This window comes from Ochotona princeps, chromosome 15 (genome assembly GCF_030435755.1).
Source record: "Ochotona princeps isolate mOchPri1 chromosome 15, mOchPri1.hap1, whole genome shotgun sequence".
In the NCBI taxonomy this organism is placed as follows: Eukaryota; Metazoa; Chordata; class Mammalia; order Lagomorpha; family Ochotonidae; genus Ochotona; species Ochotona princeps.
This window is the reverse complement of record NC_080846.1, coordinates 45,326,962-45,879,403: the sequence shown is the minus strand read 5'-3', so window position 1 is coordinate 45,879,403 and position 552,442 is coordinate 45,326,962. Positions and strand designations below refer to the sequence as shown.

Below are 552,442 nucleotides of genomic sequence, written 5' to 3'. Positions count from 1 at the left end.
TGACTAAATACTCTTTCAGCATACCAATCAGTAGAATCATCACATACATTGTTGAAGAAAGCCATAAAATTGGACAAAAATGCTCTTTTGTTGCTGCTGCTATTGTGTTAGAGGACCATGTTTCAAAAAGCTATTGGTTAAGGACAAGCATTTGTCACAGCAGTTAATACCTGCATCCCACATCAGAATATTATGGTTCAAGTCCAGGTTTGCTCCCAATTACAGCTATCTGTGAGGCAGCAAATGTTGGCTCAAGTGCTGGTGCACCTGCCACCTGTATGGGATGCCAGACAGGAGCTCCTGGGTCCTGATTTCAACCTGGCCCACTCCCAGGCATTGCAGGCATTTGGGGAAACAGCCAGTGAGCATGGGATGTCTGTGTGTCTGACTTTCTGATTTTCAGGTAAATAAATAAATAAGTAACAAATTTTAAGTTGTTGACCACAGCATAATCTGAAGATTGGAAAAGCAAATTAAGCCTTGAAATACTGGTGCTGTGTGATTCAACAAGTCAAGTTTGAATACTAATTCTTAGGTTGGCAGTTTGATACCAATTAATATTAGTGTACTGGCTCAAAACACTGATATTGAGTATATTTTTTTATTAGTGAATGTTCACTAAACGGAAGAATCATACAAGTTGGAATGTGATCATTGTAGAAGTCATGCCATATACATGGAGCATGGACTATGACAGTAAGAAATTTTAAAAGGAAATTCTGCATAAAAAAAAGTTATTCAAGAGAAACAAGGGTGGCATGATTAAAGGAAGAAGTAGGTAATTTAGATATTTGTAACTTGGTTCAGAGAAACAGTAAGTAATTTTTAACATAAATGTGTCACATTCAGTATTTATCTTATACTTAATTGTGCATACCTATGGGCAATTAGAAATAATTAGAATTTAGCTGGGTGTCCCTTATTTTTTCTTCTCAATCTGGCAACTCTAAGGAAGGGGAAATTACTTCTTTTAAAAATAGCAGCCGGTTCTGATTTTAGGGTTATAATAAATCCACATGGACTTCTGTTTCCTCCACTAATTATGTTTCCTCACAGGAAATTTCTTTTGTTTCTAGAGTGGTATCATGCTTTCATATCATTGGTTTTGCCAGCATCTTTAAGAGTTTCTTGGTGATCTAGTCACACTTACATTCTCATGATTACATTGGTCAGTTTAGATATCTGGAGTGTTTCCATTCATGAAATTTCTCCTGTACTTGGCCATGAATGTAATTCCTATAGAGTCAAGTGGAGTTCTCTTGATACAAATGTTCTCCATCCCTTACGATCAGGAGATACACTGTCCTCATGTGCCTGCTGTACTCACAAGGCTATTTTCCTGGCATAATCATGAATAGTGTTGCCTTCCACTCAAAAAATTTTGCATTTGTATCTTTCTCAGAAACGACGGCAGTTAGCTTAGCTATCCCATATCTTCCTCTGGCCCCATCATCCACCTTGAGAGTATCTGGCAACAAATATTACAGGTAAGTTACAGAGTAGAACTCATAGCTTTAACCTGGGGGCAAATGTTCATCCGGGACCTGGAGACTAAAAGAGTAACGTGGTTACGCGCAAGCAATTAATTATCCCACAGCCAGGTTGCCTAAGATCCTAGGTTTTATTATCAGGGGTCTGAAGAGCTGTTACCTTTCACTTAAATAGGATTGCAGACTTTTTATATCAGTGTGTGTTCTTCCCCATGCCTAACTCCACGTGCTTTGATATTGAATAGTGAATCTAGAATAGCACCTGTTATACCACCTACAATCATGGTAATTGCATGTGAAATGTAAAAACTCACTGTGCAACCAGGCCTGTGTTCATCCTCACAGCAACCTCATGAGGTGGCCACCAGTATCTCCACTTTGCAGATCAGGTAATTAAGGCATAGAGAGAGTAAGAAAGTCCCCCAAGGTGCAGAAGACCCAAAGAAAATAAGCAGTTTACCCAGAGCCTGGCAGTTGAGTCCAGAGCTCAGAATGTTAATCTACAATGAGCTCACCTAAATCCCTCTTGGCAAATAACATCTCTCTTCCAGCTGTCCAGAGCTCCTTGGGCTTCAGCACATCTCTACAACATTAGTCATTTCCGTGGGATTTTAAAGAGGTAAGAGAGGTTCACTCTTGAACTCACTTAACAATCACGAACCAAAAGCTTGTCAAGCTGTGTGTTTTCTGTTCTGAACTTGGGTGCCCTGCCATGCTGAAGGATTCTGTATAGTTTCAGAGTATTGGCCAATCCTTATTTACATGCTCAGCAGTCTGCATTCTACTGACTCACTGATTTCTTAGTCTGGAAAGCTGATTAAAGACCTGGTGTAAAAGCAAGCAAGGAAGGTGTCATGGAGATGTCTACAGTGTTATTGGAGACTCTATTTTAGGTACATTATGGGCAGTTTTAGGGTCTTAATATAGCGGTCCTTTATAATGTATAGTGTCCTAAATTACATTATTTTAAATGAGAAAAGAGCAGCACCAACTGAGGCTAATCCCATCATTTTGCAAACAAGAAAAGGAATTTCAAAAAGATCCAGAGCCTTACCCATTATCTCACAGCTAATGAGTGATACAGACAGAACAGCTATCCACACTGCCTTAACAAACCCAGAACTGTCTTCGTTCTGTCTTACTACCTCTCCACTCGGTTGCTTTGGAAACATGGCAAATCATTAAAACCATATACTGTGTGTCTAGAAATCGTTGTTTCATGTAAGTTTGCTTAAAATGTTCTGGACCCATAATTTTGAAGTAATTATCTCAATTTTAATGGAAACCTTTTTTCAAAAAGATATATATTTTATTTGAAAGGTAGTTTCACAGAGAGGGAGAGGCAGAGAGAGAGCGAGATCTTTCATCAAGTGAGTCACTCCCCAAAACGCCAAATTGGTTGGAGTTCAGCTAGTCCTAAGCCAGGCACTAGGAACTTCTTCAGGTCTCCCATACAAGTGCAGGATCCCATAAACTTGGGCCATCCTCCACTGCTTTCCCAGGCCATTATCAGGGAGTTGATCAGAAGTATAGGGGCTGGGACTAAAACCAGTACCCGTATGAGATGCTGGCCTTGTGGGAGGAGGATTACCTTGCTACACCACCCTGCAGGAAACTCTTCAAGGTGATTATTCTGTCATGACTCTCCACATTATGTTTCAGAACTTTTCGTACGTATTGGCAATGTAAACCATACTTCTTTTCACCCTCAACATTACACTGACACCTATCCAAATGTATTAGCCTCTTATCTCAGCTGACTCACTTGGCAAGAATAATGAGCTTCTAGGTTACTGCCCGTGGTAATCCACATTGCCCTTTGGCTAGATAAAATAAAGAATATTGTTCTACTTGAAGGCCAATGAATTTTGAAAAGTGAAAGCTTTTCTTTTTCTTACTCTTTTTCTTCCTGATAGCAATTGGCTTTCTAGCTTAGGGTTATATTCCAGAAATTGCAACATTTCAAAGTTTAAAAATGGAATGTGAGATGAAGTAAAAGGATGGAGAAATAAGAAGCATTTCACAACCTCTCAGGAGATAAATACATTTTGGAAAAAAAAAAATGACATTCTTCCCTAGGGCCAAAAGAGATAGGTATGAAGAAAAAGAAAAAAGGTAGAAAAATTAACTGATGATTGAACATTGTTGTGAGGGGAAAAAACCGATACCCAACAATCTTATTTATTTATTGCTATTTGAAAATTAGAGAGAGAGAGAGAGATCTTTCATTCTGTGGCTTATTCCTCAAATATTGCCAAACCAGGCTAGACCAGAGCCCAGGAGGCAGGAACTCAGTCTGGGTCTCTCATGTGGGTACAGGGACCCATCTGTTTGAACCTTCACCTTCTGTGCCCTAAGGTGCATATCTGTAGGAAGCTGGTAGCAGAAGGGGAGCTGAGACCCAAATCTAGGTACTCTGATACAGGATGCATGCATCCCAAGGGGTAACTTAACCCTGCACAAATGCCCATGCTAAAATTTTCTGTTTAGAGGGATTGAATTCTTAAGGAGCACATGGCTCATAGGCTATTATTTTAGAACAAAAAGCAGTAAGTCTTGTCTAATAGTATCACTATCTTCTCTTCTTTATTGTTTCAAATTAAGAAGACAACAGAGATGGAAGATAAAGTACGAAGAGGGTACTAAAAAAGCCTCATGGAAAAATAACTTAGAACCCAAGCTTATTTTGGTGTAACCGAAAGTGTTGATACAGACTTCCAGAACACCCGGGTTATCCCTAATTCTCCCAAAAGATGATTTTCTTGGAATCAGCAAACTGCCCTTCTACCCTACTCCCAATCACTTCTTGGTACCAATGTGTCCAGTCCCTTAGCTTCAAAGACATACTCACAATCCCACTGAGCCCAACTCAAACAGCCCCTTTTGCCTCTCTAGTTTTCTTTTAGTGTAATTATTATATTTTTGACAATATTTACATATTTAATTAAGGTAAAAAGGTTCAAGGGCTACAGAAAAATGGGTAAGACTATAAATTCCATATTGTTTCCTTCATATATCTGAGGTATAGGGGGATTTTAAGGGAGAAGCCCCACCCAGTCTCCCACCCGCCGCAGGTCCCTGATGTGGGGCATGCTCCGAGGGTCTTGCTCAAGCGGTTTTGATAGTTCAACAGTTACGAACTGCTGCCAATCTAGTTTTCTTAGTAGCTCTTTTTGCTATAAAAATCACCTTATGTGTTTATATAACCACTGTCTGTCAGCTCTCTTTTGAGGTGTTTATCCATTCTACTCAGCTTGTCTCTCCTGTTTCTAGAACAATGTCTAACAACCAGGAGGTGCTTGAAACCGCAAAGTATTTATTGAATGAATAATCCCACATGGTTCACTTGAAGCATCAAAGCCTGCTGCACTATGCACTATCAGGCCGCACCCCTACCCTTCTACATCAATGACCAGTTCTTGTACCTTGTTCACCTCATCGCCACCTAGACAGGGTTCACCTCTGGAATACTGCACCCCATAGAAATGTATTGTTAATCCCTTCTTTCTTGCTCCTGTTCTTTCTCTATTGCCTTATTCCCAACAGCTCAGGATGTTTCAGCACTAGCACAGCTGCTCCACGGGTTTGTTTTGCACTTCCCTCTGCAGCTGAGCATAGTGGAAGAACGGTTTATAGCCACAAGCTTGAGGTCTCTGTCTCCCTCTCCAAATCCAGGCATTCTGGCTTCTATTCCCATCACTGTACCAAATCTGAATTTACCAAGCCTACAATCTCATAAGATTACTAAAGCATTCATTAATTAATAATATTTATTGGAAATATGTTGTAAAACCTAATGCCAAGTTTGGAGCACATGTGATGAAGCTGAAATGTGAATTATCAGCAACATACTACACTACACAAACTATCGCACTTGAATACAAGAAGGTACACGTACATGTATTCACACACACACCATACATATATGAGTGTTTTGTGGTGTGTGTTTGTGTGGGAGTGAACATGGACATTTGTTATGGCATCGCTTAAAACAGAAACTTATAAAGCACTTGTAGGTTCAGTGTGGTATAAACTTGTACTTATTCCTTAAAATTCCCTGTCCCGGCACCGTGGCCTAGTGGCTAAAGTCCTCGCCTTGAATGCCCCAGGATCCCATATGGGCGCCGGTTCTAATCCTGGCAGCTCCACTTCCCATCCAGCTCCCTGCTTGTGACCTGGGAAAGCAGTTGAGGACAGCCCAGGACCTTGGGACCCGGCACCCGTGTAGGAGACCTGGAGGAAGTTCCTGGCTCCTGGCTTCGGATTGACGCAGCACCGGCCGTTGCGCTCACTTGGGGAGTGAATCGTCAGACGGAAGATCTTCCTCTCTGTCTCTCCTCTCTTTATATCTGACTTTGTAATAAAAAATAAATAAATCTTTTATTAAAAAAATGTACACCCTGGGAGGAAGCAAGCAATGCTTCAAAAACTTAAAATCCCCTATTACCAACATGGGAGATTCAGCTGGGGGGTCCCAGCTTTTGGCTTTGAAATTACCCGGTTCCAACTGTGGGGGAATTTGGGAGTAAACTAGTAGATGCGAGATATCTTTCTCTGCTCTTTGTGCTTGTTTTTATTTACATTTTTAGGGCCCAGTGTGGTAGCCTAGTGGCTAAAGTCTTCGCCTTGAACACAACACACTGGGATCCCATATGGATGCTGGTTATAATCCCAGCAGACCTGCTTCCCATCCAGCTCCTTGCTTGTGGCCTGGGGAAGCAGTTGAGGACAGCCCAAAGCCTTGGGATCCTGCACCCTCGTGGGAGACCTGGAGGAAATTCCAGGCTCCTGGCTTCATATCAGCCCAGCATCAGCTGTTGCGGTCACTTGGGGAGTGAATCATCGGATGGAAGCACTTCCTCTCTGTCTCTCCTCATCTCTGTATATCTGACTTTGCAATAAAAATAAATCTTCAAAGAAAAAATTCCTTTTCCCAGTGTACCTTAGAGTTAAGACCATGTGATTAAGTTCTGGTCAAATAGATGGAAACAATAGGAGAGTGAAACTTCTCCCTTTCTCCCTTCCGCTGCAGTAGCGAAGATGAATTTGCTGCAGATGCATTGGTCATCTTGAACTTGGAGGTAACCTTGTATGTAAGTGACCACAAGTCTCTTCAAGCCCAAGACGGAGGGAGCCTGGTCCCGGAATTTGTGATGATGCCTACTATTCCTGGAAAACTGCCTACCCCTGGACTTCTTTTTTCCTTATCTTATTTAACATCCTGTTATTCAGTTTTGTGTTGGTCACCTTTAGCCAAACGTAATCATAACATTCAAAGCAGTATATTCATAAAACACACTCCAGAATGGCAATGAATAGACAAACACTCAAGAGAAAGCCACCAATGTGGATACATTTAAGTAACAAGATAATATGTACATAATTATCCCATTTATTTAAAGTTTAAAATGCAAAATACGTGTGGTACTTATGGATTTAAACATATTTACATAAAATACAGAAGCATATGATTGTGATTCATACCAGTTTCCTGTTAATAGTTTCCTTACAGCGAGGATTCTGGAGATACGACATTGGTTAACCATCTGCATTACAGATTGTCTTATCAGCTAGGATGCTCAAAGCCAAACCACTCTTCTCAAGAGATTTTAAGACTGATCAACCCACCTTTTGTATTCCTCTTGCAAATCAATTTTCAGTATCAGTATCACTCTTGAAAGAGAAAAGGTAAGACAAGTGCTTTCTGGGGCATGACTTTGCGAAAACCAGGCTAAGGAGAGCAGTCGGCCAAACCTCAATACACAAAAAATTAGCCTCGGCTAAGTGGCCACTGTGGGTTTATCTTAGCTTGTTTATATTCACCACTTCATTTGCTCTTCCCTGAATATATTTTGGGTTTTTTTTAAAGATTTATTTATTTTTATTGGAAAGATGGATATACAGAGAGGAAGAGAGACAGAGAGGAAGATATTCTGTCCAATGGCTCATTCCTCAAGCGGCCGCAACAGCTGGAGCTGAGCCAATCCGAAGCCAGGAGCCAGGAGTTTCTTCCGGGTCTCCCACATGGGTGCAGGGTCCAAAGGCCCTGGGCCATCCCCAACTGCTTTCCCAGGCCACAAGCAGGGAGCTGAATGGGAAGCGGGGATGCCGGGATTAGAACCGGTGCCCATATGGGATCCCGGTGCGTTCAAGCCAAGGACCTTAACCATTATGCTATTGTGCCAGGCCCATTCCCTGAATATATTTTGAATTAAGATGAAGAATACTGATCTTATAATGTCATTTGGACAAGCAAGTTAGTTACATTACTTTTTTACATAAAGAGGAAAGTTGAGCTTCAGATGCCAGGGAAACTCAATCAGCCATCCTCAAGTTCCTTATATTGGTGAGAATAATATCCCCTAGTGTTTTCAGTACTTATCATGTTTCAGACCTGTTATATTCACTTATTTAAAATAAGTTTCACAACAACCCTGTACTACAGATTTGAAAATTAAGGGTTAGGGGCTTGGCGGTGTGGCCTAGTGGCTAAGGTCCTCGCCTTGATCCCATATGGCCGCTGGTTCTAATCCCGGCAGCTCCACTTCCTCTCTATCTCTCCTCCTCTCAGTATATCTGACTTTGTAATAAAAATAAAATAAATCTTTAAAAAAAAAAATCAAGGGTTAGTGGCAGGTAGCATAGGTAGAAAAGGGATGAGCCTGAATTCCCTTTAAGCAGCGGTTACACTCAAAGTCTATCTTCTCAACTATTAATCTAGATCTTTTCCTGCCATGGAACATTACCATAGTCAGGCTCACTAAACAGTGAACCATACTGGGCATGTAAAATGGGGATTACCTTGCACAAGTAAAGACCACTGAAGTGTGTATCTGTCCCTGAACTCTCCACACGCTACAACATTGATTATATCAGTGCCACTTTTTGGATTAAGTCATTTCCCCCAGAACGTCAGTAAACTTGGTCCCCTATAGGAGATCATACATTAATCTTTTAGATAACTTTCACAAATTAAACAGCAATATATTTTATATGTTATTTATTTGAAAGCCAGAGTTAACCAAGAGAGATAGAAATACAGAGAAAAAGATCTTCCATCCACTGGTTCACTCCTTAAATGGCCACAAAGGTCAGATATTTATACGGGATATTGACATCACAGGCACTGATTTTATACTCCACATCACACTGCCATCCCTGAGCTACAATAATAATCTATTAAATTATTACATTCCTGAAGGATTCAGACGTCAGTAACAGAAGACTTAGTTCAACCTGTTTCATCATCCCATCCGTGAAAACACGCCCTTTACCATAGAGTTTAGCACAAGGATTCCTCCACTTGTCTGTAGACACAGAAATAGATTTAAACTGTGCTATAATGAAATAATCAGTCTTTTTTAACTCCAAAGTTGCTTCTCTTGTAAAAGTTGGAAAGCAAATGCCAAAAAGCAGAAGATGGAAGAAAAGTTTGACTCAATTCATAATTTTAACCATCATAAGCCCACACATCCACCAACTGTCTTTATCTGTCTTTATCTTTGCATGGGAGGAAGGGAGAAGATAGGGAAGAAAGAAGATGGCTGGGTAAGTGCCAGGAGCATTCTGCTTCTGTTTGGGAAGAAATCTGTTCAGATCACCAGGAGATCTAGAGCTCTGATCTCTGCCTTTTCTGCTTTTTCTTTTCTTCAAGTCCACAGCCTATCTGATGCAGGAAGAAAGACAGCGGAAGGAGGAGGCAACTGCCATTTCAAAGCTGCATTTATGCAAGGTCTAGCCTGGTCCTCCCTCAGCGCCAACATTCCAAATAAGAGCCCCACCTCCAAGGACAAGGAGCCTACCACCTCCCTGGAGGTCTTATCTTTTAATTTTTTTTTTTTTTTAATTTGAAAGGCAGAGTTACAGAGACAGAGAGAACGAGCGAGAGCTCTTCCATGTATTGGTTTATTCCCCCAAGTAACCACAATGGACAGAGCTGAGCCAATCTGAAACCAACAGCCAGGAATTTCTTCTAAGTCTCCCATGTGGGTGCACAGGCCCAAGGACCCGAGCTCTCTCAGGCCACAAGCAGGGAGCTGGATTAGAAGTGCAGCAGCTGGCACACCAACCGGCACTCCTATGGCATGCCAGCATCTCCAGGGCAAGCACTACCCCACAGTGCTGACCCTGGAGATCTTATCTTTGAGCCCAATTCAAGCATACTGTGATTCTCACTCACTGGAACTAATAATATTCTCCTGAGTCACTCCCAACAGATCACATCCCTCCTGAGCTTAATAATCTTCCACGTCTCTGAAAGGTCAACCAGAACAATAATGGCAAACACATATACTGCTGACCATGTGCTAGGTACTATTCATGGTACTTCACTTTAGAGAATTGCATTTAACTTTCACAACAACTCTGAGTGCTATTATCTTTGGTCCCATTTTACAGATGAGAAAACTGATGCAGAGAAAGCCATTTTCGTCTCACAGTAACTGGATATTCAAGCCACAATTGGAGGCTGCTTCCTCCTGGATTATTTAAACTTTTCTTCTCTAGTTCTCACTCTTCAGCTGCACCTCCCATGAAGAGTCTACATCCTTTTACCCTTTTCTGTGACTCATGTTGAGTTGATCAACGCTGCATTTTTAAACAGTCACTGTGGGAAGCAGGCGCTCAAACAGGGCTGATAGCATGTAAGTTGTTCACGAAGGCACAGCCTTGGAATTAGCATCTGAGAAAGCAAACAGGGCAAAAGGGAAGGGGAAAAAAGTAGACCTGAACCATTTTCACACTTTTTGTAGGCCTACTGAATCTAGTTTTATATGCTACAAAATATTCATAGCTTGTGCTGAAAAAAATGTAAGATATTTTCAAATGACTAGCTACATAATGCTTATAGGAACTTTGCTTACATTAAATTAATCACATGCCTATTTTTGTCCCAAATTTTATCCAGAGAAACTCACCTAGAACCCACTATTAAAAAAGGGCATCATCAACATGGTGTTTATAAAGGATAAAACGCAAATGGCTTTCCAAGCTCAGTTTCAAAAAAATTTGGAAATTGTGTGGAAAAAAATGGGAGTGTATATGTCTCCTCTCAGATATAATTTATCTTTGAAAATAAAAGATACACTATTTTGTGAATGTAATGTAAAGAATACAGACTCCCTGATCAAGGTTATTGGGCTGCTTAATTGTGTGCCACTTCTTTTTGTTCATGTGTTAATTTAGTAATACTACTAGTAGTTGATTGATGAAGTTTATTTTCAAATTTATACGTATTTATTCGAGAGACAGATAGACACAGGGAGCTACCATCTGCCAGTTCACTCCCCAAATGCTCAAAAGCACATGGTACTGGTTTAGTCCAAAGCCAGAATCCCAAAAGTCACTCCAGGTCTCCAACATGGTAGGTAGGGACCCAATACTTGAGCCACCGCCACTGCCTCCCAGGATTTGCACCAGCAGGAATCTAGAGTGAAGACGTGGAGCCAGGTCTTACATCTAGACACTTTGCCAGGGGACACAGGCATCTGAAATATTAGACTAAACAGCCACCCCAACCAAATTGCTTTCAGAGTTCCATAGTAATCTAAGTCTATATAGTTCATAGATAATTAGTCCCAGGGTTGGGGGTTGGGGCAAGACGACTACTACAACCCTCACAAACTTGTTACTGAGCATACATTTTTTTCTTTAAAAAAAAAAAAGACTTTTTTACTTATTTTAAAGATTTTTAAAATTTTTTATTGGGAAGGCAGATATACAGAGATGAGGAGAGACAAAGATCTTCCATCCACTGATTCACCGCCCAAGTGGTTGCAACAGAGCTGAGTTGATCCGAAACCAGGAGCCAGAAGCTTCTTCTGGGTCTCCCACATAGGCGCAGGGTCCCAAGGCTTTGGGTCGTCCTCCACTGCTTTCCCAGGCCACAGGTAGAAAGCTGGCTGGCAAGCGGGGCCACTGGAATTAGAACCGGCACCCATATGGGATCCCACCATATGCAAGGCAAGGACTTTAGCTGCTAGGTTACCATGCCGGGCCCACAATATGCTTTTATAGTGATTGCTGCAACTGCTGTTGAAGGGAAACCTTGAATTCTTACACTATTTATTTTCACAGTCTGTGCATCAACTGTTCATATTTCAAAGCTCTTCCTTTGTGTTTTATGTAGATCGCATTATTGATGTCTGCAATCACAATCATGACTTAACTAGAGGAGTTTCTACGTATAGATACTAAAACGCACACCAACATACACATAGAAAATGATCAAATTATTCTCTTAATAATAACTTTGAAATACAAAAATTAGGGACCTTCTCAAAGAGAAATTGTAATAAAGGCTCCATCTGCTAAATTAATAAGCTCTCATTCAGTGTGGATGCCAGCACTGTCTCGTTACTTGACAATGTTAAGTTCACTGAGAAGATGTTTTAACAGGTAACTCCCATTTCTGGTTGAATCACCTCTACCAACTAAGCCAATCAGATTTGTTGGATGTCAGATGCTTGGATTAATTTCTCAGCAGGTCATAGCATTTCCCTCTTAAACCCAGCAAACTCAGGCTCCAGGCTTGAAACCAGACACAACTTCTAATCTTTGAAATGGTCCAACCCTGGCTCTTTCACTTAACTAACTCAATTCCCTCGTTAATTTTACAGAAGTGTTCTCCATGGAAACAGCTCCTTATTAGTCATACTGAGATGAGAGCAAAATAACTTGGCTGCTTGGTATATCAATTAGAATCATCTGTAGGTTTCCCTCCCCCTGCATCTGAATTAATGAGTTTGATAGAAGCCACAGCGGAATGAAAGACTTATCAAATAAATTCTTCCATATTTTCAGCTTTCCCACAAATGAAGCTAAAATATTCTACAAGAATGATATCACATGTGTCATTGGTTTGGCCCAAAGCCCTTATCTTGCCTAGCATATAAAGCTGAGCTGTAAGGCAGAAGCTTATTAAAAAGTAGGGTTAGCTGGAGTCCCTGAACCAGCGTTTTAGCTACGAAGGGAAACTGACTAATCTTAGAAATTTGTTTTTCCTTCCTTGTCCAAGCCTGGATCCAACTGGAGGAAACTGACTAGCATTTCAAGATTTTCATTTACAATGAGCTGAGGACAAGTCACAGAGGAAACTAGTCAAGTCTGAACATAACGGAAGCTGCCTAGCGCCTTCGTCAGCTTCCTGTTGCATCTGATAGCAGAAAGAAGAGGATGTGATCTGATGATGCTGGGACTTCATTCCAAGATACTGTGGACAAGTACCACTGCTTTCCCTTCAGTGGCTAGTGATTCGAGGTTTCCTTCTGACCAAATCTATATTCCAACTTTAAAGCTTGCCTCTTAAGAATCCCTTACCTACCCAGATCTTTAAAATACTCCACGCTTGTAAAAAACAGAGCTGTGCAATATGGAGTTCCTTGATGATTTAGTAAGCCCTAGAAACATACCAGGTCTGTTTTCAGAGAAAATTAGCTCTTTGACACTAAGTTCACTCGTCACAACCATTTCCAAGGGGAAATTGTCTAATGGTTTTGGTTGAGGGTAGGGGCGTCTTGAAAACATTTTATTAAAATCTGCTTCTTGCAGCGCTGTGCAAAATTTCTGAAAGACTTCCAGTTGATGACAGTATGCAATTCTAGTATGTTTACAAAGAATTTGAACGTCTTTCACAATACACTTTTTCAGACTAGTCTCAAAACCACCCTGCCTTTCATGTTTTTAAAAAATAGCATCTGCCACAGCCTAGGTTTAGAACAGACTGTCATCATGTCTAGTCTCTCTCCAAGCCTTGCCCATCATTCAAGTTCAGTTCACGTTGTTGCTTCTGCACCAAGTCATCCCTGATCATTCCAGGTTCAAAGACACCATCCAAACCTTACCAATTTATGATCTTGACTTCTCACCTGACTTCATCAATGATATTCGTGTCATGCTGTTGTGCTGAGCAGTACTAAACCTAGTTTTTGCATTGTTGTCTAAGCTTGTCTAATTTTATTTTTTATTTTATTTATTTTTTGTTTACTTTTTTTATTTTTTAAAATAACGATTACATGGTTGATCAGGATAGGAAAGACCGAGTTTTAGGAAAAATTGTGTGAACTCATTGCTTCCAAATTTGCTATTTCTTCTTGCTGTTTCTGGGGGAAGGGGAGAGACAAATAGGGAAACCACTCATGACTTTCCACACGTTCCAGCACCAAGGATGAGGAACCACCACCTCATATCAACCCAGAGTCTCAATGTGTACGTAATCTGAGGATTCTGTCCAAGTAGTTTGGATAGTTCTGAAATGCTGCAGACTTCACCAATCTGAGGATGATGTCACCCTCCCAATGCCCGGGATAGGAGACCCAAGACCCACTTAATCCTTCACCCCTGGGGCTCGTAAACCCAGCACCCACCTCACAGGTAGGCCCCAGGACCCAGTACAGGAGACCTGAGCCCTGCTGGATCACCCACCCCTGGGGTTCCCGAAGCAAGCACCCATCTAGTAGGCAGGCCCTGGGACCTGAACCAATTGACCCACATCCTACCGATTCCCCTATCCCTGGAGCTCAGGAACCCATCCCCCACCACTTAGGTGGGTCCCATGACCTGAGCCAAGCTACCCGAGCCTTATCAGATCGCCTTTCTCTGGGACTCACGTACCCAGTCCCCGCTGGACCCACGCTGGCATGACTCTTCTCACCTCAGCGTCCATAGTTTTATTACGCAGCCTGGCCTAGTCTAGTCTGCCCCTCGTTCCAGCTCCTGCTGGTGGGTACTGCAGCCTATCTCAGCCCAGCCTGATTGCGGTCTTGATTCTAATGTGAACTGGCTGGTGTTACAGCCTGATCTGGCTCCTCCTGCCCCCTGCCCTGGTTCTCGGATCTGCCACTGGGTGTTGTGTGCTGGCCCAGACTAGTCTATCCCCAGACCTGACCCACATGTATGGCAGTGGATACTGTAACCTGGCATGGTCTGGGCTGCTCCTTGCCTTGCTTCTTGTGCTTACTTGCAGGGGCTGTGTCCCAGTGAAGGAGTTTTCCAAGCTCCTCCATTGACCCTCCTCCCAGTGGCAGCTCTTGCATACACAGTGGGTTGTTGGCCCAGGTTGACTTTGTCTACCTCCTGTCCTGACTAGAACAGTGGCCCCGCTCAGCTGGCCACACTCATTCTGGTTCTTGTTAGCTGTTACAGCCCATTGTTACCTGGTCCGTGCCCAGACACAGCTTTCCTGTAGTTCAGCGGGAGCCAAGACCTAGTCTGGCCCATTTTACACCTAACCTGGGCATAAAAACCACAGGTCATCTCCCGCTGCCACTTGTGCGATCCCATCACCCCCCTATAAATCAAGACACTCTCATCATGAGGGTGTGCCCCCAGGCAGCCCAAAGGGCTTCATCCAGTCCCTTTGGCACCTGGACCACCCTGCCACAAGCACCCAGCGGGTCAGAAAACCTAACCTCCAGGATGGGTTAGTCCTGGAGGCCCACCGAGCTTCCCTTCCCCCCAAGAGAGCTAGTGTGCTCAGCTGTACATACCTGGGCCAGGTTCAAAATGCCTCCCTTGTACAATTTTAAAGATAATTTCTAGAGAACAATGGTGTGCAACATCATTGCCTGCCTGCACACCACCCAAGACAGTTTCCTCGGTTCACGCATACATATTTTAGTTCATTTACTGAGAGAATGGGCTATCAGATAGAAACAAACGTAGTCATGCGTAAACTTTACTGCAACACAATTATCTAGTATAAAAAGAAGAAAATCATTGGTTTGGGGATTTAACTCAGTTAAGTTCTAACAGGCTCTGAGATTTTACAACTTAGTAGGAAATAGCTTGATCATTTTTTTAAAAGATTTACTCATTTTATTACAGCCAGATATACACAGAGGAGGAGAGACAGAGAGGAAGATCTTCCGTCTGATGATTCACTCCCCAAGTGAGCCGCAACGGGCCTATGCATGCCGATCCGAAGCCGGGAACCTGGAACCTCTTCAGGTCTCCCACGCGGGTGCAGTGTCCCAATGCATTGGGCCATCCTCAACTGCTTTCCCAGGCCACAAGCAGGGAGCTGGATGGGAAGTAGAGCTGCCGAGATTAGAACCGGCGCCCATATGGGATCTTGGGGTGTTCAAGGTGAGGACTTTAGCCGCTAGGCCACGCCGCCGGTCCCAGGAAATAGCTTGATCATTTTAACCAGCCCATCAAACAAACAAAAGCAAACAAGAAGCTTTTGGGAGGTTTACTGATAAAACAAATGTCAATGAAAGCAATAAATAAATCATCTGAGCACCTACTCTACTGCACTCTTTTTTTTTTTTTTTTTTTTTAATTTTAGGTGCTATTTACACAGTCAATCAGGGTGGGAAGGATCTACGGTTAGGGAGAAGTGGATGTGATCATTGTTTCCGAGCTTTGTATTTCTTCTTCCCATTCCGGGGGGACAGGGGAGATAAGGGGATAGGCCATACCCAGCCTCGCTACTAGCCCAGTACTTGAGGATGGGGAGAGGCCACCCAGTATTAACCCAGGGTCACAATGAGGCACACACTGTGAAGGTTCTGCCTAGATACATATGATAGTTCTGAAATGCTGTCAAGCTCGCTGATCTATGGATGAGGAATGGCCATTGGTTGACACAGTCAACCTTATAGTCTCTATTTGCCCAGATATTTGCTGTCAACATTTGGCTGGGGTAGATGTTCATATGTTCTGTTCTTCATTCTCTGCTATGGTACCAGATATCCTCTGCAGGCCCCAGTGAGATACTATGTCCTCCATGTACAGCAAGATCTGCTGTCCAGCACTCCATCCTCTACACTGAGGAGGACCAACTCTCTTATATGGACTCATGGGCCTAAGCCAGGTGACCTGGGCCAAGACGGACACCCAAACCCCTGGGGCTTACAGATCCAGTACCCACCATGCAGGCGGGCCATTGAACCCAGGACCATACAACCCGGGACCTGCCATAACCTCCACTCCCAGGGCTCATGGACCTGACTCCCACCACACAGGCCTGCTCAGTGACCTGGGCCAGGTGACCCAGGTCACTCCTAGCCCACTACGCTTGGGACTCACGGATTTAGCACCCACCATGCAGACACTCTTGTACTCTTTAGGAGCCACATCAGCTATATCTGTTTTCCAAACTTCCGCTGATTGACAAGCTGCCACTATCATGGCAATTCAAAAGAACATTTCCTGATAAGGAAGGATCACTGTATGAGGTATCTACTTAAGAAAGTCATGGAAAGAAATAAAAGGGTCCATGTGGTAGCCTAGTGGTCCTCGCCTTGCACATGCTGGGATTCCATATGGGCGCCGGTTCTGATCCCGGCAGCTCCACTTCCCATCCAGCTTCCTGCTTGTGGCCTGGGAAAGCAGTCGAAGATGACCCAAAACCTTGGGACCCTGCACCCTCGTGGGAGACTCAGAGGAGACTCCTGGTTCCTGGCTTCGGATCAGCTCAGCTCTGGCAGTTGTGGCCACTTGGGGAGTGAATTAGCAGATGGAAGATCTTCTCTGTTTCTCCTTCTCCCTGTCAATCTTTTTCAATTAAAAAAAAAATCAAAAAAGGAAAGGAAAAGAAAGAAAGAAAGAAAGAAAGAAAAAAAGAAAGAAAGAAAGAAAGAAAGAAAGAAAGAAAGAAAGAAAGAAAGAAAGAAAGAAAGAAAGAAAGAAAGAAAAATAAAATATGTGTCTCAGGAAAAAAGTAAAATGCCTGAGTCTAGCATGATGGCTCTATTGACTAATCCTCCACCTGAAAAATGCCAAGATCCCATATGGGCATCAGTTCATGTCCTAGCTGCTCCACTTCCCACCCAACTCCCTGCTAGGAAAGCCGTGGAGCGTGACTCAAAGCCTTGGGCTCCTGCACCCATGTGAGGGGCCTAGAAGAAGCTCCTGTCTCCTGGCTTGGGATCTGCTCAGCTCCAGCCGTTGAGGCCATTTGGGGAATGAACCAATTGATGCAAGATCTCCCTGTAAATATTCCTTTCTGATTAAATAAATAAACAAATAAATCTTACCAAAACAACAAGAAAATCATTAAAGTTAAAATTAAAATTTTTGCACAGTTGTTTCATTCTATGCATTTTCCATGATGTCTTTGAAGACTCCCTCAGACACGCACCTTGGCTAAACCATACTCCTGGGGGCTCTGCCTCCAACAGAAAATGCCAGACTGGACTGGGATTCACAAGAAGTCAAAGAAAGAGACTTGAACCAGTGAGAGATGGGAGATCAAGAGCACCCAACAGTTACATTTTCCTTGATCACTTACTTCCATGGAGAGTTCAGAGATGTCCTGGCTTCGGGTAACCTCTGAGGACACCAGGTGTTTTTGTTGCAAAGCTGTGGCTAGAGAAAAATAAAACACCACCTATAGTCACTGTTCGTCCTGCTTTGTATTTCTTTTTTTCATTTAGTTCCCTGGGATTTCACTCCTCTCTAAAATGATGTGTAGTAATTCTATAGCTTCAGGCTCTATTGTCTAAAGAATCTGAGTGCTGGGTCCAGCATTGTGGTTAAGCCAGTAGAGCCACCACCTGCAGTCTGGCATCCCAGATGGGCTCTAGCTGCTCCACTTTCATTCCAGCTCCTGCTATGGCTTAAAAAAAAAAAAAAAAAAAAAAAAAAAAAGCAGGAAATCGCTCAAATCCTTCTGACCGTGCGTCTACATGGGAAACTTGAAAGAAGCTCCTAACCACCACAGTCATTTACAGAGTGCAACAGTAGATGGAACATATTTGTCCCTTTCTCTTTCCTCCACTGCCCTATTACTGTGACTTCCTAATAAAAAAATAAATCTTTTTTTAAAAAATGCAATCAAATACCAAAACTTATGTTTATTGTTAGCGATACAGAATAATATCATATCTTATAATTGCAGATGCTCTTTTTATATTTTATTTGTTTTCTTAAAAGGTAATGTACTCACCTGGACCAAAAAAGTAAGGATACAAGCTGGTGGGCCCAGCATATCGGCTCAATGGCTAAATCCTCACCTTGCAAGCACCGTGATCCCATACGGGTGCTGGTTTGTGTGCTGGCTCCTCCACTTCCTATCCAGCGCCCTGCCTGTAACCTGGGGAAATAGTAGAGAATGACCCAAAGGCCTTGGGACCCTGTATTCTTGTGGAAGACCTGGAAGAAGTTCCTGGCTTCATGGTATACCTCTGTCTGCAGTGCCAGTATCTCATTGAGCATTAGTTCAACTCCCTCAAGCTCCACTTCCAACCCAGCTCCCTGATAAATGGCATGGGAAGCCAACAAAGACCCAAGTCCTCGGACCTCTGTATCCATATACGAGACCCAGGAAAATCTACAGGCTCCTAGCCTTTGATCAACCCAGATCCAGCAGTTGCAACTATTTGGGGAATGAACCAGTGGATGAAAGATCTCTCTCTTTTTCCTCAATCTCTCCTTAATGCTCTGTAACTCTGCCTGTGTTTAAAATAAATCTTTTTTTTAAAAAAGCACACATAAAATGAAAACTTTGGCCACATGGTATCCAGTCTGTGGATATAGCACACCTTATTTACTAATCCCATTATTGATGAAACTTTAGGTTGCTTTATATAGTCTACAAATTCCATAGAAATGAATAACACTAGTATATGTAAGTTGATTTTACATATGCTCTCATGCTACAGGATAAATTTCTAGAAAGGTTATTGCTGGGTCAAATAGTACAGAGACCTGCAGAAAAGCATCTATTATTACTTACTGTGAATAGCACAGTTCACAAAGCTTTAGATGTTGCCTATTTAGAAAATGATGTCTCAGCATACATTTAAATTGTACTTTTAGTGGTCAAGTTAGTTACAATTTCCCATGTTTGAGAACCATTTGTGGGCCTGGCAGCATGGCCTAGCGGCTAAAGTCCTCGCCTTGAAAGCCCCGGGATCCCATATGGTGCCGGTTCTAATCCCGGCAGCTCCACTTCCCATCTAGCTTCCTGCTTGTGGCCTGGGAAAGCAGTCGAGGACAGCCCAAAGCTTTGGGACCCTGCACCTGCGTGGGAGACCCGGAAGAGGTTCCTGGTTCCCGGCTTCGGATCGGTGCAGCACCGGCCCGTTGCAGCTCACTTGGGGAGTGAATCATCGGACAGAAGATCTTCCTCTCTGTCTCTCCTCCTCTGTGTATATCTGACTTTGTAATAAAATAAATAAATCTTAAAAAAAAAAAAGAGAACCATTTGTTTTCCCTTTTCTATGAACTGTTTTTGAAGAAGTCTTCACCACAGGGGCAATTGTTACAGCCTCTATTTTTAAAATCGTGGGCACCATGATTCAGCAAAAATGATATTGAGGCCTCCTGCACAGATCTCACCATCACTGTTTGAAGTTCTGCAGTTTATAGAATCTCCAAGTTGCAAAGTCTAGTCCCCACACTCAGTGAGTTCACTGACAGGCAATAAAGGAAGAAAGCTGGGAAAAGGAGGTTAATTTATCGAGGGAGTAGCCTCTGTCCCAATTACACTGCCCACAGAGGCATGTCACGCTCGAAGGAGGTGAGCTGATGTTAGAATGCCATCTGAAGCTGTGTGCACCATAGCGTTTTCCCTGGGCGGCATCAGGGCTAACAGAGAGATGAAGGCACTGGCCTGGTTCTAAAAGCTTCCCCAGATAAACAACTCAAGCTAGCAGTAGACAGGGCAAGACCCGACGGAGGCTAAGATAAAAAGACAAGCTTTAAAGTAAAGCTGTTTCATAACTATTCTGGGAATACAAAGTAGGAAGGGTTTAAATAACCCTAGCAGGCAGGGTAGAGTTGAGGTCCAGAAAGATCTCATGCTGAAATGACTTGTGAATAGGGCTTGAAAGATAGCATGGATCCACCAGGCCAAAAAGGAGGGAATCTAGAAAGCAAAGCTATGCAGGTCTGAGATCTTTTTTTTTTCTTTCTGTGAATGATGGCTTGCCCAGCCAGCGTGGTCAGAGGACAAGGAAGGCACCAGCCTCTGTGTGTGTGTGTGTGTGTGTGTGTGTGTGTGTGTACATGCACAGAATATAAAAGATGAGTAGAATGTGAGGTGAGCTTTAACTAAAAGCTTTGCTTCCTTAGAATTCTCAACTGAGCTCAACTTCTCTTATAAATTTGATTTGGCCTCTATGAAAAGTGCCAGCACAAACATGACTTGGGAAGATGTATAAACAACCTATTTTAGGAAAGACAGAGGAAGAAATCTACCAGGTCAGAAAGAGCTGGTCCCCATTAGTCACAAGCGTTCTTGTTCCTCTCAAATTAAAAATAAATCCCAAGCATGCAGGCTAATGGATATGCTCGCATGGAAGAAACAACATGGCATCGGGGGTGGACGGAAGCAAAAATGTCTATAAAAACAAGCAGATATATACTCCTTTTATATTCATGATAATTAGGACTACTGGGATATAGAACAATGAAAGAGTAGATGCAAAGCGAGGTCAGCGAGTGAAATTAGCTACATTACAGAGCTCTAATGTACCCACTTTCTAAACACCCAGTAGAGTCTACTAATGAATACTACAGAGCTGTAACCATTTTTTTTCTAATATCTGCTTGGCTTTAACAAGAAAAAAAAAATACACGATAATTGCTTTTTTCAAAGAGACATTGCCAAGGTTTATCTATGCCAAAAATGCTGAAGGGAATTTTAAAGTGAAATGAGGCACAGAGAAGAGATGATAATGAGAGAGACTTACAAAGGCTCTGTCATCTGCGGAGACGTTGGCACTCTATTCTTCCTTCAGCTCCTCTTGGAGCTGTTCTGCCCTGATCCGTGGTGTTTATATTATCCACCCGCTTAACATTCAACATTTGACAGACTCCAGGGATTAAAAACAAGAGCTAAATCCCCAAATCTTTGCACAGAAGATAAGACTGGTAATGGCGTTTCAAACCAACCTACTAATACCCTTCGGGCCTGCACAGCCAGGGCATGTCCAGATGCTTCTAAAGTCTTTTGGGTTTCTATGTATTCATTTATTTTTATTTGAAAGGCAGAGAGACAGAGAAGGAGAGAGAGAGAGAGAGAGAGAGAGAGAGAGAGAGAGAGAAAGAAAATCCTATATTTGTAGTGCATTTCCCAAATTCTCACCACAGCCAGGCCTGGGACCACACAGGAGCCTGAAGCCCAGAATTCAATCCGGGTCTTACTGGCAAGGGTGAGATCCAAAATCCTGAGATATCACCTTCTGTCTCTCAGGGTATCCATTCATAGTGACCTGGAATCAGAAGTGGAGCCAGGGCTGGAACCTAAGTGCTGTGGTATGGATTACAGATATCCTAAGCAACGTCCAACCACTGTGCTAAACACCTGACCTCGGATTGTCCTTTTAAGATGAGTACTTCCTGTGCCTAACTTAAGGGCTTAGGACCAATCTGGAATTCCCAATGGAGTAAGAGAGAAATAGGCAACAGACGCTCTGAGGCTGGGCTTCCAAGGGCTAGTTGAGAAGTGGTTAGACAGGGCATGATGAGGGTCTGCGCCCCTGGGTCACAGCAGCTATTCCAAGTTGTTTGCTCAACTGTCATTCTCTTTTCCCCAGCTGTATTCAGGAAAAATGTCCAGCACATTGCTTAAAAATTTGATTTTTATAATTTACTTTGTAGCTAGAGAGACAATAGAAAGACAGAGCTCCCATTTGCAGGTGCACTCAGTTTCCCTGAACAGGTGAATCCAGGAGCCAGGACTCAGTCCAGGTCTTGCATATGGGTGGCAGGAATTCAAGTGCTTGGGCCATTACCTTTTGGCTTCCTGTGTGTGCATTAAAACAAAGCTGGAATTGAGCTGATTGGAGACTCTCAAACCCAGGCAGTCTGATATGGGATATGAGTACCAACTTTTGACTCACGAACTGTTGTCAAATGTTAGACTACATTTTATCCTTGTCACTAGTTGGTCTAGAACTGGACCCCTGGATCAGACTGACCAGTGCAATATAGGAAATTGGTTGAAGGTCTATGGCAAGATTTTATTCTATGATTAAAGGAGTGGGAGGGAGGAGAAAACCTTTTGTCTCTCTCCTTGATTCTTGCATGAATGGGGTGATTCTAGAGTAACTGCAGCAGGTTGACAGCCACAGGGGAGATAATCCTAACTCCCAGAGAAGGCTGAATGGAATTTGCCTTTTTGATAACATTGTTGAATTACCAAACCAATGTGCAGGCAGGCTTCTTATTAGATAAACAAGAAATATTTCTATGGTCTTAGGCTATTGGTTAATTTTCTGTTGCTTATAACTGGGGAAAAAATCCTATACTTGGTAGACACCAAACCAGTAACCGAGAAAGTTACTAGGGTAAAGTTGAAAGGGTGGGGAGCAGCAGAAGGTAGAAGGTGGGCCAGGAGCACATCCGAATGCAATGGAGGAAGCAGGTTGGGACAACGGTCTGGACTGTGTGTGTCTGTGCAGTTTTGAAGACTTCCTTCAGCATGCTTCTGGACATCTGAGACTGCTCTGACTAGCAGAGTCAGTAACGTGGACAGGGAGAGGAGGATCTGGGGATGGAGCATCAACAGGGGAATGGTGATGGTGGAAATCTCTGTGAAGTCTCGCTTTATTGCTCCTTCACCTCTCCTTATATACTCTTTCCCCCACACCCTCATTTAACAGGATATTGGATGCAAATGAGTCCAATTAGTCTAGGTGTTTTTAGCCACAAGCCCAGTTCCTGTTCCTGCCCAGGCTAAAGAGCACTGTTCAACTCCTTAGCCCACAACATGAGACCAGGGCATTGATAGTTGAAAGGGTCAACCCTTGCTTTCTTGTTCCATATGGCACACTTTGGCCCTTACTCGCGCTGCCTCATGCTTGGAGCCTTACTCATTTCCTGAGTGGTTTCCTATCTGTGTTGTCTCCACCCTCCAATCCACCCTGACATGGCAGTCAGACTAACCACCAGTCATTGCACTTTCACACTTTGAGACCTTTGATGGGTCCCAATGTGAATGTCCACCCCCTTATTAAAGACCTCCACCATTTTGTCCCTCATAGATGTCTCTAACTAAATTTGTAATTCCCTTTAGTTACTTATTTTAAACATATTTCAAAAGAATCAGTACACTGCTGATTGGATAACATGACACTATCATGGACCATATAAATCAATCATTGCGAACTTGTAATAGTCATTATTCTTTTTTATTTTAGATGATGTTTATATGGTTGATCAGGGTGGAAGGGATCGAGAGTTAGGGAGAAGTGGATGTGATCATTGTTTCCAAATTTCTATTTCTTCTTCCTATTTCCAGGGGGAAGAAGGGAAGACCATACCCAGCCTCTAAACCACCCCAGTAGCTGGGGATGGGGAATGGCCACCCAATATCGACTCTGGGTCTCGATGTAGCACACACTCTGAGGGTTCCGCCAAGGTGGTTTTGATAATTCTGAAATGTTGTCGATCTTGCAGATCCAAGGATGAGGGAACCCTTTCAATGTCCATTGGCAATGATGATTATTCTTATAAATTATGTTGAGATGAACAGTTTTTTATGATAACCAACTATTGTTTATATAACCTTACAACCTTATTGTTATAAAATCATTAAGAAATCATCAAAAATTATCATTGCTGCAGTATGTTTTAGTTATAAACAAATTTGGGTCACTATAAAGTTTTAAATTGAAGTCTATTTGTTATACTTTTTAAAACCATTTTTAACCAGTTCCATCGCTATCATTTCACAATTAAATTTTTTGGATCACAAAGACAGAAACAGCTTCCTGCTTCATAGCATGATCACTTTCTATTTGGTCATTGTAAGAACTCCAAGGGATGTTTTTATACCTTTTGCATGTTCTTGATCATGGGTCACTACTTGACCTCCTGAATTTGCAGTCCTCTCACATGCCTGCTTTTAAGTTCTCCTCCCATTCCTAAAACATCCTGACCACAAAATTCTTCCATGTAACAGTTTTTTTCCCCTAAACATTTGGGATTGGCAGAGGATAACTGATCTTAAAACAAAACAATTAGGTACGTTTTATCATAATCAAAATAATTATCAATCTTTGGCCTAAAATGTTGCCAGATACATGCGTTATTTGAGTAAATATTCACTGTATTTTTATATACCCACTACCATACAGCTAGTAAATTAGAAACTCATGATTCAAATCCAAGGCTATCTAGCACAAAGTCTCACATTCAAAACATTAGTGTCTCTGGATGTTTGTGGACCTACAGAATCTCTTAGTCAATGCAGCAGATTATATTGGTTGTCTATCCAACATTATGCCATTTCCCTTTGCTCCTTATACAGCTTCCATTTTGTCTAGAAACCCATTCTTCTTCTATCTCATCCTTGAGAACTACATTGTTTTTAGCAATTAAAGCTGGAAGTTATTGCTTTAGACACAGGCATGTGATAATATTCTAGCCAATAAGATGTGAAATGAAATTTGAACTGCTTCACAGAAAAGCTACCTGCTCCAAGAGGGATAAACATAGAGATGGTATCTTCCTCTTCAACATTGTCCTGTCCAAATGTGATACATAGAAATGCTTGGTCTTCTTCCTATTGTCTAGATTTCTCTAAGGACAAAAACAATACAGTAAAAAAAGATCAGGTGGACAGAACCTAATCTTAATAATTGGCTCACCAAAAACTTAATCTTGAATATTCCTGTAGAATACTTAGAATAATAACGTTATTATCCATACCAATTTTGAGTTCAGTTCTCCATTGCTTACAATGGAAAACATTCCAAGGGACCCTTCCAAGTTTCCAACATGCTGCCATTACAAGGATTGACTCTCCCTCAACCATCCATAATCGTTGAGTCTCAGACTCCCCAAACTATTTTATATAACAGTCAAAGAACAACTCCCAAAATTCTAATCATTGACTGTGTGAAATAAATGTCTTTTTTCCCAATTTTTCCTCTCTAGCCTCTAAAGTCTCCCCCGACCACCACCACTTTATTACCTCTTCATGAGTTTTCCTGAAGAATTCCTCTCTAGAAATCATATACTAAGGATACTCAGCTCCATGTCATGCTAGCCGTATAACTGGCTAGTTATTAACTTCTTCTAAGACATCTTTATCTGTCAAATGGAAATAATAAATGTAGTCTTATTGTGCAGATCAAATGATGTCATCCACACAAGGATCTTATAATAGTGTCTAGCACTTGTAAGCATTCAAGAAAAACATGCTGACTGAAAGTAAACTGTATAAGGTAGGCAGAAATTGAAACATCTATCCCATAGACCAGCAGGTCACAGACTGGAAAACCTAACTGTATCCATAACAAGGCTTAGAAAAGGCAAGAATCACAACCTGGAAGTCCAGGAAAGCAAAAACAGAAGTATCTTTTAAAAATCTGCTTTGTTCCTCAGTTAAAAAGATTCAGAACTCCTGGAATCAAGCATCTGATGTAGGACTAGCTTGGGTTGTGCATCCACCTCTGTTTAAAAGAAAACAATGGAGCAAGATAAGCTATTGGGAGACAGACAGGCTTTGGTGGCAAACAGCCGTGAAGTGACTAGTGACACCATTTTGTTTAGTTGGCCTTGGTGAATGGTACAGCCCTCTTCTCAGAATTTTGAAGAGATTTATCTAGATGATGAAGTAAACCAGGAAAGGAGTGGGGCTGGGGGTGGGGTGGACTATGTGATGGCTCAATTGGCTAATCCTCCTCCTGCAAGCACTAGCATCCATGTGGGTGTTTGTTCACGTCCTGGCTGCTCCACTTCCCATCCAACTCCCTTCTTGTGACCTGGAAAAGCAGTAGAGGATGGTCCAAAGCCTTGGAACCCTGCACCTAAGTGAGAGACCCCCAAGAAGCTCCTGGCCCCTGATTTCAGACTGGTTCAACTCTTGCTGTTACAATCATTTGGGAAGTGAATCACTGGCTGAAGATCTTTCTCTCTGTGTCTCCTTCTCTTTGTAAATCTGCCATTCCCATAAAAATAAATAAATAAAATAAGTAAATCAGTGCTGCGCCAATCCGAAGCCAGGAGCCAGGAACTTCTTCTAGGTCTCCCACACAGATGTAGAGGCCCAAGGTTTTGGGCCGTCCTCCACTGCTTTCCCAGGCCATAAGCAGGGAGCTGGATGGGATGTGGGGCCGCCAGGATTAGAACCGGCACCCATGTGGGATCCCGGTGCTTTTAAGGTGAGGACTTTAGCCACTAGGCCACGGTGCCAGGCCCAAAAATAAATAAATTTTTTAAAAAGAAAAAAAAAAAAAACAGGAAAGGAGAAGTTGGTAGGGAAAGCATTTCAGTGGCATGATCAAGTTTTTTTGTTTAATTTCCAGAAGAAGCCCTCTTTAACTCCAAGCATGGTCATAAAGAAGGTAGCATTCTCCTTCTATAGGCAAGCACCTTAGAAAAAGCACGAACATCACCATTTCTGATGTCTGTCTTCTCCACATTTTCAACCAACACTGTGTGTCCTTCTGGTACGTTCCTGTCACCCAGACTGAATACCAGTCATTTTGTGGCTGATTCTCCAACGTAGCCTGTTTATCTCTCAACAGCTTATTTTTTCTCCATTCTGTTCTGTGAAACCACAGCATGCGTCCGTTTCCTGGAGCATTCTTTTGGTCTCATGTCATTCAAATCATCCTTAAGCCCCTCATCCAGATGTGAGAGCCATCTGACTGAGACATCTGTCTACCCTTTGCTTATCCCCAATGACTCTATTGATCTGACTGCTGGAACAGATGTCTCCCCTTCCTTCCTCAGTACTCCCTGGAGGCCCTTCCTCCAATGCTGCAAGTATGGAACGCTGGCAAACCCATAGCAAGGGAAGCCATGGACTTGGGTAAGAATGCCTAAGGAAAGAGCAGAAAGTGAGAGGAGTCAGAAAGATTGGAAAGAAAATAGAAATAATGTCATGTTAAGTAAACCAAAAGAAAGGATTTTGTAATGGAAAGGGATGTAAACAGAATGTGGCATACACATATGATGGAATATCATTCAGGCTTTAAAAAGGAGGTGATTCTGACACATGCTACAACATGGATGAATTTCGAAGTCATTGTTCTAAGTGAAATAAGTCATTCACAGAAGGACAAATGTCATATGATTTCACTTATATAAATTACCTAACAATGAAATTCACAAACAAAAAGTAGACTACTAATTGCCTGGGAAAAGGTTAGTAGGAAGTTACTGCTTTTTTGTTTCAGTTTTTAACCATCCTTACCAGTTTTAAGTATGCAATTCAGGAGTATCACAATTTACACTATTGTACAAAGAATCTACAGGATTTATTCATCCTGTGAAACTCGACACTCATTACATAACTCCCCTTTCTCACCCAACCAGCTCCTGGCTTCTGTGTATTTATAATTTTGACTATTTTGGAGACTTTGTATAAGTGAAATCATGCCATTTTGTGACTTTTGTGACTGGCTTATATTACTTAGCACAATGTCCAAAGCTCATCCGTTTGAGACTACGTATCAAGACTTGTTTCATCTTTAAAGTTGGACACTATTCCCTCGTGCATGTACACATTTTGTATATCCATTCATCTGCCAGGGGACACTTGGGTGAGTACCACATTTTAACTCTTGTGAATAGTGGCGCATAGATGCATGAATATGATACATCTGAATACACAAATACCTCTTCAAGCCCTTGTTTTCAGTGCTTTTGGGTATGACATCAAAGTGGAGCTTCTGGGGATCATGTAGTAACTCTATGTAGTTTTGTCTTTTGTTATGTATTTATTTTGAAGACACACCTTACTGTTTTCTGGAGCTGCTGTGGAAGTTATTGTTTAATGAGTACAGAGTTTCAGTTTTGCCAGAGGAGAGGAGTTCTGTGGATGGATTGTAGTGATTATAGCACAAGCCACATGGAAGGCGTGCAGTGCCGCTGAACCACATGCTTAAAGAAGGTTGAGCTAGTAAATGTTGTGTTATGTGTACTTTGCAGAAGTGGGGGTGGGGAATAAAAAGGTCTCAGATACTGTTCAAAGGTTGTGTACAAGGGAGAATCAAAAACTCCCTTCGTGTCTAGTGCCCCAGAGATTCCTAGTTAAAACTAGGAGACGGATCTGCCTATATTCTGGGTGATTTCAATATTCACATAGAAATATCATGCATATTTTTCTGCTTCATAACTGGCTTTCAGTAAAAGTGACTCAGCATAGAGCCACGTCATCTCGGTGCCTGGGCTAACATCTTCTTCCTGCCCCTGCCCTCACTCAGTGCTCTCCCTGCTGTACTCTGTGGCTCTTACACACATGTCCCCAGGTCCTATCTGAAGCTAAACAGGACTTAGATATCCTATCTGCCCAAGTAGGGTATTTACCCCTCCTCTTCTTTCCAGTCACCAAACACTTCCCTCCTCCAAGACACTTACCTGGATATACTCCACCTGGCTTCAAAAATGGTCGTTGTCTTCATCCGTACTAGCCACTAATTTTATTTTCTCATTAAAACAAACAAAAAAAAACAGTACAGGGACCTATGCTGTGGTAGAGTTTGCTAAGCTTCAGCCTAAAGTGTGGCCATCTGGATAGTGAAACAGTGGATGGGAAATCAATCTTTTAAAAAAAGAATAGTAAAAGGCCTTGCCATCTATTCAACAATTACCTCAAGAACTTAACATCCCTTAGCATTGATAGAACGTCAACTACTCAGCAGATACTGTGAGAGATGCTGGAGATAGAGCACTGCCCTCACACAGCCCTTGTCCAGTGAAGAATTCATCTTCTGGGCCTTGGATAGGATTCCTGTCTTGAAGTGAAATTTTAAAATTCAAACAGCCAAGGAAAAACCTTAATTATCACAGAAAGATTTACAATTATTTCAGAGATACTATTCTATAATAATTTCAGTAGGAATTCCCCCCCATCACCAATAAATTAAGCATGATATGAGCTCATATGCTTATACCATTACTTTAACAACATGACTTTTTCATGCTAGTTTGCAGGGTAGCTGGGTTCAAGTTCTCATCTCTGACATAAGAAATGTGAGGATTAGGCAGGTAAAGGTCAGAGGAGAAGGAAGATTTATGTGCATGCAAAGCAAAGGTACACACTCAAAAACCAATGCAGTCAGGCTCAAGAGAGCTATAATGCAGAGTGGTTCAGGTCCATCTCTGCTTCTGATTTGCATGTTCTGGAGGCCTGCAGAATGGTGGCTGGAGTGGGATTTGATTGAATATTCATAAGGGTCAGAGTTTCTAGTAGAGCTTGAATACCACGCGTTTTCTTGCTCTTTTGCAAAACTCAGACATGCATGGCATCAGGTGCATAATGGGAGTGTGTCAGCATGGCAGTTTGATGGGAATGGCTTTATAATGAGCTAAAAGGTCAATGTGGCTATGCAACAGGCAGCCATGTTTTGTTTTTTGGGTTTTGTTTGTTTGTTTCTGCCAGTGTTATTTCTAAATAGTGAAACCACAGAAACCTCAGTTTTCCATTGCATGAAGGCAAACTGGGTGGAGCAATGGGGACAATGTAGGTGAGGTTGTCAGAAGGGACTGGGAACCCCAGTCCCTCCCGGCTCGTTTCCTCCCTACCTACAGCACTAGTTCTCTCAGTTCCCCTACTCATATTCTGTGTTCACATAAAACTCAATCACCTTGTTTTCCCAATCCTAAAATGCAACCGATGTTTAAAAGACACACCATCAATTAAAGAGCATTTCAGGGAAAAAAGGAAACAACTATAGTATATTCAGGTAGTGATTATAAGACACATAGCAATTATACCAATTTAGAAATGTTCAAATGAAAGGGGCAAATAGGAGGGTGAAGTGTGTGCATCTAAAGTTCAAAAATAGGCAGTATTTGTTGTTCTCAGAAAGTACTTTGCATCTCTTGAGCTCCAAACATTTGCTTATGCTTTTCAATACGTTTAGACCATTTCTCTTCTCCCTACTCCTATTTTCAATTTATCCAGTCCTTGAAAGAAAAAAGATTTATTTTTATTGGAAAGGTAGATTCACAGAGAGAAGGAGAGACAAAGAGAAACAGAGAGATCTTCCACCTGCTAGTTCACTCCCCAGGTGGCTGCAAAAGCCAGAACTGAGCCAGTCTGAAGCCTAAAGCCAGGAACCAGGAGCCTCTAGGACCAGGAGCTTTTCTAGGTCTCCTTCATGGGTGCAGGGTCCCAAGACTTTGACTCATCCTCCACTGCTTTCCCAGGCCACAGGTAGGGAGCTGGATGGGAAGTGGAGCAGCTGGGACATGAATTGTCTCCCATAAGGGATTCTGGTATTATAAGGCAGAAGATTAGCCTATTGAACCACTGTATCCCCCCTAACCCCTCACCCTCAACCGATCCATTCTTAAGAAGTCTTTCCTTTCAGGAAACTTGTCCTAATCCTGCCCACCTAACAATCTTTTATTTGTTTATTCCTTCATTCAACATATATACCTGAAACAGTGTCAAGCACTGTTGTAGGCATCAGGGATAAAAAGGCATGCGTAATAGACAGGTAGTCCGCCTGCACGGAGTGTATATTCCACATGGTGATTCGGATGGAAACAGCAAGTCAATCAACACACAAATGAAACAATTACAAATGGTCATGAATGCTATGAAGAAACAAAGAAGGGGCTGAGACACTGAATTAGAGAGTCGCGTGGTTAGACAAGATCAACACAAGGAAAAAAGCATAAGCTGTGCCCAAAGGGAGAGAAAGTTGCACACCCAGAGAGGGGAAAAGCACATTCCAAGCATACAAAACAACATATGCGTAAGCCCCGAGGCCAAACTCAGACCAATTTGAGAAAGCAGACTGAGACCCCAGAGCATCGTGTGCCTTCTTTGTGGTTTATATAGTTTACTTTGATCAGAGTTTGTGTTATTTTCTTATTCCTGTTGCCACACCAAAGTAATAAGTTCTTGATAGAAAGAATTGAGTCTAATTCATCTATATTTTCTGTTAATAGTGCTTATGACACAACCTTACACAATAGAGATGTACAATAAGTATTTGGGGAGTATGTTTGCTTAGTTCATTATATACGTTTTTATTGAGCTACTTATTATATACTTAGAGTTTTTACCAAAGGTGCTATCCCAGCTGTATGAAATTCATCATCGTAGCTACTGGATGTTCTGAAAAATCATTCAAATATGTAATCAATTTCCCATCTCTGAGTGCCTTTAGAAATTCAGTGCTGGGGGCCCAGTGTGTTAGCCTAGCAGCTGAAGTCCTTACCTTGCTCGGGCCAGGATCCCATATGGACGCCGGTTCTAATCACAGTGGCCCTGTTTCTCATCATGTTTATGGCCTGGGAAAGCAATTGAGGACAACCCCAGGCCTTGGGACCCTGTACCCATGTGGGGGACCCAGAACACGCTTCTGGCTCCTGGCTTCGCATCAGATCAGTTCCGGCTGTTGCAGCCACTTGTGGACGGAAGATATTCCTCTCTGCTTTTCCTTCTCTCTGTATATCTGACTTTCCAATAAAAAAAAATAAGCAAATCTTTTTTTTTTTTTTAAAGATTTTATTATTATTGGAAAGCCAGATATACAGAGAGGAGGAGAGACAGAGAGGAAGATCTTCCATCTGATGATTCACTCCCCAAGTGAGCCGCAACGGGCCGGTGCGCGCCGATCCGATGCCGGGAACCAGGAACCTCTTTCAGGTCTCCCACGCGGGTGCCGGGTCCCAAAGCTTTGGGCCATCCTCGACTGCTTTCCCAGGTCACAAGCAAGGAGCTGGATGGGAAGTGGAGCTGCCAGGATTAGAACCGGCGCCCATATGGGATCCCGGGACGTTCAAGGCGAGGACTTTAGCTGCTAGGCCACACCGCCGGGCCCAACAAATCTTAAAAAAAAAAAAAAAAAGGAAGAAATTCAGTGTTGGGAAAATGTTCTCTTCTAAACTGGTTTGTCACCGGTCTTCTGAACCCAAGATTTACAGAACAGTTTGTGTTTCGGTTATAATGTCAAAATTCAATTATTTAATTTGAATAATTAAAGCCATATATTTATCCATATAGTTGTAATATTTGTGTTTCTATTTTTCTCGGATCCTGTCTGTTCTTCTTGTAAATGGCTAAATCACAGTTCGCAGGCTTCATGTTCAGTGTTAGACATGCCTGATTCGTCTCATCTTCACAACCACCCTGAGCTTTACAGGCAAAACAAACAGAAATTCGGAGTGTCAGATAGCAGGTACTGACACCGGAGAGGACCCGGGCAGAACAACCTCTTCATTTTGCTACACTTTATTATCTGATCATGCAGAGTATTGTCTCTTAAAATAATTTCAGGAAAGAGCTTGAGAAAAATGCCATGTATACTTACATATACTTATGAATATTTACATAGATATGTTTGAATTAGATTTAAAAACTAAACACATGTTAATGGCCAACATTATATTTGGTGGTTGTTATGAAATGCACCATGACCTCACTAACCCTGCATTTATTTGAGATGAATAGAACCTAAATAACAGTATTTTAATGCATTTTTTTAAAGTTTTATTTTTATTGGAATGGTAGATTTAACAGAGAGAAGGAGACAAAGAGAAAGATCTTCCAATCACGTGTCCACTCTCCAGTTGGCCACAATAGCCGGAGCTGAGCTAATCTGAAGCCAGGAGCCAGGAACCTCTTCCAGGTATCTCATGTGTAAGAAGGGTTCTAAGCCTTTGGGCCTCCTCTATTGCTCTCCCAAGTCACAAGCAGGGAGCTGAATGGAAAATGGAGCAGCTGGGACACGTGGAGACCCATATGGGATGCCAAGGCTTGAAGGGGAGGATCAGCCAATTGAGCCATTGTGCCAGGCTCTTAATGCAGTTATAATACGCAAGTAAACCTAGGATATAAGCAGTTTTATTCCAACATTTTAGAGGAATCTGTTTGGATAAAGAACCCTTCAAATTTTGAAGCTCAAATTGTGGCTCAATGCTCTGCAGTAAATTGCAGAGAGAAGTCCCAGCCGCATTGCAGTACAATTCCTTAGATAACATATGTCATGTTTTAATATGAAATTGGCTCTCAGTTGGGAATTGGATCACGGGTTCCTGCTCTTCCAGACACTCAAGTTGAGCTCATCGAGAGAATATTACATTGTTTAACATTTAAATAACTCTGCCTTCCCTGTCAGTCAAGATTGCTTTTACATTTTATAGAGACGATTTATAGAGAGAAAGAAATGATTAAAGTTTATTCCCAAGGCAAATGCTATCTTTTAGGGTGTTAGTCCAAGTCATCTTTTTTTTTTCCACTTATGGCAAGAGTGTACACCAAAGCCATTAAAATATGAAGAACTGAAAAAATTTCCAGCGATATTTATTTCTCTTCAGCAAAGCTACAGAGGCAGGAGCTCAGTAGGAAAGCCTGTTTCTGGAACAAACAAAGCTACAGAAGGATACCCTCCCAGGGTGTTCAGACTCATTTTGTTGGAGCAATAGCTTTCATTTGCAGAAAGAACAGGTGGTCCCTTCAGAAAAAAACACCCTGCCGAATCACCTTGCCAAGGCAACACACAATTGGAAAACAAGAAAAGCTGGATTATTGAAGCCCAATTCAGCAGGAAGCTGGATTTCAGTAATTCGGTATAGTATATTTTGTCCACTGTCTACTAAGATCATTTGATCTATACTGGGGGTTTGGGACAGGGGAACAAATTTTTTTCACAAATAATTAGAAAAGGATGCACTTTTTGTTTTTCATTTTGGAAGGGATTAACAGTAAAAAGTATGTTATCAGAGATGTCAAAAATTAGATAAGCAATATTTAGCACATTCAAGAAAAGCTTGAAAAAATTATGCTTTCTGTAGATAAGAGAAGGATGCCACAAGACGGTTGCAAAAGGAATACAGAGGCAGAGGAAACTGAAAGAAGGGCATGAGTCAGCAGCACTAAGAGCTGCACAATTCAGGCATGTGCTTGTTGGAACAAAGGCTGGTCGCCCAGGAATGGCGAGACAGTTCTGTCCACCGCCAAACTCTCAGTTTTGGAAGGGATGATGCTGGGGAGGGGGGCAGTTGGAGTAAGTCATCAGATTTGTCTAAATACTTCGGGAGCGCACTTTGGGTAAGTATCTTGGTATTTAGAACCTATTACTGTCTAGACTTACTATTTCAGAACCTTTGTTTGTTATTCCATTATTTAACTGACACTGAGTGCCCAGTAACTGCCGTGCACAGTGGCAAGCTGGGGGAAATCATAGAGGAATGAAACAAGTGTTTCAGAAAATGAAATAATGAGGGGCCAGTGCCATAGCTCAACTGGTTAATCCTTCACCTTCAAGCCCCAGTATCCTATACGGGTGCTGATTCATGTCCTGGCTGCTCCACCTCTGATCCAATTCCCTGTTTATCATCTGGGAAAGCTGTAAATGGTGACCCACAGCCTTGGGACTCTGCACCTGTATGGGAGATCTGGAAGAAACTCCTGGCTCCCTGTTTCAGATGAACTCAGCTCTGGCCACTGCGACCATTTGGGGAGTGAACCAGTGGATGGAATATCTTTCTGCCCCTTCTTCTCTCTGGAAACCTGGTTGCCATTCCAATTAAAAAAAATCGTGAAAAATAAAACAGCAATTGAGGTGATACAATCAAGTCTCAGAAGCTGCCTTGTACTGCTTAACCTACCAAGAACCTATTGGACATGAAAATCATACTTCAGTGTGTAAATGGGAAACAGTAGAGCTTGGGCTGTGAATTGGGACTCCACTCTTGATAAACACCCATAGGGAGTCTCAATCACAGATCCCAAAAATCTTCAGGAAAAAAAGAGATGTAAAGCAAAGGAAATCAGAGCTCGACCCGGTGGCCTAGCTGCTAAAGTCCTCGCCTTGAACGCACTGGGATCCCATATGGGCGCTGGTTCTAATCCCAGTGGCTCCACTTCCCATCCAGCTCCCTGCTTGTGGCCTGGGAAAGCAGTCGAGGATGGCCCAAAGCCTTGGGACCCTGCACCCACATGGGAGACCTGGAGGAAGTTCCAGGCTCCTGGCTTTGGATGGGTGCAGCACGGCTGTTGAGGTCAGTTGGGGAGTGAATCATCAGATGGAAGGTCTTCCTCTCAGTCTCGTCTCTGTATATCTGACTTTGCAATAAATAAATAAATAAATAAATAATAACTCTTTTAGAAAAAAAGGAAATCAGATTTTTTTTTGGAAACTTAGGAGTTTCTGGAACTCAGAAGTTTGCTATTCATTTCTCTTTAGGTTAATCCTTTCTCTGCTAATACTTACTCTTCTCATCTCCACATCATGTTCCTTCACATTATTGTATATTAACAACAGCATTGCAAAAGTCAGAGACGATGTTCTAGGGAACATGCTTTGGAATGGAGGTTGAATTTTGACTCAACCCCTGACTGTGTGACAGTAGGACTCACGTTCCTCCTGTGTGAGACAAATGCAGCTAGTCGCACCTGCCTCACAGAATTGCTAGGAACATTCAATGAGATAATATTTGTAAAGTAACCAACCCACCCATTGTAGTGAACATAACCATTACATTCGCATTGTATCTGCTTTCATATCCAAGTAGGAGATAAACTTTCTGACTTCTACTAGCCTCATTTTTTCCAAAATATTTTATTCTAAAAATAACAACCTTACAGAAATTTGGACATTGCAGGAAAAGAACAATAACTTAGTTCTACCATCTGCATCCTGCCTTTACAAGCATGACGTGCTTTCTTACGGATTTTTCTTACAGGCAATCTTTTACATAATGGTAAATGTGTTTGTATCTTTCACATGTAATCCTTGTGTTTTTAAAATGGCCAAGTTCCCTTACAGCTTGGAATAAACAACTTTGCCTAATGAGACATTTTACCCTGGATTTATTGACACTTCATCTGTCATTCTGAGTGAGAATGTAGAATAATTGGCAATGATGCCATTCCTAATCATTTTCTGATGTATATCTGTCATATTCGGGCTAAAGCATTTACAAATAATTTTTTGTTTTGTGCACACATTTTGAGAATCCCCCACACCCTTGTTTTATCTGAAATGATAAAGAATTACTAGGAGTAAAAAAAAATGCCAATTGCAAGCAAAACTGTGAGGCGATGGTGCGAGGCAGTGTTTGGCAACACATCTGGTTTTTCTGCTTTGGTGAAGTTCAACGCCACATCACTGTGAGTCACTGCTTTGCACATCACCTTGCACAGGCATGGAAGCCCCTGCCAATCCTTCTGAAGCGGGATGGACCTAGACCTACTCAGTTTCTCCAGACCCCCGGCTTTGACTCTCAGACACTTCAGGAGAGTTTTTTTTTTTTTTTTTTTCAACGAATGAAAGTAGACTATGAAGCTATTCACAGGAATTAACTCCTAAAACAATTCCACGGGGCGGGGGGGGGGGAGTCATTATGGTTTCATTTAAACAAAACAGAGGAATAGGAACAAAGTAAGGCTGATTTGCAGCTTAAGATCCTGAGGTCGCCATTTTTGGAAACAGAGCAAGAAAGAAAAAACAAACAAACAAACAAAAAGCCCTTTTGGCTATGCTGCCACTGTGAGAGAGAGACCCGGAACAGATAAATCTAAAACCGCCTTTCTCACGCTGCTGGAGATTCTCCTGGCTTCATTCTCGAATGACGAAACCAGTCAGTTTTTTCTCTGGAGGCAGAAATTTGCAAGAACTGGGAAGCACTGTAGAACTCCTCTAAAGGTTAGTTAGCTTGACCTTAACACTGCAAGGTTAATTTTAGCCATTGCTTCACTACCCCATACTGCCTTCATGCTGCAGGCTTTGCAAAGATACCCAGATTTGTAGATGTGAAGGAGGAAATGATGCAACCGCATCAGTCTGAAGAGTTCTAAAGAAAAACTTGAGCGTGCGTTATAAGATATGTCTGCTAATTTGGGTTTTAAAATTAAAGCGCATTCGGGCCTGGCGCTGTGGCCGAGCAGCTAAAGTCTTCGCCTTAAATGCACCGGGATCCCATAATAAGGATGCTGATTCTAATCCCGGTGGCCCCGCGTCCCATCCAGCTCCCTGCTTGTGGTCTGGGAAAGCAGTCGAGAATGACCCAAGCCTTGGGATCCTGCATCCAGACAGGAGACCCGGAAGAGCTCCTGGCTCCTGGCTTCAGATCAGTGCAGCACCGGCCGTTGAGGCCACTTGGGGAGTGAACCCTGGGACGGAAGATCTTCCTCGCTATCTCTCCTCCTCTGTGTATATCTGCCTTTCCAATAAAAATAAATAAATCTCTAAAAAATTAAATTAAATTAAAGCCCATTAAAACAAAAGGCCAGGGCTAGGCAGCGTGGCCCAGCGGCTAAGGTCCTCGCCTTGATCCCATATGGCCGCTGGTTCTAATCCCGGCAGGTCCACTTCCTCTCTATCTCTCCTCCTCTCAGTATGTCTGACTTTGTAATAAAAATAAAAAAATAAATCTTTAAAAAAAAAAAAAACAAAAACAAAAGGCCAAATGGACAGTGTAACACAGAAGACAAACGTAGTACAATATGACACTACAGGGCCGGCTAAAGTCCTCACCTTGAACGCACCGGGATCCCATATGGGCGCCAGTTCTAATCCCAGCCGACCTGCTTCCCATCCAGCTCCCTGCTTGTGGCCTGGGAAGGAAGTCGAGGACGGCCCAAAGGCTTGGGACCCTGTAACCGTGTGGGAGACCTGGAGGAAGTTCCTGGCTCTTGGCTCCGGATCAGCACAGCTCCAGCCGTTGCGGACACTCGGGGAGTGAACCATCGGACAGAAGATCTTCCTCTCTGTCTCTCCTCCTCTCTGTGTATCTGACTTTGTAATGAAAATATGACACTACAACATAATTTCTTCTCTTCAAGGTGAACAATGAAAGCCTTCCTACTGAAATTCTGCTTTGGAGGGAGAATCTTAGTTTAGTTTTTGTCTCTGCATATGCACACTTTGGATTCATTTTAAATTACTTCATTCTGTGAGTAAACAAAAATAAGGGAAGGGAAATGTTTTGAATTTTTTTTCTAATGAAACTAAGTCCGGTGTGTGCTAGAATTGGGGAGGATGTTTATGAGCATTTTTGAAAGAAAGTAAACCTGTCTGTCATCACATCAAAGAGATAAATGACCTCCTTCAAAAAAAGATTTAAGAGCTACTGATCTAATCCAGACATTTTATTTTAGAGTGACTAATTGGAGTTCCCAGAACATAAAATATTTGTCTGAGATCACGTAGCTAATAAGTATTAGAACTGGAACTTGAACCCAGTTATCTTACATCTAATACCATGATGCCACGTGGCCATTGTATCTCCTCAATCCCATCGTCACATCAGGGAGTTATTTGGGACCAAATCAAACGAAAAGACAACAAAACCAGATCAGATACTTAAAAGCTCTGTGAAAGTGAAATCTTGGGTCGCCTGTGTGTGACTATGGGGCTCTCTCAGCACGGATTCCCTGCGTCACTAGACCGATGCCGATCGCTAGCTGCTTGGAAAATCCGTCTGCCACCTGCCCCATCTCGTTCTTGCTTGTTCTCTTTTTTAATGACAGCTGTCCCAGTTTCAAATCCATTAGCAGATTTAAGCATCTTAAATAACCACCACTAACCTCTACCTGGGTGTGCCTTCATTCTCTTAACCCAAACCTTGGCTTTTCCTACTGTGTTGTACCATTGTCTGAACTCTGAACAATCTTGTGATAGATTTGAGTGAGTTCTTGCAGCCATATGCTAAAATGGACCCTCTAAGAGGAAAAAAAAAAACCGAGAAAGTTTATTTAAAACTTTGCTATTTTCAAGTACATGAAAGTCATATGAGAATTTTCCAAATTTAATTCAATAGTCTTTTTTTATAACTTGAAAAAAAATTATTTGGGCCTGGTGCGATAGCTAGTGACGAACTCCTTACCTTGGACACACTGGGATCTCACAGGGGAACTGATACATGTTCTGTTATCTCCAGGTCCCACCCAGCTCCCTGTTTGTGGCCTGGGAAAGCAGCAGAGGAAGGCTCAAAAGGCTTGGGACCTTGTACCCCTGTGAGAGACCCAGAAAAAAGCCCCTGGCTCCTAGCTTCAGATCGGCTCAGCTCTGGCCATTTTGGCCACTTGGGGACTGAATCAGAGGATGGAAAATCTTTCTTTCTGTATCTCCTCTTTTAAAAACTCTATTATTCAAGATTTTTTCTTTCATTAAATAAAAACAAGAGTTAAGATTTATTTATTTTTATTGGAAAGGCAGATTTACAGAGAGGAGAAACATAAAGAGAAGGATTTTCCATCTAGTGTTTCACTCCTTGAGTGGCCTCAAAGGCCAGAGCCGAGCTTAGCTGAAGCCAGGAACCGGAAGCTTCTTTCAGGTCTCCCACATGGGTGCAGGGTTCCAAGGACTTGGGCCATCTTCCACTGCTTTCCCAGACCACAAGCAGGGAGCTGAAATGGAAGTGGAGCAGCCAGGATAAGAACCGGCGCCTATATGGGATGCCAACACCACAGGTGGAGGATTAGCTTGCTATGCCACTAAGCCTATCCTACCCCAACCCCACCTCCACTGAGATCTTAGCTTCTGGTTTTTAGTTTTTGCTTGACATTTTCTTTCAAGATTTATTTATTATTGGAAAGGCAGATATACAGACAGAAGGAGATATAGAGAGGAAGATCTTCCACTGTTTTCCCAGGCCATAAACAGGGAGCTAGATGGGAAGTGCAGCAATCAAGATATGAACCAGCACCCATAGGGGATCCCAACAAATGCAAGGTGAGGATTTAGCCACTAGGCTGTCATGCCGGGCCCTCTGCCTGCTATTTTGAAGATGGGGTAGGCCATTTGAATTAAGTCTGCTGTTTGTATGTGAACAACAAGTAACAACATTACCTCTGGGAGCACCACTAAATAAAGTAAAAGGTATTATCACCATCTGTAGATGAGAGAATCGAGGTCAAAGAAGTTGACTTGTTAAGAACACTGTGTTGTGAATGACAGAACTAGATTTGGCACTCGGGAATAAATACTGTTTAAACATTCATGTCAAGCCCAGCATGTACACAAAAATCTTTCTTCCCACTAAAAATGAATGTAGCTTAGAACCAATTTAAGAAAAATATGAACCTATTGCTGGGAACCCCAAGGGTTTTGTTAGCCTCCAGTCTAATTTTTTGCCACCAATTAGACCCTTTCAAGTTGGAACAACAGTGGTTGAAATCAAGGTGGGTGATCTGGGAGACTAAACTAAAATGAGTATCCTGGCTAGAAAACCAATAGCAGCCTATGGAAATGGTGGCAGAGGCTGCAAAGCTTGGCTGAAAACATGGCGGTGTCTAGCAATGGAGAAAAAGGAATTCAGTTAACTACATGGTAACTGGTGGGTAGAAAACCAACCAAATGAGGACCCACCTTCCCTACAGCAACCACCAGACACACTGAAGAAAGATTTGGTGGGGATGGAGGAGGGTTCCTGAGACATACAGTCCAGAGCCTTAGGCAGCCAACAGATAGCAGGGTTATCATAAAGGCCTGTGGCAACAGCAATCAGTGTTTCTGTTAAGTGAAACAGAACTTCAATGACACTGTGATACTGATCCATCTGACCACTATTAAAATGAATATTAAATAAAGGATGGAAAAAAATACTCCAAAATGGCACAAGTAACTGGTTGTAACCGTGCCGTTAGTGGTGATGCTTTCTTACTTCTTTTCTAAACCTCTTAAATTTTGCTATCGTGTAATTTTTAGAATGTTTACCACAAGCATTAAAAGGAAAAACGTTAAGTAGCATTATATATTCTGTAAGAAATACAGAAACTTCTTCAAAATCTAAGAATATTTTCTTTCGGCTTTCCTCTGTAATTAGTTCAAAGTCTATTTTCAAGCTGCTTCTCATTTCACTTTGTTCCCTGTTTTCATTCCCCTGAAGACTCAAAGATGATGTAGTTTGAACCTGCTGAATTCTGTTGGCCTAATGTCACACAGGGGAGCATACAGACTTGCATAGATATGAGCTGGACGTAAATGACCTGCAGGCAAAAGCTGAGCTATCGTTTATCAAACTGCAGAAAGTATGGACCAGGTGCAAAAGGAAAGGCAGCGATTTTTAGGTGAACAGAGGAAAAAAACTTGAATGCCAACTGTGGTGTGGCTGTTTTGGATAAGTTCACAGCTCAATGCCAGGCAGAGAAATAGAATGCTCATATTTCAACTAGGCTTATTTCTGAAGATTATCCTAAAATCAGGATTTATAGTATATCTCTGTTGTAAAATAAAATGTTTAACCTTTCTAATAAAACTTGAGTACTTAATCTTCTTACACAGAAACACTAGACCCAAATTTTACGTGACTCTACAGTCAAAGCTGCAGGTTATTAATGCTTTAAACATAAAGGTACACGGTAGCCATTCGGCTTTCTGGTTGAAATGGCAGTTAGGACACCCAAGTCCTATATTGCCCATATTGGAGTACCTGGGCTCAATGCCCTGCTTTTGCTTCTGATTCCAATTTCCTGCTCTTGCAGACCCTTAGAAGGAGCAGTAGTTGGGCTCATGTAGTTAGCTTCCTGCAACCCCTCTGGGAGATGGGGATTGAGATCCTAGTTCTTAACTTTAACATGGCCACCCCTGGGTATTGTGGACATATTGGGGAATGGACTAGTGGATGGATGGATGGATGGATGGATGGTTGAAAGTGTTATTTCTCTCTCTTTCTCCCTCTGCTCCCGCAAACCAATGAGCAAAAGACTATAGAGGCTGTTTCAAGATGCATCAATTCCTTTTTTTTAATTGTGTATTTATAAAGACAGACACCTGCCTTTTGTTTCCCTATATAATAGGGTCCCTGTTTTCTAAAACTGAAAAATTTGTTGAACAATTCATGTTAGAAATTTAAAAATATCACAATGCCTATGCCCTTAATTGGCAGGAGGTGACTGCAAAAGATAGGTTGAATGTGTATCCATCTACAACCCTTGGGGATAGGGGTTGGAAGTCCATGAGGGAAGATGAAATGGAACAGGTGGGTAGCAAGTTTAGAGTCAGGAATTAAAAGCTATACCTCTCCTACCCTAGATAACATAGTTTACCTACTTGTCAGTCAAATGACTCCCCTTCCCTAGCATATTCTCCATCACCTGGGACTTGAGAGTGGTATCATGTGGTCACTCCCCTTTTCAGGCTCCAAAGAGACCAGGCAGTTGGGAGGGACACTCTCTTTGTCCTCACAGGCATGGGATGAGAGTGGAAATGTCTCTCTCTCATCTTTCTCTCCCTGCCCACTCTGTCCCTGGATGTGTGTCTGCGATTTCCTCACCTGTTAAATAAACTTTATGAGAAAGAAAACGAGGGAAGGAAGGAAGGAAGGAAGGAAGGAAGGAAGGAAGGAAGGAAGGAAGGAGTTAAAAGTACAGCAGAAATGGGCTACGTAGCTTGTACATTGGATCAAACAATAGCTTGCATGTGTATATGGTGATGGCTTACCTCTTGAAGCCATTCTCTACAGCACTCAGTGCTAGATTCCTTATTAGTCATCAATAACTGCTTGCTGACTTGTCTCAGGGGAGCAGAGCAACCTGCTTTAACTTCTTGTTCTTAACTAGAGGTCTTTCCCGGATGTGTATCTGAACTGCTCTCTTGGACTCTTGGCTCTTTCTGAGTTATGCCCAGGCCCTCTTCTTGCTCTTGGTCAAAATTTTTGCCTTTTGAGGAGAGACTTTGTCTTCTTGCCATTCTTTAGCAGATACAAAATACAAATCAGTTGAAAGACTAATTAAATATAATGGTAACTGAATAGGAAATGAGAACATTGGATGATTTCTTCTAGTTCCCAACCCTAAAGTTATTTGAGTGATTAAAATAAGTTGAGATACATAGTTGAAGATACAAGGTGTAGAAGACAAACCAGATCTGCATTCTTGTGACTTTTTTCCCCATACAGAAAACCTGTCACAAACCACAGGTGTATTATGCATGATAACTACACAGACTTCAGATTGGGATCATTAGGTAAATCTTTTTTGTTGTTGTTGCTAAGACAGGGCTGCTAATCTTCCAGAAAAAAAAAAAAAAAAAAAAAAAAAAAAAGTTTATTTTTCTTCATTCCTTTTCTTCTAAATATTGTGGTGCCTTTCCATAGAAGATAGATTATTTCTCTCAAGCATTATAAACTTAGATCTGTGCCTTTCTAGATGCATTTCCATCAAAGTGTTTTTCCATGACTTTTATAGTCATGGTGCGCAGGAGTGGGAGCAAGAGCACTAACATTTGTTCATTGCCTGCTAAGCACCAAATATTGTGTTAGGCACCTTTATATTTGGTGTCTCATTGAATTCTCGTGAAAGCCTTCTGCAATATGCACCCTTTACATATGAAGAAACTGATGCCTGGGAAGACACCTATTTAGTGGAGTCAAGATTGAAATTTGGGTTTCTTTCCCTTTGAATCCTATACTCTTTCTATTGCACTATGTTAAAACTTTCGGGAACACTTATGGGAAATACAAAAGCCCTGAAATATTTTACTCTTTCATATCTTTTTTTAAAAAAATAAGATTTGTTTATTTTTATTTGAAAGACAGATTTATAGAGAGGAGAGACAAAGAGAAAAATCTTCCATCTACTGTTTCATTCTCCAAATGGCCATAATGGCCAGAGCTGAGCTGACCCAGGAGCCAGGAGCTTTTTCTGAGTCTCCCACATAGATGCAGAGTCCCAAGGCTTTGAGTCGCCCTTGACTGCTCTCCCAGGCCATAAGCAGGCAGCTGGATTGGCAATGGAGCCACCGGGACATGAACCAGTGCCCATGTGGGATGCCAGCACTTGGAGGTGGAGGATTAGCCAAGCTGAGCCAAGGTACCAGTTGCTCCATCATATCTTAAAGTGGATATAAAATAGGAATAAGGCATGATGCACAGAGAGACACTGACTGCCCTAAAAATGGATTCATTTATAATGATGTGAATTATCCAAATAGGTGGGGTAACCCTTTATAGACTGCCTTGCTAGAAACTGTTATCACTGTAAGAAAAGTTATCTTTTCAACAACAACAAAAAAGCACTCTATAAATGCCTGTATTTCTACATGTATGAGAGGTCAGTACTGAATCAGTTCGTATGTCTGATGTCTCCTGGTCAGTCAGAGTTTGAGGAAAGGTCATTGTTATGACTTTTACAAACTAATGTTAATTGAACCACCTGATGGCTTTGGATATCAGAGTGCCCAGGGATTCAGAGTGGTCTACCCAAAGGCAATATTCTCCTTGCAACAAGAGAAAGTACCTTTAGATGTATAGATGATCTTCATTTTAGATCAGGATTCTAAAAAGAGGAAATATTGATATTACATGAACACATGAGATGAATAGTAGTTCAAACTTTTCATGGATTTCCACATTGAGGAGGTGGAGCAAGAAGGAAGCTGCTATTTATTTCATACATCAATCTGCTTTAATAGTGTGTCCTGAATTTATTGAAGCAATGGATTATGTGGGGTCAAGTAGGTGTCAGACATGGTTCATTCACTATTATCCAATGTTAGCCTCTTTAACACCTGGGGAGAAATCTGCCCAAAAAAAAATCCTAGTCTTATTTTTAGCTCTTGTTAACCACCTATTTGACCCTTAGGTTAGAAATTACCTATGGGTTAAGCAGTGGGACTTGCATATAGAGGTACTTAGAGAAAACCTGCATTTTTAATGCTGTTGGAAAACTCAGGCTTGTACAGACAGGCCAGATAATCGCTTTAAATGCTATGAAACAGCAGGACACTTTGGATCATGCCCCCTCACTATTTAAATAGCATTTTTAGGGAAGGTTACATATAATAAACTGCCTGTATTTGAAGTGTATAATTTGACAAGTATATACCCACGAAACAATCACCACAATATCAAGAAAACATAACTCCCATAAATGTCCTCACGGTTCTTCATAATCCCAAGCAACTACTTACCTGCTTTTATCACAACAGTTTACTTAGACAAAAATGTAACCACACAGCGCACACTTTCTTTTAATCTGATATCTTTTCCTCAGCATCATTACTTTAGGATTCTTGCATGTTGTTACATGTATCAGTGCATCATTCTTTTTTATTGATGAGTCTTCTCCAACGATATTTGTTTTTCTATCTGTCCTTTTGCTTGTCTCTCTTTCTGGCTCACCTTGTTATCAAACTTGTTTTCTCTGACTTCTGATTTCTGATGATTCTCTTGGCATTTACTCAGGCAACTACAGTCCTGGACTGTTCCGCATCCCTTCCTTCTTTCTGTTGACAGCTACTTCCTGTCCCACCCGGTCTGGTGGGATCTTTCTACTGAGAGTCACATGGGACCTACATTGAGCGAATCGGTATATTTGTTTGGAATTATCTACATGGGCCTCCTTCTCCTCAAATCAGGAGCCATGAGGCTGTTATTTTTGAGCTATTGGTAAGCTTGTAAAGGAATGAGATTAGCTCATACACTGAAGTTCAAGTGGGAAACAGAGAAATCTCTTTCTGAGGCAGCCTTTCTAGATCTAGCTGATGATGAATCCTGCTCATCCCTGACTTTCTCCTTTCATTCAGAGGGTGCCCTGCACCCACTACCCTTCTACCTTAAGAATAGCCTGTCTGTTTTTAGGGGACCTCTCCTAACATAATTGCCACTGAGTAGTTCAGGTGAAACAGATTGTGCCCTGGCTTTAGGAGCGAAGCATTTGTCCAGGTTCCAGCCACTCATTCAATAACACTAGTCACAATGACAGTCATTAATTGAAACTGAGCTAATTAGATCGATGTTCATGCTACTGTCTGTCTCTCTTTTTTTCTGGTAGGGCTTGCACTTGAGAGTACAGAGCTACACATCTTGGAGGCATCTTTGGATCTAATGGGTAGATGAGTTCCATACCACCAAAGGCCGAATCCAGGATAGAGAAACCACATCCTGGTAAGATTGGGTGGGTTGTTGGTCAATGTGACCTCAAAGTCTACAATGCCCTGGGCTTTTCAGTTAAGAAAACAATCAAGGCCCCTTTTGGTATAAACTATTTGAATTGCTTACTACAGTAACAGTGGCGGCACAATGCATTGCACTCACCACCTCACTTAATCCTTATAACATGGCAGGTATGTTATTATCCCCAGCTTACATATGAGGAAACTCTAAGTGAAGTAACCTACCAAAATCTCTCAGTGGCAAAGTTGGGACATTCATTGAATCCAGCTGACAGCAAACCTCAGTTACTGTGCAATGTTGCCTTAGGGCTAGAACTCTGACCCACTTCTATTTGTGCTTTTCTATTCTTTCTTTCTATTACATGAAGTTTAATACTATTAACCTTTGTAGCTTCCTTAATACTGGAACAAAATTATATTTATGAAGCTTAATCCTCTTCCTCCTTCCCCCCTGCTTCTTGGTCTCTCCCAGCTTCCTCACCTTTAACTTTTTTTTCTTTTTGGCCATTTTCTCTATGTCTACATCACAAATATTTGCTCTAGTTTCCTTGTATGGATCATACCAATTATAAAATGATCCTGGGGTCAGTGTTGTCTTGACTAAGGCAAAGTTAGTTTACTGAAAATTTGCCCTTCAGAACTAACAATTAAGTTCTGGAAGACTAGCAAGCAGTCTAATGAAAAGACCTTGAAAGCAAATCATTGGACCAAATTTCAAAGATGACAAACTATAAGGCCATTGCTACTCCCTGTTTCTGATTCTTTAAAAAGATAGATAAAAGCTAACCATCACTGTTGATTTTTCCCCCCAGGGAAACTGACTAGTTGTCATATCTTCCTTCCTAACAAGCCTGCCAAGGGAAAAATTGATATGACCTCTGATCTCGTTTGTCAATGTTTTAAATTAAAGGGAGGAATTTGTGAAATCTTAAAGGTAGCCTCACGATGTGCTTCAATTCTCAGGAAGCTCAGGTAAGTTTTAAATGTATTTAAGAGCTTCCTTTTTTTTTTTTTTTTTTTTTTTAGTAGACACAACACTAGGTTAAGAGTCATGTGCAAGGGTTCTGTCGACATGCACAATTAATACAACATGCATACCAGTATACAGAGGAGAATTTATTTGGTAGTATTGCTCTTGCAATTGGGTTGGCTGCAAAGTCCCACAACAGGTTCATTGGCAAGTTGGAGAGCGTGGGATACTGGTAAAATGGCAGTCCAAGGTTAAGGGTTTTAGTATACCAGAGAAGCTGAGGATGTGTGGCTCAATTTAAAGATGAAAAGATGGAGGGCCAGCAAGGGGCTCACGGGCACAGTCCTGGAGGGTAAAGGCCAGCAGCTGACATCCAGGACAGCAATGGAACATGTCCCGGTTCTCTCGCTATCATCTTTCCAGATCCCCAGCTCATTGATGGTGCTGGCCCACACTAAGGCCAGGTCTTTCCACTGAGTCCACTCAGAGTGGCATGCTGCTCTCATTTGGGATCATACTCACAGACACACCAAGAATAATGCTTTGCCAAACTTCTAGGAATACCTAGAAATGTCACACGACCTAAACATCACTCAACACTTCAAAAAGAAAACCCAATCTATTCAATATTGTCTTTAGGATTTATTTATTTTTATTGGAAAGGCAGATATACAGAGAGAAGAGATCTTCCGTTCATTGATTCACTCCACAAGTGATTGCAATGGCCAGAGCTGAGTCAATCCAAAGCCAGGAGTTCTCTTCCGGGTCTTCCATGTGGGTGCAGGGTCCCAAAGCTTTGGGCTGTCCTCGACTGCTTTCCCAGGCCACGAGCAGCAGGGAGCTGGATGGGAAGCGGGACCTCCGGGATTAAAACAGGCGCCTATATGGGACCCCGGCGCGTTCAAGGCAAGGACTTTAACTGCTTCGCCAATCAGCCAAGCCCTATTCAATACCTTCTTAAGTTTGTTACTAGAGCCTTGGAGGGAGCCTTCCTGGAGCTGGATTCCCTGAGCATTTTGCCAAAAAAGTAGCCATTTTGTATTAATTTTTGAACAATTATTATCTTTCTTTTACATAGAGAGACACTTGTATCTACTGGTGCACGCCTCAAATTCCGCCAGCAGTCAGTAACTCAGTCAGGCTGGAACTCCACCTGAGCGGCAGGAAGCCAAGAACTTGAGCAATCATCTGTTGCTTTCCAGTGTTTACATTAGCAGGAAGCTCGACTGGAAGCAGAGGAACTTGGACTTGAACCAGGCACTGGGATATGGGAGTCAGGCATTCTGAGCAGTAATTTATCCACCATGCCAATTGTCTGCCCCCAATTTAATTTTAAAACAGAAATATTTGGGCCCGGCGGCGTGGCCTAGCGGCTAAAGTCCTCGCCTTGAACGCACCGGGATCCCATACTGGCGCTGGTTCTAATCCCGGCAGCTTCACTTCCCATCCAGCTCCCTGCTTGTGACCTGGGAAAGCAGTCGAGGACGGCCCAAAGCCTTGGAACCCTGCAACCGTGTGGGAGACCTGGAGGAAGTTCCTGGCTCCTGGCTCCGGATCAGCACAGCGCCAGCTGTTGAGCTCACTTGGGGAGTGAATCATCGGATGGAAGATCTTCCTCTCTGTCTCTCCTCCTCTCTATATATCTGACTTTGTAATAAAAATAAATAAATCTTAAAAAAAACCAGAAATATTTGAAAATTATGTCCTCCTTGACTGCCAAGTCGGAGTTTAGCTTCTGAATTCATTTCCCTTATAAGGACACATGAGCTCATGTTGCCGAAAGCTTTTCATAACCCTCCCTGGACAGGACCCAATCTCTTCTGCGTTATGGATCCTCTGCAGTTACCTCTATACTCTGGATTTGAAAATTCACGATTAAACAGAGAAGAAATTTCTCTCCCAGAAATTTGTAACTTAAAGGTTCATGGACATATTCTGCGACCTTTACAAAGATCAAGCTCTGTAAAAATATTTACTACTAACATTTATTTAACTATTTATAAGATTTATTTATTTTTATTGGAAAACCAGATTTATAGGTGGAAAAGGAGAGATAGAAAGATCTTCCACCTGCTGGTTCATTACCCAAGCCAGGAGCTACTTCCAGGTCTCCCACACGGGTGCAGGGTCCCAAGGACTTTGGGATGAACCAGCACCCATATGGGATCTGGGTACATGCAAAATGGGACTTTAGCCACTAGGCTACTGCACCGGACCCATACTAGTAACGCTTTTAAGAGATAGTCTACAACCAAATTATGCTGCAGTTGTTGTTGGTATAGAGTAGTCTTGCAAGTGTTTGGGTGCTACAAAGCTAATTGATTTAAAAAGAAAAAGAGTGAAGTTGAATGTTTTGTTTTTGCCTCTGGCAACTCTCTAGCTGCCGGTTTAGCAAAAGTTGTTCTTTTTCTCTGCAGTGACATAGGGGTGGGGTAGATAGTTAACTGCTGCCCTTAGCCTGATTGTTTCACTCTGGTAGCAAACCCTCCCCTTCCCATATGGATCAGCATAGTCAAATAGGGAATGAACCCAGGCAAGAAGCATTTTCCCAACTTGGGCTAGTTAACTCGTTTCTTGTTGATTCTTAAGTAGTAACAGGAAATGCTGCGGAAATCCAGACATGAGGAAAACTACGTTTAGATACAGCACTGCCCTGGTGTCCTTTAGAAACCCGTGATCTTCTAACTTGATTGTGCAGCTGAATTCTTGAGGACTTGGGATAACAGGTTGCTGGGCTCCATCCCAGAACTTCAGATTCAGCTGGTCTGGAGCACAGCCTGAGCATTTGCATGTCAAAGAAAGTTCCAGGTGGCACTGCTATGTCTGGTTCAGGGATCACAGTTTGAGAACTGCGGCTGTAAAGCAAGTGCAAACCAACCCAAGTGTTTCTTTTCCATATCTTATCTGCATATGTTCCACATTTGTTTCCCAGGCAAAGTCACACTCAAGACTGTGAATCATAGCAAAGATTTCCTGGCTCCCTACCCTTTTGCTGTCTGTCCAAAGTTTAATACTCTCCCATCAATATTTGTATGTGTGCCCTGTGATACAGCTGTTGTATGTCAAAACATTTTGAGATACACTGGTTTCACTGGAAAACAAATGATTTTGAACCTCAGGGCTTTCAATATGTAAATGTGCATTGTAGCTTTCCAAAAAGAAAAAGCCTGGTGGCATTCCGCAGGTGCACTGGGTCTTCAGATTCTCTCTGGGCCTCTCTTCTCCGCTAAACACCACAATACCTGTGACCACAGCTTGAGAAACACTCAATGGCATATTTGTTTTAGAAAGTAAACTTACTTACAGCTTGGGAAATAGGCCAGCTAGTATGTACAAAATATTATGTGTGAATTGTAACTGAATTTATTAAAGCGGACCAATGCCCTCACCCATAGCTTTGGGCCATGTGACCTTTCCCTAATCAAGCAACGTTGAGTGGTACAAAGAAAGAACTCCTGGCTTTTAGTCTCTACTGATCAAGGCTTTCCTGCCCTTCCTCCCAAAACACCCTAGCCAACCTCCCTCTCCCGTTACGCCTTCATTTACTTCATAACCCCTCACCTGATGAGGCATTATTTCGTGAATTCCTTATGTGATTTACACGTTCCCACTGCTAGACTACAGTTCCACAGGGCAATACCACGTCTGTCTTGTTCTCCGTGCCTAGCACATCATGGGTACTCAGTAGATGTTTTCTGATGAAAAAAACCAGATTCATAAATCAAGTTCTAATAATGCAATACTTGCGGTAGTAAACATGTAGGAAGAAGAGTGGGTGTTCTGTTGCAGCTTTTGCTGAGGCAGTTGGAATAATCTTCATTTCTAGTAGCGTATTTCCAGTCTTCTGATCAAAAGGGGAAATCATTGCTGGTGAAACTCAGGCTGCATTTTTATAGTTTTTTCTTTGGTGATTTTTAATATTTACTAAGGGGCCCCCAAATACTCACGGATCATTTTTTTTTTTAAATAAGGTCAGTATGCACAAATGCTTGGCAATGTGAGTAGGCCTATATAAACATCAGCTTTTATAAAAGCACATTTAGGGCTCAGCTCTGCAGCCTAGCTGCTAACGACTTTACCTTGCATGTGCCTGAATCTCATATGGGCATCTGTTTGTGTCCTGGCAGCCCTGATTCCCATCCAGCTCCCTGCTTGTGGTCTGGGAATTCAGTCGGGGGGCGCGGGTGGCCTAAAACTTTGGGGCCCTGTACCTGCGTGGAAGATCTGGAAGAGTTTCCTGGTTCCTGATCAGTGCAGCTCCAGCTGCTGCGGCCACCTAGGGAGTCAATCAATGGATGGAAGATATTCCTCTCTGTCTCTCCTCCTCTCTGTATATCTGACTTTGCAATAAAAATAAATAGATCTTCTTAAAAAAAAAGCACATTTTAAAGGAAAGCTTGTTAAGTGGATTTGCATGCTTGCAAGTGTTAAATATGTGTAGAGCATAATTGTTGCTAATTTACAGGTCCTGATCTTTTTGGCAGCACAGGGAAATCTAATTGGCATGTAAACATTACAGTGGATACATTTAACTTGCCCAACAAGAAGTCAACAGGCAGTATCTTCAGGGGGAAAGAATTCAGCCAGGGATCTAAGTCAATTGTCAGGAGGCCTTTGGACATAATGTGATTTGAAATTGCATTCAAAATACATCATCTATCTCCCAGTGTTAAAATGGGAACAGTATTTATATCTCACCCCACAGGTCTTTTATGTGGTTAAAGTTTCTTTTTTTTCCTTTTTTTTGTTTAGGTTTTCTGCATCCGGGCTCTATTCTCCTTGAATCCTCTCATTCTCTCCCTCTAGGGGTTTAAGTTTGTGTTTTAACTTTATGCTTTTATCCTTATTAGTGGAAAAAAAATGGGTCAGTATTACTTTAGTTTGTCATCATTTTCACTCTGCTGTTCATTCCTGAACTAGCTTTTTGCCTCTGGGAAACCAGAAAGTAAAAAGAGTGGCAGAAACTGGGCCAGCCCCAGGAGGCCAGTCTCTCCTAAGACAACAAAACCTAACCAGGTGTGAGCGTGGTCCGTTGCAGCCTCACACACCTGTACATCCCCTCCCACAAGCTTGAGAGGATTCTGATTTTCCATCACCTTTCACCCCAGTTAACCCCTGAGGCTCTGGAGGACCTAACATTGGTAATATTATACCCAAAGCAGTTTAAATTGCAAATTGCGTGTGTGCTTGACTGCGGCACCAGTACCCACTCCCCACACACAAGCAGGCCGGGAGGTTGCAGCAATGCACGCGGGTCTTTTGACATCAACCTTCTAGGAAGGTGGCAGAGAACTTCCACAATACTCATTTACATTTTTTCAAGCAAGAATTGAGAGGAGGGGGAACGAATGAATCGAAGGGCTTAATTTATTGAGATAATTTCCTCTCCAGTCTCCGTGGAAAACCACTGTCTAGGTTTTTCTCTCCCGTGGGATCGCCTCGTGCCAATCTTGCATCTCCCTCCCGCGCTAGAGCAGAGCAAAGAAGAGCCCACCCAGACCCCCGCCTCCGGGCAGGGGGTTTCCTGGGGATGCCCGGCCCCGCCCCCTGCCGCAGGCCCCGCCCCTGCCGCAGGCCCCGCCCCCCGCCGCCACGGCCGCCGCCGCCGGCAGGGGTCGCGCTGCCCCCGGCGAGCGGCTCCGGCGCGGGTGGGGGAAGCTTCGGCGGCCCGTCGCTTTTTCTCTGCCGCTGCTGGTTGGATCGTTTCAATAAAAAGTCCTTTTTTTTTTTTTCCTCCTCGCTGGCTTGCTGTCCTCCGGGGGAACAGGCGGAGGCGTCCATCCGCAGCCGCCGAGGGAGAAAGCGACGCACACGCAGCGAACGCAAGCGGCCGGCCGCCGCCGTCTCCTCAGCGCCTCACGGGCCGGCCCCGGTGGAGCAGCAGCCGCAGCCGGGCCGCCTCGGCCGGGCGTCGGCGCCTGCCTGTCCGCCTCGCTCCCGCCCCAGCCTTTCCCCGAGGGGGGATTTCGGCGGCCCGGGAGCCATGTTGAGCGGGGGGCTTGGCGACGCGTGAGACACCCGCGGCCCCTCCCGGAGCCTCCGGCCCCAGCGCGAGAGCCGGAAGGCGGCTGCGGCGACGGAGGCCTGCGCCTCGGACCTGCCGCCCGCCGGGACCCAGACCTGCATCCGGTCTCCGCGCCTCGCCCGACGCGCTCCCCGCACTTGCTGGTGAGTTGGCGGCCGCGCTGCCCGGGGTCGACCCTCGGTCCGAGGGGCCGGGCGGGGGGCGTGGGACGCAGGGCCCGGGGCCGGGCGCTGGTGGAGGGGGACGCCGGGAGGTGCAGGCCCAGGGCCGGGAAGTTGGAGAGTTGACCCACTGGGCGCGCGGGAGGCTGGACAAGATGGGGGGGTGCTTGGCCCATGCCGGTTCACCTGTCGGGTCCAGCGCGGACGACCCCGGGGGTCGTCCAGGCATTTCCGGGGGGTGGGGTAGGGGTGGAGTGTGGGTGTCAGCCGGGCGCTCTCCAGGGGAGGTTGGGGAGCGCCTCCAGCTGCCGCCTCCGGGGCTCCGAGTACGGCTGCTTTGGGCGGAGAAGGGAAAGAGGCAGAAAAGTCCCCCGAGACACAAAGCTCCCCCGTCGGCGTGTTGGAGCTGGAGGCGCGGGCGGGGAGGAAGTCGGGGGAGGTGGGCGCGGAGAGGCCGTGGTGGTCGGGCGCTTTGCAGCTCCTTGGAGACGCTGTGCGCGGCGGGGAGCGCGGAGGAGGAGGAGCCCTCGCGTGGGGAGCGGGCCGAGACAAAGATCAGGGCAGCCTCCTGCTGGCGGGTCACACCCCGAGTGTTGGTCAAGAGCGGAGGTGGAGAAAATGTGGGAAACCCAGGGCTTGGGGTGTGTGTGCACGCCGGGGAGAGGTGCCTGCGGCCCCTCGGTCGCAGCCGCTCTTGCCTTGTTTTGTGCGCGACGCTTTGGCTCCCCAACTCAGCTGGATAGCTCCAGATCTCCCTGTCCTCACCCCCACACTGCCACATTGCCTCTCCTGTGGTTTCCTCTCTATTCTTCCCCCACTTTTCACCCACTCCTTTTTGAGTAAGCAGTATTTTTTGCCTTCAGCTGGAGGAGCGTTTGCTAATGACAGGATGCCTGAGCTTGTTCTGACCCTGAACTGCCTTGAACTCCTCTCGCGCTCCCTCCCACCCTTTCCTTTCTGGGCTCTGTAATGTCACATGGCCTTTAACAATTAGCTTTTCTTCTGCAAAAAAAAAAAAAAAAAAAACGGCGAAAGCGTTGAGCTTCTAAGCCGTGGCGCTTCTCCTTTATGTTAAGTGTCGCTCACTGGTCCTGTCGTATCATCTCTTAGCCAAATTAATGTTCCAAAGCAGAAGTGGCAGATTTCTGGTTTTGAGTCTGGGCCTTCCTAGGGCCAGCAAAGTGTACTCCTGGAGGTTAGCTCCTTGGTCATTGGTCAGGAAATGCGTGACCTAAAATCAGGCAATTCTTTCCTCAAACTTTCCTGTTTCTTCATTTTTCTTTTTTGAGTCTTTGTTAAAGGATTTCTTTTAAAAGACGTTTGCGCAAGATCAAAGCTAGAAACCTGAGTTGCTGTGTTTTAGATTTACTTTGCTAAACCTTGGACCGAAGAAAAGGAATGGGATTTTAAGGTTTTGGATGCCTTGAGTTACTCTGAGCCTGGTTGAAGCTAGAAATAAGGCTGAACTAGGTTTTAAGGCCAAAATTTTGCTGGTGCTCGTATCTGGTTTTGTTCTTTTATGCTATGATGAAAGTGCCGTATTAGACATTGGGTGTTGCTTTGTTGATGAAATCATTTCAGTCTTTGTAATTCTGACCTCTTCAGGTTTCCATAACAATGCGTTGGGCCAAAAGAAAAATAGGACTGCGTTTAGAGAATGTTCTTTATATTCTTTTAGGTTGTGTGAGAGGATATTGGAATGTAAAGAGTCTGTTGTTCTCTAGGAAACCACCTCCCAGGCCAGAAGCACTTGCCCTTTCAGTGCTGGGCTTCGAAACAATTTGCCGAATCTTTGAATATATGCTGCTTTGAAATTTATACAAATAAATTAATCTTGTGGTTTTTTCATTGCAAATAGAAAATATTACTTATGTATGTAAGTGGAAACAAAAAGTAAAAACCTGTGTTTTGTTAGTTGCTTCCAGTTAGTGTGCATCCTAAAAATTGTTGATGAAAGGTATGCAAGGTTAGGGGCCGGTCTTAAATTATACAACTCCACACACCCCTTCACCTCATTTCATTTCAGAAACCTCTGTGAAATTGGCAGGTTGTATAGTTAATATTTGATGTGTGTAATGTTTGTCAAAAGGCCATATTGAAAATCTGTTTTTACCCTGCATATTAATTAGTGATTAATGGTATAGTCACTTTTTAAGTGTGACTGGAATTTTTCTTTTCTGTATTTTACAGATAGTCTCATTGCTTTACAGCCCTAAAAAGAGTAACTGTAGAAGGAAAGTCTTAACAAGTTGATTTGGCTGTGCCGAAAAGAAGAGCCTTCCTATAGGATACACAGTTTCTTTTCAGCCTTGGTTCAGGCCGGACAAAGTAACTTGGTGTCCCAGGTATTGGCAGTGATGCAACCTGTCCTGTGTATTGTAACTACTAGAAAGACAAAAGAAAGAAATACTAATAAGGAACATGTAATTGGAGGAATCAGCTCAGTGTATGTGATAGTTTTGTATACCGAATCTCTTCCTAATAGCCTTTGGTTTTCCAGCATAGAAAATTTAAATTTTATTTTTCTCTGTAGTGTAGAGTTGCTGTGTTGACCGGTAACAGCTGTAAATGTATAAGTTAATAGCATTTAGTTTTCAGATATGGTCTAGAGCTACAATTATGGCAGAAACACAGATGACAACTAAAATAATTTTCTTTGCTCTGTCTAGCGTGTTTTGTTCTTTATCTTCAGCAATACATTTTTCCTTTTCTCTTTCATTGATGCAATAGTAACAGCAGGAAAATAGTGCAAAGATTTTGCTGTGAAGGGTGGGCGCAATGACAAGTGAAGCTGTAGTTACTTAGAACGTGATGAGTCCCTGTGAGCACAATATTTTTGCCCTGTTTGTTACCCAGTTGTACTGATAAAATTAGAAGATATTTTGCATGCTTACTGCTATTTCCAATTATTTATAAAACTACAGCGTCATGTCCTCGCCATCTTCGACATAGCTTCTATACTTCCAGGGTAGATATACTTAGTGATAGTATTGTCATATTGTAAACAAAGAGCCCATTATATGTTAAATCCAGTTTAAAATGTGCAGTTTTTGCTTGAATTTTTAAATAGGAAATCATTATTTGAGGGATGTTTATAAAATGATTATGGGATTTTACACTTTAAATGCAGATGGTAAATAGTAGGCTTATGACATTTTAAAATTAAAATATGCTTTGTTGTAGCATTTATGGAGTAAAAAATTGTACTGGAAAACCTAGGATAGCTCCGCTAGCATTCAGTCTAGATTGTTGGAAAGTCCGGTTGTGGAGACAGGACCACTTGGGCTAGCTTTAAAGGATTCTTACTGTCATTGGTGGATTTTTTGTCATGTTCCTCCCAAACGTGAGTATAGTAGTTGCTGGCTACTTCGATATCTGCAGAATACTGACCTGAGAAGAATCATTGCCAAAGGGTCAGATAATCTGTAGAGCACGCCTTACTGTACCTGCCCTAATTTTTGGTCTCCCTGTTGGCCAGCTTAGAAAATGGAAAAGCATCTATACCGGTACATCTTACTCATGTCTGTGTTCTGCTGTCACATGCCACTGAATGTTCTGTGTTAGGATTTGGGGGAGGTGGGCTTTTAGCATGTTGGGATGAGCTAGAAACTCTTACTTTTCAAATTCTCCTTTTTAAAGTGCTTTTTTGGTATACCTTGTCTTAGTCTACTCATGCTGCTGTAATAGTACATTCATGGAGTGGCTTAAAAAATACTGGTTTTCTTAGACTTTTGGGAACTGCAAGTTTGAGGTGCCAGCTTGATCTGATTCTAGAGAATCTTGGCTGACATATAACTGCTTTTTCTGACAACACTCATGATTTAAAATAAATCCAGGTGTTTTAAGTATTTTTCATTTTGATAAGCCTGTGATAAGTCTGAAATCTACAGATATTTTTAAATACCTTTTGTGATCTCCTGGCCTTCGTGTTTAGTTAGAGAAGAGGAGAAGGAAGAGGGAAGAAAGCTGGAGGAGGGGAGAGGGAAAGGAGAGAGACCTTGGTTCCTCTCTGAGAAGAGCGTGCCTTTCCATCGTGATGGCCAACTTTTGGGTTCCCATTTACACCCAGTTATCTCCCCACTGACAAATAGCTACCAAGAGTTTGAACGCATTCAATGTCCAGTCTGTAGTATAGCCTGCATGAGATACAGTGTTGGTTGATTTCCTTTTTGCCTAGGTACTATGTTAAATTCTGTTTTGTTAAATCCTCACAGTAATCCCATCATAGAGATATTGCACCTGTTCTCGAATCAGGAAGCAAAGGCTTTAAGTTTGTCTCCAGGGTCCTATCACTGTAGTGACCCCGAAGTTCTAACTCAGACATTCAGACGCTGCTACTTCCTCCGAAGTGAGATGGGAAAAGGTCGACTTACCGATGCTGTATAAACGGTGGTAAAGGTCACCAAAATTATACTTAGGAAAGGTCATCAGAATGATATTTAAACTCAGTTGGCTTAGTTTCACTACACAAAAGTTGAACTACTCCAAATCTGTAGAGCGTATTTATCCCTCAAAATGAAGTAAAAGCCGGGTTCTAAAGAGATACTTAAAATATTTGTAGATTTAAGTCTTGGATTTATCAGAATTCTTTGTACATAAAGCTAATGTGAAATTATTACATAAGCATTTTAAAAATGTATTCTGATTTTATGTGTATTGAAATTAGTTTTTATTATCTGGATATCCATTAGAGGGAAGGCAGCCCAGACATATGGCCTTCAGGTAGATATATTTTGCTTGTCATGCTGTGGGTTTGTATGCACACTTGCACATGCCGCCTGGCTTTTGGTAGTGACCTTATTTATTTTAAGTAAGGTATGAACTTTGAACTTACATTTTTGTTAGCATGTGACTACAGTGCAATGAAAGGTTAAAGTATACCAGATTGCACATTTTTTGTAACTTTTTTTACATTGAAATCAACCCTTAATATATAAAAATTGAAAACCAGTGTTAGTATATTGTTCTCGTTCACTTGAAAAAAAAGATATTATTGACTGCACTGAGATAGTCTATTGAAGCGAGAAAGAGTGAAAGGGAAATTTTTTCCTTTCGTTTTAGTACCAGATTCTTGTTTTTCTTTGTTCACTTGTTAGTGTAAACACTTGAGAATTGGCTCAGTTTTGTGTGCATGTTTGTAAACAGTGGGAGAAGAATGCTGAGATAATTTTTCCTTTAGTGTATTCTAGTTTAGTTACTAACTTTGGCCTTATCAAGTTATATATTTTAATCCTGTATGTGAATTGTTAGCATTTGTTATTGGTATGTATTACTGTTCAATATTAAAAACAAAGATTGGTAAATATTGATGTTAATATTGTGAGAAATGATGAACATTGAAGCTCTTATCTGAATTTTGTTGGATTGATTTATATGTATTTTTAGCTTGATTTTAAAGTAAATAGTTTTGAAGTTTAATTCCGAATGTCAATATTTATTCTACTGACTTGGCACTACTCTTTCTAGTGGAAAGGCAAACTTTGAACCTGAAGTAAGTTTGGGTTCCTTAACCAGGTATTAGCACCTTGAGCCTGTCCTGTTTTAGGAAGTGGTCCTTTATTTATGGCTCAATTTGACTTGACTTGACTTATTGGTGAATATAAAGGTGTAGTCAATATTCTTAGAACATTGGTGAAGTTCTCCACATTGTGTTAGTCGTATGTATGCTGTAACATTATTTCAGGTAGCAATATTGTAACATGTGGAATAACCAATATTGGCTGAATATTCCATCCAGGACTGCCTTCTCATGTTTTATGTCTTCCCTGGGCGTTCTCTTCCATATTTAAGCTTAGTTCCATCACCTATTCCCTTACCTAATTATAATCTAGACTGACTTTGCTGATTTCTAGTTATCTCCCAGATAGTGCTGTTTTGCTGTTACCTAAACACCTTTTTTGTTTGTTTGTTTTGTCAATATGAGAGACACAAAGACATCTACCATCTGCTGGTTCACACTTCAATGCCTGCAACAACCAGTGCTGGGCAAGGCTGAAACCAGGAGCCAGGAGTTCACTTAGAGACTTAGAGTCTTCCACTACCCAGTACTTGCACCATCGCCTTGAATGGGGAGTAGATCCTGAACTTCAGCCCAGGCATTCTCATATGGAATGCTGCCTTCCCAACTGGTGGCTTAACCACCGTTTTCATTTCTTTACACCTTCCTTCCTCCTTTCTAATCCTCCATCCATCCATTTTGAAGGGACTGCCTAACTACTAGGAACATGGAAGGTGCTAGGATACATATGTGAGGAAAATGTAATGTTGATATTACAATGCTATGACATTTATTTGGAGAAAAATTATAATTTTCGAGGCCAGATATCATTTCCGGAGCTCTTTTTTAATTCTGACAGGATTAGACTGGTTTAGGAATAAAGCATTGATGAGTATTACTATAGTACTTGTTACTCCCCCTTAAGGCTGGTTTTAGGGACCATTTTGCTTTGTGTTTTTATTTCTTCTTTATTGTTTAATTTAGTGAAATGGGATTAAGAAAAAAAGCACTTCATTAGTAAATTAGGTCATGGTCATGGGTTTGGAAAAATTAAGTTTTTAATATTTTGAAAATAAAAGCTCTCAAAGATTATTGGAACTATATATTTGTGCCATTATTTGTGTAAGAATAATCTAAAAGCAGTTTGTAAGCTCACTTGGAGGGGAAGTAGTTTTGCATTATTGAGACTTTCAGTTACATATACATGTTTCTAGTACATGAAAATAGGAAAAGGATATCATAGTTGTCAAATTGGAAGTATAAAATTATGATTGTCTATATTGGAATAAAATACGTATTCTAAAATCTAAAATTTGATTAATATGTAGAGTAAAACTGGGTTTAACTGAAAAAAAATTACATTATACTGAACAGTGCAACTGCTGTAACTGTAGTTCCAAGGCTTGATTGTGCTTGTTGAAGTACAGAGTTGTGTTGAAAGACCGGGCTCAGTAGCCAGGTAGCTAAGTCCTCGCCTTGCACACGCCGGGATCCTATATGGGTGCTGGTTTGTGTCGCAGCTGCTCCACTTCCCATCCAGCTCCCTGCTTGTGGCCTGGGAAAGCAGTCGAGGATGGCCCAAGGCCCTGGGACCCTGCACCTGTGTGGGAGACATGGAAGAAGCTCCTGGCTTCGGATCGGCTCAGCTCTGGCCATTGTGGCCACTTAATGAGTGGGCCAGTGGAGGAAAGGTTTTAAGATTTATTTATTTTATTGAGAAATCAGATTTATAGAGAGAAGGAGATAGAAAGATCCTTCATCTGCTGCTCCACTTTCCAAGTGGCCGCAACGGCCAGAGCCGATCCAATCTGAAGCTAGGAGCCAGGAATTTAAGGTCTCCCATGAGGGTGCAGAGCCTCAAGGCTTTTGTCCATCTTCCACTGTCCTCCCAGACCAAAACCAGGGAGCTGGATGTGAAGTGGAGTAGCTGGCATATGAACCAGTGTCCATATGGTTCCTGGAGCATGCAAGGCGACTAGGCTATTGCTCCGGAATCTGCTTTTTCTTTACGATATCTTTTATTTATTCAAAGGTAGAGTAACAGACAGAAAAGGTGATTTTTGATTTGCTGTTTTGCTCTGTGCCAGTGTCTGCAAAAGCTGGGGCTGGCCAGACTGGAGCCAGGAACCAGGAACTCCATCTGGCTTCCTTGTGTGGACATCAGGAGCCCAGCTACGTAATGCTGTCTTCGGCTGTCTTCCCAGGTTTGTTAGCAGAAATCTGGATCAGAAGAGGAGGTGTTGGGACTGAAACTGATAGGGTGACTGGCATCCCAAACAGTAGTTTAACTTGTACCAAAATGTGAGACTCAGCAGCTTTGTGATTCATCAGAATTACTGCAGTTAATTGAAAACTCTTGGACCCGGTGCAGTAGCCTAGTGGCTAAGTCCTCGTCTTGCACATGCTGGGATCCCATATGGGTGTCTGTTCTAATCGTGGTGGCCTCGCTTCCCATCCAGCTCCCTGCTTGCAACCTGGGAAAGCAGTTGAGGATGGCTTTCCCAATACAAATAAATAAATAAAACCACCTCAGTTTCTAAAGGCTGTAATTTTAAAAGTAAACTGCATGGGCCCGGCGCAGTAGTATAGCAGTTAAAGTCCTCACCTTGAATGCACCGGGATCCCATAAGGGTGCTGGTTTGTGTCGCAGCTGCTCCACTTCCCATCCAGCTCCCTGCCTGTGGCTTGGGAAAGCAGTCAGGGATGGCCCAAGGCTTTGGGACCCTGCACCCGTGTGAAAGACCAGGAGGAGGTTCCTGGCTTTGGATTGGCTCAGCTCTGGCTGTTGTGGCCACTTGGGGAGTGAACCAGCAGATAGAAGATTTTCTCTTTGTCTCTCCTCCTCTTTGTATATCTGCTTTTCCAATAAAAAAATATGGGATCCAGGCACTTGTAAGGGAAGGATTTAGCCATTGACCCATTGCGCTGTGCCCTAAGTAACAACGTACTTGATAGAGTTTCAGAGATTAAATGAGATAATGCATATGAAGTACTTTGCAAAGTGTAAGGCAGCTAATGAATGTTACTGTTAGCAGTTATTTTTTCCCCCCACGTTTTCCTTATTTGAAAGGCAGTGTGGGGCCCAGCAGCGTGGCCTAGCGGCTAAAGTCCTCGCCTTGAACGTCCCGGGATCCCATATGGGCGCCGGTTCTAATCCCGGCAGCTCCACTTCCCATCCAGCTCCCTGCTTGTGGCCTGGGAAAGCAGTTGAGGATGGCCCAATGCATTGGGACCCTGCACCCGCGTGGGAGACCTGGAAGAGGTTCCAGGTTCCCAGCTTCGGATAGGCGCAGCATCGGCCCGTTGCGGCTCACTTGGGGAGTGAATCATCGGATGGAAGATCTTCCTCTCTGTCTCTCCTCCTCTGTGTATATCTGGCTGTAATAAAATGAATAAATCTTTAAAAAAAAAAAAGGCAGTGTGACAGAGAAGGATGGAGATAGACGGCTGTAATCCCCTGGTTCACTTCCTAAATGCTAGGAAGGGCAGGGGTTGGGACAGGCAGATGCCAGGATCCCAGAACTCCATCTGGGGTTTCCTTGTGTATAGCAAGAATACAAGTACTGTGCCACCATACTGTCTGCTACCTGTAAGCAAAATAGCAGCAAGCTGGATCAGACATGGAGGTGAGGGGCTGTCATTCTGATGAAGTGGGTAAAGCTGAATCCTGCAATGCCAGCATCTTTTATGGACATTGGTTTGTGTTCCAGCTGCACTACTTCCCATCCAGCTCCTTGCTAAGGCACCTGGGAAAGCTGTGAAGGATGGCCCAAGTGCTTGGACCCATGCACTCATTGTGGGAAGCTGGAAGGAGTTCTAGCTCCCGGCCGCAGTCTAGGCTAGGCCTAGTTGTACTCAGTGCTGGTGAAGTGAGCCAGAAAATGGAAGAGTTCTCTCTGTTTTCCTTCTCTCTGGCTGAAGCTCTACCTTTCAAATACATAGATAAAATCAATATTAAAAGAAAGACAAGAAGTGGAGGGTGGAGCTGCATCAGAGGTAGTATGGTTGTGGGCATCCAAGAAGTCCACCCACCAGTAACTGCGATTTTGTTTGAGATTTACTTGAAAGGCTTTTAGAGTGAGAAATCAGATTTGCTAATTCAGTCCCCCAGTAGCCACTGGGGAGGTGTGTCCCAGGCTGACACCAGGATCTGGCCTGGGAGAGGCAGGGCTGCAATACTTGGGCATCATCTCCCTCTCTGCCTTACCCAAGGAAGAGCATTAGTAAGAAGCTTAGTCAGAAGCAGAAAAACCAGGATTCCAACTGACAACTCCAATATGAGATGCTGCCAACTTTGAAGGTGGTGTCTTAATTCACTATTACCACAGCGTTGACTTCCTAGCAATTACTTTTCTTGTTTTTACAATGCCTGTGTAGAGACAGGAACTTATGGTCATGGTATACAATCATGTACATGATCCATTCCTTCAGACTAATGAACACCTCCCTCATTCACAAGAATAATTTAATCAACATAGTCTCTCTTTAAAACTCTACTTCTCATTTCTAGATTTTTTCCCTTTATTCCCAGTTTGAAAAGCAGTGCAGTAGTAAGTTAGTATTACTAATGAGTACATCCTTCATGTTTATTGGGGCATATGGGGTGGTGGGTTATAGACCCACCAGTCATTAAATAAGAGGGATAGTCATTGTTTCTTATCTAACAACTGTTAAGCATAAAGCAGTCATAAACTTCATATAAGCACATAAATAAGGTTTTTCTTAGGGCCAGCCAAGATTTTTTTTTTAACCATTTACCTTGTTCTTTATGATATTTACCCAGTCTAGACAATATTTGTTTTTTTGTTACTGGCTCATGTGACTTGGATCAGAATAGAATAATTGATCATAAAGCTTGCCCATCAAAAGAAACGAACTTTGCATTTTATTGTTGGCTGTAAAATGTGCCTGATGCTTATATTTATTATGTTTATTATTGTATTTATTATCTTATGTTCTTCTAAGTCAGTGGCCCTAGAAGAGCTTTACAAAGGACTCACTCATTTAAAACAAGCAAATAAACAGGGGCTCCTAAAGCCTGAATCAAGATCACTGAGCCTGATTATGTAATGTCCCAAACAATCCTTCACAGCTCCTGTAATCTTAGAAACACTGTTTTAGGGATTAGCACAGTGTTACAGGAATGAGCAGCTTTAAAGTAAAGACAAGATGATTAAAACTTTCATCATTCTATTTCTCGCAATTCTACCTTTGAACTGCCCAGTTAAATCTGGTTTGAGAAGTTTCCTTAGGTTTATGTAAAAGTCTTCTGTTGGCAGTTAAAAATCTTTTTTCTCTCTTCTGTTGGTATTTTTTATTTTAAATATATATTTTAAAATCATAGGGGAGGAATGCAGAAATTGATTCTATTCACTGGCTGTCTTTCCAAAGGACCACAGTAACCTAGCACTAGGCAAGGGTGAAGCCATGGGCTTCATTCAAATCTGCTCAATGAAAGATGGGCCCAGACATTTGGACCATCTTCCGCTGTTTTTCCCGGGTGCGTTATTGGGGAGCTGACTGGGAAGTGAGGCCGCTGATACTTGAACCAGCGCTCATATGGAATTCTAGTGTCCCAGGCGACCTTACCTGCTGCACCACATAGCTTGTCCATTTTTTTTACACTTTGTCTTACTTTTTCTTAGTTATTGTGTTTTAGAAAATAATTTTTTAATTATAAGAAAGCCTCCATCCACTGGTTTACTCCCCAAATGGCCGTAATGGCCCTAGCTGAGCTGATCCAAAGCCAAGAGTCAGGAGCTTCTATTGAGTCTCCATGGGTGCAGGGTCCCGAGGCTTTGGGCCGTCCTCAACTGCTTTCCCAGGGCACAAGCAGGGAGCTGGATGGGAAGTGGAGCTGCCGGAACATAAACTGGCACCCATGGGATCCTGGTGCTTACAAGGTGAGAATTTAACCACCTGGCCCTTTATGTATAGTTATTTGAGGGCTATTTCTCATGAACCCTCCAAAGATTCCTTACATTTTAACTGGTAGTTTCCATATTTGAGTTGAATTATTTCAATACGTTCTTTGTGTGCCAGATTCTGAGTTGTATCTTTGAGCAGGCTGTAGAGGACCTCAGTGTCCTCACAACATTCAACTTTATGTGCCTTGACAGCAAACATAACTTTTTGAACACACATTTTTACCCTGCTTTTTTGAATTGCATGTGAAAATGTAGAAATCCGTTGATAGTAGAGCTATTGGGAAGAAAGTTGTAGTTGGTGTGTCCTGTTTCCTATAACATATGCCTCTTCCCTCCCAAAACTGGACCACATATTACCAGCTTGAGCCGTAGATATATCAGCATATCTGTTAAGAATTGCTTATAAGGAATTGGAATGACCTTCCTGTTACTCATGTTCCGAGTTGCACCATTTAAAGAGCGATTCAGGAAAATATTAGGTTGTTTATGATGGATTTTTTCAGTTTGAGTTATCACAAAAGATGAACAGGATTGTCATAAAGAGAGGGAGACTGACACTTGGGTGAGGATTTTAGCAGAGGATGTGCTGCTGCACACAGGTCATTTTACACAGATAGAACTGGCACTGCCTAGGATAAAAGCACTCTGGATTGCTTTTAAGTTACTGTCATTTTCCACCAGCCTAATGACTGTTCCCATGCGGAAGAAATAAAAAACTGAAGTTGCTTATGGAAGTTGTGGTAGGTGTACATCAAAGAAGGAAAAATCCCAGGGAGGAGTTTGGATATTATTCCGTCTATAGAGTTGAGCAACATTTAGAGTATTTCTTTTGGTAGCTCTATCATTTTTGTACAGTTCAGCCTTTGGGAAAATTTTGTGAATATTACGAGTAAACTGTTTCTAAAAGTTGAATAGATGGCTTTTTGTGATACTTTTTTTTTTTTAAGATTTATTCATTTTTATTACAGCCAGATACACAGAGGAGGAGAGACAGAGAGGAAGATCCTCCGTCCGATGACTCACTCCCCAAGTGGGAACCTGGAACCTCCTCCGGGTCTCCCACGCGGGTGCAGGGTCCCAAAGCATTGGGCCGTCCTCGGCTGCGTTCCCAGGCCACAAGCAGGGAGCTGGATGGGAAGTGGAGCTGCCGGGATTAGAACCGGCGCCCATATGGGATCCCGGGGCTTTCAAGTCGAGGACTTTAGCCACTAGGCCATGCTGCCGGGTCCGTGATACTTTTCTTATTTCAGAAGTAACCTCATCTAAGGGTTGCTTCCCATTTTGATAATGCCAGAATGGCTACTTCTGCCTTTTTTTTTTTTTTAAGATTTATTTATTTTATTACAAAGTCAGATATACAGAGAGGAGGAGAGACAGGAAGATCTTCCATCCGATGATTCACTCCCCAAGTGAGCCGCAACGGGCCGGTGCTGCGCTGATCCGTAGCTGGGAACCAGGAACCTCCTCCAGGTCTCCCACGCAGTGCAGGGTCCCAAAGCCTTGGGCCATCCTCAACTGCTTTCCCAGGCCACAAGCAGGGAGCTGGATGGGAAGTGGAGCTGCCGGGATTAGAACCGGCGCCCATATGGGATCCTGGGGCTTTCAAGGCGAGGACTTGAGCTGCTAGGCCATGGCGCCGGGCCCATTCTGCCTTTTTATGTCTAGTTTGGTTCACCCCAGAGACATGAAAATTGTTTTGTTGTCTCTTAGGAGTACTTTAAGATGTTTGATTTGAAGACACTTGGCCATTTTTATTTTCATGTAAAAAAATTTTAAAAAGCTTACATTGTAAATTTGTTTTACCACTTTGTTGGGAAGTAAGAGGTATGAATAGTAGACTTAGAAAATACAGAAAATTTCCATTTAACTATAAGCATCAACATACTTTACAATCAAGTATATGACATCAACATGCCTTATCAAGAATATGATTTTGCAGATGTTTTTTAAGATTTTTAAAATTTTTATAAGAAAGACACATTTACAGAGAGAATGAGAAAATAGCTTTCATGCTCTGGTTCACTCCCCAAGTGGCTGCAGCTGAGCTGATCCAAGGCCAGAAGCTAGGAGTGTCTTCTGGGTCTAGCATGTGGGTATAGGGTCTCAGGAATTTCGGCCGGCCTAGACTGCTTTCCCAGGCCACAAGAAGGGAGCTGGATGGGAAGTGGAGCAGCTGGGAGCTTAACCAGCTCCTATATGGGATTCTGATGCTTGGAGGTGAAGGATTGGCCAGTTCAGCCTTGATGCTGACAAGTTTGCAGATCTTCAGTGTTTACTTCCTGCTAATGCAGATGATCAAGCAACATTGTCCATTCATTTAATAGTGTGATTAATTCTAGTAAAATGCAGATTTTTGCAATGTTAAATTTAGCAGTTGTACGTATTAGTACTTTACATGCAAATGAGTTTGACTTGAAATTCCTCTATTTTACTAAAACCTCAAAAATAATTTTTGATGTATTACTGTCCCAAACTTACTCTTTAGAAATGGAAATCCTTTTTTCTCTTTCTTAGTTTTTTAACTTTTTTTATAAAGATTTTATTGTTATTGGAAAGCCGGATATACAGAGAGGAGGAGAGACAGAGAGAAAGATCTTCCGTCCGATGATTCACTCCCCAAGTGAGCCGCAACGGGCCGGTGCTGCGCCAATCCGATGCCGGGAACCTGGAACCTCTTCCGGGTCTCCCACACGGGTGCAGAGTCCCAGTGCATTGGGCTGTCCTCAACTGCTTTCCCAGGCCACAAGCAGGGAGCTGGATGGGAAGTGGAGCTGCCGGGATTAGAACTGGCGCCCATATGGGATCCCGGGGCATTCAAGTCGAGGACGTTAGCCACTAGGCCACGCCGCCGGGCCCTATTATAAAGTCTTAATAGCAAAAACTGGGAATATAATGTAAGTGAGATCTCTAATATTTGCGATTTTTTGGTAAATAGTAAAGTATTGTAATTTTTTTTTTTTTTTTGAGATAAATGTCTCTAATTCTTTTGGGTATTGCCAAATTGCCATATTGAAGTACTGAGTGTTTAAGAGGCCTGTTTTTCAGTAGCCTAGTCAGCTGAATGTGTCATCAGGCTTCTGGAATTTGGCCAGTTTGGTAGATAAGAACTGCTGCAACTCCGAGTATTTATTGAATTTCTCACATTTTCCATTTTAGTGGGTATTTTTTCATATACTTAAAAGAAATTTTGTGTTTTTCCCCTTTCCCTGGGGTTAAGCATTGTCATTGGAAACTGCCTAATGTCGGATAAGGATGCATCAAAACATTTTGTAAGAGATTTGTATTTCCCCCACACCACCTCTGATGAAATTAGTATCATTGAACTGACTTTGTGGTAGGCTGTGGAACTGGTGCTTGGAATGTGAGCTCCTGGAAAATGACACAAAATAACCTTTTGAGTTTATTCTGTAAAGGGAAGTACACCTTTACACAATTGGTAACATCTGCTGCTGGTGATGAAAAAAAATAGTCACCTGCGAAAAATTGTCCGCTGCAAAGTGGCAGCAGAGCTGGAGTGTTTGAGGGCTTCCATTCTTCGCTGAAGTAGGTACTCCATTGATGCTTGATTAGAATTAGATCAAGGTCATGATAGAACGGGATTGGCAAGTACAGAGTTAGTAAGGGTTTTTGAGGTAGGTAGGGTGTTTTAGAAATCTGCAACATTGGAAAGGGAACAATCATTTGCTGCTATTTATTAAAAACTTGAATAGTCCGATGTTGGTTTATATGGTTTTTCTGTGAAGTTCCTGAAATGAACAATGAAGTTATTTGTAACTCTTATCTGAACAGGCAAGAGTTTCCTGGAATAGTAAGTCATGTTTGTTGAGACAGTTGAATAGTGATTCTTAATGTAGACTGTAAACTCAATGTAAACAGTTTCAGTTCTCACTGTTCATTCAGAACCACAGTAAAACTTGAGAATATATTCTAAGTCCACTGCTTGGGTCCGTCTGCAAAGGCAACACATTTTTCAGTTAGTGGTTTGACTTTCAGTACTCCCCACCCCTTGTTCTCTGCCCTACCACCGAGAAATGAGGCCTAAGTATTCCAGTTAAGATATGTAAAATACACAAGTCGATGGCTGGTTCTAAGAAACTGCTGCTCTGTGTAGAAATGTTGGAATTAGTACACAGTTGCTAGTGAAACCATGTACCTGGATAAGCTTGCTTGAGGAAACAATGAGAAGCTCTAGTACTTACTGGTTACAGTGGTCTGTCTCTGAGTTCAGAGGTGTAGCGAGAGGTTGGAGTAATAACTCCACAGAGTGGCCAGAAGGGTCGGGGGAAAATCAGGATATTGGTGTTCTTTTTTTAAAGATTTACTTATTTTTATTACAAAGTCAGATATACAGAGAGGAGGAGAGACAGAGAGGAAGATCTTCCATCCGATGATTCACTCCCCAAGTGAGCCACAACAGCCGGTGCTGTGCCTATCCGAAGCCGGGAATTTGGAACCTCTTCCTCCAGGTCTCCCACATGGGTGCAGTGTCCCAAAGCTTTGGACCATCCTCGACTGCTTTCCCAGGCCACAAGCAGGGAGCTGGATGGGAAGTGGAGCTGCCGGGATTAGAACCGGCGCCCATATGGGATCTTGGGGCTTTCAAGGCGAGGACTTTAGCCGCTAGGCCACGCTGCTGGGCCCGAAATCAGGATATTGTTACAGGAAACCTAAAAGTGATTTTTTGTATATGCCCCAATGAAGTGAACACAGTGTCCTTTGGATGTCATACTTCAGTAAAAGTACGAAAGGAAAAAATGAAGGTATTGGTGCAGGTTGGTAGAGGAAATTTCAGTCCATTGTTGACCAAAATATTACTTGGCACACAACTGCTTTGGTGCTAGAATAGACACCGGTGTGTGCACCAACCTTCTCCCTGCTTTCTGCCTTTGCAGTGGCTTTGCCCGTTAGGTGATTGGCTGTGTTGCTTCATTTATTGCTGATAACCTCTCTTGTCCTCAACTACCAGTGAGCTAACTACTTGACTGCTATTCAGCCTATTTATTTCTTTCCTTATCTCTTGTTTTCATGGACCTTGAGATCTCTGTTGCTTTTTGAGAAGCAAGATTATTTGAAAAGAATTATAAATGAGTAAGAGTATACCCTAGAGACAACAGAGGGTTAGAATTGGGCGGCAGTGGTGGTAGTGGGGGTTGCCTCTGGTAGAAAGATGCTTGAGCAAAGCTAGAGACATGCGTGAAAGGGAATAAAATCTACAAGTAATTTCATGAGATGATGAAACAGTTGCTGGGATTGTGATGACTAGAGCTGGGACTGAAGAGTAATGCCTGGTGGAGAAGCAGCTGTTGGAGCCATTGATAAGTTTATGTTGATAATTGTACATGTACTTATCATTTTTCTATGCATGTACAAAATAGAAGCTGTTCACAGAACCACTCAGTCTGTCCTGGCATTTTTCAGGTAAGAATTGCCTAGGGGGAAATTCTGTTTGAAGTTTAGTTTTTGTGAAATTGAGAATGATTTGCTAGACATAGTTAGCAACTTGACTCCCACATTAAGTCATAAAGTTTAAATCTCTGATCTTCTCTGTTATTGGAGGAAAGTCCATGGTGTGTAGTCTATACTTGTATATGAAACATATTTGATATTTATAATTTGAATTTTTTAAAAGGATTTTATTTTTTTAAAAGGTAGAATTAGAGGAAGAGACAGAAATCTTCCACTTGCCATTTCACTCCTTGAATGGTTGCAATGGTCAAGGGTGGGCCAGACAGAAGCCAAAAGCCAAGAGCTGCTTCTGAGGTCTCCGTGTGTATGCCAGGGACCAAGTACCAGGACCATCCACTGCTGCTTTCCCAAGCCATTAGCAGGGAACTGGATTGGAAGTGAAGAATCACACTGGTGCCTTTTGGGATGCTGGCACTGGAAGCAGCAAATTGAATGGACTAAGACACAACACCAGTCCCAATTTGGGAGTTTTCAGTGGAGGAAGTAACTTCTGTTTAATGCTTAGTTGTGTTACCACAGTGCATACATTCTAGTTTACCTCTCATATCTTTTTGAAGTAATTATTAATTCCTTTCTCCCAGGAAACTAAGTGTGGCTTTCTCAGTACCCTACTTTTCACATTCCCCTGTGTCCAAATAAGGAATCAGATAGCCTTACTCTAAAACTTATTCTCGATTTCTGTTACATAAAGAGCAATTGCTGTATGTTGTAAACCCTTTATCAATAATGCCAAAGTTGTATGTAATTAGCGTTTCACCACGGGTATTAATTAAGTTTAGGAACATGTTACCTCTCAGCTTTTGTGAATTAAGACTCAACAGACAGTAAGCAATAATGAAGCAAAGAAATCCATATGGTCATACTTTGATTAATTAGGATGTTAAATTCTGCTTACTGTTACAATAGTATCTTGTTTATAAGCATTCTGATTAAGTTATTACTCTTTTCAAATGTTATATAGCTTCTGAGCATGCTTTTTAAGATTTATTTGAAAGTCAGGATTGCAGAGAGAAGGAGAGAGGAGAGAGAGGGGCGAGAGGGAGACAAAGATCTTTTGTTTGTTGGTTTACTGCCCAAATGGCTGCAATGGCTGGAGCTGAGCCAGTCTTAAACCAGGAATCGGGAGCTTCTCCTGGGTGTCCCATGTGGGTACAGGGGCCTAGACTGTAAGCAGGGAGCTGAATCGGAAGTGGAGCAGCCGAGATGTGAACAAGATGCCATGTGGGATGCTGGTGCAGCAGGTAGAAGCTTAGTATGTTATCCCATGGCAGTGACTCCTTCTGAGCATTTTAAAAGCATCATTTTAATGCATATTCATATTTTTCCTCTTCCTTTATTTTGTGTTAGTTTAATCTAGTATTTGAGTATTCTACTTGTGGTATTCTGAGGTTTCCTAAGTAAGTGATGTTAGTAGACTAGAATATCTGGCAAATGCAGATGCAAACCTTTGAGAAAAAACAAAGGAAGATTCCACTTTTTTCTTCTTGTTTTGAAATTTTACAACTCGGCCTTTACTCTAGGTCTTAATAAAAAGAAAGTACATATGACTATTTCAAAAGGTTTTGAAATTGGTGTTAAGGATGTTTATTTTGATGCAGAAAAAATTAAATCCATGCAGTTTTTTTTTAAATCATATTTTCATGAACTTTTTGAAGACCTTGTAAATGCATTGGTTGAAAAAAATTTTTTGTCAGTATTGTAGGGAATAAGGATATTTTTTCCTCTGCCCCCGGAAAAATCACCAAAAAAATGGTTTTTCATGAAGGTGATGGTAATTTTATAGTTTTAAGATAAAATGATTCAGCCTTAGGAAAGACTGCTTTGGGTATCTTTATTGCCTTGAAAATTAACTGACCGTGAAAACAGCAGTATTTTTCTGACTTTGCATTCCCCCAAAAAAACTTTGCCAGAAGATTGCCAAGTGCTGGCATTTGTAATACATTGCCAAATTGTCCACTGTTGCCAAGGAAGTTGGCTACTGTCCAGTCGAATTTGTCTTAGGAAGACTTAGTAAAAGTGTTAGTTTTTAAAAATGTAATAAACTATTGTTGTCGGATTACAGAATGCCACAATAGCATATTCAGTTGTTTAGGTATCTCTTGGAGAGAAAAGTTAGAAAATTGCCTACGCACTTTTTTTTTTGTTGCTTGGAGGGAGAGGTTAAACATAAGAGATTTGTGTTTTTCTTTTGCCTAGAATGTTGAGAACATTCTTAATGAAGCTTTAAATACTGAGGAAGTAGAATTTTGTGAGGCCTATAATTTATTGTAATTGAAAAACGCATCATCTGATACAGAATTGAATTGTTTTTGAAGAGAATTGAAGTTTCCATTCATATAGTAGCAGTAATAATATAACCTTTTTCTAAAAAATTAGAAAAAAAAAGGTTTTTCTTGGTATGTCAGGGTTGGGGGCGGGGGAGGGGAGAGACAGAGATACCTTTCATCTGCTGGTTCAGTCACCAAATGGCCAGCCACACAATGACCAGAGCAGGGCCAGTTAAAAGCTAGGAGCCAGGAGCTTCTTCCAGGTGTCCCACGTGGGTGCAGGGTCCCAAGGCTTTGAGCTGTCCTCTGCTGCTTTCCAAGGCCACAAGCAGGGTGCTGGATAGGAAGTGGAGCAGCTGGGATATGAATTGACGCCCATGTTATGCTAGTGCCAGCAGGTAGAGTGTTGGGCTATTGTGCCACTGCCCCAGTCCCAGAATATAGCCTTTCAAGTATCTGAAACATTGTTAAAATTTCTTAATTCTTCATAAAATTACGTTCTAAAATGCTGTTTTAATTTCTTCCTGTTGGAGTTAGGCTGTGCTTAAAAGAATCAAATGGTTAACTGGGTGTCATAGGATATCCTTGTATCAGTAGGTCATCCTGGGCCAACATGTGGTAAAATCGAATCTTTTCAGTTTTCTTGACTAACATTCCTCTACAATTCATTTCAAGGTCGAAGCACTACAGAGAATTGTATGCCATTTAGAAGATATTGTATAAGGTTAATTTAAATGATAATTTGGTTGTGATATGACAAGAATCTGGAGGAATGAAGATTTTTTTAATAAAGCGTTTAATAAAGTTTGGTATAGCCCACTTAGTCCTAATGAATAAATCAACCAGAAGACCAGAATTTAAGCTTGAGGATTAGTTGAAAATACCATTAGGGCAGTGAGTTTTTAATCTTTTTAGTCTCAGGATTTCTTGATGGTCTAACTTTGTCTATGAGGATTGTATATAAATATTTAGTGTATTTTAAGTGAATATTTCTGATTCTTTTATTTATTTGGTAAGCAGAGAGCTGGAGAGAGGTCTCCACGTACCAGTTCACTTTCCAAACTCCTGCTACAGCCAGGAGAGGTCCAAAACCAGGACCTAGATACTTAGAGGAAGTCTTTGATGCAAGTGGCAGGAGCCTAGCTACTCCTTCTATGAAAGTGGAATCGGGAGCTAGGGCTGGGCATCAGACTCAGATATTCCACTGGAGAATATACGCAGCTTACCCCACATTTTAACTACTAGGCTAAGTCCTGCCCCATTGACTTCCTCACTTACTGTAATTGCTAGAAGGTAGGAAAATTGTAAGATACCCAACCAATTCTTTGCTTTTTTTTTTTTTTTTTTAAGATTTATTTTTATTGGAAAGGTTGATTTACAGAGAGAAGGAGAGATAGAAAGACCTTCCATCCACTGATCCACTCCCCAAGTTGGCTGCAATGACTGAGCTGATCCAGAGTCAGGAGCCAGGAGCTTTCTCTGGGTCTCCCATGTGGGTGCAGGGTTCTAAGGCTTTGGGCCATCCTCGATTGCTTTCCCAGGCCACATACAGGGAGCTGGATGGGAAGTGAAGCAGCTGGGATTGGCATTGGTGCCCATATGGGATCACGATGTGTGCAGGGCAAGGACTTTAGCCATTGGGGTAACCTCGCTGGGCCCCAACCAGTTCTTAATTATTGAATGAAGAGTTATGGGTGATGCCATGAAGCAGTTAAAGAACAGTGTTAAAAGACTTGAGCTGTAAGTGGCTCCCCTGCTCCTTATAAACCTGATCACATTTTTAAATTTTCATATCTGTTTCTTTAAGTGTAAAATGGGATAATTTTAGTGTGTATAGGGTTACTGTTACAGTTAAATGAGTTTGTATAAAATGCTAAAACAGATTGGCACATATTACTGCTTAATCATTTGTCCTAGTGTAGAGTACATGAAAAGGAAGAGGCATCATTTTGTCAACAATGTTAACTTTTGATAGTCTCACAATGATGTATTTTAAAATACTAACTGGAAAAATTGTATATTATGAAGTTACTTTTTCTTTGCTATTTAAAGCATTTCTTTTAACTTGCACAAATGGGAAAAATTGATAAAAGGTTTTACTAGTTAGGAAGTACGTGCTGTGGTGCAGCAATTATGAGGCCTATGTTTTATATGAGAAGGCCAGGTTTGAGGCCCAGCTACCCTGCCTCTGGTAATACATAGCCTGGGATATAGCAAGTGGTGATTAACAGGATCCTTGCCACCCACCTGAAACACTAGCAAGGAGTTCCAAGCTGCTAGCTTCCATCTGATCAAGCTCAACTGTTGTAGGTGTTTGCACAGTGAACAGCAAATGGAAACACTCATGTCCCCTGCCCCCCTTCATCCTTCATGTGTGTGTTGTTTCTTACTCTCTTGCAAATCAATAAAACTTACTAAAAGGAATTTTACTAAGATTGCACAAGAAGGGTTTCAAAAATTTAATGGAAAATGGCATTAAGAGATAATGTGGGGCCTGGCACAATGGCTTAGTGACTAAATCCTTGCCTTGTGTGCTTCGGGACCCTGGTTCATGTCCCAGCTGCTTCTCTTCCCATACAGTTCCTTGCTTGTGTCCTGGGAAAGAAGTAGAGGGAACCTGCATCTGTGTGGAAAACCTGGAAGAAGCTCCTGGCTTCACATGGGCTCAGCTCTGGGCATTGAAGCCAGTTGGGGAGTGAACCAGCAGATGGAAGAGCTTTGTCTCTCCTTCTTGCTGTAAATATGACTTTCCAATAAAAATAAATCTTAAAAAAAGGTAATACGCTTTGGAACTCCCTCATATTAATGAATTGTTAAAATATGTTTTCCTTTTACTTTTGTAAATATTGCAAGAAAAAATGGATTGAGAAGTACATAAATGTAAATCTCATTTAGTGAGAGGAAGAGGAAAAGTGTCCAGTGTTGTCAGTAGGCACTAGTCATTTTCTATATATATTATTTTTTTTAAAGATTTACTTATTTTTATTACAAAGTCAGATATACAGAGAGGAGGAGAGACAGAGAGGAAGATCTTCCATCCGATGATTCACTCCCCAAGTGAGCCGCAACGGGCCGGTGCTGCGCCAATCCGATGCCGGGAACCTGGAACCTCTTCCAGGTCTCCCACACGGGTGCAGAGTCCCAATGCATTGGGCCGTCCTCAACTGCTTTCCCAGGCCACAAGCAGGGAGCTGGATGGGAAGTGGAGCTGCCGGGATTAGAACTGGCGCCCATATGGGATCCCGGGGCATTCAAGGCGAGGACTTTAGCCACTAGGCCACGCTGCTGGGCCTATTTTCTATATATTTTTTACCATCTTGAAGAATGTAGTTGTTGATATACAGGGGCTGCTATGATTTGTATATGGTCGCTAGTTTGGTTACGTGAGCAGTGTTGGGACCTTTAAGAAGCAGTGCCTAGGGGCTCGGCAGAGAGGCCTAGTGGCTAAGGTCCTCGCCTTGATCCCATATGGCCGCTGGTTCTAATCCCGGCAGGTCCACTTCCTCTCTATCTCTCCTCCTCTCAGTATATCTAACTTTGTAATAAAAATAAAATAAATCTTTAAAAAAAAAAAAGCAGTGCCTAACCGAGGACTACTTCCCAGCTGCCAAGGAGACCACGGGGAATTGGAGTGCCTTCCAAGACCAAGAACTCTGAGGTCACCCACCCCCATTTGGATCTACCACATGGGATGGAAGAAGCCCAAATCCTGCCTTGCAAGATCCAAGGTCATTGGAACGACAACCAGGATCCCTGAGCAGTCCGCAGAAACAGAAGAACAATAACCTTCCTTCGGGACTAGGGAGAGGAGCTTTCTCTGGTCCTTGCCTGCTTCCAGCTTTGGATCCCCACCCTCTCTCGTAATGACCATCAGGATCGCTCCAGAAACCCCTCAAAACAAACAAACAAACAAACAAAACTAGAATAGATAGAGAACAACAAGGAAAGCTTAGAATCAGACAGGAGACAGTCAGTGGGGATGCACTTATAACTCACTTGGTGGGACACAAAGATTAGTTACTCCTCACTGGGGTATTGAAGATTTCTCTGCACACCCCTCCTATAACTGTTCACCTAAACTGTTGACATATGTCTTATTAGAGTTATAGAGTTAGACTACCCGAAAAACAGCCAGCAAAATCATGCTTCAATGCTATCAACTGCTAAATACCAAAATTAAAGTAGACATGAGACAGCTGAATAGTAATCTATAGCCATTTTAAGGTGTATAGAACCTCGTTGTATATAAACTAATAATTGAAATGTCAATGTAGAAGTCACAGGATGTGGTTCAGAACTTACATTCTTTTTTTTTTTTCCTTTGTCTCTTTTAACATATTGGTTGCTCAATACCATGTCAGCTCATTCCATACGTTATAAATTGTTACTGATGTTATGTCGGGGCTTTTAATTGAACGGGGTGATACTCTGCCGGCTCTGCCTTCAGACCAGAGAAGGTCTCTCCGAGAAACCGATGAACTTCTCTGGACAATAAGATGCTGGATTTTATGCTTGGTTGATGCTTGCAATGAAAGAATCTCAACTGAATTTGAACTGTGGTAATGCAACAAGGTGGAGGAGTCCACCATGGGGGAGGCGTTTGAGGAGGGGTGGGATGAATCCCAGTGCCTGTAAAACTGTGTCACATAATGCAATGTAATCAATAAAAAAAAAAATTAAGTGGGGGGTGCCCCTTCCGGGTCGGACCCAATGCTGGGGGTCATGTCAAAGACACTGCCGTAAGGCAGTGAACGAGTCCGTGGCTTCCCCCAGGACCCAAGAGAGCTCTTCCCTCAAGGTAAGTCTGCCAGGAGCGAACTTGGGAACTGGGGTAAAATTCCTAGCTCCGCCCTGCTTCTAAGATCTTGTGGCTGGGCAAGTTTGGGAGGGGTTCGAGCCTTGGGGTTGGGGGCCACTGCAGCTCCCTGCAGTGTGGCGGCTGGGGGGGGTGTCCCTGCTGGGTCTGACCCGATGCTGGGGACTCTCGCCAAAGACACTGCCAAGTCAGTGGCTTCCCACCAGTGCACCAAGTGGTGCGAGGCTTTGCCTGCTGGCCGCCCGGTGGCAAACTCTGGGGTTTTTATGATATGTAGTTGCGGTGGCAAACTCTGGGGTTTTTATGATATGTAGTTGCTGCCTGGGGTCACCCATGAATAAGGCTAGTTTTAGTGTAGGTGAGAAGTGAATTTTGGGTGATACCCAGTGACAGGGTCATGAAAATTTCAGGCATGCGTGGGGACTGAGGCTGGTGGTTTGGAAGGAAGTATCCAGAAGATAATTTGGGTTAGACATATTCACCAGCCCAATTAGGAATCCAGCGATGGGCTGTTAGCATAGAACATCACTGATCGCCACTTACCAGCCCACACCAAAGCTATGGATGGGGGCCTCTTTGGCAGTGTTGGGTACCATTACCCGACTGGGTGGTGGAGTGGTGGAGTGGTCGCATTTGGCAGGGTCAGGGCACTATCCAGCACGTGGGAGAACTTGGTCTGGGGGTAAACTCTGTGGGGCTGTGTGGGCCCAACCCTGTGGAAGTACAAATCCCCCTGGTTAGCTCTCAAGCTGGGGTTGTGATGGACTAAGCTAGACGTGACCATCCCACCTGCCATGACTCACAGGTAAAGGAACCCACAACAGTCAGGGCAGGTCAAGGTGGCAGCACCTGAATGTGCATCCTAAAACAGGATGTGGGGTGGGCCGGGTTGTCACTGGAAGGGGGCAAAATGGGCAGGGCCGAACAAGCCTTATCTCACAAGAAACAACAGAAATCAAGTTGGAGCACAGGTCATGCCGAGTAGGCCCTTGCACCTACTGATCTGCGTGAGACAGGGACGCTAAGCCACAGCATTTAAGGGGCCAGGACAAGTGAAGGGCTCTGCCAAGCTGAGTCAGAGCAACCACTGGCCTGCATGTGATCTAAGGCTGGGAATAGGCCTGGTTGGGGAGCTAAGGGGACACCCTAGCTGGGTTGAGTTTCCCACCAAGGAGCGCATGGGCTGGAATTGGGGCTGCGATCTGATCAGGATATGGTTGTAATCTCACTTGGCACAAGTGTGGACTGGGAATGGAAGTGCCAAGCCGGGCCAGACTCCAACACCATCTGGTGCTCTGAAGGACCAGGGGAGATGTGGGATGGACTAGGCTAAGTTTCAGCCCTTACTGAACCATGTGTGAGCTATATGTGGGTATGGAAGAGCCGTGGCTGGGATGAAACATTCGAACAGTAAGAACCAGATTGGGTTGAAGAACAGTCAGGAAACACCACTGTTCCTGCTAGGACAGGAGGTGAACTGAGTAGGGCTGACTCATGGACCCACTGGTGTGCACGAAATCTGGCACTGGGAGAGTTTCTGATGGAGGAGCCTGGGCAACTTCTCTGGCAGGACACAGTCCCTGCAGGTAAGTGCAAGAAACACAATAGGAAACAGCCCAGAACAGGCAATGGAAATTATCCCACTGGCATACACATGGCATGGGTTGGGGGCAGACCAGGATAAACCTGTTCACATTACCCTCTGGTGAATCCGAGCACCAGAACAGAGTGTGGGTTGACCCAGGTTTGGTTGCAGTACATACCAGTACACATTAGGGAATGCCAAGGTGAGGATGAGCCGTACCAGATGTGGTCCAGTACACATTAGGGAATGCCAAGGTGAGGATGAGCCGTACCAGATGTGGTTGCAGTGCCCAAACAGCACATGTGAAAACCAGGGGGAGGAGGCAAAGCCGACAGGGGAATGTGGGCTCCCCTGCTGGACAACTACTTCCATTGGAAAGCGTGAGTTGCAATGGGGGCAGATCAGAGTAGGCGAGGCTGTAACACCTGTGGGCCTCATGCGAGTTAGATAAGGGAAGGGCCACGGTGGGCTGACTGTTCTGACTGGTGCAAGCTAAAATTAGAGTGGGTGAGAGTTGTTTGAGCTTAGCTGCAGCATTAGCTGGCAGAGGCTGGCACTGGGAGCTAATTCTGTCAAGTCAAATGCCAGAACCATCTGGAGAGTGCATAATCTGGGAGTGGGTGTGGCCTAGAAGGGAAATAGTGGGCACCTCTCTTGGGGTTACCACTCTTACTGGTCAGCACAAAAACCAGGACAGGGCCTGGGGTGGCTAGATAGAAAGGCACCCGCCAGTAGGTGTGTGGGCTGGATATTACGTTGGTTGGTTTGAACTAGGCTTAAATGCCCATTGACATGTACGAGAGCTAAATGGGATGTGGGACAGACTGGTCAAGCCTGTGGTACATACTGGCATGGATGGGAACCAGGGTAGGGGGCAGAACTGGTTGGGGTTATGGGGAGTCGCCCCAACTAGGCTGCAGCTCCCCCTGGTTTGCGTGAGGACCGAGTATGAAGTGGGGAGGATTGAGCTGGACTACAGCACCCGTTGTTTCACAAGGAAGACAGGGCTGGAAACAGAACGGACCCAGCAATCGCAACGACCAGCATGTGCATAAGCTGATTGGTGTGACGGACGGTGTTGGACTCTGTACTAGCAAACTCATGCAAGAATCAGGTCTCAGATCATCCCGGATGAAGTTTCTTTGGAGATCCCTCCAACTGAACTGCTGATCTTAGAACCCCAACCATGAAGAGACTATGTCAGCCAGTGGACTCTGAATAGGTTTCATCACGATTGGAACTGCGATATTGGCAGCAATCCAGAACTGATGAACTATCAAAACTGTTAGAGCAGGACCCTCAAAACGCGCCTTCGGTTGGGGATCTAGGGTAGGAGGTTGGGTGGGGCTTTTCCCTTTTTTTTCTCCCCTGACCCCAGATACAGGGAAAAATGATATTAGTGTGGAAACAATGGTATTACCCACTTTCACCCTTGACCCTTTGTACCCTAATCAACTAAGTAAGAATATTAAAAAATAATTAAAAAATTTTTTTATTTTTTAAAAAGCAGTGCCTAGTGGAAGGGGACATGTCATTCCTTACCACCACCACCCCTTGTGGTTTCACTTCTGTCTGGTATTGTGATCACTTGTTTGGCGTTCTGCCATGACGTGAGTGACAGACAAGGGTGTCCTTATCAAAGGTGACCAGTGAGACTACCTTGATCTTGATTTTAAGCCTTTGAAACGGAGTGCTCTTTGTAAAGTTAGCCTACCTCAGGTATGTTACTACAGCAACAGAAAACAGGCTGATATAGGAACCTAGCTTGCTAAGTGGGTGGTTAACCTTACAAACAGAAGACTGTTCATGTTCAGTGTTGAGACTAATTTATTTGGAATAGGTATTTCAGATTGTTCTTGGAATACTAGATTTTTATTCAAAATTAGCATCAGGATAGTAAATGAATAAATCCAGGATTCTAGAATAGTGACTATTGAAAGGTTAGTAATTGTTTTGAAGCGTTAGTGAAAATAATCATTACATCGATTCCGTTTGCTCACAGAAAGAATAGGGAAATTGTTTTTTTCCTTTGTATCACTGAGGGTATTAGCTAATATAAATGCTTGTGAGATATATATACAGAAGTTAATTACACTTCAGGGTGTCAGGAACATCTGAGCTGAAATGGTATGTTTAAAACGAGATTCATGCCGCCTCTTTGTGTGATTTTAAGATAAAAAGGTCTGTATGTCACAGTAGGTCTTGTTTTCCCATTAGTGAAAGAATCTGTATATGTTGGAAGTTATTGAAACTACACAAGAGATTCTAAAAGCCATATGTGTTGGAACCTATTGAAACCACACAAGAGGTTCTACTTTGGGTTCCTTGAGAGGCATTTTCATATCCAGGCAGAATTTTTTTCCATTAAACTGAACATTTTCACTTGTTGTAATTAAATGAAGGTTTTTTTCCCCTCTTCAGTGATGAGTAAATTTAATGAGAGTAAATTAATTTTAGATTGAGTAATGCTAAATGCATACTGATTTTGCTTTCTCACTAACTCAGGAGTTCTGGAGATCCTTTGTGAATGCCATTAGGTTTTCTTTGCAGTTTGCACACCCAATGATGTATGCTTTAGTGGTTTTTCAGTTTGTTATGAAAGCAGCCATATAAATGAACATATATTCAGATGCCTAAGAACATACTCTAAACTTTGCCCTGTTGATTGATTTCCTACTATCAGTTCCTCCATAAAAATATTTACTATAAATGTCTATATCAAATAATAAGCAAATTTTACTTGATACCCACATCTTTCAAACTGTATTTGTTGAAATAATGAAATAAAGGTTTGTTGACACTCATAATGAAATTGAAATTTATAAAAAAAAATCATCACCTGAGAAATGTATGATAATAAGAACTAGATGTCTTACAGGAAGATTTTATAGCAAAATATTCACTTGATGATAGTAAACATGATATTTTTCTGCTTACCTTTATAACAAAGAATAATGCTATAGAATTCCTCAAAATTTCTGTTTATTTATTTGAAAAGTAGAGAGACAGCTCCTCATTTGTTGATTTACTCTCCAAATTCCTGTAGCAGCCAGAGCTGGGCCAGGCTGAATCCTGTAGGGGGACTCAGGCCAGATCTTTCACCTGGGTGACAAGGATCGAGGTATTTGAATCAAAACCTACTGCCTTTCACTGTGCTTGTTAGTAGGAAGCTGGAGTAAGGGGTGGGCCTAGACTCAAACCAAGAGCCTCCAGAGTGGGACACCGGCACCAAGTGGCATCTCACCCTCTGCTGAATGCCACCACTGCACACAAATTGTTGCCGCTCCTCTTCAGCACTCCACTTAAACAAAGTTGAAAGTATCCATTTGTTTTGCAATTAAGGTATTCGTTACAAGTTTATTTTAAAGTATTAAAATTGATGGCCATGGCGTATTTGATGCTAAATAGTTGCTAGTCAGTTGTTGCTAGTTGGACCTTACATTTGTTTTTCTATTAGTCTGTAAGTCTTGCTACTGCATCACATAATTTAATCAGAGATTGCCTAAACAAGTGAAATGCAGTGCGTGAGAGTCTGGAAAAACACAGAAAAGGCAGGATGAAGTTTGATGAAGGATAGTTGTATACATCTAGAGGAATTTGGTGTTCATTGCTTTACGGGTGTTTTTAAGATTTTTACTTTTAAAAGGAGCCAGTTAGGTGTGATGGCGTTTGAGTTGCTGTGTGGTTCATATAAGGTATTCCTGTCATGTATCAAGCCGCAGCCTCATGGCAAAGGATTGGTAAACACAGCTGCATAATTTTCACATGAAAATGCTTGAGGTACATAAGGGTTTTTGTTTTTTATTTTGGAGGGGGAGTAATTCCCTGAATTGCCAGTTTGACTAGTGGACTGGTTATTTATTTATTTATTTATTTATTTATTTATTTATTTATTTATTTATTTATATTGTAAAGGCAGATATACAGAGAAGAGGACAGACAGAGAGGAAGATCTTCTGTCGATGATTCACTCCCCAAGCTGCCGCAACGGCTGGAGCTGAGCCAGTCTGAAGCTAGGAGTCACGAACCTCCTCCAGGTCTCCCATGTGGGTGCAGGGTCCCAAGGCCTTGGGCCATTCTCTACTGCTTTCCCAGGCCACAGGCAGGGAGCTGGATGGGAAGTGGAGCTGCCGAGTAGAACCGCTGCCCATATGGGATCCCGGTGTGTTAAAGGCATCGCACCAGGTCCAATTAATTTCTTTTAACAATGCAGTTTAAATAGCTTAGAATTTACTTATTTTCAAAGATTTTTTTTTTACTTCATGTTTTTTTATCTTAAATATTTTAATACGCTATATAAGATACCAGAATGGTTTTGATTTATTATTATTATACTTTGGACTGGAGAAACCTGTCACTGATACTTTCACTCATATGAAAGACTGCCCATAAAAGAAATGACTAAAAGGACTTTCTGTGATTTCATTTGAAGTACATTTACCAATGTAGGTAGATTGGAAAACAGAGGAAAGTATTTGCTGGAAGGTTTTTGGCTTTCATCAAGTCTCAGATCTTCTCACAAGTGTTAAAATGTAACCAAAATCATTGAAAAATTTTTCCTAACTGCTTTGATGTTAGAATTTGTCTTTATGATTCTTCCCTGGGAGAAATATTCACAAGTCACCCAGAGGAAAAAGAACATTTCAAGTACTCTGCTGTTATACTGTTTCTGATTTGGTAATATAGTATTAGCTTTTAAAAATCTACTTTTAAAAATGTATCTGAAAAAAAATCAGATAAGATTCTTTCTTGTAAGGGAATAAAGTACGTTTGGTAGATCACTAAGTAAAATTTGTTTTCTTTTAGATAATTTAATATTTCCAGGATTGCTTTAGGCTGTGTTTCTTCTTTTAAAGAGATATTAATTGGATTTATTTTCAACTCTAGAATTGAACAACACTTTATTCGTCAAAATGGGATGAATATTTGATAACTGTGAGCTATCAAATAGAAGAAGTACAGTGTAGAGACAGAAAGGTTAAAGAAAAAACAAACATTGAAATGTGAACTGATCATTTCCAAAGATAATTAGATTGCCACATGAGGTGAGGCTAGGAACGGAGCAATAGAAAAATATTTGATTGGTTAACATCAGATTACTTCTGGTTACCTTTTTATGTAAGATTTAAGGCCTGTGGAAATTCATTATCATGCCAGTTAAAATCTCTAATCCCTGGTTTATCAGAAGGTCACATAAATATCTTAATTCCTTTTGATGATGTGAAAATTTAATAAGTTTCTCCATTCTAATTTTTAGCCTTATTCATTGGGTCATGATTTTTCTTTTAAAAACATCTTCAAGTATGTTCTGACTTTATTCAAGAATATTACCTAATTTCACAAAATTAGGAAACTTTTTTTTTTAAAGATTTATTCATTTTATTACAGTCAGATATATACAGAGGAGGAGAGACAGAGAGGAAGATCTTCCATTAGATGATTCACTCCTCAAGTGAGCCGCCACGGGCCGGTGCTGGAACCTCCTCCGGGTCTCCCATGCAGGTGCAGGGTCCCAATGCATTGGGCCATCCTCAACTGCTTTCCCAGGCCACAAGCAGGGAGCTGGCTGGAAAGTGGAGCTGCCGGAATTAGAACCGGCGCCCACATGGGATCCCGGGGCATTCAAGGCGAGGACTTTAGCCACTAGGCCACGCCGTGGGGCCTTAGAAAGGAAACTTTTAAGGGAAATTGTATAACAAATAATAACATAGTATTTAGACAGTTAATGTGGCATAAATATTTGTGATGCAAATAAAAATAACAAGGTAATGGTTTTTCATCTTCAGCATCTTTTTATGTCATGTTCCTGTTTAATATCTCTGGTGACCTCTTAAGTTGTTGAAGATATATCAGGATTTTTTCATGGTGCTAATAAAGAGAGAAGATAGAAATAGATTTCCAGCCCTTTCTTTAAAAGGAGGAAGGCTGATCTTTATTTATTTTTTTTGAAGGCAGATTTTATGGTGGGAAGTAGAGGCCAAGACCCTTCATCCACCAGGCTACTCCTCAAGCGGACCCAGTAGCCAGAGCTGTGCCAATCTGAAGCCAGCGCCTCCCCCAGATCTCCCATGTGGGTATAAGCTCTGGAGGCTCAGGCTATTCTCTGCTTCTTTACCAGGCCACAAGCAGGGAGCTGAAGGGAAAGTGGAGCAGCTGGGACATGAACCAGTGTGCATATGGGATCTTGGTACTTGGAGGTGTAATCAATCAGCAATCAAGCCATCATACCAGGCCCTGAGCTTAATTTTTTAAACAGTTTTTGAAGTTCATTTGTGAAATAGGATTAATAGATTAGTTGGAGCATTTTCATTCTTAATACTAATGTCATAATGCTATATGTCTATATGCAATTTTTTGTTAGTGCCTTAGGTTTAGTGAAATATGGTGTATTTGAAGTGGTAAGCACAAATATTACATTAAGGAAACGCAAGTTGGGATTTCCATGGTGCAGTAGGTGAAGCTGGCATCCATATGAGTCCAGTCTTGACTACTCCACCAGTGCTGCAGCTCCTCGTTTGTGCACCTGGAAAATCATCAGAGGATGACCCACAATCCTAGATGAAGTTATAGGACCCTGGCTTCAGCCTGACCCAGCCCTGGGTGTTGTGGCTGTTTTGGGAGTGAACCAGCAGATGGAAATATCTCTACCTCTACTTCTGCCCTTCAAGTAAGTAAATAAATTAAAAAAATATTAAAAAAAAATTTTTTTATTGGAAAGGCAGATTTACAGAGAGGAGGTATAGAGAGAAAGATCTTCTGCCTGCCGCTTCAGTCCCCAGGTAACGGCAGTGTCTGGACCTGAGCCAACCTGAAGCCGGGAGCCAGGAGCCAGGAGCTTGTTTTGTATCTCCCACATAGATGCAGAGTCCCAAGGCTTTGGGACCTCTTCGACTGCTTCCCTGGCCACTAACAGGGAGTTGGAATAGAAGTGGAGTAACTGGCACACAGACCAGCACCTTTATGGAATCCTGGCATATGCAAGGTGAGGATTTAACCCTAAATACATATTTCTCAAGAACCTTTACTTTTATAAAACTTTACCAGTCATTCCAAGAAACTGTTAGAACCTTTCAAGCAGTAAAATCGGAAGCATAGCTCAAAAATTATGAAGAAGTTGTGTATGAATTAGAAAATTCTTTAAGCTTATTTTTCAATTTAAATTTCCATGAATGTTTTGAAATACTGGCACATTAAAATGGATTTGGCCTAAATGAAAAAGCTGCTTAGTTTGAAAGTAATGAAACAACATTCATCCAAAATTCATTAATCCACATTAATCTTTTCCTGATGATTTTTTAAAATAGGTACAAGTTTGAAGTTTTCACATAGTGCCAAATTAAAAAAAAATAATTCCAGTTCTGGAGGCTCTGATTTTGCAAGATTTGAATATTGCTTTTACTATAGTACAGAATGAAGTTGTTTGTTGGTGTTTATTGTTCAAGTAATTTCCTCAGAAGCCCTCAGAAAAATCAAATACCTTACCTTAGAGTTTTGTACCTCTAAGTATGTGCTAAATGCTGCTGTAAGTATGCAAAATGGAGAAGTAAAGTCATACAGGGGTTACTGGCTGTGAGACTGTTTTCCTTGTGCTTCACACACTAAGCTGTAGTGTAAGACAGGGATCCATCGTGCTACAGCTTCTCTTACTGCTGGGTTGCTTTCACCTTCTGCTAATAGAAGGATCTGCCAGTGGTAGATAGGCAAGTTAAGGGAAGGGACAGGATTTCCTCCTTCTGGTTTATTTCCTGCTGTCAGTAGCTCCATAGCAACGGGGCTTTTACTCCATCAGGAACATGATTGGCAGAGGGTTGCAATTTGTAGTTTTTCCCTATTCCTAGAGTCCCCTTTTCTTACCCCACCCCATCAGCATCAGCTAACCGTTTCGTTTCAAAGAACTGAATTCAGCTTTGCAAGGACCCTAAATACAATATTGTGGTACTTGATGACCTGTGTTTTCCTTCTCAGAGCTCTGGATCCTGATTTTGTAGAGGTTTTTCCTTCAAGCCTTTGGCTTCTGTTCATTCTAGTCACTTCCCTTTATTTCTCTGTTTTAGGAGTAATCTGCTAATTGCTCTCTGATAATCTGGTTCTCCCCTTTTGCCTTTCCAGTTCTTGGGTTAGGTTACATTATGCCTGTTAAAATCGCTGTCCCTGCCTGGTGCGGTGGTTAAAATAATAGACTGTTGTAAATGTGCTGGGCTGTATGCTATTGTCTGTATGCCAGTAGATGTCACCCCCTTGGAGGCCAATAATGGAATCTTTTTGTGTTTGTCTTTAGTTCTTAACACAATATTTTGTGTACTTGTACTCAGTATTAAGTATTTTAATGAGTATGCTTTTAAGTAATTTTAAGGGAAAAACAAAAATCATGTGATTAGGTTTAAAACTTTTGTTTCAAAGTAAGCTTATCTTGTAATTATATTTTCCCCTTAAATCTGGTACAGAGAATAATTTTATTTTAATAATTTAGGGCATCTTAAGTTCCTAAGTAATGGGATGTTGAAACCAAATCTTAATATGACTTTAAACATTATGTAGTTCTCTGCCGGAAGTCACAGACTTCAGGTTGGTTGAACCCTTCCTGTTGTTTTTCCTGAGTGAATATGTACATTCTTACAGTTCTTGTAGTGCTGACTGTTCCAGAGAAGAATCCACATCCATCAGGACTCTTTTGATTATTGAGTCGCTGCTTATCATGTCATATTTATGACCGTTTTTCTTCAAAAATATTTTTGAGCCTTTTTTTAAAGATTTGTGTATTTTTTTTGTTGTTGTTGTTATTGTTGTTTGCAATGTCTTTTTAAAAAAATTTTTGGTGGGATTTCCCCCCTCCCAAACTCCCGCCCCCTGACAGGTTGTCCTCACGTTGCTACAATAGTATAGTCCTTCATAAAGAGTCATAATTCCGTCAGTCTCTGATTTAAGTGTGCCCCGACATTGCTGGTACAAACAGTGTCAGACAGTCCGGCATCCCATGTCTACACATTTCCAACAGTTTCACTGGGAGTCCATCTTTTATTTGGAAGCAGGAATGCGTGTTGCATTGTACCCCCATATGTGGATATGATAGACCCCAGTACTCCATCACTATACATTTCCATAAATAAGAAGCCATGAAACAAGGTCAACAGCTGTTATGAATTAGAACAATAGCCACAACAACAACAACAACAAATTACAGCACCATGAAAAGGAAAAACATGCCGCTGAGCAACCAACACATGGGTGACAAAAAGGAAACACCAAAGTCTGTTGGGAAAAATGATGCCACCGTGTAATCCATGAGGCAGTGATGAACTCGACAAGTATTTGGAATAAGTGAAACGGAAATAAAAACATCAAAACCATGGGTTGCAGCCCCCCCCCCAAAAAAAACCCAGCATGGATTGGGTTATTGAAGTTACATTTTCCATGATGGTTTCCTTAGAGGGAACATATGGTATTTGTTCTTTTGTGATTGACTCATTTCACTGAGCAAAATGGTCTCTAGTTGGCACCAGCTACTTGTAAGTGGCATAATTTCATTCTTAATAGCTGAATAATATTCCATGGAGTAGATGTACCACAGTTTCTTTAACCACTCTTTGGAAGCACATCTGGATTGTTTCCATGTCTTTGCTATTGTAGATTGTGCTGCTGCAAATATAGGATTGCACATCCCCTCTCATATGCAGATTTCATTTCTGTAGGGTGTATTCCTAGGAGTGGGATAGCTGGGTCAAATTTGTGTATTTGAAAGGCAGAATTCTAAAGAGAGGGAGCGTGTCTTATGTTTTCTGGTTCACCCCCAAATAGCTGCAACACATAGAGCTGTGTCAGACCAAAGCCAGGAACCCAGAGCTTCTTAGGGGTCTGCTGTGTGGGTGCTGTGGCCTGAAGCACCTTGGGCCTTCTTCCCCTGTTCTCTCATGTGTATTACCTAGGAGCTGGATCAGAAGTGGAGCAGCTGGCACTTAAACTGGCAACCAAGTGGAGAGATCCTGGTGTTGCAGGTGGCAGCTTAATTTGATGTGTTACAGCACTTTCCCCCTAAAATAATTTCTAAGATTTTTCTGTTTACTTGAAATACAAGGGGAGACAGAGCTCTCTCATCTACTACTTTACTCCCCAAATGGCTGTATTTAGCCAGGGCAGGGCCACCTGAAGTCAGGAGCTTGTCACTCAGTTTGGGTCTCCCATGTGGCTGGCAGGAATGAGCCACCTGAGGTGTTACCTTCTGCCTCTCAGTGTGTGCATCAGCAGGAAACGCGAGTCAACTCAAGGCCAGGCTCTGGGGCATGAGATCTGGGCATATTAAGCAGTGTCTAGTCGGGAGGCCAGGTGCTTAGCCTATCTTAGGATTTTGATGGAGTTTTGGTTTGTATTTAACCTTTTATTTGCTGTTCAAGTCTTTGAGATTTTAATAAAAAAAAAAATTTTTTTTTTTTTTTTTACAATTCTCGCTGTCTCCCTCTCTATGTAATGCCATTTTCACATAATTTTTTAAAATGACTTATTGGTGTTTGTTACTGCGTAACTTACTCAAACCTGAGTGCTATAAATGATCTTTATAGTAACATTGATAAACATCTCAGGTAGAACCAGTTCTTCTTCCACGGAATGTGATGTGTGTTTTTATGTTCATCCTCAGTGGTTGTAATAACCTGAGTAGTTATTAATCAGTAGAAAATTAAAGGGAATATTAGACAACTGCTTCGTTGGGTGCAAAATAGTAACAGGCATTAGATGGTAGTGCAACCAGGAAAGAAAGGAAAACTGAGAGTGGACTAATTCATTTCCCAAACAAAACACTTTCATACCTGCTGGCAGTCAAGTATAGACCAGTGATTTTAAGCAAAACAAAAAAATCATCTGACCGCAGTCACTTCAGGAAACTAATCCTTAGTTAAAAGCTAGTTGAAGGACTGGGAAAAATGAAATCTGTTCTTTGGACTCTTTTATTAATGAGAGTTTATTTATTAAGAGTTTTTAATCCATTCTTTATTTTCATCGTAACTCTTTTCTTCCTCTTTTTTTTTTCCGCTAAGTTTATTAACATTTTTTCCACCAACTTGTAAAGAATTGTGTTAATTATAAGGCTTAGCTCATGTCATATTATCCTCACTGGCCCCTTGTGATATGCTTATCTGTATCTGTGTTTATTGCAACAATAAAATAACATCTGTGAACACTGCTTCATAATGATTGGTGGTAATTTAATTTCTGCAACTACCTAATTGGTGACTGTTATAAATTCTGTATTTCAGTACTTTGTATTTCATGGAAGTATAGTATACATGTTTACCTAAACAATATATTTCATTTTCCCTCATTTTTTGGGGAAGTAGTTATACTAGGTGTACTCTTCTGAGACTGCTTTCCATGACTAGAAAGTCATGGCACCAGTGTTGAGTATTGCGTGTAGTTGTAGTTTGCTCAGTTTTACTATTGCATAATGTTCCACTCAGGGTATTTATACAGCTTGCTTAACCTATATATAAAAGGCATTTGAGTTGTTCCTGGTATTATACACTATAAATACATTATCATGAGCATTTCTGTTCATACACGTAAACATGTTAACGGTTTCTGTTCAACCCTGCTTAATATTAAAATTGCAAGATAGCATCCTCAAGAATTTGAACTGTTGGCCTAATATCACTGCTTCAATTTTCACTAAATAAAGCAAACTGATTTACTCTTGGAGAGAAAATATGAAAAATATGAAAAATACATTTAATACATGAAGCTATAACCTCCCAGTCCTTACTACTTTATTGTTTAAAAATGTTCAAGAGACTGAACAAGGTCATTTGAAGCTTAGAATTATCTGTACTCTGTGTGGTTGTGCGTTGAGAAATACAGTATAATGAGGAGGGGTCAGAGTGGAGCTGAGATGTAAAATAATATTTTTTTTGAGATTTGAAATACTTTAAACTGCTTTATTTCTGAATGACAGTGGAAGGACTTAAATATTTGTAGGTTAGTAATGTTTAGCTAGCTACCAGAGAAGATGATTGATTTTTCAGGGATTAGCGAGAATTGTCAGAGCCAAGTGTTTTAAAAGCAACTCCTTGTTTCAGTGAGTTCATGGTTTTTACAATTAAAGTTTTATTTTTTAAAATCAGTGTATGTTAAAACAAATGTATCTAGGATAAACAGTTAAGAGAATTTTATCCACTTACAAAAGAATAGATAAAAAGTAATGAAGTCTTAACATTTTTCAGATATTTTGTTTCCAATCCATGTTCCCTTTTAGTGGGTTTTCTTCTTTCTGTGTGTAGCCATTTGTGTAACAAAGTGAGGCAGTACCTCAAGTGGTTAACAATTGCTCTCTTGGTTCTGTTCTGAGTGGGCCCATTATCATCAAAAGCATCAGATGACATTTCTAAAAGATGACTGAATTCACTGAAACTGAACAGCTGTTTAAAACAAATGCTCTCTTTCTGTGGGGATTTATCATCTGAAAATCATTTAATGGTTAATCGTGATGAAAATGTCTTAACTTGACGGTGATTTTTAAATTAGATTTTAGTTATAAATGTTATAGTCCAACAATCTATACAAGATATGGTTAATGGTAAGAATTAAAATCATTTCAGTGGGAAGATATTCTTTTCTAAAGCTGGAGGATTTGGGGAGATTATTTCTACAAACAAGTGTGTTAAAAAATATTAGTAAGCCTGTCAGAAACTTCTGAGCAACTGCTGTAAGTTTTGTCCAAGTTCTTCTTAAATCCAAGAGGTGAGGGGTTAAGAGCTCCATTTCATACTTTTGTAGAGGGTTCCATGAAGTGGTAACTTGGTCCATACTATTTTAACAGACTCGGTTCGTTTATTTAGATTTTCAACACGTATCAGTGAAAATTTTCATGAAAAGTTCAGTGTTTGTTTTTGTTGAATTGTGGGGTTTTATAAAAGTTATAGAAACATTTAATATATTCACCTGGAGTTCTGTTTGTTTGCAATGGTATAACTTTTCATTCTGCAAATTTTGTAACACCTCTCAGAGTCTGTTCCCTCTGGACAGAGTTTGTATTATTTATGTTTCTGCCTTCAGTGCCTGCTATTTAGCCTGAGATCTGGTATGCTTCTTTGTGAATATTTGAATGAATGGATAAATTTTTTTAACATGTAAGAAAAGCAGTCAGCATGAGACAGTGGTGAAAGATTTTGCCAGTTAGCATGTTGATTGGCTTTAGGGAGAAACTTTAAGATATCAAAAAATGACTGATTCCAGTGTTTAGCATTGGCTGATATTCATTCATTCAACAAGTATTTATGCAAGCCTGCTGAGTACCAGATTTTGTGTTAAATACTGAAGATAATAATGTTAAACAAGGATCCCATTCTAGAGGAGGGAATCAACAACAGACCAGAAATTGAATGCTAGGCAACAAGACTGCGAGAAATGTGAAGCACTTTGGGAGGACAATGTGGCCTGGGTGTAGAGCTGTCATTTTTATATTAGGTGACCAAAAAAGAGACGTTTGACTAGAAACTAGAAGGAAGTGAGGAAGTAAACCAGTAACACATGGGGAGAAATAGAAACACATTGTAGGCAGAGAAAGAGTAAGTGCAGGTGGAAATAACAAGAAGACCCGATAGCTAGAGTGAAGGCGTGTAGTGAGGTTACAAAGGAGCGTGACAGGCAAGTCATTGACACATTTAAGGGCTTTGGATTGAATTGTTGAGCAAACTCTCAGTCACTGTGAACTTTTAGAGAAGAGAGATGCATACATAGTGTAAATGTTTATTGTGACTGCTTTGTAGAAAATACTCTAGGACAGTGATGTTGGGATGGGAGATGGAAGAGCACTTAGGATGCTCTAAATACTAAATTAGGATAGTGTAGCCCACATGAGAGACCAGGGCAGACCTCTTGGCTCCTGGCTTCTGCCTAGCTCAGCTCTGGTTATGGCAGTCAATTGGGGAGTGAGTCAGCAGATTGGAAATCTCTCTTACTGTCTATAATTTTGACTTTCAAATAAAATACGCAGGTCTTTAAAACGATTTTTTTTTTCTAGCAAAGAGATGATAGGTAGCACTTAGATTAGTAGTTTATGTGGCCAGATTCTAGATATATTCCAGTGTTTTGGTGTTGGGTTGGTTCTAAGAAAAGTGAAGAGAACCAGAGCAGGAGCAGGTTGTAGTTTTGTCTGGTGTATAAATGAAGACTGCAAGAACAGTAAGGCTTTTGGGAGATGGTGTAGATGTGCTGTGTCGTTGATATTTGTCCTGAAGGCTAGATTTTAACTCTTCTCTTACAAGGAGGGGAAAGAGTTCCTAACTATGGAACAAAAAGTTCAGATCACTCCAATTTTTAAGGCCAGATCCTTTAACTGTCAGAAACTTTACCCATTAGGTTTAATTTTTATGAGCCTCTTTTGGCTTTAGTTAATTGGCATAGATTATTTTTGATGTTCCTTCAGTTGTCAAAATTTGTTTTTCTGTCCTTGCTTTTGGAACTGCTTTGATGGTGGTTAATCTGCTTATTGGACTGTAGGCATTCCTCAGGTTTCTTACCTTCCCTCTTGTTACACCTTTTTTTTTCTTTTTGCCTTCAAATCAAAGTAGTTGTTACGTTGATTTAATTTAAATATTGGCTTTCTTCTGAACTCTAGGTTGATTCAAATTTGTTTCAAAAGGTTTAGCCTAGAATTCATTTTTCTTCCCAAATTTGCACTTCTTATGGTGGGCAATTAATAATTTTGATTATGAATACTACTGTTACTGATAGATAACCATTAACCTTGGTATTAAATTACTAATATTTAGTTTGCTAGGATAGATTAGTTAAACTTTTTAGGAAACTAACATAGTAGATCTCAGTACAATCCATGGTTCTGACATCGTTTCTGAAAGCCTATAAGGTCAAAACTTAATTTACATAACACTAAATAATACTTTTTTAATTACACTGACATTTGCTCTGATGGTGCATATGTATTTTTTTTTTTAAAGATTTATTCATTTTTTATTACAGCCAGATATACACAGAGGAGGAGAGACAGAGAGGAAGATCTTCCATCCGATGATTCACTCCCCAAGTGAGCCGCAACGGGCCGGTACACGCCGATCCGAAGCTGGGAACCAGGAACCTCTTCCGGGTCTTCCACGTGGGTGCAGGGTCCCAAAGCTTTGGGCCGTCCTCGACTGCTTTCCCAGGCCGCAAGCAGGGAGCTGGATGGGAAGTGGAGCTGCTGGGATTAGAACCGGCGCCCATATGGGATCCCGGGGCTTTCAAGGTGAGGACTTTAGCCGCTAGGCCACGCCGCCGGGCCCGGTGCATATGTATTATATATAAAAGTCTGGCTCTGGGCCTGGCACGGTGCCTAGCGGCTAAAGTTCTTGCCTTGCAGGTGCCAGGGATCTCATGGGTACCTGTTTGTGTCCTGGCTGTTACACTTCCCATCCAGCTCCCTGCTTGAGGCCTGGAAAAGCAGTCGCGGACAGCCCAAAGCCTTGGGCCCCTGCACCCGCACAGGAGACCAGGAAGAAACCCTTGGCTTCTGGTTTTGGATCAGCACAGCTCTGGCCATTACAGCCATTTGGGGAGTGAATCATTGGATGGAAGATCTCTGTCTCTGTCTCTCCCTCTCTGTATATTTGACTTTCCAATAAAAATAAAATAAATCTTAAAGAAGTTCTGGCTCCTTGTTGTGAATCATGGCAGTGACATTTATCTGCATTGCAGAGAGACAGAAACAAAAATAGTGTCACTTAAGAATATTCTTGATAAAGCCATAAAAATTTGCTACTTTTATTAAATATTATCCTTTGTTAATACATTTAATTTTATTAAATCTTACCATGTCTTTTTTAGTATTATGTGTGATTCAGCAGAAAATTTAAAACATCCCTGCTGCATGGTACCAACCACACAGGGGGTATAACATGTTTAAAGGGATGTTTTTATAGGTACATTCATTTATGGAAATAGGTTTTTATTATACAGTTGTGGTAAAAGAAAAGCTGAAATATACCTACCTGGAAAACAGCCTAAAAAGCAGCATATATTGCCTAATACAAGTTTTAATGTAAGTTTGTCTATTGTATGGGAACTTAATGTCTTTCAGTGTGGGCATGTCCATGATAGTGGCTGTGTCATAGTGGGTGAAGATGTCGCCCACCTTCAGTGCTAGTGTCCGGTGTGGGCACAGGTTGGAGTCCCAGCTACTCCATTTGAGATCCAGCTCCTTACTAATGTGCCTGGGAGAGGAATGGAAGATGACCCAATTGCTTGGGCCCCTGCTCCCGAGTGGGAGACCAGGAAGAAGCTCCTGGCTTAGGACTTGTACTGGCTGCAGCCTTTCAGCCATTTGGGAGGGAACCAGCAAATGGAAGCTATTCCTTCTCTCCGTCCCTTCTACGTTCTCCCTCCCTCCCTTTTCCCCTCTCCTACACCTCCCTTTTCTTTCTCTCTCCCTTTCCCTCCCTGCCTTTCAAATACATAATTAATTTATAAAAATGTGTTTATGATGATGCATGGCCACATTTTAAATAATGCTGATTACTATATTTTTACAGTTCATTTTATTTAGCTCAGATATCCAAAATTAATTTGACCATGGGATGCTGTAGGAGGACATTGTGACCGTAGAAGGTCAGTGAGCACAGGATTACAGTTGGTTGGATAATATTTGGAGGAGAATAACCAAATGACTACCTTTTGTATACCTTATTGGATATCATTTGCATAAGAACAGTTGAGTGGAGAGTATGTATATGAGAACACCTGGTGGAATATACAAGAGTTCCAAACAAAAGCATTGATGGTTTTGTTGATGAGCTCAATACTTCCTCCCTTATCTTGTATGGCCCTCAGTGTATAAAGTTTGATGCCACTAATAAACTACGGCTTTTGACCATCAGTCAGGGTCCACGTGTGTTATTATGGGCTCCATGCACCAAGTCCATCGCTGCGGGACAGCGACAACTGGCGCCCGAACAGGGACTTGAAAGAAGAAGAGAAAGTGCAGCGGAGACCCCCACAGAAAGTGGTGAGTGGGACAATGGGCCAGAACCAGTGTAGGGCACAGTCTTTTATCTCTTTTATGCAGAATTTTTTAGTGAAAAGTGGAGCGAAGGTAACTAGGCAGCGATTGCATTCTTATTTAGAGCTTGTTAGTGAATATAATCCTTGGTCTCCAGATGAATGGACACTAGAAACTGGACTTTAGAATTTTACTCAGAAAAATGGTGAAAAGGCCGGAAGGATAGAAGATATTCAAGTTAGTTTTTGGATTATATCGGCTTTAATTAGAGCTATTATTATAATTTTAGAAGGGGAATCTGCAAGAAATTCCTCTAAGGGAAGACACCCCCAAAATGTCGCTAAAAAAGAAGTGTTTCATAGTACGGACAAGGAAGAAAGAGAAAGGGAATCCTTAAGAGACCCACCTAACAGGAAAGGACGCTGTAATATGGCTAAAAAAGAAACACCTCATAGTACAGATGAGGAGGATGGCAAAGAGGAGCCTGTGAGAGATTGCCCTAACGGGAGACGCCACCGTAATGTGGCTAGGAAAGAAATGGCTTATACTACAGATGAAGATGAGAAAGAATGAGAGACCCTCCCACGAGGAGATGCCACTGTAATGCAGCTAAAAGAGAAAGGCCTTATACTACAGATGTGGAAATTAGGAAAAGAAAACTTGGAAGATGTTACCATAATGTGACTGAAAATGAAATCAAAACTAAGAAAAAGAAAATTTTCAGTGTTAAACCACAGGATTTCTCTAGTGAGGTAAACTGAGGCTGGGATAAAGTAACAGTTACATATCAACCCATGCCGTCTTGCTCTTAAATCTGATCAAAAACGTTTCCAAATGTCTGATGTTCCCTGGAGACCTCATGAATTCCGATTGCTTTTTCCAGTCATACTTAGTCAAGAAAATAATCAACCTACCTATGAAAGCCTAGATGTTAATGCCATCATAGCTTTTAAAAAGGCTTGCTTGTCCTATGGACCTACTTCTTCTTATGTGTGGGAATATTTAAATGGCTGGAGCCAGGGAGCAAACTGGATTCCTTATGATTTTGAAGTAATAGCAAAAATAGGGTTTTCTCCTTCTCAATATTTACAATGGAAAATGTGGAGAAGCGATATGGCTAAAGAAAAACTGCTGTCCTTAGGAGCATCAGGTCGGCAACTCCCTGGCGGAGGACAATTGACTCATGATATGTTGGTTGGAGATGGACAGTGGGTTACTACAGAGCAACAGATACAGCTACCTCAAGCTGCGCTCATGCATATACGAGACGCAGCATTGTGGGCATGGGAGAAAATTGAGACTGGGTCTGAATTTGCAGGCAGTTATACAAAAGTCATTCAAGGAGCCAGAGAATCTTATGCTAATTTTGTAAGACGTTTGACAGACTCCATTGAAAAACAAGTTAGGGGAGAAGGCACTAGGAAATTGTTGTTAAAGCAACTGGCCTTTGATAATGCGAATGAGGACTGCCAGGCTGTTATTCGTCCTATAAAAGAAAGGATCTTCTGGTTTACCTGAAAGCCTGTCGCAACATAGGGACATTTAAACACTGTGCCCACCTAGCAGCACTTGAAACTTTTGCTATTCAAAAACAAATGAAGGCTAAATGTTTTAATTGTGGCAAGCCAGGACACCTTAGAAAAGATTGCCGAATGCTTCCTTCAACTCAAAAATACCATGCGGATCCTTTTAGCAGTCACTCCCCTGGAATATGTCTTAAGTGCCAAAGAGGCCGACACTGGAAAAAAGAATGTAAGTCCAAATTTGACCGTGATGGCAGATGCCTGTGGCCAGAAGACTCTGGGAGGGGTCAGCCCCAGGTCCCAAACATTCACAGGTTTACAAAACGGGAATTTGCAGAGAAGCTACAAACTTAAAACTGCCACTGTCTCATTGCCCCACCTGTGCTCCTCACCCTGCAAGTATAAATCCTGGAGGCTGAAATTCCAGTCAGTTGTGGTGTATGCATGTTACTCATATAGCACTTTTTCCTATACAGCATTGCTTAATTATGTGTACTAATTTTTAAGTACAAGTCTTTATATTAAGTTAATTTTTATGTTCACTGTCTCATTGAGTTCTCATTGTTTAAAATTAGCAAAAGCAATGTTCTTGCTTTAAGGAGTGTTTAGGTGATGTCATTATATCATTATAAAGTGAATGTTTGCTGTTTTGTTTGTTAATGTACGCAAGTTGTAACCGCATGTCTTTTGGAATATTTTATAATGCTGAGGAAGCTGGCCTTCAGTTTAATGGCTAGCTTTCACAATAATCACCAATTTCAAGGTCTTGTGGTAGATGTTTAGCAAACTGACTTCATCTGTATATCCATTGCAACTTTTGGGAGCTTGGAATTCAAAGAAGATACTAGGCTTTTGTAAATCTTGAGGGTTTTTTGGGGGGACATTTAATAAAAATGTGAAATTTTATCGTAAATAATTTGGTATAAAATTGAACTCGAACACTATCTGATTATTCCAAGGTATAAGTTAATGTGATATTCATTGTCTACAAAGTGTTTGCATGTATTAATTGCATGTATTAATGTAATTCTTGTGTTTTTGGCTGGTTATCAAATCTCTCACTGCCTTTAATGTCAAGGTTTTGTATTTGTTTTAAAGATTTGAGTGATGATCTCGCATCAACAACCAACTGTAATCCTGTGCTCACTGACCTTCTGTGGTCACAATGTCCTCCTACAGGATGCTTTTTTATTTTTTTAATTGTTTTATTTGAAAGAGTTAGAGGGGGAGGAATGGAGGGAGGGAGGGAGAGAGCTAACTGCCATCTGCTGATTTACTCCCAAAATGGCCACAACAGCCAGAACTGGGTCTGATTGAAGCCAGGAGCTTCTTGCTGGTCTCCCACATGGGTTTCTACACATTTCATTGCTTTCTCACACATGTTAGCACGGAGCAGGGTTGAAAGTAGAGCAGCCAGAACTTAATCTAGTGCCAATACAGGATGCTGGCATGGCAGATGTCAGCTTTACCCTCTGTACCAGTTCTGGCCCCTGTTGGCTGCTTTTTCCTTTTTAAATAACATTTTAGAATCTTGAGGGATATTCACATTCCACAGAAAATTGTATGAATTCCATTGATATGATGACAAATCTGGCATTTTGTTGACCTTTTAGTAGTGGTGGGCCAGATAATAGTGTGTAGTGTTGCTTTCTTGTAGTTTCTATATAATACAAACTTCATACATTCCTCGTAATGTTTTCATATAGAAATCTAATAATTACACTGTTCCACAAACTTTAATGTTTTATACAATTATCTAAGTAGTAAAAGCAAGGTATTATTTGAAACATTGTTGCTGAAAAATACTGCATTTTGTTCTTGATTATAGTTAACAGATTTCCCATTTCAGTTCAAACTTTGTGTGAAAAGAACAGTATAAAAACTCTGTCAGGCCTCTAGGCTTAGGGGCTGGATCCATCACGGGTCAGCGTTCTTGAGGTGTGATGATATTTTGTTCATCACTGGAATCAGGTGTTAGGGTTTGGGATCTGAGAGAGCACCTGTGAGATTCAGGAAGCTTCATCATCCTTTGTCTCTTGGTCCAGTTGTCAGCTTTGAGCAGCTGGGATATTTTTTTCTTGCCAGCCAAACTTTCTTTACCTTTGGAGAAAGCATGTAGCTAAAATGTGTAGTCTTTGTGTGGCAAACTTGGTAAAGGCCTTGTGCCATTTGGACAACAGTTGCTTTAAGCTTTCCTCCCATGTCCTCAGCATTTTATGGGTTCATCTCCTTAATCCCATAAGATTATTCTTTCTTTTCTTTTTAAAATTCATTTTTTTTTTATTGAAAAGGCAAACTTACAGAGAGAAAGAGAAAAATATTCTGTCCACTGGCTGATTCCCTAAGTAGCTGCAATGGCCAGAGCTGAGCTGATCCAAAGCCAGGAGCCAAGAGTGTCTTCTGGGTTTCCATGCAGGTGTAGGGTCCCAAGGCTTGGGCCATCCTCCACTGCTTTCCCAGGTGGAGAAACCAAGTATCCCCTCACCTTCTCTCTGCCACAAGGACTAAACAGGCTAGCAGACTTCTCAGGGCCCATAGCTACATGGCTTTTCTTGCAGAACAAACTTTGTCAGTCTAGTTTGTCGCTGAACTAGGTCTGACCAACCAACCAACCGCTCAAGGAAGTCAGGATGCTGCCTGCTGTGCTGTCTGTACAGGACTGAAGAATTGGAGGGGGAATCATAGCTTCAGCTTTGCAGAGACGATTTTTCCATCTAAATCATCAGCCATTGCATCCATCTTGCAGTCTTCTGTTTGTCTTAGTGTCCACTCAGGGTCCAGATTCTGAGGTAGTTGGTGCTGGTTATAGTTGCAGTTTTGTGGTTGTTTTGGTGGATTGATAAACCTCAGGTTCATTCTTTGACATTTTGTAAGTTGAGTTATAGAGTAGTCTTAGTTAGTGTTATTTTGGTTTCCTTTTTCTGGTTTGCATTTGATTGTTCATACTAGCAAAGGGAAAAAAAATCGCCCTCAGATTTTGAGCACATAAAGGATTCATATTTTTTTTGTGTTGAAAAATTTGCAAGTATAACGGCAATTTTAATTCAGCATCTTCTCAGTGGTTGGTTAAGTCATTTGTGTTTTACATATAGAACAAACTTAACTTTCTTAAAAAAAATGTATATTCTGTTGATTCATGTTTCCATATGGTTAGCTTCAATGTCAAGGAGAACGTTTGATACTCATCATGGTTTGATCTCTGGAAAAAAGAATGGAATTTGCTTATAAGTCATTTGATGAAATCACTGCATTTACAAGTTTTTATTTAAGGCCAGAATTTTGACAGAAGATGTTATATAAATAAATAAAGATTTTTGTGATGTCATGTTATTCCACTTGATATTTCAAAAACATTGACAAATAGAAAAATTTAGCAGAACATTAGGTTGACATTTCAGTCTTGAGTTTTAATCCTAACTCCAAAATGCTCAATTTGTTATATATGTAAATTTTGTTTATTTACCTGAAGAAAACCTTGTAGGCAATTTGAAAACAGTTTCTGGTCTTCTGTTTTTCTGCACTTGTTAAGAATGTTTTAAAAATATTTTAGATACATAAGCAGTGAGTTGTCACTTTTATATCTTGAATATTAGAATACTCTAAAATAAATTTGTGTTTTAAAGGGTTTCTGATTGAAATTCCAATTGTGATACAATGGGAGGCCAGTTTTACAAAGACTCAGAAGTCTTGTTTGACAGTGTTTACAGTGTTTAAAACAGCTGCTGTTGTCTTTTTTTAAAATGCGTATGCATACATGTTTTTGCATTCCTGAGGCAAAACTCATTTTACATTTGAGAATAGTTATTTGTGTTCTGTTGAGTAAGTAGAATAGTTATGTTTTTGGCATTAAAGAAATGAAAATTCTGTTAGTTGTTTTGCAATTTTGACTCTAGGTGAATTACAGTTGTAAGCTCCTTTTATGCATTTGTGTTTGGAAGCTGATTTTAAACGTTTTCTGTGTGTGTGTTTTTAAGGAGAAAGGTCATGGCATGTCTGTAGCACGAATTAATATAAAACTATCTCATGGTCAGCACAATGACTCAACGGGTTAATCTTCCACCTTTAAGTCCTGTCATCTCCAAAGTAGGGGCTGATCTTAGTCTTGGCTGTTCCACTTCTGATCCAGCTCCCTACTCACAGCCTGGGAAAGCAGCAGAGGATCCCCCAGTCCTTGGGCCTCTGCACCCACTTTGGAGACCTGGGAGCGGCTCCTGACTTTGAATTGGTTCAGCTCTGTCTGGTCATTGGGGCCATTTCGGGATTGAACCAGCAGATGTAAGATCTTTCACTGTCTCTGCTCTCTTTAAATCTGCCTTTCAGATAAAAATAAACTAGATCTTTAAAAACGTAATATAAAACTGACTCAAATTTAGACAGTTTCCGTAAATCACACTGGTTTTTAAAAAGTGACTTATTTTATTTGAACGTTAGAGAGAGAGATGGAGGAAATGCAGGAAGCGAGACTGAGACTCAAAGGAAGAGATTGTCTCAGGCTCACTCAGACGCCCTCAACAGCCAGAGCCAGTCCAAGCTGAACTCAAGGGCCCGGAAACTCAGGCCAGATCTCCTATGTAACTGACAGGGACCCTGCCTCTTTAGCCATCATGTGCTGCATTCCAGGATAAACTATAGAAGCTGGAGTTGGAAGTGGAGATGAGACCAAACCCAGGCACTCTTGTATGGGATATAGTATCATAGCATCTTCTTTTTAAAAGGTTTATTTATTTTTATTGGTTGGCAGATATATAGAGAGGAGGAGAGACAGAGAGGAAGATCTTTCGTCCGATGATTTCACTCTCCAAGTGGCTGCAATGGCTGGAGCTGAGCCGAGCCTATCCGAAAGCAGGAGCCAGGAGTTTCTTCTGGGTCTCCCACATGGGTGCAGAGTCCCAAAGCCTTGGACAGTCCTCGACTGCATTCCTGGGCCACAATCAGGGAGCTGGATGGGAAGTGGGGCCACCAGCATTAGAACCAGCATCCATATGGGATCCCAGCATGTGCAAGGCGAGGACTTTAGCCACCAGGCTATCATGTCAGGCCCGGGATATAGTATCTTAATGACATCTTAACCACCATATAAGGTGTCTTTCCTGTGAATCTGATTGCTATCCTATATTAATATCCATATGAATGATAGTGTAAAGTCTTCTTCTAAAGAACCAAAGTAAGAATTTTGATTAAACTAGGTAAAATGTTTTAACCAAACTTTCGAGAATTTTGATCCTAGTTAGCCAGTAATTTAGCACTGCCTCATTATAATACATAATAAGGACTAAATAAACTAACAAATTGCTGCTTTGCAAAGGATGTTTTCATTTTAGCAGGTTGGTTCTAAGCTAATGAAACTGGGTATGGGTAATTACACTTAAAGATGACTAGAAATACCAGTGAATTTATTTGTCTGGGATATCTATATATCTATATATATAGATATATAGATATATAGATATATATTTGTCTTTTGTAGTGCAGTGGGTGTTGTGTACTTGAGGTTGCATTGCTGCTTGAAATACCTTCATCTTGTACTTTTTTTCTCCTGTGTGCAAATGGGATACAGTTCTACTACAATGTCAAACCATCTTTATGTGCTTGTTATCACTTTTCCCAGAAGAGAAAGGGAAGACAGGCATCTTCAGAAAATCTCCTTCCTGGTTCCACTGTGATGAGTGACAGTTAAATTGATAGACCTAAGCATCAAAATAGTACTGGTACTTTAACTACATTTTCTTTAAAAAAAATCACATTGAAGAAATTTCCAGTCCTTTAAAATTTTGATGTAGTGCTTTAAGTTTGACTTTTTTGGTTGTGTAGAACTTCTACTTTTTTGATGATGCCAAATATTTAATGTAGCAAGAGTCAGAGTGAGTGAATCTTTTTAAACAAGAGGTTGAATTTTCTTTACCTAAAGCAAGAATTTTTCATTATACTGTTGCTATTTTGAAGCAATAAAATATTCATAACTTTAATTGTGTGATCATTTTATTTTCAGGATTTTTCAAGTCGTACTCAACTGATAGGATGAAAAAATTTAAGAGAAGATTGTCCCTCACACTTCGAGGAAGCCAGACTATTGATGAGTCGCTGTCTGAGCTGGCAGAGCAGATGACCATTGAAGAAAGCAGCAGCAAGGACAATGGTAAACCATTGAAATGGGAAGATACTTTCCCCTCTGAATTACACTGTGAAAAACGCTCTCTAGATAAGTTCATCCAGGCTTCATTTTATTTTCTCATAACTTTCTCATGTGTCTTAGGACACAGAATACTGTAGCTTTGCATGCTTGTTTCCTGGAATGTTCTAATTCCACAAGTGTTCACCTAGTTTCAGATCCTGAGGATTCTTCTATACCATGTATCTTTGTATTCTTTTTTTTTTTTTTTTTTTGGTATCTTAGGAGGTTTATTCCAACGGGGCAGGAACAGGGTAGAGGTGGTGAAAATCAGGAAAGAAGGGGAGAGAAGAGAAGGGAAAGAGAGCCGCACCTGGGGTGGGGCCTTTTTGTCTGCCAGGTGTAGGGGGCGGGGATTGGGAGGGATTGAGGGCAGGCCTCAGGAGGTTGGCGCCTGCAGGTGAATGCCTAGGGATGATTGGCGAGTGGGCGGAGTTGGGGAGGGGGCTGGATGATTGGGGTGGGATTCTCAGGTGGAATGCCAGGTTACATCTGATTGGTGGACGGCTGAACTTCATGAGCTGTGAGGAAGAAGGAATGGCGCTGGGTCCGGGGAGGGATATTGGAATAACTCCTTACATTCCTCCCTTTTGTTGTATATAAAGGAAGAGGGGCATTGTTCTCTGGCTTCTAGGAGCTGTTTTTTCTTGGCAGTGGTTGCAGCCTGGCGGGAGGAATGGGAGATGGAGGGACGCTTCTAGTCCTGCAAAAGTGGTTAATGGTTTGATTAAAAAAATTTTACATTTAAGTGGATGGGAATGGAGGGAAGAAAAACCTTCAAGTGCCAGGCAGTACTTCAGACATCTGATGACTTCTACTTCTACCAGGAGCCTCTAGAACCCCTGACTCCTGCAGTTACTCAACAACGCCCCCTTTCAGCTCGAAGAAGCTAGAGCGGTCATCGTCCCTTTATCCCTGTTCACTCCTCTGTTTGGAAATATGAGGAGTTAGATAGGATGATAGGTAGTCAGGGTCTCTGGTTCCTGGTGAAGCTACCCTGTCGATGCTGACCCTTCAGGAGTAATGAAGAATTAAGTACAAGAAGTCCTGGCTAAGAGAAAATGAACTCAAGCCACCTTTTCAATAGTATCTTTGTATTCTTAATAAGAATTACATAATATCCAAACTGCTAAATGTTTAATAAATATTCACATATTTTGTTGTTAGTATAATCTAATTTAAAAATCTTTTAAATGTGCTAGGGAAGCTTATTAAATTCCTGTTTTTGGCTTCCTCGTAGTTTTACAACATTTTTTGTGTGTGTGGCCTGTACACCTGCATTAAAGAGCATATATCCAGCATAGAGTCCAGCATCTTATTGTCCAGATAAGTTCAACGGCTTCTTGGGGAGACCTTCTCTGGTCTGAAGGTAGAGCTGGCAGAGTATCATCCCGTTCAATTAAAAGCCCCAACATAACATCAGCAACAATTTATAACGTTATGGAATTAATTGATATAGTATTAACCAGTATGTTAAAACTAAATGCAAGTTCTTAACCACATCCTGTGACTTCTACTTCATTGACATTTCAATTTTAGTTTATATACGGCCGGGTTCCATACATCTTAAAATAGCTATAGATTACTGTTCAGCTGTCTTGTGTCTATTTTCATTATAATATTTAGCCTTTTATAGTGTTGAAGCATAATTTTGCTGAACCTGGCTTTTTTTCGGGTAGTCTAGACTGGCTTATAACTCCAACAAGACATATGTCAACAATTAAGGTGCAGAACAGTTTTAGGAGGGGTGTGCAGAGAAATCCTCAATACCCTAGTGAGGAGTAACTAATATTTCATGTCTTCCTCACACCTTCCAGAATGATGGAAGATTTCTCCGCTCTCCCGCCCCATTACAGAATAACATAGGGTATTAAAAGTGTATTAGGTTGGGTCCCGGTGGCGTGGCCTAGTGGGTAAGGTCCTCGCCTTGAATGCGCTGGGATTCCCATATGGGTGCTGGTTCTAATCCTGGCAGCTCTACTTCTTCTCTATCTCTCCTTCTCTCTGTATATCTGACTTTGTAATAAAAATAAAATAAGTCTTTTAAAGAAAAAGTGTATTAAGTTTTACAATTCTTTGATGTAGATCATAAGCAGTCTGACTCACATTGGTTGTTGGTTTGTTGGTTACTTCACAATATCTTATTGCATGTGAGATAGGCTGCTTGAGGTTAAGATAATACTACATTTTACAGGTTCTGTTTTTCATATTGATATCATTTCATCTTAAATTAAGGCAAACATGCGGTATCTAACCTTTTGGGATTGGCTCATTTCCCTTAGCATTATGGTTTCTAGTTCGGCCCATTTTGCCACAAAGAACTGCATTTTTTTTTTTTTTAAATAGCTGAGTAGTATTCCATGGAGTAGATGAACCATAGCTTTCTTTTTTTTTTTTTTTTTAAAGATTTATTCATTTTATTACAGCCAGATATACACAGAGGAGAGACAGAGAGGAAGATCTTCCATCCGATGATTCACTCCCCAAGTGAGCCGCAACGGGCTGATGCGCGCCGATCCGAAGCCGGGAACCTGGAACCTCTTCCAGGTCTCCCACGCGGGTGCAGTGTCCCAATGCATTGGGCCGTCTTCAGCTGCTTTCGCAGGCCACAAGCAGGGAGCTGGATGGGAAGTGGAGCTGCTGGGATATGAACCGGCGCCCATATGGGATCCTGGGGCATTCAAGGCGAGGACCTTAGCGGCTAGCCACGCCGCCGGGCCTGAACCATAGCTTTCTTATCCAGTCTTCTGCTGATGGGCATTTTGGTTGCTTCCATGTTTTTGCAATTACTGGTTGTGCTGCTATGAACATAGGGGTGCATGTTGGTTTCTTGTGTAACAGGTGTTTTGGATATATTCCTAGGAGTGCTATTGCTGAATCATATGGTATGCAGATTTTGAGATGGAGATACCAGCACCCCGGAAAAGCAGCAAAAATCATAAATTATTTCAAAATTAAATAATGCATAACACAAATAATAGAAAGGTAGTCCTTCTTATGGTATTATCTTTCATGTGACTGCACATAACTAAAAACATTCATTGTATTAATATTATCTGTTAGCATTGATTATTTGTGTTAGGATACGATTAGATTACTGGATAATTCAAATCCTTCCAAATCATGTGTGCATTGATAGTATGTATTTCTCCCTCTATGAAAAAAAAACACAGTCAAAATGAAACTAAGCAAAAGTGATTGATCTGTCTTATCTCATTAAAAAGTATAAAAAAGTCAGGAAAAAAAAACCTATGAAATTCTGTCAGCACTCAGTAGTCTAAATGTAGAATTACTGCATTTTCAGCAAATCCAATCCTAGTGGTATACACCAAGGAACTGAACTAGGTATCTGTTAGCTGTCCAGCCATGATTGATTGGTGCAAACACGTGGACTGCTGACTGATGGTCAATAGCCGCAGTTTATCAGTGGCATCAGACTTTCGTAGACCAAGGGTCACTTAGGATAAGGGAGGAGATTTTGAGCTTATCTGTGGAACCCATCAATTGTTTCTACACCCTTGTTTGGAGTTCTTTTGTTTTGTATAAGCCACCAAGTGTTCTCATTTACAAGCTGTCTGCTCATTTGTTCCATGCAAATGATATCCAATCAGTCACGGAAAAGGCATCCATCTGATTGGTTTCCTATAAATGTATCACATCAGTTGTAATCTTGTGCTTGCTGACCTTCTAGGGTCACAGTGTCCTTCTACAGATATTGAAACAAAATATTGTACCTGAGTATTTTGTATACATAATAGCACCATTCAGAGTAACCTACAGATGGAAAAAACAACATAATATGGCCATCAACAAATGAATGGATAAATGAATTTAATATAGCCATAGAATGGAATATAATTCATCTATAAAATGAGGCAAAGTAGTGATAGAAACTATGAAATTGATGAGCTTTGCAAAGAAACTAGAGAATGTTCTCTATTGTGCTACCCATTTATAATCATCCCTACATTTACCTCCCACTCTGTCTAACCCCTCACAGAAATGTTCTAGAAACTGGAATCAGATCATGTCACTGCCATTTCAGAGCTGCTGTTTAAGTTTTTATAGTGATGTATAAAGTGCTCAGTGAGTTGTTCTCAGCCCCCCTCTCTGAAGCTACCGCTTACCCTAGTGTTCCTCTCATTCCCACCTCAGCATGTATTACAGCTATTCTTGCCTTGTTTCTGTTCTTCTAATACAGTAGTTCTCAAAATGTGGTCTGTGGACTAACAGCGTCAACATCGGTTGGAAATTTGTTAGAAATGCTTCTTTTCACATTTCACATAAAGCAGCCCAATCTCAGGAAATCTTGGAATCAGACTCAGTGATACTGTTTTCAGCAGTTCCTTGAATGTGACTTTGAAACACATTGAAGTTCGAAAACCATGTAAAGGCCATCTCTTCGTAGATTATTCCCCACTCACTTACCTCCCTTGATTGGCTTTTTTGTATCTTAAATTTGTAGAGAACTTTGCTCAACATTGAATGTAAAGTAGCTGTAACTTTTTTTTTCCATCACATCTTTTGTATATTACTTTTTGTTGGCTGGGGTGGGTAGGAGTGTGTGTGTGATATCTCTTCTTTCCAATAGATGTTATGTTCTTGTTGAGTGGCTTTTTTTTTTACCCAGTGACTGAATAGTGGTTATCAAAAACAGATATATAGTAAATATTCATTGAATGAATCAATGTAGTTGTAATCTCCTTTATTTTTATACTCTCTTAGCATAACCTTATATAGCAACTACATTGCTGTCTGCGGGCAGGATATTTTATTTTTTATTGTGATTCGATTAGGAAATATATAGGCAAACAAAAACCGTGTATATTCTAAACTGTATTTTCTATAATGTTCCTTATATGAACTTCTCCATCTATTTTGAGACAGTTGGTTATTTTATAAGATTTAATATTCTTAACTTTTTTTAGATTTATTTCTCTTATTTGAGAGTTAGAAAGAGAGAGAGACAGATTTTTCATCCATTGGTTCACTCCCAAAATGGCCACCATTGCCAGAGATAGGCTGATTAAAGCTGGAATCCAGGAATTTCTTCCACATCTCCCATGGGAATGTAGGGGCCCGAGGATTTGGGCCATCCTCTGCTTCTTTCCCAGACCATTTGCAGGAAGCTGGATTGGAAGTGGAGAATCTGGGACATGAACCCCTAGCCCTTTGGGATGCTGACACCAAGGGAAGAGGGTTAGTGTGCTGTGCCAATGCTCTGGTCCCCAAGATTCTCATATTCTTCATCAACAAGCCTCAGCCAGGGAAGGCACAGGCAACTTTGGAGAAATGTTCTTCATTATGTGTTAAGGCATTTGCCCGTATCTCCTATGGTCTTGTATGAGGATTAGAAGACCTTATATTGAGCCTCCAATATTCTTTTCCTTTACTCCATGCCCCTACTCCTGGCTCTTAGGCAGCCAGTAAGAAAGGATCAGGATCAGGCCATGTGGCTGTTGGTACCTTTTTTTTTTTTTTTTTTTTAAGGCTAATCCACTCATCTGTGTTATTACATCAAGAAGTTTTTCTTGTAAGAAGGATTGCTTACTCTAAGGTTCAGAGTCGCCTTGTCCTGCCACCCTGCTCTTAATGTGTGATAAGCCTGTTACACCTCATTGTCAGCTGTGGTAGAGGAGTTAGCCGTATTTTAGGTGACATAGTATTCAGAGCAGACTAGTTGGTTTTAAAATTTCTTGATTGCTACCTGTAAAAATATAATCCTAGTAACAAAAGGCTTGTGTGTCATGAAGACTATGTCCTTAACCTATTATCAAAGCTCTTCCTTAGAAGTATCAGGACGGGTCCAGTGCAGTAGATGCTGACTGGAAATACTAGTCTGGTCTGTCAGGAGGAAAAATAAGATAATTATTGGGCCCAGCGGCGTGGCCTAGCGGCTAAAGTCCTCACCTTGCATATGCTGGGATCCCATATGGCCACCCAGCGGACCCGCTTCCCATCCAACTCCGTGCTTGTGGCCTGGGAGAGGAGTCAAGGATGGCCCAAAGCCTTGGAATGCTGTATCCTCATGGGAGACCTGAAGGAAGTTCCAGGCTCCTGACTTAGGATTGAAGCAGTTCTGGCCATTGAGACCGCTTGGGGAGTGAATCAGCGGATGGAAAATCTTCCTATCTCTCCTCCTCTCTACATATCTGACTTTCCAATAAAAAATAAATAAACAAATAAAACCTAAAAGAAGAAAAAAATAGAAGGAGTCAGGCTGGAGAGATGGCCAAGTAGCTAGATCTTCACCTTGCACATCCTGTGTCCTATGTAGTTGCCAGTTTATGTCCCAGCTGTTCCACTTTCCATCCAGGATTTTCTTCTCTGTCTCTCCTTTTCTCTGTAAATATGCCTTTCCAATAAAGATAAGTCTTTAAAAAACTAGAAGCAGTCATAAGTGTCCTGTGAATATTACAAAGCACATCCTTTCCCATTTATAACTAATATTTCATTGTTGTGCTTTTAAAAGGTTTCCTCATGAATAATGAGTTTGCAGTTGTTTAAAAGCTCTCTTATATTTGGGCTGGCATTGTGGCATACTGGGTTAATCTGTAACCTGTGTAACTGGCATCCCACATGGGCACCAGTTTGGAGGCCCAACTGCTGCAGTTACAATCCAGGTCCTTGCTAATGTGCCTGGAAAAGCAACAGAAGATGACCCTGGTACTTGTGTTCCTGCTTCTCACATGGGAGACTCATATACATTTCCCACTTCTAGGCTCCTGTCTGTCCCAGCCCTAGCAGCTGCGGTCATTGGGTAGTGAACTAGCAGGGTGGAAGGTATCTCCCATTCCTCTCTGTGTAATACTTCTGAAATATAAATCTTAGAAAAAAAAATTGTTTAAAGTTTAATCTTGCTGGAATAATTCCAGACCCTTGTTGATCTGTACCTTAGTATTTCTCTTTGACTCACCAATTAAGGTATTATTTTGAATGTCTGACAGATATTAATGTTAATTCATTTAGGACAGGGGCATGCATTTTAATGCTGTAGCATGCTTAATCATAAGGCAAATACTAGGTAGCAAATTGGAGGAATGTAGAAACAAATTTTGACAGATAATAAGCAAATTAACAAAAAGTAGTTCTATTAGTTTTGTGATTATTAGCTAACTTTGATTATGTAAGAAGTGAATAAGGTTATTAAAGCAGCTTCAAGTACTAAAATATTTTCTGTATGATGTGCTTTCTTAGAAATCATTTTAGTTTAAGTACCTTATAGAGAGAATCAAGGAAATGAACTGTAATGAACTCTGTTACAACTTCATGTTGTGTTTTTGTTTGTGTTCTCCATGCGGTTCCTGTGTTCCTGAATCTTGGGCTGATGATGGATTGATTTTTGGATGCTGTGAACCACAGAGCCTATCGTGAAGAATGGCAGACCTCCAACGTCTCACAGTGTGCATTCCTTCCTCCACCAGTACACAGGGTCGTTCAAGAAGCCCCCATTGCGGAGACCACACAGCGTTATTGGAGGAAGCCTGGGCTCCTTCATGGCAATGCCCAGAAATGGAAGTAGATTGGGTAATTTGGTTATTTGTCCATTATATATAACTTTGTGATGGTGGGTAATGTGTACCTACTTAGGTTTCAGCTGTATGCAAGTCACTCATCCATTACTATCTGATTTCTTCTATCAGATAAAAATCAAGTTGGGAGTAGGAGAAATAACAAAGATGGAAAGTTCTGAACAGATAAAAGTGTTAATAAAGCAGCAAAATACTAAAAAACATCTACCCATGAAGGAAACAAACTTCCTAAGAAATGAATGCAGGATTTCAAAATGAGTGGCAGTTTAGGAAGGTGCTAAATTTAGGCTCATACCTTATTAACTCTTAAGATTACCATGTGATCGGAAAAAAAAGATTACCGTGCAATACAGTATAATAATTAGCATATATGATTATCATTAAAATCGTTACTCTACACTGAGTCTTTTTAAATGTCCAGGAGCAATACATGTCTACAATTTTCTGTATCTGTTTGTTTATATCTCTGACCTACTTTGAAGGTGTCTTATTACTATGTTTTAATTTTTAAAATCTTTTTAACCCTAACTGTTACCATCTAACAGATAATGTTTTCTTAAGTTCTTGAGGATTTTACCTTGCTGTTTACTTAATCTGGCTACTATGGCCATGACAGATTATTTCCTTATGTTTTATTAATTTGGGTATTATTTATTTATCCACATTGGACGCCTTTAGCCTTGTAGAGGTGCAAGCTATTCATGAGAACCAATGGTTAAAATTTCAGGAATTTTACAAGCAGTTTACTAAATATTGTCATTAATGAATTATAAACTATGTAAATGTATTAAGCTAAATTAAAAATAAGAAAATGAATAGTTACTACCGCCTAATTATTTCTCCTCTTTTTATTTAAGCCATTGTTGTGCTGTTATTTATTACTGTTGTGTCTCTGTAGCCAAAATTCAATATTGTGATGTGCTACTGTACCTTTCTTACCAACTGCACATTAAGTGATGTTGTATTGGCAACTTGAAATAAGCCACATGCACAATATTTATCTCATGGAATCAGAAAACACTGCTGATCATGGTTTAATTTATCTTGTGCCTTGTCAAGATCAGGATCTTGGCAGATTCTTTCTATAAAGAGCCAGCTAGTAAGTTTTTATAGTTTATGAATAAATGTTCTTTGTTGCATATCCCTTTGTTTAGTGTACCTTTTAAAATGTAAAAAACAGTTTAAGTTGAGACAGCATACAGAACCAAACCATGCTTTTTCTGTATTCTTGGCCTGGACTTACGAGAAAATCAGTAAGTCAGGTCCGATGTAAGTGTTTCTTTACATTGGGAATGACACAGAAATTGCGCATGTAAATATTCCTCTAGTTCTCAGAAACTAGTACCTGGTTCAGCAAATAGGTTCCGCACCATGCTGAAAAGTGTATGATGTTCTGACGTAAGCTTTCACTGTTTCCTTGTTGTTGATGCACATGACAATTTCAGCCTATATTTCTGTTGAAATTAGACTTTGTTAATGATACAAGTAATCTCTTGTTTGAATCATATGGTACTGACGTTCATTAATGGTCTGAGATTAATAAACTTTTTTTGTAGTCCTTGTGCAGCAGGGCAGATTTTTTAAGTCTGCCTTTAAGAAAGAGATGTAGCACTTGGAGAATGGGTGTTGCTAAGGAAAGGTCTCCCAGCTCAGACACGCAAGGCTTCATCTTTTATCCCAGTGTGGCAGGTAAAGCCAAGTACCTTCTTATCAAGATGAGCAACTGCTCGCAAGGAACAGAATCCATTTATGCATGAGTGCTCTAGGTTTTCAGTTCTCTGTTTCTGCTTCCTGGGTCTTTCCCACATGGTCTCGCAAACTCAGCTGAGCAGTTTTTACAGTATTTTATTTTTGGTCAAAATTTCCTATGAAAGGAAGTTTTTCAGATTTTGCTAGCAGAGGAAGGCATGATTAAATCATTAGCAGTATCTTAAAAGCGACAAAAGAATGTATGTGGGTTAAAATAACAGATTTTACTAGATTAGAACTCAGTCCTCAATATATTAACTTTTTCTGCTGTGTTAATTTTTAACACATTTGAACATGAATATTTTCTAAAGTTATATATTATGTTATTAGAGAATATTACCATTTACAAGCTGCTTATAAGTGTGAATTGAAATTTTCTCAATTTTGAGTTTCCAAGATTGATTTTTGATGAGAATTTTAAGTTCAATTTATTAATCATTTAAGCAATTCTCATATTCTAAGTTAGTATTGTTTAAGAGCTTATATTTAAAAACTACTTTCAAATACCTTACACATAAACATTTTCATACAGCATTTCATTGGGAGAATTCATTCCTTGATTTTTAGTTAATATTTAGTTCATTTGAATATGTATTGAATGTATTTTAAGTGCTAGGCAGTTTTGTACAAAGCTCTGGAAATACGAAGTTAATAAGCCAGATCTGTCCCCCAGATTCTAATAATGCAGCATGTAATCACACAAAATGCTCTTTAGTAAAGCTAGCGTGTAGGCACAGTAGTCGTCTGTAGTTGAGATTACAAAGGATGTCACTCTGGAGGGGAGAAAACATGGGGAAGAGGAGAGACCCCAGTACCTTAAACTGTGTCATAGAATTAAAAAAAAAGGGATGTCATAGTGTGATGACACAGGAACATACTTTTGAAGAATAAACCTCAATTTGTCTAGTTGCTCAGATGGGGAATGTTCCTCTCTACAGTTGTGGAAAAGCCAAGTGCTGTGAAGGCATTGCATGTGAGGCAGCATGCTGCTTTTTAGGTCAAGAGTGTTGTGGAGAGAAATAGTGGCAGAGAGGCTAGAGCTGGCGTTGTTTCTAGTCCTTGAAAATTGGGCTAGGGGATGATTGATGCAAATATATAAGCAAGTATGAATATGAAGATCTGCATGTTAGTAGTTATTATCCTCTCCTATTTGATTTTTTTCTATTAAAACACACCACAATCCAGTTCGTATTTTTACATCTAACAGACTTATAGCTTTTGCGAGGTAGAAACTGGTTTTAATAATTCAAAACTATTCAGAGAGCCAGCTTTTTGTCTTGTGTATCTGAAGACACATTATTTAATGAAATAATAACTGAACTAAGAGGGGAAATACCAAGTTTCTATTCCGGATCTGCCTCTTAGCTATGTGACCTTTGGAAAGTCATTTAACCTTTCAATTTTAGCTCCCAGATCTTGAAAATGAGAGTGCTGATTAATTCTCAAGTATTATTTTCACTCTGTAGTTTTACTGCCCAGTTATTGATAACTTGAGTGCTAATTTCTTCATAATCTGAGCAAGTAGAAAAGAATTTGTTACCTTCTTTTAAGACACATGAGCTGTGTTCTGGTCTGTTAAATATTCATTCATCCAGAATGTAAAAGACATTTATGTTATCTATGATTTTCACATGTTGACTTGTCTCCATCTTACCCTTAATGATAGCATGTGATATAGATAGGGTATATTCTTTTAAGATCAGTCTCTTGCTTTCTGATACAGACATTGTTCATGAAAATCTAAAAATGGGATCAGATGGTGAGAGTGACCAAGCATCCGGGACATCCTCTGATGAAGTACAGTCACCTACTGGTGTTTGTCTCAGAAATCGGATACATAGACGGATCTCAATGGAGGTAAGGGTTTAAAAAAAAGCCCTGTAATTGTCTGTGTGTGTATATGTGTGTGTGTGTGGGTGGGTGTACATGTGAATTTTCAGATTCTCATTTGAAAATTGCATGGAAACAGATGATACTTGTAAGAGGTTTTTTTTTTTCTTTTTTTCTTTTTTTTAAATTTATTATTGCAAAGTCAGATACACAGAGAGGAAGATCTTCCGTACTCTGATTTCACTCCCCAGGTGACCACAATGGCCTGTGCTGCGCCAAATCTGAAGCCAGGAGCCAGGAACTTCTTCTGGGTCTCCCATCTGGATGCAGGGTCCCAAACTTTGGGCTGTCCTCGACTGCTTTCCCAGACCGCAGGCAGGGAGCTGAATGAGACTTGGGGCCACCGGGATTAGAACTGGCATCCAGATGAGATCCCAGTGTGTTCAAGGCGAGGACTTTAGCTACTGGACTACCATGATGGGCCCTAATTTCCTTTTTTCTTCTTCTCCCAAAGCCAGATATATATTAAGCATAATTGTTCATATTATGTGAAACACTGTTTTAGGTTTTGTGTCAGGAAAAGTGAATTGTCACAAATTCAAGAAATCTAGGCTAGTACTTTTTAGCAAATTCTTCTTTACAAAAGATTAATTATATTTTGAGATTCATATGAGTAGTTCACTCATGTATAAGTTCAAATTTAAAGGATGTGAATAAAATAAATGACTTCCCCTCTTTTTATATTTTAAATATGTGGGTATCATTTTCTCTGTAATTTATTATATCTATGAATCTCTGTAGCACATGTGAGTTGTTTTTCCATATGAAAGAATTATAAATTAATTTTGGTTTCTTATTATTATGCCAGAACCCTGAGAAGTTGATAATGATTTATCATTTTAGCATAGACTTCACATTAAAACCATTTACTGAAAAATGTTATGGAATGATTTTTTAAAAAAATTTATGTGAGGACACAGCAACAGAGAAGGGGTGAGATGGAGAGAGGGAAGGATGAAAGTAGGGAGATGGAGGGCTAAGAAAGAAGGAGAAACGGAAGGTAGACACACTGTGTTATCTGCCTATCTGCTGAGTCAGTCCGCAAATGGCCCTGACAGCTAGAAGGGGGCCAGGCCTAAGGCAGAAGCCAGGAACTGCATGTGGGTCTCCCATATGGGTGGCAGGAACACAAGTAGTTGGATTATTTTTACTGCCTTCCTTTAGTGGATCAAGAGTAGGGTGTTGGGGCCCGGCAGCGTGGCCTAGCAGCTCAAGTCCTCGCCTTGAACGCCCCGGGATCCCATATGGGCGCCGGTTCTAATCCCGGCAGCTCCACTTCCCATCCAGCTCCTTGCTTGTGGCCTGGGAAAGCAGTCGAGGACGGTCCAATGCTTTGGGACCCTGCGCCCGCGTGGGAGACCTGGAGGAAGTTCCTGGTTCCTGGCTTCGGATCGGCGCGCGTACCAGCCGTTGCGGCTCACTTGGGGAGTTAATCATCGGACGAAAGATCTTCCTCTCTGTCTCTCCTCCTCTCTGTATATCTGACTTTGTAATAAAAATAAATAAATCTAAAAAAAAAAAAAAAAAGAGTAGGGTGTTGCTCTCAGCGTGATGGCTTAATAGCTAAATGGCTAAATGCTCACCTTACAAGTACCAGGATGCCATATGGGCACAGGTTTGTGTCCTGGCTGCTCCACTTCCCACCCAACTCCCTGCTTGGGACCTAGCATCCAAGTGAGACCTGGGAGCTCCTGGCTTCAGAGCTGCTCTGCTCTGGCTGTTGCGTCTACTGGGGGAGTGAAGCAGCAGGTGCATCTCTCTCCTTCTCTCCAGGAACCTGATCTGCTTTTTCAATAAATACAACTCTTAAAAAAGAAGTGATTGGGCCTGGCGTGATAGCGTGGCGGCTAAAGTCCTCGTCTTGAACGCACGGAGATCCCATATGGGTGCCAGTTTTAATCCCAGCAGCTCTGCTGCCTATCCAGCCCCCTTCCTGTGGCCTGGGAAAGCAGTTGAGGACGGCCCAAAGCCCTGGGACCCTGCACCCGAATGGGAGACCCCAGAAGAAGCTCCTGGCTTCTGGCTTCAGATTGGCTCAGCTCCAGCCGTTGCTGCCGCTTGGGGAATGAACCATCAGATGGAAGATCTTTCTCTCTGTCTTTCTTCTTTTCTGTATATCCACCTTTCCAATAAAAATAAATAAATCTTTCTTAAAAATAAAAGAAGTGGAGTATTGGGGACTGAAACTGGCACTGAGAAAGGGATGTCCAGTGTTGCAAATTGCAGCCTGCCCCACAGCCAGCCCCAGACCTCTTGATTGACTACATTTTACTATTAAAATTATTTCTGGGGCTCAACACATAGACTTGTATCTAAGTGCTCACCTTGCACTGCAATGCTGCGTGGGTGTGTGTTCCTGTCCTGGCTGCTCTGCTTCCCATTCAGCTCCCTGCCTTTGGCCTGGGAAAGCAGTGGAGAATGACTCAAAGCCTCAAGACTGCCATCTGGACGGAGGACCCGGAAAAGGTCTTGGCTCCTGCTTTTGGATTGGCTCAGCCCCAGGCATTGTTTTCCATTGGGCAGTGAATCAGCAGATGGAAGATCTTTCTCTCCTGTCTGAATATTTGCCTTTCCAGTAAAAATAAATTTTAAAGAAAAAATTATTTCTGCATCCATAAAGGAAAACAATTTTCTAAATGATAACATTTTCAACATTGAGAGCAACTTGATTTTTTTTCACTATATGTGTGATTTTCTGATATCTAAATGTTTTGTTTTTAAGATCTGTACCTGGAATTTCCCAGTCTTACAGTGAGTTGTTATTTTTTCAGACAAGGGTGACACATTCCAGATCATGTGATTTTTATAGTAAACTGTAATATCTAGAAAGGCTTCTTTACCTCTTCCCTGTGTGTGTGTGTGTGTGTGTGTGTGTGTGTTCGTAGACTTACACCAATCATACAGCATCAGATTTGTAACTTCATTGCGATGGGAAAATGATTGGAAACCTTAGGCTAATGATATACAGTTTGACATTTTCCCTGTGTTGTTAGATAGTAGCAGTGCGTCACAGCTCTCAGTCAACCCTGCAGTCAGAAGGGGAAACAATTGATAATCTGCAGTGCTATTTAGTAGGTTGTGTTTATTAAATGCATTTTTGACGAACAGTGTTATCAAATCATAATGAGTCCAGGAGCATCTATCTTTTGTTTGTAGAATGGAGTATTTTATTTTCAGTCTATTCAAGATCAATTTTAGATTTTTTTCTAATTTTCTTCAGTGCTATGAGAATATATAAAATTAGTATGGGGAGAATCTGTATCTTTTCATTACTTAGTTTCAGCATTTTGGAAACATATTGTATCTTTTTACTTAAATCTTGCCTATCTCAGTAAATATTTACCGAGCTCCTCTGTGTATCTCCATTCTGTTTCATGGTCTGATTACTGCTAAAAGTAAGAGCAGTTAGTTTTTATAGGGTTTATGATTCTTGATGTGAGAGGTTCCCTGTCAAGTTATGTTTTATATAAAATTGGTTATGTTTTGTGATAATCTTCCTTTTCCTAGTATTTGCTATAGTTATTTCATGTAAAATCCAAGTTTAATTTACCAGTGAAGTGACAAAGGAATAACTAGAGTTGCAATGGGCTCATTTTGTGAAACTGGGTTAGGAACAGTGCTTAAAATAAGTACTTGCCTTTTAGATATGTTGCTCATATATAATTAGCATAGATAACTTTGCAACTGCAATGAAACTCTGGTTACTTATTGTTAAAATATATGTATGTTGTTTTCAAAAGCCAAGAGCCTTTGTCTTTTTCTTTTTTTATTTGATTACCCTCTTTCTGTTTTTAGGATTTAAATAAACGGTTATCACTGCCTGCAGACATCAGAATACCTGATGGATATCTTGAAAAGTTGCAGATCAACAGTCCACCATTTGATCAGCCAATGAGCCGACGGTCTCGTAGAGCCTCCCTAGTAAGTTTCTAGTTTCCCATATCTGCACTATTGAATCCGCTTATCTGATTTTTTTTTTGCAGAGGAGGGGAAGCTAAATTGATTCATACACCTATCGAATTACTCAGTTTTATTACATTGTCTTTTTCTATTCTTATGGGTTTATTGAAACATACATATATACATTTATATTAGCATATGCTAATATTCAGAGAACTGTGCAGACTATAATTAGGCATTCAGTTTTAGGAATGTTAATATATACATATAATGAATACATAGAAAGATCATTAAGAAAAAAACCCTCTTTTAATCCAAAAACTGCCTTCTATCATTTTCTTCACTTGATACTCCACGTTTCCTCAACTGTAGCCATACTGCCCGCCTTGTAACAACAGATTAGTTTCACCCACCAGTGTCATTCTGTTCTGATATTATTTTAATATTATATTTTCAAATATGATCCCCTTTAATTCTCATTCATATACACATTCTTTATTATTTTTAAAGTGTTTAATATTTCCTGATGATTTTTATTGAAGCTTTCCAACTTTATATAATTGTAAATATATAAATATGGTAAAGTATACTTTATAGAAATATGTAGGAATGCATTTTTAATACAAAATTTATATGTGTATTATACAAGGAGTCTTTAGAAAATTCCTAGGAAAGTATGTATTATTTAAAAAAAACTTTGTGGGAGGTTAGAACTGTTTTGTCATCAAAATGAACTTACCTTTTAACTCAATTTTCTGCGATGTTTTTGAAGTGCCTGTATATACTGTGTGTTCCAATATGCATTATTTTTGTCTTTGGCTCTTTGTGCTCAGTATTAACTTTGAATTCCATCTATATTGTTGCATGCCAATATGGCTCATTTATTCTTGTTGTCCAGTATTCCATTATATGAGTGTAGTGTACTGTTTGGTATGTTATTCATTGTTTCCTGTTTTTTACTGACAGTCATCTGATTATTTTCATTTTTTCCCCTAATATCAAATAGTGCTGTATCACCATTCTTGTGCATGCTTTTTGTTAATGCATGTAAGCATTTCAGTTGGTTGCATATGTAGGAACAGAATTGTTGGTTGTGCTGTATGCAAATGTTTGGCTTTTGTAGAAAACTGTCAAAGCAGGTTTCTCAAGCGGTTGTACCAATTTAGACTTTTGTCACAGTGTGTGATAGTTCTGGTTGCTCTCCTTGCCAATATTTGATTCTGATTTGTTTTTTTTGTTTGTTTGTTTATTTTATGGAAGATAAATGGTGGGCTGTCACTATGCTTTTATGTTGCATTTCTCAGATGACTAAGCTAAGCTCCTGTTTAGTATGCATCTTTTAAATACACTTATGACTTACCGCCCAAATCTGTTGCCTCTTTTCTACTAGGTTTTGTGCAATTTTTTGAATTCTTTATATGTTCTGTATAAAGCATATTTTTCAGGTACATACCTGGGAAGTATTTTTTGATTATTTATATGACAGTGATCTATTGTTTATTCGAAAGACAGGTTTCTTGCTGCATTATCACCTGCAGCATATCCTCAGGTGATGGTTTGTGTGAGAATCTTACATGACTGAGTCCTATACATGACATTCGTAGAAAGTGCTATGGGCCAACAAGAGACGGTAGTTGGTGACATGTCTCTGCAAATCCGAAGCTTTTAGAGGAAATAATAGTTGACCTGGTCTTAGAAAGATGGGTAGCAATTTGTCAGGTTAAGAATCAGTCTATAAATAAAGGGTGTTCTTAGCAGAGGAACATTCTTCATATCTATCTGTCTATCTATATATATGTTATGTTGAGGAAATATTGCTGACATAATGAGTACATACAGACTAATATTTAGAAAAAAAAATACGACTTAAAAGGATAGGAAGCACATCCACACTGTAGTTAATATGTCAGGAAAAAAAAAAGGAAAGAAACAGGTCTGGCCAAAGAGTCTGGACTTTATCCTGGGGAATGGAAGGACATCAGAGGTATTTGTTTAAACAAGAGCTGACATGATCACATTTTTATTTCATGATGATAGCTACAGGAAAAGTGTAAACAGTGAATAAAAATGAAAGACCAAAGACAGGCAAATGAATTAGAAATTTATTAAAATCATGGATTATATGGCAATGATATGCAAATAAAAGTAGAAAATACTTAGGAGCCATGTAGAAATAAAGATGACATGCTTCCCAGCTGGGTTTGTAATTTATAAAATAGGAGCAACTGGTGATGGCTTCTGAATTGCCAGCACTTACTGTATTTTGTTTTTACGTGCTACATGATAGGATTTTTCTGCCAAAACCTGTCTTGGTTAGATATTCTAAAGGATAAGGTTACCCTGTGTTGTATGCACGAAGAGCTTGTTGTTTGATATTCAGAAATGAATAGGTAATAGTATAACACCAACTTATTTTTGGTATAGGTTTGTGATGATCATAATTTTGCCTGAGACATTTCTGTTGAAATAATTTTCTCATTTAATGGTTCAAAGTTTTTTCTGGGGATAAATTTTAATAAAAATTCTGTACTCAGAATATTTGTTCTGAGCTATAATTTAAACATCATCAAAAATTAAATAAGTAAATCAAAAAAAATTTTAAAAAGGAGGTATCACTAAAAGCTGCCTTTTGTCCTCTGAATGGAATTGAGGAAAACAGTGCCCTCTAATGAATGTAAAGTGATCGGGGCTCGTATTCCTCATCTAGCCGACTTTTCCAGAGGTCAGTTTTCACTGTCCTGCAGCGATGGACTTGGTGCACGGAGCCGATAATAACACGCTTGGACTACTGACTGATGATCAATAGCCAAAATTTATTAGGGGCAACAGACTTTATATGCTGAGGGTCATACAGGGTTAGGGTAGAGATACTTAGTTCATCAACAGAACCATCAACTATTTCTATGCCTTAGTTTGGAAGTCTTTTTGCCTTGTGTATTACTTCCCACTCAACTGTTCTTATACAAATGATATCTCATCAGGTATACAAAAGGTAGCCATACAGTTGTTCTCATGCAAAGGATATCCAGTCACACACAAGACATCCATTCTGTTGTTTATCATACAAATATTGTCCCATCAACTGTAATCCTGTGCTCGCTGACTACTGACTACTGACTACGGTCGCTGACCTATGGTCACAATGTCCTCCTACAGTCAGTGCTTTGGGAAGTGTTTTCAAACCTAGGGTTTATCTCAGGAGGATACAGATGAAGTTTGGGGTGGATGCAAAAGAGTGTTCTTTACGTCTGTATTTCCCTGCATAATACATGTTTTTATCTAAAACTTTGTCAAGATAATGTAGAATTTTAGTCTCATCTTTGTAAGCTTATAAAACTTTCAGTGTGTCTTTTTCAAGCTTTCCAATAGCAATATATTAAAAAATGGAATAATAAGAATAACATTAAACCTTCCGGTAAGTAGAACTTAGGAATCAAATCAGAACTCACTTCATCCGAGTGAATTTTTGGTGAATTCAGGATCGACAATCTCAAATGGACCCGATTAAATTTTCCTCTCTTTGAGATGATCTCTACTACAAGATTAAGAACAGACAAATCATTAAACAAAAACCCCCTCGCTTTCTGAATGATAAATGGACAAATTTACCTGTACTTAATCTCTTTCTGATTGTTTTCAGGACATAGATTGTGTTACCATTATACACTCAGCGTATATTCAGGCTCTCTCTTAACAAGTTTTCCTATTGACATTTTTTTTTTTTTAATTTGAGATACATGGCCACGGTTTAAATAGAATGTGGTTTCCAAGCAGTTGCAGATAGTTAGAACACAGGATCGTATGTGGGTAGTATTAAAGAATGAGTACGACAACAGTGTGATGGGATGAATGGGAAGTCACTGGGTTGTACTGTTTGTTGTTGTTGTTATTATTATTATTATTATTATTATTATTCGTCCATTTCCTCCGAAACTCACCCCCCCCCACTGAGTTCCCCTATATCATTACTAAAGTATCATACACAGTCATATGTCCATTATTTTGGGCATGGGCAATGGCAGAGTACAGCATCCTATTGTCATAGTAAACAGTTTCATTGGGAGTCCATCTTTTGTCTGGAAGTAGAGATGCATACTACATTGCATCCTCACATGTGGATATGTTAGTCTCCATTTCACAGTTATTGTACATCCCCTTAAATTAAAAGCCACAATACAAAATCAACAATTGGAAATAAAATAGAAATTTACAATGCCATGAAGTTAAGTAATGTGTTACTAGATATGAGAGTCTCCATTACACAGCTGCTATACAGCCTCTTAAATGAAAAGTCACAAAACAAAACAACAGGAAGAAAAAACAAATTAACACCATGAAGTTAAATAACATGCTATTGAATCACTAATGTGTCGCTGAAGAAATGAAAAGGAAAATCAAGAACCTTCTTGAAGAAAATGATGCTACTATATGATCTATGAGTCATCGAAGAATTTAATCAGAAAAAGTGTTTTGAAGAGATGAAACTATCAAAAACAAAAAAAATCAAAATCCATGAGATATAGTTTCTGCTGATTTTGTTGGTGAAATGTGTCTCCTCTAGGCAACGAATAGATAGATTTTATTATTTTAATCCAGTCTACTAATCTATGATGTTTACTTAATGAGTTTAAGCCATTTCCACTCAGGGTTAATATGAATGGGTGGTAATTTGGTCCTTTCATTTTAGCAATGGGTTGTTCATTGATTTAGTCTTCTATTGTCATTTTACTGGGATATTCTTCACATTTGCCTTTGGTTTTGTTTGGTGCTATTCCTCTTCTCTGTCAAGAGAACATCTGTAAGTATCGTTTATAGGGCAGGTTTGAAAGAGGCAACTTATTTTAACTTTTCTTTCCTGTGGAAGAATTTTACTTCACTTTCTTTTTTTCTTTTTTCTTTTTTTTTTTTTAAGATTTATTATTATTGGAAAGCCGCATATACAGAGAGGAGGAGAGACAGAGAGGAAGATCTTCCGTCCCAGGGTTCACTCCCCAAGTGAGCCGCAACGGGCCGATACGCGCCAATCCGATGCTGGGAAACAGGAACCTCTTCCAGGTCTCACATTCGGGTGCAGGGTCCCAAAGTTTTGGGCCGTCCTTGACTGCTTTCCCAGGCCACAAGCAGGGAGCTGGATGGGAAGTGGAGCTGCAGGGATTAGAACCGGCGCCCATATGGGATCTCGGGGCTTTCAAGGCGAGGACTTTAGCCGTTAGGCCACGCTGCTGGGCCCTTACTTCACTTTCAAAGACAAAAGAAAGCTTTGCTGGATATGTTATCCTGGGCTGACAATTTTTTTCTTTTAGAATCTGGAATATGTCACTCCATTCTCTTCTGGCCTGTAGAATTTCCTGTGAGAGATCTCCTGTGAGTTTAATTGACATTCCTTTATATGTCAGTTGATTTTTTTTCACATGCAGATTTAAGGATGTTTTCCTTATGTTCAGTTGGAGAGAGCTTGATTATCATGTGCTGTGGTGAAGATCATTTTTGAATAGGCCTGTTGGGAGTTCTGTGCCCCTCTTGGACGTTATTTCTCAATTCTTTCTCTAGATTCGGAAAATTTTCCCTTATTATTTCATTGAATACACCTTTTATCCCAGTTTGTCTTTCTGCACCTTCGGGGACTCCCATAACTCTTACATTTGTCCTTTCAATAGTGTCTTTCAATTCTTGAATACTTTTTTTGGCCTGATCCAGCCCTGCTTCCAGCTTTTGGTTTGTTTCCCCCGGATGACAGGGAATATCGTCCAGTTCTGACATTCTTTCTTCTGCTTCCTTCATTCTATTTTGGAGACTCTCCACTGTACTTTTAAGTTGCTCCACTGTATTCTTCATTTCTGATGTATCAGCTTTCATTTGATTCATTTCCAGTGTGACATACTCCGTAAGTTCCTTGAACTCCTGCTTTACGTACTTCTCGCTGTTGATAAAAAGCTTTATAGCAAATGTTTTGAATTCTGTATTTCCCATTTTCTCGATGTCTTCTTCAGTGAACTCTGAAGTTGGCATAGGGTTTTGCTCCTTTGTAGGGGTGTCTTCAGTAATATTCATTGTGCCTTTGTCTCTTCTTTTGCTCTTGGTCATTGTACTTTTTGTTTTCAGATTCTTCTCCTTGGGGCAGGTTTCTAAGCTGTGTCACTCACAGGTCTACAGTTCGATTTTATTAATTGCAGTTGGTACATGGCTGTTTGTTTACAGTCAATTATGTGACTTCCTCCAGCAAGTTCCAGGTCTGTTTTTTTATATTAGATTTCCACATGATTTCCATAGCCCCAGCTCCTGTCTCATCATTCTCCACCTCCTGTGATACTATGCTGAGGCTGCACCGTTGTCTCTACAGCCTTTTTCCCACTTCCGGTTAGAGCAGGTGCCAGGATTAGGGAGACAACAGGAATCCTATATAAGTAGGTTGTTGTTGGTGGTAATATTGCAGGAACCTGTTGGCTGTTAGGTCTGAGGGCCACATGGACCTAATTTGAACAGTATGATGCCATAGTCTGTATTATTTTCCTTGTTGCTGGTGGAGTTCCGGCTGCTGGTGGAGTTCAGATTGCCATTCGCTGAATGCCACTGGGGTATCAGTCACTACAACACCACACTGTTGTTTTTGCAGCTTTCCTGTGTCTGTCAGACTCCAGGTACCCCTCTGCTGTTGTTCTGTCCTCTCCTGTTTCTTGGAATGTGTCCTCTTTGCTTCATACTGGTTAATGTTTTTCCATCCATTTAAACGTGTCCTTACCCTATTCTGCCATCTTGGTTCTCTCCCTATTGACGTTTTGACTTATTTTTCTTTTTTTTTAATTAGTTTATTTATTTTTATTTTATTTTTGACAATCTTTACATAGTTAATTAGGGTAAAAAAGTTCAAGGGCTATAGGAAAGTGGGTAAGACTTTTATTTCCATATTGTTTCCTTCATGTTTAAAGGGGGGTATTTAGGGAGAAAGCCCACCCAATTTCCCACCCTCCCCAGGTCCCGGACGTAGGGCATGCTCTGAGGTTCTTGTTCAGGTGGTTTTGATAGTTCACCAATTATGAATCGCTGCCGATCTTGCCACTACAAGCACGATGATGTCTTTGAAGAATCCACTGGTTGACATAGTGCATCATAGAGCCTCCATTTTCCCAGTGTTTCGCTGCCAACATATAGCTGAGGTGGTTGATTGACCTGTTCTGTCTTCTCTCTTTTTTTGGTTAGGGTTCTGAGTCCAGCATTTCGATTGGGGAGATCCCCAAAGAAACTTTGTCTGAGGTATTCCCAGACCAGATTCTCGTATGTACTAGCAAGCACAAGGACCGCCACAGTCCATCACCCTGATCAGCTGGTGGTTGCAATTGCTGGGTTGGTTCTGTTTTCAGCCCTGACTTCCACTGTAACCAATGGGTGTTCCAGTCTAGCCTGGTTCTGCCCAGCACATACTCGGCCCTTGCATAAACCAGTAGGAGCTGCAGCCTAATTGGAGCAACCCACAATAACCCCCACCAGGCCAGCACCCTACCCTGGTTTGCCAGTATGTGTGGCAGACTAGTCCAGTCTGTCCCACATCCCATTTGGCTTTCATACATGTCAATGGGTATTAAAGCTTAGTTCCATCTAACCAGCTCCACTATGCAGCCCACACAGATGCTGTTGGTGTCTTTCTAGACACCCCAGCCCCTGTCCTAGTTTTCATGCCCTCCCGTGGAAGTGGTAACCCAAGAGGGAGGAGCCCACTATTTTCCTCCCAGGTCTCTCCCACTCCCAGATTGTGCACTCTCCAGGTAGTTCTGTGGTTTGACTTGACAGAATTAGCCCCCAGTGCTAGCTTCTGCCAGCTGATGCTGTGACTAAGCCCATCCAACCCTCACCCACTCTAATTTATGCTTGCACCAGTAGGAATAATCAGCCCAGCCTGGCTTTTCCCTGTTCTAGTCCACATGAGGCACACAGGTGTTGTAGCCCTGCTTAGTCTGGTCTGCCCCCTTCCCAGCCCACGCTCTCCAGTGGGAGTAGTTGTCCAGCAGGGGAACCTCCCCATATTCCCCCTACTGGCTCTGCCCCCTCCATTCCTGGTTCTCACGCATGCTGGTTGGGTGCTGCGGTCACATCTGGTAAATGCATCCTCACCTTGGCATTCCTTAATGTGCACTGGTTTTTGTCGCGACCAAACCTGGTTTGACCCACACTCTGTTCTGGTGCTTGGATTTGCCAGTGGATGACGTGAACTGACTCAGCCTGGTCTTCCCCCAACCCATGCCAGATGTATGCCAGTGGGTAACTTTCCATGGCCTGTTCTGGGCTGTTTTGTATCATGTTTCTTGCACTTACTTGCAGGGTCTGTGTCCTGCCAGAGGAGTTGTCCAGGCTCCTCCATGAGAACCTCTCCCAATGCCAGATTTTGAGCATACCAGGGAGTCCATGAGCCAGCCCTGCTCAGTTCACCTCCTGTCGTAGCAGGAACAGTGGCTTTTCCTGACTGGCCTTCAACCCAAACTGGTCCTTGCCGTTGCATGTTTCATCCCAGCCATGGCTCGTCCATACCCACCTATGGCTCACACATGGCTCAGTAGGGATTGAAAGCTTGCCTAGTCCACCCCACATCTACCCTGGTCCTCCAGGACACCAGATGGTGTTGGAGTCTGGCCTGGCTCGGTGCATCCAATCCCAGTCCACACTTGTGCCAAGGGAGACTACAACTGTTTCCGGATCGGAACGCAGCCCCAATTCCAGCCCACGTGCCCTTTGGTGGGAATCTCAACCCAGCTAGGGTGTCCCCTGAGCTCCCCAACCGGACCTGTTCCCAGCCATAGATGACGTGCATGCCAATGGTTGCTCTTACTCAGCTTGGCTCAGCCCCTTACCTGTCCCGACCTCTGCCTTAGACACTGGCTTAGCGTTCCTGGCTCACGCAGACCAGTAGGTACGTGAGCCTAGCTCAGCGTGACCTGTACTCCATGCTAGTCTCTAGTTTCGCTTGTGAGCTAAAGTTTCCTCAGTCCTGCCCGGTCCACCCTGTTCCATTACCAATTGACACATTAGCCAGCTGTTGGAGCTACTTTGCCCAGCTCGTCCAACCCCTAGATCTGGACCACGTGTTCACCAGCAGGAGCTATGACTCGCCAAGGTAGTTTCCCAAGTTCCTCCACTTAATCCACTCCCAGACCCAGTTCTCATACATGCCATTGGGTTTAGGCCAGGTTCTGGCAAAGTCTGGACTTCCATTTGGCCTTGTATGATCTGGTGAACGTTGCAGCCTGGCCCACCCCACACCCTATTCAGGATGCACATTTGGGTGCTGCTGTCTTGACCAGTCCAGACTGTTGTGGGTTCCTTTACCTGTGATTGATGGCAGGCTCCTTGGTCACACATAGATTAGTCCATCACCACCCCAACTTTTGAGCCAACCAGTGGGGCTAGTGATTCCACAGGGTTTGGCCCACACATCCCCCACAGAATCTACCACCAGATAAGGTTCTTGAGTGCTAGTAATGTAATGGCCCTGCTTAATGTGACCGTTCTCCTGATCCATCATCATGTCAGGTAACAGGATATGATTCTGCTGGACAAGCCCTGAGCCATAACTTTTGCATGGACTGGTATTTGGTGGTCAGCATTGTTCAGTGATTACAAGTTCTTTTTCTTTTTTTTTAGAGATTTATTTTTTTTTTATTGGAAAGTTAGATATACAGAGAAGAGGAGAGACAGAGAGGAAGATCTTCCATCAGATGATTCATTCCCCAAGTGAGCTGCAATGGCCGGTGCTGTGCTGATCCAAAGCCGGGAACCAGGTACCTCTTCCAGGTCTCCCACATGGGTGCAGGATCCCAATGCACTGGGCCGTCCTCGACTGCTTTCCCAGGCCACAAGCAGGGAGCTGGATGGGAAGGGGAGCTGCCGGGATTAGAACTGGTGCCCATATGGGATCCCAGGGCGTTCAAGGCGAGGACTTTTAGCCACTAGGCCATGGCTGCCGAGCCCAAGTGATTACAAGTTCTACAAAGGAAGAGTAACTGTCTTTAGGATTGATTCACATCTTAGAAGCATAGTGGGTCAACCTGGAGCTACCTAGGCAGCGATTCAAAGAACCAAAACCCCAGTGGTCCAGGCGGGACAGCCAGCAGCAGAGCCTGGTGCCAAATGGTGCACTGGCCGCCCAGGGACAACTCACCATGTGCACTTGGTTGCTGTCGTCTGGGATCCAGGCATGAGACGCCCTGTTGTGAGACCCACAAGTTTAAACTCCCAGGCCCAAGGTTGTGCCCCTCCCCAATCCCATTCACCGCCCAAAGAGGACAGCGGGTGGACCCCAGACCTGCCCAGTCAAGGAGACCTCCCCAATTGGTGTACTCACCCCGAAGGGAGCAGTCGTCGGAACCCAGGCAGGCCCAGGGACAGCTCACCACGTGCACATGGTGGCTGGCATCTGGAATCCAGGCATGAGATACCCCATCCTGAGACCTGACTTATTTTTCTTGAGAGAGTTTTTGCAGAGAATAAAAGGAAGAAAAATAGATCTTCCATCTTCTGGTTCACTTCTGAAATGGTACAACAGCTGAGTCAATCCGAAACCAGGAGCTTCAAGGTCTCCCACGTGGGCCCAGCGCCTTGGACCATCCTCTGCTGCTTTGTCAGGCCATTAGCAAGGAGCTGGGCTGGAAATTGAGTGGCCAGGACTCCAAACATCACCCATATTGGATTCTGGTGCCACAGACTAAGGGTTAGCCTACTACACTAAAGCTGTAGCCCCAACTCACTGACTTATAAATAAACTTTTAATTTTAGTTTTGGTTTACGGAAAAATTACAAAGACAATGAAGGGAATTCCCATAAACTGCATCCCAATTACTTATTATTTTATATGGGGGCCTGATGCAGTGGTTCAGTAGCTGAATTCTCAATTTGCAAGTGCCAGGATCCTATAAGAAGGCTGGTTCATGTCCTGGCTGCTCCACTTTTCATCCAGCTCCCTGTCTATGGCCTGGGAAATCGACAGAGGATGGCCCAAATGCTTGGGACCCTGCACCCACCTCGGAGGCTCGGTACAAGCTCCTGGCTCCTAGCTTCTGATCAGCCCATCTGTGACGGTTGCAAACATTTGGGTATTGAAACAGCAAATGGGAGGTTTTTCTGTCTGTTTCTTCTTTGCATGCGATGTGCCTTTCCCATAAAACAAATTTTAAGAAAAATCATTTTTGGCTGGCACAGTGTCTCAGTGGCTTATAAAAAATTTATATGAGCTTATTGATTATATCTATTTGGACAAATATATGTATTGTATATTATGTTTTAATCATTTTACTAGTTTTTTTTTTGCAAATACTCTTTTTGTATCCAAGGATCTCCTCCAGGAAAGCATTTAGTTTTTCTGTCATATTAAAGATACTGTGGATTGATTAAATATTGTTAGTATTTGTTATGGTTAAAGAAATAAAATATTCTAAATTTTGGCATTTAAATATTAGCCCATAGGGAAAGCTTATGTAGATAGTCGGGATTCGTCAAAGCTTTATTGAACTTACAGTTCTGGAATACCTAAAGTTTTCTGAGACTGTTAAGTATAATTTCAGCAGAATGAAAGTAAATGTGAAAATTTTTCTCTTGTTAAAATTTTATTCAATTCAAGAGTTGAATCCATCTCAAACGAAGTGCTTAGGTTCCTCTAAACACTGTATTTCTTCTAAACTCCTGGCCTTCCTATTATAGAGCATACATAGTCCTTATTTCTAAGAGTAGGTGAGAAAATATTGTATCACATCCTTGTATATTTTAGAAATGAATACATTTTGGAATTTGGAAGGTAAGATTCAAAGTCCACATACAGTTCACCTTTGGTATATAGAAGATTAAGGTAGTATCATAATGGTGGTAATCACAGTTTTTTTGTAAGACAGAATAGCCATGTTGAATAGAAGTACTTCCTTGCATGGCTCAGGGATGAAGCATCTTTCTGTCAGTGACAGTAACTTGGAAATAGCAAATTGAAAATGGTCGAAAAAGTAAAATGGGTATTGAAAAATCTTTCCTCCAATATTGTTTCTTACATAAGTACTCACTTGGAGATGGCTTCTTTAAAATTAAATATTTAGGGCCCAGCACAGTGGCCTAGTGGCTGAATTCCTTGCCTTGAACACACAGGGATCCCATATGGGCACCAGTTCTAATCCCGGCTTCCCATGCAGCTTCCTAATTATGGCCCTGGAAAGCAGTCGAGGACAGCCCAAAGCCTTGAGTCCCCGTACCTGTGTGGGAAACCTGGAAGGAGTACTTGGCTCCTGGCTTCAGATTTGGCACAGAACCCACCGTTGTGGTCACTTGGGGAGTGAATCATTGGATGGAAGATCTTCCTCTCTGTTTCTCCTCCTCTCTGTATATCTTACTTTGCAATAAAAATAAATGAATCTTTAAAAAATATTAAATATATATATATTGTTATTGGGAAGACATATTTATAGGGAGAAAGAGACAAGAGAGAGTGTTCTTCCTTCCAGTGGTTCAGCCCAAAATGGTCACAGTGGCAGGATGTGAGCCAGTTTGAAGCCAAGAGCTGGGAGCCCCCTCTTAGTCTCCCATATAGGTGTAGGATTCCCAGACTTTGGACCATCATCCACTGCTTTCCCAGGTCATAAACAGGGAGCTGGATTGGAGGTGGAGCAGCTGGGACATGGACTGGTGCTCTTTGGGATGCCAGTGCCACAGGCACAGCGTTAGCCAATTGAGCCATCATGCCAGACCCTGCAGATGGCTGCTATGAAACTTCTGGACACACTTCATTTGCTGGAAAGCTGGATTAGATTTGTATTTCCATCTTTATGACTGCAAAATTGTGTTGCTAGATCCAGAGGAAACAAATCCCTCCTGACACCTGATGACTTGATAGGAAGACTGTTTCAATTTGTTTGTGTATTACATTCATGCTTTAGATTAAATGTGCTTGTACTTTGAGAACCATCTATCTTCTTGGAGGGATTAGTTACCTTCAGTTTTGTCTGGAAGATAGAATTAAGGGAGTATTATTTTAAAATACAAAGCTGATACTTTTGGGGGGTTATTTTACTCATTTCCTGAAATGTAGGCTTTTTACCCTAAAATTTAAGGTGTGTCGTAGTCAAAACTGTGAGTTCATAAATGTGAGCTGTCCATCTTTTCTCTGTATCCCTAGCACCTAGCTTTGTGCTTGGTCAATGTGAAATGAGTGAGCTTCGTCTTCTTTCCTCTGAATAATTTCTGTAGGAAAGCGTGTCAACAAGATCCTCATTATATCTATTGTTAATCTGGCTATGTTCAGCAGAAAAAAAAGTGCAAATAAGTTTTTTAAATAAGTTTTTCAAAAGTTCCATTTAAGGATTCAGTGATTCCTTTTTGTATGTTATCATGAAATCCTTAAGATTGGAAATTATTAAAATGGGTAGTTGGAGTGGGAAAACCTTACTGATTGAATTGAGGTCTGACAGGTAATACAGTAATGTAACTTCTTTTCATCTGTATTCTGTGTCTGCCAGTATAGTTGAATTCAGTAGTATTATTTAATTTATAGACCCATTTTATGAATTTAATTTTATAATGGTAGTACAGTATTTCCATTCCTTTTTTAAAAACAGACTTTCAGCATATTCTGATGATACCATTAAATTTTATTCTGAGAAAAATGACTGTATATTTATAGGTTTATTCCATTTCCATATATACTTGTAAAAACAATTTACTTGTTTTTTTAATGCAAAGTCAAATCTGCAGAGAGAAGGGAGAGGCGGAAAGATTTTCCATCCACTAGTTCATTCCCTACATGGCTACAACAGCTGTAGGAAGCCAGAAAGCCAAGGTCTCCCATGTGGCTTTGGGCCATTCCTTACTGTTTTCCCAGGCCACAGGCAGGGAGCAGGAAGGGAAGTGGAGCAGCCAGGATAAGAACTGGCACCCATATGAGATCTCAACACATGCAAGGCGAGGATTTTAGCCAGAAGGTTGTGACACCGGGCCCCTCCGTATGTACTTTAAATAATATATAATAATAAACATTTTTGTGGCATTTAATTCATAGTCCATTTATGTAACCTTTAAAGCAAACATCAACAATTTTGTAATAGTTATCATTAGACAGTGTATTTGATGCTTTAAGAGTATACTGGTATTCATTTAAAATAAAAGGATGAGTGGGAACATACAGCAGCATCTAGCTTTCAATCCTATTTTCAGATGTGCTTATTGTTAATGACGATGACCATTTTATACATTTTTTTTTCAGGGATGTGTTCTTGTATTCATATTAGTTTACACTTAATGTAGCATTTTTCTTCTTCATAAAAGATGACACATGTTTTACAATTCATGCCAGAAGTACAGTCCCTCCAGTATGAATTTAAAACAGCTGAATTCCAGAGATTTGTTTAAGAATATAGTCATTCTATCATAGTTTCTGTGACCATGGCATTTACCCTTCATACTGTATGATACTCAGAATGAAGCTGCCATGTAGCAATGGGATGTTTGTCACACTTTCTTTTTTTTTAATTTAATTAATTTTTAAAATAATCTTACTTAGTTGATTAGGGTACAAAGGGTCAAGGGCGTAAGTGGGTAATACCATTGTTTCCACACTACTATCATTTTTTTCCCTGTATCTGAAGTCAGGGGAGAAACGAAGGGTAAAGCCTCACCCAACCTCCTACTCATCCCAGGTCCCTGATGTGAGGCATGCTCCGAGGGTCCTGCTCAGTCTGTTTTGATAGTTCAACAGTTCTGGATTGCTGCCAATATCGCTGTTCCAATTGTGATGAAACCTATTCAGAGTCCACTGGCTGACATAGTCTCTTCATGGTTGGGGTTCTGAGTTCAGTTGGAGGGATCTCCATAGAAACTTCATCTGAGATGATCCCAAACCTGATTCTTGTGTGAATTTGCCAGTACAGAGTCAAACACCATCCATCGCCCCAATCAGCTTATGCACATGCTGGTCATAGCAATTGCTGGGTCTGTTCTGTTTCCAGCCCTGTCTTCCACTTAAACCAACGGGTGTTGTAGTCCAGCTCAATCCTCCCCACTTCATACTCGGTCCTCACGCAAACCAGTGGGAGCTGCATCCTAGTTGAGGCGACTCCCTATAACCCCCACTAAGCCTGCTCCTTACCCTGTTTCCCATGCATGCCATCATGTACCGCAGGCTAGTTCTGTCTATCCCAAATCCCATTTAGCTCTGGTACTTAACAATGGGCATTGAAGCCTAGTTCAACCCAACCAACGTACTATCCAGTCCACACACATAGTGGCAGGTACCTTTTTGTCTAGCTACCCCTGCCCCTGTCCTGATTTTCCCAGTGGGAGCGGTTACCCACGACGGAGGTGCCCACTGTCTCCCTACTAGGCCACTTCAATTTCTGGATTGTGCACACTCCAGGTGGTTCTGGCTTTTGATTTGACAGAATTGGCCCCCAGCGTCAGCCTCTGCCATCTGATGATGTGGCAAAGCCCAACCAACTCTCACCCACTCTAATTTTTACTTGTACCAGTGGGAACAGTCAGCCCAATCTGGCCTTTCCCCATTCTAGCTCACATGAGGCCCACAGGTATTGTAGCCCTGTCTGGTCTGGTCTGTTCCCATGCCGACTCATGCTCCCCAGTGGGAGTGGTTGTCCAGCAGGGGAGCCCACGTTCCCCCGCCAGCTTTGACTCCTCCCCAGCGGTTCTCATGTGTGCTGTTTGGGCGCTTCAACCACTTCTGGTATGGCTCTTCCTCACCTTGGCATTCCTTAATGTGCACTGGTATGTGCTGCGACTGAAACTGGCCTGACCCACACTCTATACTGGTGCTCAGGTTCGCCAGTGGTTGATGTGAGCTGATTCAGCCTGGTCTGCCCCCCACCTATGCCATATGTATAATGATGGGTATCTTCCTCTGGCCTGGTCTGGGTTGCTCCATATCGTGGTTCTTGCACTCACCTGTAGGGGCTGTGTTCCAACAGAGGAGTTTCCCAAGCTCCTCCTTCAGAACCTCTCCCTATGCCAGGTCTTGCACATACTGGTGGTTCCATGGGCCAGCCTTCATTGCTGGCCTTCAGTCTATTCCAGTTCTTGGTGTTGGCTGTCTCACCCCAGCAAGGCTTGTCCATACCCAGACACTGCTCACACATGACTCAGTAGTGGCAGAGACCCAGCCTGGTCCATCCTACATCTACCCAGATTCTCCAGAGCACCAGATGGTGAAGGTGTCTGGCCTAGCTTGGTGTGCCCAGCCCCAGTCCACATTTGTGCCTAGGGAAATTGCAGCCATATCCAGACCAGAACACAGCCCCCACTCCAGTCCCCGCACCCTCCTGTGGGAATCCCAACCCAGCAAGGGTGTATTCTCACAGCTCCCCAACCGAGTCTATTCCCAGCCCTAGATTGTGCACATGCCAGTGGGTGCTCTGACCCAGTTGGCTTAGCCCCTCACCTGTCTCAGCCTTTGTCTTTCATGCTGTGGCATAATATCCCTGCCTCATGTAGACCAGTTGGTGTAAGAGCCTAGGTCGGAATGATGTGCATTCCATCCTGATTTCTGTTCTTTTTTGTGAGTTGAAGTTTGCTTGGCCCTGCCTGGTCTGCCCCCTTCCGGTTGCATCTCGGCCCACCCCACATCCTATTTTAGGTTGCACCTTCAGTGGTGCTACCTTGACCTGCCCAGATTGCCATCGGTTCCTTTACCCACAAGTGATGGCAGATACCATGGTCACTCCTAGCTTAGCCCATTGCCACCCCAGCTTGCGAGCTAACCTACAGGTCTTGTATTTCCACAGGGTTGTGCCCACACTCCCCCTGCCCCCAGAGTTTACCCCGGACCAAGTTCTCTCGTGTGCTGGTTAGTGTCTTGACTCTGCCAAATGTGACCAGTCCACTATTCCACCACCCAGTCAAGTAATGGTACCTAGCCCTGCCAGACAGGCCCCCATCCATAGCTTTGGTGTGGTTTGGTATGTGGCAGTCAGTGATGCTCTATGCTAACAGCCCATCTCAGGATTCCTAATGTGGCTGGTGATTTAGTCTGGCCCAAATAGATCTTATGGACACTCCTCTCCAAACTATCAGGTCTCAGTCCCCATACTTGCCTGAAAGTTCCATGACCCCGTTACTGGGAATCAACCAGAATTTATCTCTCACCTGCACTAAAGCTGGCCTTATTCATGGGTGTCCCTAAGCAGCAATTTCATATCCTAAAACTCCAGAGTTCGCCTCTGGATGGCCAGCAGGCAGAGCCTGGCACCATTTGGTGCATTGGCTGCCCAAAGCCAAGGACTGAGTCACTGCCTTTCGGCAGTGTCTTTGGCCTGAGTCTCCAGCCTTGGATCCTGCCCAGCAGGGGCACTCCCCACAGCTGCCACACTGCAGGACTGTCATACTTTCTGCATCAGTATTTAAAAATTCACTTGTGTGTTGATTTACTTTCTGTTACTTGAACTAAAATGCCCAGGAAAAGCTTCTTGTGGGGGGGACGATTGATTTGGATGCTGTAGTTGAGGATCAGGCAGCCCCAGAACCAGTCCCTGGTGGAGGTTGATCATGGCAGATAAGCCAAGAAGCAGCGGAAAGCCTGAACTTAAATTTAAATCAATTCTTTGGAGAACGTGCTTCTAGTGACCTAAAGATTGGCCACCAGACAAACTCTCATATGCTATAATTAGATTGTTTTCACTCTTAATCCATCAACCATTAATATGAAAACATCAGAATTTAGACATTGTGTGAGTTTTGGGCAACAAGTCCGACTTAACCCATAATAACTTAGATTTGGAAGGTGTCTATTGTGGAAGCTACACTTCAGTATTCTGTGTAGCTACTGGTCACAGAAAGCAAAGATTTAATACCTAGTCACATACAAGACGATATGCATTTAAGGAAGAACACTGTATGCCTGTGGAAGAATGTAAAGTATTATGTAAGACCACTATTGAGCAAAGTGTCAATTTGCCAGCATTCAATGAAGTACTCTTAGGCATACAATTGTCACGTGACTTTTAATATTGTATTGTATTTTAATATTGTAGTAACAAAAGGATAGAAACAATTTCTCAGCAATTTTTGAGCATTCAGCTTTGGATAGTTAATCCTCTTTTCCAAAGTGGAGAATGATACCAGGTCTCATCAGAGATGACTGTGATTTAATTGCCTTAGAAAAATTGCATGCTGCAACCTTTAGAGTTTGGCTAAAACATGAGATTAATGATCCAAGATAATTTGTATCTTTTGAGAAATGAAGTTGTATATAAAAGAATATTGTTTCCTTTCACTATATTTTGAGTATTTGCACCATTCTAAGCAAGAAGTGAGTCTTACTGTAGTTTGCTGCTACATTTTCTCATGTCTATAAGAGAGTACTAGAAAGGAATCATCAGTTCCACAAAGACTGGTAAAATTTAGAAGCATGAGTTGTTTTTTTTTTTTTTTAAAGATTTATTTATTTTATTACAAAGGCAGATATACAGAGAGGAGGAGAGACAGAGAGGAAGATCTTCCATCCGATGATTCACTCCCCAAGTGAGCCGCAACGGCCGGTGCTGCGCCGATCCGATGCTGAGAACCAGAAACCTTTTCCGGGTCTCCCACACGGGTGCAGGGTCCCAAGGCTTTGGGCCGTCCTCGACTGCTTCCCAGGCCACAAGCAGGGAGCTGGATGGGAAGTGGAGCTGCCGGAATTAGAACCGGCGCCCATATGGGATCCCAGGGCGTTCAAGGCAAGGACTTTAGCCGCTAGGCCGTGGCACTGGGTGCTGAAAGCAAGAGTTTTGAGAGCACACTTTTATCACATTTAAATCTGTTGGTTGTGTGTGTGTGTGAGAGAGACTAAAATTAGGCTTACTTTGCTTTTGTGTTTGTTATTTCCTGATCACATAGTAAAGCATGATTTTCAGTTGCAATTTTCATTATAATTTGATTTCATAATGTGAAACAAATAGTCTTTTGTTGCGTGCAGGGCTCACTAGGGAAATTAGAGATTAATGAAAGAAAAGAATATAGGATCTTTATTCTGCAATTTTTAAAATATCAACTAATCATACTTGATTAAAATTTTTGGTATCTTAAAATACTTGTCTTAAAATTTTAGTTGTCTTAAATCATGTTTTTCACAGCAGAATGTTACCTGATCTATATAAAATGTGGGTTAACAATTTGAATTGCAAATTTTGATGTTGTAGCATTTGGTATATTTTGAAAGCCGGCAGATGTTCCGCAATTTTATTGCCAGATGTTTCCATTTTTAGATGCTAGAATAGGAGAGTCTCAGAAGTTGAAGAGGTTAATTAAAATCTTAAGAACAAATCCTAATTTTATAATTGTTTGGTTTCAGTCAGAAATTGGGTTTGGGAAAATGGAAACCTACATCAAATTGGAAAAGCTTGGAGAGGTGAGTAAATGTTTCAAAGATGTAAGACATGTTTTCCTTGTTTAACGTCTAAATTCTTGTGTGTGTTTGTAGTTTTTTCTAACTGAGATAAAAACTGTAAAATTTACTGTTGTTTAGAACATTGCGTTTTATGTTGAAAAAGCAAGAAAAATATCGCATCAGTTTTAGAGGAAATGAGTATTTTTATTGAAATATAGTGCAGTGCACTGTCTTGGTAACAAAATAGGCATCTGTTAGTTTTAATCTCCTATCAGTCTACTGTCTGTTGTCATATGGGATATTACATGAGTGCAAACCTTGAAAAATAAAAATACTCCTTGAGGGTTTTTTTTGCCTTGTTGAGGCATTCTGTCATTTTGCATAAGTGTGGAAGCTGTATATATGGAATTAAAAGTCTTTTTTGCTCTAAGAAAAGCCAGGACTGATCATTGATGAGTTTTGCCAGGTGGAACTTAACTACTATGATTAGGAATTAGAAATTAATTTAGGATTCTTGGCTATATTGACTGTTTTAGATGGGCCATGCCATTGTGATTTCCTTCAAAAATGTATTTTATAGGGTACATATGCAACAGTATATAAAGGAAGAAGTAAATTGACAGAAAATTTGGTGGCACTGAAAGAGATCCGACTGGAACATGAAGAAGGTGCGCCGTGCACAGCTATAAGAGAAGGTATACCATGTAAACATTCTAAGAGCAGAGCAGCATAAGAAGCAGCTAGCCAAGATGTAGAAATAATAGGTGATTAAGAGGCACAATTAGACCTTAAAAGAGTTGATTTAAACACAACAGAAAGGAACTAACCGAATTACTGTAAACCTTATGAAAATATTTTGAAGTCATTACAAAACATTGTCATAGTGTTTTTGATACAGGGAAATATTTGACATAGGGAAGTGTTTATATATATTGATAGCTCATGGGGAATGTGACACCGTGGGTAAAAATAAGAAATAAAAGCACATAAACATTACTCTGTTTTGTGAGAAAATGGGTATTTAGAAAATGATTTTTGGTAACTGATTAGGAATATGGAAGAGAAAAGGTACCTTGTGCTTTATCTCTAAATTAATCAGGTGATGCAGAGAGTATTATAATATTGAAGACAGTTTTAAGTATTAGAATATCAAATGGTGACATAAACATTTCCACTTTAATTTCATTAATGTTTCTACTGCTTATCCTCTTAACAAATTATTGTTTTAAACTTAAGAGACTCTTGAATCTAGTTTGTTAATATAAAAAACCAATCTTTTTATAAAGACTGATTACCACAGACTGAATAATCGACTTTCTTTTCTGTTTTTCAGTTTCACTATTAAAGGATTTAAAACATGCAAATATAGTAACATTACATGATATTGTTCACACAGATAAATCTTTAACTCTGGTCTTTGAGTATCTGGTAAGCATTTATTGAAAATTCAGTATTTAATTTTGCTTTAATACAGCATAGCAAATTGGAGTTTTTAGCGGCCTAGGGACATTATTGTTCAACTATTCATATTCAGCTAAATTGGGTGCACGTAGTGCCTTTCCTTTGAAAACAACTTAATTTGAAAAATTAAATGCTATTAAGTGAATCATTTGTGCATTCTGAAAACCATGCATTGCATATTAAAGTCCTGTGTTTTTTTAGGATAAAGACCTAAAACAGTATATGGATGACTGTGGAAACATCATGAGTATGCACAATGTGAAGGTATGTTGTAACTGTAGTAAAGCGTAGATAAGCTACATTACATAATGAGGTATTCTGGCTTCATAATTATTCTTCAGCATTTTGTGCTTGAAACTTTGTTGTTTTCTGTATATATATGTACTCGGAGCTTCTGTTTCCACCTTACCTTTTGTAGAATCAGTCTTTTTGATAGAATGGCTTCATTATAAAGTATTCTAGAATTTACTTTTGATGTTACCTTTCACGTGTTTTTACAATGGATTTTCTGAAATGTAGAATTCATTCCAAGATGTATTAAAATGGATACAAATAGTGCTCGATTTGGCAGCACATATACTAAAATGGATACAAATGGTAGATGAAATCTGCAAAAAGCTTTATTCAAATAGCAATCTTCTGTATTTTAAATGCTATTTAACAGCTTTTCAAGATACCAGTATAATTGGTCAAGTCAGAAATCTGCAGATAATACAGATGCTGACTGGAAATACTAGTCTGGTCTGCAGGAGGAAAAATGAGATAATTATTGGGCCCGGCGGCATGGCCTAGCGGCCAAAGTCCTTGCCTTGAACGCCCTGGGATCCCATATGGGCGCCGGTTCTAATCCCGGCAGCTCCACTTCCCATCCAGCTCCCTGCTTGTGGCCTGGGAAAGCAGTTGAGGACAGCCCAATGCATTGGGACAGTGCACCCGCATGGGAGACCCGGAAGAGGTTCCAGGTTCCCAGCTTCGGATCGGCGTGCACCGGCCGTTGCAGCTCACTTGGGGAGTGAATCATCGGATGGAAGATCTTCCTCTCTGTCTCTCCTCCTCTCTGTATATCTGCCTTTGTAATAAAATAAATAAATCTTTAAAAAAAAAATAAATAAGATAATTGTTATGTTTGTAGATATCAAAATCCTAGTATGGAAAGTTTGCTGTAGTAATTGGTGTGTGATGAAACTGAGAAATTACTGTATATATATATTTTTTTCCTAAGTGATATACTTCTGATTTAGTTAATAAAGACCTACGCAAATTTGTCAACATATAATAACCTGTTCTGGCAAAAAGGTTGTCCCAGCTGTGTGTTTGGGATGTTCCTAATTCTATAGGTAGTAGCTTTAAATTTGCATTTTTCAAAAGCAGCAAGTTTAGCAGATAATAACAGCCAATTTATGTTTCTAAAAGAAACCTTAGAACAACATATGGACAACACATTGCCAAGATTTTTAGAGTAATACTTTAATTGCATTTTTATATACATTCTATGAATTGTTTTTATCATATATTGCATTTTGTAAAATCTTGTGATTGATTTATGGGTCTTTGTGGCTTATTAGTATTTGCAATAATTTTCAAAGAAAAAAGTCTTATCATAATTTCCTAAATGTTTGAGAAGTGAGTATCTTGCAAGCAAAATCAGCTTAGATCAGAAAGCATTTTATTACTTGTTTATGTTGCCTTTTTACTTTTTAAACGTAAAATATAACAAATATATTGATGGGAAAATTTAGAGTTTTCAAAACCCAAACATATGTAGAGCCTAGTCATTGTGCTGTTCAGAACTCATTTTGGGCTTGTCATTTATCTGCTGCCTTGGCTTATTCTCAGTGTTCTTAAGCCTTTTCTCACCTGTGAGTAAACTGAGACTATGTTTGTGAATCCTCTGTGTTTGAGGCCTTTTTTTTTTTTCTAACCCCTAGAATTGAATGTTCCATATTCCCCTTTACACTGAAATTCTCATCAAAATCTACACCATTAGCCCTGCAGGAATTGCTTTCTACAAGTCATTCAGAGCATTATAGTGCTGAGGCTCCTTTCTGAATCACAGATTTTAGAAGCTGTAGGAGGTGCTGAGTGTAAAGTACCCAGGAGCTGGGTGATGGAAAGCTGGTTTAGTTATTTTTGTAGCAAGTAGTTTGCCAGAGGTATGTAGTATTGTTCTTTTGATAGCCCTGACTTTTTATAAAGGCAGTTCTGGTACTTCACAAGATCAGATTTGCAAAAGACTTTAAAGATTCGGTGTTTTCTGTGGGGGATTAGGAAGGTGAGTGGCAGAGATTGGTTGGTTGTTCACAGTTAAGTTTTACAACTTAACTGTGACCCTTACAGGCCTCTAAGTTTATTAGAAGGTATTTCAAGTCATTTTCTGTTAAACAAACTATTATGACTGAGAAGTTTAATTTGTTTTCATGGATACCCTAGATTAAGAAGTAATGGGATTCTTCAAATTGAATGATAAACTAAAAATTTGGAACCACCCATATAAGGCAAAGGCATTAAAGTTTAGGATACAGTTACATTTTTTCCCTTTATTTTTTTTATTTATTTATTATTTTTAATTCATTAATTACATTGTATTATGTGACACAGTTTCATAGGTACTTGGATTCTCCCCACCCCTCCCCAAACCCTCCCAACATGGTGGATTCCTCGACCTTGTTGCATAATTTTCTCTTTATTATTGACAGATTGTTTTGCTTAGCCGAATTTAAGGATATTCCAAAATATATTTCATTATTTGTAAGACTAATGCTTGTTTGTTTATTTCTGTAGCTGTTTCTGTACCAAATATTGCGTGGTCTGGCTTATTGCCACAGAAGAAAGGTGTTGCATCGAGACTTGAAACCACAGAATCTCCTCATTAATGAGAAAGGAGAGTTAAAGCTTGCGGATTTTGGTATGGAATATATGAGCTATTTATAAGTATTTTCAGGATGTTCACTTTTAAAGAACAGTCTTTGTCACAATCTGCTGTCACTTTTATGTAAAGTGGAAATTTTCTCTAACTCAGGGAATAAGATGTTTGGCACGACTTGGGTGGGTGATTTTTGTCTGATTCGCAGCAAAGAGTGAAAGGCACAGGCTCTTGTGTAGTCCATAAATACTGAGGGTTTCTGAGGAGTCTTCAAAGGTAAAATATGTTATAAAAATTATATTGTTAAGCAGTATTTGCTTAATTTTAATGATAATTCATGCCAATAGGAAGTAAACTTACTGGTTCCTTGGTAAAGTTCAAGGTAGTGCCACTATAGAACACCATTGTGCTGTTCACCTATATGTATTTGTAGGGGGAAAAGTATAATAGAGAGAGGTAAATGTATTTGATATGTTGTGATGCATATGTATGTATTATTATTTTTAGTAAAATACCTAAGGAAACCTCTTGGAAGGGGGAAAAGAATTTATTTCAGCTTATAGTGTGTAGCTTCGTATTCTTAGATCAGGAACTGCACCAGTCTGAACACTTGGAGAGATCAAAAAACAAGTCAGGAAACAGACGCAGAGAACATGTTCTTCCACTCCTGTGGTCTCCCCTCACATTGCCATCATGGTTCAGTCATAATCCCAACCCCAGCAGCCTGATCTGATCCAGTCACTTCTGAAGGCCTTACCTTCAGATGCCATAAGTGAGTCAAACATTCACCTCTGTCCATCAACCATTAATCTATTAGCCATTGAGCTGTAAACATCTGCCTGTGTTTGGGAGGCCAGATCCTTCTCAGGCCATAATATGTATGTATCAAAACAACATACTACAGTAGCTTGAATTGTACAAAAGGAGATGTGGAACCCAACTCTCTTCTATTAAAATAAATCTTCAAGAGATAAAAATGTAAGGCTTGGGGGAAAAAATAAAAGGATAGGGACCGGCATTGTGGCCTAAAATGCTTTCTTTTTTTTTTTTTTTTTAAAGATTTATTTATTTTTATTACAAAGTCAGATATACAGAGAGGAAGATCTTCCATCCGATGATTCACTCCCCAAGTGAACCGCAATGGCCGGTGCATGCCGAACCGAAGCCAGGAACCAGGTACCTCTTCCAGGTCTCCCACGCAGGTGCAGGGTCCCAATGCATTGGGCCGTCCTCGACTGCTTTCCCAGGCCACAAGCAGTGAGCTGGATGGGAAGTGGAGCTGCCGGGATTAGAACCGGCACCCATATGGGATCCCAGGACATTCAAGGCAAGGACTTTAGCCGCTAGGCCACACTGCCGGGCCCTAAAATGCTTTCTTATCTAAGTTGCTTTTGCTTAGATCAAGTCCTTGCCTTGAACGCACTGGGATCCCATATTTGCGCTGGTTCTAATCCCGGCAGCCCCACTTCCTATTCAGCTCCCTTGTGGCCTGGGAAAGCAGTCGAGGACGGCCCAAAGCCTTGGGACCCTGCACCTGTGTGGGAGATCTGGAGGAAGTTCCTGGCTCCTGGCTCCAGATTACCACAGTACCAGCTGTTGCAGCCATTTCGGGAGTGAATCATTGGACGGAAGATCTTCCTCTTTGTTTCTCCTCTCTGTATATCTGACTTTGCATTGAAAATAAATAAATCTTCAGAAAAAAAAAATGTAGGGGTGGATGCCACTTGGGACACCAATGTATCTAGGAGAGTGCCTGGATTTGAATCCAGACTGCACTTGATTCTTTTTTTTTTTTTTTTTTTTTTTTTAAGATTTTATTATTATTGGAAAGCCGGATATACAGAGAGGAGGAGAGACAGAGAGGAAGATCTTCCATCCGATGTTTCACTCCCCAAGTGAGCTGCAACGGGCCGGTACGCGCCGATCCGATGCCAGGACCAGGAACCTCTTCCAGGTCTCCCACATGGGTGCAGGGTCCCAAAGCTTTGGGCCGTCCTCAACCGCTTTCCCAGGCCACAAGCAGGGAGCTGGATGGGAAGTGGAGCTGCTGGGATTAGAACCGGCGCCCACATGGGATCCCGGGGCTTTCAAGGCGAGGACTTTAGCCGCCAGGCCATGCCGCCGGGCCCTGCACTTGATTCTTGTTACCTACTAATGGGTCACTTTGTGAGGCAGCAGATGTTGATGTGCAGTGGTAATGCTGCTGCCTGCAATGCCACCATCCCATAGGAACTTTGGGTTGAGTCCTGGTTGCTCCACTTCTGATCCAGTTCCCAGCTTATTGCTTGGGAAAGCAGCGGAAGATGTCTCAAAGTGCTTTAGTCTCTTCAGCCATGGAGGAGTCCTGGAAGAAGCTCTCTAGTCTGGCCCTGACCTGGCCATTGTGGCCAATGGGGAGTGAGCCAGGAAATCTCTCAATTTCAAAATATCTCTCTCCACACCCCCTTCCTTCCTTCCTTGTTTCTTCCCCTTCCCCTCAACTTCATAATTGTGCTTTTCAAATAAATAAATAAAAAGAATTTTAATGCAAATTTTATTTGAATGTCAACTACAGTTAAGCATGTGCCGTTTGTTTTTCTTGCTCAGGTTTTGTAATTTGATGGAATGTTTTTATTATAGTTTAATAAATGTTTGCTTTATTAAAAAAAAAAAAAGAATTTTAAAGAAAACTGCTGCCCACATGGGAGATCTGATTTGAGTGTTGCTACTTTTGGCCTGACCAACCCCAGCTGTTGCCAGCATTAGGGAAGAGCGGGCCAGGGGCAGTTAACCAACAAATGGGGAGTTTTCTTTCTCTTTTCCTCCTTTTTTCTCTGTTTCCTTGGCTTTCCAGTAATATAAAGCAGCTTTTAAAATATGGGTTAATTCTTACTAATTTTTCTTTTACTTTGGAGAAAAATTTTTATGGAATGCTGTGTATTTTGGAAAAAAATATTTTTATGGAATGCTATTCATGCAGCATTTGAGTGGTGGTTTAACGCATATCTAATTTTTTTGTCTTGTACTATGGTAAATATCAGTAATTATAGGAACTCAGATATATTCACTTTAAACAGTATAAAATGAGAAACAAACTTTGAAATGACTCCTTATGCTCTTAAAAATTTAATTAATAGCTACTTACCTATATAGCTTTAGTAATATGATTTTAAAGGATGCTGTAAGTAAACTTACAAACCGTTTGCTTCTAGGAAGTAAAATTTTGTGTTGAAATTTGTAGATCATCTTTGAAATTTTTATATTCACCTTTCTGAGCATTTAAATGCTCGTAATTGATTAGTGTTCGAAAGTCTGAGAAATCTGCCATAGTTAGCATATATGATTTTCCATAAATGATTTTAATTTTACTTTGGAGAAATTTATTAAATTTGATAAATATGAGCATTTCAGGTATTACCTTGTTGCTAAATGGTAAATTTTTCCTATAAATTCCTGTTTTTCTACTCATTTTAATGCTTCTCTATTTGTTTGAAAGGTGACTTTTATAAAAATGAATAGGCTACATCTCTGAATAGGAAATCATAAGATGTCAGTATTGTGCTTTCATAACTATGTAGTCCTAGGTATAGTTTTTGTTAATTTCCTTGCAATTGTTTTTTTCTCTTTTCTTTCCTTCTATCTTCTCTTTTCCGTGCTGCATTTACCCCTGGTTAGATCTTAATCCCAGTAACAGAGAAATCCTGCTTGGATATTCAACATGCAAAAGGAATAAAGTTGCTTCAAAAATCCACTTCTGTCAGAGAATGCTCTGAGTACTTGAAATTTGACTCCTGACCTGTAAAAAGCTATGCAAGCAAATTTTTAATTTAAATTTTAATTTCTATAACCAACAAGAAAGTATTACTCCATAAGTTAGAATAATCATTCTGCTGTCGTAATCACTTCTGTAATTGGTTAGATAGTACATGTACCTATGGCTTAGTGTAAGAGAGGGGGACATAAGTGAATATTTACACTTGATCCTTTGGGAAAAGTCTAGCTGTCTCCCTGCTGGATGGTCCTGGGTGGCCCAAGAATCTAGTTATACAACTTGGTTGGTGATACTGACTAGTAACATTGTCTCGCAACTAATTAATTTGATATGAGACTGTTGTATGTCCCATGCCTGCTTGGACCTAGTTGAGTACTCTTGTTCAAAATCTGCTCAGGAACTGAAGGGTAAGATACTGAAGAAATGAAAACTGGCGATTTGCCTGGATGGTATAAGCTTATAGGCTTAGCAAATTTGCATTCTTGTCCTTTGCTTCCATGTAACACATTCTTAATATCAGAATTGGAAGTGGGGGAAGAAAACTGTCCACATCTTGGTAAAAGTCACCAAAACTGGTAGAAAAATAATTTGTTAGATTTCACCAAGTTGGAATACCCAAGTAAAATTTAACTAAGTGAAATAGTGTTAACATGATTCAGTTATGCATGTCAACCTCTATACTAAATACAAATAGTGCTAGTTACTTAAATTTGTATTATTTATATGATTTTTTCCAGTTAATGAAGTATGTAATTATTCATTTTGCTTTAAGTTTTAATCAGGTAATGTAATTATAATTAACTCAGCCTAAAAATCAAATTCTTGTTATTCAAAATAAAAGAAGTAACAGGTATCTTTTAAAGTTGCTTTTCAGGTGGTCAGAATTTAGGGCTTAGAAATTATAACGCTTATGGCTCAAGAGAAAGTTGCGAGCAACAGGCTTTATTTCTGGATAATCAGTAGATTTCTTACTTAGTTTGCAAAGGTTTCATAATATTTGTACTAGTTAATAATATATAAAGTCTCTTTATTGCAAGATTATTTATATGACTTAAAGCTACAAAGAGAATACAATATAGTATTCTAATTTATTCTAAAGAAACTTTGTCCAGTTGGATTTATACAAGGAAATTAATGAACTCAAATCATGATCCATTATCATCAGTTTTGATTTTATTCTATTTTTTTTTGTTTCTTCTGTGACTAATCTTTTTTTATTATTATTAATTACATTGCATTATGTGGCACATTTTTATATGCACTGGGATTCCCCCCACACTTCCCAAAACCCTCTCCCCATGGTGGATTGCTCCACCTTATTGCATTTCCATAGTTCAAATTCAGTTGAGATTCTTTCATTGGAGGTATTTACCAAGCATACAGTCCAGCATCTTATTGTCCTGGTAAGTTCAGCAGTTTCTTGGTGAGACCATCTCTGAAGGTAGAGCCAGCAGAGTATCATCCCAATAAATTAAACGCCCCAACATAGTATTTACAACCAGTTACAACATTATGGCATTAATTGACATGGTATTGATTAACCAATATGTTAATAGGAAAATGCAGGTTCTCAACCACAGCCTGTGACTTCTTCATAGACATTTCCATTTTGGTTTATATTCAACCGTGTTCTATACACCTTAAAATGGCTATAGATTGCCATTCAGCTGTCTCATGTCTATTTTAGTTTTCGTATTTAGCAGTTTATAGCATTGAAGCATGGTTTCTCTGAACCTGGCTGTTTTTTGGTTACTCAGTGTTGCATTATTTTATCAAGGTGCTATAATTTGTTGTTGATGTTGTTGTTGCTGTTGTGATTGATGTGGCTGTTGTGAAATGATGTCAATCCGGAAAACAATAATATTTCAACCCCAAACAGCCTGTATCTCATGCAATAAGATATTGTGAAGTAGCCAATGAACCAACAATCGATATGAGTCAGATTGCTTATGATCTACATCAAAGAATTGTGAAACCTAATATACTTGTAAGGCCCTCCGATACTTGGAAAGGGGGAGGGAGAGCAGAGAAATCTTACATCACCGTAGAAGGTGTGAGGAAGATGGGAAGTATAACCTATCACGATCATAACTGGTAACTCATAGACAACAGACTCGAATCAGCATTAGACAATAGCAAAACTACAAAGGCATATGGGGGAATGAGGAGCAATGCTAACAACCTCTTAACAGGAGGTCATTAGCATAGAGCAGGGGGGACCCAAGAGTGGAGCAGGGGGACAGGAGGAGGCTTGTATCCCAACCCTGAAGACTCCCAGATCCTCACCAAGGACTATCAGTATGAGCACCGAGGATTACATCCCTACTGCCAAGGAGACCATGGCGAAATGGAGTGCTTTTGGAGGCCAAGAACTCTGAGGTCACCCACCCCCATTTGGATCTACCACATGGGATGGAAGAAGCCGAAGTCCTGCCTTGCAGGATCCAAGGTCATCGGAACGACAACCAGGATCCCTGAGCAGTCCGCAGAAACAGAAGAACAGTAAACTTCCTTCGGGACTAGGGAGAGGAGCTTTCTCTGGTCCTTGCCTGCTTCCAACTTTGGATCCCCACCCTCTCTCGTAATGACCATCAGGATCGCTCCAGAAACCCCTCAAAACAAACAAACAAACGAACAAACAACACTAGAATAGATAGAGAATAACAAGTAAAGCTTAGAATCAGACAGGAAACGGTCAGCGGGGATGCACTTATAACTTACTGGGTGGGACACAAAGATGAGTTACTCCTCACTGGGGTATTGAGGATTTCTCTGCACACCCCTCCTATAACTGTTCACCTGAACTGTTGACATATGTCTTGTTATAGAGTTAGAATACCCAAAAAAACAGTTTTGATTTTAAGACAATGGCATAGCAAATGAAAATTGAAATCTTATTAAAAGATAAGACTTAAGATTAAGAAAAAACATGTACCTAAATATTGACCTATTTGACATCGTAAGTTATAGCGTAAGGCACCCAGATACTAGCCCCAGTGCCCTCCCTTAGGTAAAAGCTAAACTTGTCTCTAGTTGGTAGAATTATTTAGTGTTACTGTGTAAAGATTGAACAAACTTCATAAAGCTAGTTTTGTTGAAGCTTCAAGAAACTATAGAGTTTCTTGACTCCTTTTGAAAAGTCACGGAGAGGTTAGAGACTAAGAAAACTGTTCTGTTTCCTAATTTTTTCCCCTCCTCTGTGAAGGTTTAGCCAGAGCCAAGTCAGTTCCCACAAAGACCTACTCAAATGAAGTTGTCACACTGTGGTACCGGCCCCCTGATGTGCTTCTCGGTTCCTCGGAGTATTCAACCCAGATTGACATGTGGTAAATATATACAGATAATATTTCCAGTCATCATTTTGAAAGAATGTGGCTAACAGAGCAATACTGATAGGCAGTATTTGATTTTCAAAGAGGTGTTACTTTAAGAAGGATAAACAGTGGTGTAGAGTTCTGGCTTAAAATAAGAGTACCTGCATTAAGTAACAATTCTATCACTTAGAACTAAAGTAATGTTATTGATTATTGTTCTATACTTAGCTTTTTTGTTTAAGGATATGGGAATTGTGAAAATAATTGAAGTTCTATAGATAAGGATAAATGAGCTAATAAATGTAAACACCCATGTCAAGTACCTGATACATGGTAATTTTAAAACTTTTTTCTTCGATATTCATCAAATTTTGAAATAATATGAAAATGATCAAAATGTCCTTACGATTTGGCTCACTGGCTTTAGCCACTGCTTTGGTCATAACACTCTTCTGCTCAAATGTCTGCATTGCCACTCCATCATTGCCTATACAATAGGGCATAGTTTCTATAAGGTACTTCTAAACTGCTTTTTCCAACTTATTTGCTACTATTCTTAATACGGACATTTCCCTTTAGCTAAATGGCATAGTCACTTAACTTCATAAATACTCTGGGCTTTCACATCACTCTATTCCTCTCATGCCTCTATTCAGTTGCTGTAATCAGGGTCTGTGCCCACCAGCCTTTAAACACAACTGTTCCTAAATCCTTTCCTGAATATACGACAGCCTCCAGTGGCCACTGTAGTTTAATGTGCTATACTCTTATGCGATAATAAGTTACACTATTGCTATTATTGCTTGGAAGAAAGAATATAGTTTTCTGTAAGGTTTTTCTCATATATATTAATTTTTCAAAGATGAAAAAATATACATTGGGGCTGGCAGGATCGCTCAACACGCTAATGCTCCAGCTTCAAGCACCAGCATCCCATACAAGTGCCAGTTCACGTCCCGGCTACTCCACTTCCCATCCAGTTCCTTCAAATGACCTGAAAAAGCAGTGCAGGAAGGCCCAAATACTTGGAACCCTGCCCCCATGTGGGAGACCCAGAAGAAGTTCCTAACTCTTGGCTTCAGATCATCTTAGTCTGGTCATTGAGGCCATTTGGGGAGTGAAACCAGTAAATGAATGTTCTTTCCCTCTCTGCCTGTCATTCTCCCTGTAAATCTGTCTTTCGATATGAAAAATAAATCTTGAAAAAATATACATAATAATTTTTCCCCAATTCTGAGTGTACAGTACTGAAATACTGAATACTTTGACATTGTTGTACAGCTATCACCACTGTCCATCTGTAGAGCTTTATCTTGGCAGAGTTGAAACTATATACTTGTTAAGTGGTACACCATTATACTCCATTCACCTATTGTCCCTGAAAATAACTTCTACTTTTTGTCTCCATCAATTACAGTTTTTCCTTTTGTGACTGGCATATTTTACTTAGCCTGACATCTTCAAGACTTTCCCATTTGTAATGTATATTTCTTTACTTCTTAAGTTTGAACAACACTCCATTGTGTATGCCAGATTCTGTTTTTGCCATTCATCAATTGATAGGATTGTTTCCACCTTTTCACTGTTGTAAATAATGCTTCTCAGTTCTTTCAGGCATATTCCAAGGAGTAGAATTGCTAAATAATGTAGTATTATACACTATACACATAGACCCTACTCACCCTGTGCTCTGCTCTACTTCTGTTCCTTACATCGGAAAATCTTGTGTCATTTGTTTCTCTATCCTCTGTACTTGCTATCTCGAGCTACTGTTTTGTGGATTATTGTTGATCCACTGACAACTCTTAATTCTTTGCTCTCTTTTCCTTATGAATGATTTTTCACTTGGTTTTCCTCCTTCCTGCCTTCATCCTTTCAGTCCATGGTCCACACAATAGCTGATTTAAAGATTCAACAAGATAGTAGTTCAGATAGTTAAACAGTTTCTCACACAGCGTAAGCACTCAGTCACTGTTAACTACATACAGATCATACAGAGCTGGGCATATTAAGTGGGATAAATGAATATAATAGCAGTATGGAAGTTGAGACAAAGGAAATGTTAAAGATTAGTTCTGAAAAAAAAGTGTCTGTAGATTTGCTGGCAGGCTTGTACAAAGTTCTCTAGAGAGTCAGTCTTAAGGAAAAGAGTTTTGCACTTCATGATATATACATTGATTGCTCATTTCTTCCCATCCGTGATATGTTTTAAAGGGGTGTTGGTTGCATTTTCTTTGAAATGGCCTCTGGAAGACCTCTGTTTCCAGGATCAACTGTGGAAGATGAACTGCACTTAATTTTCCGACTGTTAGGTAACGGAAGAAATTTTTTCCTATGATATTGCACCTACCTAGATATGATCATCTTAAAACATAAGAATTTGATAGAGACTAATATAAATGGCTATGACGTGTTAGAATTTCAGTTGTCTTAGTTATAAAGTAGATAAATCTAGGTAATTTCTGTGCTTTTATTGTTTCAATTTTGATTTCAGTTAGAATAAATCATGTAGTAAATGTGAATTGTTCTCACAAATATAATTTGCATATATTTATAAATTTGTTTTATATTTAGGAACTCCGTCTCAGGAAACTTGGCCAGGTGTTTCTTCAAATGATGAGTTCAAGAATTACAACTTTCCAAAATATAAACCACAGCCTCTAATTAACCATGCACCAAGGTATTTTTTTTCTTACAATCTTTTGAAGCATTAACCACCGTAAGGATTCAGGAAAAATGCACAATGCTTAATTATCTTATGGATCTTCTTCAGATTTCTTCCATCACATGTTAGATTGATGACTCGGTTATCTAAGCCTCCCCCTTCAAGCGCCAGCCTCCCATATGAATCCCGATTCATGTCCCAGCTGCTTCACTTCCCATCTAGCTCCCTGCTTGTGGCCTGGGAAAGCAGTAGAGGACAGCCCAAAGCCTTGGGACCCTGCTCCAGCATGAGACACCTGGAAGAAGCTCCTGGCTTTGGATTGTGTCAGCCGTAGCAATTGCAGCCATTTGGAAAGTGAACCAGTTGATAGTCGATCATTTTGTCTCTGCTCTTTGCAAATCTACCTTCCCAATGAAAATTAAATCTTTAAAAAAAAATCATATGCACCAAGAATTGGCAAAATAGAGTTGAATTGTAAGTTGAATGTATGTAGAACATAATGATTTTAGAATTCTTGAAATGTATATAAGTAGCTCTTTTCATAAGGCAAACATTGTTTAGTATGTTTTTTTAGTATTACAAAGATTATAATGAAATTTGCTTTGCTTTCTAGAGAATTGTTCTATATTTAGTTAACCAGAAAATTCTGTAAGGAAAAATCTTACTCTGACACAAGTAAATATTTTGGTCAGTGTTACTGATTTGTATTTGAAATATGTGAACTTTCTGTCCTCTGATATCAGCCGGTCAGTTATAGTTTGTTCTCCGACATACCTTCAAATCAATTCAAGACTACTGTTTGAATTGGAGTCATTATGTCTTATGAAGTCTATCTCATTTTCATTATGATAGACTCACCCTTTTGACAGAATTTTAGTCTTTTCCTATGAAGTATTTATGAGTTAATGCTATTAATGTTACTACAGCAACCAATATTTTAGCTAGACTCTCTTAGGAATAATAAACTGTGAAGGGCTTTTCTGTGTATCTCTCCAAGGTAGCGTAAATCCTATTTTATCATATTGCTTGTTCTTGTGATAATTCAGTTGTAGAAGGTTGAAGCTCCTTGGATCAGATTGGCTAAGATTTTACTTAGCAGCCAGCTCATCTGAACAGTCTCTGAACTTGAGATTGGCAAACTACAGAGAATTAAAGGAACCTGCAAAATGTCTAGGCCACAGCATCCACAGGGCTACTTTTGAGAGCACACTCAACTCTAGAAAATATTCCTTTATTTGTAATGTATGTTTTCCTTTGAAAGGTATAGTGCAAGATAGGACCTGTGTTTCCAAGAGATAATTCCATCAAAATAATCCCTAACCCGACTATTCCATTTAGGTTTATTTCATCACTACAATTAACTATTTTTTTATGTATATATTTGGTTTTGTAGCTCTTACTAACAAAATTTTATTAAGTTGTAGTGATTATATATACATATATATATAATATGTGTAGACACACATACACATAAAAAGTTAATGGAGCATCTCTATTTTTCTCTTGAACTATAGTGATACATTTTGGAGTCATTTTATCTATATTTTTATTTTTTTTTAAGATGTACTTATTTTTATTGGAAAGGCAGATTTACAGAGAGAAGGCAAAATAGAGAGAAGGATCTTCCATCTGCTGGTTTACTTCCCAAGTGGCCGCTATGGCTGGAGTTGAGCTGATCTGAAGCCAGCTATGCAATGTGAAAATGTTCTGGATGTTTGCCTTGCAGAGCACTGAAAATTGATGTAGTAAAGAAGCTTTCTTTATAATAGTTACTTTGTCAACACAGAATGATTTTTAAAACACTGTATAATTTCAGTGCATGTGCTGCCAAAGCGAGCTCAACACTATATAATTTTAATTGGTTGTTGCATATTGAAAATTTCAGTTGCAGCACAGTTATTTATGGGCTGTTCTTAAGCAAATGGTAAACTAAATCTTTGAAGACCAAAACAGAGTTGAGTTCATTTGTAGGCAACAAGAGTGACTATTTCAGGGCACTTTCATTTAGCAAATTAAAACAGAGAACAGTTTTATCTTGAAAGTTTCTACCAACTAAGATTAAAATAAGAATAAATTGCCTTTTGTTGTTTCTAGGCTGGACTCCGAAGGAATTGAGTTGATAACAAAATTTCTTCAGGTAAGTCACACCTTGTTTTATAACTGGTAAGTGGGGGTTGAGTTTCTTCAATAATTAGGGTCAAAAATTCCTTAAGTATTCTATGACAGGCAAATAAGGTAACTATGGTAATATCTAACATACTTAAAGCACATGCTTAAGTTAAATTAAAAATAAAACAAAACAAATCAGGATTTCTTAAGCCTTAACGTGTCAGGATCTCTCCTTGGGACCTAAAATAGTAAGAGCTAGATCAGGCTGCTGGTATAGAGCAGCTTTGTCAAGGCAGTGTTCTCTGTGATTCATGTTCTCTTTTCCCCATACTTACTGCCCTAAAGGATGCCGCACCTTCCAATACCATTCCTATTTTACTTCAGATTGGGAAAAAGCAAAGATGATATGGTGGTGCCAGTCACATTTGTTGTCTTATGTCCTAAAAGCAGACTTTCGCAGAAATCCCACTTCAGGTTTCATTGGCCAGAGCATTAGTTGTGAGAGAAGCTGGAGGTTTGGGAGCAGGACTGACATAATTAGTCCAAATTTAGAACAGTTGTAAATTCACAACCCATCTGCTGGAGTGGGAAGTGTGGACAGCTTGAACAAATCTAGTTTGCATCATAAGCAAGAGAACAAGAAAATTGGTATTTAGGTAGCTAAGAATGGCTTCCTTAAGATATGAGGTATAGTCCCACCAGTCATTTGGAGTTCATGAAAAAAGTTGTGTCAGAGGTCAAATATTGTAACATTTTATCACTTTCAAAAATAAAAGGATTCTAAATTTTTATTTCAGATTCAGCCTAATCTTGGAAATGTTAGACCCAAGATAAAATTAGTACTACATAATCTCAGCTGTAACTCAAATTTAGAGTGTATGTATGTGTCTTGCTCTTGATTCATGCTTGAAAAATAGTTAAGTGATCTGAATTTTTAAAGTAGCTGTGTATGCAAAAATACCCTTAATCTGCTTTTATATTAATTAGGTAAAATAATTAATGAGGCAGTTGTTTGCTTTTTTCATAGTATGAATCCAAGAAAAGGGTTTCAGCAGAAGAGGCCATGAAACATGTATACTTCCGAAGTTTGGGACCAAGAATACATACTTTACCAGAAAGTAAGAGAAATCCTGGATTTTCTTTCATCCTTTGTTTTCATTTGTCTAGGATTAGGGATTGGGATAAAATGGGTCTTTAGGGAGAGGTTTGAGTCTTTAATGGAATTTAATCAGAATTCCTTTTTTTTTTTTTTTAGATTTGTTTTTTGGAGGAAAAAAAAGGGTTTGTATTGGAAAGTAAGATTTAAAGAGAGAAGGTGAGACAGAGAAAAATAAATTCACTGATTCACTCCCCAACTGGCTCTACTGGTTGGAGCTGAGCCCATATTAAGCCAGGAGGCACGAGCTTCTTCCAGGTCTCCCACAGATATAGGGTCCCAAGGGTTTGGGCTGTCCTCTACTGCTTTGCCTGGCCACATGCAGGGAGCTCGATGGGAAGTGGAGCAGCTGGGACACAAACCAGTGCCCATATGGGATCCCAGCACTTTTTTTTTTTTTTTTTACTTTTTTTTATTAATTATTATGCATTATGTGACAGTTTCATAGGCTCTGGGAATCCCCCCGCCCCTCCCCACGCCCCTCCCCCCTGGTGGATTCCTCCACCTGGATCCCAGCACTTTTAAGGCAAGGATTTAGCCACTGAGTGATCCTGCTGGACACCATGCATAGTTATTTGATAAGATACATTTTTCATGAACTTTTTTGAAGGCTTAATGTTTAATTTTCCTGTTTGATTTCTTGTAACAGTAAACACATTGCCACTCCCCTAAAAGAAGTGGATACCAAGAGGTCATCACTCTTATTAAAATTAAGTTGGCACATGTTGTCTCTTTGCTGCCATTGTCCTTAGACTTAGTCTGGATTCAATTCAGAGTTGTTAAAAGTAGGTTTCTGTAAAGATTAGTGAAGCACAACTCTAAGATCTAAAGCTTAAGATTGTTTTCTTGTCAAAGTTTTTTTTCCCCCCTGGGGAGTGAGTTAAACACCATGCTTCAACACTTGCATTCCATATATGCAGCAGTTTAGTTCTAGCTGTTCCACTTCTGATCCAGCTACGGTGGTTAGGAAAGCTGCAGAGGAAGGCTCGAGTACTTGTCCTCCTGCCACCCACATGGGAAGCCCTGAGGGATTCCAGGCTCCTGCCTTTAGCCTGGCCCAGCTCAGATCCTTGCAGCCATTTGGGGAGTGAACCATAGGATGCAAGTGATTTTTCCTTCTCTCTCTCTCTAACTGTGCTTTTCAAATAAGTAAATCTTTCTGAAATAATGAAAAGTACGTTTAATTCTTTATTTAGATAGCTGGATTGGACGTTGAGTAGCTGAGACTTGAACTGGCACCGAATATTGGCTCTCACACTGCTATTCCACATCACCCAGCACCCTATACCACTTACGATAAAAAGATCATTTTTCACTATTGTATTCATTCTGACTTCAGTATTCCCAAGATAGAGATGAGTGTATTGTCAGTCATTAAAACATGGGCCTAAAGTAACCGTAATGTTACTCGCAATTTTTGTGTTTATTATTTTAAAACAGAGTAATAGGTAAGTGGGGAATCAGGTTAATGTTGGATTAGTTGGGTTGTAGTTGTTTTAAATAATGTTAGACCTCTTCTGATAACTTTTGCCCGCAATTTTGCTTTTTAGGTGTGTCAATATTCAGTTTGAAAGAGATTCAGTTGCAAAAGGACCTGGGCTTTCGCAATTCTTCTTATCCAGAGACAGGTGTGTTTGTCATAAACCATTTCACATGTCGATCATGAATTCTTGCGTGGAACCAAGCTTTTGGTTTATAAATTGATCAGTAAAATTATTGATGTACAAACCAATGTACAGTGCATTCCACAAGTGTGTATGTTAGCATTGCACGTGCTCACTTTTCTGTAGGATGTGGGCAGCTCAGTAAATCTTCAGAGAGGAATCTGACTCTGTCATGTCAGGGCTCCTGAAAGCTGCAGATGGCACAGAGACCTTTGACGAGTCACCTGGCTTGATCACGGCCCGCGGCATCCGTGGTACCTGAGGCAGAAGACTTACCTTGTGCTTCCCTGGTCGCCAGGTTCATCACTTCGAAGCACAGAAGCTATAGACTGACCCCATCAACAAAAGGGCCCTTTAAGAGAGTGCTGACCATTCTGACCGTGAAATGTTAGCTTTTGCTGGTGGGAACATTAGCTTCCTAGAGTCACCAAATACTGTATGTGGGATAAACGTGAACCTTGAACTGCCTCATAAAATGACTTTATATTTTAGGACATGGGAAGAACAGAAGACAGAGCATGCTCTTTTAAATCTGATAACATGATTTCAAGCCCAGGCCCCAGCCTTTCTTACCAATCACGGACTCAAATCTGAAGGCAATTATTTTTTTTTGGTGAACTTGGAATCTCCATTTGTCTACACTGTCCTCTTCACAGTGGAGTCTTTTTATTTCAGACCTACAGATTGTTTTTATATTTGTTGTCACAGTGTGACAATGTTTTTGTACAGTTTTAAGGTCTTTTCTGCCATTAGAGCCAGTAGGTTACAGCTGTTGATGTAACTAGCTGCAATTTTTGTGCAGGACTGAGAAACACAGTGCATTATTTATTGCGGAATCATTGCTGCTAAATAACTACTGTCTGTTTAACACAATAATTGGATGCCTGAAGTTGCAGTGGCTTTATTATTTGTGAATGCATCTGTTTCTCCTTACAAATTTGTTTTACTGCTGCGTTTTTTTGTTTTTAAATTAAACTGCAGTGTTTCCTGGAATGTAAATTAGCTTTGCTTAACAGTAAAATAAGTGAGCCATCTTGAACACTCTTTAAGTTCATGCTATATACTTTCTGAGTGAACATTAATTAAGTAGCTAAGAGATTGATTAATACATTGTGTTAGGAAAACGTGATGCAAAAGTTGATTCAAGAAAGTAAATATCTGATATTTTGGAGACCTCACATTAGACATTGATAAATTAAAGCACCAAAATTGCTCATTTTTACCTATTCCTCCCTTTAGAAATGTCTGTTGCATATTATTGGATATTTATATACTAATATGCTTAATCTATTTTGCATTGACCTTTAATTTAGTTAAAACTTAGCCATGTAAGTCCATTCAAGCATAAAGGGTCTAGTTTTATTTGTCTTAAATGCATTTCTTTTTCTATTGGAAGGAATATCAGTTCATTGAGGAGCAATTTCTTTCATATGGGGGCTATATTTCTGTAACATTCACTTGGAATCAGCTAAATGCTGTAATATGTCGTTGAGCCATGATAAATTACAGGTGAAAGAAATGAGTGCTTTAAAGCATTGTAGGTATTATCTGTACCAGAGATACTAAATATTAGTTTTAATAGGACATCATAAACACCTTGGTGTTGGAAACAGTGTTTTAAAAGCATTTGTGTTCACTTTTAAGGACTATTGTTTAGTGCATCTTATAAACTATAAATCTTACTTGGTATATTTTGAAATGGTCATGTATATTTTTGGCTTATATATCATGAAAATAGTCGTAACTTAATTTTTTTCCTGACATTCACTGTAAAACATTCAGGGGTCCTACCATTTCTGTTCAGGAAATCTTGTAGTTTATTGTTGTTATTTAACAGTATTAAATGAATTTTTGTATATTTCATTTTAACTTTATTTGTGCATAGTGATTGTGGCATGTTTGGGGGTGTTATTTTAATATTTCATGATACTGAAGTTTTAATTTTTAAAAAAAAGTTCTGGAAGAAACAGATACATGTTGTAATGAGAATATTGGACCACTACTGCTTTTCACATTTGTAACTTGGTTTTATGTTAAACCCTGTAGCCTAACAAACTGCTGTTATTTCTAACTGACAGACATGTATTAATATTGTACTGCAAAGTTAAAAACCTGATGTGGAAGTTCCTTCATTTTGTTTTGAAATTTATAATAACAAAATCATGTTGTTAAAATGTGGTTTTGTTGAGTCACAGTTCTTTCTTTGGGAAGAAAGCTTTGAATAATGGAATTGTTTCTTTTAGTTTGTCTTAATGGGTAATTCTTAAAACAGTGAAGTTTCGCTGTGGTGAAAGTGATGGATGTTTGTGTTTGTGCCCACCATTTGTTTAGTAGTTCTGCTGTGATTTTAGAGAATAGCACTCAGTTATAAAGTACCAAACTTGGTATTTCATTTTCCAAAACTATTTGTTGCAAGCTTGGCATATGGTTATCTTGAGTTTGATTCTTGCATATAAAATATGAAGAAACCTATCCAGTTCTTCCCTAAAATTCTTCCTTAGGAGGTCCTGGGGTATTCTGTTAAGAAATATGGCAGGCAAACAAATGTATTTTGTTTTGTTTGATACTTGAGCACCATTCAGATCCTGTAAACTATTCAGTGAAGAAAGTTGAAATTCAGAAATTTTGAGCCTTTGAACACTTAGGATTCCTCGTAAGCCAGCCAGGTTAAGGTAAGAGAAGATATTTCTTTTGTTTTGAACGTGACATTCCAGGTGTTTGTAGAGCGGCTATCTTCTGTTGGGTCCTTTATCATCTGAGGGTCAAAAGATTAATTGTTAGCATGTTACAGTTATCTTTTAGACTCAGGAAAACTCATGTAGGTTTTTTTCCTTTACCTTTTTTTTTTAAAAATTGTGTTCATATATGCAATAGAAAATGTCACCTATTTGAAACTGTGGAATTCAGTTAGTTATATTATCAGAATTGTATGGTAATTACCACTATTCCAGAATTCTGTTTCACTTCAAACTCATTAAGAAATAAATCCCCAATTACCTTTCTTTGCTGATCCCTGGTAATCTCATCTATTCCCTACTGTATGGAATCTGTTCTTGATAGTTCATGCAAGTGGAATCATATCATATTTGTCTTTCAATGCTTTGATGGTTCCTCCATATTTGGCATATGTTTGAACTTCATTTGTTTTCATGGCTAAGTGATAGATTATAAATATATGCATTTTGTTTATCCATGCATTGGTTGATGGACACTGGGTTTTTTCTCCTTTTTAGCTACTGCAAGTAATACTTACACGAACATTGGTGTGCAGAACTGTTGAGTTCCACTTTTTAATTCTTTTAGATATAAGAAATGGAATTGCAAAGTCATGTGGTAATTTTAACTTTTTGAGGGCACAATTTCCCACAGCAGCTATTTTAAATTTCCTTGAGCGTTCAGATTTCTCCTCACCCTCACCAGCACTCCTTACTTGATCTTTCCTATTACTGTATTTTTTCTAACAGAAATGAAGTTGTATCTCTTTGTAGTTTTGATTTATATTCACCTAATGGTCAGTAATGCTGAGCAATTTTTTCATGTGTTTCATGTGCTTTCCCAGGCACATTGGCAGGGAAGTTTATTGGAAGTGGAACAACCAGAACTCAAACCAGTGCTTATGTGGGGTGCAGGTATTGCGGGTTGCAGCTTAATCCATTGCACCACAATGTCAGTTCCTGCTTTGCATATCCTAAAAGTTTCATAGTTTTAGCTTTTTTGACTTAGGGGGTTTAATAAATTTTGATTTAATTTGATTTTTTTTACATGTGATTAATTTTCTAGTACCATTTGCTGTAAATTTTACCTTTTCCCCATAGAATGATCTTGACACCCTTGTCAAATTCTGTTGATCATAAAATATGAGGATTTATTTCTATATTCTCAGTTCTGATCCATCAGTCTATGCCTCTGTGTATCTATCCATAAGGATAAACCAGCATTTTGAATGCTATAGAAGCTTAATTGTTCTGGCTAGAATTTGCAGGAAAAAAAATTGACTAGAAATGGCAAAAATAGGTATTCTGTTCTTGATCCTGGTTTCAGAGGGAAGTCTTCCAGTATTGCAGTATTGAATGTAGTTTTTGCTCTGGCTTTTTCTTTTCTTTCAACGATTTCCTGTATGTATTTGAAAGGCAGAGGGATGGAAAGATCTTCCAGATACCAGTTTATTCAAATGGCTGTAAGAGCCAGAGCTGGACCAAGCAGAAGCTGGGTGCCTGTAGCTCCATCTGGATCTCCCATGTAAATGGCAGGAGCCCAAGTACTTGGGCTGTCTTTTGCTTCTTTCCTAGGAACACCGGCACGGGAGCTGGATCAGAAAGAGAGACCAGGAGCCAGGATTTCTAGCCGGGGCTACGTTAGGGGTTGTAGGCAGCAGGTGTTTTTGTTTTGTTTTGTTTTGTTTTTTTGTTTTGTTTTTTTTAAGGTTTGCTTACTTATTATTGGAAAGACCGATTTGCAGAGAAGAGGCCAAGAGAGAAAATCTTCCATCCACTGATTGACTGCCCAAATGGCCATGAGCCAATCTGAAGCCAGGAGCTTCTTCCAGGTTTCCCATGCTGGTGCAGGGTTGCAAGGCCCTGGACCATCTTCTGCTGCTTTCCCAGGCCATAAACAGGGAACTGAATGGGAAGTGGAGCGGCTGGGACATGAACTGGCACCCATATGGGATCCTGGTGCTTGAAAGTGGAAGATTAACGTGAACTACGGCATTGGCCCCATGTAAGCAGCAGTTTACAATGTGTGCCACATTGCTGGCCCCACCTGTAGGTTTTTCGTAAGTGGTTTTTATCATTATTGAAGTTGTCATGTATTCCTTGTTTGAGTGACTTTATTGCTTCTTGAAGTATTGACACAGAATTTATTCAGGAAACAATTTTACGTATACATGAGATGTTCTCGTTCTAAGAAGAGTTTTAGTGGAGTGTTTGTATCTGTTGTTGGGTCTTATTGGTTCATGATGTTGAATATTTCTATTTTTAAATTGATCTGTGGTTTTCCTAAGAAATTGGGATATTGACAGGTGTCATCATAGAACCATCTCTGTCCTTCAGGTTCTGTCTTGTGTTTTTGGGTTCTGTAGTTGGTTACATGCATGTCATAATTGTTATGTCTTTTAATGGAATGGACCCTTTTACAATATATGTCTTTTCATTCGCTATACTGTTTTTTAACTGTATTAATTTTCTCTTACAAAAAGCCACTGCTTACTTCCTCTGGGTGATACTTGTGGAATATCTTTTGCTATTGTTTTATTTTTAACCCTTTGTGTCTAAAGTGAGCCTCTTACAGATAATGTATTCATGGGTAATATATTTTTATTATGCCAGTCTCTGTCTTAATTGGAGACTTTATGTAATCACTTGTTAGGAAAGACTGACTTTACAAGTTAGCTGTCTGTTTTCTGTTCAACATGCTTTTTTATTCACTGCCTTATTGTGAAATTAGGATTCTTTTTAAAATTTATCTCTTATTCCTTTCCTGTATGTATTTTCTTTTCATTTCTATGGTTTTCAAAATATTTATTTTGAATATAATTTTCCTGAAGTTATTATTTCTAATGTCAGATCTTCCCATATGTAGGTGAGTCCCTCAGTTGCCATCATTCTCAGTTGTTTCCATCACTAACCCAGGAGAATAAATAAAAAACACTGAAGTCACCAGTTTTCTGCAAGATGAAAGTACTAAGAATGTAACCTTCTCACTGTTTATAAACATGCTTTGTTTAGAAAAGAACTGAAATTTTTAGCATAATAATTGAATGTTTTGTGGATGACTTAAGTGGAAAATTTCAACTTATAGGTAAAACCAACATTTCTAAAAAGTTACTGCTTAAGAGGCTGAAAAGTAAACCTGTTGACCATTTGGTGTGGGTGCTGGGTGTGTATTGTACAGTTTTGCAAGGGAAACAGAACAAACTGCAGTAGGAATCGTGGTGGCTGCTCCTGCTGTTTTCTTTCATCTTAGCCTTAATGCAGTAGTGGGATAGATTACGGAATAGAGCATTAAACAATAACTAGTGGCTCATCTGGATGGTTTGCTGCACTTTTCAGGAGGTCAGATAAGCTTGGCAGTGACCAATAGTCTTGTGTGTTTACTGGGCTCCGTGAGATAAGTCTGGATGCAGACTTAGTGCTTATGCAAGACCTATAGGTCTTAAGTCTGCTAGAACAGTGCTAGGGAGAAATGCTATAAATTTTCTTTCTCCAGCTCCATTGATACAGCTCCTCACTCTTCACCTCGGTTCCTCACTTGGATGTCTGCAATGAGGCTGTCAGGTAATGAATGCATTCATGGATGACCTGGTCTGATCGTGGATCACACCACTCATCTGTGGATGATATCCACAGACCAGTTTTCCAGATAATTACTTTTTGGGCCCAGTCTTGGTCATTTGTTTCTCTATAGAATTTCTGGCCAATCACTCCAGTATTCCAGAAGCTCTCTTGTTTTACTTCTGTATTACCAGTGATAAACTCTAGGCTTGATTTTCATTGACCATCCTTGTTTGCCAAATTCTGGAATGCTTCCTCTCCCCCAAGTTGAAGCATCCTCTTCCCTCTGCTTGACCTTCTCTTTGGTTTGATACTCTCATTTATTCTTTGGTGCTCAGTTATTTCTGCCACAAAGCGTTCCCTAACCAGTACCTCACCTTACTGGGCTATGTGCTGTGCTGTTTAGCTGCCTTGCTTTCCAGTATCGTCCTCTTACTTTAATCTCATCAACGCTTATTCACATATTTCCCTCACTAAACTCTGAGCTTTACAAAGGGTTTATGTGTTCCTCAGCTCTCTATCCCTGATCCCAGGTACATTTTTTTTTGAAGATTTATTTATTTTCATTGCAAAGTCAGATATACAGAGAGGAGGAGAGACAGAGAGGAAGATCTTCCGTCCACTGATTCACTCCCCAAGCGGCCGCAATGACTGAAGCTGAGCCGATCTGAAGCCAGGAGCCCGGAGTTTCTTCTAGGTCTCCCACGCAGGTGCAGGGTCCCAAGGCTTTGGGCCGTCCTCGACTGCTTTCCCAGGCCACAGGAAGGGAGCTGGATGGGAAGCAGGGCCGCTAGGATTAGAACTGGCACCCACATAGGATCCCAGTGCATTCAAGGCGAGAACTTTAACTGCTACGCTATTGCACTGGGCCCCCAGGTACATTTTTACGAGAACAAGTTTATCTGTTAAAGAAACACAAATACAGAGGGTCTTGAGAAATAGTCTTGTTGGTTATATAATACTAGCTTGCAACTATTCTCTCAGGATGGACAAAGGCAAACATAGCTGCCCAAAATTGGTGATAGGAATGCATGATTTTCTTTCTGGTAGGCTAAAATATGTGACCGATCTTCAGAAAGTTAAGGATTAACCTAAACTCAGCGTGTTCTACACACACACACACACACACACACACACCATCCACTGGAGGAGAGGAGTAGGACTGGGAATGAAAGTCAGTACTGGGTAACTATATAATACTGAGAATACATTCTCCCAGAAACAATTAAAGAAAAACATGTACTTAGGATTTTTACAGGCCTGGTGCTCTTCTCGGTAAAGATATAGATAGCTAGTTTAAATTCCTGACGTTTTCTGTAGCTTAAGATACTGGGCTCTGCAGTGAAAATGCTGAGTTTTAAATCTGATCAACCTTAAAAATCTTCAGCCAATTTCTTAACCATTCTGGGTCTCATTTTCCTCATATATTAAATAGTATATAGTACTTCTCATTCATGGTTGTTGAGCAAAGACCGAATCAAGTCATCCATGTACCGTGTTTAGAACAGTGCCTGGCATGTAAGAATTGGCTTAAAATACTTGGTGTAGGTGGTGGAATTATGAGGTGGAGTATTAAGAAATACATGTTTTTCAGCATATAGCTTAGGAACTTGGAATAATGTTTTCTGTTACTCTTGATGGGGCCATGAAGGTTATGTAATAAAATATTTTGAACTAGGAAAAAAAATAGTTGGTGTCATTGACTGAAATTGTGTCAGCCAACAGTGAATGAAAATAAGAACTCCAACCTGAATCACCTGGGAAGGAGAAGGGAACTGAACATAGTGTGTTCCTAAGTGCCAGTCCTGGCGGTGAGGCTGTGCAGTCCCAGGTAACGGGAGAAATGCTTGTGTGTATGTAAGCATAAAAAGGCATTCCATAAAACCAATTTAGTGAACTCTTAGGTATATAAAGGTCCAAACAATTTTTGTAACTCCCTATGAGGGAAACAGGTTTGCAGTACCCCATTTCTGAAACAGTGCCTAGAACTAAGTTGATCTATAGATGCTTTTTCAATAAATGATTTTGACTATCACCAGTCATGTTATACCACATGCAGCTGTGAGGTTACCTGTGCCCTCTTAGCACTCTGGGGACGGTGCATTGTACAGAGTTAACCCACTGTTTCCCTTCTGGTGTTCCCGACAGCTCACGCCAGTCTTCCTCTATTAAACCCAGGATGACAACCCCTGTCACCAAGCCTGGCACCTCACATTCCCCTGCAGCAACACAATGGCTAATAGAATAAAGAGTAACTTTTTTTTTTTCTTTCCTCCTCACTTCCCCCTCCTTGGTACAGATCAGTTGATGGAACTTAAAATTTAAAAAAATCCAGGGTACTGCTTTTCATAGTACTTCCATTCGCCCTCAATTCAACCACAGTAACTTATTTTTAACGCATCTGTGGATATGCTTTATGTTAAGGTTTATAACTTCATATGAGAAACTAAAGTTGGTATCATCCCAAGTAAATGTGGGAAAATCAATCTATTTGCCTCTAAATATCTTTTATCACAAAGTATTTATTGAACAAAAATAGTATAACAATAAAAATGATACATATATGAAAGTGAATGAAGATTTCAAGTCATAGAAAGAGGTGTACAAAGAGAACAATGTTTCTCATAGTTCCAGAACAATTCAGCTATAGCAGTTTAATTTGCTCAAGCAGACTATAAAACAGAGGAGGGTATCTAGCATTCTTTGAAGCCTAATTTCTGCCTACTTAAAAAGGAGAATGAGGCAGAGCTGTAAGTTATATTTCAATACTCTGTCTCTTTGAGCTATAGTATTGGCCCAAGAATGACATTTTTTCCATCTTTATGTGCTAGAGTACATGTTAATCACAATGTATCAAGAAAAAGTCAATTTATGTTTAAAATATAAAACCTGATTGGAAATTTAGTCTAAAGATATTTTGGATGTGGATATTTTTCTCCACATTAATTTCTTTTAGAGATGCTTGCATTTTAGAGTCTAATGTTTTAACCTAACACGTTTTGGGCCAATAAACATTTATAGCAAGGTACTGCAGATGGAGGATTGGACTGAACATGATCATTATTCTGTCTTCAAGGCTTTGTGGTCTCAGGCAACCCCAGCTTTTATGCATAGGCCTGTTCTGACCTGGAAACTGTAAGAGGCATTATCCAAGACCCCTCCTGACTCTTCATGTTCTGTAACTGCTAGCACTCTGAACCACCTCCCTTTGTTAATGCAGACCCTTTAGCCTGGGATGGAGTGACAGCGTTGTCATCTACTTGTGAGTTTTGGAAGCAGTCCTATTACTTTAGTTAAGGAGGCATATTAGGGTGTGTTTTTTCCTTCTCTTGATAAGAGCACACACTCCCAACAAAGATACTTAGAAAATCCTAGATCATTTCCATATGAAGTGACAATTTTAGATTTCTTGGAAATTTAAGAAATCAATTTTCACTAACTTCCCTTCCCCTTTCTAATAGTCCCTGTCATTTAGTACCTGGCTTGGATTATTTGGTCACATTTCAAACTGCTGTCTGTTACTTGGAGTTAAGGATTACAGTTAACTTTCCTGCCGAGGCACTGCTGTGGTGCCTCTGAAATGCTGCCCGATTTTTCTGAAGGAAGGCCAAAAAGGATCTCATCGCTGCACTTAAACCACAGTACTCAACAGAAATAGTGTTCCAAATAAAGTAAGCTTCCTTCAGAGTAATTTTTTTTACAATTTCCTCCATTCTCAGCATAAACTTAGTAAATCATGAAGTAGTGTATCTGACACCTCTCCATACAAACAGGCCTCAGGACTTCCAGTTGTGTGTTAAATGAGTTTTTGGATCCATGAAAAATTGTAATGATGCCTGATGTTACAAAAATTGTTTGAATTCAGTTGTAGTCTCGAGCTGGAACATGGTAAATGTCAGCTGGGTGTGAGTCTGGGAAATTGGGAGAACCACGGCTAGTTTTTAAAGTAAGATTATACAAACTTGATGAAATCTTCTAGGGGCTGATGATAGCAGGAACTTCAGGAAACTCAACATTTTTGTTTGAGAGGCATCTAAGTTCATTTCTTTAAAAATGCGCTTGGGAACATTTTCTTTCATAAATGCTTACTGTCTAAATATGGCTTGTTTTCTTTAAAAACAATATTTGGATATTACATTTACTGAGTTTCAGTTCAAAAAGGTTCTAAGGCATTCTTACACAATTGAAAGCAAAAAAAGAAGTGATATGAGTATGCTTTCATATTGCCTACTTGTGAAAATAATGAAATTCTACTAGAGCTGTTTGAAACTAATTTTTGTCTTTCAAACATTTTTTTTCTTAATACTAAAAAATAGAAATCATTTACATAAAACTAAATGCAAAGGAAGGCACAGCTGGTTATAGGGTGTTACAAGCACAGTTCAGCATATGCAGAATTAGAGGAAATAAGCTTCACATCCTGATTAGTTATACTGAAAACCATTAGGAAAGGTTGTTCACTGTCAACAGTGTCCACCACATAAAGAGCTAAGAGGGAATAAAAACAGACATTAAAATTCACTTAATGCAAAAGATTTCCATATATACTTGAATATATAAAAAACCAGTTTTCAAAATGCTAACATAAATCTAGACTATTCATGTTATGAAAAGTGCAAACCAAATTAATGGGGTTTCACAATGTCCTTCTCAAGACACAGGTAAACTAGCCCCTAGGGACAAACTCGTTTCATCTGTTAATGAGTCTTTAATTGTGGCCAGATGTCATCAGGATTTCTGGGAGCTGGAAGAAAGCAGTACTGGAGAGGCAGCTCTGTCCAGGCTGGGGAGCGGCACTGGCATGTGGCCATTGAGCAATGTAGGGAACTGTAAGAAAAAAAAATTGGAATTATTGGCAAGCTCAGCAGTGGACATGGGTCCTATGTAGTGTCAGGCTGTCGATTATGGGTTTCTCTCCTCACCCCTGTACCAGAGGTGAGTTGCCAGTTTATTTCAGAGTTGACAGGAACATGACAATGATAGGGAAATATGGCTGACGGGAGATACACTTCAGATGTTGCTAAAACATGTTCCAGTGCTACTTTTAAAGGTCCCAAGCTATTCAAGAATACTGATTTACTTTATTCAAAACAAACATTTTAGCCAGTCTGTGTACATGCAAGTAGTAATTTATCACGTATTTTTGTAATGGCTGTCAAAATTCCATAGAATTCAGTAGTTACTGAGAAACAGTTACTGAGTAGCATGAATTGTGTGTTTTGTTTTTACTTTGGAGATGAAAGGGCTTTCATTATTTCATTAGGTGCCTGGTCACAACTAGGTTATTTCATTGCCTTTTTTTTTTTTATCATCAGGGCGGTCTTATAATTTACTATTTAGTTCAACTGAAGTTAAACATTAAACATAAGCACTGAATATCAGCTTCAGGGCCTGGCACATATTAGAAGTACAATAAATATTTGTAGAGCAAGTCAGTATGAGTACTGAGTGACTTGCAGGCTCTTAGTAACATGTCTTAGTGCCCTAGATCACCATTTCACTTAGTCTCTGGAGCCGATGTAGTAAGTTGGGTATCCCCATTTTACAGATGAAAAAATGAGGATTTCACAGAAGTCCTGCACAGCTGAAAGGCAGCAAAATCACTGTTCCTTGTTAAATGTCCCCAACTAATGCCTCTGCCCCAGAATTACCTTTTATCTGATGCTCATTGGTAGTTAGGAGTAAATTTAGCTCTAAACTTGAACCAGGCTCTGACATTTACTTGGCGCTGGCATTGTGGCATAGCAAGTGAAGCTGCTAGCATCTCATAGGCACAATTTTGTGCTTGGGCTCTTGTACTCAGGTGGGAAATCTGAAGGAAACTCCAGACTCTGGGCTTCAGCCTGGTCCAGCCCTGGCTACTGTGGCCATTTGAGGTGTGAACCAGCGGCTAGCAGATATCTTTCTATCTGCTGTCTCCTGGTCCCCTTCCTTCCTTACCGCTAGCCCCACCCATCTTCTCTTCCGTGTGACTCAAAGAACAAAAGCATTTACTCTTCTCTCTGCAGCTTGAAATTTTTTAACCACTGTTTTACAGCTCAATCCTATCATGGGTACTGCTGAATGCCCATGGCTACTCTTCCAACTTGAATTCTTACCACTCTTAAACTGACTTTAATAACCAAGGATATCAATCAGTCAAAATGAACTATGTGCTCTGTTGTCAAAATCTTGTCCCTACTTACCAGAACAGCAGCGCGGGTGCCCTTCTGACTTTGAACCTTGTCCTGACCCCTACCTGGAGGGAGTCATTCTCCTGCCCTGTCACCCTTGTCTGCCCCACCTCGCCCCCCAGTCTGCTGTAGAGCACTGCAAGTACTTGGCTGGGTTAGTTTGTGGAATTAAAAGTTACAGAACATATTCTCATCCACCTTGTTTTAATACATACCTGTTCCTACTAGGTATAGTCCAAATTGGATCCACATGCATCTTAAAAGTGCTGTGGAACAGACATGTTGTAGATAAACTCAGTGTCCAACTTTCTAGTATAAAGAGGTTTTATTTTTACTAGTAATTCAAGGTTCTGTATTTATATGCAGCATTTGCAACTTCTCCATTAAAGTATTTCTCTGGGACCAGTGTTGTGGCACAGAGGGTTAAGCTGCCCCCCAAGACTCTAGCATCCCACCCTAACGGGCACCAGTTCCAATCCTAGATGCTGTACTTCTACTCCAGTTCCCTGCTAATGTGCCAGGGAAAAGCAGAAGATAGTCCATACCCTCATGCCCTGCACCCACAGGGGGAGACCTGGATAGCATTCTAGCTCCCTGGATACAGGTCAGCATCAGTCAGCCGTTCTTGCTAGCTGGGGAAATCTTTCAGCAGATGGAAGCTCTCTCTTTTCTCTCCCTCTAATTTTACCTTTCAAATAATTCTGTTTAAAACAAAACCTCAGTCACAAAGTATCTCCCTTCCAGAAAGATTGTTTTCCTGTCTCGCCTCACCTGAAATTCTTCAATATCTACTGTAACAATTGTATCAGAGACATTCTGTGCAGAAACTCAGCTCTGCCAACTATTACCCACGGTTTTGGACCTGCCTTTCCAAGCACTGCAATAGGAAAACTGGCCAACATCACTTAACAGTTGTGGTAGGCCAACTCTGGTTCTTTCTCCAACACATTTGTTGCAAAAGAGGTTGTTGTTGCTTTATAATAAAATTATCTTCATTGGCTTAAAAGGGATGCTGTTGATTTACAAAATTGAAAGTAAATATAGGGACACTGTTGACTGACAGTGATCTGAATTCTTCATCAATTGTAATGTCTAAATATTTTTAAAGTGAGGAAGCATTATCAGAGGGCCTGTGCTCAAGACTTGGCACCACTCCCAGCTGTGCCACTGTGCACCCGAGGTAGCAGCAGGTGGCGGCTGGTGACACCCAGGTCCCTGCCACCCATGCGAGAGAGCTGCACTGAGTCCTAGCATCACCGCTTCAGCCCAGAGCCCCAGCTGTGGGCAGCCATTTAGGGAGTGAACCAGTGAAGGAAAAAATCTTTTCCTCTCTCTGCCTTTCAAGATGATGAAGAAGATCAGAAAATACTATTCCTCTTACCATCTTTTGTTGCTTACCACCCTCAACTTTTACCACCCTTTACTTGCTGTTTCCACAGGAAGAGTGATATTAAAATATACCAAATTGCTTTTTCTTTAGTCTTATGGTTTGCAGCCACAGAAAGAAGGCCCAAGGGCATTGCAAGCTGTCAGCCGCTGAGACTGGGTATATTTCTTTAGAGTTGCATTTTGAATGGTTCCTTAGAGAACAAGTCTAGTTAGTGAAGCTAAAATGAAACGTAAGCAAATAGTCTTTTAAAGGCCCCAAATCTGCAGAATTCTAGATGTAATTTAGGAAGCACTGGTCTGAGTGGTTCTTAGATGTAATTTCTAGATCTACAGTAGCATCACTGGAAACTTGAAAGAAATGTTTTTAGCAGGCCCCGTTCCTCAAGGTGATTCTCGAGTTAGACTTGAGAACCACTGGTCTACACAAGAGACCAAAGAGGGGTTACCTGTCTCCACACTCCCAGAGATGCTATAGTGTATACCATCACTGTGGACATAAACCATTGTTGCTGTTCCAGATACTGGGCTGGAAAAGTCAGGATCCTGGGCAAAGAGTTCTCCCCCTTGTTCCACCCACACCCACCACCACCACAAAAAAAATAAATAAATAAAATTAAAAATCCATGACTTTCCTAAGAGGTCACCAAGCCCAATTAGATGCTAGAATTCCCAGTAAGGGAGGAAATGAGAGAATATCTGTTATTCCAAGACATCTACTGAACTCTGCAAAAGCTGTTAGACTCTAGGGCTAGGGTAGTCTTGCAGTCCTTTCCCTGTGGGACTGACTGTAGCCATACAATTCCCTTGTGCTTTACTTCATGTTAGAACACTGCTCTCATCTTGAGACTTAGACAAAACAAGCACTTGTATCCCCCCCGCAACAGATTAGTACTACTGATAATTCATTATTAGAAGAGTATTTGTTGCTGCTTTTTTGCTATTTCTACTTTTTGCCTTAAAGTCAACATGTTGGCTCTGTATGGCCGCAACTGAATTTCATTGTAATGGAAATAAAGATCAGGGGAGAAAGAAACCTGAATAATCTAGGAACACAGTCACATCACGACACAATACCCAACTCGTAGGAAACCAGAGAAGCAAAATACTGATCACAACTTGCTTAGTCATACTACGCTACCTCCAAGGAGACCCTAAATCCCAGCACGTCTAGCTCTTGTCACAGCGGAGGTCATTAGCAAATGGTCACCTTAACAAGCAAAATGACCAGCTGGGAAGATCAGGGAGACCTGACCTTTTTAACACTTGCCTTTCTTAGACATCCCTTTAGGAACTCCCTGGGAGATCCATTCCTTTACACAGTTGGCTGTAAAGATGAGCACCATTTGTGTACCAAGCAGTGCATCAGATGCTAAGTGTCACCACAGCAAAGAGGATGCAATTTCTGAGGGCCCACAGTCAGTCTTGATACCAAGTACTAGGTCCAACAGAAACCCAGGAACCTGGGGTCAGCCACATTGGTTCATGGACTGCAAGGCAGATGAGTCAAGGCTAGAAAAAGGTGAAGAGGCAGTTTGCCCTCTGCCCACCTTTGCTTCACTCCTGTGCCCAGAGATTCAAACAGTAGCACCCTGGTTGATGAGTAACCATTCAAGAGGTTGTAACAACCATCAAAGAGGAAATAATGATTTCTGACTGATAGTAAGCAGTGTTACTGCAGGGTTCCAGTGTGGGAGTGAGTCGTGAAGGCACTTGCCACATGCAAGGTTTTGCAAGGTCGAACAGCTCAATCTTCAGTATTTTTAACCAAACACCCTGGATGTTCTTTTTTTGTTGTTGCAGAACAGGCAAAACTTGAGTCTGATTCATGGACATGTGTCCATCCCATTAGGGAGACATTGCTCACTGTTTTAATTTTGTAATCTATTTCAAGTGAGTCATTACACTAATAGGATTAATAATTCTAAAGTTTTTTGAGCTTTTACAAAAAGTTTTAAAAGTTATGCCTTAATTATCAAAAATACTCAAAGCACAAAGATCGGATTGTTCCACACAGCAACACCTGACACAAGCATGCTAATTTCTGCCCCGGTGGAAAATGCCTGCTTCTGAGGGCTGTGGACCCCCTTACCCTTGGAAAACTCTTAGCATTTTAACACAACATGTGGCAGAAATTACCACCTAAAACTTACAGGAAAAACCGTCTTTCGGAAGTACGTTTGCTCACCTGGAACAGCGTGTTTGGCCCTTGCAGCCGGGCAGGACTCAATGGAGCAACTGGGCTGAGGCTGCTCCAGAAGTGGATGCTGGACAGCAGTGGGCTCGGGGTCAGAAGCAGTCCATTTGGTGTCTGGGAGGAAGAAGCAGACACAGTTTTTGCTATAGAGATTTGCATGCCTCCAGCCAGGAGCAAGCAGCAGAGACGTGAGATGTGCTGGCCACTGGCCAAGAGACAATTCTCGCTCCACTCAGGAAAATCAGACGACTCTTCACACCATTCACTTCCACGCTCTCCAGCGCTAATATTATGAACAGTTGCATAAAGGAGGTATTGACAACTTGCTTTCCCTAAATAGTCTGCCAGAAAACACAGGCTTGTAGCATCTTTAATCCAAATGGTTCCCTCAGGTTGCTCCCACTCCCGTAGCAAGCCAGATGTAGTACACAGCCCAACACATACAACAAAGGGTGTTCATTGTCATCTGCACGTCCACTATGTACACAGTACAGCCCCCCCAGAAGGACCACCAACCAGCTGCTAAAATACCCTGGTAGTACCTCCTTCCCAAGCACCCCACTGGGTGGTGATAATTCATGGCCCTCTTGTCAACTTGGGTGTGAAGCCCACACCCTGGTTTCCCAGGAGAGACCCAGGGCCTGCATTTTCCTGCACACACCACAGGAGTCCTAGCCCAAAAGCCAGCTTAGAGGGCAGGAGACGCTAGGCAACACAGCCAGCCCAGCTGGTGAGTCTGTCGCTTTGCTTCTCAGCAGAGGTGAGCTCCTTGGCACTGGCTGGTTTTATACCTTGCGTGCCTGTAGGGAGCCTCTCTGTGGTTCTGTGATGTCAATAAGGTGCTTTGTGTTAGTAGCGGGCCGGCCCAGGCGCCAGCATTTCAGATTGCATCATGCTGGATGCCCAAGTGTTATTTTTTCCTAGAATTGGCCTCAGCAGCTTCATTAATTATTGAGAGCTTTGGGGCCTAAACCTGAATTGAAAGGTTGCTCTGTTTGGTGGGATGGAGGCAAATATCCAAAGGTCTTCAAACCGGTGAATTTACTGGAAAGTAAACAGACTCATACCAAATTATGGGAGTTGTCCGTTCCAGGGCATTTCCTACATATTAAAATGACCTATGAGGTTACTAGGAAAAGTACACGTTGTGAATAAGCTTTCCGTTTGCTGCAGGCCCAGGCAGCTTCCCAAGCAGGCTAGGCCATCTGGCCCGACAGTTAGGAATTAACTGCTCCGCAGCATCTTTGCAGGGTTCCAATGGCAGGACCAGTGCCTCCTGGCTGGCGCGTCTCAGGTGAGAAACCGTACTTCCTCAAGCCTCAGTTTCCTAATCTTTATGTAAAAAGAGGAAAATTAAAAGACTCTCAGGACTTACAAGGTTTTCAGGAAGATTAAATAACATGATGTACTCAGTACATTTAATCTGTACCTGGCATGCATACTCAGTGAGCTTTAAGGGACTACAAACTAAGTAATGAGTGAATCAATGATTTGGTCATTAAAAGTATATCTGACAGACTGAGTATATTTTCTCTGTTCATGGTAGACATTCACAACCATCTGTAGAAGAGTACTTAAATCTCCAAAACAAACTTAGCTGTCCCTGGGAAAAGGCTCCTCTAAGTTATGTTATAGAAGTGAGTAGAGAACCACATGACCGGGGAGCCAGGTTCCAAGCAAAGTATATCACACAATCACCGTGTTCAGAGCCACCTTCTAGTTTTGTCAAAACAACTGGAGAGGGCTTGGGGTACAGCAAGGGAAGCTGGTGGCTGAGTGTGAGTACTAGCTCCTCTTCCTGTCTCAGCTTCCTGCTGACATGCACCCTGGGTGGCAGCCAGGATGCTGGCTCAACTAGTGCTCCCTGCCACCCTCATGGCACACCTGAATTGAGTTCCCGGCTGCTGCACATCTGAAGCATGAACCAGTATGTATGGATAGTCTCTTCCCTTGACGATGAAAAATAAATTCAAAATTTTTAAGAAAAAAGGAAAAAAAGTTTATCAGCTCCTAATACTGAGAATGGGCATTCAGTTCATGGAAAGATAATTCCATGTGAAATAAATGTGAAGAAACACTATTAAAAATAATCTTTGGCACCACAAAACATAGCTGTCTTGCATCATGGCCACATATACACACTCAATCCTTTGTAATCTGAGCAATAGATAAGCAGAATTTGAATTTCCATAATCCAAGATTTGTAGACAGGTTTGGATTTGAGATGTCCGCACATTTGTTTCCAAGGGATACAGCATGTAATCAGAATGCAGTGTTTCTCCTGTTTAGTATGTTTGAAATGTTGTCTATAATACATGCAAATAAACCCTGTGAAATTGTTCTCTGTTCTCATGCCCCTTCTGCCTGGAGAACCTGTGGCCTTAAAGACCAACTTAGTTGACGTTTCTAAGTTAGCGAGGTTCCCATAAAGCCTGACCTGGGTTGTCACCACCACACAACTTTTACTGCCTCTCTGCACAGGCTCCTGGAGCCTGGCGGGTGTGGACCTCAGCCCACAAGCACAAGGCCTGCTTCCTCCAAGAAGGCCTGGCTTCAGAGAAGCCTTTCAGAGTGAGCCCTGGTCCCGGGACAGCCCGGGAAGCAGGGATGCTGAAGGCACTCCTTTGTGGAGCATGGGGCTGCGGAGGCGGGTCCCAGAGACCAAGATACCTCGTTTGTCTCCCTGTTCAGTTCTCCCACAGCTTAACACGGAGCCCTAGAGCCTAGAGACATGCCCTGCCTCCCTTTGTCCATCAAAATGCCACCTCCTTGAAAGAGCTTTTCCTCATCTCCCCGCAACCAGATGGGATTTCTCTTTTAACATTTGGCAGGTTCTGGGCCTGGCGGCGTGGCCTAGTGGCTAAAGTCCTCGCCTTGAAAGCCCCAGGATCCCATATGGGCGCCGGTTCTAATCCCGGCAGCTCCACTTCCCATCCAGCTCCCTGCTTGTGGCCTGGGAAAGCAGTCGAGGACGGCCCAATGCTTTGGGACCCTGCACCCGCGTGGGAGACCCGGAAGAGGTTCCTGGTTCCCAGCAACGGATCGGTGCGCACCGGCCCGTTGCGGCTCACTTGGGGAGTGAATCATCGGACGGAAGATCTTCCTCTCTGTCTCTCCTCCTCTGTGTATATCTGGCTGTAAGAAAATGAATAAATCTTTAAAAAAAAAAAAAAAAAACCATTTGGCAGGTTCTGCCTCCTGACACTCCATAACCTTTCTGGGATTTCGTGGTCGTACAGTACCCAGATTCTAAATGCTCGAGGGGCTGAAGGATGCATCAACCCTTCCCATCAGTGAATGGACATGTTCATCTGGGACTGTGAACTCCTAACTCTTCCATATCCGGTGTTTCCTACAACTCTTTCTCTCTGTGGTAGCACCATTTACAGATCCTATCAGCAAACCTTGAGTGCCCACTATGATTTGGATATCACAAACAAGGACAAAATGAGATGTGGCCCAGGCCCCATGGACCACTCAGTATCCCAGTCAAGGAGAGGTGGGATGCCTTTGCACCTGACCCCAGATATGGCCCCTGGCGCCTTCCTGGAACACTTGCCGCTTTCCATTCCTGCTGCATCTAAGCCCCTGCCCTTATAGAAGACATTGTACAGCAGCCACGAAAATGCCCGTCTCCCCACTGATTCTGCACACTGCAAAACACTATGTTCTTCCAAACGCTTATGGTTCCAGAAGAAAAGGATTGCTTTAGCCATAATCCCATATTCCACTTACTCCAGTTTCATATCCTCAGACTTCCTTATGTGAACCATCTTAAGTTGCTTAATATATCCCAAACTTATCTAATGAGAGTAATTCAAGAAACTCATGTAGTTTCTTGCAGTTCATGAAGAAATTCGTGAAGACCAAATCTAAAATAAGATTTTGGTGTGAAAAAGTTTTTGAAATCCATGCAGCTTTTTCATAGCATGAATTCCCAAGAACAGTGTGAAGATTCCTCATACATATATTTATAATTTCAACTTTTTTTTCACACCAAAACAAACATCCTTTAGTTCCAAACTTTCACATACTTTCTTAAAGTACCTTGCTACACATAGAGCATCACAGAATTCCAGCCTACTGGTCAATGTTCATTCCAGAAGTTCCCTGACTGTCCAGGCCCTGGATGCTCGGGCTGCAAGCACTCTTCTTCATTTCCATGGATGTCTCCAAAATTGCCTGCAGTCTGAAACTTCCCTTAGCTCAAATGTTAGGACAGTACCCATAGCCTATTGGTGGCATCCCCAAGTCTCTAAGTGCAGCCTCCCATTTTCGCTGCCCACGCATCACAAGGACTTCCCAAACTGCAGACTTGCCCACATTCTCTGCATGCCTTCTCTTCCCTCTCCCCCACCACTCCCCTTTCCTGTGGAACCGCCCTCACTACATTTCTGACTCAGAGCCTTTTCATTTCTATGTCCTTCCCCACAAGCCATTCCTCTACCTACAAAGCCTTCATTCCGTCTGCCAGAAAAACTAACACACGGCCCCAGTGAGCCAGCCCCCTCCACGAGGCTCTCACCATCCTTCCCCCACCTCCGGCAAAGTCAGTGCCGCCTTCCCGAGTGGTCTGTGTGTGTCCACAGTTCTATTAGGTTCCAAAGGGAAGTAATGAATCCTGGACTCAGACTCGTATCTGTGCAGACTCGTATCTGCATCGGATACAAGGGCAGATCTCATGGTCTTAACAAGTGTTCATCCTCCTGGTGCCCTTATTGTGGCTTACACAAAATGAACAATTATGTTGAGATGAAGTCCAATAGGTCTCCATCTTTTGTTCCATTTACATCTCTAGCAGCTGTGACTTTTCCATCAAAACAAGTCTAAATTCTTCAGCCTTCATTCAGGATCTGCTATAATTTCATGCCATGCTCAAGGAGAGATCATTCAATACTCATTACGGGCCAGATAGTGACCCAGAGGCCTAGGATGGAGGTTGCTAATTGCTATATCCCTGGGTTCCCAGCAAGTACCTAGAGGTTCTGTAATTATCTCCCAAACGATTCATTAAAAATGCTAGGCAGGCAAGCACTGTGCCGCACCTGACTACGGTCTCTTCCTGGGGACTCTCCTATCCCATATCAGAGTGCATGATTCAAGTCCCCAGCAGCTCTACCTCCAATCCAGCTTCCTGCCAACACACCTATCTGGAGTGTGTGAGTGTGTATTCAGCAGATGATAGTTCAAGTACTTGAGTCCCCTGCCAGTCGTGTGAAATTCTTGGCTCCTGGCTCCAACCTAGCCAGCCATGGCTATTGGAGAAACTTGGGGAATGAGCCAGCACATGCAGATTGATTCTCTTTCAAGTAACTTTTGTTCAAAAGTAGGCATTGGTTATGGAGCTGACTCCAGCAGGAGTGGTCAGCCGGTTATTCAGGCCTTAGGAAAATAACAAACATGCAGATGTCAGTGTAGCAGGCTGTACCCACAGGCACGTCCAGTCTTAAACGCCTAATACTGCCTAAAGAATCTCTGACAATACTACCTCAGGGTTTAAGAAAATCCTCACCTAGAAAATCACTATGAACCTCTGGGAACCCCTAGTGCTGTCCAATTTTCAAATCAATGCATGATTTAAAGGAGTGGATACCCCATCGCATCTCATTACACGTTTTGCATAGATCTGGTCTTGAGAACTGGGAACAAGGCAGCAGAACCAAGAAGGATCAACAGAGGACATGGGGGTGGCCGGGGGCAGGTAGAGATGGGGTACCCCAGGGCAGGAAGAAGGAGGGCACTACCAGTCTGGAAGGAACCAAGCAAGTACGTCAAGCCAAACTTGACCCATGACACCTGCAGAGATCTCCTACAGGGACATTCTCCATTCTGCAGGAACAATCTGGGGACAGAAGCTGGGCTGCAGGAGTGACAGTAGGAACAGAACTGATTACTGCTGGGAGGAAGAGGAGAATCCCCCTTCCTTTTTTTTCTTGTTGTTTCGTGTGTGTGTGTGTGTGTGTGTGTGTGTGTGATGACAGCAAAAGAGAAGGACAATGGAAAAGCTCTCTGAAGCAGGATGGGAAAAAGTCTACCTAAACTGCTTCTCATGGGTATCCATATTGCCCTAATTTTCCACTTTCTGATTTTGGCTCAAGCATGTTAGATCTTCAGCATTTCAGACTTCTGCAGGCTTACCTCCAGGGACTGAATGCTGATCCCTGCACGCATCCCCCAGTGCCCACGCATGTCTGAGTTCAGGATCTCCTATGGCATACAGGAAAATGAAGAGAGAGGTCTTGGGCAATGAATGAGGGGAGATGAAAGGCTTCAACCCTGATTCTGAGTTACCCTTTCCCTTTGTTAACAGGTAGGATGGAAGAGGACAAATGGGGGGCGGGGGGGGGGGGGCAGAAGAGACCACAGCACAAAGAATCCAGAGTCCCAGCTGACACCACTCGGGCTGCCATGGTGGCTGCCGAGGGGTCAGGAGGGTTTCATGTCCTGGCCCCTGATTCTTGGTCTCCACTCCTGTATCTTACACCAAGAGTCAATGGCCTGGGTTTTCAGCAATGCTCAAATACGATCTTGGCAGCTAAGCTCCACTGTCACCATTCCTTGGTGCCTGGCTGGCTTTTGGATCCCAGCTTGTCAGTTCCTTGTAGTCCCGTGCTTGAGTCAAAGATCACCCTGTCCGTCTACATTAGCAATCTTTGTTAAAAACTCAGCACCAAGAACAGACTCAATTGCACTTTGTACAACTCGTAGCAGGTGCACAATATACCAAGGGGTGCCCTTGGGGTCTGAAAGAGTGGTGGAATATTGATGATTTTCATTCACATACTGTGGACAGAAATTCCAAATCTGAAATTGAACCTACTCTAGGTATGTAATTTCATAAGATCCCTGGAGGCAGTTGTGGCCACATGACACAGGCCCCACCAAACTTTTACCCTTCTTGCCATCTTTCTAGCTGGAAATCACTGATCTTGGGACTTTGGTTTACAAGGCAGTGGGCCATCACTGCACACCTCCCAGGGATGACAGAGTATTGATGTGCACACATCACTGCACACAGCCCCCTCAAGGAGGAAGGGAGTGTGTTAGGACATAAAGAAAGCCAGTGGGTGGCCCTGCCTGTCAAAGGCCGCAGGCTCCACATGCTGTCCCAAAGCTGTCTTCCCCAGCTGTCCAGACTCCTCCCTGAGGGTGAGGCAGCCTGGAAGTCCTAGGCTGCCAGGAGCACATGCCCTTCTGACAGTCCCTGGAAGCACGGTTAAGGGGCTGGGGTGGCCTGACACTGCTCCTGGAGTGGGCATCTGAGCATCCAAGCGCCACGCTGACTTGGAGCATGCCCCCAGCCTCCAGGAATGTGGCTTGGCAAATCAAGAAGGAAGCCCCGTGGTGATGCCTCTGAACTCAGGTGGAGCACCCAGGTGCATCTGTGTGAACCTCTACCCCCTCCCTGTCAGTCACCCTGTACAGCCTTGGCAGGTGCCCTCAACAGCCTGAAACGGAGACAGGCCAAAGCTGGGGGCCAGAAGTTTGATCCTGGTCTTCCACGTGGGTAGTGAGGACTCAAGTGCTTGAACCACCCTTGCTGCCTCCCAGGGTCTGCATCAAGCAGGAAGCTGGAGTCGGGGGTAGAGGTGGGCATCAAACCCAGGCATTCCAACACAGGGCCTGGGCATCCCACCTGCTAGACCCAAAGCTGCCTCTGAATTATGTTTTTTAAATACAAAAGGCTACCACTGTCTTGAGAGCTGGAGCAGCAAGGGCTTTCGTATTCCCCCACTGCACTTTCCTCTGCCCCATGTTCCAAATCTCAGCTTTCTCAGAGAAGCCCAGCTCTCAGGGAAGAACCACTAAGGTTTGGCACAGCCTTTACAGTCCTTATTAGGGACTGAGATATGACAACCATGGCTCCACAAGGACAAATGCTACAATAAGGTCAATGAATGTCTATCGTTTTGTTGTTGCTAACACAAAACAAGAGCTTCTTCAAGGGGACACTGCTGTACACATTTCATATGCCTTCTCCAGGAGCGACTGGCTCAGCTTTCCTAAGGAAGTCATCCTGTGAAAAGGCCTCAATGGCTGGTGCGCATGTTATTACAGTCATGTGAGGCCACTAAAAGCAAGAAATTCATCAAGCATTACATGTTTGTGGATACAACAAACCTTTCTTCTTGTGTATAACGTGATGCCATGGTCAAGTTGAAACAGGGCAGGCCTGGGGCGGGTGTTGGGCATAGCAAGACACCGCGTGCAGTACCTGTATCCCCAGATCAGAGGGGGCCTGCATGTGAGTCCTGGCTCCACTTCCAACTTCAGCTTCCTGCTGCAGTGCACCCTTGGGGGCAGCAGCAAGTCACATTCAAGTCCTTGGATCCCTGCCACCTGCGCGGGAGCCCCAGACGGCATTCCCAGTTCTTGGTTTCAGCTTGACCTTCTGTCCACATGGACATGTAAGAAAGGAATCAACAGAGGAGCGTGCACTCTGACTAGCTGACTCATATGTTTTAAAAAAAAATTATATGTCTCCTCACACAGGAGTCTTACGCAATGGCACTAAACAGGCTAGAAATTATGGTGAGGCCTTTGGAACAAGATCTCAACAAAGTGACCAAACTGGATTAAGTCCCCATGGCTAACACATGATGGTTTTCTAAGCAGATAAGACACTAGGCAAACAGCACCCTGGCCCTGAGCCCTGCTCACACCGTGATGTTCCATGCCACTACTGGACTCCTCCAACAAGGGCAGCACCACCAGAGATTAACCAAGAGGACCCACTGGAGTGGACCGTGAACCTGCAGGACCACGAGCCCACATGAAACCTCTTTTCTTTAGTTCAGCCACTCCGGTCATTCGGCTCATGAAAAGCTAACTGGATACACACAGCCAGAAGATGGAAAAGCGAATTTCCCTCCTGTGTATACAGTGACTTGAAAGGAGAGGGGAGAACGCTCTCTTCCATTCTGTTAAGCCAGGCGGCAGGGGCATCCGGGAGGATGGGAGCGACTCTTACCTGCGCGGTGAAGAAGGCTGGGGTGAGGGAGCCCGAAGGGAGAGCTGGGCTGTTGAGGGCAATGGAGCCTAGGTCGGTGCCGGACAGCACCAGCGGGGGCGCGGAGATTTCCAAGCCTTTGGGCTTTTTGGCCTTTGGGGGCAGAGACGGAGACTTGGTCTTGGTGCCCGCCGACAGGTTCAAGGGCTCCAGGGAATCCGAGTCATGGCAGGCTGCCTCGAGGAAGAGGCCTCTGTGTTCAGAGGGGAGGGGAGAGGTGGGAGACAGGGATGGGGACCGGGACGAGGAGGAGGGCGATGAGGAGGAAATGCTGGCAGCGGCGCTGGGCAGCATGAGAGAGGAGATCTTGGCGGAGACAGACGAGGCCAGGAAGGCGGAGGCAGCCGCAGCCTCCGACGTGGAGGGCAGGGATACCACAGGCCTGGTGCTGTGTTTGTCGCTCTTGTTGGTCACAAACCTGATGACAGTCCGGACCTCGTCCAGGGGGGCACCGTCTTCGGGCGGCTCGTCGGGCTTCTCGGTCTTGATGGCCTTGAAGGCCTCGGGGCCGTGCTGCAGCGAGTTGATGGTAAAGGACGAGTACAGGCCCGAGTGGATGTACTCGTTGCGGCTGGCGCTCTTGAGCGCTGCCAGGCCATGCCTGTGCGCCTCTCGGCCCTCACCGCCAGGGCCCTTGCCCTCGCCGTCCTGCAGCAGCAGGCCCTCCCGGCTGAGCTCCACCGCGTGTGGATCCATCTTCAGGATCTCCGGGAAGGAGACGAACTTGTACACAAACTTCTGCCCAATCACCTTCTTGATGATGTTCTGTGAACACAGAAGGGAGACACTGAAATAAAAGCAGCTTGAGGTGCCGGCCTGGTGGTTCAAAAGGCTAATCCTCTACCGGAAAGCCCCAGATCCCCAATGAGCACCAGTTCATGTCCTGGCTGTTTCCACTACCTATCCAGCTCCCTGCTTGTGGCCTGGAAAAGTAGTGAACAATGGCCCAAAGCCTTGGGACCCTGTGTCCATGTGGGAGGCCCCGAAGAAGCTGCTGACTTCAGATCAGTTCAATTCTACCTGTTGTGAACATTTGGGAAGTGAACCAGCAGATGGAAGATCTTTCTATCTCTCCTTCTCTCTGCAAATCTGCCTTTCCAATAAAAATAAATGATCTGAAAATAGGAACATGAGCTGGCAAATCTGAGAGATAGACCTGTTGTCGGGACTGGACCTGTTGCCGGGACTGGACCTGTTGCCAGGACTGGACCTGTTGCTGGGACAAACACTAAATGAACGTTCCTGCCGGACACATAGACACACGCATGCGCATACGTGCACACACACGGGAAGTGGTGGGAGGAAGAATAAAGTGAGAAGCAGAAAAACGAGTTTGGCAATCCAGTTCAGCCAGTTCCGAGGTGGGGGTGGGGCGTGACCGTCAGTGAAGTGATTGACATTTTTGGTTTCATCATCTGTCCAAGGAAGAGCATTAGCGCCAGTCATCTGGCAACCCCCTGCCCTTTGCCAGGGGCGGCATGGCTGCTCTTACTCAGGCCTTATCGAATCAGCACGGCCGACCTGAGAGGAAGGCAGCGGCGCTCCCATTTTTCAAGTTAGGAAATCAGGGTGGAAGCTGCTGAGCATTCACATGGGCACCTGGCCCACCAGTGTGGAGGCCACGCTTCCTCCAGCAGAATACGGCATTGTCTCACCTGCCTCCGGGGACCGTGAGAATTTGTGAAATAATCATGGGAAAAAAAATGTGCCCCAACCCAGAAGGCAATGTTGTGAAATTGATCACTTATGGTCACCAAACACCACAGCATTTTCTTGGGTCATGGAGTCACTCCCCTGCCCCCACGCCCCTCCTTTGCATTTTCTGCCAAAACAGCCAGCCACTGGAGGCAAAATGACTGCCCACGTGGAGATGAACGGCATCCCTGTCACATCTCAGGGTGCCTGGATTCCCTTGTGGCTCTTTGGTTTACAACAGTCATTTTCAAAACGCCAGGATGTAAATGACAACTGAAAATGGTCACCAAAGACGTCACAGCCCTTTGGGAGAAAGGTCGGCGGGACCCCGCAAATTCATCGCTGATTTCTAGCAAAGGTTGGACTCATATTGGGGTTGATATGTGCATTCCCCTCAGATACCACAGGACTGCGTGTTTATCTAGCAAATGCTTGTCAGGTGCCTCTGCCAGTGGCTGACTCAGCAAGGGGCACGGTGCTGTGGGGAGAAACAGTCCCCTCAAGTACAAAGAACTAGCACCATCCTAGGGGAAAGGCCTTCTGAACGCGTCTCATCAACGGCACCTGCTGTAACCTGGTGTGAGCAAATTCGGAAGAAGTCCATGGTGGGGGAGGAGGGACAGCAAGAAGGCTCAATTGGCTAATCCTCCCCCTGCAAGCACTGGCATACTATATGGGCAACAGTTTGTTTCCCAGCTGCTCTGCTTCCCATCCAGCTCCCTGCTTGTGACCTGGGGAAGCAGTCGGGGACGGCCCAAAGCCCTGGGCCCCTGCACCCAGAGGGGAGACCTGGAAGAAGCTCCTGGCTTTGGATCAGCTCAGCTCCAGCTGTTACAGTCATTTGAGGAGTAAACCAGTGGGTGGAACATCTTTTTCTCTGTCTCTCCTCTCTGTAGCTCTGACTTTCCAATAAACACAAATCTTAAAAAAAAAAAAAAAAAAAAAGGGAAAGAAAGAAGAGAAATCCATCAAGGGAAAGAGCCAGAGCAGCAGCTCTGAGCGCCTCTCACCCCAGATGTGGCAGGCGGGGTGGGCGGGAGGCCCCCACGCAGCTGCTGCCCTCCGTGCAGGACAGCAGTGGGTCCACTGCGCCCCGTGCGTTCACGTGACCTCATCCTTGCACACGCACTAACAGATGACCCCTCAGGCCAGACGGGCAGTTAAGCACTCCTCCTGGGCCCGTGGGTGGGGTGTCTGAAGCATGATACTGCCAGCAGCAACACGGTAAATCACTGTCACTGGACACGTCCGACCAGCTGGTCTACCTGAGTGAGCCTCGCAAACACCCTGGCCTGGAAGGTGGATGCTTTCCCTGCTAGAACTCTAAGGTGTTCTTGCTTTCAGCTCATTATATGTTCCTACACAAGGGAAATTTTTCTGCCCTCAGGCAATTTAAATACTCATCTACACTGGGCAAAGTAGTAGGGCCTAAATACACAGAGGGAAAGAAGAAAAATGCATGATCTGAAACATTGTTTTCTGGTAGGTCTCATGTACTAGTTTTTTTTTTTAATTTAAAAAAGAAGCAAAGAGGGAACTTCCATGTTATTCCGGGTCCTGGACACGATGTCTGCTTGAGCAGGCATCATCATATCCTTGAACAAATACAGAAGTAATTTAGGGCCAATACCCAAGTTACAGAGGATGGCCTTTCTTCTAAACAAGTAAACAAAGTGGGATTTGAAAGGCAATCTCAGCTGAAGCTGGGCCTGGATGTGTTGAAAGGAATGTGTGAGGCAGGACCTGGCCAAGCGCGCGTGGACTAAGTGTGATCGGCAGAGGTGGTACCGGGCTGCGGCACGCAGAACCCGACTCCAAGAAACCAAGGAGCGAGCTGAGACGCGAGTAAAGAAAGCCAGAAATCATGGCTACCATCGTATGGTCTGCACTGTGCTCAGAACGGCAGCACCTCCACGGGCAGAAAGCCTGCGCTTAGCTAGGAGGGAGAGGGCTGGAAGAAGCAGGGAGGGGTGAGTGCTGCAGGCGAACGGGTTCCTTGTGGGGAGTTAAGACAATGTTCAGGCGCATGTTGCGGGACTGAGCCACCTCCTCCAGCAGATGGCAGCTCGCCTGTCTGCCTCACAGGTCCAGGAGACCCATAGTCCTCTTCTACTGGAAACCTGAGGCTCCCCCGGCCCAGCCTTCCACCACCGTAACATACACCAGCTAGAAGCATCATCACCATGACTTACACATTCACACTACCTCTGCCAATCCCAGGACAGTGTGATCATCAGAATTAACCCTGTGGGGCTAGCATGATGGTATAGCAAGTAAAGCTGCCACCTGCAGTGCCAACATCCCATCTAAGTTCCACTTCTGAACCAGCTCCCTGCTAACACACCTGAGTGGAAGACGGCCAAGTGCTTGGGACCCTGCACTCATGTCAGAGACCACGTGGAGCTCCCGGCTTTGACCCGACCTGGCCCAGCCACGGCCTTTGCAGTCATTCGGGGAGTTAACTAGTGGATGGAAGTGCATACGATCTCTCTGCCTCTCCCTTCCTGTAACTCTTTCAAATAAAATAGATCTTTAAAAAAACAAATCAGCCTCTTAGAAGACTGTGCATATTCTTGCTTCATCTAGAATCCTGGGTGGCATGCCCCGCCCCCCACCCAGTGGAATTGCATCTGGCTTAGATATCTCAGCAAGCAGAGGAGACAGGATGATTCATTTAGTTGGGGTCAGATAAGATACAGGGACAGCCTATGGTGCCTAACACGGCAGCTCCACAGTGAAGAAACCCACAGGAGACATTAATCCCCTTGGGGGGAGGGGGTGGGGAGCCGCCAGCTGCAGGGAACAGCAGCCCTACACCAGGGCTCTGCGCAGGTGGCCCAGGAGGCCCATGGAGGTGAAGCAGACACTAACCAGGCCCGCAGATGAGCTCAGCCATGCCTCGAGGCCGTCAAGATGAGGAGGGAGTGGCCTGGCTCCCTGGGAGAGGCCACGGCAGGGCCCCTGGCTCTGGGCAAGAACCCAACATGCAGAGAACTGGCACCAAGACCCACGAGGAGGTTGGATTCACGTTCATCCTAGTACATACTCCATCCACACTTAGAGGCTGTGCAAAGGTGGGGAGGACAGAGCCAAGGACAGCAGATACTGGCTGTTCCACGATGGGTCCCCGTCATGCAATACGCCCTGCTCTTCAACAGGGGAGCTCCAACCAACTTTCCGCCTCGTGGGGTGGGAAACATTCGGAGGGAGACTCACACTGCAATAGCGCACGTCAGCTCTGTGGGCTCTACTGTTCACCTGTTGGCAGGAGGAGGGAAAGTAGCATGTCCACGGTGGCTCCACTGTTTTAATGTATTAACAAAAACAGAAAAACCAATCTTTCAAGGTGTAGAAGAAAATGTAGTGGTGACTTTAAATGCTTTGCTTCTCTGCATGTCCACATTTTGAAAAAGACATTTAATCTACATCCTTTGTCAAATTAAAATTTATGTACTTATCAGGAAGAGGAAGAGAGAAGAGAATTATCTTCCATCCCTTGGTTTTCGCTTATTCCCCAAATGGCTGCCATGAACGGGTCTAGCTCAGGCGGAAGACAAGAGCTTTGCTGGGGGTCTCCCACAGTGGGTGAGGGGCTCAAGCATGTGGGCCATCCTCCCGCTGCTTTCCCAGGCACATTAGCAGGGAGCTGGAGCAGAAGGGGAGCAGCTGGGACTCAGGCTGCTGCTCCTCTGGGGTATCGGTGTTACACTGCTACACCACCTCACCAGCCTCAAGACTTTCATTTATTCAAAAGAGGAAGAAACAGGTTCTAGAAAGCTCCCTAGCCCAAGATCACACAGCTTGCAATGGGTGGCGCTGAAGCTGAACCCAGCAGGGTCTAGAGCTGAGCAGCACTATGGCCGTCCCCCCTCCAGGAAGCAGCTGTGTTTGGCCCAGAGGCGGCTGATGCTGGAAAGCCCAGGCCCAGGGATTGGTGCTCCCCAGCCCCTGCGGGTGGCTAGCTGCAGAGTGCCAGGGACAGCGGCTCTGCCCACGGCTCTGTGCACACTTACAGCCAGCCCCTCATGAGAGGGGCCGAAGCCCCCAAAAGGGCTGGGTTTTTTGTTTTTAACATGAAGCAGAGCTGTCCTAACCCATTGGCAGAGTGCAGCCCAGTGGTCTGTGCATATCGGACCCAGAGGCCCCAGGCACCCAGCTGTTCCACAGCGGCAGCCTGGAGACAGGAGTGTGACACCCAGGAGACTACAACCCACGGTGGCCCCAGCTGGCCCACACCTCAGAGCCAGGGGCCCCGAGGGCTAAGATGCTACAGGCAACCAATGCTGGCGTGGGACAGACCTGGGTTAAACTCACAACCTCTCCGTCTACTCTGGTCTTGGGGAAAGATACAGAACTTCTAAGGGCCTCAGTCTACCACCCCTAGAATGGGAATGCAAGCACCTTGCTTCCTTAGGGATGCCCCACCCATGTACAACTTTCAGACATGAACTCTCACCCAGTGGGGATTCTGCTTAGCAAGCAATGATCTAATCAGACACCACGCTTGTTGTGACACACCACGTTTTTGTTTTAGTCCATCTTTCAGAACTCAGAAGTGCTTGCCCAGATACCTGCCTGGACAGCCACAGAGGTGGGTGACGCAGGCTTATGCCTAAGCGCCACCACAGGCTGACCCCGGTAGAACAGATGAAACCCCAAGGCGCTGTACCAAGCCCACACAGTCAGCTCCCCGCTTCAGGCTCCTGTCCAATCCGCAGCCGGACTGGCTCTCTCCAGAGTCCTAACAAGTCATCCCATGGGAGACAGCCTCAGAGGCACCTCCTCCTTCATGGGCAACCCTGGCTGCCTTCCTGGAGAAGAGCTGCCCTCTTGGATGTTATCAGTGCCTACAACTTGAGACTTCCACTGTGGGCAGCGAGCCACCCAGGTGTAGCCCCCACCTCCCCCAACAACCCTCTCTCAGCTGGAGCAGGGAGGCCTTGCCTGAGGCCGCCCCAGGAGTTAGGCAGGGCTGCAGCTTTAGAGTGCATTCACTCACATTCCCACTTGCATGCTCCGACCCAACGGCCACCTTCTCAGGATACCACCCTGCCATTCCAGCTGCACCCCACCTCCCTGGGGAAAGGCATTCTTAGCATCTGGGGACACTGCTTCATGCCTGGCAGTGCTGAGCTAGAGGGGGGAATCTCCCCTAAATACAGCCCTCGCTGCCCTGAGCACGCTGGATGGGAGAGGAACCTGGCAGGGACCCAGGGACCCAGGCAGCCATGCTGGAACTCAAACCCTTGTCCAACCGCTGTGCAGCTCACAGCTCGGGGAGTCCAGCCTCCCTCCTGGCTCTTTAAGTACTCACTGGTACTCTCTCTCAATACAGCACAACGTCAAACCTGCTCCCCCAACGCAGGCCTTCCCCTAAGGGAACCTCTAATGGGACCTTCCTGTATTCACTGGTGGTCCCCGCAGCTGGCAGGTGGTATTGGAGGGGTGGGGGCAAGAAGTTAGAGGCAGCCGGAGAGCATACTCCCATCCTGGTCCCGCCACCCTGACACCTGGCTGTGTCTCCTCAGGGCCCTTGCTTGCTACAGGAGTGCCATGCTGGGTCAGACGTCCTTCCCAGGCAGCCTGTCACATGGAGGATGGTGATGGTGGCTTGTTTCTCACTCATTCCTTCTCCACTAGTTCCATTTGGCACTGCCACCCCCAGGCTCTGAAGGGGATGCCAGGAGCAGTAATGCGAGGCAGACCCCAGCCTCCTGACCAGCTGCCTCACTTTGGGTCTGTCACTTCAACCTCTCCACCTCTACAGCGGGCACACTCACCCCGAGAGGTCAGGGGCATCACAAATTACTAGATAACTACTTAATACGTACAGCCCTCCCCCACCCCTGGGCTCAGCACCAAGCTCAAAACAGAATGCCCTGCACATGTGAGGTGGGCCAACTCCTGCCAGTCTGAGATGGGAGACACAGACCAACTAGTCGGAGCTCAAGCGGGAGGTGGGGAAGAGGCTGATTGGTCCACCTGGACTTGGCCAGGTTGCCGAAGCGCCATGGATAAAGCAGCCTCATCCACACACTGTAGATGGGGCTCCTGGACCTCTGGCTCATCGCTGTTTCTCAGCAATTGCTTGATCTGGGGGAAAAACGAGAGGCTCGGGGAAGCTGGCTGCCAGGCCGGTGCAAGATGGGCAATGCCCCCAAGTGACACCCAGTATCTGCTCCCCACCCCGCAGTCCAGCCCTTGTGCCGGCTGGCCACTGTCTCCCAGCCCAAGGTGACCCAACCTCAAGAACTTCAGAAAGCAGCTCGACCTCTCGGCAAGTACCCAAGTGGCAACCAGGACCAAAAGCTGGCAGAAGCGCCGGTGATCCCCTGGCCCACAGGCAGAGGCCCAGCTGCCATCTGTTTAACTTCAGACCATCTGAGCAGCAGATGGCAAAAAAGGACACCGAGTTAGACACTCCAGGTGGTCAACACTCAGACGTGAGGCTGGGCAGTGGCCGCTTCCATACATCAAATACCCCCCTTAGCAGAGGGCCTGAGTTTGAATCCCGGCTCTGCTCCAACTCCAGCTTTCTACTAAGGTACATGGGAGACTTGGATGGAATTCCAAGCTCCTGGCTTTGGCCTGGTCCAGCCCCGGCCACTGGGGTTATCCGGGGAGTGAACCTGCATTTACGAGGTCTGTCCTCCTTTTTCTGGACCTTTCCAATCAGGCAGGCGGCGGGCCTGATATCCACGACTGATTAATAGTGCATTTTCCTGTTGTGACTGCACACCCAGGTTAAAATGAATCACCCAATTAAGTTACAAAGGTGCCGCGTTCCACTCCCAGGAACATGTTGCCAATGGCTTTGCCTTTGCTGTTCTCCTCTCAACCCTTCCAATTAAGTAGCAACCACGCAGGACACGGTGAGGGCAAGCTGAGAGGTTGCTGTGGAGACGAGAGGATTTCTCATCGCATCACCATTTTCATCTCTTGATGAGAAGTGAGCTGGCAGAGTGCTAGGCGTCCCGGGCGGGGGTGGGGGGGGATGAACAGATTCACTGCCAACAACAATCACAACAACAACAAAGACAAAAGCTCAGCTGGATGGAAAGAGGAGGGCTTGGGGAAGCTTCCAGATCTCTCTCTAGCAACCCAGGGAGCTGGCATTGTGAGCTCAAGAGGCTGTTCACCCTCCGTGAACGCCAGACCCCACCACCTTCCTGCCTCCTCTCTTCAAAGGGCTCAGGTCCTCCTAGCGGACACGTGACAAGGTCAACTTGGCCAGCAGGCACCCCTGCCCCCCGCCCCAATCACGGTCACTGGCCAAGATCATGGCCGTGGGGTCCAAGTGTGCACTGATCGTAATGCCAAGAAGGAGAGACACAGATTTGTATTTCAAAAATGCAGACTCTTGCTTCCAGTCCTTTCTGGACTCTCCCTCATTGCATGCCAACTCCTCCACATGCTATGGACATGCTTATCCCCCCACTCACCTCGCCATCTCTCCCCCTTTTGCTAAACAAACTCTGTGCTTGGAGAAGCCAAGCATTCTAGCTCACTCACTCTCTCATACACACTCCCGCGTCTCCTTGCACAGCGGGATAGCCGCTCCCGTCTTCCATCTGGCAAACCCATTTTTGTTCCTCAAGCCCCAGGCCAAGTATGCTGACCTCCAGAGCCCTTCCCTCTGCCTCTACTCCCCCTTTGCCTCTCCCAGGGATCACAGAGATGCCGGGACTTTCCAGGAGGAACTCCAGCAGCTCTAGGAAGATGACCTTGCAGAGCCATCGTGTAGATTGTTGTATAGCCAAGTTTCCTGCTGATGCATCTAGAAGGCGGCAGGTTGATGACCCAGGACTTGGGCTCCTGCCACCCACGTGGGAGACCTGGATGAAGCTCCTGGCTGCTGGAGTTGGCTGGGCCCAGCCCTGGCTGCCGTAGACAATGGGAGCAAAGTGGTGGATGGAAGTGTATGTGTTGCGGCTCTCTCTTTCCAACAGTCTTATCTTTTAAATAAACAATTCCTATTATATATTCTTTACTTGATGGGTTTCTGTTCCCATTCATAAGGGCACAGGGGTCTATCTTTAAAGAACTGGCTGGAGAAAAGACAGGTGGTAGAAAAAAAAAAAAGGAGAGGGGACATATTAACTAAAAAACACTCCAAACCTACTCAAGAAGTGAGCATCACTGTTATTGCTAGTATTCTTGCTGCTCTCACACTCAGGCCTGCTCTGGTCAGAGGTACCTCTCCTCTCCAGCCTAAGATGACACATTTAGAAAACGCTGGGGATTGGCAACATGGTCTAGTGGGTTAAGCTGCCACCTGCAGCACCAACGGCCCATGTGAGTGCCAGCATGAGTCCCAGCTGCTCCACTTCTGATCCAACCCTGTGCTAATGTACCTGGAAACACAGTAGAGGATGGTTCAAGTCCTTGGGCCTCAGTACCCACGTGGGAGGCCCAGATGAGGCTACCAGCTCCTGGTCTCAGCCTGGCTATTGCAGCCATCTGAGGAGTGAGCCAGCAAATTGAAGATTTTTCTCTGCCTAGGCTTTTTCTTCTCTGTAACTCTGCCTTGCAAATAAAATGAATCTCTACAAATCAAGTCTGGGGCTAGGTGTTTGGTCTAGTGGTCAAGATGTCGGCTGAGACAGATCCGTGTGAGAGGTCCAGCTTGGCTTGCAGTGCCAGGCTCCCGCTGCTGCCTACCCTGGGAGGCAGCAGATGATGGTTCAGGTAGCTGGCTCCCTGCCACCCACATAGGAGACCTGGCCTGAATTCTGGGCTCTTGCCTTTTGCCTGGCGCAGCTTTGCTGACTGTAGGCCACTGGGCGAGTGAACCAAACATATGGGAGATCTCGACTGGTCAGCCTGTCTCTGCTTTCAAATAAATATATTTCAGTACTTTTTTTTGAAAGTCTTCAGCAGAGGAAACAGACCTCTGGGAAAACTCCGAACCACCACACCCCTCCTAACAGGAGCATTAGGGAATTCACAGAAGCCCAGGAAGAGGAAGGCATGTCACAGGCCAAGTACAGATCATGGCCACTGCTAATCCCGGGTGGGAGCCATCAGGTGTGGCTCTTGCTCCCTCTTACTCATCTGTGAAAGCCAACTGCTCGACTACTTTAGTCTCGGCAATGCTGAGCCCCTGCTAGACAGGGCTTGTCTTTGCCACCCCTGATTCTCCCCAGGGGCACCTGGCACACATGCTGGCGCAGGACAATGTCCCCATCATGCAATCTGGCGACACACCTGCCACTGGGTGTAGATGACACCTGTCACTGCCATAGGGTCTAGAGTGTCCCTGTTCTGCTGATCCTGCCTCTCCAAGGCCCTCCTAATTTGTGATGTTGAAAATGTTAACTGAAGTTCAGAATCAGAAATTGGAGGGTATTTCAAAAAGTATGTGGAAAGATGGACCGAAAAGATAGAACTGAAAGTTTATTCCATTGCCAAAAAAATTGGAAATTCACACATTGTTTTTCTTATAGTGCACATTTTCCACAAACTCTTTGAAGACTCCTCATGTATGTACATATTATAAGCTGAAGTATGTCGCCACCCACTCCCCCAAACTGTACCTGTAAGTGCAGCCCTGCTTGGAATTAGGACCTTTCCAGATGTAAACGGGTTAACATCAAGTCATTTAGCGTTAGGGTGAGCCCCAACTCAGCACCTGGGGCTCTGGCAAGCACAGGGCGTTCAGGGGGCAGAGATACAAAGGAGTAGTCCCTGTGACAACAGACAAGGGCAAGAGTGACAGCCACCCCCAGGAGCTGGGAAGAGGCAAGAGTGCATTCTACCAGGAATCTCACAGGGCACTCAGCTGACCCCAGACATGAGGCACTCAGAGCTGCCAGGGAACAGGTTTCTATTAGAACCCTTGCCCCCCCAGGTGTGCTCATCTGTTAGAGCAGCCCCAGAAAATGAATACACAGCAACAACCAAAAGGCGGTGGTGTTTTACAAGTGTGTCGTGGCCCTAACGTCAATTTTCCTCAAACAAGCAACGTGCTCCACATTTTATCCCTTCGCTTGTTCCTTTAGCGTTTGCTGTGCAATTACTATATGCTAGACCCCGCGCAATGTACCAGGGCAACAAAAAATGGTTTTGCAAGAACAGCTCTATAACCAGATGGCTGACACGATGCAGTTTTACAAGCATGGATGGCAGAAATGATTTACTGAACGTGCACTCCAGGTCAGCTCTGAGTCCTAATGCCACCAGGGCCAGCCCTGCTTCCCAGGGACAGAATGGAGACTCGAAGACAGACGGGCAGCTGGATTCTAACCTCAGCCGTGCTGAACAGAAAGGTGGTGGAGCTGCCACTGAGGGGCAGACAGGACACGCAGAATTGCTCCAATCCGGAGTGTGTGGGGGAAGTGTGTGAGCTATACTCAGTGGGCCAGGAAGACTTCTTGAAATATGAAAGCATCTCAGAAGCCAACTATTCAGAACAGTTTAGTATAAAAATAGCCAACTGAGTTGGGAAAGCGACAACCCCCCTCTGCAGTCATTAAGCATCAGGATACGGGACGGGGCAGGTTCTTGGCAGCTGTTAAGCTGCATCCCACATCAGAGTTGGGAGAAAATATCCCGAGCGTACTTCAACCAAAAAAAAATGTGTGTGGAAAATGGAATGAAGGATTTTTAAAAACTCGAGAAATCCAGCCATAGTTTTGTCATCACATGCATTTTTCATGAATTTCTTTGGGGTAAGGATTTTGATTTTTGTGCACTAAAATAGACTGGTCTTTCAATTTCCAATTTCCCTGAGCGTCTCAAGTATCTGGCGATGCCTCATGGCACCTGCACGTCCTGTGTACTGTTCTCACCCCTGCTGCTGTGCTAACATAGCTCGTATCACTGCACCCGCAGGCTGGGCGCTAGACCCGAGGGAGAGGCAGGCCAGATGCAGAGTGGTGAAGTCCACTGCTTGTCGCGTCAGGCCTCAGCACACAACCCAGAGATCCTGCTTCGAGGCCCCAAAGGCAGCGGGGGTAACTTTAGAAGAACCTTCAAGAAACCCCATCTGCCTAAGCCACCAAGCACTCTCAGGGGTCTACTTCAGTTCCAGAATCTTCCCCTCTGCCCATGTTTAATATTTTTGCATGAGCTAAAAACATAGCCTATACCCTAAGAAAAAATAATGTTACTTTCATGTTTGCCTCCTTGGGCCAGGAATGTCAGTGAAGGGGCAAACCTGGGGTGTGACACGAGAGACAGCCAGGGACATGTGAGGACAGAAGCAAGGTTACGGTCCCCAGCGGGGCAGGGTGTTTGCTGACACTTGCCAAGGGCAGCTGCGAGGCACGACTGAGTGAGGGGGCTCAGAGGGCTAGACACATGCAGGGGCCCTGGCTTCATGCTCGCCAAGACCCTGCACAAACCCCTCTGGCTAGAAACTGAGCCATTCCAACTGCACTTTCTGCACATCCAAATGGTCAGACACTGCTGAGCCCATGTCGTTCCCAGGCAAAGCTGGAAGCAGAGCACGCCCACCCAGAACACAGCACAGCTTCTTGCCGGCTCGGCCCCCATCCCCCTTCCTCTCCCTCTCATCCGTGCCTCTTCTCTCAACCCCCACCTTGCCCTCTTCCTTTCTTCTACTTCCTCCTTTCCTGTCCTCTTTTCTTCAATGTATTAGGAGCCTCAAGGGTTTGGACATGGTTTGAGCATCTCTTTCCAGCGTTCAGGTGCTAAAGCTTGGTCTCCAGCATAGCACTGTTGGGAGGTGGTGGCCCCTTTAAGAGGTGGGGTTTGTTGGAAAGTAATTAGGACAATGGAAGTGACCATTATGGTAGCTAGGTGGCCATTACCCCATGTGTGTAATAACAGCTGAAGAAAGTGGGAAAAACATAAGAATTTTGAAAAAAAAAATTGAAAGACAAGTTACACAGCAACAAGAAGAGACAGAGAGAAATCCTCCAACCACTGGCTCAGCCTGCCGATGGCCGCCATAGCCAAGGCTGGGCCAGGTCAAAGCCCGGAGCTCCTGCCGAGTTCCCAATCGGAGAGAGGCCCAGTGATTCAGGCCACCCTCCTCTGCTTTCCCAGACTTCAGCAGGGAGCTGGATTGGAAGAGGAGTGTTGGGACTTGAACCAGCACCCACATGGGACGCTGGCAATGCAGACAGGAGTTTAACTTACTACATCACAGTGCCAATCTTGAAAAATGAAAAAAAATATACTCATATACATAAATATATATAAATAATATATATGTATATATGCAGTGTAACAAGGAGGGCCCAGCGTCATGGTGTAGTGGGTTAAGCTGCAGCCTACAGCACAGGTATCTAATGGGTGCCAGTTTGAGTCTCAACTGCTCCACTTCTGATCTTGTGCCTTGCTAATGACCTGGAAGGGTAGCCAAAGCTGGACCAGGTCCCTGGATCCCTGGCCCCACCTGGAAGACCCAGAGGAAGTTCTTGGCTCCCAGCTTCAGCCTGGCCCAGCCCAGGTTGCTGTGGTCATTAGGGGAGTGAACCAGCAGCTGAAGATCTGCCTCCTGTCTCTCCTTGTCTCTGAAACTTTGGCTTTAAAAGAAATGAACTAATTTTTTTTTTTTTTTTGGTAATAAAAGAAAGGAAAAAAGGAGGGAAGGAAGTGGAGCGAGTAAACAAGGCCTGGAAGCAGACAGCAGTCACATCCTAGCAGCTGCCCCATCCTCCGTCTGCCAGGCGGGCTTTGGCCCTCACCCTGGGGCAGCTCACGGGAACCCCCTGCTCTCACCAAGCTCCTGGGGGCATGTTTTGGGGGGAACTCCATATTCGGAAAACCCCCACGTGGTAATTTCCCAGAAGAGGGAGAAGGGGAGGGGAAGCGGGGGAGCCGTGTGCATATCCAAACGCCACTCTGAACACAGACCGGGCGCTCCGTCCTTCACCGAGACACCTGCCAGGGCTATCCTGTGTTTCTCTTCCTTCAGCTTTGCTGCCTTGCTCACCACTACTCGCTCTCAATTCTGTCTGAACGGTTTCTTTCTTGCATGAACCTGCAGGGCCAGTGTTGTGGCTTCACAGGTAAAGCCTGTGTCCCATAGGGGGCGCTGACTGGAGCTCCAGGCCGCAGCACTTCTGATCCCACTCCCTGCCCACACCCAGGAAAAGCAGCCGGAGGTGGCCCCAAGCACTTGTGCTCCTGCCACCCGTGCTGAGTGACCCAGATGAAGGTCCAGACTCCTGGCTTCGGCCTGACCCAGTGCCAGCTATTGTGTCCACTCAGAATATTAACCAGTGGATGGAAGATCTGTCGAACATTTTCAAATAATAAACCTTAAAAAGCAAACAAACAAACAAAAAAACCCAAGAACCTCTGGTCACTCATCTCTGCTAACAGGACTAACGTAGTACTTGAGGGACACTGGTCAGGCCCCATGAGGAGTATGTCTGTCTGTCCCTCCCTCTCTCGCCAACAGAGCTGAAGGGGCACAGTGCTCTAGAGCATCTCACAACTGTAGGCTGCATCGGCCTCTTTTGTTTATAAGGCACCCGGCCTTGGGCATTTTGTTACAGGAACAGAAGAGGACTTTCCATCATGCCTCGGGAGCACGCACAGGCAAAGTTAAGCAGCCACATAAACGTGCCTGGGCCCACGGGTGAGGCAGAACGAAAGGCCCTATCTGCCTGACACCTGCTGAACACACCAGACGCTGCAGAAGCCCGCCCTCCCTGGGGCCTGCAGCTCACTGCTCTGTGCTTGTCCTCCGCTCCCGTGACCAGACTTCCTGCTCCACCCCAGCAGGGCAGGCTGACGGGGAGCTATGCTGGTGGCCTGGACCCCAGACCTGAGGCTCAATCTGGCATGTGGTGCTTGCAGGGATTTTCTGATGATAATCTAAAATGTCTATTGCAATTAGCCACAGACAGAGGGTCTCCCTTAAACACAGACGTTCAAAGGTGCAGGAAATGAAGGGCCCAGAAGGCGGGTGGGCGTGTGTGTGTGTGTGTAGTGTGCAGTGAGGAAGGCAGGCTGCAGGGTTTTGTGTGTGTGTGTGTGTGTGTGTGTGTGTGTGTGTGTGTGTGTGGTGTGTAGTGAGGAAGGCAGGCTGCAGGTTTTTGTGTGTGTGCGCGGTTGGGCTCTGCCTCCTGCTGGCTGCCGCACTCAGGCACTCAGGCACTCAGGCAGGTCTCTCACTCCAGGCCTCCATGTTGACCCTGTGCAGGGAGAGCAGCAGGCTGGCAAGCGACACCCATTGGTCCCACAGGGGTCACACCACGGTCCAAAGGAGCTGAGGAGAGGCCTGCATGCAACACAGCACCTCGGATGCTCTCCAGAGAGGCAACAGATCCATCAGCTCCCGGGCTGAACGAAGCCTCCCCACGGGCAGCAGAACCACGGACAGCTGCAGCCTTGCCAACTTCCAGCCTGCCAGCGCCCAGGACCATGCAAAGAGGGAGGTGGGCAAGCCCCAGACACACAGGCAGGATGATTTCTTGTCCTGGCCACCTTGATTGGAAACGCTGAAGATACTCGAAGTCCCAGCCCCTGGCTCTGGGGCTCTGGGCCAGCAGTTCTAAAAGACCCCTTTGTGTGCCCCACCACCTGGGCGGGGAGGAGGGGAGAGGGTGAAGGCAGAGCATCAAGCATCCGCAGACCTCTCACGCAAGTGCTTTTATGTCTTAGTAGGCTGCTGCATTAAGTCGGGATTAATTAATTGCCACATTAAAGGAGCGCACCTTTAGCATTTCAATGCCATAATCACACGCAATTACGATCCTATAAAGCAACACTTTATAATTAATGATGTCTCCACTTCCTGAAATGTGTAATCCTTATGTCTGGAATTCCAAAGAGGCTGACAGAAGGAAGGTGCTAAATATAGACCTAGAACTAATATTTAAAATCGGCATTTAATTCACTTTTCAATACAAACAGTAAAACCAGGACAGAGGCCCACTGTTAGGAGACTCCTAAGTGAGGCTAAATATTCAGCAACAACAGATGCAGACAGAAAGTCAACAGTTACGGCTTACACATAGCAGCCATCCTTGTGTCCTAGCAGGTGCACAAATGGATCTTTTTCCAGAAATGCATTAAAACTCACTGACTGTCCTAACTGTGGCATAGCGTTATGGTTTTATTTAAAAACCAAAAACAAAAACCTCGGTTTCACCTTAGTAAATTAAAATGATCAAAGTGTTTTCTTCCCATTAGGGAGGTTTCCCCAGAAACTCCGAGTGCCATGCACCTGCCATGATGCTATGAGTTCGTGCGCTCCAAGCACGAACACTCAGCAGCAGGATGAGTCCTTTAGGTGGTCCCGAGACTGGTACTGTGGGGAGTCCCATCTCTTAAATGGAGCCACAGAGGGACAGGCATTGGGCACAACGGTGAAGACCCCACATTGGGCTCAAGCCCCAGCTCCCGTTCCAAACCCAGCTTCCTGCTCATTTGTACCCCGGGAGGTAGCAGGTGACAGCTGAGTTCTCAGGCACTTGCAACTCTCACAGGAGACCTAGGGTGAGTTCTCTGCTCCTGGCTCTGACCTGACCCCAACCCCACTGGTCAGAGGTACTGGGGAAGCGAACCAACAGATCAAAGATCTGTGTCTGTCTCATTCTCAAAGAAGAAATGGAAGCTAATTTTGAAGAGTGAAGACACTGGGGCACAGACTGGTGAGGAATTCATGTGCCTGAGCGACTGGGTCCAAGGCAAGGCCTGCTGATGGAATTGCTGGCTAGATGTGAAAAACAGACTGTGCAGCCTTAGCGCCCGTGCCGCCACACAAACAGGCCAAGGTCAGGGAAGCCCCTGGCGCCTGTTCTATCATGAGACAGTTATTCAGCCAGCTATAGCAGAAACGCAGAGGGAAGCAAACTCGACCCACAGTAACATCCACAGGGCTGCCGGAAATGGGGTGGGAGAGGAAGGTGTCCTTAAGACTGGGGCATGGCACAGTACACAAAACCACTGCCTGCAAAGCCTGCAGCCCACAGGAGTGCTGGTTTGAGTCCCAGCTGCTCCACTTCCAACCCAGCTTCCTGCCTGTGGCTGGGCAAAGCAGTGAAGCTTGGCTCAAGTCCTTGGATTCCTGCACCTATGTGAGAGACCTGGACAAAGCTCAGCTCCAGCCACCGTGACCATTTGGGGAAGGAACCAGTGAATGGAGACTCTCTTTGCCATGCTGCCTTTCAAATACAAATAAACACTTTCATTAAAAAGTCCCCTAGAGCCATTTTTCCTTCAAAACAAAGCTTTCTTCTAACTGGAGCCATGGTCCATCATCACCTGCCTTCAAGTGAGGCAGGGAGGTGCGCCCCCCTCCCACGCAGGAGCGCCCAAGGTCAAGGGTTTACCTTGTCATAGTAGTAGCGCAGGGCCCTGCTCAGCTTATCGTAATTCATGTTTGTCTTGTTTTTCCGCAGTCCCCACAGCTTGGCCACTTCTTCGGCTTTGAGGAGCTTGAATTCACCATCATTCGATGTCCAGCAGATCAAGTGCTCATGTTTGTGGTCCAGCAGCAACTGCAACAGGAACTGCCACAGCGTGATTGCACTCTCCATGCCTGCGCAAGAGAGGAGAGGGGCTGGGTCAGAGCGGGGCTCAAGGCGCAGAGCCCTCCCAACCTGTTGGGGAGGTCAGGGTGGCTTGGCAGCCCCACCTCTCCCCTCCCCTCCAGCAAACCCAATAGATGGGAGCCTTCCCTTCCTGCCCACTGGGTCCCTGCGCACTGACCCCTTCCTGGCTGCGCTTTCCCAAGCAGCCAGGGTCCAAGCCTGGATTTGCCAAACACATCCGTTACACGCGCCCTGCAAGCGACAGCCCCCCACTGGCAACAGCAGGATGACTGAGATGATCCCTTCCAGAGCGAGTCCCCACTCACAGCACTAACCCTGGCCACTGCTTGTCCACGTCTTTGTCTCTAATGATCACTTGCAGAGAGCTGCTCCCTCCAACTCCCCCACCCCGCGCCAAGGGCTTTGCTGTGGGACCTGGGCTGTGACAGTTCCTCCCTGCTGCGTGATGAGCTTTGAGAAGGGAGTGCGGCAGGCCCTAGCGCACAGCTGTCTGGACCTGAAGGAAAGGTCACTGCCGGCCAGGGAGCCTTGCCCTGTCCCTGGTACAGGCCACGTCTCAGCTCCAGCTCTGGAAGCCCAAGCACACAGTAAGCGATTGATGCCTGTTTTTACAGGAAGACCTACACAACGGTTTTGCGTTAGGATGCTTTTTAAAATATGTATATATATACTTATTCATTTATTTATCTGGAAATCAGAGTTAACAGAGAGAGAGAAACAGAGGGCTCCCATCTCCTGGTGTATTCCCCAGATGGCTGCTGGTCCATGCAGAAGCCAGCAGCTTCATCGTGGTCTCCCACATGGGTGGCAGGAGCCTAAGCACTTGGGTCATGCTCTACTGCATTTCTAGGTATATAAGCAGGGAGCTGGATCAGAAGCAGAGCACACAGGACTCGAACCCACATTCATATCGGATGTTGGCATTGCAGGCAGCAACCCCAGCTGCTACGCCACAGCACTGGCCCCAACAGTTTCCCTCTGACCGCAGTGAGCATTAACTGTTATTCCTTCTGCCCAAAATGCTGCTCCCTGGCTTTGGAGCCCAGAGACCACCTCACTCCCACCCCTGGCACAGCTCAAGTGGAACCTGCTACAGCGTTTCAGCTTCAGTCATTTGAGGGTGTTCAAGGCAATGGGTGTAGATTCTAAATAGTGATGATGCGTTTGTCTTACCCACATTCATTTAATCAAGCAAGACTGGGACGAGTAGGGCATCTAGCCCAGTGGTTCACATGTTGCCTGGGAAGCTTGCATCCTGTGGCAGAGGGTTTAAGTCTCAGCTTCCCTTCCGATTCCAGATCCCTACTAATGCACACCCCAGGAGGCAGCTGGGTGCCCAGCACTCACGTGGGAAACCCATAGTGAGTTCCAGGCTCCTGACTTCCACCTGGCCAGCTCTGCCTACTGTAGTCATCTGGTGGGTGAACCAGGAGATGGAAAAATCTTTTTCTGCCGTTCAAATACATGAAATAAGTTTTTAAAAAATGAGTGGGTAGGTTGGCCTTAAAGGTTTCGCCATAGGTCACCTGTCACAAGCAGCAACCTCCATGCTGATGCGGGCAGGATGGGGCTGAGGGTGAGGGAGCTGTGGAAAAGCAGAGGGTGGGAAGGCCAGCCTGTGGCACAGGGAGAAGTGCCAAAGCCACAGGATTGGGAGGGGACAGGCCCAGGGGGTACTGGGCACCCTCTCTCCCAGAGCAAGCAGACCCAGGGCAACCTGAGGGGATGACAGCCAGGAGGGGCAGTGGTGAGAGGCACAGCTCCAGGAGCCAGAGCCAGCACCAGCGCCTGGCCAGCGTGGGTGCGGCTCGATTCTGGCCAAGTCCACAACTCCTCTCATGCACTGCTCGCTAAGAGGGAGGCTTGGAGAATCCAACAAGAATGCCTGTCCCTTGCCACCCAGCAACAGGGCCTCACAACAGCCAGTCACTCCCCCGGCATCCACGTCCTCACTTCCCTTCCCAGGCGCAGCCAGAAGAATGCCTGGCCTTGTTTGCACCAAGCAATGTGGCGACAGCATGCCTGCAATGGGCAACGCAGCTGTGGGATGGGTACGCCCCTTCCAAGAGGCACAGAGATTCACCGCCAAGGTCATTCGGCCAGGCCATAAATCAGCCCATGGTTGGCTCAAAGCCAGAGGCATCCCTGAGGCTTCCATTGGGACTGCGTGGACTATGCAGCAGCTGGCAGTCCCAGCCTCCAATGGGAGCCACCCTTGGCATTCCAGGAGGATAAGCCACTAACTTTCCTCGTCACTGGCACCAAGAATGGTTAACAGTTGCTTCACATGCTTGCCCATCTCCACGCCCAAATGCTTCCCTGGGCAAGCTTTCAGACACCCTCAAAAGGCACAGGGGAGCCTACTGCTAAGTGGACAACAGCTAGGTTTGGAGGAGGGAGTGGGAGGAGTCACTGGGGCCAGGTTGCCGAGTGGTCAGCCACAGCCATGCCCACCCCAACTGACACGAAGCATCAGGCTCCGGCTGGGACAGGTGGCGACGCACACATCTGCCCAACAGGATTTTCAGCAGGGGCCCTGGGAGCTTTGTGGACTCCTGGCCTGCTTTTCACCATGTTCCAGGCTCAGATAGCCATACAGCAAACAGGCTCAACACACTCAGTTCCTCCATCCTCACTTCCCTGTGACAGACCGTGCACTGGTTCACTGGCACGTCAGGAAACTCATGGGGAAAAAAAATGTAACCAAAGGATACTTTTTTGGAGTAAAAACAAAGTTGAAATCAGGTAGTGTTTTTCATAAACTATTTTCTAGGATTTCAAAATGTTCTGTACCAAAATAAACTGATTTTTTTTTAAATTCAAGAATTCTCCATGAACTTATTTTAATTTATTCAAAAGATAAAGATCTTCCATCTGCCAGTTCATTCCCCAAATGGCCACAGTAGCCAGGGCTAGGCCAAGCCAAAAGCCAGGCATCCAGAACTCCCACGGGCCTCCCACATGCGTGCTGGGGTCCAAGGTGGTGAGCCACCGCTGACACCCTGGGTGCATGTCAGCCGGAAGCTGGAATTGGAACAGAGCCAGGACTCAAGCTGAGGCACTCCACTGTCAGGTGTGGGTATTGCAGGCAGCACCTTAAATACCCCCACTCCTCTGAAAAAGTTTTGAAGCACTCTCCTACTTGAACTTGGTCTTGTGATTTGAACCAGCCAGCTGACTGACAGGCATGGAGGTAGGGCCTTGGAATAGCTCAAGTTTGCACTTTTTCCTCCTCCTGTGTTCCCACCGTGTCTATGGAGCTGTGGCCACACAAGGAGGCTCGTGGTGCTGACCCGAACCCAACTCAAGGCCTGCAGAGTAGCTGCTCCCCGGCACCCCGCAGGTGGCAGCAGCAGGTCTCCGCGAGCCCAGGACTCAGCCCCACTGCAGTTCCAAGCAGACAATGACAGTGTGAAGAATCTCAGTTTAAAAACTCATCTTGCTACCTGCTGGGCTGCCAGTGTCTTTCCACGCTCAAGCTCACATTCACATTTGTCAAGTACACGCTGCTGGGGGCAGCTGACTGATCAGGTTCCCAAAGTGAGACCATAGGAGGGCTGCGAGAAGGGGAGCAGCCAGAGAAGCAGATGGTGGCAGTGGGGACCCTGCTGCCTCAAGGCTGAGCTGCGGGAAGGCAAGATGCTGGGAACCATAGTTTCCCCACCCCATGGTGACCCCACAGAGCCGGGGAGAGGCCGTAAGCACTGTAGGACGAGCACCTAGGCTCTGACGGAGGGATCAAAGCCTCCAAGCCTCTCATGTCTCGGCCTGGCCCGGTACTCACAGCTTCCTTCCCTCCTCTGCTCTGATCCATCTGCCAGTTTCCAGCACCGTGCAGTTACTCTCCACGGCCAGCCACAGTGCATTTGGGCAGGAGTCTGAGAACGACTGCCCCACCAGCTTATCTCGACATCTACAAGGCCCAGAAATCTCTCCACGGAGAGTCGCCACTCATGGGCCACACTCTCTGGCCAGAGCCACCAGTGCCATTATAGTGGGTAGGTCTAGCTCAGGTGGGGGCCCAGCTGACTCCACAGCACGTGCAGTTTTAAATTCCTGTGCAAAAGTCAGATGCCTGAGCAGGCATTCTGACTGCAGCCTAAGAAGCACTGGTTTACACGGCAGGTGTCTGGTGTTGTAGTTCACAGACAGCTTGGAGCCCCCACATCCCTTATCAGAGTGCCCGGCCCAAATCCCAGCTCCGCCCCCCACTCCAGCCCCCTGCTAATGCTCACTCGAGGAAGCAGCAGGTGCGACGTGGGTCCCTGCCACCTACAGGGAGGTCTGGGTGGAGTTCTAGGCTCCTGGCCTAAACCCAGCCCAGGCATGGCTGTTGTGGGCATCCGGGGGAAGTGGACCAACGAACAGAAAAATCTCTTGCACGCTGCCTTTCTCTACCTCTGCTTTTTTGGGTGAAGTGGAAACAAGTAACAAATCTCCTGAAAGAAATATTTGCTGAAGATGCTGAGCCCACAGGCTGTAAGCTATCATGACCTCCTGCAGGTGCACACCACAGGCTCCCCCCACCTCCGCTTCATCTCACTCCTGTGCCTCCAGGGGGCAGAGGAAGCATGAGTGGGTCAGAAGAGAGAACATTCTACAGCATCAAGCCCCTGGGCGTCCACTGCAGAAGAGGCCCACAGAGGTGCAGCCAGCGGCCAGCAGGGCAGCCAGTGCAGAGTGAAGAGGGCAGAGGTGGCCTAAGACTCAACAGGCCGATTGCTGGGAGGAGGAGGAGGTGGAAGAGAAGGAGGGGACATCGTTGCAGTCTTGATTATTACTGTCTCTCCCCGCCATCCCCCCCAGCCACTGATCCCTGATTCATTCTGAAATCTGGATGGAGTTGTAATGAAGAAGACGCTGTGGGTGGAGAACGTTGATCCCTTTCACTGGCCCCCGGCAGGACTCTCTTGCCAGTGGCCACCTCACAGGCAAGCTATGGCAGCCCCACACACCAGCCCCTCTCCTTCCTAAGCCTTCTGCTTGTCTCGGAGACGGGCCTGCCTGCCTTTGTCCACAAGGTGGCGCAAGATGCCTTCATGTAAGCTCCCAACAGCCTGGCAGGAGGAGGGTTTTCTTTTCATTCTTTAGCAGCTGAAATTCCCCCACTTATTTATATATTCTCCTTCCCATTGCTGGCAACCAACATGTCTCTCTGCATGTTCCTGGTTTCATATGTCAAACTCCACACCAAGGGAGTGGAAGGGGCAAGATGAAGCTTAGATGTTGTGGTCAACTCAAGTTTGGCAACAAAGAACAACAAATTAGTCAGAAATCACTGAGCCCCAGGACAGGAGACAAACCCCTGGTGAAAGAAAGAAACAAAACATATGCTGAGTATGCACATGTCTTCTGGTCTGTGCAAACTCGTGCGAGGGGGCAGGTGCCTGGCCTAGCAAGTGAAGCTACCAGCCACGGTGCCTACTGAAGCAGCTGGCTCGCCTCCCCGGATTCCTGCTAAAACAGCCCCTTGGGAGACAGCAGGCAAGAGTCCCGCTGGTTGGGTTCCTCCCACCTGCCAGATGTTCTCACACTCTTACCAGGGCACTTTAAATAGTGGAAATGGAATTTTTAAAAAATGGGTCGTTTTGGTGGAACAACTTTTGAAATCCATGCATCCAAGAGCTCTCCAAAAACTTTGCATCAAAATGCATATTAAGTATATAAAATACCCATGCATGGATTTCAAGATTTTTTTTTTGTCACCCAAACCAAATTTATCATCTCGATCCAATTCCAACATGGACTTCTTACAGCACCTTCATAAATTACCACTGGCTAAAATAAATTAGGCCATTATATAAAACAAACTCCAGGCTTCTGTCACGGAATTAAAGACAATAGTTGATCATATTTAGGGTCTATAAAAACCCAGCACAAAATAACTTCAAGGCACTGAGTAATTTACAGCGGGTTGGGGGCATTTGGCAGACAGACAACAGGCCACACGTATTCTCAAGTCTCACTATTTTTGTGCAGTGGAATTAAGAATTTATTTTCTAAAGACACTTTAAAGTTATTGTCAACTACTACATAGAGGGGAAAAATAGAAACACACGCAAGGCCATCTTCATATCCCAGAAACCCTTTTCGGCTGTGAACATGTCTACTCCCATTCATTCTGTATCCTCCGGGTGCCCAGTTTTCAGAGAGCAAAGAGGGCGAGATGGAAATATTGTACCCGCCTTTCACAGTTGGCGATGATTTTTTTTAAGTGATACTTAAAAACCCTTCCCCCTAAATACAGAGGAAACAGGCCTGCCCAGCAGCCTAACACCAATGCAGACAACTCTGCGGGCGGACAGACAGCATCAACCGGCTCACGGGCGACCTGCATACGGCCATGTCTTCGGTCCTCAGGGCTGGTTACCTTCACACAAGCCTAGGCTGCACCCAAGCTGCCCTGTTTCTGCCTGTTGGTAAATGTCTTCCACTTCTCACCCAGCCCGCACTGGTTCGGGGCAGCGCTTTGGTGCAGGCAAGGATACCCCTCCCCACCAGCTCCCTCTTGCAACCCTACTGTGGCAATGCCCCCAACTTCTTAATGTTCTTGGGACAGGATTTGTTCTTTTGAGAGACTGATGAATAAGCAATGATCTCCTGTCAGGGAAACTAAGTGAACAGTGACAGTCTGCAGCACCAAGAAGCAAGCTGGTGTGGACAAGTTGCAAGCATTTGGTTCGGTGTAGTTGCCTGAACATTGTAACCCTGCAAAGCTCAGAGCGGACATACCCTATTACTTGATGCTCCCAACAAGACTTCAGATGGAGATTATTGTGTTTTGGCCACGATTGTATTATCATCACCCAGCAACTCAACCACAGCACCCAACAGCTACTCAATAAAAGCTGTGCAAGGGGCCAGCACCATGGTGTAGTAGGCTTAGCCCCTGCCTGTGGTGGTGGCATCACATATAGGTGTCGATTCCAGTCCCTGCCACTCCAATTCTGATCCAGCTTTCCTACCTATGGGCTGGGAAAACAATGGAGGATGGCCTAAGTGTTTGGGGCCCTGTACCCACATGGGAGACCTGGAAGAAGCTCCTGACTCCTGGCTTCAGATTGGTTCAGCTCCAGTTGAACTATAGCCAATGTCTACAATGGGAAGTGAATCAGCAGATGGAGTATCTCTGTCTCTTCTAACTCTACCTTTCAAATAAAATATTTTTTAAAAAGTATGCAAGGAGCCTGCGTCTTTGTTTCTACACACTCTCTCACCCAATGTGGGAAGCGACTTCGAAGAACCTTCCCATGGGAGCTAAAGGGCCCAGACACAATCCTCTCCCTTCGCCTGTAACATTAAACTGACCTCCTCTCGCTTCCTCTCCAGTGTTCTCTGACTAGCTGAGCCCCTTGTTGCACATACACCTCTCCGTGGAATATCTTGAGAACACCCGAGAGGCTACAGTTGGGGAGATCAAAGCAGCTCACCGCTGCAGAGCCCTACCACACAGGGCTGGCCACCCACTTAACCACATCCCCGCCTCAAGGATGCATGGGCCTGGCACACCGACTCACAAGTCCTGGGTCCTGGAGGGCCAGTCTATCAGGCAACCCGCTGGCATGCCCACAAGGCCAGGCTAGGCCAAGCATGATTTTTTTTTCTTTTCTTCTTGAAAGCAGATGCACTGTTCATTCCCCGACATTTCTGGACAAAACCCCAGACATTCGCTTGCTTTGCCACGTTTCTGCCGGCCGTGTGGCATGCTGGCTTGAAGCACATCTCCCTTCAGTTCTCACAGCCCCGCGTGGCGCGCCGCTTCCCCTTCTGCTGCAGATTGCCGGCAGGAAACTGGAAAATGGGCCACAGGAAACCCAGTCTCCTGCATCTGTCCCACTTTGTAATTACAGCTCCGGTTTCATTTTGTCTTGTGTGTCAGGTCCATGTTAACCCTCAACGTGGTGGCCAGATTCTGCTGTCTCGGCCCACGCTGAGGTGCTAATCGTTCCGTCCCTTACTCCCTCCTCCCTGCACCAAATTATTAACCCTGTGGGTCCAACAGGGTAAAAGTACCGAGTCTCCTGAGAGCAGTGGTTTCTTAGATGGGTGTGGATGCAGACAGGTGACGGATCAGCTCTGATGAGGCACCAGCTAGTTTCCTGAGATAACGCGAGCCTACTACGCCTCCTGGACACAGCCAGTGATCCGACATGAACAGGACGAAAAGTCATCCTTGCTGCCTGAGGAAACTCAACTCACCAAACTTCAGTAAATATCATGAAAAGCAGCTACATCTGGGCACCGGCTCTTGTCGCGGCCGCTCTACTTCCGATCCAGCTCCGATTTGTGGCCTGGAAAAGCCTTGAGCCAACCTCAGTGGCTTTGGGACCTAGTACCTGGCATGGAGACCCAGATGAAGCCCCTGGCTCCTGGCTCTGAATCGGCTCAGTGTTGGCCATTCCAGCTGTTGGGGGAGTGAATCCCTGGATGAGATCTTTCTGTCTCTCCCTCCCTCTCTAAATCTATCTTTCAAATAAATAAATCTTAAAAAAATAAAAACCTACAGTCATCTCACAGTGATCCACCTCATCATGATACTATTTCAAATTGTGTCCCAACAATATCACGACTGAGCTCAACTATGTGAAACTGCTGCTTTGATAGCACCCGGCCAATACTATCACGCCCATATATTTAACCTCAAGTGTGTCTTCACACCCATCAAAACGGACACACACACACAAACCTGCATGAGGGAGACAGTGCCTTTAATGTATCTGGTCTTATAGACCCTTCAGAGAATGTAAAGTCCACTAGGGAAACATTAAAGTTACACAATATATGCAGTCAGGATTTGTAAATACACCATACGGGATTCTCCAGAACATTCCCCAGACCGCCAGCACACTGCACTGTCCCGTCACACGGGAGCGTTCTGGTTGAAGTGTTCCCCATTGAGGAGCGCTCAGTGTGTGCCAGGCGTGTCACTGAATGATTCACACCTGCTAGCTCAATGTGCGACTCTCAGTTCCCCCGTCCATGAGGAGATTGTGACTTTGTGAAGAAAGATGACCCTGGGAAACATGGCGGCCAACAGGGCTCGGGTTCACAAGCGCCTGGCTCCGGATCCCCACCCAGCTGTACTGCCGCCCAGAGGGGCTGCGCTCACCTCCGAGGACACCACAGCACCCCCACCAGCCGGAAGTGTCCTCACCCTGGGACTCCAGGCAGCCCAGCGAGCTCAGTCCCAGGAAGCAATCTTGTCACTGCCCCCTCCACCACAGGATGGTGGGACATGGGGATGACACCATCGGGGGGCCTCAGGGAGGCTGTCTGGCTCCAGAGCCGGGAACCTCCAACCACGCCTGCTTTTCCTTTCACCAGGAAGCACAGTTGACAACATGGCAGCCAATGGGGCAGGGACAGGCTGACCACAGCACCCAGCAGGGGACCCAGCAGCCAGCCGGGGGGCCTCAACTTTGTGAAACAGCTTTCCCCTCCGGGGGTTCTAAGAAAGCAGTGTTTGGGATTTCCTAGGGGATTACAACATGTTCTACAAACAGCCTTGCTGTCAGTATAGCCTAAGAAACGCCCCAACCTCCAATGAGCATCTCTCTCCCCTCCCCACTTCCCTGACCCCCAGATTCTTCCATTCCAGAGGCCTTTACATGAATGGAAAAATCTTGCACTCCAATGTCTGTACTAGGAATACAACCTCAATGCCGTGCTGAGGGGGCAAAGGCAGAAGTCGGCACCTACAGCTCCTCCAAGCCTACGTGAGCACGATGCCGTCAGCCAGACGGACTGACTCTCCTCCAAGGCCGCCCACGCCCCCATCTCATCTCTGGCTGGATCTAGGAGTGTGATCAAACTCAAGCCTTCTTTAGGATGAAAATCCTTTCCAAGTGGTAATGACCTTCAAAACAAGGACGAAACAATGTCTTCAAGCTTCAAAGAAAGCCTTCCAAGAGATCTTTTCCTTCACCAACGGCTGCCTTGGCATCCTTAAACCTACAGTGTCCTGACTTAGATCTGGTAAGGTATTTTTATTTTTTTTTAAGATCAAAATAAAGGAAACCTCACCTATCACTTGCACTTAAAATGAAACCCTCGTCTTTCCGATATGCTGGAGAGCTTTGTGCTAAATAAGAAGCAAGCCTGCTTCCAAAAGCGCCAGCCCAGGACAAAGAGGGGGCCTCTGCACGCTACAAACATCATGATGGTTTTTCCACATCCAGACTCCATCGTTTCCTGCCAGAGCATCCTCCAAGCTCTTCTATTGTGTAGCAACTGTAAAATCTTTCTAAATCAGGACTTCCTCCTATTATGCCGCAGGGTGCTCTTTCTGGGAAGGGGGACCCAAGGCAAAAGGTAGGAATTCCTGCAGCACCACCCAGTGGAAACATCGGGGGAGAAAAAAAAAACCACAACAAGATGAAACACACTTCATAAGAAAAGCCACATCTTGCCTCTTCTAATGAGAAATGTGGGTGCAGTTCTTTATCCGTGGATAGAAACCAGTGCCTGTGCTGCTTACAAGGTCTGTGGTGTACGTACACACACACACACACATTCCCTCCAGTCCCCGGCCCCCACCCACAGAGGGTCAGCAAGGATGGTATACCCCTGGGGACCAGGCAGCCTGTCCAGCTGTGCTCAGCTTCCCAGCTCTCGCACTGTGATGAAAACAACAACAAAAACAACGATGGGCGTGTCCTGGCCCAGCAGCACCCAACCACCTGTTCATCTTCCCCTTCCCACAGACTAGTCTGTACCAGCTGGGCCCCCTCCAACATCTACACAGTTGTTGTCCTTCCAGCTTCTACCCTGGACAAAGTTTGGACCCAAGCTCTCTTCTCTACCCTCCAACCAACTCCCTCAAGGATGAGCACTGCCCAAAGGGCCCCTCAGCCCATCCACAGGTTGGCTTCTTTTGTCTCCATTCTTTGCCTGCATCCCAACACAGCTCTTCCGTAGCGCCATCTTCTCATGCACGCGTGACACATGGGGCTCGCATTTTCTTGGGAACTGCAAGGTTAAACCTTTCCATCAGACCCTATCTGAACTGCTGATTTACCAAGAGCTACTACTGTTCTACAACTTTGTCTTTCTGAAATTGAGTGCCGTTACAATCCGTGTGCTCCTGGCAATGCGGAGATGCGGCTTAGGAAATGTGTCAACCTTAGCCGGTCTTTGGGTCTTGCTCCATGGAACATTCTCGCACAAGTGTCACTCTGAGTTCCTGGAAATCTGTGAGCAAGGGAACCAGCAACATCTCCACAGACTTTCAAGAAGCTCTGAGAGCCGGTGATCACTGTGGCCAGGAACGGGACTCTCCAGGCCTCTGCTTCTCTGGTCAGGCTAACCCCACGACGCATCTTTTACTAGGAACTGGAAATTGGGGCTATAAGCATTTCTACATAAATCCAGTATGATAATGTATTCCCTCTGGAAGTCACCTACCCTCTCCCCCACACCGCACAAGGACTCTGCAGTCTTCGGAATGTCATCACCTGCTCACGTGGCAGACATCCGTGCCTGAGGCCAGCAGCACGGCCAGTCACAAAGGTTCTAACTCTCCCTCTCAGCCTTCCTTGTCCCTCGTACACGTTGTCTAGACTGCATTTTTGCACGTGGACAGCAAGTCGGACTACATGGGATGGTCACAATGCCAAACACAAAGAGTTTCTTCTTATTTCTAACACAAAGTACAAATGACATGAAGGTTAAAAAAAGGGGGGGGGGCAAAAGCCTTTCACTTTTTATTCACTATTTCAAACAAAGCCTTCTTCATAGAAGAAATCACCATACAGGAAACACACACTGGAAATACATCGGTGACACTGTTATTTCTAACAAAACTGCTTCAAAAAAATACACTGAGGGATTTCCAAATTAAATAACCTCCTCCCAATGTCCTGCTGAAAGCCTCTCTTTCTACACGTTGAAACACTCTGAATCAGTGGGCCAACAGGGGTAGACATGCGCTGGTGGTAACAGGGTAGCTGACATCCGTGTCCCACAGCTTCCCCCAGATGCCAAGAGACAGCACGGGATGGCTCTAGTGATTGGCCTCTTGCCTCCCCATGGGAGCCCACGATGGTACACCAAGTGCCCAGCTCCCAGCTTCTGCCCTCATCACTGTGGCCATTTAGGGGGAGAAACGGCAGGTTGGAGCTCTCAGTGTTTCTCTCAAATGCCTAAGTGTATGAATATATGAAGCTGTCAAGCGACAGACAGTAAATGTCCCCACACAAAAGCCATCAGACACATTTGGTGGAAGGGACTGGCTACTGGTGGCACTTGCATGCAACATCACATCCGTTCTCCTGGCACCCTGGCCTCCCTACCCTCAGTTCCCACTCAGGACTCTGCGATCCACCCACTTGGTGAGGCCCTCTACGAACTCATGACTCGGTTTACACTTATACCAACTGTCCATTATGCACTGATGCAGAATCGTCAAAAAAGTTAATGGAAAAACGCATACTATGAAAAACTATGCATGTGTTTCAAGTTTTTACACAACCAGCTTCCTTTCTGACCCCAATTTCTCCAAGTCCCCTCATAGTAAGTGTGCCAGATAAACGCTAGAAGAACCTGGGGCCAGTATAGTGGTATAGTGGGTAAAGCTTCCACCCATGGTCCCGGCATCCCATAGGGGCACCAGTATGAGTCCTAGCTGCTTCACCGATCCAGCTCCCTCCTGCTGGTCTGAGAGGCAGAAGAGGACAGACCAAGTGCTTGGGCCCCTGCACCCACATGGGAGACTCGCAAGACTCTCCTGGTTTCAGAACAGCCCAGCTTTGGCCATTGTGGCCATTTGGGGAGTGAGCCAGTGGATGGAAAATCTGTGTGTGTGTCCCTCCATCCCTAATTCTGACTTTTCAAGTAAATACATCTTTTTTAAAAAACGAAATTTAATCAGATAAGCTATTTCAATCGCCTGATACATGAGGCATCTTTAAGTTTCTATCTTCTTGAAGATCAACTACTAGGTCTTAATATCTAGGTTACAAAAAAGAGCAAAGGATGTGGCAAAGGCTGAAGAAGGCTGCTGGTCTTGTGGTTTGACTCAGATTTAAATCAAAGCAGGGCGACGACCGAGAGCAGCGACTCCCGCTATTTCAAGTGGCACTGGACACTTACGTATGCTGTCAGATTCTAAACATCTTCCAACAGCCCCTATTTTGGTAATTAAAGCAATCCACCTTTTTTTTTTAATTTCTAACACTCTTTAGGTCACTCCCTTTATGCAAGTTTCATAAATGCACAATTATAATTTAACAGTAAAGTGACTCCAAGAGTGAATCCAGCAAGCCTGGGGGGAGATGAGAGCCGTGTCAAGCCCTCTTTGGGGTCTGTCAAAGGCAGTTGGCCTAGAGGGGACATGCAGCACAGGTGTGCCAGGGGGCCCTGCCCGGCAGCCTCTTGGCAGTACGCTTGCAGAGATCAACAGAGACAATACCCTCTTGTCTCCATGATCAGTATCTGGGGTTCGGCCCGGAAGATAGGCGGTCTTCCAGGTACAACGTTTCTACCACTGCTCGTGAATTCTGGATCCCCAAGAAATGGCAGACACAGAGGCTCAGCACCTTCCCACAGGTTCCCAGATGGGACTCAATGTTTGAGTCTTTGTGGGTTCACAACAGGACTTCTTAAAGTGACAGGGAATCTCAGCTTTTCCCACTCTTAATAGTTATGCGAAGAATCGAGGTCCTCTCCTGCTCACTCACACCGATTCACACAGTGACTCCTGGGTGAGACGCCACATGTGTAGCCCCCTTCTGTACCTCTATATAGAACCAGGGCCCCAGTCCTACATGGGCGCAAGGACTCGGGATAGACCAGTGGCAGAGAGAGAGGTCACTTTTTTTCCCTTACATGCAACATCCTTCCTGTATCCCAATTCCACGTCCATACACCCCTTATGTGCCAGAAGGCTGAAGGCCAATTTGCAGGCAGAAAGATCCAGGGCAGCTGAGAGTTGGTTCACTCCTTAAATGCAATGGTTGGGCTGAAGCCAGGAGCCGAGAACTTGATCCAAGTCTCCCATGGGCGTCACAAGGACCGGTCGATTCCATCATGGCTGCCTCCTGGTGTCTGTGACCAGGAAGCTTGGTCCAGGGGTCACATCCAGGCCACTCCCATGCAGGACATGGACACCCTCACCATTAGGTCCGATGTCCATCCCTAGTTCACTCAGAAACACCACCACTAGGGAGTTTTTTGTTTGCCTCTAAAGGGAAACTTCTCCATAGAGTGTAGCAGTTCCATTTCCATGCAGTGTCAACTATAGCAAGGTTCAACTTTCAGTGCGAGGAAATTATTGCACCTTCTACATGCTATTCTGTGGCTTAGGATATTGCTGAATGGAGCACTATAGGCATTCTGGGCCTCTGTGGTCACTCTGGGGATGAGGGTAAGGTACAGGTGCAGGCAGGGGCCAAGAACAGGTCCTGGAATAAACCCAAGAGCTTGTTCTGTTATTGCCACCGCTGCTATGGTTGGTTTCTTTTATTCTGACCACCAAATACAGGAAGAAAACTCCGCTTAATCATACCTCCCGGCTAGCCCAGTTTTACCTATCAATAAACTGTTCCTTGGCAAAATGCAGTGAAAGTTAACTATCAGACCTAGTCCTCCTGATCAACACCAATGTGGGTGCTCAGCTGTTCATCTCTCACTAACCATACTGGCACAGTCCTTTTACCTGACAAGCCAGGGGTTGTGGTGCCTTCAGCACGGCAGTGAAGACACTGCAGAGGATGCCTGCATCCCAAGAAGGTTCCAGTCCTGGCTCCACTTCGGATTCCAGCTTCCTCTGAGCACACACCCTGGGGGGCAGAAAGTAATGGCTCAAGGGCTTAGGTCCCTGCCACCTGCAAGGCGGATCTAGACTGAGTTCCCAGCTCCTGGCTTCCAACTGGTCAGATCAGAGCTGTCACAGGAATGCAGGCAAAGGGCCAGCTCACAGACACTCTTGGTCATCTCCACCTTTCAGATGGCTTCATATGGGGGGGGCAAAAATCACAGTGACATCCGCGTAAGAACAAGATCTGAAAACTTGGCCAATGTAGGCCTGGCGCAATAGCGCAGTGGTTAAAGTCCTCGTCTTGCATGGGCCAGAATCCCACATGGATGCCGGTTCTAATCCCGGCGGCCCTGCTTCCCATCCAGCTCCCTGCTTGTGGCCTGGGAAAGCAGTCAAGGATGACCCAAAGCCTTGGGACCCTGTACCCGCGTGGGAGACCTGGAAGAAGTTCCAGGCTCCTGGCTTCGGATCAGCTCAGCTCCAGCCGTTGCGGACACTCAGGGAGTGAACCATCGGACGGAGGATCTTCTTCTCTGTCTCTCCTCCTCTATGTGCATCTGACTTTGTAATAAAAATAAGTAAGTCTTTAAAAAAAAAAAAAGAAAACTGGGCCAATGAAGTTTTTAATGAACGACCAATGAGTTGATCTAGAATGCCTGATTCAAGACTAATTTCACATTCAGAGTCTTTCCAGCAACATCTCTATGACTTAGCCGTTAACCAACCACTCTGAGAACACGAAGACTCATTTCCAAAAGAGCTAAAGTTTGTCCCCCGGGGATGTAATCAATGAACCTGATGTCTATATACAGACTCCTCTTGCAAGTCTGGAAAAGGCAAAACAATGAAAGTGATATGGAAGACTCCCCTGGCTATCTTTGCAGTTGAACCTAGAGACTTGCCTGTTTGTATTCAAGAAATCCGCTCTCTAGGAAAGAGTTGCTTGCATGCACAGCCACTTGATAAACAAGTTCCAAGGCAAAATGAGAGGCTATCATAATAAACTGGCATGTTTTCCCTCCCCTCAGTGTCTAACTCACCAAGATTCAGGTATTGCACAAACCGCAGGAGTGGACAAAGGATAGGGAAAACAGATGCAAGCCCAGAGGGGGCTTCCAGACGAAGGGGTATCACAGATGTGGAACACATCAGGACCCACTTCCGGCTTCAGAGTTCAAGGGTGAGCTAGAGCTACAGTCTTGCAGGTTAAGCCCTCATCAGCTACAACACTGGCATCCCACAACGTGGGCCAGTTCTTGTCCCAGCTGCTCCACTTCTGATCTAGCTCCCTGCTAATAACCAAAACAGCAGAGGAGGGCCCGTGTGCTTGGGCTCCTGCCACCCACACAGGAGACCTAGATGAAACTCCCAGCTTCACCGTGGCCAAGTGCTGGCCATGGTGGCCATCTGGGGGGAATGAGTCAGTCAATGGAAGATCTGAAATCACTTCTTTCTGTCACTCATTCAAATAAGTAATATCTTTCAAAAGAATGCAGACATTAAAAAAAAAGCCAAGGAGGGTTTGGACAATGACTTTAGATCATAGGAGATACTATAGGATTGCATACACTTGGTTCCCAAGTTTTAAATAAAGAGGACACTGGCCCTATCTCCAGACACAAGTGAGATGACCCAGTTCCTGCATGTGTGGTTAGCAAAAAATATTACACAGAGAACCTGGGTAATAAGGACACCTGTGAAAGGATGCCAAGAGGCAGGAATGAACAATTGAGGTAGCTCTAGTCTGGGGGACACCCCAGGATCCCCAGGGAGGCAAGGGCTCAGCTGCAAGCTGAGTGACAGGTAGTTGGCAGAAAGAAAAATCATCAGGCGGCAGCTGGGGAGAAGATTCCCAGGACGGAGAAGAGCATTGATAAAGTTCCTGCAGCCACAGGCCACATGAAACACTGGGGGAACTGAGGAAAGCCCAGCAAGACTGGTCCAAAGACCAACTGGTTACTCGCCTGCAGGGATTCTGGTCTTCATCCTGACCAGCGCCAAGGGCCACTTTGGGATATTTACAACATCATTCTCAGGCCATACAAAATCTAACTCCCAAATCAGCCTGATGTGACCTACTCAGTCTTGGTCCCACCTGCCATTGCCTTGGCAAGGCCAGACCAGATGCTTCTGCAAAGAGCTTTAAACATGCCTATACCTAAACCGATATGAAAATTCATATCACTTTTGCACAACTTTTAGAAACACACACACACACACACAAAGAAGAGCATAAACGAGAGCTCTGCCTGGGAAGAACTCTGCCAGCCGCTCGGCTTCTACCATTTCCTCATCCAGCCATGGAAACCGAGGCCCCAAAAAGATGTAGTCGCATTCCTCCAGCCCAATGGTTTCAACGGAAGCCACTTTATTGTTCAACAAGACACATATTACTTCTGATTGAATACTTTTTGGAACTAAATGTAGGTAGGATTTTTTTTCCCTCTTGCTGTATGATATGGAATTACAGGTATTCTAATGGTTTCTTTTAGTCAAGCAGATTAAATATGGCAGGATTTTATCAAGATGTTCTGGGTTCAAGAATTTACATGGTAGAATCATGAAACTGTCATGACAAAATTAGAGATGGGTAATAATAAACCAGCAAGCGGGCAATGTTTTAGGGGGATAAAAATATGTCCAACACTTAACATTGGTGCATTTTAATGTGCAGCAATCATGTCTCAGTTGTTAAAAATGAGAGACACCGAGAGATTTACATTCTTTATAGCTTGGCATTAAGGAGCCTTAACTTCACCGGTATTAAGAGAAAGCATCCAGAAATGTGGCAATTTGTAACTATCCAGTTCTTAGAATAGCTTTCAAAATGCTTTGAAGCCTCATATCTTTTCTTAGAAAGTGGAACTCAATTCATTTTAGTCCAATTCAAACTAGAATCAATGAACAAAATCATTCATTTCTTTAAAACTTATAGAACTCTGAATCACGTTCTGTATTTCATGCTTAGCATAATTTAGGTATTACTTTCCAGAAAGTGTGTACATGAAGACATATTAAGAACGTACTCAGTGAGCTCACCCCGAGGGATAATTCCAACTGGTCTGCTAGAATGACCAGCAGTGTTTTAAAACTGGTGACATACACGCAAGCTTCCAGGAAAAGAAAGGTCGTTTTTACATTGGTTTTGAGAAGGAGTCAAGTCAGGTTTCTGCACAGGACAGCTACTTAAAAGGCTGCACGGTCTACTTATCTCAAAGGTCTTTAGGATGTGTGAACAGAAAGTTAAACACAAACATTCACACTGATAATTCAATTTACTGCGGCTGCATGAAACTGTAAAAATCAGAGTTTTCATAGTCTCAATCAGAAAGTTGACTGACCTCAATTCAAACCGGCCATGGGCAACTGTTACCCTGATCTAAAAATCCAATTTAAAACACCAATTTCAAAGTTCGGAAACTCTGACACAAAATGAAACAAGAGTTGCTAACATGTATCAAACCCACCTGCCTCCTCCTTCCTAGTTAATGGCAGGATGCATTTTCAGTTGAACTTGGTTTTTCTTTCATCATGTAACATTCAATTTTGACATATAGTGCTTCCTGTTACTACATCTTGATATTCTGCAAATCGTGACTCATTCTGAAGTCAGAGAAACTCATCAAAAATCCCAAATTGCACAGCACATAGGAACTCAAGCCCTTCCTCAGCACAGCATTCTTAGGACATTACTTGAACCACAGAAAGAGAAAAAAAAAGTCCATGTAGCAATTCTGTCAACCAATTGTTGAGTCAACACATTCGTTAGATCAATAAATCTTATGTGTGGTAATTCTGGTTCTAGTCTAACTGAAACATGTGCGATACGCTAAGTGAAGAAAGTTACAAAACAGTAAATACCGCAGGAATCAAATCAGACGCTGTTTATGTATACACACACATTTTTCAAAGACAAGAAAAACACATCAAAATGATAACAGGACAATAGGTGACACTTCTTTTCATGTGGTTTTCCCCAAATTCCTAAGGTAATTAACATCATTTTTAATAACAGAAAACCCATCTTTTATTAGGCCAGGATGGTCCAAGTATGCTGTAAGTCAATCTAGGAAGGCATAGGGCAATTCTGAGTAACTAAGCCATAGAAAAACTTTCCCCTGAAACATACAAGAAAAGCCCACAAGAATTGGGTCTTCCTTGTTCACCCTGTAGGTACATGTGCTGGCCCTTACTGAAGAGAACCCACTTCTTTCCAAATTTAATGTGGAGCTCCAGCTCTGGGAAACATGAACATGACCAAGTCACACCCTAGGCTGGAAGGAGCAGAGCTACTGATTAGTAAGCACTAACTCATCCCCAGCTCCAAAAGGCTACTCCAGGAAGTGACAGCCTGGCAGAGGTTTTATTAAGTGTGTTGAGTTTGTCAATAGACAGTGTTTTGCAATGCTTCATGACACCCTACTGGCCTTCTGACTCAGATATATAAATGTAATTGGGGAGAATGGACCACACAGAATCCAGTACCTGACAGCAAACAGGGGAATGTTTTAATTTATATACACTGCCTGGAAGTCCTTTAAATCTAATTTCAGGGAAAGATTCAAGTTCCAAAATGTTGTTACAAATATAAGTTTAATACATGATGTCAGAGTTACTTTTATTATATACTTCTAGTTTCAAGTTATTTGATTTTTTTTTAACCTAAGAAAAAGAGGAAGTCATTAATCAATGTTTAGGTGGTTTCAAAATGCAAATGGGGTTAAAAAATGATTACTCTTCCCCATCTAGGCTTCTGCTATCTGCACTGGTCCTAGTGGCTGAGTCCATGAAGATGGTCATGCCTACAGAATGTTCCAGGATGGTCTAACTCAGCTCACCAAGGGTCTACTGGCCCAGTACCCAGTCTCTGCCTGCCCTTCTATGGCACAAAAGATAATTTGTGAGTACTGCAATATACACACAAAAACGTGCAACTGACAGAACATCCTAGTCATTGAATCAGATGCATGTACAATTTTCATCACCGTCACCAAGGTACACCAGAATTTCTTAATCTGGACACTATCGACATGTGAGACTAGAAAATTCTTTGGGGGGAAAAGACTTTCTGTGAATTGTCGGATGCGTCTACCCACCAGATGCCAACAATGCCTTCCCTAGCTCTGTCAACCAAAATGTCTCCAGACACTGCCACCTGCCCCCTGGGAATCAAGTGACTGCCAGTTGCCAACTGCAGTTAACAGTGAAACCGCATGTACCCCAAACAACAGAAAGCCGGAATGTGACATGACAGTGAGCTTTTTCTCAAGGAAATAGACTCTTAGCAACATTTACTATGTAACCCCCGCCCCCGTTGGCTTTCCTGTACAAGGTTAGGTCTTGAAAGCTTTTTCATTATCCCATGTAACTTGGATCTTCCTGCTCCCAGCTCTTGAGACCAGCTCCGAAGCACCTATTTTCCATGCTAGGCATGGTGCTGGGGACAGCCTGTACCCAGGTCCACTGACTCACAGCCTGCTCCGGCAGCCCCCAGGGGCTGTTTTCAGGACAGTCTGCCAGGGTCAGAGAAATGCCAGCACCTTCAAAATGGGGCAATACAGGGACCCTGCGGCTTCAATTGGGTTCCTGAAAATTCCTCATCCTTTTTAGTAACTACATGCTTCTAGAGAACCTCTAAAGGATTGGAGAAGGGAAAAAAGTAAAAATGCCAGTCAGAAGGCCTCTGCTATATTGGGCCTGGAAAGGCCATCACGTTTCATCCTGGGCCAGCCGGGCAGTGGGGGTCATTACTGGAAACTGCAAGAGCACTTATGGACTGACGCTGCTGCCATTTGACCCGCGCACCCTCCTAACACAGTTTGTCATTTTATCGTTCTATAAATTGAAACTCCTAACTGACCTTCCTCCAACAAATGTGTGCCAATCAGAGAGAGAGAGAGAATGAATCTCAGTCAGCTCAGAAATCAATTACACTCATCAACAGATGCCCGGAATATGCCCAATGCCTCAGCACCCCCCCTTCCTGCCTCTACCCACCCCCAAACACTGAAGCATAAATGGGAGAAGATGGACGAGTTTGTGCTGCTGGGGCCACAGAGCCTGACCTCCTCCCCTCAACACACACACCCCACCACCACCATCACCACCACCACCACCATTCCCGCGAAAACCCTGCTCTTCAGGTCGGAGCTCAGAAGTGGTCAAGTGGGGGGGATGCAAAGTTTGCAGGATGCTGCCCCGCAAAGGTCGGTGTGGCAGCCGCCCCTACTAAGCCACCCCAGCCCTCCCTGGGGCTGACAGTGGCGGCGGCAGCAGCACAAAACCCCTCCTGTGCCGAGCAGCGGAAACTCCTAATGAGATTAGTTGGTGTGTGGTGCAGACATTACTTCGCAGTGACTAAAGGGGCTCTCTCTCTCCCTCTCCCTGCAGCAGCAGCTAGTGGAAAATTCAGGGCACTTTTTCCCCCTGCAATAGCAGATTCCCTTTAACCCTCTCCCCCCAGCCAATTCCAAAAACAACTCGGCCTCCCCCTTGTAGCCCCCCAACCCGAGCCGGTGCAGTGGGGTTGGCGGGGGTGAGTAAGCGGCTGGGGGCTTTCAAAGGAGGCTGGGCAGGAGGGGGCCTGCGGGCCCCTGGAACACTACAAAGGAAACTGTAAAAGGCACAAATACATAAACCTGAGAAGGAGCAAACCACAGTTTCTTTGTGAGCTCCTCCAGTGAGTCATTTTCAAGACGCTGTCGGCTGCCAGTTTCAAAGCGGAAGCGCATGGCAATTAGTCTTGCCGTTTCCAGACAAGCCAGAGACTCTCCCGACGCTCGTTTTTTTTTTTCCTTCTTCTAAAAAGCCCCTTTTGCAGTTTCTGAAGTCACATTTCTCGCCCCCGCCCCCACCCCACCCGCCGCCTAACCATACCAGGGTCCCCAACACGACTGGGTTCAGAAAAGAAAGCCCCAGGTCTTTTTCATTCTGTTCTTCACCCCCTCAAATCCTCAACCACCTCCCCCAAACGCTAACCCGCACCCCCACGCTCCATTCCCTAAATGAAAAGTCACCCCCTCCCGGCCGCCGTCCAGCGTCTAGCCCAGACACCATCTCTGGGGGCCGAGTCCTCCTTCCAAACCCTGTGACCCTCCGCTGCCCGTTTAAATGTCCCCCTTGGGCGTGCACCTGGGGCAGTGACCTGGGCTGGGAGTCACCTGCACAGCCACCACGGATGTTGCCCCCAGCCCCACTCCATCTCCCTCCCCAACCCCCAGTCCGTGGCCCCAGCGTCGGAGCGCCAGCGCGCCCCGTCCTCCCCAGCGACAGGGGAAAAGGGGGAGTAGCTGGAAGGTCAGGCGCAGTCCAGCCAGTGTCTTGAGGCACGCAGCCTGGCCGGAGCCCCGCATCAGTCCCCACACATCCCAAACACACAGCCCGGCCCAGAGTTCGCAGTGCAACCTCCGGGGCTGCCAGCCATCCGGGCAGGGTCCCCGTGCAAGCCCCGGGCCCCGCGCGCGAGCGCATCAGCAAGCAACAGCAGCAGCATCCCCCCACCCACCACCGGCGCCCCCCCGGCCCGCGGGGCACCCCGCAGCACCCTCCGCACCCCACCCCACCCCCGGCCCCCGCGCCGCAGGCACAGCAGCCACCCCGGAGCAAACTTTGCAGGAGTCCGTGCAACAGGCGGAGCCCCGATGCCTACCCAGACGCGGGGGAGCCTTCAGGAGCCGTCTTCGGGGCAAGGTCTAGGAGGACCCAGGCGAAAGCCCCCGACTTTCCATGCTGACAGGCGTCTGCAGACGCTCTGTTGCTGTTGTAATGAGATCCTGATCCCCCCCCCTTTTTTTTCTTTCTCTCGCTCCTTTTTTTTTTCTCCCCCCCCCCCCCCGGTGTGTGTGAGAGCAGGAAGTTGGAGCAGTCAGGCCGAGCCGGCTCACTTCCTTTCCTGCATTATTCCCCAGGCGGTGTGCAGGCTGTGTAAACAGGCTTTTCCGCCCCGCGCCGCACGCCCCGGCCGCGGCTGTGCGCCGGGGCTGCCCACCGAGGCCCGCGCATTCCCGCCGCCCCGGGGCCCGCACGCCCCCACGCCGCCCGCGCACCCCCGCCTGCCGCCGGCTGCGCTTCCTGCTCGGCCACCCCCGGGGAGGAGCCCCCGGGGAGGAGCCTCCGGGGGTGGGGATCCCGGCTCGGCCGCAGGAGGCCGAGGGGAGGGGGTCCCCGGGCAGGGCACCGCGGCGGCGGCGGCGGGGTCGCGCCCAGCCAGAGTTGGCTAACGAGTTGGGGTGCCCGGGGCGGGGACACCTCCCCCGACCCCTGGCCTCGCAGGCTGGGATGGAAGAGCCGTGGGCGGGCGCGGGGTTCAGGGTCGGGGAGAGAGGGTTTCGGATGAGAAGATGTCGGGCGGGCAGGACTAGAGGCAGCGTTTCCGTCTGGGGACGGAGACGAACCCAGTTCCTGTCTGGGTTTTTGTTTTGTTTTGTTTTGCAAAGCCAGCCCTCAGAGTGGGGGGCCCACGTTGGGGGAGAAAAGAGTGAGGAGCCATCCGCTGAAAGCCTTCTCCATCACACCTTTTTGCCCAGTCCCCGGGGCCTCGCAGTGACCGCGGGGCCCAGTGACCAAGGCCTCGGCCGGACTGGACTCCACAGCCCGCCGCTCGCCCGGGGTCTCACCCTGGGCGCTCAGGCCAGACTCCAGGTTGAAGCCAGGCTGGTACACTGCCCTGAGAAAGGGGTAAAGAAGGGAGGGGTGCCTGTTGAAGACCCCTTCGCCCCTGACCGCTAGATGCCAACCGCACGCGCTCACCTTCTAGAATGCTCCAGCGCCATGACTCTGACTCCTTGGCTGTGTCAACTCGGCAGTTTCAGGCGAGGCCGTGGATGTGAACGGGGATCTGCACACAACGCAGCAGCTGACCTGGAGGCGTAGGGGCACGGGGGCACTTGATGAGCCCGGGTTACTCATCAAGTCCGGGAGTCTCTGATTGAATACACCTGGATGTTTCCCCCGCCTGCCGAACGGGAGCATCACCTGCGGAGTGTTTTCAAAACGATCCGACCCTAGAGTCAGCCCACTTCTGTGAGGTCGAGGCCGGAGTCTTCTCCAAAGGCCCACGGCCTGTTTCTATTTTCTGCAGTCTCTTTTCTAGGGCGTTGTGGACCCACCCGACGCTTCTATTGATGAGACCTTCCCAAGGGCAGGGTCAGTGCAGTTATTAGAGCTGGTTAGCACCCCGTCCCCAAGTGCCCATCCCAGCGCCCTGAACAACAGGTGGCCAGTGTGGCTAGCTCAGGTGAGAGGCATGGGGTGGGCGTGGGTAGGTCAGAGACCAGGTGGGAGAGGGAAGCAGGAAGGCAGGGTCAGGGAAAGGCAGACCTCTGAATCTCCACAGCTCATTTTCTACTTTGGGGATCATCGACCTAAATCCCTAGTTGGCCTCGCCTGTCACTCAGCAGGCTTGGTGCTGTGTGCCTGCAGGATCCAGCTGTATGTGGACTGAGTCTGTAAACTTTGTCGGGGAGTGGGAGAAACACACACACAGATAACTAGCAACCCATGTTGCTTTGTTTTAGACCTTAAATGCATGAAAGAAACCAGTCTGAAAAGGTTGTGTGCGATATTCTAGAAGAGGAAGAGCTACGGAGACAGTTAAAAGAATGATTGTTAAACTGCATCCCATATCAGAGAGCCTGTTTCAAGCCCAGACTTTGTTTCCTATCTAGCTTCCTGCTAATGCACACCTGGGAAAGGCACCAGTGAAGGCTCCAATATAGACCCACACGGATTGAGTTCCAGGCTCCTGGCTTCAGCCTTACTCAGCCCTGACTGTGGGCATTTGGGGAGTGAACCAAAAGACAGAAGAGATCTCTCACTTGCTTGGTCTGCCTCTTAAATAAGTAAAACTTAAAGAAAAGAAAGTTGTTTGGGGCCCCAGCACAACGGCCCAACTGGCTAAATGCAAGCACCAGGATCCCATAGGGGTGCTGATTTGTGTCCCTGCTGCTCCACTTCCAATCCAACTCCCTGCTTGTGTCCTGGGAAAGTAGCAGAGGATGGCCCCAAAATCTTGGACCTGCACCCACATGGGAGATCCCAAAGGAGCCCCTGGCTCCTGGCTTCAGATCAGCTCAGCTCCAGCCGTTGTGGCTGCTTAGGGAGTGAACCAGCAGACAGAAGATCCTTCTGTCTTTCCAAAAAAAAAAAAAAATAAATAAAAATAAAAAATTGAAGGAAAAGGTATTTAGGAAAAGTTGGGGAAAGGGTGGCTAGACTTTCAGGGTGGGCACAGAGATACTCTGTACAATGCTGTCATGGTGGATACCTCTCAATCTTGCTGTAGTTGTCAAAGACCACAGAATACATGCTAACTGTAGGCTAAGCAAGAACAAGTTATCAACTCAATTTCCTTATTTGTAAGAAGGTATCAGCCCAGTGGAGGTTGTTGATCCCTGGGGAAGCTGTTGTGGGATGAAAGGCAATGGACCCTGCTCACTTTTGCTGTGAACAGAGAGCACAGTTTTAAAAAGAAAGTCTTAATTTTTTATTTTATTTTATGGATTTACCTGACAGGAGAGAGGGGAGCTCTCATTTGCTTTTTTACTCCCCAAATGCCCACAAAAGGCCAGGGCATAAGCCCGAAGATTGGATCTCAATCCAGGTCTCCCATGTGGACAGCAAGGACTTGACTGGAACCACCACTGCTGCCTCCTTGGGTGTACGTTAGCAGGAAGCTGGAACCAGAAACAGAGCCAAAATCCAAATGCAGGCACTCTGCTGGGAGAGGGGGCTGTCCCAACCAACCTCTTAACCACCGTGCCAACTGCCTTGTAAAGTCTTATCATTTTTTTTTAACAAAAACATATGCCCAAACCAAACATATGCATATTTTAAGTCGGTAGCATTTACGTTTTTGCTTTCTTAGAAATCTTTGTAGAATCCTCACGTGCAAGGGAGCAGAAATCTGCATGTTTTCTTCAAACAGTTAGGAGAAGGACATTCTAGGAAAAGCACTGCCGGTGCTTTAGGGGTAGTCTTAGGGTTTCCCAACCCACAGAAGGCCTCTGAAGTGTCTGAGGTTTTGTATCCTCCACCCTGCCTGCTCCCAGATCTTCATGTAAATGAGTACTGCTGAGCAAACTGGCTCCCGCCCCAAGCCCTAGGAACAGCTTCAGGGCTCTGCAGCTTCTGCCGCTAGGCACTCCAAGAAAAAAACTGGGATGTTTCCCATGCTGTCCTTTGCCCAGGCAGTCGAGAGGGCTCTAGTACTTGGGAGACCTTATGGAGTTCCTGGCTCCTAACTCTGGCTCCAGCTCAGCCTCAGCCACTGCAGGCACTGGGTAGTGAACCAAAGTACGGGAAAGAGTGTTCTCTGTCTTGGGCCTGGCGCAGTAGCCTAGCGGCTAAAGTTCTCTCTTTGCACATGCTTGGATCCCATGTGGACACAGGTCCTGGTCCCGGCAGCCCTGCTTCCCATCTCTGCTGTGGCCTGGGAGGGCAGTTGAGGACTGCCCAAGGCCTTGGAACCCTGCACCTGTGTAGGAGATCCAGAGGAGGTTCTGGGCTCCTGGCTTCGGATTGACTGGGCTGTTGTGGCTGCTTGGGGAGTGAGTCATCAAACGAAGGATCCTCCTCTCTGTATATCTGACTTTCAAATGAAAATAAATAAATCTTAAAAAAGAGTGTTCTTTCTCAAAAATAAAAGTTAAAAAAATAAAAAACCAGCAGAGAGCTGTGGAATCTACTGTTCATGGTCTACACCCCTTTTTCTATGCCTTTGTTGTAAAGCAGTCTGTACTTACAACTGTGTGAGCTGCAAAATTACTTCCAGAACCCTCCTTTATTGCTAATGAGACAGGGTCTACAATCACACAGAATGAGATCCTTGCTGTTTTGACGTAACAGGGAGATCACCTGCAATGATACCCTTAATCTGTGATGTGTTAGAGGTGCCTCGGTGAGGGTGATGAAAAGTCAGCTCAATCACACTCCATGAAGTCAAGAACAGAAGAGGACTGGCTCTCTCAAAGAAAATCAAAACCCTGTTTATAAGCTTGTGGTGGGATCATGCTGTATAACAAACAAGTCCAAACCATAGTGGTATTCTCACGGGTACCAGGTGTGTGGCTTGGCCTGGCTCCCATCTGTGTCACATGAACTCTCATTCTGGGGCCAGCCTGAAGGGAACAGAAGCTTCTTAAGTCATGTGTTACTCCAGGAGACTAGGTACTCAAGAGGACCTGCTTGGGACCTGCTGGCTTTCACTTCTGCTCATGTTGCACTGCGAAAACCAAAATATAGCCAAGGGTGACATCAGTAGATGAGGAGAAGGACAGAGAGGGAAAAGAAAATTGGGATCAAATAATTGGCTGTACCACAAAGGTGAACAGAATGCTGGGCATATACAAACAAGTTCTTCATGATTCAGCATCACCCCTTGGTGATAACAGGTGAGATGCCATGACAATTTGTAAAAAATTACTAATGGTCACCCATTACTAGAGAACTGGAGAAAAAAATAAGCTTTGGAATAAGCCAAACTAAAATGTTTAAATTCAGGACAGAATAAACAGTGTTTGAAACTTTTGAGCTAGTGATTTTTTTTTTTTGGTGGAAAATTAAGTGGCTTGTCATCACTGCTTTGAAGACTGGCTCAATACTTGGTTGGGGGAGGTTGGTGGGAGTGCTGGAGGGAGAGGTTGAACATGAGTAACCAAAGCCTGATGGGAAGACAGACCACCCTGATGGAAAGTACACCCAGTATTCAAATACTTCCTAGGAAGGAAACTGGTGTTGAGGTCATATCCTAGGCCCAAGTGCCTGGGCTCGAGGACCAGCCCTGGGTCCTGATCCCAGCTGTTTACCAGCACAGACCTGGGAGCAGAAGTGATGGCTGGAGGGATTGGGTCCCTGCCTCCCATGCAGGATACTTGAATTACATTCTTAGCTGCTGGCTCTAGCCTGGGCTCAGCCTTGGTCGAACTCTAGCTGTTGGGAGCATCTGGGGAAGGAACCACAGATGGGAGCTCTCTCTGTCTTTGCCTCTTTTTCTACTTCCAAAACAGTAAATAAATAAAAATGGAAAGTTCATGGAAAATGTGTGTTATGAAAAAATTAGGCATGGATTTCAAAATTACTCATGCATCAGGAACTCTTTGAAATACGCTTGCATCTATTTGGGATCAGGATTTGGCGGACTCCAGCTCCATACCTGAGTTGTTCCAATCCTGTGACTTTGTCTACATTAGTCACCCTCTCTGTGCTTGCATTCTCACACGAATGCTAACTTGACATTAAAACAACATGTACTGCGGACTGCAGTTTTCAAACGCCCATAAATTTCATTTGAAGAAGTAATTTAAAGACAGGCCCCGTCTCTGACGTGTTGTCAGAGGCATCTCAGCGTGGACATCTAAGAAGCATTGATTGGAACCACCCTCTCCGCCCTCAGATTGGCAACCTGTAGGCCGGAGGTTGGTGGACTACAACCCACAGGGGGGGTGCAACTACCTGTTCCATGACTTCTGAATGAATAAGAACTTACTTTTGCCTTTACTTTCTATTATAGAAAGCAGCTTGATAAAATTTCCCCTTTTAACCACTGCTAAATGTAAATATTTTTTAAACATTTTTATTGCATTTCATTTTTTTAAAATTAATTACATTACATTATGTGATACATTTTTTATGCACTGGGATTCCCCCCGCCCCTCCCCACACCCTCCCCCCACGGCGGACTGCTCCACCTTGTTGCATTTCCATAATTCAAATTCAGTTGACATTCTTTCATTGGAGGTATTTACCAAGTGTAAGTCCAGCATCTTATTGTCCTGGTAAGTTCAATGGTTTGTTGGTGAGACCATCTCTGGTCGGAGGGAGAGCAGAGAAATGTTACATCACCCTAGAAGGTGTGAGGAAGACGGGAAGTATAACCTATCACGATCATAACTGGTAACTCATAGGCAACAGACTCGAATCAGCATTAGACAATAGCAAAACTACAAAGGCAAATGGGGGAATCAGGAGTAATCCTAACAACCTCTTAACAGGAGGTCATGCGCATAGAGCAGGGAGGGGTCCCCAGAGTGGAGCAGGCAGACAGAAGGAGGCTTTTATCCCAAACCTGAAGACTCCTGGATCCTCACCAAGGACTATCAGTATGAGCACCGAGGACTACATCCCTACTGCCAAGGAGACCACGGGGAAATGGAGTGCCTTCCGAGACCAAGAACTCTGAGGTGACCCACCCCCATTTGGATCTACCACATGGGATGGAAGAAGCCCAAATCCTGCCTTGCAGGATCCAAGGTCATTGGAACAACAACCAGGATCCCTGAGCAGTCCGCAGAAACAGAAGAACAGTAAATTTCCTTCAGGACTAGGGAGAGGAGCTTTCTCTGGTCCTTGCCTGCTTCCAATTTTGGGTCCCCACCTCCTCTCGTAATAACCATCAGGATCGCTCCAGAAACCCCTCAAAACAAACAAACAAACAAACAAACAAAACTAGAATAGATAGGCAGAACAACAAGGCAAGCTTAGAAACAGATAGGAAACGTCCAGCGGGGATGCACTTATAACTCACTGGGTGGGACACAAATATTAGTTACTCCTCACTGGGGTATGGAAGATTTCCCTGCACACCCCTCCTAAACATGCTCACCTAAATAGTTGACATATATCCTGTTAGAATTATAGAGTTAGACCACCTGAAAAACAGCCAGGTTCAGCGAAAACATGCTTCAATGCTATAAACTGCTAAAGGCTAAAATTAAAATAGGCATGAGACAGTTGAATAGCAATCTATAGCCATTTTAAGGTGTATAGAACACGGATGAATATAAACCAAAGTGGAAATGTCTATGAAGAAGTCACAGGCTGTGGTTGAGAACCTGCATTTTCCTAGTAACATATTAGTTAATCAATACCATGTCAATTAATGTCACAATGTTGTAAATGGTTGGAAATATTATGTTGGGGCTTTTAATTGATTGGAATGATACTCTGCCGGTTAAATGTAAATCTGAGTCACACTAAGTGAGCTTGCTTTGTTATGAAAGCTATCTCCACAATTTGTTCATCTTTTGTAAAACTGAAAGTCTGTACCCATGAGACACAACTCCCATCCCCCCAAGGCCCTCATAACCATCACTCTACTGTTTGTGGGAATTGTACTAGATGCCTCCTGAATGGAACTATGTGAAATTTATCTTCTCGAGTCTGGAATTTTTCTCTTGGTTTGATGTTCTCAAGGTTTAAGTCTGAATGAAGCTCCACTATATGTACATACCAGCGTTGACTGGCATTTGAGTTACTTCCACATTTCGGCTATTGTGAATAGTTAGAATTTACATTAAAATCTTTATTCATTTATTTGAAATGCAGAGAGAGAGAACTTTCATTCACCTGTTCACTCCTCATATACCCACAACACCCAGGGCTATGCCAGTCCCAAGCCGAGACTCTGTAATAAAATCCTGGTCTCCCAGATAGAAGAAAGCAGGAGCCAAGTACTGGAACCATCACCATGAGCCTCCATGGTGCAGGTTGGCAGGAAACTGGAAACAGGGGTGCAGCTCAGGCTCAAACCTGGGCACCCCAGTGGGAGATGGGGGCATCCCTAAAGGCAGTTTAACCACTGTGCCAAATACCTGCCCCCAAAACTTGGATTTCAGTCCCAACCTCATTACTAATTAACTGGATGACCATGAGCCCATAAACATCACTGCTCCTTGATTGCTTCAAATAAAAAAGTCAATAATATTATTTGATAACTGAATCAGCTTCTGTAGTGGCCCTTGTTAGACTGTAAGACACTATACATAATTTGTAATGATTATTTTTGCTCCTTAGGCACTCATGACCTTTACTCCAGACACATGTACTGCCATGAGAAGAGAAAGACACGAAGGTGACGTTATGAAGGCTCAGCCTCTAAACTGTCACCAGCACAAGGGGGGCAAGGAGATGGTTGCCCCCTTCATTCCACTACAGGCCCTTTGATCCCTGGAGGACTCACAGCAGCCTGCAGAAGTGGGTGAAGGCAAAGCTAGTGCAATGGCTTGACACTGCCCCAACCCTGCTCCCTAAAGCAATCTACAGAAGCCCTTCCCTTCTCCCCATGAAGGGTGGCAGTGACCGCCTCACTGGTCTGTGGGTCCACGGGAAGCCCCAAGACTATAGATACCCCATTGTGACCTTGGGTAATGTCTACTGGCTCATGTGGGAACCCCATCCTTCCTTCAGCTCTAACCCGGGCTTTTTCTCGGAATTCCAAGGAATTCATGCCGTTGTGGGGGGAGAAACACCTCTCCTCGTCTCTGCACTGGACCCCTGAGAGAACAAGGGGCTGGGTTCAGAATAGCTCAGATTTGGTATCCACACTCCCTGTAGGCTCTGGCACCTTCCCTCACACACACACAGCCCCAGCACCCCTGACTGTGGGTTCCTGAAGTGGGCAGTTAGTTGCCCCACTTGAGCCTGGAAAATCTGATTTTGCTCTCAAGGCATCGTCCCACCCTCCACTGCAGGCCTGGTCCCAGGCCCACAGCTGCCTTCCTTTGCAGCTCTCTAATTACTAATCACATTCAAGTGATTTTTTAAAAAGTGATAATCAGCCTCCAAGCCATAGATTTTGCCACACATCAGGAGCAGGTCTTGAAACCCCCTTCGCTCCTCTTCCCCACCTTTGGCATTCACACCCAGCGTGACATCCTGCCCTTCCCGGTATTTCCTGAACTTCCGGTGACTGCCTGATAAAAACAGACCACAGCTTCCTACCAAGCCTTGTCCAACACCTTCCAGGATCAAAACAAAAGATAAAATACCCCCATCTTCTTGTTCTAAACATTTAAAAGCTGTTGTGTGTGTCAGACTCTTGAGCATCACAGACAGGGCAGAGGCCCAGGGCTGTCTGTCCCGTTGTACACAGATGAACTGCACCACGTGGAAGTGACTTGGACTAGAGTGGCCACACTTGTATCATCTGGGGGCTTAGAGCAGTGGCTCATGGTTCAGTTGTGACTTCTCTCTCTTTCCTCTCCCTGTTTTTTTTTTTTTTTTTTTTTTCTGAAGAGTTAAGATTTATTTTACTTGAAAGAGTTACACAGAGACAAGGATAGATCTTCCATCTGCTGGTTCATTTCCCAAATGACCACAATGGCCGGAGCTGGGTTGGTCCGAAGCTGGGAGCCAGAATCACCTTCTGGGTCTCTCTCGTGGGTTCACAAACTTGGATCATCTTCTGCTCTTTTCCTGGACCGTAAGCAGGGAACTGTACGAGAAGTGGAGCAGCTGGGGTATGAACTGGTGTCCCTAAGGGATGCTGGCACCACAGGTGGATAAGCTTCCTACATCACCACACCGATCCCTCCCTTTCCTTCTAATGGTACAACATGGATTTTGGGTGAGAGCACATGGTGTTAACAAATTTTCATCAGTAAAATCTACAGCGGACAGGGAGTGGGGGAGAATTGAGTGGTATAGTAAACTAATCCTCTGCCTTCAGTGGCAGCATCCCATATGGGCGCTAGTTAGGGTCCTGGCTTCTCTGCCTCAGATCCAGCTCCCTCCTTATGGCCTGGGAAAACAGTGGAGGATGACTCCAGTCCTCAGGTCCCTGCATCCACGTGGGACACCTGAAAGAAGTTCCCAGCCCTCAGCTTCAGATTGGGCCAAATGGCTATTGTAGCCATTTGAGGAGTAAACCAGAGGATGAAATCAATTTCTCTCTCTCTCTCTCTCTCTCTCTCTCTGTGTGTGTGTGTGTGTTATATTCTCTAACTTCCTTTCCAATAAAAAAAAAATCTTTAAACAAATCTCATGCTTGGGGGTGGACGGTTAGCCCTACCATTCAGATGCTATGTTCCATATCAGAATATCTGGGCTTGATTCCAGCTTCCTTCTAATGCAGATCCTGGAAGGCAGCAGTGAGGACCCACTTTGCTGGGTCCCGGCAGCTCTGTGTGATAGTCTTGGCATGCAGTTCTGACTGCCAGCTTGTACTCTGAGCCAAGTGGCAGCATCTGTGAAGCGAGCCAGCAGAAGGCTCCACCTACCATCTTCCCTGCAAATACATTGATTAAAAAATTTTCTGAAGCTTGAGGTTTTAATTCTCCCCCAAAATCTCACTAATTACTCTCTGTCCTGGTAATTATTTCTGTATCTCACTTATGATTATGCAATATCATTTATTAGGCTTATTACCCAGCATTCCTCCTATCATCAATCAACTGACTCAACAATAACAACAACAAAATAGGATGTCTCAGCAGGTATTAAGGACAGAAAGATGGGAGGCATGGAGGGACAAATCTCAGCAGTACTTTCAAGCGACAGAGTTCAAGCAGGATGCTGTGTAGGTGCAGGAAAAATGGGTTAGGCCCTTCATCTGTGGACCTAGGGAGGCTTCTCAGAGGAGGTGGGGTTTGAGTGGGGCCAGCAGACGGGTAAGACTTTTACAAGAGTTTCATGAAAAGCAAGGTTGTTTGGATGGGTCTTTGGGAAAATACAGATTTTCTGGACTCAACATCAGACTCTTGGGGATAAGATCATGGTCCATGTAAATCTGATATATAAGCATGATTGGAAATGATCACAAGCTAAGACTCCACTTCCTGTCCCAGGCCAAAGCACAGAATCTTAAAGGGCACCATTCCTGCCCTTCTACCTCCCTGCCTCTGCTTCCTGGAGCAGAAGGCTGAAACCTTCGTCTTCAACCTATCATAGAAAATGAAGCTGAGAGGGGCCACAAAGTGGCAAATCAAGCTAATCCTCCACCTGTGGTGCGGCATCCCCTATGGACACTGGTTCAAGTTCCAGCTGTTCTACTTCCAGTCCAATTCCCACACTTTTACAATGCCTACTATCACAGCAAGCACATTTATGCGTCAGTCATGTGATTGTCTTTTGAAATTGAATGTTCAACAGATAACTTCAAGCACCCTAAGTCTGTTTGGCACTGACTAGATTCACCATCTCATCAGTCCTCCAGCTTTGTAAGTGAGCACAAACACTGTCCGTAGCCAGCCCCATACTGAGCACAGGGGAGCTGCGCTAGTCTAAGGGAGTCCCACGACAAGGTCCCCATCTCACCAGGGAAGGCTGGTGGCAGCAGCCTGGTGACAGTCTAAGTCTTAGGTGACAAGTTCAAAAATGGACCTAACCACACTGCAGTGGAGTGCACAAAGAGTCAATCTTTTCACTAGTACCATAGTGTTACACTGCATTCTGTATGTTGGGAGCATCAGTTGGGGAGTGGGCATGTGGCACAGTAGTTAAGTTACCCCTTGGGATGTCTGCATCTCTTAGTGGAGTAATGGTTGAGTTCCAACTACTTTATTTTCTGATAGAGCTTCCTGCTAAGGCACACACTGGGAGACAGTAGATTATGGTTCAAGTACTGGAATAAATCAGTTAATGTTAAGTTCTCTGTTTCTCTTCATGTCAGTCTCTGCCTTTTAGGAAAGTATAAAAAAATTTCTTTAAAAAATTTTAGGAGGACCCACTTAGTGGTACTGTGCGTTAAACCTCTGAGATGCCAATATTCCTTATGGGTGCTGGTTCAAGTCCTGGCTGCTCTGCTTCTAATCTAGCTCCCTGTTAATGTATGAGAAAGTAGTCAAAGATGGCTCAAATACTTGGGCCCGTGCACCCACATGAGAGACCCAGAAAAAACTCTGGTCCCCTGCCCTGTGGCCACGTGGGGAGTGAGCCAGCAGACGGAAGGTTCTGTCTCTCTCTTTCTTCCTCTGACTATAACTCTGTTTTCCAAATAAATAAAATAATAAACCTTCCAAAAAAATTTAAAGCATCAGGCCCAGTGCTATAGTCCTTGCCTTGCATGCACCAGGATCCCATATGGGTACCAGCTCGTGTCCTGGCTGCTCCACTTCCCAGCCACCTCCCTGCTCATTACCTGGGAAAGCAGTCGAAAATGGGCCAAAGCCTTGGGACCCTGCACCCATGTGGGAGACCCAGAAGAAGCTTCTGGCTCCTGGCTTTGGATCAGCTCAGCTCTGGCCACTGCAGCCACTTGGGGAATGAACTAGCAGCAGAAGAGCTTTCTCTCTGTCTCTCTGTTCTGTAAATCTGACTTTCCAATAGAAATAAATGAGGTTTTTTTTGTTTAATGAAAGCATCAAGTGTGTTTTAGCATTTTTTCCTCAAAACATGATTGGTGCCAGGGCTTTTCTCAACTTGGAGAGGCCTCTTACCCAGGGAAGACAAGATTCTCAGTGGTGCCTTTTGTGTGGAGCTTCTTCAAAGACCGAGTTCACTTGCAGATTTTCTGAGGAGTCCAAGGAGAGCGAGCACTTCCTTCCTGAAGAGGCTGAAATGGCTGCAGCTCCCATGCTGTCTGGTAGACTCCCCAGGCAGCCAGGAAAGCAGCTTTCCATTGGCGAGTGTGTCTTTTAGCCAGCAGCAATGAAGGCACCATGATGCTTCAGGTCCCCACGATGCTTACTGAGCCTCTCTGCTCTTCTCCCCTCACAGGGGCCACCCTGGAAACCAAAAAGGCCCCAATTCCCTCCATCCAGTGCCCCACCCCCACGCTCCTGGACACTCAAGCCAAGATGGTTTTTTGCTTTACATTCCCTTCTGACCACACCCTGTTCTGTTCAAATGCTCTCTCTTTGAACATTAAACTCTAGTTCACTAGCTGTTCCAGGAGGCCTAGAAGGCAATGGTTTCCCACCCCCCTTCCCATCGCATGTGGATTTAATTTGTTTAATTTCATTTTCAGGGAGAAAACTTACTTCCAAGTTGAACCTCTTCCTAAGCTCCACACACTCCCATCGTGACATGGTGCAGATATAAAATACACACTATTCCTGACTCAAGAACTTTTCCACACCTCAATAAGAGGTCACACAAGAACTCTGCCCTACACACATGCACTGACTCCACAGGTTGGGCCCTGTGGGCCCTCTTTCTAGGTCTTTCTATGACTCTGAGAAAGACGCACACCTCCTGCTTGAAAATGATGGGTTTGGGTGGAGAGTGGTTCAGAAAACCTCTCACAACTGGAACCGCTTTGATCATTTGTTCATCCATGCATTCATCAGATACTGTGTGACTGCCTACTATGCATCAGGGGATTATGCCGTAACCAAATGGCAAGACATAACTCCATTCTTGAAGGAATTTCTTATTTGCAGCTTCCAACTTTAAAATTTCATGATTCGGAGCCCAGTGTGGTAGCCTAGTGGTTAAAGTCCTCTCACATTGCATGTGCTGGGGTCCCATATGGGTACTGGTTCATGTCCTGGCAGCCCTGCTTCCCATCCAGCTCCTGTTTGTGGCCTGGGAGGGCAGTAAAGGACAGCCCAGGGCCTTGGGACCCTGCACTGGTATGGGATACCCTGAAGAAACTCCTAGCTCTTGGCTTCAGATTGGCCCAGCTCTGGCTTTTGGGGACACTTGGGGAATGAATTAAAGGGTGGAGGATCTTCCTCTCTCTCTTTCCTCCTCTCTGTATATAACTTTCCAATAAAAATAAATAAATAAATCTTTAAATTTTTTTTTCACAATTCAAAATATAATGGCAATCAGAAAATTTATCAGCATCAAGGAGAGTTGAGCATCTTAGGAAGACCACCTGCTACACGGGAATGGCTGGCACCAAGAGGATCAGGTGGTTCATGATTCAAATTCAACTTTGGGAAAGTTTCCTGACTCTGTTAGTCTCACTTTCCTTATCCATAGAAGAGGCATAATGAGATACTCTTTGAAGTGTTGAAAAATTAGGACTGAAATATACAAAGTACTCCATGTGTTCGTAGCATTTTATAAACCACCTTCCCAATTTCACCCTAAATCCTTGATATCCCTTTCCTATCTAAGCAGCTCAGTTGATCTTTTTAAAAATGTAACTCTTGGAAGGGAGAGAGAGTAGGGAACTGGGAAAGGGAGGAAGCCCTATACCTGCAAACCTGTAAAACAGAAAATTAGGTTTTTTTAAAAGTAACTCTGGAGTAGGTGTGTGGCACAGGAGGTACAGCCTCCTTTGGGGATGCCCATATCCCATCTTAGAGTGCCTGGATTGAGTCCGGACTATTTCACACTTCTGACCCAGCTTCCTGCTGATTATGCCTGGGAGACAGCAGATGATGGTCCATGTACGTGGTGTCCTGCTACCCGTGTGGAACACCCAGATGAAGTTTCTGGCTCCCGGCTTTGATCTGGCATCGCCTTGGCTGCTGTAGGCTTCTGGGGAAATGAACCAGCAGATGGAAGATAGCCCTCATTTTCTGTCACTCTGCTTTTCAAATAAATAAACAAATCTTTTCCAAATATGTTCATCTCAGGAACAAGTATTTAACCCAGCAATTAAGAAACCCACATCGTACACTGAGGTGCCTGGCTTCAATTCCTGGCTCCGGCTCCTGACTCCAGGTTCTTGCTGATGCAGCCCTTGGGAGGTGACTGCGAGGGCTCAAGTAATTGGGTTCTTGCCACTCATGTGGGAGACTTGGATTGCCTTCTGGCCTCCTGATTCTGGCCTAATTCCGGTTTCAGCTGTTGTAGCATTGTGGGGAGAAAAATCAATGGATAGAAACTCAGTCTCTCCATCTCTCAGTCTTCAAATACACTTGAACAATTTTAAATAAATTTATCATGTTTCTTAGAACCTGCCCCTTTGCTCACTCTAATATCTAGACTCCTGGCTTTGTGTCGAGTAGCTGCTGCCTCCATCTGCGCAAATGCTTTCTCTGCTCACTGCAGGCCTCTCCTCCCGTGCTGAAATAGTATGGCCCTGCCTCAGGGCGTTTCCTCTCTTCCGGTCCTGAAGTGTTGCTGCTTCCTCACCATAGAGGCTTCAGCTTATATGTCATGACCTCAAAGAGGCCACTCTTGACCCCACATTCCTCAGGCCAGTAACCTCTATCTCACCGTCTTGTTGACTCTTCATCACACCAGCCTTTGATTACCTTGTTTCCTGGTATGTTGTCTGTCTCTCCTCCCCAGCAATGTAAATTGCCCACAGGTAGATGTTGTGTGTCTCTCTTGTCTGTATCCCCCAAACAGGCACATTAGCGGTGCATGGCAAGAAAATAAACCTACTTCTTTGGATATATGCCGTTATTATTATTACCATTGTCATCTGGCAATTGGAAAAATTCCTCACGTGATGTGAAGACCCTGAATCACAAGAGGAAAGTGATTCCATGTCTGGAATACAAAGCTGAAAGGGACAGGTGTCAAGTTCATGGACCAGGAAGAAGGGTGGAGGCAGTGAAGGAGTCTTTCAGTGCAACATGAAGAGCTTCAGATTTGGAGCTAAGAGACATGAGTTAGGGGTCTGATGTACTGTCACTTACAGCTGTCTCTTTTCTTCTCAGGCTTACAAAAATTTTTTTTTCATGAATATAACAATAACAACAGTAGAAATGAGGGTGCTGGTGTTGTGGAGTAGTGAGTAAAACTGCCACCTACAACACAGGCATCCTGCATGGTGACCGGTTCACGTCCAGGGTGCACCACTTCCCAAACCAGCACCTTGTTAATACAACTGGGAAAGCAGCAGAAGATGGTGCAAGTCCTTGTGCGCTGTTCACATGTTGGAAACCCTGAAGAAATTCCTGGCTCCTGGCTCCTGGCTCCTGGCTCCTGGCTCCTGGCTTCAGCCTGGTCCAGCCTTGCTTGCTATGGCCATTAGGGTTTGAATGAAGTAGCAAATGGAAGATCTCAATTTCACAATTCTCTCTTTCTCTAACTTTGCCTTTCAAATAAATGGAATAAATATTTAAAATACATAAATAAAAAGGTGAAGAAACTGGATCTTAAAAGTTCCCTCAGGGGTGGGTGATTGGCTCAGTTGTTAATCATCTGTTAGGTTGTCCACATTGGAGCACATGAGTTCAATACGCAGCTTCAGTTACTAACTCCAGTTTCCTGCAAATGAAGACCCTGAAACTCCCCAAATAACGGTTCAGATGTTCAAGTTCTTGTCACCCACATGGGAGATCCAAATGTAATTCCTGGTTATTGATTTTACTCCCACTAACCACCCCCCATATCTCTCTGTGTCTGCCTCTCTTTACTCGATAGTTGCCTTACCTTGGAAATTTTGCGTCTTTAGGAGGGGGCTATCTCCATAGACGTCCAAACAGCCATGAGTGAGATGTTACAGAAAAGTTGCCAAGGAAAGGGCATTGGGTAAGAGCCTCTCCACTCAGAACTGCTGGCCAGATCTCTTGGCCAGCCATGCACTCTATGGCCAACCCTAACTCAAAACAAAAAGATTATATAGCCTGACTTTTTAAAGCAATAAAATCAGTTTCCAGAATGTCAGCTATAAAAGGGTCAGCATCAGTTTTCCATTCACATGTGATAAACCTCTACTTCACACGTTAAAACAACAGCTATTCATTTGTTTCTAGTTCTATGAGTCGGCAATTTCGGTTGGGCTCAGCTGAGCACTTCTGCTAGTTTTGTGGGGATGGCCATGCTAACTGGCAACATAACTGGGCTATACTGTCCAAGATGACTTCAATCACATGTCCAGTGGTTGTGCTGGCTGATGGCTGAACCTCTCAACAAGGTTAGCTCAAGCTTGTTTGTATCATCACAAGTGTCGCAAAACATTTTAATGCTCAGATGTAAATGTAATGTACTTTTACTGCATTCTCTCATTCAGAACAACTTACAGGCCAACCCATATTCAAGTAGAGAGAAAATAAATTCTCCTTATTTAAAAATTTTATTTATTTTATTATTCCATGACACAGTTCCATAGGCTCCGTAGTTTCCCTTACTCCTTCCTAAGTATTGGCCCCACGCACTAATTCCCCGCATGTCATCACACTAGTAAAGTCCTTCAGAATTAGTCCATCATTCTGCTATTTAAATGTATCCTGACAATGGTACTCTGCTGGTCCTGTCCTCAGAACAGACAGGGTCTCCCTAAGAAGCCGAGGAACTTGACTGGTCTATAAGATGCTGGACTCTATGTTTAGTATATGCTTGCAAAGAGGGAATCTCAACTGAACATGAACTATGGTTATGCAACAAGGTGGAGGAATCCACCATGGGGGGAAGGTGTGGGGAGGGGTGGGGAGAATCTCAGTAACTATGTAACTGTGTCACATAATACAATGTAATTAATGAATAAAAAAAATGGCAGATTGCAATAAATAAATAAATAAATAAATAAATGTATCCTGACATTGTAGGCATGGACAATAGCAGAGAATCCAGCATCCTATTGTCAAGATACATTCAACAGTTTCATTGAGTCTATCTTTGAGTTGGAAGTAGAGATGCACATTGTATTGTATACTCACATCTGTATGTGATAGTCTCTACTACACAGTTACTATGCATCCCCTTAAATGAAGTCATAAAACAAAATCAACAAGAGAGGAAAAACAGAAAATTTACAACATGAAGTTAAATAACATGCTACTTAATGACCAATGTGCCGCTGAAGAAATAAAAAGAAAATCAACGAGTTTCCTGAAGCAACCTGTGAGTCAGTGAGGAAATTAGTTAGAAAAACTAAACTTTTTTTGAATGAATGAAAATAAAAACAAAAATATCAAACCCACTGAGATGTAGCAAAAACAGTATTGAAAGGGCTATTGATCTCATATTACCAAAAGCAATATACAGATTCAACATGATACCAATCAAAATCCCAACATCATTCTCCTCAGAAATAGAAAAGATGATACAAAAGTTCATTTGGAAACATAAGATACCATGAATAGCCAAAGCTATTCTGAATAATCACCATTCCAGACCTCAAGGCATACTACAGAGCAGTGGTCATCAAAACAGTCTGGTACTGGTACAGAAACAGAGAGGAAGATCAATGAAACAGAATAGAAACCCCAGAAGAGAGTCCACCCATGTACAGCCAATTAATCTTCCACAAGAGAACTGAAAATAATCCAGGGGAAGTCTGATCTCTGCAATAAATGCTATGGGGACAATTGGTAGCAGCCTGCAAAAGTAAGAAACAAGACTCCCACCTCTCATCTTATATAAAAATCAGCTCTAAATGGATCAAGGACATAAATCTGCACCCAGAAACCATCAAACTATTAGAGGAAAACATAGGAAGCACTCTCCAAGATCAAGGAATGAGGAAAGACTTAGAAAAGTCACCAAGAGCACAGGCAGTCAAAGCCAAAACGAACAAATGGACCTACATCAAACTAAAGAGCTTCTGTACAGCAAAGGAGACGACCAACAAAGTGAAGAACTAACCAACGGAATGGGAGCAAATCTTTGCACACTACATAACCAATAGAGGACTAATATCCAGGATTTACAAAGAGCTTCAGAAACTCAGTGACAGCAAAACAAGTAACCCTGTGAAGAAATGGGTGAAGGAAATGAACAGACATTTTTCAAAAGAACAAATTCAAATGGCTAACAGACATTTAAAAAATGCTCAGGCTCCCTAACTGTCAAGTAGATACAAATGAAAACCACATTTGAGGTTCCACCTAACTGGCTTACATTCAGAACTTCACTAACAACACCTGCTGGCATGGAGGTGGGAAGGAAGTATCCTCCACTATTGGTGGGAGTGTAGGGTAATACAACCATTATGGAAGTCAGTATGGAGAATGCTAACAGAACTGAAAATTGACCCGTCATATGACCCAGCTATCCCACGTCTGGGAATTTATCCAAAAGAAATGAAATCTGCATATGACAAAGGGATTTGTAGTCTTACATTTACAACAACACAAGTTACAACAGCAAAGACGTGGACATTCTATTTCTTGATAAGAGAAACATGCAGAGTTGGGAGACATTATGGCTCTCTGCAAATCGTATAGTGCAGATGGTTAGAGACAGGAAGATTCCCCATTCTACAAATGAGATGACTGAGACACACAGAACTTAAATGCCTTGACCAAGCTCCTAAACAGCTAGTGGCACATCAAAATAGGAGCCAGGGTTCCTGCCTTTGAGCCTAATGTGTTCATACCTCCATGGACAACTTCTTCCACAGGCTCTATCCTCTGTTCAAAGCTGGTGACAGAGCCATCCTTTTTGAGCCAGCCTGCTTCTCAGACTGATGCAACAACCTGTTTAGGAATAGAACATCAGAACCCTATTTCTAAGGCTTGTTACAACCACCCTGGATCTATGGGTGTCACACTAAGAAAGGAGAGTCTACTGTATCTTCTGCTCACCCACCAGGCCACAGCTACATTTGACATCCAACCTCATTTCTCTCGGTTGCGTTATAACCATCTCATCAAGCAGCACCTTGTGGTATGGTTTTCTCAAAAATAGTAGGTCTCGGGCCAGGCAGTGCAGTGGCCTAGAGGCTAAAGTCCTTGCCTTAAACACACCAGGATCCCATATGGGCACCGGTTCTTATCCTGGCAGTTCCACTTCCCATCCAGCTCCCTGCTTGTGGCCTGGGAAAGCAGTCGAAGACAGCCCAAAGCCTTGAGACCCTGCACCCATGTGGGAGACCTGGAGGAAGTTCCTGGCTCCTGATAGGCACAGCACTGGCTGTTGAGCTCACTTGGGGAGTGAATCATCGGAGGGACGATCTTCCTCTCTGTCTCTTCTCCTCTCTATATATCTGACTTTGCAAATAAATAAATAAAAATAAATAAAATAAATCTTAAAAAAATAGATCTTCTATGCATCTTGAAAGGGTAGTCACAGCACCACTATAAAGAATTAGTTCACCAGAGTAGCTACTGAAAATGATGATTTGCCTCTGCAAGGGAGGTAGCAAAACCTCTGAAAATCTAAATCTCCTTTCCTTTGCTTTTGTAAGGACTGAAATGTTTCAGATTCTCATTCTCATTTCCCTGATCACTCCTTGGCTGATTTGTTTTCCTCTGCATTCCCTGTGGAATACTGACAGATCTATCAGACTAGCTGGAATTTGCACTCGTCTGTCTTCTTTTCTCTCTACCTGTTGGTCAACTCAGCCAGTGTTACAGCTCCAGCCTTCACCCTTGGCTCCACCCAGGGTGCAGATCTCATCTTCCTTCTTTCTGGCCCTGAGGTGTCTTCTCTGAGAGATTATTCTTTGCTCCACTGCCTCAACACTTGCTAGGAATTTCCAAACTTGATCTTCAGTCTGCACTTCTAGTTCCTTATAAGATGTTATAATCAACATAACTAGGATCAAGGACGGCATTGTGCCATAACAAGTTAAGCTGCTGTCTACAGTGCTGGCATCCTACAAGGGTGCCAGTTTGAGTCTCAAGGGCTCCACTTCCAATCCCATTCCCTGTTAATGTACCTATGAAAGCAGAGGATGATTGGCCAAGTACTTGGGCCCCTCTACTCATGTGGGAGACTAGGAAGAAACTCCTGGCTCCTGGCTCTGAATCAGCTCAGACCCAGTGATTGTGGCCATGTGAGGCGTGAACCAGCAGGTGGAATCTTTCTCTCTGTCTCCCTCTCTTTCTCTGTGTGTAACTCTGCCTTTCAAATACAAAGAAATTAAATCTTGAGAAAAGGCAAAATAACTAACATCCACGGTCACTTGACCATTCAGATCTCCTTGCTGACGCTTATAGTTCTGTATATAGATCTTGGCTTTCCCAGCCTGCATCAGAGCTCACCTCCTCTGCAAGCTCTGCCCACACTCTCCAAAGACAGCCCACCTTTGCTCCTCTGAGCTCTTCTACGTAGCCCCCACCATGGCCACTCTTGCTGTTATCGCTTTATAGAATACACCGATCTTCTCCTTGGGCTGGCTCCTCCGCCAGACTGAGCACACCCTGAGAGTAGGGAGCAAGGCTTGTTCGTCTGTGTAGCTTCAGTGCTTTTGCACAGCAGTAAATGTCCACGTTTATTGTCTACTGAACTGTCTAACTAAATTTGGACTTAGGAAATTTTTTTGATTCCCTGGTCAAAAGCAGCACATTCTAGTGAAACCACAACACATCTTTTTGAATTTCCATTAGGGTGAGTTGACTGTGCTTGTCCCAGGTAGGAGGCTGCAAGTCAAATAATCTTTGTAGGCATGGCTCTCCCCCACCCCACCCATCCCTCACCACTTTTTGTTTGTCTTCTATCCCAGGAGCACCCACTGGACGGGAATGTTTGTGGTGCAGAGTCATCCCCTTACCTTGATCCGTCCTTAGTGAGAGGTCCATTCTCAAGTGCCTTGTACAAGGCAGGCCTTATCCAGGCCACATCCCTGCCCTCGAGGAGTTTAGATTCTACTGTGAGCAATAAACAAGAAACCAAATAAGTAAGAAAATACCAGCTGGATCAGAGTTTTGAAAGAAACAAGCAGAGAGATGGAAAAGGCCGAGGGTGATGTACATGGCAGTGAGAGGACAGACCTCAGAGGGATAGAGGGACTCAGGCACAGGATGTCCAGAAGGGACTTCAGGAGGAAGTGGACACACCTAAGCCAACAAGGAAACATGCAAGGCACTGGATGGAGAGAACAAATGGGACAAGCTGACATTGTTAAGCAGCCACTGGGTTCATAGGCTTGCAAGGACAGGTGATTTCATTAGCAGCAAAACGGGACTCGTTAGGTTTCATGCAGAGAAGCGATGCAATCTGGTCAGTTTAGCTCTCAGCAAAGATTGTAGGGAAACTGGAGCAGGGGCAGTAAACCTAGTTTAAAAAAATACTATAGGGTCTGGCGCAATAGCTCAATGGCTAAATCCCCACCCTGCAAGTATTGGGATCCGATATGGGCACTGGATCGTAACCTAGCTGCCCCGCTTCCCATCCAGATCCCTACTTGATGGCCTGGGAAAGCAATCAAGGACGGCCCAAAGCCTTGGGACCCAGCACCTGTGTGGAAGATCCGGAAGATGCTCCTGGCTCTTGACTTTGGATCAGCTCAGCTCTGTACATTGTGGCCACTTGGGGAGTGAATCAGTGGATAGAAGATCTTTCTTTCTGTCTCTCCTCTCTGTGAATCTGATCTGCTTTTTCAATAAAATAAATAAATCTTTTTTAAAAATACAGAGGAGGGTGTTTTGTACCACAGCTAAGACACCATTTGACACAGCCACATCCAGTGTCAGAGTCCTTGGGTTTCATTCCTGATTCCAGCTTCCATCCTAACAGGAGGCAGGTGCTGACTCAGGTAGTTGGGCCCCCACTACCAAGACCCACATTGAGTTCTTGGCCTGGCCCAACCCCAGCTGCTGCAGGCATTTGAGAAGTAACCCAGTAGATGGGAGATCTTTTTCTTTTTTAAAAATATTTATTTATTTTTTAATTGTAAAGGTAGATTTACAGAGAGGAGAGACGGAGAAAGATCTTTCATCTTAGCAGATGAGCAAATGACTTGCCAAATGGCCACAATGCTGGAGCTGAGCTGATCCGAAGCCAAGAACCAGGAGCCAGGCTTTGGGTCATTCTCCATTGCTTTCCCAGGCCATAGAAGGGAGCTGGATCAGAAGTGGAGCAGCCAGGACATGAAGTAGCACCTATATGGAATCCTTGCCGCTTAAAAGTGGAAGATTAGCCAGCTGAGCCACAATGCTGACCCCAGAAGATCTCTTTTTTTTTTTCTTTGTCTTTCAGATAAATAAAATGTAAGAAAACATTAAGGGAAAAAAATAGATGTCCCTAAAGCTTAAATGGAATATTGTAACAGCCCAGGCAACTGCACTGGGGTCTTGGAGTAGGTTGCCGGAGAGAGGAGCTGACTGTGTTTTATCTGCTCTCACTGCCGTTCAAAGCAGCAGGCCAACTGCTGCTCTGGTCAGTGTCCCAGTGTCAGCTAGCAACCCCCATTGGTCTTTGCCTGTCTCTCAGGCCCTTTCCTTCTGGCTCCCCCTACCCTCCTCCAAGAAAGCCCTGCTTCTGGGCCAGCCCTTCAGAATTCCAGAGCGGGTAGAGAGGCAGGAGTTGGCAGGACTTAGAAACTCTGAAAGTCTGGAGGTGGGATGGGGTGGCATGGGATTTGGCAGGTGTGGGTAGGTGGCCGTGATCTAAGTTTCTACCAGCTGCCTTGGCTGAGGGCCCCACTCCATTTCTCCAGGCCTGTCATCTCTGCTCACTTGCAAACCACCTCTGAATGCTCCTTACTTGCCTAGACTGCAAAATACACTCCGCTATTACTGTGATTATTTTCCCCCTGCAAGTTAGTGGAGCACACTGCAATAGTTGCATGACTGGTGATTGTTAACAGGCAGTAGCAGGTGTCTGACCTCAGGCTCACCTGGACTGCTGCAACTCCAGCCTAGCTCCCCTCCCTTCTCCTCTTGGCACCTGTTGGGCTCTCCTCTGAGCCGCAGCTCCAACATCACTTCCTTTTCTTAGCTGAGCCAGTCTATGCCTTTAAGCCTGATAAAATGGGTTCAAAGCACTGGGGACATTTCCTTCACAGTGTTCCAGGGAATTACAATGACACACTCAACCCAATGGGGTGGAGTCCTAAATGCAGAGGCTCAGGTGTTTTTAAAAGGTAGTTGACATTTTTCATTTTCCTAACTGTTCTCACCCACTTGCAGTCCCGCTGATGGTGGGAGAGAGAGGGAGTCTTAAACTTGCCAGTGAAAGGCAACCGCCTCTTCCGGTCTACAACAATCTGTTTCCCCCAAGTCATCAGTTAGTTCAGAGTCGTGCTTTCCTGTCAGGGTTGCTTCCTTCCTCTCCAGTGTATTTTCCCTTCCTCCTTCTCAAGGTCAGGTCTGGCTGAAGGGGCGGAGGGGTGGAGTGGGTAGGGAAGACTGGATGCTGGGTCATGGACTCTCAGGGCCTGAGGCAGGGCCCAGGTGGGCTGCAATGGGCTGAGGGGTGATATACCACCCAGCTGCCACCTCTGACACAAACTTTGCAGTGGCCCTGCTCCCAGAAAGCCTTGAATTGTCTCCTTCACACTGTACCTGCAGGGTACCCTTGCTGGCTGGCTCTGGGAACCCTATGAGCCACTTGGAGCCACCATCATGTCCACACATGGAATTTGTGGCGGGGTGAGGGGTCAGCCCCATCCTCTTCCTCTGGCTGCAAAGACACATCCCAGTTTGCAGTGGCAACAGCCCTCACCTGCCAGCTCACCAGCCGGCATTCTCAGTTATTCTGGCCAAGGAGAAATGCAGAACAGCCTGAGTTCTTGCCCTCTGTGGGACCGCGTCCCCCCGCTGCGTCACCACTGGAGAAAGAGCCCAGGGCTTAAAGCGCTTTATCAGTCCAAGTTGCGTAAGTAGTGGCAGATGTGGATATTGAACTCTGAGTCTTTCCACCCTCAGATTTTATCAGTGTTTTCCAATGCACCCAACCGTTTAAATGCCAAAACCAGTTACCTCGATGGTTTGCTTGATGGAGGTAGACCGTTTTCCCCTTCTCATTGTCTTCAATTGTCACATATTTAAATGTGTGGGTTTTTCAGAACAGAACTAGCTTAATTTTTATGATCACAAATAGTATGAATTCTCATTGAAATAACAAACTAAATAAATAAATAAATAAATCTTCATATTGTAGCCCTAGCATTTAACATTCTGCTGGTAAGTCCTGAGTTCTTACTGAATGAATATGATTGAGAAAAAAATAAAATCATGTGTAATTGTATTATCCAGAAATAATAACTTGCACTTCAGCACATATGAGGGTGCTTCAGAAAGTTCATGGAAAATGAAATTAAATGATAAGTTTACTTTTGCACAAGAAAAGGTTTTGAAATGTGGCCCTTTCATGCATTTTCCATGAACTTTTGGAAGAATCTTTCTGTGTATTCTATTTGTACACATAAATGCATTTGAAAAACAGAATTAGATATTTATTATTCTCTTTCCAGATTCTTTAAATAAAAAAGCACATTAAAACATTCAAATAAGTAGTGATCCTTTCAGCTAACACACTTATGAAACTGCTTTAAAAGAGCATTGCTAATTATTTTCTCAATATAAACAGATATTCATTCTTTGATGGATTTGTTTTGGACTCAGAATATTACTTGGCTAATCATGGAAAATGGTGAGTGTTACTAATTTAGATCAAAACCAGGGTGTGACTATAAGATAATATTAAAATATTTTCCTAAATGGCTCTTAAATTGGGCTTGAAAGAATAACCTCACAAGGAGTCCCAAAATGTTTCTTAATATTTTAAGGATTTATTTTATTTTTATTTGAAAGTTGCAGAGAGAAAGGGAGAGATCTCCCACCTTCCGATTCACACCCTACGTAGTCATAATGACCAGGGTGGGCCAGGCTGAAGGCAGAAGCTTCACCTAGGTCTCCCACAGAGGCGGCAGGGGTTCAGACACTTAAGCCATCTTTCACTTCTTCTCCCAGGCCATTAGCAGGGATCTGGATTGGAAGTGGAGTAGCAAGGACATGAACTGGCGCTCATATGGGATTCTAGCATCACAGGTGGCAACTTCACCAACTACGTAACACTGGCCCCCAAAACGTTTCTTGTCAAGGGTATAGTGGGAAAAGGTGCAGATTTCTCAAGGGCTCTGCTTCGAACCTGGCAGCCTGCTTCTGCTTGCAAAGATTCAACAGATGAGTTTTAGAAGCAATTATATTGGTGGTTGGGTGCTGTGGTGCAGCTGGCTAAGCCGCTACTTTAGGATGCTCACTCCTTTATCAGAGCATCTGGTTCAAGCCCTGGTGCCTCTACTTCTACCTCCCAGCTAATATACACCCCAGAAGCAGTGAGTGATGGCCCCAGTTCTCGAGTTCTTGCCACCCATAACAGAGACACAGATGGAGTTCCGGGATCCAGGCTTGGGGAGAGAACCAGCAAAAAGATTTTTGTTTTTCTCTTTTCCTCTGTCGCTCTGCTTGTCAAATAAATAGAAACAAACTTTTAAAAACCACGCTTGGATAAAAACACTTCATACAATATTGAACTTTTATAGGAAACTATAATTGTAGAGAATACCCTTTAATAATTAGGTTGCTTTTAGATCAAAATTTAAAATCTTCCATGCTTTGGGTTGGAGGCAAAGATTTCCTTTCCAATTATTATGAGTTTTCTCGAGCAGTTGTTTAAGTGCTCTTCTCAGGGTTTTCCACCATTCTGCTACTCAGTGAGTTTCTAAGTACTGCTGAACTTCCTAAGACACCTATTATCAGAGGGAAATGATGACTCACACTCATTAGGGAAAAAAGTTAGGATGGGCTGGGACCTGGCCTGGACACCTTCACCTTTGGTCCTAAATGCATTCCGTCTTTAGGAAGAGCTTAGCTAAGGAATCACAGGTGTTAGAGGGGCCCAGCAGGTGACACCAATGAATGCAGAAGTCAGCTGCAGTCAAACAGCCATGCGAGACTGACACAAGCAACCAGGACTGAGCGGCCTTGTCCCCTACCTTTCTCTTCACTCAGGCTGATGCTTCCCCTTCTCATCCTCACCCTCCAGCCTGCTGCCATCTCGTCAACCCCCGGACTCAATGCCTTCAGTTAGGGTGCAGATTTCTGATAGGGAGAGAGATTTGAAATTAATGTGGAAATTGACAAATTATCTGATTATCAAGACCATGTTGGAAGATCTGGGATGGATGATGACGCCGATGGCGGTGCAGTTGCTCTACCAAACGTGAATACAGCGATATTATTAAAATAGGATATAATGGGCACATTGCCACCAGGATGACCTCCTCCTGAAGACCACAACAGAGACAAGCAAACAGATGACACCCTTGCTTGGGACCCAGAATTCCTGAAAGTTGAGCTGTGAACACTCTTTGAACTTATTTTGGCTCCTGAATTTTCTCCCTGAGATGCTGGGCATCTAGGGTTTTTTTTTTTTATATAATACCTCTCTTTATTCTTTAATGTCAGCAAATAGTGCAAGCATAACAGGGAGAAAGAAAAACATAAACAGAAGTGTTACAGTTAAGAATGAGCACTCTGGTGCCAGATTGGATTCAAAATCTGCATCTGTCATATTAATTAGCTGTGCCACTTTGGGCAGATGACTTGGCCTCTCTGTGTCTTAGTTTGCTCATCTGTCAAATAGGGAGTATAATAGTATCTGATTCATAGATTTGAAGTGGAAATTAAGTGCATCAATATGTATAAAACCATGTGCATGTCTGGCTTGAACTTGGCACCACCAAAATGTCAGCTTGTAGTATGTGAAGAAATCACTGTATGGGTTGAGTAAGACATAGTTTTGGTATTCTGGTCTAGAATCCAGAGAGAAAGACTTGGGAGGCAGAGAAAATTTGTGCAAAATCATACTTGCTTCTCAGCATATATCCAAGTACACTAAGATTGTGGTCATCTAACCCTCTGTTTAGTTACCCAGTCACCAGCAGGAGGGGAGTTACCCATTTCACCTGGGCAGCATGACTGGCTGAAAGTCTCTCCCAGTATCCAAGCAGACATTGCCATGACAGTTTACCCGTTACTCAGTCAGCTCAGTCTCCCCCAGGGGCTCCAGTACTCGGATTCTGCTTCAGCTCCTTAGCTGCGCATCTGTTCTGACTGGCTGGTGCCCATGCTAGACCATTTGTTAAATATTTTGCTTACGCCCCTGAACATAGGAGCATACCAACCAAATAAGTTGCAGATTTGACTACCTGAAGACATGTGTTCACTCCAAACTTGTAGATTGACTTCCCTGAGCGTTGATTTTCTTGTAAAGTGGGGATAACACAAGAACTACCCCCTGCATTGTTGCAGAATCCCAAGTACAGCACCTGAGCCATGGCAAATCCCCTCCTTGAATGCTACAACTGTATTACTTTAAATTACTCTGTCTCTAGGCTTGATGTCTGCTATGAATTGAGAAAGATTTGGCTGCTGAATTCATACAGACATTTCAATCCCCAAATCATAAATGACTAATAGAAGTAGAAATTTCACCCAGTTAGGGTGTGCAGGATTTTACCAGGTTAAAACATCAGTTTCCAATAACTTACTCAAATATGAGTAAGAAGAAACTATCAAGTGAATCAGGTACTCTCTGGTAGTGTCTATTATTTGGCCAGACCCTGAGCCCCTAGAGGATCATGTCCATCCTCTAGTCTAGTCGCCCCTGTACTCACAGCAGCTGGCAGAATACCTGGACATGGTAAGTGTTGCCTACATGTTTCTTGAATGGATGGATGAGTGTTGAATGAATGAATGAAGATGAGGAACGCTGAACATTAGAGCCCAGAGGCAAGAACTGTGCTGGCAGATACAGGTACCACAAAGCCAGACCCAGTGTCTGGGAAGGTACTGTGGGGAAGAAAGGTCAAGGATTAAGGCCCAGAAGTCTTCCTGGAGAAAGAAGAAATCAGGGTCTGAGCATCAGGTGGGAACCCATTGAGCTCAGCAATGAGTTGTCGTCTGGGGTATTTTAGAGATGCTTGCTGACCCCAGAACCTGGCTGCCTGGACTCCACAGGAAGAGGCCACATCCTTCCTGGGCCGTGTGATACTGAGTTCAGAGAGCTAACACTGTCCCTCTCCTCAAACATCTTCCTTCATGCAAGTCACCTGCTCGCTCAAGTGCTGTCTAGCACTCAGCTTCGGCTTGCTGGGGCCCCTTCCCATGCAAGCTGGCATGTGTTCTGCTTCTCTTTTGTGGGTTAGGAACTTCCTGGGGCCCCAGGTAGTTCTTCAGGCTCAGGGCAGTTTGAGACTCAAAGACCTGTATCTTTGTCAATTGCCCCTCACTAATTAGGGTCAATTGTGGGCAGTATTGAAAACCACCTGATTGTCTTGTACACGCAACCCAGTGCAGGGCACCTTATCTAAATGAATGAATGTGATGGGAGAAGCAACAGTGGTTCAGTACAAGTGGGCTGCCTGAGTGAGTTCTGCCCATCCCGTTTCCTGAGGGTGCAGTCTGCCTTACAGACAGCTGAGCCTTTGGAATTCACCATAAACAGAAGTCAAGGTCACCCTGTTACTTGTACTGGGCTTTTCTATAACGCACCCCAGTCACCCCTCTGTTGTGAGTAACACATCCGGAGAACCAGTCATATTTTGCTTTACATACTTAAGTGAAGAATTGGTCCCTGGCTGAACATAATGGAAGCTATTTGTTCTGGAAAAAGTGGTTTGGAAAAAAAAAAGATGTCTTCTAAAAGGCTGGAGCAGTCCACTCAGGTCTCCTCTTTGGATGGGCGTGAAAGACACTTGGGTTTTAAGAGCTATTTTGAGGAGGCAGACAGTACCTTAATTCCCCATAATGGCAGCATCTAGGAAGTCTGTCTATTAACTCTAAGTGTTTGCTCCGAAAAGGTGTGATCAGCCCCATTTCAGAAGCAAGCGGGGTGGCTTTTAGTGCCAGCAGTGCCCATTAGAGCCTGGTTGGCAGGTGGCTTCTGCAATTGTGAGTTCTCTCAATCAGTGGGAACATGGAGAAAGAAGCTCCTTACTTTCACCCGCTGTCCTGGGAATACCTTCACCCTCATGTTTTGCACCAGGGACCCTGTGAATATCTCCCATGTTTCTGCCACCCATCTATGCAACTTGAGGCAAAGGAGACTATGTGGTTTAGTCCCCATGGGCCAGGCACAGGCGGGAGAATATCCCCCAAAGCTGCTGTTCTGTTTTTCATCTTGGCTTCTGCCATTCAGATCTCATGACAGAATTGCTTCTGCCTGTTTCCATAATACTTTCCATAACTCTCAAACCAGAAGCTCTGTGGCTTGGGCCTTGGGGGGTTAGTGGGGCAGGCACAGGGTCATGGGGAAGGAAATTTCCAGCCCTCCCTGCTTCCTTGCAGAATGGGAATCCTATCCTTCTCACATCCCTTAGGCGTGAATTTGGACCATTTTGGGCAAAACAAGGGAGCCCAACCAAAGCCTTGCCTTACTGGGAGAAGCAGAGATTGAGCTGGGAGAGCCACTCTCCAAATCTCCCCCAAGGGGAGCTGCCCCTGTCCTGCCCTGGACTTCAGGGAAGCCCATGCCCATCCCAGAAATGACACATGGAAAAGACGGATCAGACTCTGCCCAGGCCAGGATACAGTCTCTGGAAACAGGTGCGTTTCTTTTTTCTTTTTTTCTTTGTCTCTAGTGCCATCAAAAACACATCCTCTTCACTTACTAAGCAGGGAATCAGTATGATCACACAGGCTGGAGGTTACCAAGGTGAATACAACCCGAGATTAAAATCTGCCAGGCTGGGGGGTACATGGAAGCACGGAGAGCCTGCAGAGGAAATCTAGCCTGCTATTGGTAATATTTTTTTTTTTTTGGATGCTGTTTACGTTTGAACTTTTCTCTGTTTTCCTGTAGAAACTTCCGTACCCTCTTCCTGTGTCCCTACAAAGGCCTGGACAATGCAGTCCCAGCACTGCTGTAGGACATGGGCTGGACCCCACCTTCCTCCTTCCGGCAGGGATATCCTTTCCTATAGAAGAGGTAAGAATGTAGGGTTCATGTGAAAATGTTATTATGCTCCTTATCTCTCTCATGGCGAGCTCTGCTGTTGGGTGACAGTGAGTTCGCCTGGCCACATTCACAATAGAGGTGGCCCCAGTTCCTCGCTGGGATCCTGCTGTTTTCTCAGCTGAGGAGGGCAATGGCTGTTAAAAAATGCTGCCTGTTTGCCAGGATCTTATCAAGAGTTCATGTCTAAGGCCAGAGAGAGAAGGGAGGGACTTTTTTTTTTTTCACTCTCCCTCATTGTTTCCAACTAAATCGGTAGGAAATGGGAGTCCTCCACCTGTCCCTCACGGGAGCAAAGTTGATTTAATTCCATGTTTCGGATGTATCTGCTGCCACGAGAAGCTGGGGACTGTTCCACTTACCCCAAAACCAATGTGTCCGGACAGCTTGCAGAACAGGGGATGAATCAAATTTAAATGAAACTCGTTAGGATTGGCAATCATTTTAAGTCATTCCACAGAACCTCAATGTTGGCTTGATATTCTCATTCACCCCTTGGAAAAATGCCTTTGGGGACCGCGGGCTTTGCATGACTCCAGTAAGTTCATGTAAATGTAAATGTGGTGTGTGTGTGTGTGTGTTATGGTTTGTGCTGTCACTAGTACAGCACTGAGAGGACTGAAATCCTCTGGACAGGGTTTCCTGGTAAGAACAGTCCCATGCATAGCTGTCAAGTGCATATGTTTCAGACAGGGTAATACAGGATTCAGGTGGAAGCCAAGGCCCCGTCTCAAGAATCCTAGTACATTTGGGGTCAACCCAGTATTTTCCACTTAACCCCTTTCAGCAAGTTAGGGCAAGAATCGGGATTTGGGGTCACTCTGCACAGCAAGAGTCATGAGACAACAACTCCAAATGATTCTGTTTTTGAGGGCATTAGTCAAGATACTCCCTACAGACAAAGCCTCCACATAGGACTTCTGTATTCTACAGTGTTCCAGAAGCTAATGAGCCTTCCCATCCCACACTAGCCCTTCCTCCTGGAGCTGGGACTCAGCCTGCACACAGTTACTAGACGGAATCATCAAAGTACGTCTCCAAGTGCCTTCCAGAGCACAAGAATCAGAACAAGCCATGTGATTCTGTTTAGGATGGATTTGGGCCACATTATTGCACTTCAAATCAAGAGGCCATGCTCTGTCCTGGTCTTATGAGAACCTGGCTCCCACTGGCCCTGCTCACACTGGCAACTGCCTGCCTCTTTCTGCTCCTTGCTTGCTCAGGGATTGGGGTGACTGATTGCTCCTCCCACATCTCCCTGTGCCTCCACCTTTTGGCTGTATTTGGCAAGAGCCATCCCCACACTCTGAGCTCATCCTAGGGTCGCCAACTGATGCTTCACAAACAGAAGTCCAATAGATTGGCCAAGAATCATCCAGATAGGAAAAAAAAATGTTTCCACCTAAGTGAGAAAACTAGCTTTAGATCAATCAGTCTCTTGGGAATGGGAAGGAAATATCTTAATATCCCTGAACACTTTCACCCACCCCAAGGTTTCTTTGCTATCCTTGGTATCTCCTCCTGCCCACTTACATCTTTGGAAGTTGCTGGGGCTTTTCTATGCTGACTGCCTCCAGGAAAGGATGTTACAATAGAAAACATGGCCAGGAAAAGAGTCATCCTGACTTTGGAGTTTCAAAATTTAGCCCTTTAGGGAAATAGTTAAGATCCACAGAAAGACACACAGCTTGTCAGAAATGTGTAAGAACAGAAGTCCTCACCTGTTGTACCCTCTGAGCATCAAGAATCAGGCAGGTCCCAACAGAAAAGAAAACTTGCTGGGGCCTGGGACATGAAGGTGAGATCTGAAAGGGACACTAGGCAGGTGAGTGGATTCAGTATCCCGACGATGGGACCACTCATGATCCACCCCTGTTCCCAGGGACTACACTAATGACTTTGTCCTTCAGCATCTGATGTGCACTTCCTGAGACAGCTGTTGGCATTTCCTCACTGGTCACTTAGCGGGAATAAAAACCATTCATGTCCCCAGATGTGGCAATATCACAGTGGGACTTGTGAGAATGTGGTCTGCATGTTGGACTTCCTACATAGTGTAAGTAAATCCCCAAAGAATGGTGGTGGGGCAGGGGCAGTGGTAATACTACAAATCCTTTGTGTACGTAATGGGGACTGAACAGAATCACTGAGGATCAACTCCAAGCAACAGAGTCTGAAGCTTCAACTCCCACCTCAAGTTCTCCTGATCACATGACTCTTTGGCCTTTAATAGAGAGTCACACTGCTCTTCCATGCTGAAGAACTTTGGACTACTTCCCAGAGATTTGATCTCATGGTTTGCAGGAATTATTCTGTCCTGTATTGCATTCCCAGCCTCTGACATAACCTTGACCCTGATTTGGGGTACTTGCCTGGTTTCCCAGATTGCCATGCCTCTGCCCCAGTTCCCAGGTCAGGGTTTACAGCACCCTTCATCTCTTCTTCTTTCCTGGGATACTTGTCTGCCCACCCCCATCATGGACACATTAGTGACATACTCTAGGTTTGATTCTATGTCCTCAACTTCCAAGAAATTCTGAAAAGACCCTTCCCATTATGCCTAAAATTGACTGGGTTACATGTAAAATGGGATACTCAGGCACACATCGCTAAGTACATGAGAAGGAGGTTTTGCCTGGGCTAGGTCAAAATGCAGTGGAGGTTGAGTATCTCTTATTCAAAATGCTTGGGAAAGTATTTTGGACATTTTTGCACATTTCAGAATTTTTTAAAAAGATGTATTTATTCAAAAGACAGAATAACAGAGAGAGAAGAAGAAGAAGAGAAAGAGAGATCTTCCGTTCGCTGGTTCAAGCCTCAAATGCCCAGGACTGGCTGGGAGCCTGGAGTCAGGCTGAAGCCAGGAGCCAGGAACTCCATCTCAGTGTCCCACATGGGGTCAGGGGTCCAGGCACTTAAGCCATCTTCTGATGTCTTCCCAGGTGCATTAGCAGGGAGCTAGATTGGAAATGGAGCACTAGAACTTGGAGAAGCACCCTGATATAGATGCTTGTTCAAAATATCCAGCAGGTGTTTTGAACTGCTGCTTAACCTGCAATGTCACAATATAAACCCTCTACATTTTGGAATCTTTGCATTACCTCATCAGATATCTTGAGGAAGGGGCTCGAGTCTAAACATGAAATCCATTCTCTCTATATATCTATATCTATCTATGTATCTATATCTCTCTATATATCTATGTATCTATATCTCTATTATTATACACTTTGTACAACTTGTAGTTGATTTTTATGTTCTATAACTTAAAGGTAATTTATTACTTACTTACTTGACAGACAGACAGCTCCCATGTGATGCTTCATTCCTCAAAGGCCAAAATAACTAACACAGAGCCAGGGGTGAAGCTAAGAGCCAGAGGCTGAATCCAGGTCTCCCATGCAGGTGGCAGGAACCTCAAGGGTCTGCATTAGTAGGAAGCTGGAGTTAGGAGCCAGGAGCCAGAGCCAGGAACTGAATGTGGGTATAACGTAGCACTCAGACATCCTAACTAGCATCTTACCTACCAGGCTAAATGACTTTCCTTAGTACCATGCTTTGATGCACACCCCTTGCATGTGGTCAGTTGTGGAGTTTTCCAACATATAATCATGTCATATTCAAAAAGTTTCAGGGTTTGGAGCATTTTGGAATTTGGACTAGGGGTGCTCATCTATAGTAGAACCAAATTGGGCCAATGTCTGATGAGGATCCTTTGCCATCCATGTGGAGTCCCTTCTCCATTCCTGTGTGACCAGTGTGGCTAGATCATTCTGGACACAAAACTGGCATCTCTCCTCCACAGCGGAAGGGAAGTTGAGGGAGGTTCCATGTCCAAAGGAAAGCTCAGAGGGTCTCTGAATAGGCCTGAATAGGAGGGCACGTGCTAAGAGCTGAGACCTGCAACCAGAGAAGAAAGGGGGTGGGGGACTCCAGCTGGGTCCCCAACATGAATGTTTACTGATCAAGTCTACACCAAAAAGATGCAAATGAAAAGCAGCAAGTGCAAGTATCACTTTTGGCTTCCGTCACATATTTTGCGTCTCCCTAATTTCCATCTTTGCACCACTCCCTTGTCCTTCTGGGCTTTATAAAGGTAACATGAGTCTTCATTAATAATTATGGAGAGTGCTCTAGCTCTCCTGTGAAATCCTTGATAACAGTGCAAGAAGAATCATCCTCATAGATCCTGATTTGTTGAGAAATCCTGGGCACAAGCACTACCTGGAGAGATACAGGAATGTCAGTGTTTCCAAAGAGAAACATAGCATGAGAGGAGTGCTTTCATGGTGAAATTAGAAAATAAAGAATCAAAGATTGACGAGTTATGAGTGACACTGGGCAAGACTAGTTAGCATGAATAAAGCAGGCCAATGGGACTGATCTTCCTGTAAGGTTTTCAGATTATGACCTGCAAAGGGCCCTTGAGCTTTCCTGGTGCTGTCATTTCTGTCATTTCTCTGGATTGCATTCTAGCCAAAATTAATGGGGTAAGAGTTGGGGCTAACAGGTTTTTTTTTTTTTTTTTAATTAAAACACACAGTTGTTTTTGGGCAAATTATGATAGCTGGGAGGTTGAGGTAGCAGAGGACCCTGTTCTAGAACATGTATTCTCCCAACTTTCCTATAAAAAAAGTCCTACTGCATGGCTTCTGAGCCCATGTAAATTTGGGGCAAGTTTAAGTTAATCTTTGGTGCCTAAGTGTCCTCATTTGTCCAATGGAAATAGTGAAAATATCTACCTCCTTAAATGATCAATATGAACTCAAATAAGTTTGCTGATAGGAAGCCCTGGTGCTTAAACAACACTACCAAAAGGTCCATTCTCCTTATATTCATCCTGTTATCATTACCTCTGCCTTGGGAGACTTCTTGCACAAAGAATCATTTGGAGTCTGACTGTGTCCCTGTAAGTCACAAAAGAGGGCTAATGATCAGGGGCGAAGATTATTGAGAAAAGATGAAAAGAGAGTGGAGCTACTAGGGAGATTTTCCTGGACAAGTAAGTGTCTATTCCAAAGGCTTTTCACACCATTCCACCTCTCTCCACACCTCTGGAAGCCACCGTCAAAATAAGATTCCACACCAACCTGTGCTTAAGCATATTTAAGTTCCATCTTTAACTCAGTATTTTTTTAAAAAAAGATTTTTTAAATTTTTATTGGAAAGTCAGATATACAGAGAGGAGAGACAGAGAGGAAGATCTTCTGTCTGTTGATTCACTCCCCAAGTGGCTGGAGTTGAGCCAATCTGAAACCAGGAGCCCAGAGCCTCCTCCAGGTCTCCCATGCAGTGTGCAGGGTCCCAAGACTTTGGGCCGTCCTCAACTGCTTTCTCAGGCCACAAGCAGGGAGCTGGATGGGAAGCGGGGTTGTCGGGATTAGAACTAGTGCCCATATGGGATCCTGGCACAGGTAAGGTGAGGACTTTAACTTCTATGCTACCACGCCAGGCCCTAGCTCGGTATTTTAAAGCAACATTGGTTCCAACAACGTCATCTGGCCTCTCTCTGTCTCTGAGTTTTCATGAGATTTTCGTTTTCATTACTCTTGTTTATATATTTTAGAGGCACAGAGACAGAGACAGAGAAACAGAATTCTCATCCATTGGTTTACTTCCACAAATATCCACAACAGTTGGGTTTGGGATGGGACTGAAGGGACCAGAAATTCAATCCAGTTCTCTTGTGGGAGTAGCAGCAATCCAATGACACAAGTTACCATCACTGCCTACCAGAGTCTGCATGGGCAGGAAGCTGATGCCAGGAGCTGGAGTTGGATATTGGACCATGTATTCCAAAGTGGAATGTGGCATCCGAATGGGCATCCCAACCACCAGGCTAAAGACTTGTCACCATAGGATTTTCTGAGGAGCCTATTTTAGATCACGGAAAGGAGATCATTAGTAGGAACGTCTGTCTATTATTTTTCACTTCTCCCTCACTGGGTAATCAGCAATGGGATTACACTTCTGGTCCTGTTTGCAGAGTTAAATTGGGGCCGGGTGACGAGTCCTGCCCCTGAGCAGTGAAGGCAGCAGCACACGTCACTTGCAGGCTGAAGCATGTAACAGGAAATGCAAGACCTGCTGGTGCTCTGCTTCCCTCTGGCATCGCAGGGACCTCCATTCCATGTGCCTGCATTCCTCAGCGACTCTCCCAGGCGGTGACCAGAACCACCGCATGTCAGCCCCTTTCCATCCACTCCCTAGGGGGCAGCATGAGTGAGAAGGAAGCTTTGATCGATTACAGCCTCTATTTGGGGGATCATTTTTTATTCCATCACAATCTCCCCTAACTGATACATGATATGTGAAGTTTAAGAATCTACAGTGACTGCAATAATACAATTTCCCTTTCCACAGGTGAAATTTTGTAAAGGTTTTGTTTGTATTGTGATCCATCCTGCAGCCAACTGTAAGATCCTAGTTTCTTAGCTTTGCACCTCAGCCTTGCATTGGCTTTTTACCCCATAGTTGCAGTACAGAAACGTTAGCGCAGACTGGGCTCTTCCCCCATGGACCTCCTCAAATCTCCTGGCATGCCTGAAGTGGTCCTCTCTTAGGGGAAGCACTTCCTACCATTCCTTGGTTGTTCAAACCCTATCCATCAGGTGAATGCTGCTTTCTAGAGAACAAATAGGAAACGCTAAAATGTGATTATTCTGTTCACCTGTTATTATAGATGAATGAATAAAATTCAAGAGGGCTAGGTGAAGATCAGTGGTGGTGATATAAGATGAACCAATAATTCCCCTGTGCAGCACAGGTTCCTGAACATCAGAGTAATTGTTAAAGCAAAATGTACATTTGTTCTTTTGTAACATACCAGAGAAATCATTATTCTTGGCATTAATGCTGCAGACTGCTGGTCAAGAGCTGAAACTGTGGCCATGTTGTGGCACAGAGGGTTAAGCCACCAGTTGCAACATCAGCATCCCGGAGAGGTCAGAGACAGTTCACCACTTCCCACCCAGCTCCCTACTAATGTGCCAGGGAAAGCATCAACCCAGCATTTAGTGAGTAAAGCAGCAGGTAGAAGATCTCTTTCTGTGTCTCACTGCTTTTCCAATAAATAAAAATTTTTTAAGAAAAAAAATCTGAAACCCTATTATAAGACAATCTGTTAGGGGGACATCTCAGTAGTGTAGTGGGTGAAACATTATCCCACAGGAGCACTGGTTCGAGCCATAGCTGCTTTACTTGCATACTAGCTCACTGCTAATGTGCCTGATGAAACAGCCTGTCTTTGGACCCCTGCACCTATGTGAGAGACATGGAAGAAGCTCTTAGCTCCTGGCTTCGGACTGGTCCAGGCCTGACAGCTACGGCCATCTGGGGAGTGAACCAGTGGATGGGATATCTCTCTCTCTCTCTCTCTCTCTCCAACGCTGCCTTCCAAATAAATAAAATTTTTTTAAAGGAGGAAAGGAATGAAGGAAGCCATGGAGGGTGGGCATTTGGCACAATAGTTATGCTTTTTACAGTAGAGTGCCTGGGCTCAAGTTGTGGCTCTGCTTCTAATTCCAGTTTCCCATTGCTGCACACCAGGGAGGTAGCAGGTGGGTGGCTCAACAACTTGGTTCCTGTAAATCACATGGAAAATCTGGATTGAGTTCTGGGTTCTTGGCTTCAGCCTGGCCCAGAACCAGTTATTGTGAAGCAGCAGATGGAAGATTCTCTCAGATGTCTCTTTCCTCACCTCTGACTCTGCTTTTGAAACAAACAAAAAAAACCAAATTAGTTAATTTTACAGAAGAAAGACAGCTATGAGGTAAAGATAAGTCCACAAAACATGACCCCCACAGCTTCTGGCTTTTGCTGTGAGATATGCTAAACATTTTAAGAGTGAAAATGTTTGTTTCAAAACACAGCATGGTGAATATTCTTTACATATGTGGCCTACATGTTTTATGCCAGCATTTATACTGTAGATGCCTTATCACAAGTGTCACAACAGCACATCTGGGACGGTCACAGCACAGTGTTCATTATTTTAAATTTATTGCATTTATTTGAGAAGCAGAGAGGCAGAGAGGGACAGAGAAAAATGTCTTGAGCACTGGTGTTCTCCCTAAATGTCCACAACAGCCAAGGCTAGGCCAGACAGAAACTGGGACCTGAGAACTCAATCCCCTGAGGGTGGTAAAAAAAAAATACTTGGGCCAACAATGCTGCCTCCCAGGACACACTTCAGCAAGAAGCCGAAGTTGAGAGTAGAAGCTAGGACTTGAACCCAGGGACTATGATGTGGGTTGCAGGTGACTTACTAGTGCCTCTCCGATGCACTGAATACCCACTCTTACTGGCACAGTGTTTATAATGGTGAGAAATTGGAAAAACGTAAGTGGCCCCCAACATAGTAATGAGTAAATTAATTAGCATGGTTCCCTAAACTTCAGTGCTAAACAGGTGTTAAAAAGGATGATGAGGCACAATCATGTACATTAACACAGGTAAGCATAATAAATAGAAATAGTAACTTGCAGGTACATGTGGTATAATTCTGCTTATGTCACTAAACATGTTATTAGCTTCATGAAATTGCTGAAAGTATATTCACTGAACCAGCAGTAGTCCTGCCCGTGTGGGCTAAGGTGGCCAGGGTGGACTTGGGGGGGGGGCTCTTGCACTTTTCCCTTTACTGCAGGAGTTCATGCAAGAAGCATGTGTGGCTTAAATAACCATAATCACAGTTATTGTTCCATGAACACTTAGTGCCAAGGTTATCACTGGGTTCATATGATAATCTTACCATGTAATTCCAGAAAGAAAGCTTTTTTATTATCCCCATTTCATTGGTGATAAAACTGAGGAACAGAGACCCTCTGTCATTTGCCCAAAGGCTTGGAGCTAATAAGTTATTAGAATTGAAATTTGAACCTAGGAATTTTAGCTACACGATGTGTGCTCTTACCACTGTGCTATCACCAAAACAAATACAAATTATTTTTAAAAGGATAACCTATCATCACTTCTTGGCTTTTTGGCTACGATCAAGTGTAAAAGGATAAGCTATCATTAACTACCTATTACTGGGATTATTACAAAGCCTGTAGGTCAAGTGAATCACAGTCATTGCCATCCCAGTGCTTATTGTCAAACAGGGGCACACAGGTGACCTCACTGGGAAGTATTCTAAGACAATGACAGAGGCCCTAAGGGTTCAGAGGGAGGGAGGCTACCTCCAGTTCTGGAAGACAGAGTCCAGCTTTGAGGACAAGCACATAATCAAAAAAGCTAATCCTCTGTTAGACTGGAGTGAAGTGAAGTAGCCAAGTCACCGAGACAGGGTGGGGAAGGGTTTAGAACATACTAACGCCTATCTCACCTTGTTTAGCAGGAAATGAGACACCATAAAATGCTAATAGAGTCACGGAGAGGAGCAGAACAGCATCTGAATGATAATAACAAATTCTTACACAGTACCAGACAGGGAGCAAAGTTCTTATGTATATACCAACTCATTCAATCCTCAAAACAACCCTAAAGGGAAGGAACTGGTTTTCTCCTAACTATACAACAGAGAAATGACACAGCTGACTGGTTAGGGATCAGGGCTGGGCTGAACCACAGTAGTGCTTTCAAAGTCTGTCCCTTCAACTGCACCATCTCTTGGTGTAGTTATGTCTGGTGCCATTGCCTGGGGTTGTTTGAGGGAAGAGAGAGACTGACAGGGCAGGGAAGCTGGTCGGGAAACTGTTCCTTAAAAATAAATAAATAAATAAACATTTATTTATTTATTTATTTTGTTTATTTGAAAGTGAGAGTTTATGGACTTCAATGCCCATTGACATATATGAGAGTGGAATGGGTTATGGAACAGACTGGACCAGTCTGCTGTTAATGCTGGCAAGCATGTGAACCAGGGCAGGGGTCGGGCCTGGTGGGGGTTATTGGGGGTTGCTCCAACAAGGCTGCAGCTCCCACTGGTTTGCATGAGGGCCGAGTATGTGGTGGGCAACATCTGGCTGGACTGCAACACACATTAGTCTGCATTGAAGACAGGGCTGGAGACAGAACTGATCCAGCAATTGCAACTACTACTGTGTGTGTAGGCTGATTGGGAGTGATGAACTGTCCCGGGCCCTGTATTGGCATGTACACACAAGAATCAGGTCTGGGATCACCTCAGATGAGGTTTCTTTGGGAATCCTCCCAACTGAACTGCTGGACTCAGAACTCCGACCATGGAGAGAATTGCAGGTTCCATGGTCTGTTTGTGGAGTGCATGTGTCTGAGCTGGGCCTCCTCAATGGCTCAGACAGAGCAGTGGACAGCATATTCAGGTGCACATGGAGGATATGGCAGTACATCAGAACCTGCAGAGGACATCAGGTACCATGACAGAGGACGGAGGACAGAACAAATTGATCAACTACCTCAGCCAAGCGCTGGCAGTGAATACCTGGGCAAACGGACTAGAAAGTGGACTTTGCCAGCCAGTGGATTCTGGGGAGATATCATCATGCTTGGAACGGCGAGATGTGCAGCAATTCAGACCTGTTGAACTATCAAAACCTCTTGAGCAGGACCTTCAGAGCATGCCTCACATCAGGGACCCTGGGATGGTTGGAAGGCTGGGTGTGGCTTCTCTTATCTCTCCACTTCCCTCAGCTACACAAAGGAAAAAAGAGAATGTCAAAACAAGGGTCTCCACACTTTCCTCTAGCCCTTGACCCTTCGCACCCTAATCAACTATTTAAAACTCATCAAAATAAAATAGAATTTAAAAAGTGAGGAGTTCAGAGAGAGGGACAGAAAGAGAGAGAAAATCAACCACTTGCTAGTTCACTCCTTAGACGGCCTCAATAGCCAGAGCTGGTCCAGGCAGAAGCCAGGAGCCTGGAAATCCATCTAGGTCTCCCATATGGATGGCAGGGGTCATGGGCTTACATCATCTTCCACTACTTTTTCAGGGACATTAGCAGAGATCTGAATGTGGAGTGAAGTAGCAAGGACTGGAATCATCACCCATATAGGATGACAGCGTCACAGACAGAGACTTAACCTGCTGTGCTACAACACCAGCCCCTATAGCAATTTTTTAAATGATTTCTTTGTTTTTTTTAAAGAGTTATTTATTTAGTTGAAAGAGTGACAGAGAGACAGGCAGAGAAATATATTCCATCCACTAGTTCACATGCCAAATGATTACAACAGCTAGGGCTGGACTAAGCTGAAGTCAGGAGCCAGGAACTCCCTGTGGATCTCCCATGTTAGTGTCAGGGACCCAAACACCTGGAGTGTCTTCTGTCTTCCTAGGAGCATTAGCACGGAGCTTGATTAGAAGCAGCACATCAGAAACTCAAACCGGTACTCAGGGGATTCCAGCATCACAAACAGTGGCTTGACCCTCTGTATGCCACAGTGCTGGCCCCTGACTGATTTTTCCCCCCAGCATCTCAATGAATTGGTTTATATATTTGTTGGTTTCTTATTTGACAAATAGATCAGATAGACTTCTCACCCGGTGACTCCTCAAAAGCCCATAATGGCCAGGGCTGAGCCAGGACCAAAGCCAGAAGCCAGGAATGCAATCCAAGTCTCCTACAGTCATCTACTTGAGCTATCACCTGCTGGTTCCAGGGGTGCACCTGAACTGGAGGCTGCAATTGGGAACCAGAGGTAGGAGTTAAACCCAGTCACTGTGCTACAGGATTGGATACCTTATTCTGCTGGCTGAACGCCCATCTTTAATTCTGATTTTTACAGCAAAGATAAATAGAAGTAGATAGAACAGCACCACTTTTCCCAGGGGAGAAAAATGGATTAGGTGAGGTTATGTGTCCTGCCCCAAGTGACACAGCTCCTGAACCCTCAAATCTGGGCTGAAATATAGGGGGATCCCATTCCAAGTCTGGTGCTATTTATTGATTTATTTTTATTGGAAAGGCATATCAGATTTACTGAGAGAAGGACAGAAAGATCTTTTGTCCACTGGTTCACTCCCCAAATGGCTGCAACGGCCAGAGTTGAGCTGATCCGATGCCAGGTGCTAGAAGCTTCTTCTGGATCTCCCAGGTTCAGAGCCCAAGGCTTAGGGTGATTTTTGCACTGCTTTCCCAAGCCATAATCAGGGAGCAGGGTGGGTAGTGGAGCAGCTGCGACATGAACCATATGGGATCCCGGTGCTTGCAAAGTAAAGATTTAGCCAGAGTCATGGCAATGGGCCCAACCTGGTGCTATTTCTAAAATTGAAGACAATTCCAGGTTCATGGGACAGTGCAACCCTAAAAGCACTACTCAACCTTCATGTGAAACCTTGTTTCTCAGAATCTCAGTGTTTCATAAATTTCATTCACGTTTTCTGCATAGAAAGGAAGTGTGCAGAAGAGCAACCCTTCGCACAATGTATGGCATAGCAGTGTTGGAGTGCAGACGCTGGTGGGGTGCTATCAACCCCACACTGCCTCCCCCACCTTGAAGATCCATGCATTGTTCATTTAAAGGTCACATTAAATGTTTCTGCCTTTGCATTCATCCAGGGACACTTTGATGTGGACCTGGGCATGAAGTCACACACTCTGACTCACACTTCTACTTCAAAGAAGCTAATTATGAATGAACTCACCCCAGGTATGTCAAAATCCTGGGAATCACTGGCAATTCCTTACTAATTGTTGCAAGAAACTTTCTGTATATGATTTCATGAAAATGCTGTTGTGAGCAGGTCAAGCTGTGCCAGAACATCTAGTCATTCAATAATCAATCACTTTGAGCATTCCAGACTTGTTCAGGTGCAAGGGAGGGAGCAAGGGACAAAATAAGTGAGAGGGGCTGGTGTTGGATCCAAGTGGTTAAGGTGTTGGTTACAATGCCTACATCCCTGGTTAGGATGCCTGTGCTTGAGTTTCAGTTCCGCTCCTGATTCCAGCTTTCTGCTGAGGTGCATCATGGGAGGCAGCTGGTGATGGTTCAAGTAGTTGGGACCCTCCTACTCACATGGAACATGAAGCTTAGGTTCCCTGACCCCAGCTTTGGCCTGGCCCAGCTCGGGCCATTGTGACCATTTAGGGAGAGAACCAGTGGATGGGCACTCTCTCTACTTGCCTCTCTTTCTGTCTCTTTGGGGGAGACAGAATAGCTAAGTAAATAAACAAAAAATTGGGCAGTGAAAAGTGTCATGAAGAAAATAAAACAGGTGAAATGATGGAAACTGACTATAGAAACTTTATTTTCTTTTTCTTTTCATTTATTTGAAGGGGGGGGAGAGAGAAAGAGAGAGAGAGAGAGAGAGAGAGAGAGAAAAGAAAGATCTTTCCATCCATTGGTTCATTCCCCAAAGCCCGCAACAGCCAAAGCTGAGCCAGGTAGAAGGCAAGAGCCTAGAACTGAATCTGAGTCTCCCAGATGGGTGGCAGATAATACCCATCAACTACTGGCTCCCAGGTATAGTGGCCTAAGCCACCACCTATAGTGCAGGCATGCCATTGGGAAGCAGGTTTAAATCCCACCTGTTCCATTTCCAATCTATTCCCCTGCTAAGCCCTGGGAAAGCAGCAGAGGATAACCCAATTACTTGAGCCCCTGCACCCTTATGGGAGATCTCAAAGATCTCCCAAAAACCAGGCTCCTGGTTTCTTCCCAGCCCAGTCCTAACCACTGCTGCCATTAGGGGAGTGAACCAGTAGATGGAAAACCTCTCTCTCTCTAATCCTGCCTTTCAAATAAAGTAAACTTTTTTTTAAAAGGCCCCACTTCCTAGTATCACCACACTGGGGTTAGGAATTCCACTTTAGACTTTAGGGGAACACAAATATTCAGTCCATAACAGGGCGGGAAGAGAAAGAAGGTGCAGCTGCAGAGTCCAGGGCAGAGGTGGCAGGCCTGGCCCAGGCTGTGCATTACTGAGCGCAGAGGTGCAGGCTGGTTCAGGGGGTCCTTTGGCACCCAAGCCCACAGGACTGGACCTGGATGAAAGTCTCCAATGGTACTCACGTCTCTTTTTTTCTTCTATTCCCCCTTGGTAGTTCTTAGCTTCATGTCATGTGCTGAGCTTTGACATGAGGTATTTCTTAGGTAAGCAGGATCCTTTTCTTTTAAATACACCAATCATAATCATATCCAAAAGCCAAGTAGATTCAGGTAGCTCAAATAAAGTTTGCTGAGAAAAGAAACTGCAGTGTGGAAAATGTCTGACTATCACATCAGATGGTCTTTCTACACCTCTTAGTTCAATCCCAAATGGGATTTGCAAAAAGATTTATTCACTTTATTTATCTGAAAGGCAGAGTGACAGAGAAAGAGGGAGAGATCTTTTATTTGCTGATTTGCTGATTCACTTCCCAAATGCCCGCAACAGCAAGGGTCGGGTCAGGCCTAGGCTAGGAGCCAGGAACTCCACCCAGGTCTTCCATGTGGGTAGCAAGAACTTAAGCTCTTTACAGGTGTATTAGCTGGGAGCTGGACCACAAACACTGGGGCTCCAACAGGCAGTCTGATATGGGAGATGGCCTAACTTACCACACAATGCATGCCCCTCACAACCAGTTTGGTTGGCAGTTACCAGAATGTTGCTTTGATCAGTCCTTGCAGTTCGGATGAGAAAGATACAACCCTGGCCCACATCAATCTAAAACGATTGGCAAGGAAACATGATATAATACAAAAGACAAGTGAAACACAAGCAATGGGTCAGAAATAGGACAAGGGATAGAAAAGGAGAAAGCTTTCCAGAGCAGGTGCCTGCTGGCCTGGAGACAGAGTTGTTTCCTGCTGGCAAGGCAGGGGTGGGCATATGGTCAGGGGAAACAGCAGAGCAGATATACAGGGAAATGATACAGTGTGTATTATTGAGAGAATGCAGGTCACTCAGCACTCCTGGAGTACATGAAACAAGAGAGAAAGCAGGCCATCAAGGTCACCAGGACCCAACTCACAAGGGCCTCCTTACAAAGGGAGCTATCACTGGATCCCAGAAGTCATGGGGAGCCAGAGATGTGTTTCGGACATGGAAAGCACATCAGATTTCATTTTATACCACATGTTCACCAAGCACAGCCCTAAACACACACACGTGCACGCACACACACACACACACACACGTTACTTGAGAATATTTGCAAAGGCAAATAGATCACAGACTTAAAAAACACATGGATCCAAAGAAATTACCTGACTTGGAAGAGGCAGAGAAGGAAGAAAGGAAAAATTATAGGGACTTGAGAGGGCAGTCTTGGTGCCTGCCAGCCCCTGGGTAAAGCCGGACGGGAGACGCAGTCAGCCTGTTATGTCTGCAGGCATCGGAGGCAAGCCCTGCTCCACCACAGAGTGGGCAATTCATGCAGAATGTAACGATGAGAGGGCCCATTTTCCAGGGGCTGTGATGCCAATTCCAGTTGCAGTAAGAAGGTGACAGGAGTCTGGAGGCCTGGGTGTGCCAAGGTACACATTTCCAGTGGGCACAGAATGAAGGCATCTAGTAAAAAAAATTCTAATTGTGCTCAGAGGACTTCCATAGCGTTTGGCAGCTGGGACACGGCCTGGCATGTATCACTCCCAGGCCTGGCTGAGGAGTGCCTTGCCACATCTCACAGGATCTTGAAGGGGTAGGAAAGTGAGCACCGAGGCATGTACACACTGTTAACTTGATTCCACTTTGACATGCACATTTTAAGATGCCTCATAAAATGCACAAATTCAAACAACACATTGTACCCTATAAGTGTGGATCATGGTACTTCCAGAAGTCCACAGAATAGGGGGTTAAAGATAAATGCATTTTAGTGCAAAAATGCTGAAATCTGTTGATACAAGGGGTTGTCAAAAAGCACATGGAAAATGCATAGAATGACAAAATTCTATGTGGACTGCCACATTCTCCGCACCAAGATAATGTTAACTTTTCATTTCATTTTCCATGAACCTGATGACATGCACTTGTACATCGTACATGTGAATAAAAATGTATAAACTTGTTTGGAATGTAGATAAATGATTAAGTTATTTAAAAAGTAGAGAAGAATTCCATTTGAAAGAACAACTTTGTAGAGGATCTGTGTGTGCAAACTGAGGTCATGAGAAGATGACATCACTCTGACATTTCTCCTGTGCACAATGAACAGGGAAGGTCACGGTAATGACTTGGAAAAATCCACCCAATATTTCTGTATAGTGTTGTTGTTTTTTGGGCTTATGTGGAGAAACTTTAGGGGTGAATGCATGCCTTTTGTAGTGGACAAAAAAGCAGAACCACACTCACAGTATAGCTAGAAAATGAAGGAAGAATTGCTGTATTATTTGGAATGAAAACATGCAAACATTCTCTATTACCAACTACTGCAAAGATCTTACAAATTTCCATTGCTCAGTCATCTTACAAACGGCTGCACTGCTATTGGAACTGAAATTTAAATGAGTTAAAATTAAATGCAATTTAAAATTTGGCTTTCCAATTGCATTAGCTACATTTCAACTATTAGATATTCTTATATGAGAGTGGCATCTGATGCACTGATTAACACACCAGTTGGCCCCCAGCGAACACAGGAGAGAAGGAACAAACACTTCTCTCACCCACTCTCTCCCACCCCAATCCACTTCATCCCAGTTCATGGCCAACATGAGTCTGTGATCCCCTCACCTTTGTAATGAACTTTAAAAGTAAATGTCACCACTTGAACGCCCACATGGTGGTTGAGTACTTTTTCCAATTCTAACGTCCTGCTAATGTGCACCCTGGGAGATTGCAGGTGATGGCTCAAGTCCTTTGGCCTCCTGTCAGCTAAGTAGGAAACCCAATTAAAGTTCAAGACTGCTTGCTTAGGTTTGGCCCAGTTTTATCCATTACAGGGAACTGGGGAGTGAATTCGTGGGTAAGATTTCTCTCCTCCTTTTCTCTCTTTCAAATAAATAAAATAAATCATAAATGAAAGCATTTTTAGACATAAATAAAAATATTCGTAATGGCTACCCTATCGGACAATGCAGACAGTTGCTAGTACTATTTCATACATTGGATTCTTCACCATAGACTCAGGCCTGCTTCAGATATGGCTGCAGTAACAGTAATAGCTACACTGATCATGATGCTACAGGTCTACATTATTGAGCTCTCTCTCCACCCGCCTGGTACAGTGGGAAGGTCTTTCTGTGAATGGCAGTTTCATACATTAAAAAGCTAATTTTCTTACTGCATTCTCCCCTCCTCCCAAGAGGGAATCCAAGGGGGAACTGGTCATGAGTCTTTGTATGAGGAGAGACTGGGGTTGCAGAGCCGACAGTCAAGAGTTGACTGAAGATGACAGCTCAGTGTGTCATCTGTGAAAAGGATAAGCTCATGAAAACTGCTCTGGATCTCATGCAGGGAGACAGGCAGAGTGGGGCAAGTCCCCCAGACTGGAAAGGGAACCATATCACAGAATCCTTTTGGATTGGCAATGAGTCCCCACTCCCTGGCAGCTGGCTTCCCAAGAAAAGTCCCAGAGGAGACATTTGTTGGTGTCCCTTGAGGGGCCAAGCCAAGGCTCTGGATTTCCAGTCCTGGAGTCACGGTGCTTTAAGGGAACAACAGGTGGCTCGCCAGCGGTCCATAGAGTGCCTCAACGTAAATCAGAGAAAGCCACCTCTTTCTGATAGGGGCTGGTCTACGCTCTTCCTATACATGATGTGTTGAAGTCTCAACTCTCATGATCTTAGAATGTGACCCCATGTGGAGGTAGCATCTGTAAAGACCAGAACAGGGAAGTAAATCCAAAGCTCCCAAGTTTGGGGGGGTGGTAGAAAGCCAATTTCTTAACCCCAGGGTCTGGATCCACAGAAAGTCAGAGTCAGGAGAAGAGCCAGGAATCAGACACTTTCCAATACGGTACAAGGGCAATTTACTAAGCCAGACACTCACCCCAGAAGTCTAGGCTACTGATGCGTTACAGAGAGTTGTCACATCTGCAAGCAGCTGGAGGTGAGCTGGCACAGTTCTATCACCTAGTGAGGTCCTGGAGAAGAGCATGGGACTGTGCTGCCTTCAAACATAGAGCAGGAGACCGTAGGCAAACTTAATTCTACTTAGTAAAAACAGATTGCATGACACCTAATGTGCATCTAAGTTTGTGAAGTAAGATGTATGCCTCATGAGTGATTTGGCAACAAAGTCCCAGCAGGAGATTACAGTAACTGGAGAAGGATTTAAGGGGACTCTTTGAAAGGATGTAAGCAGGGTTAAGCAATATCAGTAAGCAGAGATACTCAGAAACTCAGGGCTAAGAGCAGCCAAAGCCCCTGCCTCCAACCACCTTGTCTGAAGAGCCCACAGGGTGTGCTCCTGAAGGAGCCCCCACTGCTGGTGAGGGCTGTGTGGGAGGAAGTGGGGCTGTTCAGTGGCTTCCAGGGCCCTTAAAATGTTAACATTAACCTATCCTGGCTCACCTGTGAAGCCCTATCTCAATCACAGGGTCAGTGTGGGATTTGCATGGCCAAGTCTGTGTTTGCCGTTTCCATCCTACTGACACAAAGTGGTGCCCCTGTAACTACCATGAGCTAATAAAAAAGGAACGTGGGTGGACTTAATTCCTAAGTAATTCCTAAGTGAGGCCTAGAAAAGTCAAATGACATTCCAGAATGCTATACAAAAGAGGAAAGTTGGAGCCCCATGCACAAGAACTGGTCCCAGGGAGGGCACAGGATCAGACTCCTTGTGCTTGGTGTTAACCCAAACCCCATCTCTCACATTCATGCTGTTATTCTGGATTGCACTGGTTATGCAGAAATTTTTGTTTTGTTTTTAAAATTCAATTTGATTCGATAGTCACATAGGTTTTAGATACAATTTTGTGTTTGTATAATTCTGGGCAACATATCATTTAAATCAACTTTTTACATTTTGTATTTCTTTTTCTTTAAAATATGTCGAGGCATCACTCAACCGTAGGAAATGCTGGTGCTAAGATATAAAGCATGATATGAACTGCTTGTGTCAGGAACCCAATAAGGCAATCTGTGAGCTGTAAATAGTCCCTGTTTTTCGAACACTTAACAGTCACATCTTTGAGCTTTTGGTAAGTATCATTTCTAATCTTCCTAACACCTTTGCAATGTAAATGTTATTTCCCCATTTCACAGATGAGGAAGCTGAGGCTCAAAGAAGCGTAGAACTTGACATACACACAACTTGAAAATCGAAAAACAAAGGTTCAAGCCCAGTCTGTCTGACCTTAGCTATACTTCTCAGTCTTTTCCTGACATCAAAAAATCACTTTAAGCTTAGAAGGATGGCAAAACAGCTTTCTGATGTGAATTCCTCACATTTGACCAGTTTTATAAAAATGAATAAAGGTTTGTGGATTTCTTTAACAAGACTCTAGCTTCTAAGTCCTTGTTAGCAGGTAACAAGAGTTTTTGCTGCCATGTGTAGTGAGTGTCATGCTGTTCGTATTGATAGAAAAGCCTCCCAGTCCCAGGTCTACGTTGTCTAAAAAGTCTCTCAAATTTGTACCACTCTGTGGACCATTTGCTCACGAGGGTTAAACTGACAAGTTCGGCTCTAATTATTTTACAACCTGAGTGTCTTTGAACCTGGTGTCGCTCCCCCCTGAAAGGCAGTTCTATGTGAGAAGACTCTGCTGTGTGCTGCTGCAGGTCTCCTAGAGTCGCCAGGCTGCAGCCCAGAGGAAGGGGACTGGAGTCACCTTGGCTTTGCTCACACTAGGACTGCTTTGGCCCTCTAACCCTGTGTGAGGATTTCCCCAGTCAACCGTGGTTCACCCAGCTTGGTAGAGAGTCTTCCAGGTTAACCTTCCTGGTCAAGGCAATTACTGACACAATCCCTTACAGTTTTGTGGTACTTGAGGGTCCATAAATAGAATTCACATGTTTCAGATTGTGTATGAGGGGGACATAAAAAATCTATGTAAAATGGAATCAAAAGGTAAGCTTGGGGTAATTACTTAACCTAGTGATTAAAATACCCACATCTCTCAAAGAAGCAGCTGGGCTTGATTTATGGCTCCAACTCTTGACTCTGGCTTCCTGCCAGTGCAGACCCTAGGAGACAGGAGTACAGCTCAAGCAACTGTGAGACCTGGACTGTGTTCTGACTTCTGGCTTTTACCCCTGCCCCGTCCACTGCGGCAGGCATTTGGGTAGTAAGCCAGTGGGTGAGAGTGAGTATACTTGCTTTCTATCAAAGCAAAATGATCTTTAAAATTTGATTTTGGTAACAAATATTTCCAAATCTGTACATATGTTTTCTTAATATGCATTTTGCATGAGCCTTTTGAACACCTCTTGTCAATTTAGAATCAGAGATATGATTCCCAAATTAGGGAGAATATAACTGGGTTTTTAAAACTTTAAATGCGGACCTGGTATGATAGTCTGGTGGCTGAAGTTCTTGCCTTGCATGCACTGGGATCCCATATGGGTGCCAGCTCGTGTTCCAGTTGTTCCACTCCCCATCCAGCTCCCTGCTTGTGGCCTGGGAAAGCAATTGAGGATTGCCCAAAGCCTTGGGATCCTGCACCCATGTGGGAGACCTGGAGGTTTCTGGCTCCTGACTTCAGATTAGCTTAGCTTTGGCCATGTGGCTGCTTAGGGAGGGAATCAGTGGACTGAAGATCTTTCTCTGTGTCTCTCCTTCTCTATATATATATCTTCATTTCCAATAGAATAAATAAATCACAACTTTTTTCAAAAAGAAAAACCTTTAAATGGTTGTTTGGGAGGGTCTGAGTTCATGTTGTTCTGCTGGCCCTCAAGCTCATGCTCGTTTTTGCAGTTCTGCTGGTTCTCCAATCTGTGGGGGCATGAATTCCTCGGAGGCCAGGTTGCACTAGAAAAGGCATCTGTGTTAGCATTTGCTTGCTTGCTAGGAAGCTGGCCTCCTGAGGACAAGGGTTCTCCACGTGTTTAAGAACAGGGGCTCTGAACCCAGATGGATTTATTTTTTTTAATTTAAAAAATTTTTTTTCCTTTATTCATTTTTTTATTTTTTGCCCAACCCCTCCCTGTACCCTCCCCCTCTGTGGACCGCCCCACCCCGTTGCCATATTACATTTTTGGTTTTTTGTTTTTGTTTTTTGTTTTTTATTACATTGCATTATGTGTCATGGTTCTATAGGCCCTGAGATTCTCCCCCCCCATCACCACCATAATGTATTCCTCAACCTTGTTGCACCACCAAGGACCAAATTCAGCTGGGATTCCCCCACTGCACGCATCCACCAGGCAAGAAGTCCCGCATCCCACCGTCCAAAAATGTCCATCAGTTCCTTGGGCAGACCATCTCCGGTCCAAAGGCAGAGCCGGCAAAGTGGTTTTGATAGTTCTACAGAACTGTATTGTTGCCAGTCTCACCACTCTAGACACGATGCGGTCGTTGGAGAATCCACTGATTGACATTGTCCATCATATAGTCTCCAGTCGCCCGATTTTTTCATTGTCAACACACAGCTGAGGTGGTCGATTGACTTATTCTGTCCTCTGTCATTTGATGTTTATCTTCCAGAGGCCGAAAGCTCGATTGCAGGGGATCCTAAAAGAAACTACGAAGGAGGTGCCCACTATCTCCCTACTAGGCCTCTCGAGCTTCTGGGTCCTGGTTTGTTTGGTGGATCAGTCTGGCTCTAATAGTTCTTATAGGTGCTCTCATTCAAACCTTCAGGTCTCTGTCCCACTCTTGCCCTAGTGTTTATGGTTACTATTACTGGGAATACACAGAAAATTATCTCTCACCTACACAAAGGCTGGCCTTATTTAAGGATGGCCTTAAGCAGCTATTTCTGATAATAAAAACTCTGAAGCTCACCGCTGGGCGGCAAGCAGGCAGAGCCTGGCACCATTTGGTGCACTGGCTGACCATAGCCAGGGACCCCCTCACTGCCTTGTGGCGGTGGTCTTGGCATGCTGAGTCCTCGTTCTCGGATGGGGCCTGGCTGGGCCGCCCCCCAGGATCACGCAGAGTCCTGGGGGGCAGCCCAGCGGCTTGAACCCAGATGGATTTAAATCCCAGCTTCACCATTAGCTAGCTATACAGCTAGAGGCAAGCACCTTAACCTCTCTATGCCTTATTTATTTATTATTCTTTTTTTTTTAAATAATAGAAGGTAAGAGGGAGAGAGAGAGAGAAAGAGATCTTCCATCTGCTGCTTTACTCCTCACCTGTCTTTACAGCCAAGCCTGGGTCACAAGAAACCCAGGAACCAGAAATTCCATCTAGGTCTTCCATAAGAGTGGCAGGGACCCACATACTTGGGCCATCATCTGTGGCTTCCCAGACATGTTAGGTGGATCAGAAGTGAAGCAGTCAGTACTTTAATTTAAAGACATTTATCATCTGCAAAAGAAATATCTCCCTGTGACCATGGCATACGATTTTGAAGTTACAATATTTCTAGACAGATCCAAATATTTTAAAGAAAATTAATTGTACAACAATTTGTTTTTTAAAACTAATAGCATGCCAATGGCTAAAACCGTTGAGTAGCATACAACAGCCACTTGATAAATATTTGGTGTTGATGATGAACATAGTATTTTGTGTCTGTTTGGGGCAGGAACAAACATTTCCAGAAAATAATTTCTGCAGAGCTAGCAAAAGGCACAGGTTGGTCTCACTCAACCTGGCTGGACACTAGATGTTTCCTATCCAGCACCAATTCTTACATTATGAGAGGGAAATTCTACCCTGAGAATGCATTTCAAGAGGGTTTTTGCCCCTTTCTTTCCCCAGTTCAGGACCTCTGCCTTTCTGTAGCACTTTAAGAATCTGGGGGAGGCAAGGGGCATGTGGTCAGCCTGGAGGTTAAGATGCACACATGCCACACCAGAGTCCTTGAGATTGCTTCTAAACTCCTGACTCCAGCTTCCTGCTAACAAAGACTCTGTGAGGCAGCAGTGCAGCATGGCTCAAGGAGCTGGGTTCCTGCCACCTGTGCAGGAGACCTGGTTCTTGGCTTTGGCCCCACCCAGCCCCAGCAGTTGCGTTTGGGGGAGTGAACCCAACAAGGGAGCTCTGGATTTGCCTCTGAAAAGAAGAAAGAAGGAAGGAAGAAAGAAGAAAGAAGGAAAGAAAGAGACAAAGAAAGAAAGAGAAGAGAAAGAGAAGAAATCAGGAGAGTAGACATTGAAGTAGTTTTTCACTTGGCCAGAGGAACACACTAGACCCATTGTGCCCCTGCATATTACTGTACATCAGTTAGGCTGCAGCTTTTACAATTCAGAACTGTGAGTGCAGCCAGTGGCTTATTGTGTACATATACTTACATATAATGTTGCTTGGAGTTTTGTTTTGTGGTATGCTATTCCTCCACCTTTGCTTGCCATTTCAACTTTTATGGATTTATTAAGAAAATAACATTCTCACAATACTTAACACTTCTCCTACCAGTATAGAGACAACTCTGACCCCTCCCTTTTCCAACTGGGAATTTTCTCTAACACAGGTTTTGTACAAAAAGCACATGCAGTCTCTTCAGGCCACATTGATTGCTCACAGGACATAATTGTCTTTGACTCGGGACTCATCTCCACTAAGCCAGGAAGAAAATCAAGGGAATGGAGACTTTAAAATGTACGCAGGAAGTTCTGCCCTTCTGACCTGGAAACCAAAAGGAAGGCAAGGAGGAAGATGATAAAGAAAACCCCAGAAGGAGCTCTTATATGTTGGCCTCTTACCACATTTTCCATCTATTCTCAGAAGATACTTTCTCAAGGTGGAAGCTATCTTTTTTAAAAAAATGCTGATGTCCACCAAATGAGCCATGGGACATGACACGCCACTCAGGCAGCCTTTTTCTCATTAACCCCTTTTGCACAGACAAATCTAGGGCAAGCAGGTCTAAGGGAAGAATGGGAAACAAAATCTTGAATAGTTTCCCACATCTGTCTTCCTCTTCCCAGCTTTCTCTCCCTTCTTGCTTTTCACCTCCTTTCCCTTATCCCTGTGTAGCTCTTAAAAAAGGTCTTGCAGAATCAAGACGGCGGAATAGGGTAAGGACATGTTTAAACAGATGAAGAACATCAGCCAGTATAAAGCAGAGAGGGCACATTCCAGAAAATAGGAGAGGACAGAACAGCAACAGAGGGCTACCTGGAGGCTAACAGACACAGGAAAGCAGCAGACACAGTGATGTGGTGTTGCAGAGATCCATACCCCAGCGGCATTCAGAAAGTGGTGATCTGAATTGCAGTGGCAGCCGGAACTCTACAGCAAGAAGGTAGGAAGGAACATTCACCTGGAGTTTAGACAGTGAACCCAAAAGCTGCCTGTCCTGATGGTCTGTCTGATTTGACCAGAAGCAGAGACAGAGTGGCAGGTTAGATGGGCAATGCGGGAACAGGGTGGATTTCACAACCTAGTCTGCCTCCTTAGAGCCAAATTGGGTGCCATTTTGTTTAAGCAGGTAAAGGCTATAGACAGTACTGCATGGGCACTGAGCTGGGAGTGAATATATTTCTGGCTCAGTGAACTGCAACAACGTGGCATCCTACAGGTTCCACCCAAGATAAGTCTGGAAAGCCCTCAGACCTGACAGCCAGCAGATCAAGAACTCTAGTAGTGGTACATCAGGTATCGTTTTGTCTGGTGTGGTAAAGGCTTTGAATACGCTGAGTTCAGTGCTTTGCACTGGTGCCACGGGGAAAATAATACCAACTTTGGCATCATATGGGTCAAAATAGGTCTGTGTGGCCCTCAGACCTAACAGCCAACAGGTTCTGGCAAGATCAGTACCACCAACAACCTAGCTATATAGCACACCTGTTGTCACCCTAATCCTGGGACCTGCTCCAACTGGAAGTGGGAGAAAGACTGTATAAACAACGGTACAGCCTCAACATGGTATCACAGGAGGTGGAAAGTGGTAAGCAAGGAGCTGGGCCTATGGAAATCATGGTGGAAATCTAATATAAGAACTCAGACCTGGAACTCGCTGGAGGGAGTGGCACAAGTGACTGCAAACAAAGAACCATGTTCCAACTGCAATTAGTAAAATCAAACTGTAAACCTATGGGTGACACAGCTTAGAAACCTGCCCTAAGGAGAAGAATCTGAAAACCAGAAGTACAATGACCAAGAGCAAAACAAAAGACAAAGGCACAATGAATATTACTGAAGACTCCCCTGCAAAGGAGCAAAACCCTATGCCAACCTCAGAAGTCACCGAGGAAGACATCAAGAAAATGGGGGATACAGAATTCAAAACACCTGTTATAAAGCTTCTTATCAACAGCAAAAAGCACATAAAGCAGGAGTTCAAGGAATTTAAGGAATATGTTACATAGGAAATAGCAGCAATGAATCAAATGAAAGCTGATATATCAGAAATTAAGAATACAGTGAAGCAACTTATAAGTATAAAATTCCTTCAAAATAAAATGAAGGAAGCAGAAGAATCTCAAAATTAGAAGCTAGTTCCTGTCACCAGGGGGAAACAAACCAAAAGCTGGAAGCAGAGCTGGGTCAAGCTAAAGAAAGTATTCAAGAATTGAAAGACACTATTAAAAGGCCAAATATAAGAGTTATGGGAGTCCCAGAAGCTGCAAAAAAGAGAAACTGAGATTAAAAGTGTATTCAATGAAATAATAAGGGAAAGTTTCCATAACCTGGAGAAAGAATTGGGAAACAACATCCAGGAGGGGCACAGAACTCCCAATACGGTGGACCAAAAGTGATCTTCACCACAGCACATAATAATCAAGCTCTCTTCAATCGAACATAAGGAAAAGATCCTTAAATGTGCATGTGAAAAAAATCAATTGACATATAAAGGAATGCCAATTAAACTCATAGAAGACCTCTCACAGGAAACTCTGCAGGCAAGAAGAGAATAGAGTGACATATTCCAGATTCTAAAAGAAAAAATTTGTCTGCCCAGGATAACATACCCAGCAAAGCTTTCCTTTGTCTTTGAAAATGAAATAAAACTTTCCCACAGTAAAGAAAAGTTAAAAGCATATGCCTCTTCCAAACGTGCCTTACAAGTGATACTTAAAGATGTTTTCTTGACAAAGAGGAATAGTGCCCAACAAAACCAAAGGCAAATGTGAAGAACATTCCAGTAAAATAACAACAGAAGACTAAATCAATGAACAACCCATTGCTGCAGTGACAGGACCAAATTACCACCCATTCATATTAACCCTGAGTGTAAATGGTTTAAACTCATCAAGTAAACATAGATCAGTAGACTGGATTAAAATAACAAAATCCATCTATTTGTTGCCTACAGGAGACATATCTCATCAACAAAGGGGAAACCATATCTCATGGATTTTTATCTTTTTTTAGTTTCATCTCTTCAAAACTCTCTTGATTAAATTCTTCAACAACTCGTAGATCATACAATAGCATTTTCTTCAAGAACGTTCTTGATTTTCTTTTTCATTTCTTCAGCAACACATTAGTGATTCAGTAGCATGTTATTTAACTTCATGGCATTGCAAATTTCTATTTTTCTTCCTGTTGCTGATTTTGTTTTGTGGCTTTTAATTTAAAGGGATGTATAGTTACTATGTAATGCAGAGTGTCATATCCAGATGCGAGCATATAGTACAATATGCATTTCTACTTCCAGGCCAAAGATGGACTCCCAATGAAACTGTTTACTATATCTTGACAACAGGATGCTGTACTCTGCCATTGTCCATGCCCACAATGAAGGACATATGACTGTTTATGAAGAACTATACTATAGAAATAATATAGGGGAACTCAGTGAATGGGGAGGGGTTTGGGGAAGGGGTCAGGGGAATCCCAGAGCCTATGGAACTGTATCATAATTATCAATATTATCATGAGATAATAATAATAATAATAATAATAACGTCTCATTTTTATTGATTTGAAAGGCAGACTGAGAGAGATAGTCTCCAAATGGTCAAAGCAGCCAGGGCAGGGTCAGGTTGAAGCCAGGAGTGTAAAATTCCATCCAGAGCTCCCATGTGGATAGCGGAAGTCTGGAGACTTAGGCCATCTTCTGCTGATTTCCCAGAAATTTTGCAGAAAACTGAATCAGAAACAAAACAGCCAATATTCAAATGGGCACTGTAGTGGCTTAGCCACTGCGGCACGATGTAGGTGTGCTGCCCACCACCATGTGGTTCTTGTCCCTTGTCTCCGTCTGCTTTCCCCAGCTCCCTGCTGCGGTTTCTGCTCTACCTCAGCATCCTTTAAGCAATTTGTCAGTATTTAAATGACCCTTACTCCATACTTCGTTCTTGGTGGGATTTTGAGAATCCAACTCTTCCTGGCTAACTCAGAGAAAGGATACTTTACAAATTGTGGTTTCCTGGGTCCCAGGTTTCCCCCAACACCAAGGACTAGGAGAAGCTAAAATTAAACCAGTCACCTCTACTTCCAGTTCCTCGCCTTCTGAGGGGCCTGTTTTCCTCTGGCCCTCTGTTTTCTCAGCTTCCTGGTCATCTCCAAGTTAGAGCCCTCCCTCTCCCTCTTCCTGCAAGTCCTATAGTTAGCACTACCATGTCTTAAATGTTTGTCTTCCTTTCTTCACCTTACCCTACCACGTGCCTTCATCAACACTCACCTCGTTTCCTACCTTTTGATCTTGCTGTGCCACCTCCTGTCCCTTCTTTACCCATCAGATCTAGCTCCTTACAGACCAAATCTGATTATGTCCTTTCCCTTGCTTCAAAGCCTTCAGTGGTTTTGCTTCTGAAGTGCAAGTTCACGTCCTACAGAAAGACATTCAAGTCTTCCACCATCTGGTTCAAACCAACCTTGCTAGTTCCCCGTCCTGGCATTGCTAGGTCATCAGCCAACAGACAGTAAACAAAACATGCTTTGTCTAAAGACATGTGTGGTGGTGCAATGGGTTAAACCACCTTTTGAGGTGCCCACATCTCATATCACAGTGCTTGGTTTAGTCCTGCCCTCCACTTCTGATCTAACTTTCTCTTAACATGTCCTGTGGGAGAAGAAGTGATGATTCAAATAATTTGGTTCCTGACACCCGTATGGGGGACTGGAATGAAGTTTCTGGCTCCTAGCTTTAATCTAGCTCCATCTTTGCTAGAATAAGGCATTTGGGAAGTGAACCAGTAGCTGGGGGAATGCTTTCTATGTCTCTCCACTTTCTTATTTTATCTCTGTCACTCTGCCTTTCAAATGTAAACAAACAAATCTTTAAAAATGCTTTCTCAGAAGTGGGCGTTTAGCCTAATGATTAAGATAAGCAAGTTCCATATCAGAGTGCCTGGGCTCAATTCCTGGCTCCAAATTCTGACTTCAGCTTTCTGCCAACACAGATGCTGCAGCGGGCAATGATGATAGCTCAAGTAGTTGGGTTCCTGCCACTCATGAGGAGAATTGGATTACACTGCTGGCTTTTGACTTGGTTTCAAAGCAGCCCTGATTGTCTCAGGCATTTAAGGAATAAACCAGCAGATGGAAACCTTCTCTGCCTCTCAAGTAACTAAATACAAATTTTACAGAATTCTTTGATTGTAGTAAATGAAGTTCATTGCCAGAACCCCCCCAAATAAAGCTCTACCTTTTCTTGACCCAGGTAAAAGCTGAGGCCTGGATTGTCCTGAATTATTGATCTAGACCCTAGACAGGTCCTACTGACGAATGAGCTGTGGGGGATCTCAGATAAGCCTCTGGGGTCATCTCTCCTCTTTACACATGACTTTCTTCATTTGAAGCTTTGGCGACTTCAGAATTACCCTCCAGCCTGAAGAGATGGTGGATGCGATGTGCAGACTTACCATGTCACACTCCATGGGCTGTCGTATCTTGCTGCATTATGCCAGTAGGAGCCTGTCTGGAGGCATCATCTCATCCAGGGATGACATCAAGCTCTGGGAGAACTGACTCATGCTGCCCAGACTCAGACAAGTCAGAGTTGTTCCGGAAAGCTCTTTTATTAGTATGCAATAGCAAGAAAACTTCCATCTGCTCTCCAGAGCACCTTTTCCCTAGAGGGATGGTATATGCATGGGAATAGTCTCAAGACTTTTGTTTTTGCAAGTGTGGTAAATCACATCAGTTACCAAGAGATTGCTCGCACATATAGACTCAGAGCAGCAAGGGTTTATCTTTCAGAGGCTATTGTTCCAAGGCTGTCATACAGTCTGATAACTCTTTGTTCCATGTGTCTATTAGGAGGGTTTGATGACAAGCAATCAGACCCTTGGCTGCAAACAGCAAGGAAGATTACTGTGAAGGTCAGGTGTAGCCAACAGGTGTCTTACCTGACCACTCTATTGGAGGTGGCCTCCCCAACTGAGCTCTATCACATTGCTATGAACTTCTACACACCATCATGTGGTCTGCAGTTGCCTGACTTACTTGCTTGTCGCCAGCCTTCTTCACTAGACTTCCATGGGAACCAGTACATCCCCTGTTGTTACTCTGCTTCCAGAACCTAGGATAGTGCCCAATACACATGGTGTGCTTAGAAATCTTCTGAAAATAAATGAGTAGAAAGAAAGAGCTGGAACTGTAAGTCCTGGGAATGACTGGAAACAGAGAAAATCAGTAGCAGGGACTCCTAAAGCTTTTTGTTCAGTGTTGCCATGACTTCATTCATACGTTGTCCTGTGTTTTTGCTCTGGTTTCCCTGGCCCAGGGGAGAGTGACCAGGCTTGAAATGAAGATCACATGCTCACTCCAGAGGCTATGAGGTTGGGGTCCCAGGACTGCCTGCAGAGATTCACGTGGAAGGTAGGAGGACAGATTCTCAAAAAACAACAACAAATAATGCTGTTGGGCAGGTATCTACTGTATCCTACCACTGCGATTACTTTTCTTAGAGACTTCTGAGATTGATTTAGAAATTTTGCTCCCTAGAGAAATTCTTATAAGGTTTATCCACCATTGCCAATTTTCTTGTCTCCACTGGTTCCACCTGAGTGGGTCTCACTTATTAGTTAGGTCTCACTCACAGGAGAGACCCACTCAGGCCTTACCCATGTGACATTATGTGCTCTGTCCTTAGCACCTCCAAGTGTATCTTCTTATACATTTGTTTCTTATTTTCTAGCTCATGAATAAAACATACATCTACTTCACATTTGAAAAATGTATGTTTTCATTTAACCCAAATTTCTTGTTTTCTTTCCATAAATCCACATTTGACTGTTTTTGCTGTGGCTGACACTGCTCTTTCTCTACCTGGAAGCCACTAAGTGCTACAATTCACTTCATCTTAAAGATCAATCATACCAAAAACCTCTTATTCTTGCTTATGATCAGAGCAGAAGTGACACTGAATCAGTACTAGGTTATAAAAAAAAGAAAAGTCTACAAAAATAATAATGAAGTATTTTTAGCAAATTAAGCCACTGCCTACAAAACTAGCATCCCTTATGGGTGCTGGTTCAAGTCCTTGGTGCTCCACTTCTGATCCAGCTCCCTGCTAATGTGCCTGGGAAAGCATCAGAAGATGTCCCAAGTACTTGGACCTCTGCACCCAAGTGTAAAACCCAGAGGCAAGTTGGTAAGGAATGTCTGCTTTATTACACACAAATCATAGGTTTTAAAGGTTAAAGAAGGGGAGGTCCAGAGGGTGTCTTCCAGCAGGCCACCCACCCTCCAAACACTGTAATTGGCTATACAACAAGTCTATTTCCCTTGACCTTCTTCTGGTCATGTCAGAGGTCATGTTCCATGCACATTCCCTTTGACCTTCTAGTCATGTCAGAGGTCACGCTCCATGTGTAGGCCTGGAAGCTATGCCTCAGCCCATGGGGAGGTAAGTTCTAATCCACGCCTACCAGGTAGCAGGCAGAGACTCAGGAGTGAGTACCCACACTCCAGGATCCCATTTGGGTGCCAGCTTGTGTCCCAGCTGCCTGACTTCCCATCCAGCTCCCACTTGTGGCCTGGAAAAACAATCGAGGATGGCCCAAAGCCTTGGGACCCTGAACCTGCATGGGAGACCTGGAAAAAAACTCCTAACTGCTGACTTTCGATTGGCTCAGCTCTGGCCATTGTGGCCACTTGGGGAGTAAACTAGTGGATGAAAGATTTTTCTCTCAGCAAATCTTCCTTCCCTTAAAAAAAAAAAACACTTGGAAAAAAAAGAGGTTTTATATAGAATGGAGTTGAAAAGAAACTCAGTGGTAAGTGGAGGGGGAGTTTTGAAACTGCATTTGCAAGGCAGGGATACAAGACAGGCAGTTGCCCTGATCATGGACTAAGAGAGACACCAAAGCAGATATAGGCACCCTCACTATCTCACCACTCTATCACTACCATAGTTTCTACCTATTATCCTTAAAATTGTCACAAACTTTCCTTCTGGAAGTCAAGGCACCGATTGCAAAGGTCTTATTGCATGGGCGTTTGAGACTGGGGACTAGATGGAATAACATCATGCCACATCTATATTGTCTAAGTAACTTCACCTTGCAACAACAGATTATCACCAGCACTTAACATAAAAAGAAATCCAAGGGTTTCAGTGACTATACAAAACACACAGTCAAGCATCAGAGCCAGGTCTAACATCTTGGTCTCCTATTCATTCCTTTTCTCACTATATTCAGTGATAGGGATGTTTAGAATCTAGATGAGCCTTATCCAAATCCTTGGACCAACCATCCTAGTCCAAAACATGCACTTTTTCCTTCCAAAGAACAGAAAACTGGAGGGTTTGGAGGGTCAGGGAAGAAATGGATGTCTGATTACTCAATGGGAAGGGAGCTACTTAGCTGAGTATCTGGCTCCATGTCAGAACCAGGAGTATTTATCCAGAATATTACTCTCCTTCTGCCCCCCAAGGAACACTCAGCAATCTCACCAGTTAGAATCCTGAGTTGTTCCTTGGAAAGAAGGAGGAAGGCATGACCTGCATGTCTCTCCACACAGTAGTTCACCAGAGAATTTTGATTCCTCTCTAGACACGTGAGCCCAGAAACAGGGCCTTGTGTCCCCAAAGAAAGGGAAGTATGTTTTCAGAGACAGATTAGTGGGTCTGGGGGACAGAGGGTTTCAAGTCAAAGGCAGCCCTGGGCTTTCTGAACCCAAAGGGAGACCAAGTGCCTGCAGAGACATGGAAAGTTAGAACCGGGCCAGAGTGGGAGCCAAGGGAAAAGAAATCAGGAGGAAAACTGCCGTTGACAGACGGGCTGACTCAAAAGGGCCATACATAAATGTGGACAGAAGGCAGCTCTGACTGCTCTGCTCAGGACCAGGTGATGATGTAATCAGCATTAGCGACACCCAGTGGTCTGGCAAGCATGCCAAGAATGTGGGCCAGAGGGGTCTGGGTTATTCCAGGTTGTCATGATTTTTAGCCAAAAGTAACAGAGCCAGGCAGGGGAAGGAGGCAGCCTTATGCCTCAAGATGTCAACATACACTCTGAGGTCTGGGACAAAAGGGGCCTGTTCATTCCCTTCCTATGCTGGCCAATGAGTAGAGCTAGCAATAGATCATAGTGTTTAGGGACACAGGATCTGGAACCACACAGTGCAGGGTTCACATACTGGCTTCATCATTTGCTTGTTGTGTGTCACAGTTATTATCTGTAGGTTAGCAGAGCATCTAATTGGGGGTTATGAGAATTAAGATACGGTCTGATTGTTTAACCTAATGCCTCATTCAGAGCAAGCACTCGCTCTTGATTCATTGTTTTTGTAATAAAGTATATAGATAGATAGGTAGATAAAAACAAGAAAGTAGGAGAGCTGACAGCACTGGTTTTGTAAGTGTGCTACAATTGCATTGGATGAGTGGATGGGAAAAAAGTGAAGACTGGGATGAGGGTTTGGATCATCAGTCAGAGAGAAGATAGCAAACAAGGTTGTCTTGATGTCCAATTTTCACTGTGGAAATGTTTGATTTATGTTAGGCTGGCATCGGGAAGAAATGTTGAGCCCCCAAAGTACCACTTGGAACAAAAGAGTGATGCATGACACAGATTTTCAAATAGGCACTCATACGGAGAGCATTTCTTTTTAAAAACCAATCATCGCAACATTTCAAACGATGACCATAAAAAGGGTTGGACTATTTCCTGTGTGATCTAAGGCAAATTATTAAATTCTCTCAAATCTTCTCTTTAACAGTTAAAAACTTGATGATAACCATAACAACCTCAAGGGCCAGTATTGTGGCACAGTAGGTTGAATCTGTGATGCTGGCATCCTATATAGGAGCATCAGTTCGAATCCTGGCTGCTCTGCTTCTAAGCCAGTTCTTTACTGAGGAAATCACAAAAAATGGCCCAAATACTTGAATCCCTGCCACTCCCATGGAAGATCCAGATGGAGTTCCTGGCTCCTCATTTCAGTCTGGCCAAGTCTTAACCATTATGACCCTATGGAGAGTGATGGAAGATTCCGTGTGTGTGTGTCCCTCTCTGACAACCCACATTTCAAATAAATAAAATATTAATATTTTTATTTTTAAAAATACCAGCTTCACAAGACTGTGATGAGAATAAATTTAAAAAGCTCCTAGACAAGTGGCAAGAGCAAAGTGTCAGCCCCATTGACAAGATACCACAAAAGCCATGCCTCTCCATTGTGTAAATATCACAATTGTCCTGCTTAGTGGCAACCACCATGAATGTTCTACGTGTATTCTAAAATCTTTAACCATGTGTACACAGCAGACCCGCTCATTCCTTGGGGATTCATCCCAATACCTGCCTGAAACTACAAATTCTGTTATTACAGACCTGTGATGAAGGTTAGTTGTTCAGTTAGGCATAGTAAGAGATTAGCAATGATACCTAATAATAAAATAGAACATTTTAATGGCATAAAAGCCAAGGGAATGTATTTTGTCTTGCTCTCCGAAAACATCTTACTGTAGTCTATTCACCCATCTTCTTCTTGGGATAATGTGAGATGATATAATGACATGGATACTGTAATGTAGTGTTAGGCTACCATGCATGATTTCCTTAAATACAGGCACTGTGAAAGGGCAGCAACTGACCTGATAACTGAGTCAGCCACTGAATGAATAACAGGTGGGTAGCTTACACAGCCTAGATATACTAGACAAGGATAGAATTTATGTCCTGGGGAAGATCTCATAATTTAGGATGAATTGTTTCTGGAATTTTCCACTTAATTTTTAAAAAGATTTATGTATTTGTATTGGAAAGGCAGATTCACAGAAAGAAGGAGAGACAGAGAGGAAGATCTTCTGTCCACTGATTTACTCCCCAAGTGGCCTCAATGGCCAGAGCTGAGTCAATCTGAAACCAGGAGCCAGGAGCTTCTTCCAGGTCTCCTATGCCAGTGCAGGATCCCAAGGCTTTGGGCCGTCCTTTACTGCTTTCCCAGACTATAAGATGGGAAGTGGAACAGCTGGTACATGAACTAGCATCCATATAGGATCCCAGAGCATGCCAGATGAGGACTTTAGCCACTAGGCTATTGTCCCGGGCCCTCCACTTAATATTTTCAGACCACTGTTAAAAGTTATATTCAGACCACTTAATATTCTCAGACCACTGTTAAAAGTTCAACAGTGTGTGAAAGAGGTACTGGTGTATAGTTTATTTCTCATAAAAGGGGCCTGCCTACAACCTGCTTTTTCACCTGTCTATACCTGCAGAAGTGCTTCCTGTCTGTCAGCCTCCGCCAACTTCAGGGGTCATGGTTGTCCTCTTTGAGTTCATCCTGGGTTTTAGGAGGGTCAGATTCCATTTCCTGATCCTTCACCCACCCCTGCTGTCTGTGGGCTTGTCTGCTGCTCCCTTCCTGTTCTCTGGGCAAAGGACTCCCCTTCCTGCCTCCCCACATACCCGCCCCAGAGTAGTACAGGCACAGCACACTGACCCCAAGCATCAACTCACATGGTAGAGGTTTAATAAGCTTTTCTAAAGCATTAAAGATAAGTAAAAATAATGGGGCAGGTGTTGTTGTGCAGCAACTTGAGCCACTTCTTGTTTGACTGCATCCAAAACAGAATGCTGGCTCATGCCCTCATTCTTCTATTTCCCCTTCAGCTCCCTACTGGTGTATCCTGCAAAGCAGTAGGTAATGGTCCTAGTGCTTAGGCCTCTGCCATTTATGTGGGAGCTCCTAGATCCTGGCTTCAGTTGGACCAGCCACAGCCCTTATGGCCACTTGGGGATTGAACCAGTGGATAAGAGATCTCCTCTCTCTGTATCTGTATCTCTATCTGTATCTCTATCTCTATCTCTAAATAGATATAGATATATCTCTATTTATAGATATCCTTCTCTCTGTAACTCTGCCTTTCAAAAGAAAAGAAAAGAAACCTTTAAAAAAGGAAGGCAAAGTTACAGGAAGAGAGAGAGAGAGATCTTTCATCTACTGGTTAACTCCTCAAATGGCCACAACAGCCACAGCTGGGTTAGACCAAAGCCAGGAGCCAGGAGTCCAAAACTCGATCCAGATCTCCCACATGGGGGCATCTTTCACTACTTTCTCAGGTGTATTAACAGGAAGGTGGATCAGAAGTGGGGCAGCTGGGACTCAAACTGGGACTCATGGAATGCCAGCCTGGCAGGCGGCATCTTAACCCACTGCTCTGCAGTGCTGACCCCTGTTAACTACTTGTTCAGTTCAAGTAGATGAGTAAAGTATAGGAAGTCTCTTCACTCATATTTCCTAGCTCCATTCACTCCTCTCAGCTGCCCACCTCCTGTTTCTGGGCTGGAAAACAAGCTTTCTTCTGGTTTCCCCTGCCATCTCTGTACCATTCATTACTCATGTAAACTGGCCACGTTCAGCCCAAATCCAACCCTCAGAGGCCATTTGGCCAATAAGGTGAATGAGTTGTCATCACCTGAACACCAGATTTTTTTGTAGCTTCTCCCGAATGATGAAACACTGACAACATAGAACCCACATTCCTGTATGGCTGACGCCCTCTAACTTTACATGGATGGATCATGTGTCCAGTAGGTGGCTGGGCTCCACTAGTCTCTAGCATTTGAGACTGGATACCATCACCTGTTTGTTCACCTGCCTAGCTTCTATGGGATGTGAGTCCAGGTAAGGGGGAATTCTCCAGGCTTTTAGCTTCCCATGTTCATGGAATTCCTGCCCCTAAGTCTTCCTCTCCACCCAATTGCTGCCATCCTCTAGGTGGTTTTACATCTATGAGGTCTGTCCACAATCTAGAGACCTTGACCAGCTGGGTAAATACAGCATTGTCTGCTTGGAAAGAGGGTTTACCTGAGGGAATCCGAAGCTCCTGTATCTGGCTGAAAAAAGAACCATGGTTGAGGACAGCCCAAACCATTACTTGATGGTGGAATGGCCTAAAAACACCTATAGCTAAGAGGCAGCATACAGACAGGTGGCAGGGTGAGGTGTGTTCTGTGCTGTTCATGCTCTGGCTGTTTACGACATATTCCTGTGCCAGGGCTTATGAAGTTATACTCATTTGATTTAAAAATCAGAAATCTTAAACTCTAATCTCAAGGTTTCAGATCACAATGTCCAGCCTTTCCGCTTTCTTGTTAAGGATTCAATCCAATCTACTAAGCTCTTTACTTCACTTCCTTCCTGCCCAGCCTGCAGTCCATTTGTTATCAGTTTGAACTTGTGTGCTCTGCTCCTCACAACCTTCACTTCCAGCACCTGCTCCTGAAACTTCCAGCCTTCATTCAGCCAATGACTTCCTCTCCACCCTAGACAGAGTCTCCTAGCACTGTGGAGACACCCAACACACCGCCTGAGGCCCAACAGCATCAGCCCCCCAACTGTCATATACAGGACTTTAAAATGTTGTCCTCTTGATCCACCTCCAGGATGTCTACATTCATGCATACATGCTGGAACTTGAAACATTCATGGGGGAACCAGAATTAATCGATGAGTTTCTTTAGTTCAAAACAAAAATGTGGAAATCTGGTCCAAAACAAACTTGTTTTGAGATCCTATTATTTCATAACACATTTTCCATTAACTTTCTCGAAGTTTTTTTATTATTATTATTTCTGTCCCCCTCATCTCAGGAGGCCCTTGTGTCCACTCTCACCTCCTCTAGGATGTTGCTCTCTCAATCAGTCACCCTCTCTGTTTCCTTGTCCCCAACTTTGGCCTCTCCCCTGAGGCCTGTTCAGACCCTAAACAGACACACATTTCTCCCAGCTTGGAAGAAAAGCCCCTGAGAACTTTGGTGGAAATGACCAGAAAATGATAACATTCAGGGCGCTAAGGAAGGAAGGAGAGAAATCAGCAAGATAAAGAAAATGGGCTGTAAGAAGGTACATTTCCACGAGCTCAGGATCTTGGCAAGAAAAACGCAGTGGGAACAAAATTGCAGTGACAAAGGACCGGCGTGAACAGGATGCCCTTTTCACATCACAGGCTAAATCCGTCGTGATGCCCTGCTTGTGGGCTGGGCTTTGTGGCTCACACACGGTGTTTCTCTTAGTTCTCACGTCTTTCCCATGAGAGAGGCAGGGGTGAGACTGGGAGGGTGAAGGAGAGCTTTGGGAACTTTGGGATGTACAACACCACATTCTGGTGGGATTCAGCCTGCACCACAAACACAGAACACAAGTGCCCAGCAGTTACAGCCCACAGAGGGAACTGGAGACCTGTTGGGAACACAGGCACAGGGCAGAGGCAGCTGCACCTGGTTTCCTTAGATCTAGGGACATCTGTAGGAAGAAATGGATCCTTATAGATGGGGACCATCACAGAACAAAATGATGCTATTAGCAAAACAGTGGGCAGGACAACGAAGGAAACCACCAGCTCTTGTTCACAAAGGACAAAGTGATGTTTCTGGGATGCAGTAGAAATTAAAAGTCACGGTAGGAATTGACACAGAGGTTAAGATCCTGCTTGGGACTTCACTTTCCATGTTAGAGTATAGAGTCTAGGTCTGAGTTCCCAGTCCGCTTCCAACTCCTGCTTTCCACTAATGCCCAGCATGGACTGCAGCAGTACTGAACCAGGTTCTTGGATCTCTGCCCACCATGTGAGAGACCTAGATTGAGTGCTGGACTTCTGGCTTCAGCCCGGCCAAACCCTGGCTATGGCAGGTACGCTGGCAACTGTGACCACAGTCTAGTCAGGTATCTAGAGCCTTCTTCATCATAATCTCTCCACCCAGGTGTGGCAGGAACCCAATGTGACAGCAGGTGGGAAAGTGTAACCTGTGAGGATGTGCTAAGGAAAATACGAGGCTCTACATGTCTATAAGCCAGTGCCGCTAACAGTGGAGAAAACTGGGAAAAAAGATTGCAGCAAATCTGCACTCCACAGACCAAGGTGTATGCATGGGAGAATGGTGCCAGTAAGGACAATGCCAAGGGGAAGTGAAACTCTGAAAGCTGTGGGGAGGAGAAGAGAGCTTTTTAAAGACAAGCCAGGAAACTGCAATCTTCATTAACAATATAGACTTGGATTTTTTTCAGTTGGGCAGGGCAGGGGATTCTCCACCAGGGGTTTCCCTCCCAGCTGCCTCCGAGGATGAGCATTTGATTTCATTGTGAAAGGTCACATGCAGTAGACGGTTGGCACAGTGGTTAAATGGCTGCATGGGGTGCCTGCATCCCATACCAAAGTGGCTAGAGTTCTAGCAACATTGCTGGTCCTGTTTCCTGCTAATGGACACTGTGGAAAGCAGCAGTGATGGCTCATGTAGTGGGTCCCTGCCACCTATGTGGGGGATCTGAATGGAGTTGGTTATTGCAGGCATGTGGGGAGCGAATCAGCAGTTGGATGATCTTCCTCTGCCTTTCTCCTCTCTACCTTTCAAATAAAATGAACATAAACACTGAGCAAATAACAATTTAACAAATAGAAGTGGGGCCTGGTATGGTAGCCTAGTGGTTAAAGTCTTTGCCTTGCTTCTGCCAGGATCCCATATGGGTGCCAGCTCTTGTCCCGGTTGTTCCACTTCCCATCCAACTCTCTGCTTGTGGCCTGGGAAAGCAGTAGGGGATGGCCCAAAGCCTTGGGACCCTGCACCCACATGGGAGACCTGGAAGAAGCTCCTGGCTTTGAATCAGCTTAGCTCTGGCTGTTGTGGCCACTTGGGAGTGAATCATCAGACGAAAGATCTTTCTGTCTCTCCTCTCTCTAAATCTGCCTTTCCAATAAAAATTTTAAAATCTTAAAAAAAAAATAGAAGTGGATATTATGATATAGTGGGTTAAGCCATCACCTGCAATACCAGCATCTCTGTGAATATTGATTCAAGTCCTGGTTGCTTCCCTTCTGATTAGCAATTCCCTGCTAATGCACCTGGGAAAGCAGTGGTAGACGGCCCAAGTCCTTGACCTTTGTACCTTTATGGGAGACCCAGAGTTTCAGGCTCCTGCCTTTTGGCCTGGCCGAGCCCTGCTGTTGTGGTCATTTGGGGGCTAAACCAGTATATGAAAGATCTCTCCCTCTCTCTCTGTATCTCTGCATTTCAAATAAATAGATAAATCTTAGTCTCCATCTTTTAAGAGAGGGAAGAATAGCTCTAATAAGGACAAATGGTTGACCCACCTACAGAAGAGGCTGTGTTTGGTGATGGAGAGCAAGGGTTTGGATCCATACCGACCTGTATGGTGCTGATGTGGTGGCTCATCCATGTTACACTTATAAAGTGGGGGTGATGATGGTGACTCAGAGGATGACAATAGACAAAATCCTCCACCTTGAGTGCTCCAAGCAACAGCTCCTGGGATGCTGGGACTGAAAACTAAGGCTCCCTGATGAGTACATTTTCTTGAGACAATTTAATTCTTTTCGGGAAATACAGGAAGTTCGGAAGGATGCCATACAACTAAGACAATGGCTCTTAGCTAGGGACAATTTTTGTTCTTCAGGAGACATTTGATAATGTCTGAAGATGGTATTTATTTATTTATTTATTTATTTATTTATTTATTTATTTTATTTGAAAAGGCGAGAGAGAGAGAAAGCGCTCTTATCAAAAAATCAGAGGTGGGACTGGACCTGGCTGAAGACAGCAGCCAGGAACTCTATCCAGGATTTGTATAGGAGCCCAAGTATTAGAGCCATCACCTGGTGAGAGTGTACATTAGCAAAAAGCTACAATCAGAAGCAAAACCTGCACTTGAATCCAAGTGTTATAATAAGAGAGCCACCCTCTGGAGGCAGTTTTACTTGTTCCAACTGGGGAGTTGTTAACCATGGGCATCTTGGAGGTAGAGTCCACAGAGGCTACTTAACATCTGAAGGACTCACAAGACAGCCTCTTAAAATAATTACCTGGCTCCAAATCTTAGCAGTGCTACACTGAGAAACCCTGGCCTTACTCAAAGCTGGGGCTTTGTGTTCCTTCCACAGGAGGTTCCAATGAGCCAGGCAAATGCGGTTGACGGGAAGCACTGCCATCTTCTGAGGCAGCTGGCAAGGGAAATCACTGTTGGAGATTCGAATGTTACTTTAGGGTTAAACCTGATCTGAGTGTGTCCCCCAGTGTTCTTTTCTCAGAAATATAATCCTCAGTACAACAGGTAGGAGGTAGAATCTAATAAGAGAGGATTCATCTTGGAATCTAGAAAGCAGGTTGGTTATCATGAGGGTAGATTTGTGATGAAGGCAGGGCCAGTTCCCCTCTTGCTGCCCAGCTCTTGATAATCCTCTCACCTTTCTCCACGGAATGATGCAACAAGGTTCTTACCAGATGCCAGTCCCAACCTCCAATACTGTCAGAAATAAACCTGCCTTTATAAATTACTCAGTTTCAAGCATTCTGTTATAGCATCAGAAAATGGACTAAAATGAACAGTCAACAATATTTGTTCAAGGTTGGAGTAATTCATTCAAAGGGGCCACCAAGTTTTAGAGTTTGAAGGAGCAGAGTTGGATTACAAACCACTCTGAAAAACAAGAGTAGTAACTTTCCAAAGGTCAAATAAAATCTTTAGTGGGAAAAAACTATTTAGATTTGGGGTCATAGCCTAACAACCACAGAGGACTAAGTCCATTTAATTATTTTTAATTTAAAAATTATTTCAAAAGCAGAGTAACAGATAGACTGACAGGTAGTGATGTTCCATCTACTAGTTCACTTCCCAAATGTTACCAATGGGCCAGGCCAGGCCGTGCCAAAACCAGGAGGCCAGAACTCAGTGCAGGTCTCTCATATCATGTAACAGGGACCCAAGTGCTACAGGCATCACCCGTCGCCTCCCAGAGTGTGAGCAGGAAGCTAAAATCAGAAGCAGAGACAGGACTTGAACCCAGGCACTCTGAGATGATGGAAGCAGGCATTCCAGAGCGTACCTCAACCACCGCACCAAACAGCAGCCCCATAACTTTAGACACAGCCTGTGGTCACAACTGTGGGCTACAAAGACGGAGCTGGAAGCTTTCAGCACTTCTCCGACTGAGTGAGGTCATTTTGAACTTTTCAGTGTTAGGGCTTTGCATATTTTAAGAAGAGAAATCTACAGAAAAGCCATAACAATAGCTGGAAAACAAACAAAAAATATATATGTTCTGAAAAAAGCAAAAGACAGTTTGTGTTATTTAACATAGAAAAGAGGAGAATGAGTATGCCTGGATTTGAACGTAAGACAGATTATCACAAGGAGAAAAGTGGCCAGCTGTTTTCCATCTCCACAGAGGAGCAAATTGTAGGAAATGGGCTAAGATTGCAGCACAAGGGTGGTTATGAATACAAAAGCATTTCTAATTGTACCCTGGGACAGACTTCAGAGGAAGACAGTTCAATTCCCATTACTCAAGTCTGCTAAAAATACACTACATATTGACCTGACCACAGACAGCAGACTGAACATGATGATGTCTCGGGTCCTCTCATTTTATTCTTCAGGCCTGTGTCTTCACAAGGCCCAGGTAATTAGCTGACAAGTAAAAAATTCACTTGCTTTGCTCTATGGCCCTATCAAAGCTAGTTTTCTAAACAACCTATCTGGTGGACTTTTCATCTATGGGTTTATTACGTTGACTGGTGGTTTTAGGGTCATGTTGACATGGCCTGTAATTTTACAACTCCACTGAGCTTGGATATGAAACTATAAACTATATTCTGCTTCAGTGAGGCTTATATTGATCACATTGTTAAATAGCCCAGTTTTGTGAGCCAGCAGTTTCTTCAGCACTGATACCAGTACACATGCTGATATAATCTGAACCAGTCACTCAGACTGGAATCAAATAAGGTGAGGAAATGGTTCCAGGTTTTCAATTTGCTCCAAGGGTGTGCGCTTTGTATCAAGGGTATATCACTGGATTAGTGTTGAAAACAAACATCTGGGTTTGAATGTGGCAGGTGGGAGGTTGGAAAAGATGTAGTCCTGTTGTTTTTAGTATGTTGTAGCAAAAATAAATCCATTCTGTTTCGTGAATGTATGAGACTGTTGATAGAAATTCCACTGAGACTTCTGTCCTGTCTGACTTTAGTGCAGGTACCCTCACTTTGAAGCTTACACCCTGAGTGGGAGGGAGTAGGAATATTTCTTTATCGTGCTCACTGGCCGATTAGTAAAGAGGTACTAGTAATAGTAGAAGTAGCTGAGTGTTATTCAGTGCTTGCTGTGTGCTTTCTGGTTCAAGAAGGCTTTGAATGAGATGCTGCTCTGCTCCTTGCTCAGAAATGCCACAAGGAATCTTCATGGCTATCCTGGGACTGATGAGAACACGGATGAGGCAAGGAGCTGGCCGAATCAGACCAGCTGCTGTGAAAGACATAGAGCAAGAAAACTATAGAGGACATTATAGAAGGAGCCTTGCCAGCAAAGGGTTCTGAAGCATGAGCTAACTCAACCTTAAAGAAGGAAAAAGAAAAACAAAAACCATGTGAGAGGAAATTCAGGATTGTCTTTCTTATTTTCCATGAACCAGCATTTTCCAACATAGTTATTGTCAACTGGAGAGCTGAGCCGGGGAACTGGCGTCCATATGGGATCCTGGCACATGCAAGGTGAGGATTTAGCCACTAGGCTATGCACCAGGCACCCAGCTGCTCCACTTCTGAGCCAGCTCTCTGCTTTTGTGCCTGGGAAAGCAGCAGAAGATGGCCCCAGTTCTTGGATCCTCTGGCTTTAGCCTGGCTCACTCCTGGCCACTGCAGCCAATTAGCGAGTGAACCAGAAGATCTTCCTGTCTCTCTCTCTCTCTATCTTTCTCTCTTTCACTGTAACCCTGCCTTTCAATCAATAAATGCATCTTTAAAAAAAGAGAGAGAGAATGTAGTTAATGCTTCAGGGAAAACAGTATGAGGTGCTTCAGCTACTTGATTGTCCGATATAATGGTGCCTTATGCTCAATAGACTTTCTGATGCTTATGCTATTTGTCAGTTTTCAAAATTCTGTAAATACTCATTCCATATCTGAAGCTGTAATTTTTGTCTTTCCTGCAAAGAGTTTCTGCTGTAGGGTGAGCTAAAGGACCCGCATCATGTGGATCTTCTGTGGGAAGAAAGCTGACACCCACTGGTGAGATGAACACTTCTTGCTCATCGTTTTAGCTGGGGTTGAGTGACTGGGTTTGAGTGGCATTTCCTGGGCAATGTAGTTTATCGGTCCCTGCTGCAGGAACTCAGGCACCTGTGTAGAACCAGCTGAAGTTCAGCTGGGGGTGTGTTGTGTGTTAGTCACTCATCCCTAAGAGGTGATGCGAGCGAGCTGTGTGCTTCCTTTCGATCCCCTGCAGCTCTCTTTTGAAATATCATGAATGCACAAAACTATTTCCTGACTAACTGTAACTGAAAAATCTAGAAAAGAAATCTTCTTTTGCTTTGTACCTTGGTGATCTAAACTTCAATTGGACACACTCTAGTTGCACTAAGCATGGTGATGGTTCCCTTCATTTTGGAAAGGAGCTCTAATGGACGGTGGGAGGTGACAATGGGCCAAAGAAAGAAAGAAAAAGAGGAAAGCCACCTACTGTGTGTTAATCCCTACCTCAGAATCTAGCCAGAGACATAGAACCTCTCACTGGAACCTTGAGGACAGCTTGAGTCTCCATGAACAAACTCCCTTCCCAACCCCCAGCCTAGCTACCACACAAGAGCCAGAGTTATTTTGGATAATTAGATCAGATCACCTTTGTGCCTAAACCCTCCAATGACTGCCCACACAATGAGAATGAAGGCCCATTCTATTTATGGCCTACAACTTCTTCCCTGGGATGACCACTGCCTTTGCTTCTGCCACCTTCATCCCTGAAGACCCAGTCCCCAGATCTGCCTATGTTGTAGCCACTCCTCTCCCCCCACTTTTTTTCTTTTCTTTATTTTTCCTCTCTCACTCTTTCTTCCTCCCCCCATTCATTATCTGTCTCCCTATAAAACATCTTTGTTGAGATAGCACTGCGAGTTTTGTATAATTTGTGAGCATTGTACAATTCACCTATGTAAATAATGAAATTCTATGGTTTCCAACCTTAGAACACGTTCACCACTCTGAAGGAAACCCTGTGCCTGCTAATAATCATGCCCTGATTTACCTCCAACCCTCCTCCAACTCCTTGCCCTAGATAACCCCAATCTACTTTCTATCCTTTATGGATTTACCTATTTTAGATTTTTTAAATGATGTTTTCATAGTTGATCAAAGTAGAAAGGGTCAAGGATTAGGGGAAAGTGGGTGAGACCATTGTTTCCAAATTTTTTTTCTTCCTCTTGCATTTGAGGGAAGAGGGGAGATAATTGGAGAAGCAACATCCCCCCACCTCCTAATTGCACCAGTACCCAGGAATAAGGAATGGCCACCCACTGTCATCCCAATGTGGCACACGTTCCAAAGGTTCTGCTCATGTGGTTTTGATAGCTCTGAAATTTTGTTGATATCACTACCCCAAGGATTAGATAATCCTTCCAAGATCCATTGACTGACATAGTGTACCTTTGAGTTTCCATTCGCCCAGATATTTGCTGTCAACACTTGGCTTGGAGAGTTGTCCAATTTGTTCTGTCCTCTTTCATCTGCTATGGTACTGGAAGTCTTCTGAAGGTCCCAATGGACTGCCATATCCTCCATGTGCCTCTGGATATGGTGTCCACTGCTCCATCTAAGCCACTGAGGAGGCCTAGTTCTGATGCATGCATTCCGTGGTCAGTCCACAGATCCTGCAATTCTCCCCATGGTTGGAGTTCTGAGTCCAGCAGTTCAGTTAAGGGGAATCCCCCAAAGAAACCTCATCTGAGGTAATCCCAGACCTGACTCTTGTGTGTGCTTAACAGTACAGGGTCTGGCTCAGGCTGTCACCCACATCTGCCTACGCATACACTGATGGTTGCAATTGCTGGGTCATTTCTGTCTCCAGCCCCATCTTTTATGCAAACAAATGGATGCTGCAGCCCAGCCCAACCCAGCCTGCTACACACTCGGTTCTCACATAAAGGAGCAGGAGCTGCAGCCCAGTCAGAGCAACACGCAATAAAACCCACCAGGCCTGCCCCCAACGCTGGTTCCTGTGCATGCCAGTATGTGCAGCAGACTGGTCCAGTCTGTCGCACATCTTCATTCAACTCTCATATACATCAATGGCATTGAAGCCTCGTTAAACCCAATCAGCCCTACTATCTAGCCCACAGTCATGCTGGTGAATACCACCACCTGTCTACCCAGGCCCAACCCCAGCCCTGGTTCTCACGCTCTCCAGTGGGAATTACAGCCCATCAGAGAGCTGCCCACAGTTTCCCTATGGGGCCCACTCCCAACCCCAGATCTTGTACTCTTCATGTGGTTCTGCAGTCTAGCTTGACCAGATTTGCCTCTAGTCCCAGCACTTGCCAGCTGATGCTTTAGCAGAGCCCAACCAGCCTGTATTTAATCTGGCTCATGCTTGTACCAGTGGATACAGTCGGTTAGCCCTGCCTGGCTCTCCCCAGAACACAATTCACATACAGGAAAACAGGTGTTGTAGCTCTGCTGTTCTCATGCTCACCAGTGTGGGAGAAGTGGCCCAGCATGGGAGCCCCTTGCAGGACCTTACTGGGCTCACATCCCCTCTTTCAGGTCTCTTGTGGACTGGAAGGTGCTACAGCCCATTCTGGCATGGCCCATCTCACCTCGGCATTTGCCAGCAAGTGCTACAGCCTAGCCCAGCCTGGTCTGGGCCTAGTTCCAGCTCATCTTGTGAGTGCTACAGCCTAACCCAGCTCAGTTAGCCCCAGTCCTAGTCCTAATGTGAACTGGCTGGTGTTGCAGCCTGAACTGGCTTGTTCTGCACCTGTCCTGGTCCTCAGATATGCCAGTAATGTTATCAACTGGACCAGTCTGGACTCCCCCAGATCTGACCCACACATATGCTATCAGGTACTGCAACCTGGCCTGGTCTGGGCTGCCTCCAACCTTGGTTCTTGAGCTCACCTGCAGGGACTGCATTCTGATAGAGGAATTCCCCAAGCTCCTCTAGTAGGTCATCTCCCAGCGGCAGATCTCATACACACTGGTGGGCACAGCCTGAGTAGGCTCACCTCCTGTCTTGGCAGGAACAGTGACCTTGCCCAACCAGCCCACACCCATTCCAGTTCCTACTTGGGTGTTACATCCTAGTCACACCTGGTCCACACCCAGACACAGCTCTCACATGGTTCAGGGGAAGCCAAGACATAGCCCAGCCCATCTTACACCCACCCTGGCTGCCAATAATCATGCCCTGATTTACCTCCAATCCTCCCCCAACTCCTGGCCCTAGTGAACCTCAATCTACTTTCTATCCTTTATGGATTTGCCTATTTTAGATTTAAAAAATAGAATTACACAAATATATTATGTGACTTTCCATGTCTGGTCTCTTTTCACCTTGAAATGTGTTTGTAACGGTGCATCCACGTTGTAGCATGTGTCTGTGCTTTATTCTTTACAATAGCGGAATACTATCGCATTGTGGGCGCATACTGCACTTGTTTAGCCATTTACTGACTGATGGACGCTTGGGTTGTTCCCACTGTTTGGCTATTGAAGCTAATGTTGCTATGAATATTTATATATACATTCTTTTGTGAATATACATTTCAATTCCCTGGGGCAAATGCCTAGGAATGGAATTCCTGGATCACATGATAACTATACAGTTAACATTTTGAGGACTCTTTTACAGAGTGGTTGCACCATTTTGCAGCCCCACCAGCTGTATGTAAGGGTTCCAATTTCTCTACATCCTTGTCAGCATGAGACACCTTTTATACTGACTAGTATCTTAATGTGATTTTGAATTGAATTTCCTTAATGTTGTGTATTCCTTTCCGTGCATGTTGGTGTTGGGCAGCCACATACCTTGTCTGGAGAAATGCCTATTCAGATCCTATCCCAGGTTTCAATTGATTTTTTTTGTTGTTCTTGGTTTGTGAGGGATCTTCAGACACTGTACAAGAATTTGAAGACATCATCCTGAAAAACATAAACCCAAATGTTGAAATTCAGGGAGCTAGCAAAGTGGTGCAGCAAATTAAGCTGTTGTTTGCAATACCAGCACCCCATATAAGAATGCTAGTTTGAGTCCCTGCTCTTCCACTTTTAATCCAGCTGCTTGCTAATACATCTGGGAAAGCAGTGGAAGATAGCCCAGGCTCCTAGTTTCTGCACTCAGTGGGAAATGTAGATAGAGATCTCGGCTCCTGGCTTTGGCCTTGTCTAGACCTAGCCATTGTGGCCATTTGGGGAGTGAAACACAAACAGAAGATTTCAATCTCTCTCTCTCTCTCTCTCTGTGTCTCTCTCTTTCCCCCACTCCCTGGCCTGGCACCGTCCCCCTGCCTTTCAAATAAATAAATAAATCTTTAATAAATGAATGCATGAAATACTTCAAGTCTAAAATCCGTAAAGATAAAAAAATCATTTAGAAAAAAATTTAATTGTATAAAAGCTATTTATACTTTACAAAGATTTACCTAAGAAACATATAAAAATGTGCCAGAATACTTCATAAGCCACTTACCTAACAGGCAACAAGAGCACTGTGAGCATCAACACAGGTATACTAATGACAGTCACGCAGGCATGACAGCTGTGACTGCAGAATCGTATTCGTAAATAAGCATGTCAGGGCAGGCGTTATGACTGGAGCCTGCGATTTAGCACTGCTTGGGCCACCAGCATCCCATACTGGACTTTTCAGGCTTTGAGTTCTACCTTCCGAGAAATTTCAACTTTCATAAATGCTAAGGAACAAAAAGACTATCTCATCGATTACAGGGAAAAATCAGTATTTTTGTAGCCATGCCTAATGCTTACACAGAAAGTCAACATTATAATGGCATGCTTTCATGGAGCCAACTTCACCAAAAAAATGCATAAAACAAAATTCCCAAAAAGTCTTTATAGCAATGTATGCCTCCAGTACAGAAATGATGTGGGGGTGAAAACACAGCATAACGAATTGTGAAAAATAGTACTGACAATCTATTTTAGTGAGAAAAAAAAAACAAAACTGAGAAAACAAACAGAAAATCTGACATTAAAAAGATATATTGTAGGGATAGATTATAGAGCTTTGCACACAAGTAATGCTGAAGAGCTGGCTGACTCTCACCATCATTAAATATATATTTTAAAGTCTTTTATCCCCAGTAGCTTTTGTATTTCTTATTTAATCTTATTTTTTAATGAAAAGTCAGATATATAGAGAGGAGGAAAGACAAAGAGGAAGATCTTCTGTCCAATGACTCACTCCACAAGTGGCCACAATGGCCAGAGCAGAGCCGATCCAAAGCCAGGAGCTTCTTCCAGGTCTCCCATGTGGGTGCAGGGTCCCAAGGCTTTGGGCCATCCCCTACTGCTTTCCCAGGCCACAAGCAGGGAGCTGGATTGAAAGTAGAGCAGCTAGAACAGAAACTGGCACCCATATGGAATTTCAGTTGTTGCAAGGTGAGGATTTAGCTACTAGGCTATCACGCTGGGCCCATACTTTTTTTTTCATCTTCTCTGCCAGGTTTTTCTATTATGCTGTGTGTTAAGATATCTTTTCCTCATATATTCATGTACAGACCAACACTTGGTGGAACTATGTTAGGGACGGGCTAGCAATGCTGTATGTAGCCTTAATGCCTTTTATCTTATTGTGCACATAATTATTCTCCAATTAAACTGGCCTGTTCAGGGAAAAGTGACTTTTATTTGTTAAGAGTTCCTGGAGCTACAGGAAGCCTAATGCAGGCAAATGACATTCTTTAAAACTGAAGTTTTCATTCTGGAACTGTATAGCCAACTCAATCCTTTTAATTTTTCACTAAGTGCATTTGAGTGAACGGAAAAACAAACTTTGTTGGCAGTACCTGGGAATTCACTTGATTACACCTAATTCTAAATCTGTCAGTATGGTTTGCAGATTCCTTAGAAACCCATTTGCTTCTGCAAAGTCCACCAAATCTTCAAATAAATGCTTTGCTTTTCAAGAGTAACTAAGTTCTAAAATTTACATATCAAAATGGAACATTAATTGTATATATTTGATAACATAAAAAAACCAGAATGATTTTGAACGTGCAAATCATTAACCAAAAGAGGCACACGCTACTTTTTCTGTAAGACTTAGTGACACATTTGAGAAGTCTATTTTCTTGAAGAGTCAAATGCCTCATCAAGAGTCATTCACGGGCCTGGTGTGGCAGCCTAACGGCTAAAGTTCTTGCCTTGTGTATGCCAGGATCCCATATGGGCACCAGTTTGTGCCCCAGTAGCCCCACTTCCAATCCAGCTCCCTGCTTGTGGCCTGGGAAAGCAGTCAAGAATGGCCCAAAGTCTTGGGACCCTGTACCCACATGGGAGACCTGGAAGAAGCTTCTGGCTCCTGAGTTCAGATCAGTTCAGACAGAAGATATTCCCCTTTGTCTCTCCTCCTCTCTGTATATAATTTTCCAATAAAAAATAAATCTTTTTAAAGAGTCATTCACCATTTAGTGTGTTTTTTTTCATACAGGAGGAACTCCCTCTAGGTAGTGGGTAGTGGGAATCCAATTGCTTAAACCATCACCTGCTTTCAGGGTCTGCCCTTGGCAGGATGCTGGGGTCAGCACTGGAGCCAGGTATTCAACCCAGACATTCCAAAATGAATGCGTTAAGCCATGTTTTATCTAACCAGGTCAAATACTACTCCAAGACATTTTTTGAAAGCAAGTACAGTGCTATGTATATAAGGGCAGAAGCAGCATAGAATTGAGTAGTTTGACCACAGTACAAACTACTGTTTGTACCCCTAGAAATTTACCCCTAGATTTTCTTCCAATAGTTTTATACTAATAGAAAACATGATTAGGATTTCAAAATTTCCCTTTCAGGACTCTGATCTTTTGGGGTCTCAACATTCAGGAGTCTGGTGTTCAGGATTGTATGTTTGGGGATTACGATTGGCATCAGTCATGGAGATGAAACCTTTTCAGATCTATCCTTTGCCAGTGCTTTTTTTTTTTTGCTGTCACATTTAAGAAGCCTCTGCCTAATTCAAGCTCATGGAAATTTACCCCTAGATTTTCTTCTAAGAGTTTTATACTAATAGCTCTTACATGCAGGTCTATGATCATTTTTGAATTGATTTTTGAATATGGAATTGAGAGAGCAGCTACATTCATTCATGTGTAGATATTCAGTTGTCCCCATTCCATTTGCTGAAAAGGCTATCCTGTCCTCCATTGAATTATCTTGTCATCCTAAATCACCTTCCTTTTTATTCCTCCAACAGATCAGCTGCTTCCTGCTTTGGGGTCTTTGCACCAACGCTCTCCTTGGCCTGGGATCCTCTTTTCCTAATTTTCACTGGCCAGTTCCTTCTCAGGTTGCAGATCTCAGTTCAGAGAAGCAACCCTGAACTGAATGTCTCAAGCAGCTCCCATTCCCAATCCATCTTTATCTATCCATCTTTATCTAATTTACTTAATTCTTAGGACTGCCTGAGCATGTCAACATTTTGATTGAATAGAGGTCTTAAAACCCTTTAAGTGGTCAGGCAGGTCCAGGAATAGGTAGTACATATTGAATTTAGAAAGCCAAGACTAATAGACTTGCTCTGTGTGTGTGTGTGTGTGTTTGTGTTTGTGTGGTATGTTTGGAAACAGAGTGGGGTGTGGTTGAGAGCAAGGCCTGTAGATGAAAATGAGAAGCAAATGGTCTACCATGAAGCCGCTCTTCTGTTACCCAAGACTGGCCTTTTCTTTACTCTATGGTGAATTGAGGGGTACAGCAGGTTCTACTTACAGGTCAGATTTGTACTGCTTACCTCAAGCCTCTGTCTGAATTGAGTTCTGACACTGTCAGAGAGTTCTCTCTGACTTGACCCAGGGACAGTCTGCACCCTCAGAAACTCCTGCCCTTGGGCCCAACCTTCTTTTTATTGCTTTAGATCTTAGCTCTTCTCCATGAGGCAAAAGCTCAGAGTTGCCCCAGCCTGCCATCCAGCTGCAATGGGACGTGGCACTATGAAACCGTGGGGCAGCCATTCACTTCCTCTGGAATGCTAGGCACTGTCATTCCCTTTCATTCTGTAGCATCTGGTAGTTGGAAGGAGCAGGTGAGTGAGAGACAGAGAGTGTGGTCTGTGTTCATCAGTCTGCTGAGCTTTGTGCCACTGAGGCAGAGGGGAGCACATTCAGCAGCTTCTTTCGGGCAGGAACAGGAGGAAGAAGGTGGAGATAGATGAGCTATAGAAACACAAACCAGCAACTGGTGTAGTGGCCTAACGGCTAAAGTCCTCGCTTTGCCCTCACTAGGATCCCATATGGATGCCAGTTCTAATCCTGGTGGCCCCCTTCCCATCCAGCTCCCTGCTTGTGGCCTGGGAAAGCAGTCAAGGACGGCCCAAAGCCTTGGGACCCTATGCCCGTGTGGGAGACCTGGAAGAAGCTCCCAGCTTTGGATCAGCTCAGCTGTGGCCATTGCAGTCACTTGGGGAGTGAGTCATCACATGGAAGATCTTCCTCCTCTCTGTATATCTGACTCTGTAATAAAACTAAAAAAAAAATATTTAAAATAAAAAAGAAAGAAACACAACCCAGCATGCACATTGTTTCTAAGACTCTTTAGCCACATTTTGGCCTTTATACATCTTATCACACTGTTTATAGAGAAAATCTTGATGACCTGTTTTATGGGAGACTTTGCTTAAGGGTTGGTTCCACTCAGACTTACTTAAACAACTTCAAGGATGTTTTTTCTAACTGCATTTATAAATGTAATATACTTGACTTTCTTTGCCGTGACAGCTAGCACAGACCCTCCCAAGGTGCAGATACTGTCCTCAACAATTTATGTCATTCACTCATTTAATTCTCACAACATTTCTAGCTTATATCTTGTTATTATAGCTAATCATTTTGGAATTACTTTTTAAACCCATAAAGTTGGACTCCAGAGTCCAGGTTTTAACTCTTACATGTTCATTAGCTCACTACAAGTTAACTAACTAAAATGAAAAATTCTGATTCGGTCATTCCTGCAAGATGAATAAAATTAAATTTATAAATATAGTGTAACAGATTCAAAGTTGAACATGTTCCATAACTGATTACACACTAAGTTCTGTAAACATGTAGGTTTGATGTCTGGCTTCTGCCAGGACTGTGGACAGGGCAGGTCTTTAGCCCAGCAGTAAAGCTGTATCTCACAGCAGAGCACCTGAGCTGGCTGCGCAGTGCTGCCTCCTAATTCCAGCTTCCTGCGAGTGCAGACCCAAGAAGGCAGCAGTGATGGCTCGAGGAATGAGGTTTTGCCACTTATGAGAAAGACCTGAATTGTGCTTCTCAGTTCCTGGCTTTGGCTCCAGTCCTGACAGTTATGGGCGAGTTAGCGCCTTTTCTCTTACTACCTCTTAAACAAGGAGGTGGGGGGTGCGGCGCAGTGGCCTAGTGGCTAAAGGTCTTGCCTTGCACACACTGGGATCCCTTATGGGTGCTGGTTCAAATCTCAGTGGCCCCGCTTCCCATCCAGCTCCCTGCTTGTGGCCTGGGAAAGCAGCTGAGGATGGCCCAAAGCCTTGGGACCCTGCAACTGCATGGGAAACCCAGCAGCAGCTCCTGGCTCCTGGCTTCAGATCAGCTCAGCTCCGGCCATTGCAGCCACTTGAAGAGTGAATGAATGACTGGAAGATCTTCCTCTCTATGTCTCCTCTTCTCTATAACTGACTTTCCAATAAAAAAATCTTTTTTTAAAAAAAGTATATGGACAAATAGAATCAAAAGCTAACTTTGTTTTAATGCTAAGATATTTGAAATCTATGCATAATGCATATTTTCCAGGAACTTTTTGGAATTTTGTGCAAATCAAAGCCCACAAGGACAGAGCTGTCCTAAGGCTGCAGACCCAAGTTCAGCTATTGCTGTTCACCCCAGGTGACTTTCAGTACTGATGGACACATCAGATTTCACTAGAAACTAGACATGGAGTGACTTTTGGCCATGTTTTCAGATGACCAATTATTCTGAAGCACAAATTCCTGAAATGGTAATGTCTCCATAGGAAGCTAATCCCCAACAGGCATTCTGTTTGCTCATAAAATGATTTTCTTCCTGATACCAAATGTTTCTCAAAACAGTTGCTCCCAGTTGATCTCTGCCTCAAGTCAGCTAACCTATACCATTTCCATCCTTTTTCTGCAGACACTCTTCCTTCCTTTTCTAGCTCAGGCTAGGATTTGTCAACCTCTACACTTTGGTCAGGATAATTCTCTGCCATCAACAACATTGCTGTGTCCACTGTAAGATATTTCATGGCATCTCTGACCTCTATGTACCAAACAGTACCTCTTGTAACCCAGGTTGTGACAACTGAAAATCTTTCAAGATTGCGAAATGTCTCCTGAGAGCCAAATTTGACCCTGATCAAGACTCACTGACCTATTAGTATTAGCAAGAATGGGACCCTCAGATATTCAAATTAGAGCTGCCTGTGGAATTTCCCATAGTAACCCTGACAGGATAGATTAAGTCTCTGGTGGAAAAGGGCAGGATTTGACAACCTCAGAGGCAAGAACTTAGACACTTTGCCTTCTTACAGAATGTGGCTGATCCCACTTTAAAAGGAAAAAAAAGAAGAAGAAGAACCTGTCACATTTCAACCTTCTCACCAATTGCAATGAGATTCCCAGGAGACGGTAATTAGTTACCAACTGTAGGAAAGAGACAATGGCAGAATTTCAGGATTGGAAAAATGCAGAGAGTGAGGAGGGGGTGGGACAGGGGAAAAACCAAAAACCCAATGCAAAGCTAGAGCCTAACTGGACCAAGTCTTCATCTATAGCAGGAACACAGTATGTGTATTAAAACTATGTCATCCAACTTTCCACTGTCTGTGAGACTAGGTTCAAGCTCAGGGGCCTGGCCCTGTAGACATGGTCCCTGGACTCTCTTTGGCTATTTTCACGAGGCTTCATTTTCCATCTGATTCACTCACATGACTAATGCTTATGATGATTCCTGAGCCTTTATCTCTAACACTAGCCCCTTATGTCATCTCCAATACTTAAAATTCGGGACCCACATCACTCCTGAGCCAATTCAGCCACCCCTCCATCTAGCACACCCAGGAGCTGAAGGACATAGCAGAGAGCAACAGCAAGGCAGTTGCTATGGACAAGCTGTCTTCTAAACCATCTTTGCTTTGGATCTCCAATTCCTAGGGCTGCTCACTGCTACCCCAGGAAACAGAAGCATCTGTCATTGTGATACTGGCCTTTGGTCTTCTCATCTTCAGGGGCACACATGCAAAGCCTGGAGAATCCAGGAGGGAGGCAGGAGGCTGTGGAGCCGGCTGAGATGGACTCAGACTAAATCGGCCAAGCAGAAGGTGAGGGCTGGGGTGGCAGTGCTGTGCTATTCAGGTTGAAGGGGACCTGGCGAGGGTTTGTCAGTCTATAGTGGCCTTCGACATTGGAGAGAAGGGGAAGAAGAAGCCGATCTGGGCTGCTCCTTGATTGGAACTTCCTAAAGGTGGAGTTTCCCATTCTTCAATGTCCGTCTGCCTCCCTCTCTGTTTTTGCATAGCTGAGGCACTCACTTGCCTCAAATCTTGCAACACTAAGCCTGCTAATAACTCTGTCCCCAACTTCTGGACACTGAAAATAGGGCCTGGTTTCCTACTTTGAAGCTCTGATTTCACAGTAATTTCATTTCTCGTAGTTGAAACTGAGCTGAGGAGCTGGGCTAAAACCTTGGCCTGCCTGAGCTCTTCTAGTTTCTGGCTTCAATAACAAAATTCACTTTGAATCTAAAATTGCATTTCTGCATGCAGAACTATCTCTCTGTAGCCTCCCTTCCTCTCTCCTCATTTCCTGTTTCCTCTTCCCCTTGTCTCCTTAGAGTCTGCTCACTTATCAACAAAATAGCAATGCTATGTGGTGGGACATTCTCAGGCCAAACAACAGAATGAGGTCTAGGCCTGGGCGCTGCAGGCAATGCTAGGCAGGTGCCAAGTCTCTTTCTGAACTAAACAGTATAATCCTGACCCGTTACATTACAGGGCAATTGCATTTCTTTTATAAAAGAGCCTTCTCTTTTGTGGGATAGAGGGAGGTGTTTGTAGCAAGTCCACTTAGCCAGTTCTTTTACTCCAGAAGAAAAAGGATCAGAAACATTCATCTCAATTTAGGTAACTAGAAAACAAGGCCTCTTGCTAAACAAACAAACAAAAAATTTTAATGGACCCAATTCTTGACCATGACCATGTGCCCACTTCTCCCACCCAGGCTATCCGTTCTCTCTTCCCCAGACCCAGAGTGGCTTTGGGACTGAGAAAAGAGGTTCTGGATTCAGCAGTCCTGCCTTTAACTCCAGACAACATCACTAGGGTCAGTTGCTCCTCAGTTTCCCCATCTGTAAAATGGGGACAATAATGACAAAGATTCCTCCCCCACCAGAGGTTTGTTTTCAGGGACAATGATAACACCAGATGTGTACAGAGAAGTTGTACTTGTCAGGATTCTTAGCAAAGCAGAGCTGTCTTTGTTGAGAAAATATTTTGCTAAATTCAAAAAGCAGAACAAAGATTCTTATAGTAGGAGGTGGGCCGGATGCTCCCGGCAAGATAAAGGGAGGATTTTGCTTGCACCTCCAGGCAGGAAGTAGAGTGTTAGGAGTGGGCAGAAACACAGTGTTCCACAAGTGACCCTTCCCTGTTCACTTCTCTTCCACCGAAATCTTGAGTCAGTTATTAGCCATTTCATGGAATACTTGCAATAAGTAATGAGAGAAACAGAAGGGGCCAAGCCCTGTGTCCCGGGAACTGAGAGGCAAAGCAGTGAGAGCATTTGGGGAGGAGTGAGGATGGAGACCCAGGAATGTTTAGAACCAAATACCAGAGACTCCCATGGCAGGGGTACTGGATCATCACAGGCAAGGAGTCTCAGAGGCTAATTCCTCACAGACAGGGAACACCAGTTGGAAACCTGGTCCAGCAGCTTAGTCCTGTTGTTCCTTGTCTCATGTTTTCCTGAGTCTTCCTTCTTGGCTTTCAGTCTCAGTTTAGATGTTACTTTTTTCAGGAAGCCTTTTCTGTTTCCTAAACGTGGATTATATCCATGAATTCGGAGTCCCTCCCATGTATTCTCATCACTTCTTTGGATGTCTATTATTCTACTGAACCATTCACTCCTTGAGATCAAAGCCCAGTCTTTTACACCACTGTGTTCTTAAACCTGATGCAGCTTCCTAAATATTGTTGGTTCTCAATAAAATGTATGTTCTGTGCATGGTAGTATTATAGAAAAAGTGGAGTCTTTGGGAGTGCTATAAAACTTAATTTTAGATCCCAACTCTGCCTCTTAAAAGCTGTGCAACACTTGGAATGTTTCTTTACCTCTCTGAGTCTTACCTCTGATGTCTGTAAATAGGTATAAGGTACAGGATCAGTGGGAAGATGTGCAGAGAGAGGTATCTGCCCACAGTTTGTACTCAGCAGGTCTTCAACTCCATGCCTAATATATAATACCTCTATTCCATCCACATGTCTCCAGCAGGTCAATGCCCTCAGCACCTTATAATCCTCCTACACTCTGTTTCTGTAAGATTCATTGAGCTCTTCCTGCATACCAGATAATGTTCTAAATCACAAGAGAGCAAGCAGAGCCTATGAACCAAATCTAGCCCAGCATCTGTTTTTGTATGTTGAATCCAAGAGGTAAGAAAGGTTTTTACATTTTTAAATGACTGGGGGATGGTGGTGGTGGTGAGGGAATTAAAAGAATATTCCCTGATATGTGAAAATTATTAGAAATTCAAATTTTAGGACTTACGAATTAAATTTGGTAGGCACAATGTCACATTTATAGTTTTTTTTTAAAATTTTTAACAGTTTGTCTTATTTCCTTTAGGTGCTGGCTTAGAAACTAGAGAAATGGCTGTTTCATGGTTCTGAAAGGTTGAAAATACAAGATCAAGGCCTTGGAAAGTGTGGTGTCTGGTGAGGAACCACAGGTGGTACCGTCTAGCTGTGGATTCAGGTGGCAAGGGAGTCTAGCTGGCTATCTGGGACCTTTATTGTAGGGACACTAGTCTCATCTGTGAAGGCCTTGCCCTCGTGACATAACATTCCCAGAGCTCTTTCTCTTAGCATCATCACTTTGTGGGTTGGGAATTCAACCTATGGATTTGAGGGGGACACACACAGTCAAATCCCAGTGGTGTTCTTGGGATGCAAGGACCAGATGGAATAGTTGTGACAGAGACCTGCAAGTTCCACAGCCTAAAATAGTCACCACTGGCCCTACTCTAATCCAATTCCCACTGACATCAATGACCAAGTTTTCCCAAGTGCTCTCGCACATCAGGAGGACTGTTGCTTTAGAGTTAAGGAGCCTGCAGTGGACAGAGTTTAGGTGTCACAGCCAGGGTGACACTACAGTTGGAATTAACCCTTTACTGGCTCTGCACTGGAGGAAGGTGATGGGACAGGAGGCCGGGGGCAAGTGGTGATAGCCTTGTATGCCATGCTAGAAGTCATACCTTGCTTGTTCTGGGAAGTGACACCATGGAGTGAAATCTGAGCATTACCACGATGGCTGGTGGCTTGACGGAGAGTAGGGTGGAGAAGTTGAAGACGGCAAGGATGAAGAATCTGAACTGCAGAGCTCAGCTTGCTGCCTCATTTCCTCAGCCTCAACCATGGGAGTTAAAATGCAGACTCTACCGTTAGGGTTTTGATGAAGATTGAAATGGAAGATTATGTCTTCTGGAACCTGCCTTTGGGGCACCAAACAACCCCTAGAGTAAGAGTTCCCTATGAGTAAGCCAATAACCTCACTACCTATCCCCTCCTCCAGAAATCCACTGCTCTCTCAGCAGGCACCTGGTTGGGTTTGGCACAGACCTCCTCTCCCCAAACACTCCCCTGGTATGCGTAGGCAGTGATGTGAGCTTATGCAGCATCCCAGTGCCTTGGCACAAGGCTGTGTCCAAAAAACTGCAAAGGACAAACCTGGGAGGACCTGAGCAGGGAGATAGCTTGGCCTTTTCCCTTTACCAAACTGCTAAACAACAAACTTACAGCAAAAGTACTGATGGTGCAAAAGCTCACCAGGTTCTAACCTAGGATATTTGTCTTTCTAATGTGTTCTGTGTCACACAAGAAACCAGAGCAACGGAGAATTCTATGTCACTATGTGTCAGCATCTGATACCTGTTTACTGCTTTTTTTTCACAACCATCTATTAGCCTTTGATTTGTCATTTACAAGTACATATTTAGCTGTGACACAAGAAAGACTGGAAAGACACATGGGTGGTATCCAATTGGGGTAGCAGTGGGGCAGTTGACAAGTGGGAAGGAAAAGCAGAGGGAGGCTGTTCAAGCTTGTCTTTCCTGCTTGGGTAAAGTGATCTAAGCCTGCTCGTTTTTTAAAAAGTATTCATTTACTTGAGAGACAGAGAGAGCTTCCATATGCTGATTCACTCCTCAAATGTCTGCAACGGGTGGAGGCCCAAGCTGGGAACCAGGAACTCAATCCAGACCCCCTACCCTGCAGCCATGTGAGGGGCAGCAACTCCATTCCATGAGCTGTAACCACTGTCCCTAGGGTCAGCATTAACAGCAAACAGAAGCTGGGAGTCACAGCTGGGCATTGAACACAGGTACATATGCTAAGGTGGGAGATGGTATCTTAACCAACTGTCTTCGCCCCATATGCATATTCTTAAAGTTACCAAGTAACTCTGATACATGCTTCTTTCTTCTTTCCACATTCCATATCTGATTTATTAACAATCACAGATTCCAAATGTTAGCGATAGCTAGTTACATGCTTAACTTTTTCATCCTTTTGCTTTTTGGATGTTATCCAACTTTTGTCATGTAACTGTAAACTAGTAGCATAATAGCTAAGGGGTTGTGGAACCACACAGCCTGAATTTAATTCTAATGTTGGCAGGTCACTGTGTCTCAGTGACAGCACCTGTGAAAGGAGAAGGGTAATCATGGCTAGAGAATCAGGATGGTATGGAAAAAAAATTTGTGATTTTGGCACATTCTGGAGACTTCTTAAAACTGGACAGCAAGTCACACCCCTCTTTCCCCTTCTGGGAAAACAGAAAGCAGTGGACTATAAGGGTTGCATGGGAGGAGAAATAAGAAGCCGTGCGAAAGGGCTCTGAAAATGTAATGTGCAGTTTGAAAACAAGGAATGCTTATTATGATTAGGAAGAGAACTGTGTAGCATTTAAAAAAAAGAAAAAAGTCACATCAGCTGCTGGCTGTTCTGGCCGGCTGGTGGCAACAGGAAGGGGATGGCTGGGCTTCCCCTTCCGGCTCTCTGGTTCCGGCCCAGAAACTCCACCCTGGCTGGAGAGGGAAGATTGAGCCTCACCAAAAGGGGCCCCAACCATTCCTTTTCCTGTCACATTATATGGCACTCTGCCTTGTACATATATTTCTCTTCTCCTAGCTCGTTTTTTGGCCTTTAACATATTGGCAGCATTACTTAAAGTTACAGGCAAACCCACAGCTAATATTCATGGGTCACTTACCCATACCTATCCTAGACTGAGTGCTTGCGCCCTACTCCCCAAATTCTTCTGATGAACTCCCAACTCCAATACCATGTTAGTAGGAGGTAGGGCCCTTGGAAGGTGATGGGATCATGAGGGTGGAGCCAACATGAATGAGAGTAGCCTCCTGACAAAAGGCACCGCAGAGAGTTTTGTCTGCTTTCCAACATAACAGGATACCACACAGCTACTTTTGAGCTAGGAAAGCTCAGCAGACAGTGGATATGCTGGTGTCTTGATCTTGGACCTCTTCATTCTCTTCATTCATTTGAGATAAATTTCTATTGGTTAAGACACCCAGTCTGGGGTACGCCCAACAGCTCAACTGGCTAATCTTACACCTACAAGTGCCAGCATTCCACATTGGCATCAGTTTGTGTCCTGGCTGCCCTATTTCCCATCCAGCTCCCTGCTTGTGGCCTGGGAAAGCACTTGCAGATGGCGCAAAGCCTTGGGACCCTGTACCCATGTGGGGGACCCATAAGAAGCTCCTGGCTACAGATCAGCTCAACTCCAGCAGTTGCAGCCATTTTGGGAGTGAACCAACAGAGAAAAGATCTTTGTCTTTCCTTCTCTCAGTAAATCTGCCTTTCCAACAAAAATAAATGAAACTTAAAAAAAAAAAGCCACCCAGTCTATAATTTTTTTTTAATGACAGTTCAGACAGGCCCAGGACAGTGAGAGGCATTTGTTTTAAGACACATGTAGTCACTCCTTTATCCTCTGAGCAATCTTAGGAAAGAAACACCTGCTGTATTTTGAATGTGCTCCTGTGAAGTCCACGTGTGAAAAACTTAATCCTTAAATTCCTGTGTCAATGGTTTTTGGAGGTGAGCCCTTTGGGAGGTGATTAGTCTTAAATGGGGTCATGAGGGTGGGGCCCCCAGGATGGTATGAGTGATTTCACAGAAAGAAGGGAGACCCAAGCTTAGCAGGCTGGCTCCGTCTCATAGGCTCTCTGCCGTGTTATAAGACAACCCGAACGTCATCAGTCTTGGACTTCCCAGATTCCGGAATGGTGAGCCCGACAAACTGTTGTGGGTAAATTAACTAAGTCAGTAGCTTTTCTTCTCTCCATCTTAGAGAAGTGGAGATTGAGGGTTCGTAATTTAGACAGACAGTGTGGAGGATGTGGATTTAAGACTCAACCCCAGCAGCCAGGCCACAGAGTACTCTTAGCCACAAAGACAGTCAGGGAAACAAATTCCCGGATGCCTTAAGCATTGACGGCAGGCTCTGTTGTAGTGGTGTCTGCCAGGAGCCACCTGTGCATTTGCTGTGACTGGGAAGCGTGGCCCGTATCTGCCAGTTGACCTCAGCCTTGAGACGTCCTGTGGGTTTATGAGCCCTGGGGAGCCAGGAGGGAAGTCTAGGCAGTCTGATTCCACAGCCTGTCCTGTTCATTGCCAGCCTACACTAGCAACACAAATCAGTAAAGGATTTGCACAAACAAAGGCGGAAACAGGATGTCGGTTTTCATAGAGACTTTGCATTCAGAACCAGTTTCCACCCCGTGCTTCCGGCAATTGGTGAGGACGATGTAAACACTGCGACTTGCCAATGACCCTCAGTTTCGGGAAGAACAGCCGGCCCTCCTGGCTGGGGAAACAGCCGACATCAGCGGATGCCAGGTGATGTCTGCTGCTCTGACAGCTCCTGGGATCCATTCCTCGAGGATTCTGGAGCGCACATGCTCTGACGGTGGCCTTTCCTCTTACACAGCATGATGTCACTCTCCAACCCTCAGCCTCAAATGGTTTGCAGATTTTCTGGGGTGACTATTTCCTGTGTTCTGAGACTGCAGGTGGTGAGAGTGTTCTGCCTGAAAGCTGTGGACAGCATGTCTAGGAAAACTGTTAATGGCAGTCAGGGTAGGCTTGGTGGCAAGTAACAGAAAACACAGCTCCACCTGGTGTGAAGAATGCAGAGACCTGTATTGGCTCAGGTAACTGAACAATCTCTGGGTAGATTAAGGGTGAAGGTGGATACAGTGGCTCAACTACGTCACAAAACACCTGCCTTTCTTTTTATCTTTTTCTCTCTGGCTTTCTACATGTCAAGTTTATCTTCAGGCTAGTCCTCTTGCAGCACAGCAGGAAGCTTACCAAAAGCCTTAGGGGAGAATGCATGCTTGTTAATCTCTTGCAGAAGAAGGGATATCTCTCCCATGTTATTAAATGGATGTCCTGGGCAGCTGATTGGTTGTCTAGGGTCACAGGCCTGCCTCTGGATCGATCACTGCCGCTGTGAGCGATGAGCGGCCCATAGTTAGTTTAAATCAATCAATCTCTACCCCTGGATCTGCCTGCCTCGGCCAGTGCACTGTTCCTTTGTTTTGTAACAGACCTTTCTGAAGCTGCTAAAAATATATTAAGTCAACTATGGCTTAATAAGTAACAAAGTAAAGGGTAACTAGATCCTCATAATTATTCAACTCAAACTCTTGAGATCATTCTTGACTCTGATTTCTCTGGATCAACTCCCATATTCAATTTATCCTAATCTATCTATTAGCTCCCCCACAAAATATATCTAGGCTCTGACCTATGTCCATGGGGACACCTTGGTCCAAGCTGTCATTATCTTCCATCAGAATATCATAATAGTCTTCTCTCTGGCTGTTCTACTTGCTTTCCGGCTGTCTCTTAACCACAGAGAAGCAGAGTAAATGTTTTCAAATGATAAGTTGTTGTGGGTTGAATGCATGCTTATGCACAAAGGCTTGGTCTCCTGGTGGTAGTTTTGAGAGGTGCTATGGATGTTTAACAGATGGGACTTTATGTAATGTCCTTGGGTCACTGATGACAAACGTCCAAAGGGGCTGACGGGACTCTAAACCCTCCCTCTATTTCTGACTTCTGGCTGGAGATGTGACTTTTTTGTTCCTACACATACTCCCTACTGTATTGAGCTGTGCCCACCAGAGGCCTAAACCAATGAACAGCCTGAAATTAGACTTGAACAAGTCTAAGTTAAACAAAACTTTTTTAAAATAAGTTAGTTGTGTCAGGTATTTTGTTTTCAGTAACCCAGAATCGAATGATGTATAAATCATATTGTATCACTTCTCAATTCAGAAGTACTCAGAGATGCTGAAATTCCAGGGTGGGTAGGAAGCAAAGATAAAAAGTAAAAATAGTCAATGGGGCTATATGCCCTACATGCTCTAGTTTGTTGTTTCTTCAATCTCACCTCCTACTGTTCTCCCTTTATTTGCTATGTGTTAGCCAGAGGGGATTCTTGCTGTACCCCTAAAGTGCCAAACTGGACCATACTGTAGCACCTTTGTATATACTGCTGTCTGAGACTAGAATACCCCTTTTCCCAATATACACCTGGCTCATCTTTTCTGTTCAAAACTGACAGCATCAGGGCTATCCTGTGTGAATATATACCCAGCCAATATATTTTTAATGAATTCATTTTGTATTTTTTTTATTTCAAAGGCAGAAACAGAGGATAAGAGACAAAACATTGATTCACTCCCCAAACTCCTGCAACAGCCAGAATTTCCTGGTCAAACCCAGGAAGCCAGCACTCGATCCAGGTCTCCCACGCAGGTGGCAGTAACCCAAGCACTTGAGTCATCACTGCTGTCCCTAGGGTACACATTAGTATGACGCTAGATCAGAAACAGAGCTGGGATTTGAACCCAGACCCTCTAAAGTGAAATGTAGGAAATTCCAGGTAGTACTTAACTACTAATTCAGATGTCTGTCCCTATCCAGCCAATCTTTAAGACTCAAATCCTAATTTATTTTTCATAGCACATACAATTCCATAAAATATTTCAGTATTTGTTTAAATGTCACTTTTCTCACCTTCTGAATACAATGTCAACGGTAACAAGGGTATTCCCCACTATAGCTATACAGAACAATGAAAATGGTCATTAAATAGTCATTGAAAATTATTAATTCAGAGCACAAAATACACAGAAGAGAAAATGGCTAAAAACAAATACAGAAGTGATCAACCTTCCTAATAAGAAAAGAAATGTAACTTAAAACATAGCTAGGGGCCCGTATGATGGCTTGACTAGCTAATCTTCAGCCTTCAAGCACAAGCATCCCATATGGGTGCCAGATCATGTCCTGGCTGCTCCACTTCCTACTTAGTCCCCTGTTTGTGGCCTGGGAGAGCACCTCAGGATGGCACACAGCCTTGGGACCCTGCACCTCCATGGGATACCTAGAAGAAGTTCCTAACTCCTGGCTTTGGATCAACTCAGCTCTGGCCATTGTGGCTATCTGGGGAGTAAACCAGTGGATGGAAAATCTTTCCTTCTCTCTATAAATCTGCCTTTCCAACAAAAATAAATAAATAAATCTTTGTAAAAATGGCCAAGAATACAGATTTGCTATTTTTCAATGATTTTTTTCAAGATTTACCTATTTATTTGAAAGCCAGAGTTACAGAGAGTGGAAGAGACAGAAATCTTTTATCTACTGGTTCACTCCCTGGATGCCCGCAATGGCTGGGGTTGAGCCAAGCAAAAGCCAGGAGCCACAAGCTTCTTTCTGATCCCCCATGTAATCTAGCAAAGGTTCTTCTAGCACTTGAACCATTCTCTGCTGCTTTACATGGGCTATTACCAGCAAGCTAAATCAGAAGTGGAGAAGTCAGGACATGAACTAGTACCCATATGTTGGTATTACAGGCTTTACCCACTATGCCACAATGCCAGCCCCAGTTTTGCAAATTAAATCAGCAGAAACAAAATCTATCACTGTTTGTATTACAAACTGATAAAATTACTGGTGGGAGGTATTTTTGCCAGTCTCAAACTTCTTTAGGTTTCATTTGGAAAGCAGAGACAGAGTGAGAGAAAAAGAGCCCCGCCCACATTTGGTTTTACTGCCCAAATGCCTACAACAGTTGGAGCTAAGCCAAGTCAAAACCAGGACCTGGAAACTCCATTTGGCTCTCCCACTGGGTGGCAGGGATTCATTCAACTGCTTGATCTTTCACTCACTGTTTCCCAAGGTGCATACTAGCCAGAAGCTAGAGTGGAACCAGGACTTGAACCCAAAATATGAGGTGCATGCATCTCAAACAGCATCTTAAATAAAAAACCTGTCCCGGGGTCAGTGTAATGTTGTAGCAGCCTAAGCCTCTGCTTGTGGTGCCAGACTCCCATCTGGATGCTGGTCCAAGTCCTGGTGGTTCCACTTCCAACCCAGCTCCCTGCTAATAATGACCTGGGAAGGCAGTAGAGAATGGCCAAGTCCTTGGGTCCCTCCTTGCACCCATGTGGGAAACTTGGAAAAAGTTCCTGGCTCCTAGCTTCAGAGTGGAACAGCTCTATCTATTTGCCACCATCGGGGAAATGAACCAGCAAATGAAACATATCTCTCCTCTCGCCCTGTAACTCGGTCTTTCAAACTAAACAAACAAACCAATCAATAAATAAATATTTTTAAAAAGCATATCCCATAATTTAATAGACAGTTATTGGGTATCTGCTATACACTAGGCATTGTACAATTTTCCACTATATATTTTCTACACTGTCGCAAAGTTCAAAGTTTCTGTATTAACCAGGATAGAATAAATTAGCTTTCTTAATAATTGGTCCTGGAATTCTAGTAGTTTGCCATACCTAATAGTGTTCACTTACTTCTTACTCAGCATATACACCTCAGGTTGGAGGAGAATTTTTCTGTGATTTTTTTCTTTCAAAAAATTATTTTATGTATTGGAAAGATGGAGTAACAGAGACAGGTGGAAAAGACAGAGAGCTCTTCCATCTGCTAGTGCACTCCCCATGTGGACCGAAAAACCAGGGCTGTGCCAGGCTGAAATCAGAAGCCAGACACTCCACCAATGCTTCCCATGCATATGACACAGGCCCAAGCAACTGGGCTTCTTCTCCTGCTTTCTCAGGTTCATTAGCAAGGAATCAGATGGGAAGTAGGAGAGGCTGGGACTTGAACTGGCACCCATACTGGATACTAGTGTTGCAGGCAGCAGCTTTACCCACTACCACAACAGTGGCCCTGAGTTGTTCTGTTTATCTCAGGATCACAGAATCTCTACTATCAGGAATAGCATTGGCACATTATTTTCCTTCACACTTCATTGTCTGGAACCACTCTTCTGGCCCTACCGAGTGACAAGGAGGCTAGAGAGTGACATTTTCAGCATGTCCATAAGGTACAAAGAAACAGATGCTGGGAAAAGTTAACAATGTCTGAAGAATGTCTGCTATAGTCCTTAACCAAGAAATCTTACCATCCTGCTAAAATAACCTAAAGTACATAAAAAAGCTACATTAAGAAAAACATGTACTGATGTCTTGCTTTGATGGACTTAAAAGACTCTTTTAAAATGAGGAAATGGATTATGGAATTACAAGTTTTCCACATATACTGTGCAGTCATAAAAACTATAGTTAATGGAGAATGTATATACAGAAAAGTGATTGTTATAAAATGGTGAGCAGGAATCAGAAAATAAATGAAACAGATACTATGATTATATCAATATTAAAAACATATCTAATTAGGTGTCAATTCCATGGTGTGGTAGGCTAAGCTTCCTTCCTGGGCACTGGTTCCTGTCCCAGCTGCTCCATTTTCTGTCCAACTCCCTGGAATAAGCACTGGAGAATGGCTCAAGTACTGGGACCAAGGCATTCACGCTGGAGACCTGGAAGAAGCTCCTGACTCCTGGCTTTGGTTTGGCTCAGCTCTTGCTACTGTGTCATTTGGAGAGTGAACCAGAAGATAAAGGATATCTTCCTCTCTCCTTATCTCTGTATCTCTTTCAAATAAAAATAAACCTTCAAAAACATCTAATAAGAAGCAAATTTTAAGGAATAAATTAGAATGTGCTGACTTTATAAATATTCAACAAATACCGTTGAGGCAGTGGGCCCTACAGATGTACAGATGTGGACATAAAACATACTTTATCGGGCCCGGCACAGTGGCCAAGCGGCTAAAGTCCTTGCCCTGAATGCGCCAGGATCCCATATGGGCTCAAGTTCTAATCCCGGCTACTCCACTTCCCATCCAGCTCCCTGCTTATGGCCTGGGAGTGCAGTTGAGGACAGCCCAAAGCCTTGGGACCCTATACCTGTGTGGGAGACCTGGTGGGGGTTCCTGACTCCTGACTTCGGATCGGCGCAGCACCAACTGTTGCAGTCACTTGGGGAGTGAGTCTTCGGACAGAAGATCTTCCTCTCTGTCTCTCCTCCTTTATGTATATCTGACTTTCCAATGAAAATAAATAAATCTTCTAAAAAATACTTTATCTTGCTGTTACTGTTTTAATAAGAATATTTAAAATGAGCTCAAAGAAACACATTTTCATTTTGTTTGACTTGAGTCACCTGGAAAGTTAGAGTGAATATCATTAACAGATGGCTCTCAAGCATGTCCTATCAGAACATCACACAATTGCTCAAAACCCCTTACCATGCCTGCTGATCTTACAGGTCATCCTCCAGTCTAGCTTGAATCCTGTCAAACAAACCTGACCCTTGGTAGTCCAGCTTCTGGCCTGACAGACTCCTTTGTGTCATGTGCCATGACAGACCTGTGAAAGTACCTTGTGACTAACCTAGCACTTGGCATACAGCTTGATGCCCAATACAGTCTTATATTTCCCTAATCCTATTCTACCTTCGGGCTTTCTATCTCAGTTGATAGCATTAATATTCTTCACCACTCAGATCTGAACTGTGGAGTTACTGTCAGTTCTTTTTCTCTCTCATCGTGCAGTGAATTCTTCAGAAACACCTAGAGATTTTTTTTTTACCTTCAATAACATACTCTAGAATCAGAGGACTGCTCACTCCCTCCACAGCTACCACTGGTCCAAGTCACCTTTATCTTTTGCCTTACTAGTGCAATAACTTCCCAACTGGTACTCCAGTCTCCTCCCTGCCCCCAGTCTCTTCTCCATAGGGCAGCCAGAAAGAACTTTCTGAACCCTGCCTGATCTAGCTTGGTCCTCTGCTCAACTCTGCTCCATATACTCAGATTCAAAGGTCAAATCCACATTTCTTACAACGACCTTGGTGACCTTCCTGCACACAATCTGCCCTTTTGGACTCAAACCCTCTGTTAGCAACAGGATATAGCACCTTTTGTATAATCCAGAAATGGAATTCATGGAAAAAGTGGTCTGCCTTAGCAGACAATTTTTAAAAGAATCATTTGATATCCTATCTAATACAGAAATCAGAAATCAAAAAAATCAGTAATAAGATACATATCTTAATATGCAAATTTCCAGGCGCAACTGCACTAGAAAACAAAAGCATTTCTGTGAATTTCAGAAGCATTCAGTGTCAGATGGCACTGCCCACTGCAAACCACTGACATGTACCTTCTGGGCTACCTTCCTCTCTCTGAACTCCACACTGATCCTCATGTTCTTCACCCAGGCTGATCTAGCCACATTTAGCTTCCCTGCTGTTTCTAGACCATGCAGGGCAAGCTCCTGCCTGCATCCTTCCCTCCAGAGATTTGTGGTTCAGGGAGGGAATGAGGGATTGAATCTCCATTATATAAGTGGGTGCCTAGCATAACATGGGTGCTTCAATAAACATTTGTTGAACAAATGAAATCTGTGAACAAAAGATATGGATTGGGTAACTGGAGAAATAATGAGTGCATGAATTGCTACAGATGCTGGCGATCATGCCATTATTCCTTTTTTTTTTTTTTTTAAAGATTTATTCATTTTATTACAGGCAGATATACATAGAGGAGGAGAGACAGAGAGGAAGATCTTCCATCCGATGTTTCACTCCCCAAGTGAGCCGCAACGGACCGATGCGCGCCGATCCGATGCCGGGAACCAGGAACCTCTTCCGGGTCTCCCACGCGGGTGCAGTGTCCCAAAGCTTTGGGCCGTCCTCAACTGCTTTCCCAGGCCACAAGCAGGGAGCTGGATGGGAAGTGGAGCTGCCGGGATTAGAACCGGCGCCCATATGGGATCCCGGGGCTTTCAAGGTGAGGACTTTAGCCGCTAGGCCACGCCGCCGGGCCCAATCATGCCATTATTCCTGAATCACTGCCCTCCATCTTTCTTTCTAGCCAGAATTTGTCATCTTCCACCTGTGTGTTGCTTTCTACTGGATCCATTACCTGTCCCCTAGTTTGTTGCTTGACTTGGCTTCCTCCAACTATGACTTCACATCTGGATTACAGATTTTGTCTCACTCCCAGTTCTGATAATACTACAACTGCTTCCTGGTGGTACCCATCTTGTCCTCCCTCCTCCCCTCTACCCCCACCTCCCTTTGTCCTCTATCTTTCCAACACTCCATAGCCTCATGCACAAAGGCACTTCCCTTAATATACCTGTCAAAACCCTATGCCTGCTGCAAGGGTATATTCCAAAGTCCCCTTCTATAACACCCAACCCCCCACCCAGAAACAGTTTCATGCTCTTCAGATGTCATAATGGTTTGTTCATTCTTAGGTCTTTCATCTCATCCTTTGCTGTGTAAAATCTTCATGTGTTCTCAAACTCTAGATTGTTTAAGGACAAGGAGTAAGTCCATTCATATCTTTCATCTTGTGTGATAGATAAATGATCAATAAATACTAAATGAGGAACCTGATGCAAACCCTTTGGTGCAGTTTCTGGCACACAGGACTGCTCAGCCCATGCTGCCTGGTAATGTGAGTTCCTGCATAGGGAGGTAGAGTTCAGGTCCAGCCAAATGACACCAACAACACAGGAGGACAGCAGGTGCATTTGGAGAGCTCGTGATACACTTGGGAATTTGCTTCACACTGCCTGTGGCTCTTACTATTTGTAGCAAGTGCCCCATGTAACCTGGACCCACCTGAGTTCTCCTGCAGTGTGGAAAGCTCCTGCCCAGGCAGTCTGATAGCTTCCTCTCCTAAGCATTTGTGTGAGTAGACAAGGAGGCTTCAAGATGTCTGTAAGGAATGGATTTAAAAAGATTACAATTCCCCTGAACTTTCTGAAGTTACACATTTTCTTTCTATGTCTATTATGACACCTATCAGACTATTTGGAAATACAACCTCAGGTGGCAAAGAAGGTACTTAACATATTCCTGGGAACAGTTCTAACCCAATCAGGACGGGACTTGTCAGGAAAGGGCCCCAGCCTCCCACCCCCTGGCTTCTAGAGGGACAATTTGGAAGCACATTTACTGGTTTCTCAGAATGTCCCTGCTGAGATAGAGTCCTTACTACTCAAAACAGAAACCTGCTTTGGCTTTTCTGCCTTCCCTGAATGACTTGCCCCTGCTTTCCTGCTGTGCTTTCTGGGATCACTCTCCAAAACTGTACACACTCAAGTCCTGCTTGGGAGGAAATCATCACCGCTTCACAGTTCTCAAGGAACGGGCACCAAGCTCCTAGGTGTGACCAAGTCCTAACTACACCCCATCATGACACACCTTCCCTGTGGGCTTGGTACAAGCTAGGAGGTGGGATTCAGAAACTGTGCAGCTTCCACCACACGCAACCTAGATTCCCAATAGGCTGTGTGGGAAAACAATCAAGAAAGGACCTTCCGCAGAGTAGGTGGGGACCTCAGAGAGCAAAGGCTAGAGCACTCTTCCCAGAGAGCCAGATCACCCCTCTCCCCAGAAAAGGGTCACCACACAGAGCCTTCTATCAGGATGCCAGCATGAGCAGAGCTCACAACTGCTGTGTATCTCCCCTTCTTCAACATCCAAATGGGTGTGTCCCATCCCTGCCTACCACTTGCCCCATCCCTGCCAACCACTTAGCATGAATATGAGTGAGTGGTCAGAAAGACAATTTGTTCTTTTGGTTGGTGGTCAGTGGACAATGAGGATGTTTACAGCCACACATCGCCTACCAATTCAGGATTTTTATCCGAATGCAGTAAGTGGTGCTGGGTTATCTTCTTTGGAGGAAGAGGTAGTGTGTGTAGGAATCAGGTCAGGAAGATTTGGTTACTTGGTAATGTGAAGGGTGGGCAGTGGCAAAATCTACTGTTTTCAGCAAACTCATTTCCTTTTTTACCTGGGAAGTTAGTTAGATTTTATCTTCTAAAGACCGCTCACAATGAGATGCATCTATGTGCTAAGTTTTGCCAAACATCATAAGAGCAAGAAGGTATGTCCTGCTTCCTGGCGTCACCCATTAAAAATCTCTCTCTCAGGGCCCGGCGGCATGGCCTAGCAGCTAAAATCATCGCCTTGAACGCACTGGGATCCCATATGGGTGCCAATTCTAATCCCGGCAGCTCCACTTCCCATCCAGCTCCCTGCTTGTGGCCTGGGAAAACAGTCGAGGATGGCCCAAATCCCTGAGATCCTGCACCCGCATGGGAGACCCGGTTCCTGGTTCCCGGCTTCGGATCGGCGCACCACCAGCCGTTGCGGCTCACTTGGGGAGTGAATCATCGGATGGAAGATCTTCCTCTCTCTCTGTCTCTCCTCCTCTCTGTATATCTGGCTTTGTAATAACAATAAATAAATCTTTGTAAAAAAAATTGTGTCTCTCTCCCACTCCCCCCGTAGAGCTGTAGGATAAAGCAGAGCTATAGGAGGAAAGGAACTTCAAATTACATGGGAATCCTACCTCCCTGTCCTCTATCTTTGGTAAAACCTATGGAAATTTATTTTCTTTGTTCTAACAATTATCATTGTCTTCCAAATACTTTATAGATTTGTGATCAGGATTGAATGGGTTAATTAACGCAAAATTGTGCTGCGCACACATGTACTATGTAAATGCTGGTTACTATTATTTACTTGAGAAGTCCTATCCAAGTCCTGTCCAAGCTAGGACTTGCCAGAAAGTGGTAGTAACAGCAATGGTGACCAACATAAATTCAGTATGGTATGCCTGCCTATACTTGAAAAAGTCCTACAGCTTGCAAGAGTGGATGCTAATCCTGGACACACTCTGGTATTACAATACTTTTTCTAAACTGTCTGCTGAGTAAATCCTACATTTAAAACCTTTAGTACTACATAAGCTTCGAAGTAAAAAATTTGTTTACTTTACAACCCCTTAAACAAAACTAGAACATTGTGTGTTATGCATGTACCCAGATAAGTTTAAGGGCTTACATATACATTGAACTGAAAGACAAGGTGGAAACTTCCAACACAATAGTGTGCACTGAGCCAGAAAATGAAGATCCATTGTTACCCAGCAAAGGGTACAGCTGCAGAACTAGCTGGGTCTAGTTTCTATTAGCCTCAGAGTTGGAAGGAAGGGAAGAAGGAAAGAGGCAAGGAAGAAAGGAAGGAAGATTATCACACCTGATTTTTTTTTATTGCATTCTAAAAGGAAAGACAGTTTTTGACACATTTCATTTGCTCTCTGAAACAGGCTTTTTAAAAATGTATTTATTGGAAAGGCAGAGCAAGAGAGTTAACGAGAGAAAGAGAATTTGCATTTGCTGGTTCGCTTTCCAAATGACCACAAGAGCCATGGCTGAGCCAAATTTAAGTCAGGAGCCAGGAACTCCATGCTGCTCTCTCACATAGGTGGCAAAGGCCCAAGTACATGGGCCATCTTTTGCTGCTTTCCCAAGTGCATCAGCAGAAAGCTGGATCTGAAGCAGAGCAGGAAGGATTCAAATATGGGATACAAGTGTCTCATAGCATCATAACTCCCATTCTCAGAAATAAGTTTTATGAAAGTGGAAGTGGGAGGGCTGGTGTGCTGGTGCATCAGGTTAATCCTCCATTCTGTGGTGCCAGTATCCCATCTGGGTGCCAGTTCATGTTCTGGTTGCTCCACTCCAATTCAGCTCTCCACTTAGAGGCTGGGAAAGCTGCAGAGGATGACTCAAGTTCTTGGAACCCCGTACTATGTGGGAGACTCAGAAGAAGCTCCAGGTTCCCAGCTTTGGATCAGCTCAGCTCTGGCCATTGTGGCCAGATGGAAGACTTTCTCTATCTTTCCTTCTCTCTCTTTAAAATCTGCCTTTCAAAGACAAATAAATAAATCTATTAAAAATTTAAAGGAGTAGTTGTGGCTATTGCATACAAAATTTCTACCTTTGTGATATTCTGAGAAGTCTCACTTCATTCTGTACCTGTCAAGGCTCTACCCTATGACCGGCTGTTCTTAACATGTTTGGTCCTCAAAAATATAATTGTATTGACAGAATTTGTTGTTTTAATGCTAATTTCCAGTATCAAAAGAAATATTATTTCTTGAGAATGAAAAGGGAGTTATTTTATTAAAGATTTATTTTATTTTTATTGGAAGGTCAGATATACAGAGAAGAGGAGAGACAGAGAGGAAGATCTTCTGTCTGATGATTCACTCTCCAAGTGGCTGCAATGGCTGGAGCTGAGCTGATCTGAAGCCAGGAGCCAGGGTCCCAAGGCTTTAGGCCATCCATGACTGCTTTCCCAGGCCACAGGCAGGGAGCTGGATGGGAAGCCTGGCCACTGGGATATGAACCGGTGCCCATATGGAATCCCAGTGCATTCAAGGTGAGGACTTTAGCCACTAGGCTACCATGCTGGGCCCAAGAAGGGAGTTATTACAAAGGGACTGCACTGTTAATGTGAGAAAGAAGAACAATGTTGAAGCCCTGTGCTTTCATTAATGATGGCGTTTGAGGTGAACAATTTATTTCTGTTTTTAACATGTAAAAATAAGGGTTGAATCATGTAACTGTGGATGCAATTTTTTTTAACAATCATGCTCCAAGATAATATCTTAAAATTTTCAATCCTGTGAAAGGACAAGATTGTGGTTAGCATTCAAGGTCTTCAGTTTTTGGAGAGCTTTTCTGCCCAATTTCTCTGGACAGAAATCACCACCTAGGATTCCCTAGTCAAGGATGACCACCATTTGTGAATGCCATGGCCCCTTGACCTTCTACCAAGCTCTCCTAACCCACTCCTATCATCATCATCTATTGGACTCACCTGTTTAAGTTTCAGAAACTAAATTGACCTAGTTCCTTGGAACATAATGCAGTCACAAAATATGATTACCCTTATCATACAAAGAACTAACATGAACCAATAAGAAAATGCAAATAAAACAAAAACACATAAAGAACACAAATAAACAACTCACAAGATAATTAATATAATTTGCTACAATACATTTGAAAAATTGACTTCACTAGTAACCATATTAATGCAAGTTAAAATGATATATCATTTTTCTTTCATCAGAAAAAATACTTTTAAAAGATTTGTTTACATTATTTGAAAGGCAGATTGACAGAGACAGAGAGAGAGGAGAGAGAGGAAGAGAGAGAGATCGACCTTGAATCTGCTGGTTAACTATAAACAGCTGCAACCACCAGAGTTTAAGCTAGGCATCAGGCACTCCCATATGAGTACAGGAACCCAAGTCCTTGGGTCTTCATTCACAGCTTCCCATTTACATCAGCAAGGAACTGCTTCAGAAATGAAGTTTTGGGGTTCACATTGGTACTACAGTTGGTGTGGGATGTGGGCATCCTAAACAGAGGCTTAAATTACTGGGCCATAATCCTCATCCCAAGAAAAGAAACATAGAAGACCAAAATATCAAGTACTATGAAGGATTTTTAAAATAAGCACTTTCATACACTGCTGGAAAGGATATACATTAACACTAGGGTTCTAGGGTCTACATGGCTAATAAAACAAACGAGTTGAAATAATACAGAAATAATACAAGTATGTAGTTTTCACACAGTATTTTTTTGTCTAAGAGGGTTTGTTTTTTTCCTAGAAATAATCATAACTATTAATTTAAAAAAACCAGTTATCAGATGGGCTACTTCAGAGTCGTAGAGTTGTTTATCATTAAGAACATTTGGAAATAAACTAAATGTTCAACAATGCAAGGTTAGTTAAATAAATGATGTTGTGTCATTTTGCAGATTAGCAAGCAGCCCCTTATTCCAAATAATGCATGCAATTTACTCAGCAGAAAAATGTTGCTATGAATTGAATGTTTGCATCCCTACCTATATTGATAAGCCCCAATAACATAATGGAGGGCGCTTTTTTTTTTTAGTTGATTGGGTCCCTTATAAAAACACATGAGAGAAATGGTCTTTCTTTCCACCATATGAGGTTATAGCAAGAAGATGGGCATCCACAAAAGATAAACATGGCCCTCAACAGCAACCAAGTCGGACAGTATCTTGATGTCTTGTTACAGTAGTCTGAATGGATGAAAACAGAAGTTGGTGATGAGAAGTGGGATGCTGATGTTAAGCGTTACGTAAAAATAGGGGAAAAGTTTTGAAACAGGGCAAGATCCTGTGAAAGGGTTCCTAAGGACGGCTCTGGTGAGAGCTCAGAAAGCATTGATGAGCGCCTCCATATTCTTAGAGAACACGTGAATACTCATAATAGAATGTTGGCTGTAATATGGTTGGTGAAGGCCATTCTTATTTTATGAGGTCCCAGATGGAGATGACAAACACACCTAGTGGATAATGAGGAAAGGCTTGTTTTAAAGTGGCAGAGAACTTAGCTGAGTTAAGTTTATGTTCTAGTGCTTTTGTGAAAAGTAGAACTTCCAAGCAACTAAATTGCATTCTTAAGCTGAGGATATAATTAAGCAAAATATTGCAGGAATGGCTTGGTTTCTCTTGAATTCAGATGGCAAAAAGAAGAGAGGAGAGAAATGAACTGAATAGGGAATTGTCAAATGCAAAAGGAAATAGAAATACAAAATTTGGAAAATTGTAAGCCTGTATATATTACAAGAAAAACGAAGAAGACATGTTTGGAAGAGAAAAGTAAGGGTGGGCTGCGTTGACCATTTGATAAGCAAATCAGTGTGGCACTGAGCCACAAACGTGATCAACAATCCAAGCAGGAACAATGTCAGCTAGAGCTAAAGGGACAGAGACAGGTTGGAATAAAGGTAGGCTGTTGGTTTCTTCAATTTTACAACATGAGATCCTAGAGAGATCCAACTGCAAACATTTTTTCAAGACTAAGGAAGAATGACCCTGAAGGTGATCAGAAACCCTGAAGCCTCCCTGACTTCAGAGAGAGGTAGACAGGGGGACAATCACCTCAGGTTCAAGAGGCCACAAGGTCTCCACCAAGGCTCTGAGGGTGGGCCATGTGGGGCAATGGAGATGCTCTTCACACTTGGTGGAGCTGGGATGTGGGGAAAGGACCTTCTTCCACTCCCGGCCTGCAGGGAAGGCCCTCCACATGTGGGGGATGGAGAAGGCAGAGCATCAAGGAGGAGGATTCTTGAGGCTTCAGAGTCTCACTGAGTTTGCCTTGCTGGAATTTGGACTTGCTGGAATCTATCATCCCTCCTTTCTGTCTATATTCCCCTTTAGGAATGGGAATACCTGCCCTATGCCTGTCCCAGCATCATTTTCATTTTGTTTGCTTGTTTCTGGAAACACATAACTTGTTTGGTTTTCACAGGTTCTCAGGTGGAGGAGAATTTTGCCCTGGGATGATTCATACCTTACGTCTCATCCATAACTAGTTTCGAGGATATTTCAATGAGACTTTGGACTTCAAGACATCTGAGCTGATAGGACAGGTGAAGAGTCTGTGACTGTTGGAACAGAATGGATGTATTTCTGCACGTAAAAGTGACATAAATTTTGGGAGTCCTACAAGCAGAATCCTTGGCCTGAGGTTCGCAGTCCCCCAAATTCCCGTAGTGAAACCTACTCTCCAATGTGTTGGAATCTGGAGGCAGAGCCTTTGTAATGTAGTTAGTTCACAAATGATCCACACGATGAATGGGACTGGTTGTATAATAAATAAGAGTGAGATGATCTCTTTCTGAAGGACAAGGATACAGCAAGAACATAGCCATCAGGAAGCCAGGAAGAGGCCCCTCACCAGAAAGCCAATCAGCTGGCACTTGATCTTGGATGTCTCAGCCATTTGAGAAGTCAATGTTTGGGGTTGAAACATCCAGTTTATGGTATTTGGTATAGCAGCCTGAGCTAAGATAGATGTTCATGATAAAGAGGGAAAATGTAAAGCACAAAGAATATACACAATAGCATCTGATTTGTGACTATGTATATGTGTATTTCTGACTGTATCTACATATATCCATATTCGTTTTTAAATTTTTATTTACTTGAGAAGTATTTATTTTTCTCATATAAAAAAATAAATCTTACTGAGAGACAGAGACAGAGAGAGCTCATCTTCTGATTCATTCTGCAAATGCCTGCAAGCCAGGACCTGGAAACTCAATCCACGTCTCTCAGATGGGTGGCAGAAATTCAACTACCTGAACCATACCAGTTGCCCCCCAAGGTCTGCCATGGCAAGAAGCTCAAAGTCAGGACTTACAGCCAGGAGTCAAACCCAGACATCTTGACAGGGGACAAGGACGTCTCAACTGGTATCTGCTTGACTGAAGGCTCACTCTTAGAACCATTTTGATGTTAACACTCAGAAGGCTGTAAGTGGTTATTGTTCGATGTTAGGTTAAGCCTATTGACATTACTGTATTAATTTTCACAAGAACCCTGAGTCAAGTTCTATTTTCTTCCTTACTTACTGTTAAAACCAAAGTTTAAAAAGGTTTATAAACTTACTCAAAATAACACAGCAAATAAGAGGTAGGTATCAACTAACTTGTTAAATCCTAAAACTGGCATTTGGTTAAAAAAAAAAACCACTACAGTGAGTTATCCATGATGCTAAATTTTTCAGCATCCAAAATAATCCAGATATTCCTCAGTTTAAAATAGATTACAACTCAACAAACTCCTCAAAAATTGAAAATATCCTAAGTACAAAATGCAAATTATTACACCCAATCTCCCCAAGCTCTAAGACTAGCAACTCAGTACTCTGAGCATTGAGTATTTGCCTGCATGACTGTGGGTACCAGTTTGTATTCCAGCTGCTAAAGGACCAGGGAAAGCAGTGGAGGACAGTCAAGTGTTTGTGCTCTTTCCATCCATGTGGGATACCTGGAAGAAGCTCCACACTTCTGGCTCTGGCTTGGCCAGTGCTGACAACTGTAGTCATCTGGGGAGTGAACCAGTGAATAGAAGAGTCTCCTTTCTTCCTTTTTTCTTCCTTTCTCTTGAATTTCAAACAAACTAATTAATTAAAATATTTTATCATAATAGAAATCTGCAGCATGTACAGAATTATCTATGAAACTACAATAAACCTTCATGTGACCTCCATCCAACTCCAAAACTTACCAATACACTGCAATTCCTGTTGCATCTGTGTTGCTACCTCTCTCCTTCTTCCATTGGATTATTAGAAGGAAACACCAGAAATCATAATCTCAACCATAAATTAAAACCTTAGCACCGGTGTTGTGTAGAGAAATGTTATGGGAAGTGGCAGTGGAGACGGAAGTGGGTGGGACAGAGTAATCAACAAGGATGTTGTAGAACCCTAAAACCTAGCTCTGTTTTCTTTTTTAGTCAATCACTAACACTGTGTTGTTGGGGGGAAAGTAGGTATTATTTGTGCAGCACATAGCAGGGAGTATAGGTGGCTATCGTTTAATTCCTCCTGAAATTTAAGATAGGAATCTTTCTGTTTGAAATGGCAGTGGAGAGGTACATGATCAGTTCATATGCAAGTCTCTGGTTAGTCAGTCCTGCTCAATATCCTCCTTTGATTAGTCAGTGAAGTACGCATACTCTTTGGGGAGTTCTGATGATGACAAAGTGGGCTCCAGTTAGTTTGGGGGCTAAATGTAGGTGGCTGTGACTTTTTGCTCAGGGCTTAGGGTTCCTAGGAGAAAAAAAAAAGACAAGCCCCAACATCAAGAAGAGCTAAAGGACCTTGGCCTTGATCTGTAGCACTATGGAGCAGGCTGGACCTAAAGCATTACTGCCCCCACTGAGTGAGGTAATTTCGCTACAAGGTTGATTTGCAATCATCGAAACAGAGCAAGCGCCTTTAAGCTCAGGGAGGAAGACTGGGCAACTAGGGCTTGATGGTGTCTGGTTATCTACATCAAAGGCACAGGGCACTTTCATCAAGGCCAGTCTGGTAATTTGGAATAGAACAGAAGTAGAAACAAGGGCTGAGAACTTACTGAGGCTCTACTGTGGAGTTCAAGGGGGACTGCGTGGGCCATGAGGGAAAGGAATCAAAGACGACATTTTTTTTTTTTTTACACAAACACCTATAACAGTTTATTTCAACAGTACACATTATACAATGATCTATACACACATATATACACACACATACACACACATATATATACACATATACAAGTTAGGCTCTGGTATACATTTTTTCCCATTCTAGGCCCAGAATCAGAACAACTGGTTGCTACAGTTGATATTATCAAACTGGTTCAGCTTTGATGGAACCTAGGGTATAGCCTGCTAAGCAAAAACATAAATATGGATACAAAAATGCTGTCCATGCCCCAAAGAGTCACAGTCTTCTCATTTCAAATCAAAGCTGGTACTGTAAACAAATTTCAGAGCTGAAATGATAATATAAGCAATGCCCATGGCCAGCAAAAAAGAAAACAGTTCTTACTAAAAAATTAAGAGTTATTCATTTTTATTTGAAAGGCAGATTTACAGAAAAACAGAAATCTTCTCTCCACTGCTTCACTCCCCAAAATGGCCACAACAGCCAGAGCTGAGCCAATCCAAAGATAACAGCCAGGAGCTTCTTTTGGGTCTCCCATGAGGATGCAGGGTCCCAAGGACTAAACTGAGCCATTGCCCTCTGCTTTTACAGATGTCTTAGCAGGGAGCAGGGTTGGAAGTGGAGCAGCCCGGACAAGAACCAGAATCCAACACGGATGCTGACATTGCAGGTGGAGGATTAGCTTGCTAAGTCAACCCACCAACTGGCAAGAAAGCAGTTCTTAAACATGTCATCACAGAAGCTATGTGCAATCATTGCTTGGTAATGCCTTGTCAGCCTTATGCCACTTTTTCTATTACAACAGCATATATTAAGAGGTTTAGTCTGTGAACAGTTGACTCTGGGCTCATTTCAAATCAGCCAGTTTTTTTTTTTTTTACATTTTCTTATTATTATTATCATTTTATGATACAGTTCCATAGGCTCCTGCCATTTCCCTTATCCCCTCCCCAATTCCCTGCCCCCCCACCTAGTTCCTCTAGATCATTACTAAAATATAGTTCTTCATACACAGTCATATGTCCATCATTGCAGGCATGGACAATGGCAGAGTCCAGCATCCTACTGTCAAGATATAGTGAACAGTTTCATTGTAAGTCCATCTTTGTCTGGAAGTAGAAAGGCATACTACATTGTATCCTCACATCTGGATGTTAGCCTCCATTTCACAGCTACTAAAGATGACTCTCTTACTGTAGAGCCAACAATAGTGTGTACTCACCAAACTCCGTTTTCTCTTTTCACTGGCTAATAACAACACTACAGTTCCCAGACTCCCTTGCAATTAGGGGAGGCCCAGTGATTGAGTTTAGGCTGATGAGATTTAGGCAGGAACAGTGTTGGCCTGGGATTTTGGTTTGGGTGTTCTCCAAAACTCCATGATTCAAGACTTACCTCCAAGGTGGTGCTATGGAGGAGGTGATGGGACCTTCGGGAGGTAGGACTTAATGAGAGAGTGTTAGGTTACTGGAGGTGTGTCCTTGACAGGAACTGTGGGACCCTAGTCTTTGTTTCTGTAACTCCTGTTTGGTAAGCTAAGTTCTTTCACACACATACCCAATCCTACCATGATATGCCACATCTGCCATCTTCACCAGAGGCCAAACCAGGAGGTTGAGGTGGTGAGGAGCATGATCTTGGACTTCAAACCTCCAGAACTGTAAACTACATAAACCTTTTCTCTTTATAAAGTTAGCTGTCTTGTGTATTTCATCATAGTGATGAAACACTAACTAGTTCACCTCCTTGTACCTTCTTCTCACTTGTCTGCCAGTCAAACACAGAGGATACAGGCCTGCAGGGGCTGAGCCCTCAGGTGATGCTTCTGTACTCACATTAAAAATAAATAAATAAATAAAAAGAAGTTCTAATCCATCATGCCTTGACACTTTTGTAAAATATCATAAAAATAAATTACTGGTAAAATCAGTTTTTTAAAAAAGATAAGACATAAGCCCAATTCTAATTCTAGTCTTACTGCTTGACTCAATGATCCTAAAATTTTTCTGTCAAAGTATCATAAAAACATCCACATTTTCTTGGGGTATGCTTTTAATCCAGTGACTAAGACACCATTTTTGTCATCTGCATCCCATATGAGAGTGATTAGATTCTAGTCCTGCCTCTGTTTCCAATCCAACTTCCTATTGAAGTGCAACTTGGGAAACAGTACTGATGGCCTGAGTACCTGAGTCCTTGTCATGCATACAGCAAACTTGGATTGAGTTCCTGGCTCCTAAATTCACCCTGGCTAAACCTGGCAGTTGTAGGCATTTGGGAACTTAATAGGTAATCTCTCTCTTTCTCCTTCTTTTCCCCTCCTCCTCTGTCTCTCACTACCTTTCAAATAAATAAAAAATAAACATTTTTAAGTTCATAAATTCTCTCAATTCATAATTATTTTGCCTGAACCGGTAGTAAGATCCACTGGTCCGTGGACCATAGTTTAAGTAGGAATACTCTAAAAGATGCTGGAGTCACATGGTGGAAAGAGCCTGGGTCTCTAAATGTCTGAGTTTTTCCTCCCCTGCTTTCCCTTCCCCTATAGCCAACCAACATCGGACTGTGATGTGAGTAAGAAACTTGTGTTGTGTTAAGCCACCGAGACTTTGGAGTTTTTTGTGTGAAAGTTATCCTCGCTAATATAACAGGATCTCTAGAGTTATACATCCACAGATTCAACCAACCATGACTTGAAATTATTTAGGGGAAAATGCATCTACACTCAGAATGTATAATAAAGACTGTCTTCTCATGGTTAGCTAATAAATAATACAGTAATTATTTGCAGAGTATTGTCATTGTATTAAGCATTACAAATAATCTGAGATGGTTTAAAGTAGAAAGGATGACATGCAAATACTGCACCACTTTACAGAAGGGACTTGAGCATCTACAGATTTTGGTATCCAAGGACACAACTGCCTGTGGGTATCAAGGAATGACCAACTGGTCCTAGGATTTGGATCTGAGCAGCTTAAAGGAAGCTGGTCATTGAGATGGGGAGTCTGCAGAAAGAAAGACTCATCCCTTGTCTGCTTTTAAAGCCAAATTGCTTGAAAGGATCATTTACCCTCACGGAATGCCTCTCAGCTTGTGAAAATTTGGCTCTTACCCTTAGCTCTCTACTGAAACTGCAGGTGCTAAGAATGATTGATGCAGAGCGCCAACCACATCACCCCTTCCATAAATACTCCATTGGTTCCCTCAGGAAGGGGCAGTGACGTGACAGCATCCTCAAACACAAGTCTGTACTCCCTCTTCCCACTACCATGGCCACTAACACCCGTCAACTTACACAGTTTTGCCTTGAGTACTCCTCAGTAACTGTTGCTAATGTGCTCCCACGGAAAGCTCAGGGGGGTTTCCTTGGCCCTTCCTAACTTCCAGTGGCGTCATCAGTTCCAAAAACTACAGTCCCAAGCTGCCTTCATCTGACAAGCCATCCTCTCTGTGTTGCTGCCTTCATCTGGCAGACTTCTTATAAGGACAGCAGAACCATTGCATTAGGGACTCACTCTACTCTGATATGAACTCTTTGTAAACACTCTCATCTGCCAATAGACCTATTTCCAAGCAGGTCACACTCTGAGATATGAGGGTGAAGGTTAGGGCTGTAACATGTAGTACATGTATTTTATAGGGGGATAGGGAATAGTCAATGCACAGCGCAGTTTTTTAAGGAGCCTGGAGCCTGCAAAGTGTGTCACCATGTGAATAAAGATGAAATCCACACTGTGATGGCAACAGGAACAACTGGAAGTCTGACAAGAGAAGTTGGGCCAAGGTGGAAGCAGTGACACTTCAGCTGAATCCAGAAGTTGGCTGGGGCTGGAGACTGACACATAAGGAAGCCCCAGGCTAAGAAGAAATCTGACAGTGGCACAGAGAAGCCCCTCCCTCATCAAAGGCAGCAAGAGAAAGCCCTCTCCATGTCACATCAGCAGTCTGCAAGGTAGCACAGCTGTGTGAGAGTGGGGAGCTCAGTGAGTTCACTGTGTCCATGCAAGAAGGCAGGGCTGGGCTTGGGAGCAGGGGCTGTGGTATGTAGGGGAGTTAAGCCACTATTTAGGACACCTGTGTCCCCATAGTGGCGCACTTCCTCCATTGCTCTGGGAAGTAATGGGTCAAACGCTTAAGAGTCCCTACAACCCACCTAGAAGACACAGAGGGAGTCCCAGGCTTTGGGCTGGCCCTGGCCCTGGCCCTGCTGCTGTGAACCAGCAGATGAAAGATCTCTCTCCTTCTCTCATTCTCTGTTGCTCTGCCTTTCAGAAAAACGGACTATTAATAATAATAATATAATAACAAGGCTAGTCTGTCTTATCATCAGGTTCTCTCACTACATTTGCTGGTGGATGTTTTGCTTTGTTTTTCAGGGACCCTGCTATGAGAGCCAAGTTTCACTCATATTCATATTCCTTTGGCTCTGGCTGAGGCTGTAGAGTGTTGTGTCTGACAAGGCCAATGTGAGAGTCACTTCCAGTTTCCAATGTTTGAGGAAAACGTGTTGCATTTACAAGATTTCTGGGTTGGTAAACATTGTTGCAAGTGCCTGATTCTGGTTTCTGGCTGCTGAAGTCCCTGTGAGCTTTTAGCACCACACTGTTTTGTGAGCAAATCCCCCGAAAGGGATTTTATATCCACCCTTACCCCCCTCCCCCCCAAATCTCCAAAACCCAGTTATTCTAAAGGGAGTTCAAGCTTCCTGAAACAGAAGACAAAGAATCAAGTGTTAGCTCCGTGGTCAAGTTCAGATTACCTCTGCCAGCAACTAGGCCACAGCAGGAGGCACACATTTTCTGAGCCAGATGGGGAAGGGGGGTGGGCATGTTGCCCCTGGAAAGCCTGAGCTGCAGCTGGGTGTGGTGGGATGTTATCCTCCCTCTTCAGGGACAATGTGTCCCACCCTAGGCCGGATAGTGGCAAATCACAGCTCGGCCTCCCAGTTTCACCCACTGGCCTGCACTTCCTATGTCACCCAAGGTCGAAGAGACCCACGCCAACAAAGGTGACTGCGCAGCCCTGCAGGAAGCTCAAGCTGTGAGAAGGAGGATGTGTGGCCCCATGTACATCCCAGAGGAGCTTTCTGTGGAGGGGCCAAGGCTGCTTCCGGGCCAGGGTCCAGGGCTGCTGCTGAGGGCCAGGTGGTGTTGGCGTTGGCCAACTACCCCTCCTCCATCACATTTTCCAGGAAGGGTGGTTAGGGACGGACGGGTGCTAGGTGGGGACACAGTCGGCAATGAATGTTGGTTCTTTTGAGCTGGTGCCAAGGTATTGTGTGTTTCAAGGGGGTCTGGCAGACACCTCCATCGAGGGAGACCTGTACAGCAGGAGTGCCACCCCAGTTACAGCAGATTCGCTTGAATATTACAGGACAGGTTGGTCATGGGTGTGGTTCCTACCATGGGGATCAAACCTTATTTTTTAATGAATTAATGTATGTATTTTGACATATGTGGAAGGCAGAGAATACAAAAAGTATTACCACTCACTCGTTCATTCCCCAAATAGCCATCACAGCCACGACTGGGACAGGCCAAAATGAGGAGCCAGGAACTCCATCTGGATTTCCAGCATAGATGCAAACGCCTGAGCCATCACTGGCCATATCTCAGAGTGTGTGTTAGTAGGAAGCTGGAACAGGAAGCAGAACCAGGACTGAAACCCAAGCACTCCCATACGGGGTGTAGTCATGTTAGCCAAAGCCACCAACGTCTGCCCTCCTTCACATCTAAGTAAATGAAGCATGGATAGGCTTGATCAGTTCTAGGGGTTAGACAGCAACAGAGAATTCTGTCTTTGGTCTGCTATTTGAGGACAGGTCTTAACTGAGGAAAGTGGGCACCGATAACAGGCGGCTAGCTAGCAGCCAGGGGAGCTTAACACAGCTGTGCTGTGCTCCTAACTGTTTACAAAAGACCGCCCCACTGGGGTGTGACTTCTTCCTCACAGAGCCCTTACTGGCGTGAGAAAACCCAAAAGGACAAAGGCAGGGGGGAAAATGTCAAACTGCAGAAGGGCCGACTTGTGAGCGACGCTGTAGGGAAGTTTTCTACCAAACACACAGGGCCGGCACTCAGCTCTCCTAGAGGAGCCGGTCCCCATGGAGCCGGTTGAGCTCAGCCCCGTGGCATACGCCATCTGATCACAGCTTGTTTCCATTTGGAAGAATCCAGGCTGCGGGCTGCTTCCCACCTGGTGTCAATTGTGGAGGCTACTGCTGCCACCAGCAGGGTATCAACAAACAAACCAGGCCTGGGGCCATTTGTGATGAATTTAAGGCTTGTGGTCTTTGAAACTGCACCATCACGTGAGAGACTGTTCCCCCGGAGAAGGCTGAAGCAGCACTGAGGGCCCCAGGGACCAGCCATTCTCTGGACTCACCACCTAGGCAGAATCTGGAATCCCAGCCATCAGAATGTCACAGTTTGCTTTGTGGACATGCTGCATTTAGCAAATAAAAAAACCCAGCACAGGGGACAAATGTTCAGTGGTGAAGACACTGTTTAACACATCCACAATCCGCACTGCGCTACCTGTGCCACTGCTCCCAGCTCCAGCTTCCTGCCAGCACAGACCCTGGGAAATGGCAGTGACAGCTTAATCAATGAGCGTTCCTCCTGCCCACATGAGAGATGTGGACAGAGTTGCCAGTGCTCAGCTTCCACTGGTCCAGACCAAAGGTGTGGGTGTTTAAGAAGATGGGAGATCTCTCTCCTCTCTATGTCTGTGTGCACATGGGCTTCTCAAATTCAAATAATAGTAATAGGATCCAGCCTGGTAGCCTAGCAGCTAAAGTCCTCACCTTGCACGTGCCAGGATCCCATATGGGCACCGGTCCTAATCCCAGAGGCCCTGCTTCCCACCCAGCTCCCTGCCTGTGGCCTGGGAAAGCAGTCGAGGATGGCCCAAAGCCTTGGGACCCTGCACCTGCAAAGGAGACCTAGAAGCAGCTCCTGGCTCCTGGCTTTGGACTGCCTCAGCACCGGTCATTGCGGTCACTTGGGGAGTGAATCACTGGATGGAAAATCTTCCTGTCTCTCCTCTTCCCTATATATCTGACTTTCCAATAAAAATAAATAAATCTTTAATAGTAATAATGAAAAGATTTAAAAATCAATCATCAAAACAGAGAGTTAAATGTTGGTTACTGAATCTGGGGAAATGTTGGTCAAAGGATACAAAAGTTTTATTAGACATGAGCAATAATTCGAGAGGCCCAACGTGTGACAGGGTGACTTGACCATCACATCAAATCTATGCTTGAAAATCACTGAAAGACTAGATGTTTAAGTGTCCTCATCATCCAAAAATGATAAGCATATGAGGTCATAAATTTGGTAATTAGGGCCCGGCGGCGTGGCCTAGCGGCTAAAGTCCTCGCCTTGAAAGCCCCGGGATCCCATATGGGCGCCGGTTCTAATCCCAGCAGCTCCACTTCCCATCCAGCTCCCTGCTTGTGGCCTGGGAAAGCAGTCGAGGACGGCCCAATTCCTTGGGACCCTGCACCCGTGTGGGAGACCCGGAAGAGGTTCCAGGTTCCCGGCTTCGGATCGGCGCGCACCGGCCCGTTGCGGCTCACTTAGGGAGTGAATCATCGGACGGAAGATCTTCCTCTCTGTCTCTCCTCTGTATATATCTGGCTGTAATAAAATGAATAAATCTTTAAAAAAAAAATTTGGTAATTAGCCATTCTGAATGTATTCATATTTCAAAATATATTTTATACCATAAATGTATTCATTATTGTCTATTAACAGCTAAGGTTTTTAAAGATTTATTTATTTTTATTGGAAAGGCAGATATACAGAGAGTAGGAGAGACAGAGAGGAAAATCTTCTGTCCATTGGTTCACTCCTCAAGCGACTACAACGGCTGGAGCTGAGCCAATCCGGAGCTAGGAGCCAGGAGCTTTTCCGGGTTTCTCATGCGGGTGCAGGGTCCCAAGCTTTGGGCCATCCTCGACTGCTTTCCCAGGCCACAAGCAGGGAGCTGGATGGGAAGCGGGGCCGCCGGGAATAGAGCCAGTGCCCATATGGGATCCCGGCATGTGCAAGGCGAGGACTTTAACCATTACGCTATTGCGCCAGGTCCAAGAGCTAAGTTTTAAAGTATTTGTTCCTTAAACCAAATTTAACAAAGTGCCCTATGATTTCTCTAAGAGTTCTATCCCCAGTGCGAGTGCTCTAGAAGCTTCTCCTGAAGGTAGAGAGTAATTCGTCTTGGGGCTGGTTGTCAAGACACACAGCACTGCTTGCTGATGGGAGGAAGTGAATGCAGAGAACCGGTGTGGCCGGTTGTCATCCACCCACCTAAGGGACTCTTCTGAAGACAAAAAAAAAAAGTGCTGTGCTTTGATAATCATTAAACCTTGGGGTAGTCTGGCAGAAGCTTCCCCACCACAGCCCACACCTTCTGTTCTTCCTCCTCTCCTCAGAGTCTGTTGCCCAGAGGGAGCCCGGTTTGTTCTTTCCTTTTTGCCCTCTGCCTCTGCACTGCGGCTACTCAGCTCCAACTGGGTGTTTCCTCATTCCTCATGTGGAGTATTTCCCTGAACATGTTTGTCTGAGCATGGAGCCAATATCTGGTGGGAAAAGCAATTTTTTTTAACTGGGACTACATTCATGTAACATAAACTAAGGTGTACAATGATGCCCATGCAGTGGTCTGTAATAATACCCCTACAACCCTCCATTCACTTGTCCTGCCCAAAGGTAACTCCTTGGGCCCTAGGTAGTCAGGTCCCTGCACTGCACACAGTGTTCCCTCACAAAGGAAGTGCTGCCCTCTTGGTGAGGCTGAAGTGAGAAAGAGGAGGAGAGCCTGGGTCAGTGCCCGGGACTGGCTCACAAGCCTCATCGCACCACTTCGCTGCATCTGTGGAACTGGATTGTGTGCAATTAAAGAGCTCCGGAAAGACAAGCGTGAGAATGAAGCGAGGCCCTGGTCGACAGAAGAAGGTGTGTTTCGGGGCAGGGCCAGCCCGGAAAGCAGCAAAAGCTGCCAAGGCAAGCACAATGGGGCACGAGTCAGCAGGGCATGAAAGGGTGTCTTGGGAAGGGTGGAAACCTGCTCACAGAGCACATTCTTGGGGAGTAGGGTAAGCAAAGAGGCACCAAAAAAGGTACACAGTTGGCTCTGAGCTTCCGGGTTCAAACAGAGCCTATGAGTCACAACGGGAGGTGCCCGTCTCTCTCCTTGGCCAGCGCTTGCCTGGAGGTTTCCTGCTTTGCAGGGGTTAGCTCCTTCTTAGAGGAACCTGGAGTCTCGCCTCTGTGGAGAGGCCAATCCACTCTCCTCATTGTATATAAAATCTGGTGCAACTGCATTTTTGGAGACCACTGCTACTTCCTGTAGCAACTTGCTTACAGCAGTTTTTCTTTGTTATTCAACTGGGTCCAGCTTCCTGTATTCTTTTGCAGCCCACAAGGGTCCCCAGCTCAGCACAGAAACTGAGGTTAGCTAGGAACAGGCTTCAGGGGTTGTCCCGCTTGGTTTAAGCTTTGGGAGTCACCTGTTGAGCTAATGTTTCCTTATTGCAAAGGATATAGGGCAGAGACCAAACCAAGAGGAAGATCGGCCACAAGCTATTGGAGCTGCCAGGGTGGCATAGAGTTTCAGAGTCGGTTTACTGAATGCATGCTCGTATAAGGTGCCAGAAGACCCAAGTGGTATCACCTGACCTTAGGAACTGTTCTCAGTACTCCACTTATATTCACTCATTGAAGAAGGACAACCCAATGATGACTTCTAAAGGATTTCCTTTTAAGATTTATTTATTCTTATTGGAAAGTCAGATTTACAGAGACAAGACAGAGAGAAAGATCTTCCACCTGCTAGCTCATTCCCTAAGTGGCCGCAACGGCCAGTGCTGAGCTGACCCAAAGCCAGGAGCCTATTCTGGTTCTCCTTAAGCAGGTGAGGGTCCCAAGGCTTTGGGCCGTCCTCAACTGCTTTCCCAGGCCACAAGCAGGGAGCTGGATGGGAAGCAGGGCCATTGGAGTTAGAACCGGCGCCTATATGGGATCCCAGTGCATGTAAGGCAAGGACTTCAGTCACTAGGCTATCATCTGGGCCCAAATTTTTAAGTTTTTAATGCATTTGTTCTATTTTATTTTTAATTGAAAGGTAGAACAACACATACACGCATACAGGGGAGGGGGCAGGAGAGAGAGAGAGAAAAAAAAAACCTTCCATCTACTATTTCACTTTCTAGATGTTCACAACAATATGGAATGGGCCAGGCTGAGGCCAGGAGCCTGGAACTCAAGTACATCACCTGCTGCCCTCCAGTTTGTGTGCAAGCAAGAAGTCAGATCAGAAGTGAATGAGCCAGACACTCTGCCATGGAACGCAGCAGTCCCCAATGACAGCTTAACTACTGTACCATAATGCTTGCTTTATCCCTGCTTGTGGGGAAATGAGATTTTTCTACCACGTGAGTGGGAATTGTCCAAATGAGGTTTGCCCTGTGTCCAGGCCCTATCTACCACCCTGAACATCGCCAGGCCTGAACCTTCCCCTCCGCTCTCCCTTGTCTGTAGCAATCACAGGATACAAAGAAGTGGGAACAAACATAAAAAAGCAGAGACATGCATCAGTGTCACTACCCTTCTGTTTACACTGTGCCGGCCTCACAAATGCCTTGGCTCTTCCCATATCTCTTCGTTACCCCCATACACCGTGAGATCAAAGAGGCTCTCCACTGGGTCTTCTTATAAATGCCTTTGCTCAGGCATCAGTAAAAACATGAGGATCCCTCAAAAAGTTTATGGAAAACACAGATAGCATTGTGGCACAACAGGTTAATCAATCACTTGCAATGCCAACATTCCCCTGTGTAGTTTGAATCACAGCACCTTCACTTTCTGATCCAGCTCCCTGACAATGCACCTGGGAACACAGTAGAAGATGGCTCCAATGCTTGGGTCCTTCCACCCTTGTGGGAGACCCAGATGGAGTTTTGGGCTCCTGGCTTCAGCCTGCTCCAGGTCTGGCTGTTGCAGCCATCTGGGGAAGAAACCAAGGAAATGGGAGATCTCTCTATCTTCATCTTTCTCTAGTCTTCTGCTTTTCAAAACAAAACCTTAAAAAAAAACATAGTTACTGTGTTCTTCCTTTTACACTGTACTAAATAAAAATTCTAGCTCTTTAAATAGTCTCCACGTGAAGTTATGTCTCATTTCTCAATCTCCTTTTGACTGATGTACACTCACTCTCCTCTTGTTTCCTGGGCTGGAACGGCTTGCAGACAGGGCATGTGTGGGTGTCGGGGCAGCACAGCAGCCTTTCCAGGAAGGGTTAAAGAGCCATGTGCAAATGAGCTCTCAAACCATGGCAGGCACCACGAGGCCCAGGGCTCAGGAGAAGCGGATAATGAGGGGTTGCTGGCTGTGCGATTGCTTCCCAGGGACGCTGCAGGAAGGGGGAGGACACTAATTGGCTGGTCTGGCAAACAACTCAAGATGAGTCCACAAGTGGGGACCAGCTGCTGGCAGGAAGTACACGGAAATTCACCTTCATGCTGGCCCTTCAGCAGGCAGTGTGCAGATGGGGAGAGGCAGACCCCTGGAGGACACAGCAGAGCCCTGGTCTGTCAAGGGGAGAACAATGGGAGGCCTGGCATTGCCCCCAGCCAGGGCCTCTGCTTTCCTCTGAGAAGCTAAGAAGCTTGCCTCCCCTGCCAACCTGCATAGGGAGGCTTGGTGGTTTCAGGTGTGTCCAGGCAGCGCACCTGGGGAGGGCCCAGAGTGAGGCTGTAGCAGAAGCAGTAAAGTCTGTCCCCTTCCCCCTGCCACCCCACGGGCCTGTCCCATGTCTTACAGTTCACCCTTGGGGATTCTAGAAAAGCATCAAATATATTCTGGGGAAAAAAAATCATCCATATTGAACATGTTCAAGCTTTATTTAGCTTGTCATTTTTCCCTAAACAATATAGCATACAAACTATTTACATGATATTCACACTATATTAGGCATTGAGAGTAACTTAAAGATCACTTAAAGTATGCAGGAGGATTATGTAGGTTATATGCAAATATTACATCATTTTAGGTTAGTGGCTTGAGCATGCTCTGATTTTGGTATTCGCAAGGGATTCTGGAACCAACTATCCCACAGATGGTTACGCAGTGTAATTGGGCGACAGAGGACGCTAGGGGGCACCATTGACGCGCAAACGGCATCCAACCTTCCAGCCACCCTGCAGGCCATAGCACTCCTGACTTCTGAGAAATTCAGCCTCCAGCTCCATCTCATTCCACCTGCTCAAATGGTCCTTGAGATTTCCAAAACAGGATGCATTACAGAGCCAGCAGCTGCTGCAGTATATCCTCATTCCATGCAAAACTGTGGCAGGCTGGGGTCTCCAAACACCCTCACCCTGTCTAGACATCCTTAAACACTCAGATGCAACTAACTGGGGGGTAGTAGACAAGAAGTAGGAAGCAAAGCAGTCTGAGTTGGCAAAAGGTCCAAACATACCATGTAATGCCTTTGTACTGGTGAACATAGAGCCCATCAGTTAAGTAAGACAGGGCTATCATTAAATAAACAATTGAAAAATACAGAACATCTACATGACTTCAACGATGAGACAAATATATCATCTTGCTCAATGATGAGACAAATGTATCATCTTGCTTAACAAGAAATCTTAGTTAATTCAATGGCTCAACAATGCTAAGAAAGATTCAAGTTCCTTCTCATCTTTCTGTGCCATTCTTACTTAGCAGGTCAGCTTTGATCCTTTGGTCCCTTCCCTTCATGGTCACAAGATAACAGCCATGGCTCCAGACATCCCATGCAAATCCCACAATGTCCTTCAGATGAACAGTCCCTCCCACTCCTCTCTCTGTGACTATGTTGTGCGTCTGTGTTTTACTATAGAGGAAACCGTTTCCCAGGTAAAACCGCCCCCCACCTTTTTTTTTTTATGGAATGGCTGAAATGTCTGAAACTAGACTAAAAGATAATGGTTCAATCAAGAAAGAAGCTTATTTTCTTCCCATGTACCAGTCCCCAAGTAGGTAGGCATTTCTATCTTGTGGTTCTGCCATTCTCTGGAACTGCGCACTTGCTTGAAGGCGGGTCACCAGCACCACCTCCCAGCTCAGAATCAACAGGTAATCTCATCAGAAACACGGTTTGGAAATTATACTCACCATTTTTCCTCAGATCACATTTACCCAGACACACTCACATGGCACATCCTCAGAGGGGAAAGCTGGGAATCGTGATCTAGGGCTCGGTGTGTGCCTACTCAACACTTGAGGCACACATCTCCCCAAGTCTGTCTCATTGGTCAGAATTACTTAACCTGACCAGGGCTAACCTGCTAACTGCGTGGGGAAATGAGATCACCATGACTGACTTATACCAGGGTTAACAACTTCAACATCAAGCACATTTGAGGTCAGAAAACTCTGTCGTGGGGGTGTCCTGTCCACTGTGCAATGCCTAGCAATGTCCTTGACCTCTTCCCATTCAATGCCAGTACTACAACCTCTGTCCCATTGTGACTGCTAAATCACCTGCAGTGGAGCGTCACTGTCTTAAGTCAATCAGGATTTTGACCTTGAGTCAGCAATAGGATGCACCTTCCTAGCGCTCTAAGGAAAAATGTCGACACAGTGTCAAGGCTCTTCTAACAGGGGTGACAGGGACAATGGTCAAGGAGCAGGCACTCAACAGTGTCTTGTAGGTAGGACAACAGAGTAAATGTCAAATGACAACACATGGAAAGGTCCTGCCAGGTCAGCTTGATTTATGTTTTCAGTGCATGCATGAAATGAGCATTAGTGCTCCAGTGTGCTAGTCTCTGGAAACAGGGGGAATGGAGCAAAGCACAAACACCTGACTTTATAGTTTCTGCACCTGGGTGCGTGACCAGCTTCTGGTGCAGAATCAGTCACAGGAGTAGGCTAGGGTGACAATGGAGCACAGATCGTAAAAGCAAACATGGGATCTGCATTGTGTCCCAGTGCATTGGGCTACCACTTGCAACACGAGCATCCCATGGAAGTGCTGGTTTGGGTCCTGGCTACTCCACTTCCAATCTGGGAAAGCTGTGGAAGATGACCCAAGGATCTGATGGGGAATCTGGACTCTTGGTGGAGAACCTGAGCAGCGTTCCAGTCTCCTGGCTCTGCCCCAGCCCTGATGGCCATTTGGGAAATGGTCAAACCCTCCATGTCTCTCTTTCAAATGAACTTTTACAATAAATCTTTAAAGGAGCAAACATTCTTGCTGTTAAGTAAACATCTAGAGCCCAGGTTCTGGCTCTGACAGTTAGGTGTCTGCCTCTGGGCAAGTTACTTTTAGCTCTCTCGGTTTTGTTTTTCTTTTTATTTAAATTCTCATTCATTTTATTTATTTCAGAGAGAGAGAGAGAGAGAGAGAGAGAGAGAGAGAGAGAGAGAGAAACTGACAAAGAGATCACATCCTATGGTTCATATCCCAACTGCCTGCAATGCCTCGAACCCAGGTACTCTCACAGGGGATGCCACTGCCGCAAGCTTCATGTAACCACTATGCCAGACAGCTGTCCCTCATCTTTCTTGGCTGTTTTGTGCAAATAACAATATAACCCACTTCTTAGGGCTATTAGGAAGATCACATGAGATACATGTCTTAGCCTAGCATTTCCAAGTAGGTATCAGACATGCTATAGCTGATTTAAGCCTGAGGGTTTTTGCTTTTGTTTTGTTTTTCATCTAGATTGATGCCTGGTACACGGTAGTTGCCCCAGTATTTCCTTTTTTTATTTTTAAGATTTATTTATTTTATTACAAAGTCAGATTATACACAGAGGAGGAGAGATAGAAAGGAAGATCTTCCATCCGATGATTCACTCCCTAAGTGAGCCGCAACGGCCGGTGCGCACCGATCCGAAGCCGGGAACCTGGAACCTCTTCCGGGTCTCCCACGTGGGTGCAGGGTCCCAAAGCTTTGGGCCGTCCTCAACTGCTTTCCCAGGCCACAAGCAGGGAGCTGGATGGGAAGTGGAGCTGCCGGGATTAGAACCGGCACCCATATGAGATCCCGGGGCGTTCAAGGCGAGTACTTTAGTCACTAGGCCACGCTGCCGGGCCCCCAATACTTTCTTAGAGAAGAAATAAACAAATGTTTCTGTATAATGAGAAAAAAATCTGACTTAGAAAAATGCTTTACAACTATGTGTCAGTAAAGTTAAAAACATTTAGAACTGGGGGCCAATGTTGTGGCATAGCACGTTAAGTCGTCACTTGTTGCACCAGCTTCCCATATGGGTGCTGGTTAGAGTTTCCAATGTTCCACTTCCCATCCAGCTCCCTGCTAATGTGCCTGGAAAGGCAGAAGATGACCCTTGGCCCCTGCGCCATCGTGGGAGAGAAGGAGGAAACTCCCTACTGTAGTTTCCTTCTGGGCCATTGTGACAATTTGAGTAGTGAACCAGAGAATGGAAGGAAGGCCTGACTTTCTCTCTCTCTCTTTCTCCCTCTCTTTCTCCCTCTGTCTCTCCTTCTCTCTCTGTAACTCTACCTTTCATATAAACAAAACTTCAAAGAAAGAGAGAAAAAGAAAGATCAAGGGTCATTTGTCATTATAAAATTAACTGATTTATGGGTAAAGTAATATGATCAAAGATTTTACAAGTGCTTGGAAGCTATTTAGTCTCTTAAAAAGATTATTCATATTTTTCTAGTTAACCCTTTCTCCCATTGACTGGAAAAATAAACTTTACATCAACTCATCTCTAAATCAAGACAATTGTGAAATCCAAATGAATTTATCTGGGTTTAAAATGTCCTTAAAGCTTTCACTTCAACTTCATTGGCTTCCACTATAAAAATGCATTTAAATTAGCTTAGTCCTGGTTTCCACAGAAGAAGTGAAAACAGAACAACAGTAAATGACAATTTAACAAATGCTTTAAAAAAATATTGACTTGAATGCAATCTGTTCTTCCAGAATTGTCAAAAAAAATTGATTCTATTTTTTGTTTGTTTGTTTAGAGCATCAAACTGTTCCCACTTAGATAACCTCTAAATCTTCAAACGTGGATCATTTCATATCAAGCAGGGGACAGGTAAAAAGTGTGAGAGAAAATAGGCCCAGCTGAATGTTACACCGTCAGAAAGGGCTTTGAGGACTGTTTCCATGGGTTTCGCTTCTGCGAAATATCTCATTTAAATCTGGAACAGTAAAAGGGCAGGGTGGGGGTGGGGGAGAGGTGGTTGACTGCCTGAGAGAAGAGAAAGAAGAGCAAATAAGCTACGAAGGACCGAAGGCAGCAGGAAATTGTCAGGTGAGATGCACTGTGCAAGAAGGGACTAACCAACAAGTGAAGTGCCTGCTCTTTGCATGTGTTTCCAAGCGACTCAGGTAAGCACGGCTCTTCTGAGACCAGAGGAACTTCAGACATCTCACTTGCTTCTTGGCTTGAAACAGGAAGCACTGCCCACAGTGAACAGCAGGGCTCCCACTTATGGTTTTTGCCAATTAGCCAGCCTTTTGCACACATGGATAGCTGTATTTCTATTTATATCTTATATTCCAATTATATATATATATGTGTCTTTTTTCACTAAAAAAAGAGCTGTCGAAATAAGAAGCATAACTTATAATCACTAAAAAAATTAGTTCACCTATTCAAAACAAAGAAGTGAAGCCTAGAACAAGAGTTAAAGACACACAAGATTTAAAGACACACAAACAGGTAGGTAGATTTGAGTTGCTTCTTCATTTAGTAGACTGTTACTGGAGTCAGCCTTCTATTCCACACGTTCCACATCCTCGGGTTCAAATGCTGGATCAAATACACTTGGGAGGGTGGGTGTTTGGCACTGTGTTAGGACACTCCTTGGGACACCTGCATTGCATAGGGGCATGCCTGAGTCCAGGCTGTGGCTCCACTTCCAAGGCCATCTTCCACTAATGCACATTCTGGGACATAGCGACATAAATACTTTGGTCCCGTTCATCCACATGAGAGACCAGACTTGGCTTCCTGTCTTAGGGTGTTGCAGATATTTAGGGAGTGAAACAGCAGATGGAAAGTCTCTCACTTTCTCTCTCACTCTATCTTTCTCTCTCTCTCTTCTTTAACACTTAGTAGTACAAATCCATCTCAGTGTTCCCTGTTTCTGATGTACTTTTCTCCCTCTCATCCCACTACCATCAGTGTTCCTTTTATAGACCCCTGAGATTAGATGGGGTCCACCAAAATAATCCAAGACAATCTCTCCATCTCAACATCTTTAATGTAAGCATAGCTGCAAAATCCCTTTGGCCACATAGAGTCACACAGCTACAGCCCCGGGCATGGGGACCAGGACATTTTTGGTCTACCTCACCTTCCTTCAAGACAAAGGCCTCTTCTGCTTTGTTCTCAGTCCTCAGCTTCTACTCTTTATTTTGCTACCTCTGTCACCCCCTTCCATCACAGGGTATCTAACCCAAGTCCCATGTTCTTTCCACACTGTCAGGACAGATACTCACGGCTGACTAATACCAGGAGAGTTCAACTAGCATCAGAGAGTGAGGGCTGCCCAGTACCCAGAAGTTCAAGAGTGACTATGAATGACTTTCTGTTCTCTATCACCTGATGCTCATGTTTTTGTTTTTTTTTTTAAGATTTGTTATTACTGGAAAGTCACAGAGAGAAGGAGAGACAGAAAGACCCTTCATCCGGTGGTTTACTCCCCAAGTAGCTGCAATGGCCAAAGCTGAGCTGACCCAAAGCCAGGAACCAGGAGCCTCTTCCAGGTCTCCCACATGGGTGCAGGTCCCAAGGCCCTGGGTTGTCCTTGATCGCCCTCTCAGGCCACAAGCAGGGAACAGGATGGAAAGTGAAGCAGCCATGACATGAACCAGTGCCCATATGGGATCCAGCAGTTTAAGGTAAGGGCTTCAGCAACTAGGCTACCGTGCTGTGCTTTATGCTTACTTTTTGACCAGCTCTCTGATGCCCCCAAAGAATGGAGTAATTATTGGATTTTTGGTCATCAGAAAGAGGTTGTGAAATAGGTAATTTAGAGCTCACATGACTATCCTGCAAAGTCTGATACAGGGCTGAAGGTTATAAACTTTTTGATAATCAAAACATTATCAGCGTACAGCTAGTGCTTAGGGCCTTGGACTCTGGATCAGATTGTGCCTTGGTTTAAATCTCCTTACAGTCAGCTACTGGCTGCATGGTGTTGGACATGCTACTTAACCTCCTCCTGTCACTTGGACGCCATAATAAAGACACTCCAAGGTTCAAAGGGATCCATGTGTTTCTTTGTCACATAATTATCTGCAGATAGATTCGGGGTGAGATGTGGCTGTATGCTGCAAGCCCTTTCAGGGACCAGAACATCTTCTGTGTTGGCCTCTGTTGTTCCACACATTGTCCTTATCCCCTCCCAAGGAGCCGACTGACAGGAATAAAGGCATGGAAGGCAAGAAGCATCCCATTAAGCATGGGATCTTGAGATTGCAGACAGCTTTTCTACTCTCCTCCAGTTGGCCAGCATTTAGTTACATGGCTCCAGGAAGCTGCACCAGAGGCTGAGAAAAGTCGACTATTCTTAGTCAGCCATGGACCCAGCTAGAGTTTATGGGTTTCTGTTACGTTAAATGAGAAGAAGGTAAACATTAAGGAGCAGTTAGGAGTTTCTGCCATTTTCTCTGGAGCTGTTTACTTCTCTACACAATTAGAAAGTGGCTTTAACGTTTATTTAAATCTTTATTTATTTTCATTTCAAATGCAATAGGCAGAGAGACACATAGGGATAGCTCCTAACCTCTGGTTTATTCCTCAAATGCCACAACAGTGTGGGTTGGACCAGGCTGAAGCTGGGTGCCCAGAACCCAATTCCATGGGGGGTGTTCTAGGAGTTAATTAAATGAATCCATAAGTATGAGACATTAGGGCCCGGCATGAACAGCGTAGCGGTTAAAGTCCTCACCTTGAATGTGCCAGATCCCGTATGGTCAGCGGTTCTAATCCCAGTGGCCCTGCTTCCCATCCAGCTCCCTGCTTGTGGCCTGGGAAAGCAGTCAAGGACGGCCCAAAGCCTTGGGACCCTGCACCTGCATGGGAGACCTGGAGGAAGCTCCTGGCTCCTGGCTTTGGATTGGCTCAGCTCCAGCTGTTGCGGCCACTTGGGAATGAACCTTTGGATGGAAGATCTTCTCTCTATCTCTCCTCCTCTCTGTATATTTGCCTTTCCAATAAAAATAAATAAATCTTTAAAAAAAAAAAAGAATGAGAGTTTGCCTGGTAGGACTGGCAGGGATCATCACTGGAAGTGGGCCCAGAGATGGAGGATGACTTTCTCTTGCATAGCACAGAGAGGCTGGAAGAGGCCACAGGGAGAAGACAGACATCAGCAAGCCAGGTCAGGAGGCCAGCAGAAACCAATCTGATGGCACTCAGATCAGGCACTTCCAACCTACAGAACTGTGTAGCTGAAGCTACCTGCTCATGGTAGACAAATGCTGCCTGGAGAAAAGGCTCATCACAGAAGAGAAAGGACCGAGACTGGAAAGAAGAGAGGAAGCAGAGAGAGAAGAGACACGTCTTGAGGCCTAAAGGAAGTTCAGTTCTTTCCTTCACACTGGAACTCTGCACACAGAGGGGAGTTTCCGAGACAGCGATGCAGTGCAGACTTGATTAACTCCTTATGAGTGAGCCTCTATTGCCCTCTGGTGGCACCATTCTTAACCCTGAATGCCTGCTCTGCAGAAACTGGAAAGCAAAGAAAACAATACTGATGAAGATCAATGAACAACTGTGTCTCTGTTCTATGTGTTTTACCTAGATAAATAATCTAAAGCTCACCACAATCATCTGGGCTATGTATTGCCATCTCTGTTTTACACAGGAGGAAACTGAGATAGTGAAAAATTAAGTCAAACTCCTCTGTTGGGACACAATTCCTGCAAGTGAGCACAAGAACCATGATAGGGAGCAGCCCAGACCAGGCCAGGGAAAGGTACCCCTCAGCATACATCTGGCACAGGTAAGGGGCACAGACCAGGCTGTACCAGTTCACTTCACCCACTGGTGAATCTGAGCACCAGAACAGTGTGGGTGGGGCCAGGTTCGGTCACAACACATACCAGTACACATTATGGCTGGGATTGGGTGCCGGCTGGGTTGGGCTAGGCTATAACCCTCAGCAGTGTCAGCAGTAATTGGGGGTGGGACGGGCCAGGCCACGCTATAGCACCCATTGGCAAATGCCGAGACGAAGTGGGCTACGCCGGATTGGACCGCAGCGCCCAAACAGCACATGTGAGAACTAGGGAGGGAAGCGGCAAAGCTGCTAGGGGGAATGTGGAGGGCTCCCCTGCTGGAATGCCACTCCCACTGGAGAGCGTGAGTTGGGATGGGGGCAGACCAGACCAGGAAGGGCTACAACACCTGTGGGCCTCATGTGAGCTAGATCAGGAAAAGTCAGGCTGGGCTGACTGTTCCTACTGGTACAAGCATACATCAGAGTGGGTGAGGGTTGGTTGGGTTTTGCCGCAGCATCAGCTGGCAGATACTGGCACTGGGGGCTAAATCTGTCAAGCTAAACTCCAGAACCACCTGGAGAGTGCATGATCCGGGAGTGAGAGTGGCCCAGTAGGGAAATAGTGGGCACCTCCCTCTTGGGTTACCACTCCCACTGGAAAGCATGAAAACCTGGACTGGGACAGGCATGGCTAGATGGAACGGCACCCACCCACCAGCATGTGTGTGGGCTGGATAGAGGCACTGGTCGGGTTGAACTAGGCTTCAATGGCCAGTGACATGTATGAAATCTGAATGGGATGTGGGACAGACTGGACTAGTCTGCTGTACATACTGGCAAGCACGGGAACCAGGGCAGTGGGGTGGGCCTGGTGGGGGTTATTGGGAGTTGCCTTGACTAGGCTGCAGCTCCCTCTGGTTTGCATGAGGGACGAGTGTGTGGAGGGAAGAATCAGGGTGGACTGCAACACCCATTGGTTCATATGGAAGACAGGCCTGGAAACAGAACTGACCAGCAATTGCAACTACCAGCATGTGCATAAGCTGATTGGGGCGACCGACTGTGCTGGACCTGTACTAGTATGCACACACAAGAATCAGGCCTGGGTTCACCTCAGATGAAGTTTCTTTGGGGATCCCTCCAACTGAACTGCTGATCTCAGAACCCCAACCAGCAAGAGAAGTGTAGGTCTGACCATGGAGTGCATGTGTCAAAGGCTCAGATGGAACAGTAGATAGCAAATCCAAGTGCACATGGAGGATATGGCAGTCCATTGGAACCTGCAGAGGACACCTGGTACTACAACAGGGGACAGAGGACAGAACAAATTGATCATCTGCCCCAACCATGTGTTGACAGTGAGGATCTGGGCAAACTGAGACTCTAAGGTGAACTATGTCAGCCAATGGATTCTGGAGCGATTTCATTGTGCTTGGAATGGTGAGATTGGCAGCGATTCAGAACTGTTGAATTATCAAAACCACTTGAGCAGTGCCCTCATGTGCCCTCAGTGCCCCATGCCCTCATGGTAGGGACCTGGATGAATGGGATGGCGGGTTGGGTGGGGCTTCCCCTTTATCTCTCCCCTTACCCCAGATACAGAAAAAAAAAATGTGGAAACAATGGCCTTACCCACTTTCTTATAGCCCTTGACCCTCTGTGTCCTAATTAACTACGTAAAGATTATCAAAACAAAATAATAAATAAGTTTTAAAAATTAAGTCACTTGACTGTGGCAGGATGTTAGTTTGGGTGTTAAGATGCCAGTTAAGACATGCATACTCTTTGTGTGGGTTGGATGCCCAACTCTGACTCTAGCTTCCTGCCGACTCCTTCCTGGGAGACAGCCATAAGGCTCACATGGTTGGGTTTCTGGTAGACACAAAGGAGACAGCATGTCACAATCCAATCTTCAACGAGGGCGTCTGTCTCCAGAATCCTGGACAGTTCACAGCCCTTGAAGATCTGACAGTTTTTCTGAATGAGAGTTAAGGAACCAGTTTAAAGGAGTTGTGTAAAAAGCAAATAATATAAAATGGCAGCAACCCATTTCATTCCTGATGGATTCTGTTTTTGATTCTTCACCATCAAAAGTCTTTCCTCTTGGCTTAAAAAAAAGACACATTCGACCTATCCATTGTACAGCCATGGGCTAGGGTACATACCCAGACTGAGAGGGTTTAAAAAAACATAAGAAGTTTACATTCCATGGGAGCATTTCTCCAAGAAGGAGTGAAATAACAGGAAATTAGTAGGGCCCGGTGGTGTGGCCTAGTGGCTAAAGTCTTCGCCTTGGACGCCCCGGGATCCCATGTGGGTGCTGGTTCTAATCCCGGCAGCTACCCTTCCCATCCAGCTCCCTGCTTGTGGCCTGGGAAAGCAGTCGAGGACGGCCCAATGCATTGGGACCCTGCACCGGTGTGGGAGACCCGGAGGAGGTTCCTGGTTCCCGGTTTCAGATCGGCACAGCGCCGGCCGTTGCGGCTCACTTGGGGGGTGGGTCATCGGATGGAAGATCTTCCTCTCTGTCTCTCCTCCTCTCTGTATATCTGACTTTGTAATAAAATAAATAAATCTTAAAAAAAAGAGAGGAAATTAGTAGAAGGCAGAGCAGGAGAGAAAACAAAAGGAGAAAACAACTATAGCTTTGTACCCTCCAATATGGCAGCTATGAATCACTGCTCAGACTTTAATTTCAACTAACTAAATATATTAAAAAGTTCCTCAATTAAACTAGCAATTGAAATGCCCAATAGGGACATGTGGCTAATGCTACCAGAACGAGATGTATAAATATATAATATTTCCATCATCACAGAAAGCTATTTTGGACAGCAACAGTCTAGATCCTTTGTGTGCTGGGAAATGGAACCATCATCCAGGCTGGCCCAGGCCTAGATCTTACAGCTGAGAATGTGAGGGTCAGAGACACAGCCCAGGAAGCAGAAGGGCCCCAGAGCAAAAGCTGTGTGCCCCTTTTCCTCCCAAACTGTTCCAGGACAAGCTGCTGAGCCCTAGATATGACTTGGCTGGTTTTTCATGGGAGGCAGTAGGAAGCTACGAGGGACCTTGTTCCTCCCTTCCAGCAAGTTCTGGAGGTGGCTGTTAGGTGCTGCTGCTCAGCCTTCCAAGGGTCTCCTTATGGGTGCTCCCTTGGCTGGGTGTTAGAGAAGTGAGGTTGACTTCACCTGCTAAACTCTGCCTCCCTTGAGGCTGATGCTCAGGATGCAGCCCAGGTGAGGCTTCATTGCAGACAGAGCTATGCAGGCCTCTGCGTTCCCATTCCCAGGCAGCCGTGAAGCCACTGTTGAAGGCAAATTCTTGTTTGTATGCTAATCACAGGAACTGCTAAGTCTCCGAAGTTAATGTGTCTATTTGTGTTAAGCAAGAAGAGATGAGTCATTACCTTATTTGTAATAACCAGCCAATAAAATTTTAACTTAGGTTAGCTGTTAGGAGATACTAAAATGTGCTCAGAATCAACAAATGCACATAGACATGGACTAGGGTCACAGCCAAGCTGTAATAGAGCTACTGTTCTATGCTACTACCTTGTTAATGCTTTCTTTGTTTGATATCCGAAGTTTTCCTTCCCTGCCCCCTCTCCCGCTAAGTCCCTTGGTCATGCCTTACACTGATTACATTCATGACTGACAAGGTTCTGCAGTGATTCGGTGTGTTAATTTTCCTGAAGCAGTCCCTCCTCTAGGCTCAGTCCTGTCCCCCAACACCCTTGAGCCAAGTGCATTTAACAAACCTTTCTTGAGCATCTTGCGCCCCCAAAGAAGGAGGGAGACATATTGGTATTACCAAGCATATCTGGATATAGGAACATAGAGATAGAGAGTAAGTATATACCTCTTGGTTAGCATTTCTTTTGATCAACAACTCAAACTAACTCAAGAAAAACAAAATGACTTTGTTAGCCCATGAAGGCCAGACCGTGTCCTGCATTAAGCAGAGCATGATGCAAAGAAGACAAGTGTCACCAACTGACTCTCCTCTCTCTCTCTCTCTCTCTCTCTCTCTCTCTCTCTGGCGCGCGCGCTCTCTTACTCTTTCTCTCTCTCTTGCTGGAGCTCTCTCTATTTTGGCATCCTCCTCAGGCAATATGCAGAGAGAGAAATCTGCCAGCAGCTCCAAAAAACTACAGGAAGCTGTATGTTTCTGCTGAGTAGCTCCCCATGCTTCCTAACAGTAATATTTTCATAGCATTGAGTCACATGATGGTTTCTCAACGGTGGCTCCCAAGTGCCTTGACTGGCTAACCTTGAATCGCCTGGTCTGTGCCCAAGGAGATGTGGGACTGGACACAAACCTTTGGCCAGAAAAGGGTGACTACAGAGATCTGTCTGGGGGAAGGAAGTGAAGAAATCTTTTTATGCAAATGAAGAACAAGGATAGCAATCTAAAGACAGGGGTTTTGAGAGAGCAGAGAGCTCATTTCATCTGTGACCTCCAACAGTATTCTGATCAAAAGTAGGCATCTGTCACTGGATGAGTGGATAAAGAAAGTACGTATCCATACACCACAATGGAATATTATGCAGCCACAAGAAAGAATGAAATTACGACATTTACAGCAAAATGGATGAAATTAAAGAGCACTGTGTTGATTAACGTTAACCAGACAGAAAATTTTTTAAAAGAAAAGCTTTATTTGTTTTTAAAGATTTATTTATTTATTTGAAGAACAGTTACAGAGACAGGGAGGGAGACACAGAGAGAGAGCACCCCTCTACTTCCCACTTGCTCATTCCTCAAATGGCCACAATGATTGGGGCTCCACTAAGCTGAAGCCATGAGCCAGGAAATCCATGTGGGCCTCCCATATGGGTGGCAGAAGGCCAAACACTCGGGCCACCTGCTACTGCTTTTCCAGGCCATGAGCAGGGAGCTGGACTGGAAGTGGAACAGCTGGGACTCTACACATTTAAATGTAGCAGAGCTTATTTCAACAAAGGACAATTCATGACTTGGGCAGCGGTTAGAACCTGAAGAGACTCAGTTTCCCCCTCAGTGCTGTAGGAAAGCAACTCTTATTGATCGAACAGTGAAGCAAAGCAGAGAAATCGCCTGATGGGCCACAGCGAGGTGTTTGACTCACCTGGGTATGACTGAACAGGTGACTGCTGTGATAGCCTGAAGCTTGACTGTTACAAAAATACACTCCTAATGGTGTGTGTTGTAGCACAGTGGCTTAAACTGCTGCTTGGCACACACATATTCCCTATCAGAGTGCTTGAGATGTAGTCCCACCACCACTTCCAATCCAGCACCCTGCTAATGAACACCCTGGGAGGCAGCAGTTGATGGCTCAAGTGCTTGGACCCCTGTCACGCACATGGGAGTCCCAGATGAGTTTCTGGCTCCTGACTTCAGCCTGGTCTATCCATGATTATTGCAGCCATCTGGGGGAATGAATCAACAGATGGACTGTCTCTCTTCTCTCTCTTTTTATGCCTTTCAAATAAAGAAAAATAAAGTTAAAATACTTAAATAGGCTCCTAGATTAGCTTTCAGCCTATTTGCATCTATTAGGTGGATGCTAGGCAAAAACTGAGGGTATAAAGAGACCTTCACACCAGTGGCCTCTTAGTTATTTCATGTTATACTAGGTGAACCAAACCCAGCTCGTGTCTTATAGTATGGGCAACACATATTGAGAATACAGCAGGTCCCTACAGCTGTGCACAGGTCACAGAAGCAGGAACTTGCTTGGCAGGCAGTGGAAGAGCTGAGTACAGCAGGAAAGGACTCCCAGGGCAAGGATGGCCCATGCAGAATCACCAAAGAGAATGAGCCACACCACTGCATTTTTGCACCAGGCAAAAATCCTGATGAAAAGTTAGCTTTCAGGCCTAGTGTCTAAAGTCCTCACCTTGCATCCTCTGGTATCCCATATAAGTATCAGTTTGTATCCTGGCTGCTCCACTTCCCTTCCAGCTCCCTGCTTGTGGCCTAGGAGAGCAGTCAAGGATGGCCCAAAGCCTTGAGACCCTAAACCTACGAAGGAGATCAAGAAGAAACTCCTGGCTCCTGGCTTCAGATCAGCTCAGCTTTGGCCCTTGCAGACACTCAAGGAGTGAGCCAGCAGATTGAAGATCTTCCCCTCTGTCTCTCCTTCTCTCTGTAAATCTGACTTTCCAGTAAAAAATAATGTTGCACTGCTCTTTACCTCAATTTCCCCATCTGTAAAATAATGAGAGTGGTAATAAAAGTGCCTGCTGCCCAGCATTTTTGCTGGGAGTACTTGAGATGTGTTGATGCACTTAAAACACATAGAATCAGACCTGGCAGAGAGAAAGTACCTTTAAAAAAGATTTATTTATTTGTTTGTTTATTGGAAAGGTAGATATACAGAGAGAAGGAGAGACAGAGGGGAAGATCTTCAATCTTTTGTCTGCAACAGCCAGAGCTGAGCTGATTCGAAGCCAGGAGCCAGGATCTTCTTCTGGGTCTCTCACACAGGTGCAGGGTCCCAAGGCATTGGACCATCCCTGATTGCTTTCCTAGACCACAAGCAGGGAGCTGGATAGGAAGTGGAGCAACAGGAACAAGACCTGGCACCCATATGGGATCCCAGTGCGTACCAGATGAGGATTTAGCCACTAAGCCATTGCACTGGGACCAGAAAGTGCTTTGAAACTTATTGGATAGGTATGTTTATGTTTTGATGCTCTGTCATAATCCATTTTAAATAAATTACCAATTTGCTTATAAACATTAGCACAGGGTCGGCACTGAGGTAATGCTTATGGTGCTGCTTGGGACACCCACATATTGTGCTACAGTGCCTTGTTTGAGTCCTGGCTCTATTTATCATCCAGTTTCTGCTAATGAGCCCCCTAGGAGGCAGCGGGTAAAGCTCCAATACTTGGATCCTTGTACCCAAGTGTGAGACCCAGATAGAGTTAGATAGAGTTCAGGACTCCCAGTATCAGCCTGGCCCGGCCCTGCAGCCCTGGCTGTTGTGGGCATTTCTCTCTCTCTCTCTCCCTCTCTCCCTCTCTCCCTCTCTCCCTCTCTCCCTCTCTCCATCACTCTCTTAACCCTTCAAATTAAGAAAAAAAAGGAGCAGTATTTTTGTCTTTCTTATCATCATTTATCTTCCTTAAAATCATTTAATATGTGAAGTCATAAATCATCTATAATTCAGTTCTCACATATAAATCACCGTCTCCAGCTGCAGTGTCACCAGCTCTTTACCCCGAAACTTTCTCCTCCCCAATTCTGTTTCCTAAGGTCCAATCTTGCAGCTGTATTTCAGCAAAATGTTGATAACTGCATCCCATTCAGTCTCCTGAGATAACAACCTGACCCACATAATACTGAACTCAGAACTTTCACAGAATGGGCACCAAGCCCTTGGCCTGGTCTTCGCTGTCAGAGTCAACCTCTGAAACTGGGTTAACGGTCTCCTTTCCCCCAGTCTGCCTGTTGATTTTCCTCAGTGTGTCTCAGTAATAGGGACCAGGGCCAGATGTTCTCAGCATAGTTCATTCTTTGGAAACTTTCCAACTTTCCTCTCATGCAGCAGCAACTTTCAAGATGATCTAGTCAGAGGAAGTGTGTCTCATTCTCAATGTTTCAAGCGCTAGTGGAGGGAAGAGACAAGCTTTTGGAAAGCGGAGAGGCCCTGTAGTAAGGCAGGGGACAGGACAACATTCTAAAAGGAAGTGTGCAGGAGGAGTAGACAAGCTGGCTTTAAGTACACTAACCAGCTTGAGTCAATTAACTATATGTTTACTAGAGTCTTTTGCCTCCTTGACAAAAACAGGGATAAAAATCACTCCTCTCTATGTAGTAGCCGGCCTTCTGAAGGCCCCCAGGGATCACCACCTCCTGGTACTTAGGGGTTGTGTGTAGTACCCCCCTTTTGTACCAGATTTGGTCCATGTGACCAAAGGAATGTAGCAGAGTGGGTGACACGTCACTTTCAATGCCCATGAATGTTAACTAAAAGATGGAGAGATTGCTGCCCGTTTCTATCTCTTCTATATAAGGAAAACCTTAACCCCCTGCCCTGATGGCCAGGCATGGTGAAGTGGACTGGTCAGTGCACGCTGGCACCTCATGTGACATCTGATGGCTACTTTTCTCCTTTGGGTGCCTGAGAAATGTGTCTTAGTTAATTTATGTTGCTGTGACAAAACACCAGAGGCTTGATAGCTTTTTCTTCTTTTTAAAAAATATTTTTAAAAGATTTATTTATTTTCATTGGAAAGTTAGATAAACAGAGAAAAAGATCCTCCATCTGCTGGTTCATTCCCCAAGTGGCCACAATGCACAGATGCAGGGTCCAAAGACCCTGGGCTGTCCTTGACTGCTTTCCCAGGCCACAAGCAGGCAGCCGGGAGGGAAGCGGTGCTCACATGGGATCCCAGCTCATGCAAGGCGAGGACTCTAGCCACTGGGTTATTGTGACAGGGCCACTTGGTAGATTTTTAACTGCAGACACTTACTTCTCACTGTTGGAGAGACTGAGAAATTCAAAATCAAGACACCAGCAGGTCTGGTGTCTGGTGAAGGCCTGATAGCTGGTTCACAGGTGATGCCTTCTTGCTGCTTCTTCACATGGCGAGAGAGGAAGACAGCTGTCTGGGGCCTGTTCATGTGGGCACAAATCCCATTCATAAGAGCACCATCATCCTGACCTAAGGACCTCCCAACGGCCCGTTCTTACCATAGCATCACCTCTGGGTTAGAATATCAATGCAGGAATTTGGGGGAGACATGATCATTTGGACCTCAGCAGAGTGGCAACTATCTTTCTGAATTTGCTTTTTGTGTCTAAGTTTTCTCTTCACTCAACCTCCTTAGAGGGATTTTCCCTCTCAGTGACTCATCCCAAGCATACACATGAGAAGAGGGATTTCCAAAGTGGGAATGGACACATGCATGCAGCAGTCACATGAGCGCAGGCAGATGATTCTGGAGCTACATCTTTTTATGTAAGTGGCCTGTTGCACAGGCATGCCTTGTGAGACGTCATCATAAACAATCATATCTATTCTGCTATCACCTGTTTGACTTTTTGCAATGAGCTTGTGCTTCCCCTTCCTGTAGGTAAAACCTTGTGCAAGCTCATGGTTTCTTGGACACTTAGGTAATTCAACTGTCTGCGGTCACACTGCACAGACTGCAGCCTCCGTCCAGATGCTAGAACATCAGCGTGACTCAGTGTGTCTGTTAGCTTAGTCATCCATAACAAGACACTGCATACCTGGTGGCTAAAACAACAGAGATCTGTTTCTCACTGTTTTTGAGGCTAGACGGTACAAGATCATTCCCAGCTTGAGGATGGCTTCCTTCCTACTGTGTTCCCACAACGTTGTGGGCAGAGGAAGCTCTGTTCTCTCTTCCTTGTTTGATAACCCCAGTGTAGAAGTTCCGGCCTCACGACCTCATCTAAATCTCATTCATTACCTCCCCAAGGCTTCACCTTCTAAAGCTACTACACTAGGGATTACAGCTTTCACATAGGAATTTGAAGTGGAGACACAAAAATTAGCCCATTACATTCTGTTTCTGATCTCCCACAATTTATCTCCTTGTGTGCAAAATACATTCATTTCATCTCAACAGTCTCAAAAGTCTGAACTCATCCAAGTCTCCTGTAAATATCATCTAGAACAAGTACGTGTGACTTCAGATCACCCTGAGGCAAAATTCCTGTCCAGCTGAGAAAGAGCTATGTTCTCCCCAAATGTAAGAAATTGGAAGGCAAGGTGTCTGAGTTCCAAGCAAGTCCCAAACCCAGCAATGCAAACTCCATCAGACCCTGTAAGAATAATCCTTAGGCTCTATGAATTCTCTGTCAGGCCCACGAGGGCAGTGGTCCCACCTCCCAGACCCAAGGGTCTGGTGGCATCACCTGCATCACTCATGGGATGGCTCCACCCCTTCACCTGTGGTGCCTGGATGGTAGAGGGTACCAGATATCTCTGCTCCCAGCAGCTCCCTCCTTTGATACTGAGGTGGGTACAGCCTTGTTCACAGGAGTCTATGTACTCTGAACCAGCAGTGGGAGGAGCAGTTCTGATCATCTCTGAACTGTTTTAGCGACCTGCTTCTCTCTTTTTGAATGATAACCCATACTGCAGCCCTCTTTTGTCCAGTCTTATTTGCCCCTAGGCCCAGCTGGCAGTGTTTCTGCTGGGGTAATCCTATGTCTGTTCTGGCTTCTATGGAGACAACTGATTATGTCCATGGTTTATACTCACATCAAACTTCTTACCAAATAGTAAGCCACTCCCACATGTGGTACTCCCTAGAACATTCTCTCCCACTCCCCACCTTCTCCTTATGGACAAGCAAAGCATTTTTCCAGATCAAGTTCTGCTTCCTTCTTGCTTAACAATTTCTTCTTCAATTCACTTCTCGCTTCTTAACTATTACCATTGAAAGGAAGCACTCTGCCCAGAAAGTGCATCAAATAATATTTCATGGCTCACCAGCCCTACCTTTGGCACAATACCAGTGCATGAATTCAATTCAGCACTTCTTTGCCATTTTAAAGCAAGGTGTTTCCCTGTTATCCAACAACATGTCCTTCCGCTCCACTTGATCACAACAGTCTTTCCCACCCATATTTCCCGCAACATTCTACTCATGGTTACTTGTGTGTTCTCTAAGAGCCTTCTCTCTAGCTCTCTTGTTTTTTTTTTTTTTTTTGAAGTCCCACTAGAATTGCCTTTAGTAACCCTTTCTTAGCAATCTTTACTTCTCTAGCATGTACCTCAAAAGTCTTCCAGCCTTTCCCACCGCCCAGTTCCAAAATTGCTTCTATATTTCCATGTATTTGTTTTCAGAGTGCCCACCTCCGGCACCAATATCTGCTTTTGTCAACTGCAGCTGCCATAAAATAACAGTGAGCAGCAGGAAAATCACAGAACTAATGGCTTTTCTTTTTTTTTTTTTCTTTTTCTTTTTCTTAAATTTATTCATTAATTACATTGTGCTGTAATTACATAGAATCTGGGATTCTCCCCCCACCCTTCCCCCATAACTAATGGCTTTTCAAGATGGGAGCATTAACAAAAGAAATCATGACTGACGAGAAGGTAGCACCCCCATGCAAATCATAATTATTAAAAGAGCTATTTAGGGATATATCCAAAAGATCTCCTACACAAGAAACCAACATGCACACCTATGTTCATAGCAGCACAATCTCCAATCGCAGAAACATGGAAGCAACCAAAATGCCCATCAATAGAAGACTGGATAAGAAAGCTATGGTTCATCTACTCTATGGAATACTACTCAGCCATTAAAAAAAACGAAATGGGGCCCTGCGGCGTGGTCTAGCGCCTAAAGTCCTCGCCTTGAAAGCCCCGGGATCCCATACGGGCGCCGGTTCTAATCCCGGCAGCTCCACTTCCCATCCAGCTCCCTGCTTGTGGCCTGGGAAAGCAGTCGAGGACGGCCCAAAGCTTTGGGACCCTGCACCCGCGTGGGAGACCTGGAAGAGGTTCCTGGTCCCGGCATCGGTTTGGCGCGTACCGGCCCGTTGCGGCTCACTTGGGGAGTGAAACATCGGATGGAAGATCTTCCTCTCTGTCTCTCCTCCTCTCTGTATATCCGGCTTTTCAGTAATAATAAAATCTTTATTAAAAAAAAAAACAAAAAACAAAAAAACGAAATGCAGTTCTTTGTGGACAAATGGGCCCGACTGGAATCCATCATGCTAAGAGAAATGAACCAATCCCCAAAGGTTAAATACCACATGTTTGCCTTAATCTGAGATGATAAGATGACAACTTGGAAGATAGTACCTGTATATTGTAATAATAGTGCAATCTATAACAACCTGTATCCAATGTAATAAGATAATGCAATGTAAACTATAAACCAACAATTAATGTCAAAATACTTAAGATCTACATTGAAAAACTGTAACACCTACTTTACCCTCAATACACTATGTTAATCCGTGATGGGGGGAATGCAGGGAAGTCTTTCAGGACCATAAAAAGAGTGAGGAAAAAGTACAATATAGCCTATCAAGATCAAATCTGGTAATTCATAGACAACAGACTCAAAGCGGCACTAAACAATAGCAAAACTACTATACCAATGCATGAGGGGGGAACCGGCTGCGATCCTGACAACCTCTTAACAGCAGGTCATGTGTGTGGAGCAGGAGGGCACTCCAGGGCGGAGCAGGTGGTAAGGAGGAAGCTTGGATCCCAACCATGAAGACTCCCAGACCTTCACCACCAAACTATTAATACGAGCAACAAGGACTATATCCCAACTGCCTAGGAGACCACAGGGAATTGGATGCCCTCGGAGGCCGAGTACTCTGAGGTCACCCACCCTCAACCGGAGCTTCCACAGGGGATGGAAGAAGTCCAAACACTACCGTGCAGAAGCCAACGTCATCGGAAAGACAACCAAAAGCCCTAAGCGGCCGCAGAAACAGAAGAACAATAAACGTCCTTCGGGACCAGGGAGGAGAGCTTTCTCTGGTCTGAACCTGGCTCCACCTCTGGACCCCCACCCTCTCTCGCGATGACCATCGGGATGGCTCCGAAAACCCCTCATAGCAAACAAACAATCATACAAACTAAAAAAACCTAAAATAAATAGACAAACAACAAAAAGTAGAGCCTAGAATCTGACAGGAAAGAGCTGGCGTGGATTGGCTCATGCCTCGCTAGGTGGGATACAAAGATTAGTCACTCCTCACCATGGTGTTGGGGATTTCCCTGCACACCCCCCCCAAAAACAAACAAAAAAATGTTCAGCACCTTAATTGTCGACAAATGTCTTGTTAGAGTTACAAGTCAGTCTAGATTACCCTAAAATCTGCCAAGATCAGCAAAATTATACTTCAACACAACAAATGGCTAAATACTAAAATGAAATAGACACGAGACAGCTGAATGGTACCTTATAGCCATTTTAAGGTATATAGCAGTCGGTTCTGTATATAAAACTAAAACTGAAATGTCAATGGGCTAATCATAGGTTGTGGTTAAGAACTTGCTTTCTTTTTTTTTTTTCTTTCTTTTTTTTTTTTTGGTAACACACTGGTTACCCACAACCATGTCAATTCCATAATGTTGCAAATTGCTGTTGATGTTATGTCGGGACTCTTGGTTGAATGGGATGATATTCTGCCAGCTCTAACAACAGACCAGAAATGGTCTCCCCAAGAGACTGTTCAACCCATCTGGACAATAAATAGCTGGACTTTATACTTGGTATATGTTTACAAGGAAAGAATCTTGATTGAATTTGAACTGTAATACTGCATCAAGGTGGAGGAAGCCACCAGGGGGGAGGGGCGTGGGGGGGGGATTCCCAGAGCCTATGAAACTGTCACATAATGCAAAATAATTAATAAAAAAAAGAACCTATGGAATTATAAAATTAAAAATAAAATAGAAGGGAAAAAAAAAGATTTATATTCACCATGTTGACAATGAATCTTTCCCTCAATATATTTTGAGCCTTAAGACAATAATTATGTGAGTATATGTCAAGATTTTGCCAACACTTCCTTGGGTGTGCCTCAATCTCTTTGACATTAATGAGCAAGTTAAAAAATGCATGATCTTTGCATTATATTTCCATGCAGCCCTCTTCGCATCCAAGAGAATGCTCACTGATTTCTCCATTAAAGTTCTACAGCATTATGTACCTGTACCCCAGGAGACAGACAACTTACAAGGGTTCAATGTATGCTATGATTTTATGACTCTAGGATAGTGGGAGGGTGAAACAAACTCAGTAGAAACCGCACATTGAACTTTGAATGTTAATCTTTGCCAGGACTAGTGATATGTGGTACTTGTGGTATTGGACAGTGGCAAGAAGCCAGACACAGCACCTATGAGTCAGCCCTGCCATCACAAGGGCAGACTCCACAGTGTGCCGTGTTACTAGGGTATGTGGTTGGTTATGTGGGCTCAGTGCATTTTAAAAAAAGATTTATTTTATTTTCTATTGCAAAGTCAGATATACAGAGGGAGGAGGGACAGAAAGGAAGACCTTCTGTCCGATGATTCATTCCCCAAGTAGCTGCAATGGCTGGAGCTGTCCCAATCAGAAGCCAGGAGACCAGAGCTTCATCTGGGTCTCCCAGGCAGGTGCAGGAACCCAAGGCTTTGACAGTCCTCCACCGCCGTCCCGCAAGTATGGAGCTGGATGGGAAGTAGGGCTGTTGGGATTAGAACCACCGCCCATATGGGATCCCAGCATATTCAAGGCAAGGACTTTAGATGCTAGGCTACTGCACTAGGCCCAGCTCAGTGCATCTTCTGACTTAATGATGGGGTTATGGACATGTAGTCCCATCCTACCAGAAGGGCATGCTAGTCTTCAGTGGTTTCACTTTATGGTGCCCATTTCCCCAACAAGTTTATGAATTTCCCCCATGCAAGTGGGACTCCATGTTTTTTTGGTCTCTATAAATGCTGCCTGACAACACCTCACAGACATGTTCATGTATGCCATGAGTGCCTATTTCCTTTTGCCTCAGAGTTTGGGGAGGTCTGGAATTCTTCAAGTACAGACCAAGGGATAGGACCTGGAGCAATGATGATGGTTCAATGCAAGGTTTAAAAATGCAAAAGAATCCGCAAAGCTTTTTCTATTGTGTTTCTTAAGAGCAGAATTAAAAGGCAAATTGATTGCAAAATGTCAATTTCCACTGGCCAATACCACAAGTTCTACATACCCCTAGCCTAAGAAAAGATTACCATTCAAAATTCACATTACAGACTACCAAATGCATATCAATCTCCCACCCTGCTAAAGTTTTAAAAAAAATCATAATGTAATCCCTGTGAGTGAAACACTGAGGAATCCTGAGAAACTAAGCCCTCTTAGATCAAGCAACAAACCCAGCTTCAAGACATGTCTTTCTTTCTGCTGCCCTTTGTTTGCTTCTTTTCCCTGCCCTCCTTTCTTGCAGTCCTTTGGTGTCTATTGTGGATCAACCATGTTGCTTGTATGCTAAAGGAACTTAGGAACATCAGACAGTGTTTCATCACTTGCTTGGGGAACACTGTATTTTTGTTATTTTAAAAAGATTTATCTGTCTATTTTCTGAAAGGCAGAGTGATAGAGATAGAGAAGGAGGGAGAAACTGATTCTCTCCTAAAATATCTATAGTATAGTCAAGCCTGGCCAGAGCAAAGCTAGGTTCGAGCCAGGTATGGTCGCGACAAAAACCAGTGCACAATACGGAATGCCAAGGTGAGGTTGCCTGTACTGGATGTGACTGCAGTGCAAAACTAGCATGCTTGAGAACCAGGGAGGGAGGGGGCAGAGCCGGCAGGGGGAACATGGGGAGGTTCCCTTGCTGGACAGCTACTCCCACTGGAGAGCATGAGCTGGGATGGGGGTAGACCAGACTAAGCAGGGCTACAACACCTGTGGGCCTCATGTGAGCTAGATCCCCAATATCCCCCTTTACCTCAGATACATGAAGGAAACAATATGGAAACAATAGTCTTACCTACTTTCCTATAGCCCTTGAACCTTTTTACCCTAATTAACTATGTAAAGATTGTCAAAAATACAATAAAAATTTAAAAAATTAAAAAATTTTCAAACTGTATTTATGACAGAGAGCTGCTGGTTCACTCCCCATATACCTGCAGTGGTTGGGCCAGGGCTGGGTGAGGCTGAGACTATACCAAGGGGCCAGGAGTTCAATCTAGGTCTCCCATATGGGTTGCTGGTCACTGAAATCACCACTACTTCCCAGGTTTTGTATTAGCAGGAAGCTGGAGGGCAACACAGGTTTCCTAACTGATGTCCCAACCCTAGACCAAAGAAAGGTCTGCCCCATTGGGGAACATTTTTAACAGTAAAGTTTCTTACCAATAGTACAAACGTGAAAAATCATGACAATGGACCACAAAAGGCCACATGGTTACACTAGAAGAGTAGAAACAAGGAGGCATAACATCTCTCTCTTTTTCTCCTTTTTCCCAACTGTTTCTCAAAATTTTAAGACGTTTTCTTACTAAACAGTAGCTACTTCCTCCATCACAGATGTGCAGTAAGGACAATGTTCAGCAGGGAGGGCTACCTCTCAGAGTGGTCTACACTTGGGCAACCATATTTCACAGGTCCAGGACAGGAACCTGCTTTGTTGACAAAGCAAGAGATAGTGGGACCTTACTCTCCAGGCTATGTGGCTCTGGCTGGGAGAACCAGGGCCAGGTCAGACTTCCTGCTGGGGATCCTAGTTCCCTGTCTACCACTGCTAGGCAAGGGTGGGTCCTGGGCTTGTGGGAGACCAGAGCATCAACTGGTACCGAGGTTCCACCCGCTGGCCACTCAGCAGTGAGCTCTGGGGTCTTGGGGTTATCAATTACTGCCTAGGTACATCCATGGATAAAGCCACTGTTCGTGTAGGTGAGGAATGAATCCTAAGGGACACCCAACGACAGGGCCAATGTACTTGCAGATAAGCGAGGAGACTGAGACCTGAAGATCTTCACGGGGCAGACTGATACACCAGCCCAGATGGGAGTCCTGGGTTGGACTTGTTAGCATGGAACATGGCTGACCACCAAACACCAGTGCACACGCAAGTTGTGTTTGGGGTCCTGTCTAGCAGGGCTAGATTCCAGTAGCTGATAGTGAGTGTTGGATCAGGAGATGGGTCACATTAGACTGGACCATGACACCAATCAGCACACAAGAGAACCAGGTCTGGGGTTGAATTCTGCAGGGGATATGTGGGCCCAAGTCCCACTGGTTAGCTTGAGAGTTGGGTTGGTGATGGGCTGACCATGGCACACACCAATGCTCACCAGTACTGGGGTTGGGAACAAGCAGAGCAGGTCCAGGCTTCAGTACCCACATGAGTACCCTAAAACAGGGTGTGGGGTAGGCCGGGCTACACTAGCTCATACAAAGGCTGAGACGAAGCGGGCAGTCCATGCTGGGTAATGACCAAGCAACCACTGGCATGTGTGAGATCTGGGTCTGGGAGTGGCCTGAACGGGGGAACCTGGGAAACTCCCCTAGTGGGTCATAGCTTCAGCTGATGAGCACGTGGTCCAGGCCTGGGTGCTGGGTAGGCTGAGCAGGGTAGCTCCTTCTGTCAACCACGTGTGTGAGTTGGTTTTGCAAGGGGACAAACCATAGCACACTGGCAAGTGCAGAAATCAGGAGGGCGTGCCGGTCATGCTGGGTTAGGCTGTCATACCTACTGGTTTGCATGAACTAGGGATAAGAGCAGACTGAGGAGGGCCAGGTTGCAGCACCAACCAGCAAAAGTTAGGACTGGGGGTTGGCTGGGCCAGGCCAGGCAACAGCATCCAAAGGCAAAGGCCAAGACAAGGGAAGGGCTATGCCAAGCTGGATCAGAGCAATCACTGGCACACAAAAGATCTGTGGCTGGGATCAGGCCAGGTTGGGGAGCTAAGGGGACACCCTGACTGGGTTGTGGTTCCCACTGGTGAGAGTGGGGGCCAGAGGCGGGGCTGCGTTCTGGTTTGGACACAGACAGTGTCCCTTAGCATAAGGTTGGACTGGGTCTGGGGTGTGCCAGACTTGTCTAGACTCCAGCACCTACTGGTGGCTGTGAGAACCAGGGTGGGTGTAGGACAGGCTGGGCTAGGTCTCTGCCCCTGCTGAGCCATGCATGAGCTAGTCTGGGTGTGGACCAGGCTTGGCTGGATTGTAGCACCCAACAGTAAGAAATGGAATTGGGTGAGAGCCAGTCAGGAAAGGCCACTGTTTCTGCTAGGACAGGAGGTGGACTAAGTAGGGCCAGCCTATGGACCCACTGGTGTGCGTGAGATCTGGCATTGGGAGAGGTTCTGATGGAAGAGCTTGGCAACTCCTCTGTTGGGATACAGTCCCTGCAAGTAAGCATAAGAACCACAATAGGTAGCAGCCCAGACCAGGCCAGGTTACAGTACCCATGGGCTTACCTTTGGCACAGGTCTGGGGCAAGCCAGGGTAGGGCAAATTCATATCATCTGCTGGCAAATCCGAGAGCCAGAATGATGTGTGGGTCATGCCAGGTTGGGCCGCAATACCAGTCAATTCACATTAGGGCTGGGACTGGGGCTGGCTGGGTTAGCTAGGCTGTAGTCCTCACCAGCATGAGCTAGAACTGGGGGCAGGTTGGATCAAGCCAGGCTACAGCACCCACTGGCAAATGCCAAGGAGAGGCAGGCCATGCCAAACTGGGCCACAATGCCCAACCAGCACATGTGAGACCTGGGGGAGAGTGGGCAAACCTGGTAGGGGGGCTGCAGGGAGATCCCCTGCTGGGCCACTACTCCCACTGGTGAGCATGAGAGCTTTGATTGGGGGCAGACCAGGTTGGGCAGGGCTATAACACCTGTTGGCCTGCATGTAACTTGGATTGGGGACAAGCCAGGCTGAGCGGACTGTACCTACTGGTGCATGCATAAGCCAGAGTGGGTGAGGCTTATGCAGATGCTGCAGATGCTGGCATGGGAGGCAAACTTTGTTGAGCTAAACTGCAGTACCACCTGGAGAGTGCTAGATCTGGGAGTAGGAGTAAACCCATTAGGGAAACAGTGGGCACCTCCCTCTTTGGTTGCCATTTCGACTGGTGAGCATGAGAACCAGGACTAGGACAGGCATGGCTAGATAGAGAGTGGCACCTCCTGGTGCATGTGTGGGCTGGATAGTGGGGCTTGTTGGATTGAACTAGGCTTCAATGGCCAGTGACACGCATGAGAGTTGAATGGGATGTGGAACAGACTGAACCAGTCTGCTGTATATATCAGCAAGTGCAACTAGGGCAGGGGGCAGGTCTTGTGGGGGTTATTGCAGATCACTCTGACCAGGTTACAACTCCCACTGTTTTGCGCAGGTGTCAAGTGTGTGACTGGCAGGACTGGGTTGGACTGCAACATCCATTAGTTTGTGTAGAAGACAGGGCTGGAGACAACTGATCCAGCAATTGCACTTAACAGTGTGTGAGAAGGTCAATTTGGGTGATGGACTGTGCTGGACCATGTATTGGCTTGTATACACAAGAATCACGTCTGGGATCACCTCAGATAAGGTTTCTTTGGGAATCCCCCCAACTGAACCGCTGGACTAAGAACTCCAACCATGGAGAAAATTGCAGGTTCTATGGTCTGACAGTGGAATGCATGTGTCAGAGCTGGGCCTCCTCAGTGCTTAGAGCAGTGCACAGCATATCCAGGTGCACATAGAGGATATGGCAGTACACTGGAGCCTGCAGAGGACACCTGGTACCATAACAGAGGACAGACGACAATTAATTGATCAACTACCTCAGTCAAGTCTTGGCAGTTAATACATGGTCAAACGGGGTCTCTAAGTGGGACTACATCAGCCAGTGGACTCTGGAGAGATTTCATCATGATTGGAGTGGCAAGACCGGCAGCAATACAGAACTGTTGAACTATCAAAATCACTTCAGCAGGACCCTCGGAGCATGTCACACAGTGGGGACCCTGGGATGGTTGGGAGGCTGGGTATGGTTTTTCCCCTTATCTCTCCCCTCCCCCCAAATACAGGAAGAAAAGAAGACAGTGTGAAAACAATGATCTCATCCACTTTCCTCTAGTCCTTGACCCTTTGCACCCTAATCAAATATGTAAAGATTATCAAAAATAAAATTTATACAATTAAGAAAAGAATATGAGAAAAAGAGAAAGTGGGTAGGAAGCCGACTGACAGATACACGGATTTTGGAAATGAGACCCTGCAGACTTGTCAAACTCTACTCATACTTTATGCCATGAGAATGAAAGGTGTAACTATTCGCTGAGCTGAAATATCCTGGCTTAGGAGGCAGAATATAAACTAAGCCTGAATTTCTGAGTCAGAAAACAAAACAAAGAGTATAGCTGAGGCTCACAAGCACAAGTGGCTGAGAGGGAAATAAAGTACGATCCAGAGTCGCAGTTGCCAAGAATTTTTTTTCTTGTAACTTGGAAACAGCCTCCCTTTCTGCCGCACCCACCTTTCCTTTCGTCTGGCTCAAGCTGGAAGATTGTTGGATGTGCATCAAAAACTACAGAACCCAGACGCTGCAAAGATGATTTCTGGCTGCAGCAGTCTCAGAGGAAATTTCCTGGCATGAGTTAAAGTGTCCAGATTTTAAAGCATCACATTTAAAATTTTTTAAAAAGCCTAGCTATAATCTATTTACCAACAGACATGTATTGGTATGTCCATAGCACCTTCGTAATTACCCAGAAGCAAATTCACCCAATTATCCATCTATAGTGGGATAAATGGAGGGCAATTCAGCAGTGAGAATGCAGAATCTAGATGTGCACACAGAAAGACAGGAGCCTCACCAACAGCATGCTGAGCTAAAGGAACCAGGCATGAGAGTGCATATTGTGTGTTTCCATGGATATAAAGGAAACAGACATGGCCAAATGCATCAAAGTGATATGTAAACCACCGGCAAGTGTTACCCAGGGGAGTGGGATTTATATACACGTGAAGAAAACGTAACACTGCCTCCAGTGGGACGGTGGTATAGTTTCTGTTTCTGATGTGGGAGCTGATTACAGTAGGGGTGCTTATGCAGCTCATTAAGCTATACATTTACGATATGGGCAGTTTTATAAATGGATCAGTGCAACGGTATGAATGCGCCCTCCAAAAAGTTCATGTGTTGGAAACTGAATCCCCAAAGGTATACATTCATGGCATTTGGAGGAGGTACCTCGGGGAGGTGAGCAGGATTAGATGAGGCCGTGAGGGTGTGTTTCCCACAGTGACTTTAGGAACTTTAGAAGAGAAGGAAACCCAAGCCAGCCTGCTTGCTCAACCTTCCCATGTGATGCCCTCTGCCCTGTTTTCATAACCTCACCAGAAGCCGAGTATGTGCAGGGCTGGGGTCTTGGACTTCTCCACCTCCAGACCTGTGAGTCAGATGAATGACCTGGCCTTGGGAATTCTGTTACAGCAATAGAGAACTGGGACAGATAGGACGTGTCAGTAATGATACTTTGCAAGAGTGTTCACCTTCAGCAGCAGTGTGGCAAGGGCATCCTGTGTGGCAACACACTACCTGAGGGAAGGACTAGAGGGCAGCCACTTCTTAGCCTTGGAGCCAAGGGAATGCATGACTCAGAAGATAAAATTTCAATGAGCAGGGAAATGCTGTTGCCAGATGAGGGCTGAGGAGAGGCCTTTGGTGTTATCAGCATGAAGGTTATTGCCAAAAACAAGAGCAATTTTGATGTATGGTGTGGAAGAAGAAGGGCAACCACAGCCTCCAATGGACAGGAAACTAGAAGAAATGATTTCAACCACCTCTTTCGTGTTTAGCATGCAGAATGGTGAGGCAAAGCTGATCTGTCTCTCTAGTGTTCTGTTCAATTGGCCTCTTAGCATGTACAGGTTTGTGTTCTAATTCTAAATTTGGACCTACCTCTCCAGTCTCTTCTCCCTGTCTAGGAAAGGAGAGACTGCACAGGAAGAATACACAAAGCTGAGTTCTGCCAGTTCTGTCAGTCTCAGGGAGCCAGCCTGTGCCCACAGCGGACAGCAGGTGGGAGTGCGGTGCCACCAGCCTCCCGCAGGTCTGCCTTTTGTTTCTCTGTGTGTGCCCTCCATTGGCTGTGCAGCTGTCCTGGGCTGGAGCCAGAGAAGCAGCACTAGTCACTGCTCGGGTCCTCCCTCCAGCCCTGTGCCACATGGGGATCGAGGATCGAGTCCCCATCCTCCGAGGTTGTTCTTTCTGTTAATCCAAAGTGAATCCTGTCACCCTGACAGCATTAATTCATAACCTATCCGCCCACCCCCAGTCCTGAGACACACACACACACACACACACACACAGGCCGGGGGTAGGGCAGAGTCACTGCTGCTGTAATATTGTCTCTACGAGGTTTATCCTACCATGAGACCATCTGGGTTTTGCCAATAGAAGTGCCTGAACTTCACTCTGTGGTTTGTGATTCCGCTTCTTGTTACAAACTGTGTCATGTTCAAGGAAAAAAGCAGATTATGGGAAAATGCCCACATTTCCAAATATTTGGGCACAAAAATAAACCCTTTTTTTCAGACATTTACTTATTTTTCTGCTTTTGTTTGAAAGGCAGAGAGACAAGGACAGAGATCTTGCATCTTCTGCTTCATTTCCACCAAATACCTGCACCAGCTGAGGCTGGGCCAGATTACACTGGGTGCTACCATCACAAGAATCGCCTGGCTCTTGGGGGTGAGACACATAGACAAGCATGTGTTGTTGGTGCTGGAGCTCATGGGACTGGGCAGTCTCCAGCACCAAGTGTTGGAGCAGGGCAACCCTGGGGGAGGATGAGATCAGGTTCACCCAGAACCTGGCAGTGGTGTCCTACTGCCATGCACACAGGGGAGCACAGGGACCTGAAGCTAGACAACCTGCTGTTGAGCCTGCATGTGGACCTCCAACCACCTGGCTTTGGCCTGGGCAGCTGTTGCTGGTGGTGAGTGACTTTCGCGGTACTCCAGAGTCCTGGGCCCTGGAGGCCTTCCTGCAGCACTATGATGCCTCACAACAGGACGCCAGCCTTCTGGGGGTGGGAGGACACGGATGAGGGGCAGGGCTGAGCTCTGTGTGGTTGCTAGGTGTTGCCATGTCCTGTCTGCTCAGCCCGGATGGAGCTCCTGGCATAGCTGCTAACCACAGATGCCTGGGAGTGGCCCTTGGTGGAGCTGGTGAGGACCCACCGGGTGGTATAGCCACTGCCAAGAAGCAGCTGAGGAGCGTGAAGTCACCTTTGTGAAGTCCCTGATGTTCTGGCCACACCTTTCTGGAGTCTTTAAAAATAAGCTGTATTGGAAGGTTGCTCTAGAGAACACCGATTTTCTGCTTTTGACTCTTTCAAATTACCCACCTACAAGCATGATGATATGAATTACAAAGCCGATAGTCACAGTAAGAAATCTCACACTTCAGCTTTTCTCTAAAACTCTCTGGAAGAAACACTGACACTCCTTTAACTCACTCTTTTGCATCTCTGAAGTCATCACTGTCTTTGTCAAATGTGAAAAAACAACTGGAAGGAACGGGTGTGAAGGGCTGGTGTTGTGAAGACAGTGACCCCTTCCCCGCCCTGCCTGCATGTCAACATCCACATAGGCGCTTGTTGGGGTGTTGGGGTTCCAGCCACCCCTCTCCATCCAACTTACCACTGATAGGCCTGGGAAAACAGCAGAAGAAGGCTCAAGTACTTAGGCTCCTGAATGGAGTTCTAAGTCATCGACCTCAGTTGGCCCAGCCCTGGCACCTGTGGCCATTTGAGGAGTGAACCAGCAGATGGAAGATTTCTCTCTCTTTCTCGCTCTTTCCTCTAATTAAATATATACTTTCCACAAATTAAAAAAAAGTGTGAATTGTATTTTGGAGGTATTTTATAATTTAACCAGTAGGTATGCATAGTAGATAGAAAAAAATTTAAGGTTTATTTATTTATTTATTTGAAAATCAGAGTTCCAGGGAGAGAAAGAAACAGAAAGACAGATCTTCCATCACTGGTTCACAGATGGCTGCAATAGTTCAGGTTAAGCTAAAGGGAAGCCAGGAGCTTGACCCAGGTCTTCCATGCGGGTAGCAGGGGCCCAAGCCCTTGGGCCATCTTCTGCTACTTATCCCAGGCCCTAGGCAGGGAGTATTGCATGTGGTGTCTTAATTTGTTATGCAACAATGCTGGCTTGTGAACATTCGAATTCTTATCTCTAGCCTAGTCCAGCTTTCTCCATGAAGTTAGAAATGCATCCAACTGTTCATTCGAGATCTCCACTTGGGTGGAAAAATGCGTCTCACACTAAACTCGTGAAACATGGGGTCCCGAGTTTATCACCCCTCTCCCCAGCCTGTTTTCTCCACAACCACTCCATCTCAGTCAGGTTACACTCTCCAAAAATGCAAGGTTAATCCTGACTCCCTTTCTCTCAGACTCAGTAGCTCTGCCTGCCAAATTTACCCCGCATCTGATCACTTCTTAGCAATGCTGCTGCTGATGCACTGGACCAAGCCACCATCATCTGTGCCCTCAGAATAATTCTCGCAGCTTCCCTCTTTGCCTTCTTAGAGTATGATTTCCTAAAGCTATACTCTCAAAACAGAAAGGACCTGCTAATGCAACAAGGCAAGAGGGAAGAAGGAGGGATGATTTTTGAAATTTATTTTCTTTCCTCTGCTTCATGTCTCATGTCTCACACCAACACATCCTCAACCTATCTTCCATGCTGCTACTGCGAATTCTTTCTAAAAGGCAAGTCCTGTACCATTTCAAAACCCTTCAGGGTAATCCCCAAGCCCTTCCTCACCACAGGCAGCATTCAATTGCAGTCCTTTGCCTTGCTTCTCCTTCACCTCCCAGGTAATCCACATGCCCTCACTGTATTAACTGCCTGGAGTTACCAGCCAGGGAAATTTCCAGCAACAAGAGACAGAAAATGTTTCTGGAGAGACAACGCACAGTTTTTTTTGAGGCCTAATTCAGCATGATTAGTTTTGCTGAGTGAAACTTTGGTTGCATCTCATTTCTAAACTCTGGCTAACACACACACACACACACACACACACACACACACACGAAAATGCAAATATGAAAACTACCACAATGATCCCAAGAAAAGCCATTGCAATGCCAACACCAACTAGTACACCATGAATGCACACACTACGCCAAGCACAGTGTGAAGGCCTTCCCATGTGTCTACTCATGTCATCTTTTCAACTACTCCACAAGGCATAGGGACTTTACCTTAGGTGAGCACCACAGGTGGGCCAATTTCTTCTCATTCTGAAAATGCCAGGGGATTTCAAAAGGTCTGTGACAGAGAGAGAGAGAGAGAAAAGGTAAGTTTGTTTTAATACAAAAAGTTTGAAATCTCAGAAATCTTCTCATAAGTATGCATTTTCCATGAATTGTTGAAGACTTCTCATAAATGTACTATTTCTTTTAAGAAATTTTATAGATAATCTTTTTCATCTTTTTAAAAAAGAGCTTATTTATTTTTATTGGAAAGTATGGTATACAGAGAGGAGGAAACAGAGAGGAAGATCTTGGGTCCATTAATCCACTCTCCAAGTGACCATAACGGCTGGAGCTGTGCCAATCCAAAGCCAGGAGTCCAGAGCCTCTTCCTGGTCTCCCACACAGGTGCAAGGTCCCACAGCTTTGGGCCATCCCCCATTGCTTTCCCAGGCCACAAGCAGGAAGCTGGATGGAAAGCTGGGCCTCCGGGACACGACCCAGCGCCCATATGGAATCCCAGCATGTGCAAAGTGAAGACCCCAACTGCTAGGCTACAGCATTGGGCCCCATCTTTTTATCTTTAATGAGATTTCTTTTTATAAATAAGGTCTAATATTATCTTTCTTTTATAGATTTAGTGGGATGTCTCTTTTTAAAACCATTCACAATCAATGCTCGGATATAAGTAACACTCTCATTTGTGAATTGCTCATTTTGTATACTCTCTCTTTAGAGGTCAGTAGTATCTTAGAATTTCTGCAGTCTATCCATCTTTTGATTCATCTGATGATAAGGGATTTACTGAAAATGTCTTTTTGTGAACATAAATGGCATATACCAGTGGATTCCTGACAATCAATAATGTAAGATGATGACAATGATATTTTTTACTAAAACAATGTCCTGTCTCCATTCTAGGTAAAAAGGATAATTCGTTTGTGTGTATTATTTGGTTAAATCAATGTTTTTGTATCATATTTGTCATCTAAGTTTACTAATCTCAAAAAAAATGCTCACAAATATTGATCAAGTTAAATTCTTGGGCTCTATGAAATTAATAATATTATTACTAATAATGGCAGCTAATATGTAACAAAGGCACATCTAAGGTATCATATTTCATAATTAATAACATTTTTGTTTTATTTTGCTTTCCTTTCGCTTGTAGGAAACACCTCCACAATACCCGCCCTATTTTCCTACAACTGGTGCCACATGTACTTGTTAGATCACTTTTGTTAAAGAGAATTGAACTGTACCAACATGCGCAATCTATCAGCTCTCCCACATACTTCTTAAATGTTCATTTTCTCCTCTAGAAATCATTTCTATTCTGAACCTAAACATATTGAACTTTCTCTTGCCCTAAAAGACAAAAACACTAACAAACAAAAATACTTTCTCAACGTGCATGCCTCCCTAGCTATCTCTTCTTTGTTTCTCCTGACACTGGCCAGGCTTCTTGACCGAGTGGCTATGGGCCGCTGCCCTGCCTTCCATTGCTTAATCCCTTCCCCTCTGGCTTCACCTTCAACTAAACCACCGCTTTCCTCACTTCCACCCTATTGCCAAATCAAAGGAGAATTTTGCTCTTCTATTTTAGTGGATTCTTTCTAGTTTATTTTAGAGCCTCTTCCTCTAGCCCTTTTATAAAGGCGCTCCCAACTTGACCTCACTTGCTCTTCCACACACGTGTGCGTTTCTCTGGAGTCACAGTTTCATATCATGTGATGTTCGTCTACCGGACACTTTTCCACAGCCATGAACTTAAACACCCACAAGACTCATGGACATCTCTGCTCCGACTCCTGTTGTTTCCTGAATTCCTTATATTTAGAATGACACATGGTATCTTCCCTGTTTTTAAATCTTTCCTCTTGATCCTTACTACTTAACCTATGTCAGACTCCCTGGACTATTTTAAAATTTCCCTGGCTCTCAAGCTTTTGTTCCCTCAATTCATACTGTTACTAGTATTCTTAACATGAACCTGACCATGCATGTTATTCATTTGCTTAAACGCCTTCAGGAGTGCCCCCATCGGCGGTCAACATGACAGGTCTTGTTTGTAAGGACTTTTGGGATCCGATCTCGCTCCCATCTCCCCAGTTCCAACCCTGAGACCTCCTAGGAGGGCAGGCATCCCCCATCCTCACCCTCCCAGGCAGGCCAGAGGGTCCCAGATTTGAACCGCAAGCCGCCTCTCCACATTCCTATTATCGTGGAATTTTCCCATTCCAGTTCCTAAGATGGGCAATGTTAATTCCTTTTTTAATTCTTGAGGCTTGACAATGTGCTTAAATAGGATTGCAAACGGACAGAAATGAGCTCATTTGAACTGGAATGCCAGCATGGCACTGGAAACAAGCTCGTGCTTCAAGGGTTTTCAACATAGCGAGCTGGCAAACACCTTAAAGCAGAAACGTCTGGGAGAAAAAAAAAACTTAAACTTGCGCCTCCCCGTCGGGGAATCGAACCCCGGTCTCCCGCGTGACAGGCGGGGATACTCACCACTATACTAACGAGGAACTGCACAAGAGTTCATCGTCTGACAAACCCTTTATATCTTCTAGGCCCGCCTCCCGGCCTCAACATTCAAACTACCACAGGCTCTGCCAGCCCTGTTGCCAGCGCAGTTTTCATTAAAGTTAAAACAAGCGAGTGTTCCGTTTGTATTCCCCGCTGTATCCCTCACCATGTCCCACAACCTCTCCTCCTCTAAGTGTCCCCCACGTCCTCGGCCTTTTCCTTCGTCTCTCCCGCCAGGAACCGACAGCGTCCCCCTCACAGCCCTCGGCACACTCGCTCCCAGGCAGCCAAGCGCACGCCTCGACGCGCTGCACCATGGGACTTGTAGGTCCGCCCTCGCCGTCCCCCTACGCTCCTCTGATTCGAGAAAACTCGCTTTCCCGGCGTGCACCGCGAGCCTCTCCTCTTCTTTTTCTCCGTCCCTGCCCGGCCTTCGGACTCTCAGTCGGAGTGTCTGTGTGCGGCGGCATCCTCAGAGCCATGCCCGAGATTGTGGATTCCTGTTCTCTGGCCTCTCCGGCCTCCGTCTGCCGGACCAAGCACCTGCACCTGCGCTGCAGCGTGGACTTCACTCGCCGGGCTCTGACTGGCATCGCGGCGCTCACAGTCCAGTCTCAGGAGGACAATCTGCGCAGCCTGGTACGGTGGGCGCCCGCCCAGTGCCCGCTTTCCCCCGGCCCCTCCGCGGGAACCAGGTCCTCGGCTCTTCGCAGCCCCCAAGCCGCTCATCCACACCTCCGCTTCAGCCGCAGCAGCTCCCTGCGGTCCCCTACCCGCCCCGGAGCTGCCCCTCTGCAACCCCACGGCCGCCTCTGCCCACGTTCCCCCTGGCGTCTCCTTGGATTCTGTTCCCGATCTCAGGGCACACCTAGCGCTCTGTCTACACCTCCGCGCTCAGCCCCGGGTTTCATTTTTCTGCAGTCTTGCTCCTTCCTCCTACAGTTCTCCCCTTTTCCTCCGCCTTCGGCCCAGACCTCCCCCTCCTCAAGCCTCGGACTTCTCCCCGCCCTGGCGCTCCTGCCTCGGTGCATCGTCTCGGATCCCGGGGTACCCTGGGGTATCTGACCCCACGCCTCCCTCGCTCCCAAGCAGGTCCTCGGAATCCCGCCCGCTTACCCGGTTCCGTCCATCTCCCTGCCCACTCAGCCGAAGCCCTTCTGCAATTCCAGCGCCAGACTCCTCCCCTCCGCCCTGCCCGCTTCCAACAGCTGCTTATTAACTCTGGCAGCAGCTGTTGGTCTACGGGTCCTTCCAAGCGCTTGATCCTTACAATTCCCCGTGACTGGCTGGGTGGGACATTCAGGCTTCCATTCATGATTCAAGCTCTCAGTCGTTGGTTTATCTCTCAGTCGTTGCTTCCAGCGAGCGAGTAATTTTCGCACTTGAGGAATCTGAGCTGTCTTACCCTTTGCCCAAGGATATATACTCACGTTCGTGGAATGTTGTTCAGCGATTTTGTCTGCCCTGCATAACCTATATTCCGTGTTCTTATTAAATGATAGCGTTTGGATTGTGCCATTCAGCTGGACAATGTCCTGGAAGAGCATTTTAGAAATGAGAAGGACAAGGAAAGAACAGCTGGGGCTTCTCACCAGGGCCGGATGATACAGTTAATTTTGCACAGGGTTTCTGTCCGTTAAAGCAATCAACTTAGGCATGTTGTAAGCTGGAGTAGGGAAATTAGCAAGGTCAGATAATTGGGCGAAATTACCAGTGTAGCCTTAGTAGTTTTCGGTCTTCTTTTTCCCACTTGGTTAGTGGGTCTGTATTTTGAGGTCTTTCTTGTGAATGGGTAAAAGCACTTTCTTCCTTGCTCTTTGTGCTGTAACATTCTGCTAATGAATTTGAACTATACAAAGGACCACTGCTCAAGTATATGTGTGTGATACATAGTTACCAGGAGTCCTGTAAGAAAGAAAAAGCGTGTTGAGAACAAGAGAAGTATTTCCTTGTAGGCTGCACTTTGGTCTTCAAGTACCATGCTATCTTATTAAATCAGAGGCAGCTTGACTTGAGTTGGGCTGAGGTCAAGTTCTGTTTCAGTTCAGTCTCTCCTTTTATGAAAAGAAAGTTGGGTTTTGCTTAATAGAACCCTTCTGCGCTGGCCTGTTTTTTTAAAAAGAAAAGCCGGAATTGGGATGCTTAGATTTGGAATTGGGATGCTTAGATTTGGAAAAGGATGTCCCAATTAAAAAACCTGCCCGTTGTTTAGCAAAGTAAAACTTTTAAATTATGTTTCCTGGTTGGTGTGTCGTTTTAGTGAATGAGAGCTTGGGCTGATTAAAATGACAGATTTTATCCGAGGAGGCCTATTTGCAGTGCAGAGGGACCACTGTTTATAATTGTTTGCACGTTTGTAACTATCAGGCTCTGTCCTGTTTATTTACTTCTGAAGTTAGCCTGTTTCTCTTCTCCACTCTTATGCACCCTTGAAGGCAGGGGCTGCTTTATATCTCTGTGACAGCTCATATTTCTAGTGCAGCATCTGGCATGTAGGAAAAAGCTCAAAAGTTTGCTTAATGGATAGTTTACATATATATGTGCAATTTATTTTATTTTTGGTGATGTTTATATAGTTGAAAGGGATGCATGCCCATGTGGACCATCGATTAGGGTGGGGAGGGAAAAGGAATAAGGGAAAGTGCATAAGACAACTGCCTCCAATCTCCCTTTTTCATCCTTGTATCTGGGGAAAAGATGGGGAGAGAGCCACTCCCAGCAGTCCAACTGCCTCAGTACCCGGGAACGGTGGACTGTCACCTGATGTCATCCCAGGGTCCCTGATGTAGAGCATGTTCCCAGGGTACTGCACTCAAATGGTTCTGATAGTTCTGAGATGCTGTTGATTTTGTTGTTCCAAGGTTGAGGAAATCCTTCCAAGGTCCATTGGCTGACGCAGTCCACCTTACAGCTCCACTTGTCCAGATACTCACTGTCAAAGCTTGGACAGGAAAGCTGTCCAATTTGTTCTGTGGTATTAGACATCCTCTGCAGGCCTCTGCGAACTGGTTGTCATGTCTCCCCTGTGCATCTGGGCCTGCTTCCACTGCACAGGCTTCAACAACTGAGGAGGCCCACTTCTGACACATGCACTCCAAAGACCACAGATCCTGGGATTTTTTTTCCCCATGGTTGGAGTTCTGAGTCCAGTGGTCCAGTTGGAGAGTCACCAAAGAACCCTCACCTTAGGTGGCCCCAGATCTGACTCCTGGGTGTGGCAGTGCCAGATAGTGCAGAGTCTGGCTCGATCATCTGTCACCCATATCAGCCTACACATGTGCTGGTGGTATTAGTTGCCTGGTCATTTCTCTCCACAGCCCCATCTCATATGCAAACCAATGGATACTGTGGACTTTTTTGTTGTGTGTTGGTTTTGTGTTTTCCTTTTTCATAGCCCTCTGCAGATAACAAATAGCAAGTATGAATAGAGAATCATAAGGCAAAAACTTTCTGCTTTATAACATGTACAGTGTAAAGCAATTGAAGAATATGGAGGAAGAAAAGGATAGGAAAATTTGGCATAAAACTCACTACAGATAAAAAGAAACAGGCCACGGGGTCAACAGAGAACTTCCTGAAAGCCTCTGTCCAAAAACAAAACCAGTGACATAGCCTGTAGCAATTAACCAGGGGCTTAAAATTGCAGCTCTGTTTGGGAGGTGTTGATCCAAGAGGTTATAGTAAATTGCAGCAGCAATAATTCTCTACCATAAGCAGGCCTGTTTTTATAATCATATGAGGGTATTTTAAAAAGTGAGTGGATATTCTGCCAGCTCTACTTTTAGACCGGAGATGGTGTCCCCAAAAAACTGTTGAATTTATTTGGATAATAAAATGCTGGACTCTATGCATGGTACATACTTGCAATGTAGGAACCATGACTGGATTTGAACTGTGCTACTGCAGCAATGTGGAGGAATCTATCATGGGGTGATGGCATGGGGAAGGGTTGGGGAAATCCCAGAGCCTATGAAATGGTGTGATAAAATGAAGTTAAAAAAAAAATGTGAGTGAAGGGGCAGGTGATTGACCTAATGGTTAAGACCACTGGGATCACCCACATCCCATATTGGGGAGCCTGCATTTAGTACTCAGTTCCACTGCAGCTTCCTGCTATTACAGACATTTGCAGGCAGAGGTGATAGCTCAAGTAGTTGAGTTCCTGCCACCCATGTAGGAAACCAGGATTTAATTCCTTGCTTGGGCTAGAATTCTTTGCAGTGGCTAGAACTATTATTACTTAACCAGCAAATGGAAGCATACATGCACTCTCTCTGCCTCTCAGATAAATGATGTATTTAAAAATATTTTAAGATTTACTTCTTTTTATTGTAAAGTCAGATATACAGAGGAGGGGAGACAAGAGAGGAAGATCTTCTGTCCAGTGATTCACTCCCCAAGAAGCCACAATAGCTGGAGCTGTGCCCATCTGAAGCCAGGAGCCAGGAATTTCCTCCAGGTCTCCCACGCAGGTGCAGGGTCCCAAGCTTAATTGTTACTCTTAATAAGATACAAACCATATATTCTGAATATGTCAATGCAGGAATATAATAAGCCAGTTCTGCTAATTTAGAGAAACAATAACAGTTGAGGTGCCCCCAAAAGAAAATAACCTGGAAGAAATAACTGCCCACTAGGAGGGGAACAGCTGATGCTTATAATGCAGTTGGCTGCCCTGAAAAGAAGAAAAAGGGAATTATGCCAGAATGGAAATTTTATCCAAACAAAAATGGAATGAACTCCAGAAAGATGGGGGTCAAACTGAACAATGACTTTTGTGACTCTTTCCTTGCACTTAGCACCATGGCCAATCAATAGAGAACAGAGGCTGTTGGGAAATGAGCTTTTCTTGGCATTCTAACTCCCCATTCTTTCCCAGAAATGATGCCAGGGGGAAAAGATGCCAGAGACAGAGGAGAGATCTCACAGTCCAGGGCCTGACCTAGGGTGGAGGTAGAATGAAAGAAAAACCAATGTGAAAGCAATTGAACGTTTATGTGTATATAAACCTTGATTGCTTATGTGAGATCAGTTGTGTATTGTTTTGATCAAATCTTACGGTACCTTGAGTTTTATGAGCAGATTTAAGAAGACAGGAAAGAACTGGCTTAGATAAATAATGATGGCTTCACTTATTTTTTCTGATGGCTTCACTTTCAAAAGCATGTAGAATAATGTATTGATATTTCACATGCAAATGTTGAACAAAGAATCCAAGCTGTTTGGCCGACTTTCTGGGGGAGGGATGGTGGCAGAACTATAAACTGGCAGTCTTTTGAATGATGGCATTTTAGAACTAGGGAGTGAAGAGTATGGTAGGATAAAGGGCCAGTGATACATCATTGGGGATACATCTGCATTTGGGAGTCAGAAAGAGAGGAGGAGGAAAAAAGCTTTGGCCAAGTAGGAGAGCCATTTATGTGTGAAAGCAGAGAAGCTGAGAGCTGAGAAAGGGAATGCCACCAAATGGTGTGGTCCCTAAGACAGAGGCCAAGGTTATGGACTGGAACAACTGCCCTTTCTGTAGCAAAGTGATATTAGAGGGGAGGATGAAGTGATTGGTGATGGGAGTAGCGGCTGTCATTGCCCTTGGAGTTTAAGAAGGAAGGAAATAGTGGATGGAGGATTGAGTGAAGGTTCAGAAATAATACAAGAACCTTGTTTAGGTTATATAGAAGCAGTTTTATGGCATAGAAAGGTTGGACATCCTCCAGCTTGATTAGTTGAATGGTCAGGAAAGGATATGGTTTCTAGAACATGGGATTATTGAGATGGAAAATAATCAGATGCTTGCTTGCACTCTTCCCTGCCCAAAACAGGGGCTTTGACTGGCCATGGCAAATAGATACGGTCTCCTAGCCCCTCTGCAGGGTCATTTGGTCAGATGGGCTTTCTAGACATAAAACAATGATACATGAGTATACTCTTAATTTGCCTGGAAAATGCAAGATTTTAAGTTTTGGATATTTGGAATTACACTTTAGGAGTATGATACACTCATATGAATATACTGCGTATAAAGTTCACTATGGGATGGGACTCTGAATTCTGGGACCAAATGGTGAGATATGTTGAGGAGTTAGAGTGAAAGAAAATCAAGTTACAGGTGAAGTTCTTCACACCAGAGAAGTTAAATTTTAGGAGATAGAATTGAAGACATTTTTGATGTAACTTACTTAAGCCCCAAATTTGTATGATTATGGCAAAATTTCATTATATATATGTGTGTGTGTGTCTATTTATGCAAACTTAAATCTTAAAACCAAGAAACTTTGGGAGGCTTAGGGTCTAAGATAATGAGACCTAAATTAACTTTCGACGCTCTAATTCTTGTCATTTCACCCTATACTTTACTCTGTACCGACAGCTGGCTGTACTCTGTAATGATTATAGTTCATATTTTTTCAATTTTTTTTCTGATGTGAAAACTGCTTCTTATGATTTAAAATATTAATTTAATTTTAGACTTTGGATACAAAAGACCTCACAATAGAAAAAGTGGTGATCAATGGGCAGGAAGTCAAGTACACTCTTGGAGAAAGACAAAGTTACAAAGGATCGCCGATGGAGATCTCTCTTCCTATCGCTTTAAGCAAGTATGTTATTCTCTATCTTTTATAACTGAATCATGAGGAAATAATTTTAAGTGATTTGCTTAGTTTTCTTTTCCCTTTTCATCTGTGAATATGTAGCTGTTGGTAAACTGCTCCTACTGCTCTGTTCAGACTGAAGTTTACAGCAAAAAAACTTTGTAATGTCAAGATACTTGTCGCTGTCCCACAGTGATGGACTTGGTGCACGGAGCCGATAATAACACGCGTGGACCCCTGACTGATGGTCAAAAGCCGAGGTTTATTAGTAGCATCAGACTTTATACTCTGAGGGTCATATAGGATAAGGGAGGAAGTGCTGAGCTTATCAACAAAACCATTAATGCTTGTTTGGAACTCCTTTTGTCTTGTATATTCCACCAGGTGTTCTCATATACATATGCAGATGATATCTAATAAGGTATACAAAAGGTAGCCATTTGGTTATTCTCCTCCAAATATTATCCAACCAACTGTAGTCCTGTGCTCACTGACCTTTTCGGGTCACAATGTCCTCCTACAAATCCCCCTTCTGTGTTTTGTAAAATTAGGCCTGAATGATGTATGTAGGGGAAACATGCTCTTGGGAGAGCAGAAAAATCGGGAGAAACAATATTATTTAACCGAAAGCAGAGTGGCACAGGAACAGTGTAAAGACCAACATTGACATACATAGCAGCTGAGTTCAAACATAACATCAAAGTTCTTTACAGTTATATCTTGTTTAGCATTAACAGTTTTAAATTGATAAAAGCTTTTCAGGGAGATTCTTAACCCAATTTAAATTTTGCAGTTTATAGAGGTTAAGCACAGTTTTGCATTTAACAATTGAAGAATAGAAAAGTTTTAGGTAGGTGAGCAGGGAAATCCCCAACAACTTAGTGAGTGAGGAAGAATTTAACTCTACATGGGACTCACAAGCAACCCTGATGGTTGGTGTAAGAGAGGGCTGAGAGCCAAGGCTGGAACTAGTTAAGAACTAGAGGAAGCTCCTCCTACAATCCTTTTGTCTCTGAGTGCCTCCCGGGGCTCCTGGCTTAAGTTCCCAGGTCACCAGACCCTATGAGCAGGGTACTGGGCTGCTTCAATCCCTTGTGAGAAATCCAATAGGAAAGGACTGACCTCAGAGTTCTCGGCCTCCAAGGGCACTCATCTTCCTTGTGATCTCCTTGGCAGTCGGGATACGGTTCTCGATGTCCTTGATGAGGCAGATATCCACTGCTTCTGCAGCGAAAGCACATGGGAGGCCTCCGGGGGTCTCCGGAACTAGGATAGAGGGCTCCTCTTATCCTCCTGCTCCACCCTGAGATCCCCCTTGCTCTATACACACAACCTCCTTTAAGAGGGTGTCAGAGTCGTCCTTGGATGCCACCACAAATTTCTATGGCTTTTCTAATGTCTAAGGTCATTAAAATCTATAAATAACAAGTTACACTTAAAGTCTTCCTCAAACATTCTAAGAAGGTGGAGAATTTCTCTGCACTCCTGACCTGTAGTACAACCAGAGGAATATTAAACAAATTTAGCTTTTCAGTTCTTAGAGGCAGCTCCACTGGGGGTTCCATCTTCTCCAGGGGCAGTGTTGAGTTCAAGGGAGTTGCAGCACTTTCGAGGTCAGATGAACCAGTTTTGAGGATCCATCAGGAAATTCTAGGGACAAGAGCATAACCTTTCCCATGTATTATTAGTGTTTATCAAATGCATCATAATGTCAAGGACAGTTGCGCTTGATGCACCAATCTCTTAGGATCCCTCACGTCACCCGGTGTTGGGAGGGGTCTGGCCTCCTCCTCCTCCTCCAATGTCTCCTTGATGGCGATGGATCTTTCAGAATGAAGTCGCGAATTTGTCTTACTGCAGGCGCTTCCTCCAGTGAATGGAGTCCAGGGCTTTACATTACCAGCTGGCACCCACACAGGCTGCAGCTCAGTTTCTGGAAAAACACAAACAAACCCTCTTCCCACAGTTAGCAAGGGGTCAGGACCTCTCTACTTGTGAGTGGCTGGGTCCCTCCATCAAACCAAAGGCATCTGTGTTGGGCCTGCAAGCAGCCTCTAGTGACGCAGAGCTGGTGCTCACCAGGAGACAAAATCTGAACAAAATTTAAGGTGAGTAAGACCAAATTAATGCATTTACAGGGGTAGCATATTCCCCCCTCTGCTTTTAAAGCATAACTTTAACATCTTTGTGATTTAACAATCCTATCAGAAAGCTCTGGGCGTGGCTGCAGGTTGCCACAGCCCCAAGGCAACCTGCTCTTGATAAACAAACAGCAACACATGATAACAATTTGAAACAACTTTTTACAAAGGACAAAATGTTAAGATACACATGTATGCGCGCACACACAGACACACACACACACTTTTGGAGACTTGAAAATATTATTCTCAACCAAGCTTAGTAGTAGTGTTCACCAGAAACCAGTAAGTAAAACGCCATTAAATCAATAGTTTTGAACCAAGAAACTCAGACAAAAACATTGATCATGCTATGAAATCCCTCCATCAATCTAAAATTGCAAATTTCAGTCTTCCCAGCAATACAGCCATGCTAAGAATACATAATTAGCAACGCAAACTAAAATTAAACCTTCACAACTCCATGGATGTATACAACGTTTTGACACAATAAAATTTTACTCCATTTGTTATTTGGCAATAATCTTAGTATAATCCAATAGCCTGGTCAACTGTCTCCACAAAACGGGAGATAGATCCGTTGGCATTCTTGAGGCCTCGTAAGAATACCAAGGGAATCCCTAGGATTTGAAACCTTTGAATTCTTAAATGCTTTTTTAAGGATAGCTAAAAATATCTGAAACAAGATTTGTTGTTGACATTAGCATAACATATGATAGATTACAATTGGTTATTGATGCGAGATCATCACTCAAATATCTTTAAAACAAATACAAAACCTTGACACATTAAAGGCAGTGAGAGATTTGATAACCAGCCAAAAACACAAGAATTACATTAATACATGCAATTAATACATGCAAACACTTTGTAGACAATGAATATCACATTAACTTATACCTTGAAATAATCAAATAGTGTTCGAGTTCAATTTTATACCAAACTATTTACGATAAAATTTCACATTTTTATTAAATGTCCCCCCAAAAAACCCTCAGGATTTACAAAAGCCTAGTATCTTCTTTGAATTCCAAGCTCCCAAAAGTTGCAATGGATATACAGATGAAGTCAGTTTGCTAAACATCTACCACAACAAAAGACCTTGAAATTGGTGATTATTGTGAAAGCTAGCCACTAAACTGAAGGCCAGCTTCCTCAGCATTATAAAATATTCCAAAAGACATGCGGTTACAACTCGGGTACATTAACAAACAAAACAGCAAACGTTCACTTTATAATGATATAATGACATCACCCAAACACTCCTTAAAGCAAGAACATCACTTTTGTTAATTTTAAACAATGAGAACGTAATGAGGCAGTGAACATAAAAATTAACTTAATATAAAGACTTGTACTTAAAAATTAGTATACATGATTAAGCAATGCTGTATAGGAAAAAGCACTATATGAATAACATGCATACACCACAACTGATTGGAATTTCAGCCTCCAGGATTTATACTTGCAGGGTGAGGAGCACAGGTGGGGCAATGAGACAGTGGCAGTTTTAAGTTTGTAGCTTCTCTGCAGATTCCCATTTTGTAAACCTGTGAATGTTTGGAACCTGGGGCTGACCCCTCCCAGAGTCTTCTGGCCACAGGCATCTGCCATCACGGTCAAATTTGGATTTACATTCTTTTTTCCAGTGCTGGCCTCTTCGGCACTTAGGACATATTCCAGGGGAGTGACTGTTAAAAGTATCCGCATGGTATTTTTGAGTTGAAGGAAGCATTCTGCAATCTTTTCTAAGGTGTCCTGGCTTGCCACAATTAAAACATTTAGCCTTCATTTGTTTTTGAATAGCAAAAGTTTCAAATGCTGCTAGGCAGGCACGGTGTTTAAATGTCCCTATGTTGCGACAGGCTCTCAGGTAACCCAGAAGATCCTCTCTTTCTTTTATAGGATGAATAACAGCCTGGCAGTCCTCATTCGCATTATCAAAGGCCAGTTGCTTTAACAACAATTTCCTAGTGCCTTCTCCCCTAACTTGTTTTTCTATAGAGTCTGTCAAACGTCTTACAAAATCAGCATAAGATTCTCTGGCTCCTTGAATGACTTTTGTATAACTGCCTGCAAATTCAGACCCAGTTTCAGTTTTCTCCCATGCCCACAATGCTACGTCTCGTATATGCATGAGCGCAGCTTGAGGTAGCTGTATCTGTTGCTCTGTAGTAACCCACTGTCCATCTCCAACCAACATATCATAAGTCAATTGTCCTCCACCAGGGAGTTGCCGACCTGATGCTCCTAAGGACAGCAGTTTTTCCTTAGCCATATCGCTTCTCCACATTTTCCATTGTAAATATTGAGAAGGAGAAAACCCTACTTTTGCTATTACTTCAAAATCATAAGGAATCCAGTTTGCTCCCTGGCTCCAGCCATTTAAATATTCCCACACATAAGAAGAAGTAGGTCCGTAGGACACACAAGCCTTTTTAAAAGCTATGATGGCATTAACATCTAGGCTTTCATAGGTAGGTTGGTTATTTTCTTGACTAAGTATGATTGGAAAAAGCAATCGGAATTCATGAGGTCTCCGGGGAACATCAGACATTTGGAAACATTTTTGATCAGATTTAAGAGCAAGACGACATGGGCTGATATTTAACTGTTGCTTTATCCCAGCCTCATTTACCTCACTAGAGAAATCCTGTGGTTTAACACTGAAAATTTTCTTTTTCTTAGTTCTGATTTCATTTTCAGTCACATTATGGTAACATCTTCCAAGTTTTCTTTTCCTAATTTCCACATCTGAAGTATAAGGCCTTTCTCTTTTAGCTGCATTACAGTGGCATCTCCTCATGGGAGGGTCTCTCACACATTCTTTCTCATCTTCATCTGTAGTAGAAGCCATTTCTTTCCTAGCCACATTACGGTGGCGTCTCCCGTTAGGGAAATCTCTCACAGGCTCCTCTTGGCCATCCTCCTCATCTGTACTATGAGGCGTTTCCTTTTTAGCCATATTACAGCGTCCTTTCCTGTTAGGTGGGCCTCTTAAGGATTCCCTTTCTCTTTCTTCCTTGTCCATACTATGAAACACTTCTTTTTTAGCTACATTTTGGGGGTGTCTCCCCTTAGAGGAATTTCTTGCAGATTCCCCTTCTAAAATTATAATAATAGCTCTAATTAAAGCCGATATAATCCAAAAACTAACTTGAATATCTTCTATCCTTCCGGCCTTTTCACCATTTTTCTGAGTAAAATTCTTAAGTCCAGTTTCTAGTGTCCATTCATCTGGAGACCAAGGATTATATTCACTAACAAGCTCTAAATAAGAATGCAATTGCTGCCTAGTTATCTTCGTTCCACTTTTCACTAAAAAATTCTGCATAAGAGAGATAAAAGACTGTGCCCTACACTGGTTCTGGCCCATTGTCCCACTCACCACTTTCTGTGGGGGTCTCCGCTGCACTTTCTCTTCTTTCAAGTCCCCGTTCAGGCGCCAGTTGTCGCTGTCCCACAGTGATGGACTTGGTGCACGGAGCCGATAATAACACGCGTGGACCCCTGACTGATGGTCAAAAGCCGAGGTTTATTAGTAGCATCAGACTTTATACTCTGAGGGTCATATAGGATAAGGGAGGAAGTGCTGAGCTTATCAACAAAACCATTAATGCTTGTTTGGAACTCCTTTTGTCTTGTATATTCCACCAGGTGTTCTCATATACATATGCAGATGATATCTAATAAGGTATACAAAAGGTAGCCATTTGGTTATTCTCCTCCAAATATTATCCAACCAACTGTAGTCCTGTGCTCACTGACCTTTTCGGGTCACAATGTAACTGAATCATGAGGAAATAATTTTAAGTGATTTGCTTAGTTTTCTTTTCCCTTTTCATCTGTGAATATGTAGCTGTTGGTAAACTGCTCCTACTGCTCTGTTCAGACTGAAGTTTACAGCAAAAAAACTTTGTAATGTCAAGATACTAAGGAGATGCACTGTCTAAATTGCTGCAGGCGAGGATTTCGGAGAAGTGTGATTTCTTTAACCCTCTTCATTTCACAAGCATTTAGAGTGGCAATGGAGGCTGTGCATTCATCAGGAAGTATTTGCAGAGAACCTGGGAAGCTTTTGCAAGCTGCACATTCCTCTTGCTTCAGAGCCCAACTGCTTTTTAAAATGAAATAATAGTCTTCATCTTAATGTCATTAAGGACAGTAATAGCACTGTTGCTGTGTGCTGCTTTGGGGATAAATGCATTAGATGTGTTTATCGTAATCCTGTGGAGCATGGGCTATATCTTACAGATTAGGAAAGGGAATTGCAGAAATAAAATGATCTATTCAAACAAGTATCAGGCAGAATTGCCATATTGGAAGTATGTACCTCTCGTTGATACTTTTGTGTGGAGGAAAGAGGAGCAAAAACCATTTTTCTAGAACAAAGGTGATCTCCATTCATCTGTCTTTCTTTTTATTTTAAAGGTTGGTTTATTTATTTATTTATTTATTTATTTATTTATTTATTTATTTATATTGGAAAGGCAGATATACAAAGAGAAACAGTTAGGGAGAGAAAGATCTTCCATCTGCTGGTTCACTCCCCAAGTGGCTGCATTGGCTGGAGATGCACCGATCTGAAGCCAGGGGCCCAGAGTTTCTTCTGGGTCTCATGCGGGTCCAGGATCCCAAGGCTTTGGGCCATTATCAATTGCTCTCCCAGTGCACAAGCAGGGAGCTGGATGGGAAGTGGAGCATCTGGGATGCGAACTGGCACCCATATGATATACCAGGGGATGCAAGGCTTGGATTTAGTCACTAGGCTATCGCACTAGGCCCTGTCCCCTCATCTTTCAGCAGCCAGTGCTTTCATGCCTTCTCTTCCCCGTCTAAGAAACAAAGAAAGCGCCCAGACATAAGTTGTAGAGCAGGTGACATTAATCCCATTCCACAATTGAAGAAACTATGGCCAAGAAGTTCAAGCGGTTTGCCCAAGTTCACAGCCTCAGCAAGTGTTATGGGCAAGATCAAACACAGGCAGGGCTGTGGGGCCCCACAGTTGTTACTATTTCCTTGTTACACATTTGTTCATTACTGGGTTCAACAGATGTTCAACTCCCTCTAGAAGTCTGTGAATGCTCTGTTCCTTGACTTTATTGTTGGAAACCACCAAGTTTGCAGACCCGTTCTGCTTTGTGGAAGCATCTATACCACCACAGTGGTAGCTGAAGTTCCAAAATTATTTCTTCACTTCCCCACTGTCATAAAAATACCAAAAGGAGTCACAAATGACAAGTGTGTGACACACTGGGGCATGTTCAGCCAGTACTAGTTCCTATGGTGGCTGCAGTAGCAGTGTGCTAGAGGGAAAAGGACACACAGGCTTACTCTCGGCCCCATAGCGAGACTGATGTAGTACTCTTTCTGTCCTTTCTGTACAAGGGTACTTCAAGAAGTTCATCAGGATGGCCAATGCAGTGGCACAGCAGGTTAAATTGCCCCCTGCAATGATGGCATGTTGGAATGTCTTTTCCAGGCCCAGCTGCTCCACTTCTAGTTCAGCTCGCTGGCGATGTGCCTGGGAAGGCAGCAGCAGATGAACCAAGTACCCAATGTGTGCCACCCACATGAGAGACTAGAGTGGCTCAGCCTAATCTAGCCAGGACCGCCGTGGCCATTTGGGGAGTCAGCCAGTGAATGAGAGAACCCTGTCTCTCCTTCCCTGTAATGAATCCTTTAAAAAAAAAAAGTTAACAAAAGAGCAAAATTAATTGTAAATTTATTTTGGTGCCAAAAATTTGGGAATCCTTGTATGATTTTTTTCCATAATACTTATTTTCCATGAAACTCTTTGAAGATCCCTTGTATCATGAGTTTATATTATTCACTGTATTGGGAATATAATCAGAATTATGCGCCACCAATAGTTTTATTTATTTCATGCAGAAATCAAGAGGTCGTGATAGAAATTTCTTTTGAGACATCTCCCAAATCCTCTGCTCTTCAGTGGCTCACTCCTGAGCAAACCTCTGGGAAGAAGCATCCGTACCTCTTTAGTCAGTGCCAGGTAAGAGGATGGTGTATTGTGCAAGAAGTCCCCAGCACCTGCGGTTTCATCAAGCGAGATGGGTGGTGCTCTCACAAATATGAGGCCCTTACTTAATCCGGTGTTTTATTTTATATTACAAAAGTTATATGCTTTCATTTGTATCTCTTGTTGTTAACACATTGTGCATTATTTTTGAGTTAATCTTTTATTTGGAATCATGTTCACCTAAATTATATTTTCTAGGTATTGTTTATTGTAGTACCTACAAAGTGCCATAGGTTGGGCGCAAATATGTACTGGTTTTGAAGCAATCTAAAGAAATGGGAAGTCACTACCCACAGGTCACCACAGTGGAGTTTCTCCAGGTTTTTCTCACAGATTTGCAACTATTTAACATATAGCTAAGGATAAAGAATTACAATTAGGGACAACCTGTTCATAAGGATTTTAAAAACATCAAGCTTTGCTGAAAGAAAAAGGATCTCATTTTGCTAGCAATTAAATCGTGATTGTTGCACATTTACCATCTTTCCATTGAAGTAGGTACTATGCGTATTTAATCATCCTGACATTCATTCCTGTGTGATAGACGTCATACTAGGGTCAGGTGTCTTGGGATGCAGGTGTATTAAAAAGTAAGCCATATTGGCACCTGATTTAGATGTGTGTGTGTGTGTGTGTGTGTGTTTGTCACTTGAAATATCTTCAAAAGCCAAAAGACCTGTTCTTGTTTTTAAAATGAATATGTCAGAAGAACAATGGTTCCATATTAACGGTTTCTGAAGAACTTGCTGTTGTTGCTTTTCTTTTCCCAGGCAATCCACTGCAGAGCGATCCTCCCTTGCCAGGACACCCCTTCTGTGAAGCTCACCTACACCGCAGAGGTAAAGGGTGCACACTGTCAGCTAAAGTGAACAAGCCCAGAGTGGTGTGAGAGATCAACACAGATGAGGACTGAATCTTTACAGCTAGAGATATTTTACGTAATGAAGTTCTACTTTTGAAATACATAGAAGCGTGGCAATAGACCTCATTCTGAGTTATCAGGCACGTTAGCAGGGAGCTGAACGGGAAGCTGAGCAGCCGGGACTTGGCCTGTGCCTCTGTAATGCCAGCAATGCAGGCTTTACCCAACCGTGCCACAGTGCTGCCCCCTAAAGGCAGTTTGAGAAGATAGGTGTCGTTCTGCTTTTGAGAGGGAACTCAGAATTCTGAAACTAAAACCAAGACTTTTGAAGCTTTTTTTTTCTTCTAACTTCCAAAAATTGGTGCTTCCGCTTTCCTGTGAATGCCCTCTGTAGCCCTATGTGGATTTATGGGCGTATATTGCAGACTTTTTCATATGTGTACATTTCCAATTTACTCCTGAAGTAGGTGCTGATAACTTGGGCAGAAAACTGGACTGTATTTAAACTCCATCCCAGAGGCCAGGACGGAGACCAAGCAAACTGACCTTGATCCCCCATCATCCTGTAAGCACACCACACCCAGTGTAGTGCTGTGGAATGCCATACACATCCAAAGTTGTGTGCCCTTCGTCACTGCCTGATGACTGTGTGAGCTTGGTCAGTTCTCACAGCCTCACGTCCTCAGTTGACTCTTGTGGCCAACACAGCGTGGCCTCTCGGAGGGGAGGAGATGAAACTCGATTTCCTGCAGCCTGCTTTTGGGCACTGGGTTTGTGGTCGTTGCAACGGTCATTCAAGGAACTCTCCTTCTGTGCCTGCTTCAGTGTTGGTTGCGAGGCTTGAGCTGTGGGGTGGACACTTGCTGGATCAGGACGGTCCCGGGGACAATCCTTGATGCCAGCTGCTATTGGAAATGAAACTCCTTGAACCATAGAGCCAGGATGTACATGTCAGGGCCGTATGATTTTGCCCCATAAGGATTTTTCTTTTTCCCATACATATTTCTGAGAAAATTCTTTCACCTTTTTTTTTTTGGCAGTAAGTTTTAACTTCTCTCATTAACCCTTGAAGTACTTATTTGTGGAATGTGGGTATATGTTTAGAATGTTTTTAAAAATATTTGAAACTGGATTTTCTGGCCCTTCAGGATTGTTCTGGGCTGTGCATGGGTTGTGTGAGCTGTCTTTCTGAGTGTGGCGCTGGGCCCTATTATTTGCTCCTTTTAACAACTCTGTGACATTTTGCCCTTGTGTTTTGGGAAAGCGGGGGCTCAGGGAGGTTGTCTGCCTATGTCTGCAGTTAGTTGGGAGGCCCAGCTGGGCCTTGAATCCAGTTTCTTTCACAGCTCTGCTCTTATGGTGCCTGCGATGAATGGTGCACATTCATTTTGGAGGAAGTCAGTTTTACCCATTGCTTCTTCTATTCACACATTTTGTGTTCATGCTCTGTTTATTACGTAAGGTAGTTATTAAAGAGGTAGTGCATGGATACATGTAGTTTAAAAAGCATGGAGCCTTTTACTTCTGAACAGAAATAACTCTTCTTCTTAATTAGGTATCAGTCCCTAAAGAACTGGTGGCACTTATGAGTGCCATTCGTGATGGAGAAGCACCTGACCCAGAAGACCCAAGCCGGAAAATATATAAATTCAACCAAAAGGTAAGATTGCAGGATCTAGATTTTTGTTTGTAGTTATTAGTGAATTAGAATGAGCTTTTATCTGTCCACAGAGCAAACTTAACTTTTGCAATAGCTTGGTGTTAGAAAGCAGTCTTTGAGTTGGTTGGTTGGTTTTGCTTTCTTCCTTTCGTGTGTGCGTGTGCGTATTTGAAGGATCTTGTTCCATCAACAGAGTTTTGAGTTGAAGAAGCAGATTGCTGGCCCAGTAGGACATGTGCCTGATTGCATTTTCCTCATTCAGTTAGTAGCAGGTTCCCTGATCTTTTTAGGGTAATAACCTTTGCCTAGTTTGGTACTACAGTGTGGGCTTGTGACTGCCAAGGGTATTTATACATGAGAAAGCTATCTTGAACCAGAAAAATATTATTTTACGGTTCTGTAAGTTAACTCTTGTTTAGCTAGTAATTGGAGTGTGTCTGTAACTTTTAATGAGTAGGCTCTGTGTGTGTGTGTGTGTGTGTGTGTGTGTGTGTGTGTGTGTGTGTTAGAGATTTTCTAAGCTGTTCCTATTTCAACTACTGTGTTCCCTGCTCCCATTCCTTTGGGATCCTCTTAATGCTGGCTTATTTTGCTTGTATTTAGAATATACAGTGGATTTGTAAAACAAGACAAAAAAATTAGAAGCATATTTGAAAAGGCAGGAGAATAAGGTAGAAAAAATAGGGGAAAACGTAATTGCCTTCTTACAGCTTCCTTTTGGAGAAGTGCTACAAACGTACCTTCTAATTCCATGTGCAATCATGTTCTTCATGTGTTGGAAGATTTTTTTTCCTTGTAGAAGAGAAACTGGGCCTGATGTGATAGCTTAATTGTCAAATCCTCTCCCTGAAAGCACCAGGATCCCACATGGGTACTGGTTTGTGTCCTGGCTGCTCCACTTCCCAATCCAGCTGCCTGCTTGTGACCTGGGAAAGCGGTGAAAGACAGCCCAAAGTCTTGGGACCCTGCACCCGCGTGGGAGACCTGGAAAAAACTGGCTTCAAATGAGTTTAGCTCCAACATTTGCAGCCATCTGGGGAGTGAAGCAGTGGATAGAAGATCTTTCTCTCTCTCCTCTGTGTAAATCTGTTTTTTTTTTTTTTAAATCCCTGCCCTTCAACTTACCTTTAAAAAAAAAAGGAGAAGAAAAAGGGAAACATGTTTTGAAAGATTTTATAGCACAATCTCTAACTTTCCCCTTAAAAATGAGAACTATGTTAGAAGTATTAAAAAAAAATCTGGAGGTTATAAAAGGAATTTACTTAATAATTTTTAGGATGAATTATATTCTGCAACATTTTTGAACACTAATGCGAGTTTGTGGTGTTTGTGTATTTGCACACTTAGGTCCCAATACCCTGCTACCTGATTGCTTTAGTTGTTGGAGCTTTAGAAAGCAGGTGAGTTTTTGTACAAATCTTGAGGTTTGTTGGAATAGCCAGCCATGAGCATCTTGAACAATTCTGTCTAGATCAACTAACACATCGTTTGTGAGCTTCTCAAGATATAAGCTGACTGGTCTGGAAAAATTCATACCTGATCTTAAAATTTAGGCATTGAATTAATTTTATATTGAAGACGTGTTATCAGTTATAGATTTTCTAAGCATTGAAAAATGAGCATGCTCTGACCTCTTAACTAGAGACCTGGATTTCTAATGTAAACTTGAATATCTCATGTCACTAATTTCCGTGTCCTCACCTTTGAAAGAATGGTATCTGCTTATCCTGTCTCCTAGGGCAATTGTATGAAACAAATGTGACAACATATATTAAAGTATTGGAAGCTGATAAAATTATGGAACTGTAAGATGTTGATTACAGTTTTACCAACAGCTGAAGTGTCCTTCCTTCATAATTTTTTGTTCTGATTTACAAACTAAAAATTTTGAATATCTGTAGTTATTACTGTTTATGGATTGCTAGAATTGTGGGCGTGTGGAAGAAGATCTAGTTAACCCAGATTCAAACTCATGCTCCAGACTTTACTAACTGTATCCACAGTTATTCTCCATTTAGAAAACAGAAAGAATAATTTGCACTTCAAAGGTGTTATTTTTGTGAGAACTAATAGACCTTACAAATGTAAAGCTCCTGGCCTAAATAATTATAATTGTCATAGCAGATATCCCAAGCAATGTCTTAACCTTGAGCCAAGTAGAATTTGCCACCCCAGCATTTCTTTTTAAAAATTTTTTTATTTATTTACTTATTTTAAAAATTTTTCCATATTGATCACATAGTTGATCAGGGTGCGAAGGATCAAAGTTTAGGGAAGATTGGGTGAACTCATTGTTTCCAAATTTGCTATTTCTTCTTGTTGTTTCTGCACCCCAGCATGTCTAATGTGCGCCTCAGTGATGTTAAACGTATTTGCGTGGTGGTAAAACGTAACTGCACAACTTTCACATTGCAGCATTGCAGTTCTTTACCCATCAAATGGCAACTCTGCTTTGCATCCTCCCTTACCAGCAGGCTGACTATTGGTGGGAGTGCTTCCTCTCTGTTTTCCTTGGACCTTGGCTCTGCCTGCTTAGGCAGCTATGGGTCTGGGATTGCACGTGCAATAGCATGTTTGTCCCTCAGGACGCTTCACTTATCCCTGCCCTTATGTACACCAAAAATCCACTCCCACTGTAGCGTGAGACTTTAAGTCCTTCCTAGACTCAAGATGAGCATTTTGCCTTGAATTTCTTTTCATTAATCTTTTTCGTTTACAGGCAGATTGGCCCAAGAAGTTTGGTATGGTCTGAAAAAGAACAGGTGGAAAAATCTGCTTTCGAGTTTTCTGAGGTTGGTCCTATACTCATGCAGTGGGTTTTTGTTTGTTTGTTTTTTAGATTTAGTATTTTGAATATGAAATGTGATGGATTTAAGTGAGAGTAAAAATATGTTTTGTTTTATGTGAATTTTTAATTGTTCCTTTTAAAAATCATTTCAATTGAAATAATTTCATTACCATAGTAATTTCATTACCTTCATAGAAGGCAATATATACTTTTAAGATATTATGGTAACCAGACATGCAAATTCATATACTTTCTTTTTTTTTTCCCAGACTGAATCTATGCTTAAAATTGCAGAAGATCTGGGGGGACCCTATGTCTGGGGACAGTATGACCTGCTGGTCCTGCCCCCATCCTTCCCGTATGGTGGCATGGAGAACCCTTGCCTTACATTTGTTACTCCAACCCTTCTGGTGAGTGTGAATATCTCATTTCCAGTTAAGATCTTCTCAGAAATCAGCCTAGCTCAGTAGGAATCTCAGACTTATAACAAAAAAGAACCAAAATTTGTTTTTTTTCATATACCCCTTGCTTCTAACTTTATTACCTATTATGGTTATCATAACCTTTTTTTCCAAAAGAAAATAATTTTGACACTTGGGGAAAGACAATATTATTGTTCAGGATGTTTTGAGGTGTTGAGAGGTAGGAGTGCTGTGTAACAACCATCCATTGAAGAATAATCTATCCAGACAATGAAACTACTCCGTTTACAGTCGGCCTGTGTACTGGTTACCAAAACAAAACAAAACAAAACCTCCCAGGGCACTGCCTGCAGGAAAGGAGCAGACTTGAAGTTTGCATTTTGCTGTGTTTTGTTTGCCTTGTAAACTCCTTTAAATCCTTCCGAGAACCAGGTGACTAAGGAGTTAACAGCTAAATTAATAAAATGAAATACTCCACAGAGCACACCCAACATCTTAACCTTCTCTTATGTTGAGAGTAGTAAGGGGAGAAAGGTACTGATAGGTGAGTAAGAGCAGATACAGAGAGATGGGATGAGAAGTGTTCCCTGCGAGTTAGAGACAAGCATACTGCCTTCTTGCAGTTGGAAAAATGCCCTAGGATTCCAGAGCAAGGAAGAATGATATCATTTTTTTTTCAGTCTGGCATTTATTGTTTTGTTTTCATAACAGATGTCTCTTTTGAGCTGTTTGAAGTGCCAGCATAAAAGTACAGTAGATTATCAGTTATATGCTAGGTGCTGAAGTAGGCAATGTTGTAGCTATAATAATCCTAAGGTAATTTTCTTTCTTTTTTTTTGTAGGCAGGTGACAAATCACTGTCCAATGTAAGTTGAAATTTCTTCATATAATCTTACCCTCAAAAAGCATTCAGTCAGTTGATTTTAATATATGCATTGTCTGGGAGGGGTTTAACCTAACATACCAAGTCGGAGTGTCTGGGTTTGAGTCCCCAGCTCCTGACCCCAGCTTTGTGCTGACATGGACCCCAGGAAGACAGTGGTGATGACACAAATCATTGAGTTCTTGCCACCGAGTGAGAGACCTGGATTGAGGTCCTGGCTCCTGGCTTCACTCAGCCATAACCTCCAGTAGTCGTCTCAGGACCTAACCAATGCAACCTCTCTCTGCTTCTCAAAGAAATAAATAAGTAAATATTTTTTTTTAGAAAAGGAAGGGAAAAAAAAATATTGGGAGATGTTTGGGAGTTCTCATCACATGACATTATTGCATTAACCATGATATCTAACAAGCTTATGAAAATTTTATGGTGTGATTATATGTTAGTGAGATATTTTTTGTAGAGTGATGTATCAATGTAATATTTTCTAAGTGATGTTTTCTTTCTAATTATTTTAACCATGCCATTTTTGTCACATTTGTCTAAATTGTATTTTTTTTTGCCTGAGTAACTTTCTGATATCTCAGCTAATTAAAAAAAAATTGAATAGTGAGAATCGCTTCTCGGCCTTTTGGCTAAGATCAAGTGTAAAAATTGAATAGTGAGGTAGAGTTGAAAGAATAATAATGTTTAAGTAATGATGCATTTTAAGTTAAGGCAATTAATCTTACTATTAATCATTTATACTGCTTCCTTTAGGTCATTGCACATGAGATATCTCACAGTTGGACAGGAAACCTAGTGACCAACAAAACCTGGGATCACTTTTGGTAAGATTTCTAAAATTATTTTAATGGTCCTTTACCAATGTCTTTCCCATCACTCTAAATTGGTTTAAGTCTAAATCTTTGGGTTTCGGGCTTAGCATGATGGCTCAGTGGCTAAATCCTCACCTTGCAATCTCTGGGATCCCAAATGGATACTGGTTCATATCCTAGCTGCTTCCCTTCCCATCCAGCTCCTTGCTTGTGGACTGGGAAAGCAGTCGAGGATGGTCCAAAGCCTTGGGACCCTACACCCGTGTGGGAGACCTGGAGGAAGCTCCTGACTCCTGGCTTCAAATCTGCTCAGCTCCAGCTGTTGCAGCCACTTGGGGAGTGAACCAGCAGACAGAAGAGCTTTCTGTCTCTCTTTTGCTCTGTAAATCTGCCTTTCCAATAAAAATCAATTTTAAAAAATTGGGTTTTGTTGATGCTGCTGTCTCTTTGGTAGGACGTGATTTAATGAAGCAGCATTCCAGAAGATGGTGTTGGAAAGGGTCTGTGGGTTCAGTTTATGCTTGTGACTCAATTCCCAACATGGTGACATTTTAGTATGCTGATAAATGAAAATCCAGAACTGATTTTTATTTTGTCTGGTGCCCTCTGCTGGTCCAGCCTTCTTGTCTCTCTTGAACTGACTGCCTAGAGCCGCATAGGCCGCCTGCTCAAACTGTGCTAGTTCTGCCTTGTGGCTGCTTCCTACATGGAAAAGCCAAATAAGTTACTGATTAAAATGACTCTTCTGCTGGCTCTACCTTCAGACCAGAGAAGGTCTCCCTAAGAAGCCGTGGAACTTAACTGGACAATAAGATGCTGGACTCTATGCTTGGTATATACTTGCAATGAAGGAATCTCAACTGAATTTGAACTGTGGTTATGCAACAAGGTGGAGGAATCCACCATGGTGGGAGGGTTAGGGGAGGGGTGGGGGGAATCCCAGTACCCATAAAACTGTCACATAATACAATGTGATTAGTAAATAAATAAAAAAAAAACTTTTATGCTGTCATCATGAAGCTAAATATTGAATGAATAAAGTGTTTTAAATCCTGTTTATAAAAAATGACTCTTCCTCTGCTTTGTCATGTTTTCGGCTTATTTGTTTGTTTTTAATTTTTTTTTTTTCAGGCTGAATGAAGGACATACTGTGTATTTGGAACGTCACATTTGTGGACGATTGTTCGGTGAAAAGTTCAGACATTTTCATGCTCTGGGAGGCTGGGGAGAACTACAGAACACAGTAAGTGAATTAAGACCCTTACAGGCACTCAAACTGAAATTTTCTGAACCGTCTCTACTAAGATATCAGTAAGAAAGTCACTTTTGTGGGTGTAGAAGTGAAGCAGAAGCTAGTCTAGTACTCAATTGATGCATGTCATCATTGTCCGGTGGAAGGTAGTGTCTCTGTTGGAAACTGAAGGATCTCACTGGATCTTCACTGTTGTAATAGAGCTGGTATGTGTTTGAATTTTGGTTTTAGTATATTTACGTCATTTTTAGAAATTAAACACATAATTTTCTTAATGTTTGCATGGATTGGAATCCATAGAGAACATTGGTTGTTCATTCAATCATCAGTTTTAGAGAAATGAAGGAAAGGGTTTGGAACTGTTCATCAGTGTGTATGGTGGGGAGCATTATTTGGACTAACCAAACCTGAATAGGGTTGTGTAGTAATCAAATCAAAAATGGGCCAGTTCCCCAAAAACAAAAAAACCACAAGATTCAGAGCAGTTGAACAAAAGGAGCCATTTACCGGAGTTAATGTAACACAACTCTCTTGCAGGAAAATTAACTGTGAGATGATTCTAGATTCTAGAAAAAGTCAAGCAGATCTTGAAACTGAACTTTGTGGTAATTTTTTTGAATACTTTCACTGACTGAGTAGTAATTATGAAACCCAAAGGAATAATGGGAGATAGGACTGTTTGATCCAGGTCTGTTTCTACATGTTGATTTTGATGTTGACTCCCAGTCTTCAGTGAGGACAGAAGATCTTCCCTCCCTGGGAAGGGGGACACTATCTCTGAAGGACAATCCACTCCTTCCTTTTAGACTGGTGGAACTCTTCCTTCACCTGCTGGGTTTCAGTTGCCTTTAGCTCAAAATAATCTGTAAGCAACAATGGCTATTTTGGGATGACATTTTCGTCTCTTCCAGAGATAATTGAAACACTGAACCTAAACAAATAGCCAACCATTTTTCTGACATCACAGATGTTGGACAAAAATTTGCAAATCTACCCAGTGGAAATTTGTTTGCAGTATCCACATGTGAATTCAAGATTGCTTTTCTCACAGTATAAAACCTTTTATTTATTCATTTGAGAGGCAGAGTGAGAGCTCCCATCCATCAGCCCACTTGTGTGTGGTGGCTGGAGCTGGGCCAAGGCTGAAACTAGGAACTAGGGACTTACTACACATCTCCCACGTGGGTGGCAGGAGCCCAACACCTTGAGTCATCACTGCTGCTCCAAGAGTCACGTTAGAGGACACTGAAGCCAAGAATCAGGACTGGGTGTTGTACCAGGGATTCCAAAATGGGATCCGGACGTGCCAACTGGCATTTCAATTGTTACGTCAGTAGCCTGCCCTGGGCCTGTGTCATTTTTAAGTGCTCCTTGAAAGCCAAGTTTGCTGACTAGGCGTTGAATCACTAGAAGTCTTTTTATAATAAAATCTGTTATTGGATGAGAAATTTCAGGGGCCATGATATAAACGGCCATTGTGTTAATGGATTTTTCAGACATTTTGGTCAACATGTCATACTACTTCCCATCTCTAAGTTTATGTAAGTCTGGATTTCTTGAAGTTGTGCCTCTGCGTGCTGATGCAGTGTACCAATCTCCACAGATGAGCTTTTTTCTTATTTCTTGTCTTGCAGATAAAGAGTTTAGGGGAGACACATCCTTTCACCAAACTTGTGATTGATTTGACCGATGTGGACCCTGACGTAGCATATTCTTCGGTTCCCTATGAAAAGGGCTTTGCTTTGCTCTTTTACCTTGAACAGCTCCTTGGAGGACCTGGTGAGCAGTTAGCATTTTCTGATTCCTGTTTTTGAAGGTCATAACAAGAAATTAGGAAGAATTCTAAATTGTTGATGTTGTTCCTTAGAATTGCAAGTGACCACGGAATTCTAAATTGCACTGCATGACTCTAAAAAATAAAAAACTCATTGGTAATTTTAAAATTAAGACAGTATGAACTCATTGAAAAATTTCTGTAGCACAAAAGTATATAAATAACTAGTGAGAGTCTCCCCCCTGTTCTTCACTCCCATGGGGCTACCCTAACCACAGGTTGCAGTTTGGTGTGTGTCTCTAGATTATTTTCAAGTATAAATGAACAAGCAGATAGATATGTACCTATAGTACTTTTTCTTTAAAAATTATATGAAAGAGTGATAGAGTGAGACAGAGAAAGAGAGAGAGAGATCATCCATACACTGACTGACTTCTGAAATACTCACACTGTCCTGGGTAGGGCTGGCCAAAGCTAGAAGTCTGGAATTCCACTGAGTTTCCTGCATGTGTGGCAAGGACCCAAGTACTTGTTCCATTTCTGCCTCCTGAGGTGCATTAACCAGAAGCTGGATCAGCAGCAGAGCTTAGCCTGGCGCTCTGATTGGGATGCTGTTGCCCCTTAGAAAGTTATTTTAATTGTATAAGAAGTGGAAAACAGGTACAGAGGTTATTTTTGAGAAACTACAACCACATAGCTTTTAATGTAGTTGAGAAGCAAACAGAGCTGCCATGCGCTGGCTCTCCAAATCCCATCAAGGCATGGGCAAGACTGGGCCAGGCCACCCAAGCTGGTACCAGGAACTCAGTTCCATCTTCCCAGGCAGGTGCTGGGCACCCTGCTGTCTGAGCCCTCATGTGCTGCATTTGCAGCTGCACACAGGCCGGAAGCTAGAATCATGAGTGAAGTTAGAACTTGAACTCGGACACTGCAGCGCAAACACTGACATCCTAACTCCGAGGTCAGATGGCTGCCCCACTTTTCAGGTTTGCTGCACTCAGCGTTTTGCATCTCTCCTCAGTTCTGCTTCAGGACACCAGAATCTCTTAGACTCTTTTTATGTCGCAATTGTGTGTCACTATGGAGATAGGATCTGAGTTTGTGTCATCTGCCCTGGTCTGGTCAGGTGTCCATTGCTGATGGACTTGAAGGTCTGCTCTCCCCTAGGTCCATCTTTCTTTTCTTTTTATTTTTTGCTTCTAGAGGTTTTCCTAGGATTCTTAAAGGCTTATGTCGAAAAGTTTTCCTACCAGAGCATAACCACTGATGACTGGAAGGATTTCCTGTATTCCCACTTTAAAGATAAGGTTGGATTTTTAAATCTTTCTTTCATGCTCAGTGTTTTCTCGTTTATACTATTTGTTAAACTGCTTTGAATTAAAAAGAGTATTGATTCAGAAAATTTTTAGGAAGAAACAGTTTTTTTTCCTGTTTAAAGTGCAATCTGAATAACATGAGCTCATGTCTAGAACTTTTGTATCTCAGAAAGGACCTAAATAGTATGGTTCTGACTCTTATTTTTCCTGTGCCGTTTATGTTCTTGCTTTAATTACTTAACAGAAGATAAATGATGAACATATAGTCATTTAGAAAACAAGCTTAGCTGAGGTCACAGTTAATGTTAATCCTTTTAATTTAATCATTTCACGTTATGGTATGTAGATCGAAGCATCTTGTTGTAGCCAATAAATGTGCATACTTAAAATTTACCAATGTAAAATATTAATAAAAAGGAAAAGAGATCTAGAAATTATCTTGACATGACATATTAGACAAAATGATAAATTTAAGAATTTAATTTAAAAAAAACTGAAAAGGTTATTCTGATTTTCTTACTGTTCCCAGGTTGACATACTCAATCAAGTAGACTGGAATGCGTGGCTCTACTCTCCTGGCCTGCCTCCCGTGAAACCCAAGTAAGTACCTTCCTTCTCAATGCTAAATCTGAGGCTTTTGTGCCTTCCCTAAGCCTTCTCCGGCGAGGACAATGTTCATGGAATTTGGACCTTAGCTTAGAGGCCAAAATAGTGATTTCCATGACTAACAAATTTTAGTTTGCTTGGTTTGTTGCAAATAATTGTTCACTGTCTCCTTTTTTCACACCATGAATGAGAGATATAGAGAATAATCTAGGGTTCCTTCCTTCGGACTTTTATAGTAAGGAAAGTAATGTTTAGGTGTCACATTGTTACAACCGTTCCAGAAGAGACAGCTTAGGTTTTAGTTAGTTAAAGTGTCTTGCCCAAGGTTCCAGGGATACTAAGTGTCAGGAATTGAGAGTCAAGCCTCATAGTCTTTGTCTCAGCATCCTGCCTTTTAACTGTGCATGCTCGTGAAGTCAGGGACCTGAACCCTGGTCTTCCATGAGTCTGATGGCTCGTTGCCCTTCCTTGGGACACCGGGATTGGACTGCCAACTATTCCCAAGTGAAATAGCCCCATTTGATGGATGTGCAGCTGCAGGAGATAAGATAGACGAGTCATGGTGGTGTTTGTCAAAACATTTTAAATAACTATGCTGGGGAGGGGTGGGTTGGAAAGCTACTGGGAGTTGAGAATATAAAAAGGTGTGGTTAGCACTCCGCATTAACCAGGCAGTCGCAGTATCGGAGCCTGGTGCAGAAACGGGAGCTCAGAGCTGGAAAGAGCTGATGGCAACAGGATTGCTGATTCTGTTTCAGATGTAGGAAGATGGCACACACTTTCAGTAAACTCTTTTAGTGTAAAAAAAAGGAAAAAAAAAGTTTGTAATTTTGTCCAGCAATTGGTAGTTTCAAAAGTGCCATCATTTAGATTGGTTCTTAGAACAATTTTAGCAGAAATACTGGAGGCCCAGAATAACACATGGAAAACGAGAAAAGCAAGGAACAGCTGCAAGGAGTGCTCTCTGAGGGTGTAGAAACTGTTAGTAACTGATTGATCGTGGTGAGCAAAAAGGAATTAAAATGAGCAGAGATGTACAAAAGTTCTGTTTAATCCAGCATATGCTGACTGAGTGGCAGCCACTGTTCAGGTGAATGCCAAACAAGGAACTCACAGAGTAAATACGAAAGTATGCATGACAGGTTGTGCATCCCTATTGGAAATATTTGGGACTAAGAGGTTTCATGTTTTCGGAATTTTGAATCTGCATAGATTCAAAGACTGGTCTAGCTTTCCAGTCAGCCCACAATTCTGAAATTGAACGTATTCTAAAATCTAAGAGTTTTTGAGTTTCATGTCAGCCTTCAAAAGTTTTACTTAGGCTCAAGCATTGTGGCATAGTGAGTAAGACCGCCACCTGTGATGCTGGCATCCCCTGTGGGTGCCGGTTCGTGTCCTGGCTGCTCCACTTCTGGCCCAGCTCCCTACTAATGTGCCTGGGAAAGCAACGGAAGATGGTCGAAGTGATTGGGCCCCTGCACCACGTGAGAGACCCAGATGAAGCTCCTGGCTCCTGGCTTTGGATCAGCCCAGTTCTGGCTGTTGCAGCCATTTGGGAAGTGAACCGATGGATGGAAGATATATCTGTTTCTCCTCTCTTTTCTACCATTCAAAGAAATAAATAAATATTTTGAAAAAAATTTTAAATTAGATTTTCAGGTTAAGGGAGTTGAACCCACAGTTATAATAAATGGAAGTATTTTAATAAAATACCTGTTAAATGCTATGAGCAAGTAAACCACACACTGGCATGGCTGTCGACTTGTACATCACCCTAGAGGTTAATTACGAAGAAGGATACGAAGTGTGACGGTCAGCCTATGGAACTGTATCATACAATAATAATAAATAAGTAATAAATAAATAAATAAAATTAAAGTTTTTAAAATGTGCTGTTCAGAACCTTAATGGTTCTCCACCAAAATAGAGACAACAAAATAGAATAAAGATCACAAAGCAGTTTCAGCTATTCACTGTTAAGAAGGCTTCGGGAAGAACTGACTTAAAAAGTGCTCAAGTGACCGGCAGTGTCACTGCTGGAGCCTGAGAAAAACAGTGTAGCTTTTAAAGTTAGTCATGTCCAGAACTCATTTCAGTGTCTCAGTTAGGACATAAGACATTGGCCCTTGCTTTCAAAGCTAAGGAAAATCTGAATGAAAAGTGAGTTCTGCTAAGGTGTTTGATATCACACTACTATGGGATCCTTTGGGGGCGTGGTTCATTAGTCATCGAAGGGTAAAAGGACCCTGGAATGGTTCGTGTGCCCAGGGGTCCCGTACAGAGACCCAACCCATGGAAAATGCTGTGATCTGCTCCAGTCCAGGAGGTTGACGTGCATGTCCCTCTGGTGCTGAAGCGTTCTCATCTTTGTGTGCATTTTAAATATCTTTTGGAGCCATCCCTGTCTCCCCATTTTCACCGCCACTGTATGAGATGGATCTGACATGATGGCTTCCTCCTAGAAAACTGCTCTGGCCTACAGAGTGGGCACCCAGGTCCTTTCCCAGCCCCTCCCAAGCACCGTCCACAGTAACACTACAGCATGCTCTTGAAAAGGCGGCTGTGTCACAGCAGCCCCTACTTAGCAGACAGCCAGCAGTCCCAGGACTGTCAGGCTAACAGTCTAGCTGCTAACAGTCTGACGTCCGTTGGTTCAGTGAGCCTGGCATTTTGGGGTCTCCAGTGCGCAGAGCACCTGACTTCGCTGGTCCCCTCCACCTGCAGTATCCTTTGCCCCTTGAATTCCAAGCTCAGCTCAGGTACACTGCCTCACGAAGCAACTCTCAGGCTCTTGAGCCAGCTCGAAGCTCCCACCAGAGAGCTTGCTGGGGCCATGGTTTGCCTCTTTCTAGCAGTTGCCATATTTACCCTTAACTTAACATATTTACCCTTAACTTGTGTGGTGACGAGCATGCTCCGCTGCACTGCATCATAAACGCCAGGGGAGAAGGGGAGCAAGGTTCCTGTCTGGTTTTGCTCATGTTTCTCAGGTCTTTGCCATAAAGAGAGATGGTTTCCTTTCCATGGGCTAATTCCTAATTTGTTTACCTACATGGAGAAGGCTGTTTCAGGAGACTATGACGCAGACCAGGCGAAGGTTTTCCGCTGACCTATTATCCTGTATGAAATCAGTGCTAAGTACAGTGATTTCCAGCCAGAACAGGTCAGGACCTCTGACCTCTCTTGTGCTTGAGGGGAAACATGGTAGCTTGCCTGCAGCTCCCCCATGGCCCCTACGGCTGCTTGGAAGGAGAAAGCTGTCTTGGCCCCTTTGTGACCTCCCATAGAGAACAAACAAGGAGACTTGGTCACAGCTCAAAACTTTATTCAAACCCTAAGGGCTGCCACCCGTCTCCATTCTCTAATGTAAACATTCCACAGGAAACAAGCACGATTTATGGACAAAGCAGGATGTTTTACAAGAGGGGCACATGTTCTTTATCATTGTTGTAAAACGTGACATTTATTTTCTAAGCTGAGAAAACGGATAACTTGCTTTGCCTCATGATCATAAGGTAGCACCTCTAAAAGGAAAGGAATAAAGTCATCCCCCAGTGACATGAGGGTCTAGTGTCTGAAACAGTGTGTGTTATGTAACAGCAGGTGCTCACAGATGTGTCGCATGGTTAGATAGTTAGAACAAGAGGAAGTAAGATCCAGGAAGATAAGGACTTTGGATCCCCAAAGTCTGGAGCATACCTGAATTCTGCATAGGCCCTCAGGGGCCCAGCTCTTTCCACGTGCTTCAACTAGTGCTGCTTGTGCTTCTGGCCGTCTCACTGAGGATGGTCAGATATCTCACAACATACCTTCTTAGATGAGGCCACTAACATTCAAGTCCAGTGAAGGTTTGATATTTCCATCACTTTAAAGTTGTTTAAATTTTTAAAAAGATTGATTTATTTTTATTGAAAAGGCAGATTTCCAGAGAGAAATGAAGGCAGAAAAAAAGTCTTCCATCTGCTGGTTCACTCCCCAGATGGCCGCAGTGGGTATAGATGAGCCGTTCTAAATCCAGAATATTCTCTTGGGTCTCCCATGCCAGTGCAGAGTCCCAAGGCTTCGGGTCATCTTCCACTGCTTTCCCAGACCCTACACAAGGAGATGGATGGGAAGTGGGGCAGGCAGGACATGAACCAGCACCTATATGGGATCCTGGCACTAGCAGTAGGAAGATTAACCGATTGTGCTATCACAATTGAAAGAGTTACACAGAGAGGGGAGCGACAGAGAGAGATCATCCTTTCACTGGTTCATTCCCCAAAGGACTGCAATAACTAAAGCTGAGCCAGTCAAAGCTGGGAAACAGGAGTTGATTGCGGATCTCTCGTGTGGGTGCAGCTTCCCAAGGCATTGGGCCATCCTCCACTGCCTTCCCAGACCATTAGCAGGGAGATGAATTAAAAGTGGAACAGCCAGAGATCCTTGCATCCTCCAGGACCTCATATGGGCTCCAGTTTGTGTCCCGGTTGTTCCACTTCCCATCCAGTTTCCTGTTTGTGGCCAGGGAAAGCATCAGTAGAGGATGGTGCAAGGCCTAAGGACACTGCACCCGTGTGGGAGACCCAGAGGAAGCTCCTGGCTCCTGGCCTTGGTGCGGCTCAGCTCCAGACATTGCAGCCACTTTGAGGAGTGAACCAGCGGATTAAGATCTGTAAAGTCTATAAATCTGACTTTCAAATAAAAATTAAAATCTTTTTTTTAAAGATTTATTCATTTTTATTGGAAAGCCAGATATACAGAGAGGAGGAGAGACAGAGAGGAAGATCTTCCATCCGATGATTCACTCCCCAAGTGAGCGAAACGGGCCGGTGCTGCACCAATCCGAAGCCGGGAGCCAGGAACCTCTTCCAGGTCTCCCACACGGGTGCAGGGTCCCAAAGCCTTGGGCTGTCCTCAACTGCTTTCCCAGGCCACAAGCAGGGAGCTGGCTGGGAAGTGGAGCTGCCGGGATTAGAACCGGCGCCCATATGGGATCCCAGGGCGTTCAAGGCGAGGACTTTAGCCGTTAGGCCATGCCGCCGGGTCCAAAAAAATTAAAATCTTAAAAAAAAAAAAAAAAAAAAGCAGAACAGCCAGAATTAGAACTGTTATGCTTACGGGATGCTTACACCACACCACCTAACTCCACCTCACCAGCCCCCTTATGTTCTTTGTTTAAAAGGAGCCTAGAAATGTAAGTATGTCCTGAAACTTTTAAGCTACATTCATGCAAAAGAATGTGACCTTCTGTTAAGCAGTCTCGGTTATCTTTTCATCTTTGCAGTTACGACATGACTCTGACAAATGCTTGTATTGCTCTCAGTCAAAGATGGATCACAGTGAGTAGTAATGTGACTTTGACCTGTTCTTTGAATTGTACAAATAAGTTTTTGCTTGTGGAGGGAGGCTGGGTATGGATGCTTGGAGTGGTGAGTAGCTGTTAGGCAGAAAGACAGTTGAAAGTCACATTTGTCTAGGGTGATACTGTGTGCTTGCTGAGTGAATAAAATTTTCATGAAGGAAAAGGAAATGTTGATAGCAGTCATTCTGATTTTTCTTGTAGTTTTGGAACTCAGAAAAGAAAAAACAAAAATATTTTCATCTTACTCTTTCTTTTCTTTGTAAATCACTTCTAACATACTTTGAACATAGCAACTATCCATACCAGGTAGATAAACTGGTATTGGGTGACCAGTAATGCCAGCCGCTAGTGATGGGAGGAACTGGGGCACTTGTGCTGTGGCCTTAGCTTTGTCTACTTCTGCAAAATGTCCTAAAGAGGAGCTTCTTTATGGAGGTACCAAAACATAATCTTCAGAGGAACTGCAGTAAAGTAATCCCTGAACAAACAACAACAGAGAATTTGTGAGTCATTTTATTCCTATTATCTTAACACATTTAGAGGTCACCTTTAGAATCTTGTGTTTCAAGTGTCCCTCATACCCTTGACATGGGGCAGTTCATGTGGCAAAGGGACATGGGGAGTGTTGATTCCTCTGGGGACTCTGTTTATCATGGAGTACATATATGAAAACTTTTATGCTATTTGTTTACTTCCCTGTTTCTTTCACTAGACTGTGAGTTGAGTGAGAGCCAGAATTGCTTTCATTTACTTCTGTATTCCCAGTGCCAACCACATGTATTTGCTGTTGGATGTGTACATAAATTATTAGGGGGAAAACAGGGTGGAAAGATGGACCAGTCCCTGTCTGGACAGGACTTGATTGTCAGACTGTGGAATATGAAATGCAATCTGTAGGCAGCAGTGCCTCCATAAATGTTTTGAATTGCAAATGAAGTGATCAGAGTTGTGTATTAGGGCCATTAATCTAGAAGTATAGTGTCTAGGGCCAACCAAAATGGAAAAATTAGTAAGGAGGCCTGCTAAGAGGGTGTCATGATGTTTAGGGGAAAAAATGGAATGAATTTGGAATTACAACAGAGTACGGAAGGAAATAGTAAATAGATTTGAAAGATTTTTCAATTTTACTATTACCAGTAATAAAGAACTTGGAAACTGATTAAACATACAGAATAAGAAAGGGGAGTGGAAAGCCCTGGATACTAAGCGAACACATTCAGAGCCAGAAGAAGGAAAATAAAAGCATCTGGGAGCCAGAAACTAAACGAAGAGATCCTGTGGTTTTTATTAGAAATTGATGAATCAAAGAAGGCGGCCATTTGTCCATGTGTAGATGGAGCAAGCACATGGCAGAGGCCCTGTCTTTCAGCCACTGGGCCTTTTACATTTAAAGGTTTGAGAGTTTGGAGAAATGGGGAAGTTGGTGGACATTTCAACCTTGATAGGTGTTGCTGCCTGGGGGCTAGGTAGTTGGAAAGGAATGCACAGGGTGTGTTAGGGGGCGTGGGAGATGGGTCTTTTGAAATGCAGGGTAGGAGTTCCTGGTGGGGGATTCTCAATTTGCTATCCCAAAGACATAAGCTGAAGTGTGGGTCCTTGCCCCCTCAGGAAGTAAAACTATGACATCTTCTTGGAGAGTCTGATAGCATCACAATAAAGGTAGACCATGATTAACTGTTTATATTTTCAGGTTAAAATCCTTTTTGTTCTTTTGGAAGGAAGGAAATAAAATCTGAGTAGGCACATCTCAGAGAGGCAGGCTGTGCACACGTGCACGGCAGCTGTCCAGACTGTGTGTGGAATAGTTCTAGTTCAGATTGGAGGAACGGTTCGTGAGATGCTCTTGCTAAATAATTTGGAAAAATTTGATTATGTTTCTCCAAGAAGCAAATCTGGCACATCTTACCAAGATAACACTTTGCTCTTCTACCTGTGGCTGCCAGAACCAAAACTGGGAGATCTGAGACATGAAAGCATAGTTGGATAATGGGATGAGAGCATGCTAAGAGGTGTCTTAATTACTACACCAAATAATCATCCTTTGCATTTGTCAAATTAAAACAGAATTCTAACACACATGTTGGTAAGATATCCCATTTCTCACAATCTCTCAATGCTTTTCCCCATGACAGGTTTGTCAACCACATGAAACAAAGTTCAGGATTAAGTAGGGCACATGCCATGTTCAGGGATGAAGGAAGCCTTGGTCTGTGGTTTCATCAACTCATCATTGTGCCATTTTAAAGAATAATCAGCCTGGTTCTTCACTCACATTTTTTAAATTGTCCCATAAATCAGTTGACGCCCTTCTCTAATGTTTATTTGCTTTGGAAATCTATATTCCTTTAGTGGCACAAAGAATGTGAAAAGTTTCCTCCACCCATACTCCTAGTGGTTTAATATCTGTAAGCCATGTAGATGTTAGGAGTCGTGTCATTTTTTAAAGATTTATTTATTTTTGCTTAAAAGCCACAGTTACAGAGAGGGAGACAGAGACATAGCTCTTCCATCCACTAGGTCACTCCCCAAATAATTGGGATGACCGGAGCTGGGCTTATCTGAAGCCAGGAGCCAGGAGCTTCTTCCAGGTGTTCCACCTGGGCACAGGGGCTCAAGAACTTGGGCCATCTTCTGCTGCTTTCCCAGGCCATAAACAGGGAGCTAAATGGAAAGTGGAGCAGCTAGGACATGAACCAGTGCCCATATGGGATGCCGACGCAGCAGGTAGAGAATTTGTGTGCTACACCACCATGCTGGACCCATTATGTCATCTTTTAAGTTTTAGTAACTCAGTCTCAGGATTTGGGTAGCTCAGGCTTAAATTTCTTTTGCATAATCTTTCTATACCCATGTATTTGCCTTTCTAAAAAATTTGTAGCATTATACCAGATAAGCCAGTCAGTAGTATGAAGTTATACACAAGTGGAATAAGCAGGTGATATTTCTTTCTTTTAGGCCAAAGAAGAGGATTTAAATGCGTTCAGTGCCGCAGACCTGAAGGATCTCTCTTCTCATCAGCTGAACGAGTTTTTGGCACACGTGCTGCAGAGAGTAAGCACCGCCCAGAGCCTTAGGAAGGAAAGTAGACACAGGGCCATGGCATTTGTGTTGTCCTCATCTTAGAACAAAAATAATTCATGAGGAAACAAAACAGAAAATCGTTTATGACATTCAGTCATGGATTTAACAGCACACTGATTGAATGCTGACTGTGTTTAAAACAAGGTTGAATATAAAAATCTGTAGAATTTATATCCTGTCCTCACAAAGCTTCCAATCTAGTAGGAAGGGGAGTGAATGCATCGCATGCAGCATTTATCAAGAAAAGGAGCAGTATTGTAGTTACCATTTGGAAAGTCTTCTTAGTGGAGAAAGATTCCCTTCCACCTCAAGTCCTCCCAGAAGGCATTTTGAAAGAGTGGGGTCTGAGCTGGCAAGCGGGGACTGCAGTGGGAGGGAGCAGCTGTGGCCAGAACACACCTGAGTCCCCGGAGTGAGCACTGTGCAGGGCCAGGAGGCGGCTGAAGAAAACACTGGTGGATGGATGGGTTAGGAGCATCGGGGCAGATGAATCTGAAATGCAAAGCCATGATTTGTGGATTTTATTCAGGTCAGTCGGAAAGGATTTGAAAGATGCAAGGAAAGAGTCCCTTGGTGAAATGCTGGGTTTTTTTGAAAGCTAATCTATTGGGTGGTGTGACGTGGGTCTTGTGGTGAAGGTTACTGGGGACCTGGGGGAGGGTAGAGTGAGCTGCAGGGTCAGGAGACCAGAGAGACCACATGGAGGAGAGCGGCAGGGGGTGTGACAGACTGGCTTTGGGGGTTAACAAGAAGGAGACCAAACAGATATTAAAGTTTAAAATCCTGGTTACTGTCAGAGTACAGGATACAGAAAGGAGCCGCTGCCTTTCAGTGGGACATTAGAGAGGACTCAGGGCTGAAGACCCGTAAAGTGTGGAGGTGATTTGGAAATTGATACTGGCATGTGGAGGTAGCTTTGGAGACAACCATCAGAGTTAGTGAATCTGTTTGGGGGACATCAGGCCACCTGTCACTTCTGTGTGGCCCAGGACCAAAAAGGAGAGAAATTTCAGAAATGAGTTCTGGAAAAGCATGGAGCTTTAGAGGTGACTTTAGCCATGTGGCTTGCCAGAATGCATTTGAACTTGAGTGTGTCCACAAAGGGGGCCAATGGTCCAGAGGATTTGGGGTGGCCCTAGCAGTGAGTGCAAGCAGAGATGGTTAGTGAGTGTGGAGTGAGATGTGTATGACAGAAAGTGGCCATGGCCTTGGGAGTCATTGTGTGCCTCTGCAGTTCTCATAGTACCCTGAGACTGCCTGTCCTAACCAATCGACCAAACCCTTCTTTCTGTCCTTCACTCAAATGTGTCCTCTCTGGAGTGTGGGTTAAGAGGAGGGGGAGCATAAGAAGTCTGTGAACCGTTGGCTAAAGTTTGTATTTATATGGTAAATGTAATTCCCACCTCTGACCCAAGACAGGTTCTGTATTATTGATCAGATGCTCAGAGGTCATTCATTTCTATAAATACAGGAGTGAAGAACTGCTTTTACATAGGCCTGCAGATCATTTCCAAGAGAGTCCAGAGGGAACACACAAAGATAAAGCTGGGCAGACTCAGGAAATACCAAGGAGCTCAGAGAATAAATGTGAGATGTACAAGAAGCAGGGAAGAACTTGAAAGGAAAAGGATGTGAAAGGGATTCCCAAGATATACTAAACCATTTGGGGAGCATAATTCTCCTTTAATTCTGAAGTACCCCACAGAGTAAATCATGCCTCTGCTCTCCATAAACACATCCTTACCCAGAGGAAGCCTGCAAAAAATTTCCGTTTTTAGTACATACTTGCACTTTATTAGCTAACTGATTTCTGTATTATCGACCATTTAGGCTTTTAATCCAACTAAGACTTTTTCTCCAGCTCCTTTCTTCCAAGGAATCCTGTTGAAATGATACGTTATGCTTCTTTATTTTGCTCTTAGGCACCTCTTCCATTGGGGCACATAAAGCGAATGCAAGAGGTGTACAACTTGAATGCCATTAACAATTCTGAAATACGATTCAGGTACTACGTCATTTTAACTTGTCTCTGTGGAAGAAAGTATAAAAGAGTTTAAAAGGTGGTAAAAAGGGAAAGCGAGGTGCCAGACATCCATGGGGCCTGAGAAATCCTTGGCAAATATCCTCCACCTATATTGGTGACTGTAGTGCTACTTAAGGAGTAGTTGTAATATTTGTAAGAGGATAGCATTAGTCTATTATGTTAGACATTGCATTAAGCTTTTGTTGCCTTAAAAAGTCATTAGAATGAAGGGTTCAGTGGTTAAACACTTTCCCCAACCAGCCAAATTGAGTTTGAAGTAGATTCCTTAGAAACCTTTGATTCTGTTATGTATTATCTCCCTTAATTCAGTTTGTAGTGTGAGGCTTAAATCAGTCTAAGTTCTTCAGAAATGACATAAGGTACATGAGCACCTACACAATTCAAACTTCTTAAAACATATCTCTTGAAAACAACAGCTCCTCTTCCCTCTTTTTCTCCAGTTACTAAATTGTCCGTGTAAGGCTTTGAGATTCGTAGCGTGAAGGCAGTATCAAGTGGTGCGCAGTATAACTGATGGGATGGTGCAACTTTATAGAAGTGATGTTCAGGCTGCGGTGTCATTTTCTGCTTCCCACCATCTACCCTGCATCTCCTAACAATCCTCCTTACAGATGGTTACGGCTCTGCATTCAATCGAAGTGGGAGGAAGCAATTCCATTGGCTCTAAAAATGGCAACTGAACAGGGAAGAATGAAGTTTACACGGCCTTTATTCAAGTAAGAATCCAATCAAACTATGTTTTGAATCTATGTGAGGAACAGGGAGGATAATTTTAAATGTTTTTGTTATTGTTAAAATGATATCCAAGTGTTAGATTTTTTTCGAATCTTTTACAGTTCAAAGATACAACGTTGGAATAGAAATTCAGACGTTGCTATGTAACTTCATTGGCTGTTTCAGCAGCATTGCATGTGGAGTACCTGTATGGGCCAAATGGAATCAGACTCTGATCAAAAGGAGATAAGTCAGTCTTAGATACAAAGAAGGATTTAAAAAACAATCAAGTAACATTTAATTGGCAAGCAGGTGTGAAAAGAATCTGAAATTAGAGTCAAAGAAAAATGAGCAGATGAAGTCAGGTCTTTGGATTTAAATGCTGCTGAATAATTAATTGAAGTGTTCAGCACAATTTTTAATGAATTTTAGTATTTTCATGTTCTTGAAATCTTGTTTAAGAATAAGATTTTAAAAGTAATTGTTTTTTAAAGATTTATTCATTTTTATTGGAAAGTCAGATACAAAGAGAAGAGGAGAGACAGAAAGATCTTCCATACATTGATTCTCTCCCCAAGTGGCCGCCATGACCTGAGCTGAGCATATCTGAAACCAGGAACTTCTTCCAGGTCTCTCACATGGGCGCAGGGTCTCAAGGCTTTGGGCCGCCCTCTATTGCTTTCCCAGGCCACAAACTGAATGGGAAACAGGGCCACCAGGATACAAACTGGTGCCAATATTGGATCCTAGTGCATGCAAGGTGAAGACTTTAGCCACTAAGCTATTGCATTGAGCCCTAAAAGTACTTTTTGAAGATTTCTTTTATTTGGGAGAGTTACAGAAAAAGAGAAATCTTCCAGCTGCTAGTTCATTCGCAAAATGGCTGTTAACAGCCAGGGCTGTGCTAGGCCAAAGCCAGGAGCCAGAAGCTTTTTCTTGATCTCCCAGGGGCTTATGTAATCTTTCTCTGCTTTACTGCCACAGCACCAGCTCCCCCAGAAAGCCATTTTTTAGAAAGGCAGCCATAAGAGAGACTCTCAAACAGGGCTGAGACTTAGCTTGTAGGTGGGAGGACCCTGCTCAAGTAACCATGCTGCAGGGCACATTGGCGTCCATCAACCTTCTGGCCCTTCCCCGTGACCCCCAGCCCGACAGTGCCATATCTGTGGCAGTGCACGAGGCCTCAGATCTTGCAGCAGGGCCTCAGCCTCTCACTGGCTCAAACTCTGCCTTATTTGGCTGACCTTTGGCTGTCATTCATGCTCACATCCTTTAAAGAAAAGGTGGTTTTCAATTTAATTTTAGGTTTTTTTTTTTAATGTAGTAACTGTGGATGAGCACATCTCCGTGGGATGCAGTGATATTTAGATACCTTTTTATATAGTGTCATGGTCGACTTGGGCTATCAGTTGTTCATTCTCTCAAACACCTTTTCTCTGGGATCCTCCCCTCTAGCCCTGGAGTTAGGTGACACAGTCTCCCTGCTCTGTGTCCTGGAATATCAGAACTTAGTCCTGCTGTATGACGCAGCGCCCTTTGACATCATCGCACACATTGACGTAGATTCTTGTTCTTCCCCTGCCTCCTTTGGTCTCCCCTTCTGGATCGCCTCCCTGCCTCCATCTCTCCCACTCCCTCTCTTCCCTCTTTGTTTTTGCAGGGACCTTGCTGCCTTTGACAAGTCCCACGATCAAGCTGTGCAGACATACCTGGAGCACAGAGCCAGTATGCACCCTGTGACTGCCATGCTGGTAGGGAAGGATTTAAAAGTGGATTAAAGATCTGCCTCTGGCTTATTTTGGAGATTGGTTTTTTTAAGATTGAATTCCTAAAGAAACGGATACTTCAGTTTGCATTGTAGTTGAAAATGTCTTTTTAGGTTTGGGTTTTATTGAGTGTCCATGATTTTACTAAATAAAGTTGAACTGTCTTTTTTTTTTAAGTGATGACATGTTCTTTATAAATGTAGGAAAGGCTTAATCTTTTGATTTAGTAAGTTTTACTAAGTTTTAAAACTTTAAATGAGCTCCATGTTAGTTTCTTCTAGCATGATCACAAAATATGTCAGTTTGTACACATGTTCTTTCATTTGAATATGCTGCAAATTCAAAATTTAACACAATGAGGGTTTTGTTTTAAAAGAAAATTAAAACAGAACTTTCCTCTGCTGGTTTACTCCCCAAATGCCTCCAGTGGCCACAAATAGGCTGACTGATGAGAATTCAGCGTGTGTCTCCCACATGGATGGCAGGAATCCTCCATAAAGTCTGTGTTAGCAGGAAGCTGGAGCAAGGAATCAAAGCCAAAAATCAAACCTGGGGATTTTGCTGTGGACTGTGAGCATCTTAACCACTACGCTGAGTGCCTGTCCTGAATTTTGCTTTTGAAGTAACCCGAAACCTGAACACTCAGTTGGCATTTGCTCACTCCCCTCCTGTCACTTACCAAAATACCTCTGGTAGGAGCTCTCTGCTGTCTGTTCCTGGGTCCATCCTCCTGATCCAGGGGACTTCCCAGGCCCCTCTGTCGGGAACAGATGGCCGCCCTGAACCTCAGCCCCCCACCCCCAGTCCTTCTGGCGGCCTCTGCTCCTCGGGTGTCAGCAGAGACAGTTGATGGGCTTAGTGAAAGGCATGAAGAACCAAGCCACACACGAATGCAGTGCAGCACTGTCTAACTCATGGACTCACAGTTGGAGAACCACGGCCATATTCGTTAGGATTCTTTGCCAACAGCAGCAACCCAAATGGCTGGAAGTCAGAGAGGGAGGGCATTATTTGCAGGGCACAAGGTAGATGCTGAATACCACCTCTGTGATTCTCCTGTCTACTCTCAACTTTGCTGATGTGTTTTACACAGTCTGGATACCTGCCAGCTCTACTTTTGCAAATGATTCTTGCCACATAGACTGTCGCAATTCCAGATTCCCAGAGGTGAGATTCTGACTTGGGTTGGATCCACCCATGACCTAGTAAGTTCCAGCCATGAAGAATGGTGTCTTAAAAGTATGCGCATGGGTGTGTCTTCCACCAGATACCCTCCAAAAGTGCTCATGCAGTGTTCAAAGTCTTAATAAACTGAGAAGTGAATATCTGGAAGGTTGGACAGGTACCAAAAGGTCAAATTCCAGCCTAGCCCTAAAACCCTGTGTCGTCTGCCTTGTTTGTTCACCCTGACAGTCATTTCTTTCTGGAGAGTTGCCTACACTCTAATGGGATTCTGCTGCTCAGATTCTGGTCTCCCTTGTCTTCCCCACCAGGAATACCAGAGAAAGAGAATATTCAGTTCCCCTGTTATAATCACATTTCTGACAGATTGCATTTCAAGTCCATGTACATAGATAATGCTTTTAAAGGCTGCTTCTGCCCTGTGAGCTTAGGAGATAACTGGAAGCTACTGCCAGTTTTTCAGTTACCATTCAATGATACTGAAAGCCAGGAATGCCTGAGGGTGCTATGGAAGGAAAGGGGGCACTAGAGACAACTTACCCTACTTACAGGTTTATCTAAGGCCAGTTCAGGGGAGTTCATATTGATTTGGTCTAGCTAATAAGCATATGCAGAGTAGCTTTATGCTAGGTCAGGTGCAATTACTGGCTGAACAAAGATGAAGATTATTTATTTGAGAGAGATGGATCTTCCAACCCCTAACTCATTCCCCCTCTGTAGGCAGGGCTGGACGGAGCCAACAACCTAGAACTCTATCCAGGTCTCCCAGGTAGAACTCAGAAACTCAAGCATATGAGCCAGTACCCCCTGCCCTTTCCTGAGCAAGAAGCTAGGTCAAAATGAAGTAGGGCTCAAACTACAGTCCAGTTTGGAATGCAGCCATCCCAAGAGTGGCTTAACCCACTCACCACAGTATCCACACATTCAAGAAGTAATTCATTTTTTAAGATTTTCTGTTTTTATTTGGAAGGGTTGAGTTACAGAGAAGCAGAGACAAATAAGTCTTTCATCCATGGTTCACTTCGCAAATGGGCGTGACAACTGGAGCTGGGCTGATATGAAGCCAGAAATGAGCTTCTTCCAGATCTCCCACGTGGGTATAGGGGCCATAGGATTTGAGCCATCTTTTGCTGCTTTCCCAGGCCATAAGCAGGGAGCTAGATCGAAAGTGCAGCCGCTGGGATATGAACCAACACCTTTATGGGAAGCTGATGCTGCAGGCAGAGGCTTAGCATACTACACTACAGCACCAGCCCCAAGTAATTCCTATATGATGTTAAAGAAGAAGTGTTAAAATAGTTCATAAAAAGCAACTTGCCCTAACCAAAAGGTCAGGGTAAGTAGTCCCCAAAGGCCTTCTGGGTTTTAATAACATGATTTATAAGCAATATAAAATTATCAACTAAAACAACTTCAGATTTACTAAATTTGTTGAAAGCCACACTGAATGATTTTGTGGACATTCTGCAGCCCATGCTGGACTTTCCCTGCATGTGGTCCAAGCTCAGATTGAAGAAAACAAAAAATACCAAATGTGGAAAGTGTGTTTCAGGTGGGAAAATAATTAACGCGTTGTTCTGCAATGCCTAGGGCCTGCCTAGAATCCTCAGATAGCTGGGAGTTACTTGAGTTACTCAAAGTTTGTATCTGAAAGCTTTTTTCTCATGTCTAATGTCTGGCTTATTCAAAAGCTGGGCTCAGCATAATTGGGAGTGGGTAGTTTGCTGTTCTTGCAAGTCTGTATCACCAGACAGGAAGCACTATGAGAGTGGGGAATGTCTTCTTTCATCCCCAGCACTTGTTATGGACCTTAATACGTAACAAGGGCTCAAGAAATAGATGGTCATTTCAAAAGGTTCATGGCAAATGGAATTTAAAGTGTAATTTTTGGTGGGAAAAATTGAAACCCATGCATGCATGCTCAAAAAGTTTAAGAGAATGCAAGTATGAAAACTGCAAGGATTTCAACTTTTTGCACCCCAACTAAACAGCATGTATTTTTCTATTGAAGAAGCAGAGAGATGGTAAACAGAGCTCCCATGCATTCATTCACTCCCCAAACTCGTGTGAATATTGAGGCTGGCCTAGAGCTCGAGCCACATGATGGCGGGGATGCCAACTCCTAAGCCATCACCGTGACCTCCCAGGGTCTGTGGCAGCAGGGAGCTGGAGTCAGAATCCAGGCCAGGCGCTTAGTGGTTTCGTATAGTATAGAATTGGCTTTACCGGCATCATATCTACTCCAATTTAATCCCAATTTCTCCATAAACATTTTGAGCACCTTCGTGTTTGTTGGATGAGTAGATGGAAGAGGACAGAAAGTTAAGGTGGTTCTTGTCTAAAAGCTTCTGGCTTCTCAGCAGTGTAGGAGGTGGTATCTTCTGAGAAACAGCGGTGGATAATGGGAAGGTCCTAAGGGAGGGATGAAGGTTGTGGAAACAGGGAGAGGCATAAGGTACAGGACTCCATGGCAGGGTTGCCTTTGCTGTGATGATCCAGGGGATGCTTTTTACTCCAAGTGTAGGCATAAATGTAAGGTTGTAAAGAATTTTAAGGCCTAGCATGGTAGCCTAGTGGTTCAAGTCCATGCCTTGCATGTACTGGAATCCCATATGGGCACTGGTTCGTATCCCGGCTGCTCTACTTCCCATCCAGCTCCCTGCTTGTGGCCTGGGAAAACAGTGGAGGACTGCCCAATGCCTTGGGACCCTGCACCCATGTGGGAGACCCAGAGGAGGCTTCTGGCACCTGATTTCAGACTGGCTCAGCTCCGGCCATTGCAGCCACTTGGGAAATGAACCAGCGTGTGGAAGATCTTCCTTTCTGTCTCTCCTTCTCTCTGTAAATCTGTCTTTCCAATAAAAAGAAAAGAAATCTTTTTTTTTTTTGGTAAGAAGACTTTTAAAGTACTAGGAAAGATGGCTCAGGAGTACTATGAGGGGACCAGCTTCCTAGGACAGTAAATGAGGAAGGTGATGGGAAGTTTGGAGGGACAGAGGACTACCTGGAGGTTAGGTCCAAAGGCAGAGATGACTGAGGGAAAGGGAGAACTTGAAGACTGAAGGGCCATGGTCCGAGGATAGCATATTGGAGCCAAGAGCAGGTGTGTATGTCAAATATAGGTGATACCAGATTCCAGGCTGCGGTCAGGGTATGACTAGCTGAAGGACAAGTTTCAGTAAGGCTCTAGGAGGGGTAGCTCCTCATTTGTACAACTTTAGGAAGTTGTCATTAAATGTGGGTTTTTAGCTGGTTGGTTGGTATTTGTGAGAAACTGTCTATTCTCAATGACACCTCTGGACACAGACATCTACAAGTTGTGATTGCATTAATCAAATCTCTAGAAAATGACTTTTCACTAACGTGCTGCTTATTTAAAACATTGCTGAGTATGGGGTGGAGTGGGGGCTGCATTCTGGTCTGGACATGGCTGCAAATTCCCTTAGCAAAAGTGTGGACTGGGGCTGAGCACACCAAGCCAGGCCATACTCCAGCATCATCTGGTGCTCTGGAGAACCTGGGTAGATGTAGAAGGGACTAGGCCAGGTCTGTGTCCCTACTAAGCCATGTGTGAGCAGTGTCTGGGTATGGACGAACCTTGGCTGGGCTGAAACACCCAACAGTAAGAACCGGAATGGAGTGAAAGCCAGGCAGGAAAGGCCAGTGTTCCTATCAGGACAGGAGGTGGACTAAGTAGGGTTGGCCCATTGACCCAACAATATGTGCAAGATCTGGCATAGGAAGAGGTTCTGATGGAGGAGCTTGGGAAACTCCTCAGGCAGGACACAGTCCCTGTAGGTGAGTGCAAGAACCAGGATAGGGAGCAGCCCAGACCAGGCTAGAGAAAGATACCAACTGGCATACATTTGGCACAGGTCAGGGATGGATCAGGCTGAACCAGTTCACATCAGCCGCTGATGAATCCAAGCACTAGAATGGAGTGTGGGTAGGGCCTGGTATGGTCATGACACATATCAGTGCACATTATGGCTTGGACTAGGTACGGGCTGGGCCGGGCTAGGCTGGAAAGTAGGGCTCGTTGGTTGAACTAGGCTTCAATGCCCATTGACATGTATAAAAGCTGAATGGAATGTGGAACAGACTGGACAAGTCTGTTGTATGTACTGGCTGGCAAGCACGGGTACCAGGTTAGGGGGCACCCCTGATGGGGGTTATTGGGAGTTGCCCCGACTAGGTTGTAGCTCCTCCTGGTTTGCGAGAGGGCCGAGTGTGTGGAGGGAAGAATTAGGCTGCACTGCAACACCCATTGGTTCATATGGAAGACAGGCCTGGAAACAGAACTGACCCAGCAAATACAACCACCAGCATATGCATAAGCTGACTGGGGCGACCGACTGTGCTAGACCCTGTACTAGCATTCACACACAGGAATCAGGCCTGGAATCACTTCAGACGAAATTTCTTTGGGGAACACTCTAACTGAAATGTTAATCTCAGAACATCAATCATGAAGAGAATTGCAGGTTCCATGGTCTGACCATGGAGTGCATATGTCAAAGCTGGGCCTCCTCAGAGGCTCAGATGGAGCAGTGCACAGCATATCCAGGTGCACATGGGAGATATGGCAGTCCATCGGAACTTGCAGAGGACACCTGATACCACAACAGAGGACATAGAACAGAACAAATTGATCATCTGCCCCAGCCGTGTTGGCAGTTAATACCTGGGCAAACTGAGTCTATGGTGAACTATGTCAGCCAGTGAATTCTGGAGAGTTTTCATTGTGCTTGGAACGGTGAGATTGGCAGCAATTCAGAACTGTTGAATTATTTTTCTAAATTATTTATTATGTTGCATTATGTGACACAGTTTCATAGGCTCTGGAATTCCCCTATCTCCTCCCTGAGCCCTCCCACTATGGTGGATTCCTCCACCTTGCTGCAGTATTGCAGTTCAAATTAAGTCGAGATTCTTTCGTTGCAAACATATATCAAGCATAGAGTCCAGCATCTTATTGTCCAAATAAATTCACCAAACTGTTGAATTATTAAAGCCGCTTGAGCAATGCCCTCAGAGCATGCCTCGTGCTGGGGACCCTGGGGTGGGGTAGCAGGTTGGGTGTGGCTTCTCCCTGTATCTCCCTCCTTACCCCAGACACAGAAAAAAATAATAATGTGGAAACAATGGTCTTACCCACTTTCTTGTAGCCCTTGATCCTTTGTGCCCTAATCCACTATGTAAAGATTACCAAAATAAAATAATTATAACAAATAATAAATAAATAAAATTGTAGGGCCAGGATTTGCTCTAAAATAGACATCATGAATTACTACACTAGGGTTATATTATGGTCCCTCAACTTTTGGATAAGGGAACAGAAGCTGCTAACACACCTGTTGGAGATTGATACTCCAAGTTCCCGCAGGCTCATTTGTCCAGACAATGACCTTCAGTTGTGAAAATGCCCTCTGGCCACTGCGCTCCTGTGCTGAGCAAGAGCTTCCAAAGGCCTAATGGGTGGCAGAGTGCAGTTGCTCAACAGGTGTTTGTGGAATAAACAAATGAAGACAGATTACCACACTTCTTGGTGTCACAGTTGGCCAGCAGAGTGCATTTTACCATTGAGTAATTCCAGAAAAACACAGGAACATGCTGTTTATAAGCTGCTCCTCCTCGTTAGCAGATAAAAACCAGCACAGAGGGGGGCTTGCAGCACAAGCTAGAAGGGGCTCAGGCCCTCGGGGTAGGAAACCCCCGGACTTCAGTGCCAGCAGGGCTGGATGGCAGATGGAAGGTGGCCCACCTACCTGCGTTTGCTGTTCCTGCCCCTCACTCCTTTTTCAAAAAAATCAAAGGAACACCTGAGGCTCTGATAAATATTTGTCTACCACCTGAATGAGTGAAGGCGAAGGAGGGACAGTGTTGTGAAAGTTCATCTTGACCACACCCCAGCTGTCACTCCCAGATAAAACTCTGCTCCCAGAGTGTCCCATCCCGTGCCGCAAGGGCTGCAGTGGCGGAGCCATGCCCAGGTATACGGTACATGTGCGTGGGGAATGGTTGGCCGTTCCCTGCCAGGATGCGGGGCTCACGGTGGGCTGGCTGGGCCGCGAGGCCGTGCGGCGCTACATGAAGAACAAGCCTGACAATGGTGGCTTTGCCTCAGCCGACACCGTGCGCTTCCTTGTGCGCCGGTGCAAGGGCCTGGGGTTGCTGGACAATGAGGACCTGCTCGAGCTGGCTCTGGAGGACAATGAGTTCGTAGAAGTGGGTGAGTGGCTAGGGGTGGGAGAGGGGGCGCTGACTGCTGCACGCCCTGGCCAGGCTTCATCCTCCCCACAACCCCAGGGGGGAGATTCTGTTTCCTTGCCTTCAGGAAGAGGTGGGCTTGCTGGTGGTTTGCTCTGTGTAGGCACCTGCCACTCCTCTGGGACTCTCCGGTTCTCACACAACCCCAGGAGATAGGATTCCCAGTCCCCTTCAACGGTCTGTGAGGAGAAGCAAGGAGGTGCCTTCCCCAGACTCAGCCAGCTGGGCAGAGACATAGGCTGGCTTAGAACCCCTAGAGTGCAGGTCTGATTCTCTTTGCAGTCGCTGAGTCATTTTAAAGGTCTTTTGGTCCTTCCAAGGAACTCAGCGGACTGGAGGCAGGTAACACAGATTAAAAGGAGCTGAACCTGGGGGTGGAGGGTGGCGGTAAGAGGTAAATCTCCAACTTGGTGTTGCATCCCCAGTGTCTACCTCACTGCCTTTTGCTCTCTTTTATGAAGATACTCAGAGCCCTTGAAAGTATTTGGCAATGAAGCAGGCATTTTTGTCAAAGTCAAGGGCAATTCATGAGTGTTTTCTCAGTGGATAGACAACTACACCCCAGCTGTCACTCCCAGATGAAACTCTCTGCTTCCAGGAGAGCCACTATGTGTGGCTTTCCAGGTGATTTGTAAGGACACCCCCTTGCATTCTCGTTCTAGTCATAGAAGGCGATACCATGTCCCCCGACTTCATTCCATCTCAGCCAGAAGGCGTCTACCTGTATCCTTTCCTACCAGCTTTGTGCTCTGCTTGAGGGTGGGGTGGGGTGGGAGGAAGGTGAATGCAGGGGGCCCTTCTTGCCAGCCATGGGGCTGGAGTTTTGCCATCCTAACCAATGTTTGCCTTTACGTGGCTTCAGATACAGCAAATACCGGGAGCCCGAAAAGGTAAGCTGTAAACCACTTGCTTTTTGCCAAGAAAATTCAGTCTCTCCCATTTAAGGAGCAAGAGGGCTTGGCAAAAATTTCTGAGCAAACACAGGACCAGGCTCCAGTCAACTCTGTACAGCCGAGAACAGGGACAAGGAAATGCTTAAGGATGTTTTTCCTCAGCCTCTTGTTATGGAACACATTCAAGTTACACAAGTGATCAAATGTCCCAAGTTTGGTTTTGCGAGAGCCTTGCTGATCTCTTGTTAGAGCTACAAGGTCATTCCCCATCACAGAAATTTCCTTCTTTCATGCAGTACATCGCTTTAGATGGAGATAGTCTGACCACAGAGGATCTGGTCAACTTGGGAAAGGGACATTACAAAATCAAGGTATGGAGGAAGGAGGGAGGCAAGGAGGGTGAGAGTGAGGCAAGCCCTCTGGGCATTTGTGCTGCGCAGGAAAGTCTTTAACATGCCCAGTGTTGACCAACCTGTTTCTAGCTCACCCCAATTGCTGAGAAGAAGGTGCAAAAATCCAGGGAGGTCATAGACAGCATCATCAAAGAAAAAACAGGTATTGTTCTCTTTAACTTATAAAATCCTTTTCATACACACATGAAAATCTATCATATCTGATTGTACAGTGTTTGTTTTTTATTCTAGTTGTTTACGGAATTACCACCGGTTTTGGGAAGTTTGCCAGGACTGTTATTCCCATTAGTAAGCTACAGTAAGTTGAAAACACACGTTATCTTCAGGTTCCACCTGTCACCATCTTTGGTAGAGTAATTCTCCTTGGCCCAGTTTATACATGAGCAGAGTGGAGACTTGGGTTCAATGGCAGAGAAAGGAACTGACATTGAAAACACGGGCTGGCTGGCTTTATCCATTGCATCTGGCTACCATGCAACCCTTGTCAAGATGGAACCATGCATCCCTTCATTCTCCCAGTGGAAGGGATATTTTCACTGCAAGAAATCTGAGAGCTTTAATCTTTCTCTTCCAGGGAGCTTCAGGTCAACTTAGTGCGATCACATTCTGCAGGTAAATCACTCCAAGTCCTGGGTACCTCCTACATCCAGTCGGATCTGATGTATAACACAGAGCACAGTGTGAGTCAGCTAGGAATAGGTGGTGCACAGCAAGGACTAGGTGCAGGGTGTAGGAGGTGAAAAGGAAGCAGAGAGCATCAGGCAAGCGCACCTTTCAGTTGAGCCCCAGGGAAAGGCATGAACTAAGGTGGAAGAACTGGGTGGGACAGGAGCACACATCCCATGCTGCAGAGAAAATCCTGAGCATTCACAGGAGGAAGTGAAGGCTGGCATTCAGGCCATGAATTTGGATGCATGATATGGGAAACTTGGTCAAGACTTAGCACTCCTCCAATGGGGATGTAGTTGGTGATGGGGTCTGGATACTGTTCTATAGGAATTTGGGAACTGGGGGATCCAAGACACTTTCCAGGGATGGGGAGCTGAGAAAACAAAGGTGGGACTTTTACCTTTGTCTGGAATGGGCAGGCAGGAAGGAGAGAGGATAGCTGACTGTGGGGAGGGAAGAGTTGAGAGGTGGAGGTAGAAAGTGCTGTGGTGTTCCTGGCAAAAGCATCCATTGTGTTTTGCAGGTGTTGGGAAGCCCCTTAGCCCTGAGAGGTGTCGGATGCTTTTGGCTCTAAGGATCAATGTCTTGGCTAAAGGATACAGTGGCATCTCTCTGGAAACACTCAAGCAAGTCATTGAAGTGTTTAACGGTAATACAGGGGGTTCCCAGACCCATGTCTCACTGCGGTGCCCTTAGATACAGAGGGTTTGGCTGGCTGGGATAAGAAGATAAAGTAAATGATATGAGTGGGTTGGTAGAAGGGACAGGTCGGGCGGGTGGGGTGGGGAGATGGCGCCTCCCTTGATAGCTACTCATTCTCATTACCCTTCACACAGCATGTGGCACCTTTTGTTGTTGTTGTTGGTGTTGCTATTTTGCAGCAAACAGTAAAACTTTACTGAGAGAATGTTAACAGTACCAGATTAGAACAGCACGTGCAGCTTCAGTCTTTGTTCTTCTTGCAAGCCTATGGTCATTGCACCCAACCTGCTGCTGGCACTTTAACATTCTCTGACTTTGGAATTCTAATCAGAGTATTTAGGATTGTCTCTAGACTTCTCTGTTTCCTTTCACCACTTTCCTTTCATCTGATTTCCCATCAGGTCCTGCAACCTTCATGTCTTCTTCACTCTCAAGCTTCTGAATCCTTGGAATATCCTCATGTTCCAACTGTGGCTCCTCTTTTGGAGGGTTTTCTTCTCTTTGGCCTTGGCCTCTGCAGGCTGCTATCCAGTTGTCCCAACAGCATTTGTTGAATAGACCAGGATTTTCCCCCTGGATTGTTTTCAATTTTCTTGTCAAATATTAGTTGGCTATACATGTGCTCCCTTCTCATCTTTCTATTCTGTTCCATTGATCTTCTTCTCTGTTTCTGTATCAGTCTGTTTTGATGACCACTGTTCTGCATTATGTCTTGAGGTATGGAACTGTAATTCCTCCAGCTTTTTATTCTTCAGGATTGCTTTGGCTATTCATGGTCTGTTGTGTTTCCAGATGAACTTTTGCATCTTTTTTTTTCTATCTCTGAGAAGAATGTTGTTGGGATTTTGATTGGGATTGCATTGAATCTGTATGTTACATTCGGTAATAAGGACGTTTTGGTGATGTTGATCCTGCCAATCCAGGAACATGGCAAGTTTCTTCATTTTTTAATGCCTTTCTCTGTTTCTTTCTTTTTAAAAAATGTTTTATAGTTTTCATCATAGAGGTCTTCCACATATTCGGTTAGATTAATTCCAAGGTATTTAAGATTCCTTTCCAGTATTTTAGTGGGGACCGTACTTACAATTTCTTTCTCAGCCATGCAGTTATTTGAATGTGCTAGTGCAACTGATTTGTGTTCATTAATTTTGCATCCTGCTACCCTGCCAAAGTGTCTTATGAGTTTCAATAGTTTCTTAACTAAATCTTTTGATTCTCCTATGTAAAGAATCATGTAATCTACAAACAGGGATAATTTTAATTTCTCATTTTTATTTGAATTCCTCTAATTTGTTTTTCCTGCCTAATAGCTCTGGCAAGGACTTCCCACACTATATTGAACAGCAGTGGTGAAAGTGGACATCCTTTTCTAGTTCCATATCTAAGTGGAAAAGCTTCCCATTTAGTATGATGCTGGTGTTGGGTTTTTGTATATTGCTTTGATTGTGTTAGAGAATGTTCCTTCTATGCCTATCTTGCTTAAGGTGTTTAGCATCAAGTGGTGTCAGATTTTATCAAATGCCTTCTCTTGATCTATTGAGAAGATCATATGGTTTTTATTTTTCAATTTGTTGATGTGATGTATCACATTTATTGACTTGTGGATGTTAAACCATCCCTGAATGTCAGGGATAAATCCAACCTGGTCTGGGCGAATGATCTACTTGATGTACTGTTGGATCCTGTTGGCTAGTATTTTGTTGAGGATCTTTGCATCTATGTTCATCAGGAATATCGGACTTTCTCCAGGATTGACCATGTTTTAGGTCATAAAACAAGCCTCAGCAAATTTTTAAAAATTAAAATTATACCATGCATCTTCTCAGATCATCATGGAGTGAAACTAGAGATCAATAAGTCAAAACACCCAGAAAGACATGCAAACACATAGAGACTGAATAATATGCTACTAAATGAACAATATGTTAGAGAGGAAATCAAAAGGGAAATTTAAGAATTACTTGAAACAAAGGAAGGCATCAACACAACATATCAAAACTTATGGGATATGATCAAGGCAATGTTAAGAGGAAAGTTCATTTCAATCAATGCCTATGTTAAGAAATTAGAAAAGCATCAAGTAAATGAACTAACCTTACAGTTTGAAAGAGCTAGAAAAACCACAGCAAAGCAACCCCAAGATTAGCAGGAAAAAAGAAATAACCAAAATAGGGAGGAAATAAACCAAATAGAGACCTAAAGAATAATATATAAGATCAATGAATCGAAGAGCTGGTTATTTGAGAAACTCAACAAAATAGATTCTCCACTAGTCCAACTAATCAAAAAAAAAAAAAAAAGAGGGAGAAGTTACACATAAATAGCATCAAAGATGAAAAAGAAAATATAACAACAGATATCTCAGACATACATAAAATTATTAGGAACTACTACAAGCAACTATATGTCAACAAATCAGAAGATCTAAAAGAGATGGATAGAGTTTTGGACACATACAATCTACCAAAATTGAATCATGAGGCAGTTAATCGTCTAAATAGATCTATAATAAGGACTGAGATTGAATTAGTAATTAAATCCCTCCCTACCAAGAAAAGCCCTGGACCAGATGGCTTCATTGCTAAATTTTACCAAATGTTTCAAGAACTTACCCCAATTCTCCATAAGCTTTTCCAAATAATGGAAAATGGGGAGGGGGCAATTCTTCCAAATTCTTTCTATGAAGTCGATATCACCTTAGTATCAAAGTCAGAGGCACAACAGAAAAAGCGTTTGGCATCTTTAAGAGTACAACAAGCTGCTTACATCTGCCTTTAAACTCAGGCTTAGAGAGAAACTTGGATTCAGGGATGTCTGTATGTGGTTAGAAGAAGTAGATCCTCTAGAGAATATGATTGATGGGTTTGGATGTTGAATGATGGCTCTCAGAGAGCAGTTCAGCAGTTCTGGCTGCTACCTGGGAACCTGGAATCTCAGTGCTGCTTGTGTGATGGAACCATCAGACCTAGACACTGAAATGCCTTTTCCTGCAAAGATGGAATAGAAACGTGAAGTGGTTGGGAACTCACTAGTAATCATGAAGCCAAGGAGTGGCAAAATTTGACGCAACTCATCCCTTTGCTGCTTACTTTTTTGGACAGGAAAATTCCGATGTGGGGGCCGGGTTTGCAAAGCTTGGGAGGCCTCGTTCTTTGTCACTGATAAGGATAAGCCTTGTAGGTCAGGGAGGTGCAGGGGCTGGAGTGGAAAGGGGAGAGTGGGAGGAGAAACTGTGTCAGGCAGTCACACCAGGCAGAATACATACTACGAATGCAAATGACCCATGAATATGAAATGAAAGCCAGTGAACAGAAATCTGAATGAATAATTCATAGTAGAGAGGGCTGAGCTGAACAGACCAGTTGTGATGCAAATCTATTCTCTACTTGCTGTCTCTATTACTACCCTGATCTGCCCTGCTATGAATGTCAAATCCCACCCAGTTCTTCAAGCTTGAAGTTGTGAAAACTTAATGAATGATTCTGAGGCACCTTGGGGTCCCTAGAACCCTGAGATGCCCTGAGGGCAAACTGCAATCTGTAAACTCAACTTGTACGTAGTACTGCTCTCTCCAGCGTTAACAGTTGAAAAACCACTGCTGTCAGTGTCTGATTTTATTTTAGAAAAAAAAAATGGAAAACTTTTTTGGTAACATTTTTGGGAATTTCTCACAAAATAATACGTTTAATTATAAATGGTGGAGACTGAAAGAATGGGTGGCAGCAAACAAAAAGGAGACTCATTTGCCATGACTTCACCTTCAGAGAGTCCCTGTTAGCATCCTGGTGTCATGTCTTTCTAGAACATTTCCATATTACGTTCCTACCTAATGTTAAAGAGTTACATATTTCCCAATACTCTCCAGAAACATTTAGTGGCTTCCTACCATTCGGTAACATAGACATGTTTTAACTGCATGTTTAGACCATTTCTAACTTTTGATTCTCACAAAGGAGAATGTAAAGAACAACTAGTTCCCAATCTTATCTTTAAGATACACTTGTAGAATTTATTAAATGAAATTGTCTAGTCAGATGACAGCTTGCACATTTGGAAGACTTTGCTCCTAGAAGGCTGCCTCTCACTTCCTGCTGTCTCTCACTTCTTTTCATCTTGTAACTCCATCCCTCTCTTTCTTTCTAAAACAGCTCAGCTGGGCCCCCTAAGGATTAGTTGTACCTGAGGAATTCTCATTCCAAGGTGTTCATGGCCATAGAGTGATGCTAGGTGGTGTGGGGGTGGGGGAGTGGGACTTCACCGCAAAGTGAGACTATGCAGAATGTTGCCTCCATGAAGTAACTCGTGCCTTCTTCTCTCCCAGCCTCCTGCCTGCCCTATGTTCCAGAGAAAGGCACTGTTGGCGCCAGTGGAGACCTGGCCCCACTCTCTCATCTGGCTCTAGGCCTAATCGGAGAAGGGAAGATGTGGTCTCCAAAGAGTGGCTGGGCTGATGCTAAATATGTAAGACTTTTCCAGTAATCTCCATGTGTCATCATTTCCCTAGGTTGGACGTGGGGTAGATGTAGATGGTTTATAGCACAGCTCCGGCCTCTGTACTATCTTTATGGATGAGACACCTGAAGCTTAGAAGTCAAACTAGGCAAAACTATCAGCATCCATCTCTGAATATTAATCAGCTTTCCAGATTTTGTGATTGCTTTTGTGGAAAGTTGTTACTCCCAAGAAGTTGCTGCCAGAATCAATTGCAAAGATCAGATAGTGTCACAGTTTTACTTAGGAGTTTGTTTCATGGATACAGAACTGTGTGGTCATAGCCCATATCAGTTGGCCTCTGGAATGCGGGTTCCACTTTAATTCCAAGTTCCCAAGGCTTGTTTTTCAATAAAACTTCCATGTTTTCCTCACCGATCTTTAAATTCCATGGGAGGAGAGCAAATAATCTGCCAAAATCTTATCTCTGGGCAGTTACTGGGAGGCCCTATAACCAGTGAAAGAGGCAAGGAGCTGAGGAGGAAGAAAGGGGGTAATGATAATAGCAATAACTCAACAGGTTCCAGACGCTCTTTCTCCGACGCAGCCTTACCTCTTTTGATCGTCAGTCACCTTCACCTCCTAGTCAGCCTGACCTCTCCAAGTAGCAAACCACACATGTTCTGGTTAAATCCCAGGATGTTTTTTCCATTATCCATTGATAGAATGTAAATGTAAAGGGGCTCACAAGAGCCTTGGTTGTCATGTAATCAATCCCTCTAATCTCTCCTACCCAGAGTTCTCCTGTGCCCTTCCTTGGCTCTCTCCTAAGCTCTTATGTGATTATTTTCCACTGCACCTTTCGTAGTCCATGCATCTGTGGGCACACATGAACTTGTCTGTCTCCATTTTTTTTCTTCCCCCCAACCCTAGTCCAACACCCAAAACAGAATCTGCATATGATAAATACTCAAATCCACTTGTGAAGTTGGTCAGTGGGCTGGGCACTCTCTTCCTTCTACTTGAAATGTCCCTCTCCCCTTCCCTAGCAGGTCTGTTGCAACTCTTTAGGCCCCTCTTATTCCAGGAGGACACATCTGCTTCTATTCTCTTGTTTCCATGTAGCAGACAGGACTCCATGGACCCTTCTTGGTTGGTGCGTACCTATTTGCCCCCCAAGCCCCACCTTGAGGTCCTGTCAGAATTTGGATCCAGTAGAAATGACAGTAGAGGGCTTTTAGCCCACACCCTAGAAGAAAGAGTATAGACAACGAAGAGCATGACTTTAGCCTGCACAGGTGTCTAAAAACATCAGTACAACAGGTGAATCACTAAGGTAGAAATTGAACACAGGGCTTAGAGATCAGAACTGGTTGTGTGAAGAGAGAAGCCCCCTAAGTGTAAAATTAGTTGGAAGATAAATTGCCTTTCAGACTAAAGAACTAGAGGCTAGAGCAGAGAAGATGAACAGAGGCAAGGTATGGAGGTCTAGCCTTATATAAGATGGACCTTTGTCCCGACAGATCTGTCATTGGGTTCTATACAAAATCAGATATAATAGGTTGGTAGTTCTCTAGGCTCCCATTTTTACATTTGTAATCATTCTACAGGTGCTGGAGGCTCATGGATTGAAACCAGTTGTTCTGAAACCAAAAGAGGTAGGAGAGAAAAAGAAAATTTGTATTAATAAGTCTTCAAGCAATAGTTTTGGTTTTAAAGGAACAGTGTTAATGGTTCCTTAAAATCAGTGTAGGGTACATGTTTGTTGAAAGTCGTTCACTGAAAAAGGCACATTCAGAAGATTCTTTGTGTCAAAAACGCTTCAGGATTTTTCTCTCAGAATCCCTAACAAATATTCCAAGATCCCTTAGGAAGTGCTTAGCCAAAAGCGTTGGGCCAGAATTGTTCCTTGTGATCTTCCCTACCGTGATGGGATGTTAAAGAAATGTAGTGGAACAAAGAGCTAAGAATTGTGTGAAAATCCTTCCAAAGGTTCACACCACACAAACACACACACACACACACACACACACACACACACATACAAATGGCATCAAAAGCTAAGTTTGTTTTGGTGGGAAAATTTTTGAAACCCTTGTGCAACGTGGGGTCTTCAAAAAATTTAGGAGAAAAAGTCAAGTGTAGGTTTCAAAATTGCTTTGCACCAAAATAAGCATCTTTTAATGCCGTTTTTCATGACCTGTTCAAAATTCCCGGTTATGTGCAATCTGCATTCCAGAGCTGCGTGGCTGCCTGGGGAATGGACTTCCCCCACGGGCATCTGTTGGCTGTAAGTATGTCAACAGATTCACATGTGGCAGCATTTATTACTGAAGTGCTTAAATCAACGTCCCTGCCCTGCACTTTAAGAAACACGGATCGGCTGATTGGCTCAAGTCTCTCTTACGAAAGCAGAAGACACAGACTCCACTTACATGTAGCCTCGTTGCAGTGTATTCAGCAGGAAACTTTCCCTTCCCTCCCCGAAGGGCCTGGCGCTCATCAATGGGACACAGATGATCACCTCCCTGGGCTGTGAAGCTGTGGAGCGAGCCAGTGCCATCGCACGCCAGGCGGACATCGTCGCGGCCCTGACTCTGGAAGTGCTCAAGGGCACCACCAAGGCCTTCGATACTGGTCAGCATGGTGCCCTCATCTGAGTGTTACTTATCCAGCTAAAGCTGGGGCAGGAGATGGGGTGGGGGTAGGGCATGGGTTGGAGTCTTCAGACGCAGTCCTGGTGGGAGTGGGTGGTGAGAAAGGACAGGTGCCTGTGGCACATCCGGGGAGACTTCACCTGCTTCACCTGCATTGTGCTGTGCTTGGCCCTTGGGAGCGTACATGGCCGGAGAATCAAGTGAGTCAGGCTACGTCTGGGGCAGGCTCTGAGTTGTCTTGGGCATCTATTCACAGATGGGTTTAAGATTGATCTCTATTAGGAAACTAAGTGAGGACGACCTGGAGAAGCCGTAGCTTATCCAGCAGATAGTGAATTTCAGACTCTGTTGTAGGACAGAATACTGTTCCAAAATGACTTAGATGAAGCCCACTGTTAGACCCTTCTATTATTAACTCTGTATTTAGTTACTTATTACAAATCTTTTTTTCATTTGTCAAAAGATTTTTTAATCTTTCTCTCTTTGAGTTATTTATTTATTTATCTATCTATTTTTTAATGATTTATTTATTTTTATTACAAAGTCAGATATACAGAGAGGAGGAGAGATAGAAAGGAAGATCTTCCGTCCGATGACTCACTCCCTAAGTGAGCAAAACGGCCAGTGCTGTGCTGATCTGGAGCCGGGAGCCAGGAACCTCCCTCAGGTCTCCCACACAGGTGCAGGAACCCAAAGCATTTGGGCCGTCCTCAACTGTTTTCCCGGCGCCCATATGGGATCCCAGGGCGTTCAAGGCAAGGACTTTAGCCACTAGGCCACTGTGCCGGGCCCTCTTTGAGTCATTTAAAAAACTTTTTTCTGGAGTCAAAATAATTGTTTGTGTTTATAGGGTCCAGAAGCCCAGTTCCTTGAAAATGACCAAGTGTCTTGACTAAGATTCCAGAGAAAACACACAATTTGCTCTCAGATATTTAAAGGAAAAGAATAGATAATATGGGGCTCAGAGCAGTAGCATAGCGGCTAAAGTCCTCACCTTGAACGCGCCAGGATCCCATGTGGGCGCCGGTTCTAATTCTGGCAGCTCCACTTCCCATCCAGCTCCCTGCTTGTGGCCTGGGAAAACAGTCGAGGGTGGCCTGAAGCCTTGGGACCCTGCACCCGTGTGGGAGACCTGGAGGAAGTTCCTGGCTCCTGGCTTTGGATTGATGCAGCACCAGCCATTGCGGCTCACTTGGGGAGTGAGTTATTGGACAGAAGATCTTCCTTTCTGTCTCTCCTCTTCTCTGTATATCTGACTTTGCAATAAAAATAAATAAATCTTTAAAGAAAAGAATAGATAATATGAAAATGTTGCTTATGCAATGATGTGTTGACCCTAAGTGGTGATGAAGAACTCCCAAGATCCCCTCAAGGAGGGCCATATCAGCCTTTTGGCCGGTCCTGAGCCATACCTGGTAGTTTGCTCTTTTACCAGAACTGCTCATACTTTGTTGTCTGTGAATTCTAGACATTCATGCTGTTCGCCCACATCGTGGACAAATTGAAGTTGCTTTTCGGTTTCGGTCACTGTTGGATTCAGACCATCACCCATCGGAAATAGCAGGTCTGGGCATAGTTATCTAAGTGGGCTCGTTTGGTTGTATGTTTGAGCAAGAACTGATCATGTATTTCTTCCCTCTTCCCCTGCACCACTTCCTCAGAGAGTCACAGGTTTTGTGACCGGGTCCAGGATGCATACACCTTGCGCTGCTGTCCACAGGTAAAAGCAAAAACCCCAACAAAATGTTTTTCCCCAAAATTCAGAGGGAAAACGGAAAAACAGCACAGTGTTAGCCAACCATGTAGTGGTCAACTGTAGTCCAAATTTCTTTTATTGCCTCTATTGAAAATTTTGTTTGTGGTATGTCCATTGACCCAAACATTATAAAGTTGCTATTCTCTCTATGGTAAGCATATCTTGGAATTGCTTTGTTTTGTTGCTCCTTTCAGAATCACTCCGCAGACACCTTACTTGGTTTATCTATTATCATAACGTTTTTCAGTAAGATTTATTTATGTATATATTTGAAGGGAAAAAAGAGAAGCAGAATGAGAAGCAGGGAGAGGAAGAGCTCAAGTTTTCATCTACTGAATTGATCCCCATATGGTGGCATCAGAGTGCCCTAATTGATACAAATTTTTGTTACTAATATCACCACAACCAGTTAATAGAGTTTTACTGGTTCTCCCTGTTAGATACAAGTTGAGCCAACCAATTAGCCATGTGCATAGTAAAGTCTAATCATATCCATAATTACATCTTATCTGCCTCAGCAGTCAGGTATAAATCATTACAGCTGAATATATGAGATGTAACAAATAAAAAAAAACAACAGATAACCTCAGGTGGCATCACAAATCCTGTGTTGCAATGCTCATTTACATGTGGCAGCAGCAACCAAGAGATTAACGAGCATGTCAAGAAACAATGTCAGCTTGTGCCATGGCCCCGTTCTTACTGTGCCACTGAGTCCCCAGGGCAAACACTCTCATTTTCTCTGACTCAGCAGGCTCTGCTCTGGCTGGCTTCTTAGATGGCAGATTAAAAACATGTATGGGAAAGGATTGCCAGATGAGTTCAGCAGGAGGAGAAGTCCTGGTTTGGCACTTCCCTGTAACTCCAATAATGATAGCAGACCATGTGGCAGGTCCTATTCCAGGGTCTTCCATGTACATTATTTAATATTCCCGATAATGACATAAGTACTCTTCCTCTCATTTTGCAACTAGGAATGAGGCCCAGACTTAAGTACTTTGCATAGAGTCTATTTGCTCACTGCCTCTTTCCTTCCTTGATCTCTGAAAGAAGCCAGGGGCGGGTGCTGCTTTGGCACGTGGTGCCTGCCTTTGGCCTGCCCCACAGAGCTGCTCGTTTTTGAGCTTCTTCCCTTGTGATACCTTTGTGCTTCATGCACGTAACCTCCTTGGATAACAGCTACCATCTGAATGCTCTCTGTGGGTCATATTCAGGGGTTTGTGTGTGCCGTGTTAAGTAGTTTAAGGGTAAGTTCTGGGGTCTGTTTTCTAAGTCTGTGTCTCAACTGTTAACTCTGTCACCTAGCTCTCACACTAACTGGCTTGTGAATGTGCCTGTGTCTGGAACTAGCATGCTCTCTCCTCCACGGAGCTAATTCTGGATGAATAGAGTATGAAGGGACTTCAAAAAGCTCGTGGAAAATGAAGTCAAAAGCTAAGTTTATTTGGCTGCAAAAAGTTTAAAATCCCTGCATACTAGAGGTGTTCAGAAACTGAGTGGGCAATGCTTATTATGAGGCATTTCAAATTTTTTACACCAAAATAAATGTATTTTCATTAAATTTTCCACTGACTTTTTAGAACCTCCCTATTTATTGCCATGGTTATAACTGTAAAGCACTTTCTGTGGGAAAGACAAAGTATTTGGTTATTTATTTTTTTCTTATTTTGATTTATTTTTTCTTATTTTGATTATATTTTAGATCCATGGTGTGGCAAATGACACAATAGCATTTGTGAAGGACATCATTACCACAGAACTGAACAGCGCAACAGATAATCCTGTATCTTTTGAATGTCTACCAAACCTCCAGGATAGCATTTCTAGCTGGTAATTTGAAGATCCACTTAAACAGTAATTCTCAGTTTAGCTTCCTTCCATAGCATAAATGAACAGGTAGCTGAGGCTCATAGAGCATGGAGGTGGGCCAATCTGTGGATGCAAAGCCCATGGGTACAGAAGGCCAGGAGTAGCATTCTGTCACCCTGTAGGCAAAAGTCAGCTCTTCAGAAGCAGGAGGGAGGATCTGTTACTGCCTTGGCCTGGTTGGGGGCCTGCTTAAGCATATGGGAGAATGGAATTGTTGCTGACAATAATAATATTCAGTGGGTCTGAAGTTGCCTTCTGCTAAAGCAGATTGGTGAGGATTTATCAGTAGGCATCTGCTGTTGAAGCCTGCCCTGGACCACTGACTGTGGCGTTCCAAAGTTTGCCCAGGATTGATTGTTCTAGACTTTGTGGGAGTTGCTCAAAAGTGTCTTCCATTCTGAAGATTCTTTTTGGAAAGGCCCACAGTGCCCACCATGCCCATTTTAAGGGATGCTCTGGTCTTCATTCTTAGTCTCAGGCTATGAATCTTTTGAGAGTAGATGCAGATCACTATGGTAGTACAGGCACAGAGTTTGAATATTGCTGATTTCAGGAGAAAGCATCATTTCATGTTCACTGTTTCATTGGTCCCCAGTTGAGTGGCATGATTCATCTTTAAGGTTGGTGCCCATTTATGCTGAAACAGACTCAGGGAACATGGTCTCTTCTTTCTACTACCCATCTTTTTACAAGGACTGTCACCTGAAAGACATAGTAGATTGGGAAAAGAATTGTACTTGAAGTGATCAACCAACGCTGTGTTCTAACCTTAACCTATTTTGAAAGATGGTCTTTGCCAGTAGGGGTGAGACAATCTCTGGAGGAAACTTCCATGGTGAATACCCAGCCAAAGTAAGCTTTTTAAGCTTGCCTCTCATTCAGAGTGCATATTCTGGCAGAGGCCGACTGAATGGAGATTCTTTTGCAGGCCCTGGACTATTTGGCCATTGGCGTCCATGAACTTGCTGCCATTAGTGAAAGAAGAATTGAAAGGCTTTGTAATCCCTCGCTCAGTGAGCTACCTGCCTTTCTGGTGTCTGAAGGGGGTCTGAACTCGGGATTCATGATAGCACATTGCACAGCTGCAGCCCTCGGTAAGGATTCTGCCCTTTGCCCCAGACACAAGTCTGGTCAGCTTAGGGTTTTTCCATTTTATCTAGATATGAAATTTTGTCTTTGAATAAAATCTACTTTTTCAGCACTTTTTCTACCCCTGTCAATAAAAATGTAGCAGGTTGACTTCTTAATTATCTCTTTAAGTTTTCAAAATGAATTGGTGATTTTGCTTTGATTTGTTTGAAAGTTAGAGCTAAAAAGAGAGAGACACAGACAGGGATCTTCCATCTGCTGGTCCACTTTCCAGATGGCTGCAAAGACTGAAGTGAGGCTAAATCAAAATCCAGGAGCCAGGAGCCTTGAGCCTCCTCTAGGTATTCCATGTGGGTGCAGAGCCCCAAGCACATGGGCTGTCCTCTGCTGCTTTCCCAGTTACATCAGAGAGAGCTGGATCAGAAGTGGAGCAGCTAGGACTTGAAAAGGGACTCATATGAGATGTTGGCACTACAGGCAGTGGCTTAACGCATTATGCCACAGCAACAGCCCCAGCAGGTGGACTCTTTAACACTTTTTAGAAAAACAAAGTAAAACCCAAGCAATGTTATAATGAAATATAACAGTACAATATTTAGTTGTAAATACAAGGGTACTTCAAAAACTTCGTGGAAAATGGTGTTAAAAGATACATTTGGAATCCATGCACAAAACATATTTTCCATTAACTTCTTGGAAGCACTTAAGAAATTTCTCTAGAGAAAGAAATTTTAAAAAAGTATTTGTTTCAAAGGCAGAGAGAGATATACAGAGAATGTCCATGTGCTGGTTTATTCTCCAAATGCCTGCAATGGGCTGGGGCTAGGCTGGGCCTCAGGCTGGGAGCTAGGAAAACAATCCAGGTCTCCAACATGAGTATGCCAGCCTCATTCCTCGAGCCATCATCACTCTTCCTAGGATCTGTGTTAGCAAGAAGCTAGAATCAAGAGCTGGAAGTGGGAGCTTAGCCCAGTTCCTCCACGGTGAGAGTCTAGTGTTTTAGTCACTAGGATAAATGCCTGCCCCCCTGGAAAGCAACTGATGCTCCATGGCAGCTTCACCTTTATAGCTTTTCCCAATTCTCACCATGAAGACTCTCAGAAGGAAAGAAATAGACCAAGATGGTGATTTGTAATTTGAATCAACCTGAATAAAAAACTTGGAATGTATTTCATTAGTTATACCAACCACTGAAAACAAAGATAAGTTTATAGTTTTCAAGATTACCTAGAAGTAGCAGGGTGTTCTCTAAAAAGGTTGAGCACCAAGATAGCTGGTTTCTGACTTGAGATTGCAAGTAATTCATCATAGCCATGCCTGGCATGGAGTTTCAGAGGTCCCACCAGTATTCGCTCAATCTTCCTATTGGCACCACAAGGCAGATGCAGTTGTCTTCGTTGCACAAATGAATACCTGCAGGTCCAAGAAGTGAAGTGACTTGTGCAATACTTCACAGCTAGTAAGATATTGAACAGAAGACAAACCCAGGCTTTTGGCCTCCCACATCTATGCTCTCACTTCAGTTAAAACAAGACCTCATTTTAGTCAGTATGTAAGCCTTAAGACAGGGCTGCTAGTTTAACAATAATGCAGTCTGTCCAGTGAATTTTGAATTGTCCTGTACAAACATATCCTGAAAAATCTGAAATCATGATGGCCTGGGAGGTCCTTTGTTTTATCAACACTACTGTCCCAAAAGGCCTAAGGGGCAAGACCCTGAACCTGACTCCCAACTTTACGATTTCCTTACCTGCAGTATCTCACTGAGTCTGATAACCCTGTTAATCACAGTTTACTCCTGCCTAAAACAAAGATGATAAATGTACTCCATGGACCCACTTTGAGAATAAAACTAACCAACCAATAGAAAGCCTTAGAACTCTGCCCAGCACCTCAGAAGCACTAAGGAGGTATTAGCCGCTGTGAATAATTACTCCTAACTCCTTCCACACCTAAGCCTCTGATTAAAACCCAGCACAAACAACCAACGACGAGCCCCTGAATTCACCTTCTCCTCTGAGCCTGGATCTTGTATCTGTTCTGTTGCTTGCTGATTACAATACCCTGTAAAGGAATATATTTCTCATAATGGCAAGCCGGCAGTCGGGGAAATGGTAATCCGTTTCCAGAAGCCTTTTGACCTTGGGAAGCTTGGTTTAACCGTCTTGTGCTTCCCAAGCCCCCTTTGCAGTTTTAGCCTGTTTTTGTTACAGTGAAATGTTTCCCCTTGTTTGGCCACTTGCAAATCATCTTTCTGAACAAGCGTCACTACATATGCTAGTTTAAAGGCTCAGGACTTGGGACTTCAGGACCCAAAATGTGCCTAGAGTTGCTGATCACCTTCACTGGGAACTAGAGGACAGAAAACAACTGAAGCTTCTCTGAGTGACTTTCTTGTTGTTGTTGTTGTTGTTGTTAGAAAGGCAGATTTATAGACATTAGAGGCAGAAAGAAAGATCTCCATCCACTGGTTAATTCTCCAAGAGGTCACAACAGCCAGCTGAGCTTATCTGGAGTTAGGGACTTCTTCTGGGTTTCCCACATGGGTACAGGGGCCCAAGGCTTTGGGCTATTATCTACTGCTTTCCCAGGCCACAAGCAGGGAGCTGAGTGGGAAGAGGAGTAGCCAGAACATAAACCAGCACTCATATGGGATGTTGGCACTTGAGGTAGAGGATTAGCCTGTTGAGCCACCACACTGGTCCCTCTCATGACCACTTTTATTATTTTTTTATAGGTTTATTTTTATTGGAAAGGTAGATTTACAGATAGAAGGAGAGACAGAGAGAAAGATCTTGCATCTGCTGGTTCACTCTCCAAATGGCCACAATGGCTGGGGCTGAGCTGATGCGAAGGCAGGTACCAGGAGCTTCTTCTGGTTCTCCCATGGGGGTGTAGGATCCCAAGACTTTGGGCCGTCCTTGACTGCTTTCCCAGGCCCCAAGCAGGAAGCTGAATGGGAAGTGGAGCAACCAGGACGTGAACAGGCACCCATATGGGATCCTGGCACATGCCAGGTGAGGATTTTAGGCACTTAGCCATTGTGCCAGGCCCAGAACCACTTTCAAGTTCAATAAAACAAAGAGGAAAAAAGAACTTTGGGGTTGGGCCTTGATTAAATTCCGGAACTGGGTAGGAGGAGTTCCTGAATCTCGATGCTTGCTGTGTAACGTGCTGTCTTTGACATACTGTATGGACATCACCTGGAGTTATTACGCCAGTAGAGGTGCAGGTCATGATCCAGTTTGAAAAGCCCCAGTGTGGACCATCCCAGGAGTTCTACCCATTCCCAGCTCCCCATCTTAGAATTCAGGATACTTATAGAGTCTCTCTCACTTTGAGGGACAGGGTGAAGGCTGCTTCCTTTTCTCAGAGTAATTCTGCCCACTCTGGAGCTTCAGTCATGGTGCTCCCAGAGAGGTGCACCCCTTGTCGTGGGTCCTCTCAGCGGACCCATGTGTCATTTGGTGCTTTAGCCTCCTGAGGACACTGGTTAATGTGTACTGGTCTCTTGCAGTTTCTGAAAACAAGGCTCTGTGCCACCCTTCATCCGTGGACTCTCTCTCTACCAGTGCTGCTACGGAGGACCACGTCTCCATGGGAGGGTGGGCAGCAAGAAAGGCCCTCAGGGTCGTGGAGCACGTGGAGCAAGGTAATGGCCGGGACGAGGGTGGGGTGAGGGGGCTCATGGATGATCTGCCATATTGGTGATCCTCAAACTGGGATCCTCATTGGCTGCCTCAGCATCACCTGGGAGGCGGTTAGGGATGGGAATTCTCAGACAGAGGGTGGGGATAAATTCAACCTGTGTTTAATGAGCTCCCCACAATCAACTTTCACATGCTTTTATCAGCCTGAAAAGAAATTCTGAGGCTGTTCTCTCCCCACGATTCCCATTCCCCTGCCCCCCAGTCCTAGGCAATCATTAATTTAATTTCTCCTCTACAGATTTACCTATTTTTGCATTGATGAGTCATATGCTATGTGGTTATTTGTGACTGACTTCTTGTACTTGGCTTGATATTTATAAGGTTCATCATATCATAGCACATGTCAGCATTCGCTGCCTCTTTCTAGCTAAATATTGATCTATTGATAAGCCACATTTTTAAAAGATTTATTTATTTTTATTACAAAGTCAGATATACAGAGAGGAGGAGAGACAGAGAGGAAGATCTTCCGTCCGATGATTCACTCCCCAAGTGAGCGAAACGGCCGGTGCTGCGTCAATCCGAAGCTGGGAACCAGGAACCTCCTCCAGGTCTTCCACGCAGGTGCAGGGTCCCAAGGCTTTCGGCCGTCCTCGACTGCTTTCCTAGGCCACAAGCAGGGAGCTGGCTGGGAAGTGGAGCTGCTGGGATTAGAACCAGCATATGGGATCCCGGGGCGTTCAAGGCGAGAACTTTAGCCGCTAGGCTACTGCGCTGGGCCCAATAGACCACATTTTGTTTGTCCATTTGCTAAAAGATCCTTGATTTGTCTCCACCCTTTCACTAATATAAATGATGCTTCTATGAACATATGTTCTCATATCTACAGTAGAATTGCTAGGCCACACAGTCACCAAATGTGTGAGCACTTGGTGTATGAACATTTAGAAGATGACTTCTTAAGGATCTTCCTAGCTGGTTTCCAAAGTGGTTGTGCCACACTGTGCTCCACCTGCAATGCTGGAAGGGGCCAGTTTCTCTGCATTATCACCAGTGCATGTTGTTATCTGGGCATCTCGGTGTGCTATAAGCATTCACTGCTCAGATGGTTTCTCCATTGGACATGTTGCTCTGACCAAAAGCTCTGAGTTACCCTTTTCAGTCCTCTTCTCAGAAAAACCAAGCCTCTGTCATCTGATAATCTCATTTGCACTCTTTCTCTGCCATTGATGCACACTATAAACTAGGGTGAGCATTTGAAAACATCGTTGAGACCACACCACATGCCTCCTGTAAATTTCCCCAATGACTTCCTAGTGTTCAACGCAAATCCAACCCCCTTCCTGTAGTCCATGAAGCTCCCCCGATCTGACTTCTGCCCTCACTGCCACCTCTCTCTGTCCCATTCTCTGCTTTGGGTCACAGTGCTGTGCTTGCACATTTCTCTTTTCCCCCTATTTTTTTTTTTTTTTTTAGATTTGTAGTGAAAAGACAGATGTACAGAGAGGAAGAGAGACAGAAAGATCTTCCATAAACTGGTTCAACCCCCAAGTGGCCTCAACGGCTAGAGCTGAGCTGATCTAAAGCCAGGAGATAGGCGCTTCTTCTGGGTCTCCCATGTGAATGCAGGGCCCCAAGACTTTGGACCATCCTTGACTGCTTTCCCAGGCCACAAGCAGGGAGTTGGATGGGAGGTGGAGCAACCTGGACAGGATCCAGTGCCCATATGAGATCCTGGCACATGTAAGGTGGGGATTTAGCCACTAGACCATTGAGCTAGGCCATGTGCTTACACTGTTCAACAAATGCATCTCTTCCTCAGCAACTTTCTGGCTGTTGGCTTGCAGCTCTGGGTTCCTTGTGGTCCCCTTTCTGCATACATCTATATAACATCCCAGATTTCATCTCTGAAACCTTCCCTTCTCACCCCAACTGAAGCACCCTTCATTGTTCTTTCTCCTTTTTTTCCTCGCCAATAGCACTTAGTATCATTGATTTCTAAGGTTTGTCTTTCCCAGAAAAATGTAATATCCATGAGATCTTGTCTGATCCATTACATACCCGCTTGGACCTGGAATATATAGATCAGGTGTTCAAATGTTTGCTTGACAATGAGCTGGGTGTTCTGTGTCACAAGCAGCAATCTTTTTTAAAAAATTCTTTTATTTTAATAACCCTTACATAGTTGATTAGGGCACAAAGGGCTACGGAAAGTGGGTAAGACCATTGTTTCCACATTAATATTAATTTTTTCCTGTATCTGGGGTAAGCAGAGAGATAAAGGGAAAAGCCCCACCAGCCTTCCACCCATCCCAGGTCCCTGCCGTGGGGCATGCTCCGAGGGTCCTGCTCATGCAGTTCTGATAGTTCAACAGTTCTGAACTGCACAAGCAACAATCTTAGTAAAGGAATACAGGCACATACTAGCTTAGAGGTTGATGAAATGAATATTGTTAAAGTTTTAAAGTTTTATGGATATACATTTGCAGTCCTTTTTAGTAGGACTAATATTTGATTAGGATAACCTTATTTATGTGTTTTCTACTGTTAAGGTCAGCAAAATAATCATATAAAACTAAATGTATTTCCAGAATTCTTCCGATTATTTTCAATGTGTTTTAAAATTATTTGCAGGTGATTATTAAATCATAAACTATCAGCTTGTTTCAAAATAAAGGAGATCATGTTAAAAAATTAAATTAAGACACATTAGGTCTCCCACATGGGTGCAGGGTCCCAAGGCTTTGGGCCATCCTCTGCTGCTTTCCCAGGTCACAAGCAGGGAGCTGGATGAGAAGTGCAGCAGCCAGGACATGAACCAGTGTTGATGTGGGATACCAGCACTTGCAAGGGAAGATTAGCCAATTGAGCCATTGTGTCAGGCCCCTAGCGGGTCCATTTTCAACGTCAAAAAGACAAATCAGAGTTGTTAATTAATGTGCCAGAGGCTGTACAGCTAATGACAATGCTAGAATGGCTGATTCAATTTTGCTTTCTTATTCATTCCCTATGCCTCCTGATTAGAAAAAGTAAGCCCCCTGTCCTCATAGATTCTCGGGCTGACTTTGGCAAGATTGTCCTAGATCTACTCCTGTGGACATATCTCAAAGTAGGACTCCTGCGAGTGGAGAATATATTCTTTTAGTCAGATGCCTGTAGCACCTGTGAAAATGAGGATTAGACAGTGATATAGCTGACTTAACAATATACTAACTTTCTTCTAGTCATCTAGGTGTCTTCTCACCCATCAGCTCCCCACTCAACTTCTTTGATCAAGATGGATGAGCACAGTTTCCCATCTCCATCTTTATGTAAATTTAAGATGTTTTTAGTCTTGTAATTTCTTTGGCTTGAAACACCCAGTACATAGTCCTTCATCAAAGTCCTGAAGGACCCAGTTAACCAGGAAGTGGGTATGATTGTTCTGGAACTAACTCTATAGTGTCCATACTAATACTCTCAGGATCACTAAAATAGAAATTGTAGAAATTAATGTCTTACCAACCTTAATTATTCAGAAAAGCAATTTTCTACAGTCTTTCTTAGCTAAGGCCTTTTACAATTGTATCATACAATTGTATCATAATTGTGCAAACTGTATCTTGCTGTATTTATTAGCGTCTAAATGATGGGGAATTTCAATAGAAATGTAATTTTAGATTAAACCATTTTGTATTCTATTATTTACAAAGGAAATAGTTTAGGAGCTTAAGGGTGATCACTTTCCTTATCAGTTATTCCCAATAGAGTTCTAAAAACCTTTGACTTATTTTCTTTAAAAGATTTATTTGGTTTACATGAACATCACAGTTGGAGTTATAGGGAGAGATAGTGGATGAAGGTGCCACTTCTGGTGCCAGCATCACATGTGGGTGCCAGCTTGAGTTCCGGCTACTCTACTTCCCATCCAGCTCCCTGATAATGCACCTGGGAAAGCAGTGGAGGATGGCCTATTGTCCCCAGATTTTGGATCCCCAGAAATCATCAGGAGTCTAAAGTTGATTCCAATGCATAAGGGCAGTTTATTCAGACTAGTCTGGGCTCCCAGCCGCCTCCAGCCCAGTGGGACTGGGGGAAGGCAGCAGCAGCAGCAGAAGCCCCGAGGTTGGAAGACACAGGGTTTTTATAAGCTTCAGGCCAATTCTGCATAATTCTACAGTCACGATTGGTCAGTTTGTCAACTTTTAAAAAGAGCAAGTTAGCAGGCTTCTATTAATAGGTGGGGTTAAAGCAAGCAACTTTCTTTTTTGTTTTAAAGATTTATCTATTTTTATTGGAAAGTCAGATATATAGAGAGGAGGAGAGACAGAGAGGAAGATCTTTCATCCAATAACTCACTCCCCAAGTGACCACAAAGGCCAGTGCTATGCCGATCTGAAGCCAGGAGCCAGGAACTTCCTCCAGGTCTCCCACGTGGGTGCAGGGTCCCAGTGCTTTGGGCCATCCTTGACTGCTTTCCCAGGCCACAAGCAGGGAGCTAGATGGGAAGCAGGGCTGCTGGGACACAAACTGGTGCCCATATGGGATCCCGGTGAGTCAAGGCGAGGACCTTAGCTACTAGGCCACCATGCCCGGCCCTGCAACTTTCAAATAGTACAAACTGGTGTGCTATGGGGTAGTGAGAAACTCTTTTTTTTTATTATTAATTATTTTGCATTATGTGACAGTTTCATAGGCTCTGGGAATCACCCCACCCCTCCCCCTTCCCTCCCCCCTGGTGGATCCCTCCACCTTGATGCAGTATTACAGTTCAAATTCAATCAAGACTCTTTCCTTGAAAACATATACCAAGCATGGAGTCCAGCTACTTATTGTCCAGATGGGTTGAACAGTTTCCTGGGGAGACCATTTCTGACCCGAAGTTAGAGCTGGTAGAATATCATCGCAGTCAATTAAGAGTCCCAATATAACATCAACAGCAATTTGCAATATTATGGAATTGACATGGTTTTGAGTAACCAGTATGTTAAAAAAAAATAATAAAATATGGGCTCGGCAGTGTGGCCTGGTGGCTAAGGTTCTTGCCTTGATCCCATATGGCTGCTGGTTCTAATCCCGGCCGCTCCACTTCCTCTCTGTCTCTCCTCCTCTCAGAATATCTGACTTTGTAATGAAAATAAAATAAATCTTTAAAAAAAAAAAGTAATAAAATAAAATAAAAAGCAAGTCCTAACCACAACCTATGATTAGCTCATTGACATTTCAATTTTAGTTTATATACAGGGCCGGCTGCTATATACCTTAAAATGGCTATAAGGTACCATTCAGCTGTCTCGTGTCTATTTCATTTTAGTATTTAGCCATTTGTTGTGTTGAAGTATAATTTTGCTGATCTTGGCAGATTTTAGGATAATCTAGACTGGCTTGTAACTCTAACAAGACATTTGTCGACATTTAAGGTGCTGACTTCCTAAAAAAGACTCCAAAAGCAGTAGAAATCGAGACCAAAATAAACAATTGGGACCTCATCAAACTAAAAAGCTTCTGTACAGGTAGAGAAACAATCAACAAAGTAAAAAAACAACCTACAGAATGGGAGAAGATCTTTGCACACTACATAGGAGATAGAGGGCTGATCTCCAGAATATACAAAGATCTCCAGAGAAACCAAAACACCAGAACAAACAAACTGCTCAAGAAATGGGCATGGGAAATGGGCAGACATTTCACAAAAGAACAAACCCAAATGGCAAACAAGCATATGAAAAAATGCTCAAGTTCCCTGGCAATAAGGGAAATCCAAATGAAGACAACAATGAGGTACCACCTAACTCCAGTAAGGATGACACACATACATAATACCACCAACACTTGCTGGCGAGGATGTGGGGAAAAGGGAACCCTTCTCCACTGCTGGTGGGACTGCAGACTTGTACAGCCTCTATGGGAATCAGTTTGGCGAATACTCAAACAACTGAAAATCAACATACCATATGATCCAGCAATAGCACTCCTAGGGATATATCCAAAACATCTCCTACACAAGAGCAACTCTTATCTAAAAGCACACCAGGGGCCTCCTTCCTGAGGAGTGTTCTGCCTACGTGACCTGTCAGGTGTCATGACGTAGGCTGTCAGTCCTGGGGTTCACACAGCCCTCCTGCCAGCTAAGCAAGCAAGGCAGAAACCACAGAGGCAGAAAACACTGAGGTTCCTCAGGCCCAAGTGCTTGGGCCCCTGCACTCACGTGGGCTCTCCTAGCTCCTGTCTTCAGCCCTGGCTGTTGTGATTTGTATTTCTCAAGCATGAATTCACACTTTAACCACCCATTGCTCTTGCATTTCTTGTTTCAGTGCTGGCCATCGAGCTTCTGGCAGCATGCCAGGGCATAGAGTTTCTACGTCCCCTGAGAACAACCACTCCACTGGAGAAGGTCTATGACCTGGTGCGCTCTGTTGTAAGGTAAGGCCAACAGGTCCCTGGAGATGACAGCGTTTCAGACCCATGAGCCTTGCCGCATTTACCGTCTGGCTGGTGGGTTGCTGTGCTTTCTCTGTAGACCCTGGATAAAAGATCGCTTCATGGCCCCGGATATTGAAGCAGCTCACCGGCTGCTACTTGAGCAGAAGGTAAGCTGGCTTGCTGCCTTTTTTGATCATTATGAAAAGTCAAAAAGAGAAAAGGGGTGGGAAGCAGGAGTGGAAAAGCATTGTCTTCCACTGTCTCCTTACTATTCCATGGAAGTAAAAACACAGGCTACTACAAAGCCTGTGATAAACCCTCAGATGCCTGGTCACCTAAACAGCATCACATTGTATGACGATGATGATGATGATTTGAGCAGGGGAAAGAGAAAGATCAGGAGAGTTACTATCCACTGGTTGAGGTCTCCAATTCCTGCTAGAAACAGCCGTCCCCAGCTGGGGCTGAAACTGGGAGCCAGAAACGTATTCCAGGACTCCACACAGGTGGCAGGTGCTCAGAGACTTGCGCCATGAACAGGGTCTGCACTAACAGGAAGCTGGGATTTGAAGCCACGCCCTCTAATATGACTAAATGGCCCTGTGAAAGGGATTTTAAATGGAGTTTCAGGAAAAGTACTTGCAGGAAGGAAACAAAGAGCAATTATTCATCCCCTCCCTTAAAATAATCTTTTTTCAGAAGCATGAGGATCTTTCAAAATATATATAGAAAATGGAATTAAAAGCTAAGTTTATTTTGAATTTTTGAAAATCCATGCACAGATGAATCACTAAAAAATGTTTATAGAAAGTACATAATATGGGAGGGAGGAAGGGAGGGAGGGAAGCTATATAATGGCTGCTTTCTCAGGCATATTAGGGAGCCAGATCAGAAGTGGGGTAGCTGGAACTTCAGTGTCTATATGGGATGCTGGCACTGTAGGTTGAGATAGCTTAACCAGCCACACCACAGCACCACCAGCCCTTCTTTGATCCTCATGCTTATCATTTCTAAGTGTTCTTGCCCCTCACTCCTCATCTCCACTAGGGAAGCTGTTTGCCAGCTACTTAAGGAAAAGGTGTGAGAGGCTGGCTTTCACGGGAATGCATTTTGGGAAGCCTTGAGCAAGAAAAGCTTTCTTGCTGGCCACAATAATCAGTAGTGTGAACAAGCACCTGGGTTTCCATCTGAGATGATAATATGTTTCAAAGATGAGGTTGATGGGTAGATGAAAATCTGAAGAAGGGCCTGAGGCAGGCTCCCCAAACTGTGCTGTGGGGCGAGTGGATCTGGGGGACCAAATGCAGATTTGGTCTCAACAGATTTGCTGATGTTGCTAGGGAACAGGTCACACATTGGGGTGAGGTCAAGGTCATAGGGTACCTGTGACCTGAAGATAGAGCAAAGGGCAAATCGAATAAATAAACTGCCTTTCATCAATGCTTGCATCCCTTTGTGGACAGCAACTCTTTCCACAGAAGTCTCTAGATGTTATCTGCTATTTGCTGCTTTTGTTTGGAAGAGGAAGCAATGCAAGCTTTTGTGGGAGAGTGGGATTAGCATAGCAGTTAAAGTGCCCGTGTCCCACGGTGGAGTACCTGGATTCAGTTCCTAGCTCTGGCTCCAGATTCCAGCTTCTTGCTAATGAGACCCTTTGAAGGTGGCAGTTGGGTCCCTGCCATCTATGTGAGAGACCTGGAATGTATTCTTGGCTCCTGACTTCAACTCAGCCCAGTCCAGTCCAGCCCTGGCTCTTGTAGCCTTTTGGGAAGTGAATCAATGGGTGAAAGAATTCTCTGTCTCAAATTAAAGAACTTCATGGTAACTTTGGAAAAGTTTTGGACTTGGTGTTTTTAAAGCCTTTAATGCAAGCAGCCATTGTGTATCCAAGTCAGGAATAGGGGATGTCTGACTTGAGATGAAGTTGATGTTTAATGACAGCTGGAAACAAGGTCGTCAGTATTTAATCTTTGTTTGCTTATTTCTCAGGTTTGGGATGTAGCTGCACCCTACATTGAAAAGTACAGAATGGAGCATATTCCAGAATCACGGCCTGTTTCTCCAACAGCGTTTTCCCTGGAATCACTCCATAAGAAAGCCAACAAAGTCCCAGAGTCTGAGGATCTTTAGTGGGCTCTGTTCTGGATTATCAGGTCAGATAGCTTGGTTGAACATAAAGCAGTACTATGATGAAAGAGAACTAGGAACCTCCCTGGTAAATCCACCCATTTTATAAGCAAAGCTTATTTCCACTAAAGCTTATTTGTGATTCAGCTGGTGGCAGAATTGCAGGTGCTAAATTCAGTATTGTGTCCTTGTGTTTGCTGCATCCTTTATTTTCTCTTTGCTGATCATACTATGTCATGTTATGATAGATGTCCTGTAATATGCCTTCATAACCATTTGAAGTGATCATTTGTCCATTAATTGAATCATAATAAAGAATGGCCGGTAGGTCTTCAGCAATTAATGCAGAAGTGGTTGGTTATAAAATGAATTACAGAAAGGCTTTAAAGAATGATGATTAAGATTGCTATTTGGATGATCTTTATTCAACTGTATATTTCAGGTTTATCATGTATCACTTGCTACACATATCCACTCAAATGATGAACTAAATCATGTGCTCAGTTTGTGTTGGAGATGAGTAGCATCCCCTCCCACGTGTTAGCACTCAAGTCACATGTTTACAGTAACCTTGTCTGAAAAGACTAACTTCCTAGGTAAGGGATCTCTGGGATTGACTAACCCCATCTCTACAGTGGTGATCATTACAATGAGCCCTGTTGACAAAGGTCAGATGGGACCCTTGGATGTCTTACCCAGTCTGTTTTCCTCCCAAGAAAATGATAAAGGACTTGGAAAGACTTCCATGCATTTTTTCCAGTGAAAAGTCAGGTGACCCCTGGCTTCCCAAGGTGAAATCTATGACTTTGTACACATCTGTACAGGAGTTTGACACCATGGCTTTGAAAAGGGAAGCTGGTCAAGAGAAGGGTAGATACACTTGTTTTCCTGCCCTCCCGATGGTAGACTAAATTGTGCAATTTAACAAGATTTTTGAGTGTTCAGATGCAGACTTTTCACTGCAGAGATCCAAGTGAAAACTGTTGCCTCCAGTAATGAACAGAGCTAAACTGTGCTGAGTATGCTGTTTAGACAATGGTTGATCTTGGTGGCGATCTCTACCAAGATGAAAACACACCAATCAAGTCTGTCATTCTTGTTCATGAAAAGCGTTGAGCCCGTAAGGCCCGGCAGTCTAATGGCTTTTTTCCACTTCTGAATTCCTGTCCACTTCTGCAGTCCTTGGGAATATACTGAAAACTTGACTTAGGAACTGACTCCTGTGTCTTCAAGGGCACTTCGAGGTCAATATGGGATAAAGTCTCAAATAGCCTTATGTTGTTCTCCTGTATTTTTTCCCCTTGGAATTTTGTAAAAAAAGTTTAATACTTCTTTAGGGAACCACTATTTTAAACTCAGTTAAACCAACCCTGTGATCAGTTAGAAATAACTTTAAAATGTGATTAGCTCAGTATACATTTTTTTTTCTATTTTCCACTGAGTAGCAGCAGGAGAAATGGAAGGATCAGATGCCCTCACCTAGCAGGCTTGCCTGGGCTCCGTCTCATGATGTTGCATGCCAGGCAGGGAGGCAGGGAGGGTGAACCCCATGGCCTCAGGGCTCCCCAACCTCTACCATGTCATCTCTGCTCATGTCCTGTTGGCCAAGGCAAGCCACACTCCAAGCCCATAGTCACTTGGGCAGAGGATACACAAGGGCATGGACGTGTGACTTGGTGTGATTCATGGACCATTGTCTAACCATCTACCACATATATAAAATCCCAGAGAATCTGAAAAAAAAATTTAAGGATATTTTTCATACTACTTTCAGCATATATCCCATTTCCAGGTCTGGTCACTGGACTGACTATTTTACTATTGAACGTCAGCTAGCAATTACTGTATGAAGGATATGTCCTAAAACAGGACAGCTGTTGGATCACCATGGAGGCCTCCAGAAAGCTGAACTCCGCATGATGGGTTTCAGAGAATGGAGAAAAAGGCCAACTGGACTCTAGATTTCAGGGTCAAAAACCATTCGTGTCAGAAAACCACTTGCATGTTTGCTCAGTTTGTCATTAAATAAATGATGACTAAGATGTCCTCAGTCCTTGCCCCTATTGTTGATAGTCTAAGCAATGGGCTGGAGGATTAAATAAGCAATAGTAGCATGTGGAACTACAATAGAAAGGCTGCAACAGAACCAGGAGCCAGATCACAGAGAACTCAACCCTAATACAAAGTAAAGGAAACACCACTCTACCAGAACAGAGAACCTCTGAGATCTTGTGTGTGGGGGGGTCTGTTCAGGTGCAGTCTGGCCTCATTAATTCAGGCTCTAGCAGGCTGAACTTTGTAATGATTTGACCAACTGATGGTTACTTGTGAAACCACTTCTTAACACAGAGGATGAAATTGGATAATGGACTTGTGATTTTAAAGGTGATTATAACACTTTGATAAAGAATTATTAACACTTTAATAAACACTTTTAATAAAGAATTTCAAATAAGCTCACTTGGGTTTAGAAACATCTATTCATAAAAATAATCTTACATTCTTGAAATGACTTTGCAATCATTCACCTCTGTTCTAGAAACTCAATGGACAATACTGCTGATCTCCCAAGGTCACAAGGCAACAACAGAAATTGTGACAGCAAATATTTATTGAGAACTATAAATTTTTAATACACATTTAATGTTGAGAATCAAAAACCTGATAACAATTTTTTTAACTGACATCTTTTGTAATAGCCCCTTCTGTTAATTTTCAGACTGTCTACAACCAGTCTTGCTGGGTTCCTATAAATGCCTTGAGATTATCCTCACAACACATGTATCTGTTCATAACTCTTGGTGCACATGTTAATAAAATGAATGAACTCCGAGTTTCTCAGGTAAATTAACAGAACACTGGAGTATATTTAGGTTTAAGTGACACAGTTCTGGTAAACTACTGCTGTATTCTATTTATTGGCTTCTTTTATTCAGTGGAAAAATCTTTTTCTTGCAAATCTATCATTTTTTGTAGATGACTTTTCCTTTAATTATGACATATTCAATTAATTCATGGTGACCTCCAAACTGGTAAATCAAATGCTCCCATCTAGAAAGAAATCAAACATCATTTCAATGTATACCAACCCAGGTCATCACTTAGGCATGTAAGAGAGGAACTGGCATATACACACAGGTAAGTAGGCCACCCCCGGGTAGTCTGAGTATCTGTGTTAAGACAGATACTTAGTCTGTGGTTTGGACGGTACATAACTTAAAAGCACATTCTCAAAAACTGATTTATAGCAGATCATTGGTATTTAAGCTTTTACATATATAAGTAATATATATTATATATATATATTAGTCAATGATAAGTCAAATTTTGTGTAATAAGATTTTTAAGTATTTGATCTTAAAATATTTGCCTCGTTAAGGGACATATGAAAGATAATGTCAGTATTGTTTTTCATAGAGGAGTTTGGTTTCTGACCATTGGGGTCGAGTTAATAGCAGTACTATTGGCAAACGTGATGTACAAAGTCGCAATACAAGAAGTCATACAATTTATACTCAGAGATTTAGGATAATAAGACACATAGAGATCCAAGAGACCACAAACTATGAATGAATCCAGACAATTGAGTTAGGCTTTTGGGATCTAGTTGGTATCAAAAATCAGAAAACGAATGAATGAGCTCCAGGGAGACACTGTGGAGCTAGAACAAACAAAGTCAAAAGCCAAGGGCTCAAGTCCAAAGTCTAGGTAAACAGAGCAGGAAGCCAATAACACATTAGACCAATGAGGAGACCTAAAAACTTGTAGTTTGGGACCTGGAGGTTGGAAGGGATAAAGATATAGGAGACTGTGTAGTGTCTGAGTCTAGATGGAACCTTATCCTCATAACTAGTGGGAAATAGACTTTCACTGTGCCAACACGTGACATCACAAAACAGCTAAGCCTGGGGAACACTCACCTGGATGAATTGATGATGATGAGATCTCCTTGCTTGCCAACTTCCAAAGACCCATGTGTGTGAGATTTTCCCAGGGCAAAGGCTGCATTGATGGTGGCAGCTGCCAAGGCTTCAGGCATGGACATCCTCATGTTTACACAGGCCAGGTGCATAACTATTGGCTAACAGCAACATTGGGAGAACAGCAACAGAATGGTAACTGTCACTCAAGGTGTTTCTCAACATAGCACAACAGATAGGTGGGTAAGCACACATGTGGATTGGGTACAGTACTAAGGGAAAAAAAATCTATTCAAAGGCTCTCGCCTTTGGAAAAAATTTATGCCGTGATTGTATATTTAATGTTGAGATGAAATTTTTCAAGACCCATGGTGTAAGAAAAAACCTTATTTCCACCTACCCATGCTTATTAAAATCTCTTTGTTTACATTATCCTCTGGAGAAGGATTATGGGTTATTGAAAAATCACATTGCTGAAGGTTGAATCTAAAAATAAGGCAAATGAAAGCTGTTCTCTTGTGTGCCTGGAGATATTCATGTGTTATGGGAAGAAAATCCAAATATCCAATACTTATAATATCTTGTCTTACACAAAGATAATTTTAGATCCTTATATTTTTAATAGCTAATGAAATAGTTTTAAGTGACCTATATGCTTGATAGGCAATCTGCTCAGAAATGCACTTGAAAAAGTCATTACCATTGATAAACAGTAGGCGTTTGGGTTGAAGTCACTCCCCAGAGCCACGATCACGCCTTCATCTAACATCTTCCTGGCTCGAGGCTGCTTCAACCTAAGGGAAAGAAGACATGGCTGCTCCTGCAGGTGGGGCTTCTGCAGAATCCAAGCTGATAAGGAAGGAGAACTTGAAATGTCTAAACCCTTCACATTCTAGAAGAAACAAACTCAGGCTTATGTGCTGGAGTGAGATAGAATACTAGAATTCTTGGCCCAAACAAAAGATGGACTCCCAGTGAAAGTGTTGGACATATATATACAATGGGATGATGGACTGTCTGACATTGTCTGTACCAGCAATGTCAGGGCACACTTAAATGGCATACTGATGGAATTGTAATACCTTATAGAAGAATGTACTGTTGTGAAAATATGGGAAAAATCAGTCAGAGGGGTGGGAAATGGAGGGAGGGGAATCCAAGACTATACAGAATTGTACGATAAAACTAAAACAACAACAAAAACAAAAACAAAAAACCAACAGGCAGGCCAAAAAAAGTGTCAAGATGGGGAATGGGACAGGGAGGCCAGGCTTCCACAGTCAGCAAAGTGGAAATTTACAAAAAGAAGATGTGATCTGGGGTTATCAGTTGTCATTTATCTGCAGAAGAAACAAACTATGTTTATAACAGGAGGCAGGGATGTAGGTTAAACTAAGGTGCCCACTGGATTGGGAACAAGAGTCAGTCGGTTGTTTCCTTGAATGGTTCCCCTTGGCAAAGAGATGAAGATGCCTTGTGGGCTACCTGCATCCAATATTAGAAATCCTGGGTTGAAATCCCAGCTCCTGGCTCCAGTTGCCTGCTAATGTACACCTTGTGAGCCAGCAGGTGATGGCTCAAGTGCTCGAGTCACTGCCACCCACAGGAGAGACGTGGATTGAGCTCTAGGTTCCTGGCTTTGGCCTGACCCAGCCCCAACTGTTACAAATATCTGGAGCAGTGAGTCAGGGCATGGAAGTTCTGTCTCTGTCTCTGCTGACTGAGCAATCAATCTATCATCTATCTAGCAACTCTCCCTCTCTCTTCTGAATAAATAAATAATTTTTAAAGAGAGAGAAATGGCTTTTAGGTCCTAAGAGTTCCAGGTGGTAGATGATTTGTTATTGCAAAGGGGCAAAGAAAGAATTTATAATAGCAAGCTTTTTAAAGTATCTGTTCTGAGAGGGGATTCAGGGACCTATCTGTCCACTCACAGGCAGCTCTCCTGGCAGTGCCAAGCTCTCTCTGTCAGGTGCCATGAGGGAGAAGGGACCAGGAAGGGAAGGGCAGAGGGAGGCAGCATTTGAGTGGCTAGAAACTATCCCAGTGAAAGCTGCAGTCTCATAGCAGTGCTGGCAGGGGAGTAGTTGCAAGCATGTGTGCTGGGTCTCTGGGTTTTACCATCCAAGTTTGAAGCCTAGTCCAGAATAGGACTCAGAGAACCAACCCTGCCCAGGGTTTGGCCATATCTAAAGTCTAGGCCAGCTACTAAATGGGAGGTGATGGCTCAAGGTGTTGGGTTGCTGCTGCCAGACTTAAGTTTCAGACTCCTGCCTTAGGCCTGAAGCAGCCTGAGCAGTTGCAGGCATTTGGTCAGTAAACCACAGGGTAGATGATCTCTCGTACTTCTGTCATCACTTTGTTCTGAATATAGTTGGTCCTCAGTACCTCTGGGTCTACAGCTGTGAATTCTACCCATCCTGGGTAGGAAAGATTTTGGGGGTGGGGGGTAGGGAAAACATCCATACTGAACTCGTATAGACATTTTTTTTCTTGTCATCTTTCCCTAAGCACTACAGTGTAATAAGCAGTGATACAGTGTTTACATTGCATTCAGTATTATAAGTAATCTGCAGGTGGCTTTTACTACACAGGAGGGTTTGCACAGGTTATGTGCATCTGCTCTGCCCTGTATATAAGGGACTTGAGCATTTGGAACGGGTCCTGTAATGAATGCTTCCAGGATACTGAGCATAAGCATCGTTAAAAGTCAATCCTATTTCGTTACTTTCTAATTTTAAAAACAATGTATGCTATTAGTTTGAATTGGGAAATAGAAAATTTGGGCTTGGGTGGGAATGGTAAAAAGGAAAAAAGAAAGCATCACGTTCCTCTAGAAGCCTTCACTCAAGGCAAGGGTGGGGAGGGGTTGTTCTTAGCACCTTCTTCTGGGAACCCACTTAGGAGCATCATGGCAGAGCTGGCTTCCTCATGAGTGAAGTGTTCTTCCTCTATATCTTGAAGGGTTGTGTGTGGGACTCAAGTTCAGACATCTGGATAGTGCGTTTGTACTTGCCCTGGCTGCTTCAGTTCAAGGTGAGGCACCTTACCTCAGCATGTAGGCTGTAGTGGGCAGAAGGATGGCGGAACACCTGGCCGTTGCCATGGCAGCGATGCCTTCATCGCTCACTTCCTCCAGGTGGCTGATGGCCTGGGCTCCCAGTTCAGCCCCCAGCTAAGCAGAACCAGCAGAGAGGGACAGGTTTAGCCATCAGCAACAACAAATCAACAAAGTGTTTCTCCTATCAAAATAAACTTTTAAAATAGCCCTCTATCAAGATTTCATGCCAAACTATATCAGTACAAGCCATCAAATGGAAAAAGGGCATATAATGACCATTCACTTGAAAATGAGTTTGAGTGCTACTTCAATTGATGTAGTGAGAAAAAAACTGTCTCACATAATTCAATGAGTGTCCCAGGAAGTCCTCATTGGGAAAGAGACTGACGAATATGTGATGAATTACAATGCTTCATTTCATCACTAAGAATGAAAAAATGAGCCAAATGGTGTAAATACTATCCTCTAAATATTTTTTAACTTTTTCTTGAGATGGTCAGAACAAAGTATTACTAAGTTGAATCTTACTGTCCACAGCAAACACAGTAATAAAATGTTATCGCATTTCAAGAAAGCTACTCTGAAACACAAATGCTTTCAGATATTGTCTGAAGCAGAACTTTATGAGTTTTGGGGTTAAGATTTAGGCTTGAAGTAATAGAGTTCTAAAAATCTAATTATAGCAAATAACAATACAATAAAGTACACTAAACATGTCATTAAATACACAAAGACATAATGGCGTTTGGAAATTCTGCACTCAGTGCAAAGTGATCAGTTAATAAGACATATTTAAAAATGTTAAATCATGTACAGTTGGGAAATATAAGTTGAGCTGGACTGTATTCTGGGTGAATATTTCAGACAGATGACTAGGAGAAAACCAAGAAAACGCACTGCTGTAATGATAGCATAAGTACTGCCATAAGCTAGATTGTTTCTCCAGTTCATATTATGGCCTTTATCCCTACCTAAGTAGACACACACACACACACACACACACACACACAGAGAATCATACTTACACAAGTACCTAGGGCTGAACAGTAAAGGGTTAAGTATTCCAAGGGAAGGAAAGTAGATGAATTGATATTTGATGTGATGTTTTGGCCCTGAAAGGCTGCAAAGCTCACAGCCAAGGCAAAGATGAACTGCCTTTCTCAGCAAAGCGCGCTCAGGTTTCAGAGTATTTTGGATGCTGCTCTCGGGAGCCTGGTGAGGAGTTTCCTTCTGACCTTGGACTCACTCTGATTCTTGCAAACATGATTCTCTCCCTCTGGGTGTTGACCTGTGCCAGTCACTCACTACACCCAAAAACATCTTGTTCATCACCCAGATTTCATTCATGCAATGGACTGTCAACAAATATTTACTTAGTTAGAATGAGCCAGAAAAGTGAGAGTTCAGGTCAGAGAAACAGGACATTGGGAGTTGTTTATTGCGGCCTGCGTTGACGCAGTTCATGGTCGAGAGGGTGGAGGAAGTGAAAGTGGGGAGGGCCAAATGAGAGCAAAGCAAGAGCTGGGAGTCTGACAAGTCACGTTGGAGCTTAGAACATGTCCTAAGAGCAGTTATCAGGATTTGTGTGGTTTTAAGCAAAGAGGAGTGTAGGATTAAGATGCACTGAGAGAATGGATTCAAGGGGAGCCAAGGTTGGAGGCAAGGGAATAGCTGAGGCAGGAATCCAGGTCTGGTGGTCAGAACCAGCAGGGGGTGGGAGAAGTCAATCTTGAGATACTCAGGAGGAGTACAGGGAAAACATAGTGGTTGGCTGAAATGTAAGTGAGGGAGAGAAAGGAGTCAAAATGTTCACTTAACGACAGACAGATGAGATGACGGTGTTATTCACTGGGGCGGAAACACAAACCGAGATTTGGAAACAGCGCGAAGAGAGCAAGTTGGACATACCGTGGTGGGGAGGCAGGTGAGGCGCCTGTATCCCTGTTAATGCCCTAAGGTAATTGTTTATTTAGCTCCAGGGCTGAGATGAGAGATGTTTAGATTCAGAACGACAGGGACAATTTGATTCACTGCTGAAATTCTTAATGTCTAGCACACAGTGTTCGTTGAAAGTATGAATAAATGAATCTGGCCAAGATAAATGGATATAACAATTGTCCCTGTGGCTATTAGTGGTGCACTCCACCATAATGTACTTGATTATCTCCAAGAATGATTCTGGAAGCTTCATGGAAAACTAGTCTACTATCCCAGTGTGGCCTTGTTGGCCCATATGCCATATTCAGTACAGGGGATTACAGCAGCACTTCCTCTCATTAATGTCACCAGCAAATGATATTTTACAAGGAAATAACCAACAAAACAGGAAATGTCCAAGACTTTTCAAGACTCATTTGGACCACTCCATTCATGGCTCAAATAATTTTGCTCATTTTACATACATACAAACTATTTTTTCAAAATGTTACCCTTAATTTAAACACATGAATTCGATTTCGCAGAGCATGGATGTGCAAGGATGGGCATGGACAAAAGAAAGGTCAAAGGTTGTCCATACCTCAGCGGCCTTCATTGGGTGAAGTTCATCCCCATGGAAGTTGATTTGCAACCCAAGCTCTTTTCCACTTTGAAGAATCCTTCTGGTGGACTCCAGATCAAAGACACCCTTCTCACAGAACACATCGATATTGTCAACATGGATCTCCCCATTTCTGCCAAGTTCTTTCAGTTTGGGGAGGTGGTTCTTGACAATGTCAGCAGCAGCTTCTGTGGCGGTCTTGCCTCTGAGGGAAGAAAATGAGATTACTATGGACAAACAATCATAAACATAAATATATATATGGTAATGGAGAGTTATTCAGCACTTGGAAAACCTGAAATATGGGTACAGGTAAAGGACATCAAACCTCAGAAAGGTAGAGAAACAATCAAAGCTACAACTTAAGACTCTATCAGGCCACACCCACAAAGCAAACACTTCTCTACAAAAACTCAAACAGCTCATTCTGTCCAGCACTATGGTGTTGCCTTTGGCATTGCCAGCAGGGCCACCAGGCCAACAAAGTGAGGCTTCCTCTGTCAAGGACTCTCAGAGGGCTTCCCTGATAATCCACTATGATTACCTTACTTGGGTAATAGCTATAACCTAGCTCCACCAGGTTGCCTGAAGTGTCTACCTGAGCTTTCCTGTCTCGCCCCCCAGGGGAAGGAGTTTTAGCAGTGAAGATGCTTGTATCCCAGTCACAGTGCCTGGGTTCCAGTCCTGGCTACAGCTCCTGACTCTTGCCTCTGGTCAATGCAGGCCATGGAAGGCACTGGTGATGGCCTACGCAAATGGGATTCTGGCTCCCAACTTTGGTCCCAATCCAGCCCTGGCCACTGCAGGCATTTGGGGGAGCGAATCACAAATGGATGCTATCTTACTGACTGTCTCTTTCTGCCTCCCAAATAAAATTTTAAAACAATTCAGAAATATGAATAAAAGTGAGGGCCTGGTGTTGTGGCACAGTAAGTGAACCTGCCACCTATGACACCAGCATCCCATATTGGTGCCAGTTGGAGCCCTGGCTGTCCAGTGTCCTATAAATCACATTGATGATGTGCCTGGGAAAGCAGTGGAAGATGACTCAAATCCTTGGGCCCCTGGAGCCACGTGGGAGCCCAGGCAGAGTTCCAGACTTCTGGCTTTGCCTGTCATGCCATGGTTGTTGTGGCTATTTGGGGAGTGAACCAGCAGATGGAATCTCTCCCATTCAAACTTGCAAATAGATAAATATTTTTTAAAAGAAATATAAAAGCTAAAATGTACAACAAAGATATTGAAAATACCCAATACTGCTTTTCTATATAACTTTGTTCTCTGATTTTTGAAGAATAAATTTTAATGCTTTTAGTTCCTCTGATTTAAAATGATAAACATTAACACCAAAAATTCACATTTCTAAACAACATGATGATTATAGTTATTAACAATCTATTGTATTTTTGGAAATTAATAAAATAATAGATTTTTAGTGTTCTCATCATAAATGGTGATAAGCAGGTGAGGTAGTGTTAATGAGACCAATTGCGCCATTTCACAGAGCATATGAGAGTACTTCAACACATCCACATAAAAACAGAATTACAGTTAAGTTTACTGGAGCTGATACTATGATGCATTGGGTTAAACTGCCGTTTGTGACACTATATGGGAGTAGTGATTCAAATCCTGGCTGCATCTGCTTATGGTCCAGTTTCCTGCTGATGCATGTGGGGAGGCAATGGACAGTGACTCAAGTGTTTGGGCCCCTTCCACCCTTGAGGGAAACCTGGATGAAGTTCCTGTCTTCTGGCTTCAGCCTGGCTCAACCCCAGCTTTTGGGACCCTCTAGGGAGTGGACTAGCAAATGGAACAACTTCCTCTGTATCTATCTTTTCCTCTCTCTATATCTATCTCAAATAAATAAATCTGAAAAAAAAAAGAATCCATTGATTTCAAGTTGTTTTATACAAATACATATTTAACTTTCAAAAAATGTATTTATTTGAGAGACAAAGAGAAAGGGCCACAGATAAATCTCATCTGCTGGTTGACTCCCAAGTGCTCTCAAAGGCTTCAGCTAGGCCAGGGCTGGAGCCAGGAGACAGGAACTCCAACAGAGCCCCCCACACATGTGGAAGGGATCCAATTACTTAAATGTCACCATTTGGAAGACAGGAGTCAGAAATTCAGAAATTGGAGGCAAGTATTGAACCTTGGTACTCCAAAGTGGAATGCAGCAAAATGCAGCAGGAAACTCTAATGTGGAACGCAGCTAAACCCCTCAACTTAACTTTTTAGTTCCATTTTCCTCTTAAGTGTCTGAGGCACCCAGGTCCATATTTCAAAACAACATGTGTATAAATATATACAATTATCACTTGTCAAATAAATACATCTCTACTTCAACATTCAGAAAACAACTATAGAAGAAATGAAGATGATTAAACTTTCAAACAAAGTGTATAACCCTATGGCATTCATGTGCCCAACTCATTAAAGCGTAAGGCTGTACTAAAACGTTGGAATGCCCTGTCAAGTCCTGGATTTCTTTTACCTCTTTTCATTCTGGAACCATGAATTTCCTCTAGAAATCCTAGGACGGTGAGGAGTCCAAGGATAACCAAGATGCAGACACATAAGAGGAGAGTGGTGTCTGCAGTAACGCTACGTGGAGAAACTTTTTAGATAAAGGGCAAGACTACAAAACATTTGCAACCATTCCGGTGCTTGGTTGTTGAGCCTTGTCAATCTCATCTAGGCTTCAAGGTATGATCTATCTTCTGGAGTTTTCTATTTCTCAGGTGTTTTAGAAATTACTCTAGTTGGGGCCCGGCGGCGTGGCCTAGCGGCTAAAGTCATCGCCTTGAATGCACCAGGATCCCATATGGGCGCTGGTTCTAATCCCGGCAGCTCCACTTCCCATCCAGCTCCCTGCTTGTGGCCTGAGAAAGCAGTCGAGGACGGCCCAATGCATTGGGACACTGCACCCGCGTGGGAGACCCGGAAGAGGTTCCTGGTTCCCAGCTTCAGATCAGCGCTGCACCGCCCGTTGCGGCTCACCTGGGGAGTGAATCATCGGACGGAAGATGTTCCTCTCTGTCTCTCCTCCTCTGTGTATATCTGGCTTTGTAATAAAAATAAATCTTTAAAAAAAAAAAAAGAAATTACTCTAGTTGCTGCCTTTATTTTAAAGGACCTACAAGGAGCCCCTTCTTTTTTGCTTACCTAAAAAGCTTAAAACATCTTACTAAAGAACAAACCAACTCCTAAGGCCGATAGGCCTCTTCCTAAAATCTCATGCAAGATGATTGATCCTTAGAAGCCAAACAGCTTTGCACAGGCCTTTCCCCTGGGTTCCCAGCGTGCCCCCAAACTGCTCAGCTCTGGAGAGCATAACTTCCTTTCCAGAGCCCTGAGACCAACCCCCACCTCGCCACCAGCTGAGATTACTTGGGCACAGAGTGAGCCCCACAGTAGGTGGCCGAGATGCCCATGTCCAGCTCGCGCCGGGCACGCTCGATCACCCGCAGCATCTTGAGCTCTGTCTCCAAGGTAAGGCCATATCCACTCTTGCACTCCACCAAGGTGGTGCCGGCCCTCAGCATGCATTGCAGCCGCTGCTGCAACGAGTCGAATAGCTCCTCCTCCGAGGCCTGGCGCGTGCGCTCCACGGTGAAGTGAATCCCTCCTCCAGCCCGGTGAATATCCATGTAGGTGGCTCCTGCCAACTGAACACACCATACCACTTACGCTTAGGTGGGGCAGTTCTACAGAAGCTACTCCCAAAGGTGGCATTACAAGATGGCTAAGAGGTGATATGGCGGAGGAACCACCTCATCAGGCCAGAATGGACATGCACAGTCCTGGAAGCCCTTACTTTGCCAGGTACTGAAATGGTGTGGGAGCACAGCGGGGGTCAGGGAGAGGTGGGGCAGGAAGACATTGGAGTGGAAGAGATGGGAGGTGTGATAGCTCTCAGGGCAGCTGCAACGAAAACCGACATATTGCATCTTAATGTTATCTTTCCCCAAAATAATCCAATTTGGCTGCTAGAATACAATATCTTCTATCTAAAAAAAAAAAAAAAAAAAAGTGAAAGTGGTCCCACCAGGAATTTAGGAATTGGTTGTGGCTATTTTATAACTGACCAATTATATTTTGTGATTCTCAATGTCTCATTTTTTTAGAATAAAATCGAACAATTCACTACATTTTCTTTTTGTTATTAGTGCTATATTTTGCCTAGTTTCACCCCCCCTCCCCAATGAATGGTAATTTTCAAATTGTTTCTGGAACCCTTTCAAAGGCTGTTAGAGGGGATGGTTTGGAACGGAGGGTAGGGATATTAAAAACAGCTCTATTTTAAAAAGATGTTTGGTTAAAATTTTCAAGAACTACTCTATTTAAAATGACTGTTGGCCCTGTGCACAATATAAAGACCAGGGGAGCAGTTACAAATAAGTTTGCTGTGCCGTCTCTTGTTTTCCACACCCAGGCAAGTGAAAATATCCCTCAGAAAGACAGGAAGATGCGTGTGGCAAAGTCTGACAGTCTATTAACTCTTTCACTTTGCCATTATCCGCTGCAGTTACCTTCATTGCAAACTCATGAACTCTCTCACCAGCCCATACAGGATGAGTGTGCGCATCCACCAAGCCTGTAATCGATAAAACAGTCCTCTTAAAGTCAGGAAATCAAAAGCTTTTTTATGACAAGCACACTGTGCTGTGATGCTCTTAGGACAGCATGAGGCTGGCCAGCTATGCAGGAGCAGGTACAAGAGCAAGAAGTTATGGATCACAACAGAGGCAAACATGACTGCTGCTCTGCATGGCTGTTGCAGAAGATTCTCATGGAGTCAGGAACTCAGCAGGTTGTCAAATCCATCAGTTGAGCACAACTAAGGAATGTATCACCAAGGGACAGCTTCTGTAGAAACACAGAGAAACACAAACCGCCCCCAACCTGGAGAAGGAGAAATATGGATCCAAAAGATGACTCTATGCTCAAGACAGAAGTACACTTCAACCAAAGAGAAACCATGAAGCATTTAATTGGAACTTTTCTCTATCCAGGTATAACTTAGTTAAGCAGGTCTTTCTGAAGTGCTTAAAATTAATGGCTTTGACTGGACTAAAATCAACCCTCTTTTTATATATTTTTAATTGTAGTCTAGCTTTTTTCACATGATGTGATGGTATTTCTTCTTTTTTTAAAGATTCTATTTTTGGGAAGTCAAATGTATAGAGAGAAGGAGAGACAGAGAGACAGATCTTCGCGCTGGTTTACTCCCTAAGGGACCACACAGCTGGAGCCAAGCTGATTGAAGCCAGGAACCATGAGCTTCTTCCAGGTCTCCCATACAGGTGTAGGTCCCAAGGCTTTGGGCCATGCTCTACTGCTGTCCCAGGCCACAAGCAGGGAGCTGGATGGAAAGTGGAGCAGTCAGGACACAAACTGACACCCATGTAGGATCCCAGCATGTGCAAGATGAGGATTTAGCCACCGGGCCATTGTACCAGGCCCTTTCACTTTATATTTCACCTTTGTTTTGTCTTCTGACCCTCAAGAACCATAAGACAGAAACCGCTCGGGGCTGGTTCTGTAGTGCAGCGAATGGGTGTTGAATTTGAACACTGGTTGCTCCATTTCTGATCCAGCTCCCTGCTAATGTGCCTAGGAAAGGTGTAGAGGATAACCCATGCCCTTGGGCCCTTGCACCCACATGGGAGACCCAGAAAAATCTCCTGGCTCCTGGCTTCAGCCTGGCCCAGCGCTGGCTGATTGGGCCATTTGGGGAATGAGGAAGATCAACCACGCTCTCTCCCCAATCCCCATATCTCATTCTTTCTCTCCATAAATCTGTCTTTGAAATAAATACATAAATCTTAAAAAAAAAAACTTTATGGAGAAGGAGATAAATACCTGGTAGTATACATTTCCCAGAGCAGTCAATTCTTTCTTCAAAAGTTTCTTCAGAAAACTGTCTTTGGATAGTGTCAGCAGGACCAATAGCTTTGATAAGCCCATCACTGAAGAAAAAACCAAGAAGTAGTTACTAAGGTTTCAGAAATGCTGTGATAAATCCAACAAGTGATTAAAAAATATTTTCTGGGGGTCTGGCACAATAGCCTAGAGGCTCAAGTTCGTGCCTGCATGTGTTGGGATCCCATATGGGCACCGTTTCACGTTCTAGCGGTCCCATTTCCCATCCAGGTAACTGCTTGTGGCCTGGGAGAGCAATCGAGGATGGCCCAAAGCCTTGGGAACCTGCACCTGCGTGGGAGACCCAAAAGAGGATCCTGGCTCCTAGCTTCAGATCAGCTCCAGCCATTGCAGCCACTTGGGGAGTGAATCAGTAAATGGAAGATCTTTCTCTCTGTCTCTCCTCTGTATATCTGCCTTTCCAATAAAAATAAACAAATCTTTAAAAAAAAAAAAAACCACTTTCTGGATACCTCTGTCCATGTTTATTGTACTTCCTTCTTGAGTTTTGAAAAACAGGCTCAAGCTACATTCAAACCAAAGTCATATGTAGCAGAGATTGCCAACCACAAGAACACCCAGAATAAAACTACATTTCCCAGTGTCTCATTTGGCTGGTGTGGCCATGTGACCAAATCTAGCCAATAGGATTGTCTTCTCTTCCTATTCTTACTGGCTGAAACACAAGATAGCATAACTAGGAATGCAGCAGTCACCTTATCTCAGGACAGTGGGGCAGGACAGGAAGGGCTAGGGTCCCCAGGACTGTTTGTACAGCGGGTGGCCAGCTGCCAGCCTGCCATCTTCCCTCTAGGTCTCTATAAGGAGAGAGACTTCGATCTTGTTTATGTGCTGTTACTTTGGGTCGTTGTCACTCTTTGTCACACTTTTATTCTGCACACTAGTGCTTCCAAAATTGACAATCATTTCTCCTGAGAGCTGAGACATGCTGTGAGGGGCAGGGGAAAGGATGGATTCTGAAGCCGTTTGAGTAACCTAACAGGACACAAAAGTTGTGGAACAGAGACCGGAAGAGACTAGGCGTCACAAGAGGTGAAGAAGATATTATGAAGGAACTGACTTAGGGGTAGAATCAAACACTAGGTTTTGACATTTCCGTTATTATCCTGGTTGATACACTCTTCATCTCTGTAACAGATTTCACGCAGTCTGACCAGTGAGGCTGCTGTGCTGTGAGTCTGGTGGTAGGAAGTTGACCAGAGCTGAAAATTGACCTTTGGATGGGAAAGGACAAAGAGAAGGCTCTCACCTGGCACTTCTTATTTTTTAAATGCTTCCTCTATTGGAATGGTGTCTCTTGGCATGAAACTGTTATTAACCAGGAGCCAAAGGGCCAAAGATCTGCCCAAGCTAGTCCATGGGGGAGTTAATGACTGACACTGCTTTCAGAAGGGTTGTTGGTGTTTTAGGGCAGACCTAAGAAAGAAATCGCGAACAGCCTAGATCTGCATGGGAGAATTTGGAGAGAATTGGATCCTCCCCCTTCCCCCACTAATCAACCACATGACCATCTAAGACTGCTGAGGACATTGGTGGATTCGTCCCTACAACACTGAACAAAGGTTTACAATAACGGACACTTAGTGAAGCAACCAAAAACACTCCCCCAAAACTGTGAGTTAGAATTACAAAGATAGGAGGTACGTGCTGTGGCACAGTGCATTAAACTACCACTTGGGAACCCACATCCCCTATCAGAGCAGGGTTCAAGTCCTTCTTCCACTTAGCTGTAAGCTACCTGCTAATGAGTGAAGGAGCAGATGGAGCAAAGTACTTGGGTCCCTCTCACCGACATTGGAAACCTAAGCAGAGTTCCCAGCTCCTACACTTTGACCTGGTCCCAGCCCTGGCTGTTGTAGGCATCTGGGGGAGTAAACCAGTGGCTGAAAAACTTCTCTCTATGTCTCTGCCTTTCAAATAAGCAACAACAAAAATACATTTTAAACAAATTACAAAAATATTTAATAGTCTTTTGGTAAAATTTTTTTTATTATTTATTACTAAGTGTAAAAAGAAGGTACAAGGGCCCGGTGTGGTGGCCTAGCAGCTAAAGTCCTCGCCTTGAATGTGCCAGGGTCCCATATGGGCATCAGTTCTAATCCTGGCAGCCCCACTTCCCATCCAGCTCCCTGCTTATGGACTGGGAAAGCAGTGGAGGATGGCCCAAGACCTTGGGACCCTGCACCCACATGGGAGATCTGGAAGAAGTGCCTGACTCCTGGCTTCAGATCGGCTCAGCTCCAGGCATTGTGGTCACTTGGGGAGTGAATCAGCAACGGAGGATTTTCCTCTCTGTCTCTCCTCCTCTCTGTGTATCGCACTTTGCAATAAAAATAAATAAATCTTTTTTTTTTTAAAAAAAGAAGTTCCAAACAATATATATACATTCTGTTTCTAAAGGATTTTTAGATGATTGTTCATATAGGAAAACATCAGAAAGAAGAAATATTTAAGTGTTTGAATTAGTTCACTCACACTGGGTAAGGTTTAGTGATTTTCCTCTTTTCTTTTTAAGATATTCATTTATTTATTTGAAGGGCAGAGCTATCTAGAGGTGATTGGGAGAGACCTTTTAGCCAGTGGTTAACTCCCCAGATGGCTGCAACATCCAGGCCAAAGCCAGGACCCAGGAGCTTCTTCTGGAATGCCCATGTGGGTGGCAAGAGCTCAAGCACTTGGGTCATCTGCTGCTGCTGTCCCAGGCACCTTAGCAGGGAGTCAGAGGGGAAGCTGAGCAGGCAGGACTCGAACTAGTACCTGTATGAGATGCTTGCATGCAGGTGTTGGTTTCACCTGCTTTGTTACAATACTGGCCCCCTTTTTCCTTCCTTCGCAGTTCAACTACATTTTCTCACTTCCTCTACAATGAACATGTCACAATTTAAAGGCAATGAAGAACAGGAATGTGTTGATATTGTTTTATTTGCTTTTGATTTAAGCTGGGACTTGAACTGGCACCCATAAAGGATGCCCATGCTACGGGCAGAAACTTTACCCACTATGACACAGTACTTGCCCCTAAATTTATCTTTAAGCTACATTTTTTCCCCCTACAAACTTTCTGAAGTGCCCTCATGATCTGAACATTCGGCCTGAATGTTCTGCCTGAACATTCATGCATTGGCAACTCAGTCTCCAAACTCACACGTTTGTGGCAAATTGAGGTGGGGTCTTTCAGGAGGCCATTAGCATTAGATGGGGTCATGAGTGCCAGTTCCTCATGGTGGCACTGGTGGTTTTAGAAGCGGCAGTGAGAGCCCAGCTAGCTTCCTCCGGCTCAGCATGTGACGCCAGGGCCGGGATCGTGGCCATCCGAGTTCCTTGAGTTGAGCTATTCTGTTCTTTATAAAGGGACTATCTGGTCCAGGTATTCCGTTAGAGCAAGAAAAAAGGTGCAGGCTGCAATACTGGGAATGTTTTCATCCTTTTCTTAACTGAAAATACACACACACACAATCCCTACAAGACTGGCATGACACAACCTGGCACAACCTTAGATGAGCGGGATTCGCTAGTGACTGGTTCAGCTTGTCATTTCAAATTCCCATCCAAGTCACCCTCCCAAACTTCGTTCTGCTGTTCCCATCTGGCAACGATCTCAGGGGGCTGACATCTCAAAGTGGTTTAAGTGAATACTTTATTACTTTTTTTCCTCCTGGTCAAAATCCTAACTTTTCCTGGCTCAAAGCCATCACCATCTGGAACCATAGTTTTTTATGCCTTATGTTCCAGTTCACAATTAGGAGAAGGTACTTAAAATTTTTTTTGGATCTCAGGGCTCCCTCCCTGGAGAGGCTGATATCAAACATTTGGGTAGAAGGAGTTTGGAGGTGGGGAGTGAACTCAGAAATTGATCTTAAAACAATATTAATTATAGCAAGTATAATCACAGGTCAATCTGCCAAAAGGTGGTCCCTGCGTCACACCTCAAGAAGCACTGGAAAGGGATTCCAAGTCTTTCCGGTTGTTGGACAAGGATGCTTGACAAGCAGTGGCGGCCTGGAGATCTGTGCTAAGTGGGTGTTCAGCTTGAGCGGTTTTTCTCACCAAATGACAAACTAAGCTAGTTTGGCGCGTGAGTAGTGTGTCAGTAACAGGTGTCCCACAGGCTGGTCTGCCAAAGATTGTCACAGGCAAGGGGAATCTTTTACACAATCCGTCATCCCCTCCCCACTGCACTGGTTAGAAGCACAGAGGCAAGAGGGCGCCCGCCCTGGCTGATCCGTGCCCGCACTCGTGCGCGCAGCCCCTTACCTGCCCACCACCAGGCTGGCGCCCTCCAGCACAGCCAGGCTGCGCAGCGCGTCCCCGGCCAGAAAGCGCTCGCCGCGGGCGCACACCAGCACCACCTGCCGCGCATTCTCCAGCAGGAGAAGGTGGCGACCCTCCATGACTCCGCGCACTGCAGTCATCGTGGAGACCGCGGGCAGGAAGGTGGAAAAGGGCGCCGCAGCACCACTGGCTGCGCCTCCAGGGCTCGGAGGGTGGGACGGGGGCGGGCACTCCAGCCGGGCTGCCCTGGAAGCCGCGGGTGAGGACTCTTCTCCCCCTCCCCCATGGCCATCCCATCCCCCAGGCGCAGCAGACACACATTAGAGACCAGCACTTTAGCAATTAGCCTCAATGGAGCTCGTTCTGGATAAGTGGTCGGCTGAGCAACCTAAACTTCGGTCACCTGCGTCATTCACGTGACTGCAAGAGTAGTCGCCGAAAGGTGAGGGCGCCGGTGAGGGAGCAGGAGTTGGGGAGATCTCTGCCTAGGGGACTGGAGGGCGCGAACCTGGGAATCGGGCTGCCCCGGGAGCCGGGTTAGCTTGAATCTCCCGGAGGGAGCCCGGGACGCCGTGCGCAGCGGCGGGGAGAACCTGAGCGCGGGGAGGAGGATGGGGCGTGCGGCGGGCGGGGGTTAAGCTTGGGTCCGCGCGACCGCCTAGCCGGGTGGGTGGGTGCCGCGCCTTCTGCGGTTGGCCGGCATCGCTGCGGGATCGGCTGGCAGGCGACCCCGAAGATGAAGGCGACCCGGGGCGGAGGCGGACAGGGTTGACGGCGAATACTCGAGTGGTGCCTCTGCCGGGCTTCCCCAAACCCTTCCTGGAGGATAGGTTGGAGTGGTTCCAGATCCGAAACCAGGGGAGGTGGGACAGGTGTGTGAACTCCGCGTCTTCCCTGCCCCAACCTCGCCCGACCTGGCGGGGAGGGAGGCGAGTTTCCGCCTGCAGACTGATGGTGTTTAAGAAGGTCTGTAATGTAACCGGCGTCTCTGCCTCTTCTTGCCTATCAGTTGCTAGGAAAACCCGGGCAGGCACTGGGAGTGGAGGGGCGTGTGTGTGTGTGTGTGTGTGTGTGTTTAAAGATTTGGTTTAGAGGGTCCGCTCTGATGAAAAGATATGTCCTAGATTCCCTGACAAAGCCCATTTCCAATCAGAAAGAAGACAGACGTTTCCACACAAACTCAGACTAAACCTGCAAGCCCGCCAAAGTGTAGAAGTGAGTTTGGTGTTGTTTGAGAGCTGTTTGAAAAACTGAGGGCAGAAAGTGCGAAGTCCATTCGATGAGCACGATAAATAACCCGTTTACGCTTCATATCACAGTCTATAGAAAGATCAGCTGGGACAGGAAAAACTTGGGAAAGAATGAGTGAGAGACTCCAATGGCAAAAAAAAAAAAAAAAAAAAAAAAAAAAAACACCAGCAGAAGTGTGCCCATACAGTTGTGAATACATACATATGTACCTATGTGTAATGTATCTGACACACATGTGTGTTATATATTCAATATGAGTAGAAACAGAGGAAATGGAAACCTAAAGTGCCTGACTTGAAATATGCTAGAATTTTGTGAAATTATGGTAAAGATTTAGCTAATCTGTTTACATTTTGAAATTAGACATTTGCAGAATTTCAGAGTTATATAGAAGGCTTGAAATGATAGGAAACTAGGAGACTGTGGGGGTCAGCCCCATGTTTTAATCCCACGTGTTTATGAGCTACTGGACTGCCAGGCATTTGCTTGACCTGCCTATGCCTCAGTTAGCTTTATGCTGGAGAGCGAGGTTTCTACTTCATGCAACTTGAGCCTTAAGTGATTTAAAAAAGGATGGCTTCTTCTAGCCCAGTGCCTAGCTGTAAACAACTACTAGCTGTAACGACTCGCTCTAACCCTGTTTGTTCTGCTTAGGGTAAGATTTCAGCTGGTAGTTCTGACTTCACAGAATCAACTAAGTGCTTAAAACTTGTAACTTGCTGGTAAGTTGACAAGAAATTATACAGCTTTTTCACAGATAGGTGTGCATGGATGCACTGAGTGGGTCAGGTTAATAGCCCAGGTAGGCGTCACCTGCGACGCTCCTTCAGCGAAGAGGTTTACACGAGCACACCTGGTTCTTGTTGGGTGCTTGGAAAGGTTAGCCAGCATTTCCTTGGAATAACCAACATCTGTGTGGCGCATCTTTGCTTACAAAAAGGCTCACCTGATCTGACTTGACTTCACAGTTGCTGACGCTTGCCCTCTAGACTTCCTTTCTCTGGGCCTCTGGTTATTTATTTCTTTCTCAGTTTACAAAAAAAGGGGCAGTGAGGAATGTCAATAGAGATGTGTCTGCGAAAACAGTGAGTCTGACGCCAGTGGAGCCTCAGAGGTCAAACTGGAAGTCATTGGGTAGTCAGTGTGCAGTGCGTCTGACGTCACCAAGAGGCAAGTGCAGTCGGCAAGGCCAAGGACCTGGTGGCTCCTGGCTTTCTAGTAAACAAAATCCTGCTAACGCTGGTGTCTCCGCACCCCATGAGCGCACACTTCATAGCCCTTTCTGCTGTTTGAGGTAGGTGGAGCAGAGGTGGGGTGGGGTTGGGGGGACTCTGAAAGGCATTGAGTGTGTGAGAACATTGGCTAGAAGTAGAACGTTTAGTCCCATTTCAAACCCATTTTCCCGGGGTTGATGAGAAGGTTGTTTTGGGAATAAGCACAAAGTGTTTTGAGCCATCTCTCTGGCAGGCATTGTTATTGTTAACTCTGGGGTGGAACCGCACAATGTCCCACTCCTCCTCTCTTCCTTCTGCACAGTGTGCATGGTTAAGCAGCTGGGTGTGGGTAGGCCAGGTTTTTCCTATTGGCACGGACATTGCCCACAGCTTCCTTGCAGATGACCAGGTTGGAAGACCTTTGATTTTGAAAGTCTTACCAATACCTGTTGACAGTTCTACCCCGTCTTGTTCTAGAAGGCTGGGAGGAGAGGAGGGGAGTACAGTAACAAGCCAGAGCAGAACAGAAAGGGGCCAGATGAACACAATGTCTACTTTGAGGAGTGTATAAGTGAGTTTTTGTCCATCAGCCCACCAAGAGCAGGCCCTTTGTACATTATCTGTGTTGGAAAAATGTAATACATTTGAAGGACACGTGTGGTTGATAGATGAATCCGAGGGGCACTGCGTTTAAATTGCTAAGCTTAAGGGAAAGCACTGATTTTAAAAAGCCCAGGTCTTTCCCGTAGTATCATTCCTACTCAGCCCCTGACTTGATGGGGTCCGTGCAGTAGGTGTGAATAACACGAAGGTGTGAGGAGAACAGCTCCTTGACTGGCAGGGCCCGGGGAGCTACCAGCTGCTTAGCAGGGCTCAGTGGATTCATCTCTGACCACCTTGACGCAGTTTTCACCCCCCTTCGCATGGGCACTCAACCACCCCAGTAAGAATTTTGTAATCTATTGAGGCATTGTCTGCCCCTGTGAGATGGCTTTTACAACCAACGTGAGCTTAAGAGTTAATGTTACTGAGGATGTCCTGGTGAGTGGGCCTTTAACTACACACAGGAGTATAATTAAGTCTGTGCTGTTTACCCATTGCCATAAAATCTGGCCCAGATATTTAGCATGCTTTCTGGGAAATGGCTTGATAAGAGGGACCCTAAAGGCCATCCTGCTATGATGAAGAATATAGCTACTGTAACCCTGAAGGCTATCCTGCTAAGGCAAAAAATATAGTTACTGTGGTCTTAAAGGTTAGCCTGTCCTTGCAATTCTTTAGAATATAGAAAATGTAGTTGTTTTAGCTGTTTTCATAAATTTTTAGCTAGAGGAAATATAGGATGATTTTACTAACATCATAAAGATACACTCTTGATTATTGTTTGATCACTTATGAAGTTGTAGAACCTGCAGTTGTAGAGGAATGTAATGTTTAAAACTTTTTGTCTTAGATCTTTGTTTTTTCTCTCTTGATGTATTTCTCCCATTTAGTGACAGATAAGTTGTAGAATAAGAATTGTAGTAGGAGTGTATTACTGCATAAGATATGTTGTCTACTGAGAAACTCTTGGTTGCAACATTGGAATGGATAATGCCTTGTCTAATACTGAAACAATTTGTAGAATTATCTTTGGAAACACTCACTCATCCATTGTAGAGTTGAAACTTAGAGTAACTTAGCTCATTGCTAACTGCAATTCTTTCTGCCGTTTTTACCCTTGCTTTGCTTGTTTGGTTAACAAACTGTGTGAGCTTACAGACCTAATGGCCAACTAATGTCAATAACCCCAATCCCCACAGACCAAGGCCCCAGTCCTTTTAACTCATACGTAATTCAAGGTAGGGGTCTGGTTGACACAGATGGCGCCTAGGTTATAGCCCAGACCTGAGGAGAGCAGATGAAGACTGGCAAGCCAAGATAAGCAAGGAATGTGGAATCCTTCCTCAATCATTTCCCAAAAAGTTGTAAATTGTGTCCCCCTGAAGCTATGTCAATATGCCCCTAAGAAAAAACTTTATACTGCTTCTGTATAAATAAAGTGGACAGCTTTCTTGCGGGGTCCACAATGATCAAGGAATCCTAGTGGTCCGTCTCTGCTTTCTTTCTCTCTTCGCGCCTCATCCACGCACACTTCTCGAGCTCCGGACTCAGCTGGAGCTGGTCTCTGGCACTGACTTGGTGATGAATAAATGCATACAAGGCAGAGGAATGCAGCAGTTCGCCAGCGTGGTGTGGGAGAGCAGGGTCATTCACATCTGTGGCACTTGGGCTGGCTGTCTCTCATTTAACATCGTCCTCACCCAACTTCTCTTCACCCTCCACCGATTCTTCCCCCACTGCCTTCTCCATTGCTAACAAGTCAGTACCTGTTTGTCTCAGATCTTTTATCACAAACTCTGCATCCAAGCTGTCTGCCAATCCTGCAGGCTCTCCAAATTCTTTCAAAGCAGTGTCTAGCTGCTAGTGTGATTGTCAATGTTTTTTAGACTTGGCATAGAACTTTAGGGTTCGACAACCCCGTTCCTCTTTTTTTTTTTTTTTTCTTTTCACTTCGCTGGAGCTTGGAATCTTGCAAATCTGCTCTTTGTCTTTTTCTTCCATTTGGAAGTTGGAGTTGAACTTGATTTTTTTTTTTAAGATTTATTTTTATTGGAAAAGCAGATTTATAGAGAATAAGAGACAGAAAATCTTCATCTGCTGGTTCACTCCCCAGATGTCCATAACACCTGGAGCTAAGTTGATTCAAAACCAGGAGTTTCTTCAGGGTCTCCCACATGGGTGCAGGGCCCAAGAACAACTTGAGCCATCCTCTGTTGCTTTCCCAGGCCACTAGCAGTGAGCTGAGTGGGAAGTGGAGCAGCTGGTACACCAACCAGCACCCACATGGGATGCCGGCACTTGCAGGTGGAGGATTAGCTTGTTGAGCCATCATGCTGTCCACTGAACTTGATTAATGACAATTTTCAAATTGGCTCTGCAGTCCAGCTACGCTTTTTCTCTTTCATCACAGAGACTTTATTTTTTTAGTCACCATGATGTTTTCATTTTGTACAACAAAGATGTTTCCCAGATGTTACCCCCCCTTTTCTTGGTTGGAAAAGGAAACTTCAGGATCCCTTGCTTGCTAAGAATGGCTGGTTGTCTTGGTCATTCACCAACCCTTCGTTAATTAGCGGGAAGATTCAGGGTCCAGAGTTGGCATAGCAGGTTTAGCTGCCGCATGTGATACCAGCATCTCATTTTGGAGTTAAGGTTCACTTCCCAGCCAGACCCCTGCGGACGCAGCAGCAGGTGCCCCAAGGAATGTGGGAGAGGCCAGGATGGAGTTTCTGGCCTATTGTTTCCATTTTTGGAGTGAACTATTGGATGAAATCTGTCTCTCTGCTTTTCATATAAGTAAATCTCAATAGGGTGAGGCATGCCTGTGGAAGTCTAGCAACTTTAGAGACTACAGTTGCATCTCCTGCTGCATTACTCTATAAGCAGGTGTCTGCTGTGAGCACTTGGCTTCGAGAAATGGAAACTGCCAGTTCTTGGAGGGAAAATGTCCAGTTCATGGGCGAAGATTTTTCTCTGCCAATTTTTAGGGCAAGGGGATGGGAGTGGCGGGGAGGTGAGGAGGGACTTTAGATAGAAGAACTGAAGGGGTGAAAATGGAGCAAGAGAGGAAGTGGAATTTGCGTAATGGGGATAAGCATCAACTAAATATTTGGAAATTGAAGGATCTCTGGTATTAGACTTCCGAATGCGTTTCATATCAATTGCTCCTTTCCAACAGTCGTGAGCATAATGCCTGTGAAAACAAATTTCAGTCAGTGGAAAATAGTGCTGCAGGATTTTATGAACTTATTTTGTAGGCTTTCACATGCAATTTTTGAAATCTTTGTTTTTATCATCACCTGAAAGTCTGGTGGTTTTCCAAAGGATGTTCTGATCTGCTAATTGGTAATGATGAGCACCCAGCAACTCCCACTGCCTGAGCTGACCTGCATGCCGGGCATCCTGCTTTTGTGGCCGAACTCACTGCCTTGTTGGCTGCTCAAGAAAGCCTGGAGAGGTAGAATTCCTTGGGATAGGAACCAGAGGCTCAGGGATTTTTGGTAATTGAAATATAGGCTCCAGGGAGATGGTAGTTTGGGGACTTGTGTGTATGTCTTTTTAAAAATTGCTGAATCTCCTAGAATGTGCAGGAGCATGGCATATATTAGCTACTCAATAAATATTTTTTGAATATTAAATGAACTTGTTCACACATCTATAAATGCTTGACCAAGATTCAAGATAGGGCTTGTCTTCCCAATATCTGTTTTCTTTCAATTCTTTATTTATACAAAGTGGACAAATTTCATGTATATTATAGTACAGATTTAGAAACTTAGTGATAACGCCTGCCCTATCTCTCCTACCCTCATTCCCCACCCACCCCTATCCTGCCTTATTTCCCCTCTCTCCTCCCTCCCTGCTTGGTTTTTACAATAGTACACTTTGATTTCACAGTCATAGGTTTAACACCCCATTAGGTAAACATATCAACATCTGGCAGGTAGAAAATAATAGCAAAGGGGCCCAGCGGCGTGGCCTAGCGGCTAAAAGTCCTCGCCTTGAACGCCCCGGGATCCCATATGGGCGCCGGTTCTAATCCCGGCAGCTCCACTTCCCATCCAGCTCCCTGCTTGTGGCCTGGGAAAGCAGTCGAGGACAGCCCAATGCATTGGGACCCTGCACCCGCATGGGAGACCTGGAAGACATTCCTGGTTCCTGGCTTCGGATAGGCACAGCACCGGCCGTTGTGCTCACTTAGCGAGTGAATCATTGGACGGAAGATCTTCCTCTCTGTCTCTCCTCCTCTCTGTATATCTGACTTTGTAATACAAATAAATAAATCTTTAAAAAGAAGAAGAAAATAATAGCACAGAAAAAACCTATTCCTTGGGTGTACCAATACAGGCCATACACAATGATCAAATCCCAGATTGTCACTTGGCACCTCTGGACTGCATTTTTGGGTTCTGTGTATTAGTCATATTTTAGGGAAAACATGCTATTTGTATTTTAGGGATTGGCTTTTCTCACCAGGCATAATGGTGAAAAGATTTCATTTTGTGTGTGTGTGTGTGTGTGGCTGAGGAGTATTCCAAAGTGTATATATACCATATTTTTTTGATCCAGTCATCAGTTGATTCTAGGTTCATTCCACATCTTCGCTATTATGAACTGAACTGCTATAAATAGAAGTGTACCAAAAATTCTTATATACTGATTTTAGTTCATTTGGGTAAATTCCCAGGAGTGGGATGACTGGGTCATATAATAGATTTATTATCAGATTTCTACGAAATTTCCTACTGTCCTCCATAATGGTTATACTAGTTTACATTTCCACCAGCAAGGGATTAGGGTACCTCTTCCCCATATCCTTACCAGCACTTGCTGTGTTTGATTTTCAGATAATGACCACTCTAACTGGGGTGAGGTGAAACTTTTTTTTTTGACAAGGTCTAGTCTATTTATTATTATTTTTTTTATAATGTTACATAGTTGATTGGTAGAAAGGGTCAAGGGTTACAGGAAAGTGAGTAAGACTATTGTTTCCACACTAATATTTTTTCCCCCTGTATCTGGGGTCAGGGGAGAAACAAAGGGAGAAGCCCCACCCAGCCTCCCACCCATCCCAGGTTCCCGATGTGGGGCATGCTCCGGGGGTCCTGTTCAAGCAGTTTTGATAGTCTAAAGCTGAGAGTCAAGAGCCTCATCTGGATCTCCCAGATGTGTGTAGGGACCCAAGGCCTGGAGCCATCATCCACCGCTTTCCCAGGCCCCTTAGCAGGAGGCTGGATTGGAAGTTGAGTAACTGGAACATGAACTGGCACACATATGTGAGGCTGGCACTTGCAGGTACAGGATTATCTGGTTGAGCCATAACACTGGCACCTATTTGTAGAATTTTTTTAAAGTATGTTTCCTTTTCTTTGGACAGGGCCAAGAGACAAAATGACATCAGACTTGTTGCAGACATCCGTGAATTCTGAAGGTAAAAAGAAACCCTGTGTTACTGGTGTTTAGTCTGGTTAAGCTGCAACACAGAGTGGGAAAGGAAAGGAAAATGTGACCCAGTCTCCCTGCTGAGAAGTTTCTGTTTTATTGAGAATCAGTGTTGAACTGGTGTTGAGAAGGGCTGATATGGAGACATCTCTGCCCCCGGTGTAGGAGGGACTGGTTTCTGCACATTCTCTTGAGTGTTCTTGGTCTGCTCTCGCTCGAGGTGGGGACTGTGTCTGTTGGACTGAGAAGGTTGGAGGAGCATCATGATGGATGTGTGTACCATGATGGGAAGACACATCTTATGATCTCAATGTGCAGGCCCATGGTTCTGCTAGGGATCTTAGTCTTTGGTGGGCTCATTCCACAAAGCGTGAAGTGCTGTAGGAAGGAGAGGAGACCAGGCTGTGTGTCTCCACCTGCAGCTAGGAAGATGAGGCCACTGGGCCTGCCTTCTCAAACATTGCTTGGAGAGCCCGCTTACTTTGCCCTGGCTGGCATGAACCTTACTGCTCTGGTCAACAGAAAAGGAATGCTAGAAGTCTGTCTCTCTGTTTTCACAGATAAATTAAAGGATGATGCCATCAAAAATGACAAGCCTTATAAGGTCTTCTTCAAAGATATCTTTTTTTTCAAGGAGAATGAAAGGGCGGCAAGGAAAAAGGTAAGGTTTGGTTAACATCAAAGTCCCAATGAATCTTATCTGTTGCGCTTGAGAACTTTACTGTGTTCCAGCATGGAATCAGATGTTGACATCAGACACACGTTGGTGTTGAGCTCTGCTTTCTGTGTCCCCCTCCTAGTGTGATAGGGGAACCCTGAGAACAACCTGTATGACAGAACAACATTCAGAACTTGATAGGAACTGGCAAAGATTGCCACCTAATGGAGCAAAACACGAGCATCACACAATCCAGGATGACTAGTGGGCATGAGCACACACTGCTGCATGGAGCCTTTCCCCCTCATGTTTACGTTTCCGAAATTGAGATCTTGCTTACATCGAAGCACCGCCAAACACCATTGTGCATCTTACAATAAATGACATCCCAGAGTTGATGGAATATCATGGAGCCATGCATGGGAAATGCAGAGAGAGCTCCACCCCACTTTGTTGGTGAGAGGAAACAGGAGAGAGTACCAAGAGAGTAGTGTGTAGTAAGACTTGACTGCGTTGACAGGAGCTGAGTCTGCAAGGACAAGGTTGCTCACTGGCACCGCAGTTAAGGTGCCCCTGGAGACAGCCATATCTGCTAGCAGAGTGCTGGGTTCAGATTCGACTTCTACTTCCAGTCTGGTCTCCTGCTCGTGTGTTCCCCTGGGGGAGGTCCCTGGGGAATCCAGTGCTTGGGCCACTGCCACCCTTGACTGAATTTCTGACTTCTGGCTTTGGTCTGGTCTAGTCCCAGTTGTCGGAAGCAATTGGGAACTGAACCAGCAGATGGAAGGTTCTCTGTATTCTGCCTTTGTCTGCCTCTGGCTTTATAAATGCACAAAAAAATGTTTTAAAAAATATAAAGTAATATAGTTAATACAACATGTGTAACTTAACAAAGAAAGAAGTCCAAATTTGCCAGCAGACAATATACACACTTTTGTGCTGTGATGGAGAGCAGGGGTAAGCTGAAGGGATAAAAAATAGAGGAAGGGTGTCCTTCAGAATGATCCAGAATGGGGCCAGTGTTGTGGCATGGTGGGTTATCTTGAAGTGTGAGTTGCAAGTTCCACTTTGAACCCAGCTTCCTGCCAGTGTGCCTGGGAGGCAGCTGATAGCCACTCAAGTGCATGTGTTCCCGTTACCTACATGGAGTTCTGGGCTCCTAGCTTCAGCCTGGTCTAACCCTGGCTCTTATGGACATTTGAGGAGTAAACCAGCACATGGAGAATCCCACTCCATTTCTCCTTTTCTATGACTCTGCCCTTAAAAGAAGGAAATCTTTCAAAAATAGAGTGACTGAAAATGAAGTGAAGTCAGCAAGGTGGCCAGCTTCCCACTGTGCCTCACAGATTTCATCTTCCCACATGTATGTTCACCTGGTGTTGCTGGTTCATACCTCACAAGAGGTATTTTCTTCACCCCTGGAAGTCAAGCTTGATTGCTGGTCTGTCTTTACCCAACTTAAAACGAAAATACCTAGAAATGCTCAATAGCTAGCTCATTGTATGTAATCGCTGTCATAGTTATGTTGAACCTACGCAACTTAAGTTGAAGAGATTAATAAAAGCAGAAGCCTAATTTTAAAAAAACATAATTTATATATATTTATATAATAAATAAATAAATAATCTGTGGGAAAAGTCTCTTTGCTGCCAAGTTTTCCATTCTGCAGACCCACCCTTTGGGAATTCCAACAGTTGCCTACATTTTAAGCAAGACAGAATTGTGAAAATAAATCCAGAAAGACAATGTGCAGACTTATATTTGTGGTGTTTTAAGGGCTCTTCCAAATGTTTCTTTAAGATGTATATTATGTGCTAAGGGAAATGAGCCAATCCCAAAAGGTCAGATACTACATGTTTGCGTTAATCTAAGAGGATATGATATTACGTAAAACATGTTATTTTATGTATATTATGTTATATGTTGTGTATAAGCCAAAACTGAATTGACAATGAGGTGATAACAAGATGGTTAAGAAATTGCAGTTGTTTTTAACATACTGGTTACTCAATACTATAACTATTAGTTACACAACGAAGTTAATTGTTGCTGAGGGTACGTTGGAACCTTTAATTGATCGGGTTGATAATCTGATGGTTCTGCCCTCGGACCGGACAGGGTCTCCCCAGGAAGCTGAGGAACTAGATTGGACTATAAGATGTTGGACTCTATGTTTAGTTTAGTTTATGTTTAGTTTATGCTTGCAAAGAGGAAATCTCAACTGTACTTGATCAGTGGATATGCAACAAGGTAGAATATTCCACATGGGGGAAGGGCGGGGGCAGGGGTGGGGTGATTCCCAGGTCCAACGAAACTGTATCACATAATACAGTGTAATCAATGAATAAAAACAAACAAACAAACAAAAAAAGATGTATATTATGAGAAAATGCATAATTGGCAAAAGTTTAACCCCAAGATGAATGTATCAATTCCCTTTTCCAAAGTGTTTTGAAGTACACTTGGGCACATTTAATACAGGTTAGTGGTTTGGGGGCCAGCGCAGTGGCATAACAGATGCATCCCATATGGGCATCTGTTCATGTCCTGGTTGCCACAATTTCGATCCGACTGCTTGCTTATGGGCTAGGAAAAGCAATGAAAGGTGGACCAAATGTCTGGGCCTTTGTCATCCATGTGGGAGATCAGGAAAAAGCTTGTTGCTCGTGGCTCAAGTCTGTCCCTGCCCTGGCCATTTTGGCCATCTTGGGAGTGAGCCAGTGGCTGCAAAAACACTCTCTCAGTGTCTCTAACCCTGACTTTCAAATAAATGTTTTTTAAAAAGATTTATTTATTTTTATTGCAAAGTCAGATATGCAGAGAGGAGGAGAGACACAGAGGAAGAGCTTCCGTCTGATGATTCACTCCTCAAGTGACGTCAACGGCCAGTGCTGTGCCAATCTGAAGCCAGGAGCTCTTCCAGATCTCCCATGCGCGTGCAAGGTCCCAAGGCTTTGGGCTGTCCTCGACTACTTTCCCAGGCCACAAGCAGGGAGCTGGGTGGGAAGTGGGGCTGCCAGGATTAGAGCCGGCGCCCATATGGGATCCTGGCGTGTTCAAGGTGAGGACTTTAGCCATTAGGCCACCACACCAGGCCCCGAAACTTTGTTTTTTTTTTTTTTTTTTAGAGAAAAGGTTACATGTTCTATTTTTGCTCAAGTTCTTGGAGGGGTGGAAAATTCTTACACAGAACTTTAAGGAAAAGGGCCTGGGATAGCTCTGTTAATGCCATTTGTTGTAGATGCTCTTTTTAATAGATGGTTTCTATTCTAAAATAATAATCCTTGGTCATATTAAAAATCCTTTACAATTTTTCTACTTGGGTAGGAAAAATTGATGAATCGGAACATGAAAATCCATCAGAAGTCGACTTTTTCCTCCCGAATGAAGAGTCGCTCACACCTGAACCAGCTGGGTTTTTATGGGGACAGAAGTAACAGCTCCTTGGAGAATTTCGGGCTGGATCCTACTCTGATTCTCCGATTAGCAGAAGGTATGTCTGAAGGACACTGGAAGAGAGGTGTGTGGAGTGCGGACTGTGAACAGTAAGATTGGGAGGCAGGTTTTGAAGGGAAGTATGTACTGTCTCCCAGAGGGAAGACAGATAGAGTTTCAGAGGTAGGAGGAAATCAATTTTAAAAAGAAGTGCCAACATTTTCGCAGCTCTTAAGAAAGAGTAATACAGTATGACAGTTGGCACAGAAGGACTGGTGTTGTGGCACAGTAGGTTAAGCCCCTGCTGTGACACTGTATCCTATCTTGGATTTGATCTTGTGCCTCACACTTCACCTCTGTACCGTGACCCCTAGGTCATCAAGAGCATTTAAAATTGTGTACAGGAGTGAGCCTGGGTTACGTGGGGTTAGGTTGTCATGTGGGATGCCCTCCCTGCGTGTGAGAGTTCCTGAGATTGAGTTATGGCTCCATTTGTGACCCGACCTCCTGATAATGAGACAGCATTTAATTCAAGCCAGGACTTGAGTCTCTGTCACCCATGTGAGGGATATAGCTGGAGTCGCTGGCTCCTGGCTTTGACGTGGCCCAGCTCCAGCTGTTGCAAGCATTTGGCAAGTGGATTAGTGGTTAGAAGAGTCTGTCCCTGTTGCTGTGTGTTTCAAATAAATGTAAATAAATGTGAACATTTTTTCATAGGTTCAACAGGGAAGTATTTCTACATGAAGTAGCTGACTTCTAAAAACCCTTGTCACTTTAATAGTTCCAAGATGACTGGGGAGTCTGGCTTTGCAGATGACCAAGTTCTGTACCATTGCTGTCTGATGCAGAGCTTACTGACCCATTATGTACATGGGGTGAGGGCAAGACTCTTGAACAGGAAATAGGAAAGTTGTTTGACAGCATCCGACGCAACTTGAACACTGGTGCCACTAGAACTCAGGTGGTCAGTTTCTGCTGATTGCTCAGATATGCAGTTGAGGCATGGCTTCAGTGAATGAGTAAGCCCCTGTGCCTCCACCCTTCTGTTACCTGCCTGCATTGTGGCTGTAAGCACGCCTACATGATAGCAAAATAAACCAGGAGAGCCTTGCACACCTGCGTGAGTGTGTGCGCATGCACATGTTAGAGTGGTAAACCACTAGCTCATCACCAAAGAAATTATATGGCCAGCTAAGTGCCATGTACAAATTAGTTGGGCTGCATGGTTGAGGTTCCATTTGGCTTTATTTTTGAAGGGCAGCACCTCTGAACATGTTAGCAGTTGAGTAGGCTGCTACCTCAGAACTCTCGACCTGCTCTGGGCTCGGGGACTTCGGCAGGAAAGAGACCCGTCATGCGAGATCTCTTGTATGAAAATGGGTAGGTACAGTAAGTCTCACTGGGGAGAAGGGTCAGTCAGACTGCTGTTTAGACTGAAATGCTACTTAGTGAATAGCACATACTCCTTGTGGATGCTGATGTTTATTCTCAGTTTGGTGCATCGTAAGTGACCAAAGAAAAGTGACAGCAAGATTTCAGTAAATTGAACCTCAATATAAGCAAGCGAATAAAAGGTGGGAGGACCATGTTAAACAACCCTCTCAGGATGGCGTGTACTAGGCCTGTTGTATGGAAAGCTGACCGAGATTCTTGACCAAATGAATGGCAAGGAAAAGGGGAGGTGGAAAGGAGTGTACAGGAGGTTGCTGTTAGAGATAAAAAGCAGATTTTGAGTGTACCAGCCCCATTGTTTTGCTTTGTTTTAGCCTTTCCACATTTTTTAAAAGATTTTTTTTTTCATTTGAAACGCAGAGTTACATGAAGACAGATAGAAAGAAATCTTCCATCTGCTGATTTACTCCCCAAAATGTCCGCAGTGGCCAGAGCTGGGCTGATCGAAAGCTGGAGCTAGAAGCTTTTTTCACAGCTACAGGATGTCCCACAGGGGCTAGAAGCAAAGAGTTTTTTTCCCTTTGTTTTCCGTAGGTTTTCTCTGATTTATTTCCAAATCTGGTTTTTCAATGAGAGTTTTCGCACACTGTACAGTGTCCTAGAACTTCTCTGTGTATTTACTAAGGTTTCTGTGGTAGGAATTTTTATGGCGCGTTTTCGCCGGCTGAGCTGTGTTTGCGGTGTTAACAGCTGACTGGCTGCTGCCCCCTGCAGTGTGAGTCCTCTCATGTGCAAGGAGCATCCTCCTAGCAGTGAGGGCTGTGTCTTGTCTCCTGTATCTTAGCAGGTGAACCGTGTGATGCTGGCTTGGATACTTCCAGCATCAAAGGGTTAGAATGTGACTTCCTCTCAGAACCATTAGGGAAAGAGCTTACTTCCAGAACAGTACGAAAAACATTTTTTTGTTGTGATGTTTGAAGTACAAAACTAATCCAACTCTGTGTTTACACTATCGTGTCTCTGTCACCGTATGCATTGCAAAGTAAGCTGCATCTTGTCTAAGCAAGTGAGTAGAGCTCAGGGCAGACCCATGACTCAGTGTGCTACAGGAGAACGTGTTCAGTAACAGGACAATGGATATTTTCAATTGTCAAGATTGTTATATATGTATTTTGTTTTTGTAAAGTTGATTTAAAAGGTGAAGAAATCAGACAGGTAGGCCTTGTTCAAGGAGAGAGCAGGCAGGCAGGGGGAAGGTGGAAAGAGATTTCTACTTTGATCTTGGGTCAGTGGGGGGAGAGAGAGAGAGAGAGTTGCCCCTGCCTGTTGCTGGGCTTCTTACAGACTTAGACAGGGTTACATGATATCACTCCCAGACCCGGCTGAGGGGAGCACATCTTAGGAAGGGATCATTTAATTGACAGGAAGGCACACAGTGTTACAGAAGGCATGGGGGTGGTATGGCTTCCTAAGCCTGTCTCATTTCATTCCCTTCCCAGGAATTTCCAGCCCTCTTCTTAACAGTCACTGAAGGATATACATGTATTTCATCTTCTCTAGCTACTTTCTGCTGATTAGGGGCATAGGCCTTGCATGTTCCAGGTTTGGAAATCTTTTTCTATCTCATCTAATGGATCCATCTCATCTAATGGATCCATCTCATGAATCATGTCATCGCTGGGGCCAGTGGTGCTGTCACTTGCATGACTCAGTCATCACCATTCTGAGAAATCGTTGGCTTTTTTGTCCTTATTACTTTTTTAAAGATTTATTTTCTGGCCTGATGTGGTGGCCTAATGGCTAAAGTCCCCGCCTTGAATGTGTCAGGATCCCATATGGGTGCCGGTTCTAATCCCAGCAGCTCCACTTCACATTCGGTATCCTACTTGTGGGCTGGGAAAGCAGTCAAGGATGGTCCAAAGCCTTGGGACCTTACAACCATGTGGGAGACCTGGAAGAAGTTTCTGGCTCATGGCTTTGGATTAGCACAGCTCTAGCCGTGGCAGCCGCTTGGGGAATGAATCATCAACAGAAGATTTTCCTCTCTGTCTCTCCTCCTCTCTGTATATCTGACTTTGCAATAAAAATAAGTAAATCGTAAAAATTTGCTTTCATTGGAAAGGCAGATTTACAGAGAGAAGGAGAAATATCTGTCTGCTTGTTCACTCCCATAATGGCTGAAACAGCTGGAGCTGAGCCAATCCAAAGCCAGCAACTTCTTCCAGGTATGCCACATGGGTGCAGGGTCCCAAGATTTGGACCATCCTCTATTAGTTTTGCAGGCCACAAGCAGGGAGCTGGATGGGAGATGAACTGGATGCTGTTTGGAGGTGGATTAGCTAGTTGAGCCATTACCCGGTCCCTGTTTTCTCTTTTGAAGTAGCATCTAAGGTCCTCAGCTGGTTCACAGGAGCAGGTTGGTTCATCCCTTGTGTGCCTCCTGGCATGATCCACGAGTGAGCACTGGAAACAGCCTGATGTATGCAGTGTGCTCTGATGCAAGGACACACGCCTGCAAGCTCTGGTTCCCAAGATCGGAGATTCTGTCGCATCTGGGACTGGTAGTACATGAAAGCCCATGTTTTTGGTGATGTCAAAGGCCACCAGTAGGCCTCCACCCTGGAGGACCCTGTCCTAATATGGTGGCACATCATGGATGTGACTGCCTAAAACCCATCAAGCACCTGACCTGCCGCTCCAAGACTGATGTGGTGGACCTGCTTGTGTGTTTCTTGCCTATGACCCCAAGTCACATCCCTGGCTGACCAGTGTCCATGCCCTGTACCCCCTCTCCATCCCTCAGGTCCCTGGTCTAGCATAGTGGTTTACTATGGGTGTGACCTGCCTAGGACCTGTGAGGGCCCTGGTGTGCCTGCTCTCGGGCAGGCATTGTGGTGTGCCATTTTTGTGACATGCCCAGGAACCACAGAGACCCTGGCCTGCACTCTCCAGGACAGTATGAGGCTGTGTCTTTGGTGCAGTCGGCCTAAGACCCTGGCTTCAGGTCCCTGGCCTGCCACTGCTACCTAGGACCCATCAGGCCCCTGGCATGCTGAAAGCCATCTATGGGGTACCCCCTCTCCCAAACCCAGGCTGCTGCCTGAAGCTGGGAGCCATTGAGTTTTTCTAAGATTTTAATTTTTTAAAATTCATGAAGGTGTCATAAAGATAACTGGGAAACTTTTAACCCAGGCTAGCTATGACTAAAAAGATGTTACTTTTGTTAGGTGTGAGTGTGGTTCTATTTAAAACTTTTATCTGGTAGCATTGTATGCTTTTTTTAATATTATATATTTTTATTTTGATAATCTTAAATAGTTGATTCGGGTACAAAGGGTCAAGGGCTATAGAAAAGTAGGTAAGACTATTGTTTCCACATTAATATCATTTTTCCCCCTGAATCTGGGGTCAGGGAAGAAACAAAGGGAGAAGCCCCACCCAGCCTCCCACCCATCCCAGGTTCCTGATGTGGGGCATGCTCAAAGGGTCCTGCTCAAGCAGTTTTGATATTTTTTTTTTTTTAAATTTTCTGAATTGCTGCCAATCTCACCATTCCAAGCACGATGAAATCTATTCAGAATCTACTGGCTGACATAGTCTCTTCATGGTTGAGGTTCTGAGATCAGCAGTTCAGTTGGAGGGATCCCCAAAGAAACTTCATCTGAGGTGATCCCAGGCCTGATTCCTGTGTGTGCATGCTTGTATAGGGTCCGGCAGAGTCCGTTGCCCCAGTCAGCTTATGCGTGTGCTGGTGGTTGCAATTCCTAGGTCAGTTCTGTTTCCAGGCCTGTCTTCCACACAAACCATTGGGTGTTGCAGTCCAGCCCGATCCTGCCCAGCACACACTCAGCCCTCACACAAACAAGAAGGAGCTGCAGCCTAGTCAGGGCGACTCCCAATAACCCCCATCAGGCCTGCCCCCTAACCTGGTTCTCATGCTTGCCAGTACATACAGCAGACTTGTCCAGTCTGTCCCACATCCCATTCAGTTCTTATACATGTCAATGGGCATTGAAGTCTAGTTCAACCCAACCAGCCCCCAATCAAGTCTACACACATGCTGGTGGGTGCCTTTCTGTCCAGTTGCATCTGCCCCTGTGCTGGTTTTCATGTTCTTCAGTGGGAGTAGTAACCCAAGAGGGAGGTGCCCACTATTTCCCTTCTGGGCCCACTCCCGGATCATGCACTTTCCAGGTCGTTCTGCAGTTTAACTTGACAGATTTAGCCCCCAGTGCCAGCCTCTGCCAGCTGATGCTGCGGCAAAGCCCAACCAACCCTCACCCATTCTAATTTATGCTTGCACCAGTCAGAACAGTCAGCCCAACCTGGCTTTTCCCTGATCTAACTCACATGAGGCCCACAGGTGTTGTAACCCTGCCTGGTCTGGTCTGCCCCCATCCCAGCTCACGCTCTCCAGTGGGAGTGACATTCCAGCAGGGGAGCTCACATTCCACGTGCCGGCTTTGCCCCCTTCCTCCTTGGTTCTCATGTGTGCTGTTTGGGCCCTGCGGCCACATCTGGTATGGCTAACCTCACCTTGGCATTCTGTAACATGAACTGGTTTGTGTCATGACCATACCAGGCCCTACCCACACTCTATTTTGGTGCTCGGATAAGCCAGCGGGTAATGTGAACTGATTCAGCCTGGTCTGCCCCTGACCTGTGCCAAATGTATGCCAGTTGGTATCTTTCTCTAGCCTGGTCTGGGCTGCTCCCTATCCTGGTTCTTGCACTCACCTACAGGGACTGTGTCCTGCCTGAGGAGTTTCCTAAGCTCCTCCATCAGAACCTCTTCCTATGCCAGATCTTGCGCATATTGTTGGATCAATGGGCCAACCCTACTTAGTCCACCTCCTGTCCTGATAGGAACACTGACCTTTCCTGAGTGGCCTTCAACCCATTCTGGTTCTTACTGTTGGGTGTTTCAGCCCAATCAAGGCTCGTCCATACCCATACACAGCTCACACATGGCTTAGTAGGGGCAGAGACCTAGTGTAGTCCCTTCTACATCTACCCAGGTTCTCCAGAGCACCAGATGATGCTGGAGTATGGCCTGGCTTGGTGTGCTCAGCCCCAGTCCACACTTTTGCTAAGGGAATTTGCAGCCCTATCCAGACCAGAATGCAGCCCCCACTCCAGCCCCTGCACTCTCCCGTGGGAACCCCAACCTTGCAAGGATGTACTCTCACAGCTCCCCAACCTCGCTTATTCCCAGCCCTGATTAAGTGCAAGCCAGTCGTTACTCTGACCCAGTTGGCTTAGCCCCTCACCTGTCTCAGCCTTTGCCTTTGATGCTGTGGCCTAGTATCCCTGGCTCATGCAGACCGGTCAGTGTAAGAGCCTAGTTTGGCCTAACCTGTGCTCCTTCCTGATTTCTGTTCTTCTTCGTGAGTTGAGGTTTGTTCAGCCCTGCCTGGTCCTCCGCTTTCCAGTTGCAGCTCGGCCCACCCCGCATCCTATTTTAGGATACACATTTGAGTGCTGCTGGCTTGACCTGCCCAGACTGTTGTTGGTTCCTTTACCCATAAGTGATGGCAGGTTCCATGGTCAGAGCTAGCTCAGCCCATTACCACCCCAGTTTGCTAGCTAACCAGTGGGACTTGTATTTCCATAGGGTTGGGCCAATACTTCCCCCACAGAATCTACCCTCAGACCTGGTTCTCTTGCGTGCTGGTTAGTATCTTGACCCTGCCAAATGTGACCAATCCACTGTTTCACCATTCAGTTAGGTACTGGTACCTAGCCCTGACAGACAGGCCCCCAGCCATAGCTTTTGTGTGGACTGGTGTGTGGCAGTCAGTGATGCTCTACGCTAACCGCCCATCTCAGGATTCCCATTTCGGTTGGTGAATCAGTCTGGCCCAAAGAGATCTTATGAACTCCCCCCTCCAAACCACCAGGTTTCAGTCCCCACACTTGCCCAAAAGTTCCATGACCCCATTGCTGGGAATCACCCAGAATTCATTCCTCATATTCACACTGGCCTTATCCATAGATGTCCCTAGGCAGCAATTATATATCCTAAAAACCCCAGAACTGCCTCTGGGCAGCCAGCATAAAGAGCCTAATGCCCATTAGGCACACTGACTGCCCAAAGCCTAGGACTCGATCACAGCCTGTTGGCAGTGACTTTGGCCTGAGTCCCAAGCTTTGGGTCCGGCCTGGCTGGGGCCCCCCACAGCCACCACACTGCAGGGAGCTGCTTTTGTCCCAACTCCGTGACTGAACACTGCCCAAACTCTTCCTGCCACAAGATGATTGTGGCAGGGCAGAGCCAGGGCCTTAATCCAGTTCCCAAGTTTTCCTCATGGTACTTACCCTGAGGGAAGAGATCTCTCTGGCCTGGAGAAAGCCTAGGACTCAGTCACTGCTGCCTGAATCCCAGCTCTGGGTCTGGCATGGCTGGGGCACCCCCCAACTGGTGGCATTGTATACTAAAGGCTGGCATGATACTGAGGCTTGAATTTTGTTTAAATTATTCCAGGGAGGGAGCCTGGCATGGTAGCCTACTGGCTAAAGTCCTCGCCTTGCTTGCACTGGGATTCCATAATGGGTACTGATTCTAATCCCAGCAGCACTGCTTCCCATCCAGCTCCCTGCTTGTGGCCTGGGAAAGCAGTCAAGGATGACCCAAAGCCTCGGGACTCTGCACCCATGTGGGGGACCCGGAAGAGGCTCCAGGTTCTTAGCTTAGGTTAGGCTCAGTTCCAGCTGTTGTAGCCACTTGGGGAGTAAATCAACGGATGGAAAATCTTCCTCTTTGTGTCTCTCTGTATATCTGACTTTGCAATAAAAAGAAAATAATTATTTAAAAAATAATAAAACATTCCAGGGAGGACAAAAGTGAAGAAATAAAATGTTGGCAGTGTCCTAGAAGGTAACATTAGGGCTCTCTGTGACTCTCAACTTCTATGAACATGGGTGATTTCCATGATAGAGGGTTATAAAAGTGAACTGTGTGCTAACCTGACTGCTTTCCTGTGTAATTCTTTTTTAATCCACAACAAAGTTTTGCTAATAGTTTTGCCACCTCCTTGCAGCTAGTGCAAATGGCTTAACAACATTGAACCACCGGAATTTAAGTGGATGCATGGTTCAAACCCAAGCCTGTCTGGCTCCAAAACTTGTTGCTTGTTACCTCCCAATTATTAGTTCTTAATGATTGCAGTCAGCATTGCTTCCCTTATAATTGACCTTGAGAAATTAAACAGTTACTCATTCCAGTTGTATCATTTAGGTAGCAACAGATGACAAAGACTGAGAAGTTACAATGTGTTTGTGAGAAGTTACAATGTGTTTGTAGTCTCTTGTCTCTTTCTCACATCAGCATGATGGAGTCATGTGCTGTCTTAGGTGTGAAGGTGACAAAGCACTGTGGATTGCAGCAGCTTCCAATAGAAAAGGTTTAATTCTCATTTAGGTTTCAACACTGGCGGCTTTTGAAGGACCTTTTGCTGAAGGGTTGATCTCTGGAACGTTGCTAGGATTATAGCAAAGGGAGAAAGGGAGGTGGATCTTTGAGCTTCTGCTTAGAAGTGACATTGATCCTTCCAGTCACGTTCCATGGATCAAGTCAGATCAGTGGTTAAGCCTGACAGCAGCGAAGGGACAAGTATTTGGCAACAGTTAAACTATCCCTGTAATGAGCCACTTTATCCTTATGAGAAGAGAGGCACACAGAGGATAAGTTGTTTACTCATCATGTCTAACTCCTAACAAGCAACAGGGACCAATTTTGACCCAGGCAAACTGCAGGCCTCCTAGAATAGCAATTGCTAATTGTTTGGAAAATATTATTTCTGCTTCTGTTTATATTTCTATCTGGATACTTAATTCTTTATCGTATTCTGTTGTTTTCCCACAAAGCTAACATAATTTAAATGCAGCGTATGATTGATTTTTTCTAGAATGAAGAAATCTTGTAACATTTTTAGTGAGGACTTTGGTTTACTGTCTAGACAGGTCAAACATGAGTGTTTCAAACAGTCCAGTCTTAGGGTGGTGATTCCTTCGAAGGAGTCTCCTCTTTGCTGTCACTAGATAGCTGTGTGACCTTACATGAGAACTGTGACACCATGAACCCTGTTGGCCTCCCAGACAGGAGCAGGACAGTAAAAGAGTACTTTGGGTTGTTATGATTAACTGATATATTCAAAGGGTCAGAGTTCCTGGAGGATGAGGACACAAAATAAATGGCAATTCATATGCTTAAGTCAGTTTTTAAACTATTTGTATTGATTTTCATTTTATTGGAGGGACGGTTCTTTCATCCAGTGGTTGACTCCCCAGATCACAACAGCTGTGGTTGCTACAGGCTAACACCAGGGGGAGCCAGTAACAACATCCAGCCTTCCCACGGGGTGCAGGTGCTGAAGTGCTGGGGCCATCATCTGCTGCCTCTTTGATGTGCATTAGCAAGAAACTGGAATCAGAGTAGCCGGGATTTAAGCCAGGCATTCTGATATCCTGATGTATGTATCAGATACATCCTGATTTCTGGTTTATTTTTAAAGATGTGTTTTTGTTTATTGCAAAGTCAGATATATAGAGAGGAAGATCTTCTGTCTGCTGATTCACTCTCCAAGTGACCACAATGGCCAGAGCTGCTCTGATCTGAAGCCAGGAGCTCTTCCAGGTCTCCCAGATGGGTGCAGGATCCCAAGGCTTTGGGCCGTCCTCCACTGCTTTCCCAGGCCACAAGCAGGGAGCTGGATGGGAAGTGGAGCTGCCGGGATTAGAACCGGCACCCATATGGGATCCTGACACGTTCAAGGCAAGGACTTTAGCTAGGCCACTGTGCTGGGCCCAATATCTGATTTAAACACTGGCATCCCCAATGGCAAGCCATCCTGTTGTGTCAAATTCCCACTGCTAAATTGATTTTTGAGTGATTTGGGAAAAAGTATGTAAAGGCATAAATTTTTTTTTTAGTCCAGATATATACTTTTGTGCAATAATTCAATTGCTTAGTTTTATTTTATTCATTATCTTTGAAGGGTACTGAACTAAACCTGAGTCTATTTCAATTTTTTATAGGTGCAGACACAAAAAAGACAGTCCGTGAATTTATCAAGGACCAACGAGACAGATTTCTGCTTGAGGTAGTAAAAATAATTTGTTTTTTATTAGCCAAAAAGAAGGCTCCCTGCACAGCATTGTTAAATCTTCCTCTTCATGTTTTAGTTTTGCCTTTGTCTCAAGTTTATTGGCTGAGTGGACTTGTTCATTCATAAACTTATTGGGAAAATACTTACACAATGAATACTTTGTGCCACACATTGAGCAAAGCACAGATCGCTGTCTTCAGACAGCTTGCATTTTAGAACCCTAGTGTTCCATGCCTCCTAGATTTAATCTGGAAAAGTCATCAGGAGGGATCTGGTCCAGGTACCCTTTTTCCATTTCTGTCCCTCATGACCAGGTCAGTGTGTGAGAAGCCCAGCTGGATCCAGATTGTACCATTAGCATGGTTGAATGTGACAGGAACCCAGCACTGGGAACCCAGACAATTCTAGAATCCTGCCAAGTTTTCCTATTGCTACACAAGCCACAAGAGAGGGCTGGGTGCCTACTGGAATCTTTTATTCTGGCATCAGAAAGCTTTAGAAGTCAGGCCATGTAACACAAAGCGTGATTATGAATATCCCTGTATGCTTCATTTACTGTGGAAAAGGCAGAGATGCAAGTGTGTAGGTGCAAGGGCTGGTGTTGGGGGTTAAGTGGCCGCTTGTAACACTGTCATCAGAAGTTGGAGAGCAATCCAACTCCTTGCTAATGCATTTAGGGAAGTGTTGGCCCCTAGGTATTGCAGCCATTTGGTGACTGAACCAAAGGATTCAAGATTATGTCTCAGTTGCTTGCCTATTGAAAAAAACAAAAACAGCGGGTGCGCAATTACAAAGCGAATGAAGTGAATCTTGTTTGCAGCCTTCTTGTCTAGCATATACTATCCAGTGATGATCATCTGTCCCAAAGTCTTTGGTGCTAAATGCAAATGTGCTTTCTGGCATTTCAAATAGCACATTTTGGAGCATAAATCTTAGTTATCACTGTATGCCTGCAGCTATGATCAATATGGAAAGTTTCACTTGAGGAAAGTGATGCAGTTATAAATTGGACCTGGTAGTGTTGCTTATTAAACATTAGTACTATTTTACTACTGTAATTCCCAGAATGCTAATTGCACTTTTTACTCACTTTTGACCGGTGTGTGTGTGTGTGTGTGTGTCTGCTCTGTGTATTCATTGTAATAGAGAACATATTTGTTTTTCTGAGACTGGCTTATTTCACTCAGCATTATAGTTTCCAGCTGGATCCATTAGGTTGCAATAGAAAAGACTGCATTCTTTTTTATGGCTAATATTCCATCTTATATATGTACCACATTTTCTTAATCCATTGACAGGCATCTGGGTTGATTCAATATCTTAGCTATTCTGAATTGTGCTGCTATACATAGGAGGTACAGAAGACTCTCACATGCAGGTTTCATTTCATTTGGGTATATTCCCAGGAGTGGAATGGCCAGTTTGTGCGGTAGCTCTGTGTGCATGTGTCTGAGTAGTCACGCAGTGGCTGCACTCGCTCACACTCCCACCAGCAGTGGATTAGGTTACTCTTCCCCCCACATCTTCACCAGGATTTCTTGCTTTCTGATTTCTGTACGGTAGCCATTCTCACTGGGGTGAGGTGCGACCTGACCGCTTTTCTTTCATATGTCTGTTAGCCATTTGAATTTCATCCTTTGAAAAACGCCTGTTCATATCTTTCCCCATTTCTTCATGGAATTATTGGATTTGTTGTTGTTGGGTTTCTGGACTTGTTTATAAATCTTGGATTATTAATCTTCTCTCAGTTATTCAGTTTGCAAATCTTTTCTCCTTTCTGTTGAATGCCGTTTTACCTTGTTGGTGGTTTCTTTGCAGTGCAGAAGCTTCTCAGCTTGATGTAAAATCCCATTTGTTTATTTTTGCTCTCATTGCCTGTGCTTCTGGGCAAGAAGTCTCTGTCTTGCAGTGTTCCTTGTGTTTTTATGCCAACACCAGGCTGTTTTCATTACTACCTCCAGTAGGATCTCTTGAAGCCTGGTATTTTGTTACCTTCAGGTTTGTTTTTGTTGCTAAAGATTACTTTAATTGTACAGGGTCTCTTGTGTTTCCATAGGACCTGTAGCATCCTTTTTTCTTAGTCCTGGGAAGAACGTTGTAGATATTTTGGTCTGGAAAGAACTGAGTACGTAAGTTACTTTTGATAATATGAACATTTTGCTTACATTAATTTTACCTGGCCAGGAATATGACAGATTTTTTCCATATTTGCATGTCTTTTATATCTTTAATGTTCTGTAATTTTCAGAATAGAGCTAGCTCACATCTTTGGTTGAATTTATTTCAAGGAGGGAGCTGGTATGGTGGTATCACAGGCTAATCCTGTTCCTACAAGTGCCAGTATCCCATCTGGGGCAGTGGCTGCTCTAGTTCTGATCCAGTTCCCTGCTTATGGCCTGGGAAAGCAGCAGAGGATGGTCCAGGTCCTTGCGTGCCTGCATCCATGTGGGAGACCTGAAAAGAAGCTCCTGACTCCTGCCTTCAGGTTGGCTCAGCTCCATGAGTCTGCTCAGCTGAAATGAGTCAGCAGATAGAAGATCTGTCTTTCCTCTCTCCAATATTTCTCTTTCACAATAAAAACAAATCTTTGAAAAAAAAAATGTTTCAAGAGGCTGCTGTGTTGGTGTAGCAAGTTAATCCTTAGCCTGTTAGTACTGGCATCCCACGTGGGTACTGATTTATGTCCCAGCTGCTCCACTTCTAACACTCTGCTTACGGCCTAAAGAAGCAGCAGAGGGTGGCCTGAGTCCTTGCGCCCCTGCACCCATTTGGGCGACTCAGAAGAAACTACTGTTTTTCACCCCCGGATCAGCTCAGCTCTGGCCGTTACAGCCATTGGGGAGTGAACCAATGGATGTAAGACCTCTCTCTGTTTCTCCTCTCTCTGTGGAATTTGCCTTTCAAATATATATATCAAAAATTTGTTTCAAAGCATTTAAAGATTTTTACAGTAATTATGACTAGAACTGATCCTAAAAGTTCTTTCTTCGCCATGGAATTGTTGGCGGATACATTGGCCAATAATGTGTTGCTTTCACCTCCTGCAACTTCATCAAACCCATAGGAAATCCGATCTCTTAGTACAGCCTTGTGGTTTCCCTATTTAGAGAACCATTTCACTTGAAAATAGCTAGCATGACTTCATCCTTTTCAAGTCACACCCTTTAGATTTCTTTTTCTTGCCTAATAGCACTGGCTAAAGCTTACAGGAATATATTAAATAACAGTGGTAAGAATGAGCATCCTTGTCTGGTTCCAGATCTTAGTGGAAGCACCTTCAACTTTTCCCCCATTCAATATGATGCTGGCATTGTGTTTTTCATGTATTCTCTTGATTTTTTGAGTACTGTTCCTTCTCTATCCAGTAAAAGAAAAAAAAAAAGCTTAGATAGTTAAACTAAGCTTTTTTTTTTTTCTTTTAACTATGACTGATACTGCGTGTTCTTGAATGTTTTTCTACATCTGTTGAGATAATCATATGGTTCATGTTTGTTCATGCTTGTTAATGTAATGTATCCCAGTTACTGATTTGTCTATGTTGAAGCATTCCCTATTATAACAACAGGGATAAATCTCACTTGATCTGGGTCAATGACCTTTCTGATGTACTGTTGGATTCAGTTAGTTAGGTGTACTGTTGAGGATTCTTACATCTGTATTCGTCAGGGATATTGGTCTGTAGTTCTCTTTCTTTAATGCGTGCTTTTCTGGTTTTGAAAGACAAGTGATATTGACTTCATAGGAAGATTCAGTTGGAGTTAGTACTTCCTGGAAGACTTGATAGAACTCAGATGACTTGTCTGGTCCTGGATTTTGACTGTTGGAACCCTTTTACTGATTAACTGTCCTGCTTATTGGTCTGTTCAGGTTTTCAATGTCCTCTTGATTCAGTTTTGATAGATTGAATATATCCAGAAATCTAATCTGTTTCTCCAAGATTTTCCAATTTGTTGGCATAGTCCTGCTTGTAGTGGTTCTGGTGACTCTTTGTAGCATCGATTGTTGGAGTTCCCTTTTCATCTCTGGTTTAACTGATTTGAGTCTTTCTCTCTGTAGTATTAATTTTGTAATAAAAAAACCCAACTCTTTGATTCACTGATTTTATTTATCTTTGTTTCAATTGTGTTGCTTCTCTAATTTTACTTCTTTGTGCTGGTTTTCAGTTTGCTGTTTCTTTTTAAATTATTTTTATAATCTTTACATAGTTGATTAGTGCACAAAAAGTCAAGAGCTGCAGGAAAGTGGGTAAGACCATTGTTTCCACATTGTTATTTTTTTTCTGTATCTGGGGCAAGGGGAAAGTAAGGGGAAAAGCCCCACCCAGCCTCCCACCATCCTAGTTCCCCAGCATGGGGCATGCTCTGAGGGTCCTGCTCCAGTGGTTTTGATAATTCAACAGTTCTGAATTGCTGCCAAACTCTCCATTCCAAACACAATGAAATCTCTCCAGAATCCATTGGCTGATGTAGTCTACCTTAGAGTCTCTGTTTGCCCAGATCTTCACTGCTAACACTTGGTTGGGGTAGATGATCAATTTGTTCTGTCCACCATCCTGTTGTAGTACCAGGTGTCCTCTGCAGGTTCCGATGGACTGCCATATCCTCCATGTGCACTTGGATTTGCTGTCTACTGTTCCATCTGAGCCTCTGAGGAGGCTCAGCTTTGACACATGCACTCCACGGTCAGAGCATGGAACCTACAATTCTCTTCAAGGTTGGGATTCTGAGATCAGCAGTTGAGTTGGAGGGATCCCCAAAGAAACTTCATCTGAGGTGATCCCAGGCCTGATTCCTGTGTGTGCTTGCCAGGACAGGATCCGGCAGAGTCCGTTGCCCCAGTCAGCTTATGCATGTGCTGGTGGTTGCAATTGCTGGGTCAGTTCTGTTTCCAGGCCTGTCTTCCACACAAACCATTGGGTGTTGCAGTCCAGCCCGATCCTGCCCAGCACACACTCAGCCCTCACACAAACAAGAGGGAGCTGCAGCCTAGTCAGGGTGACTCCCAATAACCCCCATCAGGCCTGCCCCCTAACCTGGTTCTCATGCTTGCCAGTACATACAGCAGACTTGTCCAGTCTGTCCCACATCCCATTCAGTTCTTATACATGTCAATGGGCATTGAAGTCTAGTTCAACCCAACCAGCCCCCAATCAAGTCTACACACATGCTGGTGGGTGCCTTTCTGTCCAGTTGCATCTGCCCCTGTGCTGGTTTTCATGTTCTTCAGTGGGAGTAGTAACCCAAGAGGGAGGTGCCCACTATTTCCCTTCTGGGCCCACTCCCGGATCATGCACTTTCCAGGTCGTTCTGCAGTTTAACTTATCAAAATTAGTCCACAGTGACAGCCTCTGCCAGCTGATGGTACGGCAAAGCCCAACCAACCCTCACCCATTCTAATTTATGCTTGCACCAGTCAGAACAGTCAGCCCAACCTGGCTTTTCCCTGATCTAGTTCACATGAAGCCCGCAGGTATTGTAGCTCTGCCCGTCCTGATCTGCCCGCATCCCAACTCACGCTCTCCAGTGGGAGTGGCATTCCAGCAGGGGAGCCCTCCATATTCCCCCTACCAGCTTTACCCCTTCCCGCCCCCCGGCCTGGGTGTTGCATGTGCTGGTATGTGCCATTGCCCGGTCTGGCATGGCCGGCATCATCAGCTCTGCCCTTGGGTGCTGTAACCTGGCCCGCCCGGCTCACCCCCAATTCTAGCTCACGCTGGTGGGGGTTACAGCTTGGCCCAACCCAGCTGACATCCAGTCCAAGCCATAATATGTGCTGGTATGTGTTGTGACCATACCTGGCATGATCCACACTCTGTTCTGGTGCTCGGATTCGCCAGCGGGCAGTGTGAACTGGTTCAGCCTGGTCAGCACCCGACCTGTGCCAAATGTATGCTACTGGGTACCGTTCCCTGACCTGGTCTGGGCTGCTCGCTATTGTGGTTTGCTGTTTTTCAAGATCCTTTAGATGCAAATAGTTTGATGCCTTTCTGATTTCTTGACATAGGCGCTGCTGTGGCTTTCTCTCTTAGTGTGTTTTTGCTTTACCCCGTATGTTTTTGATATGCTGTCATTTTCATTCATTTCCAGGACTTTTTATTTTTTTCCATTGCATTTTTTTCTGTGACCCACTGTTCATTCAGAAGCCTGTTATTTAGTCAGCATGTGCCTGTTTATTTTGAGGAGTTTAAGTTGTTGGTTTCAGGCCTGGAACAGTAGCTAGTGGCTAAATCCTTGCCTTGCAACCACCAGGATCCCACATGATTGCCGACTCGTATCCTGGCTGCTCCACTTCCCTTCCAGCACCCTGCTTGAGACCTGGGAAAGCATTAGAGGATGACCCAAAGCTTTGGGATTTTGCATGTATCTGGAAAACCCAGAAGAAGCTCTTGGCTCCTAGCTTTGGATGGGTTCAATTCTGGCCATTGCAGCCACTTGGGGAGTGAAAGAGTGGACAAAAGATCTGTCTCTCCTTCTCTCTGTGCATCTGACTTTCCAGTAAAAATAAATACATATTTTTTAAAGAAAGTTGTTAAATTTTCAGCTTCATTGCCTGGTGATCTGATATGGTAAATAGTATTAGTATAATTTCAATTCTTTTGTACTTGCTGAAGTTTGTTTTATGGCCTGCCATGTGGTCTTCTTAGAGAAATTTCCATGTGGTATTGAAAATAATGCGTATTCTGCACCTGTGGGTTGAAGTGTTCTGTAGCTATCAACTAAGTCGGACCCACGGTGTAAGGTGTTTCTTTGAGTTTCTGTATAGTTGATCTGTGCAGTGATGACAGTAAGTTGTTGAAATCCTCCACTACTATTTTATTGGAGTCTATGTCTTCCTTTAGATGAAAGTTGTTTTAAATAACCAGGTCCTCTGGCATTGGATGTAGGTAGGTTTAATATGACCATTTATTGTTGAATTTATCCCTTAATCATTATATAATGACCTTCTTCATTTTATTTATTTATTTCACTTTTTAAAAATTGCAATGGCAGATCAGATTTACAGAGAGAAGGATAGACAGAAAGATCTTCCATCCACTGGTTTGTTCCCCAAATGGCCACAATGCCCAGAGCTGAGCTAATCTGAGACCAAGAGCCAGAAGCTTCTTCTGGGTCTCCTGCATGGCTACAGGGTCCCAAGGGTTTGAGCCATCCTCTGTTGCTCTCCAAGGCCATAAGCAGGGAGCTGAATGGGAAGTGGAGCAGCTGAGATACAAAGCAGCACCCAGCAATGGGATCCCTACACTTGTAAGGTGAGGATTTAGCCAGTGAGCTATTGCACCATAACCTCTTCATCTCTGTTAATGATTTTGTGTCTAAAACCTATCTTGTGATATTAGAATGGCAACACCTTGTCATTTTTCCTCTCCATTGGCATGGAATGTCTGTTTCCATCCTTTGACTTTCAGTCTGTATCTTTGTTAGTGAGATGTGTCTCTTGTAGGCAGCAGATTGGTTGGTCTTGTTTTTTGATCCAGCCCACCAGTCTGTGTGTTTTGATGGGAGAGTTTAGTCCATTTGTGTCCGTAGTGTTACTGAAAGATAGTGTCTTGGTCTTCTCATTCTAAAAGGAGTACATTCAAGGAAAGATTAAAGGAGTGGAAGGAAACCAAGCCCCGCCTGTTTACCAAAACATCACCTCTAGCATCACAAGTATTAGAGGCACTGCTTGCCCAGTGATGCAAGTTCAACGGCCGCGGATTAGAACCAGTGCATATATGGGATCTCAGCGCATTCTAGGCAAGGACTTTAGCCATTAGGCAACCACACTTTGTGGGGCCCGGCGGCGTGGCCTAGCGGCTAAAGTCCTCGCCTTGAACGCCCCGGGATCCCATATGGGCTCCGGTTCTAATCCCAGCAGCTCCACTTCCCATCCAGCTCCCTGCTTGTGGCCTGGGAAAGCAGTCGAGGATGGTCCAAAGCTTTGGGACCCTGCACCCACGTGGGAGACCCGGAAGAGGTTCCTGGTTCCCGGCTTCAGATCGGCGCACCGGCCCATTGCGGCTCACTTGGGGAGTGAATCAGTAGACGGAGGATCTTCCTCTCTGTCTCTCCTCCTCTCTGTATATCTGACTTTGTGATAAAATAAATAAATCTTTAAAAAAATTTTCTTTGTGGCTTTGTTGGAACATCTTTTTCCTTCATTGTCCTTGGTTAGGGTGATCATTCCCAGTTTCTGTGTGTAGTATATCCTTAAGCATCATTTGGAAGGTTGGTTTAGTGGTGGCAAATTCTTTGTTTACAAAGTTCTGCATGTAAAAATGGAAGTTTTGCGAGGCACAGTCTCCTGGGTTTTTTTTATAGAATTATTTCATTTTTATTGCAAAGTCAGATATACAGAGAGGAGAGACAGAGAGGAAGATCTTCCGTCTGGTGTTTCACTCCCCAAGTGACCACAACGGCTGGAGCTGTGCCGATCCAAAGCCAGGAGCCAGGAACGTCCTCCAGGTCTTCCACGCGGGTGCAGGATCCCAAGACTTTGGACCATCCTCGACTACTTTCCCAGGCCACAAACAGGGAACTGGATGGGAAGTGGAGCTTCTGGAATTAGAACCAGCGCCCATATGGGATCCCAGCGCATGCAAGGCAAGGACCTTAGCCACTATCCTTTTGTGCCAAGCCCAACAGTTTATTTTATGACTTGGATTATGTCTGCATTCTCTGTTAGCCTGTAGGGTTTCTGATGAGAAATCTGCTAAGTGTGGAAATCCTGAAAGGATGTCTGTTTCTCACGTTCAAGTTCAAGGGTCTTTGCTTTATGATTAACCATGGAAAGCTTGACTGTAATGTGTTTTGAGGATCATTCCTGGTCATGTCTTTTCGGAGTTCTCCGTGCTTCCCGTTCAGATACACCTGTCTTTCTGCATATTAAGACTGTTTTCAGTTATTTAATAGACCGTCTATTCCAGCTCCTATTTCCATATTTTCAGGAACCCCTAAGATATGTATTTTTGGTCATTTGAATATTTCACATAATTACTGGATGCTTTCTTTGGTTTTACTCAATTTTTCTTCTTGTTTTTGTCAGACTGAACTTTTTTCCAAGAATTTTCTTCTTGCTCAGGGATTCTTTCTTCAGCCTCATCAACTCTGTTGTTACAACACTCCAAAATGTTTTTTTTTTTTTCTTGGCACATTGCATTATTCATTTCTGTTATTTCAGTTTGATTTCTCTTCTGTATTCCAGTCTCGTGTGAAAACAGTTCATGTGTTTCTTACATGGGTTTCCTTAATTCTTGCATGTGCTTCTCACTGTTTTTGAGTGGCCTTATGATCATTTTTTGAATTCTTTTTTAAGGCTATTTCTCAGTCTCTTCATCTTCACATTCTAAGGTTATCTTTGTGTTCCTTTGGGAGCTCTGTACTGTCTTCCTCATTCATTTGCCGTGGGTGTGTCAGTACAGATTGGTGGCTTTTCTTTGATTGCTTTTATCTTTGCACCGGGTCCCTGTGGTTTCCAGTTGGGACAGATCCTCTGGTGGGATTCCTGGGTGTGTGGTGGGAGTGCTCCCTGTAGCTGTCAGTGGTGCAGTGTGGGGTGCATCCAGGCTGCCATGGAGGTTGGGCTGTTGATTGTCCTCACTGGGGAAGCAGCCATCACACCTGTCAGTGGAACCGGAATCTCTCCTTGACTCTTCAGGAGCTGTAATGCCCGCCACACCGGTGCAAGTGCCAGGTCAGGGCATCTGTAGGTCTGTGTGTACCTTGTGCCCAGCGGCCCTTGTGTATAGTAACAGAATTCCCACAGATGCTGTGTGCAGAACATTACAGTGACCCAGGGCTGAGGCGTTTGTTACTCAGCTCCTCCTGCACGGGGAATAGAGGAGGCTTGTTCCCCGCCTGCTATTACAGGGTCTGAGCACACAGCTCCCTGCTCTCTCTCCATTCCAGTCTCCAAGGCTGTAGGGAACACGATATGTTTTCTATTTTCTTGTGAAATCAGCTAAATGCTGGTCATTTCTTTATTTTAATTAATTGACTATTTAATTAATTAGAACCTGAGACCATAGACCCATTTTCTTGACATAACCCGCAAAATGCTTTTGTGGTATAAGATTAAGTGGCTGCCTCGTGGAGAGCCAGGTGTGTGCTCACATCATGCTGGGCACAGCCCCAAGACTTGGCAGTCTCGGGATGCCTTGGGGAACCAGGGTGGAGTCTCTGACCTGGCTTCCACCAAGATGCCACCTGCTGCTGGCTGATCCAGTGCTCTGCAGGGACACTGGGAACCTGGGCCTATATGTCACCCAGGGACCTCACTGCCCTTGCTCAGCTCACTTTGATGGTGGGATCCGCAGACCCTGCAGCTTCCCAGGTCAGGAATGTCTCCCACGCAGCTGCCCCTCCCACCTTTCTGCTCCAAAGTGTAAGTGGCTGGTCACTTGCAGGGACGCCACTCGTGCCGCAGATGTTCTGTCACACTGTCCTTACTGCTTCAGATTTTTTTTTCGTGTCCTCTATAGTTTGTCCGCCGCCGAGGTCTCTGTTGCAACCGTCTCCCTCCTCCACACTAACCCTTCCCAACTTTACCCTATTTGGCCTAAGGAAAATCTCTATGTATTCAGGAATATCACAACTCCCAGAATGTTTTGTGAGTCCTTCTAGCAAATGGTCAAGAGTGAGAATGTTTGGGGAACCGTAGCTGGTGTGAGAAGTGGGGACAATCTTGGCAATTGTGCCTTCCCATTTTGCAGTTTGGCTAGCTCTGAAAAGCCTTTCTGGCTCTCTTGCTTAACCCACTATCCCCTCTTCCCTCCTGCCACCTTCTTCTCTGCTCTCTCCCCTCTCATTTGTGGCATAGTTAGGGCCTGAAATGCTTATTCTTCCAAAAATATGAATCTTAATGTCTTGTGTATAAGTGCTGCTGAACTTAGTGCTAAGAGCTTTATGCCAATATATTTGGCAACACGCATGAAAAATGAGTTATTTCTTGAAGATTTATTTCATTTTTACTTGAAAGGCAGTTAGAGAGGAAGAGAGGTCTTTGATCCTCTGGCTCACTCCCGATTGTGATGGATGGAGCTGGGCTGATTCCAAGTCTCCCATTTGGATGCAGGAGCCCAAGCACTTAGACTGTCCTCCACTGCTTCCCCAGGCCCCTTAGCAGGGAGCTGGATGGAAGTGGAGCATCAGGACTCCAACCAGTACCAGTATGGGGTGTCAGTGCCACAGGCAGACGCTTGATATACTGGCCCTAAAATGAGTTCTTTTAAAGATGCAAACTACTAGTTTACTCAAGAAGAATGGATAAACTACACAGTCACAACTCTTAATGAAAATGAACTTACAGATGAAAGCTTTAACTTTTGAAAGTTTTTGTGTTCATAAAAGGAAATCCAGATTCATTGGTAAATTCACCCAACATGAAGGAAGATAAATCTAGATTTATATGTATTGTTCCACAAAGCTGAATAGGAAGAGGGACCTCTCCTCAACTCATGCTATGAGGCAAACATTTCCCTGATAAGAGAATCATATTAAAGCAGAAGGAACAAAAATCCGAAAGATTAAGGACTCTTGTGAGCATGATGCAAGCATTCTCAACAAAATTTGGCACATAAAATCCACTAATAGATGAAGTTGGTAATGAGTCTGGTAAGCAATTGGGATTTATTCCAAAAATTCCAAGGTGGTTCAACATTTGCAAATGAATCAGTGCAATGCACGTTAACATTAACAATAAAAAAACCATGTGATTATCTCAACTACAGCACCAAACCTTTGACAGTATTCAAAACTCATCCTTTTGGGAAAGAAAAGCAGCAGCAGAAGGGCACTTCAGAGACAGGACATCAGGGCAGCTGCTGTGCCCTTTCAGCTCACGTACTTACTGGTGAAAGCGAGATGCCTTCCCTGTAGGGTGAGGAGCAAGGCAAGGATTTCCACTCAACTCCTTATCATGATCTGGAAATCCCAACCAGTGCAATAAAAGACAAGAAAAAAAAATGAGCGCCTTCCTCAGATTGGAAAGGAAACATTAACTGCATGTTTACTAACAACATGACCATTTCTATAGAAAATCCTAAGAAACCTCAAGAAGCTGTTACAATTGGTGCAGGGTTGATTAAGGTTGTAGAATATATCCGTTTATAAAAATTAGTTGTATTTTTCCAACATTTCAGTGAAAAATAAGAAATTCAAATTTTAAACAGTGTCCTGTCCAACAGCTTCAAAAGTATGAAATATGGATAAATTAATAAAACATCTGTGAGGAGCCCTCAAAAACCACATAGAAAATACATATTATGGGATCTGGCACAACGGCCTAGTGGCTAAAGTTCTCTCTTTGCATGTGCCAGGATCCCATATGGGTATCAGTTTGTGTCCCAGTTGTTCCACTTCCCGTCCAGCTCCCTGCTTGTGGCCTGGGAAAGCAGTTGAGGATGGCCCAAACCTTGGGACCCTGCATCCATGTGGAAGACCTGGAAGAAGCTCCTGATTTAAGAGCAACTCAGGTCCAGCTCAGTTTCATTTTTCCATAAACTTTTTCAGGTTATATACTAAAAATGACAAAGCATTGCTGAGGAAAAAATAAAAAATACATGGAGACATATACCATGGCCATTGATCTAAAGACTTAATGTTAAAATCAGTTCTCTTCAAATTTGTTCATAAATTCCCCAAATATCAATATAAATTCCAGCATCATTCTATTAGAAATTGACAGACTGACATTAAATTCCATGTGAAAATAGAAAGGACCAACCAGGAACCAGGAGGGTATGAAGTGCTAATCTACATGCAAGCTATGAAGTTACTCTGCAGTGGTTTTATGGTTTGTATATGACAGCATTAAAAATGGTGTGCTATAACTAGGTTTCCACTCCTCAGTATTTGTCCAAGAAAAATGACAACAACATATATGGTCATAGCAACTTTACTAGAAGTAGCCCCAAACTGGCTGACATTGTGACATGGCAAGTTCAGCCACCACCTGCAGCACTGCGATCCCATATGGATGGCGGTTTGAGTCTTGGCTTCTCCAACCCCCATCCAGCACCCTGCTGGTGCACCTGGTGAAGCAGCGGACAATGACCCAAGCCCTGGGGTCCCTGCCACCTACATGGGAGACCAGCAGAGTTCCTGGCTCCTAGCTTCGGCCTGCCCAGCCCAGACTGAGGACATTTGAAGAGCAAATCAGTGAGTGAGGTATTTGTCTCTTTCACTCTAACTCTGCCTTTTGGAGAAGTAAAATGAATCTTACAAGAAAGAAAGAACCCCTGAACAACTCAGATGCCCTTGAAATGGGAGACACAATGTAGTATTTCCTCATGGTTGTCTGTTTTACAGCCATAAAGGGTATAAACTATCCATGTTTGTCATAGCATGAATGAGTTTCAAAATGATCTTGCTGTCTAAAAGCCAGACAGAAAAATACTTCGTGTTATTTCATGTACATAAAATTCTAGAAAATGCTAGCTAATTCATAGTAAAAGAAAGCAGGCCCGTGGTTGCCTAGGGAGGGAGTTGGCAAGGATGGAGGCATGATGAGTATAGGAGGTTGAGAAGATGTGCTGGGGTGATACGAGCTCATTCGGATAACTGACGGTGGTGATGATGCCCAAGAGTATTCACACATCACAACTCAAACTGTGCAGTTTAAACATACAGAGTTGACACCTGTGCCTTTCCAATTCCTTCCTCAAGTTCACTGCCTAAGATTTACATGGGCATCCCACTATTTCTAACATAACTGATTGCTTGTCTTGCAACATATCCTCCTTTATCTCATGTTGCTGTTAACGTGTGCAGTAATAGCTTCTTTTTTTTTCTGATGTACTTTTCTTTCCAATATTCCTAGTATGCTCTGTTAACCAAAAGAAACGCCATTGAAAAGTTTGAAAAACACATAGCCATGAAAGAAAAACAGCTCATAAAAGCAGAAAAAAAGCTCCAAGATGATGCAATGGCCTTTGAAGAATTCCTTCGGGAAAATGACCAAAGATCTGTAGAAGCTCTTAAAATGTTAGTTTCTATATTCCGACCCTTCCCGTTACTCTAAAACCTTTTCTGTTGTTGGTGTTTTTTTTTGTTTTGTTTTTTCTTTTTTCTTTTTTTGCCCTCTTCTAAAGTTTCTCACAATGTGACACAAAATGAAACATGAATCTATTACTTTGCAGTGCGGCACAAGAAACCATAAGCAAGCTCCAAGTGACTGCAGAGCTCAAGAAAGCCAGTATGGACGTGCAGGCAGTGAGAAGGTGAGGGCGGGGGTGCAGGGTGCCCCCTCATGTTCCCATATCCCGGGAAGGCTGGCAGTGGAGCGAGCATTTCTGCGGTAGTTAAGACACTGCTTGGGAAGCATGTGTTCCAAGTTGGAGTCCCTGGTTCAAGTCCCACCTTCACTTCCTACACCATTTCCTGCTAATGTGCACTGGGGGAGGGTTGCGGGGCTGATTCAGTGAAGTCCCTGGTGCTCCACGGGAGACCTGGATTGGACCTGAGCTCCTGGCAATGGTTTGGCCCAGCTCCAGCTGATGCAGGCATTTTGTCGTAGCTTGACAATAGGTTATTCATAGGTTCATTCACTTACTTATTCCTCAGAGTAAATATATCATGGCAAGGAGAAAATAATAACAAGGAAATAAACAACAACGAAAAGAATAAAAACAAGAGACCTACCTTTCCTTGGGAGTATAAACAAAGGCTGTCCACACTAATCATGTCCTAGGCCGCCCACCTGTGGATGACGTCCTGTACTCTAGTATCACAGATTAGGGAGGCAGTGGTATTAGTCTCTTGGGGACTGGCTTTTTTCACTAAGCATAATGGTTTCCAATAACCTTGACTTAGTTATGAAAAGACAAGATTTCATTTCTGTCTTGTGGCTAAGTAGTATTCCATAGCACATAAATCCCACATTACCTTGATCCAGTCATCCATGGGTGAGCATCTAGGCTGACTCTTGGCTATTGTGAATTGAGTTGTTATCTCTGTGGGGGGACAGATGACTCTCTCACATGCTGCGTTCATCTCATGTGGATAAATTCCCAGGAGTGGGATGGCTGGATCATATGGTTGACCTACTGTCAGATATCCAAGGAATCTCCCTATTGACCTTTGTAATGGTTGCACTGGTTTACATCAGAATAACTTTGACCCACATCCTCGCCAGCATTTACTGTTTTCTGATTTCTGTATGGTAGCCTTGCCGAGGTGATGTGTAAACTCATTGTGGTATTTAACTGCGTTTCTTTAATGGTTAGTAAGCCTCAGTGTTTTGTTCGTGTCTGTTGGCCATTTGAATTTCATTGAGAAACGCCTGCTTACATCCTTTGCTATTTCTTCACTGTTTTGATATTGTTGTGTTCTTGAGCTCTTTATAGATCCCGACTAGTTGTGTGGTTTGCAAATATTTTTCCCATTCAGTTGGACACCTCTTCACGTTGGCTTCTTTCGCAGTGCGGAAGCGCCTTGCTTGCTGTAACCCCACTTGTTCATGTTTGCTTTCATTACCAGTGCTTCCGGGGTCTTGTCCAAGAAGCCTCGGCCTCCGCCTGTGTCTTGCGGAGTGGTCCCCTTGTTTTCCTCCGGTAATTTGAGTCTATCAGGTTGTGGCTGCAGATCATTGATGCATTTTGTAAAAGCTGTGAGGTAGGGCTTTTACTTCTGCACGCCCTAGCTCCAGTTTCCCTGCACCAAATGTTGAGGAGGCTGTCCCTTCCTGGATTAATTCTGCTCCACTTATCAACTTAACTGTAGATGGTGTGGGTTGATTTCTGGAATTCATATTCTGTTCCCTTGATGTTTTGGGTCAGTATCATGCCATTTTGATTACAACAGTGTACATCTTGAAGTCTGCTTCTATAATTTCTCCAGATTTTTGTTTACAGTTGCTTTAGCTATTTGTGGTCTCTTGTGTTTCCACATGAATTGGAGCATATTTGTCTTGGTTTGAGAGGAATGTCACAGATACTTTGATTGGGGTTACATTGAATCTGTAAATTGCTTTTGGTAATATGCACACTTTGATGGTATTAGTTCTGCCAATCCACAAACACGGAAGGTTTTTCCATGTTTGGGGAGTATTTTTTTTTAAGATTTATGTTCAAAATTTATACCTTTTTGAAGATTTATTTCATTTTTATTGCAAAGTCAGATATATAGAGAGGAAGAGAGACAGAGAGGAAGATCTTTCATCTGCTGACTCACTCCCCAAGTGGCCGCCATGGCCAGAGCTGTGCTGATCCAAAGCCAGGAGCCCGGAGCCTCTTCCACGTCTCCCACACAGGTGCAGGGTCCCAAGTCTTGGGCCGTCCTTGCCTGCTTTCCCAGGCCACAAGCAGGGAGCTGGATGGGAAGTGGGGCTTCCAGGATTAGAACCGGTGCATATATGGGATCTCAGTGCATTCTAGGCAAGGACTTTAGCCACTTTAGCTACCACTGGGCCCCAAGTCCCTTTCTTACAGCTCAGTTTGTTGTCTGCTAGGTATCACTGACGCACACTCCCGGCAAAACAGAAATACATAAAGTAAAACTCATCGGTCTCTTATATGTGGGCGTGGCTTTGGGTATCTTTTATCCTTGTGGCATCCCTATAGAAGCCTGTATTTAATTTTTTATAGTTATATCTATCTTTTTGACAGTACATTATTCCATGAGCAATAGAATTTATAAATTATTGTTTTGGCTGAACATGATTTTTTACAGATCTATGTAACATAGACCTTTGTTTCTTTTGAATAGCGAAATAGCAAAGACAGAGTTCATGCTTAGGGAGTACATGAAGTATGGGCTTTTTCTGCTGAAGTTATCTCCGAAGCCTTGGCAAATGCAGCAAGCCCTCAAGAGGGCACAGGCGTCCAAGAGCAAAGAAAGCGTCATCCTTCCAAAATTATTAGCAAGTAAGTCCTGTATCCTTAACTTCCACTAACTCTAATGTTAATTCCAATTCTAATTTCCAAATTCTAAAAATATTCTGCTTTGATCTCTTTTTCTTTACTTATATTGTCTCAAATAGTTTTAAAGGTGATTTCTTTTTTTTTTTTAATTTATTTTAATTCGAAAGTCAGATTTACAGAGAAGAGAGACATAAAGATTTTCTATCCCTTGGTTCACTCCCCAAGTAGCCACAAGAGCCGGAGCTGAGCTGATCTGAAGGCAAAAGCCAGGAGCTTCTTCCAGGTTTCCCAAGTGGGTGCGGGGTCCCAAGGCTTTGGGCTGTCCTCCACTGCTTTCCCAGGCCACAAGCAGGGAGCTGGGTGGGAAATGGAGCAGCTGGGACATGAACCAACACCCATATAGGATGCTGGCGGCTTTAAGGCAGGACTTTAGCTACTAGGCTACTGCACTGGGCCCCTGTTTTAAGTTGTTTTTTTTGTTGTTTGTTATTTATTTATTTATTTGAAAGGCAGAGTTAGAAGGAGATCTTCCATCCACTACTTCATCCTCTGAGTAGCTGTGAGAGTCAGGCCTGGAACTGCATCTGAACCTCAATGTGGGTGATTTCTGCTTCCCCAGGCACATGAGCAGGGAGCTGGATGGAAAGTGGTACATCCAGGACTCAAAACCAGCACTCCACATGGGCTTAACTGCTGCACCACAACACCAGCCCCATGTTGTCGGAGTTTCTAATGCAAAACTTGGACAAAGATTCCTACTATCTCTTTATCTATTATTTGAAAACGTGCTGATGTCAGATACAAAGGAACTGTATGCACGGAAAAATTGAAATAGATTATTGACAGATGGTATGATAGAGGCTAGTATTGTGGTGTAGTAGGTAAAGCCTCTGCCTGTGGTGGCAGCATCCTATCTGACCACCAGTTCGAGTCCTGGCTTCTCCTGTGCTGATCCAGCTCCCTGATGACCGCCTGGGAAAGCTGCAGAGGATGGTCCCAGTGCGTGAGCTTCCGTACTGGTGTGGGAGATCTGGACCTTCCCGTAAAGCTAGCCCCACTCATCACTTCCTGTGAGTTCTTCTATTCCTCTTAACCTTCATATCCAGATTTCTCCTTAAATTCCAACATAAAAGATGGCAACCTGGAGGAGTCGGAGCCCGCGTTGCTGTCAGAAGGAAGAAGGGGCCAAGGTAAAGCAGAGCCTCGGGCGCCCTCTAGTGGGGGAAAAGCAGAAGTGTGTCTGTCCGGGTGGCAGAGGGAATAGGGAAGCTGCACCTAACCTGGAGACCAGAAGGCGGCCTGCACCCCTCGCATCTTGGGGAGTGGTGGGCAGGGTCCCAGTCCCTTCTGATGTTGTCAGGAAGCTCAGAGATGGGCACAAGGAGACAGACCCGGCAGAGGACTTGGATGGGGAGGAGAGCCTGTGGTCGGGGTGGCCTCTTAGCTACCTGCACCTGCCCAGGGTCTCTGGGTGGCGGAAGTGGAGGTGGGCGTTACTCTGCTGGAGGTCTACCTGGGAGTTCTGAGGGGCCCATTCCGCGGGACCCCAGAAGCCAGGCCGACAGCAAGCACAGGAGTGCCGGGGTCCGTTTCCAGGGTAGTCAGTGTCACGACCCAGGCAGCGTGAGCATACATTTCCACAGTCAACTTCGGGAACTTGGGGAATGTCACCATGTCCTTCACATGCGACCTCTCTCCTGCTGTCCCTGTGCTAACTGTGGACTGACACTGTCCTAACACTGCTGGACTTGGTGGTCGGCATTTAGAGATCAGCAGAGGCCTTGCACGCATCTGGAGCCCTTCTCTCGAATACAAGTCTGGGGGGCCAAGATTGGGCAAGCTGTCTCCCCGCTCCCCCCACTAAGGCCCTTTTCCTCCTTGGCCATGCCCAACTCTGTTGTCACTTGGGACTGCACTACCCTATCCAGGCTGACTCTTGGTAACCCTGTGTCCTTTATCCTGCTGCTGAACAGCAGTGTTGTGCGGTGGGGGCGCTGGGAAGGGGACAGGTGCAGCTCCACCATACCTTGTACTTGTCCAGAAATGAGCCAGCAAGGAGCCTGATGTTCTGGACACCGGCTAGCTGCTTAACACAGGACATTCTTGGGGGTGCTGGAGCCCCTTTGTACTCGCCTGTTAGAGGAATGTGTGGTGGTGGCAGGGTCCATTTGGTTCTCCAGCCAGTCTTTTCCTTCTTTTTCTTGCCCACCATTTATGTATGAGAGACAGATAAGATGTGCATCCCAGAACTGTGGGATAGGATGGGGCAAGTGATGGGCAGTGAGGAGACAAAGGCCCAGGCGCTGACCTCTGCCTGACAACATTGAGAGGAGTCTTTATGGTTAAGGGTGTGTGTGAGCTGGGTTTTGTAGTATAAGTAGGAGCTTGGCAGAGAGAGGGTAGGAAGTGTGAGCCGTCCTCCCCTCCCCTACCTCTGTGGTTTCACAATAGAATAGAAGAAAGGCATGGGGAAATGTGACCCAGTAGGGGGTTTGGCCACTTCTCAGCTTCAATTCCTTGCAGGGCCCACATCTTGAAGGGGAGGGGCAGTGCACACAGGTGTGTGTTGGCGGTTGTGGGGGGACAAGTGCATAAGCCACTTGCCCATGACAAGGGCACCTCTGTCCCATGATGGGATGCTTGACAGGCCCATCACTTACACTTTCTCCTGTGCCAGGGCGACGAGGACTGACCTTTAATCTAATCACATGCTCTTTCTTTTTCGCCCCACCCCCGCCAATGGCTTGGACTCCACCTGCACATTTTTGAACAGGAAAGCCACGCAAGAAGCCCACCCTCAACCCAGAGCTGAAGAAATCATCCACGTCCAAGTATAGTACATACTGTTGAACTCTCTTGGAAGTGCATTGGTGTTTGGAAAAATAACCCTTTCAGGCCTCACTATGTGTGGGTCCCATGTAGCCACAGCTGGGGTAACTGATGCCGGAGGTGCCCATGACCCTTGCCGTAGCTCCTGTGCTGCCCGGGTTCCTGTAGACCTCTGTGCACTCCGGAAGTCAACAATTACTACTTCCAGAAACCACCAGCCCTGCCCCTGGTGTCTTGGCCCATTGTTTACTGAGCTGCTCTGCCTGTGGCCTTGCAATTTTACAACACTCAAATTGACTGAAATAGCAACATAAACATTTGGGTTTTTTTCTTTTTCTTTTTGCTTAATGTTCATTACAAAGGGGAGGAGATGGGGATTGCAGACCCATGTGGGCCACTAGGAGGGATGAGGGGGCAGTGAGAAAGACGTGTGCCTGGCAGGGGCAGTGGGTGGTGGGAGAGGAGGGGAGGAGGGTGCAGTGCTCCTTGGAGTGCGTCAGCACTGGGCATGGAGATGGTATCTTGCTGCCACCTCAAGGACCTCGGTCGGGAAGGTGGTGCTGGGGGTGTTTCTGGAGTGTGGATTGACACTGGGCAGCAGAGGTGAGACCTCCGCCCGTGGCCCTGAGCTTGTTGTATGGTTGACCTGATTGGAGCCTCAGCTGGTGAACCCTCATCATTGGACATCATTGGGCTGCCGTGGCTGTGTTCCCCGCGTCATCTGGATTGTCCTAAGACATTGTTGGCTTCCTTGTATAAGAGGCGGTCTGTTCCATTGATCCACACAGGCACTCTTCCTTGTTCTCACTGGGGAAGTTCAAAGCCTGTTGGTTGCCCATGTCTGCCTCGGAGCGTCCTCAGGCCTAGGTGCTTTCTGCAGTGTTGTGCCACCTGCTTTTGGAAGAGGTAGTTGAGGTCCTCTGTCAGATTGGAGGAGCCAGTAGTCTTTTCTTTGATGTGTTTCTCGGTGTGTTCTTCATCCTTTCTCTGGAGTCAGAAATAGAGGTACCCTCATCTTGCAGCATGCTCTCCTTGGCCGGACCACATGTTCATGCTTTGTCCCTGAGATCAGCAATCCTGTGGGTCTAAGGTACTAGGCAATTCAGGTCTCCCTTCCTAGCTTACCTTGGCAGATATTGTAGCCAAGTCTTAAAACTGCCTGCTGCATTTCCCATATGTATCTGTGGATATGTCAGCCTCCTGGGAGGGCCTCCCCAGAATCCGTCCCAGGCTGGCCCCCAGCCCCAGCTCTCATGCACACTGGTGTGTACCGTCGCCTGCTCAAGGAGGCCCCTTGAGCCCCTACTAGGCTGTTCTGTAGAATTGGCTGTCTTGTGTGCCAGCAGCTATAGCAGTCCACCCCCAGCCCCAGTCCTTGTGGATGCAGGGGCCAAACTTGTCCCACCCCCAGACCCACCCCTCGTGCTCCCCAGTGACCCTCCAGAACCCCTACCAGACTATCTCGCACAGCTAGTTGTTGTGTACACTAATGAGTGCTGTGGCCTGGTCTGGCCTGCCCCCAGCCCCGGCCTTTTTACTCTTGTTTCTTCTGTTGCTTGATGCTGACTCATGTATACTCATTATTTCCTGAGTTGCTAGCCCTCCACCCAGGCTGTGATAACGGAGCTTTAAGAAGGTAGATCAGTGAGGAACAGGGACCCCAGCCCTGAGGAAGGCATATAGAACGGCACCAGTATACCCCTAGCAGTTGCCAAGGGCAACGGAGGTGCTTTATTCTGATTTCCTTGGGCGGCTCCACTTCTGTGGCATTTGGAGGCTACTTAATAAAAAGTTTTTATTTTGAGATAACTGTAAATTCACATGTACTTACAGGAAATAATACAGAGGAAGCTCGTGTACCCTTTGCCATCCCTCCCCATCCCCCCAGGGTCACAATAGACAGAGCTATGGTACAATATCATGGCCGGGCCCTGGTGCTGATACAGCCAATTAAAGTCCATCGGCACAGGCTTCTCTGGGTTGCCCTTCCGTGGTCACACCCTCGTAACCCCTGGCAATCACTAACCTGTTCCCTAGTTTTACACTTTTGTTGTTTCAGGACTGTTGTGTGAGTAGAATCACGCTGTGGTAATCTTTTGGATTTTTGACCAAGCATAATTCTCAAACATCAGTTAAGTAACCGGGTCTAGCAATAGTTGTTATTGCTGAATCATGTTCTAGGAAATGAACATAGTCACAGTTCAACTGTTGAGCCATCAAAGCATGTCTAGATTATTTTTAGTTTGGCACTGTGATGAAGCTAGTTGCTGTAAATATATTCAGCTTGTGTGTGGACAGTTTTCCTTTTTCCATGGGAAAGGCCTAGGATGTGATGCTACGTAGGGTTCCTGATACATGCTATGTTTAGGAAGTGGGCCAGGTGTTTCCTAATGTGTCTACCATATTACATTCCTGCGGGATCCAGTGCCTCAACATCCTCATTAGCATTTAGTATTTTTTTTAACTTTAGCAATTCTGCAAGGTACATAATATTTTGTTGTGCATTTCATTTGCATTTCCCCAGTAGTTAGTGATGTTAGATACCTTTTCTTGTATTACTGTATCCTCTGGCGAAATGTCTTTGACTCATTTTCTCACTTTATAAAAATAGAATTTGATTATTGAAGTTGAGAATTCTTTGTTAGGAATCTTTCAGTATACATGGTGTACAAAGTTTTCAACTTTGATGAAGTCCAGTTGGTTCTTTGTTTTATGGATCATCTTTTCAGTATCAATTCTGGGCTCCGTTGCCAGGCTCCAACCTGAGGAGTTTTTCCCTAAGCCCGTGATCCAGTTTGCAGTTGGAGGTCATTATATATGGTGTCAGGCTGTGACTGCAGGCTTTTTGCTTTTGGTTTTTCAGTTGACTGCTATGCTTTTGTCTGCTTGGACCATGCTGAACTCACCTCTTGTTCCCTGGATTCTGTTTGGTTTTGCTCATAAAGGCTCATTTGGGGTTTGCCATTTGGCCTGGTGGTGAAGGCGCCAGTTAGGATGCCTTCCTCCCACATCTGAAGACCTGGGTCCAATTCCTAGTCCTGGGTCCCAGCTCCAACTTCCTGCTGTGCACACTGTGGTTGGCAAGGTGACAGCTCAAGTTCTTGGGTCCCTGCTGCCCAGGCAGGTGACCTACACTGAGTCTTTGACTCTGAACTTTGGTCTGGGCCAGCTGTAGCAATTACAAGAAATAATACAGACATATTTGGGAAGTAAACCAGTGAATGAGAGTTCGCTATCCCCTTCACACTAAAAAAAAAAAAAAAAAGAATCCTTAGAGTGCGTAGGCAGACCAGCATGTAATGTCATGCAATGTGCAAACAGGGAGAGTTGGCTGTCTCTGGTCTGTGTTCCCATTATGTCCTTTGTCTTTCCCCTTCCTTTATCCTATACTGAGTAAGAGAAAAGGGGACAGCTGTCATTGCCAGTTCCTGGTCTTGAGAGGACCCACATGATCAATGTTAAGTTTAACATGAGTTTTTTTTTAAGGTTTATTTATTTTGCTTGGAATTTATAATCACAGAGAAAGAGATCTTCATCCACTGCTTCATGCCCCAAATGGCCACAATGGCCAGAACTTGCAAGCCTGAAGCCTGGTGCTTCTTTCAGGTTTCCTACATAGGTGCAAGCACCCAAGGGTTTGAGCCATCCTCTGCTGCTTTCCCATGCTATAAACAGAATGCTCAACGGGAAGTGGAGCAGCCAGGACTCAACCTGGCACCCATATAGAATACTGGCACTGCAGGCAGAGCTTAACCTACTGTGTCATGGTACCCATCTTGCTTTAGAAGTTTTTAGCTATAGATATTCTACCAAGTTGATTTTCCTTGATTTTTTTTCTGAGGGTTTTATCACGCATGTATGTTAAATTTTGCCCGATGCCATCTGATCGAGATGCCCACAGTAACGTACACTCCACGGTAACATACACTTCCCTATTAGAACTCCTTGTTCTCATAGTCTCAACGAACACTTCATGAGATGTTACTTGGGCGCCCAGGGTCAAGTGCCAAGCACTATCAAAGTCTGGCCTCTGCTCGCCCTTCCAGCTTCTTGGTAATGCCCAAAGCTGCATAAGATGACCCAAGAACCTGAATCCGTGCCTGACCTATGGGAGATTGGGTTGAGTTCAGGAAAGCTGGTTTCCACCTGGCCCAACCAGAGTTAGGAACTGACCCAGTAGGCAGAAGACCTGTCTCTTCTATAGGTCTGCCTTTCAAATAAAAATAAATAAGATTGACAACTCAATGTTAGAAAAAATTGTGATATATTTGAGTGCCCTGGGGCTCTCTGCTTCAGAGTTATCATGCAGGGAGGGAGACAGACGAGGGATTGGTCGGTTACAAATGCCATTGGAACGATGAACTCAGAGGACCATGGGCATCAGAGGTGGGCGTGCCCCCCACCAGCAGATGACATCTAAACCAGGAGGCGAGAAGACCTGGGAAGGGTGTGCTTTCTGACACAGCACTGGGTTCTGTTGAATAATGAGGCCATTCTCACCATTGTGAGATGGGAGAGGCCCAAAGTGGTAAACAGGTCCTGCACTGGGAGCTGGCAGGTGGTGATGCCATCCTGGGATGGCTGCACTTTGTCTCAAGAGCCCTGGGCAGCTAGGGAGGACCGCTAGGGTGTGTGGGAGGCCCAAATGGATTTGGTAGGAGTTGACACTAGAGGTAGAGGGGCCAGTTAGAGCCTGGTGTCACAGATCAGATGACATACGAGCAAATGCCTAAATCATGTTCCAGAGGTTGTGGAAAATGCACAATTTGAGTAAACTATGCGTGGGTTTCCAAAAAACTCTGTCAAAATAAACTTTAAAATATTTATTTGAAAGGCAGAGTGTGGTCCTCCATTTGCTGTGTTCCTTCTGCAGTGTCCACAGCACGTAGGACTGGACCAAGCCACAGCCAGGAGCCTGGAGTAGAGTCTTGGACTCCCACGTGGGCAGCAGGAGCCCATGTCCTTGAGCCATCAGCTGCTGCCTCCCGGGGTGTCTGTTAGAAGGAAGCTGAGGTCAGGATTTGAAGACACTCTGAAATGGGATGTCAGGGGTCCCAAGAGGAATGGTGAAGGATTACTCTGAATAGACTCTAGTATAGCAACTGGGTTATGGTCTTGTCATCCAGGGCCATTGGGCGCATAGTAAGGGCAGGACTGAAAAGAGGGGAGTAGGATTTTTTTTTTTTTTTTTAGATTTTTTGTTGTTGTTGTTGTTGCAAAGTTGGATATACAGAGAGGAGGAGAGACAGAGAGGAAGATCTTCCGTCTGATGATTCACTCCCCAAGTGGCCGCAATGGCCCATGCTGCACCTATCTGAAGCCAGGAACCTCCTCCAGGTCTCCCACGCGGGTACAGGGTCCCAAGGGATCCTGGTACATTTAGGTGAGGACTTTAGTGGCTAGGCCACCGCCCTGGGCCCAGAAGTAGGACTTTGAACTCATCAGTTTATCTCCTTAAGGGGCGACAGTGAAGTGGATATTGATGACTGGCAGGAAGTTGGCCACTAAAACCTAGAGCTCAGGTCAAAGAGATTGAGATGCAGGAGTCGGTATCAGCAGGGCTTGAGCCCATCCTCAAAAGGATGGATAGAATAAGGAACAGGACTGAAGAACAACTGAGGCAGGGTTATGGTCTGGTGGTTAAGAAGCCATCTGGGGGGCCCGGCATGGTAGCCTAACGGCTTAAGTCCTCACCTTGCACGTGCTGGGATCCCATGTGGGCACTTGTTCTAATCCTGGCAGCCCCACTTCCCATCCAGCTCCCTGCTTGTGGCCTGGGAGGGCAGTTGAGAATGGCTCAAGACCTTGGGACCCTGCACCCACGTGGGAGATCCAGAAGAAGCTCCTGGCTCCTGGCTTTGGATCAACGCAGCTCCAGATGTTATGGCCGCTTGGGAATTGAATCAATGGACAGAGGATCTTCCTCTCTCTTCTCCTCCTCTCTGTATATCTGACTTTCCAATATAAATAAATAAATAAATAAATAAATAAATAAATAAATAAGTAAATAAATCTTTAAAGAAGCCATTTGGAATTGCTGCATCTGCATCAAAAGGCCTGGGTTCGAGTCCTGGCTCTGCTGCTAATTCCAACTCCTGGCTAGTGTACCTGGGGAGGTATCCAACGACAGGCCACCCATGAGGGGGACCCAGACAAAGTTTCTGGCTGCTGGTTTGGGCCTGGCTGAGCCCTGATGGTTGTAGGCATTTGGGAGTCAACCAGCAAGTGGGAGATGTCACTCTCTCTTTTTTTTTTGTTTTAAGATTTATTTTTTATTTTATTTGAAAGGCAGAGTTACTGAGGGATGTGGGGGGAAGAATCTTCCATCTCCAAGTTGACTCCCTAAATGGCCTCACTGGCCATTAGGTTCTGAAGGCAATTCAGAAATGAAAGCAAATATGTTGGTAGAAAATAGTTCAGAAATCAGACATTTCTCCCCCCCCCGGCCCCGTTCTGTTTCCCTCCTGTAGCCGGCCTGAGAGTATCAGTTCCGAAGACAGTCTGGAATTCTTTCTCGAGGATGACATGGACGTTGATCTGGTAACCTCACCACCGCTCTTACTGAATCCTTCGGTTGGGTGACACACAGCTGTTCATTTCTGTTTTGGAAATCACAGTTTTCTGTCTTGAACATGCCACACGTTTCCCAGAGGTAGTGTGATTTTACTGGTGTTTTCTGATTGGATATAAGGTACAACTCTGTCATTCCATCATTCAAGAAAAATGTCGGAGGATAATCATGTGGGAAATGTGTGCCTGTGTGACGGTACTTACAAAGTTCATTGTGATGCGTTGTTGAAGCTGTGCTGTCAGACACCTGCGCACCTTCACATGAGCTTTTGAAGTGTCCGCAGGTCGTCTACAATCTTCCTGTCCAAACAGCCGCTTTGCCGTTACTGCTTATTCTTTTGGGGGCCTGGGGTTATCGGGGAGCTGAGCCAGGAGGTGACCATGCCTTCAGCAGAGCAGCCCAGTCCTGCTCCAAGCCCCACTTTAGCTATCCCACCCTACATTTGATCACAGGAATTCAAAAGGAATAAAAACCACCACCCGTTAGGATGCCTTTTTTGGTACTTTGTTGTTATTTGCATGATACAGCTTGTAGGTATGGGGAGTCCGCCCTCCTCCCTGCCTCCCTGCCTCCTGTTTGATACTGTAATAAGCTTTCACCTAGTCAGCAGGTGTAATTATGATTTAAAAACCAAACCAAAACAACAAAAGGCAAGAAGAACCCATAACATTTTCCTGTCTGCTGTTTCTCGAGCGTGTGGTCCAGCAGTGCTGAGAGCGTACTGGTCACAGATCTCTGAGGTTTCCATCCCACTGCAGAACTTGGCACTCAGCAGGAGCTCCCCTCTTCCCCCTCCTGCGACCCCCGGACAGCCTCCACTCTCCATTCTAAGAGTTCGACTTTAGAGACTTCGTGTCGGGTGGGTGTTGTGGCACAGCACATTAAGCTGCCACTTGGGATGGAGTCCCATGGAGTTCTTGGGTGGGATGTTTCCTGTTCACGTCGGACAGTGTCAGCAGCCCCACAGCTGGGCTCCTGCTGCTCACACGCTGGCCTGGGCGGTGCTCCTGGCTCCTAGCTTTGGCCCAGCCTTGGCTGTTGAGATGTTTGAGGAATTAACAGCAGAAACAGAAGGGCTCACACATTCACTCTCTCAGCCTTTCAAATGAGATTGACAATGAGTAAGGAAACATTTGAGATGACTTAAAGCAGGGTTTCTGAACTTTCAAAAACAGTAGATAACCCCATTTAAATGTAATCATGCAGTATTTGTCTTTTGTGACATTATGTCTGATGTCCCCAGCTTTCGCCTATGCTGTTGAATCTGAGAGTCTCCATTTTTGGTTTTTGTTAAGGCTCATTTATGTTTATTTGAAAGGCAGATTTGCAGAGAGGAAAGACAGATCTTCTGTCTGCTGCCTGACTTCCCAAATGGCCACCAAGACCTTGGCTGAACTGAACTGAAACCAGGAGCTTCCTCTTGTCTCCCACATGGGTGCAGGGTCCCAAGGCCTTGAGCAGAGAGCTGGATGGGAAGTAGAGCACCCAGGACATGAACTGGTGTCCATACCGACAGAGGATTAGCCTACCATGCCACAGTGTCTGCCCTTCCTTTGTTTTTAAGGGTGAATAATATTTTACTAAGTGCCTACACCACGTTGGCTTCATCATTTTATTCATCAATGGACAACTCTGGTAGCTTTTTTCTCTTGCTATTGTAAATAACAAAACATGTAAATGCTTAAGTCATGTTTAAGAGTAATTTTCTTATGGTAACACATACATAGACTTGAAAATGTGGAAAACACACTGCCCCAGCCGCCTTCTTTAGCCCACCTATTCCCGTTGCCTTGCCTTTTTCCTGCCCATCTAGAGAAATCCCGCTTGCACAGGTGCCACCCCCGCACTGAATCCTTTGTTCCTGACCCATTAGGAGCCAGAGCTTTATTTCAAAGAGCCGGAAGAGTTACTCCAAGTGCTCATGGAGCTGGAGGAACAGAACCTCACACTGGTGCAGTACTCCCAGGACGTGGATGAGAACCTGGAGGATATACACAAGCGAGAAAGAGTGATCCAGGAAAAGATGTGAGTTATGACAAGGGCTTTGGTTCTGTCTCGCGGTAGCTAACAGGAGACTGCATCACGTGGCTCTCCTCCCAGACCCTCTGCGTTCAAGCTGGGGTTTTTATTAATCAGGTTTTTGTTGCTGGATATCAAAGATAGAAGTGATATTGACACAGAATGGGCTGGCATTCATTTGATTTTGCTCACTACTTGCTCTCACTTGTTAACACTTGTTTCTAGCTGGTTATGAGAAAAGAGCATTTGAAAGACCAAAGGAGTATAACTTGGCACCCACGGCCTTCATTTTTGCTCCAAGGTACTTTTACCCTCTGCTTGGCTTGCGGTCGCTTCTTCCAGCAAGTCATGCTTTGTTGGCAATTCTGACAAATGTGCTTTCCTTCACTGTGACTCTCAGAAAAAACAAGGGTCACAGTTAATCATGCTGTTCCTTCTAACGGACCTGTTGGCACACTCGGGTTCTTTTTTTTTTTTCTTTTAAGATTTATTTATTTTTGGGCCCGGTGGCGTGGCCTAGCAGCTAAAGTCCTCGCCTTGAACGCCCCGGGATCCCATATGGGCGCCGGTTCTAATCCCGGCAGATCCACTTCCCATCCAGCTCCCTGCTTGTGGCCTGGGAAAGCAGTTGAGGACGGCCCAATGCATTGGGACACTGCACCCACGTGGGAGACCTGGAAGATTTATTTATTTTTATTGCAAAGTCAGATATACACAGAGGAGGAGAGACAGAGAGGAAGATCTTCTGTCCGATGATTCATTCCCCAAGTGACCATAATGGCCGGTGCTACGCAGATTTGAAGCCGGGAGCCCAAATCCTCTTCTGGTCTCCCACGTGGGTGCAGGGTCCCAAGACTTTGGGCCGTCCTCGACTGCTTTCCCAGGCCACAAGCAGGGAGCTGGATGGGAAGCAGGACTGCCAGGATTAGAACAGGGGCCCATGTGGGATACCGGCATGTTCAAGGTGAGGACCTTAGCTGCTAAGCCACCACGTGGGGCCCACACTCAGGCTCTTACGAAGAGTTCAGGGATGACGAAAATTTTATTGCAGTTAATAAAATTCTGGGTTAAGGGGGTTAAGCAACAGAGTACAGATCTGGGTACCTACCCATCATCCCAAGAGGTAGAATCTTTTTTTTAAAGAAATCTTCTGGGCTGGAAGATGACTTTTTTTTTTTTTTTTTTTTTTTTTTTGCAGTATTTACTTACTATTAGTGGAAAGAAAGAGAAGGAGAGAGTGAACAATGTTCCATCTGCTGGTTCCTTCCTCAGACAGCCACAACATCTGGAACTGAGCTGGCGTGAAGCCAGGAGCTTCCTCTGGGTCTCCCACACAGGTGCAGGAGCCCAAGAACCCAAGCAATCCTTTGCTGCTTCCCAGGCCATACCAGGAGCTGGATCAGAAGCAAAACAACTGGAACTTAAAGTGGTGTTCATATGGGATGCTGACACACCACAAATGGAGTCTTAGTGTGCTATGCCACCACACTGGCCCCAAGATTTATTGTATTTGAAAGGCCTAGGTAGGACAAAGAAGAAAGGGAGGTTTTCCATTCACAGGTTCGTTCAGTCCCTGAATGGGCACAATGTTTGCATGGCTGAAGCCAGGAACCAGGAGCTGCTTCTGGGTCTCCCTTTGGGTGCAGGGGTTCAAACATTTGGGCCATCCTTCACTGTTTTCCCAGGCACATTAGCAGGGAGCTGGATCAGGTGTGGAGCAGCCAGGATACACACCTGAACCATGTGGGAAGCTGGTGCTGCAAGCAGAGGCTTAGCCTAGTGTGCCATAAACAGTAGGTCCAGCTACAGTTAACTTGCGAACAAATTAGTTCAGAGAGTGAGCACTAAGGCACATATCTCTCAGCCACCCATTCCCACTGCTGTAACTTCTTCATCTCCCGGTTACCCCGGTCTGCACAGCATGAGCTAGCACCCACATCCCCACTCCGTGTGATTTTTGATGTGGGGGTACAGGATGAATGCAAACAGGCAAGAGAAAGGGGTCCTCACAGCACTGGTCTCTGGGGGTCTCCGTGGGAATCTTGAGGGGAGGGACGCAGGAGCCGGCTCCTCCCGGTTCCCCAGATGGCCGGGTCACCCGGCCAGTCTGAGCGCGCTGGTGCGATGGCTCACAGTACAGCTGAATCTCCTGACCGCTCTGCTCTGCAACTCTGTCTGGGGCCTGGGAGAGGGGACCCCACCAGTGGGAACGGGGAAGACAATGCCCTCAGTTGGAAATTGAAAGTGGTAGTTGTCCATTTGTTTTCTCAACTTGAAACGCTGCTTGAACCTTGACCATGTCTTGACTCCTATCTGCCTTACTAGACCTAGATGTGGACAATGATATAAATGTTGGGGTTCACTGTGAGGTTCAGTGGCAAAATCCTTGCCTTACATGTGCCAAGATCCCATATGGCATCGGTTCATGTCCCAGCTGGTCCACTTCCCTTCCAGCTCCCTGTTCGTGGCCTGGGAAAGTAGTAGAGGACGGCCCCAGGCCTTGGGACCCTGTACCTGTGTGGGAGACCTGGAAGAAGCTTCTGGCTCCTGGCTCCTGGCTTCTGGCTTCAGACCAGTCCAGCTGCAGCCACTGCAGCTGTTTAGGGAATGAACCAGTGGATGGAAGATCTTTCTGTCTCCTTCTCTGTAAATCTGCCTTTCCAATAAACATGAAGAAATCGTTTTTTAAAAATGTTGAAATGTTGAAGCTCCTGACAGGTTTTTTTTTTTTTTTTTTTTTTTTTCATTTCCTTCCACCAAACTGTGACACCCAGCCTGGGGTCTCTTCTTTTGCAACAGAAACAGCAACGTGGAGTTCCTGCTGGAGCACAAAGCCATGCTCAAAGCAAACTGTGTGAGGGAAGAGGAGAAGGCAGCAGAGCTGGAGTTAAGATCCAGGCTGTTTAGTTTCGGAGAATTCAATTCAGAAGCCCAGGTAATCGTTCTTGACCTTCAGTCATTTCGTGTTGGCCCTTGATAGTAGACAGTTTGCATTCCTTGTGTCCTCGGCAGGGGGGAGCTAGCGCCACCCACAAGGCCTACACAGCTGATGGAGGCAGAAAACCATTGTGGGATTACCTGCCAGTCCATTTACACAGGTACAAAGCATTCAGATCAGTGTGGGAGTCTTATCAAACACTGCTCTGATGGTTGTAAAATATATCAAAGTTCCTCCACCCTTCCCCCAGATGCTTTTTTTTTCCAGTAAAGGTGTATATATCATTAAACGAACCACAGCCCATGATGGCTCGGGACAGGGGGCAGACGGGGTGTAATTCAAGGGGCTGGCAATTAGGGAAGGCAATGAATCAACGCAGATATCAATGAAGCAACGTTTGCTCCGCCCAGAGCTTGTAATTCATGCATTGTGGCCTGTCAGCCCTGCACAGATGCCCTGTGCCACACAGCAGTACACTTACTTGGGAACACAGAAGTTCGTTTCTCCAGGTTGAATGCAGACCCCTTGAGGGCAGGGACTCTTAACCTTCTTACCTTCATGCTCCTGTGACGTTTGCACTCAGTAAATGTTTGTTGAATAGAGATTAGATGAGTTGTAGAGCCCATGACAAAAGCTATCTGACACTGCTTTCCTTGTCAAAGCCTCCAACAGGATAAACACGGGAAGCGTACATATGGGGCTAACAGCAGTTCTGGATGTAAACCGGAGACAGATTTGGGAGGACTGTATCAGACAACAGCTGTCCTCCACATGTGGGCAGGGGTGGAAAATTCAGAGCTGGCTGAGGCTCTGTCACACATTTCGTGCAGTGTCCCAGTGCCCTGAGTTAGTAAGGGATGTGTGTCACGTGCCTGGAACAAGAAGGGTGACTGGCCACACTGTGATTCCTCAGCGTTGCTGCAGCTTTCAACACCACTTTGCTACTAAACCCTGTGAAGTGGTCAGTCCGGTGGCATTCCGTATTGGGTGACCATTGTCACTATGTTCATAACTTTTGCATCACTTCGATGTAAAATTTTACATTTTACCCATGATCCTATGTACAGGTCGTACTCATAAGTGCGTACACATTGTTTTGCAACCCATCTGCAGACTTGCTCCATGAAAGCTGGAGCTCTAGCCTTGTCAGACACCACTTCCCCCATTTGCCCTGGCGATGCCAGTGTCTGTTTTCTGTCTCTCTGAATTTGGCTCTTCCGGGTGCTTTATATAAACACAGCTGTACAGTATTTGTCCTTTGGAATCTAGCTTATTTCAGATAGCATAATGATTTCAGGGTTCCTACATGTTATCAGAATTTGATTCCTTTTTACATTTTCAAACAATATTCCATGGTTATAAGGGTAGGCATACTTGATCCATTCATCTACTGATGGATACCTGGGTTGCTGGCACACTTCAATTATGTTTTATTCTGAAGGTGGGTGTTGTGGAACAGTGGGTTAAGCTGCCACCTGGAATGCCGACATCCTGTATCAGAGTGCCTGGCCACTCCACTTCTGATCCAGCTTCCTGCTACTATGCACCCTGGGAGGCTCAAGTGCTCGAGCCCCAGCCACTCATATGGAAGGCCCAGTGTAAGTTTCTGGCTGTTGGCCTCAGTCTGGCAGTCTCTGTTGTAGGCTTCTAAGCACTAACCCAGTAGATGGAAGATCCGTCTTTCTATTTCAGTAGATGGAGGTTCTGTTTCTCTGCTACTTAAACATCAAGTGGTGAATAATTCCGAAGCTGCCAAATGTGAAATCCATAGCTGGGTCTCTCCCTCTGCCAATCCCAACCCAAGCCCCTTTTATCCAAGATTGGGGGAACCTTGAAAAAAGGAGTGTTTCCCTCCAGGCCATGGCACAGCTTCTTGCCAGCCCCCTGGACATCTTCCCTCAAAGTGAACCACTTCCCTAACTTGGCTCTCTAGACATGGGTCATGTGATACATCTAGATTCTTTCCTGTTCATTGTGTTTGGTTGTGTTGCTTGTTCGTTGAACATGCAACGGAACATGAAAGCTTTCCTGTCGTTCAGTGTGCAACTGTGTGTGTCTGGTCTTCCCGTTTGCAGCACGGGCTTGCAGTTGAGTTGGGAGAGCTGTAAACAGCACACAGCAGGCCTGGATTGGGATGATGAGATCCTTGAGTTGTATGCCCCTGTGCTCACCCCAGTTTGAGTGCTTTCTCCTAAAACATTGCTCTGGCCCATTCACCTCTGGGAGGCGTCGGGTGTTGTCCTCCTGGTTCCTGAATCTGCCACGGTCCTGCCCCGTTGTACTGGGAGTCAGCCTCTCACCCAGGTGCCCCGGGCTGGCCCTGCCATCTGGTGGCAGAGCCAAGGATCAGTTCTACACCTTGTTCTGTCAACAGGCCTGGACCCTGTCACCCTTTGTCTCCTCTGGGGCAGGTCTTCCATCTCTTGTTCATACAGGAGTTCTTCACTCTCATGCCCTTACTTCCTAAACTACCCTTAACTTCAGAATACCCCCTTTTATTCTCCTGTTTGATGGTGATCATTATGTTTTTAATGTGTTTTTTAAAAGACATTTATTTATTTATTGGAAAGGCAGGTTTACAAAGAAAAAAAAGAAAGGTCTTCCATCTGCTGGCTCACTTGTCTAATGGCCACAAAGGCCAGAGCTGAGCCAATCTGAAGCCAGGAGCTCTTCTGGGTCTCCCACGTGGGTGCAGGATCCCAACGCTTTGGGCCGTCCTCGACTGCTTTCTCAGGCCATGAGCAGGGAGCTGGGTGGGAAGTGGAGCAGCTGGAATACGAACCAGAGCCCATTTTTGGATGGCTGGTGCTTAGAGATGGAGGATTAGTCAGATGAACCACTGTGCTCATGCTTTGTCAGTTCCACTGTGGCAATATCTTTCACATGTAACGCACAGTATTTCAGCTTTTCCTACTTGTGTTAGGAAAGCCTCAGGTTTCTAAACCTGACATAACGTTACATGAACAGGAAACACAGGGTAGTGTTATTTTAGGAAAGGGAACAAAGGGGCTTTAGGGCAACTAGGGCTTAACACTGCTTTTGCTTTTTTGTTCTAAAAGGGTCATTTTAAAAATAGGAAATACAAAGAAGTGTCAGAAAAATGAAATTTATGGATAAATTGAGTTGGGATACAAAAACTATCAGAAATACACCCCTCGTACCAGATCTTAGCTTGTAATTAAGTGTCGGATGGATGGAGTCTGTGGTTCCAGATGGGTTGGCCTTGGCTTCCGTAGCCACATCTGTCTTGAGTGTGTTATTTGTCCTTGGCTTTAGGGTCGGTCTCTTCTTGAGCAGAGTCGGGAAATGGGGAAGGATGCTACCTGGAGAACGATTGTCCTTGCCCAGCAGTTTGTTGAGATCCTCTTAGCTGCAAATACCGGGTCCCCAGTGGAGAAAGAGAGAAGTTTTCTTTTGGTCCCAGGACACGTTACCTACAAGCTCAAGAATCTCCACCAGCAGTTAAAATGGCGCAGTGCCGAGGTACAGGGATCAGCAGGGTTTGGCCTAAGCTTCTGTTTAGAATAGAATACTGCCGTGGCTTCCCATTGGAGACGGTGAAGGCTCCTAAGAAGGCTTTGGTACGCCAGCCTGGGAATCTGTTAGCTTGCAGATTTGTTCTTCCGAGAACGCAGTTGCTTATTCAGGAAACATTTATTAAGTGCATGGGTCTGTGCAAGACACTATTTTAGATATAAACCTAAGACGTAGCTCCTGCCCTCCACGTGCTTAACCTCTGTCACACAGGATGACTGTAGTGTTAGTGATCCTAAGAAATACAAATACAAAAATGGGAGGAGGCGCATATATTTGCTGCCAGGAGATATATCAGAGCCATACAAAAGGGTTAAAAAATATATGTGTGTGTGTGTGTATTACCTTTCCTAAATGTTTATCAGAAATACGAAGATATTCAAGCAAAAAAGATCTTCCTAATTTTTTATGCTGGCTTAAAGTATTTTTAAGAATCAGACGTGTTGCTATAGTAATGATCTAACCGAATTATCATACGGATTAAATGTGTTGTATTTCTCACTTGTCTATGTCATTTAAAGTTTTTCTCTAAAAAAACTGTTGGTAGAACATGTAACACACTGAGGAGGAGTTTTACACTGACTGGGCAACCAGATAGTGCTGTGATGTTTTCTGTCCCCCTTTCCTTCTCCATCCACCGCAGGAAAAGCTGATTGAATCACTCAGCAGAAAGATTAACCAAGTATACAGGGTCTGCATTGGGGATGCGGAGGTTGGCAGCCTCAACCCAGTGCAGAAGCTGGTCAAAGTGGAGTCTCGCCTGGTGGAACTCAGTGACCTCATCGAGTCCATCCCCAAAGAAAACGTGGAGGCGATCGAGAGGATCAAACAGAAAGAACGGCGGCAAAAGTACGGTCCATGCGTCAGGATTCAAGCAAAGGGGTCTTCTTACAGGCTAGGGGGATGGGCCCTTGGGTTGAGCACTACAATTGAGTGAACTTGTGTGGAGAGCTATCACGTGGCACAATCATTATCTGTCAGGAGGAGCCCTCAGTGGGAACCTACGGGGAGTCCGCCTGTCAGAGTGCTGGAGTGCCACCCAGTGGCCTTCCTGGGTATCTGCCACTGCCTACACAGCATTTACACATGAATTCAGTTACTCCTCTAAACCACCTGATGAGGCTGATGGTCGCACTCGTCCTTGCCTGCACCGAGGCTTTCAGGAGAATGAGATGTATAAATTGCCACACCCAGTGAAACAGGATGTCTAGAAACATTCTGTCAGGGAAGGGCTGTATGTGTATATATGTGGGCAGCTGGGTGGTACTTGTAGAACGGGCACGGGCACAGCATCTGCCTGCCTGCACACTGTGACTTGGGCAGCAGCGTCACCTGTCAGTTGGCACTAACGTACTTGCCACCACCCGGGGCTGCTGTTACTTAATCGACATCAAAGCAGGAACGCTCGGCATTCAGTAAGCCCTTCCATGTTGAGCCTGTTGACCTGCTTACACCATTACTAAACACGGGGAAAGGCAGTTCCTGCACAGAAAAGCAAACTTGGGGATATATGAAAGTGACCCTGAGGGGATCTACCAAATATAACTTAAAATTTTACTCCTCTAAGCTGCTCTCACCTCGACTGAGGACAGTAGGAACAGCCGGGGTATCTAACAGCTGTGTTGTCCAAGAAGTACAATTTGTTTTCAGCACTGATACACTAATCTAATTCCAGGGATTCTCCTTCTTACTGAAGAGGGTTTTAGTCGATTTTCATCGCAGAGTAGAAATTCCTAACAGCATCAAATTTCACACTATTAAAATGCTTCTAAGTTAGTAACTTAGAATTGTATGGCCCATTAAAATAGCTACCATGTGGTAGTGAGTGCCTCTTCTGTATAACTTATACCCATGTATGTAGTAATCTCACTTAATTTTCCCTCATAACCGTTAGAAGAGTAGCACTTGGTCTTTATTCAAAAGATCAACTTGGAAAACACACTGGCGTGGTTATTCATTGTCTAATCCACTTGTGATTTCTGTACATTTCCATTCAAGTTACGATTCCGTATTTTAAGATGGTTTTTGAAGGGAGGAAAACGCCTCAGGCTCCTCCCACCAGCTGCCGCAGAGCTCAAAGGTGAAGCGCTCAAAGGTGAGGACTGGTCTCACTTGACCAAGATCTGGGTAGCTTTTACTTTCACCAAAATGGTGAAGCGAAATTTCTTCCCATTTGAAAACGGGACTTAAAGTTTTCCTGAGTATCCACACGCCATCGGTATAGGTAAGGATGGAGCGTGTCCATTTCACCTTAAGGGGTTCTTGTGTTTGGAGCATCACCAACTAGTAATGGTGTCCATCTTTTTAACTTTCTGTGAATTAGAGAATATTTATGAGAATGTTTCTCCCCTCTTGGGTGACAGGTTACGTGAAGAAAAAATGAAAGAGAAGCAGAAACACCAGGAAGAAAGGCTGAAAGCTGCCCTGGAGAGAGCAGTGGCCCAGCCAAAGAAAAAGGTACGTGCTTCACGGCCACGGCCCGGCACGTCAGTGCCAAGAACAACACACCTTGTTGGTCTCGTAATACAGTCAGGTTCAGCTTTCAGTACAAAGTCTCACAGCTTCAACTACTGCTTGCTGGTTCCTCCTTACTTTTGGAATAATTCAAATATCTAGGTCTATGTACAATTCCATTTCATTCACTTTTTATTTGAGGGAAATAAAAGGGAAATCTTAACTGTTGGTTCACTCCCCAGATGTCGGCCAAAGCCGGGGCTGGGTGCCCACATGGGTGACAGGGCCCAACTACTTGAGCCATTCCCAACTGCCTCCCAGCACGTGCAGGTGCAGGGAGCTGGGATCGAACGAGCAGCAAGAGACTCAAACCTAGGCACTCTGTCTTACACTAACTACAAGGCTAACCACCCACCCACCAGGGAATTCTTTTTTTAAACAGATACTACAGGTCTGTGGTTCAGAATTCCAGAGATGGGAACCCAATGCAGTAGATCTCCTCTGTTCTCCTTGGGTGCAGTATCTTTTAACACTCAACTGCATCCTTTTTGAAGTCCCCTGCTTATATTCTTTTCGTTAGGAAAGCTGGCTATGCACCTTGTTTTTTTTTTTAGAATTATTTATTTTTATTACAAAGTCAGATATACAGAGAGGAGAGACAGAGAGGAAGATCTTCCGTCCGATGATTCACTCCCCAAGTGAGCCACAACGAAGCCGGGAACCTGGAACCTCTTCCGGGTCTCCCATGCGGGTGCAGAGTCCCAAATCTTTGAGCCGTCCTCCATTGCTTTCCCAGGCCACAAGCAGGGAGCTGGGTGGGAAGTGGAGCTGCCGGGATTAGAACTGGCGTCCATATGGGATCCCAGGGCGTTCAAGGCGAGGACTTTAGCTGCTAGCCCACGCCGCCGGGCCTGATCCAGTGCTGTCTTAAGGAATACTAGTGAGTCTTGTAATTCCCACATTATAGAGGACATCAGACATTAAAAGAACTTGTCCAGTCACTTCCAATGTAGAACTGGGACCAGAAGCCAAGATTCCATCAAAAGATAACCTCTCTAATCAGAAATGTGGCACTGGCGAGGAGGGAGCAATGTTTCTTCTGTCATAGGCCATTTGGGTATCTAACATCATTTGCAGGCCACACAAAATCAACTTAAAAATAGTAGCTTGCCAGATTTTTTGATTCCCACATGGGACTGCCTTGGCAGGGCCAGACGCTCCCCACTCCCGGGCTGAGTTCATGTGGTCCATGACTTACACAGTGCCTGTATGTCTCTGCATGCCTTGCCCCTTCCTCTGGGATGTATTCAAAGTACAGAAACTCAGACTGCTACAAAGTTAACGTGGACATGCACTCTTACATGGGAGCACTTGCTTGAGAGCCTTACAAGCATCCACCATTGTAAGCAAGAACTTTAAGAAAAATCTCTTATAAAAGTTTATCATGCTCACTTGAAACAGTCAAAAAATGTGAGGACTGTGTTGGTGTTGTCACATAGCAGGTCAAGCTGCTGGCCTGCAGTGACAGCGCCTCATGGGTATGGGTTTGTGTCCCAGCTGTTCCTCCTCCGATCCAGCTCCCTATTTATGGCCTGGAGAAGGCAGCAGAGGATGGCTCAGGTCTTTGAGTCCTTGCCACCCACGTAGGAGACTAGGAGGAATGGCCTGGCGCTGCCTCACCCTGGCCATTGCAGCCATTTAGGGAGTGAACCTTTCAAATAATGCATCTAAAAAAGAAGTGATTATCTTAAAATAATTTGAAACACTACCTTTAAAATGGTCTTTATCCGTTTTAATTCCATTCTTCCTATGATGACAACCTTCCTAAGGAAAGGCTCACCAGGTTATCACTCTTCCCTGTGTTTACTAGTCTAGCCCACAAGATGAAATTTTTAACATTTTTGCTAGTATTTATTAAGATGTATTCATTTATATGAAAGGCAGAGAAAGGAAGAGGGGCAAAGGAGATACCTCCCACCTCCAGGTTCATTCCCCCAAATGCCCAATGGCTGGAGCTGCACCTGTCTGGGCCCCAGAAGCTTCTTCCAGGTCCCCCATGTGGGTACAGGGCTCAAAGCACCTGGGCAGTCCTCTGCTGCTGTCTCAGGCATGCTAGCAGGGAGCTGTATCAGAAGTGCAGCAGCTGGGACTTGAACCGGTGCCTGTATGGGATGCTGGTGGCGGCCAGTCTAGTACATAGTGGATGCTCCATGAGTGCTTGCTGACTTTAATGAGAATGAACACCAAAACTGGAGGAGAAAGAGTCATGTGATGGTTCAACCACACACAATGGTCAGTCCCCTTCAACAGGGGAGATCTCAAAGTATTAGCAAAAATCACTCAAGATTTGTGACTGTTAAAAACGTTTGAAAAGCATTTTGGGGATTTTTAGCTCAAGGACATTTTTTATAATAATGGAGAGACATACAGCTCATGATTAAGGTCCTTTGGAAGCAGGAATGTCACGGACAGTTTCACATGAGAATTGTGGCAGGCAACAACGGGATACACTGCCACTTGGGACACCCTACTGGGCATCAGAGTGCTAAAATGAGTCCTGGACTGTGGTCTCTGCCACCCACACAGGAGACCTGGATAGGACTCTGGGTTCCTGGCTTTGGCCTTACCTGGCCCAGCCTTGGCTGCTGTGCAGATTACGGGAGTCAACTGCTAGATGAAAGCCCCTTCTTTGTTACTCTGCCTTTCTAGTAAATGAAATGTTCGCACTTAAATGTCATTAGTACCGCCTCTGAGACAAAGGTGGCAATTTCTTCACCCATTTCATTTAGAAAACTTCTGTTACAAATAAAAAATGGGAGACAAAGGAATCCCCAAACTAACATAAAACCCACTGAGAAGTGGCATGAGTGCACAGCCCCAGAGAAAACAGGTGTGAGGCAGAGGCCTTCCCCAGGCCCCTCCTGACTGGAACCCTCTCTCAAGCCAACAGTAACAAGGACGCTGAAGGCCGCACCGGGGTCTCAGGAAGCCCATCCCACCAGAGCTGAACCCCACGGCCCTTCGGGAACATGAGATGTTGCTCTCCAATGCAGTGCTTTTCAGGGCTGGCCCTACTGAGACCCCATGCTATATGATGCTGCTATCTGTCTCCCTATTTCCCTATACACTTAACAGCTGTGACTTCATGTCTCATGGGTGCTCAATTTGCTGTGCAGCTCTAGCTGGCATGTTAGACATCCACTAGTCATCAATCCCAACTCTTATGCCTTGTGAAAATCAATTTAATGGTATTATATATGCTTCAGCAGAAATGGTTATGCTAAGAATGGCATTTTACTTGTTCCAGGTGGGAAGACGGCTCATCTACCGTTCCAAACCGCCATCTGCCAACAAACACACAGTACTTCTCGTCAGCGATACGAGAATAAAATCTATAGAGGAAGAATACTTTTTTGCTTGAATGGAAGACAGACATAAGGTTTCTAGGATGTTTCAGGTGTAATTTGTAGATTCGGCCTTTTCAGTAATGGCAATATGCTGTTTCATTTACTGTCCTAATCAATCTGAGGAACAAAGGCCTTTTTTCAAGGCTGCTAGACTGGGAATTTTGGGGGGAGTTGTAACCATCACATTTATGTGTATATATCTGTGACAAAGTGAGGGCTATGCATCTGAAAATAGTTTACCAATGTAACTACCTGATGACAGTTAAGGGTAATGGTGGCCATTCTGACAACCTGAGGATTGTTTTCTCAACCCATGTCTAGCCGTAGCATACTATTTTAACTGAAGAATGAATGCATATTTTAAGATTTATACACTGTTACAAGGTATAAACAGTTTTGATGAGTTTAAAAGTTAAAACTACTAGCTTATGGTCTTAGACCTTAACAAGGAGATTTTTTCTTCTCATAGTAAATTCTGTCCAACATCTGTTTGCATCCTAACAAACCTTATGCCTGCAGCCTGTCAGTAACAATTTCTATTGTGCCTTATCTCCACAATTAGAGAACATAGTATTTATACTGTATTCTTATTTAATTCTAAGAAAATGCTTAACTTTATACATGCTATAGTTTGATTTTAAAAGGTCTCGGTTAATATATAATACAAGCACTGCAACTCACCTTTATAAAAATTGCTAGGCATCTATGGAAGAGTACTTTGCCGACCAAAAGCAAACCAAGTTGAGTAAAGCGGAGTAGCTTTCACAGCATTAGTTCTGTAGAATCATCTTCAATTGTGTGAACATTATATGGACAGCCCACAAGTTGAAAAAAAAAAATTTATTGTCTAGAAATGTACATATAAACCCCCCCACCACCACCAAAGATGCTACTCTCTCATTTCCCCATCTTCTTCCTCTTCTTCAACACCTCTGATATAAAGGACATTATTACACCTAAAAAGAGAAAAAGTTAACTTTGTTGTTTTAAGTGGAAATCATGATTTGAATATCTAAGATTGTGAAAATACTGAATGTTACTCTTTCTGTTTAGAAACTCACATAAAGATTTGTTAAAGCACAAGGCACTTAAATGACTTCCCAAATTACTAGAACACGGAGGTTTGAAGCCACTATTTAAAAGCTGTTATGACAAAAAATCCTTACCAAACAGATTTGAGTAAATTCAAAACTACACTACAAGAATCAAAGCCATTGAAAAAGGTTACAGCAAAAGGCCACAAAATTACTGATATCAGAAGTATCTTCAGGGTGAATAGCCCCAAAATATTTACACCTCATTGAAGTCTAGTTGTACAGTATTGTTAAATTTAAATGGGTAAATTCTGCTCATTAACTTCTCAAGCACATTAGTGTTTACCTTATCAACACTTCACCCAGATGTCCAGATAATGCCCCATCTATGTATTCTTCTGTATTTGCAAGCTTGAAATAAAAGGAAATCTATTAGTATCACTGCACAAAAGGAAAATTACAAAACATACTTAATACTGGTGAGAAAAAAACTTATTAACTGAGACCTTTCCATGCTAACTTAAATTTATCTGTAATTAATAGTGAGATTAGCTGTTACTATTAAGTACTTTTTGGTTTCATATAAGTTTGATAAAATTAATATCCATGGATGTAGGATACATAATAAAACTTGTTTCAAAAGTTAAGCTTTCCAGTTTACATGTTTCTTTCATTAGATAGTAAAGCAATGTCTTAAGTCTCCAGTTTACATGTAAATTATGGTTCTAAGATTCCAAACACTAAATCTCCACATACAAGTCATCGGGCGGTATCCCAAAGCTATAGCTAAGATAACAGTCAACAACCACAGCACTGAGTACAATGTATGCACTGGAGCCTCTGCTGTGACTGATGAGGAAAAGCCTATACCTGCAATCCCAGCATGCCATGCGGGTGCCAGTTCAGGTCCCCGCAGCTCAAGCACTTGGGCCCCTGCACCCCCATGGAGACCTGGATGGAGTGCCTGCCCAGCCTGACCAGAGCGACCATTTAGAGACAAACCAACAGAGGAACAATCTTTTTGTCTAACCTCCTCCCTGTAACTCTGCCTCTCAAATTTCTTTTTTTTTTTTTTAAAGATTTATTCATTTTATTACAGCCAGATATACACAGAGGAGAGACAGAGAGGAAGATCTTCCATCCGATGATTCACTCCCCAAGTGAGCCTCAACGGGCCGGTGCGCGCCGATCCAAAGCCGGGAACCTGGAACCTCTTCTGGGTCTCCCACGCAGGTGCAGGGTCCCAAGGAATTGGGCTGTCCTCAACTGCTTTCCCAGGCCACAAGCAGGGAGCTGGATGGGAAGTGGAGCTGCCGGGATTAGAACCGGCGCCCATATGGGATCCCGGGGCTTTCAAGGCGAGGACTTTAGCCACTAGGCCACGCCGCCGGGCCCTCAAATTTCTTAAAATGTCTGCACAAACAGCAGAAGTTAATCAGGTAAGAGTGACCTTTGTTTTTATTCAACAAGCTATTTCTCATTCTATATCAAAATGTTAACTTTCCATGTACACTCAGGTAATAGAGTTGTAATTTTTTTTAAAATACAAAACAGACCATTTTCATTTATTTGAAAGAGCTACACTCCGATTTCCTTCCCAGTCAGGCTAAACGCAGGAGCTCCATCCAGGTCTCCCACATGGTGCAGTGGACCAAGCACTCGGCCATCCTCCCCTGCTTTTCCCTGGGCAGTAGGAGTAGCTGGGATACAAACGGGCCTATTTTGAATGCCAGAACCAAAAGCAGCAACTTTGCCTAGTTCACTGTAACACCAGCCCCAAACTTGTGTTGTTTTAAAATTACAATGGGGCTGCGTCCAGCTCCCTGCTTGTGGCCTGGGAAGGCAGTCGAGGACAGCCCAAGGCCTTGAGACCCTGCACCTGCGTGAGAAACCCAGAGGAGGAGCCTAGCTTTGGATCGGCGTGGCCACTTGCGGAGTGAACCAGCAGGTGAAGATCTGCCCCACCCCTTTCCCTGTAAATCTGCTTTTGCAACTGAAAAAAAAAAATCTTAAAAAAAAAAGGGGGGGTTTTACAATCGGGCTGATGTTGTGGCACAGGGATAAAGCAACCTTTGCCAGTTCAATTCCTAGTTGCTTCATTTGTCCAGCTGGAAAAAAAAGATACCTTCAGTGCCATCTGGGGCTCATTAACATGAGTGGTCAGCACGGTGGTATAGCATACTAATTCTCTGCCCACAGTTGCCAGTATCTCTTATGGGCACCGGTTTGAGTCCAGGCTGCTCCACTTCCAATCCAGTTCTCTGCTTATGGCCTAGGAAAGGCCTTGAACCCTTGCACCCATGTGGGAGACCCGGGAGAAGCTCTGAAGCTCGTAGCTTCCCCTTGGCCCAACTCTGGCAACCATTTGGAGAGTGAACAAGCAAATGGAAGGTCTCTCTGTAGCCCTTTCAAGTAAAATAAACCTTAAAAATACAAAACACCCATGAAGGTAGACTGCTGCATTTATAGTGCCATGCACTTAATGGGCACTCCATACATCTACCTGCTGAGCTGGCAGACTCCAAAGCTACTGTCAGTATGGTTAGCCACTCAGATAGCCTTGCAAGCTCAGTAGGAACCTGTTACATTCTAAAACCAAGTGTTAAGTGGATGTTATTTTTCTTGGGTATATAATATCCATACTCTAAAATAAACTGTTTGTAAGTCAATAGCATTAATATACTCATGCAGTTGCACAACTATCACCAATCATTCCAGGACATTTTCATCAAAATGGTTTTACCAGGGGGACAGTGCTGGTGGCCCATATGAGCACCTGTTCAAGTCCCAGCTGTTCCACTTTGATCCAACTCCCTCCAAGTGGTCTAGGGAAACAACAGAAGATGGTTCAAACGTTTGGGCCCTGCACCCAAGGTGACAGGCCTCGGCCATTGAGGCCGTGCGGGGAATGAGGCAGTGGATGGAAGACCTTGTGCTCCTCTGACTCTGCCTTTGAAATGCATGTCTTAAAAATAATGAGAAATGGTAAATGATTGCTGTTGCAGGAATTTTCTTGACCAAAGCCATCTTAGTGTCACCTAGTAAAGTGGAAGATGTTTAAGCAAACTCTCAGCTCTCTACCCACCAAAGTACTACTGTTAGTATTCCGTGTGCAAGTATGCAATCCTCCAATTCATGGCTGACCCACCACCCAGCTAAGTAATTTTTTACAATCTGCCTGGAAACAATTCCAACTAAAGAGCTAAAAAAAGGGGGAGGGGGCAAAAAACAAACAGGCATTTCTCCAAATTAGATAAATAACAAGCACATTAAAAGAAATCCACATCAAAACCACAAAGACACCATTTCACCCTCACTGGAACCTTTACCATTGCTAGTAGAAATGCAAACCTCCTTTGTTGTGGCAAGCAATGTGGCAGTTCCTGAAATAATTAAAACACAGAACCGCCATGGGAGCCAGCAACCCCCTTCTGGGCAGAGACCTGGGAGAGCAGGTTGTTTGATGACTGTTAAGTCATCAAGTGTCCCTACAGATGACTGGGCTAGTGCAATGTGACCAGACTCAAAAACAAACATGGTGAGCCCCTGCAATCTGTTAGGGATTGGTTCTCTCCTGTCACCAAGGATACCAACACCTGAGGATGCCCGAGATCCACTCTATACAACAGCACAGTAACTTGAAACTAAGAACTATGCACATCTTCCTATACACTTTACAATCATTGCTACATTACTCATGATAATGTCTTTATTCAGGAATGGCAAAACAGCCCTGTGTATGTTTGGTTCTCACTATATGACTACTCTTAGGAGTACTTAATTTCAGAGTGTAGGAAAGTGGTTATCAACAACGTGGGATATGGAGAGTTACTGTTTAATGGATAAAAGTTTCACTTTTAGATAATGAAAAAGTTCTGGAAATGAATACTGGTTGTAACCATACAATAATCTAATTACTATTGAACATCATCCATGAAATTGATTAAAGTGAACAAATTCTAATGTGCATTTTGTATCTATAAAGAATTTTATGGGGCCAATACTGTAGGGTTAACAGATAAAGCCACAACTTTTGACACTGGCATCCCATGGGGCACTGGGTCCTGGCTGCTCCACTTCTAATCCTGGGAGCAATGGAGGATGCCCAGGTGCTTGGGCCCTGGCACCCACGTAGGGGACGCAGATGAAGCTCCTAGCTCCAGGCTTTGGCCTGGGCCAGCCCTGTCCATTACGGCCATTTAGGGAGTGAACCAGTGGATGGAGGATCTCTAATTCTACCTTTCAAATGAATAAATCTTAAAAAAAAAAAATTATCAAAAAAATATGGCAGAATCACTTACAGCAACTAACAGACATGCAGATAGTTCTTTTAGCTAATCTGTCTTCTCCCTGAAAAGATGCATCTCATGCATTAATCTAGTATTATGCTTTTAGCATTCATTAAAAAAGATGAGTTTCACTTGAAAATTTTCTTTCATATCTAAGTGCTGGAAGAAGTTTTGCTTTTTTTTATTTTATCTCTTTGAGTTTTGCTTTTTTTAAAACTTTTCGCTTATTTAAAATGTAGTTGGGGGAGAACAGAAAAGGGAAAGAGAGGAGAGGAGAAATATTGAGAGAGGGGGAGAGATGGGGGCGTACTTCTGTCCAAGCTAACCCCCCAAATGCACACTGTGGTTGGGGCTGGGGTATCATGTGGGTTCAGGGGCCCCAAACACTTAAGCCATCCTCTCCGCTGTTCTCCCAGGCCCATTAGCAGGAAGTTGGATCAGAAGTGGAGCAGCCAAAACTCGAACAGGCGCCCAGATGGGATGCTGGCACCATAGGCAGAGGCTTCCCCTGCCAGCCCCCTAAAGTTTTGCTTTCGCCAGCAACTACCATATTTCCCTTATGACAGTCTGGTTCCAACACCTGAGCTTTCCTTACTTGGACCAGCAGGAGAAACACTGCTGTGACACATGGTGCGACGCACCCCCCCCCCATCTGACACCTAGCGAGTCCATTAGAACCACACTCCCTGGTCCAGGCTTTATTCCTTAACTGTGCTCGACAGTGGTTGACCTACGTGTATGTGGCATTACTGGCCCCAGAAACCCATGCACAAGGAGCCAGAGGGACGAGCCCAGCTCACCTGCATGTTCATGTAGCCGTCCACCGACACCAGGTAGCCCTTGTACTCCATGCCCCATTTCAGCTTCACCATCACCGGCTTTCCCGTTAACCCATTGAGGAAAGGCTTGGGGTTGAGGGGCAAACTCTGCACGGAAACAAAAGGATCCAAATGATTTCTTCCTCCTTGACCTGCCTTCCATGCCTCTCTTCTACCAAGTCACCCGCCGTGTAATAATACGCAAAGGCCGCAAGCCCTTCACTCCTGATTGCCCGACCAGGTCATCTGCACTTTGTGGAAGAGCAACAGAAAAAAATCACAGGGTTACCCGGTTTTGCTCGACAACGCAGGGAAAACCCAGCGCTCAATTAACCGCTCAGGAAGCCCAGGTGAAAGCTGTAACGAGAATCCCTCGCCTTAAGACACTGCGAGGGGGAGTGTGCAGACACACGTGCAGATCGTGGCATTGCAGGGGGGAAGGAAGAGGCGACCAAACCAACAACGCAGGGAGAAAGGCACAGCAAAGGCGGGTCCGACACGACCCACGCCTATAGAGGAGGGGAGGTTATTCTAGAAGGAAAAGGAAACGGTGCGGGCGAGAGAGAGGAATTAAAAAAAAAATCAGTTACTGTCAACACCCCCAGCGAGAGGCGCAGCCCACACATTGCCAGCAGAGGACTTGGGGTGCCTCTCCCCCAACACCACCAAGCATCCTCAGCGAACCCGGCCATTTCCCCCCAAGCTCACCCACTCGCCCCACAGACGGCAGACCCAAGGCGCGGCTGCCAGGAGGCCAGTCCACTCGGTGGGCCCCTGGGGGTCACCCCGGCGGCAGGTGGACCCCAAGCCCGAGCGCCCTGGGGAGCGTGCCGACCTCTCCACCCCCGACATCCCCTGGGGGGCCGCCGCCCGCCCCCCACGCCCGCCCGAGCGCCCGGAGCCCCCCAAGGAGGGTGGCGAGGCCAGGGCGGCCGCAGGGGCCGCGCACAGCCCAGGGCGCGCCGAGCCGGAGCGCGCCCCACGCGCGGAGGGATGGCGGCGGCGCGCGGCCCACAGCCAGGCCCGGCTCTCCCGCCGCTCCGCGGGGACGTCCCCCTTCTCCCTACCATCACGACTTCGGGTTCCTCGCCGCCGACGCAGAGCCAAAGCCGTCCCGTGCCACCGCAGCAGCTTCCCCCCAAGGCCCCGAGCCGCGCTGCTCAGGGAGAAATGGCCGCCAAATCCCGCCGTGACCTCTCACCTGCCGACGCCGCGCTCTCGCCTGCTGTGATTGGTCAGAAAGAGACGCGTGCTGATTGGAAGAGCTTAGGGCCGTGTCTCCTCGCAACCAGAGGCCTCTCCGGCGTCTGGACTAAGTGAAGTGGTAATGGCTGGTGGGGTCGCCTAGGAAACGAGGCGACGCTGCAAAAGTAGGCCTTTCCGGCCTGGCTGTCCCCGCTGCCTGGAGGGCAGGCTGTATCTGTTTATAAAAGGAGGACAGTGAGTCCTTGTGTTTGCAGGCGCCCCTAAGATGCCACCTGCATAGCTTACCTGAGGGTGCAGTAGGGGATGGGCTGAAAGCGGACCCGGGCGAGGCTTTTCCATAACCTTGAGATTCACATCACAGCGGAGCATCTGTAGGTAGACAGTGGAGGGGCGTTTTTAGCACCAGGTGGTTGGAAATTCTACATCCATTCACCCTTCCACTCTTCCCTCTCTTTAAGCCGTTGGCAACCTTAAATCTGCTTTTGATCTCGAAGGATTTACCTGTCTTGGAATATTTCATTTAAATCAAATGACACAATACGTGACCTTCCGTACCTACCTTTTTTCACCAGTAACTTCCCCCCTTTTAGTACTTAGAATGCTATATTTAGAAGTTGGCATAATTTGACAGATCATTAGAGAAGGTTTGATTTTTTTTTTTTCCCTTTGTAAACATTACAGGTTGGGAATAGCAGATTAGAAATACAGTGTTACAAAAACAGTAGCCTACAGTTCCCTTAAGGAAAAGAATTTGACAGGGTGCTATACTGACACTGCATATAACAGGTTTTTATTCTGTCACACGCACCTGACTGGGGTAGTGCTTGGGTTTGTAAATGGCCATTACACAAAGCACATTGATCATGCACAAAGAGAAAAAAAACATTCTGTGACCCATCAGTTTCATGTCATTTTTCTTCAAATGGAAAGCTTTAATGTGAAACAGTTTTACTAATGTATAAAGATAATATTGTCTGCATATTTTAGAACCTAAGTTAGCACATACTTTGTCATGGTTTTCTTGTGGCTGGGAAAGCAGATATCTAAGGAAGCTAATCATACTAATCATATCTTGGTCCTGTTTATTTCAATAGTCTATCTCTACTTAAAAACTAGACAGTAGGGCCCGGCGTGGTGGCCTAGCTTGAAAGACAGAGTTACAAAGAGAGAATGAGAGGTAGGAAAGGAGAGAGGCTGGCCTTGTATCCACAAGTTCCTTGCCCAGTGGCTGCAGCAACCAGCCAGGGCTGGGCTAACTTGAAGCCAGGACCCCGTACTCCATCTGGGTCTCCTGTCTAGATGCTGGGGTCCAAACACTTGGGCCATCTTTCACTGCTTTCCCAGGCCATTAGCGGAAGCAGGGTTAGAAGCAGAGTAGCCAGGTATCAAACCATTGTCCATATGGGATGCCGGCATCGCAGGCAGCAGCTTAACTCACTATACCGCCCCAGTGATTTTTTTTTAAAAGATTGATTTATTTTTATTGGAACAACAGATTTACAGAAGGAAGGAAAGACAAAGATCTTCCATTGGCATGTTCATTTTTCAAATGGCCACGATGGCCGCAGCTGAGCCATTCCAAAGCCAGGTGCCAAGAGCTTCTTCCAGATCATCCATTATGAGTGCAGGGCCCAAGGACTTGGGCCATGCTCTGCTGCTTTCCCAGGACATAAGCAGGGAGCTGGATGGAAAGCGGAGCAGCCTGGACACAAACCCATGCCCATATGGGATGCCAGCCCCTGAAAGTGGAGGATTAGCCAGTTGAACTATCATATTTCCCCACTTGCCTTGTAATGACTTTTAATAAAGTCACTAAACTGCTTTTTGCTGCATTTCCATCATGTCTGCAGTGGAGTTAGATTAGGGGCTGAATATTCTTATCATTGGGGGCCGGAGGCTGCCTTGGGTACTGTGGGATGTTGAACAGTGCCCCTGCCCTCTGCCTACTCCTGCCTTGTTCCAAGAGTGACCACCCAAAGTGTGTCCAGTCATTGCCAAATGTCCCCTAGCAGGAGCGGGGGTCCCTGCAGGAGGACCGCTGTTAGAACACTAGTTTATACATACAAGTCCCTGTACCTAGGACACTTGGAAAACAGTATCAAGGCTTTAAAGCTATTTTCCTTATTAAACAAATAAAATGCTTTTCATGAACATGAAATCTACCCAGCATAAGAACACACCAGAAGTTCTGATTAGCACTTCTTTTTGTATCTGATGCCTGAAAATGAGAAAGCTAATAACAGATAACTTTAAAATTTTTTTTCAGACATTCAAAACTTTATTTTTAAAACTGCCTTTATTACAAATTTAAAAGTCTCAAAAAGTTTCTTTGCCTCCACGTAGAGTTCAGGGTGATATCCAGCAACACAAATTCACTTTAAAAAGATTAAAAAGGAACACGATGGTCTCCAAAGGCATTAGTCTAGCTTTTAAATGATAATAAAATCAATCCCCAGAGAGTACCCATGTTAGTAAAATTGCCTTAACCACCAGAACTTATTGCTTCATTTTTTCACTGAAGATGACAGAAGCAGAATTAGAACTCCCAAGGAAAAGCTGCTCACAGATGAGGGCCCTGGGTGCTCCTCCATGCCGTCTGCCTGGCACGTTGATGTACTGTTTGCTGTCAGCCCTTGAGATGCTTCTCCACACGCACTACTGTTAGCTGTTTTGAAATAAAGCTAAATGAGAACTTTGTCTCGATGGCGCACCAGGGAGCTGGTTCATATGAGAGTGAACTTTCAATAAGGATACCCCAAACGCGGTCATATTTCTGGATGCCACAGGAAGAGAGTGTCTAGATGAACTCAAAGTAACCAGGCAACACTCTGCTCACAGGACAGTCAGTGCCAAGGTATGGTTCATATATCTGGGGTTGCAGTTCATCCACATAAGGTGTTTGTCTAACTACAACTTGCAGCCAGTGTTTGGTACAAGAAGCAGGAACAGCCCTCCCAGCACATCAAAGACCTTCATGGTGTTGGGTCTAGAGCTAGAGCATTGCAGGAAGCAGGAAATCTAACTTTCAAACTTTTATTTTCAATTTATGGATTAAGTTTAGTGGAGGATCGGTAATAAAAGTAGTCTTGGGGGTGAAAAGACTGGAACCTTGCAGCCAGGTAGCCAGCATTAAATCCTTTTAACAGTTGGATTTTTGCCATGTTTCCACAGGGTGGCAGTAGTGAGTCTTGGGTAGCCCATAAGACCACGGCGCGGGCGCTTAGAAGTCTGTCCCCAGCTTCATGGTTTACAAAACACAAAGTCAAGTGAAAACACCGGCCCTCGGGACTTCCTCCCACAGTTTTCTGGACTCTACAATGCACACGTCCCCCTCCACGTCCCTCATCCCTCGCATGTTTCCAGCAGATCCGATTTTTTTTGGAATAAAGTCTCTATTCTCTTTCACCTGGCGGCTCATCACTGGCTGTATCTCCCACCTTCCTCTTCCTAGAGGAAGTGCGGATCAGCTGGCGACCTGACCCTCGGATCCGCCAAGGGTCGTTGGTTACTTGTCACCAGCAGCTGGACTGCTCTGCCCTGCAGCCTGCCCTTGAACCACGGGCCGACCTCTCACAGCGGCACGCACGCACCCAGCAGATGGTCCCCGTTTAGAAAAGCCCTCTGCCTTGCCTGGACCATTCCTCTCATCCCATCTCCCTGGTGCAGTGCCAAGGAGGCTCTCTACCGAAGCTGTGACCTCTCATGTCACTAGGTGTCAGTCAGATCTACACCATCTGTCCTGGTTTGTTTGGTTGTTTGGTTGTGGGTTTATTTTTCTTTTTTACGTTTATTTTTATTGGAAAGGTAGATTTACAGAGAGAAGGGGAGACAGATCTGTTATCCACTTGTTCGCTCCCCCAATAGCCGTAAAGGCCAGCTGGAAGCTTAGCCGACTGCCCCAGGGCGTGAACCCTTCCATCTGTCCTGTTTCAATACCAACCATTTTTTCTAGAAAAAAAAAAAAAGTTTGTTGCTGCCAGTAATTCCCTAGGATATAATAGCAAATCTTGAATAAAGAAATGAGTAACTGAATCAACGGACATGAACTTGAAAAACTGCACCAGCTCAATTACACAGGTAGGCCTGTGTTGTTGAATTGGCTTTTTTTTTTTTTTTTTTTTTTTTACTATCAGCTGCCTTCCCTCACCCTGTGGTGAAGATGGCCTAGGGACCATTTGCTGTCTGTCCCATTAATGTGCCACTTTGAGAATTATCCTCGTGTGCCAACCTAAGAGTTATTCAGCTGCACTGTGGAGGAGTTGACAGTGGTGAGCATACCCGGTTCAGGGATGATCCAACATCAGGTAAGTTTTGTCATGCGCTGATTTTTATCTTTTACATTTTGTTGGAGGCCAGGGCTCTCCATGTGAGAGTCATTATAACTTCAGAGGAGTGAAAATGAATGGCCGATTTTGATGGCCAGTCCTTATGGTAGCATGCATCATTTTCCACAGCCAGTTGGCTAGAATGCAGCCATATGACTTCACCAAGCCATGGTGGAGACTGGAAAAGTTGAAATAATCTATATACTGTATTTTGCTTACTACTGCCTATTTATTTGAGAGGCAGAAAGACAGACAGGCAGTGAGCTCCCATTCCCTGGTTCACTCCTCAAGACCCCACAAAGGGCAGGACTGGGCCAGGTCAAAGCCAGGAGCCAGTAACAAAACTAGGAATGGAGGAAATGCCATCACTAGATCCAATATGGTCGCTATGCAGGGTCTTCAGGAAACTGGAATTAGGAGCCACAGCTGGGTGCCAAACCCAGGAACCTTGATACAGGAGGTGGGTGCCTCTTTTTTTTTTTTTTTTTTAAGATGTATTTATTTTTATTGGAAAGGCAGATTTGCAGAAAGAAGAAGGAACAAAGAAAGATCTTCCATCCTCTGGTTCACTCCCCACGTGGCTGTAATAGCCAGAGCCAATCTGAAGCCAGGAGCCAGGAAATTCTTCCAGGCTTCCCATGGGGGTGCAGGGTCCCAAGGCTTTGGGCCGTCACTAATGCTTTCCCAGGCCACAAGCAGGGAGCTGGATGGGAAGCGGAGCTGCCGGGAAATGAACTGGCGCCCATATGGGATCCTGAAGCATGCAAGGTGAGGACTTTAGCTATTGCACTGGGCCTGGCAGGTCTCTTAGAGTCTTGCCCACTAGGTTAAGTTCCTGCCTCCACTATTTTCAAAAATCCTGTGATCATGGGGTGTTTAAGATGGTTCTTGGTTGTTGCTATTTAAAATACTAAACTTGGGGTACCTTCTGCATGTGTCCTTCTCTCCCAAGTATCTAGACCTCCTTGAGGATATCTTCCTGTGACATGGGTGCCTATGTTTGGATGGAGGTAGTTTGGGGTAGTGGTTAAATGTATAAACTTTGGGGCAGGCACTGCTTTATTCAAATTGCGGTTCTTTCATTTCCCAGATAAGGGACCATGGATTTCTGACCTTGAAGTTTTCATTTGTGAAGTGTAGCAGACAGTACTTGCCTCCCAGCATTTGGGAGGATCAAATTAGCTTATATCTGCAAAGCAATTTTTCCCACAACCTTTCATTTATTGAGCAAATATTTACTGGTGGTGTTCTGGCTGCTTGCTCATGTCAGGGCTGTGAGAACAATGGATGCAGAAGGAAGGGGTGATTTCCTGGAGAAAACTCCAGAAAGCAAAGAAATAATCCCCGCCACTGTGTGCTGTGTGTGGACTGCATGAGCAGAGAAGGGAATGGCTGGATAGAAATCAAAACCAACGTAGCCCAGGGTGGTCTAACTTCCCTACAGAACAAGTTGCTAAATTATGCATAAGCCGAAACACTGCCAACTACCTGAGGCAGGTTTTCTGTCTTACAGAGGACAGAACGATAAGCCAAGACATGTGACACATTGAACTAATAGGACATGTAAGGCAAGAAACATACGGCTCAAGACAAAAATCTATTATCACAAAATATATACAGTGTTCAGTCACTTAAGTGTTGAGAGTTCATAGGTCATCTATTAACTCTCAGGAAAAGACTCTATTATTTGTCAGTATGGCTAATCTACAAGGCTTTGAGTTAGAACTTTCTGACTTTACTATGGTGCAAGAGTGATCTGCGCTTGGCGGAAAGCATACTTTTTTGATCTTTTCCCAGGCCAGCATGTGTGGTAGCTTTTACCCCGTCCCGACGCTAGGTGGCAGCATCAAGCGCAGTCCCCACAGGACCAAGTCACTGAGCCAGCACGCCTCACAGGTCAGGTGTGGCCAAGGCTTTCTCTACTTAGTTAACTTTTGGTTTATGATGGATGTTATTGAAATGAAATCCTATTTAAATCGAGAAGCATCTGGAAGTTAAAGTCTTAGTGAAGGAAAGGTTTTGTATACATCTAGCTAAGCCATCACTTGAAAAGCTCACATCGTGTAATGGAATGCTTGAGTTCAAGTCCTGGCTAATTCGCTCTTAAAATGCACTTTCCTGGATGGGAAGTGGAGCAGCTGAGGTGTGAACTGGCGCTCATATGGGATCTAGGCTCATGCAAGGTGAGGATTTAGCCACTAGGCTATTGCACTAGACCCATAAATCTTATTTTCTTTTTTACATAAGTAATTCATGAAGAAAAGCAAAATGAATAGATTGGCAGAAATTAATGCAGCTTAATGCAAAAAAAATTTAAAGGAAGAATTTGCTAGCATTTAGGTGTTATCATCTATAGATATATAGAAAGTTGGGATTAAGTTTAGCTAATTCATGATGAATCTAAGCTAGGTCCGAGTTTCTCAATCTCTTCTGAAAAGCAGACATCCCAGCACTGGCATGCCACGCTCTGCTCCTTGAACTCCTCGGAGAGCCTGGCTGTTGGTGGATTTGGATCTGTCCCCTTTGGGCATGGCCCCCAACTGCAGCTCCCAGACAGGGTCCTCAGTATCACAGACGAGGAGCAAGGGCTACGTGAAGGAAGAGAGGAGGGAAGTCAGTAGCTGTCCATAAAGGGAACTTTCCGGAAGCTGTTGCACAATGGTGTTTAGGAACCTAGTCACATGGCCACACTGGCTGCAAGGGAGAGTGGCATCAGGGGCTCGCAGTCCAGCTGGCCCTGTGCCCAGCTGAGAGGCAAGGCCTGTGCCACTAGCAGGGCAGACAATCAGTGTCAGTCATCAACATCCTGCTGGGAGCTGTCAATTTGCTTATCATAAAATGGGTTAATTATTTTTCAGGGCAAAGTCAGATGCAGACAGCCAGTGCTTACATAACACCAAATCACAGATTTCAGATGAAAACAATCTGTAGGATCTTGTACTTTTCTACATGAAAATACATTTTTCCCCTTAACACAAATATTTCTAGAAACACAAGAATGAAAATTCAAGGAAGAATGAATGGTGATTTAAAATGATCTGAGAATAATCCTGAAAGTTGCCAGTGAGTGACCGAGACGACAGACATAGCCGTTTACAGGTTCAAGCAGTAGCGACTTCCGGATGCCTTGTAGTTTAGAAGAACTTGAGCATTTATATATGGACATTATTTCACCTTTCGTGTGAAATACTCTATTTTTATTTCTGCTTTGCATTACAATCAGGTATTCTATTTACTGTTCGATTAAAGGCTTGGGTAGGCCCTGGTCAGCAGGAATTTCACTAGCTGATATTGGCTCCCTCGGTACAACTGAGAAAAGGATGGACTAAAGACAAGGTGTCACTTCTTTGGAATTGGAGCAGTCCCGTGCCAGGACACATGAGTGGCCCCAGCCCCTCCACTTGTCGCGTGTGACTGTAGGTGGCAGCCCTGGGAGAGGAAGCACAGAGAAACTACAGGGCCAGCGCGGAGGCACAGAAGGTTAAGTTGTTGCTTGTGACACTGACTCCACATCTCTCTCCCTTGTAATGCACCCGGGGAAAGCAGGAAGTGGTGGCCTACATGCTTGGGTCCCTGCCGTTCAAGTAGGAGACTAGGATGCCGCTCTTGACTGTTGCTTTCTGCTTGGCCCAACTCCAACCATTGCAGTTACTTGGTAAGTGAATCTAATAGATCTTGTCTCTCTTTTTCTCTCTTTGTGTGTGTGTGTGTCACTCTGCCTTCAAATAAATAAATATATCTTTTTTTTAAAGATTTATTCATTTTATTACAGCCAGATATACACAGAGGAGGAGAGACAGAGAGGAAGATCTTCCGTCCAATGATTCACTCCCCAAGTGAGCTGCAACAGGCCAATGCGCGCCGATCCAATGCCGGGAACCTGGAACCTCTTCCGGGTCTCCCACGCGGGTGCAGTGTCCCAAGGAATTGGGCCGTCCTCAACTGCTTTCCCAGGCCACAAGCAGGGAGCTGCATGGGGAGTGGAGCTGCCTGAGGCCTTGGGACCCTGCGCCCACGTG

General features: G+C 44.1%; 7 protein-coding genes, 1 long non-coding RNA gene and 1 other non-coding gene across 12 annotated transcripts; 4 read left to right on the top strand and 5 right to left on the bottom strand.

Annotated features, from left to right (window-relative positions):
* The first annotated feature begins 52,793 nt into the window (after positions 1-52,793).
* CDK17 (cyclin dependent kinase 17) lies at positions 52,794-159,131 on the top strand. Its single transcript, XM_058673287.1, has 17 exons — positions 52,794-53,330; positions 103,394-103,540; positions 110,936-111,100; positions 114,578-114,711; positions 118,540-118,665; positions 137,939-137,995; positions 138,555-138,669; positions 139,308-139,402; positions 139,637-139,699; positions 142,217-142,340; positions 149,255-149,375; positions 151,578-151,675; positions 151,938-152,043; positions 154,123-154,165; positions 155,165-155,255; positions 156,844-156,921; positions 157,450-159,131. Exons 2-17 carry the CDS (start codon positions 103,423-103,425, stop codon positions 157,485-157,487), a joined length of 1,572 nt encoding a protein of 523 aa, XP_058529270.1. The 5' UTR covers positions 52,794-53,330; positions 103,394-103,422; the 3' UTR covers positions 157,488-159,131.
* Positions 159,132-166,747: 7,616 nt separating this feature from the next.
* On the bottom strand, positions 166,748-222,967 carry ELK3 (ETS transcription factor ELK3). Its single transcript, XM_004583121.4, has 5 exons — positions 222,572-222,967; positions 199,947-200,155; positions 181,957-182,760; positions 172,977-173,099; positions 166,748-168,056 (listed from the first exon to the last, which is right to left on the bottom strand). The coding sequence occupies exons 2-5, from the start codon at positions 200,151-200,153 to the stop codon at positions 167,958-167,960; spliced, it is 1,233 nt and encodes a 410-aa protein (XP_004583178.1). The 5' UTR covers positions 200,154-200,155; positions 222,572-222,967; the 3' UTR covers positions 166,748-167,957.
* A 77,253-nt stretch (positions 222,968-300,220) lies between these two features.
* LOC131482023 (uncharacterized) lies at positions 300,221-379,364 on the bottom strand. Its single transcript, XR_009246712.1, has 3 exons — positions 379,091-379,364; positions 376,586-376,652; positions 300,221-300,286 (listed from the first exon to the last, which is right to left on the bottom strand). It is a non-coding gene; the product is annotated as an uncharacterized LOC131482023 (long non-coding RNA).
* TRNAD-GUC (transfer RNA aspartic acid (anticodon GUC)) lies at positions 379,036-379,107 on the bottom strand. Its single transcript has one exon. It is a non-coding gene; the product is annotated as a tRNA-Asp (tRNA).
* Positions 379,365-379,562: 198 nt separating the features above from the next.
* On the top strand, positions 379,563-419,378 carry LTA4H (leukotriene A4 hydrolase). Of its 2 annotated transcripts, XM_058673061.1 has the most exons (19): positions 379,563-379,747; positions 385,574-385,704; positions 393,732-393,852; positions 394,650-394,718; positions 396,297-396,401; positions 397,749-397,801; positions 399,121-399,193; positions 399,459-399,599; positions 400,454-400,477; positions 401,251-401,321; positions 402,441-402,552; positions 404,196-404,340; positions 405,539-405,642; positions 406,181-406,251; positions 411,524-411,578; positions 414,557-414,652; positions 416,605-416,687; positions 417,338-417,442; positions 419,101-419,378. In XM_058673061.1, exons 1-19 carry the CDS (start codon positions 379,589-379,591, stop codon positions 419,216-419,218), a joined length of 1,836 nt encoding a protein of 611 aa, XP_058529044.1. In that variant the 5' UTR covers positions 379,563-379,588; the 3' UTR covers positions 419,219-419,378. The 2 variants fall into 2 exon arrangements, with proteins under 2 accessions (XP_058529044.1, XP_058529045.1); XM_058673062.1 differs by lacking the exon at positions 416,605-416,687 and having other exon boundaries at positions 419,101-419,237.
* Positions 419,379-425,883: 6,505 nt separating this feature from the next.
* On the top strand, positions 425,884-453,508 carry HAL (histidine ammonia-lyase). The gene is made up of 20 exons (XM_004583118.3): positions 425,884-426,620; positions 427,321-427,381; positions 427,521-427,548; positions 427,848-427,922; positions 428,034-428,106; positions 428,196-428,262; positions 428,539-428,576; positions 429,157-429,282; positions 433,657-433,796; positions 435,377-435,424; positions 436,256-436,403; positions 437,892-437,987; positions 438,085-438,143; positions 439,882-439,962; positions 440,835-440,900; positions 440,977-441,142; positions 444,655-444,789; positions 451,081-451,189; positions 451,287-451,356; positions 453,179-453,508. The coding sequence occupies exons 1-20, from the start codon at positions 426,374-426,376 to the stop codon at positions 453,317-453,319; spliced, it is 1,974 nt and encodes a 657-aa protein (XP_004583175.1). The 5' UTR covers positions 425,884-426,373; the 3' UTR covers positions 453,320-453,508.
* A 2,516-nt stretch (positions 453,509-456,024) lies between these two features.
* AMDHD1 (amidohydrolase domain containing 1) lies at positions 456,025-473,200 on the bottom strand. Its single transcript, XM_004583116.3, has 9 exons — positions 473,043-473,200; positions 468,708-468,814; positions 467,375-467,439; positions 466,233-466,510; positions 462,816-463,041; positions 460,287-460,411; positions 457,937-458,030; positions 457,237-457,397; positions 456,025-456,367 (listed from the first exon to the last, which is right to left on the bottom strand). Exons 1-9 carry the CDS (start codon positions 473,198-473,200, stop codon positions 456,280-456,282), a joined length of 1,302 nt encoding a protein of 433 aa, XP_004583173.2. The 3' UTR covers positions 456,025-456,279.
* Positions 473,201-473,756: 556 nt separating this feature from the next.
* On the top strand, positions 473,757-537,140 carry CCDC38 (coiled-coil domain containing 38). Of its 3 annotated transcripts, XM_058673059.1 has the most exons (18): positions 473,757-473,932; positions 474,966-475,033; positions 481,506-481,559; positions 482,131-482,231; positions 485,556-485,721; positions 496,092-496,156; positions 509,960-510,123; positions 510,279-510,359; positions 512,845-513,011; positions 514,106-514,189; positions 515,773-515,830; positions 522,299-522,368; positions 524,273-524,424; positions 527,218-527,353; positions 530,633-530,839; positions 531,534-531,739; positions 533,254-533,347; positions 536,652-537,140. In XM_058673059.1, exons 3-18 carry the CDS (start codon positions 481,520-481,522, stop codon positions 536,763-536,765), a joined length of 1,905 nt encoding a protein of 634 aa, XP_058529042.1. In that variant the 5' UTR covers positions 473,757-473,932; positions 474,966-475,033; positions 481,506-481,519; the 3' UTR covers positions 536,766-537,140. The 3 variants fall into 3 exon arrangements, with proteins under 3 accessions (XP_058529042.1, XP_058529041.1, XP_058529043.1); XM_058673058.1 differs by lacking the exon at positions 474,966-475,033; XM_058673060.1 differs by lacking the exons at positions 474,966-475,033; positions 530,633-530,839 and having other exon boundaries at positions 473,760-473,932.
* A 440-nt stretch (positions 537,141-537,580) lies between these two features.
* SNRPF (small nuclear ribonucleoprotein polypeptide F) lies at positions 537,581-544,113 on the bottom strand. The gene is made up of 4 exons (XM_012926351.2): positions 543,960-544,113; positions 542,875-543,000; positions 538,132-538,196; positions 537,581-537,707 (listed from the first exon to the last, which is right to left on the bottom strand). Exons 1-4 carry the CDS (start codon positions 543,960-543,962, stop codon positions 537,641-537,643), a joined length of 261 nt encoding a protein of 86 aa, XP_012781805.1. The 5' UTR covers positions 543,963-544,113; the 3' UTR covers positions 537,581-537,640.
* Positions 544,114-552,442: the final 8,329 nt, after the last annotated feature.

Coding starts and splice junctions, on each gene's coding strand:
- CDK17 (XM_058673287.1), top strand. CDS start 103,423: ATGAAAAAATTTAAGAGAAGATTGTCCCTCACACTTCGAGGAAGCCAG. Junction 151,676..151,937: donor CTTAATTTTCCGACTGTTAG/GTAACGGAAGAA, acceptor TTTTATATTTAG/GAACTCCGTCTCAGGAAACT. Junction 155,256..156,843: donor AATACATACTTTACCAGAAA/GTAAGAGAAATC, acceptor TTTGCTTTTTAG/GTGTGTCAATATTCAGTTTG.
- ELK3 (XM_004583121.4), bottom strand. CDS start 200,153: ATGGAGAGTGCAATCACGCTGTGGCAGTTCCTGTTGCAGTTGCTGCTG. Junction 173,100..181,956: donor CAGCCTTCTTCACCGCGCAG/GTAAGAGTCGCT, acceptor TCTTCCTCCCAG/ACACCAAATGGACTGCTTCT. Junction 168,057..172,976: donor GGCCAAACACGCTGTTCCAG/GTGAGCAAACGT, acceptor TTTTTCTTACAG/TTCCCTACATTGCTCAATGG.
- LTA4H (XM_058673061.1), top strand. CDS start 379,589: ATGCCCGAGATTGTGGATTCCTGTTCTCTGGCCTCTCCGGCCTCCGTC. Junction 404,341..405,538: donor ACAGCTCCTTGGAGGACCTG/GTGAGCAGTTAG, acceptor TTTTGCTTCTAG/AGGTTTTCCTAGGATTCTTA. Junction 406,252..411,523: donor CTGCCTCCCGTGAAACCCAA/GTAAGTACCTTC, acceptor TCATCTTTGCAG/TTACGACATGACTCTGACAA.
- HAL (XM_004583118.3), top strand. CDS start 426,374: ATGCCCAGGTATACGGTACATGTGCGTGGGGAATGGTTGGCCGTTCCC. Junction 427,923..428,033: donor AGGGACATTACAAAATCAAG/GTATGGAGGAAG, acceptor ACCTGTTTCTAG/CTCACCCCAATTGCTGAGAA. Junction 451,357..453,178: donor GGCTGCTACTTGAGCAGAAG/GTAAGCTGGCTT, acceptor CTTATTTCTCAG/GTTTGGGATGTAGCTGCACC.
- AMDHD1 (XM_004583116.3), bottom strand. CDS start 473,200: ATGACTGCAGTGCGCGGAGTCATGGAGGGTCGCCACCTTCTCCTGCTG. Junction 468,815..473,042: donor GCCAGCCTGGTGGTGGGCAG/GTAAGGGGCTGC, acceptor TTTTTTCTTCAG/TGATGGGCTTATCAAAGCTA. Junction 467,440..468,707: donor TGGGAAATGTATACTACCAG/GTATTTATCTCC, acceptor TATCGATTACAG/GCTTGGTGGATGCGCACACT.
- CCDC38 (XM_058673058.1), top strand. CDS start 481,520: ATGACATCAGACTTGTTGCAGACATCCGTGAATTCTGAAG. Junction 485,722..496,091: donor GATTCTCCGATTAGCAGAAG/GTATGTCTGAAG, acceptor AATTTTTTATAG/GTGCAGACACAAAAAAGACA. Junction 527,354..530,632: donor AATTCAATTCAGAAGCCCAG/GTAATCGTTCTT, acceptor CCTTGGCTTTAG/GGTCGGTCTCTTCTTGAGCA.
- SNRPF (XM_012926351.2), bottom strand. Junction 538,197..542,874: donor ACGGCTACATGAACATGCAG/GTGAGCTGGGCT, acceptor TTTTATTTCAAG/CTTGCAAATACAGAAGAATA. Junction 537,708..538,131: donor CTGGGTGAAGTGTTGATAAG/GTAAACACTAAT, acceptor TTCTCTTTTTAG/GTGTAATAATGTCCTTTATA.